Source organism: Myiozetetes cayanensis, unplaced genomic scaffold (assembly GCF_022539395.1).
Source record: "Myiozetetes cayanensis isolate MyiCay16 unplaced genomic scaffold, myiCay2020 scf28, whole genome shotgun sequence".
Classification (NCBI taxonomy): domain Eukaryota; kingdom Metazoa; phylum Chordata; class Aves; order Passeriformes; family Tyrannidae; genus Myiozetetes; species Myiozetetes cayanensis.
Genome location: NW_026087499.1, coordinates 6,058,361 through 6,621,460, shown reverse-complemented (window position 1 = coordinate 6,621,460; position 563,100 = coordinate 6,058,361). Strand labels below are relative to the sequence as shown.

Below are 563,100 nucleotides of genomic sequence, written 5' to 3'. Positions count from 1 at the left end.
TGCTGATTCCTCACAGCATTTCGAGTGGTAACGGCCCACGCAGGGTGCTGAGCCGTACTGGGCTGGTTGTGGCAGTGGGGTGTGCTGGCCAAGCGTCCCTGGCCATGACCTGAAGCTGCTCACAGCCCCTCTGAGCCCAAAATAGACCCCACTGCACTTGGTCCCTGCTGTCTGCCACAGCCCTTCACCAGAGGCTGCTCAGCACGAGCCAGAGCAGAGCCAAGGGCTGTTTGTTCAGTACCCCACGTGCTAATTAGGGACAAACTTCTCAGAGGCTTCTGTGGTCCAGCAACAGACCAGAGGGAGAAAAACCCCCTGAATGTGACCTTTTTACGTCAACTGCCCTACATTTAACAGCCCTAGCCCAGCTCTAGCTGGTTTCCCCCTCAGATGTTTAGAACTGGTGTTTACTGCTCTCACCTCAAGGCTGGTCAGGTCTCCAGCTCCATCAGCTTAATGAGCTTAATTGAGACTCCCAGGGCAGGACATAAACCCTCTGTGCTTAAGACTGATGACAATAGTTCAGGCTGGAGCCTGGTTTAGTGGGGATTAATCTCAGAAGAGCCTCATAAACCACAGCAGGTTGAGCAGCCTTGAACTCCAGGAGAGTCAGAGCCCTGGGACAGCCGCTCTGTGGGCCCTGGGTTGGTGCTCACGCAGGTCTGGACGTGTTCCACCTGCCCAGAGCCCAGCAAGGAGAGCACTGAGGCTTCCTGGGGTGTCCACCAGGAACCAAGGGAAGCAGAACACCAGGAATAGGAAGAGGAAATAAACATCTTTGTCGCTTCCTCGCTCAGGCCACAAACAACAGTTAAAGCACGATCTCTATTCCACCCAAAGGGAACTCGAATATTTGGTACTGAAGGTTTGTTTTTTTCAGTTTAAGAACCCCCCTGTGCCATCTGCACTCCACAAGGAGGAGGTCCAAAATCTCTTCCCTCTTCTCCACACCCAACAGCCAAAGGTGCTTCTCAGAGCACAAATTGCACGTGCCCTGCTTCTCTGCCAGGGGTGCAGAGGGGTGACACCTTGTTGGTCAACCCCACAACAGGAGGGACAGGCAAATACACCCCCCCAGACACTCTGTGGGGCTCCAGGTGGAGGGTGTTCCTTCTGAGGTGCATCCACCCACCCATCAGCCCTTGCCACCCCTCAGCTTCAATTAAAGTGGTCCCTAATTAGCTCAGGTTCCCAGTTTCTCGAGTTCAGCCAGCCCTGAACTTCACTCCTGCTGGCCTGGATGAAAACAATGGGGACTGCTCAGCAGAATCCCAGACTGGTTGGGTTGGAAGGGACCTTAAAGCTCATCCCATCCCACCCCCTGCCCTGGGCAGGGACACCTCCCTCTATCCCAGTTTGTTCCAAGCCCCGTCCAACCTGGCCTTGGACACTCCCAGGGCTGGGGCAGCCACAGCTGCTCTGGGCACCCTGTACCAGGGCCTGCCCACCCTCCCAGGGAAGGATTCCTTCCCAATATCCAATCTACATCCACCCTGGAACACCAGCACTGCTCCCTGCCTTTGAGTGACCCTGGATAACCAAACCATGAGAAATGAAGCCCCAGAGCAGCTCTGCAGGGCTCCTAAGCTGCTCTGGAGCCTCTCTGAGCCCGCAGACGGTGTGACCGCCGTGTCCTTCTGTCTCAGTGTTATTTTTCTCCCTCCTCCTTGTGTTTCCCATCTTAATATCCATTCACACCGCTCTCCAGGCCCTGACACTAACATGACAGAGCAGGTGAGACATCTGTCTTCCAAATTCACTGCTTCCCCTCCCTCCCTCCCTCCTGACACAATCTTGGCACGGCAGCCCTACCCAAAAATCCTCTGCTGGAGAAACAAATGACTCTGCCTGGGAGCAGGAGCTCAGAGGAGGAATGAAGGGCATTTCTCCCAGCAGCTGACAGACAGCCCAGGCCCTGCCAGACGCCCCAGCCCCCGTTTGCAGGGCTGGAGGTGTTGCAGGTGCCGGGCACAGGGCAGGGCTGAGTGTTGAAAGGTTGTGCTGGGCGGGGGGGACGGGGCTGCGCCTTCCGTGGGATTTCACCGCTCATTGTTCACTGCTGAGCTCCGAGCAGGGCTGTCAGCTGCCCTCAGACATCTTCCCCTGCTCCCAGGCAGACAGTGATGGATGTCCCGGGAGTGCTCCCCACCATCCCATTTCACGCCTTTAACCCAATCCACATGAACCTCCCGGTGACACCTCCCTGAGACCCCCAGGCTGGGCTCTGCTCCCTGCAATCCTGACAGCGAGGATGGGAGGTGATGAACACAATCCCCCACGTCCATCCTGCTCCCAGCACCGACCTCTGCTGAGACCTGGCACAATTCCCTTCCCTCCCATGCTCCGTTACACCCCATGAGACTTCTGACTTTGTCTTTTAAGCCACCAGCACTTCCAGAGATGCAGCTCAGAGGTTTGTTTTTATCTTGTTTAGGCCCCCACGTGCCATGAACAGCAACAAACTGCTCAGCTGAGCGAAGAACACCAACACCAACTCGTGTAATTAAAGCCCTCGTGCATCTCGTTAGCAGCAAACATCCCAAGACCGGCTATAAATATTCACAAGGAGCACAGAGCACTTTGCCAGCTTCCCCGGGGGATCTGAGCTCCAGATGGGAACCCCCTGCCCCACAGCAGAAGCAGAAGTGCCCCAGCAGCACCGTGGTTCCCAATTCTCCACCCTGCAGAGATGCTTCAAGCGGGATGGAAGGAGCAGCGGGAGCAGCAGGAGGAGGAGGGTTCCCAGCTCAGCAGATAAAGTCCCCGCAGATGTTTTTCCCAGAAATGCAAAGGGAGGCTCACAAAGCACCCACCCTGCATGAAATCCCAGCTCGGGAGGTGTCCAGCTCCCCGGGGCCTCCCTGGTGCTTTGATGGTCTGTGAATCAGAGCTTTGTGTGTCCCGGTGATTTGGGGCCACCTGGGAGGAAGACACAGGAGCCTCCAGGTCTCCTCCAAAGGCAACAACACAGAATCCCAGGATATGTTGAGCTGGAAGGGCCCCACAAGGATCCTCAGTCCAGCTCCTGGCCCTGCACAGGCCCACCCCCAAGAGTCACCCCCTGTGCCCCAGAGGATCATCCAAACCCTCCTGCAGCTCTGGCAGCCTTGGGGCTGTGCCCACTGCCCTGGGGAGCCTGTTCAGTGCCAACCACCCTCTGGAGGAAGAACCTTTCCCTGAGATCCACCCTGAGCCTGCCCTGACACAGCTCCAGCCATTCCCTGGGGGCTGTCCCTGGTCCCCCCAGAGCAGAGCTCAGTCCTGCCCCTCCTCTGCCCCTGCCCAGGCAGTTGGAACTGCAGTGAGGTCTCCCCTCAGCCTCCTCTTCTCCAGCTGAACACCCCAAGTGCCCTCAGTGTCCTCACACGCCTTCCCCTCAGGGCCCACACCTTGGGCAGGTTCCTCCATGGATCTGCCCAGGGACACAAGTCCTGCATTTCCAAAATCTGCCCCCCAGGCCTCTCCCTGTAGCTGCTCCATGGCCAGTGGTGGAGATGAGGTGCCAGTAAGGCATCTCCTGGCCCCCTGCAAAGTGAGCTCATCCCCCAGTTTCTCCCAGTCCCTGCCCTGACTCCCCCTCAGTCACTTCCATCTCAGATCCAAGTCCCTGCTGGCAGAGGAGCTGCACTTTCTCCATCCCAGCTTTTACACCACAGCCACCACCATCCAGCCCTCAAACAGACCTGCTGGAGCCAGTCCAGAGGAGGCACCAAGAGGATCAGAGGGGTGGAGCAGCTCTGCTGGGAGGAAAGGCTGGGGGAGCTGGGATTGTCCAGCCTGGAGAAGAGAAGGATTTGGGGTGGCCTGATTGTGGTACCTGAAGGAGCCGACAGGAAAGGAGGAGAAAGAGTGTTTAGAAGGGCCTGGGGAGCCAGGACAAGGGGGAGTGGCTTCCCTCTACCAGAGGGCAGGGTTAGGTGGGATATTGGGAAGGAATTCCTCCCTGAGAGGGTGGGGAGGCCCTGGCACAGGGTGCCCAGAGAAGCTGTGGCTGCCCCATCCCTGGAAGTGTCCAAGGCCAGGTTGGACAGGGCTTGGAGCAACCTGGGCTAGTGGGAGGTGTCCCTGCCCATGGCAAGGAGTGGAGTGGGATGGGCTTTAAGGTCCCTTCCAACCCTACCCATTCCATAGTTCTATGTTTTACTCCTCCATTGCCTCTACACCCACACAGGGGACTTGCTGCAAGCTCTGAGGGGCTTTTCCCCTCCAACACTGATGTAATTTCTTCACTGCACGTTGGGCCACCCATCTTAAAAGCCATCAGAAACACAGTGAAGGACACAGCTGCCAAACACACCAGGCCAAACATCTCAAACACATCAAACCGCTGAAATCTGGGATTTTAGGAAACAACAAGACAAGTTTCCTGTGCCAGAGCACTTATGGTTCTGGTGGTGCCGGTCTGCAACCCTGCACTCGTGTTTTAGGGACCCATGATTTGGTTTTTGTTCTAAGATCAAGGACTGAAGGGTTTAACTCAATTATCATCTCGTGCCCATCGAGGCAGTGTTTGAAGTCAGTCTTGGGAAGGGGTTATAGGGTGGAAGTGCAGCCTTTAAATCTCTCTGCAGTGCTGAGGACGTTCCTTGACAGGATTTGAAAAGGTGAGGTCACCACATGGATGAGGTCACCACATGGATGCCCAGCACCAACACCAATGAGCTCTGCACCGAGACCTGGCAGGAGAAGACGCGTCACCTGGAAGGAGCTCTGCCCTTGGAAACCATTCCTGTTTGTTACTGTTCCTCACATTCCACACCAAACTACCCCCAGTGAAATGTTCTCATGTGGATCAGCCTTCAGAAAGGAAAAATGCCCAAATTAGAGCTTTTACTCCACGACCTCAGTGCCAAAAGGACATTTATTCCATTTCCATTCTTAACACTTCCCCACAATCAGATGTTTCCTACTCTGCCACCAACACCAGGAGCTTCAGCCCTGATTTCACCCCTCTAATTAATTTTTTCCTGTACCATGATACAGGAAAAGGCCTACCCTGATGAGATGAATTCCCTTTTCCTGTGTACTGTAACCTCCCTCCAAAATAGCTGGGAATTGCCAGGGCCCCTTTTTCTGCCTTGTCATGTTCTGATTGCTCCTGAAGCCAGGTGACCATACCCACAACTTGTGATGAAGAGGTAGGTGACTCGTTTTCACAGCACCAGGAGGGACTCCCAACCCATTTTTAGTGTTTGGGAGTGTCTGCACAGGAAGGAAGGAAGAAGATCCCCATCACAGGGCAGCTTCCTTCCTGCTCCAGTCCCATCAACGGTGGTTAAAGGGGAGTTTCTGTCTCCATGAAATCTTCTGGGTGTGATATTTGCTGCACTCACTGTGGCATCAGGCAGTTCATGAACTCCAGGAGGGGCTGGAGAAGTGAACCTGTTCTCCTCTGACCAAACCAAACCTTCTGGAGAGATGAACCTTTAGGTCCCTTCCAACCCAGAGCGTTTCAGGATTCTATGATTTGCTTTCCTCAGTCTCACCTCCCACTCTTTGCTGATAGATCTTTGGATCTTCAGCACTCTACACCACAAAGCTGCTTTCTGGCTTTGGGCATCTTATTTTGCACTTGCTTTAACAAAAAACCAAATTCAAAGCACGGTGTTTTAGTGCTCTTAGCCCTCGGTTTTGGTGTCTCCTGCCTTTGATCCTTCACTGCAGCTCTGCTGGGCTCTGCTGTGCCAGGGAAGGAGGTTCTCCAGCACACTCCATGCTGGGAGCACGGGATACACCCCCAGCCAGTCCCACACACACAGAGTCCAGCCATAATCCAGCAACATTCCCCCCCTGACAGCTGCACTTGCCTGGACTCAGCAGTCGCTGGTGGAGGCCAACCACGAACCCACAAATCCAACCCTTCACCTTGACCCAGATCTGGCCCAGGAGAAGCCAAGGGTGGGCAGGACGTGCTCCCAGCAGCTCCACAGCTCTGGAGACATAGGAAACGTGAACTTGGAGCGTCAGGGGGGGTTGGCAACGTGCCCAGGGCAGGGCGAGCCGAGGAGCGAGAAACACGATGAGACAACCTCGCTGCACCTGAGCACTCCCCTTCAGCACCCCGGCAGGGCCTGCAGCTCCCAGCACTGCAGGGCTGTTCCCACTGCTCAGAAGTTTTCAGAGCAGAGGCATTAGATGGGTGAATTCAGATTTTTTTTGACTCCAATGCCTTTGAGAAAAATCTGTGCACGGCTCTCGCTGTTATTTCTGCTGCTCTTGCTGTGCAAACACAGCTTTGAACGTTTCAGCTGCCAAAGGAGGCACAAGCTCCCGAAAAAACTTGGCTGAGGGGGTTTAAGGAGGGGGATTGGGGTTAAAGAGAATAAAAGCTTGGTCACACACCACCTTTTGTGTCCTTCTGCATCCATAAAGGTCCTGAGCAAGAGCTGGGGCTGATTTTCCAAGTGACCCCCTGACGGAGCAGGTCACAACCAACCTGGCACACTTCAACCCTGCCCAGAGCTGTTTGTGCCGGGAGAGACAAAGCTGAGGGGAAAAAAGAGGTGTGATGACAACCAGTTCTTCACTTTGCAGAGGGTGACACCTCCAGCAAGTCCTTCCCAGCCTCAGTTCCCCACTGTGCTGGAGGGACCTTGGACACTGATGCTCCAGCTCTGCCTGGAGCTCCTGCCAGAGGCCACATTTACACCCACTGCAAAGCCCCACCCAGCCCTGATAGCCAGCTTTTGTTCCCCACATGGTGTCTGGGGAGAGTTGAGGTCTCTCAGCTCCTGTCCAGGTCCCCCAAATGAGGCTGCCAAAAGGACTGAGGACTTCAGTGGCATTTAGGCCATCAAACCCAGGAGCTCTGTGCTCTGGGAAAGGAGGATCTGAAGCTCTGCCATTGCCAATCCAGCATCCCCCAGGGCTGCAAGGCAGCTGGCACTGAAGGCAGGGCTGGCAGATGCCATTCACACATCAGATATTAAGCCCTTTGCCTGAGACACCCCTTGTCAGGACTTTCACCAAACTCAAGGTCACTGAGAGAGTTTCAAACAGGCTCAAGGACCTTCCCTCACCATCAGATCCTGCCAGCAGATGCTCCAGGAGAATCATGGAATGGTTTGGGTTGGAAGGGACCTTGAAGACCATGGAATGGTTTGGGTTGGAAGGGACCTTGAAGACCAACTCCCTCCACTCATCCACTCCCTGCAGGTGTTGTTGTGTCCAAACACTTTTCTAGGCTTGAGAGAGCCTGACAAGGAGCTCATGGACTTCATCCATGGTTGACATCTCAGGACCAGACTCAGCTCAGTCAGGAGCATCTTCAGTGCTCTGTGGTGGAGGAGCATCACCAGCACCCAGAACTCGTGTCCAGGCTTGGCTGCCCCCAGACTGCTGAGATCCACGGCCTCCAGGTGGACTGAGAGGGTTTGTCCTCTGGGTTTCTCCCATGGACGTGGCAGCTGCAGAGTTTACAGCCCTCCACCACTCTCCAACTCCACATCCTGGATGGTCCATCAGGAATGACCATGGAATCATCCCAGAATGGTTTGGGTTGGAAGGGACCTGAAAGATCACCTTGTTCCCCAACCCCTGCCATGGGCAGGGCCACCTTCCACTATCCCAGGGTGCTCCAAGCCCTGTCCAACCTGGCCTTGGACACTTCCAGGGCTGGGGCAGCCACAGCTTCTCTGGGCACCCTGTGCCAGGGACCCCTGTGAGAGTCATAACCATTCCTTCCTCAGCCAGAACGAACTCCACGAGCTCTTGGTTTGCCAACAGACTCCTGACTGCAAGGAAAGCACACCTTGTACTTCAAAAAAAATCCATCAGAGGGGGGGAAAAAAAAAGAAGTTTAAAGCCAGTGGGATCAAAACAGTAATCCCAGCAGGTGCTTCACCAACTGCAGGTCTGCAGGGAACTGGTGACCTTGACCCCAAGGCAAATCCCGTGTCACTTGTCCCAACCACTTCAGGGCTGCCAAGGGACGAGAAAGGGGTGAATGCTCTGCTCTTGTCTCCCCTGCACTGCCCTGACACCGAGCAGGACCAGGCCAAGCTCTGACCATCCCACACAGGAGCCTGTTGCTCAAGCCCAGGCTCCAAGTGCTTCCCTTCCCACTTTGCAGGGACACGTTTTAAAAGCCTTTTTCCAAAGAGCCCCCCCTTTCTCTTCCTTTCCTGAGGGGTATTGAAAAATCATTATCAACAGGGGGAAAAAAAACCAAAACTTCCTCTTTTCATTCTCTAAAATGAACACGAGCTCCTCTGAACGCTCATTGTGCTGCCTCGATTTTTCACACAGCCTGGAGTCTCTCGGTGACAAGGGGAGACGCAGCAGCGGTTGTGACCCAACTTTGCGGCTCATTGAGGAGCTCGTCAGAGAGCTGCTCCTCTCCCTGGAGGAGCCCAGGGCAGCAAATGAGGGGCTGCCCACGGCACGGAGCCCAGCAGCTCACCCCCCTCCCCGGGCTGAGGCAGAGGGAAGGGGGAGCACCCCCAGCCACAGCCCCGCAGAGCCCTCCGGGATGGTGTGGGAGGATTCTGGGAGAGGCATCCAGGCCGGGGAAGGGTCCTGGTTCTCCCATTCCCTGTCCTGTGCCACCGGATTTAAGCTGTTGCATCGAACTGGGAAGCAAAATCAAAAGCACTGAGGGTTTTCTTCTGTCAAATTCAAAATGTAACTTAGCAAAATACAAGAGCATCTGCTTTTAAAGGACACCGGGAGTCAGCATGAGGTCAAGTACCCCAAAAAATGCCATAGGACAGGAATGGACTCAAACCAAATCCCTGAAATCCTTGGGAGAGGAAGAGGAACCTGTTACCAGGTTATTCACACATCTTTATTACAGTGTCCCAGCTGAAAAGCAGCTGCATCCCAGTTCCATGGATAGCCAGCCTGAATTCCCTTTCCCCCAAACCCACCTGGGGGCAGCTGACCCCACTACCACCCCAAAGAGTCTGTTAAATACATGGGAAGATTCCCAAACCGCAAATGGAGGGGGCTGACAAGCCAGAGCCAGAAGGAAAAGCTCAAACAGTCTGGACAACAGGAAGTCTCCAAATCACACCAAACTTTTAGGGAAAAAAAAAGGATAAAATATCAGCTTAATTTTTTTTAACCCTCCCTTTTTTTTTCTCCCCAAGTTTTCCAGACTTTAGGAATTACCTGGAGCAAAAGAACAAGGTAAACCCTGAAGGAACTGCTTCACATGGGACCCTCAGCTCTAAACCCAACTCAGGCCTCTCAAACCTGCTCCAAAGATGCCAAGAACTCCGTGAAACCCAATTTCTCCCAAACATCTCCTCGTTCACCGCTGCAGAGCCCCCGCAGCTGGGAAGGCAGAGCCGCAGCCCGGACCTCCGGTGATGGGGCCGTGACGGCCCCAGGTCCTGCCCAGGAGGAGGAGGAGGAGGAGGATGGCGGGGAGGAAAAGGGCTGGAGGGATGGAGGAGGAAGGCAGGACACCGCTTCCCGAAACTTCCCGGCCGAAGCCACGGGGTGGCAGCAGGAATCTGCCGATGGAGAGACGGAGCGCGGGAGGAGCAGCCCCGCGATGCTTCTTCCCAAAAATCCCTGCATCACGAGGAGCCGAGGAGCACTTCGATTCCGGAAGGAGGTTCATAACCTTCAGAAAGAGTCAGGGGAAGGTCTCCACCCCCAGGGGAAACATCCCTGCACAGCCTTCCCTGCCCCAGCACGGCTAGGAGCTCTGGCGGGGTGAGGGGACACCAATGTCACAACCCCTTTCTCCCGCTGGTCTCCTTGCAGGAGGGCACGAGAGCAGCCAGGAGAGCAGCCAGGAGAGCAGCCAGGAGAGCAGCCAGGAGAGCAGCCAAGCCACCAGCCTGGCCTGCTCCCTGATGGCCCCGTGGGACAGGCTTTGCTCCAAGGTCCTGCTGTGTCCAGGTGCCATTGGGAGGACACTGGTGTGTCCCTAATTCCAAAGAGGGACATGAACTGGACATTGTCACGTGAGCAGCAAGAGGGTGGGAGCCTACAGCGGTGCCAGGGTCTGTAAAGGGGTGGCCTTGGGGGCAGGGGGACCCAGGAGGCTTCCAAACACTCCTCTGTCTCTCCAGGTCCACCCATCCCTCAGGTGCCTCCATGGCACAGGGCAAGGAGATCACAGAATCCCAGACTGGTTTGGGTTGGAAGGGACCTCAAAGCCCATCCAGTCCCACCTCTGCCATGGGCAGGGACACCTTCCACCAGCCCAGGTTGCTCCAAGCCCCGTCCAACCTGGCCTTGGACACTCCCAGGGCTGGGGCAGCCACAGCTTCTCTGGGCACCCTGTGCCAGGGCCTGCCCACCCTCACAGGGGAGAATTTCTCCTTAAGTTTCCCCTCTTTCAGTTTGAACCCATTCCCCTTGTCCTGTCACTCCAGCTCCTGAGGGACAGCCCCTCTCCAGCTCCCCTGTAGCCCCTCCAGACCCTGGAAGGTGCTTTGAGGTCTCCACACACCCTTTTCTTCTCCAGCTAAGCAGCCCCAATTGTCCCATCCTGTCCCCATGGGGGATGTGCTCCAGTCCCCTCAGCAACTCTGTGGCCTCCTCTGGACTTGCTCCAACAGTTCCATGTCCTTCTTCTGCTGGGGGGCACCAGAACTCTGCAAAGTATTCCAGGTGGGGTCTCAGGAGAGTGGAGCAGAGGGGCAGAATTCCCCCCACCCTGCCGTGTTTGCAGCCCAGGACACCCTGAGGGATGTGAGAAGGTGGTGATTGAACATCCAGGGGCTGCAAACCTGCACTGGGAGCTTTGATGGCTGACCTTGAAGGTGGTTGGGCTGGCACGAGAGACAGTGGGTTGAAGGCCCCAGTAAGTTCCACCCCAGGCCCCAGGATGGTTTATCCCACTGCCCCTGTTCCCAGGGATGTCAGGGGATGGGACCCTCAGCAGCCCAAAGTCCGGCTGAGAGAGGGGAGCTGCCAGTCCCCCAGCACGGGCCCTGCCTGCCCCCAGCCTGCTGCCCACCACAGATCCTGTTTGGGGCACAGGAGACACCTTTTAAAACACCAAGGCAACAGGACCTTTTTGGGGTGGAGAGATCTTTGTGAGCCACCTGAGCTCGATCATCCCCCCTGTCCGAAACACCCGGGATTTATCACCGAAACCAACTGTGGGGACAACGTGGGGCAAAGGCACTGAAGGCAATAAAAACTCCCATTCCCCTTCCCAAGGCATCCCCCTGAGGTTTTTATTGGCAATTTATCTTCCATCCCCCTCTCCCTGAACCCATTCTAACCATGTCTTTTGGCAAAACACCGCTGGAGGGGAAAGGGGCATCCCAGCAACTCCCAGGCTGGAACCAGCTCTATCCAGGGATATTTTTGGGATGACAATGTGATAAATGTTCATCCAGATTATTAACTTTATTTTGCTAGGTGTTGTTCTTTGACCCAGAAGGTCTTGTCCCATTCAGGAAAGCATCTTTCCAGGGGGGTGGGGTGAGTTGAGCCTGTGCCTCAGGGTGCTTTCCTGCACGGATTTCCAAGCCTGATCTCAGGAAGAAAAGTAGATGAAATGCTGGAACTAAGTCAGCTTCTGCCTGCAAAAGAGCCAAGACAACAGATAACAAAGCAATCCTGCTTTCTAGGTATAAAAACTTGGGGAAAAATGGATTTACAGGGAGCAGCTGACTATCCTGCTCTGCCTCCATGACCTTCTCCCAGCAGATCTCTTCTTCATGCCCTGCAGCCTCAAAATACCCAACTGCTCTCAGCAGGCTCCCTCCACTGTTGGTTAAAACTGCTTTAAGCTCAGCTTAAATCCTCTTGAGCTTCAGAGGACACCCTGGAGGCCCCCACAGCTGAGCAGGGATGGAAGCAAAGCACTGCTGGGCTGGCACAGGAGGGCTCTGGGCATGCCTGTCCATGAGAGGTCACCACATTTCAGGAGTCCACCAGAGAAATGGAAGGGTTTGGATTGGAAGGGACGTTAAAGGCTATCCAGTCTCACCCCCTGCCCTGGGCAGGGACACCTTCCACTAGCCCAGGTTGCTCCAAGCCCTATCCAACCTGGCCTTGGACACTTCCAGGGATGGGGTAGCCACAGCTTCTCTGGGCACCCTGTGCCAGGGTCTGCCCACCCTCCCAGCCAAGAATTCCTTCTCAATATCCAACCTAAATCCACACTTTCATCTTAAAGCCGTTCCCCCTTGTCCTATCACTGCATGCCCTCCTGAGGAGCTTTACATGGACAAGTTTTAGAAGGCTCAGCTCAAGGCTGTGCTGTGGTTTCAGCTCTGCCAGGCTTAACCAACAGCCAGGATAATGCAGGAGGGTGCTGGGTGCTTTCTGTGTTGGCACAGCCCAGCAAGGTCAGCCCCAAATCCCCCTGGGCTGTTATGCAGCTCTGGATCCCACCTCCTTCCTCCCTTTCATGGAGGGGTCATTACCAAGGCCTGACCCATCAGAGCCAATAAAGGTTCAAGTCTTTGCGGAGGGGAAAATAAAAAATCCTTGGCCAACCCGAGCCTTTTGGCTCCCCAGGAGCAGAGCAGGACCAAGCACAAGGCTGATTTTCATTCTGTCCAGATCCCAAGCCCTCCCCTCCTCCCGGGATTTCCACCCTTTGGAAGTTAATTCCCCAGCAACTTTATTTGAGAGCAATTTGCAGTTGCTGTCCTGTCGCTGCATGTGGGGCTCCTCTGCTATCTGGGGCTCTCCAGCCTGGGCTGATAGTTCTGCTGCTCCCCAGAAGAGCTGGAGTGATGTCAGGGAGCGGGACTATGGATTATGATAAGGGAGAGGGTGGTTTTATGTGCTGAGCAGGCTCTGTACCTCCCCTCCTCTCCCTGGCCCTGCACGGGTTATTTTCCGTGCTGCTCCATCTCCTATCAATGGGAAACAGTCACCACATTACAGCAAAATACCCCTCTTTTACAGATACTGCATCATCCAAGGTAATATAACCATGGACTTAAAAAATTGTCCAGGTAATGGCTTCAAAAAAATCCAAAAACCCCCCAAAAATGTGTCTTGACGACAGAGAGATTTTAGTTTTAATGGACAAAGAGGGGAAAAATCAGCAATTTTTTCCATTCCAGGAGAATAAATCCTTTTGGAGCCTTGTTAATTTGTTTTTCCTAACGCTGAGAAGCCAGTTGTGAAAGTTAAATCTGTGTTTTCAGGAGAGGGGTGGCCCCCATCCCTGCTTTCCATTACTCCGGGCATCCATCCAGCCCGAGGGACGGCGCTGGAGTCAATGGGTTACTTTGGATTGGGGCCAAAATAATTCAGATCAAAATCTTCTGCTGTGTTTGTGTGGAGGGGACCTGATCCTGCACCTCTGCTGTCCAGGGAGTCAGATATTGCCATCACCATCCCCTCTGTAACACGGGCACGACCCTTCTCCCAGGTAAAAGGTGTCCAATGGAGCCAGAACAGGCCACTCCTAAATTAAGAATATTAAAGCCCAACAATTAAATTACCTCCTTTCAACAGTTTAGCACCTATGCCAAATTTTAAAGCAAAACAACTGATTATGAAGGGGACTTCAGAGGGAAGAAGAAAACCTCTGCCCTCCTTACGAATGAAAATTCAGGAAATTGGAATTGACACTTGGGAACAAAACCACCTCCTGCTTTATTTACTGGCTTTGCAGGGGATTTTTGCCCCTGATTTGTGGTGCATTAATGACTGGATTGTCTTTCATCTCAGGTCCCTGAGCTGGTCTCAACTACAAGAAGTTACATTTAAAATTCAACACTAAATTAAAACAAGCCCCCCAAGCTGGGCACCAAGGGGGTCTTCTGAGCCAACACCGATACTTTGCTTCCTTAATGTCAAATATTGTATTGTGTTCCCTGTTTTGCTGTTTCCAAACACTTTTCCAAGCTTGAGAGAGCCTGAGAAGGAGCTCATGGACTTCATCCATCCATGGTTGACACCTCAGTACCAGACTCAGCTCAGTCAGGAGCATCTTCAGTGCTCTGTGGTGGAGGAGCATCACCAGCACCCAGAACTCGTGTCCAGGCTTGGCTGCCCCCAGACTGCTGAGATCCACGGCCTCCAGGTGGACTGAGAGGGTTTGTCCTCTGGGTTTCTCCCATGGACGTGGCAGCTGCAGAGTTTACAGCCCTCCACCACTCTCCAGCTCCACATCCTGGATGGTTCATCAGGAATGACCATGGAATCATCCCAGAATGGTTTGGGTTGGAAGGGACCTGAAAGATCACCTTGTTCCCCAACCCCTGCCATGGGCAGGGCCACCTTCCACTATCCCAGGGTGCTCCAAGCTCTGTCCAACCTGGCCTTGGACACTTCCAGGGCTGGAGCAGCCACAGGTGGAGAAAACTCATCTGGGAAAGCTCCTCTGGCCCAGCCCTCAGCTGAGATGTTGCTCACCTGAGGTTCCCCTTAGATTCCAGTGACAGCCCACTGCAATTTTAATATCTGGTTAATTATTGTCCTGCCAGCCCGAGCAGCAGCGATTATTGCCTGAGATTAAGCCCTACAAGGCTGAGCAGCGTGCAAATTTCTTTCTGTGTTTCTGGAGACTTATCTCCTTCAGACAAAAAAAAAAAAGTATGCATTTCTTAGACCAGGATTTTCACCCCCTCCTTTAATGTTTTGTCTCCCAGTGAATTGGTGTAATCACTATTATGGGATGAGGCAAAAATGACTCAAAACCCACGTTTTAAAAGGGAGACAAAACACCACTGAGCCTCACATTGGGAAACAAACAGCTTCATCACAAATTTAGGAAGGGCTTACAATAGCACTGGAGAAAGCATCTTAGAGAAGCACAGGAAGAAAATAATCCCTCATCCCAAGCACTCTGGGCAAGGCTGGAGACAGGGACACCGTTTTCAGGCTCCCCATGCACCATGAACACAACCAAGTGCAGCTCCAAAGTGGAGGGAGCTGCTCTTCTCCACCCAATGTCCCCCGAAATAATGGCACTGCATTGGCCTAAACTGACACAGAATGAGCATTAAAGCCACAAACCCAGCCTAGCACTAAACCTGTACAAACCCAACCAACACTGGGGCTTTTTCCCCCCACTCAAAGTCAATACCTGGCCGTCAAAGGTTGCATCTCCAGAAGGAGCTCGGCATTGCCTGCAGAGCGTAGTGGGGTGCAGGGGTCCCCTGGGAAGGGGGGAGCCCTTAACTTAGTGGCTCATAAAACATTTTCCTCCCTATTGTGGCAGCCTCCTCCCACCTACTGACCTTTTTCCTCTTGGAGTAATTAGCAGCTACCTGGTGGGAATGAAAGAGGGGAATTGGAGGCTTGTGCGGCGCGGTTTAACCTTTTCTTCCCCTCGGCGTTGTTGTTCCTCTCTTGCTCAGCACTGCAAGAATCCAAAATTTAACCCGGCTTTCAGGAGGAGAGGGAGAAGCTCATGCACATCATACCAGGGAGATTGCGGGGATGTAACTCCTTGGAAACTCAGAAAGAGTCCTGGGAGGGTCTGCAAACCACCCTTGTCCTGCAGAGACAGCAAGGACATCACAGGAATGTCACTCTGCTTCTACTGACGGGTCCCACCAAAGCAAAACGATAAGATCTGTAGCAAAACTAAGAATTAAATCACATATTGTGAGGACAAAGTCAAGTCCCTCAAAAAACCCACGACTTTCTCTCCTGCCACTGCAATGGGGTTTTGCAAACCAGCCTCCTCGGTGGTAAATTATCATTTGCATTGGTCTAAAACCAGCTTGTTTCAGCTCACACGTTTTTTTTTTTTTTTAGATTAATATAAAACTACATAGAGCTGAAATATGTGGAATATCCCCGGGGAATTCAGTCATTCCTGCATCCCTGTGTTTATCTGCATTGCTGATGCTCAGGAACAGCCTCTCCCACACACCCAGCACGAGGCTCGGAGCAGAAAGGAACCTTCCACCCTCCCGGGAGCCACTTGTAGAGACCTAATTCCACTTACTCCTCCCTTACTCACTCCTTACCACCCTGCATTGCTTCAGCTGAGCTGCCCTCCCACCGCCCACCCCAAAAACCCCTGCACTAAACATCAGCTCAGCCACGTGAAACACGGGAAATCCATTTCTTTTCAGACAAACACTCTTCTCTTTTTAACTATTTGATAGAGTTGTTACAGAAGTTCTCTCTTGAGTTCAGATATCGAGAGGAAAAAAAAAAAGGCAACAGTAAAATTACCCATTTATCAGCTTTTAAGGGAAAAATCAGCTGCAGGTGTGATCACATTTAATGCAGCCCAGGTGGGCTGTGCCCCCTCCTGGGGGATGGGATCCAGAGGGGGCTCCAGCTCCATAAAAATCCACAGTTCCCTAAATTCCCTCTCCCGTGCCTGGCACCGTCCTGGCCTGCAGCCCTTGGGATGTGCTTCCTGACACCCCCTGTTTGGGCAAAACACCTTTATTATGCTGGTTCAACTCTGAATAATCCTGAGGTTACCTGACTAGATTCAAGGCGTGTCGTGGGATTTTTAAGTCTCGATACTGTAATTATGAAGATGTTTCCAGGTATCTTATTTCTCCCCTTACCCCCCCCCCCCCTTATTCTTTATTTTGTAGCAATGTATTTGTGCAATTACACTTGGCTACAAGGCAATTCTGCTTAAACACGACTAGAACTAAATGAAATGGGAATAAAAAGCAGCTTCATACTGAGGTGCCAACCAATTTTAAACGAAGGAGAACAATTTGAAATCAGTGGCTTTAAAGAAAGAGGCTCTGAATTACAAGTCCGAATAGCACTGAGGTTCGAGCAGCAAGCCCGATACAATTTACATGTTTCTGCTCTTAAGGCTGATATGTGAGTTTTGTATTACTGATTTTTCTCGTTTTCTATCAATATTTTGGCCGATTGGGTTGTTCTTGCTGTGTTTTCATGCAGTGTGGGGTAAATATGTGCGGATTTGGGGGCACCATTCACCTTATGCGTGATAAATAACGTGAAGAAATGCAGTACTGAGCTTCCTTTTTTATTCCCTGGATTGTTATCTGTGTGTAAATTCTCCTTTTCCCGAGAAAAACCTTTTTCCATGGGAAAGGGAGGGATCTGATGCAGCCAGGGAGCCTCGTGTGGTTTTATTGCCACCGGAGTGAGCTGAGATGCTCTGCTGAAACAGAGCCTCGGGGAGCAGGGCTGCAGGTCCCAAAATCGGGCTGTTTGGGGAAGTTTTCCCTTAAATTGCTGCGCTTTTTTTAAAAATTATTATTTTTGCCTCCATCCCCTTCCTCGTGGAAGTCTGGATCCTGCTGCTGTCTCAGCTTCCCAGCTCATCTGGGGCCAGGTTTTACCCAGTCTAACTCACCTGGTGAAACAGGTAAACTGTGTGGCAGCTGCCCTCAATAATTAACCTTTTTAATTACGTTCAGGGGGAACGACCCGAGCTGTGAAGGCAGAGTGGGAAGGGTTTCCTCCTGTGCACCCTTTTCCCTCTGCAGGGAGGGTGAAGAGTGCCATGGCTTTGAATTCAAGGCTTTTCAGGACACAGGTGAGCTGGAAACCGTAAGGGAGAAGGGGAAGAAACCTTTACAAATGCCCTTTTTGATCTACCTTAACAAGTGCTATAGAGAATTAAATGGAATTCATTTCTGTGATGAAGGAATTAATGGCAATACGGAGAATCAGGCTCAGGTAGGAGACCTGAATCCAAAGGAGGGAATAAAGCCTTGAAATTCAAATGAAAAAAAATTATTATATAAGCATAAAGGGAAGCTATTTTACACCTGTAAGACTAAATGTATAAATATGAAGCAACTGCTCCCTCTGGGAAAGAGAGGATTGTGCTTCTAATTCACCCAGACAAATATGCAGCTTGGCTCCATCTGATTCCTCACACTTCAGGAAAGGCCAACCCAGTCCCTTTGTGTTTTCCCTTTTCCATGCTCTCCCCTTCTCCCAGGACTTCTCCCTCCTGCGCTGGTGTCTCTGTGTCGGCATCTTCCCAGCGCCAGATCCGAGCCCTGTGCTCGGAGGCTTTGCTGCCTCTCCAGGGGCTTTGGCAAGCTTGGTGTTCCATAGAGGGCTGTTCCTGCAGTGGATTCAGCTCCCAGAAAACCCAGGCAGCTGTGGGAGCAGGGAGAGGAGCTGTTGGACAGAGGCGAGGAGGGAAGAGTGATGTCTTTATGGGGCTGAGAAATGTTCCAGCCCTGAGTGCTGCAGTGGGACTAATCTGGGAACAGGTGAGTTATGAGCCACATAACGAGGGATTTGGGGGCATAGCCAGTGTGGAGGCAGCTTGAATTATTTCGGGGCAGGTGCTTTGCTTCTGTAAATCCATCTGCTGTGCCCGGAGCTGGATGTCTCAAAGAGAACCCTAAAATCGTGTTCCCCCTGCTCCCAGACTGTGCTCTTTGCTCTTCCTGGGGGTGCACGTCCTCAGTGTTTTCCCCCTGGGAGCAGTTCTGTCCCTTCACTGCCTTCTGCTACAGCCTGTTGCCCTGAAACACGTTATTTGCTGAGCTCCAGGAAGGTACAAGTTTGGAAAATTTCCCTTTTCTCCCCCTCCAAAAGCGTCCCTCAGCGTGGTGACTCTTCCCGCGTGGCCAGGTCCCGTTTCAGGGGGTTATTTCTAACACAGAACACCGAACAAACCAAAGGGGAACTTGTTCTCCCTGTCCTGAAAAGCCACATGAAATGGGAAGCAGGAGTACAGGAATCCCGTTGTATGCAGGGAAAACCCAATTAGTCTGTGCACCCTGACAAAAGTAGAACTGAGCCTTTTAGCAAGGAGTAGTTAATCTTCTTTAGAAAAACTTAGCGGGGACTACCAGTGGAATAGAAGTTGGTGCAGTACTGTTGAATATCTCTAAAGCCACTTAGAGGTTCAAAGAATGAACAAGGCCACTGCCAGCCTTATTATTTTGATTTGTTTAATGAAAATACTTTGCTCATTCCAGAGATGTTATGCTTTGATAAGGTAATTGTTCAAGGGCCCAGCTTACATCCTATTAATGCTGCACCCTGGGCAAATTAAGCCTGACCTAGTGGAGAGCAGAGCCCGGTGGTGCTGGTGACACTCTGCCTTTTGTTCCGTGTCCTGAGGGAAGTGGGGCTGGAGTTTTATCCTTTGGTTTGGGTTTTGCCTTTCCTGGGAAGGAAAAAAAAAAAAAAAAAAAAGGCATTGACTCCCTGTTAGATGCAGGAATTCCTAGTTTGGATAACCCAGCTCTTTGGGAAGCTGGAGGGTTGGGACTGGGAGTGCAGGAACATTTAAAAAAAAAAAAAAAAGGATCTTTTTTTTTTCCTTCATAAATAGTCCTGGAAGTGGAAACTGTTTTCTCTGTGATTTGGGGCTTCCAAAACTCCATGGTCCGATTGTACAGAACTTTTTTCCTTCTTCGGCACCAAAGTTAAGAACGTCCCTGGGGAAGAAGCAGAGCCTCGTTCCACTGAGGAAGGACGAGAATTAAGGACCAACATGAGCCTGAGGGTCGTGCCTTGGAGCTTAAAATTCCCTTCCCTACCCCGTCCTGGCTTCTCCCATCCCACCTGCGAGCAGGAGCGGATCTTAGGGATGAATCCAGATCTTAGGGATGAATCCAGATCTTAGGGATGAATCCAGGTCGTTTCTGGCCTGGAGCTGCCTTGGCCAAGGACCTTGAAGACCTGGGGACACTTGGGATCTTCTGGGACATGGGAAGGACATTTCTGCACCAGCAGGATGGGGATGATCCCAGAGGCTGGAGAGGCATCAGAAATCTGCACCCACATTTTACCTGCTTCCTTTGGCAGCTTCTGGACTTTACTGTAAATAAGCACAATGAAATTTTCGGGGTTATGTTGAGGATCTGTGGATTTGACTTCCCTGATCCTGGACCAGCAGCTGCTTTTCCAGCTCTCAGCCACCTTTTTAACTAAACATCCCCTTTTTCCCGTGGCTGCAAATATTCCTTCTCTCCTTTCTGGGTTTTCTGGAAAAACAAACACTTCAGACTGAAAGTGCTACTCCTCCTTTCCCGATTTCTTTTTTTTCTTCAATGGTCATTTTAAAAAATGCGGAAGTCCCGCAGAAATATTTTTTTTAAATCCCCGGTTTTCAAGGTGGATTTATCGCCCTTTAAAGAGAGATTTATTGGATAATCGCTTAAAAAAATAATGCTTATTACTCCGGGATCTCAAATGGAAAACCTTCCCACATTAGTAATCTTCTTGTAATTGCAAAGGTAGCAACTTTTCATTAAGTAATTCATCCCCGGGCAGTTTGGTGGTGGTTTTTTGGTTGTTGTTTTGTTTTGTTTTGTTTTTTCTTTTTTTTTTCCTCCCGCATCCTACTTGTGGTGAAAATCGCGATCAAATACTTGAGGTTTTAGCTGACCAGATGAGGCACATCTGATTTATCTCCTGAGGAGATTTCTCATCTCTAGACCCTCATCGCTCCAGAAAGGGGATGGCATCCCCTAAAAAACCCAAAACAAACAACAAAAGAAGGACTTTTTTTTTTACGGACAATCCTAATTAACAAAATTGCTGATCGGGGCCGCTCGCTGCGCTCGCGCCCCGGTGATTTTCTGGGCAGGTTTAGTTAACCTGGGAGCAGCTTTTTCAAGTCGAAAATGGGATCCACAACCCCTTCCCCCCAGTCTGGTGACGTTCGCCCCCTCCAAGGACCCATCCAACTTGAAAAGCCCCTTCCTCCCGCGAAGGATGCGGGGGATGGACGGTGGGGACCAGAGGTGCTCCTAAAAAAATAAAAATAACCCCCAGCCCCGTTCCCTCCTGCTCCTGAGTTGGCTCTCGGCGCTGATTTACAAGCCGTTTCTCCAAAGGGAATAGCGATATACGGTATTTATCAACCAGAAACATACCTTAGGAAACCATGGAGATGCGCAGGGAAAGGGGGAAGCGGGAGGAATTCTGCCCCGGCTCCTTTAAGCAGTTACTTGCTCCTTTCCTGATTGATGCTTGTTTTAATCTATTGCTCGCTGCTCCCAGGAGAGAAAAGAAGGGGTCTCTCTTTTGTGAACGTGGGTAATGAAGCAGAAAACTGGGCAAAAAAAAAAAAAAGGGGGGGGGGGAATATTGAAAAATTTCCCGAAATTCCAGAAGGGGTTCCCTGTTTCTCAGCCGGGCGCGCAGGTAACACCCCGGCCCCCGGCCCTGCATGTGAAATCGCCATTTCACCCCTGCACACTCCTTAATTGTTAGAAAAATGATTTGTGAAATTGCTTTCCAGCAGGAGTGTCCCCCCCCCCTCTCCCCCGGCTGTGATAGTCCCCTGTCACCCCCTTTTTCCTCCCCGGACAAATTTAGGGGGTGAGGCCGCACGGCACCGCATCCCTTAAATAAAAAGAAATTAAACAATAATCCTTAATGGAGCTCTTTGCTCAGCGGCTGCCCGGAGCAGGCAGCAAGTGCTGGAGGAGAACGTGATTTTTTTTTGCCCGAAGTGCCAAATCTTACCCCAATTCCGGGAGAAAGGGGGTGACGAGGGAAAACAAATGCCGTGTTTGATGTGAGAGCTTTTTCTGCCGGCGAGGTAACCCTAGAGCGGCGGGGAAGGCAGGACTCCGGGCTCGGCTCCTCGAGTTTAATCTTCTCCCGGTGCTGGGAGAGCAGAAACATTTAATTTTCAACTTTATTCCCAGGCTCTTTCCCCCCACCCCCCATCCAAGCAAATGAAAGGCAAATAATTGAATTACGGCAGCAGGAATGCGGTGGGGACTGGGCTGCGAGGGGCTGCGGGCTGGTGCCGCTCCGCTCTGCCCGTTATTTTTTTGCCTAAAACTTCGGGAATGGGTGTTTTTTGGGGCGAAGGGAAGGTGAGACACTTTATTTTTGTTTGTTGGAGCCCCAAAGTCGCGGCTGAGCCGGGCTGAGATTTTTGGGAGCAACCTGACACCTTGGAAAGAATTTTAATATCGCATTTTTCCTCCCTGTCCCATGGTTTTTTGGTGGTTTTTTGTTTGGTTTTTGTTTTGTTTTTTTTGAGGGGGAGGTGGGATTTGGGTAAATCTGAGGCGTGAAAACGTGAGCAGAGCAAGTCGTGGCCGCGCAGCGAAGGCGGGTGCGGGTTTAGGCTGAGCTTGGCGGCCGCGGGGGGGGGAGGAAGAAGAGGGTGAGCGATGAAGATGTGGCCGGGCCGGGGAGGGGTCGGGGCAGGGCTTTAATTTCAAAGCAAAAGGCAGGACAGAAGAAGGGGGGGCTGAGGGCGGCGATGCCCTCGGGGGGACGGGGAGGAGGTTTAGGGACCACGTTTGGGGTCCAGCCGAGCCAGAAGTGTCGCCGGCTGCTCCCCCTCCCGCGGATGCTTTTAAGGGAGGGGGAAGAGAAGTTTCCAGCGGTTTGCACGGCAAGTCCTTTTACAGCTGCGAACAAAAGGGTTCGTGAGCCCTGGCGTCACGTCCCGCTGCGAGGAGGATTCTTGCCCCGCTCCTATTTTGGGGGGAAAACATTAGTTATTTGTTCAGCCCGTCCCGGGTCAGCGAGCGAGCGGGCGGGGGAACCGCGGGGAGCTCCGCGCACACCCCCGGCCCCGCAGCCCCCAAAATGGGACCGGCTGAGCCCCTCCCAGCCCGCCTCGTAATTAAAGATGGGATGTTAATGAGGGAGGGGAGCGGAGAGTTACCTGGGGTGGGGAAAGGAGGTACTGGGGTCGTTCGGCTGCTCCCGAACCCGGCCCCAAATAACCCAGGGGGGCTTGGGGGGATGCTGAGAGCCGGGAAGGACGAGCCACTCCCCCAGAAAGGGATGGGAAGGGGAGGAAAAGTGGATCCAAGCCACTCCTGGGGGAGGGGGATGCAAGGCAGTGAGTGCCGGGCTCGGGTGGGCACCTGAGGGGGGTAAATTTTTTAATTTATCTATTTATCAATTTTTTATCTTATCTATGTATAGTATTTAATTTTATTTGGGGTTTGTTTTTTCTTTATTACAAATTTTTATTTTAAATTAAATTTTGTCTTTATTTTTCTTTATTTTGATTTTATTATTTATTATAATTGATTTTGGGTTTAATTTCTAAACTTAATTTTTTTTTTTTTAAATCCACCCTGCAATTCCCCAGCCCGGGGCATCCGCAGGGATGCTCAGCTTAGCAAAAAAAAAAGAAAAAAAAACCACAAAAACCTTTCCCAAACTTTTCCTCGTCTTTTCTCACCCCAATATCTTTTCCAACCGGCGGAGGGGGACCCCAGCTTTCCATCAGAAGGAAGCCAAGCCTAGTAATGAATAATAATATCCTAAAAAAAACCCCCAAGGAGCGAGCCCAGGGCTCTGCCCGCCGCAGCTCTTATTGGTCCCTCGGCCCCGGCGCGGAACCCCCTTCCCGGCCGCGGATAAAAGAAAGGAGCCGGAGCCTATCAGAGCCCGCTCGTCCTTCCCACCGCCCCAACTTCCCCGCGTTACCAACTTCCAGCCCCCCTCCCCATCCAACACCCCTTCTCCTCCTCCCACTCCCCCCCAGCTCCAGCATCCCTCGAACGGCACAGCCACTTCAAGAAAAAAAAAAAAAAAAAAAGGAAAAAAGCGCAATAACAAAATCCGGGGGGACTCGCCCCCCCAGCCCTAAGCCCAGCCCAGCACCGAGGCAACTTTGGATGTGTCTGCTCTTCCCGGCACTCCGGGTTACATTCCTCCGGAGCGCCCGCTCAGGCCGGTTGTGACATAGCCCTAAAACTTTAAGAGGAATTTCTGGTGGGTGAATCCCCCCTTTTTCCCACCCCTCTTTTATTATTATCATCATCATCATCGTCATCTATTGATTTTTTTTGTTATTATTTTTTATTGTTCTGATTTTTTATTTTTTTTTCCCCCCATCGGAGCAAAGATTTCTCCCTTGTTTTGCAGCCGCGGGCTGGAAGATTGAAGCGCTTCGGCTGCGAGGAGAGACAGCCCCGCAGCCCCTCCCAGGCTCTCTCGGCTCTCCCCGGGGCCAAGGGGTGCCCCCCACCCCGGTTCGGACCGGACCCTCTCGGCCGCCCCGACCCCCCCCACCATGGCAGCGCTGCCCGGGACGGTGCCGCGGATGATGCGCCCGGCTCCGGGGCAAAACTACCCTCGCACCGGCTTCCCTTTGGAAGGTAGGTCTGGGAATACTCCTCTCCTTGGAATAACCGGGGGGGGGGCCGGGCTCGGATGCTTCGGGAGGGGGGACGCAGCTGAACTTCGCACCGAGTGGGGGGTTCCCGACCTGAGCATCCAACTTCTCCCCGCTCCCGCTGGGGCTGCTGTGTCCCCGCGAATTACCGGGCTTCGCCTTGCGTTTCCCTGTATTTAAAGTGTTCCCGGGCATCCCGCAGAATTTCTGGGACAGCTTCGCGTGCTTTGGGCTTATTTAGCGGGTTGAGGTTTTTTTTAAGCCCGCGAATGTCCCGACAATTTAGGCTCCACGTAAAGATGGGGGGAAACGACCAAATCAATCCTTTTCAACTTTTCCGGGGGAAAATAAGAATAGAAACCTTTAGCCGGGAGGATCCTGCGGCAGCGGGAAGCCGAGATGTCCTTGGCCGGGGCTGGCGAGGGGAAAGGGGGGGGACTTTGTAGCTGTCACCTCGCTAAGTGTCATCCCCACCTCGCAGCGCATCTTTCCCCATCCTCTGCCTTCCCTTTGTGAGCCGGGAGTTATTATTTCCAGGCACACACATTCCAAAAAAAAAAGAAAAAAAAAAAAAAAGGCGAATTTCGAGCGAGACCCTTCTCCCCGCATTTATTAAACAGGAAAATTTCATCCTGACCGTGATCAAGTGGCGAAACTCAAACCTGTGGAAAACCACGCAGGCTGCAAAACATACAAGCTGGGGGGATTTGGTGAAGTGCTTTTCTGTAGCAAATGAAGTAAAACAGACGGCAAGGGAAAGGATCAAAGGATTACAACAATATTTGCACAACATGACTGGGAATAATGAAAAGAGAGAGCGGCCGGCGGTTTTAGTACCTCTTGAATGTAAAATTGGCCACTCGAGTGTTATCTGTCGATAATGATATATCCAGGGAGTGCTGGCCAAGTGACTTGGAATTAGTGGTGCATGATTCTTGTTAAATCGCGAGGCAATTTCTGGAATCGACTTTTCTTTGTATAAAGAGAAAAATCACCCCCCTCGCCTTCCCTGTCCCTCGCCCCCTCCAGCCTTGTGCAAATTACCCAGCTGAGTTCTTCTTCCCCTCCTTTTCTCCCCCCACCTTTTTTTTTTTTTTTTTTTTTTTTTTAATTTCCAGCCTGTGAAATCGTATTAATCTACAAGATCTACATTGCGAGATATTAAATAAATTGGGGAGGGGGATTAAGGAGCCGCCGGTCCCCCCGCTCCGGGCGGGGATGCGCCGGGCGAGGTGTCGGGGAAGCGGCGCGGCCGCGGGGAATCCGCGTTCCTTCCGCGCCTCCCCGAACCGCGGAATAAACCCCCACCGAAACCACAAAAAGAAAAACAGCAACAACAAAGAAGCCCAATAACAACAACAACAAAAAAGCCCCTCGAGGCTGTTTAAGAGATTATTTCCAAAAGTTTGTTTGAAAGCTGAGAGCTCCGTAAATTGAAGCAAGGAGCAGAGTGCGCTTTTTGGGGGGGCGAAATGGGAAGTTTTTTTTGGGGGGAGGGGTGGGTGTTGTTGTGCGCTCTTAAATCTTTTCTTGTTTAAAACGTGAGGTATTGTTTAAAACAAAGGTGTGAATCCCTAAATATATATAAATGTAGTGAATAGAAACACAGGGGCTGTCGCGGGTGATGGGTGTGTGGGTCGTGGGTTATTTTTATTTTCCCACTATCGCTGGGAAAAGCCTCCCGCGTGATGCCGGGATAAAACCGAGGCCAGGGCACGGACGAGAGGCTTCTCCCTCCTTTAAACGATTCAAATCCCGGGAGAGAAGCTGCAGGCGCGGGGAGGGACGCGCCCGCTTTCGCTGCATTTTCCCCTCTTTTAACTTTTTCCCCCTCTTTGTTGGGTGGGGTTTTTTTCCTCCTTCCTCTCCAGTTTCCACCCCGCTGGGCCAGGGAAGGGTGAACCAGCTCGGAGGGGTTTTTATCAACGGTCGCCCGCTCCCCAACCATATCCGGCACAAAATCGTGGAGATGGCTCACCACGGGATCCGGCCCTGCGTCATCTCCCGCCAGCTGCGGGTCTCCCACGGCTGCGTCTCCAAAATCCTCTGTAGGTACCAGGAGACGGGCTCCATCCGGCCTGGAGCCATCGGAGGCAGCAAGCCCAGGGTGAGTGTAATGTGGGCACCGAGCTAAACGTCTCCTCCTTGCGTTAAAGAAATTCACCTTTCGTGTTCGGGACTCCAAGTTTTCCGAGTGGGTTTGTTTTTTTTTCAGGGGAAGGGAGAAGGAGGGGAAAGGGCTTTAGTAAAGCTTCACTCTTCGGCCTCCGATGGGTAGAAACTGGTGCAAGTTGAAGGCTATGAATAAATTAAAGTGATTTTTTTTACCCCGTGTGCAACAAGTGGTGCACGTTCAAGCGTTTGCTGCGGCCCCGATGTGAGGGGAGGAGAAGGGTCGGGATGTTTTGGGGAATAATACATTACCGTGTCTACATAAACACCCCAAAAAGCATCCCCTGCACCTCCTCCCTGCCTCCTTCTCCTACTCAAGATAAACTCGCCCTGGCTGATTTCCTGGGCCCCCAGGGATTCTACTTTTAGGGTGGCCAATATTTGGGAGAGCGGCACCTTTTCTCAGCTTTATTTTCCTCCTTTCCCCCCTCCAAGCCCCCATTTTCAGCCCCAAAACCAGCAGCCCGGGCAAGGAGGATTGAACTGAGCTGCTCAGCTCTGCTTTTCAATTAAAAGCGCTTTTTCTCTCCCCTCCCCTCCCTCTGCACTCGCGGACACGCACCGGTGTCCCTTGATCACAAAAGCAGGTCGCGACTCCCGACGTGGAGAAGAAAATCGAGGAATACAAACGGGAAAACCCCGGGATGTTTAGCTGGGAGATCCGGGACAGGCTCCTGAAGGACGGGCACTGCGACCGCAGCACTGTGCCCTCAGGTGAGAAGGCAGCTTGGCAAGAAGGACACCCCAACACCCGCAGGAACGCGGAGGGAAATCATTATCACCACCAAAAATATTTTCCAGGGGCTCTGACACCCTCTCGGCCTCTGCTTTGATAAGGGAGGGGAAAAAATCACCCCAAGCAAAGCCACAGCAGCAAATAAACCCCAGGCCAGGGGGGGTGGTGCTCTTGTCTCTCTGTGGTCTGCTGCAAACCCAAACACAAACAAACCAGTTTTCCCAACTTATTCCAGCTCCCCTGGCAGCAGGGCCGTGCTGGTGCAGCACTTGGGGAGGCGGCCCCCAAACCCAGGGCTAATGGGGACCCCACTTATCCTGCTGGACTTGGCTCAGTGGGGGCTGCAGAGCAACATTTCCATCAGCCAGAGCCCCCAGTTGTCCGTGGAAAGAGACCCTGTACCCCAATCTTTGACCTGCAGGGGTGTGTTCGGGCTGTGTGAGTTCTTTGGGTCCCAGCTGTGAGTTGCCCCCTGGTTTGGGGGCTGAGCCTTCTCTGCAGGGCACGTTTACCCCAAAGCAGGCCAGGGCCAGCTCTGAATCCAGGCTCTGGGTTCCCATTTGGAGCTGGGTGAGAGCCGGGTACTGGGGGGGTCTTTTCCTCAGTTCCAGAGCAGGTGACAATCCCTGTGGTGCCACCCTGGGATGCAGCACTGGCTGTGCTGGGGGCCCTGGGGAGGGTGACGAGCAGGTCCTGCTTTGGGTGCCCACCTGAGCAGCTCAGTGACCTCAGGGGGTTTTGGGGGGCACGGAGTGTTCGCCCTCGGGGGTGAGCGGGGCCTCCTGCCCACATCCCACAGCCCCGGCTGGGCTTTCCCAGCCGGCTCCCACCTGGCCTGCCCAGGCAGCTTATACTTGCCCTCTTGTCTTTGACTGTCTGAGGTTTAGTGAGTTCGATTAGCCGGGTGCTACGCATCAAATTCGGGAAGAAAGAGGAAGAGGAGGACTGTGACAAGAAGGAGGAGGACGGGGAGAAGAAGGCCAAGCACAGCATCGACGGAATCCTGGGCGACAAAGGTAGAGGCGGCCGCGCTGCCCCGGGGGGGACGGAGGGGCCGTTCGGGAGAGGGGGAACGAGAGGAAGACGGGATGGCTCCAGAGCCTCTGGTGTTTGTTCTTTCCAAAAACGACCGCTGGGCAGGCAGAGGGAGCGCTGCAGGGCCCTGCCAGGGGAAGGTGGTACCCACCCCTCGGGCTGCGGGGGCTTTCCCGGGAGAGGAGTTGCTGGTGTTCTGCTCTGGATCAATCCTACAGGAAGAGGGAAAGGAGACGGCTGGTGGTGGTGGGGGAGGCATCTCTGATTCCTAAATGAATTTGTTAAACAGATTTCTCTCCTGCTCTCTAAGTGGTCCCCTGAAACTCTGGCTGACAGTTGACCGATTTGGCCAATCAATATCAATTAGAGCAGCCGCGATCGGCGCAGCCACAGAGCCACCGGGGCCGGGGGGGGAGGATGGACTCGGGTGGGAGCAAACAGGGGGTCTGCACCCCTAAAGGAGATCAGGCAAAATAAATCTGGCAGCTCTGATGGAAGGCTTAAGGCCAGGCTGGTGCTGGGGCCCTGTTATCACCTCCCATGATCGGTGTTTTCTTCTCTCGTGGGAGGAAAAAATTCAACTTTTTAAAGTTTCCGTACTCTAAATGTGGGGTTGGGGGTGAGGAACAGCCATAGCCGGCCACTGCGGGAGCTGGAATTTGATTTTTGGCAAACTCGGTGGGGGTGATGATTCCCCTTCCAAAAAAAAACGGGGGGAAAGTGACACTTTTCGGGACAATAAATGAGATTTATCAATGAAGGCGAGGAAGTTGAAGTATGGGGAGGGAGGAGCCGCTGTATCGGTGTGGGCAGAAAATGATTTCCTTGTGTCACGGAGCTCGGCGCTTTTTGGGGGGGAAAGCAGCAATTTTGGAAGTCTTGGGGATGTGCTTCGGGAAATTGGGAATTGTTATTTTTCTCCCAAACTGATGCAAAACGACGATGGGCTGAGCCTGCTGGGGTTCGGTCGGTTGGAGTTTTGGGGGATTCGGGACACTGTCGGGCCAAGAGGAAGCGGAGTGAGAGGGATTTTCCCCATGGAGCCTTTCCCCAATCCCGGTGTGGGAAGCGGGAGGGAATCACTCCCAAAGTTTCTCACTGGCTCCAAAGTTTTCCCCGTTTTGGGACAATGCGAGTGAGTGGGGCAATATTGACGTGGGGGGAATTTGGGGCAGAAAAAGCTTCTCCGTGTCACCATCAAACGTTCCTGGGAGTTTTAAATGAAGGTGCACAAAAGGGTTTTATTTTTTTCTTTTTAAGGATCTGATCCTTTTTTTTTTTTCCCAACCTTGAAGATGAACTTCACTTACAAAGACCTTCGAGTCTATTGAAGCTTTATAAGTAAAAGATTCCTGACCACAAAAGCAAACAGTAGAAGAAAAAAAAAAAAAAAAAAGAAAGAAAGAAAAAGGGAAAAAAAAAAAAGAAAGGGGGGAAAGGGGGGAAAACCCGAGGCTGCCTTAAAAATGGAGTAAAGGGATGGGGGAGGGAGGGCTTGTCTATTCTCATTCAAAATTCGGCAAGGAGGAGAAAAAGTTCGGACAAAGGGCCAAGGAAGGGAAGAAAGGGAGATAAATTATTCAAAACTCCCTGCTGTTAGATAGTTTTGTAATATTATAGGACCGTCTGTTGGAAAAAGGGAGAACCGTTGGACGTTGCAAAATGTTGCTTGTGATTTGGAAAGAGGCGATGCTCATTTGCAAATCGGGGCCATTGTGTCCGCGGAAAGCTCCCCCCTATCACTTTGGGGTGTTTTTAATTTTATTAAGGGAGGTAAAGAAGATTTTAGGGTTTAAAATTTATTTTAACCGCGCCTCGCCGCTTGAAAAAAAAAAAAACCTGTATTGTTTTTAAACGCGGGTTGATTTATTTTTCCCTTGTCAGCACGTTTTGCCCGTCACCACCCCCAAAATAATAATAATTAAAAAAAAAATTAAAAAGAATGAGTGAAAGAGCTGGAGGCTCTTTATTCGTGATTAACACGCAGAAGTGCGTGTCAAAAAGCAAAACAAAACGCTCTCTTCTTCCTTCATGGGTAATATCGCGGACAAATAAAACACGAGCCCCCATTTCTTTATGAAAGAAGGCTAATTTGGGCAAATTCCCTCTGCCGGAGCCCGCGGAGCGCCGCGGTACCTCCAAGCGCGCAGGCTCCGCTCGCATCCCTGGAGAGAAATTTCGAGTTATCAGGAATTTAAAATTTGGTTTCCTCCCCCGCAATCGCGCCCTGACTTTGTAGATTGCAGAGAAATCACCCAAAAGGGCTCTAATTTGGGGTTTTTTGGGGGTGGGGGGGAGAGTCAACCGCGGGCGCGGGTTGGACCCGGCGCATCCGAGCGTTGCGCGATCGTGTCCGGCTGGAAAACAACCCTTAAAAAATAAAAACTGTCCGCCGTCAATGTGTGTTTTAACGCCTGGGAAAGCTTTAATGGCCCCAATTAAGATAATTGATGATTCAACTTGCAAAACACTCCAAGGCGGTGGGTTGCACGCTGGATATTTTTTTCGCTCTAAAATGGTAATATTTTTTATATAATAAAATTAAAATCTCTTCAGAGTCGTTTCCCCCTTCACCTTAATTTTTTTTTTCCGCGAGGTTCGCAATAAAAATAAAAATATACCGCGCTTCTGCCACTTGTTCTCAGCTTCGCGTGGGGTGCGTGTAAAGGTTTTTATTATTATTATTATTAATTTCTGATTTTTAACGCGGTTTTCTGATTCTCGCGGATGGCGAGAGAGGGAGGTGGGGGGAAACTTTGTTTTGGCCTTTTTCCTCTTGACAAACGTTTCATTGCGGGTTCTCCTCGCAGGGAGCCGGAGGAAGACAGCCCTAAATGCTCTCTCTTTTTAAGTGTTAAAGAAAGCTTCCACCCTGCGCCTGTTTCTTTCTATCGTCTGCTTGGCATTTAATAATGTTAAGACTTATTAGAGCTGGTAATGAAAACTGTGGCTGTTGAATAGGGAGCTGTGTTGGAGAAGGGTGTAATAGCTCCAAGGCATGCTAAGAAATGTATTTATCCCCAATCAGTACTCACTCTCTGAGTTCCCAGCACAAACGTTAAGTTGAAGGGTTTTAAGGCAGATTAAATTGAGCCTTTATTTCTTTGCACTTTCATCTTTAAACGGCTCACTCCAGCTAGCCCTGGGCATATATTCATGAGGCTTCACTTTATTTTTTTTTTTATATATATATTTTTTTATATCCTTGTTAAGACCGAGTTGTTATTATTATTATTTGGGCTTGTTGTTATTTATTATGGCTGGTGGGGTTTATTAGGGAGGGTCACGCGTGGGGGGCTGCGCTGTTCTCTCCCGCGGTGGGGACGGGGGGGAGTCATTTGGACACCCCCAAATTTCAGGGGGTGCTGCCCGGGGGTTAATTGGGAGGAGCAGGGGAAGGGCCTCATCCTGGTGGGGTATTAATTGCAACCAGACGCGGGGGAGGAGGGTCGTGGGGTTATGGGGAAGGCGATGGGTCTGTGCTGGAGGAGAGGGAAGTTCGGCAGGTTCCCCCACCCTCCGAGCGTGTCACCCCACGGTCACGGGTGGGGACAGCCGGCCCTGCCCCCTGGACTGCTCCGGGACGCAGGGCAGGATGCAAAGGATGCTCAGGGCTTGGGTGCTGGGTCCCATCTGGGGTGAAAACCGGATTTTTAATTAATTCCCCCTCCGTTTTGTATCTCCCAACTCCGCATTATTGCACGAAGTTTCTTCCACCGATCCATTTTTTTGCTTCGATGCCCCCTGGAAATATCGCGTGGGATGGGGAAAGCCGAGCGGGAAAGCCGGGAGAGCAGCGGGATGGATGTTTATTGGCGGTGGGAGAGGCGGACAGGTGTGAACAGCACAGGAGGGGGGACATATGGGCACGTGGAGGTGATAACAATTCAATTTGGGAGCCCTCGGTGCCCCTTATGTCGAGTTTTGGGGGGCTGGACGGAGCAGGAAGAGGTTGGGATGGTCCTGCCCAGTTTAATTAGGATCGGGGAGGGAAAGGAGAAAGAAGAGGGGACCCCCCCAGCTGGAAAGGGGCTTTGTTTCCCAAGCTGGGAGCGGGGGGGAGAGGGGATGCGGAGTCAATTTATCAGCAAACAATCTGCATTGATTTAAAACCAACAAGCGCTTTCTCTGTAAATGTATGTTTAGAAGCGGGGCGGGGGGGAACAGACACTTCATCAAATCAAGGGATTACGAAAGGTTGGCAATCTAATCAAACAGAGACCAGGCGGGATTTGTGAGTGTTGCGAGTGGGATCAGCTCTAATAATGGGGGGCAGGAAAGAGATAGGGTAGTGTCAAGCAATTCATTGGCTTTAGGCTGAGTTATTCTGTGCATATTTCAGGGAGAGAGAAGAGGGAAAAGGAGAGGGAATAAAAAAAAAGCAGGGAGAGGGAGAAGGGAAGGGGGGGCTGGATGTGAGCACACACGGAGCTTACATGTCACAAAAAAAGCTGAGACAAATGAGGTACAACAATAAACACAGATAACAATTACAAAGGCAAACAGTGGCTTTTGGGAACAAGTAGCTGCAGAACCTGGTCTACATAAACAAAGTAGGCAAATGTTTGCAAGATAAACTCCTTCCTAAATCAAGTGTGACGGGAAGGAGAGAAGAGAGGAGGAGAGATAAGGTTGGAAAGGGGAATAAACGAGTATAATCTAATACAAGACATTTTAAAAAACAAACTTAAGACAAGGATGCGGGGAGAGAGGTTCAATTATACAGCAGGAAGTGAAATAATATAAGGGAGATGTTTGTGATCCAGGGGTTGTTTGGGTTTTTTCTTTTTCTACATCATCCCCCCTCCCTTCTTTGGGGGAGAAGAATAGGTTCAATTCTAGACCGGGGGAAAATAGTAAGGCAAATATTGGTATCAAAAGCGCTGGCTGGCAGGTGGGGTGCCCGGGGTTCAGCTTGAACGGCAAAGGAAATACATTCGAGACGTTTTAATCTCTAATTTGAAGGTGGATGGTAGATTACATTATCCAGGGAGGGATAGGAAGCAGATCTTTGGCGATGGGGGGAGATGGATGCCGTGATAGAGGAGGAGAGGAAGGAAGCGGGGAGGTCTATTTCTAATCCCAGGTTTCGCCTGTAATTGGGGTAGGAGAGAGGAGGCAGAGATTGAATTAAGCGGCAGGAAGGCTGTGAGGGAAATGTGTGATCCAGGTGTGGGCAGGGGCTGGTGGGAAGCAAACATACCCCACCCCCCCCCAAAAAAAAAAAAAAAAAAAACACACGCTCTTAACTCCCAAATAATTTAAAGAAGTAGTTTAGGGTTGTGTTAGGACTTACTCTCCTTTATGGAGACGTGTATATATGGATCTTTCCAAATGAGAATTGTATATAAGAGGGGAGAGACGTGTCTGCAGTGTGGTTAAAGGAATTAGATATTTACCAGTTTGAAATAAGCCTGGTTATAAAAAAAGGGAGAGAGAGAGAGACACTGAAAAGATGAGACGGGAGAACACTTCAAACGAATTCATCATCTGGAGTGGTGAAGGGGAGATTTAGAGACAGTATTGGGAAGTTATTTAGATATTAATAACATATTTTCCTGAGGCGTCAGGAGTGCCTCCATACGCACTTTTTTCTCGCAGCTATTTGGCTGGGTGAAATATGGGAGACCCAAATGTTGGGAAGAGATAACACAATCAGCCGAGCCCTGGTCCTATGACTGCATCATAGCATTAAACCCGGATTAACCTCCCCTTTCTCCCCCTCCCCCTCTCCCATTTCACCCCCAGCCCCCTCCCAAAGCCCCCCCCACCCCGAGAAGCTTTCCAAATTTTTCAGGGGAATTTACATGGCAGGATTTTAAAGCACATATAACACTGGCCTTAAAGCTGTAAGGTACTTACTCGAGCATTAGGGTAAGGCGGGGGGGGAAGGATCTTTCTGAAAATTACGTTTGCTACAAAAGAAATAAGCAAATAAGGGACCCTCTTAAGACCTGAGCTTTGGAGATATTATATATTTATAGAGACTCTTCTTAAAAAAAAAAAAAAAAAAAAAGCGCCCATTTCAATCAGCTGCCACATTTCTCTCCTCTCCCCACTGGGTTTTATACTCTTTTTTATTATTACCTTTTATTTTTTTATTTAATCTGAACTTCAGGCTGGTTTGGGCTCTGGGATTTCGGGGAGGAGAAGATGCTGGGGAGGGTTCCGAGCCGGGGAGGGGGAACCCCTGGGTGGGAGCTGCTCCCGCCCGGGCCGGGCAGCGCTTCCCTCTCCCGGGAGCGCTGAAGATGCAGGTGGAGGAACCAGAACCCAGGGGGGTTGGATTTTGGGGGGCTCCTTGTCCCCTGCTCCCCTCTCAGCCCAGGAAAAAAAAGAAATGAAGGAGTTGGGCAGCGCAGGTGCAGCTCAGGGAGGAGCGGACGTGGGGATGGGGATGCGGCTCTGACTGCGGGCCCGGTGCGGGGGGCAGGTTTGCTGCATCCCCCCCTCCCAAAAAACCCTCCTCCTTCCCGGCTCATCCCAAGCCGGAGACGGTCCCCGCTCGGGAGGGCTCGTCCTGCGCTCTCATTTCGCGGGATCGCGCCACAAAAGAAATTAGATGTCAGCTAATGCCTGTTTATAAAGACATTTGTCATCCGGAGTTGGGGAGAATTGGGAAGAGCCGAGGAGGAGCGGGGAGGGCGAGGGGCAGGATCGGAGCCTTTCTAAAAGGCAAAGTCTGGAGGTGCGAGTGGTGCTGATATTTCGGGGGCACGGTCTGGGACTGACCCCTGCACTTGAACGGACCTCGGGGCTGTCGGAAGGGAGAGGGGGGATCGCAATTCCTCGGAGGGAGATTGTAACGCCTCGGAGGGGGGGTTTCATCCCCTTGAAGGGGCTGGGAAGGGGAGAGGGAGGGGGTGTGGAAAAAAAGAAAAAGTAGGTGAGGAAAAGTAGAGGCAGCTTGAGGAAATTGAGAAGCTTATAGTCTTTGATCCTTGGATGCTTTCCCTTATCAGAAACATTTGTGGTGACACCGGTACAAAGGAAGTTCATCATATTACAGACTGCTCGGGCTGCTTGCAGGAATCACTGTCTATTAATTAGCAGGCGCTCTGTCTTGTGGGACACACGAGATCTGAGGCTACATATTACTTGCTTGGATGGCTCTGGGTCCTGTGATGAATCGCTGTAAAGGGCCGGGGCTGTTTTATAGGCTCTGCGGGGACAGCCGAGGCAGAGGGGAGGCGGGGAGGACTCTGGGCTCATTCATGAAATATATCTATATCTATCAATCTATAGATGGGGAGGGAAGAGGGGAAGGGGGTCGCTCATTCATGAAATTCTGCAGCTTGGGGAGACATTTTAGCTCATCCATTTTGTGCAGGGCCGGGCTGCGCAGCTCGGGGGGCTCCGGGAGGATTTGGGAGGGCGGAAGGCGCCGGTTTAAACCAAAATATATTAAAAAAAAAGACTATTCAAGTGTTCCCAAAGAGAGGGCAAAGGAGGCGAGAAGGTGGCCGTAGAAACGGAGGGTTTAACTCAGCTCAAAACACCCCACCCAGGGGTGCTCCCCTCGCACCTCCACCTGCGCACTGAAAATGCCTTAAAAGAAGGATTTTTTTTTTTTGGGGGGGGGGAGGGAAATCTGGGGTTCAGAGAGGGGGCTTTCCAGCCTTTCCTATGGATGGTCGGTCTCCCGCTGCTCTGCCCCACCGGGGGCGGCGGGGAGGGCACGGAGGGATGTCCCGCTGCCCCCCCAAGGGATGCTCCCCAGCCCCCCGGGGATGTTCCGGGTGGGGGCTCAGTGGAAGGGCAGACTATTTTTACACCCTTTCTCCCCTCCCGTCGGCCGTCCCTGCCCCCGGCCTTGCCCCCGTTCTCTGGAAGAGGGAGGAAAAGACCCTTCTTGGTTTTCACTCTTCTCCTGTCGTTTTTTTTTTTTTTTTTTTTTTTTTTTTTTTTTTGTTTGATGCTAAAATTGGAAGGCAGCACTCTGCCTGACCCTGGGGAGGGGGCTGAGGGCAGCGCTGCCGGCGGGGCTCCCCCAGGGCGGGGTGCGGGCTCAGGGGGGGACAAACACCCCCCCAACTTCAACCTTCAGTGCCGCCTTTGTCCCGAGACCCCAAAGCCCGAGGATCAAAGAGACCTGGTGGCATCTCCAAAAGAGGGGGCGGGTGGACAGTTATGAAACCGCGGCCCCCAAACCCGAGGGGAGTCCGAAAAACAATGTTATTTTCCTGTTTTCCAAGAGAAGGGGGGAAAACCTGCCCCTGCCCCGCTGCCATTTTCATCAGCGTCCAGATCGGGAGTGGAGGGGAAAGTCCGGAGCGACAGCAATTCTGTAATATATTTAATTTATTTTTTCCCATTATGGGGACGAATTGATTTGCATTTTTATTAGGAATTAAAGGAGAGGGAGGAAAGTTGACTCGACAGGATTGCTCAACGAGAAGCTGCTTTTGAGCAACTCCCTTCCAAGAGGAGTTAAAAATACCCGGGTGATTTTCGCCTTGCTCGAAGTTAGAAGAAGGATCTTTAAATCATCCGTGAAACGTCCCACTGTTAAACAACTTCGCAAAGATGATTATTATTTTTTTCCTTGAGAAAAATCAATCCACCCAGAGCCTCGTCTTGCGTTTTAATAAAGATTCACAGGCCGCATTATTTTGCATTTTTAAATACAGAAGAGTGTTTAAAAGGAGAGGGTGAAGGTACAAAGGACACCTCGATGTCGAGGGATATTCAGGGGACAGTCATGTTTAAATTCGCTACAATTGTCTCCGGCACATTTGATTGCTCGGAAAAAGAAAGAAACACTGACATGAATAGGAATGGGGGCTGGGGGGCCGCGATTAATAACCCCAACCTTTGTACGGTGTAAATTATCCGAGGGAGGGCGGATAGCCGGGGCTGCGGGGGTTTTAAAGGAATATATATTTCTATATCGGCGTATAGAAGCGCGTATTTAGCGACAGGCCGGCGTTTTCCAGAGGGATTCGTTATTTTTCTGTGCTGTAACTTAATTATTTATAAATTCTTTTCCCACTTCTCGACAAGATGCCTGTTTGATGCTAAATGGCAGCAAATTGAGCTATTTGAAGCTTTTTTTTTTTTTTCCTTCCCCGTTTCCCGAGAATGCGAATATTTGGTTTGTACCTTGTTGCTCCGCTTCTTTTTTTTTTCCTGGAGTTTTCCACTTAATCTCCTTCCAGCCACAAACCCTCCCTTGTGCGTGCGGGTGAATGTGCTCGCAGCGGGTAAACTGCAGTTGCCGTTCCTGAAACTTCAGCAAGAGGATGAGAAAAGTTTTGAGGGTTTAACAAAGGGAGATGCTTTTTAAATAAACAAACAAAATAACGCAGTTGTTGCCACCCCAAATTCTCTGGAGGGGCGGTGTAGAAAGAGGGAGAGACAGTACAGGCTCAGATTAAGACGCATCTAAAGGACGAGGGGATGCAGGATGGTTAAACCCAAGTGATGTTTTGGGGAAAATTGTATGTGGATAAAGTCAAAATCTCCGTTTTACTTAAGGGAAAATACTCAAAGGTTCATAGCGCACAGATGGACAATATTCCCAAATTCTGCTTGGCAAAAGCGTCTCGGCAAATCTCTGTCAAGGAATAAAACAGGGGTGGTGGATGGGATCAATTCCTGAAGAATAAAATAACTCCAGCGCCGAGCAGAAAGCTGGCTGGGTTTAGAGTTCAGTCGCGAAGAGTCAAGTGGCCCCGCGGAGAGAAAAATATCCCCGTTACCGCCCCCCCTCCCCCCCCAGGATCAGCAGGGAAACCTAAATATTGTAATTATTTTTTCCCTGCCAGGCAGGGAAGGGAAACAGCGGAGCCGAACCCCCCACGCCCTCACTCCTCTCCCGGCTCCTGGGACTCCGCGAGTTTTCGCTCCAATTTTAAACTTTACCCAGGCTGAATTTGATCTTTTTAACTCTTTTGCCATCCCCTCCTCTCTTTCCCCCTCCTTTTCTGACGGTGTTTTTTTTTCCTCACTCTGTTTTCTCCCCTTAACCTCCTCTTTTTTGTGTGTCCGCCTTTCATTTGAAGCGAGGCTTTACAGCTTGCTACACTTTCTAAGTGCATCAATAGCCACTTTAGAAATACAAACAACTTTTAAAGATAAAATAACCAAACCAGAATGGGACTTTCAATGGGGGAATAGTTGTTGTTCTTTACCATGGAGTGTGCAGCCGCCTCTGCCTAATCCAGCTTTCATTTTCACCGACAAATGCCAAGAATCTATATCTGTCTCCCAACCCCTCGGGAGCTTGATTACACGACAAAAGGCTGCCATTATCCACAGGAGAAAACAGGGAGGGGACACGGGGGCTCGGGCCTCTGAGGATGAGGGCATCTCCAAACTATTGACTTAGTGGATGAAGTCAAGAGCAAACACGCTGAGATCTAAAGGGGGGGAAGGCGCTGGAGGAGCGGGAGGGGAGGGGATGTTCAGGGATGGAGCGGAGGAAAAGCAGCAGCAGCAGAAAGTCCTTGAAAGTAGCGCGGAAGGGGAAGGAGAGAGTTTGGGGAGGAATTAATTCAACTGGAGAAAGGTTTTTCTGCTTCCCCACCCTGGAGAAGGTCGATCGGGGAAAACTCCCACCCGCTCTCCGACCCCCTGTTAATGTTTTTTTCCCCCGCGTGTTTTTGCTTATAGTGCGATTTAATTTTTTAAGGAGCTCTTCTCCACCTTCTTCATGCGGAATTTGGGTCTCTCCTCCTACTGAGAGTAGAAAATAGGTGGAGAAACCCAAATCACGCTTCCTGGGGGCACGGGGATGGTGCCGGAGTCCTCACCCCGCCGACCTGCGCATCCTCCCCGGGCTGGGATCAGGCACCTCTCCCCAAGCCGGGGGTAGTCCCAAGAGAGCCTCACCCCGAAGTTTTGGGGGCGTGGGGAAATGTCCTCCCCAGCGTCCTCGCTGCTGCAGCACGGACACCCCTGGCCGGACTCCGGTTTGCTCACCAAACTGGGAATAAACGGGGTCAAGGTCTCGGCTGCGCGTTTGGCCGCAGATCGCTCCCCGGGTCGGCCCCGCAGAAAGGCTGGGAATTAGGGGGCTGGGAGGGGTGGGAAGGGGGGTAAAATACACCCGCGGGTCCGGCAGGGAGGAGAAGTCACCCCACACCGCTGCTTTTCAGGTTTAACTGGCTGCGTTTTGCATGACTGCCTCATTAGCCACCGCTGAGCCGGGATTTGCGGGCCCGGCTCATCCCGGCCCGCCGCGGACAAAAGTTATTTCAGCTCTATCTGTAATTTATCTGGGTCACCTGGGGAGAAATCCTCCGGGTACGGAGAGTGCTAGAAGCGGTACCAAAGGAGTCCCACCGCCCTTAATTACTCTTTAATCAACCTGACGCAGTGGTCCCTTTAAAGAGCTGCTTTTGGTGCGTTTAAGCATCTGCTCCCCGGCCGAGGAGCCAAAAACCTGCTCCGGCTTAAGGGATTTAAAGGTGTGGAGCGCGTTTCGGGCTGGGCCCTGCGAGCATCCCTTCTGCTGGAAGCATAAAAGTATTAAACAAAGGAAGAGGGTGGCGGGGAGGTGGGAAGAACCTGGAGGATCCGATTTAAACTACAAAGGAGCCTAAATTCGGCTTTTAAGCGAAATTTATCTTGGCGGAGAGCGAAGGGGAGAGCAGGCTGCGTTTGCAGCTCTGAGGGGCTTTTCCTCCTTGCAATAAGCCCAGATGGACAGGTTCTTTTGTATTATTTTATATTATTTCCCTTTCGTGATATATGTAAAAAGGTGATGAACCTGCTGTTCGCAGCGGGATTGCGATCCGGGAGCAGGGTGGTGAAATTTTGCTTTGGGAAAGCTGCGCGGAATCCCCGGCTTTGCGGTCCTACGGACAGTTCAGTGCCTGGCAGGGAAAGAGCAGCTGCTGTGAGAGAGAATAAACGCTAAAAGAAAGAAAGAAAAAAAAAATCCTCGTAATCTTGGGACGTATATAATCTACGTCTCCCCGAATCCCAAAAGGCAGCGGGCCCGTCTCTCTGATTTATTTTTACGCTAGCCTAGTTTGCATCCCAAAGAAGTAAACTGCTATTTTTAACCACTGGTTTAAAGCTTAATTAAAAGCCCCTAAACTGATTGTTTTGAAAATTGATTTAGAGGAATTGCCCCAGGGCTGAGACGCTATCTAAGCCAAGGCGCAGTCCCAGAGCTCGTAGTGGTGTCTGCATCGTTAACCCCGAAGTCGCCGGGTGTGGGTGACACACGGGCCAGCGGGGTCCCTATACCCTCTGGAAAGAAAGGTCCTTTGTTACTCCCCGCTGCTGGCTTGCTCGGGTGGCTCTCCGCTGGTTTCCTGGAGTTTCGAGGTTTAATTGAATTAAGGGAAGCTCTGAGATGCTCCTGACACCGGGATGGGAGAGCCCTTCCTTTCATCTCGGGGAGCGGGGGGTGGATGAAGGAGAGAGTTATCTCCAAGGACCACGGTATCTCCAAAAGTCGGCTGTGCCAGGTGGGCACACGAGTTATTTTGGCGCCCAAACCCCTTCCCCCCCCCCCTTGCCAACCTCCCTTTTTGCAGCCACCAGAGCCGAGACGCTGCCGATCCACCGCTGCCGTAATTATCTTCAATTGCCTCCCCGGGAGAAGGGGCTTTACCTGCTTAAAAGGGGTGAAATGAAAGTTGGTTTGAAGGCTTCGGGAGAGGGAGGGTGGGAAGGGAAGTGGCATTTCAGCCCCGTAATTAGATGTAAACAAGAATAGAGACGGGGTTCCATGGTCAGACAACTTGATTGTTAAGGGATTAACACCTAAGTAAACCAATAAAGGCTCCGCGTTGCTGGCGAGAGCTGCGGGCCAGGCAGGGCTGGGCAAGACTATCAAGGACTAATGGGCTCCCCCCCACCCCAGGCACAGCCAGCCCAGCATGTTAATAACCCCCGAGAAAACGGCCTGGACACGCGTGGGGCCACCCCAGCAATTTCAGGAGTCCGTTTTTTGAGGCTTTGGCAAAGGTTTGAGTTGTTGGGGGGGCGTTTCTACTGGTTGGGAAGCAAAGGGCGATTCCCTTCTCTTCCTACCTGAGGGATGCCTCAAGGTAGACACCCATCTTCACCTGGCACCCATAAACATTTCCCGGCACCCATCGCCCTATTTATTAGAGAGTTCACGGTATTAGGAGAGGATTTCCTGTCCACCCGAATGGGGCAGAGCACTCCCACCTCTACACGTGTAAATAGGTTCGTTTCTTTTGCGCAAGGAAAACCGCAGGTTCCTTCAACCCTTTAGTGTCTCCATCCCTTCTTAATAATAGCTTAAAAATAATAGAATCCTTCAGAGCCAGCTCGAGCAAAACCCTCCTGGGCGTAGCTCTCCAGGTTTGCCTCCAACTGGGCTTTTGTCGCCGTTTCTTTTCCTCCCAGCTCGCCCCCGGTTGGTATTTCCCCCTTCCCTCCAGCCCTGACCGGACTTTGAGTGGATGGAGGAGTTTAACCTTTGGGAAGAAAACAACAAAAAAACCCCAGGTCTGGCCGTAAGTGATGTGGTGGTACCTGTAAGCCTGATTTCCGTGGCTTTCTGCCATGGATTTGGGATTGAGAGGTACCTGAAAGGCTCAGAGTCAAACTGAGTTCAATAACTCGGGTCTGTTTTGTTTTCCTCCATCTCCACAGCCTCCAGTGGTCTCTTTGCTCCGCTGGCAGGGCCAATATCGGAGCACTCTGGGGTGTGGGTATTTCTTCCTCCTGATTGCAAATAACCGAAAGATTAGCACCAGCAGCTGTTTGGAATTGGAACAATGGAGAGACCTAGGAAGTGGAGAAATTGAAAAAGGAGAACCCCCCTCCTAATCACCCAGCTCAAAGTTCACCAAGTCAGACTGCATGACTTAACGTGACCTCCACCTCGGCTTCACAGGGCTGTTTGCTTATAGGGAGGCTGGGGGGGAGACAGGAGGGGAGAGGGAAAGGGGGCGGGGGGGGATAGCGGGCAGTTTAATGAAATTTCCGATAGAAATGGGAGGTTATGGCGTGGCTGGACGCTCCCCTTTGGCCGCTGCGTGTTCTCGAGCTTGTCCCGTAGGGCAGGTTTGGGGGTTCTCTATCCCGTGGGGTGGGGGGGATGAACCCCCTCCATCCTCTTCAGGGGTTCGGCCTCTCCTCGGGGGGGGCGATCCTCCAAAGGGGGGTCTGTCCCTGGAAGGGGCGCCGAGGACGGGCTGCTCTTCCCGGGGCAGTGACATCCGCCGTGGGTTTGGGGGATCCCCACCGTGGGGCAGGGGGCTGGGGTTCGCCCCCCGGGCCGACCCTGCGCTGGCTGGTGCAGTGTGAGAGCGGCTGAGCTGTCAGGAGGGGTTTGAATGGGATCCCCTAATGGATTTGACTCGGAAATCTCGACTTGACCAGTTTTTTCCTCTTTAAAACAAACTCATTAAACTTGTCAACACTCATTAGGGCCTTAAAACGCTGAACTGGAGTCACTGGGGAGAGCGGTTGGTGGGGGGCTGCCTGGGGAAGGAGCGCTGGGGAGGGGGCGGCTCAGCATCGCTCCGTGCCGGGGCTGCGGCCGCGGCTCCGCGGGGAGGGAGAAGGGGCTGCCAGGAAAATAAACGCCTTAAAAGAGAAATCAAGGGAGGAGAGAGAGAGCCGGCACGGGGAGGGGGCTGTGCCTTAGAAAAAGGGGCATCTCCGCACCCCCCCGCCTTCCCCGGGGCTCGGCTACAAAGGAGGCGCCAGGGAAGGGGAGGGCTCCGGAGTCTTGTCCAGAGCCTTGGGTTTGGGGATATTCCCCGTGATTTGAGTGCGTGGGGGAAATGGATCTGTTGGGCTGTGATTTCTGCGATTGCCGGGGAAAGGGGGAATAGTGGGGAAAGGAGGGGGAAAGGTTAGAGCCAGCTTTCAGCCCTAAATCCCCTGGAAATGAGCCTGGTCTCCGAAATTCCTTACCAGTCCCCCTACCCAAAATATTTTGAGAGCTGTAAAATTAGTCAGAGATCGTCTTAATTCTGTCGGCAGGATGAAAATTGCTTTGGGGAGGGGGGGCAATTAAATGTTGCGCATTTCCCCGTCTCTTTTGAATAGAGGTTTTGTTTGGGGTTGATTCAGATTTTTTTTTTTTTAAGGGTTTATTCTGATGCTTTTCAAGCCTCGGGTCCCCTTTAAGGGGAAGAAAAACCCACCCCCACCCCTATTAAAAAAAAAAAAAAAAGCAAACCCAAAAAAACCTTCGAGACCTTCTGTTATTCCCCTCTCTGAGAATGAGAACATCAGCTATTCAAGCGTATTGATGAACTCCCCCAAAAAGTTTATTAAGAGAAGCGAAAACAAAAGGACTAAAGGCCGCAGGCAACTGGACAGACAGTTTATAAACTAAGGTCCCATTGTCCCCCTGAGGCAGATGCATGAATACCTCTGAATGGGTCCCTTTGGAGTGACAAGATCAAGCCAGACAACAGCATGTTAAAAGGAAGGAGCGCTGTTTCTCTTTCTCCAACCCAAAGATCTGTTCCCCCTACTCCTCCTGCATTAATGTACATCTGCAGGGGGAGGAATAAATAGCTCCTTAGGATCTGCGGCCTTCGGGGTTTTTTATTCTTCCACCCCCAGCCCCGGCTCTTTGCACCATATGCTGCAGATCAGCCCTCCTTTCCCCGCCGCCTCCAGTCAGGCAGTCGCCTGAAATGATCCCCAGCACTCGCAAACTTTCTTCTCTCCCTCTCTCCTTCCCCCCCTTGTCCCCTGTCCTTCCCCCAGCCGCTGTTCAAATCGCGATTTACGGCCCGCTTGTCTCCGAGATCCCTCGTGGTCAATTAGGTTTGCACAGAGCCATTTAACTAATAGGCTTTGATGGATTTATTTTATTTTTTTTTTTTAAATTTTTTTCTCTCTCTTTGCCCTGGGATGTCGGCCCTGTGGTGGTGAGGAGGAACGCCCTGAGCATCCCATGGAGAGGGGCAGGGAATGGTAAACCTGGCAGTGGGGGCCTGCAAAAGTCCCCAAATGAATGCCCAAACTGGCTGGTGTGGTTGCCCTCACTTTCACTGTCTGCTCTGGGTCGTGGCTGGAGGGGATGAGCTGAGCAGCACTTGGGCAACACTGAGCAGCTTTGGTTTCCCATAAAATCACACTGAGCTGTACGAGCCCCCCCAGCCAATTCAGGAAAAGTTTATAAAGCCTTGGAAGTGGAGAGGAGTTAAATATGTGTTTGCACTTGAGGGTATTTTAGCTTTATGGTCTCAGGGTGTTTTGTTGCCTGGACAGTGGGAAAAACGGGCAAAGAGTGAGTTTGTCATCACTTTGGCCCTTGCAATAACTTCTGGGAGCACAGAGCACTACAAACAGCCCAGGCAGGGTGTGAACCTGAACCAGAGATTTCCCAGGCACCTCAGCCCTCACCCTCACACCCCAATCCTGGGTGTCTGTGGGTCCCCTCCGTCCCTGCTGACGTGTCGGGGGACCCCTCCAAGGCTGGAGCGTCTCCCGGGGGCTGTGAGGGACTCTGGGGGCTGATAAGTGCCGTGATGGCTCAGTTGAGCTGCTCCTTGGGGCTTGTCTGCACAGCTTTTACCCAGAGGCAGCTCTGAGCGCTGGGGTGGGAGGTCAAGCGATGATAATAATAATAAAATTGCCCCCTTTCCCCAGTCTCACCTCTCCCTCCCCAGCGGAAGGGCTGCTATTTCATGGCTGGCTAAAGCCAAACTTCCCTCCAGGAGGTTTTGTGACTCCTGACCCTCCTAACCTGCACTCAGAGCTTTCCAAAGGGAACGAGCTCCTGGAGAGGTGACCTGAAAGGAGACAGAGCCACAAGGGCAAACCCAATCTATTTAATAATAAAAACAAGCCAAAACAGCAACAGGGAGGGGAAAAACACTGAGCAAAAGGAAAAAAAAAATACCAACCGATGCAAACGTTTCCCCATTAGGGAAAGACCTGGTTAGGCAGGTAGGGAGTGGTTTGTAGGGAATGCTGGAAGGTGATGAGCAGTTTTGGTGACAGTTCTGCCGTTTAACTCTTTGCAAACCCAAGCTGGGCTCCGGCACCAGGCAGGAATCCCCGTCCTCAGCTGGGGCTTGGAAGGGGTGATGCTTCCACAAAGGGACAATGCACCTGGGGACACTGTCCTTTTGCCTCCAACCAGCTCGAGAATAAACCTGTGCATGTGCCCAAACCTTCATTTTTGGAGAAATGTGACGATTTGGTCCTATGCTAGAATTAATTAAGCCACTGACCCTTCAAGCAAATGCTTTCATGTGTGATTTTATATATAATCCCACTGACTCCAGCAGACCTACTGATGGACCCGGTTTTTTGCAGGATGTGGGACCCTTTGCAGCCCCTACAGTGCAGGAATATTTGTATTATTTCCTTTAGTTTCCACAAGGTCCATTTGCCTGAAAGCATCGCAAATGGGGCCGGGGAGACGAAAAAAAGAAACAGATGAGGAGGTGATGTGATGAAAGACCAGCAGATTTTGGGTCATTCCTCTTCCCACAGTGGCTCCCTGAGGCAAAAAAAAAAAAAAAAAAAAAAAAGGAAAACACATACACATAATCAAACCAAGGAGCCAGTTAACCAGGCCAATCCCTGCCATCCCAAACTCCCATTTAGCTGCTCGTAGGATTATCACTTGTTGCTGATTCCAACCCAGCAGGTGTTGTCAGCTATTTATGATCACTGTTATTTATCCAGTGGCACTGGAGTGCCTGGAACTCGGCATCACAGCCAGACCAGAGCCAACCTCTCCCCTGAGAAGATCCCAAACTAAATTAGACTTAACACAGCAGCAGATGTGAATACACAGCATATGGGGACGGGGGGAAAAAATACAGGTTCAAATCCACAAAGATGATGAAACCCCCAGGCCTCAAATCCCACACCCTTGACCTTGTTAGTCCCCGTTTTAGAGGGAAGGCAAAAGGAATAGATCTGTGTTTATGCCCAGGGAGCCTGTGGTGGAGGGGAGGGATGAAGGCATTGCTTTGTGGATGGGATGGAGGAATGTTATTTGGACTTTGGGGCTGGATTTGCAGTGGGCAGGGTAGGGATGCACAGCCAGAGCCAGCTCCCAGCTAGAGAATATTAGGGATATTTTATTAGGGATAACCCAAGTGAAGGAGCTTGCCCAGGTTCACGTGGAGAATCAGCAACAAAGCCAAGACTGGAACCTTGTGTAAAAATGCCTAAGCAGAGCCCCATCCACAGCTTTTTATTTCTCCTCAAAGCCCAGTGGGTTTATGCAGGAAAATTCCCATGGCATCCCCAGGAGTTTTACCCAAAGATTGAATATGGACCTGCAGATTTGGCTTCTTTCTTTCCTTTCGAGGCAAATCAGCTCTCAGGGCAAACAACCCGACGCCCCTGGGAAATAAAACACATTTCTGGCTTAGGCCTGCAAAGGCTTTACCTTTGTGGGCGACTTGATCCAAATGAGTCATCCCATGGCATGTCCCTGAGAGGATTCCCCATGTAAGCAGAACTGACCGGCGCCACGTCCGTGGGGATTGGGGCAGGCACCCGTAAGAAGCATTTCAGGAAGGGAATCAGCTCTGCAGAACTCAGCCAGCCTCCTCCTGGCTGGTGCCTGGAAGGCAAGAGTCACAAACCCAGCAGAAAAAGCCAAGTGACCCCCGGGAGGTTTTTTGAAGGAGGTTGGACCTTGCTGTAAAACTCCCCAAACTGGGCCCGGGTCCTTCCCTCCCCAGTGTGTTTTAAGTGATTTTGGATTTTAATGCAGGGCCTGGAGCTCATTCCTTTGTATTCATGGCATCAGACAAGGGGCTGCTGCCCCCAGCTGGGTTCCCTGCACTTAGAGGCAAAGCTCGACTCAATATTGCCTTAATTAATTAACTAAGGGGACAATGGCTCTTGGGGTCTCACCTCTGGTTGCAGGGAGGGGGCCCTTTTGACAGAGCCCTGCCATAAACTAATTCCGAGTTCCAGAAAGGAGTCCTAGTGGGAAGAGTCAAGTGACACTATTTACTTGTTTACCAGGAATTTATGTCATATTTGTTTTTCCCCACCTGATGTCTGCAGCACTGAAAGCTCTGTTGGGGGTGCAGGGGGAAGGAGGAGGAGGAGAGAGTATTATTTGCATTAACCACTGAAATCAAAGCACATTCCCATCTGAAAAATATCACTTCACAGCTTTTGGTATCTTCTCTCTCTTTTTTTTTTTTTTTTTTTTTTTTTTTTTTTAAATTTTAATTTACAAAAAACTTTTTGAAGCTTTCCAGGTTCAATATAACAAATCTCAGCTTTGATGCTTTAAAAGTGCCATAAAGAGCTACAGGCAACATCACAGTTAACTAAAAAAATATATATTTAAAGGCTCCTGTGAGCACTTGTATCTCTTCTGAGTGTTGTGGGTGGGGTTTCTTTTGCATTTGCAAGCAAGCACTGGAGAGATGTTCTCTGCTATATTCCACTCAGTAACGGGCATTTTGGCTTTTGTGGCAGAGAGAAAAAATGTTTTAAAAGGTCCCAGTGAAATGTGACCAGCTGGAAAATCTGGGAACATGTGTCAAACACTCACCAGTGCATTGTGAGTGGATTTTGGGTCTACACCCAGAAGAAGGGCAATTATTGGTATTTTTATGGGTAAGGTAATTAAAGCACAGGCTGGATATGTCATTTCATGTCCCACTGGGAGCTCACAGAAGGAACTGAATCTGTGTCTCCTGGAATTCCTCCACCTTCACGGATCATCTTCCTGGGTCCAGCTCTCAAATAACCTGAAATGGCTTCACTTGGTGGAGTTTTGTAAATTGAGTGGCTCTCTGAATGTGGGTTCGAGGAGGAGCTTTAGGTGTTTGGGATCTCCTGTTTTTTAATACACTTCTGGATGTAGTATTTTGATAATCTGGTAGATGATTCCTCCCCACCCTCCACTGTCCAGTTGTGTTGGAAAAAATTGTCCGTACTGATACACCTAAGAAATCTCACGAGAAGGACTGAGAAACGCATTCATTGTGTGCAGAAAAACCAGGATAATTCATAGGAGATTCCTTTTTGGATCAGAGGAAAGATCAGTTACTTTCCCCCCACCATGTCCACACATTTTTGGTCTGGGTTTCATTGCTCAGAACTTCAGTTGGTGCATGAAAAATACATTTGTGAGTATTTCAGAGCTCTGGGGCACAGGAAAACGTGATCATTCATAACCACATCTCCCAATTTAAGCCAGGCAGTTCTGGGGGCCGGGACTGAGCCACTGGAAATTCAGTCCTTATTGTCTCAGGTCCCAAATCTGCAATTACTTATGTCCACATTTAATTCCATACACGTGAGTCGCCCCACGGTAGGAAACACAGACACGACTAAGAAGGTCCTTCCACTGCCACCTCCTGTAAAAGTGAACAGCTGAGAAGGGGGGTCATTAGCTCAGCTGGAAATCAGCATTCCCAGGGCGTGGGACCTCCTTGGACACTCATTGTAGCAGAGTTGTGCTCACACAGAAAGCTTAAAAGGAGGGATTCTGCCATGAACTGCGGAATCTGATGGACCTACTTCAGCTTGTGCCAAATTAACAACTTCATCTTTGAACTCCAGATACTGAGTTTTATAACTTTAGATGCTGTTTTTTATTTCCCCACCACCAGGTTGTTTAATCTGCAGTTCTGCATCTGCAGACAGGAATCTGGGCCCCCTTTGGGTATCTTCTCTGTTTTTTCTAAAGGATATGGAGTTCACTCATGGCTTTCAAGACTTCAAATGTGGCTCTGCTGCTGAATTATTCAGCACTTCCAGTGTCCAAGGCCAGGTCTGACAGGACTTGGAGTAACCTTGTCTTGTGGAAGGTGTCCCTGGCCATGGAAGAGCTTGAATGGTTTGGGTTGGAAGGGACCTTAAAGATCACCTCGTTCCAACCCCTCCTGCCATGGGCAGGGACATTTTCCACTGGAAACACCTGAGTGTTGGAAGAGCTGCTCTAAATAGCTGAGCTGGTGAATGTAAACCAGCTCTGGAGCAGCACTTCCTCACCACGTCTCAGGAGCAGTGATGATGTTGGACTTGTCGAGATTACAAGGAGATTGCTCATAATAATTACCACTCCCTTAATTCTACTTAGTAGTCTTTGGTTCTTGTAGTCTCATGTCCCAGTGACTTGTTCTGTGTTTGATTTTACATCTGTGAGTCGCCTCATGGTAGGAAACACTGTTGTTTTTTTGGGGTATTTTAGAGTCCACCTCTTGGAAAGCCACTTGGTTGCAGTCAGTCCTTTTCTTGCTTCTTGTGGTTGTTACAAGTGAGTCAGGATCTTCAAGTGGGCCCTTCCTCCAACCTGTGCCGCCTTTGCAGGGACCTGCTGGTGTTAATTGGGAAGCGACATCGTTACTGTGTTGTGAATGGGGTTATATGTCACAGACAGGGACATCCAGCGAGTTGTAGCTGATTTTACTGGCTTTGACTCCAGCCTTCCCTCCAGTTGCCTGCATGTCCTTGCCACTCACCCTCTGATCTTCACAGGGGGCATGGAAGGTTGGGCAGGATCGTCCAGTTGAGGCACATTAAAACAAAAACTGTCCCTCCTCTCTCTGGGAACCACAAATCTCCGTCGAAGTTGGGCAGTCCAACCCAAACCACGCTGTGGTTCTCTGAACTTGAGATTTTCCACTTTCTCACTTTCCAGTCATAAATATGACAACAGAGCAAGTGGTTGTAAATCTCTTTAGTAGAGGGAGAAAACACCCCTGTCTGGTTGTTGGCTGTGCTCAGTGTGCCCCTGAAAGTGCAGTGGCACAAGGGAGCTGAAGGAAGAACCCGAACTCCCTCCTGGCCTGACTCTTGATCCTGGGTAGGGCTGACCTTCCCCCAAAGCCAGGGAAGTTCTTCTCTGAATTCCCAGGACTACAGAATGCTCATTGCTCTGAGCTCTGGGTTTGGGACACAGTCCTGGTTTCCTGAGCCCGACCTGCCCGGTGCACGTGGGATTCCAGCCTGGACTGGGGGCAGGGAGCGGAGGGAGCAGTGGGGAGAGGGCAGAGGGGATGTGCTGGGTGGGGGTGCAGCCACCTGGCTCCCTTTACTGGGGCGGCTCTGCCTGTGATGTCCCTTCCAGAGGGCGAGAGGCTGAGGGGACTGGAAACCCTTCAGAGATGGAAATGCCGCCCATTTGTTTATAATTTTATCCCCCGACATGTAACCTGAACCTGATGGAGTCAAAGAATTAAACCTCTGCATGTTTCCTACCTCAAAAATACTGGAGCAAATCCAGGGCTCTTGAAAGCAAATTATTCCAAAGAGCTGAAAGGAAAAGAAAAAAAAAAGAAGCCTGACTTTTTGTATTTTTTGTGTGTGTTTGTTTTTGTTTTTTCCCCTTCCCAAAGTTTTGACAGAGTGCCCTTACTTGTTCTCCAACATCAATGGGCAACCAATGCATTTTTGGGAGCATGGCCAGTTAGTTGCAAAGCAAACCCCACAATTTACAAATAATTGCATTTGTTCACAGGAGTTTTGAAGACAGAAACTAATTCTGAGGGAATGAAATTTCGCAGGCTAAGAAGGAGCCTTGGAATTTTTATTTTCCATTCTTTTTTTTTTTTTTTTTTCCCAGAGAGAAGTATTTTCTGCTTACAAAAATATAAGTTAAACACCTCAGGACGAGCTTACTTGTTGCAATTATGCAGTTTTGGGTTATTAAATAAGCTGTGAATATATTTTGCCATTGGCATTCCTGCACAGGGAGGCTTGTGGTTGTTTTTTTATTTAAATGTAGGGTCTAATCATCTTACACAGAGTAGAAGTGACCTACCTGTAAATCTAGTAGATGGATTTGAAGGGTCACGTGGAGATAGAGGTGTTGATTTGGCTGATTAAATCAATTTAAAACCAGGGATCAGGTAGAACAGGGTGAGGCTGCTCCGTCCATCTCTCCAAGCTCAATACTCTCTAGTTTTTTTTTTATTGAGTCAATTATTGAGCCAATTTACACCATTGCAAGGGTGTAATTTCCTGGAGTGCACTGGTTTAAACTGGGAAAAACCACACTCACAAAACTATGGGCTCAGGTTATGAGATTTTAGCTCAGAGATCATGTTTTTGGTTAGGATTTGTAAATCTCCTTGTGCACTGGGCAAAAAAAACCCCAACTTTGTGTATATTTGGTTTGTAAAGTAACAGAATTCCAGCCTGTGGACTATAGGGCCATCGGATATCCATGGAACTGTGAACTGGAGTGACGTCTAAGGGTGATTTTTACATATGGACTACAAGTGATCAAAGTAGAGGTAGAATATAATGGATGGTGGATAAATAGATAGATCTTGGAGGAGGGAATGAGCAGCTGGATTGCTGGATAATAGATAGACCTGGGAGGAGGGAATGAGCAGCTGGATTGCTCAGGTCCCACATTACTCACAGTGTTACACTGGGGCAAAGTGATTAAAAGAGAAGTGAATCCCGGGGACTGCTCTCAGGGCACACTGGGAAACAGGACCCCAATAGGTGGATGCACTGAGGAAGGAGGGGATTGGCATCCTGGAAGGACTCTGGCATGAGCTGAGTCAGGCCTGTAATCACAAGAAATCAGAGGAGAAAGGGGTAATGCACTGCTTTGCCTCACTGCATCACCTATCCCACGTGTGCCTCTCTCTGGGGATGAATTATGCCCCCAGCTAGAGCTCTTTGGCTGCAAAAACGGTGCTTGGGCTCCATGTAGCCAGCAGGAAAATCCATCTCTTGCTCTTTCCGACTGGTTGGGCAGCAGGACTGTCCCTTTCCTCTGTCCCAGTGCCACCAGCCCTCTTGGCTCCTTGCAGTCCCCTATAGCCTGCCTGCTCTGCCAGCTGAATGCCTGCCAGCTTCCCAGGGTTTATCCATCCTGCCCTACCCGAGGGACCTAAATTAAGGAGAGCATAAACCCACTGAACCCCTTTTTGGGGGCCAGCCTTGTCTCTTCCCAGTGCCAACCATGTCCCCCCACGTAACAGGCTTTAAAAGCAGCCTCTCAGGATGGCAAAGCTGGTTGGGTTGGGGGTTTTCTTGGCCAACTTTATCAGTGCCCGAGCGCGCCTTGAAGTGTCAGCTTGACATAATATGTAACAGTAATTAAGAAATAAGCCTCTTGCCCGGTTTCACAGCAATCATTTAGCTAAGTAACTACCATGGTCCAGTGCCTCAAAAATCACCATTAGCCCACGCCACTTATGGCCATAAAATTTCTTGTTTTCTGCTTTTCATCGGACTCACCCTGGAATCTTCGTTTTGCTTTATTTATACATTTGCACTCAAACAATGGCAATAAACCCATTCCCAGAGTGTTGCAAATCAGAAATTTGTCCACATTTTTTCCACCACCTTCCTGGGTGAAGCTGCCTTTTGCTTGGGAACGGCGGTGGCTGGAGGCAGCTGGGAGAGGGGGGGGAGCTGGGTGTCGCTCGGAGATTGATCGGTGCTGTTGGAAGTCGCTGGGATGGGGCAGAGAGGGGGAGCTGGAGGAATCTGGCATGAAAAGGCAGTTTGTGGTGACAGGAGTTTCTTTTGAAAGACCTGATTGAATCAGACCTGAGGCGGGAAGAAACGGCTGTTGCCTTCATTGAGTTTTCGGTAACTTTTCCCCCCCTCCTTCTATCAAGGTTTTTTTGGCTTTGTTCTGTTTTAATGTGTCCTGTACTGGTTAAGCTGGAAGAAATAACCACAGGGTTATGCCTGCAGAGTGAAAAAAAAAAAAGACCGAGGACATCTCACTCAGTTCCTCACAGACCTATTTGTGACTATTCTAAACCAGCGGAGCACTCATTTTGACACATTTTTAACCCAGCTCACTATCAGGCGCTTGGCCACAATAAATTACAATTAGAGGTGTCTGCAGGCAGCTCAGTGGACCATGTCACGACGCTGTGACATGAACTGAGTTGTCTTAGTTGGTACAATTTATGGAGAAAGCTGCTTGCCCGGCCTTATTACCACAGTATCTGCAAACGGCCTGTCCCCGGGGACCGTGCTGCCATCCACGCTTGCAACACAGATGCTGAACAGTTCAGCTTTAATTAAATAAAAACCTCTGATGCTCTGAGCCCCATTTGCCTCAGTATCAGGCTTGTCCCTTCCCCATTACACGTCCTGTGGGCCCAGTTCAGGTTTTCCTGGGCGGCCAGCTCGGGGAGCAATGACTGCTCACTCAAGCAAGCGCCAGCTGGCATTATGGAGATTTACCCCCAGTGACATCTGAATTGAGCTCTGAGTAAATGCCCTCGTATTTTGGTCCACTCCACTTCAGAGGGAGTTTTGTCTGAATCAAAAGAAATAGGGACAGGAGAGGGGGGAGGGAAAAAAAAAAAAAAGGAAGAAAAAAAAGAAAGATTTTCGGGACTTAGCGTGGACTGCCTGGATTTCCCTCTCTTGTGGCATTTGGACACAGGAGAAAGCGCTGGGACTTAAACTGAACTATCGACTTTCGGAGGAGAAATTCCTCCTGGCAAGAGCAGCCTCGTGCTGACTGACGTGTGCACGAGATGACCTACTAAGTGTTTTATTTCTTTTCCTTGCTGTTGAATTTATTCCTCCCCGACTTCTTGGCTATTCTGCTAAAATCCGTCCTCTCCTCAAGCCCTGCTGTGAACATCTCTCTCCATGAGGCATTGAAGTCCTGCTCTTCCTGCAGAAGGGCCTGTGGAGTCGTCCCCAGTTATCACCACCTGGCCTTGCTCCTCAAACCCTCCAGCCCCTCCTTCTCTGCTTCTTTCACAGAACCATGGAATGGTTTAGGTTGGAAGGAACCTTAAAGCCCATCCCATCCCACCCCTGCCATGGGCAGGGACACCTTCCACCAGCCCAGGTCGCTCCAAACCCCGTCCAACCTGGCCTTGGACACTTCCAGGGATCCAGGGGCAGCCACAGCTTCTCTGGGCACCCTGTGCCAGGGTCTCACCACCCTCACAGCCAAGAATTTCTTCCCAAATCCAATCTAAATTTACCCTCTTTCAGCTTAAAGCCATTCCCCCTTGTCCCTTCATTCCCACTTCTCTTCTTTCACCCCTGGTGAACTATTCCCCAAATTTCAGAGATCAATCTCTTAAAATGCCTTTCCTCAGAAACTCTTCCTGCTGTTCCCTCTGACAGACAGACAGATCAACTCAGTGCCAGCCCTGCCAAGTACTCAGTGGGCTTTCTTTCCTTTCATGTGCTGCTGCACTCACACATATATATATATTTTTATATATACACACACATATACATGTATATATATTATATGCTTATTTGTATCTGCAGCCCTGGGCACTCCCCCAGCCCAAATCTGTGCTGTGCAATGGAAGCAGCGCTCAGTAAACCCTGCATTAGGTTCAGCCTCTGCCTCTCTCCCCAAAGCACATCCCAGGGGCTGTGTTTGCTTTTTATAAAGCTCTCCCAGGGCATCCCTCGCCGGCTGCCTTTCCTTTCATCCTTCTCCTGCATCCCTTTCATTCCCAGCCCCTCTCTCACCACGGTGCTGCAGTGCAGAGCAGTCACTGCCGTGCTTTTCAGCCCCAGCATTCAGGTGGTGTCACACTCCTGGCAGGACTCTCTGGTCCAGGAAAAACAGCAACCACACAAGCTGGCTCCTGGTCCCACCCGAAAATTTGGCAGGTGTACAACAAACTTACACGAGTCTGATTAGCAGCAGATCCACAGGGAGGGAGGGGCTGGGGGAGCCTCTCCAACAAAAATAATAATAGAGGAAGAGCAGCTGAGTTGTTGTTGGGTTTGTTTCAGGGGAAGCTGAGGGTTAGGAATAAAACCCTCCTGGCCTGCTCAGCTCTGTAACCTCATCCTCTCTGGCTGAGGGGAGGGAGGGAGCAGGGATGGGCAGGAGGAGCCACTTCCCAGCCGGTGAAGGCTCTGCTTACAACAAGTTTTCATCCGTATGGACATGGTGTCACTGACTTGTAATCGACTCTTGCAGACAATCCAGACCATCTCTTTATTTCACCACAGCTCTGCTGGCCTGTGGTGACAGATGAGCTCATCCCCGAGGACCTCCAGGCTGCTTTTGCCCTTTTTCCCTCCTGTTTTGTAGCAGCGCATTGATGAAAGTTCACTTCTCACCTTGAGTCATTCCCACTTTGTCTCTTCTCCATTTAGCAACAATTTTTAGGTCAAAGAGCAAACTCCCCCCCGGCTTTCCAACCCAACAGACACGTTGTCCCCTGTATTTCTCTTTCTGCCCACATCCACCACACACCTGAACGTGGCAGCTACCCTGGAGCAAAGCTCCCAGAAGGTTTATTTGGATAAATCCCACTCCCCCATCACAAGACATCAGCACAGAGCCACTGGCTCAACACCAGTGTCTCTGTCAGTGGCACTGAGAAGCCACAAAGAACCTCAGAGCACAATTTTATTCCCAGACCTGTCATTTATATTTATCCCATTTGTCCTGTTTCTGTTCTCCATCCTGCCCAGGTCTTTAGGTGTCAAAAGGTATCACAGGCACATAGGAACATCCATGTATTATTGGTGTAGAGGTTTTCAGCCTTTTCCAGGCTTCTCCCCATCTTTCTTTAGGTGTGGACCTTTGCTGGTAACTCAGCTGTGTTATTGCTTAATTAAACGGCCATTTGGACACAATAAACACCTGCTGAAAGAGCTGAGTATAATTCTGATCTCCAAAGCTTGTGGAACAAGGCTTAGAAAGTGCTAAATCAGGGCTTTTTAAAGACAAACAACTCAATGAGCACCTCTGCTTGGTAAGCTGAGGAGGGAGGAAGGTCAGCAAGGAGATTCAGGCCCTGCTTCAAAGGTATGAAAGCTTTTCTGATTTAAAAACTGATTCCTCATGACTGTTTTTAGGCAGTCTTTGCCTCCTGTCAGACTTTCAGATTTCACAGCAAAATTTTGCTGGCAAGTCATGAACTGTTTAGGTTTTTTCCCCTCTTTATGTCTGTAAACATCTTTCATATATTGATTTCTCTGTGCTTCCTTGGATCCTTTTTCCAGCCCAGATTTCCAAGCTGAAGTTGTCTTAGATAGAAGCTGAACTTTTGAGTACTGCACAGTTTGATCCCGGGTATCAAATAACTATTTTTAATGAAAAAAAGCGCAACATTTTAGCACCAGTCAGCCAGGAGTTAATTGGCACTGGGAATATTCCCCTTGGAGCAGGAGATAATCCCAGAGTAGCCCACTGTCATTGGGATATATCCAATGCTGGGAGATGTCAGGGGCAGCATTCTGAATTAAATTGACCATTTATCTCTTTTGTTATAAAAACTTCTCTTTGAATGCGTCAGCAGAGGGTGACATTGTGCAGGTTTGGGAAATATCTGGAGTGCCATCAACAAAAACTTTGAAGGCTGGAAGCGTTTGGAATGGGTTAAAATGCAAAAAAAAGTCCATTAGGTTTTGCTAAAATTTGTAAGAAATAATGAGTTATTTTCATGTAGCATTGCTGTTCACTAAGAAAATATTTTAAATCTAAATATTATTTCTCTGCTAAAAAAAAATCTTAGCTTTATAAATACCATTGAACTTTTTTTAATATATAAAATTTCTTGACCAATCTGAGTTTTTACATGTTTTTGATGGGATTTTGAGGTTTTGAAAGGGAAACTTTTTTGTTCTGGGAATAAAATTGGTCCAGGTGTTATCCTGCAAGAATATAAAATGATATAAATGTTAGACTCCACTTCTGTAAAGGAAATCTGGGCTGTTCCTACAGGTTTTTAAAGACCTATGGACAGTCTATGGATGGTTGTTGTGAACTGAACTAAAACTTAAGGATTTTGACCCAGATGTTGAAATGTGTTTGTGGTAGATTTTGCTTTATTTGCTTGTGGATCAGGTACTTCCAGGTGCTTTCACTGCACCTCCTATGACAAAACCCCCATGGAATCCTCAACAACAAAGTCCTTAATGATTAACACGAGAGGGAGATGGTTTGTGGGTGCACAGGCAATACGAGTCTCTGTTGGTTGGAGTGGGTGCTCCCACCTCGTGTTACAGAATCACGGAATGTTCTGAGCTGGGAGGGACCCCCAAGGGTCACTGAGTCCAGTTCTAAGGTGAATGGTCCTTGGGAGGATCGAACACATCCCCGGCGTTACCAGCACCAGGCTCGGGCCATTAAGCAGGTGTAGGGAATGCATCACACTTGTAAAGGTTTCTCCCAGAAATACCAGCAGCATCCCTGGGACACAAAGCCTTCCAATCACCCAGTCGAGGCTCGCATGACGCTCGAGGCTTGCAGGAACTCCCCGAGCCGTGTTTTCAGCTGTCCCCGAGCCCCGTCCCACCCGGGACAATGCCGACAGACAAGATAAAGGCTGAGGAGGGAGTGGAAAATCCCCCCTGTGTTCCGCGGCGACAGCGCCGGCAGCACCGAGCGCTGAGCGGATCCATCACAAAGGGCCGGGGGAGCCCCTCCGGCTCCCACCGCAACGCCAAAGCCGCTCCAAACACGCCGCGCTGGGGCCCCTCGCAGTGGGGAGCGGGGCCGTGGGGAGTGGGGCCGGGGCTACGTGACCCGGGGCAGCCCCGGCATTCCCAGAGCGGGGCTCGGCCCCTCCCGCCTGGAGCCCGAGGGTTGAATATCCCGAAGGGGGTGGTTCTCCCCACCGAGACCACGGCGTGCCTGGGGTTAAAGCTGATATCCAGGGGTCCTGGGCAATCAACAGGAGAGGAGGGTTATTTGTAGGGACACAGGGAGTGCTCTGGTTTGGGGTGGATGGGCCCACCCAGTGCTAAGGAGAAGTGGGAATTGCACCACACTTCCAATGTTTTTCCCAGAATATGCTGGATTGGAAGGGCCCCACAAGGATCATCAAGTCCAACTCGTGGTCCTCCACGGGACCATTCCCAGAGTCACCCCCTGTGCCCCAGAGGATCATCCAAACCCTCCTGGAGCTCTGGCAGCCTTGGGGCTGTGCCCACTGCCCTGGGGAGCCTGTTCAGTGCCAACCACCCTATGGGGGAAGAACCTTTCCCTGAGATCCACCCTGAGCCTGCCCTGACACAGCTCCAGCCATTCCCTGGGGGCTGTCCCTGGTTTCCAGCTCTTGGGCTTGTGTTTTGCTCAGGCTTCACATCCAGATCCGTTGCTTCTGGCTGTTCCAAGGCACAGTTTATTTGTCGTTGTGGAGAAAGTTGTTCTCATGTTGACCTGCCTGTTGTGCTGGTTAGAAAACATTCATTAAAACAAAGAGATTCTCTAGTTTTAGAATCAAAGGGCACCTGTGATTTCAAACCTTTGCTGCCCTCTTGGATTTGCCAGAGGTCACCTGAACACTTCTCTTGCTGGTCAACAGAGGGATCTCTGCCTTGTTACCACTTCTAACAGCTCTGGAGTTGTCCAGCAAACCCAAGAGCTTGTTCTCCCTGGGATTTCTGAAGCATGAAATGGGAATCTTTAGGCATGGAGGAAAGTGTTGAAGGAAGAAGGGCAGGCTAATCAATTGCCTGACTAATGTGTTAGAGCTGCAGGTGATGTTTAGCTCAGTGATGTCTCTCAAAAAGGTGTGTTCTCACCTAACCGGGAGTTTGGGATTTCATGTAGGAATTATGCAGCACATCTGACAAGGTGCAAAGAGTCTGACCGAGTCATTAATTTCTCTTGGCATAATAATCCATGAAGGAACAACCAGTGGACTCAGCAGCCCCCTGGGAGTCAGGACACCCAGATTTTATTTCCAGTATTGTCTCAGAGCAGTAAAAATGAACTTCCACCATCAAGTTCCCTCATCTTGTCCTGCTGCCATCCTTTGTTCCTGTTTTCTCTCCATACAACCCCAACCTAACCCCAGCTATAGGAAACTACAGAAAGACAAATAACACTTAATGCTGTTTCACACTGAAACACAGGGAATCTGGACAATTCAGACAACTGCATTTCTGAAGTGTTTCAAATTTCAGGGGGAGGTAATTTCTTAATTTAGCTAAGCCAACTTACCCTCTCCCAAGGGGAAAATCTCCGTGCTTGCACCCTGAATGTCCTCAGCGTGCAGAATGAAATTATTTACCAGCTGAAGAAGTATGAATATCAAAAGGTTCATTAGGCATTCCAGCTAATTTGCTCTGGTCTGTAAAATTTGGTTGGGGAGAAGGGGTGGATGAAAGGCGTTAGGCTTTTGCATGGTCAGTGCTCAGCTTTCAAAACCCTACACGGCGTGGAAATAACTCCCACAGTCCCGGGCCCCTTGAAGGGTGAAGGATTCTCATGTGGGCTCATCAGTAGCTGGAAAAATATTTTTCCTGTGACATTTGTGCTTTGTCTTTTCAAGTTGGGGGTGGGGGGGGGAGAATTTTCTTCCTGTAATGTTTCGCTGCTTGGTTTTCAAGTGGGTTTTCAAACCCACTGCTTGGGTTTCTGACCTTTTTTTTTTTTTTTAAATATGAGTTGTTAGTATCTATTTTGTTTGCTGATTCTTCTCAGAATCTGTTTGTGTTAACTGCTGGTGCCTGTCCTGCAGTGACTGAGACACTGAGTGCCAGAAATGAGCTCATGCCACAGAAGGTTCCATGTGTCCCAGAGATCCGGGCACACAATTCCTCTCCTTTTTCCACAGTTGTGGTCACAGGGGAACCAACATTTTGATATTTGAGACACCACATCTCTAAACAACACGGTCCCAGCTCTTGGCTTTCTCTTGATTCCTGTGGCATGGTCAAAACTGAATTAAAACACGACCAGAGGCTTCTAAAACATCCCGGGTCACTGGCCACATGTGGAAGGGAATCAGAAAATACAAAGGGTTTTCAGTGTCATCTTCATGTTGAAATGAAGCTACTGCTTAATAGGAAAAAAAAATCTAATTGAATAATTTGAAAAGAAAGCAAGATTTTTCATTTCAGTTCAGCTGGAGTGTTTCTACTACCTTAGATTAAAATATTTTAATTGTTTATCTAAAAAATCCCAAACAATCCACTCAAATAGAAATCATTTCAGGCTATCCCGAAACATTCTCCCTGCGTTTGGGAACTGGACTGTCAAACTGTAAAACTCCAGATCTGCACCAACTAAACTAGAAGTAGTGGCAAAAATACCTGCTCCCATCTGTGAGTGACAGGCTAAAACATTCTCCATGTGTTCAGTCCCTCCAGCTGGTGAGCACAGGGCTCCTCTGTGAACACCCTTCTGCTTCCATCCCGGTGGGAAATGCTTTTGACTTTGCTCCTCATTTTGAATTCCTAGGCAAGAAGTAGCTGTGAAAGGTTTCAGCTTCTGCCCCGTGTCTGTCAGGGCACAGTTGCCTCACAGGATCACAATCCAAGAGGGAAAGTGATCACTGCAAGCTCCTGAAAGATCCCTTGTTATATCTGAAAATACCTAAAAGATGAAGTCATGTATCCTGAGAAATGCTTGGCAGATAAACCCCATGGAATATCATGCACACAGAGCTCTCTGCCTCCTGAAAAAAATCCTCTGTGGGGCTGGAGACTTTGGAACTTGTGTATTGATCGAGGGACAGTTGTGTCCTGCCTTCCTTGGGGCTACAGCTCTACTTGGGGTGGGATTGGCCTCCCCTCCATCCTTTAGAGAAATTGGTATCTGAGACCTGAAGTGTTAAATTTGGACAATTTACCCCCAAAATTAAATTTCAGAGCTGTGATCTGATGGAAATGGAGGCTGTGGATGTTATGGAGTCTGCAGAGAGCTGAGCTCTGAGCTCAGCACAGTCCAGTTCTCATGGAATGAGCTGCCTCTTCAACTTCATCTGGGCACGTTCACTCTGGAACCTAAGGATGAAAAGAGTCAGGAGAGGCAAATGTTCTCTGCTAACAAGCAGGAAAGATCCCCTGTCGTGGTGCTGTGCCTGTTCCTCTGGGAAAGCATCTTGTTATCACGGCACAAGTGGCAAAAAGTGGCTCTGCCACTGATGGAGGCCTGTGAGCACCACCACAGAGCAGAGGGGGGTGTGAATGGGTCTATTTGCTCCCTGCAGCAAATGCCCACCGAGCCAGAGCAGGATGCGATGCCAGGTGAGCACAGCTTGTTGTAGGCGTGCCCAGTTTGCTCCTCAAGGAGAATCCCTTTCCCAGGACCCGGAGGAGAAGCTCCACAGAAGCCTTTACGCCTCTTGTCCTTGCTGGTGGTCCAGGACAGAGGCAGGAAGGCTGCTGGGACAGCAGGTAGCAGCTCTGCGATGCTGCCTCTTGTTCTGGTGCCGCGGCCTGGCCTGTGCTGGTGCAGCCCCTCAGTCGCCGACCTCGCCTTGCTCCGAGCCCCCTCCTCCCCCCTCCGCAGCCGGAGCTCCTTTCCCGGCCCTGGGGGTTTTAATATTCAGGCCATACCTTCCACATGAGCTGTGCTGAAGAGTTGACGTGTCGGAGTTTATTGATATCACATCGGGCCGCGCGGGGCTGTCAGCTGCACATTCAGCCTCCCGCGACCCCCTAAGGTGCTGGTTCTGGCAGCTCTAAAGGAATCTGCACAAAAAAACAGCCTTTTGGTTTTGTCCAAGGTGAGACAATGCGGGCAGGGCCCTGCACCAGATGACAGGGCTGATAAAGGACCAAGCGGCGCAGGGATATCTTTCTTTCTTTTCACTCCTTCATTCAATCCTTCTTTCTGTCACATGCATTCTCTCCTCCCTACACTTTTCTTTCTTCTCTTTCTTCTCGGAGCAGGGAGCAGCAGAGACAGGCACAGGGGTTCAATTGCAGGCGAATGTCACAGTCCAGCTTCTCAACACATTTGCAGCAGCAGCCGCAGTTGCTCTTGGCCAACTTGACAAGGGGCTCTCTCTGCTCTCGGTCCTTTCTCCCACAGCTCCTCACAGTCACGTCCTCTGGGGTTTTCCCCGGGGGCTGAACTGAGTGTAAAGCTGTGTCTGTGTGTGTGAGGAGAAAAGTAGGCAGGGGAAGGGCATAAATATGGAGACAAAGGGAGGAGTGCAGTAGAGAGAGCAAGAAAGCAACTGGAAGTAGCAGTGAAGCAAGAGGATGTGTTTATACACCCACACACGTGTGTGTGTATATATATATATATAGTGCCTGTCTAGATAAATAAAAAAGCACAGGAATGGGAAGGAAGCAGAAGAGGGTAAAAAGAATCAGATGCTCTCCAAGGACAGCTGCCTTAATGACTTTTGCTGCATCCCTCTGTTTTCCCAGACACGGCAGAGCACAAAGTAGAGGAAGGGAGGTGGTGGCTCGTGCCCACTCTTACACACCTCTTGGCTTCAGGCAGTTGGGCTGACACTCAGATAAATGAAGCAGGGCTTGCAAACAGCAGGAGGAATGTGTTTCTCATGTGCGGTTAAGTGGTCTCTGGTGCCTCATTCTCACAGGCTGGTTTTTCAGGATTGGGAAAGGTTTATGAGGTTAAATTTGTTTATCTTTCCTGAAAGAGTCTTATACTGAAAGGTCTTTAATTTGATGGATCCAGCCAGGGCTGAAACAGCAGAGGAACTACAGGATGAGATGAAGGGCTGTTGGCAGAGCTATGTAGGGGTTTGGGATGAAAATAAAAGAGGGTGTTGCAAACTGGGATGGAGGAGCAGTGATAGAGCTGTGAGGGGACCTCGGGGTAAGAACAGCAAGGCAGCGATGGCCAAGACTGAGATGTGCTGGCAGAGCCCCCGGGGCCCAGGACTGGAACAGGGGGTGGCAGGACTTCAAGTACATGAGCAGAGCCATGCTGGGACAAAGCCAGGGGGAGCAGAGGTTGTCACAGGCAAGGAACTGTGAAACCTGGATTTGTGGGTCTCACTAGGATGGGGTGGAATGTCTGTGCATATATGGTGGGCTGATGAACAGGTTACACCAAGCGCAGTCCAGCCCAGATGTGGAGAAAGGTCACTTTTGGTGAGGTATCCCCAGCACCTGAGACACGACTGTGGTGCTTCTGCTTGGCCAATTTTTGAGAAAATCATTGATTGAAAAGCACTGGAATAGATTAAGGCTATGGGATTGGCTCTGGGATGGAAATACACGCTTGTTTATCAATGTGAGAACGGAAGTAAAAGGGTAAAACTGCCCAGAGATGTCCATCATCTGGCTGGGGGCTGTTCCAAGCCTCTCTCCTGTGGATCTGGGTGTTCTTTTCACAAGGGTGTTTGAACAGTAGAGGGTGTTTTCCACAGTGCCATTGCAGCCCCTCTTGGAGGATGGGTGTGGTGCCCATGGAGAGCAGTGGGATGTTGTTTTGTGCTCAGAATGAGGAGGGAAATTGGTATAAGGGGCTCTTGGACCCCCGGCTCGAGGGCATGTGATGCAACATGTGCTTTGCTGCAGCGGGAAAACAGGCACGGCTGGAGCACAGGGTGGGATTGCAGCAAGCTGGGCATCCCTGGGGTTTCCTTGCATTGCCTTGGCCCTGGCTGGAGCTTCCACCCAGTGGAGGCATGGCATGAATTTAGTGGATGAAAGTCAGGGACAAGCTGAGCATAAGGGAGAGAAGCTTCTTGCTGAGCTGGGGCTGTGCCACAGTCTGCCCCAGGCCAACACACCCCTGCCAGGACCCACACTGAAAACTGTCACAGAGTACCAAGCTGAACATGAACATTATATTTTACATCTTCGTCCATCACTTACTGTTTTTTCAACCCCAGGTATCACATACACACTTGTCCTTCGTGCCTGGCTTTGTATTCCTCAGGCCAGGTATTCTGTTCTGGGTTTACCTTTAACTTGCTGCTTTAACTTGTAAATTGAGGTGATTATCAAAGCATCACATCTCCATCCTTAATGCCAGCAGGCTTCCAGCATCCTGGCCACCTGTGCCCCCTCCTCCTGTGCAGCTCAGGCCCTGTGGGATGTTTGTGCTGCTCCAACATCTTCCCAGTGTCTGTGAGAAATTGTCTCAAGGGAACAGGAGAGATGAAGCTGAAAGGGAAGAAGGCAAAAAGGAAAAGCTACAGAGAAAGTGAACAGAGCTGTTTTCCCCCTGCCTCTTTATTCCCCCTGTATCCCAGCTGGCCTCCCTTTGCTTCCCAATTTTGGGAGCACTATTGATGTCTCTCTAAGGACACTGTTTGGATGCAGGCAGAGGAGCCAACAAGCCCCTGCAGCCCCTCTCGTGCAGGGCTGCGCTGGATCCTGCGCCTGCCACAAGCACGAGGCCATGAATATTGAAGTGAAAAAGAGGCCTTTTATGGACTTCACAGATGTGCTGGGACTTGGGGCAGGCCTCATTACCTCGGGGTTCTTTAAAAGGCCAAACAAAAGCCAGAAGAAAGAGTGTTAGGGGTGGAGGGGGCAGGGAGGCGAGAACTAGAAAAAAGTTGAAAGAAAAGAAAAGAGGACTGGAGTTGATGGATATTCCATCTGTTTATGTTCAGGCCAGTGCTGGGAATTAACAAAGGCTGTTGGAGACGTAGGCTCTCTTTTGCCCTCCCTCCCTCCCTATCTTCCTCCAAATGTTCTGGATGATTTGGTTTTGTTCAGTGCTTGCAAGGAGCAGAATATGTAGTGTTTTTTGTGGCCATGTGTCTTTCCGTGGGGGCACCGCAGCTGGTACTTCCCTGCCAGGCCCGGGCTGGGCTTGGGCTTTGCTGGGGGCCCTCATGTCTCACTAATTTCACATTCAGAGAGGATGGAGCCTCCGGGGCCAGATCCCTCCACCCAGATAAACGAGTGCAAACTTCTTGACTCCTACCAGAGCTGCTCTGGTGCGTCAGCAAAGGGCCTTGCTGGGGCTCTATAGGTTGTGACAGAACATCTGGTTAGGGGTGCAATTCCTTCTTCTTTGTGGGTTTGGAAAAGCCTCCATCTAGTTCAGCTTCCAGCTTCAAGGCAAAGGTATGTTCCAAACCCAGAGTTACCTGGAATGGCTGCAGCTGACAGAGAGGAACGCAGAGAGAGCTGGTGGGGAGGCTTTCACTCAAAGCAAGTCCTCATGTTGGCAAGAGCTTTTCAGTGATGGATGGGTGTTCCAAGGAAAACAGGGTCTCTCCAGCTTTTTCCTTCCAAAATCTTGTAGTGCTCCACTTGCAGTTGTGCCTCTGAACCTGGCTAGACCTGCCTCCAAAAGGCTCAGGCCTTTGTTCAAGGAGATTTAGGGATTTTCTAGTGGAAAATGGGGGTGAATTTTGGACCTCTGTGCATCCCAAATTGACACTCCAACGAAAGAAAAATGTACATTCTTTTGTTTAGAATCACACATGTATTTCAAGGCCAAGTGCCAGGTGAGATAGAATGGTTTGGATTGGAAAGGACCTTAAAGATATTCTACTTCCAGCCCCAGATACTCCTGTACAAGAGTTTTCATCAAATCCCCAATCCATGAGTTAGGAGGTGAATTCTGGCAGAGCTGGGAGGAAAGTGAGTTCTGGGTGAGTGCTCAGGGAAGCAGGACAGCCAGATCCAGGGAAAACTGAACATGTTGCACCACCTTTGGGTCTTTGAGTTCAGCATGTGAATGTGGGGCTCCTCCTGGGGGAATCTTTGGATTCAGAGCTGGAGAGATGATTGGATCCCTGGTTCCCAGATAGACCAGGGGGTGTGGATCTCACTGTGGTCATGGGTCACCCACACGTGGGGAGCTGCTCACACCTGGATGTGTGTTGTGTGTGCTCCCTTTTCATCCACTGAACCTCCAGCTCTCCTTTCTCCCTCCAGCTTCTCCTTCCACATATGATCTCACTCGTTCCATAGAGACCTTGGTGTGATGAGGGAATTCTCCAGCTGTGAAACACCTCTCCCTCTGCCCCCCATCCCCTTTTCTGTATCCATCCCAGACAGACAGAGAGACACTGTCTCTGCCTCCCTGTCAAAGAGCACCAGCTCCACTGTGAGTATTTTTTCCAGGCTGGAAAGCCCATAATGGACATTACCTCAGTCTGTGGTTTGGTTACAGCTGGTCAGTTCAGGGCCTGAATAATAAAAATACAGAAAAATACCCAAACCTTTCTCTTGCAAGGCCCCCACACTAATGCTGTGCTGAGCACTGCAGTCCCCAGCTGAGCTGTAAATGATTTTTTCATTTTCCTAGACCTGCTCCCTGGTCTGTTTGGTATTCAAGGGCACCCCACCAACAGGCACTATCATTCTGCTTGGGCCGAATTACTTGATTAAAACGCGTATCAACTATTATGTGATTCGTTTTCTGCTGCTGCTCCACGCCACAGCCCCCTAAACTATGTTAAACTGTGATACAGCTGCACAGGCACGAGCAAATGCTGGGGAATGGGGAGTTTACAGGTTGGGAAGGGGAGGGAGGGGAAACCCAAGCCTTTATTGTATGTGCTGTGGCGATTATTGGGTTTTTGTGTCTGGGAATGTGCCTGGAGAGGGGAAAGGGGGGCAAGAGATGAATTTGAAACACCTGTCCCCCTTTGCAGTCCCACCTGCTGCTGAGTAGGTTGAGGGGTGAGCAGGGGTTATTTGGGGCACACAGAAGCACCTCTGGCTCGCTGGGAACTTGGGACTTCATTGTTCTCTGAGAAGAGAGAGATGAGGCTGTTCTTGTTTTTAGGCTGGAAACTAAAACCAAGGCAGTACATTTCTGTGATGCTGCCACCGTGTCACCCTTTCTCCCAGGCTTCTCGTGGTCTTGTCTGCATTTTGATGGGTTTTGTTTGCTCTCTACCAGAGGGAAAGGCAGATGCTGAGAAGTCAGGAAGAGTTCCAGCTCTGGGGAGTGCAGGACCAGCACAGGAGACATGCTCTGTGAATGAACCTCTGTGTCTTGGTGATCCTTCTGCATCCTACATCCTTTTGGGGGAGAGGAGGAAGCAGGAGGTGTGCAGTTCCACCCTCCTGCTCCATGGCAAGAATCTCACTGTAGTCATGGAATGGGTTGGGTTGGAAGGGACCCTAAAGCCCACCTCATTCCACCTCCTACCACGGGCAGGGACACCTTCTACTATCCCAGCTTGCTCCAAGCCCTGTCCAAAGTGGCCTTGGACACTTCCAGGCTGGGGCAGCCACAGCTTCTCTGGGCACCCTGTGCCAGGGGCTCACCACCCTCACAGGGAAGAATTTCTTCCCAGTATCCAACCTAACTCTACCCTCTTTCAGCTAAAGCCATTCCCCCTTGTCCTGTCACTCCAGGCCTTTGTAAATAGTCTCTCTCTGTATTTTTTGTTGGCTCCTTCAGGTACTGGCAGGCCACAATTGGGTCACCTCAAAGCTTCTCTTCAGGCTGAACAATCCCATTTCTCTCAACCTTTCCTCAGAGCAGAGGTGCTCCATCCCTCTAATAAACTTGGCCTCCTCTGGATATATTTATATATGGATCTCATTATTTTAGGCCCTCATGACAAGGTATCCCCAAGCAGGAGGTGTTCCCACCTGTGAGAAGGTGAATGGATGGTACCTCCTCACTGTCCCATGGCAATTTGGCACCATTCATTAGGGCAATGTCAGGGAGCACAAACATCACTTGAGGTGAAACCTCATCAAGAGACTCTTTAATTGTCCTCCAGCATAAACCAGCCTGAAGTTAGTTCATGCACCTGAAGTTCAGGTGCACATGGGACTGGAAATGAGTTCAAGGATACATTTATGCTGCTGGGGCCACCAGGCTTTGGTGGATGGAGAGCACTGTGAGGAAGGGAGGGTCTTGTGTAGGGCTGTAATGTGGGGGTGCTCAGGTCTTGCTGATACCTTCAAAGGGAGCTTTTTCGCCTTCTCTCATGCCTTCAAATCCAAGTTTCCCTGTGGCTGCATTGGCTTCCCAGCCAGTCCCCTCCAGCTGGGTTTTGTGGAGCGTCTCTGGTGCTCCATCTGCATCGGGATGTGTTTGCTAAAGCCAATTGCAGCACAAAAGGTGCAGTTGTAGCCAAGCCATTCTCAAACCTGGTCCCTTCCCCCCTCCCCATCTCTCCCCTCCAACACACATTTAATTTTTAGGAGATGGTGCAGCTGGAAGGAAGAGAGAAAGCGAGGAAATGAGATGAGGAATAGTGTGCAGCTCCCCTTTACCCTCTGACAAAACCCAAGCCCCACTTTAATGAATGCGTTTCCATGTCTGGTCCTCTCTGCCAATCCTTCCAGACGGCTCCAAGGTGCTTCAAGGCAAGGCAGCAGGTCCTTGTAGAGCATGGAGGGCTCAGGCTGAGCCTGGAGGGTCTTGTTGTGGCCGATTCCACCTAATCCTGTTGATTAATTTAACTCCAGGGCTAAGAGGAGCCCAGAAGCAGTGAATGGAGAGGAGAGAGGCAGAAGGGGTGGAAAGGAAGTAGAGGAGGGAAGGGAATGGGGAGAGGGAGGAAACATCCAATCTGTAATTACTGAGGGTTTTCTTGGTCCTTTCCTCCAGCTCCACTTTCCTTCTGCCCCTTTCAAACCCCCCCAAAGAGCTCTCTCTAATGGTACCCAACCTGAGCTGGCAGCATTACTGAGGAATGTGAGCTTGTGGGAGGTAAACTCCACATTTCCTCGGGCCAGAATGGCTCTCAGAATGCGCCCAGGCTTCTCTTTGTCACCTTTCCCGTGCCATCCTGCACTCAGCCCTGCACACGAGCTCTGCCCACACTCCTCTCCACGGGCAGAAAGAACCACTGGGGTTCATTCCACTTCCCCAGCTCACTGCAGAGCAGAACTTGACACTGGTCCACACAAACCCTCGACAAGTCCCTTCACGTGGCTATTCCTCCCCTCTGGCACGAGCCACGTTGTACCTCTGCTCCAAGAAGGTGCCTGTACATTGGCACAGTTCCTCGGGAGAGGAGGGAAGGGCTGATGAATTTTCCTACTGGCATCCCTGCTTTCACTCCCATGATGAAGTCTGCCTTTTTATTTCCAAAAGTATTGTAAAGCAGAGAGGTTTGAGCAGTTTGTTTTCTTTCTGAGCTACAGAGCAGCTACACTAAAAAATAAAGGTGGAATTGCTCTTAAATATATAAAATCTAGTGGGATGAGTGCATATGTAACACACATGCCTTTCCTTAAGTTTTTTCCTTTTCTCTGACTTGTTCTGCTGTGAGATTTTTTTTTCCCCTGCATTCACCTCCCCTTTCTGCTCTTTCCTGTCAGTCTTTCCCAGTGTGATTTCCTGGGGGAGCTCCGTGGTGGACAGATAGCTGGTTCCCATCCTTCATCACAACTGCTGATTGGAAAACCACCCAAGAAGCTGCTTCTAGATATTTCTTCACCTTCTTATTTATATTGTTGCTTGTGCTGAGTAAGTGTAAAATGCTACCAGCTCATGATTATTCCTACAGCAATAGTCCCGTTGTGCTGGGGGCTGGAATCTGGGATTTCCTCTGCTCACAGCCTGTTTTTCACACAGGGATGTGTTGCAGAAAACGAAGTGTTTAAATTTTGTGTGAATCCCCAGCAAGGGAGCCTCCTGCAGTTACTCTTGCAGCTTTTGAAAGCTTCGAATTGCGGGAAATCTCTGTGGAGATTGTGCCAGTGGTTTGTCCAGGGTATTTCAGCCATTCAGGAAGGGCAAAGACCTGCTGAGTGGCACGTTAGGCAGGTGAGGGACACTGTCCATGATAACAGGGATGTGTTGTGTAACAGGCTCGACCAGCCCATCCCAGCTGGAAGACTTTCTCTGTTCTCCCCTGGTTCCCTGTCTGACAGGAGCAGCTGTGCCCTGTCAGACCAGCTGGTTCCAGGCATATCCTGGGATTTTTCTTGCTCTCTTGGTTTTGTCTTTGTAGTCGGGTCGTTGGAGCCTTGGACTTGGCAAGAGGAGCTGTGGCCTCTTTTCCCAGCTCTGCTCCTGACTCACAGGGTGACCGTAGGTGGGCGACTTCCGCCGCCCCTGCCGCGCTTGGGAAATGGGGATAATGCCAGTTGGGAGCTGTTTGGAGGCTCAGGGATAGGGAAGTTTCTATTGCAAGGGTCAGCCTTAGCCCTGTAGACAGCACTGATGGTTGGGGGTGGCACAGGTTGCTCCTCACAGCAATCAGTCGCCCCCTCCCAAAGCTTCGTGGCCAAATCGGGGATCCTCAGTCAGGACCTTAAAACTGGTGAGGAAAGTTTGGCTGTTTTCCCTTCCAGACTTCTGCAGAGAGAAGTGAAGTGGGGGAGATGAAATAAGTTACAGATCCTTTTCTGGACTGTTTTTCCTTCGCCTGGGGAGGTACTGGGTGGCAGCAGTTGGATCAGATGAACAGATGGGCTGTAGGTAGATGGGATGACACTGCTGCCAGCTGGGCATGGGGAGGGGAGATCTCAGCCACGACCACACTCATGGCAGGACTTGCCCGTTTGGGGCTTTGGTGAAACACCTCAAACAACCATTCTCATGCTAAAGAGCTCACAGGCTGCAAGTTCCTACTAAGCGTGTGTAGTGTGGTACCAACTACACCTAGATGTGGAGTAACTACAGAGAAACAGGACATTTAAACCTGTGTATTTTCCTTCCCCTTCCTCACACTGGCTCTCTCACACCCTGCACACAAACACACTTCTGTCCTTGTTTTTTTCACATACCAAACGTTTCTGGGAAAGACACAAACTAATTAATAATCACTTCAGTGATGAACCTGAATTTACTGAATGCTATAGGTTTCCAGATGTGCTTTTGCACAGCATGGTACTCCAATGCCCAGATGTGCTTCTACCTGTTCTGAATCATCTGGGACCCAGATGTGGAGGGCTTTTATTTTCAAGTGCAGATGTTCCTTTTATTTAACACACCAGCCCTTCCCTGAAAGTGGACAAAACCAAAAAACTAGTTTAGTAACAAGTTTTTGCCACCTGCATTAACATTATCTTTAAAATGTGGGGCAGAGGCTGCTCCTCTGAGGTCAACAGCGAATTTCTCACTGATTTTGGTGAGAAACGAAGAAATAAAAGGTGATCTAAGAGATGAATGTGTGTAAAGACAGTTATGTATTTGTTGCTGAGCAGAGGTAGGAGGAAAAGCTCTCAGTGTGATGTTTTTCCGCCAAACCGAGCCACCCTCTCCCTGCAGCAGAGCTGCCCTGGCCCCGGCACAGCCGCGTTACCCGAGGCCCGACACCCTCCCCGTGACGCCCCGAGACATAAAAGCATTTTTGTTTTGAATGCAGAGGCATTTTGTGGTGATCTCAGTATAAACAAGAGAGCTCCGAGGGGATATTTGCCTCCCACTCCTCAAACTGCCGCCGCTCCCCGGCAGCTGTCGGGGCACTCACAGCTGCCGTTCCCAGCCCTGACAGGAGAGGAGGCAGATTTTTGGATGATGATAATATAGAGGCTGAAAAACACCGTGAGGGACTGTAGGGAACTTTCTCGTCAAGCTGAGCATATGGAAGTCCTGATTTAATCCCTGAATTAGCAAAGGGTCACCCAAAAGTAAAAATTACTTCCCTGTGAGCACGGTTTGACTCTGGCTCTGTGGTTCCTCTGAAAGGCAGAAGTCAAGCCTGGTAGGAAAAAAAAAATCAGTGACATTATAGAGAGTCCTGTTCTCATGAGAGAGAAGGAAGAGGTGACAGAGGCCAGATCTCTCCCCTGCCTCAAAGGTATCATCCATCAGACTGTTCCTCCCCTGCTGCCATGAACCAGTGGCACATTTCTCACTGTCCCAAAGGCAGACATGAAGCTTGGCCTCAAACAGCAACATCTGCACTGCAGGGAACTGAGAACCTGCACACTGTGCCTTGAAACACAAGATTTGCTCCATGAGAGCAAACACTGGAGTCACAACTCCGTGTTCTTGGTGTGCCCCCTCCAAAATCCACTGAAGATTTGGTGAATATCAATGCAGTGCCTTCTGCTTTATCTCCAGAGGGAAAAAATGGAGTAAAACTGGGTTTACTTATTGCAGCTGTACTTTTTTGGGCCTCAGGAGGCAACAGGTGTGGTGCCAGGCTCAAGGTAGGGAGAAGGGAAAAGCACAGGTCCAGGGAAAGTCAAGGAATAAGTGACATTGGGACAATTGGAACAAGGAATAAGTGACCAATTGGACATTGGGAAATGACTTCGATGGCATCTGAACTCTGCAGGAGTCTGGTCTTGTGCAAAACTCTTGCTGAAATGGGGGAATTTAAGAGCTGAGGTACTGTATCCTGTGGGCAGCCCAACCTCCAGGTAAAGCAGAGCTGGAAGGGTTTTTTCCATCTGTAAGAATTCCTGATTGTTCTTTTTTTTTTGCTTCCTAACATGGTTAAAAAGAGCTGAAATCTTAAACACCAACACTTGACAAAATACAGGAGAAAATGAGGCAGCACAAGCCAAAGCATTTTTATGTGATATTTTTATGTGCTTATTTCAGCTTTGACATTTTTCAGTGCAAAATGTGCACCTCTGAAACAGTAATTTCAAATTAAAAATGGACATTTCTTGAAATGAGTCAACAACTGGAAGTTCTTGCTGTGTAACAATTTGAATCCAGGACCACAAGCCACCGTTTTACTGCAAGAAGTTTTAATTTTCCCAAGTTTTCTTTGCAATGTGGGAAAAAAATAATAGTAGGGAATGACATAAGTAACATTAATCTGGCAGATGTGTCATACATGGGCACCCTGGGAGGGTGGGAGGCCCTGGCACAGGGTGCCCAGAGAAGCTGTGGCTGCCCCATCCCTGGAAGTGTCCAAGGCCAGGCTGGACAGGGCTTGGAGCAACCTGGGCTAGTGGAAGGTGTCCCTGCTCATGGCAGGTGAAACTGGACGAACTTTGAGATTCTTCCAACCCCAACTGGAGTGCCTGTGATTCAATGCTTTGTTTGGACTGACAGGAGAACCAGGATTCCCTCTCTGGGCTGTTCCACCCTTCCCTCTGTATGAACTTGAACCACCCAAACCTCACCTCCCATTCCTTTCCCACCCCAGGTAACAGATTGGACGAAGGCTCTGACGTGGAATCCGAACCAGATCTGCCCTTGAAGCGCAAGCAGCGGCGCAGCCGAACCACTTTCACTGCGGAGCAGCTGGAGGAGCTGGAGAAGGCCTTTGAGAGAACCCACTACCCCGACATCTACACCCGCGAGGAGCTGGCTCAGAGGACCAAGCTCACTGAGGCCCGTGTGCAGGTGAGGAGCAGAGTCAGCACCTGGGGAACCAGCCTGTGGAACAGCTCCTTGGTCACCCTGGGGAAGGAGAGGTGAAGGTACTGCTAGGGAAGAGGAATCTCTGCTCTAGGAGGGACCAGGGACAGCCCCCAGGGAATGGCTGGAGCTGTGTCAGGGCAGGCTCAGGGTGGATCTCAGGGAAAGGTTCTTCCCCCAGAGGGTGGTTGGCACTGAACAGGCTCCCCAGGGCAGTGGGCACAGCCCCAAGGCTGCCAGAGCTGCAGGAGGGTTTGGATGATCCTCTGGGGCACAGGGCGTGACTCTTGGGGCTGGGCCTGTGCAGGGCTGAGAATCCTTGTGGGGCCCTTCCAGCTCAGCACATCCTGTGATTCTTAGAGGGTGTTGAAAGGTGGTGACATGGACACACTTCTCCAGAGCCACATCCACAAGGATTTGAGCCTTAAATCCAGGTCTGCCTGAGCCCTGAGATGAGCTCAGATGGTCAGAGCACGATACCAATAACACCAGGGTTGTGGGTTTGGTTCCTGTGTGGGCCATTCACTTCAGAGTGTGACTCAGTGATCCTCGTGAGTCCCTTCCAGCTCAGAATATTCTGTGATTCAACACTGGACTTGATCATCCTGATGGATCCCTTCCCGAGCATATTCTATCATACATTCCCACGGATTTGCAGATAGGCCCTTTGGATTTGGCCCCTTGCAGAGGTACCAGCTTTAGGGTTTGCTCCAGGTTGGGACCAGGAGCCAAACTTTCCCATTCTTGGCAAGGCATTCAGTGCTCTGTTTTCTGCTGGAGAAAATTCCTCACTGTGCTTAGGAGGAAACAGTGTGTTTGTTTCTGGTTGGTGTTTGAGGACAAATCCCACCATTTACCAACTTCTCCCGGGGGAGCAGATCATATTTTGCAAAGTTTGCAAGTTCTGTGTGTGAATTTTCATAAAAGTTGTTGGTTTTTTTTTTCCCCTCCACCTCCAGAGAGCACGAAAAGGGCGGGGGGAGGGAAGGAGAGGGGAGGAGCAGGAAGGGAGGGTTGGGAGCCGGGGGACTCTGACATCTACACGATTAATAGCCCTTGTGGGAACTCCACACAGAGACCCTTATGTCTGCAGATAAAGGCTGGGTCAGCAGTGTGTGCAAACACGCCGAGGGATCAGGAGTGTGAACAGATCGGGGGGTATAATAGAGTCCCTTGGGGACAGGGAAGGGAAGGGGGAGGGAGTGGGGATTGTGCCGGGTTCCAGCAGTGAAATGGAGACCCCAGCAGTCCGTGTGGCCACCGCGCTGGGGCTTCACACGGAGCGCGGGGCCGGAGCCACTGCCCCGGGATGGATCCGGGCCCCGAGAGAGGAGGGAAGGAGTTCTCGAGGCTTGTGAGAGGGAAACACTCACTGAACCGGCTCCCCCCCAGCAACACTGAACCAAACAGCTCCCCCACAACAACACTGAACCAAACAGCTCCCCCACAACAACACTGAACCAAACAGCTCCCCCACAACAACACTGAACCAAACAGCTCCTTCACAACAACACTGAACCAAACAGCTCCTTCACAACAACACTGAACCAAACAGCTCCTTCACAACAACACTGAACCAAACAGCTCCTTCACAACAACACTGAACCAAACAGCTCCCCCACAACAACACTGAACCAAACAGCTCCCCCACAACAACACTGAACCAAACAGCTCCTTCACAACAACACTGAACCAAACAGCTCCCCCACAGCAACACTGAACCAAACAGCTCCCCCACAGCAACACTGAACCAAACAACTCCTTCACAACAACACTGAACCAAACAGCTCCCCCACAACAACACTGAACCAAACAGCTCCCCCACAACAACACTGAACCAAACAGCTCCCCACAGCAACACTGAACCAAACAGCTCCTTCACAACAACACTGAACCAAACAGATCCTTCACAACAACACTGAACCAAACAGCTCCTTCACAGCAACACTGAACCAAACAACTCCTTCACAACAACACTGAACCAAACAGCTCCTTCACAACAACACTGAACCAAACAGCTCCTTCACAACAACACTGAACCAAACAGCTCCCCCACAGCAACACTGAACCAAACAGCTCCCCCACAACAACACTGAACCAGCTCCCCCACAGCAACACTGAACCAAACAGATCCTTCACAACAACACTGAACCAAACAGCTCCTTCACAACACTGAACCAAACAGCTCCCCCACAACAACACTGAACCAAACAGCTCCTTCACAACAACACTGAACCAAACAGCTCCTTCACAACACTGAACCAAACAGCTCCTTCACAACAACACTGAACCAAACAGCTCCTTCACAACAACACTGAACCAGCTCCCCCACAACATGAAGGCTTTTCGTTGTCCGCGGTTGTCGGGACAGTGAGCCCGAGGTGCTCCCTCAGCAGCCAGAACCGCTGAAGGTTTTTGGTGTTTCCCCTCAGCAGTCTGGGAATGGACATTTCCCCCCACCCCTGGGACAGTTGCTGGTTAAGGACTTTTCCCATTATCCCTCTTTCCCAGTCGCAGCACTGCAGGGGACACCCTCTCACCTCCCTCCAGCTGCCTCTTGAGAGGTGCTGGATTTTCCTAAATCCATCAGCCCTCAAGATTAGGCTGTGGAGACTGGAAAGGGAAATCTAGCAAACCTTAAACTGACTGCAGTGTTGATTTTAGCCAAGAGACCATCCCAGGGTGTCCACCAGTAACTGTTAATTTGCTGACCATGTAGATCAGAGATAGATGGATCTTGGGAAAGTGGCTAATTAAGGGGACTGAGGTTGGAGCTGGAATGTCTGAATTCCTCCATTTTTGTTTTGCATATTTTGTTCTAATTGCTCTCACTTGTGTAGGTGGACAGAAGGTGTTAAGTGGGGAATAAAAATAGATGTTCCTGTGGTAAAAAGGTTTTAGAAAAGGAGTTTCAAGGGAGAACAGAGTTTAGGGAGCACCTTTTTCTGGGGAGAGGGAAACCTGTGTTGCACGAGCAGGGATGAGGGACGGTGGGGAGGAAGGGAAGAGTCCCAGAGTGCACAAACCAGAGCCAGGTTCTTTTCCGAGGTGCTCTGACCTTGTGATGGTGCTGGGAGAAAGGAAGGAGGCGAAAGCAGAGGCAGAGGAAAGCTAAACAACTAACTAACTAACTAATAACTAACGAACGAACGAACGAGAACCTTTCCCTGGTCTCAAGCTGTGATCTCCGAATCCCTCCCCTTGCTCCCAGGCAGCTTTCCTGGAGGTTCCTGCCAGGGCTCCAGTAGCAGCTGTTCTCCGAGGCACATTCCTGATGGCTTTCTCATTCCAACATCCTGGCACACTCAGCTTCTTCCCACCACTTTTAAGCCTGCCGCCCCTTGTAAAATTTTCTGGATATCAGAGCAGATCTTTTGCTGGCTCTTGGGATCTACAGACATTAGTCAATCAAGTTCTCGTGGAAAAAACATAGCCACACACACACACACACACACCCATCCAGCAGGGAAGCTTCTACCACCTTGGAGTCTGACTCCTGTCTCAACAGAGTTTTTAAGCCCAGGAGATGTGCTTTGGATTAAAAATGGCTGTAAGAACAGCAGGGCCAGCTGAGAACAGGGTTTCTGGGTGTTAACAGAGAGTTTATTTACAAGGGCCTGGAGTGAGAGGACAGGGAGAGTGATTTTAAATGCACAGAGAGGAGGTTTAGGTTGGATATTAGGAAGAAATGCTTCCCTGCGAGGGTGGGGTTGCCCAGAGAAGCTGTGGCTGCCCCAGCCCTGGAAGTGTCCAAGGCCAGGTTGGACGAGGCTTGGAGTAACCTGGGATAGTGGAAGGTGTCCCTGCCCGTGGCAGGAGGGGGCACTGGATGATATTTAAGGTCCCTTCCAACCCAAACCAGTCTGGGATTCATTCTATGATCCTCTGAAGGGCCACACCAACATCTACCCATCCATCTTGTCCACAAAACTTAAGGTGTAAAATGGGAGGCAGATGTATGAGAAGTATTTTGTGACTTATAATCACAAAAGATGCTTTAGGGCAGCTCCTCAGTGTCTGACGATTGTTTCACCCACCTTCTGGACCGCAGGGCCACTCGTGTGCTGGGCAGCCATGGCTGGACACGCCCTGGATCACAGCTCAGGTGCTTCTGTCTTACTGCACCAGATGGACACACAGCCCTGCGGTGAATCCCACTGGGATAATCACAAACAGAAATAAGTGGCATTGTCTCTCTTTGCTTCTTCCTTGTCCTCACCTCTCTTTGCTTCACCGAGTGAGGTGAAGTCACCTAAGTCTTGGTGGTTCTCCCTCCCACCTGGGTGTTCACAGACCACAGTCTCCCCATGTGAGGAGCTGATGGCTCTGTTAAACTGTCCTGGCAGATCTCAGGGCCTGGCTGGTCACAGCTGCCCAGCTAAGTGGAAGTTTGACACGTTGACAGCTAATAAACTTCACAACAAGGGGGGAGGGAAGGGGGGAAGCAGCTCCAAGCTCCGGTTTCTTGTCTGCTGGGAAGATCCGGGGGGGCTGAGCAGTGTTTTTGCGAGGCCACTGCAGTGTTTGTGTGGTTGAGGTGCAGGATTTCAGCTTTCAGACTTCCACACACCCCAAGGTATGAGCTGTTCCAAGGTTAATCCCAAGATTAGCATAGCCAGGGACAAGGCTGCCATGGATTTTGGGATGAACTGGGATCGCTCTGCCAAAGCCATGCCCAGCAAGGCCAACAGTGGAAATTCCCACTGATTTTTGTGCAGGGCAAAGCCTTGACTCATGTGGCCACACTAATTGTCCAGGACTGAAGGAATTCTTGCCCATTTGCAAGTTCCCATTTCCACCCTTTCAGAAAACAAGCTGGTGGATGCCAAGCATTCATGGAATTAAAAACTAAGTCTAACAGCTAAATAATTCACTCAGTAATTTAATGGGAGCTTTGATTTTGATCTTGGATGTATTTTGGTTTTTTACACCAGTTTTTGCAATTATCTAACTGATGATGTCAAAGTCTTTATGTGGGAAAAAAACCCTTAAATGGGATTCTGTGATAATTTTGGAGCTTTTCTGCCTGGATTTTCTATAGAAGGGACTTTTTTTAGAACAACTCTTTTCTCATAAACAACTTGCCTTTGTTAATAGAGTGTTTTTCAATAGGAAAATAGTTTCACCAGGAAATTTTTGACTTCTCAAATCAGTGCTGAAGTCAGAAGAGCCACCAGGTACATCAGTCATGGGTGTGGGGAGTTGAAACGAATCCTCCTCTTGGACAATCCCATTTGTGGATTTGTTTGCCCAAACCTGCTGCATTTTTAAGGCGAGTTTACCAACAAACCTCGGTGCCTATTTCTGGTGTTTTACCAATAGAAAGAAGTGGAAAGGAAACCCAAACAGTGCAGGTGGCCAGATTGTCCTCAGGTCAGCACCACAATCTCCAGTCACTTAGAAATTTCTCCACTGAAGTTGTTTTTCACAAATATTCCTCGGGGCAGAGGTTCCCATGCAAAAACACCCCAGCTCAGTTTCTCCTGGTGCTGCCATCAGCCAGATGTGGGGAGTTCCAAAGTATTGCCTCAAAAAGCTTTTTTCCCCAAAATCTACTGCGATTTTTGCCAAGAAATAGCTGCTGGTTTTTGCTTCTCAGCCTGGCCTGTGGATGATTTGGCTGGTGGGACCTGGGGCAGCTGGGTACGAGCACGTTTGTTATTCTGGTCCGGGCAGTGGGTGATTTCTGGGAATAAATCAGCACAAAGAGGTGGGTGCATTGTGATGCTGATTTTTGATATTAATCCCCAGGAAATTCCACGCACTGAGAAACCTTTATTTCAATAACAAAATTAAACCAGGCAGCAGGAGTCGCAAGCCAGTGCTTTATTGATCATTTTTATGATGGAGACCGTTGTGATTTCTGCCTGGGAGAAAATGGATGTTTCGTTTAATAAAAGGGCTCAGAGCAATTCTGCCTCTGAAATCTCGGTGCATTTCTAGGCTCCTCACATAATATGTATTTTATGACACAGTTTCAAACTGTGGTAAACAAACAGCCATATTCTGGATCGTGCTGCAGAGGCTCAGATTTGCCAAATGAAGCACCAGAAAAGAAATTCCATTCAATTTTACTTGAAATTTTTCACAGGGCAATTCTGTTCAATGTGAACAAGCTGAAAACCCCACTATTTACCAGCAGGACTCTGCAGTTCAGTATCCAGAAAATACATGGATTTCTCAGGAATGTCTCAAATCTGTCTGTTTGGTGCTGGTGGGGACCTTAGAAATATCTCTTAATTTGCAGAAATAGAATAGTATCCCTGTAATTTACCTCACATTACAGGGACACGGAGCAAGGAGACAGAAAAACCTTCTGGCTTTAACCACAGCCCACCAATTAATGTTGCCCAGGCAAACACAGTTACGAGGCAAATGAAGTTTTAACCAATTTTAAAAGTGTCGCTGTGCTCTTTTCCTAAATGGGAGAGAAGTGAACACCAAAATTTGAAACTAATCCAGTTTTCCATGAAAAGAAACCAAATATTTGGCCGTGAAAGTAGACCTGCTTTCAAAAAAAAAAAAAAAAGACCTGAGTGGAATTTTTGGGTGGCATTAAGGAACTTCAGCAGCTGGCACTGTGGTCAGAGCTCTGTCCTGCTCCTCGAGGAGGTGCTGTTTGGGGATGAAGGTGTTAAACACCGGGATGATGATGGTGAGCAGCTCTCGGAGCATTAACCAGAGCCACGCAAAGCTGCCACAGCCTGATGCTGTTTGCCCGGTGTTTTGCTTCCCAAACTCTTTGAGATGTGTCCAAACTGGCTCTTCTGAGGCAATTCCCCCTCCCTCAGAGGTCAGCTGAGAATGTTTCCTTTCTTCCTGAGGCTCCGAGTCGTTCCCGTTTCTCGTGAGGAGGCCGCGATGAGGTTGTGACACAACAGCTGCCCCGTGGTTTTGGCAGCAGCCGGGGCGCTGGGCAGGGCTGGGGCTCTCCTTGGCAGGGCTGGGGCTCTCCTTGGCAGGGCTGGCTTGGCACGCTGGTTTTGAGCACCCACGGCAGGAACAGCCGCTGGCACCGCGGCTGCCGCTCCGTGAGAACCGCGGGGCTGCCGCTCCGTGTGCCCAGGCACGTCCCGGGATGGTGCTAAGCACCATCCCGCTCCCGGGAGAGGTCGGGGAGAGGGTATGGGCTGCTCCAGCCAGCTTAGAGAAGCAGCTCAGCGCGTTAAATGATGGTTCCCCCCCGCACTCCTGTCTCGTGAAGGTCTTGCTGCAGAAGGATGTTTCTAATGAGAGAGGTGAAAGAGTAACCATTGCATACTTGCCTCAGTGGAAAAACTCCAAATTAGCCCTCAAACCACCTAATTATCACCTAAAAATAAACAGGACCACATTGTAAAGTAAATTACCAGGTAACCAAACTGTACAGTAAATTATCAGATAAGCAAACTATGAAGTAATTTATCAGGTAACCAAACTGTACAGTAATTTATCAGGCATCCAAACTGCAGTGGTAAGTCTTTCTCCACCTGAGCTTTGGACAAGCCAGAGATGATCTCTTAAAATTGTGGCACCAGTATCTAAACAGAGCTTACAGGAAGGATGGAGAGGGGCTTCTCACGAGGTCCTGGAGGGACAGGACAAGGAGGAATGGTTCTAAACTAAAAGAGATGGAATTCAGATGGGATATTTGGAAGGAATTCCTGGCTGTGAGGGTGGGGAGGCCCTGGCACAGGTTACCCAGAGAAGCTGTGGCTTCCCCATCCCTGGAAGTGTCTAAGGCTGGGTTGGACGGGGCTTGGAGCAACCTGGGCTGGTGGAAGGTGTCCCTGCCCATGGCAGGGGGTGGAATGGGATGAGCTTTAAGGTCCCTTCCAACCCAAACCTGTCTGGGATTCAATCTAAATGTTTCCTTAGAAAGGCATCAGCGCTTTTGGTCCTTGTAGAATTGTACCCTTGGAACCAGAAATGTCCCAGTGGCAGAGGACGTGGTCCCAGCCCTGGGAGCCTGAGGGCATCTTGCTGGAGAGAGCCAGCACTGTTTCATTAAGTGTATTATACTTTGCTGAAGATGAAAATGATAAGCCTAATCCTGGAGTCCTTCTGGCAAAGCATTTGTTGAGGTCAGTGAGGGAATTAATAGAAACTTGCAGCATAATTTGACAGGAGCAGCTTGTTTTTTAAAGGTGGGGCAGGGAATCTGTGAACTAAACGGAGAAATCTGTGGCAGAAAGTGTTCCTTTGAACCTGCTGTGGGTGGAGGAATCTGTTCAGATCAGTAAAACTCGATTTTTTAGGTAGAGTCATGGATTTTTGTGTTGAGATGCAAACCTGGAAGTGACTTCTTTGATTGTTTGTCCTATTCTGCTTTTCTTGGTCTGCTTCGGGCCAAGAACTGCCAAACCTCATGGTCGCAAGGTGAGATGCCCTAAACAGTGTGGGAATGATTTGATTTTCATACAAAGGACAGAGGGCCCAGAGGCCAAAGCAATGAAGGAGCCCCCAGTCCCTGGATGAAGTGTCTGTGTGTAACTCTGCACACTCAGCTGCCCTAAATGGAAGGCAGTGAAGTTGCACTGATTTATGGCAGCAGAGTGTCTGTGCCATTGTATTAAAAACAAACAGGGCCTCCCAGAGGTTTTATGAGAAGAACCTTTATCACAAAATTTCCAGCCATGGCATTGACCAAAATATTCCTGCGAGGCTTTGCCCAGACCCCCGTGCTGAGCCTCTGCTCCCACCCAGTCTGTGCCCAGTGAAGTGATCCAGTTGTCATGGCCAGCACGTGGCTCTCGTCCATCTTCAACCTCCCCAGACTCTTCCCTGGGACTCCAATTAAATATATTCCGTGTGGTCAACACCGGAAAGTATTTATAATAATCAGGAGGAGGGTTTTGCCGGGGTGTTTTAATCTTTGAGCCACTTCACGTGGAGCTTAAGCCATTTTGAAAAGCTTTTCTTTGGCAAAGCAAATCTTGATAGCGGGAATTGATGTGCTGCTGATTTGCTGCTAAAGCCCAGCCTATCTTGAGCCAAACAACAGCAGCAGGAAATCTACTCTCCAACATCTCGTTCACCTCCATGAGGTGTGAACATCAAAGCCTGTTCTGAAATGTTTAAATGCAATTCTTAACACCATTAAGACTTGGCTGTCTGAGAAAGAAGTGTGCAAGTGAAAAAGCAGTTTATAAATGCACTGCCTTGCAGCTGCTTTCTGACAGCAGTGAACCCATCCTAATGTCTTTCAGCTTCCTCAAGTCCCATTCATCCTCTGACCTTGGGTTTATAAAGAGAAGTAAACCAGGTTTTATTTCAAATTTTATTTTATTTTAGCAGAATTTCCTCTGGCAACTGAGATCATCACTGCTAAACAGGTTTGTGAAATGTGGGGCTGGAAAACGTTTGCAAACAATCAGTACACAAAAGCTGTTTTCTTTCATGATAATATTTTTGTATTTGTAAATATTATGAACTTCTATTGCAGTAAGTGGTAAAGCTGCATCACTGAGCAGGGTTGGGCTTGGAGCTCTGAATCCAGGAGCTCCAACCTGGGCTTAGGGTGTCTCAGTGGGAAAGTGGACAGATCTATCCCATTTCTCCTGCTTCCCTGCCTGGAGTATGAAATCCATCAGTAGCTACGAAATGTTCACACTGAGATGATGGTTTTCAAGATGATGTTTGAGGAAGTGTTTGAAAGACTATTGCAAGAGTAAAGTAATCAATGTCACAATGAAATATTTCACCCATAGGAATGATCTCTTCAAAAAAACAAGTGGTTTGCCAAAAGGAATATCACATACCACAACCTGTTCACTGCAGTCCAGTAGGCTGTTATAAATAGCTCACACCTTCAGGAACTGGGAGATGCCAGGAGAAATACAGGCTAAATTCGTTGGATAATCTCATTTGTGAGGAGTCATTTGTTCTGCTCCACTAACCTTGTTTAATATTTATTTTAACCATATCACCCACCCGTGGTAGAGGCTCAGCACTGAACCCAAGTGTCTCAGGGCACAGCCTGGAAAATCTGGGTCTTCTCATGAGCTTTTTTTGTTCTGTGAAGAATTATCTCAGTAGCCTCAATGATGTTTGTACCTTTCTGATGTCTGTTTTTCACACCCCTCAGCACCTGGTAGAGGAAGCATCATCATCACTAAACTGTTGTATGGACCTACAGGACCCCAACTCATCATCACATCCCAGCCCTTTCCACCTGACAAAAAGGAATTTGGAGCAGTAAATACCCCTGGTCTCTCATCACTCTTGCAGTGGAGTTCCTCCCTAAAATCCTTCTGCATCAGCCTCCTGGGAAACCCTTGACTTGCAGCATTTTCCACCGGGGTGGACAAGGGGATCTGCTCTGGTTCCAGGAGAACCTGGAGGGGACCTGATCTGCAACCTGGGAAGGGACCTCCTGTGGCTTTGGTGGAATTTTTTGGGGTGTGCTTAGGCCATAAATGGCCACATGTTTCCTGCAACCTCTTGGGCCCGTGAACACAAACACGTGTGGCATCTCTTCCATTCTGCTGAAGAGCAAAGGCCTGACTTGGCTTTTCCATCCCTGTTTCCATTTATGAGCTCACTCACCCCATCCATCTTTCTCCCACATCAAGTCCTGATTAGGCTGAGCAGGAACACAACAGGCTTTCTTTCCCACAGGAGGCTCTTTTTGACCTTCCTTTCCTCTCCTTGTCTGACAAATTGTGGGAGCTGACCCATATCTGGGCGGGATAATTCAGTCCAGCCCCATCCTGGCAGGCAGCTGCCTCTGCAGCTTCTCTGCTGGTGGGGAACAAGTGGCTGGGACATCTCTGGCTGGCTCTTGGCAGGGCTGGGTGCAGGCACTGGGGTTAAATAAGAACCAGTTCTAACCTTTGCCCCAAAGCCAGCCTGGCTGGGAGGACGGGCCCTCCTGAAATCAGCTGGTTCTGCAGAGCAGACAGTGATGAATTGGAGAGGTTTTTTAGTCTTGACGTTTCTCTCCCATCTGGGAAGGGAACAGGGAGGTGAGGGATTGAGGGATATTCAGGATCCTTGGAGCAGGATCTGAGCAAGGGGCGTGTGGCACAGTGAGAGACACTGGTCTTACCTGGGCCCTGGGCTTGACTAGAACATGAAGAACCTCCTTGGATCTCTTCTCTCCCAGTTGTTTTCCATGGGAGCATTCCTGTATCCATCTGCTTCCCCTCAGCAATGCCAAGCCATTTCTATAACTCATCTCCTGTGTACTTAATACTTTATTTGGAAGACAATTCACAGGGGAAAAAAGCCCCAAATGCCTTTAACAAGTACAAATTGTTGTTTCCAGTGGCCTGTATTGTATTTCTATACCCTTGGAAAGCAGCACATTTACACAGCACAGGGTCTCTGCTAGGAAATGACCATGAAAAACTTCCCTTTTTAAGAAAAAGCCAGTTTCTGCCATGGTGTTTTTTTCTGCTGGTGAATTCTTCACACAGCCCTTTTCCAAAGTGCTGCCTTGTCCCAGCATAAAACTCAAACCATGCAATCCAGCCCCAGCAGCCTCTAAAAAACATCCCCAGCAGCTTCAAAATTTCCTCCTCTTCCTCCTCTCCTCCCCACCAGCCTGGTTTTAGCAGCCGTAGCCTTCACCCCGGGCTTACCATGGTGTAACAGGATCCTCTGGCAGGGGGAATCTTTAGTGCCTGATAAAACCTTAACTGTTGGGAAATGAAAGCAGGTTCCCTTTGAAGTGCACCTCGCATTACAGGGAGATGCTCCAGCCTCTATATTTTAACTCCCAATAAAATGATTTATAAGCATAAAGGCCTGAGCCACCTTTGAGGCGGGGGAAGGGAAAGAGTTGCTAACGTCATTAGCTGGAAAGTATCTCAGGTTTTTTTTTTTTTTTTAGCTCTGGGTTATAAATAAGGGGCAGAATCAACCTGTTTGGGCCATGAAATGTCCCTTCCTCTGCACAGGAAGATAAATCCTATCAGTTGCTTTGTGGAAGGTTTCGGTGTGTTTGGGGCTAGATTCTCCAGCCAGGCTCTGGGAGGAAACACTGCATTTCAACATGTGGTTGGGAATTCACTCGGTGCAGGTGTATTTGCTGTTGTTATCATTTATTATCTGCTTTGCTGCCACGCTCCAGACAAAATGCTCCAAGATCTTGCCGTGCTGCGTCTGGTTCCTTTGGCACTGTCAAAATGCCTCTATCTCCAGTGGCTGATTGTGGAAATGAACTAAAACGCAAGAAAATGAAGGGCTTATCCTCAATTTAGGGATGCTAATCTGATACATGGGGTGTGTAAGGACTAAAATTTGTTGAATACACTGACTTCAAATCAGAAAAGCAATAACTTTCCTGAAGTCACAGGAGTAGCATAATTAAGAGCTGAATTTCTTTGGTGATAGTCCACTCCCTTGGAATTTATCTTTCCTTTCTTCACAAGCCCATGTGCGTTGTAGACCAAAATGGCTCATACACAGGACTTTTTTGTTGTCTCTACCTGGTTGTAAAAGGATCCAGAGTATCCTTTTATCTCCCTTAAACTGTAAAGGAACCACCCCCCCATACTGGATGTGGAGGATCAGGATGGGAGGAGCCACTACACGCACGGGTACATTTTAATTCTGAACAAAACATCCCCAGGAGCTTCAAAACTTCCTCCTCTTCCTCATCTTTTCCCCACCAGCCTGGTTTTAGCAGCCTTAGCCTTCACCCCAGGCTTACCCTGGTGTCACAGGATCCTCTGGCAGGGGGAGTCTTCAGTGGCTGATGAGTGCACAAGTGTGTGTTGGTGCCCAGACAAAAACAACCTCACAGGGGGTAACAGAAGACAATACAAACCTTTTCCATGTTGTGTTTTGGTCATACCTTGCCCAAATCAACCGACAGGCAGGGCAGGGAGTCCTCGTGGGGATGATGGTGGAGAAACGTGTCCCGTCCTACACTTCTTCGGAAGATCTAATCCCAGGTGGATCTGCCAACATCTGGCTCTTGCTTAGGAAAAAAAAGAACTTTCCCACCCTTTGTGATGTCAGGAAAGTGTCAGAAATCACTTGAACGGCTTTTGCACTCTTGGAATTCCGTTTCTCTTTCCCTATCAGTTCCTGGGTTCACATCTTGGTTGTGTTCTCCCTTCGGGTATGTGAATTTTATGTGCTGTTCTCAGCACTGATATCTTTATCCTATTTGGAGTGGAAGCTCTTCCAGCCCAGGTCTAGGCCTTTTTCTCTGAAAAGAGTAAGTTTATTTATCTCCCTCTGTTCACCTACCAGAAATATTCAATTTTCGTGTCCTTATCTGTGAAAGTGGAAACAAGTTATAAGAGAGGAGGAGACAATCCATCTCCCTAATTCACAATTGGATTTGCACACACGTGCCTGTTGAGAAAAGGATGGGACCGTCCTCTTGGCATGACCAGGGCAAACAAAAGGTTATTTTTTCATTTCTGTTGCTCACTACTCCCAGAAGCTGTGCCACAGATTGGGCTGGACAAAGGACTTGTAAAGTGTTACAGACCTCAGAGTTCACTCATTTCTCTCTCCTTAACTCTGTCCTAGATTTTTTTTTTTTAGTGACTTTGGGTGCCAGAAATGGCCCCAGGGATTGTGACCTGCCTGGACTCTACTGGTCAATGCAGATCGGATGTGAGCTGACCCATTTCTGTCACGCTTTTGGAAGGTGCTGGGAGGTTGTGCTGCTTCAGCCAGCAGAGCAGTGCAGTAGGAACAGGTCTGTAAAAAGAAGGTTTCGGAGCCAAGGACCTGACATCAGCACTGTAAACACTTCAGGGGCTTAATTTAGACCAACTCTTCAAAGAAAACTGGGCTTTTGTTGTTTTCATTGTATATGGATGTAAATAACAGCGTGAAATTAAGGGCTGCCCAGGCCGAGGTCCTTCCTAAGCCATGGTGATCACAGCTATCATTAGCGAGTTTTAATTAACCTGTTTCCACAGCATGATAGTGGCCAAATAACACGTAGAAAGAGCAATAATAGGCTGTGATCCAGAGAACCTCACAGAAATTAGTGTGTGACACTCAGTGTACACTTATTTTTGCAGCAGGCTCCACTGCAGTGCATGTGGGCTGGAGGCCAGAACTCCATTAAATAAATTTGCCTTTTCCTGTAAGAAAAACGTGCAGGAACAAGTAAATATTTACTAGGACTTGATATAAAGACCAGGGAAAGATGCCCATTTTGAGCTCTGGGTCGTGTTTGATGTCCACAGTACACAGGACTAAAATTCTGCAATATCTGGGGAAGAGTTTTGGTTTGGCTCCCAAGAGGTGGGCACAGTTTGGGCTGCAGTGCCTCAAACCCTTGTAACACCACCTCCTGATCTGATGTTGAGCAGCTTGGAAGCCTGATGGAGGATTTTTTTTTTTCCCCCCGAATGCTTTACACTCTTGATTTTTGCTCCATTTTTTCTCGTTGCTGTGAAATTTAATCGTGTTTTCTAGCCCTTTAGGCCTCCCAAAGTCCAGCAGCTGCATTCTCATCTGGCTTGAAAGCTTATCCACATACTTCTGAACCCCAAACAGGGATGGGGCCCGAGAGCCTCTCTGTTTAAATGAAGCAAACCAAGCCCAAGAGACAGACTGAGAAGCCCTTTCCATGCAGAAGGGAGATTGCCCACGATAAAACACATCAGGGCAGACAAATGCATTTAGAAAAAATCTCCTCGGGAGTCTTACAGGTAAACTAGCGCTGTAGGAAACAGGAGCCCAGCTTTGCACAGGCATTAAAACTGGGTTTATTTTAATGCACAGAGATTTAAATTGGCTGCAGAACAATTCTGGTGCTGCCACAAGCAGGGCATGTCTTAGCATACAGACAACAGTGATTTGCTGCAGCACAGAGGAGCTGAGCAAGCCCTGTATTCCCTCCGGTCTGGTTCTATCTCTTTAGCTTGTCTAACATTGAAACCATGATGCTAATCTGTCTATTTATCCCTCCTAACAGAGCAGCCGTGTTGCTATTATGGTCCTTAATCCCTCAGCATAATTCACATAGTTGTCAGATAACAAGGCAGAATGGCCAGGTGGTAGCAGTGCATCTATTTGGTGTGGACTCTCCCGGAATACACAAGTTAAATTATTCCTCTTCATCTCACCCTACAGCTCAGAGCACCCTCCTGATGCTCTCAGCAGCATCTTGAACCATTTTAAATGTATATGTTTACCCAGGAGACAGGGCAGGGGTTGTATTGTCATTTGGGAGAAAGGAAACTGAGGAATGGTGGTGAATATAAAAAAGATGTGAAGCCATTAGAGAGTGTCCAGGGAAGGTGGGGAAGGGCCCTGAGGGGAAGGTGTGTGAGGACACTGAGGGCACTTGGTGTGTTCAGCTGGAGAAGAGGGGACTGAGGGGAGACCTCAGTGCAGCTCCAACTGCCTGGGCAGGGGCAGAGGAGGGGCAGGACTGAGCTCTGCTCTGGGGGGACCAGGGACAGCCCCCAGGGAATGGCTGGAGCTGTGTCAGGGCAGGCTCAGGGTGGATCTCAGGGAAAGGTTCTTTCCCCAGAGGGTGGTTGGCACTGAACAGGCTCCCCAGGGCAGTGGGCACAGCCCCAAGGCTGCCAGAGCTCCAGGAGGGTTTGGCTGATCCTCTGGGGCACAGGGGGTGACTCTTGGGGCTGGGCCTGTGCAGGGCTGAGGGTTGGACTGAGGATCCTTGTGAGGCCCTTCCAGCTCAGCATATTCTGTGATTCTGTGATGTTCACAGAGCCTGTGTCAGGCAACAACTTGAACCTGTTTTTGGACAGAATGTGTTTCCATCAGACCCCGGCTGAGGTGGGACAGCAGCTCAGTGAGTGACGGGGGGGTCTTTCCTCTCCCTCCCAGGTTCAGCAGCTGGAAGGACACTGAGGAATGGAGGCAAACACTCACAAATCTGAGTCAGGCAGCACCTTGAACATGGTTTTGGCCAGTGCTGTGCGACATGTTTCCACCAGAACCCGGGTGAGGTGGGGCAGCAGCTCGGAGGGAATCACAGGTGGCCTTTGCTCTCCCCTCCAGGTGTGGTTCAGCAACCGCAGGGCGAGATGGCGCAAGCAGGCGGGGGCGAACCAGCTGGCGGCCTTCAACCACCTGCTGCCCGGGGGATTCCCGCCCACAGGAATGCCCACGCTGCCCCCCTACCAGCTGCCAGACTCCACCTACCCGACAACCACCATCTCCCAAGGTGAGCACCCTCCGCCTGAGCTGCTTCTCTTCTCCTGCCAAAGTCCTGCCTTTCCAAGGCCAGGTTGGACAGGACTTGGAGCAATCTGGGATAGGGGAAGGTGTCCCTGCCCATGGCAGGGGATGGAACTGCACGAGCTTTAAGGGCCCTTCCTACCCAAACCATTCCACGATTCCACAGGGTCTGTCCCCATCTCCTGAGCCAGACTCAGCACAGGGCTGGGCCCTTGTCCTGCCAGGGACCTCTGAGCCACCTACCCCTCTCTAGGCCCACTCCTAAGCCAGGCTTTGTCACCTCCAGTCCCCTCCAGCTTTACAAAGCTGAGGATGGAGAAGCACAGGAGCAGCGATCCGGGCCATGTCTGCCTTCCCACAGCTCCTCACCTGCATTAGGTGGCCCTGGCTCCTGTCCAAGCCAGGTTGCCCTCAGCATCACCATCTGTGGGGCCACCTCCCTGTGCCTTTCTCATCCCCTTTGTCCTTGAGGGAACTGTGTGTCTGGGGACATTCCCATTCCAAGGCGTGTATCCTGCTCCTCCATGTGCCAACACACCCCAAGTCCTGCATCCTCCGGTGAGGATTCGTTCTGGGATTCTGGGACCTATCATCCCATTGTTCCTTGCCTTTGTCATTCATGACATCCCACTGAGTCTCTTGTAATACACAGGTGGTTTTCCTTTAGATGGGAAAACCAGGTTTTTCCTCAAGTCAGTGGAAACTCCTCAGTTTTCTCCTCTTCTCACAGTCCTTTCTGCTCTGTTGATGTGTCTCATGGCTGCAGCTCTGCTCACCTTTGAAATGATGAGCACAGCACTATGAACTGAGTGTCCTACAGGTGATCCCTCATTCTGGATAAAGCTCCACACTGGGATTCAGTGGAAGGAGTATTGCCCATTTCAGCTAGCTTTGGCCTTTACCAAAGAATTTACAGCTTCTGTTCTAGGGAAAGTTAAATGAAAATTCAGATATTCCCCCCCAGCTTTGCAGGTTTTGTCCTGTCACACGGTTTGTGGAACACGCTGTGTCCCACAAGCTGAGACAGGGATGGCCAAACCCACGGGCCCATTTCCCAGTGCCAGCTGGAACCCCCAGCCCTGCTGAGCCCTGCTGTCTCTCCACAGATGGGGGAAGCACCGTGCACAGACCCCAGCCCCTGCCTCCCTCCACCATGCACCAGGGGGGTCTTGCAGCTGCCGCCGCCGCCGCTGACACCGGCTCAGCCTACGGAGCCCGGCACAGCTTCTCCAGCTACTCCGACAGCTTCATGAACGCTGCAGCCCCTGCCAACCACATGAACCCTGTCAGCAACGGCCTCTCTCCACAGGTATGTGACCTGCTTCCATCCTGCCTTTGGCTGACAGGACTTGGCTGCTTCAGATCCTCCGAGAGCAGGGCGAGCTTCAGGCTGTCACAGCGCGTTCCGGTTAACGAGGGGGTTATTGCTGCTGTCAGGGAGTCTTGGAGGCAACCTAGTTAAAGCATTTGGCTAATTTCTTTATCAGCAATATTGCCAAGCACTGTTATGCAGAGCATTTGTGTCCTCTTAGTTCCCACCTCCACGTTAACACACTGCAACCACAAACACCAGGACTCAGAGCATCAGTGTTTGTCTGCTCAACCCTCCAGAATATTCCACAGCCAAAAGTTCCAGGGCCCTCCAATTGTGGATTTTAATCTGATGACAGCACACTTGATGTTTTTAGTTACTGTAGAAGTAACCCACGATTTGTGGGTGGCTGATTTAGAGATTAGCCAAAGCCAGCTTGTCCAAGTCTGATTGGATCATGGGAGTGCCATGGATTTGAGCTTCCTCAAAACACGGGGGTGTAGGTCTGGGATTTAGTTTTGAGAAGCTAATTGTCATGGAAGCAATTCTGCTAAGGCTTTCCACAAGGTCAGAATGAGAGGTGTAGGTAAGTTTTAAAGGAGGAAAGGCATTTCACACCCTCTGCTTGTGTAAAAAAGTGGAGTGTGTGTGTTTTAAATTGACCGGGCAACAGTCACAGCCTCCCCTTGGAATATACCCTTGATTTTCACATCCCTGCCTGAGCCCATGACCTGCTGTGGGCTCTGTGCTCCAAACCTCAGCTCAGCCCCTCTCTGAAGTGCCTCTCCCAGGTTTGGCCTGACTGCTGCCCATCGGGTATGTAGCTTTAAGTGCTGCATGTGCCAGAAACGAGCCTCAGAGCAGACAGAGGTTAAATCTCCACCACCAGTGAGCCCAGAGAGAGCAGAGCTCGTGCTCACATGTTGTGGCAGCAGAGTGCTCAGCTGAGTGGAGAAGGCAGGATGTTCACCACCTGAGAATCCATCCCCCTCTAACTCCACCCTGGGATAAGAATTCTAATTTCCTTTCACCTTATCAGACAGAGCCTTTAACCTTCTTGTTGTTTTGCTTACTGTAACCTGCTTTCCAAGTGCACATTTGCTTTTAAGGGGAACAAGGCACACATTGTACACTTGTATTCATGCTGGAGGGATACAAAAATCCCTTTTACTTTCACTCCCAGTCACTTGTGGAATATGGAGACCCATGAAGTGCACTACAACAGTTGTTTCAGAGTGCCAGTAAGACTGTTTAGGACAGGAAATGCAAAATAATTTGAAACTACAAGGAGAAATTAGGTGGGCATCTGAAATGAAAAGACTACAACTGTTTAGAGGAGAGTCCAATAAACAGGGACATCAGAAAGGTTTATGGATCTTGAGATCCAATAGCTTGTGATCTCCCAAGTGTGAAAACAAACACAGAGTGTCAATGGAAAGAGGGAAATTTTGCAGCTTTTCAGAAATGGTATAACACCCCCCTTCTAGCTTTGAGTGGGAAAATGTAAAGGTGTGACTGGCATGAGGCAGAATATTGCCTCAAACAGTGTAATGTGGGGGGGGAATAAGCAGGCATCTTTCTGACAAGGGATTTCTAATAGCACCAGGCCTGGGGGATGAGGATAGAGCCTGGAATTCAAAGGCAGGCTCCAGGTTAGACAGTCCAGGGCACATGATTAATTCAGATGATCACAAGTGCAATTTAGCACCTTAGAATAAGTTAGGGATGAGATCCACGTGATAGCACCAGACACAAGTCCAGCCTGCAATTTCCATTTCTGTAGCTTCATCATCTCCTTCCCAGTCCTGCTCAGAAATCAGAGGCTCATTGAAATGACCAAACCAAGGCTTTTTCTCTGCTTATCCCTATCCCAAATTACCCTGCCCCCAGGCTCAGGCTGGGGAAAGATAGAGTCCTGAGCCAATAAGCCCTTTGTATGGGAAAGAGAGGATCCATTATCTGGCAGTCCTGAAGAAAAGAGGGCTTTGCACCCCCAAGAAGGAGAGATTCCCATTTTCCTAACGCTTTTAATCATGTGAGGGCCAAGATATCAGCATATAAATTCTTCTATTCCTTTTGTGCATGGAAAGGCTAACCCAGGTTATTTCATGACTGCTTTATATTTACTTATCAAACCTTCCTGCCTTTCTAAGCCCTCTGCTGTTCCTAGTGGAAGGATACAGGAAATACTCCCAATGGGATGAATGAGAACTCCTAAAAGTGTCCTGTTTTCTGTAGCAGGATGGGTAAAAGGGTAGTGAAGTCTCTATATGGGGTGCTCTGTGTAATTGTGCTGAGCATAATTCAGCTCTTCCGTGGCATTACAGGTAAAACCCATCACATCTCAACCCCCTCCTCCTCCTCTCTCTATCTGAAGGTGCTCTTTACAGGGGTAAATACCAGCTAGAGAGAAAGAGGGAGTTCAGGAGATAGAAAAAAAGAAGTTGGGAACTGAAAATGATGGCAATTTGTCTGTGCTGCAGACAGACAGTTCTCTGGTTTCAGCCCCCAGCAGCAGCAGGAGGGAGATCTGTTTGCAGTTTAGACAAGAGGTGGGGGCCAGCCTGGCCCAGAGCTCCCAGCATTTGCTGCCTCTCAGAAAACGATCCAGTTACCCCAGGATTGGGTGTCCCGGCCAGAATCCCCCAGACTCAGTGCTGGCAGCTGGAATTCGAGAGGAGAGGCGTGGCATTCCCATCCCCACAGCAGAGAACAGAGGATTCCGTGTGGCCACAGCGGGCTGGGACCCCCCTGAGACCCCCCTCTCACCCTCCTCAGTCCTGCCCCTCAGACAGGCAGAGAGACCCAAACTTCACGTGGGAAATGTGCTTGTTCTCCAGCCTGTAGCACACAAAGCCTTGGGCCTGCCCAGCTCAGCTGCTGCAGCCCCAGAGCTTTTCCCAGGCAGCTTCCCTGGTGTTCTACCTCTATTCCAGACCTGAGAGGTCAGCTGAGAATTTTTATCTTCAACTCCTTCATCCCATGATGATGTTTTTTGTGACACTTCAGACAAAACCACTGACTCGGTTGTGCAGAGGACAGTCCCACGTGATTGAAGCACTACCTGCAGTGAAGTCTCATATCCTGCTCCTTCCTAGACCTTTGTGAGAGCCCAGGGAAACCCGAGCAGTGATTTGTGCTGGTCCCGTGCTGGGAGAGCCTTTGTAAGAGAGAGATTTTGCCTGTTTGGGAAAGGGAACCTCCCAGGCTGACCAGCTGCAGCCACATGAGTCACTCCCAGCTGTCAGGATGCACTTGGTGCTCACATATTATCAGAAAGGAGCTCAGGGGAGCCAGTCCCCCCTGCTCCACGAAGGTTGGTGGGGTGGCAGCAGCTGTCCCAGGTTCAGCTGGGCTGACTCTGGCTCAGAGCTGCCTTGGGCTGGCATTAAAGCCTGGGCCAAAATTTAGTGCAGATACAGAGACACAAAGCAACGTTAAATATGATGAGTAACGTAGTCATGCAGAGTGTGATTTCTGGCCCTGAAGCTTCTGTCTCATCATTTCTCACAGGAGTGGGTTGTAAACCAAGGCTGGGCATGGGTGGGATTTCACAGACACAGTGTAATTATTTCCAACTCGTTTTCCATCCCACAGAGGACTCATTTCCCATTTATTTGAGAATATCCATCCACCTCAACAAGAACAAGACCAAGCACCAAGACATCCTTAGTCAGGTCATTCCTCACACACACAGTGTGTGCAAACTCTGCATCCATCTGTTTGGAATTTCAGCCCTGTGCTAGCCTAGAATTACCCCTCACTGAGCTGGGATAAGGCTTGTGACAAACACCTCAATATCCTGATAAATCATAGAATCATCTCATGGAATGGGTTGGGTTGGGAGGGACCTTACGCACCATCCCATTCCACCCCTTGCCATGGGCAGGGACACCTTCCACTAGCCCAGTTTGCTCCAAAACCTGTCCAAGCTGGCCTTAAATTCAGTCCAGTTACGTCCTGAGCAGCACCAAGAACTGTGAGTGCTGCAGTGAGGGTTGAGGTGGGAGAAAATTCAGTGAATTAAACTTTATATTACAAGACAAAAGTGGAGCCACATTGGCTGTTCCTCTGCTGTTTGGGATGGTGGGAGATCCCCTGGGTGCTTTTCAAACAGCTAAGAAACAGGGTCAGGCTGTATTTTGGGCTGCTTTCATCTTTAGCCTCTTCTGCCACATCTCTTCTGCCTTTTCAAATGTCTTCCTGGTTTTTTTTGGAGGGTTTTGTCCGTTGCTTCACTTCCTGAAAATTTCCACTGCCCTTTCAGATCCAGGCCTGTATCTTACCTATGTCTGACTGTTCCCTGTAGCAGGCTGGGGTCCTGCAAGGGGTTATCCAGAAGCCAAAGGTCATCAGTTGGTTGCAGGTGGCCCCTGTGGAGCTGGGGAACACATCGAGATGCAGTTCAGAGTCAGGCATTTTGTGGACTTCCATAACATGTTATTTCTGAGACCTTTGAATCTTTTAGCAAAACCATGGGATCACCCAGAGATTAAGATGATTCCAGGAATACAAAGAGCCAAGAGAAACTTGTTCACCATCTCATAGTTGTTGCTTTAATTTTCTCAGGGCTTTCAGTGGTGGGTTTTTTTTTTTTTTTTGCTCCATGAGCAAATTCATTCCCAGTGGAACGGCAGATCTGGGGGTTGGAGTCATATTTACAGTTTCTGGTTTATCCCTGAGTTTTGAGGGTGTTCCTGGAGGGACACTCAAGGCACAGCTCAGGCTCTGCCCACAGGTTTCTGCACTAAACTCAGGGAACCTTCTTAGTGTGCACAGTTTGTTTTTCCTGACATCATCCCACGGCTCCATTCCCTTCCACCATCCAGGGCGATGTTTCCTCAGCCTCATCGGGGTGGGATTAGAGATCATCTGAATCCCTGTCAGGAGCTCACTGGTCCTGGCAGAAGAACGAGCAGAGCCAGCTGAGCCCTTTTTTGGGGTGGAAAACCTGGCAGTTGGGAAGGACATGATGTTGCTGGCAAGAGGGGAGCAGGAATTGTGGTGTCTGGCTCTGGAGAGACAGCTCTCCTTCCCTCCTTCCCTCAGTGACACGGATCCCTTCTCTCTGGTGCCTTGTGGTTTTTTTTTCCCTTTTTTTTTGTCGGAGACACTGTGCTTATAATAAGCATTCAAAATGAGTCTTGCTGGGCCAGGAGAAGGGGAGGGGAAGAAAGAAAGGGAGGAGAGGATGAGATTTGGGGGGGAGGGGGAAAGGGAGGAGGGGGTTTAAATAGCAAAGAATTAGAAAAAAAAATCTGATGCAAATCACTAGTAGAGAGAAAATTATGTGCAATTACCCAAGCGATACTGGGCAGCCGTGCCCACCCCAACCAACAAGATCTCATTAACAAGCAGAAAATAAGATTGAAATGGTGTGTAAAAGAGCTGAAAAATGAATTTGAATGCTGCATTTGTCCACAATTACCCCCTCGTTCACACATATTTTATTGCAATTTTTTTATTATTCTTAATCTTTCCATCCCTCAAAGCAGATTGGGAACATCCTGGCATTACAGTTGCTGAGGGAGGAAGCATTAAGGATTCCCCGTTTCCCTGAAAGGAGACCCTTCTCTCGCTCGAATTTTCAAGGGTTGGGTTTGGGCGGATAAGGATTCATTTCTCTGGCTTATCTTAGTGTAGGAACATGTTCTTCTAATATTCTTTAACCTCTGAGGCTCTTGGGTGCCACCCCACACGAGGGTTTTTCTCTAACCTTGCCTCCTGGGTTCTTCTGCCTCCCTTTTCCATCGCTCCTTCCCTCCAGTTTTTTTTCCACATGGTCCCTGCTCTTTTCCCCCACGCTGTCTCCTCCACATTCCTCCACATTGCCCTGCATCCCCATCTCCCCAGAGGGCCATGATTCCCTCGAACAATGTGTGTGCCCTTCAGAAAGTGGCTGCTGGCCCTTTTCTGATTGTCCTTTGCTCCGTGTTCCTTTCTGTCTTCAGCCTCCTCACGACCTTGGGGCAGGATTTTTTGGAAGGAGGTGAACATATCCTAAAATCCACGTCTTTTTTTTTGGCCAGGGGGGTGGAAAGGTGACACGGGAGCTCCAGGTTCCCCTCTGGGAGAAGTTGGCTCTGCTGAGACTGGATTGGCATTTTTCCCTCGCTTGGTGTCAAATGCAGCTCTGTCTCCCTAAACTTTTAACCTGTGTGTCCCAGCAAAGCTGCTCATTTTTCCACAACAGTTTCTTGCCTTTTTTTTTTTCTTTTTACATTTAACCAAACAAAGCCCATCTGCTCTTGTCAATTAGGTGCCGCTGCTCCCGGCAATGGCAAAAGGGGAGAACGGAACATTTTTCTCGTGTGAAAATGAATACGTATTCATTTGCCTGATTCCTGGTGACTCTGTTTCTGAGTAGGGCGGGAAGGGGGAAATTTGTATCTGAGGGGCCACTTTCTGTAAGTCTTGAGGTTTCGTGACTTTCCTTGTGACTGGTTTGGGTGCTCTGATCACATTGAAAACCGATTGGAAACAAATCAGTCAGCATCTTATTGCCTTAGCTCGGACTCTGATGCCCTGACTGTGTTTATTCCTGTGTGATTTCCTCCCCACGTGTTGGTTATGAAAATATGAAAATATTAGGAACACTGAAGGTTTTCAGAGCAAACAGTTGATTCCTGAGCCTTAGGAGCTTTGGCAGTCCCTTCAGTGGGTCCGGGATCAGCCCCTGTGGCACTGCACCTTTTGTAAACTCAAGTATCAGCAATAGAAAAATTGGGGAGAAAGGGAGGAATAAGGAGAAAATAGGAGAAAAAATACAGGAAAAATCCTGAGGAGAATGACATGATGACAGCAGGAAGAAGAAATGCAAAGAGGTGTGAAAGTGCCTGATAAGCCCCAGATGTTGGAGCAGGGAGCAGGTTCTTAAGGCGCCCAAGGCTAAGACGTGGAAATCTGTCCCCACAAATCTTTAAATATCCCTTCCCACCCAGACCCCACTCACGGGGTGGTGGCAGCAAAGCCCACGGGGTGGAACAGGCATCACAGGGGCTGGAATTCCTGCTGAAATCCGGACAGGACTGGTGGGGCTTTCAGCTCTGCTCAAACACCTCTCCTCTGGGTCCTGTCTCCTTCCCACCCCGGGGAGGGTAAGAGGGACTTGGCCGGGAGACACAGACTCGGAAAATTCAAATGCAGGATTTGCCCTGCTTTCTGATTAATGAGGGAACTCGAGACAAGGCAGGCAGGGCAGATAGAGAAAATGAGAGATTAGCAATTAATGCAGCATCCAGCCTGGTGCCGGGCACTGCCGAGCGACCTCTGGCACGCAGAGCCGAGCGTTCCGCCGCGTGGCTGCGGGAGCTGCAATATCCCAGGGACCGGGGAGCTGCTGCGGAGCCGCCAGAGGAATCGAGGGAGCGCAGCGGGGAGAGGCAGCCCTGGAATGAGGGAAGCGAGATAGAGGGGAAGCTTAAAAGGCAGGAATGCAATAAAAGGAATAATTAGGATTCAGAGGCAGGAGCACGTGTGAGCAAGGGCACCGCTGTCCCTGCGTGCACACCGGTGTGTGCCCGTGCCTCGGGTGTGCCTATTAAAATCTGGGATCGGGGTGACAGCTGTGCTCCAGCTGTGCCCTGCCTGGGAAAAACCATCTAGGGTAGGAAAAAGCCACAGCAATATTTTGCAGTGGAGCAGGCACTAACCCCAACGTGCCCCCTTCATGTTTTCTCCACAAAGAGGGGTTGTGGAAGTGCCTCAGCTCCAGTGGGTGCGACAGAACAGCTGGAACGTCAAGCTGGGAGAGGAGGTGGGACAGTGTGTTGCAGGTGTATGAGGGTGCATTGCTCTCCTGGAGAGCTTCCAGCCTTCCCCAGCTCAGGAATCAGCACAGAGGGAAGATGGACACGGGACTGTGTGTTGTTCATGTTAGGGGGACATGCCAGGACCACCAGCTTTCCCAGAGCTGCTGGATGCATTTTGAAAGGGGTCATTATTCAGCAGGGTTTATTTGCTGTTTGCTTCACCATCTCTGTGTGCTAATAATGAAGGAAACCCACATTCCCTCCCATGCCAGAGCCAGCCAGCTGCTGGGATCACTGATGGATGGGTTGCAGCATCTTGAGGGAAAGGTTACAAGCAGGATGTTGGGGCTGACAGGGAAGACTTTGGGGGCTGAATCCATCTCTGGAGCATCCTGGAGATGTGCTCGGAAGAGCTGTGCAGTCCTGAGGCACGAGGAGAGGTTTATGGGGGAGATGTATCCCAAAAGGATGCTGTGCTGGGCTTTTGTGTGCGGTGGAGGAGAGTTTGGTGTTGTGTCAGCTTGCAGAGTGTTTGTCCTGCCGACTCTCTTGGTGCACTGGATGTTCAGGGGGAGCAATGTATGGCTGTGCAATATGAGCTTTAGGAATTTGGGGTTACAGGGCTAAGCAGAGGCTTTTGTAGAGTGCAGGGAGAGTGGGAAGCGTAAAGGAGAGGACACAGAGCTGGGTGGGCAATGGATAAATAAGGGGGAGTTCTCAGGTTGTTGGGCCTGTGCCACACGGGGGGTTCCAGGTGCTGGATGTGAGGGAAGATGTTTGGGTGCTGGAGGCCTGCAGGATGCTGCTCTTGCCTCTGTCAGACAGGCGTGCACAGGATCAATTTACAGCGGGGGCTGGAGATCACAAATCCCAGCAGGGTCTGCAAGGGGGGAGCAGTAAATTGATCAAAGGTGCGGAGGGTCTTAGCTCGCCGCAGTAAGCTGGAGTCAGCCCTTAAGCCTATCCAGTTTGGAGATGAGGGGGATCTTATTTCAGGGAATAAGTACCTGAAAGGCAGTCACAAGCCATGTAGGGGAAAGGGTGGGGTGTGCTGGCCAAGCAGATAGAGGGAAATCACAGGGGCTGTCTGCAGGATGGAAGGGAAAGAGGCAGAACTGACACGAAGGGGTCGTTTTGGGCTTGTCCTGAGGAATCACAAGGAGTGGTTTGTGAGATTGTAGAGAAAGAGGCAAAACTGACACCGAGTGGGCTAATTTGGTGTTGTTTTGAGGTAGGAATTCACCCACCAAGCCAGTGCAGAGATAAATCAGGGATGTCCATCCGGCCCACGTGAGTGGCAGCTCTCACCACGGCTGGCTCAGTGCAAAGCTTGGTCTGGGACCCACCAACATGTGGGGCCAAGGCTGAGCTGAGGCAGCCCTGTGGTTAGTCTGGAGAAAATATCTGTGCTGCTTCATGTCCCACACCTCCTTCCCACTGCCCTTTGTGGAGGGACACTACCGTGGGGACGCTCCCATCAGGGAAGGTGGGAGAGGGAAAGCAGAGGCTGCTGCTGCTTCTTTCCCCCGAGATCCAGAGTGGCAGAGAGAGCCCCTCGCAGCCTCCTCTCCCTCTCTGCGTCCCTCCCAGCTTTTCTTCTCCCTCTCCCTTCCCTTCTTCCTCCCTCTCCTCTCTCCTTCCATTTGATGTGGAGGAGAGCTGTCTGCCACTCGTGCGTCTGTACCGAGAAGGGATCAGAAGTTTCAGCGAGCGCTCGGCGCCTCTCCTTTGATCCATGTCCTGAGGCCTGCTTGACAGCGAAAAAAAGCATGGAGACAAAACGACTCAGTCAAAGTGATTCCTGACAACTGTCTCCATGAGATAAGGAAGCTCTCTGTGTCTTGGTTTTTTTTTTTTTTTTTTTAATACCGCCTCTCCGTTTCCATAAGAAGTGGAGTCACTTTAAACCAGAGGAGCCAGCCAACAGCTTGGCTGCACAGAGAACTGCTCTGCCTGAGCTTTATCATGTTTCCTGTCTCCCTTTCCATTCCTTCCCCCCTCCTTTTATTTTTTTTTTCTATAAAAGCCTCTTTTTCCCGTTTTTCTTCCCCTCCTTTCCACATGCTGTGTTACCCTGCCGCCTCACCCCGATGCTGCCTCTAATTATGCAGCTCCAGAGAAAGCCCAGTGCATTTGCAGGTGGCCAGAACATTATTCCACTCAATCCCAACCACAGGGAAATGCCTGCCTTTCCTGCAAGGGGCTGGGGGGGAGAGAGAAAGCCCTGTACATTATCTGACAATAAGCAATCCTTTTAGGAATCGGAGGCAGCCTCATTAACAGACAGGCATAATGCACTGCTGGCCACTTAAGTGGTCCTTGGAGCTGTTCCCCTGCTGCTGAGCCCCAGATTTTTTTAATTATTGTTTTACTTCTCTTCTCTGGTTCATGTCACATAGGGAAGTGTCTCCCCCTTTTCCTTCTGACCTCTGGGTTGTTTGCAGGAGTGAGTTTGCAAGGGCTCAGTGACATTAATCCTCACTGGAGGATGCAGGACTTGGGGTGTGTTGGCACATGGAGGAGCAGGATACACGCCTTGGAGTGGGAATGTCCCCAGACACACAGTTCCCTCAAGGACAAAGGGGATGAGAAAGGCACAGGGAGGTGGCCCCACAGATGGTGATGCTGAGGGCAACCTGGCTTGGACAGGAGCCAGGGCCACCTAATGCAGGTGAGGAGCTGTGGGAAGGCAGACATGGCCCGGATCGCTGCTCCTGTGCTTCTCCATCCTCAGCTTTGTAAAGCTGGAGGGGACTGGAGGTGACAAAGCCTGGCTTAGGAGTGGGCCTAGAGAGGGGTAGGTGGCTCAGAGGTCCCTGGCAGGACAAGGGCCCAGCCCTGTGCTGAGTCTGGCTCAGGAGATGGGGACAGACCCTGTGGAATCATGGAATGGTTTGGGTAGGAAGGGCCCTTAAAACTCATGTAGTTCCATCCCCTGCCATGGGCAGGGACACCTTCCCCTATCCCAGATTGCTCCAAGTCCTGTCCAACCTGGCCTTGGACACTTCAGGGACCAGAGTTCATCCCAGCAACACAGACCCTCTTTGCCAGGGAGTTCCCGTTCCTCACTCGCCATAATTAGGGTATTGTTGTAGGTTTGCTCCCAAGTCAAACTCCATTAGCATTCAGGATGGGGGGTGGAGGGGAGTGAGGGGGGACACGTGGAGGGGGAGATTCCCTTCCCCCCAGAACTGCGCTGTGCCGCGCTGATAAACAGTAAATATCGGGGAACAGGATTTCCACATTATCTGAGCACGGCAGAAAATCAAAATTTCAGTCTAAATCCGAGGAGACGAGGCTCATAAGCTCCTCCAGCTGATACAGAGCCGAGCCCAGCCGGCAAGGCTCAGGAGGCACAAAATAACATTTTTTGTTCAAAAAAAAAAAAAAAGAGAAAGAGAAGAAAGCAAAAAGAATGAACGAGAGGGGAAAGGCAAGAAATCTTTGGGGGCTGACTGCAGGAAGGGAGGAAGAAGAAGTGGTGCAAAGCAGAGCATTGTCTGCTGTTGCAGCCCTTTTCTGATGAGGAAATAAATACCCGGGTGTGCTGGGGAGGGGGTTTGGCCACCGCCCATCCAATGAACTTCCCAATCGGCGTCTCCAGCTCTGCGAGTGGTGCTTGGGGATCGACCTGTAGGACACCAACAGCTGCTGGAGGCTGATGGCAAACCTTTAATTAGCGATTAGAGTGCACAGCTGAGCACAAATCCAGCCCCGAATTAGGAGCCACATGGGGTCCTGCCGACCCTAAAAGCCAACCCTGGATTCAGCAGCTCTGTCAGGAGCAGGGCTCCCCCAGCTCTAATGAAGCTCAGGCCACTCGTGCTGCTGAAAGCATCTCCATGCCCTGCCCTGGCCTGGCACACAGGGCAGGAGCCACCCCAGGTGTGCCCCAGCTCCTGCTGTGGGACTCGTGTGCTGCAGCGAGGAGAGGATGCCAAGGATACCTGAAAGAGCTTCTCCAGGGGATACAGGGCTCCCTACAAACAAGCAACAGTGGTGAGAGCAGGTCAGCACTGCAGGAGAGCAGGGCTGGAGGTGCTCACTGGGACTGCAGGAAAAGGCAGGTGGTTCTGCCTCTTCTGAAGGAATTTGCTCCATCCCAGCTCGTGGTGTGGTTTCAAAGTGCTTTCTGCTCTCCCAGGGACCAAGGTGGTTCCAGTGCCAGATGGAACAGGTATTCCTAGAGCATCCAGCTTAGCTGCTTGCTGTGTCCCAGACATCTTTGCATCCTTGGCTGCATCCATGCTCTGTTGCCTGATCTTCCCTGTACATGAGACTCCATAAAAGCATCGCTTGCTGCGCAATCTGTAGCTCCAAGTTTTTAGCCCAAAGGAATGTGGCTCAGAGGCTTTGAGTTATCCCTGAGGCTTTCAGTCATCTCTGCTTGGAGAAATGAAGAAAAATAAGCAGGGACTAAGTCCTGAAATATTTTCTTGGTTCCTGCAGCAGCCACTTCCTCCTCCTGCCCCATCACTGGGCTCAATATAACTCAGAAAGCAAAGAAATTCCTCACTCTGAGCTGTCTCCTCAGATCTCAGCCCAGGTCTCAGGAATGTCCAGTCCCCTTTCCCTACCTCATTTCTACACCCAGCTAGGAAGTGGCATTTTAGGGTCTGTGTTCTAATTAGAGCAGGTTTCTGGTGTAAGCTCTGTCCAGCCATACAGACCCAGGGGCTATTGGTGGAACTGAGCACCCAGGATTTTGGTTTCTCCCAGGCAAGACTTAAAGTAACTTTAGTGCTTGAGTGAGTTCTGCTGCCAGAGAAAGGAGGGGGTTTATTTAGGATGAGGAGGAGACAGAGGTACCTTTGGAAACCTTTGGAAACAACAGACTGGCAACCTGACTTCCACTCGTTGCACTGTCCACCCAGATCTTGTCCTGCACTGTTTTCTCTTCTCATCAGTATTGGGGCAGTTGGAGAGGGCTGGTTTTCCTGAAGGATTTGTGCTTTCCCTTCTCTTACACAGAAACCCTAAAAGTGAAAATCTGAAAGTCCAAACAGGGGGGAATCTTTCTGGTCACATCAGCTGGGTCTGAGGTCAATGGTACCACAGTGCCTGAGCTGTTTTACATCAGCTCAGAACCTGTCCATGCATTTTAAAGAGAAAGTGCCCCACATCTCTTTAAAAATGAAGGTCTTTATCCCATTCTTTAAGACTGGAATTTGAAATCCCTTGGCATTCATGCAGGGCCCTGTTCTGCTGTTGAGCAGAGTTAGCACTGCCTTGGGTTCCACTGTTTGAGCACCATCAGCACAGAGTTTTGGCCTCCCTTAAAGAAAAAAAGTCTGGTTAAACACTGAATCACGTGCTGGACTCTGATCAGCACACCCAGATGTATCAAACACAGCCACCCAACACAAACCCCACCAGGGGATTTACAAAGAGTCATGGGGTTGTTTTGACTCTGAATGTCTCTGGTGGCTTTTTCTATCCAGCCTTTTACTGAGCCTCAGGCAGCTCTTGCCCTTGGCCTGTTGGCCAACCCTCTGAGTATCCTGTTTTTTCCCATCACACCCACGTGGCTACACCAGCTCTCCAGCCACGTCCTCCCAGCCATGCCACAGGATTTCCAGTCTCTCCATCCATCCCACCATCCACAGCCTCTTCCTTCTTCCCACCCCTCCCATCCCAGCTCCCGTGTCTCTCCCTGCCTGCTCCCCTGCCTTTATTCCTCCCTGGCTCCCGGAGCTGCCAGAGGGTTTCTCAAACCACCAAGAGCCGCAGGTTTGTCTGGAGGGCAAGAGGTCAAGCACCAGCAAGTGTTTCTGTTTAGTTCCAGATACCAGCCTGACAGGTGGGTGCCTCTTGATTAATTCCCAGCTCCCCTAAATGCTCCTGTCTCCATGTGCTGTGGTCCTGTTCAAGGGTAGGCAAAGTTAGGTGGGAAAACAGGAGAATATTGGAATGTGTCTCCACCCAGGCTCTTACAGTGGGATTATGGCCTGGAGCAGTTACAGGTCTTTACCTCCAGCACTTGGTGTGCTGACAGTACTTCTGAGTAAAGATGTTTGACCAGAAAGTACAGCCAGAAACCTTCAAAGCTCCCAGTTCTCCCAGCTTGGCTGCTGTGGTGCTGTTCTGGACTAACAGTGTCTTCTTGCTAATCTACAGCGATGCAAATGTCCAGCTGAGGTTGGTATGGTCCAGGAAAATAAGGATTTGGGATCAAGGGAGCCTCCTCATCCTCTGAGGTGTGCTCTGAAGAGGTTTGTGAGCTGTGTGGTGCAAGGTCTGCTTGCTGTGAAGGGCATCAGTCACCTTGTGTTGGTTCCTCACCACTGAGAGCTGCGGTGGCAGATTTTGGTAACCCTGGAGGCAGCACAGTCACACTGTGGGGATTCTCCCTTTCAGCCTGTTGTCATTTAGAGTTACAAGGAGAGAATATCACCCAAATCCATTCCTCTTGCCTAACACACTTCCATGGGGGATCAGTCACATCTGCTGTGTGTGGTGAGCACAGACAGATCTGCAGAGCCTGACTCAGACCTCAGAAAACTGAGTCACTCTCTGTTGATGCCATGGACTATGGAGATTTGTTTGGCCATTATTGGAACAAGTCTTTAGTTAGAGGCCAAGCCTGAGGAATTCTCTGGCTCCCTTTCTCATTCCCTTTTTCCACGTGCTGCTTCCTAAGTGTCCAGAAATCCCAGGAATCTCACCAGAACACCTCTGCACATTTCTGGGAGAAATCCCCAAGGTTTGTGTAGCTGAGTGAATTTCAGAGAGGAGGTAAATCCCATTTACCCAGTTAATGCTCTGCATGGTCCTGTGGAAGGTTTCAGTGGAAGAGTCAAGAGAGGGAAGGAGTGTGGTTTAGTGACTCAGGTGATTCGTGTCCCCTGCTCCCAACTTGGCTGCCCAATCCTTGAAAACTGGGGTTTTTTTCCCACCTGTGTATCAGGAGTGGATCCACCAGGCAGGAATGTGGAGAGACCAAAATCACAGAGGGCTCCAAAACACACTGAGGAGCAGGGAAGGCCAAATCCAGAATCCTAGAGGTGCTACAACCCTGATGAGCAGCAAAACATCCAGCAGTGTTGAGGCCCTGCAGAAGCAGCCAATGCCTGAACACTATTTTTTTTTTTTAGTGTAAAAAAAAAAAACCAAACCAACCCAACTTATTAAAATTTTGCCTGGCTGCATCTCCTGCTTATTCAAATACTGCCAATTTCCGTGGATCTCATATCAGCTCCCAGCATCTCTCAGCCTCTATGCTTGGGTTATATGGGAAGAGAGAGAGAGAGGGGGAAAAACTGCAAGCAAAATAAAAGCCACTATCTGACAGAATCTCTCCTGGGGATCTCAGTTATTAAAAAAAAAAAAAAAAAAAAAGAATCATTTTTCTCTTCACTGGTGTTTGTTAAATGTGCAGGAGCCATAGGCAAATTTTTGCTAATTTTGTGCATGCTTTTATCATACTGGTGATTCACTGGCAGCTTTATCCTCCGATAAGTGGATTAGTTGTTGAGCTAAACAAAAAGGTGTTTGACAACCAGGAAGCTCTAAAGAACATATTTGTTTTCCAAAGAATGGAGCTGTGTTTGTTGCTCAGTGCAGTGTGGGGTGTTGTTCTGAATTTCATTAGCCCAAAGGAAAAGCCTCAAAGCTTTTCTCCCTTGCACAAGGCTGTGGTGCAGTAAGAGCCACCTCCCTCCTCTCAGTGGCAGGTTGGTTTGATTTTGTTTGCTTCGGTTCAGTGGTTTGGCCCTGCAGTGATGCTGAGGAGGGAGTGGTTAAGGAGTGGTTGTGTTGCACAGCATTTTTTTGGCGGTGGGGCTGGGCACACACCGGATTTATTTGGGAATAAACATCACAGCTCTGCTGGATGGTCAGCAGAGCCCCATGGCTCACAGTCAGACCTGGACTTTTAGGACTGGAAGCTGAACTGAGGGCATAGAGAGATAAATTGACCAAGAGGAAGGACATTGGGCTAAAATAATAAGCTTAACTTTATCTAAGACTTTCATCATCATATTTGAGCATCTCATTATCCCAGGATGTGTCTCTCCTCATGGGAAGGTTGTTATCTCCAAGGCCAAGAATTGTTATTTTATCCTGCTGAAATGTAAGGTAGGAACCTGCAACTTTGTCAAGACCCTTTGCTGGCCCAAACCCTCTCCTCTGAAAGTACTTCCTATTTGGCAATTCTATATTTCTATGCAGCTGTATCTTTGTTTTCAGCTCTCTCTGCCTCTCTCCCCACTCAGCCACCCACAGCCCTTTGGCCATATTAGCCAAATGCCCAGGAATGATGGGGATTTTCCCCTTGGAGCTGCTGAGAGCTGGGTGACAGTCACAGCTCTGCCTGGCCCAGGGGGTCCTCTCCAGAGTGACCGTGAGCAGATTCCTCAGGAGGATCCAGAACGGGGCACTGTCCTGGCCTCTCACATTTTCAGCTCAGGGGATTTCCTTGCACAAAGGTGGTTTGTCTGGTGACTCTCCATGGGCCTTACTTCCACCCACTCACCCAGTCTCCCCTTCAGTTTAGCCTCCACTGCTTTTTGTGGCAAGGACTCCCACAGGATGACTCCACCGAGTGAACATCACTTTGTTTTCCTCCTCTTCCACCCCTCCTACCTTCTGGAAGTGACAGTGGGTGGTTAATCAATATTCCCCCTCCCCATGTCATTTGTGACTTTTTAGGCTGCCATCAAATCCCCACAGCCTGGGAAACCAGGAATAGTGCTGGTTGATTCCACCCCACTTCCACCAGCAAAGCTGATGGGGAAATGGTTTCCCCTCCCTTTGCTCGACAGTTCTGCAGTGATGCCCTTGGCAGGAGTGATGTGGGTTTGTGGAAGGGCATTTTGTGCGTGGACAAGGGTTGGAGGCACCAGCTCGGGCATATAAATCCCTGGGGATGCTACTGATAGCAGTGGGAGATGGAAATGAGGCATCTTTTTGCATCCTGGTACCAAACCAAATGTTCTCTGGTGTCCCTTTGAAATATAGACAACCTTGGTGATAAGAAGAGCATAATCCCAGTGCTTGGAACAGACAGCTCCATCCCTCCTGACATTTTTAGGAGCCCACAAAGATGGAAGGATAGTCAGTCATGCCATTCCCATCCCCTCAGCTTTACTCACACACGAATCCAGCAAAGCTTCTTTTCCCCTGGCAAGGGGCTAAAACTCCTTTTCCCTGAGTGCCCAGAGCAGCCCCTGGCTGGGAGGGGGATGTGGAGAGGGAGCCAGCCTTGAGAAAGGGGGGGAGGGCCGGGAACAGATCTGCAGTCGGCAGCAATTGCTCTCTCAGTTCTGGCACAGATGAAACGTGGAGAGGGAGGGAGGAAAGGGGGGAAAGCGGCAGTGGAAGAGCGAAAGGTCCCCAGCTGGCTGTTAGTGGCATCTGCACTCGGAGTCCAGACTCCAGCTGAGAGCTATTTCACTATTTATTTACATGTAATTATTGCTATGAGGTGCAGATATTAACACTGTCAAGAGCAATTTGCCCTGACATTTTTCACTTGCTCTGTTCCCTGACGTTTTGAGTTTGGTGGGATTTTTTTTCTCCCTCTCTCTCTCTCCACTGCACTGCCCCGGTTTTGGGAGCAGGCGTTTTAATCCCGCGCCCTTCGCAACTCATTAAACTTTGAAATTTAATTTTGCCCGGAGAGGAGCCGGGGCTCGGGGAGTGGCTCCCGCCCCCCTCTCCCCACGCTCCCACCACCCATCCCCAGCAGTTCAAGCATTTCCACTCCAAACAAACCAAATTTACCGGTGGCCGCGTTTTCAATTGCAATGCAATTCCAGCATTAACCTTTGCTTGCGACGCCGCATTTAAAACACACCCGAAGGTGCCCAACCGTTTACTGGGGGGGGGCTTGGACAGAGCACGTACAGAAAGCAAATGCAGAACAAAGATTTTTCGAACCAGTGGCCAGAGCAGCATAAAAATCATCTCCCTTTCCAAAAGGTGCGTTTGGATAAGTGACTGCTTCCAACTTCTTTTGACCCCCTTTTCCCCTTCCCTTCCCTTCCCTTCCCTTCCCTTCCCTTCCCTTCCCTTCCTTCCCTTCCCTTCCCTTCCCTTCCCTTCCCTTCCCTTCCCTTCCCTTCCCTTCCCTTCCCATCTGATTTCAATAGCTGATGACACTTTAAATTAAGATTTCCGGACGCCGCTTGAGCCCTGATTTAACGAGACAGTTGTTGTGTGTCATTTAATAAACACCAATTGTATTAGAAGTTCTTTGCTGAGCAAGAGCAGGGATGTGACAGGCCCAGCTCACCACAACCTGCTTTTCTTCTCAGCCAGTGTGGGACCTGTAATCATTTAGCAGTTGTTTCATACACAATGGACCGTCTTCGTCCTGCAGCAGAGCTCCCCTGCTCCAGGATCCCACTGCTGTTTCCTAAACCATTCCCACTCACGTTTTCTAAACCATTCCCACTCATGATTTATAAACCAGAAGGCAAAATACAGGTGTGTATGAGAGTGTGAAGGGCTGTGCCAGGGCGTGTCTGGGCTGGCTATGGAAGGCGTAAATCATGGTTTGAGTTGGAAGGGACCTTAAAGCCCATCCAGTGCCACCCCCTGCCCTGGGCAGGGACACCTCCCATCAGCACAGGTTGCTCCAAGCCCCGTCCAACCTGGCCTTGGACACTCCCAGGGCTGGGGCAGCCACAGCTTCTCTGGGCACCCTGTGCCAGGGCCTGCCCACCCTCACAGGGAAGGGTTTTTCCCTAATATCCCATCTAACCCTCCTCTTTTTCAGTTTGAAGACATTCCCAAGTGCTGAGTACTTCTTCAGTGCCTGTGCCTGAAGGACTTTTGGAAGGGTTTAATTAATAATTCCCACTCCTCCCTTTTATCTACAGCACCTTTGGCCCTTTTTTCATTCTCAGAGTTGGACCAGACTTGGCTTCAACTTGGCTTTACAGGGAAAGAGATCCAGGCATCTGGTACTTTTCCCCTCTTCCTTTTTCTTCTGGATTTGACTTTTTTGGGGTGAGCACAGAAGGAGACCAAGGTCCAAAGGGAGAAAGTCACTCCCAAGGTTTGGAATATGCAGTGTTTTGGGGGGTTGGGTTTTGTTCCTTTTTGTGTGCAGGGTCTCTCATGCAGTGACAGAAATGAACAGCAGTGGAAATGGCTTTGTTACCAATGGCCAAGCCCTGGTTTGTACCTGCAGCACTCTCACCCTGCAGCAGAAATGAAAACTGGGATCTCTATGTGTTGCTAGGACATTTTGAAAGAGCAAAATGTTTAATTCCATTCAATTCTCCCTGAAGCATTTATTTTTCTCTCTTTGTAAACAAAGGGGGGGAAATATTGTAACTGGATATTTCATTATTTTTTGTTACAAATTGCAGTGGTTTACTTTCTTTTGATTTCCCCCTCAAAAGTTTGTATTTGCACTTGCATCCCTCACCCACTTCCTTTCCATTTCCATTTATGCAAATTGAAAGGCTTTCTTTCATCTGAAAGAAAATGCTGGTTGTCTTTTTCGTAACATTTATTCATCACCTGCTACCCCTTTGTAAACCTTTTATAGAAGAATATGTAATATAATGCAGAGGCTGAGTTGTATTTTCATTACTGCTGGTTGTGTGTTTAAAGGTGGAAACTCAACATTTTCAATTCTCAGCCCTTCCTCTCTGTCACATTTTTGTGTGTGGCAGTGAAACCAAGCTGATAAAACTGTCCCCACCTTAATAAAACTTCCAGGGAAAGGCCTGTAGATACACCAAACCATCCCAATGGTTTGTAGTTCTCATTATTGTGCTTAAACTGTTACAAGGCTGGCTGGCTGGGGAACCTGAGCTTTGGGATGCTCAAATTCCTGGTCCCTATAAAATAAACTTCTGCGCCAGCTCGAGTTTTAACCTTTATTGGGCTCATTTTTCCAGGGGTAAGGTGAGAGGTAGCAGCCCTGCTGTGCCTAATGCATGAAAGAAGGTCACAGAAATCTTGGAAAAAGGAAGAATATTGCAAAAATCAGTCAGATATCTGCTTTTTATGTAGGTGTGACTTTGTCCCGCTGCTTTCCTGGGGTGTCAGAAGGCTCAGGGTGCTCAGCTCTCACTGGGTTGAGGGAGTTGCTCTCTGATGTAGGAGCTCCAGACTCCCTTTTTCTGTGTGTGTGGACAGGAGGTTTTCCTCTCCACAGAATGACCAGGGGAGAATGAATCAGGTGGGGGCTTTATTAGCTCTGACCCCAACGCTCAGGCTCCAGCTGGGACGTGCATTAACTCCACTTGTCCTTCATCCTGCAGAGTTCCAGACTGTCTCCTGGTGGGGCAGGGACAGCAGGAGACAGGACACAGAGATTTCCTGAGGATCTCTTAGTGCCAGCACTGACACCCCGGTGTGAACCCAGGGCAGGGCTTAGGGCAGGTAAAACCCAGGCAGGGCTCCTCTTTTGGGGGTCCAGCCTTTCTGCTCTGCCCACGCCTCAGCTCTGCACCCTTTCCCCGGGGTCCCAAACTCCCACCAAGGTCCCGATTCCTGCCTGAGCCGGGGGGTGGAGAGCAGAGCTGTGCCCGGGGCAGCTGATCCGAGCACTGAGCACGGGGATCCCGGGATGCAGCAGAGCAGCAGCCGGGAGATAACCAGTGGTGTGTCACCGCTGCCGGGACTTAACGCGTTGTGAGATATGGCAGCTTGTTTGCAGGGCTTTAACCGGCCTCTCCCGTCCCCTTCTTGTCACTGCCCAGTCCCTGCCACCGCCAATCTGTGTCCTAATCTCCATCAATTAACGAGAAACACTTTCGCTCCCCCCTCCCCAGTGCAGACACCCACCCTGAAGCCTGGGATAAAGAGGGAAGAGTCCCCCCAGCCTCGACCCTCTCCCCCTTCACTTTCCACTAACTCAGCGCAACCAATTAGGCATCTGACACCCGTACGGGCTGACAAATTGTTTCTGTCATCTGCTTTCTGTCTTTCATTAAACGGGAGGCAGAGGGGGGGAATTGAGGATGGAGGGGGGGCTGGGAGATGTGATCTCCCATGCTTAGCGAGGCCAGATACATTAATTACAAAACGGCCATTTGCAGCATGAAAATGCATTAATTAAATTTATGCAATCATTATCTTTAAATAGTCATATCTTTAAAATAATCAGCCCTTCCTGAGTCTTCCCTCTCCTCCGCTAAGTAGCTCTAATCCCTTTTCCACCATTTATCTCTGGATCAGCACTGGTTTGTGTGCTTTTAAACTTCTGTGTGCAGGAGATGCCTTAAAAACTCTGCTCCAGTAATAGAAGGGGGTGGTACCTTTGCTCTCGCCCTTGGCATTGCAGCGAGGGGCACGACTCGGCAAGTTGGAGGATTTGCCATTTTTTGGAGGCTTTTTGATCAAGGTATTTTGGTAAAGTAGAGCTCGTAGCTCAGTCGGGAGTTGGGGGGTTAATGAATAAAGTTCTTCGCTCGCATTTGTACAGGAGAGCGAAGGATGTGCTCTATCACATACCCACTTAGGAAATGCATTGCTGTTTTCCTTTGGAAAAGGTTTAATTCTAATGAGGCAAGACCCTTCCTTTGGCATAGACACAGCTTTGCCAGCAGACAGTTACCTTTCATCGGAGTATCTTTTTCTTTGTAAAAATCAGTTAGTTCAAGGCAGTCAGTGATGTTCAGGAGAAAAGCAAGGTTTTAAAAATAGCCATTTTGCTACTCTGATGCTCAAAATCACTTCATACTGTAATTCTAAAAGATCTTTTATTTTGGAGTAGCTACACACATGGCCAAAATCAAACAGTGCCAGACAAACAAAAAGAAGTGCAGTTAATGACGTATTAGCCCAGAAGCTTCTGCTTTTATACTTTACTGTTCAAAGGCTTCCCCTGTTTGTGATGACTACACAAATAATCATTGCAAACCCAGCAGACCCCAGGTACAGGAGAGCCAAAACACACAGGGAAGAATTAATCTCATCCCCTGCTTAAGTAAGCACCTATAACACCACAGGAAAACTCCAGTCCAAATAGCTTTTAAAGAGCTGGAGGACTTGAAGAGGGATAGTGATCTAAACTCCAATCCTTTAGGGCTTTCTTATCACTTCTGGTTAAAGATTTTGTTCTGCTCTTTGTGTGCCTGCATCGTTTTTAATAAATCCTGTATGGTTTTTTCCCCCTATCTATAACTCCTGGTGGGGCAATGCCCAATTAGACAGGGGCCAACACAGTGGTGTTTGGATCCAAACCTGGTGTTGTGTTCAGGGTTATGGGTGTGGGATTAGGACCAGGTAGAATTTGTGGGTGGATTTGATGGGGAGGGAATCCTGCTGGATTTTTCCCATCTGAGGGGCAGAAAGGAGCTCTGGGATTTCAGAAATGGAAGCAAACAGCAGCACGTCCTGCACAGAAAGTCCCCTCCACAGTCTAAGTGTCCCCAACCTCCTCTTGGAGAAGCACATTATGGAATTAGAAACTGTTTGGATCCAGCACAGCAGGAACAGTGTAAAGGTGATTACAAATAATGAACACAAAGAGCTCGTTTTTCCCTGGACCATCTCTGAGAATGGACATTCCTGGATAGAAGGGAAACACCTTGGAGCAACACAGGGAAAGAGGTGGTTGGGTTGGAATAGCTGAATTGTAAGAATAATTGATGAATAACTCTGGGAAAGCCAGTGTTTCCAGCAAGGATCCCCACTTTCTTCTGTTCTGTTTCTATTATTTGTTTGCACTGATGCCTCCACACCGGTGGATTCTGCTGCCTGGTGGATGCAGCTCCACTGCCCCTGATTTCTGATCCTGTGAGGGTTTGGACGTTCATGCTTGGCTAAAGCAAACAGCTGCCTGTCTACGAAAACACGACAGTGCTCCCTAGCAGCAGAGAGGAGGCAGAGGGGAGAACACATGGCACTGTGCAGGGCTGGAAAAAGCATTTCCCTGGATCCAGGAGCTGTGATTTTCCTGTGGGCGAGGGAAAAAGAGGTCCTGACTTTAAAAATTCATCTTCAGAAGATCCAAACTGACTCAAGGCGCTGCCAGACAGGATGAGGATCTGGCTTGTTCTTTCTTTGGGGTGAGCTGGAAAGAGAAACCCTCCCGTTACAAAATGCAGGGAGCTGGGAGAGCAGGGAAACGAGGATCTGGCAATGGGAAGCACTTGTGATTTTCCCTTTCTTCCATTCTTTTGCCAGCCCGAGTTATTAACTGTGAGGTGTGAGCTCGGCCAGCCCTGCGCTTGCTGAACTTATCAGGGTTATTTCATCTCCCCATGACCTCTCCGTATTTACGCTGGGAACCCTGCGGGCATTGGCTTTGCTTAACTGGTGTATCTTACACTGCAGTTAAGCTGGACCTTAACTGATTACAGCCCTTGATTGATCAGAGGAGGAGGGAGGGGAAGAGAAAGAGGAGTCCGAGAGCAGGTCCGGGACTATCAGCGCACGGAGCAGCTTCGCCCGGGGCTGGGATATGCCACTCGGGGGATTCTTTGTAGTGCAGCTCCTTTCACATTTATAGAGGCTCCCCTCCACTCTCCAAAAAGAGAGAGAAAAGCAGGGGAGGGGGGCACGGAGAGGACTCAAAGGATCGCAGGAAATCTTGTTTAGGAGCAGTAAGGCAGCACCAGCACTCTATTACCAGTGTCCGCGGGGGGCTCTGATAGCGAGCACAGAGCAGCTTAGCTGAGAAACGGGGGGAATCGGAACAAAATGAGGGACAGAAGTGGAAAGGGAGGAGGGGAAGAGGAGACCTTTCTGTGAATTTTGGCTTGGCTTTGTTAGTCTCTGCTGCTGTGGGGCTGCTGAAGAGAGGAATGAAAGGAGTTTCTAAAGCAGTTTTAATTTGCTGGGACCTGGTTGTGCTGCGTGGTCTCCTTTCCCTGCCTTTCCTCACATCCCAGCCATAGATTTAGGGCTGATTTAGCACGAAACCTTGGGATGTGTTTATTAATTTACTTCTATTTTGTATCTCTCTCTAAGCCCCAGAAGCTTCTCGTTCCCTGTCTGCCATCAGCAGGTCTCAGCTTACCCAAAAAGGCAGAAGAAAAGAGACAAGCCCAGCCCGTTTCCAGACCCAAATCTAACCTGAGTCCTTCTGTTGATTTTGGAAATGCTTAGGGATTGGAAATGTTAGGCATTCCAGTTTTCTGTGGTTGTGCCTTCCTGCTTTCTCACCCCAGGTGACTTTGTGGGCTCCAAAACTGCACAAACAAGATCCATGTCCCTGCAGTTAATACTGTGTGTAAATTATCCCAGAGATGTTCCATATTTCAGCAGAGGGACTTTCCCATAGAGACTTTCCTTTCCAATATATTCACTCGGCCTTCCCAGAGAAATGTAGGATTAAAGATGTTAAGGAAGGGAGCAGCATCAGGGTGGAGTTTGCCCGTGGTGACTTTGCTGCACAGAAATCAGGGGAATGGAGTGGCTCAATTTTCTGACCAGAACATTTGGGAAACATTGGCCTTCTTTTGGTTATTTCATATAAAATATCTTAGCAATTCCAATTTAATCAGGTAAAACACTTCGTGCCTAGGTAATACCAGACAATTAATGGTGCTGATGGTTAGTAAAGCACAAAGGGGCCATTTTCAGGAGGGAGTTGTTCAGCAGGGCATGAAAATCAAAACCCTTTGATAGTTTTGAGATGTCAAGGTGCTCATTTGCCTTTTTGCTTGAGTTTCTGCTGTTTCTGGGAGGGAGGAGCCCACATCTTCTGATTTTCCTTGTTGGTGAAATCGATGCCTGTAGAACTGGGACCCCCCCCTTACCTCGACCACCCCACACTGTCCCAGCATGTCTTTTGATTTCCTCTCTGGTTATCCAGCCTACTAAAGCCTTTTCCACCTGCTTTTATCTCAGGGACACCAGAGTTTGGTGCCCTAATGCCAGGGATAGTGACTCCTGTTTCTAGATCAAGCAGCTTTTAATGTAATTCCCATTCACAGCGACTCCTCCACCCTTCCCCTCCAAATTCCACTTCTCCCACAGGATTTCTCAGAGCCCTTATTGGATGTATGGCCCCGTGGAGCTTCTGGTTCCCCTGTGGCATTTCCACTATGAGAAGAGCCCACTCCTCTTTCCCACACCATCCACACTTAAGCCATTTCTCTCACCCCTGTAGTTAAGACCTTTCCATTCTTTTGTATAGCTTAGAAACTTTTCTGTAGACCTTCTCTATAATTTGTACATCTCTACAGAAGCAGGGTGCCCAAAACAAGATGCAGTGCTCCAGGTGGAACCTCACCATAGCCCTGAACAATCAGGTAATAACTTCCCATCGCCTTTTTCCCCCAATCCCCCCCTCGTGCAGCCCATGTTGCTCCGCTTTGCTGCAGCTCTCCATCACATCCCCGGCTCCATCCCACTCCCAGCATCTCCCCAAGCCCTCTCCATCATCAGTGTGTGGCAGCTTTTCATCCATCAAGTGAAACAGGGTCATTTTAGAACACAAGTGCTCATCTCCATTTCACCTGCTGTGTCCCAGTCCCCTCCCCTGCGGCACTGGAACCTCCTGCAGATGTTTGAAGTCACTGGAAGGCGTTGATGATATTTCTGGGTTTATTGTTCGCTGCCAAACCACAACAGTTTGTGACCACTTTGAAGGCTCCTGGTTTGATCTGTCCCAGGGGAGTGCAGGGATTGAGAGGATTCGGGAACATTGCGCTCTGTTCCCAGGTTTCCACACTTTGTGTGGCCACCACACACTTTCCAAGGGAATGTGGGAGGTTAACGTAGGACACGGAGACATTTCCTCTGCAGAGCAGCAGCCACACCAGCCCTGGAGTCCTTCTGTGGCAGGAAGGACTTGTGAGATTGTGTGAGCTCCACTGCTCTCTTTAGCACATGCTGATGGATGGATTAGAAAGACCTGGGCAGATGAGACAGTGGAGCATCAAGTTCCTTAAACTTTAATCCCCACGAAAACAAAGTAGAGAGTGAAGTCCCATCCTCGTTTATGGCAGTGTGAACCAGGGCTGTGCTTGGAGACAGTGATGGTGTCCTGAAAGGACGTTGAGGTGAGTCATAGAATCATCAAGGCTGGAAAAGATCTCCAAGGTCATCAAGTCCAACCTTTGACCAAACACCACTAAACCACGCCATGAAGTGCCAGTTTGCTCCAAAATTTGGTTGGAAGTGATATTAGATGGAAGGGACTGCAATTGCCCACATCAGGCATTCTCTAGGTGCAGGAAGTGTGCAGCACTGTCTGGATCCTTGGCCTGATTGCAACTGCAAATCTGATGGGTGCACTTATTGATTTGGTTTGGAATACTGGGATACAACTCAGCTGGGTCTAGTGGTTTAGAAAATATTCAAAATTAATTGCTTGGCTTTGTGAGTGCAGTGTTAGTGATTGCTACATAAGTCATTTTAGTCCTACCTAGGGGCATATTTGCATATATTTATCCTCCTTTCAAGTGAAGATCTTTGGGGAAACTGTACTTATCTCCTCCTAACTCTTTCTTTGGCTTTCAGTAGTCCTACAGTCACCTCTTCATTTTGTTTCCATTTAATGTATGTATAGAATAATCGACTCTTCCCACCAAGTGAAAATGAATCCACAGAGATCAAAAAGCATTAATAGGGGGAAGAGTTGCCTTCTACAAGGGAGGGGGAGAAGATCAGGTGAACAGGCTGCAAAAGAAAGATGGGAAAGATGAAGCTGGGTCCCCACCAAGTAGCTAAAACCAGTCTTGAAGGACAGGGCACGACTGACCCACAGCAAAAGCTGAATCAGCCACAGATGGCAGAGACCAAGCCCTCATGGAGGAACTCAGAGGGGATCATTAGCTCGGTCCATGTTGTGGGTGAATCCCTGAGATCCAGCGTGTTTCCCGTCACAGCCATCAGGCTCCTGGCAGACGTTGCATCTCCTAGGAAGTGGTGTAAGTTGTAACACCACAGAAGGTGAAACAAAGAGAGATTTCAGCCTCCAGACACCCCTCACAACACAGAATTTCCCAATGCTTTTGGCCTGTTGTAACATCAGCTCATCCAACTGACCGCACTTCCAGCCTCTCCCAAAGAGGGAGGATTTCTACCCGTTCCTAGGAAAGCAGTACCACAGCCTCAGGAATACTACCCACTGCCAGGAGACCCTTCCTTTGGTTTTCCCTTGTGGTTTCCTGCCTGGTGTCCAGCCTGAAATCCTTTGGGACCACCCAGCAGCTCCTGTGGAGTTAACGCCCTTCAGCGAGTCATGGATCTTTCCGTCCTCCCTTTATTCAGGCTCAGCAGTTTCTAAACACAGCATTTTTCTGAGGCAGCCTCTGATTTTGAATGCTCTGCACTGTGTCAAATCGAGTGTCCAGAAATGGAGACTCCACAGAATCAGGGGTCACTCTGGGAACTGCTGTTTGCAGGCACATCCTCCCTCCCCACGTTTTTGTTTGCTGGAGTTGGATCTTCTCATGACATCTCCTGGTCATGGGGCAGTGTGGGATCATAGGGTGTGCATGTAAACCGTGTCAGGTCCAGGACCTGATGTCTCCATCAGCTGGGTGTCTTAGCAAGCTGATAAGGCAGGGAAGAAGATTTAGGGACTCTGAGGATGTCCCAGAGAGGTCTGCTGGGGCAAGGTTTGACCATGAAAACTTCTGCGCTCCCTCCCTGTGCTCTCAAACCCTTCTCTATCTCTGTGTTATCTCTCCCCATCACTTGTCTGCCCCTCGAGCCCCTCCTGCCTCCCCCTCCCCCCACCATCCCCCCCAACCTAAAATCTGAAGCCTGATTGCACAGATTGAAGGTCCTAATTGCACTTCCCTTTCCAAAGCCGCCTTCGTTTATCATAAAGGGTGCACATTTCCCCCGCTACAGTTTCCACGGCCGGAGGCCCTGAGGGCCAGCTCAGAAATGGAGGGAATTAATTACATTTTTTTAACTCCCCTTCTTTTAAAGTATGGGAGAGAGTGATGAAACGTCCTGGGGGGAACAGGGGGGAGCTGCAGAGACGAGGGTGGGGAGGGAGGCAGCAGCAGGAGGTGAGAGGGGAGCTGGTTCTTTCATCCAGGAGGGTCTTTGTGCATTAACCTTGGTCTCCCCAACACGTCGGGACCCCAACCCGCTCTTCCCATGACAAATGACCTGTGGAAAGGGTAGAAATGAGGCTGAGGGCTCCTGGCTCTGTGGCTGTTACTGACTCAGCCCAAAGTGTGAGCCCACGTCATGCCTGGGGCTGATTTGGGACAACAGCAAAGGGAAAGGCAGTGGGGAAAGGGAGAGACAATGATGAGAGGGAGGGGAAAGGGAAGGCTGTCAATCACAGTGATGGACAGGTAGCAGATTTCCCTCCAGATAAAACCTTACAGATGTGAAGAGGGTATTGATTTTTAGTTAGTGATGATAATGCACCAAGAAGTAATAAATTATAAGAAAGCAAGGTCAAAAAGAAAAAGTAAAAGGACTTTGCATTCTTGAGGAGGGGATTTCTCCAGATGCCTCAGACTTTCTTAAGTTCAGAAGTTGCCTGGAAAATGAGTTTATTCAGCTGAAACAAGAAGGCAGATAATGTGGGCCTGCCAGGGCTGGAGGGCTCGTGCAGGGTTATCTGTGCTGGGTGGCCAATGGTGGAGAGGGAATAGAAATCTCTGGTTCACTCTTGTTATTCCTGACACCTTCATGTCCTGGGGTGGCCAAGATCAGATGCCACTCTCTGACAAACCTGAGCAAACAGAGTCTCGGGGGAGCTCAGCCCCAGATCACTCTCAGAGTGCCTGGAAAAGGCAAATCCTTCCTATGGTCAGTGCTGAAGAGGAATCCAAAATTCTGGAGGCTCTTCGCTCAGCTGAGCCCCAGAGCCTCTATTGGGTTCACCTGCAGCTCTCAGTCACCCACATCCATGGGAGCATCCGCAGGGATGTGCATCCCCAGCCTTGTATCCACCCTGGAATCATCGAGAGGAAATACTCGTGCCCTTATGTTTCACCCCAGATTTCCAGAGGGAAATTCAGCCTGTCTTTTGCAGCAGGAGGACTTGGGACGGGATGAATTGTCCTTCAGAAGTGTCAGTCTCTCTGTAGAGGGATTCTGGAGGATTAGCAGAGACTAGAACTTCACATGACTAAGGTTAGTTGAGTTGAGTCCGAGCTGGAGTGACTTGCACAAGCCCTTGTGAGTCAGTAGCAGAGCTGGGATTAGAAATCAGTCCTGATTCCCACTGATTAAAGCCAATTCCGTTTTTAGCAGGATTTGTGCAAGTGTCTTCTCCGGTCCCTGAATCTGGAGAGTGTGAATCTGGGTTTCATTTACCAGCATTGCTTTACATCCCCTTTTCCTTTTAGAAGGAAGTGTTAATGTGACTTCTGCTTGCTCCAAGAGCCTTTTATTTTCTCAGAGTAATATGAAGCAGCTGACTGACTCTTTTGGGGAGATGGCCAGCAGGGAGAGGACTAGAAAACCCTCTGCTCTCTGAGTGATTCCAGTTGCCCTTCATTTTACAGTGTAGGAAATCTTTTCTGCACCTGCAGGGCTTGGCAGGGCAGGCAGCACATCCACAGCCAAGCAGCACTTCCAGACCTGGACAGCTCAGGAATGGAAAGGAAAACCAACCTAGCTTTGTGCTGCCTGAGCTGGAGCTTTCAAAAAAAATAACTCATAATTCATACATCTGTGTTTTTGTGCATGTTTATTGTTTTTAACATCGGATTCTGCTTGTGAATGAAACCCAATCGTGTCTGGTGGCTGCTGTGTGTGTGAGTGTCATGGATTCCCATGGGGGCAGAGGTGTGACACCCCCAGCCCAGGTGAAGCCAAAGCTCTGGGCTCTGCCTGCAGCCGCTGGGATCGGGGGATCTGGAGCTGAGCCGGATCAAAGTTCATGACCCGGCTTTAGTGGAAGGCTACAAATAACTTTGCAGCTGGAAAACCCGCCTCCAGGCTGCACTTCCAGGATTTCCCCACTAAATAAGCCCTGAGGCAGAGGGGTTTATGTTACATCCACCCAGGAAAGCATGACAGCCCTATTCGTGTATTAATCCACTGTCTTGCATATTTAAAGGCAATTTCCTTTCTTCATCCCCCGGGCTCTGGGCTGTCGTGGAGCAGGGAGTTCCATGGGCACAGTTTGGCAGAGCTGAACATCTTCATCCAGATACCTCGAGGCTTAATCACTGTGATTAGCTGAGCCTGGAGGGGCTGGGGAGCTGGAGGTAGCCTTAGGACGCGAGGTAAGGTTTTATAGCCACCAGAGCTCACTGCCTGGATAACTGACCGAATCGAACCTGGTCTCCGCAAAGTGATAGCGCATGCCTTATCTCTGTGAGATTCACCTCAGGAACAGGCCTGCCTGAACCCCAGCGTGCAGACATAGCTAAGCCAGTTTTAACTTTTGGAGACCAGCAGCAAACTCTAAGCTCAGTGCAGGCTGAGAGCCCAGGAGGAGGAAGGGTAAATGGACCCTGTCTGGGCTCTGTGCTGCTGCCACTGTGCTGCTTTTACTCACCTTGTTCTTGTGCAAAGCTCATTCCTGTGTCTCTGTTCCAACTGCAGACAAACCCCGTGGTCGAGGTTAGATTGATTTTCCAGGCTTTTTAATTAACCCCCTTCCACTGCCTCCTCCTCCGTGGGGTTCCAGCCACCCCTGCTCCCGAATTCCCCTCCCAGACAAATGCCTGGAAAGGATGTCAGGCCGGTGGAGCCTGGAGGTGGTTTTACATCAAGGGAAAGCATATTTGCAGGACTCCTGAGTCCTTCCGGGGGGAGGAGAAGCTTTAGAAAGCCCGTGTGGAGCCGATCATTCAGCATAAGCCCTCGCTCCGGCAGGAAGGTGAGGGAGGAGGGACGGGGAAGGTGTCGGGGTGAGCAGGAAGGGGAGACTCTGCTCTCTCTATACAACCCCTCTTGTGTCCTCCCAGAGAATGTAGCCCCTGCACAATAGCTCACCAGGCCGCTGCTGGGGGATAAAGGGCTCATTTTACCACTTGCCAGGCTCCAAATATTTCCAATTTGCCACTTTAATTGATGTCAATAAGGTTATGCTAAATTCGGAGATTTGGAGCCGCTCGGCATCTGAGGGCCGGCCGGGCCCCCCGAGGTGACCGTCCCCTCTCCCCCCGCCCTCCCCAGCCTGCGGCGGCCGCGGGATCAACCGAGAGGCATCGGCAGCTCCCGTCCTTCTGCAAACTCTTTACACTCCTAACTTGGCAGCCGCGGGGCGATTCTGCTGATTGCAGCAGGCAATTGCATTAAAGGCCTGGCGGGATCAGGGCCCCGTGCGAAGGGCAGAGGCAGAGCCTTACTCCGAGCTCGCCCGCAGGAACAAATCTGGCATTTTTGCTGCAAACGAGGAAAAAAAAAAAAAGTTCATCTGTTTTGGGTCTCAAAGCAGGAAGATTGGTTGTGTGCAAATTTAATTACCTTTTCAAACCAAGCACTGCACTGAAACGAGCGAGACAGGACCTGTTCTCCTTTAACGTTTGGGGGTAAAGAGAACTTTGACATTTCAGTCCCTAAAGCTGAATCTGCATCAAATCCAGAAAGGGTTTGCATCTGGTTTGTTTAGGGATCTTGGCAAAGCAATCCCTCCTCCAGCTTCCCAAGAAAGGGGCTATCTGCACTGTCCCTTTCGGAAAATAGGGACTTTTGCTCCCTGTTTTGTGTCTCCTCTCCTGTGCATAGGGAGGGAGGGATGCCAGTTCCTGGCAGTTTGTTGAGCAGCTTTGTCCCAAGTTTATTCCATTCTCCAGTGCTCCTTGCACAGCAAATGCTGTGGCAGGGCAGCAAAAAAACCCGCCAGAGATTGACTGTGCTGTGAAGGAACTTCTCCATTTTCCCTGTCAAGGGCTTTCAAATAAAATGCTAGGGGTCTGTCTGGTGGTGTTTGGTGGGAGCAGACCTTCATTCTCCAGCCTGGCCAAACCTATTTTGATACAGTATTTTATAGAGCACCGTTACATGTAGGTTTTTTCTCCCTGGTTTGCATGAAGGCAGCTGCACCCTCCCTTTCTCCTCCAGCCATGATGTGTGGTCTCCTGTGTTTCTGCAGGTGATGAGCATCCTGAGCAATCCCAGTGGGGTCCCTCCCCAGCCCCAGGCTGACTTCTCCATCTCTCCCCTTCACGGTGGCCTGGACACCACCAACTCCATCTCTGCCAGCTGCAGCCAGCGGAGTGACTCCATCAAGTCCGTGGACAGCCTCCCGACTTCCCAGTCCTACTGCCCTCCCACCTACAGCACCACCAGTTACAGTGTGGACCCAGTGGCTGGATACCAGTACGGACAGTACGGACAAAGTAAGTGCTCTGGACGAAGTTCCCCCTGCACAGGGAACAGGAGAGGAGAGGGAGGGAATACGAGAGGGTATGGATATACCATTCCATCTTCTATCTTCAAATACCATATATTGGAAGGGATTCCCATGGAAATCTGTCTATCTAGAGAGAAAAAGGGAGTTTATTCACCAGATGTGGGTGGAGATTGCTCCACACAGCCTCCCCAACACCTTTGCAGTCCAATTTAAAAGTTTCAACTGAAATATTTTAGGTAAAACATTTCTATTACCAAAGGATGACTTCCAGCCCCTTCTCCTTCTCCATCTCCAATTCTCACTTCTCCAAAAGCCCTACAACATCTCCAGCCTGCTCAGCCAAAGGAAATCCGGGATTTTGATGCCCTCCCTTGGTGATGCCGAGCACTGTGTGTCTCTTCCTCCCCTGCCCTCCCCAAGGCGAGGGCTGGGACCACGCTCAGAGGTTTTGCTACAAAACACGTTAATCCAGTGCCTGTCAGCTGGGCTGGGATTCTGGGAGAGCTGGAGTGAGACTGGAATTGTAATCCTGAACCTAAATCTCAGAGCTGAGAGGCAGAGGGACCCTGGGAGGGTCTGTTTCTGCTGCAGAACGGCCGGGTCACAAAAACCCCGGCCAGCCTGGCAAAGGGCTCACCTGCCGGTGTTAAACTAATAATGAGGGTGGTGGTGTGAGGCAGTGATCCAGGGGGGGTTAAAGGTGCATCCTCTTCCTCCGGGAGTGCTCCTGCTTGCCCAGAGCTTGTCCTCAGTGACCTTTCCTTCCATTTGGCTGTGGCTTTTTATTCCCCTCTCCGTCACAGCCCTTTAATGTCTTTAACTTCTCCAGCTAAATGAGAACCGGCTGTGGCGGCAGACGGGATCAATAGCAGCTTCCCCACACCCCTCCTTTTTTTGTTTTTCAGGAGTTTGATCTGTGACCCCTTGACCTTCCCCTCGCTTCTGGATGTGAGGCTGGACACACGTGCTATTGATAAAAATCTTAAACAAATTCCAATACCATGTATTTCCAATAAAGATTCCCTTGGGCAAGACTTTAGTCACACCCATGTGTGTAAAAAATAAAATAAGGAGGACGAGCTATGTTTTCTGGGAGAGAGAGACTAGCAGAGGAGGAGGAAAGAGAAAGAAGGATTTGTCTTGGTTTGCTGCAGGAATTTTCACTTGGGCCTCTCCTTATGCTGATGAAAATCTCCTCATACAGCTCTATTTGTGTTTAATTTGCCCCTTTTTCCTGATTTCTGTCATTCTGTTTATAATAATCCCTGCAAGGAAACAGTTTTCATTGGTAATTAGTCCTGTTAGAGCAATCACTTACATGAAGTTGACCTTGATACAACAACATTTTTCCTGTCTTTCTCAGTGCATGTTGTATTTAGCAGCATGCTAATATATGAGACTTCTAATTCCTCCTCTTTTTTAATTCCTCATTTCTTTTCAAACGCTGTTTAAATGCCCACCAATGTGAAGTGACCTTCACAAGATCATTTATTTGTGTTCAGTTCAGATCATGTGTTTTTTTCCATTCTCTGATGCAGCAAAAAAAGTATCAAATCTCTTTCAAGTGAACAGTGATATAATAAAAATGGGGGGTTGTTATGGTGGGGGCAGGCCCTGCATAACAAGGGACAAAACCAGGGCTTGGAATTAAGAGCTCTGTGGCTTTGATAGGCTTCAGACCTGACCTGCAGAGAATCTCTCTCTCCCCACTTCTCTCCTCCTTGTTCTCTGTTTTATAAACACAAGCCCAGACACACTTTCTCTTTCATAAAGGCAAATAAACACCCAAAGGACTTTCAGTAAATTTCTGGGTTTATTTTGGCTTCCGCCCCACTGAATCAACAAACTGGATCCTTGACTTCTGGCGTGGGATCTCCTGGTGCCTTCGAACTCTTCCCACGGGCACTACCCACAGAAAGCAATATTTGGAGTTTAGTATTTTTTTTAGGATAGGATTGGCATCAAATTTCCAGTTTCTCCCTAACAGGAGAGTGGAGCCAGGTGGGAGTCAGTCTCTTCTCCCAGGTAACAAGGGATAGCACAGAAACCCCCCAGCCTAAAATAGCACCCAGGGAGGTTTAGGTTGGATACTAGGGAAAATTTCTTCATGGAAGGGGTTGTCAGGCACTGGCACAGGCTGCCCAGGGCAGTGGTGGAGTCGCTGTTCCTGAAGGGATTTAAAAGGTGTGTAGGTGTAGCATTTGGGGACACAGTTTAGTGGTGCTGGGTTAATGGTTGGACTCAATGACCTCAGAGGGCTTTTCCAGCCTTAGTGGTTCCATGATCCTCAGATTTGGCTCAGTCCTGCTCAGGGCAGGATGACCAGCTCTGAGCCCTCACCTCCCTCCTTTCCCAAGCTCTCCATGAGTTCACCCAGAGCACAGGTGACAACAGGAACAGTCACAACACACCCAGTGTGTGAGGAGTGAAATTCCTCTTCACCTGCAGCCTCTCAAGGACATCATTTGATGGGCTTACCTGAAACACCCATGGACCAGGTTAATCAGGTCTGGATGAGAGCCAGAACGTGGGGTCTAATCCTTTGGACACCCCCCCTGTAGCAGAGGCCCCACAACTCAACATTCCAGGGCCTGGTGTCCCAGGAGCACCAGTCCAGCTGCACTGGCCCAACTGCTGCTTTTGGACTCTGTGCTCCCTCCTGTGAGCCCTGGATAGCTCATCCCATGCCAAGCCCACTCCCTTCCCTCTGGCACTCCCCCAGGCTGCGAGGAGCAGGGATGCCAGATTAATGTGGTCCTGGCCATTCCCAAAGGCCGGAGCTGTGTTAATGATGCTGGTGATGGAACGCAGAAGCGTGAAAGGAATCCTAATAGATATGACAAGTCTAATAAGAATTTGTGTGTGGAAGGGTCCTCCTCTGGGGCAGGAGGATGACAAGACGTTGATGGCTGAAATTTGTTTACTCATTGGCACCGATTGTACATCTCCTGCCAGCTCCTTATTAATCTAATTTGAGACATTAAAGCCAGGGAGAAGGAGAGACTTTAACTGAAGCTCAGCTAATGAGCAATATCACCATCCTGCCCCGGTCCCCTTCCCCCTCAGACCATGGGGCAGCCGGGCGAGCCGGGATGTGCCATTGCCACAGGAATTGGGGCTGTTCCTCACCCAGATGGTGACAGGGAGAGCAGTTTCCCTGAGGAGCAATGCAGGCAGCAGAGCTCCCAGAGCTGAGTCAGCACCCAGAGGATGAGTCAGGTCCAAGCCCTGTCCGGGCTTGGTGAGCTTCCACTGAAACCTCTGGAATCATTTCCACACTTAGAGTAGGAGCTGGCTTTGTCAACAGGGAGCTGAGCCTGGAAGGTTTATTCCAAGCCTTCTGCTCAGGCTCATCTTCAGGCAGCTCCCTTGGAAACAGCATTTTCCATGGCAGAGGTAGAATTTTAGCTCTTTTCAGTGGCTGCATGGAGAGATTTGAGGGCCCACAGCAGCACAGTGCCTGTTCAGTGTGCTGAGCCCCCTCAGGCTCTGTCCTGCACATGTTTGTGGCAGGACCATCCTCTGTCTGAGCTCTTCCAGGAGAGCAGCAGCTCCCTCGTGTCTGCGACAGCCACTGTGCTGGGCCCCTCTTTGTAAGAGCCTGTTGGTTACACACCCTTCAGTGCTGGAAATCATGGCCACTAAATGCTAATTTTGGGCTGTTTTCTCACCCTTCCTCTTTTCCCCTCCCCTGCAGCTGCTGTTGATTACTTGGCCAAGAACGTGAGTCTGTCGACACAGCGCAGGATGAAGCTGGGAGAACATTCCGCCGTCCTGGGTCTCCTACCAGTAGAGACAGGCCAAGCTTACTGAAGAGTCCAACTGTGCCAACAACCTGCTCCAGCAACTTGGAACCACTGGAGAAAACACCACCAGCCTTCCAGGGATCTGCCCGTACCCGGACCCTCCTCCTTCCCAATTCCCTTCCACCTCCACCAACTTGAGCTGCAAAGGAGACGGGAAAGAGCGGGAGGGCTCTCCAAGTATCCAGCCCCTCCAGAGCACTCCAGAGGCACCTGTGGCCTCTGTGACCTGACTCCTCCTGTGGCCAGAGACAGCGGGTTGGGTGCATTTATTAATCCCGAGTTCATGCCCTCCCTCTACTAAACTACCTGGCCATGGCTTTTCGCCCACACTTAAGGACTTTCCATTGATCTAGGTAGTTGGCATAGTCAAAGCCAAATCAATCTTTTTTTTTTTTTCTGTTAAAAACAGAGGAATGTTCCATTTTGTTTTTTTTTTTTTTCTTTCCATTGCTGTAAATTTGGTGAATGTATAGGAAGGAATAACCAAGCTGATCATTAAGGGTGATATAAATCAGGACCACAAAAGATCTATGGACCAAATATAAGAACTTGTTCAAAAACAAAAAGAACAAACCACAGAGATGAACAAACCCAGAAAAACATATATTAAAGTAACAGCAAATTTCCCCACCCCACTCTACCCTCTGTTCTCACTGGTGGCCTCCCAAAGCAGGGCCAGATTGCTGCTAAGCAGGGGCAGGATGGAAATCCATCCAGCCTGGGACCTTTGGAAAATGTAAATTGCTGTATGAGGGCTGGAGATGATGGGCACAGGCACGAGCAACATTTACTTTTCCTTTTATGGACCAATTTAGACCTGATTTCACTGAAAGGACAAAAGCGCTGGGGAGCAGCAGGAGATGTGATAGCACAGAGGATACACCTGATAGCACAGGAGCTCATCCAGCTGAGAAGGGTGAGGGCTGTTGGTGGCCCTTCCTTCTCTCAACAGGACAGAAGTTGGCCCTGAGAGCAAAGACAAGCGAGGGCAGAGCCAGAGGTGTTCCTGAGCTCAGTGTGCAAAGCCAGGCTCTTCTGCAAGGGTCACCTGAAAGGAAACGGTGCTTGGTCTGAAGGTGCTTTGCTGCATCTCTCACTGAGGGTGGGGTAAAAGGGACCTGAAGAGTCTTTCTAACAGCAGCTTGGAAGGAAAGGTGCTCTCACATGCAAGATTGCACCTGTCTGTAGTGCAGGAAAAGATTTACCTTCCCAAGACATTCCTCATCCTTTTGCTGCCAGGAGAAATGTTTGTCCCATCCATCCTCCTGGCTCTTCCCACACCCTTCTCATTCCGTGTGCTCTTCTGTACAGCTCAGTCTCTTGGTCCCTTCCCTCTGCTTTCCATTTTGGTGGTAGATCCTTTTTTTTCTCTCTCTCTCTCTCTCTAAGCCAGACCTTGTTTTGGATTTATCAGCCCAGTTTTCTCCAGCAGTGAAAAAAAAGTGCTCTCACTTCTGTGTCACCTCATTGCACTGCTCAGATAAGCACAGTTTAAATAGTTTCCCTTTTGCATGTGAGGATGATCCTTGATGATTCTTAAGCAGATATGTAATATTACAGATTTTTTCCCCCTCATCTTCCTGTGTTGAGAGGATTCACTTCAAGACATTTGATGTGGAGAGGGCAAGGGAAGCTGCCCCAGGGATAAACACTTGGATGCACAGAATCTGTGCCACCAGGAGCTGGTGTGTGAAGGCCAGTGACAGCAGGCAGTGTTTAATGTCATCCATGGGCTGTTAGAGTTTATAATACACTTACTATTTGATATCTCTAGGATAATGAATGTCTGCTTTTGTCCACTGGTGATACAGAGGGACCATGAGGTGGGATGACTCTGGGCTAGGTTGTTAAAGGAGACACTTTCCACTTGCTCTCTTTTCTGTTGATACTTCTTCCATGCTTCCCAAATAACCTGTTCTTGTTTTTGCAGCTGAAACAACATTTTTCTGGGGAATTATCCCCTGCCTTGCTCCAGCATCATTTATCATGAACCACCAAACCACTTCTCTTGAGCCATATGGAGAAGTACCTGTCCTGGCCAAAGCAGGGCTTGGTTTCTGATGTTGCCCAGCATCCTCTTGGAGCCACATGTGGCTTCCATCAGCTTTGCTTTATGGCTCTGACAGAGCCAGCTCTACATTCCCAAAAGCATTTTCATACACCAGCCTGGCCTCTCACATGGGATGTGTCTGTGCAGGAGCCCTGTGAAAGGTGACATCTGCATCCTGAGGCTGATTCCTGTCCTTTATGCTCCAGAAAGCCCAATTCAGCTTCTGCTTGTCCAGCTGTATCACACACAAAGCTTCTCTCTAGAACATTCCTTGGATCACAAAGCTCTTGAAGCGCTTGCATTCCTCATATCCTTTCTCAGGGCAATGTGTGGCACCTACAGCTTCTTGAACAGGTGAGGCCAAAGGGACTGATTTCCTCCTGGACTGGTTGTGTTACCTGAAGGAATCCCCCTGCTTCTCTCCAGTTTGAGATCTTGGGAAGCAACAAAAACCCCACTGGTTTATAGTGTTTACATGTTAGAGCTGATCCCTGTTGAATTCCAGCCCTGGCCTAAAGGTCATTCCCAGCAGTAAATTCCAGCCACACATGAAGTGGGGAATCAAGGGTGTCTCCATGATGGGCACCAGTGAAGGGATCAATGACTGAAGCACCTGCTTGAACTTGCTCGTGTGTCATCCTCATCCTGAGCCAACTGCTAAAACAACAGAGCCCACCATTTTCTTATATTTGACAGCATTTAAGAGGCCAAATGCTGATGATTCCCTTCCTGGGAGCACTTTCAAATCTACATCCTCTTTGCCACTGGAACATGGGGTTTGTAGCTGGTGATCACTTGCCCCATTACTGCCCCAGCCAGCTGTGATTCCTTGTTCCCTGTACTGAAATTCCTGACCAAATGCATTCCTTGCTGCCTTCTGAACCAGAAGGAGAGTTCCAGTTTGTCATGAGAATTGCTTGTCCTGCTCTTATTTCCTCTGTTACCTCACCCATCCCCCCGTGTGTGCACACACATCTCCCAAGGATCCCTCACCAGTGGACAGTCGGTCCTCGCCGCGAGGAGGGCTCGACCTGAGCTCAGCAGCCAGCGCAGGACCCAGAAATAAAACCAATAAAAAGAGGGAACACTGCAGAAACCTCTTTGCCAATTACCTTCACCAGAAAGTCCGTGGCCACCTGGGCACTGCTGTAAATAGGATTCTTAGAGGAATATGAGGACGCCCCATGCTTAGCACAAATAGCTCTTCTCTGACCTTTCCCTTGTGGTCGCACTTTGTACATTAGTTGGAAATTTGGTCATGTGCTGTATGTTTATAGAAAGTTGACATTTTTTTTTATACTAAAAAACACAGTGAGTGCCGTGTTAGTTTAAAAAAAAAAAAAAAAAAAAAAAAAAAAAAAGGAAAAACACGGAAAAAAAAAAAAAGAAAAAAAGGGGAGGGGGATGAACTGTAGAAATTTGCCTATTGTGTGTTTTCAAAGTACATTCCAGAATCTTTGGGGTGGGATGGGTTTGATTTCCGGATTCTTTTTTTTTGTTTGTTTCTTTGTTTTAAGGTACGTTCCTGTATGAAAGTCAAAGTATTTTTTTGTTTTGTTTCGTTTTGTTTTTTGGATTGCCAACCTCAGTTCTGCTGAAAAGAGACAAACTCAGGGGTGGGGTGGGACGGGAGGGGGGGCAGAACAGAGGGAGGTACCTTGAAGGTGAAACAAAACTGAGCGTGGAAGAGTAGCAGTGGCAGTGCTGGACAGCAGGCATTCCCTGGAGAGCTGCACTCCTGACCCCTGGGGGTCCCTTCCAAACCAGAATATTCTGTGACTCTACGTCAAATCAGACTCCGGATCAGACCCTGAGGAACACGTGGTCGTGGCCGGTTGACACCGACCAAGTAGGGACTGAGCAGATACTCAACTCCTGGTGACTCTGAGGGTGCCTGGGAACCCAAAAATCGTTCAGCACCTCCTCCAACCAACTCACCAAGCACAGGCACGCGCTCCAGAGACGTGTCAGCTCCACGGCTCGACCCTGCCTGCAGATGAGACCTGAAGGGACACACTCGGGGACATTCTCTGCCTCCACAGCTCTCCCCTGCCTGCAGATGAGACCTGAAGGGACACACTCGGGGACATTCTCTCCCTCCACAGCTCTCCCCTGCCTGCACACGAGCCCTGCCATCTCCGGGGGGAAGGAACAGTGCCAAGTGGGTTTCTTTGACATCCCCACAGCCCTGCCTTCACCTCTCCCCACAGCATGGACATCGCCTCAGTGTGTCCAGCAACTCAGCAGATCGGCTCCTGTCGCTCCGAGAGACTTTTTGTGTATTTAATGCTTCTAACCCGTCATCCCCTAACACCTCCATGTACCCACCTGGGGAATATCTACATAGCACTATAGGGCATTCCTTATTCCTAGTAACTGCGGAGATGTCGCTTCTGTGTTTGCCTCATAGCCATTTGCTCCGTGTGTGAGTGTGGGTGTGTGGGTGCCTGCGGGCGTGCGTGTGTAAATATATAATCGCACCATAATTTATTCAGCTATATGGAGTAGAATAGTAGAAAGAGAAAAAACTGGTTTTGCTTTAACTACCTGCTGCCTGTAGGTGTCTTTCTGTAACTCAGGCATAACTGTTATACATTAAAAAAAAAAAAAAAAAAAAAAAAAAAAAAAAAAAAAAAAAAAAAAAAAAGGATTAAAAGTGCCTTTGGGTGGCTTGTTTGCTTAAAGCGCTCCGTGGCGTGCCAAGAGCGAGGGGGGAAAGCGGGGAAGTGAAAATATTCAGCACACACGGGCAAACTGCAGATGGTTTTGCTCCAAGAAGCAAAATCACGGGGCTTCGTTCGTTAATGAGGAGGTGGAAAAGCTATGTAAATAAATAAAACATTTAATTTCACTGTGACTTTGCACAAGGGAAGGACAATTACCTGGCCTGTTCTCAACACAACCAGTTCTTTATGCATTCATTTGGAGCCAGCCCCAGCCCGGGCAGGGGAAGGCCAGGGAGAGACCAGGCTGCTCCACAGGCACCTGGCTCTCGTTAAATGCCAAAGCCCGGCATCAACAAGCGGAAAAATATTTAGAAACTATGGAGGAATATGTGGCTGGGGGCTTTGCACTGAGTAATAAAGTGTTTTGCCTCTAAACAAAGCCCCGAATTCAAAAGCTGGTCCCATCTGAAGACATTTTGGCTCTCTGTAAGAGAAGTTGATCTTCATCCAAGCCGTGGTGGAGGAATATCCACACACAGAAAGGAGCCTAATTAGCCCCTGGGTTTGAGTTCAGCTGGTCTCCAGCAGAGGGGTCAGTCCACGGGAGCTGACTGGCTTCCCAAAGCCAGGTGAAATCACCCTTAGATAGGATGTACCAACTGCTTCTGTTTGTCTTTTGGGACAATCTGCCAGCCTGGAGTTTCCCACAGACAGGAGAAGGCTCAGTGAAGGAACAAGGGCTTTAGGATTGCAAACTCTGCTTGAACATTCTTGTCCACCTCTTGGTCATGGCTTCCTTACCAACCAGCACCTTATCAATCACCCACTGGGAACCTTTCTTAGCCCCCCCCACCCCGCTCCCACGTCCTGGATAATCCCCATTTCTGAGGGAAAAGGGCACCCAAAGCCAAGGGTTGGCCACAGGTGGATCTGCAACACAAGCAGTGGACTGGGGGGTGCCTGGCCTGGAGCTCTGGGCATGAAGGGGCTGAGGTTTTGGTAGGCTCTGAGGGGCTTGATGAGGATTCCTGGAAAATATGGCAGGTATCCAAATGTCACAAGCTGGAAATCACTACTCTTACATGAAACCAAGGGCACCCTGCTGCCCAAAAGGCCATAATTGGGATAATTGTGGCCCAGAGAGGCTCATCTTTGTGTAGGAAACAACCAGCTTCAACCATCAGAGTGGGAGAGTCAGCCCCAGCTTCCTACCTACATCCTAGAGGAATTATATTTGGCATCTGCAAATTTTACCCACCCTGAGGTCCCCCTTCCCACCTTAGACCTGCACTCATTAGCAGCACCTGATTTCCACCCCAAATCCAGCGTGGCCAATCCTCGCACACCACATCTTTTGCACACGGAGGGGTTCGCAGAGGAAGGAATCATTTTCCAGGAGCCCTAAACCAGGGCAGAGAGTATTTCTGGCCACATCCGCGGTGTCAGACCCGTGCTCGGACGGGTGCCAGCTTTGTGCTCCCTCGCCGGCCCTGCCCGCGGTGACTTCGCTGGTCCCGTCCGGGCTCCGCCGCTGCGGCGGCTGCGAGCGCTTCAACACTGCCCTCAGCTGTTCCCAGAGCTCCTCGGCCTCTCTCCCAGCCACAACGGGCATTTCCCAGGCCTCGCCAGAGCCGATCCGTGTCCCTCTGAGAGGCACGAGGGGCTTATCAGCCAGACCGATAAGCCGGAGATAAATGACAAGTGACACCCGACCTGGCACACGTGCCGGCCCTGGCACAGGCGCTGCCCCCTCACCAGGGACAGGCACTGACACCACTCCGTCCCGAGCCGTCAGACTTGACCCAAGGGCCACAATAGGGATTGTCCCTCTGCCTGCTGGGGGCTAATTCTGCTCCTTTCCTGCTCTGCTCCTTATTTATTCATCTGCGTGTTTGTTTGCTTATTAATTATTTGGGGTTCTCATCTGCTCCCTGTGGCTTCCAGCCCCTTGCATCCCACGTTTACAGAATCACAGAGTATTTGGAGCTGGAAGGGATCCACGAGGATCACTGAATGGCCTGTTCTGGCATCCAACCCACAACTTTGGCATTTCCAGCCCCGTGCTCCGACCCCCTGAGCTGATCTCAGGTTTGCTGCAGCCTCCTCTCTCCTCCCACTGCAGATTCCCCTGGAGCTGCACATTTATTGCTGGAGAAAGGCCAGGACAGCGTGACTGTGAGCAGGCAGAGACACAGGGCACGTGGATAGATGTATCTAAACATCTACGTGTTTATATCCACACTCTGTAGTTCTGTAGGACAGAAGCACTTGGCAGGATAACCAAAACTTTCCTTTTAAACTTCCTAACCAAACATTTGAATGTATTTCCATTATTTTCCTGGACATTTCCACCATTACTGTTGGACTTGGTGTTCCTGATGAGTCTCTTCCAACTCAACATGTCCTAGGATTCTATTCTCAGAGGAAATATGAGGAATAGATAAAGCTCTTTTCATTATTGGGGTGTTTCCACTTTATCATTTTAAAGGTGTGCAAGAAAAGAGAAGAACAACCTGAAAGGGAAGCAAAACATTTTTGCCTTTCTAAGCTGAGATTTTTTTTTAGCTAAAACTAAAGAAACTGAAAATTTTCTCCCTTTTTATTAAAAACTGAATAATTAAATGATTTTGAAAAGGCTCTTATTCTAAAAAGAAAATGTTTTAGTAAAAATTGTTTAAACCAGATTTCATATTTCCTCTTTTCCACCACCTTTTCCAGCATCATTTCAAAAGCTGTTTCGCAGATGAAAGTTGAGTGACTTCAGCAGCATCATGCTGGTTTAAGTGTCTGAACCTCGTCCAGGTCTCAGCTCATCCATCCCCAAATCTCAGCCAGGATGTGAAAAAGACTCAGGGAAAAGGGCAGCAGAAATCCTTGCCCTGCCAGGTGTGGGTGCTCTGAGAGGGTTTAGGATGCTCATTGCTATTGATGTTGAAAACATATTCCAAAGTATGAACCAGGACCACAAAAGTGATGCTTAATTTAGGAAATTCCCATGGGAAGCCGTGCCCAAGCATCCATGTCTCTGTCCAAACATCAGCTCCTGCTTTTTAAAGCAACAAACCAAGAGCTTGAAAACCTGCTCCTGATTTTTCCTCAGCCCAGATTGGCATCAGTGGCTTGATTTTTTGGGAAGTGCAGGCACCCACCCTGTGTACTTCAGCTCCTAATTACAGCAGGGATTTGGATCACTAGAAAACATCTTTTCCCTCTGACTGAAACACCCTGTGAGTTCTCAGTGGGATTAATTCCAGTGGGGTTGTGCTGGACAGAACGTGGGGGTGGTGAGTGCATTGACACCTCCTTTTGGGAGGACAATTCCTCAGTTCCTCCATCCCTCTGTTATTCCTGCTTCTTCCCAGCTGCATCCCTTTTCCCAAGCAGTGCCTCCTGCCCTCCAGCATCCCCTTGGATGTAGAGCCCACCTTGTGTTTCATCTCCACAAGATTTAGGAGGTGCAAATACTTGTTTTATGTATTTGCCTAGAATTTATTTAGGTATTTACTTACCTAAGATAGGTGTATACACATATATTTACCTAGAACAGGTATTTATTTGCCTAAAATTGATTTAGCTATTTACTGACCTAAAATAGGTATTTATTTACCCAAAGTAAGTATTTACACCTCCCAGATCTCTCTGATGGACTGGGAAGATAAGAATGAAGCTGCAAAAGGCCTGCTGGCAGCAATCCCACCACCCACACGAGCACGGAGAACGTGCCTAGCCCAAAACATCCCTGCACAAACCGGCATTTTTGCACAGCATTTTTGCACCCCCTTTCCGAGCCCTTAATCCTCAGGCATGGGTTTGTCCCAGCTCAGGGGTCAGTCCCATCTCCTGACCTGTGTTTAGATCCCTTGTTGCTCATCTCAGTGGTTCCAGCTCCCCTCAGCCAGCGACGGTGGCAGCAAATTTGGCTGAGCAGCCTCGAGCTTTGCAGCATTTCATGAGCAATTTCTTTTCAGAACCGATGGAGAGAAGTTTATTATAATGGGCTGTGGCCCTGCATAAAATCAGGGTGTTCTGAGCAGGGAGAGGTGTATGAAAGGGAATTAAATGACTGAGAAAGGATTTCCTTGGGAAGCCCATTTCTTTCTTTTTTAAGGATTAATATAATTAATATCCTGTCCCGGGCAGGCCACGTTCTCACCTGGTGCAAACCAGCCCAGAATTTTAACTGGGTTTGCTGATTTACAGTAGCCAGGAGCTCATCCCGCATTCCTGCAACATTCCTGTCAGTCCTGCCTTAATGCTGGGCATCCTTCTGTCGGTGCTTCCAGCATTCCTACTCCATGCTGTCTTTTTGGGGGTAGTTTTCCCAGAAAAGGGGGTGCTGGGAGATGGGATGTCCTCTTTGGCTGAAGGAGGAGTGGATGGAAGGTGAGGAGGATGAGGTGCAGGCAAATCCATATCCACCTTCCCAGGACAAAACAGACTTGGGGACAAAGATTTGTCCTCAGGGAGGGCTCTGTGGGTGCTGCAGAGCCAGTTTAGGGTGTCTGTGATTCCCTTCATCCAGTCACCTCTTGAGAACAGCAAAGGAGCTGGAATGTGCAGTGAGCAGGGCAGAAATCAGGATATTGGGAGATCTGTCCTTTTCCTGGTGCTGGAGGGGTCTTGGACACTACAATTGACTTCTCATCCTCTGTTTCCCTCCCAGCAGATCCTGGGCATCCCTAAATCAGATACCAGGAGAGACAGAGGTGTGGGATGAGACATCTCAAGATATAAAATATTATGGTTTCTTAAATCCAGGGGCTGGAAGCAAAGTGACCTTCTACCTCCTTCCTCCCTCTTTCCCACACTCCCAAATCTCCAAAACACCAAAAAGTGACTTAAACCTCTCTTTTAATGTCAGTGAGTCTTTCTCTGCCCTTGCCATCCTTTGGGAAAGTGATTTTATTTCCAGGAGCTGCCACACAAACCCTCTCCCCTCATTCTACACTTTCCCTTCTCCTTTCCCTCCTCTCATCCCTTTTCCCCAGCAATCCACAACCTGGGGGTGGCTCACTCTGAAAGAAATAAAGAACCAGGAATCCTGGGTGCTTCCTGCACGTCCCTCTCCCTATTCCACACAGAACTGTCTTTTGTGTATACCCAGGCTAATTATTATTAATGGGAGATATGGGTTTATTTCAACCAGAAAAAAAAAAAAAAAAAAAAAAAAACCAGGGGGAAGGGGAGGGAGGATGAAAACGGGAGGGAAGAGAGGGGAAAAAAAGAAAAAAAGAGGGAGAAGAAACCCACAAGAAACTGTTCACATTTCCCGAGACATCGCCAAAGCTTTTATGAATATAACTGGATTTGTAACAAGCATTGCAGCTGCATATAAGGCATTCAGACATGGAGACAATTTTACTAGATAATAGACTATCACGCAGGATACAATTTAAATTAAAAAATGCAATTTTCACCTTGAAATGAACAAATGATTACAATTTCTATACAAATTAAGGCATTCAGGCTCTCTTTCAGTAGTGGCATCAGTCCATGAAATATGACATAATTACCATGAAATACATTTTCAAATATTTTGATTTTTGTCCGCTGCTTTTAAAAAACATAGCCCGGGCTTCTGTGTGTGTGTGTGTGTGTGTGTGAGCATGGGGGGAGAGCAGCTCCTATTATCCCACCTTCTGGGGAAAAACACATTAAAAAGAAAAGAAAAACTACCCAAAGATTAAGCTTTTCCCCCCCTCCCTTCTTTCTTGCTCCCCCTCCTCTTGACTTGCGAGATAAAATTGAAAAAAAAATCAGACAGAAAGAAAAGGAACGCAAGCGAAAGGCTCTAAAGCCTCCAGATTTATCTAAATTACTACGCTTATCTGCAAAAATCACATCTGCTGGTTATCTCCCAGCTCTGCAGATCTCCCGGGCCCCCTCCCCTTTCTCCCTTAAAATGCTGGTTTTTATTCCTCCCTTTTATTTTTAAATTATTTTTCCATTATGTTCTCTTTTTATAGCTGGAGATACAAGGGGAATCAGAGGAATTGTGACCCACACACTTGTGGAGGGGGAGGGAGAATAATGGGAATAACAACGGGAAAGTTTGCAGGAGTAGGTGGAATCTGGTGGGGAGAGGAGGGTGGGTCCCTTTCCCCCCCTTCCACTATTCCAGAAAACCCGCTGTGGGTGCCAGAAAAGGAGATGGACTCGTGACTTGGAAACTGTAGGAGGAATATTTAGGGTAAAATATTGTATTTGCTGATATCTCTGCTGAGTTTTCACCAATCCATCCTGATTTGTTGAGACCCTGTGGGATTGCAGCCTCCCCAGGACGGGATGTGGGTGGGTGAAAAGGAGGAACTGAACCATCCCTTTGTCCTCCTGCCTAACCCACCCTCTTATTTAGGGTGTCTTTAAACTAAAGGTGTGCTGGGAGAACGAACTGTGCCTGAAAATCAGTGATGTTGTGCTTTGGAAGGTCTGTCTCAGACTTGCCTTGTTTTAATTCTTCCCCAAAACTGGTCAGGGGAGTATTTTCCCTGTGGTTAAACTGTTTCCCGGAATGCAACTCAGTATCTTTAGGTGGTAGATGGATCAAATATTTCTGTGCTGTAGCTGGGAGGGGAAGCAGAAATTAGGAAATGCCTTTGGAGTCTCCTGATGGGAATACCTGTGCTGTACACGTGGAAGGTGTCAGGTCAAGTCCAAAGGTTTGGCACTGGTGATCCTCAGCTGAAGAGGAACAAAATGTCCATCCTATGCTGAAGGAACCACCACCAGGTTTGTAGAACTTATCAGAAATGCCTTGAAATCAAGGGATACAGCTTTTGCTGCTGCACACAAATTAATGGAGTGGGTTTAGAGGGGATATGGGGAAGAAATCCTTCCCTGGGAGAGTGGGAAGAGAAGCTGTGGCTGCCCCATCCCTGGAAGTGTCCAAGGCCAGGTTGGACGGGGCTTGGAGCAACCTGGGCTGGTGGAAGGTGCTCCTGCCCATGGCAGGGGGTGGGACTGGAAGACCTTTCAGGTCCTTTCCAACCCAAACCATTCCATGATGTTCTGCATTTTTTCCTGACGCATTGTGGCTCTCAGGGAACAGTCTGGGGGGCTGGGGCTGGGAAGGGTCCTCTTGCTTTGTTGTGTGGCCTGAGTTTAAACTTGGTTCAGTTTAAAACCATTTACACAGACACTTGGTGTGGAAAAATGTTGACTATTGACCGCGTGGTGGGCATGACCAGCTGTTTAAGTTGAAATATTTGCAGCTTTTTGCGTGTTTGTGCTGTGAAAAGTCTTCTTGAGAAACCTCGTGCAGAGTTTGTTTTGCTTCCTCCCCGGTAAGTCCCATCCACATCCAAAAATCCAAGCTCTGGGACAGGCAGTTTTCTCCCTGAACTCTCTGCAACACATCATCCTCATTCCAGGTGCAATGGAATCACTTTTCCTTGAGATTTCCATCTCTCTCTCTCCAAAACTGTGTGTCTGCCTGCAGTGCCCCAATGGGGAATGGGAACCTTGCTGGGATCATTCCAGCCTTTGTTCCTTCCAGGTTTGCTGACACTCACATTTTTGAGATTTTAGTCCCCAGATCCCAAGCTCCACAGTTCCTTGCTCAAAATTCCCACTCTGGGATCTGTGCTCGTCACAGGAGCATATCGGGAAGGGGTGGGGAGGAATTAATTCCATCTTAATTGGGAAAATCAGATGAGTTTGTGGCAAAAAATCATTGCAGATGGCAGAGATGAGTGTCCCCGGTGTTGGGATGCTCATGAATAAGGTACTGAGAATTATTTAATGTGAGTTCTTGCAGCCCAGTTAATTGAGCAACCGAGCAAAAGGTACTGGAATCAGCCCCCACTATAAATAATTTCATTTTTTATCAGCATAGTCTTTTAACTGTTCCCATCTTCATCTAGAAAATCGAGCAATTTTTGGTATTTAATAACAAACATATTGATTTTAGCTTAGAAAACTCCATCAGCAGAAAAGTGCTGAGCATTGTTTTTAATGTAATCAATAATTTCAGCTGAGAAATTATTAATAATTTGGTAAGAAAAAGCATTTTAACAGGAGTTGAACCTGCTTGTTCTACACTCAATAAAGGAAAAAAACCCAACCAAATTGCTTTTTCTTCATTCCTCCTCATCTCCTAAAGGAGGAGAGGACAGGAGGAGTCTGGTAGGGGGAGTAGAAGAGAACAGGATGGTGGGATTGGGATAGGCTGGGTCCACCCTTCCTGTTTTTATTGGTGTGGAAAATTAGGGAATGAGTTCTAGGGAAGCTCTAGCACATAAAATATCATCTCCTCAATAGCTCTGACTCCAAGGGCAGCCCTCACATGGGGGGTGGGCTGGCTTAGGGCTCAGGGTTGGGGTTTTATTTGGGGGGGGGGGGTTATATGGGGAGTTTTATTTCCCCAGAATTTTGTTCTTTTAACCAAAACTGCAGCCAATGGGTCTCTCCAGTCCTGGGCTCAAGCCTCAAATCTGTACTAACAATACTACTTCACATATCTGTTTTCACTCCCCTTTTAACCCAGATGAAGCCAAGCGTGTCTCCCTCCAGGAGGGGCAGCTGGTCCCGCAGGGCAGAGCCACACTGGGATTGGAATGTGGGAACAGGTCCACATCCAGCTCCAGGGGCTGGAAGGGAGCATTGCCAGCTCCCAGAACTGCCACCACCCAGCCAGATCCCCACACACCCCACGTGCAGCTCAGCCCTTCCTTGTCAGAGAGGGGGCAGAGCTCAGTCTGGGTTCCAAAGGCACTGCCCGAGCAGCCTCAGAGCTCCTCATCGGGGCAGCTCTCGGCTCCAGCGCTGCCTGTGACCGACTGAAAGCTTCCCAGGAGGATTCTCACTCCTGTAAGAGATCCAGGCTCTCCCTGCTGAGCCCCTGAGGTTTGATAACACCAGGAAATGATGGGTTTCAGGTCGTTTTTTCAGGTGAATGATGAACTCCCTCCCTCAGGACTTTGTTCTGCAGGATCATGTCTAGTCTGACGCTGTGCAGAGCCATGTCCTTCTCACACCTTCAGTTTAAACCTGTGACTTCAGCTCTCTGGTGGCACCATCACACTCTGCTGCACATCTGAATGTGCAGTATCTTCCCAGCATCCTGACCAGAGTCGACCCAGGCTGCCCTTGTCAGAGAAACTGCTCTGAAGGGATGAACCTGAGCTCCAGTTGTCATCTGGGCATGGCTGAAGAGCGGTCATCGAGGATTTCTTCAGCTGACACTGGTCTTGGGTGGGTTTTACTGGGTGCTTGAGGAGGTTTGGGTTTAATTTTTACTCCAGCCACACTCAGCAGGTGCTTTAGCTTGTCTGGGGAATCCTTCCTCATTCACAGCTACTTCTCCTTGTCACCACTCGGCAGCTCCTGCAGGTTTTGCAGTGTGACCCTGCAGGGTGATTGCAGAGAGCCAAAAGCATGAGAGTAGTATTATTATAATTATAATTATTACTATTATTATTATTACTACTATTATTATTGACATTTCAGAGTAATTAACTGTAATTAAGAAAGATAAAGCTTCAGAAGGGGAGCACAGCAATTCCACCAGCGGGGTGCTGGCAGCAGTCCCTGCCCTGCAGAACGAGAGTGTTCCTGCAGCTGTAATTCCTGCCTGCAAGGCTTTAACTTCAGGAAAGATCCAACTACCTGGGTACCAGTTCTATCCTCCTAGGGCAGGGAAGGAGGGTTTTCTCACTTAAAAGAGGCACACGCCCTGCTCCCATTGCATGTTACACAAGGAGCACCCACTGCTCTCCCAAACTTTGGGCCAAACTCAAGCACATCCATGTCAAAGCAAAGGATGTTCCGTCTCTAGGAAGACCACGAGGGAACAGGGAAAGCTCCAAGGCATCTACAGGCAAATCCTCACCTTGGGGCTGAGATCTGAGTCAGTTTTTCACCAAACCTCCCTGTGCCTTTAAGGCTGGCCCCAGCTGGGTTTGCCACCCGACTGAAGAGGATGCGAAATTAAGTTATGTGAGGCTCCTGCAGCTGAACCAGATGCGACTAAAACCAGGCTCTTTATGTATTCATGAGCTGTGTGGAAGAGAAATAAAAGGATTCATTACCACGCAAACTGTTACTAATGACATGTACCTGGTGCCGAGCACCTCTGGAAATCTAATGCGACACAGTGGAGGAGAAAATGTATTCGCTTCTCGGAGGCCAGCACTGAATGGAAAATTTCCCCTCCTTGGCCCTTCCTTATTCTGCATTCACTAAAAGCAACATTTACAATTCTTCTGCCATTATGTCCTACCAGGGCCTCTGCGCTCTGTCACGACCTTGATATTAGCTGAAAATTGGAAATTCGCTGCCACAGCCCAAGTGGGGAGGGGTGGGAAGCGACTTACTCTGCCTCCTGCTTTGCCATGCACTAGAGAAAGAAAGAAAGGAGGAAAAGAAGGAAGAAACCAACATTCAGCTCTTTCTGACTACCCAGCAGGAAGAGGAGGAGGGTGTGGGAGCGAGAAGGGAAGGGAGACAGGGATAAATGTGAGTGGATGCAGTTCCACACCATTTCACAGCCCTCGGTGGACTTCGCCTCTTCATCGGCTCTTCTGCTGCTACACAAAGTGTTTGGAAAGAAACTCCTTTATCTTATCTTACCCCAAATCCCTTTCCCAGCCTCTGGGCAAAGAAACCAGCTTATGGGATGCCTGTTTAGTGCTGGCTGTGCTGTATTAGTTCAGCATCCTTTCTATAGCCACATTACCTACAGAAAACCCCTCAGCCCTTCCAAGGGCCTCTTCCATACACCCAGCATGGGGATAGACCCAGCCCAAGCTAATTCCAGACCACTTCACTTCTTCTTTCCCCAGCTTGGCTGCTCCTTCTCTCACTCCTAGCTGTACTCAGGTAGCTGGGGGTTCTCTGCAAGGTTTCCTCATATCTGGGTGGTACTTGTTGGTGTAAGGCTTGGTCTGGACTCTGGAGAGTGGTGAAGAAGGACAGGGCTTTCAGAAATGTTTACATTGTTCTTCATATCTGGATGTGAAGGGTAAATTCTTCAAAAATGCAAGAAGTAGATTGTTGGGTTCTGCTCTTGCATCCCTGCACACTCCAGTGCCTTCAGTCAGGTCATTCCTGGTTTATCCCAGAGCTGGTCCCACAATTTTCATCCAGATGAACTAAATGAGACAGAGGGTTTAACGAGGGGGTGGGGAGGGTCTGCACACATGGGACAGGGATGTGCAGAGGGAGCAAAACCCCCTGCCTGTTACAAAACTGCTGTTACTCCATTTGATTCAATATCTCAGGCAGGTGCAGTCTGTCCCTGACAGTTTTGACACCCCTACAGCTCAGTCAATCTGGAGCTGCTGGAGATGGTTTGGATCTGATGTATCACAGCCTCGAGGTTTCCTGAACCTTTACCAAGCAGGAAAACCTGCCATAACCCAGTGCCTTTGCTGCTGACTTCAGGCTCTTCAGAGTTTCCATCTCTTTTAACAGAAAACAGACACTTTCTTTGTGTGATGCCTTTTTAGGAAAATATTTGGAAGGAGATTGCCTTTCCCTTTCCCCCCTTCATCCCTCTCTTCTCCCCATTTCTGGCTATCTGTGCTTTACTCCTTCCTTTTTGCCTGTCTCAATCTGTGCCCCTGCCTTCCTCCCTCCCTTCCTCTCCCTCACCAGCCCCGTCACTTGTCAAGTTGCTTCTTATCCACTTCATTAGCCCCCGTTCCCTTGTTTACCGAGGGGCTCTGTATTAGTTGGAGAGCTTTCTAATTTAATCAAGGTTAGAGACGCAATTCCAGGTCTTGTTTGCCCAGCATGCTGGCCCTGCTCTCTGATTAATTCACAGGGCGTCAGATGTGCTGTTCTGCTTTGTTTGTCATTCTCCCCATCGTGTCCTGCTCCATTCCCTGCACTCCAGGTGCACCAGGCTGGGAAAACACACTGCTGGGGATGGGGAGACCAAGCGGCACCCAAATCCTCAGGGATGGGGCTGTGTGGGCTGATTCCTACCTTCCTTGAGGTTAATGTGCAACAGCTGCTGGAGTCACCCTGGAGAGGGTAATTGGTGTTACAAAAAAAAAAAAAAAAAAAAAAAAAAAGAGGAATATGGGATCCTGAGCTCATATTCCCATATTTCAAGGAGCAAACTTGCTGGAAGCTCATGGTGTCTCCATGGGAGCTAAGCCCTCTCTTCATGGCCCTCCCTGCCAGGGAGGGCAACCCAGAACGGGGAACTGGGTCTTCTGAAATGTGAAACTCAGCTGGGGAGAGCCATGGCCACAGCCCTGCCTGGTGGGAGGTTGGACCAGGAACACCCACCAGCCAAAAAACCTGAGAAACAGAGACATCTGCTCTCATCCTCTGCAAGTCACAAGTGCAACCCTTTGGTTCTATTTCCCCAAACTGGTAATTTCCCTTTTCTAACCAAACTTCTCTCCCTTATCCTCAGTGAGAAGATTGAGAGTCATCTACGTCACTGAGGATTCCTGTGGGAAAACCCTCCTGTGTCCAGTGTAAAGACTTTTCTAACAAACAAGGATGGGCTTTGGTCATGAGCAGCTGCTTCTACCTCTGCTGCAGTGCAAAAACAATTAAATGCAATTAGATGCAGAGTAGAGGAACATAAATCTTTTCCAAAACACCTCTCCCAGCCCTGCTCAGCTCACAGGCCTTCACAGCATCCTGCTTCCTTCTCCTGCCTCCCTGGAAGGTAAGTTGTGGAAGGGAAAGTTGGGAAACACGGGGTCAGCTGGGTTTTTGTGTGTTGAACGAGCCAAAATTGTGAACAGACTCCTCCTTCCTGGGGTGGTTGTTGGCATCCAGCCCCCTCAGTCTTGTCCCCTTCCTACCTTCCCCAGCATCGGACAGAAGGAAGGTGAGGGGGGAAGGTAATGTGGAAGAAGGGAACTGGGAGAGCATTCCCACAAAAATCCTGCAGTGTTCCAGAGCTGTTCAAAGCTCCTATTGCAGTGACCAGGCAGAATGGCAACTTCCCAAATGGGGCACCACCCTGCCAGGAGGAGAAGGAAGCATCCAGCCCATGCTGGGCCTTTTGGAAGCACTGGCATCTTCCCTTTGAAGGAAGAGGTACAAGATCTCCCCAGATCCTTGAAGCTCACCCGGCTGAGAGGGGAGGGAACAGAAAACAGCTTTGCTGCAGCATCTGGGGGCTTCTCCTGCATTTTTTGGGGGGGGCCAAACATCAAGTGAATTTGGTTTGAGTGATGGGTGGCAAATGGAGATGGAGTTCACTGGTGGCCTCCCCAAGGAGTTTAGTTTAGATTTGGTTTGACATTTGGAATTCCTGCTCTGAAAATCTTCCTGTCCATTTCTGTCCCCACCACCAAATTTATTAATTGGGTTGGATCACAACTCTGGCATAACAGTTCTCAGCTGTGTCTGGACCTGAGTCCAACCCCCAGCTCCACATGGTTGCCAATCCAACCTCAAATCAAAGCCAGTCAAAGTGAGGTTTTACATCTGTGTGTCTTTCCCATCCTTGAAACCCGACGAGCTGAGGGGGTTGTGACAAATCACTAATCCAAATCATCCACCACACGGGATTGAAATGCACATCCAAAGCTTCTACCAGCAGTCCCTGCTGGACTGACCTTCATCCCAGCCTGGGGAGACCCCCAGGCTCTCGAGCAGCCAACACCCTCCTGCAGAGCAGAGAAGGAGAACACAGGAGGAAGAAGTGGTGTGTTATCTTAGTAAAATACGTGTTATTAATATTCACTTTTCCTTCCCCAGAGGGACTTTTCACAAGGACATGGAGTGATAGGACAAAGGAAAATGGTCTTAAGTTGAAGGAGGGTGGGTTTGGATCAGATATTGGGAAGGAATTCTCCCCTGGGAGGGTGGGCAGGCCCTGGCACAGGGTACCCAGAGAAGCTGTGGCTGACCCAGCCCTGGAAGTGTCCAAGGCCAGGTTGGATGGGGCTTGGAGCAACCTGGGCTGGTGGAAGGTGTCCCTGCCCATGGCAGGGGGTGGAACAAGGTAAGGTCCCTTTTAACCCAAACCATTCCATGATTCTGTGATCCTGTGATTCCCAAATGGCTCAATCCATCTCCTCTGTCCAACTCTCCTCCCTGGTAGGATGCAGCCACCCTCCTTTCCTGCTGCTGGGAGCACCCTGGGCAGGAATTAATGTCCACATGAAGAGGCTTTATTTCAATACCCTGGGTTTTGACTGCACCTTGTGCTACAGTTTTCTGTGGTACAAAATGGGTGTAAACTGTTACTACTCTGAGTTGGTGGCATTTTGCAGGAGCATCAATAGTCTTGGGATAAAACTGGGTCCTTTGCTTACCAAGAAGCATTAAAGTGTGATTTTGCACAAGGAAGGACATGGCACAAAGTGCTGACAGATATTTTAAGGACTGTGCACACAGTCCATTTGCATAACCTATTTTGTACACGAGCATTCCTTATCTGGCTGTGATGTCAAATATTTGCAAAACTGTGGAATCCACTTCAAAACCAGCAGCTCTGCCTGTCCCTCAGCTGGGAAACAGGTAGCTTTGCACCATGGTTTGGTGCCCGAACTACAAGAATCACTGTTTGGAAGTTCCTCAGTGGTAAAACAGGGATAAAATTCCTGATATTGTGGTCCTAGGCAGCTGTGGGAATTAGGTTCATGCCTATTGACCCTACTCTGTTGGATTGGGAGTCTGTGAAACCCCTTTGCACCTCAATTCCTCATCTATAAAATTAGGATAAACTACTTTTCCACCTGTCATGGGGGAGACAGCAGGATACTGCTTAAGGATGAGATGAATTGATAGACTTAATCATTAATTGGGAGGCTCATCCTGTGGGCTCTGGGTCTGGGAGCTGCAGCCCTGGAGAGGTGGAGGAACATATTCCCAGCAGCAATGTCCTCAACCTCATCTTACAGCTGGAAAAGGGGGATATAATTTTAAGGAATATCTTGGAATGATTGGAATGACTGTGCCCAAATTAATGGGGTGGGGAAGGAATGGGTTTAATTTCCTAGGGAAAAGAGGGGTGGGATGTACAGGGCACTGAGGCTCCTGGGGAGGGGTGGGATGGGTGGCCTGTTCTCCCTAATGAGGGAGGAAAGTGCTTCATCTGCACCGAGGGCTGTGAAGCTGGGCTGAGAAAAGGGGAGGGACAGGGCTGGGGTGAGAAAAGGGGAGGGACAAGGCTGGGGTGAGAAAAGGGGAAGGATAGGGCAGGGGAGAAGGATGGAGGGCGGGGGTGGAGGGGAGTGAGAGCACTGGCCACTTGAATTTCAGGCCTCTCAGGGAAATGTGGAGCCCTAAACTATTTTCCCAGGCTGTGAGAAGGCACCACAGCTGCCTCCCCCCAGCGCCGGGACAGGAGGGAGGGTCTGAAGCGGTGCCAAAATCTCAGTGTTGCCAATGAAAACGGGAGGTGGAGGAGGTTCCGGGCGGGCTCTCCCTGGCTGGAGCAGAAAGATGAGATTCTCCCCACAAGCAGCTGCTCAACATATTGCCCAGCTCCGGGAAAAACACCGTCGGGAGCCTCTGGCAAGTTATCACGTGTGGTTACAAGGAGCTGACAAGTGGGGGAGGCAGCCTGGGCTGTAAATGAAGGTGTCACCAAGGAATTATCACTTCCCTGCAGACTGGGCAGAAGGAAATCAGCCCATATCCGTGGGGACAGGGATGCTCAGAGCCAGCACGGAGGTTTGGGCCAGGAATGGGCTTAGGGAGAACATCCCAAGTGGTGTTGCTTGACATGGTTCACATCCTAGTTGGAATTCAGGGGTTCAGTGGGCACCCATGTCCTCAGAGGGGCTCAAAACACACCAGCTGTGAAAAAAGCCGGGTAGTTTCCATTTTAGTGACCAAAGCAGAAGGAAAAGGCATTGATTTCACCTCTTTCTTCCCTCTTTTCTCCTTCCATACTCAGTCAGTGTCTGCCCCTCATTAGGGAATCTGAGTCCATTTTTCTAATTGAAGTTAATTCCTCTTCTTCAACCTTGTGCAAAGTGGATGGAACCCAAAAGGTGTGGGACAGGGTAGAGAGCAGCAGCTTGGCCATGGACAACTATTTTATTGTTGGTATAGACTAAAACCCCCTGGTTTTGGCTCCTCTGAGTCAGAAATAGGTCAGCATCAGGGTTTTAGCTGATTCCCCCCCATCACTTCACTCCTTGGCTTCCCAAACTACAAACTTGTGACTTTGCAAGTCCCTGTTGTATTTGGGCACAAGACTTGACAGTTCTGGAGTCAGGCTCTGGAAATCAGCCTGATTTAACCAGCCAGTTCCTATTTTTGATAGTGTGGAAGCGCTCGGGATTAAGAACAACAAATTTATTCATTTACAGGAAAAAAATTTACCCAAGGGAACGGCTGGAGCTGTGTCACGGAAGGGTCAGGTGGGATCTCAGGAAAGGTTCTTCCCCCAGAGGGTGGTTGGCACTGAACAGGCTCCCCAGGGCAGTGTCACAGCCCCAAGGCTGCCAGAGCTCCAGGAGGGTTTGGACAATGCTCTGAGGGACAGGGTGGGATTGTTGGGGTGTCCTTTTGGGTCCCTTCCAGCTTAGGATGTTCCATGATTCTGCATTTTATAGTCTGCCATTTGAATCTCTGGACCCTGTGCAATGCAGAGGAGCACCCAGCATCCCTCCATATGTCTGTCCCAAATCCTTCCCAGGAACTCCTCTCCAGCTCAGCCACCTCCTCCCCTCGCACACGCCCATTCCCTGGGAGAGCTCTCATTTTCTCCGACACTTACGACTGCTTCCAGCTTTGGAAGCCTAATTTCCAACCAGCCAGCAATCCGTCAGCCTGGCATGGCTGGGGTGTAAAAACCTCCTTGAATTTCCGTGGCCTCAATAGGCAGGCTCCTGTGTCCCTGCCTGGGGGACGGTGGACGTCGGGAAAGCCGCTTTGTTCCCGGGCGAGCGGAGCCAGCGGAGCAATTCCCGGAGTACAGCACTGCACAGTGGGAGGATGGCCAGGAACAAGCTCCCCGAGGAGAGGGGGAACAAAGGGACCGGGACACGGGGAGAACCTTTCTGAAGGCAGAGCTGGGCTGTGTGAGCGCTGCTCCCACCGCCAGCTCTGCTGTCAGGGATTTCACATTCCCAGGGCAGAGATTTCCCTGGGTTTGTGCTCAGAGAAGGAACCACTTGTGCAATGCCTGTTTTAGCTGCGAGGCTGCAAACGCCTCGGGAGTATCCTGGGCCCTGCAGCCAGGGCTGGGTGCTGTGGGAATTGGGGAGAACATGCAGGTCTGACGGTTTATGCCATTTTTAGCAGATTTGGGGTGATGTGCAGCTGTGGACTGGAAACAGTGGGGGAAAGGAGCTTCTCTGTGTGCCACCTGCTTGTGCAGAGCTTCTCATCAGCCTCATCAACACCCTGTGCTGCATCTGCAGCACTGGATGCGGAGGACAGAGGAGGGACAAAGTCACACAAGCAGAAGAGCTGAGGCTGCTGCAGAACTGCAGCTCCAAGGACCCATCACAATGGGTTAAACTCCTCCAGGCTTCTCCTTCCCCTGCCGAGAGAGCCGAGCAGGGGCTGCCACGCTGAGCTTGAGTTTCACAAGCAGCTCTGGCTATAAAATGTGATCGTGTCTCTGCCCTGATTGATGGTTCCAGTGCAAACATCAGGCAGAGTGGCCCAGAGGGGATCACATTTTCAAGGGCCCAGCCGGCTGACACCCAATCCCCTCTCCATCCCAGCAGGCTGGGACCAGTTGTGGTTGTCCCACTGGTTACACAGCCAGGGATGGAGGGTGAGAGGGAGGCAGCACCTCTCTGGGGGCAGCACCTCTGTGGGGGCAGCACCTCCCAGGGCCCTCCTGGGGGGTCTTTTAGGGAAACCTTGAGCCATCAGCAGGTTAGGGGAAGGTTTTGGGATGTCCAGCCCTGGGTTGTAGGAAATACTGAAGGAAATAGGTTACCCAGAGAAGCTGTGGCTGCCCCAGCCCTGGGAGTGTCCAAGGTCAGGTTGGACAGGGCTTGGAGCAACCTGGGCTGGTGGAAGGTGTCCCTGCCCATGACAGGGGGTGGGATGAGATGGGCTTTAAGGTCCCTTCCAACCAAAACCATTCCATGATTCTGTGAAATCCTTTTCTCCAATAATACATTGCAGCAAATTTGGGGTGCCCATCAGCTCCCTTCCCATTTAAGCCCAGGACTATCCCAGTAACATTCCAGCATCCAGATGGGCAGCTGCACCCTGGTGTACAAACAAAGCCCCTCTCAGCAAACCAGCTGCAGAGGTGCAAATGTACAAACCCTGAGGAGTTACTGGGAGCAAGGGAATTCGCTGCTGGATGAAGCAGAGGATCTGGCACAGCTCCCTCCACACCAGCATCCTTTTTAGGCACAGCCAGACTACCCTGGGACTGCTTTTTGCACATGTACAACCCCTGAGCAGCAGCAACCACAGAGGGAAGAGCTGCAAGGCAGCAGAAGTGAAGGGAGCAGGGACAGCTCTGCACCTCTCTCCATCTGTGTCCAGCCGGGGCTGCCTCACATCCTTCCCTCCTTCCACCCATTTTCATTCCCTCTTTTGAGGCACCTGCAGCAGAGACTTGGGGCTGAGGAAACAAAGCTCACAGCCAGATTTGGCAGCTGTGGGGGGGAAACACTGGGGTTACTGCATGATCCATCTTGACTGGGGTTCTTCTTTGTCCGTGTGGACAGGGTGCAGAGCTCCCCCGGCTGTCACACACGGTGTCCCACACGGTGTCCCAGCAGTGGGGTTTGTGTACAGGGCCCTCCCTGCTTTTCTCCTGGTGGGGCAGCACTCCCTGGATCTGTTGGAAGCAGAGGGATGAGGCTCCTCCTCTCCTTGCAGAGGGTTCAGGGGAGCGCGGGCGCCTCTTTCCCCCCTCCCCTGCAAACCCGAGGAGAAGGAGCCCTTGGCCAAGGCAGCGCTTTCCCAGCCGGTGGGTGATGTCAGGGCAGGCACAGCTGTCTCCACACATCCCACCCCGGATTAGGTCCAGGAGAGGGAGGGGGACACACATTCCTGGGGGACGGGCGTCACTCGGGCGCTCCCCTCCCCTCCTGGCCCTTTCCCCACGGACTGACGTGTGTGGGGTTTGCCCAAAGCCATGTGCCCTCCACAGACGTCCCTTCAGCCCCCCACAACTTGCTCCCCCATGAACTTTGTCCGGGTGCAGAGCCTGGGGGACACACAAGGAAGAAATTGGGTGCCATCAGTGCATGGAGATCTCACTCCCAACCTTTCAGCCCTTGCCCCTTTCCCAGAGCCCCTCACACACCCACAGGGCCACTGGTGGGAGCAGAGGGCTGGGAAGCTCCACTGCCACTGCCACTCCCAGCACTGTGCCTCGACTTCCCCATCCTCTAAATGTGATGGCAACACCCCTTTGCCTGCACATCCCCGCCTGAGGAGGGGTTTAGGATCCCCCTGGAAACACCCACAGACGAATCCACTGCACCCAGCCCGGTGTCAGAGACCCATCTGAGCTTCCCAGCTCTGGCACCTGAGCGTGAGGCTGCACCCTCTGGGGCTCAGGGAAATTTTGACTCAGAGAATCTCTCAGGGAGCCCAAAGTCCTGCTCCCAACAAGCCCCCAGATTCCATCATGTACTTTTTTTCCCAGGCATCTGGCTGGAATCCCTTCACCTGCATTATTTGCCCTCACTGGGCTGCAGATGCAATGACAGAGGAGGGGCAAACCAGTCCCACATCCATCCCACTACACACCAGTTTGTCTGTGGAGGGGGCATAGGTTTCCCTGCTCAGACCTTATCACTCATTCTGCTCTGAGCTGATCCCTTCCCATTCCCACCCTCCTGGCACAAGGATACTCCCTCCCAGCTCCAATGGCATCCCCCATTTTTGGGGTGTCCCATATTTTCCCAAACTGGGGGGAAAGGGAGCAGGGAGCTGCCAGAAGGGCTGATCTCCCGCTGATTAAATGTTTTGGATGGCACCGGCAGGCGATGCGGGGAGAATCGATTGTCCCCGGCAGCTGTGCCCGCCTGGCACCGCCCACAGGCACCGAAATGTCAGGTTTGTGATCTCAAATCGGCGAGCACGACACAGGGCGGGGTGGGGGAGAAAAACCTGCACCGAAAAAACAAGGCCAGAGCGGGGCTGCTGCTGGGATCGTGTTAATAATTGGCACCGGGGGGGATATCCGCGGGAAGGAGCTGCTGTTTGTGAGCAATTCTCTGGGTGCTGTGTACACACAGATGCCTTATCGCTGAGGGATGAAAAACAGCAGCTGAGATGGTACTGCAGATACATTTTAAGCACCCAAACGCAGGGCTGGGGAGGGGAGATGCGATGTGAAGGGTTGTGATGTGGTAAGGGTGGATCTCTGGGCTGGTGCTGATCCTGAGGAGGATCAGATTTAGGGACAGGAGCAGGATTTGGGGGACAATTCCACACTCCCCTGCCCCCTCCCCCCGGAGAGGACTGTGGGTGCAGTCACATCCCCCTGCTGTGATGAAATGGTGGCTCAAGGGAAAATCACCTGTCCCTGGGACTGGGGGGGTGAGGGCTGTGCTTTGCTTTAGGCCTGCAGGCAGGTGAGGATGACGATGCTGTGGATATTGGTGGATATTGCTGCTTGCAGGATGGTTGCCTGCACGTGAGGGAAAAGGGCTGGAGCTCTCCCTGCCCACCCTGGCAGGGTCCAGCCTTTGGACAGGCTGATTCACAGGGGAGCACTCACACCTTCCCTCCCATGGGATGGGGGCTAAGCCGGGGTGGTTCTCTGCCTCACTCCCCTCCAGTCTCCCCCAGCCCTCGGGGGCTGATTTGGCCGGGGCAGGGGGGCCGGAGGCAGCAGAGCCGCAGCTGGAAGGGGAAAGGCTGCGCTGGAGCCGCTCGGCAGATGCAAAAGTTCCCTCTTAATCCCGAGGCCATCCCGGGCCAACTCTGCCGCGGCTCCTGCTGCTGCCAGGAACCTCCTTCCTCGCCTCCCGAGCCAAGGCCGGGGCCGTCAGACAGCAGAGAGTGATTTATCTGCGGGGGGGGGGTCCCTGGAGAACCGGGGGCGGCGGGAGCCGCAGAGCCAGACTCTGCCTTCACCTGTTCCTCTTCTCAAGCAGCCTGGCTCCAAAAGAATTCGGGCTTCCAGACAAACCCTCCCTGGGGGAAAGTGGGAAACGCTGGGATAGGAATGATCCTCACCCCCTGCCAAGGCTGCAGAGCTCCCACTGGTGCTCCCTGAGCTCGACCTCTCCTCCGAGGGTCTGGGAAGAGGAGCCCAAACCTGGAGGAAGGGATCCAGGTGTCCTCAGATGCCTTGGGAAGGAGGGAGCTCTCTCCACAGGGATGCATCCCACAATTTTAATTGCTTAGTGAGGAGCAGTGTAGTCATGCAAAGGAAGGGGTGGGGGAGGGGGTGTTTTGGGGCCTTTCTGCCTCCCTATCCCTTTATTTTCCAGGATTTTTTCCCGGTCCTGAGGTAAGGTCACGTGTCCTTCCAGCTTTGCTGTGTCAGCCTGAGGGCTGTGAATCCCCTCTTTATTTAATTTAGCTGGAAGCTGACATCCCGCTGCATTCTCATGACTCCAGGACCTGGGGCTTTAACAAAAATGCTAAATATTAGAAGCCTCTCCGTAATTTTGCAGCATTTTTGGAGGGGATGGGGACTGCAGGCACTTGCTCCAGCCCTTAAACCCCAGTTTGTTTGTGGAGCAGGGCCGGCACACTCAAACCCTCTCCCCTTTCCTGCCTCTGGTGTTTCTTTCCTCTCTCTCTCCCATCCGCACTGTGGGAAAATCTGGTTCCAGAGCTGAACCCTGAGGCTCTTCCCTTCCTCCCCTCTGGCTTAACCCCACTCCTTGTTCCCCAGCTCAGCCCCACCGTTCCCCCCAGCCCTGGGGTCCCTCGGGTCGCAGTCCGAGCCCCCCTGGGTGAGCCAGCCCGGTGGGGCCGCTGCTCTTCAGAGAACGGGGCCAAGACCACCATCTGCTGCTAAATCCCTGTACTGCAAACACCTCCTCCCGGAGCCCCCGGGCATCTCCCTGCTCTCCCGAAGCCACAGAGCACGGAGACACCCGGGAGGAGAAGCCTCGGGCAAAAACGGCAAAAGGGGGAAATAATATAAGGCACAAAGAGGAAAAAAATCAAACCAACCAACAAACAAACAGGCCAAAGGGTCTCTGTTTCCCTGGAAAACCCTCTTCTCAGGCTGCTTAGGGTTTCTGGCTCTCTCCTGCATTATGTTTTCTTCTCTCTTTCTACCATCCTCATCCCTGTGGCTCTTTTGTCCTCATCATCCTTTTTTTCAGGGAATGGAACAGTAGGAAGACATGAGCTGTTCCCAAAAATCCCTGGAGGGGGAGGGTGATGCCAAGCTCTTGCTGCCTCAGGACCACAAAACAGCACAGGGAGGGAAAGGGGATGTTTTTGGGGGGTCTGACTCAATGTACCCCTGTCTGTGAGCTTCTCCCTACCCCCACCTCACGACAGACTGAAAATGTACCCTGCAAGATATTCTCTTTATTCCACAACTGCCCCAGGCCCTTCCCTGCATCCTACACAGCCCTTCACCCCTGGAGTGCCCATGTCAGGAGTTTCTTCCAGCCTCTGCTTGGGAAACACGGTGAAGCTCCCACACAGTCAGAAACACCCACCAGCAAAAGGCAAAAACAGCCCTGGGGGTTGTGTTTAGTCCTTGGAACACTGGAAACCCACCCCTAGGACACTGGATATAGCATTTTTGGGAGGAAATCAGGCAGGCTGAGAAAGAGGGAGCCCGAAATGTCTCCCCCAAACCAGTTTGCTGAAAAGAGGGGTTTTAACAGGTGCAGCTGTGACTTGTAAATGGGCTCCAGCTTGGGAGGGATCCCTCAGCCTCTTCCCCGGTGTGACCATGTTCCCCACCCTCGGGGCTTTGCAGGGACCCCAACGTGTCCCAGAACACAGAGAGCCTCTGCAAAACTACATTAGGTGACACGTTCCCACTGGCTGCATCCTGCAGGGATTCAGAGCTCATTTATTGACCTCTCAGGGCAGGGTAAGGGCTCTCCCCTGACCCCCCGAAGCCAAACACAACCAAGACTCCCCCTCTGAGGTTCAGTTTTTGTGTTCTGTGCTGTGCTTGAGGTGATCTCTTTATCCTTGGGTTTTCCAGCCCCATGGCCTGGCCTGAACTGCAGCCATTCCCAGTGTGGGGAATTGCAGGTGTTCCCCTTAGTGGGTTAAACCTTTCCTCTTTAAAACAAAGCCAGATTGGTGAGTGCTGCCTGAGTAGCATTAAGGCAGAATTGCATTATGGTGGTTGTTTTCTTTCATGGAAAATCTGGGCAATTAAAAACACTTTTACATTTAAATTTAATTTTAATTTTTACATTTTAATATTTCTTTTAATATTTAAATTGCCCAGGAAGCAGAAGCACCCCTGCTCAGTGCTAAAACAGCAAGGGGGGGCTGATGCTCCAAATCCCTGCAGGATGCAGCCAGTGGAAATAGGGCACCAAACCTATTTTTCCAGAGCCTCCCTGTGTTCTGGGACACGTTGGGGCCCCCGCAAAGCTCCAAGGGTGGGGGACATGGTCACACTTAGGTGCTGCTGGTTTCCCTGGGCAGAGCACCTGCCCACCCTCTGCCTCTCCCCTTCATTCCCCGGGCATTTACAGCTCCTTGCTGACCCGCGCTCCCACTTTTCCTCTTGCCAAGGGCTCCCAGCCTCTCGCTGCCTGTTCCTCCCCGGGGCTGCTCCGGGTGGTTCCCATTAGCACCCCTGCACAGCCCAGGGTGGCGGGGAAGGTGTTTGGGCTCCATCCAAGAGGCGTCGGAGCCGCTCCGGCTGCTCCTAACACGGGACGTCGGAGGGTTTGATCTGCCAATTAGCCCCAGCCGGGGCCGCTAACGGGAAGCAGATGGAGCCGCGTGTTATCAGAGGGGAAAATCTGCCACTTCCTAGTGAGAACCTGGCTCAGCCTCCCAGCCGGCTCCCGGCTCCGAGGAGGGATAGCCCAGAGCTCCTGGATGCACTAGGGGACTGCTGAGAGCCAGGCTGCACACGGGAACGGGACTGAAGCCCTACCAGAGTGCCCCAAACCTGTTGCCTGCCTTTATTGGGATCAGGCAGAGCCCCTGTGTCCTCCCCAGGCCCCTTTCCCCATCCTGGCAGAGGACAGAGAGCTCCAGGACCATCCAAACAGGGATGCTGGAAGGCCCCATCTATCCCAAGCACCCACCGAAGCGTTTATCAGCTTCAAAAAGCCCACGTTTAAATAGCATTAGGGGACTGATTTAGAGTCACAAAAGCCATGAAATTCAGAGTTAAGGCTCAAAAATCCACTTGACACTCCGGCCTTGAGGCATAAAAGGCGTGAGCCGAAGGCAGTGGCTGGGATGGACTCTTGGCTCCAGGGCTGTGGCTCCCTGGATCTCCTGGCTGCCTGCAAAGGGGCTGAGGAGAGCCCTTAATGGGATTTAAATGATACTGGGACAGGCTGGGAAGGTTTGGGAATGTCATTTGGAGGAGCTTTGAAGGGGGAGCTTATCCTAAGCTGGGGGCCAGCAGGTGACTTGGCTGGACAGGACATGCTGTGGTCCCACCTGGACGATCTCCGGGGGTTTGGAGCCCATCCCTGCAGTCAGAGGGTGTCCAGTCCTTTCCCCACTGCTGTGACATTGGGGTGTTTTCCTCCCTGCTGTGGAACTGGGGATTTTTAGAGGTGAGTGGGCTCCTGTGTGCCCTCCCAGTGAGCAGCACCAGAATGCTCTGGAGTATCCTGGATGAGGACAAGGGGGAATAGCTTTAAACTGAAAGAGGGCAGGGTTAGATGGCATATTAGGAAGAAATTCTTCCTTGTGAGGGTGGGCAGGCCCTGGCACAGGGTGCCCAGAGCAGCTGTGGCTGCCCCAGCCCTGGAAGTGTCCAAGCCCAGGTTGGACAGGGCTTGAAGCAACCTGGGCCAGTGGAAGGTGTCCCTGCCATGGCAGAGGTGGGATGGGCATTAAGGTCCCTTCCAACCCAAGCCATTCTGGGATTCTGAATGAAGCACTTACTCATTGTTTCTGCCTCTCTCTCCCCACACAAGTCTTAGAATGTCTCAGTTTTAACAGAAATTACAATAGTGGATTGGTTTATTTAAAGGTCCCAAGTGCCCATTTGGTTTCACTCTTTATTTGGCAACAACCTGAAGAAATAATTCATAAAACAACAACACAAAGAGGCTTGTACTTTCTTTTATTGCACATTTTTCTAGCTGAACCAGGATCCACAGGAATTACTGCCACTCCTCCCTGACCTCCACCCTGAGCCCCAGCCCAGGCACGGCCCGATATCAATCCTGAGATCAATACCTAATGCTTATTACAACAGCCTGAACAGGGTTACCCACTCTATCTGCAAATCCTGATAAGTGAGCAGTTATTAATTGTAGGTGTTAGAAACAAATACATTTGTAAATTAGAACTGATCCTGGGAGGACTCAAGGCCTCGTGTCTCACATCCCTTTTCCTGTTTACGTTGCAGGTCCCATCGCTGAGTCCTGGCTGATGGAGTGACCGGAGACCACAAAGGTCAGAACTAATTAAACTTCTGATTTAACTCCTGAACTCAGCAGCTGGCAGAGCCTCAGAGATGGGGCCATGTCAGAGAGCAGCTCCCCGGGATGGGAGTGGGGTCCTGGACCTGTTGTTGCTGTCCCAGCACCTCCTGCTCCTACTTAAATTCCTTCTGGGGGTGGTCGGGGACGATGCATCCACCTGAGCAACTGGAGCAGGAACATTCCCATTCCTGAAACATCTCTGAGATCTTTCCTTCCTGTGCACACTCATGGATCAGAGCAGTGGAAGCAACCAACAACTTATGGGAACACTGGAGACAGTGTTCCCAGGCCTTGACAGCCAGTAATAAAATAAGGGGACCAAGGGGGGTGTTGCTGCTCATCTGCCCCAAGTCTGAGCCCACCCTGAGCTCACCTGAAAGGTCTCCTGCAGGTAGTACCGACTGAGGGCTTTGGAGGGATGGAATAAGGCACTTAAACTCATTTCCAAGCAGCACCACAGCTGCCCTCTCCTGGCTCAACCTGCCTGCTGCCAAGCTTCCTTCCTGCATCCCAAATATTTTGAGGAATGGGGGGAAAACACAACTCGGGGCTCCCACCACACTGATCTGGAGTTTAAAACAAGCCTGGCTTCCCACACCACCTGGGAAGGCTGATACAGGCAGACCTTAATATCCAGGAATTCCTGTTGGAGGGGGTAAAGGAGGCCTTGGGGACAAAGTGGGGGACGTTGCTTTGTACAAGTGAGAGGGCCAGGGCCAACCTCTCATCTCCTGCTCTAATTCCCTCTCAGCCCAGTTGAGAGGGAATTGTGCTGGACTGCTGGGGGTGGAAAAAATGGTAGGAAAAGGGAACTGAAAAAGGGAACGGGGGTCCAGGTCTGCCTCTGCAACCACCCCTTAATTAATTAACTAAGCATGCTCACATACAACCACTTAGGTTGGAAAAAACCTTTAAGATCATCAACCCAACACTGCCACGTTCCCCACGAAACCACATCCCACACGACTGAGAAAACCATGAGGCCTTTGGAGTCCACAGTTTAATAACAGCTAATTCCTTTCCTTTAAAAAGAAACCCTAAGCTGGTCAGGTTAGAGCTCAGCAGGTTGAAGTGCTCTGTGAGGTTGCAGCTGCGAAGCTGCCGTGTTTGAGGCTCAGCAGCAGCGGGGCAGGGCTGGGGGCACGGGGGCATCACTGCATGTAGGAGTAGCGCCAGTCCCGCAGGGGCACGTGCGTCTCCTTGATGGCCTGGGGGGACGTCCAGCGCAGGAGGTAGTGGGGACCCCCAGGTTTGTCATTGGTGCCTGTTTGGGAAGGCAAGTTTAGATTCCTAAGATGCTGTTTAACGTTCTTTGTTAGGAATTTTAACGAACGAGGGATTTTAATGAGGTGAAGAGTTTTCTATCTGTAAAAATGTACTGAGGGAGAGACATAACACCCGATACAAGTATTTAAAGGCTTTGAAACTGTTCCAGAAGGCAAGGTACTGTGTCAAAGACCAAGGAGGAAGATGAGGAAGGTGAAGATAAGGTATCTTTGGGACCTGTGACTCAAATTCAAGAGGAGTGTCGAGGGTGGTACTCAGGGAAGAACGGTTTTGGAAGTGGGTGTAACAGCATTAGGTAATGCCTTGAATAATCAGGGAACTTAATAAAAGCAAGAGGCTTTTGTAACTCTGCATGCACGCTTTGGAAGAAATTGGATACCCGTGCACTGGGCATCACAATAATCACATCTGCTCCCTAAAACTCGCAGACTGAGTGCTGGGGGTTTCTTTCCAGAGCCGGTTTTAGGCCTCAGCACATGCGGCTCAGCAGGGCCGTGCTGGGAATCCGCATCTCCAGGCAGGAGTTGGGGTCTCACCTGAGATTCGGGAGCCCCCAAAGGGCTGCTGAGCCACCACGGCCCCTGTGGACTTGTCGTTGATGTAGAAGTTGCCGGCGGCGTTGCGCAGGACGCTCCGGGACTCCTCGATGATCCTCCTGGGAGGGACAGACACGGCTGTCACAGCAACAGCAGACACCTGTGTGGGGGACTCTGCTCTCCTGGAGCCATTCAGATTGGGTCAAAAGCATCTTTGTGTTCCTTTTTGCACATTTCCAGGGCTGCTTGTTGTTTAACACACACTGAAACAGCTCCTGGGTACTTGGAGCTCACTGAAATTATCCCTATTCTTTAGTGTGTTTCTCTTTTTAAGTTTCAGAGTGATAAAATGGAGGTAATTAATTATCTCTCACTACCCAGAGAAGCTGTGGCTGCCCCATGATCCCTGGAAGTGTCCAAGGCCAGGTTGGAAGGGGCTTGGAGCAACCTGGGCTAGTGGAAGGTGTCCCTGCAAACCATTCCATGATTTTATGATAACTTATGGATGGTCTCTCTTTGAGGTTACACTGCTCTTAGCCCTCCTCCAGCTTGAGGGGAGCTGTGGGTGCACCCTCCCATACACTCCAAATGTTCCTTTACATAGTTTCTTACTGAAAAAAGGCATTTTGGGATGAAAAACCACTTTAAAGCTGTCCCCTTCCCTCCTCAGCGGCAGGAGGGCTAACAGCAGCACAAGCCTCGTGGGAAATGCTTGCTTTCCTCCTCTGGAGAGAGGGAAGATCCGTGGCTCACCCCAGAAGGGAGAAGGCAGCGGGATTTGGGAATTTGGGGAATTTGGGGACTCACTTCTCCTGGGCGAAGAGCGCCCCCGTGAGGCCGTACGGCGTCGTGGTGTCGATGAGCTCCAGCACCTCCTTGTAGCGCTTCTCGGGGTACACGAACACCGTGAGGATCGGCCCGAAAATCTCCTGTGCAGCCCCACAAACAACACCCTCAGTGGGGGCAACAAGCACCGGGTGCTTCACCACCCCACGAGCTCGAATGGGAGGAAGAGGAACGTCCCTGAAGCAACTTACCCAGAGCCCTGGGTAGCTCGTCACACACCTCACAGGGATTTTGGGATGGACACCAAGGGCCCCTTTCCTGTCCCTTCCCCAAAGGTGCTCTCACCTCTTTCATGATGGGATCCTGGGGGTCTTTGCTCTCCACGATGCACGGCTCCACAAAGTACCCCACGCTGTCGTCGCAGCCACCCCCGGCCAGGATGGTGAGGTTGGAGGACTTCTTGGCGTGCTCCAGCCACTTCTTGATCCGTGCAAAGGACTTGGGAAAAGGGAATAATAAAAAAGAGGCTGGGTTTGGGGGTCTGAAAGGAGGGTTGGGTAAATCCTTTCAGCGATATGCTGCTCTTAGTGCTCTTCCAGCTCAGGAGGAGTGGGAGATGGAAATACAGTTCTGAGTGCTCTGAACTTCACATCCAGCATAATTTCTGAGAGAAAAAAAACACTTTTCAAGAGGAGCAGTGACTAAGATATGCAACACTCAGCTGATAATCAGCTCTAACTTATTACCGATGTTCTTATTTTGCTGTAAATAGAAACCTTTTAACCTCACACTTCTGAGAGCTGGGTGGTGATACTTTCTTGCACCAGGAGAAGAGAACTCACCTTGTCATCAATCACAGCAGAGAAGAACGTCCCAAAGTCCTGGGCAGGCTGTGGGAAGGCAGAAAGGAGGTGATGCAAACACCCGCTGTGCCAAATAGTTAACTCCTAAATGAGAAGGAGCTGAAATTCCCCAAATAACTCTTCCCTCCGCTCCAAACACACCTCTGCTCAAGCTCCCCTTTTCAATTAGTCTGCAGGACTCACCACTTACACAATCCTTCCTGCAGACTCTGGCTACAAGTTAATTTCTAATCACTAAAAAAAAAAAAAGATGAAGGGGGGCACGGAGGGGCTGTGGTGGGGAGAACCAGTGGATAAAAAGCTCGGTTCAATAGGAATTAGTAGCCAGTTACCGCAGTCTCTAATCCCATCAACCACCCGCTGAGCCGCAAAGCCCTTCAGCTTCCCGGCAGCTCCGCTCACATCTCCCACTTTGATCTTCCCGTGCTCCTCCAGCAGCTTCTCTTTGATCTGGGGCCACAGCGAGTCCGGGGCGTAGAGGCGGGAGCAGGCCGAGCACTTCTGGCCACCGTACTCGAAGGCCGAGCGCAGGGTGCCGTTCACCACGCTGCCCACGTCGGCAGAGCTGTGCACCACGTGGAAGTTCTTCCCGCCGCACTCTGGGCATGGGGAAGGGAGGGAAAGGGGCCAGGGGGGAGTTGTCAGGGGTGTGCCAGCTCCAAAAGGCACCAGGACTCTTGTGGTCACCCTGGCTGGTCCACAGCTCCTCAGGGAGCAGGGAGTGCCGCGATCCGCAGAGCACAACCCAGAGCTCGTGGAGCTGGAACAGGCTTGGAAAACTCTTGGAAAAAGCCCCAACCCGAGTTCCCAAACTTTGCATGGAGGCTGTGCAGCCCCAGAGCAGCACCGCCTCCCACCCAAGCGCCAGCTCCACATCACTAAAGCCCATCCTTTGCAGGTGCCATAACTCCTCTAAATATCCAGAAATTTACTGTGTCCTCTGCTCCCAAGGAGAGCAATCCTGACCCTCACTTTAGTTTCTCCCCAAGTAGAGGAGGAACTGGACCCTCCCCAGCCCTGCATGGCCTCCTCTAGAAAGGTGGAAGAACTGGCAGTTACCTCCAGCCAGGCGTGGGAAATTGCGGTAGCGATCCAGGTTTTCGGACACCTGCTTCCAGAGCCGCTTGAAAGTCCTGGAAGAGGAAGGAGGAGCTGCTTAGTGCACTCTTGCCTTTGCACACAGCGGTGGCACTTGGAAAAGGCCCTGCTGAAGGGCCACCCACAAAAGAAGGGATGCCCTGCAAGAAGAAGAGGAGATGTTGGGAATGAGACTGTAAATACCAAAGCAAAGGCTCTACACAACAACCCCATAGTTTTAAAAATAAACTGCTGCAGTGTCACAGGAAAAAGCATCTGGTAGAAGCTGCTTTTCCTCCCCTTTCCCCCCTTCTTTTTGGTCCTTACTGTGACAAACCCCTTGGCTGGAAAACAATAAAAATGCAAATGACCTCCCATCAGGAGGCACAGCCACTAATACTAATTTATGAGCTTCCCACCTTTCCAGCCCCATGCTCATCTGAGCATGTCCTTGCTGGAGGAGCGGGATCCCTGGATTTAACAGCCCGTGGAGACTGCCAGGGCCCTCAGCATCACTAAGTCAGCAGCACTGACACCCCATGACACTCAGCCAGACCCCCAGGGTGCAAATCCCCCCCAAGCAGCACCAAGTAACAGCACCAAGTCTGGCTATTCCTGTGCCTTGGGTGACAAGAAAACCTGGTTTAGACACTTTTTTCAGCCGTTTGAAACCCTATTTTAATCCAGGGTGTAATAATGGAGAGTTATGTCTGCTGCCCTACTCAAACTTGGACTATGTGTTCAAAGGACCGGCAAAGGAGCACCCAGCCACTCTGCCCCTGCCACCCCCCTTCCCAACCTACGGCACACTCCCGGTGAAGTTGAGCCCACAGAAGTGCTCGGAGCTGGTGACAGTGTCCCCAAACACGGGCCCGTCCGCCGGCACAAACTGCACCACGTTGGGGGGCAGCCCGGCCTCCAGCAGGATCTTGTACACAGCGTAGCTGGACAGCAGGGCAGTGTCACTGGGCTTCCACAGCACCACGTTTCCCTGGGGAGGGGATAACAACAGCCCTGAGAAATGCTTGAATTCCACGGAACGTGCCTGTCCCGCAGCAGGTGAGACCAGAGCGGTGGCACCTTTGGGTCATTCACAACCACCTCTACCATATCCCTGGTTTTGGAAAGGACTGTGACCACCCTCGTCAGCTGAAGGCACAAACTCCCCCTTGTGCCCCTGGGTCACTGTGCCAGCCTTCCACGCCCTCCCTGCCCAGGGATGAGTTTTGCCTTCCCTAAGAGGAGCTGGAAAGGCAGACCTGGTTTATGTCTCATGAAAAGGGACAGTGCTGCCAAGAAATGTGCTATGATGTCACCAGCGCTGCCACCAGCTTTGGGTACGACCCAGCAGGTGTTTGTGCCAGGCAGAGCAGTGAAACCAGACCTTGGGCTAGAACTAAATGTGCACAACAGAACAGCACAACAGGCTGGAAAACACAGGTGGGGACACCCCACCCCTTTGGCTCGGCCCCAGCATCCTCCCTCCGGCTCCACGCACAGGCACGGGGGCCAGAGACCGCCCTGTGTCCCTGTCACGCTGCTGGGCACCCCTGCATGGGGTCACAGCGCCGGGGGGGGCAGCAGGAGGATTTTTAGACTTTGTCTTGGCCAGGCTCCTGCCAGGGACTGGTCATGCAGGCACAGCTCCCTCCTGGGCACTTGCTCATTCCTGGGCACTGTTCCTTCCTGGGCACAGTTCCTTCCTGGGCACTGCTCCTTCCTGGGCACTGCTCCTTCCTGGGCACTGCTCCTTCCTGGGCCTCTCTAATCCTTCCACTCCAAACAGTGAGCAAACTAAACCACACCCAGTAAAACTCTCCAGGCAACTGGGAAATCTACCCCACGCCATGACAGAGACAGTCCCAGCAGCCCGGATTCCAGGGCGGTGCAGTGGCTGTTCCGATCCCGAGGAAATCCCGTTCCCGACGCTGCAACGGCATTAACTGCATTGATCTCTCCAGCTATTTAAGCAAGAGCAATGTTTAATCCCCTGGGAAGAGCACTGTGGTGGCTGAAACACTGGAGCTCTAATTAATATCCCCCTATTAAATACCATTTTCTCCTAAATTTAATTCCAGGTACCACCTGCCGCTGAGCTTTTCAAGTCACCTGCTGATGCTCTGCTCCCTTCTGCTCCTGGCCCAGGGAGAGCAGAGGGATTTCATCACCTGCTGCATCCCCGTGGGAATTCATTGTCACACTCGAGGAGGGAGTGCTGGATGCACTGCAGGATGCAGACCTTCAATCAGACCTGCCAGCACAGGCTCACCCCATCCCAGCACAGCTCATCTGCTCTGGGATGAGCTTAACACCACATTTCCCAATGTCAAAGACCTCCATGGAATCCTGGGATGGGAGAAATGACCTCCCTCCTCCAAAAAACATCCCAGCTGTGCTAGCTTCACCCTCTTCCTTGTTCTCCCTATCCCTCCCCTACAAAAGCAACAGGTTCAAATGCTTCACCTCAAATATGGGTTTAAATGTGACATTTGCAAATTAAAAGCTTGGTGTTCTCCGGTCTCTCCCACCTCCAACTGTTGCTGGAGGGCCTGTCTTTGGGGCCAGGAGGAAACCCAAACCTAATTAATAAAGAGCTTAGGATAATTTGTGGTTTGGGGTTTTTTTCAGTGCAATATTACATTAATGAGTCCTGTCCCAAGTTCACCAGGTTATTACAGTCTCTCCCCAAAATCCACCCTGCAAATGCAGGTATTCCTGAGCTCCACACGGTGGGACACCTATAGAAATGATTTTTACCAATACTTTGACTTTTTGGACTATCTTTCATGCCCATGGAGATCTCCTGTCTCCCAGTTCAGTGCTAAATGCCAGGGCCACGACCTGCCCTCTCCTACCTCCACCCCATCACACCTGAAAAGCATCATCCAAGAGGAATCTGGGCAGTTACAAACTGGTTACACTTTCCTGTCCTGACAGCACCCCAAAGGCCCTTTCACAAGACAAGCATCATGCAAGAAAACAAACCCTCTGTTCATATTTCTTCCCTTCTCTGGATCTAAAATGCAGGTTGGGAGTGAAAACACACTTTGCTTAAAAATAAAACCCCTGGGAGAGCATGTTTGGGCAGTTCTTGCCTTTCCAACACTTACTCCATCACACCTGTCCAGTGAAAATGGGGCCACTGGTATGACTATCATAATTAAAGACGTCTGAGTCTAATTGCTGATTGAATTCAAGGGGAATTCAGAGCAGGACCCCATGTGTGTCCTACTGACACGGGGAGGCTTAAATTTACTCCTTGCAGATCCCCGACCAGGCAAACCACAGCCTGAGAGACCAGATCCCTCTCCCAGCCTTTCTCCAGACCATCCTCTCCCTCCCTGGCTGTCCCCAGACCCCCCCACCATGCTCACCATCAGTGCTGGAGCTCCTGCCAGGTTGCCCCCGATGGCTGTGAAGTTGAAGGGAGACACGGCAGCCACGAAACCCTGCGGGAGGACAGGACAGGAACCAATGGGAGCCACCACACCACAGTTTGGGACAAAAAGGGGAACTGCAGCAGGTGGGAGCCTTCCCTCACCTCCAGCCCCCGGTACACCATGCTGTTGGTGCTCACGTCCACGCTCAGGGGCTGGCTCTGCTCCAGCTCCAGCGCGTACTTGGCGTTGAAGCGGAAGAAGTCGATGAGCTCCGCAGCAGCATCGATTTCCGCCTGGATCACGGTCTTGCCCTGCCAGGAGAGGTCCCAGACAATGAAGGCACTGAGGGGGAGGGGATGCAGCAGCAGTGCGGCACAGCACGGCCAGGTGAGCTCTGGGGGATGCCTCTCACACAGGAGTCGTGCTCAGCTCCCAGACATGTGGCCTCCTGCAAGCCCTCCCAAGCTCCATGTTCCCAGGATGCCTGGCTCCCAGCTTCCCCTCCTCCTTTCTCAGCAGAGCAAGGATCACTCTGCACCCCCTCACAGCTGTTCCCACAGCCAAAAAATACCTTTTCAGCTCTGCCTGCCCTACTTGCCTAGTTCCCAGCTCCCCAGATTCCCTCCTGTTCACCCCAGCTATCCACCAGGTCCCTCCTGTATCCCCCATACCTGCCCAATCATGGTTTTGGCCAGCACTTCTGCTCGTCTGGGACCGCTCAGCATGTCAGCTGCCTTCAGGAAGATCTGGGCTCGATCCTGGACAGGTTTCAGGTCCCATTCCTTCCTCACTGCCAAGGCAGCATTAATGGCTTTGTTAATGAGCTCCTGCAGAAGAAAACGGGAAAGGTAAACAAGGAGGAACACACCATCAGGGCAGAGGAGAAAGCGAGCGGTCACTCACCCCCAGGCACAAACCCCAGCAGCCACTGTCCCATCACAACCCCAAATCTGCAGCTCCTGGTATGGCCTTGTTCCAGATCCCTGGGACTTGGAAAACCAACAGCTGCCCCTGGAGCCTCCGAGCTCACAAAATGAGCAGTGATTTGTATCCCACACAGACAAAATGCTGCTGCTTCCCCCCAGGAAAGGGAGGACAGTGAGATGTGCTCACCTTGCTGGCGTAGCAGAACTTGGCCACCTTGTGCGCATGGTTAAAGGGCTGAAAAGAGAAGAAAAGCCTCCATAGGAACCAGTCCCACAGCTCCTCCTTCCAGGTGCTCCCCCTGCCCTGCTCTCCCCCGGTAAATCAGAATCCCCCCGGACTCACCGAGAGCTGGTACCGCACGGTCGGCGTCCAAACCTCCTCCCCCCCGATCACACACGGGATGTCCTCGGTCTTGCCCTTCAGGTCAGCGAGGGCCTGAGCAAAAGGAGGAGAGCAAAGTGGTGGGAGCAGCATCCAGCTGTCTTCCCTCTCCACCCGTCCTCCCCATCAGCCCACAAGCAAAGGGAACCTGGGAACAGGCTTCCTTTGGTCCCCTGGGTGTGGGGTGTCCACGGGCTGGAGACAGGAGTCACAACCGTCTCCAAAGGGAATGAGCAGGAGCCAGGCAGGACGGGGCTTCCCCACCCCAGGAAGACCCTGGAGCAGCACAACACAGGCACTTCCAGCCCCCCAAAATCCTGGCAGTGGTACCTTTTGGAGTGCTGCTCGCTCGGGGCTGCCAGGTTTAAACTCGAGGATCGGCTCGTTGGTCACCTGGATGGCCGAGTGGTGCTGACATCTCCGCCTGGGGGAGATGCAGGAATCCCTCCAGATCCCTGCTGGATTTGCTTCCCAACAGCCCAGTAACACCTTAATCCCGATCTCCCCGGCCACACCAGTCCCGTGGCATCCCGCCTGTGCTCCATTCCACCCGTGGGATGATGATGCCAGAGCCGGGAACTGAGCCCGGACATCGACCCCAGCCACACGTCCTTTCTCCTCGCTATGGAAAAACGGCTGGAAAAGGCATTTCTAAGGCACGAGGTGCAGGGTGAGCTCCGAATCGATCTGGCTTGCTCCAACATTCCGATGCTCCCCCAGCTCCCGGCAAAGTCCAGGGGCCAAAAGCCGGCCTGGCACCTCTGAACCCACCCCGAGCAGAGCTGGACCTTGGCAGCTTCCCAACCCCACCGGGCGTTAAGTTGCCCAGCTCAGCGATAATGCTCAAAAAAAGAGGGAGAAGGGGAAAAAGGCAGAGAGCGTGAAGGGAAATGAGGGGGGAAAACAAGAGGAGAAAGGGAGGCAAACTAGGGAAAAGAAGGGAAATCAGGAGAAAAAGAGAAAACAAGAGGGAAAAAAAAAAACTAGGGGGGAAACCAGGAGGGCAAGGGAGGAAAATGGGAGGGAAAGAGGGAAAACAAGAGGAAAGCGGATGAAAACGGGGAAAAAGGAAAAACAAGAGGTAAACTGAGGAAAACGGGTGAAAAGGGGGAGAACATGGCGGGGAGAATAGGAAAATAGAGGAAAACAGGTGGAAAACAAGGGGAACCGGTGGGTGGGAGCGCCTGCGGTTGGCAGGGGATGATTCCCGGCCGGAGCGGGGCCGGTAGAACAGCCCGAGGGGACCCTGAGCCCGCACCCCGCGGGGCTCCCACCGCGCCGCGCGTGGGGACAGCGCCAGAAGGGGACTCGAGAGGGCTGTGGGGGCCGGGGCTTTTCCCGGGAGGGGGATCGGAAGGTGGGAACGGGAGGTGGAAGGCTCCGGGACCCCGCACTCACCCGCAGCCCCGCAGCGCCCGCAGCCCCCGCCACATCCCGGCCCCGCCGCGCTGCCCGCTGGCCGCCACCAACCTGCGCGGGGGGGCGGCGGGGTGGGGACAAAACCATTCATTGCATAATGAATTCGGAAAGGGGCGGGTAAAGGGGTTCTGGCAGAGCGGTCCCACATCCGCCCCCGGCTGTGAGTGAGGCTGCCGGCGGTGCCCCCCGCGTGGGGCGGGAATGGGGTGTTCCCCCGCCTGTAACCCCCCCGCGCGGCGGTGGTTGCGCCCGGCCCGGGGGGCGGTGGCGCGGCAGCACGTGGGAGGGGGCGGGGCGTGGGAAGGGGCCAAAAATGATTAAAAAAAGAGAAATTAATGAAAGAAAAACAACAACGAAAAGCACCTCGAGGCGAAGGAGAGCCTGTGCCCGGGCGCGGGGCTCGGCGGGTCCCGGTTTCGAGAGTGGGGAGAAGAGAGAAGCAACTTAAAGCCCCTTTGGGAATGAAAATTTTCTAAAAGGGGAGGATTTTAACCCCAAAAAGGAGATTTTAATTCAAGGGGAATTTTAACCCAGGGGGCCTGCGTTGTGCATGGGACCTGAAGGAGGCTGAGGTGTGCAGAGGGTATTTTTATTTCCAAGGAGAGGCATGTTTTAAGCTGAAAGAACCCAATTTTGAGGGGAGTTTGGGCTGTTTTAAGACCCCAGATCATCTGGGCTGGGGGGTTTCAAGGAGAGAGGACGATCCCTTTCTCCTCAGACACAAATACTTTCACTTTCAGGGCGTTCTCCACCCCAAGAATTAACACACAGAGCCATTAACCAGGAGTTTGGTGTTTATTTTATAGGTTTTTGTGTTTTCCTCGTCACCAGAGAACAACTGGGACCCGTTTCATCGACAAGTTCCCACCCCGCCTTCGCACAGAGGAGCCCGTGGGGGGTCTGGCACTGAGAGATGAACCAGGACGGAGGGATGGAGCTGGGATGGAGATCTGGAGCAGCGTGTGGAGAGCCGGCCAGCAGAGCCGGGAGGGCTCGTGGGGTTGGTTTTGGCACTAAAAGAGGAAAAATGGAGCAAATCCGCCGAACTCAGAGGAGGGCGAACGGTCCTGGCTCTCCCTGTGGGTGTTTTCGGGGCTCCTGATGACGTGGATTTGATTTTTGAAGCGTTTAAAGGTCCCAAATCCATTGGCAGCAGGTTTGTCTTGTACCATTTGGTCTTCCCAGCGCAGCCTTCCAGCCACATCCCGACTCCAGAGTGTGGGAGCTGGTTCCTCCTTTGGCCTTCCCCCACCAGGGCTCAAATAGCATCACCAGTCCAGTCTTTTTTTCTTTAAAATTAGCTAATATACAGAATATAAAGCACAATATTTACAAGTGGACGGTATCCAGGGGCATTTCCACACGGATCAGTAGTCTGTTGTCATGGGTATAAAAGAAATCCTTACGAGACCTAAGAGGAACGGACGAGAAGTGACACAGCACGAGGGAAGAGTCATCAATACCCTCCACTCCAGCACGATAAATAATAAATAATCATTTTTGGCAGAACGTAGCTACGTACACTTTACTCACAGTAAGGTGTTTTAAGGACTGAATTGTGTGTCTTTTGGTGAAACCACAAGAAGTGTGTTTAGTGACCAGGATGATGACACAGAAATTTAGGATTTTGGGGGTCAGCAGCCTGGGCAGCCCCACTGGGTTTGTGGCAATGTGGTCCTGGGTGTTCTGCCACAGGAATGACTCAGGTTTGAAGCCACTCCAGGGGGGGTTTTAAGCATTAACATCATTATTTACCCCAAAAATGGAGGTAGCCAGACCCACAAGCACCACTTTCAGAAGTGCTTCACTGTTGGAGTGCCTCAAATTAGGAGGGAATTGTGATTTCTACAATCAAATATCCACTTTTTAAACACAATTTGTTGCTTCTTCAAAAGAGAAGCTCTGAAAAGCTCCTGCAAATGCAGAAGGGTCTGAAGACACTGAACTACACACAAAAACAGACAAAAAGAAAGAATCAAGCGTTTCTTCACTACTCTGCCAAAGGCTTGTTCAAGCCCTCAGTGTTTCCTCTCCAGGGGAGAGGGGCTGGGACTTCATTCCCACGAGGAATGTGGCAGGTAGTGCTTCCAGCTCACCTCTAATCCCAGCTCTGTTAATACCAGGATACCACATGTTGCCTCACTTGGCAATTTTGTTTCTCATTTAAACTCCAACTGACACAAGTTACATTCCATTAAAGGCTTAAAATCAAGCATTTGGGTGACAACACTGAAGGCAAGGAGTTTTAAAACCTGTGTGTTCCCCTGCAACCAATCCTGGACCAGTGCAAAAGAATAAAAATCCAGAAATCCTAAAGCAAAACAGTGGAAAATCCTCTCCAGGGTGTTCCTACACCATGGAAGCACTAAGATGTCTTAATTTGGGGTAAATCACTCCTCAAACATTCAGCTCTAAAATGAAGCACTCTCAAACATGGAACAGAGACTTCCCAGTGCTGCAGTTCTTCCAACACAAACATCCTTCCCCGTTTTCCCAGAGCCAAGGGAAACACCAGGGAGTGGCTCTGGGAGCACCCACCGACTGCCGTGGCTCTTCCTCAGCCAAGCCTGGATCCACCAGCCAACTTGTGTTTCTGCTGGCAGGAAGGATTATGGAAATAAAAATTAATATAATCTCATTTTAGAAGCAGCTTTAGATCCATATTCAGGCACGATTCAGATCTACTATTTTGTTTCATTGAGTTAATCCCAATTTACACAGGAACAGTTAAATATAATTTGTTTTCCAGCCTGGCAGAACACAAACCCAGGTTGCAGCTGACTTTTGTCCTGGGATTTAGGGGCCAAATGGAGGCCCTGACTCTTTCCAGCAGGATCTTCACAACCAGGGGAAGGGAATAAAATCACAGGGAAACAGCAATAATTCTACAGTGGCAGAAAGGCTGTTAAACTGCTGTTTTCCCCCCCCAAAGAAGCGACAGGTGAGTGCTCCACAGTTCCCATTGTTTCCATGCTTGGGGAATTTGGGAGTCCCATCAGAGCAGAAGAGACTTCACAAGGGAATAATGGCATTTGCTAACAGAATTCTGTTTGCACTTTAAAAACCTCTAATAAAAATAGAATATATACTGTGTTTTTATAAATAGATTACACATTTAGCTTAGGTGAGTTTCATTACATTCCCTCCCAATACATATTTTTTTTTTAAATAATTTTGTTATTTTCATTGTGTGAACTACTATGAGCATCACTAAGTCTTTGAAAAAAAATGTTTGTGCCACATTATTCTTTAAAACATTTGTATCACATTATTCTTTGGACATTTTTGAACAACATGCATCCACAAACTGCCATGTGTTTACCGAAAACATTTTTGTACAAACCCATTTTAGGAATTTGATCTATTATTACACTGCTAATGAGCAAAAAAATTTGCTTCCTTGAAATCCCCTTTTAAAAAATGAGAAACAATGAGGAGGATTTTCTGATTGTAAGTCTAAAAAAGTGTCAATATGACACCATATTAAGAATAGAAAACAAAAATAAAGTATTTACAGCTTTACAAAGGAAAAAGAAAGAGGTCATCAAAATCATTTCCAGCATTTTCACAATTAATTGGTTTTTTTTCTGGCAAGCTTTTGATCTGGTTTTTAGAGTGGTGATACACACACAGAGCAGGACCAGCTGGACACCAAACCAGTGACCTCCCAGTTAAACTATCAAGGATCAACCCCTGTAACTCCCAAGTGGCTGATCCAGCCTAAATGAAAATAAACCCCCAATCCCGAGTACGAAAACACCTTTTCTTCTTTAAAAATGGATTACATAATGGATATAAGAAACAGACACCACCAACCATGGGAATCTACTGTCCTACACATCACCATCATACACATGATTCCTAAACCCTCTGCTACAGCCCCACCCCCCTCACCCCGACCCTGCTGCAGGTGCTCCTCAGCACTGGGGCTGTGGGCAACTGCAGGTTACACCTGAATTCCTGCTTCCCCACTGTCCAACTGAGGATATTCCCATTTTCCTGACCCTCAACACACCAGCTCCTCCTTTTGGGAGCACCCAGCCTTCTCCCTGTGAGGACACTGAGTTTTAAATAACAGCCCCACCCCAGAGCAGCAGGGAAGCCCGACGGCCCCGTTACAAGTGCTGGATTCCTCCAGTGCCAAGGAGCATTCCCTAATTTCCCTAACTGAGGGGAGCCAAAGGCAGCCTCCAGGGAGGATGATTCCCTGTGCAAGGCCAGCTGAGCAAAGCCTCCCCCACAGTCACTAAAACATCACAGACATCCAGCTTTGGCAGACCGCTCCTCAGCCTCAGGAGAAACTCCTCAGTAGCAGCTGAAGTTCAAACAGGCTTGAAAACCTTAAAATTACTGATTTACAACATGCAGTCCCAGCCCCCTCAAAAAACACTCCCTCTCTAGCCCCCACCCACCCCCCAGCTCTCAGCCCTACGAACGTGACATTTACCACTTTGGCCACCTAAGAAATAACAGGAATGAGCACTTTGGAATAAAGGTTTCTCTTCCAGAGAAAAGTTATCTACATTTACAGGATGAAACAGGCTTTGGAAAGCCCCTCACCCCCACCACAGGATCCAAGGAGTTGCTAACTGCTTTATAAGTGACTGCACTGAGTATTTCCACCAGTAAGGACACCACAAGAGTATCCTTGGATCTATTTTCATGGACAGAAGCCATCAACTGTGGATGGTGCCCTCCACATTATGGATCCAGATGGATCATCCCAGTCCTCCTCCCCACTCTGAAAAACACAGGGAGCCCATTTAGATCCACGTGGCCTAAAAGCACCACCAGGTCCAAGCAGGAGATGGATGTGAGGGCGATGAACTCCAGGCAGCAACAGAAACTCAAAGGAGAACACATTCCTGTATCCACAGCTCCAGTGCAACAGAAACCCTCTGAGATGCTGCCCCCCTCCATGGCCACACAAGACAGAGCAATTTCTGCCCAGGAATGAGCCATTTTCCAAGACACTTGTGCTCTTAATGGAATTAAACAACATTGATCTATACTAGCTGTTTGCTTACAATGCAACTCCACCGATCCCAGATCAATACACCAGAGAGGCTTGGAAACAATACTCAGGAAGCTACAAAGATTGGCCAGTTTACCTTTCCACAACACTGAGAGGGTGCTTAAATCAAGATTTTCCCTGCCCAGTCCTAGCACTGCTCCTACACAGCAGTTTCTCAGCTTCCTGGTAGGAAGAACAAATACATTTGGTATTTACTCCAAGTCTTACAACTGCTAGTTAAGTCCAGAGTTAGCTTTAGGCAGTATTAACTACTCTTTCAATCTTGGTCTAAAAACAAACAAAAAATTATTGGCTGAGGTTTATACCCTGTTTTTACCTGGCTGAGGTGCTACAATTCCCATTATAACCACGAACAGATTAATGATGCCAGAGTTTCCTCCACTACCACCAAGGGATCCGACTTTCGATGCTGCTTCTCCTGGGTAAAAATACAGAGACAAAGCCAAGGTCTTCCCACTTTCTCACAGAGAAAGCACATGGCTGTTCCTCCCCAATTCTAGGGCAGCAGCAGTTTGGGATTCAGTTGACTACGCCCTAAAAAGGATTACAGTGTTTCCCAATGTTCAGCTTTCCCGAAGAACAGTGCTCTGGAACTCTCCCAGTCTCGTGTTTCCAGCCTCCATCTATGTCAGTTTATCCTGGTGCTCCAACTATCCCACCCTAAACATCATGAAAGCAGCATAAAATGGAGTTATCTCCCTGTCAGCAATGGAAGATCTGCAAACACCAAACAAAAAAACCCTGAAAAAAGACACAAACCAACATGGAACCGAAGGGCTGATTCCCCTCCTAATCCAATCATTGGAAACAAAGGCATTGTAATATGACATTCCACCTCAAAAGAAGCTCTACAGACAACTAAGTGTGCAAATGTGTGTTTAGCTTTCCTGTTCCCAAGAGATAACTGTAGCCCAGCAGGGACCAAACATTCCATATAAATAAGGCGAGCTTTTTTTTTTTGTTTTTGCATAGTAGTTTATCAGTGATAGTCCCCCCCCACTGACCCCCCTGCTTTGTCCACCTGCTTTGCCACCGAGCTGAGATCTGTTTCTCCAGGCCCTGGAGTCCAGCAGAAAGCCTGGACACATCTCAAAGGCTCCTTCACCCCCAAAGATGGAATGAAGAGACTCCTTTTAATCTTGCAGAACTGCTAAGAGCTGTCTCTGAACCCGCTGTTATGTTTAAATGCTAGTTCAATTTGGAGGCAATTCCTTTTTTTGTGCCAGACATTGGTGACTGCACCAGAATTGTCTTGGGTTTGCTGCTCTTTTTGCCAGTGCTCCTTTTGCCGATCAGTGCAGCAGCTCAATAAAACCAGCAGCTTCTTGAAGTACCCAGAGCCTTTCCAGCACCATTCTCTGCTGCTTCCAGCTTTGTATTTTTTAAATAATGTATTTTATAAAAACACCTGCTAATAATATTCCACTGGAGCTCCAAGTGGCTCAGCTTGGGGCAAAGGCACAATTAAAACACCGTGTTCTCTTACAGGACTCTGCATTTATGGTTTGTAGAACAATAGAAATGTACAGCACCAATCCTTGGGTGGGGTGGGGATGCGTGTAGGAATGAGTCCTTAGGGACTTGCAAGGGCTTGCAAGTCTTTCATCTTTCCTCCATCAGTGTGTTGGTTTTGAATCTTTTCTTCCATCTTCGCCTCGACCAAAATGCTCCAACTTTGTATCAGCTGACCATGGGCTCCACATCCGTCTCTCTGTCCAAATCATCCTGAATTTCATCTGTGTTTCCTGAGTCACTGCTGGCTACAGAGCTGGGAGATGGAGAATTCCTGCAGAAAAGTGCACACAAAGGTTCAGACAAAAAAATTAAATACGAATGACAGAAGGGGAAAAAAGAACGTTTATAGAAAATAGTCACTTTCACTTCCCAAAACTATTTAAAAAAGCACTTTTTAACATTAAATATTTGGTTTACAGTAAGCACCAACAGTAAAATCAAGTTGCCACTCCACCCATCTCCTATACAAATAAACACAAAGGCTGCTACAGGGTTACTGATGGAGAAACCGAAAGTAAGTCTCTTAACAGAGACTCTCATCATCTCTAATATGTGCAGTCTTAAAAACTGAAAGTTTATCATCTTATTCTACTGGGGGTGAGGAAGAGATAAGAAAAATCCCGCATAGTCTAAGGTTCTTAACACATGAGAAGATTAAAACCTGAGTTCTTCATGTAAGTCCACAGTCAAGATTTAATTTGGGCTTTTATGAGTTCTAAATCTAAGATGTTAAGACTAAAAGTTAGAGATCCCTGTTTTTACCAAGAGGTGCCAAATCCTTAAAGGTGGTACAATGTGTAGGATCCTACATACTGTTACAGGCTCCCTTTTAAAGCTGATGCTGGACCCTGAGTAAAACAAGATTATCCAAAGGACAGGGACAAAATGATACTGTTGCCTTTAAACTTGGCAGGAAACAAGAGGGAAATAAATTCCTGGAGCCCCCCCAGGCAGAGGGGTGATGTCATGTTACCTGTCAGCTGAGCCTTTGATGAGCCTCCGACAGGTTTCCATTTGCACATCCAGGCCCCTTTTCATGCTGCACATTTCCATATATTCGTGAAGGTGGCGGTTCATGTCACTCTTGGCCGTGGCCAATTCCAGCTGTAAAAGGAAGAGAAAATAACCAGCCTAAAGCTGAGTCGCAGCTCTTCCCACTTTCACTCCTTTTTCCATACTGGTGGGGATGCTACAGCTCTCAAAGCCAGGCCAAAACACCCCATAATATACATTTAATCTCACTGTTCCTTATTGCCAATGTATTCTCAGCTCAGGAAGTGCAATCAGGGCTCCACACTGTTTTTTAAACAGCCCTGCAGGTTTTTTTTTCTGCTGCTTGGCATCTCGTTTGTCAACATGAGGTAATTAATGAAAGCATATTTTAGGCAGCACAAGGATTTTGAGAAGCTACAGCTGGCAACCTGTGAAGCATTTTCCAGGTTGAGGGTGACTATACAAGACAAAGAGGGGAAAAAGAATAATAGTGTGTTTTATTCCCTTTGTTCTGAAGGTTCTGTCTCTACCAGCCTCAGATTTATGCTCAGGGCTAAAGTATGGAGCAATAATGGTATAAAGAAAATCCCCAGGGGATGTCAGAGGGAAATGCCTTTGCATTCTTAGATATACAGACATTCCTCCTTCCCTCTGGGATACACCAGACCAGAACACTGGGCATGTTTGCATCCATTAGGAACAATTCCTATTGTCATGATCCCCTTCCTTACCTCTATCTGCCCTATTGTTTCTTGGTATTCCTTGTCTCTTGTTTTAAAGAAAGACTCTGTTTCATGGATCAAGTTTCCCAGGTTTTCTTCCTGCAGGGGGGGAAAGGAGGACACAAAGAATCAGAAAGGAACAACAAAGAATTCAGGACTGAAGATTTTATTTAACCTTACCTAGAAATGCAGGTCATGCTCTTTCATGCAAAGATTTTTTTAAGACATTTTCACACAGGAAAGGAATATTCTGCTTCTTCAAACTGGAATACTGGGAAACACATTTTTGTGCCATGACTATGGCTTTGGACACACAAAGATAAACTCTGATCAAGGCTCCAGTAATTAAACCCATGTACCTAATGCATTCCAAAGCACCAAACCCAAGGATTTTCCCGAGCTTTTCACAGTCTGATCACACTTGAACAGACTGTAGCTGCTCTCCAGTCATGAAACTAAATTTTTCCTTGCATTGACCACATTGCTACTTACAGCTTTGCACTGGAATTCTCATTTTCCAGTGATATATTATGACTCTCCAGCACCTCACAGGTATGCTCAGCTTCCCACTGAAATTCCTCCCTGCACTGCTGGATAAAGCCAGCTCACTCCTGGGGAAAATACCACGCCCAGGAACAAATGCTGTCCCAAAGGAAACCTGCTCTTGGATCATCACTGCTTTGCAATGACTCTGTCATTGTCAGTCTGCACTACAGAACACACAGAGCTGTTTTGTGCTGTCACAAAAAGAACAATTTACGTCATTTTTCTCTCTTTCAGGTTATTACCTGCCTCTGTATTCCACAAAAAAATTATCACCCATTTAATGCAACTGCACTGGTGAGCGTTAATTATGTTTCCATCCTCTGGCCACATTTGTGACAGATTTATTGGGATCATTCCTGGTACCAACACCAGGCTATCCAGCCTGGAGTTACAAGAATCATTGCACTGATCCTTTTATATTCAGAGGAGCTTTAAGGAGGAAGGTCATGAAAGAAGGTGGTGAGGGCAGCCTGTAAGAACTTGAAAGGAATAAAGCCCACGGAAGGAAGATTCAGGCATGTAAAGCACATGTTAAAGACCAGGCACAGCCGGAGCAGTCTTTATTCTGAATTTCCATCTACAAGCCAAATCTACCCTTTCCTTGTATAATTTTCATTTAGAAGGATTTAAGCCTCTTAAAATCTTTAGAGTTTCCGCACGCAAGGCCCGGGCTCGGCACTATCCCTGTGATAGCTGCGCTTAGACACGCACGGGGGTCTATGCAAATCAGCCTGTCACTAATTCCAGCACAGGGCTCCACATTATCGCTCTGCCACTCTCCCTGCTTTCTGCAGCCCCAGCACTTCCCATAATCTCTGCAGTCTCCGAGTGTACCCGACGCTCCAGGAACGGGAGATGCAACATTAACACACCCCGGCAGGCACCACGAGACAATATTCCCGAGACTGCTGTCTCAGCACCTCCACACTCCAGTGCTGATGGAAGGCAGCAGGATTATTTCTCACCTCCCACTGCTGTGCTACTCAATAATGAAATACCAGCTTCCCATTCCAGCCTTCCCTGGCCATTTCCACCCCTCTTCAGGCTTGTTTAAAAAGGCTCAGGAGTCACTGAATGAAGTAGCACACACAGCCATTAGCTGGCTTTCTGTGGGATCTCAAGGATTAAAAGCAAGCTGTTCATTATCCATCCGATTCCTATTGACTGGGAAGAGGGAAGCACAAGACTCATGGGTTCAGAAGACCCGTGGGGCTTTATGCAGTCCTGCAACCACATCTCCTTTGTGTGGGGTGGGAAACACATCCTTTAACATCTTCCTCAGACCACACCCAGGTTGTTTTGCTCCCCACAAGGCCAACTGTGCCATCCCATCCCCTGCATTCCACATTATTTTGACAATTAAAGTGTGAATGATAATGTACAGAGAAGGGGAGATGCTGTGTGGAAGATCAGTGAGTCCCAGACTGATTTGGGTTGGAAAGGACCTTAAAGCCCATCCAGTGCCACCCCTGCCATGGGCAGGGACACTTCCACTAGCTCAGGTTGCTACAAGCCTCATCCAACCTGGCCTTGGACACTCCCAGGGATGGGGCAGCCACAGCTTCTCTGGGAAACCTGTGCCAGGGCCTGCCCACCCTCCCAGAGGAGAATTCCTTCCTAATATCCCACCTAAACCTACTCTCTGTCATTACTGAGCTTTAGAGGATGGACTGCTCAGGGTGACAGACTCCCTCATCTCCTGGAACAGCCACACACTCAGATCTTTTGGCACTCGCTTCGACAGTACCTTCAAATACTCAGTTTGAAGGAGCCAAAGAAATGAAATTTGGCAAATAAACTGATTACACAGACTGAAAAATCAACCACGGAGAGAAAGCACTGAGAGGATTTTAAAACAAAGCAAGTTTGTGTGGCAAACAGGTCACCAGTGAAATACCCACAGGCTCAAATGGCTAAAGCAGCAGCTGAGGGGTAGATCCTGCAGAGAATATCTGGAGAAAATAACAGGAACTCACCTCTCCTTGGAGGTCGATGGAAGGATTGCAGTTGGTGAAGTCTTCCCAGAGCAGCAGAGTTTCCTCGTTCTCCTCCCATGTTAAACTATCACAGTCGTCATCAAAATCAAAGGTCTCCCGTCTGTCAGAGAACAAAACAGCATTAATGAAAGCACTCCAGCCCCACTCCCTCAGTCCTTTAATTAATTGTCTAGAAAAATGGGCTATGAGAGCTGAATGAAGGGGACAATGCAGCAGCTGAAAATCCTCACAGCTTTTACAAACAGGCTTTGCCACCGTCCAAGTCCCTCTTTCCTGGGCTCTTTGCCACCCCAAAGCGGAATAAAAGATCCTTTTTGGTGCTGCTGCTCCGAGCACACAGCCCTGGCTCTCACCTCCAGATGGAGCTACACAGTAGTTTCCCCTGTTTGCAAAACCACAAAAATGCTTGAAACTATTCTTTTTATCCATGGGAAAACGAGCCCAAACACAGCACGAGGAATTTTACGAGGAACAGGCCTCAGAACACACTGTGATTTGATTTCATGAGGGAGTTCAGCCAACATTTTCCCTGCAGCACTTAAAGAGGTGATTTTCCAAAGTAAAACATCACTTTCACAGGCAAAACATAAAAAGCAAAACACCATTTTCAAAAGTAACAACTATGAAAAAAAAAGAACCTTAAAGTGACGTGCAGGTGAGCATTAACACTCCTTGTTCACTTGAACAATGAAGACACAACTACAGCCACTTAAGACTGAGAGCAAACAGTGGTAAGAGTGACCTTTCACACTGTTATTTGCTCAAAACCCTTTGTTGTGCAACAAGGAAAGTTTCAGAGGGGCTGGAACAGCAGCAGAGCACAACACCAGTAGCTGCTTCTTGTCCTGGCTAAGGAGCCCTGACAAAAAGCTGAAACTGCTCCCTGACCCAGCCTGCTGATCCCAGACTGATGCATTTTTATTACTTTAGCTCACTTCCTTTCACACAGATAACATCTCAGGCAGGCAGCAGAGCCCATACTGTCCTTAGGAGGCTGCAGAGCTTGGCAAGAGATAGGCAAATGCTGTCTATAGTCAGCATGACTGTAAAAAAAATCATTTTCCCAGCGAACTTGGACGTTCATGATTGTGCCTTTTGCACTCAGCTTCCTCAAATCAGTTTCTTTTTGCCAGATCTGTCCTGCTCAGAGAGCACAGAGGCTCCCAGGCTGACTTCACACACACACACACTGCTCAAAACCCACTGCATTTTGACTTTTTTACTACTAGACACTTGAAGATTAAGTTCCTTACACATAAAATGCAAGTGGCATTGTTTCTGTTAATGATACAAACTCTTCATTTATTTCTAAACTATTATTTTCTACTCCAAAAGGACCCCAAGCCCAGACTCCTCAGCAATGTACATCCCCAATAACCAGCCCAAGTTAAATATATCCACAAGATTCCTGTAGCACTTTGTGCCATAAAGGACCAGGAGACAAGAGTTTCATGAGCAGCACTGATATCACAGGGCAGGGTTAGCAACAAAATGCATGACCAACCCAGGTACATTTTAGCTTCTTGCTTTTCTAAAAAGTCCACTCACTACCTGCTGTCACACTGAATTTAGCAGTGGAGAAGTTAAAAATCTGTGTTTAATACATTGACTATTACTGAGGGACTAAAGACATGTAAAATGAGTCCTAACAAGGGAAATTATCTACAACTTCTGCAAAAAAATGTGCCCTCCTACACAGGGAATTGGGGCAGAAAAGAGGAGACACTCCCTCTGAAAACAGAACTCTTGGTAATGTCTGACAACATAAGAGGAGCTGATGCTTCTTGGACCATTCCTTGTGCACTCCTACACATTAAACACTGTCCTACATTGTGCGGGAAAGCACTGGGAGTTCTCTGCAGCCACTGCAGAAGTTGACAGAAGAGACCCACATTCAAATGCCAGGGAAATCAGACCTATGGTGCCTCCTGGGGCTTTTCTCTGCCAAAAGAAAACAGCAGAGACCCCCAGAAGTCTCACCAGGTTGTGGCCACCTCCATCCTACTTGGAATGGGAGAGGAGAACACAGGGCACATCAACAGCCACCTTCCTGAACTGCTCAGGGTAGCACCAATATGCAGAGAATCCCTTCTTGGCTGCTAAAAGCTTCCAAACGCTCCAGTTTGGGGCCAAGCTTTAAACAAAATAAACTCCAGTTCTTCCAGTTTAGAACAGCAGACTTTGCAGCACAGCTGACACCATCCACATTCCTGAAATCTATGAACTGTTGTCCACTGCTAGAACTGATGTCCCAGACAGATCCACCACTCCTACTTGCCCGCAGCACAACTGAAAAACCATCCAAAGTACTGGAGAAGTTTGTATCCATTTCAAACTGAGCTTGCAGTTCAAACTGAACTGCCAAAGAGCAGCAAGTTTCTTTCCAAACCTTCAGAAACCAAATATTCAGCCAAACATGCAGAATAAACTTCTGGGGTTTACCCTTTTTTGTTTCATGTTTTTCCTTTTGCTGCCGTTATAGCAACATGTAGTAGCAAAACTAGTTGCCTGTATTTTTTATATTCTCTGCATTCCCCCTATTTAAGGGAGGAACAAAGATCAGTTAATTTTATTTGAACTCCCAGAAAAGCTCCAGGCCCGCACCATGGTGGCAGCTCAGGTGTTCTGGGGCCAAGCCTGCATTTGAGAAGGAGTTTTCCCCAGGATACTCACAGCTGGTTAAACATCCTCTTCATTTCATCTGTGATGTTGAGGGAACAGCTGACCTCGTCATCAGAGAACCTGCCATTGTCCCCATCCTGCTCCGACAGGTCATCGTCCGACGTCAGCTTGCGCTCCTTCTTCTTGGAAGCCACCTGAGTTGGAGAGAGGAGCAGTGACTACAAGGTTCATTTGAGGAGGGTGTGGCAAATACAGGCGTGGAAGTAAAGGAGAGGCATCAGGACTGAGTGGATATAACTGTTCATCAGTTCCCCAGCAATTCGGGGATCGATCGCCTGGATTTGCGACAGGAATTGCGTCTGCCATGAGAGGTGAACACAGAGCACGGGGAAGCAGTTCAGAACAGAGCAAAGCAAGCTGCAGGCTGCCAGGGCTCTACAGATGTTCATCTGCTCATCTGGGATCTACCAGAGGACATGCAGAGGTTGGAACGACACAGGAACAAGCAAAAGCTGGCAGCAGTGCCCAGGCAGAGAGCAGTGACAGAACTCTCCCTCTCCTGCCACCACCACAGGCTGTTGCCTCCAGCGTTGAACCACCAGGAAGGAACAGACAGGAAACCTTTCCAGAGAGCCTTTAGTTCAGGGTCATCCCCACCCCATCAGCAGAAGCAGGCTGAGAATCTTCAGGCTGACAGAAGGAGGGTTGATTCAGTCAGGAAAATGCCTGGACAGCCCCAAAGAAATGAGGTTCAGAGAACTCAAGGGATACCCCTGCAAGGGGCACAGAGGATCTGAGGGCTGTGAACACACAGGACATTCCCAGCTCGTGCCACAGAGTCACAAACACACACTACACTCCCAACCTACTGCAGTTTTTCCTTTAATTGGCATATAAACCATCCCTTATTGGCTTTGCTCTTCAGGGTATTGTTCTCCTGATCACTTTAACCCCTGCATGCCTGACCAAAAGTGTGTCCTGCAGGAACCCTGGAGCAGAAAGACTCGGCAATTCCAGAGACAAGAAGGAACCACAATGCAGTGGCTCAACATGCCGTAAAAATACTTGTCTTCCATAAGATTTGAGTCTTTTGGGGTACATAAGGGAAAAAAAATCATCAAACATTTAGGCAGCTTCATTAGTAGAGACCACAAGGATCTTTTACAGTGGGTTTGGATGGCATTTAGCACATTGTGGCATTGCTATACAGAGGAAAGCATCAGATTGATTGAAAGACTGAATGAGACACTTTCAGATGGAAGCAGAAGGAAGGTGGATTAACCACAACTGAAACTGCAGTTGGGACAGAAAACCAACTGCATTGGGAGTTTGCTCCAGGTAGAGCTGCCACAGCTTTTGGAGCAAATTAAATTACTTTCCTTCCAGCACCAAGGAGCCCCAGTAGCTCAAGGAAAGCAACTGGAGCTTCTGTCTTACAGAGCAGCCAGAGAAATGTTATTTCTGGCCACGGAGCTCGAGCCAGAAATAAGAACATTCAGATGACAGTTCTACAAGCTTCAAACCTCTCACTTGCGAAGGGAACAAATGTGAGGGAGTAATTTATACAAGCCTAAACCCTGTAAGGCTGCTTTTTTTTTCTTGCCCTGCATTCATTGCAGACTAACATCAGACTGACAGCATGTCTTAAAGGTCATCCTGAGACTTCTTTATACTCTCTCCATTTTGTGCTCTCAGTGCTACAGCAGGAGAGCTACACTGCCAGACCCAGAGAGGAAAATACGTCCACAGAGAAAAATTTCAGGAAAGGCAAATGACCTGGACCACACTCCTCAACACTGGCTCCCTCTTGTCCTGCCCTGTGGAAAATTCATGGCCTAATCACCTGGAATATCTTGGAAACGTCTTCTGAGTTGCGCTGCTGTGCGACATCGCACAGCTTGGCCGTGATATCGATTCGGCGGCAGATGTCCATGTCCACCTTCATGGCCTTTTCTTGGATCTTTGTGTCCAGGTCTGTCATGGGCTGCAGGAAGGACAGCAGTGATTATCCTCTATTATTATACAGTTCAGGAAAGAAGAGATACCCCTCAGTATCTCTCTAACCCCAGGCCATACCGCTCTTAACACGGACAACCTCATGGGCTTGACAGCTGACAATCAACATTCATGCCTGATTCTAATTCCTCAGAGGGATCTACCACCAAAAAAACCTATACCCACCCCAAAAAAACTGCTAATGAGGCAACAGGGAACTATAATGGGTCAGTAACAGGTTGGAAAAATGGAACAGGTTGCCCACAGAAGCTGTGGCTGCCCCAGCCCTGGAAGTGTCCAAGGCCAGGTCGGAGCAACCTGGGCTGGTGGAAGGTGTCCCTGCCCGTGGCAGATGGGTGGACATGATGGTCTTGAAGGTCCTTTCCAACCCACACCATTCTGTGATTCTATAAATAACATTTTAAAAGCAGAGAAAACCCCTGTGTAGCACGTGCAGAAGAGAATGAAATCTAAAGCCTGGTGAGGATGCAAAGCTTCCTCTCTTTCAAACAGAAAAATTGTGCTGCACAGAGAAGCTGCTCTTAAATCATATTCAGCGTGAAGAAACTTCACACATACCATGGAATCATCAAATCAAGGCTGGATCTGAAGAGATCCATGAGAGCCTGTGACACGGAAAACACTCCTTCCTCTCTGGCATTAACCTGCCCTCCAGCCTGGCAAAAGTTAAATATTGCCCTGCTTCACTCTGGGTAGTTACAAACACAATTTGTAAGAGATACTCCCACTCAGACAGTAATCTGGCTCCTTAGAAAGAAACATTCAAAAACCCCAAAACCCAAATTTTCCAGCCTAGTTGAGACTTACTCTGTTAGAAAGTCCCACTTCAATGGCCAGGCAAAGCTTCCACTTGGACCAGAAAAGCAGGGAAAACTCTTTAAATACCAAATCCCCTTTCCAAGAGGAAAGCTTTGGGGGTTTTGTTGGTTTGGTTTGATTTTCTCCTCCTTCTTTTATTGAATTATTAGTCAGTCTTCTCCAGCCCATCAACCACCTTTAGAATTAGAGATTTTTATTTTCCAGAACACACTGAGGAAAAGAAATCTCTAAACATTGACACACTCAAAACAATCTTATCCACTGAACAGGTACCAGTGATTTATCCACAGGAAAGCAAGAGCCACGTGCCAACCTTCTGCATTTCTCTGCTCCAAATATTTACCCAGTGAGATTCAAAGCAAGCATCTGCACTGCTTTCCCTGGGATTTTTATCTTCCTTAAGAGTTTGCAAAGCCCAAAGGACAGTTTCCCTCCAGCTGAAGAGGATGTTTGCCTTCACCACCACCTTTTTTGTACACACAGAGCACCATTTGTTCCTCAGTGCAAAAAGTCCTCCCAGGGATGGAGCCCCAACCAGTTTCTCCCTTTCACACCCTCCAGCCAAGCACAGCCATCCTCGATTAAACACCAAAAGAAGAGCCAGCTAATTGCTGGATTTCACATAAACACATCTAGTGGCCCAGGGAGAATGTATTTGACACTGGGAGCAGGTTCTGCAGCTTTATATAAAGGCAGTTGGACGCAAAATTACAGAATAAATAAGCACAATAGGATTTATTCGTTAGACAGCTGGCACCAGCACTACTTTAGACTTCCAGGGAAAGGCACCTTAATGTTCAGCTGTTTATCTCTCTAGATACCTGCATGAGTACATGCTTTCACTAGGCCTAAACGTCAGAAAATTATTCAGTCACAGCCTAAAAGATCCTCTGACTTTGAAGTGGGGTCAGTGAGACATGAGGCAATTCCTCTGAAAATCAGTCTTTTTCTCTTTTTCTTAAACCATTAGGTTGAAGTAGCACTGGAAACAAAGCCCATACCTGATCCAGGGATATTGGATTCTTCTCCTCAGAGCTTTCATTAAAGCAGGTGGGAAACACAAATTCCTGGCTGGGAGGGTGGGCAGGCCCTGGCACAGGGTGCCCAGAGAAGCTGTGGCTGCGCCAGCCCTGGGAGTGTCCAAGGCCAGGCTGGATGGGGCTTGGAGCACCCTGGGCTGGTGGAATGTGCCCCTGCCCATGGCAGGGGTGGAATGGGATGGGCTTTAAGGTCCCTTCCAACCCAACCCATGATTCTATAGAGTGTATTCCTGTAGGAACAGGATTTTCTTGGATAACTCAAACCCAAGTCCCCGTGTCAGCAGCACATGGAGCTGCACAGTGCTGACCCCTTTGTCCTGACCTGGGAGTTCTCCAACCCTTTTTTCCAGGGCTGCAGCTCTGAATGCTGGCACTGTGGGGAACGGGAAGGGAGGGAAGAGTCTGGGTTATGGGCTAAGCAGCAAGTTAATGCATCTCTACACAGACCAGACAGGAAGCAGGGGAGGGAGATCTGTCTGATGCATTAGATCAGAGGCAGCATCACACTAATTACACAGCAGCACTCACTAATCACCTTTCCATGAATGAAGCCATTGGCATGACATACACACTCACAAAGGCAGTGGGAGGGGCCACTCAGTACTTACATCACTCATCAGACCCTTAAAGACCACAAGTTCTGCTTTCAGCCTCTCAATCTTTTCATTCAGCTCCTCCTGGAGAGCTTCTGCTTCCTGGGCCTCCTGCAAGAGAAAGCACAGAGCGGTGAGAGCCCAGCTCAGCTTACTGTGTCCAAAATACACCACCAATTAAAACTCAGCTCCCCTGAAAACTCTTCATAGAAAATTAGACTTGATGGACCAACTGGAACAACCCAAACTCAATACACCTGGATTAGAGGTCCAACACTATAATCAGGAGTAAAAAAAGAGGGGGATGAGCCATGAAAGAAACAGCCTATACTAATGACATAATTATAACTAAGCATGTTTTAAAAGAAGCAGGTATCAATTTAGAAAAGTAAGAAGCAGGTGGCAACTGAGAAAAGCGAATAAGGAAGGCCTGGCTGCAACATAGACCGAAGGTGAAAGCTCCTCACTAAACCCAAGCAGGCTGATAAGGCACATCACCACCCCCTCCATCCACTTTGTCACCAACTTCAGCACCTCCCTGCTCCAGTTTCCCATCTTTACCACTGTCACCTAGAGCAGCACACCTAGCCACTCTGGCTAGAAGTCAGATTTTTAATGAAAACACAAATGTAAATGATGACCAGCATGATAAAATGTGTGGAAAAGCTTTTCAGTACAAACTGCTCAAACCTCACCTCTCGCAAGGTTTCTACCATAGATTCCAGACTCATCCTTCTTGTCAGTTCCTCTTCCCACCTGAAAGACAAGATTTGCAGGCAAAGTGTTAATTATACAGAAAAGTATTTTCCCCCTCAAAATCTCAAGTCTGAGAGCCGGAGGACGATGACAGTTCTTTGAAATGTGGAGCAGATGGTCTCCCCCACTTGTTCCCCCTCAAACAAGGAACACTGAGTCTGTGAGAGAATAAGAGCTAATTCCACTTCCACTGGGATCAGCATTCCTCCTGATCTCCTACACAATATGGTGAATCCCAGACTGGTTTGGGTTGGAAGGGACCTTAAAGCCCATCCCATTCCACCCCTTGCCACGGGCAGGGACACCTTCCACCAGCCCAGGGTGCTCCAAGCCCCGTCCAACCTGGCCTGGGACACTTCCAGGGCTGGGGCAGCCACAGCTTCTCTGGGCACCCTGTGCCAGGGCCTGCCCACCCTCAGGGAAAGATTTCTTCCTCATCTGTAACCTGAATTTCCCCATTTTAAGTTTTGGGTTTAGTGGCAAATGAGGTGGGAAATTTTCAGTGCACAAAGAATCAGTTCAAGGTTAAGTTATGTGAATTAATATTTACCAGTTTGTCCCATCCATTCACACATTCATTTGCCTTCTGTATCAAAATCCTCAATAATATCCAAGCTCCAGCCACTTCCCAGCACTACATTGCCAGGAGAGCACTCAGACAAGTTCCCTGAGGGCAGGGTCCACACACTGCTGCTGGGGCAGGGCTGGAGTGCAAGAAAAGCAATCAGAGCTACAAACTGTTTAATTAAACCTCACACTACAAACATCATCATGTCTGAGTTCCTTACTGGGGCTCTGAGCAGGCTGGTCTGTGGAAGGTGTCCCTGCCCACAGCAGTGGGGTGAAATGAGATGATTTTAAGGTCTCTTACCTTTCCCTCAAACCATTCTAAGATTCTACAATAATTGGATTAAGTGCCAAAAATAAAAAAAAGTTCCCCTTTTTAAGCACTGAAACCCTCTAAAGAGCAAAAACCAGTACCTAACAACACAAATGCAAAAGCTGGGAGTCTTGAAGACATGGCAATACATATTCATACTCAGGGATGTGGTTGAGTTGGGGAGGGAGAGAGAAAGCAAAATGTTTGCTCTCTTTTGGAATGGGCAGTAGTGCCACACCAGACTCGCCTGGTCTATTATAACAACAGGAATTACACACCTGGAAAAGAAACTTTGCTTACCACATGATTAAAAACGACCCTGTGAACACTCCCCAAGTGCCACCACAATACTTTCTGCTGCCACTTCAACACTTGTCAGAGTTTAACTGAAAATGGCAAACTGTGAGGCCAGAAATCCATTAAATCGAAGCATTCTGGAAAATACGGGGTTAAATGTGCCAAAATGCACGGATTCATCCTGTTTTCCACAGCAACCTGGCATGGCTGGATTGCAGGATGTCCCTGAGGAGGCTGATTGATGCACACACCATCCCTGTGCTACTGGATACAGCTCTGCCTCCAAAGGGCAGCTTTAATCCCACCTGGAATGGAAGCCAGGGTGGACATTTTGGGCAGGAAAGGTTTTAGGCAGGCAGGTGCTATTGCAGTTTGTCTCCAGGAGCCAGAGGCACCTGAACAGGTCACACTTGCCTGAAGCTCCAAGCTGACACTTCATCCACTCTTCCCTGCCATTGTGGGGCAGGAATATCCCACACAACAGCATGTGTAAATTGGACTTATGCAGGAAGATTTGTTGTGCATCTTTTTACCAGCACTGGTTCGCTGCCAAGCACAGTAAAATATTTATGCTGAAATTTGCATTTGTCATCAAATGTTTGGGCTCGGATTTCCGTACCCTGTTTGGTTTTTTTTACATGTTTTAATTACATGTATATTCCTATAAAAATAATAACTTTGCTTTTCAGATTTTAATATCGAAGGCAAGAAGGTGAAGTTAATTAAAGCAGGCAATTATACTGTCAATCTATAGGATTCTGAGATCTCCTTCTGTTACAGGAGAATCATTCCCCCTGCTCCTGCTGCCAGCTATGGATGGGAGTCAAGCAGATACTGCAAAAATGGATACGCTGCTTCTCAAGGTTTGAGCTGTTGGACTGAGGGAGCCTGGCTGCATCCAGGTTATCCTGCTGTATTACTGCACCCTCACCCCGTGCATTCTGCAGAGTGAGGTATTTTGGGAAAACGTCATCTGCATATTTTTCCTGACAATGCCAAAAGTCAGGAGAAAGGATTAGCATTCCTCCCCAGTTCAGCCACTCCAGGCAGCTGCCAAGATTACACAGCTCCAAGTCTGCTCAGACCAACCTTCCCCATCCTGCAGAAATTCCAGGAGTTCCACGGCTTTGCTTTGTGCCAGTTAAAGTGCATTTTGCAGAGCAGGGATTTACAGCCCTAATCCCCCTCTGTCAAACTCAAAACAGCTTCTTCAAGAGAAGAGGGAAAGGATGGCACCTTCTAGACACCCTCCCACAATTCCTGTGTTTCTCTTATTGTAGGGACAATAAAACAATCAGATCATTTTTAACCAGAAAGTTCCTGCCTAAGAGAAGGAAGTTTTCACTGGATTGATAAAAAGGGTCCTGCTAACCATTAATATCACATTCTTAACCCCAGAGCATATTTCTTCCACCCACCACCAAGCTGATTAACCTCATTTAACAGCTAAAAACGCCAATCTTACTTTCTCCTCACACTTAAACCTCGTGAGACTATTTGTAGGGAGGAGAGGAAGGAGACTGGGCAGGAAGGCAGAGGATGACAATGGAGCAGAGGATTAATTCTCCATTTAAACTTCCAAGGAAGTGAGACAATAGGAAGATTGCTCATTCCTGTGATCATCCTGTATTTGCTGGAACACACCAGACTTTAAAGGGACCTTGGCAGCTGTGCTGCTGCACATTCCAAAAATCCAGCAGCATCCACTGAGAGGATGCTAATTATGGCTCTGATGTCTTTATTATTCAACACACTAAATTATTCTCCCAGTCATTCATATCAGTCAATACTTTTCTCTTCAGTTATTATTCCACAAGTCTTAATCCCAGCAGGCTGTGGATGCTCTCTGCCCTCTGCTCCTTGGCAAACACCTGGTGCAGCCTGAAATGTCCATGAAGGGGACCAGCAGCTCCTGGTGCTCCCTTCATCCCAAGGAATAGGGAAGCACCACCTGAATAATTAGCTCTGCAGCAGCCAGGTAACTGCAGAGCTGGATAACAACAGCAAAAAGGGCATGATCAGGGACTGATCTCTGCTCTCTGTGGCAGCCCCCAGGGAATGGCTGGAGCTGTGTCAGGGCAGGCTCAGGCTGGATCTCAGGGAAAGGCTCTTCCCCCAGAGGGTGGTTGGCACTGAACAGGCTCCCCAGGGCAGTGGGCACAGCCCCAAGGCTGCCAGAGCTCCAGGAGGGTTTGGACAACGCTCTGAGGGACATGGAGGGATTGTTGGGGTGTCTGTGCAGGGTCAGAGGTTGGGCTGGATGATCCTTGGGGGTCCCTTCCAGCTCAGGATATTCCATGACTCTGTGGTTGTCTGATGAGGACTGTAATACCCAAGAGGGAAATGGCTGGAAAACCAGCAGTCTTCCCATGCTTGCAGCAGGATATTAACTCCCAGCTGCTCCAGCTGCTCCCAAATACACTTATTTCTTGGCTCAGATGCAGCAATTGCAATGATTTCCAGCTGCATCCAAAAATACTTTTTCTAACTCAGAAATGCTGCCATCCAAACCTACCAGACTTTGGGGACTTCTTATTATCTTTGCAGTTATTTCTTCTGAAAAAAAAAAGATCAGCAACATGAATTTCAAACTTAGCCAGGCTTTTACTCCTTTAGCACCTCCTAAGGATGTTTTATCTCCAGCCACCCCTGAAAAAAAGGGCTAGTTTGGATTTTTGGAGCCTTTTTAGCAGATGTGACACATCACATTCCGGTGGCATTCTGTCATCCCTTCAGAATCCCAACTCCTGCTGCAGTCCTGTCCTGCAGAACAAAGGATGCCGGCTGCCTTTAACGGGAAGGATGTTGGGCAAACAAAACACTCGAGTAGTCAGCCAGGATTAACGCTGCTCAGAGCAGTGCTCTTGTAAAGCTGAGTCACACCACAAACTTGTGCTTCCTTTGGGATGGGAAGAGTAGCAACCCCGATACCCCCCAGCTCCCCAATACCCCCGTCCTCTGCAGCATCCAGCAAAGAGATGCAGACATCTCAGGTAAGTCCCTTAAAAGCTTCTCTAAGTGTTCAAGCCTCAATGCCCACGAAATTAAATTGAGTGTTTTGTGTTGACACAACAAGCTTCAAAACACTTTCCACTCCCTGAACACCAAACGGGACCATTTTCCTTTCTCCTCTCCCAGTATCAGTTCCAGTTCAGGAATACTGACCAGTGAAGGGCATCACCCACTGCAGCAGATTGGCAAAACCCCTTTGGAACAGAAAGTTTTAGAGAAGTTTTCCTTGCCAAAAAAAAGTTCAGTAATTGTCTTTTAAATGATTTTCAGATGTCTGGTTTGATTTAAACAACAAACAACACGCTCACAGAACACACCAGGTTTAAGAATAATTTTGCTCAAGGCAGAAAGGCACGAGCGGAGCAGTTACCTGATGGTATCAACTGCGTTATTCTTTCTTTTAAAGCATCCCTCAAGGAATGAAATATTCATCAAGTAATACTTAATGACAAAATATTTATTCCATAAGCAAAACTCTTTAGGAAGACAAGTCCCTTCTTCCTGGTGGTTTTATGGAGAGTCATGGAGAGGAGAGAACTTCCAAGGAGAGCAAGAGGAAATTTTTACAGTGGTCTAAGCATCTCCCCTGCCACTTTCTCACCTGCTGACTGAAGCTTTTCACTCATTTATTGGAGGGTCTGCCCGCCAGTTTATGGAGAGAAGAGCAGCAGCAGAGAGGAAAGCACTCAAGAGCTGTTAGGTGTAGTCCACAACAGGAAACTGAAGTGTTAATTCGAGCAATAACTACGAAAGGCTCACAGAAACATGAACAAGTAATGAAACCCAAACCCACAAACACACAGAACCCCCAGCGCTGCTCCAGGAACAGCATCAGTGGTTTTTCTTGCACACTAAGACAACACCAACCCATCTGTGGCACAGGCTGCTCCCAGCCCCGCTCCCGTTGGACACAAAGCACCTCAGATGTGTTCTCAGAGGGACCACACCTCGAGGAGATGGAGGCAAACGGCAGGGCTAAGTAACGACACGTCGCAGGAGGGTTTGTCACGGGTTACAGACCCGGCTTGGTGCTCCTGCCTGCTCTTTACCACTCTGGGCTCTTTCTGACGCCCATCTGTTGTTTACAGGAGCCCCAAGGCAGCGCTGGCACGAGATTTAACACCCAGCAGCACAAGCCCAAGGATTTAATCGCCGCGTTACTCACGGTCGTTACACACACTTTCCTCACACCTCTCCTGGGCCTGCAGGAACGTGCCCACTAATCCCCTTTCCAACACCCAGATAATACCCATCAACATTACAGTTTATAACTCTGGTTACTGCCCACTGATTTCACTGGAACTGACTTAACGGCCCGTCAGATGTACAGGCTTAGGTTCCCACACAAAAAGGATCCACAGCTTAATCCCAGAATCAGCCAGGACAGGGCATGGCACAGGAAGAGACACTGTGGTAGTTTGGGATGGGAAAGAATCCTGTTCAAGACTTTCTGGGTGGATTTAGAGAACCCTTCATGACACCAAACTTGTGCTGCAGCACAGCCTCTATTAACCATCTGCAATGGTGTTTGTTAATTGAGGGGAGAGCCCACATCTGCCACCTCCTAAACCCTTCCTGAGACTGGAAGGCAGTTTGGGATTGTAAATACCAATAGCGAGCTGCCTGCCTGTTTCCATTAGCTGAAAGAGCTGGACCATGCAAGATGGATTTCATCAAAAAAGAAACTCAGTGAAGCCCTTCTTTACTTTCATAGAATCCCAGAATGGTTTGGATTGGGTGGGACCTTCAAGACCATCGTGTCCATCCCTCTGCCATGGGCAGGGACACCTTCCAGTAGCCCAGGTTGCTCCAAGTCCCATCCAATCAGGCCTTGGACACTTCCAGGGATGGAGAGTCCACAACCAAAAAACAAAAAAAAAAAAACCAAAAAAACCCCCCAAAACAAATGAACAATTCACTATTCTCTCTGATTTTAGAATCCTTGCTGAAGAGATAATTTTCCTTACAGTTGCAGTTTTGCACTACATTAGACACAAAGTTGCATTAACCAATTGGCTCCTTCACAAACGCCACCTCTTGTTTAAATGAGCATTTTTAAGACACTGTAAAACACAGGGATTCTTCCAGATTATCCCAAGCACTGATCGTTTTGATCCTGCCTTTTTATTGAAGCAAATGAAATGTTAGTTGATGGGCTCCATGTAAAAGGTATTAATTAATGGGAAGGCCTGATTCCATCAGAGCCTGGCTGGGACACAGCGGAGGCAGCACTCGAGTCAAGTGTTGTTTCTGCCTGGTGCAACATCCTCTCCACAGGACCTCTTTGCTGGAAGTCATTCCGGCATCAAACTTCCCAAACAACAGAGCAAGGGGGGGTTATCCCTGAGCTTCCAGCAATGGTCTAGATGAGACACAAAATCACTGCAGAGCAGAACCGGTACCTTTGGCACTCTTGGGTGTTCCATTACAAAGGAGAAGGTTAATATTCAAGCCTTATTCTAGACTGGTGCTCTACTTAAAGCAGTCAAAGAGACCTTTGAACAGCAATTCCTTGTGAAGAAAATTGCTAAAAGGACTTACTCTACAGAAAAACATTGCCTAATTATGCCTCCTGATTACACCCAACAAGAAAGATGCTCCAGCCTGTTACTGGAACCACAATAAAAATCATCTCCAGGTTCCTTTGTGTCTCCCTGCTGACCACATGAGGTGTTTAAACAGAAGCCTAATGACACCAGAAGTCAACAACATCAAGTAAAAGCAGCAGCCGAGCCTGCATTCCTTCAGAGAGAAAATTATGGGGCTTTTAATACAGTAGGAGAATCCACAGGGAATTGTGCAACACTCACAGCAGCATTAAACCCACTGGAAGCTATAGAGCTAGAGTCACCACTCCTGGGTGACTTGTTCCTGCAAACACACTGCTCTGAAAGGGCAGCTGGAAAGCTGAGGTGTCCTTTGATACTTGGATAAGCTTTGGATCTCTCTTTTTGTGCTGGTGCCCAGCCTCCAACACAGATATCCATTCACAAAGACACAAGATACTCATTCAAAGCAGGTCTAACACAGCAGGTGGGGCTGCTCTGGGGTGTTCTCAGTGTATTTTATATAACAAAGAATGTGCCTAAAACACCTCCTGTCCTTGCAAAGGAAAAGTGCTGAGCATGAGCCTGAGTTATTTTCAATCTCACAGCCAAGTGAAGGAAAATCTAATCACCAGCCTGGTTTCTAAGCTGGCCTGCAGGAGAATCCAGATCTTCTGCCAGTAGGAAAGTTACTTTCACTGGACAGAAAAGTTTTGTACAGCTTCCTTTCTGATGCTCACACTTTGCTCTCCTAACCCCAGTTTATATTCTCCTGGAGAGAAAGATCAGGCCAAAGACAACAGAACCCAAACCTGCCTATTACTGATGTGCCCAATCTGCAGCTACAAAAGACTTCAAGTATTGTTTAACAGGTTAAACTCAGCAGAAGTGTTCAAAGCCACAACTCCTACCCATGGAATCCAGGAGGGCCTTCCTGAAGAGAACCTGGGCAGGTACAGGAAGTGCTTTTAGTGTTTCATGGAAACTCATGGCATCTGTACATTTGTGTCTGGCTCTGCTGCTACTCCTGGTCATCTGAGGCACAGAGAAAGGAGAACTGCTGGGGAGGAACAGTTCCATTACATTTCAAGGAACAAAACCACAAAAGGCCTCTGTGCAATCTTTATAAATAGAGTATCTACACTCTAGAAGGGGAGTATAATTAAAATTAACATTTTATCACTAGTGTCCTCCACACCTCCCACCATTTTGCCATCACAGGAACACAACGTTTTCCTGCAGAGAAATAATTTGGGGTTAGTCATAAACTGTTCTGGCTGATAAGATACCACCAATTGTGAGGTGGTGGAGAAAGACTTAGGATGTAATTCAGGATATGATAATGGATGCAGAAGGTAAACTAAACTTTGCTTTCTATATCTTTCTCCTCAAGTGTCCCAGCACCAAAGCCATAAGAAATAAGAAATCAAGCATGATTTCACAGAATTAGATTTCATCGAATCACAGACTGGTTTGGATTGGAAGGGACCTCAAAGATGATCCAGCTCTACCCCCTGCCATGGGCAGGGACACCTTCCACCAGCCCAGGGTGCTCCAAGCCCTGTCCAACCTGGCCTTGGACACTCCCAGGGCTGGGGGCAGCCACAGCTGCTCTGGGCACCCTGTGCCAGGGCCTCCCACCCTCACAGGGAAGGATTCCTTCATGTGCTTTCCCCCTCCCCAGCAGGCAGAGCTAAAGATGGGTTGGGTTTATTTCTCTCTGCACCAGCAACTTCAATTCATTTTCCACTCCTGTCAAGCTCCTCCTGACAGTGTTTACAACCCTTGAAAAAATACACGGCTCTTGAGCATGAACAAATAAGTGCAGTGGGGATCTACTGCAGCTTTGGACAGCTGAAATGCAGTTCTGGGGGAGGCAGAGCAGCCCCCAGGGAAGGGGAGAAGGATTTGTTTGATAACACGAGCAGAGGCACTGCCTGCCTTCCATTGCCAGAGAGCTTCCCAGGAACTGCAGCATTCCCAGAACTGTTCCTCACAAAAGAGCCTTGGGAAAAACAGCAGCTTGGGCAGAGGAAGGTTTGCAAGGTTGGCGTGTCTGTTTATTTTGGGGAGAAAGCATGGATAAACCAGTGTAGAATTGGAAACATATCAATAATTCAGGACAAGGCAAAACCATCAGTAGGGAGGGGGAAAACACACAACGCAGAGAAGAAGAATCTGTCCAAAGCCAAGAACCTCTGCAAGGTTCTCCACTGAAAAAGGGAAATGTTATAATGAACTTTAAACCTCCAATTTCTGAGACAGCCCTTGTGGTTTTTTTTTTTAAGACAGCCTTGGAGCCATCAGGAACACATCAGAGAGATGAGCTGCAAAAGAACTAAATTAGCCAAAATATCAACTTCTAGCAAGCTGTTCTTTGTCACTAAGACAGGCACTACTACTCCCTCTGCCCCCAGGATACTCAATTCCTACAATTAGTCTGAATTCAGGCAACTGCAGGGAAGTGGGACCTTCCAGTGTCTCCAGGGTATCTGCAATGACATTTTATTCTGAAAGGAGATGACAGACAGACACTTTGCTTGAAAAGTCAGCTCTGACTGCAGAAATATGCCCACACCTGGCACAATAAACACGATTTAGTCTGACTAATATTTATCACAGATCACGACACTTTTGGCATGATCAGAATCACAGCGCTGCATGTTGGGCTTCTTTTGAGCTCAACGGTGCAGAACTAAGTTACCTTTGTAAATATTACTGTAGCCTTGGAGGCTACTACTTCAGCTTTCCTGGGAAAATGCTCAAATTCCCAGTTCTCCTCCTCTTGTATCAATTAAATTCAAGGCATTTCCCCCATTTTGCAGATATATCCACTTATTTTTCCTTTCTCTCTCTACATATACTTCCATTAATAATGAAAAGGAAATTTAAGGTGGACACATCCTGATTTCACAATACTGGAGGATGGCCTCATATTTCCAAGGGCTTTTCCTGTGCTGCTTGTTCTCATTTACCTCTGAGAGGTCTTAGGGTGAATGTTGGGCCAGCGACCCATGGACTGACAAAATTAGAAAACAAAGAGGGAACGGAGAATCACAGAACAATTTGGGTTGGAAGGGACCTTAAAGACCTTCTCGTTCCAACCCCCACCACGGAAGCAGGGGGAAGTTCCACCAGAACTCCAGTAACTTGTAAAATTGGGAAGGAATCCCATTTTTCTAAAGCTCAGCCCAGCCGCCTCTGTGCCACACTCTCATTTTTAGCTCACAGACAAGTCCTTGCTGTCTGATCAAACCATTTCCTACAAAACAGCAGCTCCACACTCATTTCTGCACATCAACACAGCAAACCTTTATCTCTTTTACCACTAAGGGATGCACAGAGCTCTCCTCCAGGCCTGCAGAAGAAAGCTGGGGGCACAGCTTAGGGAACAGCCCCAAAGAACATCCCACTCCTGTAAAACTGTTGTCACAACTGCAGATAAAGTAATTACTCTGCCTCGTTTGGAAACAGGTAATCCGAAAAGCACAGGATTACATTGCTGGGAGTGCTGCTGGCTATGAGTTAATTATCAAATCCTGAATTCCCATGTAAGGGAATCTCCAGCAAACATAAGGACTACAAACCTCCTGCATCAGTGACAGCCCAGCGTGTATAGACATTTATTTACACTTCTTTTGCAGCTCTGTCTATTGAAAAGCTGCAGTTTTATAGTATTTAGTACACTGTGCGTTCAGGTGTTTTGTCCTAACACTGTGGCACAGGCAAATACATGAAATTGCTGGGAAATGCAGCTGAATAAACTCACTAATGACCTCTTTCTTTGAAGAAAATATTACCAAAATACAGCAACAGATGCTACAGAATCAGTAAGGCTGGAAAAGACCTCTAAGATCATCGACCTATAAAACTTGAGGTGAAGGACTGTGAGCCTGAAGAAAAGTAGTGATTTAAGTCAATATTTTTTTTAAGCTCCTTGTAAAATCCAAAAACCAGCCTGAGAAACAGCTTTATGTTTATCTTCCCACCTGTGGAATGGAGGGGGGTTAAATTTCACTATCGACATGTTCAGCATCTCTGAACAAATGAGAAGCAGAAGTTGGATATCTTGAAGGTTTTTTGGTTTTTGTTTTTTTTTTGCAATAGCAGGGCAGGAAGCAGAAGCCCATCCAGTGCTTTTAAATCCCATTTCACTTCTTGCACAGGCTATTCATCATCTCCAATTTTTTTGGTCCAAGTGCTAACGTGAGAAACTTGTAGGATTGTTGTTTTCCTGCACTGGAAAGGTCAAAACAAGCTTCAGAGCCCCTGAGCAGACAAAGAGGAGGCTGGGCTGGGGAACACAGAGTGTCATTATCCCAGTGTCCCACTAAAGCCATGTGATTCCTTTGGACAGCTCATCTCCAGCAGCCACATCATTACTGGAATAAACACAGGCTGCGGCGGAACAGAACGGAGCGAGGAAAAGCATCTCCTGCAAATTGGAAGTCGGTTTGTTTGTAAGGGAGTTCCCAACAAAACTCCAGCACAGCCATGAAACTGCACAATGGAAAGGGATTATTATAACTGAGTCACAGAGCAATCACAGTAAAATCCATCCATTGTTTAGGGAAACTTCAGAATTGCCTCATGCCCTTCGTCTAATCAAATGTATTTCAACGGCAGGAGATAGGAGCCAGCATGCCTGGCCCAGAAGCTGAAGCTTGAAAGAAAAAAAAAAAAAGAATAAAAAAATTTAAATAATTTTTAAAAAATGAAATACAACAACAAACTCTATCTTGTTCCAGTCTTCAATACAGTTTTAATAGTTGGCTAAGATGCAATACTAATAACATGAGGACTTTAGGAAAAATCCACATTAGGTAGTGTTAAGCAAATATTTGCAATAAATGAAAGCTCTTTGCAGCTCTCCACCAAATATGCCTTTCAGCTCCCATTTTCCAAGCTAAAATTTATCTGGCCTCGATACACTGTGATTTCCAAAGGAGGGGGCCCATCCTGCTTATCCTCTCCCAGCACAGTCCTTCAAACTCTTAGTCCTTCATCTCCATTTCAGCACGTTAATTTTAGAGCAATATAAAATAGCCATTAATAAACCAAACAGGTCAGTAAAGGTATTACCAGCACTCAGGACCACACCAGAATCTGGTAGAATTTGTTACTGAGGCCAAGAACCCCACGATCTCTATCACTTCGAGATAAAATCCCGGCCGTGAGACTTGAGCTGATTTTCAAGGTTCTCCCTTAAGTTTTTAAGCAATACAGGAAGAATCCATATTTTTCCATAAATAACCAAATTTCTCCCCTTCCCTCACCTTCCTTTTTTTTTTTTCACCTTGAATTCTCAGTTCTTTGTTTCATTTTTTGGGGGGAGTTTTGTTGTTTTTTTTTTAATCATCCCCAGAACACAGGAGACACTTCCAGAGCTGATAAAAACACCAGTATGGAAGAAGGTTCTTGTGCAAGAAGAAGAAGAATAAGAAAAAGAAAGCACACAGTAAACCAGACTGGAAATCTACTTATAATCAAGAACACTCGCAGTACAAAAGAGAATAATTGTACATAGTTGTGGCCTAGCAGCCACTTAAAAAAACATGATAGAAAAGTGTGCTCTAATGTTCACCATCACCATTTTAAAACTCCATTTGTATTTTTATGGTGAACTACATTTCACTTGTAATTTCTCACCTCCTGCTGCCGAGGCCTCTCAGCACCAGGCAGACACTTGGCCAAAATTCTGGCAGCTGAGGAGACAAGGAGTTCCAGGAGAGATTTAAAGCCATAATAAGATCTAAGGCTAAGCTGTCGGAAAGTCCAGGCAAACTTCTGTGGCATGTTTTTCCTTTCTCTTTCCTATAAACACCTAATGAAAGCCCTCATGAATGTCCTGGTAGAGGCTGCCAAGTCAAAATAGTGCATTATCTCAGCTCGTGACTCCATGGAATATTCTTACATCACAGCTCTAAGGAATCATCCACCAGGCTTGTAACTACAGGAAAGTTTTCCCATGTAGGGTGAGGATTATTTCTTTTTACAACTGCCTTGTGACTTCAGGGCAATCTGTTATGCAAAGGGAAACCTGGATGTTGGGAGTGCTGCACTAGGGGTCTCCTGCTCTCCAGGAGGAGCAGGGATCCTCTGGAACTGAAATTTGAGCTCATATTGAGTCTGTGGGTTCAAAGCAAGTGTCACCAAAGGATCCCCAGGTGGGACCCTTGTGAGGAGAGGTTTGCACAGTGAGCTCAAAGTCACTGAGCAAACCAAGGCTCTCTGCCTGACTCCCACAGCTGAAAAAAAATCCAGTTCCACTGATGGCCTTCCTGAAGGATTGCTTTCAGGGATACACCTGAAATAGCACATGCTGCATCTGAGCTCCCTGGTGACCTTAAAAGAAAAGGAAATACATCATTGGCACAGCACAAAATAACCCCAGACAGCACCATTTCCAACACCTACTGTCACCCACCAACACATGGACCCCACCTCCTGTCCAACAGATATTCCCATCTTCTCTCATTTCAGTAATGAGGTAAACCACCCATTTCAGGGAAAAACTGATCCATTCCAGGAAAAAAAATGATCCATTCTGTAAATAAACTATGTAATTAAATGTACACTTGCTAAGCTTAGCTGTTAGAATGGAACCTGCACATAGTTCAAAACACTGGTGTTTAACATGCTCTCGCATAAAAGGTCTTTATTTACTTACTGATTTCATGAGTAAATGCTTTCTATATAGAGCCCTTCCTCCCCAGCTGCTCTGTAACCACTGCTGTTATCACCTCAGTAATTCTCAAAGGCTTGATAAGACCAAGTGATAAGAGATCAGGATTACTCTGTGGAAAGGAACCCAAGATCCAGCTGGAATTTATTACAGCACCGTTTTCATTCACTTCTGCAGTTCTTCAGCCTGAAACGGCAAAAATAATTGCAAATTGCAGCTGAAGTGCTCCCTGCTCTCCTTGGCTTTAGCTGCATCTCCTCTGCCCTCCCTCTTCCTTCAAATCCTTTAAGAACCAGCCTCAAAACTGACAGCTAAGGTCACTCAAACTCAAAACAAAGAGTTAAAGTAACCTTAATCTCTGCCCCAATACTAAATACTTTTACTGAAGCTACTAAAGATCAAATAAGCAGTTTATTACAAAAAGATAATGCTTATCTGCTCTCAGGAGTCAGGAGGACAGGTGGAAGAGACACCCAGTAGGTATCAAAGTCTCCCAATAGTGCTCCTATATATCCATTATCTCATCAAAGTTTCAAGAGCTTTATTACCTTTGTAAAAGTAAATATATTTAAGGGCACCTTTTATGTGCAGTGTCAAGATTCTGACAACAAAATAAATAAACTGTTGTTCAAGGGCTCTGAGGACACTGGAGGGAATGCACGGCACTTCTAATAGAGCTGTTGTAGATCTAAAATCTACATTTCAGGAGCTTTATTACCTTGGCAAATGTACATATATTTAAGAGTACTTCTCATGTGCAGTGTCAGGATTGTAAGAACACAAGTATTAAAAAGAAATAAGTTGCTCTTCAAGGGCTCCGACAACACCGGAGGAACACACAGGACTCCTAACAGTGCTCCTCTAGATCCCTTCTTGTATCTACATTTTAAGAGTTTTATTACCTTTACAAAGGCAAATGTATTTAAGTGCAGTGTCAGGAATGTAAGAACACAAGTACTAACAAAGAGTAAGAAATAAACTACTCTTCAAGGGCTCCGACAACACTTGAGGAACACACAACACTCCTCACATGGACCTTCAACAAACAGAAGAACATACACTCTGTTTAAACTGTTTTAATCACTCTTGTACAATGGGCAGATTAATAAAGTTTAGTATTCCCATTTAATTATGGTGACTAGCCTTAGAGAACTATCATTAAACCACAGCACTCTGCCATTTAGATGGAAGAGAATTAATAAAGATGACAGCAGGGATATAAAATCCAACATTAGGCATTTTTAAATGCTTGTACAAAGGCAAATCAGTTTAAAATTCACACAAATGTAATAGTTGTTTTTTGCTCTGTTTCCAAGAACATAATTGTTAGTACTTGATTTTTAACAGTTGGGGGGTATAAACAGTGAGGGCAGTGGTATGTATGGAGGGGAAGGGACGGACAGCAGAGAGTTCCAGGGAAACGCAGTCATCACAGAATCCCAGAATGGTTTGGGTTGGAAGGGATCTTAAAGACCATCCCCATTGCACACCTTCCACCAGCCCAGGGTGCTCCAAGCCCTGTCCAACCTGGCCTTGGACACTCCCAGGGATGGGGCAGCCACAGCTTCTCTGGGCACCCTGTGCCAGGGCCTGCCCACCCTCACAGGGAACAGTTTCTTCCCAATATCCCATCCAACCCTGCTGTGTGTCAGTCTGAAGCCATTCTTCCTTGCCCTGTCACTCCAGGCCCCTGTAAATTCTACCTCTCACTCTTTCCTGTCGGCTCCTTCAGGTACTGGGAGGCCACAATTAGGTCACTCCAAATCCTTCTCTTCTCCAGGCTGAACAATCCCAATTCTTTCAGCCTTCCCTCACAGCAAAAGGCCAGGGAAAAGGAGCAGAGTGACTGAGACAGTGACCTCATTCAGCTGCTGGGCAATTACAGGAGAATTAAGCTGAGTCATGGACCTAAACCCCCCCCTCAATCAGAGCTCACCACGGGGCTAAATCCCTGCCCACGGGCCTAGAGCTGTATCTCACTGGGAATTTTATAGGAGAAAAATCAAACAGCAATTAATGCTTCACTGAGCACTGGAAAAGGAAAAGAAAAAGGAAATAGGGTGACACTTCTTTCAGGGCTGAAACAAAGCAACAGCAGCTCACTCTCAGCACCCACAGCTAAGGAAGGGTCTGCCCTGACCCAGGCTCCCACCTACCTTGAAAAAATAGTAAGAGAGAAAATTCCTTCCAGCCACAAAACCGAACGGAGAAGAGCCTGCCTGCATTGCATATTAATGGAGAGAAGGATCTGATGCCCAGAAGGGAAGAGAAAAAAGGAAGGAAAATGGGTTTATTTGCAGATCAGGCCCAGCAGAGCTCGCTGTCCTTCGGGGCAGTTTCACCACGGGAATCACGGCCATCCCACGGCCATTCCCAAGGGGATACAACACTCCCCAGCCTCTCTGCACGTGGGATGTCATTCCCAGGGTCACTTTGTCCCTTTAACAAGAAAAGCTGGTCTCCCACTGACAACCAGCAGCTAAGAATACAGATTAGCAGCAAAACATTTTCCAGGGCACTAAGGAGTTCTGAAGTGCTTTTTTTTCTCCTCCTCTTTTTCTTTAAACACAAAAAAAAAAAAAAAAAAAAGAATGGTTTCAAAATCGTGTGGATGACAAAGAGCCAAAGGGAAGGTGATCCTGGAATACTCATTTGGGGAAAAAATTTAATAGAAGAGTTGAAAAAAGAATCCAGACTGCCCAATGCTTCACCATATGGTCAGTGCCTGATGGAAAAGTTTAGAGGGGAAAAAAAGATTTAGTTTCTGCCTGCAAGAGGGGGATTTTCTTGTAGCAGTTTCAATGACAACAGCTGTTTGAAATATTAAACATTAATATTAAAATATTCCCATTATGGTTCAGTATTAATGTGCCCCTGACAATGTACAGAGTTATGTAAATTTACACCAATACCTACTCTTCTTTTTAACTACATTTGACTTGTCAGGGCTTGGCTTCTAATGATTGAACTGACATGGGCCCAATGAATTTAAATTCTGTTCTCTGTGTAAGAGAGAGTTGCATTTTAAAAAAATGTATAGTTCTATTTTCTCCCCTCAGAGATAAATTTTATCTGTAAGAATCCACAGGCAGAAATAGATTTTCCATTGGAACCACTGATTTGGAATAAATACGGAGCTAGGATCCCTTTGATCTCAAATTCCAGCCTGAGTCACTGCATGGACTAAACACTGTATTTAAGGGCAAGGGGGATCCAGTCCTGCTGTACCTCACTGCTTCCTTCATCATCCCTTCCTCTGGCTTAATGAGCCTCTGCAAATTAACAATTTTTCTTGCCCACATGAAGAAGAGTAAGTTAATTCCTCTTCTTTTTAGTCCAGGATCTCTGAGCTGTCATGTTTTGCACCCAGTTCGGGGACACACACAACCCCCCAAACCTTTCACAGCAAGCAAAACTGGGTTTGTGAGGCTGTGGCAGCCCTGTGTCCCCACAGCCAGATAATACAGACCTTTAGCTCAAGTTTACCTGCTCCCAGAAGCTTAAGACTGGGAAATCTTAAATGGTTTGTCCACAGGACCAAGAGGTTTGAGAAGTCACATGGAACTCAGGCACAGGCTGTAACACCAAGTGTTGGTTTTCGGTTGAATTTCAGTGCAAATTCACAATAAACACACTGAAATGAGCATCAGATTGAAGGTTAAGCTCTGAGCTCCAATACCACAGCGGTGACCAAGCTTTTGATCCCACCCAGCTCAACTCCTTCTCTAAAACAATGAATGCTGATGCTTTCTGGGCAGAAAAAGCCCAAAAAAAGGGACAAGTGAACATGTCTGCAGAGAGAAGGAGCAGCACTGGGCCTATTTTTGAAGGCGTGACACAGAAGGCTGACGTGACTCCATTCAGTCCCAAAATCTACTTGGATGAGGATTCAAATTAAGAACATTTTGGGACACATCAAGTCCAGCAAGCTGCTTCCAAAGGAGCCCAGTCCCCAGCGAGTCACATGGAGATGAGTTCGTGTGGAGATGCTGGAACAAAAGGGCTGCAGGAATCACATCATCTGTGATTCACTTTCACACAGTGACACTGTCACTGGTCCATGTCCTGTGTCACTAACAAGCAGGACTTGTCCTAAATGGGCACAGAGCACCATTCACTCCCAACCCACTTGATTTTCTGTTATTGAAGGAGATCCAGAGTCATTTCTGTAAATGGACTGACACCACTCACAGCAAACAACACACAAAAGATTCCCACACACTTTAAGTCTTGGAAATAACAGCTAATAATTTAATTTTTATAAAGGTTTTTGAAACTAAGCACCTTGGTAATCCCTTTGGGATAAAATTCGTGTCTCCTGGTTGGCACCTTCTGCCACAGCACTAGAACAAGTCATTGAATCTTTCCAGAATTTCCACAAAGCACCCAGCAAGGCCTCTGCTAACACCCCAGCTGGCACTGTAAGATCACCTGAGCTTTTTTTAAGTTTATTTGAAGCAGAATGATCTGATAAGAACTGTTTCTAGACCAGGTGACATCAGGGATTAGGAAACACTTCTTTCTTTGGCATCAAAACCAAATCCCACCCTCCTCAATGACTCCTCCATCATCAGCAGGCACAGGCACCTCAATTCTGTTCCCCCCACCTCGCTTCCAGAGATGGGGACTCCACCACTGCCCTGGGCAGCCTGTTCAAGTGTCTGACCACCCTTTCCACGGAGGAATTTTCCAAATATCCAATCTAAACCTCTTCTAATGCAACTTGAGGGCGTTTCCTCTTGTCCTGTTGCTGTGAGAAAAGACAGACCCAAATCAAAGCATTTTAACAATACATCTGAAATTCAACAAGCTCTCTGTGCCCAGGATATCACCATATTAAAGTAATCTTATTTTTGCCCCTTATTCCAAATATATCATAAAGTGGAGGCAATCTTGCATCCCTTCAGATGCAAGAACAGGACAATGCTTAGAAATTTAAGAAAAACACGATCAGGATAACAGCAGCACAGGAAAGCAGCAGGAGAGCACTGAAATGCTGATGTAGAATGGAACTGGAGACGGGAAAATGAAGCAAATCCCCTACAGAAGCCACGTGTGTGGTGGGGCAGAGCAGGACAGACTCTGAAAACTAGTTTATAAACAGAGCTGTGCATTACTATGTGGGATATTGGGAAGAAATCCTTCCCTGGGAGGGTGGGCAGGCCCTGGCACAGGGTGCCCAGAGAAGCTGTGGCTGCCCCAGCCCTGGGAGTGTCCAAGGCCAGGCTGGACAGGGCTTGGAGCACCCTGGGCTGGTGGAAGGTGTCCCTGCCCATGGCAGGGGGTAGAGCTGGATCATCTTTGAGGTCCTTTCGAACCCAGATCAGTCTGGGATTCCATGATTTCCCTGTGCCTTGCTTCCCAAGCAATCTTGACCCATTTTTCCTGTCATTTCCTATCATTTATTACCTTTTGTTATTGCTCCTTACTTACCACTTCAGGGTTCTTGGAACAAGGTAATTTTTCACAGGAAGAGGTCACGAGGCTACAGAAGAGTTTCAGTTACACTGAACAATGTACAGATACGCTCTGTTCAGCTTTTATACTTAAAAAAAAAAGGAAGAAATCTCTTCCTCTCCCGTACAAACAAAAGAAGCTGGGTTTAAACATTAAAATGGAGATTTGAATCAGAATATCCCAGGTGGGAAGGGACCCACGAGGTCCCTTAAAGCGTAAAAAACAACATCCTGTGAGTATTTCTAGCAAAATTTAAAAAAAAAAAAAAAAAAAAAAAAAGAAGTAAATTTAGTCAGAGAAAAGCAGACGCAGGAAGCCAAACTGAGACCTGGCAGAGCATCACCACAAACCCTGAACCACAAAAAAGCAGCTGCTGAGCCGTAGGTGGGTTCAGGGCTCTCTTTAGCTCCAATCCTGCTCCAAAAGCCCGTGATTATCCGTGACGAAGAGCTGGAAATAACTTGTTTCTGTGTTTGTTTTCACCTCAGCCCTAAATTGCAAGGGTCTGGGGAGATTATTTGAGCTTAAGATCAGAGCTATTTGAGGAGTTTTGCTCCCAGACCTATTCAACGTTATGCTGTGCTCTGAAAATCTGGTTTTTTAGCCTTCAGAAAGCCCAAAGTTTCCCAGGGTGAGTCATGGGAGGAACCAAAGGGTAAGTACAAAATACACAGAGAAAGCCCTGTGGTTCTCCTGCAGCAGAGGAAGCTTTTTCTTGAAGAACTCAGCACAAATCCTGGTCCAAGTTTCTCTGAAACTCAACCACAACATGAGGGGGTGATTTTTCTTCCAGTTCATCTACAAATTCATTATTTTAATTAGAATTCAGAGCAAAGATAAAGCTCAGAATAACTTGCAGAGCTAAGACAGTTACTTCAAATCACTCCTAACAACCTCAGCCCTCCCTGGTCGCTCCCATTACAAACCAGTTTAAGGCACACACAGAGATTTATCTACTTAAAGTACAGCCCCAACAGAAAGCAGGATCAAAGGGAAAAACATCTTCCTCTCCTTCCAAAACTTCTCCTCCGTTACTACAACCCAGAAGTTCCAGTTTCCAGCTGTGGGGAAAAAAAATTAATAAATCTGAGATTTGTTAGAGTGCTCCAGATATCCAAATGTGTCTGTGCAGCAGCAACTTAGAAAGAAAGAGGGTATTATTTAAGGCAACATTATTCTTACAGCGCTTAATTTGCACAGCTCCAAGCGGTATCACTTTCCAACCAACAATTATAATTGGATATTTGTGTTATACAGCGAAGTTTTTTCACATTTAGACAATTTTATCCCTTCTCCACAACGAAAACTGACGTCCTCTGAAAAAAGGGCTTTTCGAGCCTGAGTCTCAGGTTTCACCAGAGTGAGCACTTGATATCAAACTCCACATCTTGTAAAGGGGAGCCAAAAATCCCCCAGACCAGGCTGAGTGGCTGCTCTGGAAGCTGTAAAAAATACTAGATTTCATCAAAAAGGCACACTGAAACATAATTATCCCTCTAAAACATAAAAAGAAAAGCAGAAATAGCAGAATTAAACAGCCATCTAAGTGTGGCTTTACACAGAGATAGCTCTGTGACCAATTGGGGCAGGGGCAGTCTGCCACACTGGGCACATTCCTCCAGAGGGATAAAGAAATTATTTGTTTTTTATTGGGTCTATGTGTAACATTTGCATCTTGTTACCACTGATATTTTAGCCTTAAAAATTTTCAGACATTCCTCCAGGGCTTATCTTAAGCACATTTTTATTAAGTTCCCTTCTCTAAAAAAACGAGCTCCAGTGAGTTTTGACGCTTTGTGCCTTTGACAATGATATTCTTTGTCCTTTCCAGCTGCAGCAGATTTAAGATAATCTCTTCTTCAAGTGGACTTTATTAATCTTCCCAATGAAATACCATCCTGAGGTAAAACAATTATTTCCAGTTCAGCTCTTAGTAACAGTTAAGCCCGTGCTGGAAAAGACAACCAACATCTGGCAGACACAATATCTGCAGCAATTAAGAATAATTGTGAAACCATAATATACAAATCTACCGAAGTGCTGTGAGTGGAGCTCTGCACAGGCAGCTCTGCCTTCCTGCAGCTCAGAGGGGAAAAAAAAAAAAAGCAGGGAATGACTGCAGAAGGATTTCACCAAGTCAGCAGCTGGGCCGGCCACACACAGCAGCATTTCCACTGTCACAACACACAGGGATGAGCTGGGATCTTCCAGGGATGTGCCTGGATACTTCCAGGGAGGTCTCCAGGTGGAAGGGGGGACACCTCACCTGAGGGAGCCGGGTCTGGGGTGTCCTGAATCACCCCCTGACACATTCCATGTGCCTTCAGCAGCGCTTCAGCCTTGAGGAGCAACAGGATTTCACTGAACAGGGGGAAAATCCCACTTGTTCTCCCCTTCCCATTTCAGCTCCCAGGTGGACTCTCCCCAGCACCTGCCAGTTGAGGTGTTAAGGCCTCTCAGCTGCATAAAACCTGAACAAAGTTCCCAAAAAACATGTCCCAGGGACAGGCAGTAACACAACGAGGAGCTGGGCTGGTTTCACACCCCAAATGCCCCTCAGATCCCAAAATATTCCCTCTAAATAACCTGAACAGTAACCCCAAATCCCTCATAGGGTCACACACTTAAACCTGCTTATCCTCCTGTGGTTCCCCATGGACAGAGGGATACAGAGATCCAAGATTCCATCACTGCCCATATAAAACCCCACAGTTGTTCCATCTCACCTCAGAGGAGGAGAACCGGAACAGTTGATTATTATTTTTATTCTGTCTGGAAAAAACCCCCCCACATTTCACCTGCATGTTTCAAATTAAAAAATCTGACATTTTCCTCCATTTTCAGTCAACTGTCCCATAAGTTTATTTTTTTATTGAGCTGGTTTGACTGCAAAAGTGCAAATTTACAGAAAGACAATTTTACCTTTTCTTGCTAAAAGAGTAGTAATAGATAAAATGTTACAAAAGATCTGATAGATAAACTATAAAATTATCTGATTTGGAATCAGATCTATGATCAAAAGCTCTTCTAAATACCAGCAGTTTGAATAAAAGCTAAAGAAAATAAACATCATTTTCCCTACAAAACTCCTCCAGTTGCTCATTCCCCCAGCTGAAATCATAACCCCCAGTGTAAAATCAGGATCATTACTAAAAAATAAGAAATTATACAAGACATCAAGTAGAAAAAGATTCAAATTTATACACCATTTCAGTAAAATAACATCATCTGGGGGGAAAAAGAAAAGGCAGTTTTGGTCTGGGGGCTCCTTAGAGGGAACATTTTACTTGAGGGACAAGCAAAAGCCTGGGTAAAATATGACCTATGTGCTTGACTGACTGTGCACTCTACTGCTGTCTGGACCTCAGAACTCCAGTTTCTTGTGTTAGGGTGTCCAGCAACAATTATTTTGGGGAATGGAACAAAGGAGTTGAATGTATTTTCCCCAACCAAAGCCCAAAAATTGGACAGGTAGAATTACACTAGAAAGAGCATCCTGAATGATCTTCCACTATTTTTTTATAGTAGTAAAGCTGCTTTTCCTCCAAAAGAAAGGAAATAAAAGGGGTTATTTCTCCTCCAAATTCCATCACTGAATTTTTCAGTTCACAAGTTTGACATCAGTGAGTTTGTCTTCAACAACAACAGACACATCACAGATGAATCTCTGAAACTCAGCATTTCCTGCAGTAGCTTTCCCTGCCATCACCTGCCTGGTGGTTTCCTGGTGGCCAAATATTTCAAACCAGAAACATTGGCTAGCCCTGACCTCCTTAATCAAGTGGTCACCCTGGAAAGGGGGAGGAGCCTCCCTTGCTTTAGGAAATCAATGCAATTATCACTATCTGCTTCAGCATCCCTGGATATGGGCTTGGTGGGTCCTTGGCCTGGTTGCTCCAAAAAGGCTGCGGGTTCTGCTGGTTCCCAAAGTAACCAATAAATAGATATTTTCTTGGTCACCCACCTGTGCTGGGAACTTGTGCACGCACCCAACTCTCTGCAAGCCCCAACAGCCCCATCAGATGGGCACAAAGCTCCTTTTCCACCTGGAGCTCAGTTCCCTAAATAAAACTTGAGCATCAAAGAGATCACAGCAAGATAAGGAAACCCCAAAGTGCGTATTTATACACAGGTAGAGACACCCAAATGTGCCAGGGCAGAGAATCCCTGCCCTGCACAAACACACACAATCCCAGTGTCTGCAGGGCTGCTGACAAACACTGCAACACCCCATGAGCTCATGGAAATTAAATGGAATTGGTTAATCTACTCCGAGTGCCAGAAGGGAATTTAAACAGCACAATATTGCTCCCTAAGCATGCTCAAGGCCCCAGATGAAAGAGCCAATCCCCCAAAAAAGAGCGTGATGTCCATGTGGGACTGAAGGTCACGGAACAAGGGAATAATCATTCCAGTTACACAGTAATGAACGTCCATAAAATACACACTGCAGATAGAACATCACTGACGTGATACGTGTTGATATGTGTTCACCACCTTTTACTGTCAAGAGAAAAACCTGTTTCAGGGGTAGGAGGGTAGCAAGAATAAGACTTGAGGTTCCTCTCCACTCCACTGGGTTTATTCAGTTTGTGCAATCCCTGAGTGTGCAGGAACACAGACTGGGGTGAAAATCTGCTTTACACAGGCGGGTAAAATCAACTATATATCAGTAGAAAGACTGAACCTGAAGGCCCATAAGTCTCCTTTTCAGCCAGAAGCAGAAATAAATCATGGAGCCATTAAAAAGAAGCATCCCCAACTTCTGGTGACACAACCCACACGTATCTCCCTTAACCAAGCCGCCAACCAGCACAACTTCCTCTGGCATCACAACCCCCATCTCCCTGGTACCAACCAGAAAAACAAAAACAACCCCGTGCCACGGAGGCACCCACAACCCCTGGGTGGAAAACAGAGGCCAGCTGCTTATTTCCATCCCCATCAGCAGCTCCAGCCATGGAGCAGTCAGGGCACACGAGCTCTAAGAAGATGCACTGAAAGGAGACAGCACTTTACAGGCCACAAACCACGACTAAACCTGCCTCGAAAATGTCTGTGAGCCGAGTTATTTCAGCAGGGAGGTGTGTTACAAAAGCTGCTCGTGGCCTGAGGAGCTCACTGCAGTCTGTCACCCTGGACAGGAGAAACCCAGGCACGCTCCACAGGCCACGGAGCCGGGAAATGCCGGCTGCCTCCAGGAAAAGAACAACGGATTCAGTGCGTTCTGCAGGAAAAAAACACGGCTAAGAGAGGAGGAAATGCATTTTAAGGCTAAATATGCCCAAACTCGGCCCCAAAGGGCCTGCTCGTCAGACAATGCAGGAATCTCCCTGCAGAATCCCAACTAGCTTTTTTTTCCCTCTGGCCTCCATCTCTGCCACAGCTAAAACCCAGCAATCCAAGGGAACCTTACCCATCACCGTGGTGGGGGGAGAACACCATCACAACCCCAGGGCTGCCCACAGGCCAAGAGGGACCTCCAGGGCTTACAAAGGTTTTTGTTTTGGCTAATTCCGAGGCACATCTTGGGAGTGCAAACCCTCCCCTGCAGTATTTGCAACCCAAATATTGCAGCACTGAGCTAATTTCGGGGAGCTGGCACAAAAAAAAAAATCGACTACTGGAGTAATCGGACCAGAAAATGACAGTGAGCTAAATTTAGGAGTAACTATGCAATGCAATATTAATAAGAGATTATTTCCCTTCTACAATTTTTTTTTTTTTTAAGTTAAGCGGGCAATGCTCCTTTTAAAACCAAGGTTCTCCATCCCCCTCAGAGATGGATCCTACAGTTTCCAGGGTGCCAACATGAGGCTCAACCCCAACCAGGCTCTCCATCCTCCCAGGGATAGATCCTACGGTTTTTTGGGTGCCAACGTGAGGCTCAGCCCCCACTGAGGACGAGCCTCTTTCTGGAGGGAGGGAGCCCCGGGGAGGGGGAAGCGCTGTCCCCATGTCCCCGGAGCTCCCCCCAGGCGCTCCCAAGGAAGGATGCCCCGTTTCCCCGCAGTGCAGGCGCGGACAGCCCGCACCGCCCCCCCCTCCTCTCCCCATCACTCACTTTCTCTTGTACTCGTCGCGCTCCCGCTTGACTTTGGCCAGCACGTTGTAGAGGGCGCGGATCTCGGGGGTGATGGTGTCGATCTGCACGCCGACCCCGTCCGGGTGGATCCAGGACACGCCGGGGCCCTGCACGGTCTCCAAGCCGCCTCCCCCGGTGCGGCGGACCTGGGTGTAGCTCCAGATGGTGCCGGGCAGGCGCCCGTAGTGCGGCGGCGAGGGCAGCGCGCCGTGCCCGGGCCCCGGCGGCGGCAGCAGCGGGGGGGTCCCGCCGTCCGTCTGCACCGCCTGGTCCCGGGAGAAGGTCTTGTAGCGCAGCCGCCGGTCGCGCTCGCTCTGCTGGGCCGCCAGCTGCTTCTCCAGCAGCCGGTTGCGCCGCTCCAGCTCGTGCACCTTGGCCAGGAAGCAGCGGAACCGCACGTTCAGCCCCTTCAGCAGGTGGATGTTGGAGCCCAGGTCGTTCCGCAGCGCGGCCGTGACCGGGGGGCCCCCGCCGGCCGCAGCGGGGCCGCCGCCGCCGGGGCCCAGCGGGCAGGAGGACGAGGAGGCGGCGGCGGCGGCGGCGGGAGAAGGCGCGGGCCATCTCCCCGAACAGCAGCGAGTTCATGGCGGGCGGAGCGGAGGGCGCGGTGGCGGAGGCGGTGGAGGGGACGGTGGAGGGGCCGATGGAGGAGGCGATGGAGGGGCCGATGGACGAGCCGAGGCGCTGCCGCCGCCGCCGCTGCCCGGGTCTGAGCGCACACCGGCCGGCCCCGCCCCCCCGCCAGCCGGGCCTCTGATTTGCATAACCACGCCCACCCTTCCCATAGCCGGGCTCCTATTTCCATGACCACGCCCACGGCTCCATATTGGTCAGTGTGATTTGCATAGCCCCGCCTCCCGCGGCCAAGCCCCGCCCCCGCGGTGCCGCAGCCCCTCCACGTGTCCCGGTGCGGGGCGGGGGGCGCAGATTTTTGGGGTAACCGGGCCCAGCCCGCTCGACACAGCCCTCAGTGTGCGCCCGGGTTAATTGGAAAATGTGCAATAAATGGGGTAAAGGCCCCTGGCCTTGCGTCCCTGCTTTTGGGAAACCGCCTGATTATTAATCCCCTGCTAATCCACTATGGAGACAGACCGGGAAAGTTGGGGCTGTTCAGGCTGGGGAAGGGAGGGTTATGTGGAGACCTCACAGCACCTTCCAGTATCTGAAGAGGCTACAGGAAAGCCAGAGGAGGACCCTTTGTTAGGAACTGGAGTGACAGGACAAGGGGTAATGGGTACAAATAGAAACTTAGGTTGGATATTGGGAAGAATTTGTTCCCTGTGAGGGTGGGCAGGCCCTGGCACAGGTTGCCCAGAGAAGCTGTGGCTGCCCCAGCCCTGGAAGTGTCCAAGGCCGGGTTGGATGGGGCTTGGAGCACCCTGGGCTGGTGGAAGGTGTGGTGGGGGGGTGGCAATAAATGATCTTTAAGGTCCTTTCCAACCCTGTAATATTCTATGGTTCTACAATTAGTTCAGATTAAATTATGAGGGTGAATTTTGTTATCCCAAAGCAGAGCCCTGCCTAAGTGCTAAATAACAATGCTGATACTGTAATAATTGAGTTATTAAATGAGTGTTTCCCAACTGCTGCTCCTGGGCCTCTGGGCCACTGGGCAATCAAGGGATATTGTTTAATTGAATGATGTGATTGCTCCGTTGTGCTGCCACACATGGAATGATGCGAGTGAGGCCCACGGAAAGCTCTCAGTAACACTGCTGTGAAGCTGTAGTAATAATAATCCCATCAATTTTTGAAATAAAAACATGGGGTTTGCCAGGCAGTATTTATGTTTGACTCCACAGGCAGCAGCACCCAGTTGCTGAAACACCATCAGCACCCCCAGCCACGCTGGGCACCGAAACCAAAGGCTCTTCAAAGGCTCTGTTAATGTGTTACAAACTTGTGTTTTCCCAGCAGCACCTCCTGGAAAAAAAAATAAAAATGTGCTGGGTGGAGGTGCTTTATTAAAAGGGTGACTCAAAGAAACACCTGAAAGATTATCTCTCCCTGAGCACAAACCACTTCAGCCTCAGTTTGTGGTGGTGACTGGAACGTGCTCACTGCTGAGGAAAAGTTCCTGATGCCTTGGTTAGGGCAGGGCTGTGGGTGCTGCTTGTGGGTGTCATCAGTGCATCAAACAGAACCAGTTTGAAATAAAAAAAACTTGCAGCTCAATAGGAAACGTTTCCATGGCTTGTCCCACCCTGCAGATCCACAGAAATCCTTGGAAAATGCGAGAATTGACTAAAGCTGCCAAAGTGAGGGGTCTTATCAGGGGCAGCCGCCAACCCTGAGCAGGTTTCTCCCAGGTCTGGGTGATTTCCAGGCCAGGTTGGATGGGGCTTGGAGTAACTTGGGTTAGTGGAAGGTTCCACCCGTGGCAGGGAGTCGAACAAGATGGGGTTTGAGGTCCCTTCCAACACAAACCATCCTGGGAATTTATGGATTTCCCTGTTTTTAGACACCTGGCATCTTCACTGGCAGGTGGTGCTGGAAGGAGCCAGGTGATTTCAGTCAACAGGTGGGAAAATCCTGTTGAACAATGAGAGATTTTTTTTTTCCCCTTAAGGAAGCAGGAAAACATCAGAGGGAATGATAAATCAGCTGATGAAGGCTTTTGCACTTTTCTGGTGAGATGATGCTTCCCATGATCCCTCCTTGCCCATGGCCAAGTGGTGAGGATGGATCCACAACACCCCATCCAAAAACCAAGGAGTCTTTTCCTCCTGGGATCTGGCTCATCTCCAGGATGCCCACGGTCACCACCAGCATCTTCTGCTCCATCCCAGCCCCTCAAACTGAGTCATCCTGAATTAATCACAGCAATTGATTGAACTCAGGCTGGGAGGAATGGAATTCCCTGTTCCATGAGGGCTGAGGCAGCCCTGGATCTGGGCAGCTCCCACCAGCCCATGCCAAGCAGCCACTGTCCATGGGATACTCCTTGGCAGTTGGGGACATTCCTGTAGGGATTCCTCCAATTCCTGCCATGGAAAGCACTTCACTGCCTGCCAGTTGCAGATATAAATAATTAAGCACTGATTAGCCCTTTCCTACTTGGACAGGGAGGAGAAGGGGTGGGAAATGGGGCTATTTCTGAATGTAGGAACTATCCAGCAATTAAATTAATGACCACCCCAGTGACGCTGATAATAATAACATACTGGGTGTATTTTTGCTTGCAGTTGCTTCACCCAAACATGGGATGGAGCAGGGATTGAGGAATCTGGATCCTTGGATTTGATTTTACATCAATTTTACCTTTGCTTTGGCAGCATCCCTCACTCCCAAACCTCAGCAACCATTTCAGGGCTGCTCTCTGCATCTGCTTAAGGTTCTTTAATACTAATTTTCCTGGGTTTGGTTATATCCATTGAGGTTTTTTAAGCCCAACAGTCATGGAAAATTCTTGTTTCCTTAGTAAAGTAACCATTTTTCAGCCAAACCAAATCCAACCCAGCAGCATCCCCAGCACCCCCACACTGTGCTGAGTGACAGGGAGGAGATGATGCTCCGTGGGCTCCACGTACATCACCACAGAGTCATGTGTTTGAATAAACCTCCTTTTAAAACAAACAGGCAAAAATCCTTTGGCTTAAACCCCATAAAACTGCTCAGTCCTGAAGAATGCCCCCCTCAGTAACCTCATGGAGTCCTGCTCCGTTCTGATTTTCTCACATCGCAGGAAGCAGCATCTCCACATCTCTCCCTCATCCCTTGGGCTGCAGCAACTGCCCAAGCCGGCTCCCCACCGACCTCAGAGATGGAAGAGGGAGATTTATCCACCCTGGGCTCAGCAGGAACAAGAGGCAGCTTCTTCCCGAGGCTGCCATTTAACAACCAGCAACCTCCAGTGGTGAAACTGGGATTCGTCTCGCACCCCTGGGCTCTCCCTCGCACCACATCCTGCCTGCCTGAAGAAGAGTGTTTGAACAAACCAGGCTGCTGAAACAAGCAGAATTTTCAATAGTTCCACCCCCAAAATGGTTGTTTTTTAACCCAGCCCCATGTGATGGTGCACAAGCATCAGTGGGATGATGGCACTGACAGCTGAGTAGTTGCTCCACCGAGCCTTGGCTGCATTTTTGGCCACCAAACATTTCCAACTCCACCAGCTCCTTTTCCCCACACACTCCCATGGCTGCACCAGCATCAGGGCTTTTCCTTGAGAAATGGGAGCAGAAACCATCTCTGACAGCCTGTGCCCTGCACGGGCACGTGGGAAGAGGGGCAAGAATTCAGCGACTACCCCGACTGACTCCTCTGTGACTCAGACCCCACCTCAGCACCAAGGCACAAAGGCTGTGCCCATCTCCAGGTGTCACTTGGTGGGGAAAGGTGGGTTAGTCACCGTGGTGGTTGTTCCCAGCCCTGTAAGGGAAGCCTTTGGATCATGCCGAGCATTGAGTCGGTCACCGTGTCACGTTGTGAAAGCAGAAAGTGTTTGGCAGGTTGGCTGCTGTCAGCACTGGGGGAGGGATGAGTTACAGCACAGCTACAAACCCAGCAGGTTTCCTCCCTGCAGGTTCCTTATTTCCTTTAAAGGAGGTTTTTCCTCCTAAAATGGTGGTTTGGCCCCCAGTATATTTTCTACCAGTTCTACCAGCCCATGGTGAAAGAGGAGCTGCAGCTTAAATCCAGCATCTTCTCCCACTGCAGATTTACTCATTTGCTCCAGTCACAAAAACATCTTTTGGCCACATTTAGGGGTTTTACCATCATTTGGGGTTTTATGGGCATCAGCACCTCCAACCAGAGAGAAACGCTGCCCAAGAGCTCCACGTGCCCTCAGCCCACGGGCAGAGTTTGGAACGGTCCCAGCCTGGCTGACTATAGCACATCCCTCTCACCTGGATGGGGCTGATCCTCTCCATGGAGAGGTGTAAATATTTTGGAAAGAAAAGCTTCTGCACCAGGTGCAGCCCCAAGAGGTGGGTGCACTGAGGAGGCAGAGATGCAGCAAGAGATAAAAAGGCGGAGCGGAGCAGCCCCGGCCGGAGCGGCTGAGACGCCGCATTTCCTTGGCGACTGTGGCGACTCATTCCTTCCTTAGCAACCAAACATTTGCATCGGTACTGAGTAGAGCAGCAAATATGCCTCGCTAAGCCTGTACAGGTCGCTGCAGGTGTGTTTTAGGAGGCAGGGATTGCTCTGGCTGCTCATCCAGGATAATTGCAGGATGCTGCATCGCTGATCTGGGCATGCCCGAGTGCACAGTTTCAATCCCCCAATTGTTCAGCTGGCAGGTGGACCCTGACCCGATTAATTTAAATGCAGAACAACTTTTAAATTAATAGAACAGATGATTTCTTTCTTGTTCTTCCCCCAGATTTGCAGCCTGTGCTGGGTTGAGCAGCATCCAAAGCTCAGAGCACTGAAGAGGGGTAAGCTGAACTGGGATTTATTGTCAGCTCCCTATCTAAATCTCTCTTCCAGAAGCCATTAGCTAATTATTTTCCTTGCTTGCACTGTGGGGTTTTCAGCCTGACAGGTTTTGCATGGCACAATGAAGAAAAGCTTCCTGGTGGGAGCTGGTGATGGGAGCACTGGATGTGACTGGAATGGGCACCCACTGGGTTTCCTCCTGGCATCCCACTCCTTGGACCAGCATTCCCTGCCTCCCCTCCTTCTCCACCAGCACGGGACAGCAGGATCTGCCCTGTGGGGTGGATATCACTCCATGGAGCTCTCAGGCTTCCCCTCCTGAACTGGAGGGCTGCTCGTGGTGGCTGCAAGAAAACCTGGTGTCAGCAAAGTGAGTCGAGGAGCTGAAGCTGTGGGAGTTGGATTTCCCAACGTCCTGGGGTGATTCCCAGGGGGAGGGGCTCAGGGCCCAGTTCTCAGTGGTTCCCAGCCTGTGATGGAGCCTTGGGCTGGTGAACACCTTTCTGAGCTCGTTCCATCCGAACTGCTGAGAGCAGCAAAACAGGGACCAAGGGAAAAGAAATGGGAATGACCCGGCACTTGGGAGATGTGCCTTCAGTGTTTGATGTCATCATTTGGGAATTAGCTTGTTGCCATCAAATATTAGGAATAATTAAAGGATGCTGCTGGGTTTACAACGCACTCATTAAATAAGATTTAAAAAAAAAGCGGCCTGGGAGAAGTTGCAGGGATTAAACACCCAGAGAAGGGCCTGTGGGGTGTCCCAAACGTGGATATTTGGGTGGTGTGGCCAACACCAACACAAGAGATAATCAGAGACAACATCCCAAACACCCATCAGGGCTGAAAATGAGATTTAATCAGTCCCTGGGTGCTGCTTTGGGCTGTCATTTCTGCCCAGGGCTGTAATTTGTGTCCAAGCCCCAGAGGATTTCAGCCTGCACAGGAGCATCCCGAGCCCTTTCCCAGCCCAATCTCCCCATCTCGGGCTGAGGACACCACCCACTCACCCCAGGGCAGGTGCTGAGGGCACTGAGGTGCTGTTGGCACAACACTGTGGAAAGAACAAGCGGGATTATTGTTATGAATAACAGTAATTATTGGGTTATTACCATTATGGGGAAGATCTCCCATCTCAGTGACTGGAGCCCAAGAGCCCTTTACCGAGTGGGTGTCCTTGGCTGCCCTGCCCTGCCCTGCATTAAAACATCTCCCTTACTCCTTTTCCAGCCCCTGCCATGTCCCCATGGCAGGGGAAGATGGGAAAGATGTTAGACCCAAGATTGCTCTCAGGTCAAGGGCAGCCAAGATTGAACACCGTGTTCTTGATATTCCTTTTTTTAAAAAGTAAGAAAAGTTCAGCCTCTCTTCATATATCAAAGCTGAACTTAAACTACAAACACCTTAATTTTCCAATTTCTGCTTAATATTTGCCCTTTTCTATATCTCACCCCTTCCCCACTGGAGAAGGGCTGGAGGAAGAGTGTTATCCTGCTTCCTCAGTGGCAAAAAAATATCAGTATATTCCCCCCATGGAGCAGGTCGGGGTTATTTGCTGCAGCTCAAAAAGCAGATCTGGGCTCTCTGCATCAAACCCATCTCTCCTGCAGCCCCAGGGACATTTGTGGATCACTGGGGATTCACTGGAGGGTTGCACTGGGCTTGGCTGGGGTTGTCCCACAGCTCAGGCAGTGATTCACCCACAGATGTTCGTATTTCACAAGGGAAAGGGCCGGGCTGAGTCAGGCCCAGGAGTGTTGGGGTGGTGACACCTTCCCAGAAGGAAAGCCCTGTTTTTTGGAGCGGGAAAGCCACCATGGGGGCCTGGTGCTCCCAGTGGGGGTAGGAAGAGGCAGGAGGGCTCTGCAGCACCTGGCTGTGGGAATCAGGGAGCAGGGAATGTGGCTGATTCCTCCTGGACCTGTGACGATGGTGGGATGGGATGAAGGAGAAAATCCCTGCAGGGCAGGAGAGAGGTTGTAATTCCCACTCCAAACCTGGGACCTGCAGCCACAGAGCCGGGATGGAGGGAGCAGCTCTGAGCATGGGATGGTCCTGCTCTAAAAAAGGCTTAATAAGCTCTGTGAAAATAAACCAAATCTTTCCAGAGGCAGCAGACAGAGCTCCTCACACACCCTAAAAGCTTCCCATTTGGGATGGGGATGCTGCCTTTTGGAAGGACAATGCCTGGGGAACCCCAACCTGCCTGGGGTTAGAACATGGCACAAAGGCTTCCCCTCAACTTGTCATTTGCACTAATTTTTAAATAATTTAAAAAAAACAAACAACCATCTCTTCCTACTGACCATGGGGAGGGGGAGAGGGATCCCTGCTGAAACCCGGGGTCTGGATAACAGGAATGGAGCTGGTTCCTCCATGAGCTGAACAGGTGGGATCAATCCTGGCAAAACCAGTCTACAAGCAGGGGTTTAACCATTATTTTTTTTCTCCCTCTTGGAAATAAGGGAGTAACTATTCCTGCAGGATCAGGTGGCTGCAGCTGCTTCCTCACAGCAACTTCATGTACTGGGGGGAATGGTCCCTAAAGTGATTCCGTACTTAATTGACTCAAACCCCTTTACCAGCAGTCCTTATGAGCTGTATCCCTGTATCCTTGATTCCTTAGGAGCTGCATAGGGAGTTTTTCCTTGGATTCTTTACATGTGAGGTGTGAATCATCCCTGCTCAGGTGAGAACGTGGCCCAGCAACGTGCAGCAAATAAGTCAAGGCCAATCTTGATTTTCTTATCTCAGGTGGCTCCTAAACAAGCCCCACGGACCATGGGAGGTCTCTTGGGTCCTGGGATGTGCTGGATGTGCTGGGAAAGCTGCTCCTTGGGCTGGCAGGGTGACTGCTCTCTGGAATTTAGTAACTAAATAATTCTTGTGAATTGAATTTGGGAGCCTGAACTTGGTGCTTTCTGTACTCATTTCTGATGCTCATCTGCTTGGAGAACATCCCATCCAGTCCTTGAGCTCCATGGAGCACAAACTGATAAGGAATAGCCCCCTGAAACGGAAACAGGGCTGGCCCAAAGGGGGAAGCTGAGGCAGGGAGGGAATTCTCCAGGATATTTGCTTCACTGCCAGAGCAGACATGGGTTGGGGGCTGGAGGCTCATGCCCAGGGGGTTATTCCTGCTGGGCAGTTGGAATGGGCCAGGCTGGCAGAGCCTGTTGGGACATTCCTGAAGGAAAAGGAGCTCAAAATCAGCACGTGGGACTCGATCCAGGTCTGTGGGACTGCAATTCCAACATGAACTCAGGTACATCCCCCTGGCTTGGTCTTGCTGAATGATCCAGGTGTCCTCCCCCTGCCTGAAAAACAAGTGGTGCAGATGCACGTCCAGGGAGACAAATCACCTTTCCCCCGTTGGAAGAAGTCCAGGGAATCTTTCATGGCACTGAAACACTGCAGCTCACCCTGTGTTTATATCAGCAGCTCTAACCCACAGCCTGTTTGAAAACACTTCCAGCAATTGCAGTGAAAGACAAAACACAGGAGAAACTTGGCTGGAGAGCAGGTCGGAAGCATCGGGAGCAGGGAGAGAGGAGCGGGAGGAAAGCTCCCATCCTGGGGGGACAGCTGTGGGAGAGGGCCCTGCAACACTTCCAGAAGGGCTTGGAGAAGGGAAGTACAAAGGGAAAAAGCAGCAGGACAAGGAAACCACCACGGAATACAAGGGGGAAGGTCAAGCTTCCTGTGTTTATGGAATAGCCAAGCGGTTTGTCCAGGTCCCAGGTGCCCGAGGGGTTGGAGCCACAGCAGGAATGAACCACGGAAGTGACAATGAAGGAACTGAGGCCTTGTCACCCGCAGGTGGGAGAGCCTGGTGTGTCCCCACTGCAGACTGGGCACCCTGTTGTCCTTGGAGTCATTCCCAGACTAATTCAGGAAGGATCAGCAGAGTCCAGTCCAGCCTGACCGGCACTGGGATGTCACACCACCTCAGGAAGCTCCTGCCCACACTCAGGTCCAAGCAATCCCACAGCTTACGGTGCCTCTCCTGCAGCACAAAGGATTTTCCCCAAATAATGTCACTGGAAGTTACAATTACTTTTTTGTGAGGGGGTTGACTCTTGTTGTCCAGCTCCTGGACAACAGTTCATCAGTTTGAGTAATTTTACCCACTTTGGGGCATTTCCCCTCAGTCTTCTCTCTTACTTCTAAGCAACACTCCCCCCAAGTCTTTGCTGACTTCCCCTGGAGCTCTTTGTGCAGCACTAAGAACACTGGAGCCTCTTGTGTGTGGCCTGGTCAGCTGAAACTTTCCAAAACATTTTTCTTTTATTCTTGTTCCTCTCTAGATCTGCTGGGGTTGTTATTGGCAGCCTTTAGTCCCTCCCAGGCTATTCTGCTCCACTGTCAGGCTGTTCCCACCTTCTTTTGAGCCCTGTCTTGTCCATAAATCTCTCTTGTGCTCTGGGCAGGGAGGAACTTGATGAGCCACCTTTTTTTTCCAAAACACATCCATGGGCCTTTGCAAAACCACCCAGAATAGCTCTGAGGAGTTTATTGCAACTGTAATGGTAAGAACACAGTTTGTAACCTCCCTTTAAGATTCCATCTCCTCATCTTATAAACATCATTGAACAGTGATCACGTTCTGCTCCTGGTAAGTTTGAGGATCTGCTGAACCAACTGAATGGGCAGAAAGAGAATTATTTGACTGCTAGAAACTCTACCAGTTCCTGCAGCAGCAGAGCCTGTGCCAACATGAACAGAGCAAACCAGGGTTCCCATCAGCAAAAACTGAAGCTGTGCTGAAGTTCCCTCGGTGGAAAAAGCTGCACACAGGCACTGCCAAGGTGTAACATCCTTCCCTTGCCGGGGGGGCAAAGCTGTGGAGCGAAAGCTGGGGGACTGCCTGGCACATCCAGGCTGTAGCTGAAGGGGAAAGATTTGTTTTTTGTCAGAAAAGACACTGAGAAGGTCAGCCTGGAGCTCCTCCCAGCTCCCCAAAACTCTTTTAACAGTTCTTGTGTGGAGCTTAACCAATGTTACACAAATGACAAAGTCAAAACACGGTGGGGTTTCAGCCTTGCACTGAACTGAGAGAACCTTTAGAACGACAGGCATAAAAAGCTGGTTTCTTGTTACCCGTTCCCTGCTGCCTTCAGGAATCAGACAGACCTGGAGGGTCACTGATCCAAAGGGGTTTCAGCATTTCCCAGGCTGTGGCACAGCAGTGCTGGTGAGTAAGACTGGAGCACCCACCCATGGGAACATCCCAGCTGCTCAGCTGCAGAGAGGACTGCTACGTTTGACTTCACAGTGCACTTAAAACAAAGTTTGCTCTTTGATGTGGCTCAAAGGCAGGTGAGGTGCAGGACAGAGAACAAACCCCACATCAGACCCTCCTGTACTTCACAAGGCAAGACAGAGTTACCCAACCTACCATCAGACCTTGAGTCCCTTATAGAACACTACAACAAACCTCTCCGGGGTGTTTGCTCCTCAGTTCTCCTCCTCGGCAGCAAATTCAACTGCAAGGAGTGACATCAGCACCCATGGAGGTGAAAACAAAAACACTGCACCTTCACCCCTTTGCTAATTGCCAAATCACAGCACGGGGCCAACACCAACAAATAGGCTGGGGAGTTATTCAGCCTCTAAAATTATTGTTGTTCTTCTTCTTTCTGGGATGGGACTGCACCAGGATTGCGGAAATTCAAGTTCAAACAGAGACAAGGAAGACAGGGAAAGCTTTATTAGAGTCCAGCCTCACCATGTGGCAGCTGGTTACAGGAGAGCAACTGGTGGGCAGGGGAGGTTTCCAGCATGCACAGGTGGGTGAGAAGGGCAAGGCTGTATTCCAAGCACGTGCTTGGCTCCAGGGCAGGGCATGCACACGGGATGCAGGCGCTCAGCAGGCTCCAGAAGTGTGTCCAGAAGGGTCTCTTGAACATGCATTTTTTGCTGAAGCTGAAAGTTTTATCAGAGAGAGAAAATAAATGTGCTGCGAGTAGGACCCCTCTGTGGGGGCTGTTGCCATGGGAGGCACAAGGTGCTTTGGATACAGCCTTGGTGAGAGTGGGGTCAGGACAGGCCCTGTGATCCAACATGCCTTGGAGAGGGGAACACAGAGCACCTGCCCACAGCCAGTGAAGGAAAGGTGGAAGGACACTCTGTCCCTGCAGAGCAAGGCTCGTGTCCCACAGGGAACCTGCACGTACATCAGTCAGTGCCTGCTGCTCCCTCACTCATTGGGAGCCTTTTGCTTCCTGTGGCTCCTTGTCCAGACCTAGGGCTGGACAAACCAGCAGCTCTGAGCCCTGGGAGAAGGAGCTCTGAAAGAAAATGTGAGAAAGAACTTGGCATTTAAGCTACTTCAAGTACTAGTCAAACCCAGCTTACCCATTTGTTCGATTTATTGAACTTCAAAGAGGTGCACGCTAAAGCATTAAGATTTACTGGTTTGGATTCCTCTCTGTACAAGTTCTTTCAACCAGTTTGAATGCACAAGGCTTTACAGACAGAAGTGCTGAAATACAGGATAAAACAAATCTAAAGTCCAAATCACTCCAGGAAGAAAAATTGTAGAAAACAAAACAAAACAAAACAAACCCCACCAAAACAAAACAAAAAAACAAACCCAAACCAACCAACCAAAAAAAAAAAAAGGGGAAGAAAAAATCCAACAAAAAACTGCAGCACTCCTCAGGGAAGGGACAGACTGCACGAGGAGAAACACAAAGGGGTGGGAGGCAAGCTAGTGTAGTCTCTGCCCAAAGCTTCTCTGTGCTGCTGCTCAGGGGATGGAGTTCAAAAGATCCTTGAGGAAGCTGTCGGGGTCATTGATTTCTGACAGGAGCCCTTTAAACAAAAGAAGACAAGACAGAAGAATTAGATCCAAAACACTGCTTCTCCTGCCCACACTGGGGATTTGTGCTGGGCATGTGTAACTCACTAAGGACAGCTGCAATCTTATTTTAAGTCTGGACACAAGAAGGATAAAAAAACCCTTGTTGGATTCATGAGCAGAAGGGAGGGACTGAAATGTGTGCATTAAATCCATATGGCACTTGCTCTTGTGCAGCTACAGGGATCCTGCTATGCTCCAAACACTGAACACGAAGGGACCAGCCTGAGGCACAACTCTTGACAGAAGTAAGAGCAGCTTCTCTGCATGTTTTCAGCATCTCCTGACTCCTGGGGGTACCAAAATCCCTTCAGCAGGAACTCTGGATGCACCCAACTGCTGCCTCCAGTGCACGGTCACATCTGTTTATCAAACCACACACCCCTCAAAGCACCTTCAGGCTCTAAGTCTGTTTAACAGAGCAGGGGGAGGAGCTGCAGGATCAGCTGGGAGAGAATTTCCTGTCTGGGGATGCTCAAATGTGTGTCCCAACTGTTTCTGAGACAGTTTAGGACTGCTGATGTCTCTGCTCTCCCTGTCTCATCCAAACAAGCTGCAGCAGTGTCAGGAACGCTGCTGTCTCCAGTCACGAGCACGAGGCAGCCTATAAAAGGGAAAGCACACACTCACCAGCCACGTCCAAAAACTCAGAAAACGTTTCCACTGGCATGAACTCCTCCTGGAAGGTTTTCAGGGCCTTGTCTGCAGCCTCGTGGATTGGCATGTCGTTGTGTCGGATGAACTCAGCGAGAGAGTAGGACCAGCCTCCCTCTGTGTTACTGGTAGGCACCTTCTGAGAGGGGAAAAGGAGACCAGATCAGTCTGAAAAACAACTATTTAAAACAGTAACTGTAAACCTTGGTGCTTTCTCCTGTTGCTCCTGGACTTGCATGCCCTGCCTCTGGTAAACATACCCCAGAGAACAAGTTATCCCACATGTGACTTCATCATCTTTTTGTGCAGAATGAAACAAGGTCACAGGCATCTTCTCACATCAACTACTTCACCTTCTTTAGAAGCTGCAGTTCTTGTGGATGCCCCTTCCTCCCACCTTACCCAACAGTTTCCCTTGGAATGTCCTTATTTCTAGGAACAATGAATAGGAAAAACAAGCAAACACACAATCCAGGAGTGCAGCCAACTGGCAAAGTCTCTCAGTTCTTCAGATACTGAACTGGGACAATAAGCACAGGCAGCTTCCTGTGGTCTTTCTGCTCTTACAAGGAGAAGAAGAAAAAAGAAGGAAGAAATTCTTCCCTGTGAGGGTGGGCAGGCCCTGGCACAGGGTGCCCAGAGAAGCTGTGGCTGCCCCATCCCTGGAAGTGTCCAAGGCCAGGTTGGACGGGGCTTGGAGCACCCTGGGCTGGTGGAAGGTGTCCCTGCCCATGGCAGGGGGTGGCACTGGATGAGCTTTAAGTCCCTTACAACCCAAACCATTCTTGTGACTCTATGAAGTTTTATGTTTACAAGGATCTTGGAAAAAGGAGCTTCAAACTTTGCCTTCTATTTCCAATTCATGGAGTTGCACAGGTTAGAAAGCTGAGATGGAAGAATTCCAGCTAGTAGAGATGAATTTCCAGGTTTTCCTTACCTTGAACATGTTGTAAATGAGATCTACAAGCGCCCAGAAGAGCAGGCCAGAGCGGTACGTTGCATATTCCTTCACTGCCTTATCTGCCAGTCTGGAAGACAATAAAATCAATCTGGGAGTTGATCACTTTATTATGCTCTGCAACCCATCTGATGAAAAGCACAAAAGCTGAAACAGCCAAAGAACGCACCAATAACACCCTGGGAACAGCTCTGAGGGAGCTTTGCTGTGTCCTCCTGCACATGAACCAAACACTGGGCACCTGAGAGTTCTCTGTGCAACCTTCCTAAGGCTGGGAAGTCACTTCACTCCAGCTGTGCCTGCTGTAACTACAGCAGGTTTGCCAACAAAACCTTATTTTACAGGAAGGAAACAAGCACAGAGGGAAGTGGAACTGTGACTGCTAAGACTCTATAGAAAGTCAACAGCAAAGTAAGAAAAACAATTTACAGCCTTTGTTTGTGTGTTAACTACCTGGAGAACAGCAGATTCCTGAAGGAATATCTAGGATTCAGACACATTCAGTGTCCATGTCAGAGAACATAATTTTGCTTCTAAATCACAGAAGTGTTTCCAAAAGACTCTGAGGGAAATATCTCTTAAGAAATGGAGGAATTTCCATTTAATATCTTCTTGGTTATTTTCTCACCAGCAAAGGACTTCTCTTGGAAATCCAGCATCTGGCTGCAGGAACGCTCCAAAAGGTGCAGAGCAGAGCTGGGATAACAGCTCCAAAGTTTACAGGATTAATCACAAACAGGTTCTGGCAAGGTGGAACCTCCTGCCAGCAGCTCTAATGGCTTTGGAATTTTCTTGCATGTGTTTCTCAGGTACATCTGCCCCATCACATGCTGCTTCCTGCTCAACACTTAAAAGCCTTGGAGAAAATAAAAAGCCCTTTTTTATGCATTCAGAACCAGCTCAGCTGCTGCTGCTGCAGGTCAGCAGCACAGCAGAGCATCCTGACCACAGCCCAACTCCAGCCGGCCACAGGCTGGGCTTGGTTTGGGGGAAATGAACGTTTTCAGCTCTTATTAAAGGCTCCATTTGCGTGTCTGTCCTTAAAACAGACATCTTAGTAGGTGGCAGCCTGCTCAGGCGGCTAAGCTTAATTATTTAAAGGAAAATCAATTAGTAAAGGTGACTAAATTTCCACGGGAAGAACAGCAACTCGGAGCGAGGCTAATTCCGGCCTCCCAAATACTGCAAGACAGGCTCTGCTTTCATGTGAATGGTTTTGATCTAATTGGAGTCTGCTCCTTTAATTGAAAACTAAAAGGCCCTTGTGGGTTAAGGCTGGTAGTTACCTTCTGGAACAGCTATTTCATGTAAGAGCTGCAGCATTTCATTCCTGTGAGCTGGTTCAGCTCATCAGAACTGCCAGCAGAAAGCCAGACATGGACACTTGGGAATATTTTAAAGGTCATGGTCAAGAGTAAAGGTTAAAAAAATCAAAAGGGTATTTTCCTTCCAAATGAAAGCTACACTGAAAGTGTCCACAGGAGTTTTCAAGTCAGAATTCTCAGTTCAGTAATAATGAACAGGTCACTTGATTCAGTTCTTCGGAATTGGTAAATTACATTTACAAGAAAAGAACAAATCCGGAACTCGGATCCATTCTGGTAATTAGCTTTGTGTTTAAATAGAAAGTGTTTCTAAAACACAGGAGGTGCTGAGCCTCTCTCCCTTTGGTCCTGCAGACACCTGTGACGCTGTCACTGCTGGCAGAGCCATTTTTGGCCGGATCTGCCCCAGTTGTGTCACCCTGGCTGAGCAGCTGGATGGACACGCCCCATGGACAGGGACATGCAGGGTCTGCTGCCTTCCCCTGAGTACAAGGGAACACAGATTATTGCTGCATTTGCATATGATTTACGAGATTTTGGGGATCATGAGTTGATCTTCTGAAATGCCCTGTTAGTTCCTGCAGTGACTTCTCTCCATTCTCCCTGCACAGGCAACAGTGAGTCCTCGAGTCTCTCTAACCTTCACCCCAGTGTTCCCAGAATGGAGCTGCTCCCAGACATCCCCATCAAATGTGGAATGCTAATTTTAATCTTTTGCATGCAGACATGTTACTGTGGTGTCACAGACACTGCCTCCTCTCTGCCTCAGCCTACAAATTCAAGGTATTGGCACTTATCTGCACAGCATTTCACCATCCATCGCCCTCTTCCTGATTTTCCACAAGAATAAATAAGCATAGACCTTGGAAATCAGAATTGCCATACTGCTATTTCTGAGAGCCTTTACCAGAGGAAGGCTTTGTGCTCTCTTAGTCTGCAGAGATTAAAGAAAGCCCTTGAAAAAACCTTGACATAATTCCCGAGCACTGTTTCTGAGTGTTCCCCTGAAATTCCAGAGGTTGGTTTAGCTGGAAGTTTTTGCTGTGTCTGTTTAAATCAGCTTTTATTGCATAATGCCTGGGGAAGGAACAGAATCATTTACTGAGGGTTTAAAAAACACCCAACACCCACAGCAAACACACCGAGGGGCTTTGTTTTCCCAGCCCACAGCCCTGTGCCCAGTAAAACAGCCCTCCAGGACAGCACCTCCTGGATCTGGTAAACCCCCTTTCCCAGAATTCAGGCAGGGACGGGGAAACAGGGGACAGGTTGAGCTTGAAACCAGCACAGGGCTCTCTCCCTTTTCCAGGAGCACTGGCACATTCTGGGTTGTGTGTAACTACTCTGTAATGACTTTATCAGACACATAATTAATGTCATCAGCATGAGAATGCCCTTTAAGGCGACTTAGAATAATAATGAATTGATCCCTAATTATGACAGCTATTTAAAATCATCTTTTCAGAAACTGGAATTCCCCTTCTCTCTTTGGAAATATGTGCCTTTGTCATGCAGGCACAGCCACTTATTCTTGTGCTTCGAGTGCCTGACAGCTGCTATTGATTTTTTTCTTTTTTAAAAGCAATGGCATTTGATTTCTATTTCTATTTTCCTATTTCAGGGAGGCTGGTGCACTGATCAAAAGAGCACAGAGAGAGCTTCTTTACTGAGGCAAGCAGGGAGTGTTCCAGCTCTGAGACAGCACACAGCAGGAGTTACTCCAGCGCTTCACTCAGATGGGGGGGAATAAGAATCTTCCCTACTTTCAGCTATACTCCTGGAAAAAGCATAATTTCCATTGATCAGCTGATTGATCCACTCCAAAACCCATCCAAATTAAATGCTCCTGCTCACACCAGCACTGGGATGTGGCTGCAGCCACTCCAGGCCAGGCTGGACAGGGCTTGGAGCAACCTGGGATAGCAGAAGGTGTCCCTGCCCATGGCAGGGGGGAACTGGATGGGATTTGAGGTCCCTTCCAACCCAAACCATTCTGGGATTCTACAGCTGTGCAGCTCTGTACAAGCTACTCAGAAGGGTAAATGTCTAGTGTTGTAGCTACACACACTCCTTCCTCTTGCTGCCCATAAGCTGCGAGGGGCTCAGTGACACGAGGGGTCCAGTGACAGCGACACGAGGGGCTCAGTGACACGAGGGGTCCAGTGACAGCGACACGAGGGGCTCAGTGACACGAGGGGTCCAGTGACAGCGACACGAGGGGCTCAGTGACAGCGACACGAGGGGTCCAGTGACAGCGACACGAGGGGCTCAGTGACACGAGGGGTCCAGTGACACGAGGGGTCCAGTGACACGAGGGGTCCAGTGACAGCGACACGAGGGGCTCAGTGACACGAGGGGCTCAGTGACACGAGGGGCTCAGTGACACGAGGGGTCCAGTGACACGAGGGGTCCAGTGACACGAGGGGTCCAGTGACACGAGGGGCTCAGTGACACGAGGGGCTCAGTGACAGTGACACCAGTGGCTCTGGGGTGCTGACTGACCTGCTGGCCCCTCCTGGTGACACCACCCGTGCGTGGGAGGTGACCAGGAGCCGTTTGAGGATCTCTACCCTCATGGATCTCCACTTCTCCGGGGGTGAGATGTGCAGTGCCAGCACCGTGTAGTAGTGGGGCCCGTCCACCTCGTAGGCACTCTCCACCCACTTCTCCTTGGGGTGCTCCAGGAAGCTCTGCAGGTTCTTCTCCTCCCTTGAAGTTGCTCGAGTTCTGGAACACAGGAAAAGCTTCAGCAGCTGCTCTGGCTCTGACAGGGTCACCTGCTGCTTCCCAGGAGCTTTAGGACACTGTATCCGTGCAGTCCTGCACAGGGAACAGCAGGGCCATCTGGGCAGCTTTGGCCCAAATTCACCCACAGGGTGAGGATTTGCTCTCAGTGGAGACACAAACCTAGCAACTCATTTTCCTTGCAGAAGTTTGCAAGGCAGCTGGCATTGCCCCAATAGAGAGCAATACATTACAGAGCTATTTCCCCTTTTTTTAAGCAAAAAATAAATGGAGTCAGGCCAGCAAGTTCATGCATTCGAGTTGTACCATCTCCATCAGACACTACACACGTGACTGCAGCTCCTACAGCCACACCTGAGAATCCATTTGTATTATTTATCTACTGCAAAAGCAATCCCTGAGAGATACAGGCCAGTTTCAAACAAGAAATATCCTGTACCTACTGCAAGCTTAGATACATGTTTTTTATCCTCTCCCCTAGAGCTCCAGTCTCTTCAGGAGTCCCAGCACCCCAGGACTGACTGTGCAAACTCTGTGTTCCAGCACACTTTGTGAAGATGGATCACACTTTCCCACACCTATTGCTCTACTGCAGCCAGGTAGGATCTTTGATTCTACCTCCCTATCAGGTATAAAGCAGCATCCCAGCAGATAAAGCTGTGGCTGGTGTCAGGATTGTGTGACCTTTGCATGTGCTAGGTGATGCAGCTGGTAGCTCTTTATTTTCTCCAATTAATATCAAAACCAGAATGCATTTTTTCCAGGGCTGCCCAGAGGGCTGTGGGCTCTCTGGTGCCAACAAGTAGCCAATGAGATGAAAAGAACAGTTTCATTTATCTGTCTCCCAAGGGACTGGGAAAACAACAGCACAGGGATCTGGAGATAGATATTAAAAACAATAGACAAATTGTATTAGAGCCAAAATGTTGATTAGTTCCAGGCAGGAAAGGGAGAGAGATTCCACTGCATTGCATTTGGAGTGACCTTGAAGATGTGTGGATTTTAATATTTATACTCTCATTTAATTACTATTACTTACTAGTATCTAACTACTCAAATAAAAGATATATATGGGCAATCCATCTTTGCATGATCAGAACCAGCTCATGCATTCCAAAGCATTTGGGTGCCTATGGATTCATGTCATGCCAAAGTACTGTTTTATTGGTAAAAAAGACTAATGATAATTAAAAACAATAATTAAAAATAGCAGAAAAATCAGATGGACCTGAACATCCAGGAGAATTCCAGTATGTCAAAACTGGAAACAAAACTGTGTTATTTTAATACTGAATAAAATAAAACCAGGGTTAAGTTTTCAGCTAACAATTACTTCACCACAGTGTCTCTTCTGTCTGCTCAGGAGAAAATTAAGCTGGCAGCGTTTCTTTAATCTAATAACCCTGTTGCTCACCCCAGAGGTAATAATTACATCTAGAATGGAAAGAGAAGCTAATTCCCAATTGCTTTTACTCAATAGATTCCCTGTTATCCTGCATGTCCAGGCGGCAACGCTTCACTCCAAACAATGTAAATCCCTAACAACCTACTTAAGATGTGCAATTGGGTTCCTCCTAAAACTTTTGTGTGATTTTCCATCTTTCTTGCCACATACTCATAACAAAGCCCAGACTGCAGCACTCAAAGACCTTTCTGAGACTAAGAGTGAAGGCAGAGGTTGTTGCTAAGTGAAGGTACTGACGTGTTGAGGACGTAGAGCACCGTGTGGATGATGTAGGGGATGAGGTGGATGTTGCTCTCCCTTCCTCCCCCTCCAGTGTCTATGCTGAAGGATTGCTCCATGGCAAAGCGCAGGAAGAGCAGTTTGATGTCATGGACATTGAGCTGGTAGGTGGGTTCCCGCTGCCCCGTGCACTCCTGCAGGTACGTGTTGTGCCTGGAAAACAGCAGGAAGGGCTCCTTGAATACAAAGGTTAATGGAATTCCTTCTGCCACAGCACAGCTCTGAATCTGAGCACGTATTTCACAGAAATAGAGCTTTAAAGAATGAACAGACTATAAAAATACAGTCCCTGCTACCTTGGATTAACCTCCCCTAAGGGAGGCTCTCAGCTTACTCTGGCAAATCCAATTCCATGTGCAGACAGAGATACACTCACCAATATTCCTTCCTCATGTCCAGGGCCTGGGATACAGTTCCCTGGCTGAAATGCATTCAGGATGTTACCACTCCTGATTTCACAGAATCATAGAATGCTCTGGGTTGAAAGAGCCCTTAAAGTTCATCCAGTGCCACCCCTGCCCTGGGCAGGGACACCTCCCACCAGCCCAGGTTGCTCCAAGCCCCGTCCAACCTGGCCTTGGACACTTTCAGGGATGGGGCAGCCACAGCTTCTCTGGGCACCCTGTGCCAGGGCCTGCCCACCCTCACAGGGAAGGATTTCTTCCTACTATCTGATCTAAAACTACTCCCTTTCAGTTTAGGAATTTCTAATGCCACTGTACAAACCCAGCACAAGGTGGACCAGAATCCTGACATCAGGATCTCCATGTGCTCCACGTAAGAGGTCAGGTACCTCACTACCATGCAACAGGGGTTTGAAAACCTACATGAGGCAATCTCTTGGTGTCAGACAGGTTTCTTTTGAAAAGCAGGGGGTCTCTGGGCCACAAATGAATCAACACTGTTCCTGCATCTTCATGAGTAACTGGGGGCTAAGGACGTAACGAAATTATTTATTTATATGAAGCCAAGAAGCAAACAAACATCTGCACTTTTTTAGGAGATCCACTCTAGGTGGCAGAATCTGAAATGGCTCAGTTTAACTAAGACTCAGCTGCCACCACCCTTGATTCCTTGGTTTTAACCCAGCCTGTGTGGCGATGTCCTGACTCACCTTCCCAAAAGCACCCCAGCTCTCTGTACTCACCGTGCTAGGCACGTAGCAAAAGCAGACTCTGGCACGTGAGGTCCCCAGACCGGCAGGAGCCCATTGCACTTGGTGTTGGCATTTTGCAGGGCTGCACTTTCCCATTCCTCACGGCCCCGAGCGAGTCTGCATGGAGAGAGCGAGCCACACCCAGGCAAGTTAGCAAGTTAGAAGGATGCAAAGAACCCATCCAAAAAATGACAGTTCCACAGCTTCTTGAAATTATGGACTTCACTCTGCAGTGCCCAGGCCTGCCCAGTATCAAAGCAGCCCACAAGAGAGAAGCCTGTGGCTGTAAAGTGATCAACAACTAGGCAAATCCATTTGGCGTTCCGAGGTCCAGTGCCACGATCCCAAACTACCCTGGAAAAGAACTTGAGCCCCCAAAGACCAGAACGTACCTCACAGCTGCAAGGTGACAGTCGTAGTGGACGATGTTGAAGTGAGAGACTGTGCTGTACCCTTGCTGTTTTCGTGGTTTGTTCTCAAACTCCTCGAGTGCCACGCGCTTGGTGAAGGTGTAAATTCCCAGGACTTTGGTGGGCTGCAATGACACCACAGTTGTCTCCAAAATTATTCACTTCTGCAACAGTTCACATTTTGTGCTATTTTGACACTTCACTAAATTTAACCTTTCTGGGTCCCAACCTCAACATACGTTTTTCCAGCTTTCACTGAAAACACACTTCAACTTCCCAACCACCTCTGGAATTACCAATCTTAAGAGCCAAACCTGAGATTTCCTCATCTCTCAGTGCCAGTGTCCCAGCCTTTGTGCAGCCAGATACTGACTGGGAAGTCCCCTCAGCTGGTGAGAGGGTTTTGAAAATGCACCTCCCATTGCCTGGAACTTGTGTCTCCCATCACCTGGAACTTCCATCTCCCTTTACCAGGGACTTTTATCTCCCTTTACCTGGAACTTGTATCCCTCCCGGCAGATGCAGCAGGTCAGACCTGGCTCTTCTATCAGCTCCTCCATCTGTTTTAGCAGCGCAGTCTTGGTCACTACCTGACCTTTCTCATTTGTCTGGAAGAGAGAAAAGCTCAAGTAGGTTAAAAAGAACAATGAGCACCACCATCCCCACCACTGGAACTGGAATGCCCGTCCTGTGTTTACTCTCCCAGGTGAACTGGGATATCTGTCAATAAATCATCTCACACAGTTCCTTGTGTGGTAGTTTTAGCAAGACAGAAAGAAAAGGCCATGAGATCATCAGCCTGCTGTCAGTGCCACCAGACATTACCGTCATCCCCAGAGTGCCCAGGGCCTTCTGCCTCATGGCCATGGCCATTCGCTTCTTCTCTGCTCGAGTCTCCTTCCGGGCAGCGTCGATCTTCTTGTTCACCTCCGGGTGCTCCCTCAGTGCCTCCAGCAGATTCTCTGCCAACGTCCCGATCCCCTCGTCACTAGAAACCTGCTCCAGTTTGTGCAGGTTGGTAATTGAGTCTGTTCCTATTAGCACCTGATGGGGATGGAAGCACAGCACTCTGTTCAGGAAAGGGGTGCCCAGGACAGTGGTTGTCCCCTCACCCACCGTGACAGCAGCGCTGAGCTGCGACAACCTTTGCCAAGTGCCTTCCTTCCTTTCCTGATGCTCCTACATCGTGAACCTGGGCCCTAAAACTGTGTATGACTCTGGGGCAATTTGCCTCTCCCCTGGCTGTTAGTAAGAGCTCAGATGGGAATGTTGGATAAAATATTTGTTCTATTTTGTGCTATGACACTGTGTTGATGTCTTAAAACAACAATCAGGCCCCTAGAAACTTATCATCACCTAAATTACCTTCATATTGGTGTGTAAATCTCAGACATAAGGAAATATTTAAGCCTAAGAAAATATTTAAGTCAAAATCTCCTGACTCTTCCAGACTAGCAGATGACACTTGAAGTTGGTGTGTCTCTCCAAGCCCAACAACAATCAGTGTAGAATCAACTACTGTAGCCACAAAAGCAGAGTAACAAGCCAGCCCCTTGCCCTCCAAAGAGCCCCCTCACCTGTGTTGCAGGGTGCTGTGTTGCCAGTCCTCGCAGCAGGCGCAGGATAAAAGGAAGTGCAGGTCGGGATAAGAACTTCTTCCATATGTCTGCATCCAAACTGCACAGAAAACAAGAGGCAGCAGCTGAAGGGCAGTCACCATTCCCAAAAGGGGCTTGGCAGGCACCCAGCAGCACAGCTCATGGAGCAGAGGCTGCAGGAAAGACAAGCTCCTTTCCCCTTGTGTCCCTCCTCTGCTAATCAATGAAGTGACATTCCCATTCCCACCTCCATGCTGAGCACACACAGTGTCAGCTCGGAGCCTTGGCACTTATGTTCATGAGTTGGCCCTTCCAGCAAAAGCTCTGTTATGGTGCAATAGGAGGGAACAGGCAGGAAACACAAGTACTGTGATATCCAAGGAATCAGATGGGTATAAAACAGGAGGATTTCAGGCTTTTTAGCCCATCCTTATGTGCACTGTCTCACCAGCCCCGCTGCATCACAGCTGTCCCAACTCTAAATGGGGACTTATTAACAGCTTTCTTGGAAGACTGTGGTGATGGAATGAGAGAAGCATGTTCAGGACAGTCTCACAGAGTAATCACATACATTAAGTAGTGTCTCTTACTTCTTTGCACTGGGAATGTGCTTTTTCATGTAATCCAGGGCATTCTGTGTAATTCCCTTCTGCAGGATGAGATCTTTCAGCTGATGGCCATTGCTGTTGTTCTTTATTCCAGCTGCTATTTTACAGAAGCAGTCTAGGAAAACTTTATCATCTCCACTGTGCTCCTCATCATACCTGAATGAAGAGAAGAAACAGTAATTTGGAGGCTCTCCAAAAACCCCTGCCTGTAATTCTCAGCACATTATTCTGAATTTTGTATCTACTCCAGTTGAGAGACTCAGAAAAGCTACTCAGACCCCTGTCACCTCAGAATATACCCTAAAGACCTATTTCTCAAGCTAAAGTGTACATATTTCTTATAAAAATGGCTTGGAAGTGAAAAAGGAAATTAAGCTCAATGCACCAAGAGTCTCTGAAGCTTTGCATTACACTGAAGTAAGAATCAATGAGACAAGAAGGGACAGCCATGTCAGGCATGCCTGATTTCACTGTCAGCTTTTAGCTGAATGATGAACAACATACTTATCAAAGTTACAGTAGGGCTTGAAGCGATCCACCAGGATCTGCATTTTCTCCATCTCCCCGAAGGACAGGTAGGGGATGATCCGTAACAGGCCCTGCAGGACACTGAGGTTGGAACGGACAAAGGTGCTGTTAATCTGGTCCAGCAGCATCACCAGCTGGTCCTTGTCACCTGTGAGGAGGAGGTTGCCCTGCAAAGGAAGAAGAGAAGGATTTATGTTCAGGAATAAATCTACAACCTTCAATAAAATCCTCACTAGCTCTGAGACTACTCCAGTTTTGAAGGATTACAGGTCTAGTGCCTAATAAAGGCAGCCTGATGAAGAACAAAACCCAGCCTCATTCCCAAAGATCCTGTGGAATGGCTGTATCAACCCCTCAGGATGACACTTGACTTATTCCACCTATTGGTAAAGATTTTCCAGTCAAAGTCTAATAATTCCAACCCAAAGGACATCAGATTCCTCTCCTCCCATAATTTCAAAAGATGAATGAGAAACCCTTCTCATTCGCAGTCTAGTTGAGATATAGTTTTATCCTCAATTAGCTGGAAAATCAATCATGTTTTCAACACATACAAAAATACTTCAAAAAACAAGGCCAAGCTGTGTCTTTTCTTGTCTGACCCTGGCCTGTGGCCCAAAGCAGGAAGGAAGGGATCCAAGCAGAGCCCAACAACCCCCACCCCAACTGTGCAAGCCTCAGCCTAAAGAAGCCTCACAGTGCTTTTGTTTTAGAGTGCCCCTCCTCCAAGGCCTGCTAAGACATGCCAGTGCAACAAGGGTTAGACTCCCTGTTAACACTCCTCTCCAGCTCCTGCAGCTCAGCATCCCTGTAATCAGATTATTTGCAAGCCTTGAATCCCAAACAACATTTCCATTTGTGCACAGAGCCCCAGGCACTCACCTTGTCCTCGCTCAGAGGTTCTGCATTGGATTCATCCAGAATGATCTCCATTATACTGAGCACTTGCTCTGCCACAGCTGCTCCTCCACTGTCCTTACTCTCCTGCTCAGCCACCAGAGCCTGGAAGAGATGGAAGCAGTTAGAGAACACCAGCATTAATTGGTTTAAGTGACCCACATGCTCCCAGCCACTAACACATCAGGAATGTCAAACAGAATTTGCAGTGCCAGCACAGCAGTATTTTGGATATCTTGTAGTTGTCTTAAGGGAGCATGGTAGAAGTAGCTTAAGTTCATTGGAGTTCATGGAAAACAGTTTATGGAAGCTCAGGTTGTCCTTACCAAGTTCAGAGTTCCCAGCATGACATTCAAAGTGTTCATCTCTGGCTTGACCAACTGCTGACGATTTATTTTCACCTTCACACAGTAACTAAAGAGCTTTAACAACACCTACAAAATACAGAGAAGGGATTCTCTATGGTACCTTCAAAATGAGCAGGATTTTGCTGAACCTAAAAGCACCCATAATATACCTGATTTCCAGACTTGTGGGGTAAAGTACAAGCCAGATTTTTACAGCAATATAATTCTTAGCACAACTTGGTTTTCAGGTAAGGCCAAGGCAGAAAACAATCACTAGCAAGACACGCTTTAGTCTTACCAACTCCTCAGCTTCTATACACCAAGTCTTTGTAAGGAATTGTTAACCAAGAGGAACAGGAGAGGGAAAGAAGGGATTTCTCAGGTTTTCATTCAATAATGAATTGAAACCTCTGCTCCAACACAAGACAGACTGTTTACACTTCACTGTGGCATTTTGCATTGTGTAACTCCTGACCCCCCAGAGCCAAAGCTGGGACTCACAGTTAAGAGGTGCCGGCCTTGTTTGAAGTCCTTGATCCCAGTCAGTCTGTTGAGCATGCACTCCAAGCCTCCACACGGGGCCATGACTCCTGCCATCTTATAAACTTCTTCCTCGTCCTCCTCTTCATCTACAGGACAGACACAGCTTGTGAGGAGAGGAAGCAGCCACAATGTGAAAAACCCATGCAGCACACGGTCAGAGTGAAGGAAAAATGGAGAGTACAACAGGACACATTTATCAGCAGTTCAAGTCACTTCAGTTGTACTGGATTTGAAAAGAATTAAGAGCAGGAATATGAAGAAGGGCTGGGCAGAATGGTCCCTATGCATGCAAGTGTTCCCATTTGAAGCACAGCTTTAAAGCCTCGTTAAAACCCTCCTTCACTTTAGGTGAAGCAGGTAAATGCAGCAAAAGCAGTGTCAATCAACGTTAAGCTCACTGCTGTGAGGATAATAATGTCATTGCTCTGCAGAGAACTCAGATTTCAAATCTAATCCCAGCTTTCAGCAGACAAATGCTTTACCAGTGGTGGAGTCAAGAGACTCGATGAATTCCTCAGTTGCATCCCCCAGTAACCCCCGCATGCGGTAAATGATCCTCATTGGCTCCCCCTGCAAGAGCAGAGCTTTATATTAATTATATCTCTCTGGACACTTCTAGACAAGTTTGATTCTCATTACAGTGTGTAACAGACACCCCAGCCTCAGTTCTCCTTCGTGCTGTTCCACCTGACACAGGGAGATCTTTCACTCCCTCATTCTCCCTCACTGAGATGAATTAAAAACAACAGTAAAGCCACCTGCAAAAACATCATTAACTCATCCATTGGTCTGTCCAGCTTTTCTTGGCACTGCCAACTAATTGACAGGCTGGTAATAAACAGCCTCTTCCTCCTTACAACTCCTCCAAGTTTCTTTGGACACCAGTGAAAGATGTAGCCAAGGAAAATGGGTTCATCTACAGACAAATGTCTGCTTTCCATGGCAACCTTTCCTCTGAGGGTATGGCACAGCATACCTGGGAATACAGGGAATAGGCACAGCCCAAGAAATGAAGCAGGACAGATTAATTGGGTGAATGCTTTCATACAGATAAAATCTGCAGTGATGCAAAATGGAAGAGGAGCAATTTAATGAGCTTTCAGTAAGACAGTACATCACTGAAATGATACAGCCAAACAAGCTGTGCTTTTACCCTGGGAGAGGACCAGTTTTCCAGATGCATTTCCAGCTGGAAACACTGACAGCATATCACCAAACTTTCCATTTTAATCCATAGGTCTGAATAAAAAGCAGAAAAGAAAAATCCCAGATTTGGGAGCAGGAGACCTTTGGAGAGAAAACCTGTCAGTGAGTGCGCTAAGCCTAATGTGGAATAAGCAGAGCTTAATGTCACAGCAAACACAGAGCACAGGGAGAGCCCCGGGGGGAAGAGCTGCTCAAAGGCCACGCTGGCGACCAGCAATTAACTCCACAGGGGCCCTGGTAAAATGGCAGATGAACAAAAAAAGCCAGTGAGAGACAAGGGAAACAAAAAGGGGCCCGAGGTTGCGTTCCTTGTGCGCCTGTCGATTCCCAAGGAACCGGAGCCGCGGCTCCGGGAGATGCTCACAAAGGAAGACAGATGAAAGCTGTTCATCCACAGGAATGCTGAGCAAAGTCTGCCTTTCACCATCAGTGCTGCATCCTGGGAGAGCTGCACACCGGCTCCAGCTCAGCATCCCATGGAAACAGCACCTCACTGCTCTGAGCGGGCTGGGGCAGCACAGGGGATGATTTCCATCAGTGACTTGATCAGAGTTCCCATCAGAACTCACAGATTGAGACCAACACCTCACTTCCCTATCCCCATTACCAAAAAATTATCACTGGCACAAGTTTTGGGTTTGATTTTGCAGTACTGAAGGGGTTTTTACTGAAATAAAGCTGAATTTTTACTGAACTTTTACTGAAATAAACCTGTTCCCCATAGCATCATGCACTGAACACAGGCGTTTGTTTGAATTCTTCCCCACAAATGGCTTCAGGAAACTGAGGTTTCAAAGGGGATTAAAATGCAGAAGGGAATGAAGGATGAACAAGACATGTTGGGTAAATTAGGGGGTTCTACGATCTGAAGTGCCTCCAAAACATATTTGTAATGGGCAAGATTTAGTTTGATGGTCTCAGTGGGAGTTTATTTCAGTGGCTACAAGAAAAGGAAGGGAAGAGTTTGTTTTGGACCACATCCACCTCTGGAACAAGCCTACTGTGACAGGGTGGACAAGACCCTTGGGACTGTTGGGCCCATTCCTTCATGTGAAAAACACACAACACACACTACAAAGAGCAAACTGGAAGGATGAATCTGTCAAATGCTTGAGATCCATAAGAAAATATGCAAATATGGAGAAACATTGGCTGTTCTCTGCATAAATAACTTGGGTTCACCTCTGAAGCACAGACTGATGGAGCAGCCTGGTGTCGCTGTCTGTGCACACACATTAAACTGTCGTGTGCAGATGGAGTGTGAAATGTGCTTTGAAAGGCAGTGACAAAGTTCAGCTCTTTCCCCAAAGGAATGTAAGGAGGTTTCTATCAGGAACACAGTCATGTATCTGATGCACTGCCAGCTCACCTGGGGAGCGGTGTGTGCTTTTAGATCATTCATGTTGCAGGGCTGTGCACAGTCTATCCTAAATAGAGCACCAAACAGTGCTGACCAATCATACCAAAAAATAAATCCTGACTTGTGTGACTATGATTTTTTCCCCATTTTTTTGTTCCTATGAAGGACAGGTACTTTCTGTTGTCAATGTTTATAAAGAAAACACAAACCTCATTTGTGGGACACCACACCTTCTTGTAGACCTCAGCCACAGGCAGATCCAAACTGATGATCTTATTGTTCACCAAAAGCTGAAAAGGATAAAATAACAAGTCAAGCACAGGCTCAAGTTGCACCACCATCCCAGCAATCACCAGCTGCCCAAAAATGGTGTCTCCACATATCAGTGCAAGAAATCCACATGTGCATCCTCACCTCCATCCCACTGTCATCCTCCAGTAGAGCCACCAGGTCACAGTCCTGACAGATTTTGTTCTTGATGTCCCTCATGAGTGGCCCAATGCCAGGCTCGTTACTGCTGTAGGGATTCCCTGGCATTCTGCCCTGTAAGAAGTCTTCCTGCTGAGGATCTTTCTCCAGGGTTACAAAGAACTCAGTGACTTCATTCTCTTCCTAAGAACAGCAGCAGAGACAGAGTGAGTTTTTTCCCAGCTCCAGTTTTGGCATTTTGATGGCAGCAAGTGACAGGATGTCCCTAAACCTTCAGTACTTCCACCACCTGCTGTACATTCCACACATGTGACACTCAGAGGATATCCAGGATCATTGAGGAACCAGATTCCTCAGGAAGAAACAATACTACTGGTGCTTCTTTTTTGCACAGAGCACATTACAGCCGGGAACCTGAACAGTGATCCCCCAAATGGGATACACTGGGATACAGGTCTACACTGGCTAAGAGTAAATCAGGATTGTAGACACTGTTGTTCTTTGCCAAAATGCAAGGAACTGAGTCTGGGGTTGCTACAGGTGGATGGTGGTGATTTTTTCAATCATGAAATCCCACATGGAATACTGTGCACAGTTTTGGTGCCTCCAACATAAGCTGGAAGAGGTATTGAAGTACATGAGGGGACTGGAGCAACTCCCCTGTGGAGACAGGCTGAGAGAGGCTGGGGCTGTGTGGAGACCTCACAGCACCTTCCAGGATCTGCAGGGGCTTACAAGGAAGGTGGAGAAGGACTCTCACTCCAGGAACTGGAGTGACACGGCAAGAGGGAGTGGGTTCAGACTAAAAGAGGGGAAATTTAGGTTACATATTGGGAAGAAATTCTTCCCTGTGAGGGTGGGCAGGTCCTGGCACAGGGTCCTGGCACAGGGTGCCCAGAGAAGCCCCATCCCTGGAAGTGTCCAAGGCCAGGCTGGACGGGGCTTGGAGCAACCTGGGCTGGTGGAAGGTGTCCCTGCCCGTGGCAAGGAATGGGATGGGTTTTAAGGTCCCTCCTAACCCAAACCATTCTAAGATTCTACTTCAGAAGTGTGACTTAGTAAGTGACCTCCAGCCCTCTCCACACTTACAGGGTAGATAATACTGCACAGTCTCTCAAAGATGAAGACTGGAGTCCTGTAGTCATCGAGGCTGTAACGCTTTGCAGTCTCTATGCACACTGCCATAAATGCTTTGGTTTCAGATTCTGTGCCTGCCAAGAAAAGGAAGCATTAAAATGGACACAGGAGTCAATTTTATAGGTTCTATTTAGAGTCAGCACACACAATAAATCCTCTGCAATCAGCCCCACGCTTTGGTGCTCTCTTTTTTTGCATATCCACTCCATAAAAGATGAAAGGCTATTTATTGGGATGGTTATTACTAGGAAAAGCTTTTGCATGGCTGGGCTGCAGTAAAACAGTCCCATAAAAAGGAGGCGGCTTAAATTCCTGAAAAAAAAGAGATGACTAGGAGTGTAATCTACCTTTTCTGTGCCAAAAGGAAATACTGGAAGCCATAAAAAACCCTCCCTACAGCAGTCATTTAGCAAAGTTCTTTGTGTGGCTGTAACAATCTGCTTTTTCATCTTGGTTGACCCAAATGTTGGATTTATGGAACAGAGGTGGTTTTACCTGTTGTCATATCCTCCAGCATCTCCAGGAGCATGTCCTGGGTTTCATCAATCAGCTTTGTCCTCTGCACCACCAGCTTCCTCAGGCACAGGTACCCGTTCAGGACCGTGCCCACCAGGCGGCTCTTGAAGTGCCGTTTGATGGACTCCACCTCCACAAAGGAGGAGAGGAGACCTAGAAAGCAATGAAACCTCAGTAAGGGGGAGAGAATTTGATCTGATTTCTAAATTTCATGGCAGTAAACAGGGCACAGTATCATAAAAATTACTTGTTCCAATTCCCATTAAAAAGTTCACCCCTGTCAACCAAACAGTTGGAGGTAAAAACCTTGGCCTGGGAGAAGTGTCTTGTAAATTATAAAACAAGGAATTATAGTTTCTGGAATGAATAAAGGGTCTAAGGAGCTTTCTAAGTGCTTAAAACAAGATTCTGCACTCTCTGGCATTTTTCTGTTGCAAGATATTTCAAAAGCAGATGACTGTTCCTCTTCTAATACTTAAGTGAGCTCTGATGATGTGACATGACTGATCAGTGACATCACCAAACTGACCACTCCTATCATAAAGCCAAGAATCAGCAAACACTCAGATTCTTTCCCATGACACACTGATCAACATGCTGCTTCTTGCAAGAAGCCAGGCTTTATGAATTAGTCCACTAATGTCTAAAGAATGTGGCACAGGATGCAAAAAAGAATGACCTTGTGAAAGAGGTATTTCCATCTCCAACAAATTTTTGAAAAAAGTATACACCCTGGAAGATTAAAAAAAAAGCTCCCATAGAATAGGTAGGTAGGAAACAGCAGTGTTTACAATGGTCCCAGGGATTGTGCTCTATAATAAAGTGAAATAATGAAGTTTGCTTACCACAGTTCAACTAAAAACTCAAACTGACTATAAAAAATTTGAAAAAATCCATTTAGAGATTAAGTGCTAAACTGATGGCAAAAATCCAGCGCTGACAACTGTGACACAATGAATCACATTTCTCTGAAATTCTGCTACATGTTGTTACAGAACAAGGATCACCCCAACCCTAATCCTGCTGCAGGACTCCTGTTGGTGCCACCAAATACCTGTGAGACTCTTCAAGGCATATCCCTGCTGCAAATCAGTGCTGAGTGTTGCTTCCTCCAAGGCAAGTAAACGAGCTATTTCCTGAAAACAATTAACATTATAGTTAACAGAAAGGAGGACAAGAAACTGCAATGCCAGTCATGATTGGTGAGTGTCTAACAGGGGGTGCAGAGGAACCCAGCACAGAAACAGAGCCAGCCACAGGGAAAGCAGAATTGCAACACAGCAGTTTGGGGGGGAAAGGGGACAGGAGGGAAAACCACCCCAAATAACCTCCTTATTTTCTCCCTGCACCTACCCACTACCACTGCTTGGCTCTGGTGGCCTCCATGATGGACTCAAGGCCACCACTGATATGGAAAGTGATACCTGCCTCTCTGGAGTGCACCAGGGGTCCCCACAGGAACCTCCCACCACTCTGAACACTGTAAATTAAATGTGCTGCTTCTCCAATAGGCTGTGATTCCCACTCCAGGAATGGCAGTACACCTAATCCTCCCCTGTCTTTAAAGGCTTTTGGAGTCAACAGCTCCCAGCTCAGCCCCGGTGCCAAGGCAGTGCAGCAATATCTGTACCCCTCAGCAGAGCTGCCCCAAAGGAGTTAATTAAAGTGCTGAGGAATCCTAAAGCTGGGGCTAAAACCACTGTGGCTCCTTCTGTTCAGAGATAACAGCACTGAGGTGTGAACTTCACAACCCTGGCAGGGTCAGCAACAGGGCACTGAACAAAGAGATGAAGATTTCAAAGCAAAAAAAGCCAAACTAGCAGGTCAGTTCCTCCACACAAGTCCACACCTTGGTGATGAGGCTGCCAATATAGGGCAGAACCCCCCTGGCTGCCAGGTAGACCTTCCAGTGGGCGGGTTTGATGAGTTTCTGGTAAAGGGCCAAGTACTCAGCAGCACATTCACCAGCAATGCTCAGCTCATCCAGGTAGCTGGGAAAGAGAAACACAAGCTGACAACCATTTCACAGTAACAAGGGGCATTCCAGCTTAAAGACACTGAAGAAAGAAAGAAAAAGCCTCCAGAAATCCATCCTCCCTGTTGTCCTTGCTAACACCATCACTGATATTCATTACTTGCAGGATAAATTGGTATTTTTTCCCAAAAAGGAGTTCCCCAACTGTGCCATAGCATCAGCTGGTTTAAGTTATGTCACAGGAGCTGGAAGAGAGTTCACCCTATTATTTTGCTGTCCAAGAGGCAGAGAAAATGTTGTCCAAACAGCTGAACACCAGCTGCTTAATTCTGGAGAAAGTTCAGAACTGCAATAGCTTATTGCCAGGCAGCAAAGAGAAAAAAGGTCTCCCTAAATTAAATCAACACTCTCCCAGCTAATTAAGCTTTAAAATCCAGCTCAAAAAGACCCGTGAACCCAAGGTATACAAGGTGTATACAGTTATACAAGGGAGAGATGTGAGAAAGGCTGGAAGAAGGGAGAGATTCTCATGGGAACTGGAGAAGGCCAATGCTGGAGCCAAGTGTGGCAGCACAGAAATACCTGGTGAGGAGATCAAGGACCTGCTGCTTTCGGCTGGGGATGGTGGCCAGAGCCTCCACGATGGTGCAGGCAGCCTGCCTGGCAGCCTGTGTGGCAGGAGTGAACAGCACCTGGGGAAGGGCAGGAAAAAACCACAGCAGTTTGATGTGCACAGATAAAGCAGTGACAGCTTATCAAAAAGGCACTGCACACATTAGAGCTGTTTGGTGACCTGGTGGTAGCATTTTCTTGTTCTTCAAACACTTGATTCTACCACCAAAATGTTTCAATAATGCATTGTGTGGCTGATGTGCTAATCCACACACACAAAACCAAACATTTTTGCCCCAGACCCTCCAAAATGGGAGGAGCACTGTGGCAATTAAAGTTTCAGACTTCGAGGACATGCAGACCTCCAGATAAATATTTGATGTAGTATTTTTAAGGGAAGAAAGCTGCAAATCTGACTTGGAATTAGAGGTAGTGAGTTACAGTCTCCCCAAACATCCCTGCACATGAGCTGCAGCAAACTCCCAATACTCTGACAGTCAGCTCTGCCCACTGGAGTTCTCAGCAACATTTACCTGTCGCAGCCAATTGTTGTGTCCCAGCTTGAGATCCAGAGGGCAGGTTCTCTTCCCACGGCGACTCATGAACTGTTTCCATTTCCAGATGTATTTTTCTGACAAGTAGAGCTGGTGAAGCTCAGCTTTGCTGGGAGATTTCCCGCTGGCATCTACACCTGCAACATTGAGCACAGCCCAAGAGAACTGTCAGCAGCTATAAACTGCAAACTGTTGTAACTGTCACAATTCCTATCAGACTTCCAGTATATTTTTATCTTACTGGAACTCTCCAAACTGCAGCTGGAAAGCTGAGTGGCTTCCCATCTCTTTCTGCTGCCATTTTCACTGCTGTGTGGAGCCATGCTCAACTCCAAGCCAGATGCAAATCCCAGGATCTCTCAGGGAATTCAATCAGCGCTCGATTTGGCTGGTGTCAATTTAAATAAGCAACAAGTTTCAGTTTTTACATTTCCCTGATTATCTTCAGAGCACTTTCTACTTAGGGTCTGAGCAACACAGCCTGGAAAAGTCAGTGCTACAATCCCTGAGGACTACCCAGCTACATGTGAAGATGGCATCAGAACCAAACATAACTGCAGAAGCACATTCCTAATTCAACCTGGAGGGACACACATATTCCTTCCCAAAACTGCAAGTTAAAAGCACAGAACTACCTCTGGCAGGGAGGCACTTTTTCCAAGCTTCATATGATGCTTTGGGGTCCCTCTTGAGCCATAGCTGAGCTTGTGCATGGATTTCATTGCTGTAAGGCTTCACAGTGGTGAGAGCATCCACAGGCACATCCTAATAAACAAAAAAACTCTGTGATTACTCAGAAAACTCCAGACTGTTCTCAAAGAGTAACTCCTGCAGGTGAATCACTGGAGCTGTGCCATGAAGAGGTAAATGCAGCTCTGGACAACAGCAGGGTCTGTTCATGATGAACTAAGAGATGCCCCATTCCAGTTCCTACTGAAATACCAGTAAACCCACCTCTGACATCCGTGATTGTCAGACAGCCAGATCTGACAGCAGAAACATACCTTCTCTCCTGCAAATCTTACCTAAATTACAATCAAGAAACTGCCAATCGATATATTTTTATCAGAACTGTAGCTCTGTATTAAAAAAATCTGAGTCAAAAGTACTTCTATCATGTTTAGGACTTGATTGTACAAAGCTGCTGAAAGCACTAAAAACTTGCCCAAAGTAACCAAGCTGTAGTTTTGAAGTAGCTCTTTCCCCATGCCTCAGATCTGAGAGGAAAAAAAGCAAAGCCTGGTTTTGAACAGTGGTGGTCAAAGACAGGAAAACCCAGTAAAAACCAGAAAACTGTGGCCTGTAATTTGCAGTCTACAAAGACAGAAGTCACAGGGCTTGCACTTCCCTTCTTACCATGACCAGGAAAAACAAGCCCTGGCCTCCTCACAAAGTAATTAATCACTGAGATCAGTGCCAGACTTTAATCAGCAAATTCTCAGATGCTTTGCTCAGCATCTAAGGCAGTACCTTGTTTTTCTTGCTGGTTGGAGCAGGTGGTTTGATGAGCTTTTGAAGAATGCGCAGGCACATGAGGGTGATGTTTTCAACAACCACTGGAGTCTTGATGTTCACTGCCATCAGGAAGAGGCTGAGAGCTGAAAGACAGACAGAAAGGTTCATTCCACGCTGAGATCTGTAAATAGTTCACACCTCTACAGCTCTATATAGCACATTAAATGTGTCCAGAGTTAGAAATCTCACTATAGTGCCTGGACCTAGGCACAGCACTGCAAAATACACCTTTCACAGTGGTCGCTTGAACTCACCACAGCGCAGCCGAAGCTCCCAGCAACTGTCCTCCTTGGAGATGGAATCTGTAAGCAGCAGCATTTCATACTGGAGGCTGCTAGCCTGGAACACACACACATGTTCAAAGTGATGCTGATGCCCCAGCCCTTTTTGCCTTCTGATATGTACAAACCACAGGCTCAAAACACATGGATCTAAAAAAATTTAATCCCATGCACATCTGAGGTGACTGTTTGAGAGCTGCAAGCCAAGCCAGGCAGAACTCCATGAGGAAACTTGGGAATGTATGTAATCATAAAATTTTGTGCTCTACTCTGATATTTATCTTATTTCTTATCAAGGTTCCAACTTTTTTCTTACAAACAGACCAAAAGAGAGAACATGCATAATGAGAATACACCAGCAGTGCAGAGGGGTAGAAAAAGAAACATGGAAACACTGGAGTCGCTCACCAGGTCTGGATTTGCCCAGTGTCCCTTCAGAGCCGCAGAAACCTTCCCAATGATTAAGTCATTCATTTGCTGTGTGGCCTCTGGATTGTCCCTAATTCCAGAAGGAGAAAGAGAACACTGTTATGCTGCGCTTGTACTAAATACCAAAAGCTCCTGGGACTCCAGCTTAGCTGATAACAAATGTACAAAGAGCTGGAGTGTAGTTTGTTGATGTAAAATATGCCCATGGCAGGCGGTTGGGACTAGGTGGTCTTTAAGGTCCCTTCCAACCCAAATCAGTCCAAGATTCCATGGTTCTAATATAACTCCCTTATAAAGCTACTCCTTCCTGATCATGCATTGACAAGGATGAGGTTTTCCAGAGGCTGAAGCAGCTCTAACCTGGTCAGAAGGCACATGAGTTGCCGGACCTCCTCCCGCATCGTGGCTGCGCCGCGGCGCAAGTTGTAGTCGAAGAGCTCGCGGATGAGGCCCTGGGACACCAGGATGTGCCTGATGGCAGAGTTGGTGGCCAGGGCCCGGAGCAGGGTGATGCAGTGCTCCGTGACAGCCGAGGCACAGCCGTAGCATTTGGTGGATGAGGTGTGGCCGCAGCCCAGCACAGACAAGGCACGGTACTGGCTGGCGGTGAACGTGGGCTGCACGGCGCTTCGCGACGACTTGGTGGCCGCCTCTCTCTGCTGGAGATCGTATTCCAGGAGCTCTTTCCGAGAGGCAAACACTTTCTGGAAACACAGAGAAGGACTTGTGGAGGCAGCACATAATTGTGAATTTTTTAATTCCATTCACAGCTTATTTTCACTGTATATTTTGTGAAGAAACACTTTTCACCGAGTACCTCCAAACTTGAAACCCTTCACAGCAATGGCAGACTTGGTAAATGCTGAAAATATCAGCCTAACTCCCAGTTATCTGCCATGACATGCAACATAACACTGGAAATGTGATAAATCCACTAATGGTAACCACAACGTTTAGAAATGATTATTTAATTATTTCCCTAAAATTACACACCTGATCACTTACTGTTAATGATATTATTAAATGCAGAGTGGCAACATCCTGCTTTCTATTTCTGATTAACCCATGACCAAATTCAAATCAAAGAACATCATACCTGGATGATTTTGGAAAGTTCATCAAAAGAGTTCTTGCAGTCACCACAATACTCCTGGGCTAACTGGAGTATGTACCTATTCACACTTGCTGAAGTAGAACTTATCCCTCCACTGCTTCCAGACTCATCCTTGAACAGAAGGCAAACCAAAAAGGAATCATACACACAGAAATAACTGTTTCAGAGCAGCATCCAAGGTAAGGACTTTTGGCAGTGTAAAGGCCAGTGTGGCCCCAGCCTGGAGATCTGTGCAAGCTCCACCTGTCCCCTGTTACCTGGGGTTTTTCAGGAGCTGCCTCGTTCACTTTACACAGAAGGTTTTCCAGCTGTGGTCGGTGTCCCATGAGCTGGTGATACACCCTGTCAGCCTTGTCCAGGAGGGTGTTGATATTTGTTACTGCCTAAGAACAAAAAAGGAAAGGTTATTTTATATTCAGAACTACAAGCACCAAGCTCCAAGTCTTCTGTCTCTTTTGCCTTTCTATGGGAAAAACATAAATAAATGGTGACCCTGCACCCTGCCATGAGAACCACTCTGCTGACACCACACTGAGCACACTAATCCTGGGACAGGACACACACTGCAGTGGGCTCTTCATTCCTTAGCAGAGCTGCTCAGGTGGGTTGGTGAAGCAAACAGTAAAACCCAAATTCATCCCCTTTTACAACAAGGAAAAGAGATGCAGTGCTAGAGGGGCTATAAGTGAAGCACTGAATAATGTCTTTTGAAGAATTACTTATCAGGTGGAGCAAGAAAACAAACAAGGAATGCATTAGTCAGTGAGAAGCCTTGAAGGAGCACTGCTTCTCAAGGTGCTCCAAGAGGAATGGACCTCTGATGTCCCCACACTGCTGCCCTGAGCACGACCTACAGCATTTCATTGATGAACCTGCTCTTAGTCTCACCTTCTTTCGATCCTCCTCATTTTCAATGGGATCCACTGCACAGCAGGGTTTGGCATAGAGCATGAAGTCAAAGCGAGCGTATTTACAGAACCCACAGGCATTGCACAGGAAGGGATCCTTCTCATCATAATTAATGGATCTGAAAGGCAAGTCAGGAAGGTCAAAACATGCAGCTCAACTTAACTGAGGCAATAAACTCAACTCTAAACAGACTCAGGTAAAACAAATGGGTGACTCTTAAAACATCTAAGTGACCAAACTGCCCTGGGGAAGTGAAATACATGAGGTCAGTGAGAATGTAAACCTACAAATCAGACAACAAAAAAATCCTTACAGCAGTGTCACATTCTGGCTGGAAAAAGCAGAAACAGATGGGAATTTGCTGCTAACAATTCTACCTGAATGACAGTAACTCCCAGCAAAACATCAGCTTGGGACACTGTGTCCTTTAGGAGAGCACAGAAAAAAGGAACTGTTTTGGTTTGTAAGGTCTGGGGTTTCAATGCTTTCACTCCTTACCCAGTTGCAGTGGGACTGGCTGCAGCACAATTACCCCTCTGCAGACCAGAGAAGCATTTATAAGACCAGAGAAGAATTTATAACTCCCATAATCCAGGAAGGGATATGGAAACCTTTCCATATACAGGTAATCACCTGATCTATGGAAAGAACTTGCTAAACACCTTGAATCTCATGAAATTTAGAGAGGAATATGGGACAGCAATAAGGGGAGGAGAGATATCGGATAAGGAGACAAAACTGACAAAAGTGAAGGATTTCTAACCCTGTAGTGGAAGTGTGAATAGAACACAGTAGATTACCCCTGAGACTGCTCTGAATGAGGACAGCACAACAAAAGCCTTGAATAGCACTGTCTGTCCAGCACTGAGCAAGGGATCCTGGAGGGAACCTCCTGCAATCCTATAGCTGAACTCCAGCCTCATATCAAGCTAGGTCAAAAATAACCTCCTCCTGGGAATCCTTTGGTTTGAAGTTCTGAGGGCTTGACCTGAAACTTCTATGCTCCCTCAGTACTGTGGCATCAGGTTCCCTTTGTTAGTCTGTATTAACATTAAATCCCTGTAAGCCTGTTTTATACTTCCCCACTAATTTGATTGTGTGCTTTTATTAACCAGAATCATGGATTTAAATAGCAGGGAGGGTTTTGTCGAACATCCAACACGGGCACGAGGGCTCTGGCAAGGGTTGTGTGGGGAGGGAGGGAGGAGGGGGACACACCTGCACTTGTGGCACTGGTACACGTTCTCCCCACAGTTGCCGCACACGCCCGGGTTGGCCGGGACGGACGCGCTGCACCGGGGGCACTGCAGGGTCTCGGTGGACGCCTGGTAGTTCTCGTAGAAATCAGCAAATTCAATCATCAGGTTGGAAGCCACGATGGGCAGCGGCAAATCGATCTTCACCTCTGTCTGGCCCGGGGTCAGCTGCACTTTCTTAGCTTTGTGCCAACGAGCCGGCCTGGAGAAGGGAAAGGGAGCGATGTGGTTTGCCAGGGAGAAGTTCCCTCCCTGCCCACATGTGAGGAGAAGCCAAATGCAACCGTCTCGGCTCCAAATCTACTTTAAAAGGGATGAATGGAGAGCAGTTCTAGGATTCGTTTCCTTAGCTTCTGTATTGACATGATATGTAGCCAGAAATACATTTTAAGCCTTTATCCTCTTCATAGAGAGAGACTGTTTGGGATTAAAGAGCTGTTGATGCCTCATGGAAAAACTTTAATTCTACAGACATTTTCTAGGGATTTTCACCTCCATTTTTTTATTAGTAAGGACATTTGCATGAAAACAGGATATTTATTTCTTAAAGATCTCATCTGCTCCCACTGCTTATTCTCAACCTGAAGTCAGAATCCTCTCTTTGTGACATCATAATCCTCTCCACAGTAGCCACTTGTGATGTCACAGAGGATTAAGACTTCAAATAAGCAATAAGTGGCAGGCACAGATTAATTCCTAAACCAGAGAGATCTGATTCTGGTGAGAACATCTCGAGAAGTAAGAAGGGAAAGCACATAAGCAGGACTGGCTCCAGACTGAGCAGTGTATTGAAAAGGAGCCATTTTTGGTGGGTAAAGCAGAACTGAGAGTGAGACCATCCAACTTCTAATTTTAATTCTGCTCTATGCCTTCAAACAACAACGTTAATGCTTTCGGCATTCCTGGACATGCTGCACTGTCCAAATCCCTTTTGGATTCAAACCACACAACAATTTTACAGGCATTTAAGTGTTTAAAACTGAGCCTGTAGAAAGTTCAAATCCACAAATTTTGTAGGCATTTTTCAAGCTTCAGAGGATTTTTTTTTCAACAATTGTAGGAGATTCAGAACAATCCCACCCAATGTGGGCTGAGAGTGATGAGGAACACTCTAAGGAACCTCAGGAAAAACAAGAAGCCAAAGGCACCTCAATGGGAATTGTAATGTCAAATTCAGAGGTTGCACACAAAACCATGGGTGAACATACTTGTTTTTCAGCTCCACTATGGCCTGGACTGTCCTGTTGTTGTAGTAGAGATTGATGGTTCGGACCATTTTGGTTCGTTTGAGGTCCCCAATCTTCACTGTCACCTTGCTGATGGTGTGGCTGCCAATGAGCTTCACCACCTGCTGGGTGGTCGTGTACCGTGTGTCCACTTTGATGGAGGAGAGCTTGATGTACTGAGGGGACAAGGACACGGTGGCAATATGAGAACACCCCCAAAACCTCAGGAACACAGCGAATGATGCCTGTAAATGGTTGGGATCCCTACCACTGGAAAGGCTTTAAGAAAGCAGTTACTGCCAGTGTCATGCAGGATGAGCGGAGTTGTGGCAGGGGAGGGTTAGGTTGGATCTCAGGAAAAGGTTCTTCAACCCAAGGGTGGTTGGCACTGAACAGGCTCCCCAGGGCAGTGTCACAGCCCCAGGGCTGCCAGAACTCAGGGAGTGTTTGCACAGCACTCAGGGGCAGGGTGGAATTTTGGGGGTGTCCTGTGTGCTCCCCCCAGGAGCTCAACTGGAGGGTCCCTGTGGGTCCTTTCCAACTCAGGATATTCCATGACTATGATTCCATGGTTACTCACACAGAAGGGCACCTCCGGATTGTTGCAGACAAGGCAAGGATCACTCTCCAGGTAATAGCCATCGAACTCCACGAGCCCAGACAGCGTGCTGGAACGAGGGGAACAACACTGATATATGGAATTTGGTGCTTGCTGTGTTTGAAACACAAGCCATTAACTCAGAAGTGCTTTAATTTCTCTACAGATCCCAGTCTGTGTAACAGAAGTGTTACAATATAAATCACATCAAAAATCATTTTTCACTGGCAGCATTTTTGATGTAATTATAACTGCCAAGGTAGGACTAAGAGCACAACACTTAATTCTGCAAATCTCTATTCTCCAGTTGGTCCTAATGTTTTATAACATTTACTGACAAGAAAAGCAAAAAAGCTAAAGCCAAGCTCTGCTGATGGGGCACAGAATGTCAGGTTTTTCAGCTGCCAGGAAGGATTCTGTTGTTCTCCCAAGCCCAGTTGCAGCAGACATGGAATCTCAGCAGGGATCCATCCACCACTGCAGTAGCAGAACTCTGTAACCCCATGGATCACAGCCCCTTAGTGACAGGGATCAAAGGCAGAAGGAGCTCACTTGTAAATGTTGGAGTTCGGGTGGTTGGTGAGAATGTGGTTTTGAGTCCGGAGAATCTCCACGGCCTTCTGGGAATATTCCTTCAACTGAAATACAATAAGGAATAGACTGTCTTTTCAACATTGTTTTATTGCTGCAAAGACAAAAATATTCCTCATCTTGTGGCTTTCCTGGTCCCCCAGAAGATGCACAAAGATACCCACAGGAATTTATGTGGTTAAATCATTACCCAGGAATGTGATAGATCCTAAAATTAGACTTGTACCACAATAACAGTGCTGTTTGTCAGCCAATCGCTGCAAACGTCTGCCAAGATTTGAACAGCATTTGAATTTAAACACCCACATTCAATGAGTCTAAATTATTTGTTCTCAAACCCACCGATCTCTTAAGAAATGCCACTCCCTCCTTTGCTCAAAAATCATGGTTTCAAAAGATCTCTAGCAGTTGCAATACCAAAAATCTATAAATCGGAGCTGGCAGGTAAATGTATTTTCCCACAAAGGCTTCCTGTGGGAAAGAAGTTTTCTTCTCAAAAAATGAAAAACCCACCAATACCATTTTAATCCCCAAAACACCAAAACCACCAAAGTAATAAAATAAAAAAAAATCACACTCTTCATTTTTTTAAGGATCCTGCACTTTCTGACATTCAAATTTTAGGAACAAAAAAATTACCACCAGAAGCTCTTTTGACAGAAAATCTGTCCCAGCTCTATCATAAATAAGCACCAAAATAATTCACCTGGGATGCTGCACTTCCTTTCTTGAACGACACAGTACCTTTTTCTCAGTCTGCTGTGTTTTCAGAGAGAAGTATCCCAGGAGATCTACAAACTGGGCAGCCTTTCTTCCATAGGCTGGAAGTTCTGGCCAGATTGACCACATGAGATCCAACAGCAATTCCTGCTGAGACTTGTTGGAGTTCCTGTTGAATGGATTACAGATAATCAGGCTCCTGAAGACAGATGTATAACGTGGCACAAGATCTTGTGCAAAAGGAAAACACAAGCTACAGTTCACCAGACTTGGGAATTATTATTAGTTAACAGAGTTAAATCCCATCACTCTTTGAAAGCAGCTGTTTTCTAGCACTCCAAAATGAAAGAGCTGTCTTGCAACAACTGAATTGAGTTCTGAAGGAGTTCAGCACCTTGAAGTGCCTTTCCCTACATAACTCCCAACTTTTTAACTGGATGAGTCCGCACCTGCCTCAGAAGTCCACTTGCCCACAAACATCTACTCCAGCACATGTGAGGAGTCAGATTTTGCAGACAGAATAAAATGCTTCTGGTAGAACACAACTCAAATTGATTGTGAATAACTCACAACTTCTACCTCCAGCACCAATGACTGCAAAACAGTGGGAGCAATCCCAGGGGAGGCAATAACCTGCAGGCTCCAGCAGCCTTCAAGAGAGAGAAGGACACGGACAGAGCTGAGCCTGCCAAGGCCACACTGCCCCCAGCTCACCTGTAGATGTGCAGGGCCAGGCAGTGGGCCTGCCACCTCACTGAGGAGGAGTTGGATTCCAGCAGGAAGCAGCGCAGGAACTGGATGAGGGTCTCCTTGTCAGCAAACTTGTTCAGCTGGTTCACCAGAGCTGTGCACAGTTGATCTTCCTGACTGCCTGAACCCTCCCCTGCAGGCACAAGGAACACTTCAGATAAATGCAGCATCTCACAGTCAGGCCACTTTCCTGTTTTATACATCACAGAGAGAGGACAATGGGGACAAACTGCTGTGTTTCAGGTATCAAGCAAGTTTAACATTCCTATCTTTTTCAAAAATATAACCTAGTTCTCCTGACTAACAGAAAAAAATGCTGCAAAACTTGCAACTAAGGACATGAGAAATGTGCTACACATCCTGATAAAAGAGAAGGATCGACCATGAGGCACTAAAACAACTCACACAGAACTGTCTGATAGTGAAAGCCAAAATGGTTCCTTGAAGGAAAGCCAAGGGAGAATTTATGCCCATGACTTTTATAGAAAAGCTTAATTACTTTCCCAGGACTGTGGATATTCATTAAGTAGCAGCCCTGGCTCCAACAGAGCTTCCAAGGTAGCCAGAGGAAACAAGTCTGAACACAATCACTGAAGAGCAGAGCTAACTGGGTGTGCATCTCCAGGACCTGTTTTAATCCTCATGAGTGTTTCAGCCTCAACCCAAGACAGGCAGGTTAAGTGGGAGCTACTTAGATGAAGTAACTTCCATTAGACAACTTCAAGCCCACTCAAGTTAATAAACACAGTGGGTTTGGAAGTCCTCAGCCCTCAATCTCAGCCCAGCTCTTAGGCCACACAGTTTCATCTTTGCCCCTTTCCTGTCTACACATGGTGAAACTGCTCCTCTCTCCTAATTGTTGCTGTGGCCTTTGAGTGCCACAATCCATGACCCTTCCCCAACAGTGGGATTTATCACCACAAGACAAAGTAGTTCTCTCTAAACAAAATAAGAGAGGCCGGGAGGAGCAGACTTCCTCCCTAAACCCACCACAGGACAGGTCCAGCTACAGCTCACCCTCTCGCTCCTTCTCCTTTTCCTCTTTCTTGCTCTTTTTAGTGGAGGATTTGCTCTGTGTTGCTGCCTGCCCAGAGCCTGATGCTGCAGGAGCAGAGGTGGAAGAGGTGCTTGATGATCCAGAGGATGAAGCCACAGACAGCACTTTACTGCCACACAGAGCACAAGACAACAGCTGCAGGAGAACTGGTGACACTCCTTCATCCACCAGGAAGCTGACTTGGAGCAGGAAATAGAGAACCGCTGCGGAGGAAAGAAGAAAATATCTGAGTCCTACAATCATGGAATATCCTGAGCTGGAAGGGACCCCTAAGGATCAACTCCAACTCCTGGCCCTGCACAGGACACCCCCAAAATTCCACCATGTCCCTGAGAGCGTTGTCCAAACACTCCTGGAGCTCTGGCAGCCTTGGGGCTGTGCCCACTGCCCTGGGGAGCCTGTTCAGTGCCAGCCACCCTCTGGGGGAAGAACCTTGTCCTGAGATCCAACCTAAACTTCCCCTGACACAGCTCAAAGACATTAAAGTCTGAATTTAAAAAGAAGCAAAAAACCCCCAACCTAAACCAAAAAACCTTTTGATCAAAAGGACCAAACTCACAGAACCTTCCTGTCCCTACAATACAGAAGCCTAACATTTGGGTACACCAAGGTAAAGGGGTTCCTCCAAATTAACCTCTGGAATAATGGCAGCACAAGGAAGAGAACACAGATCTCCTATTGTAAATTATCAATACACCATATTGTGCTCTTTAGGCAAGGACCAAATGCAATTAGGGCATTGGGATAATTAGTACTGGAAGCAGTTTAGTTCTACTCAAAACTCTCAGCTGTGTCTCCCCTTCTCTGCTGAGCTGCCCCATCTGAGATGTCTTGATTCAAACCACAACACCAAGGCCTCCTTCAAACACCCCCCAGACAGAACTCACAGTCACCTTTAACTCAAACACCCCCAGGACAGAACTCACAGTCACCTTTAACTCAAACACTCTCCAGACAGAACTCACAGTCATCCTTAATGCAGAACTTCTGCCAGTTCACCGTTCGCTGTGTGGCAATCTCTGCACAAGCCTTTAAATGCTCCATCTGAAAGGACAACGGGACAGGATCACACATCTCATCAGCATTCCCGACACACCAACACAAGCCCCCTTTTTCCCTGGCACAGCAGCCCTTTCCTCACCAAGGAGATCAAGGTGTCGTACTGCAGGGCAGAGCCAGAGCTCGCCGTGACCACGCTGGCTCGAAGGAAAATCCCTTGCTCTTCCAGGAGCTTCTTGATCCCACGCACGTGGGAGTCCAAGGTGTGGAGGTCTCGGAGCTGCCGGTATTTATCCTTGGAGCCACAGATGAAGAGCAGGAGCTTCCGCACTTGGCGGCGCACGAAGGGGGTCTGCTGGATCATCAGGTACTGCACAGAGAACAGCCACATCAGCACTGCACTCACCAGGGGCACACCTGGCCAGCAAAAGTGTGTGCTTTCTCCCAGAAAGAAAAGATATGGCAGATGGATTCACCAATCTGACAGATTTAAGGCACTTTACAGTCACCTCTAAGTCACAGGCAGTAGAAACACTACACAGCAATACTGCAGCATCCTGAAACCACTGCTGAAAACCATTCCTGGTCATCTACAATCTGCAATAAATATCTAAACAAGCCTAGTTAAGAAATCCTAACTCATATGTGTGTAAATATAACTTTTTATCTCAAGGAGGAAGTAACGGAAAGGAAAGGAGAAGATCAAATATCTTCCTGATACTTTTAAGGACTCAGTCAGTACCAACAGCCAACCATGATGTCACATTTTACCATTTCAGAGAAGGTTTTCTCTTTGAGCTTTGGGGCAGCAAACACTGAGTTCCAGGAAATAATAGCAACCTAATTTTTCGTGTGTGTTTTCCCATAGATTCCTGTTCAATAGGAATAAAATAAAGTCAGGAGTACACCTTGTTTCCAGGGCATTGAAAATCTTAGATGGATCTGAGACAAGTTCTGCAAAAGCTCATCTCTCCCATGGAAGAAATGCTTTCTGGAACTGTTAAAAATCTGTCCATTCTTGCCTACCTCGGACAAAAAGTAGAACCAGGAGTGATCAAAGATGGGAGGTGGGATGCGGGAGTTTGTGTCTGCAATCTTCTTGATCTGGTAGGGCAGCCGCAGCACCATCTCTGTCAGGAGCTGAGTGTAGGCCTCAAAAACATCTGCAGCGTGACCCTGGAAGCAGGAGCAGCCCATCAATCCCCCAGGCTCTGGCACTGAACACTCTCAGTGTGGTGGCATGACAAGTGACAGGGTGCACTCGTTGATTTTTCTAAAAGCAAAGTTTTTCTGCACCTTTCCCTTTGATGGTCAATTGATAGTATAGGAATTGACAGTCTGGGCACTGTGGCATTAGGAATATTAATGAAAATTCCAACATAGTCCTTATGAGAAATCTGCGTTTAGACTCTATACTTATTAAAGCAGGGATTTACTTCTTTTACACTCATACAATATTTATAATGATTGTTATCCTGGTTCATGGATTCAGAATTCCTCACGGCCAAAAGAAATGCTCCCAGCTGATCAATAAAAACAGGTCAATATACCTACATGAGGCCTTGAACTGGGTGGCAACTATGAGGATGCACTAAGCTAGTCTGGAGTAACTAAGCATTTTAACATATAAGCTTTCAGCTTAGGGGATGTTCTTACATTTAATTAGCCTTTTTTCACTGCCCCTGTGTACACATCAAACCCCCAGAGCATCTGGGCACAAAGACACCACGGTTGTGGAACAAGTCTAGGATTTAGTGTGCACATCCCACCCACTGCTCAGCTTCCTTGACACAGTAAGTTCAGGAGTTCTGCCTGCCAAGCACAAGGAATCACAGGATGGAGAAGTTTCCCTCCAGGACTAACACTTCACCCAGGAACAGTGACAGCAGCTCCACAGAACTGCTGGTGTAGGAGTGCACCACGGGATAGTGGGCTGGGCTGCTCTGGGAGAGCTCGGAGCAATCCCAGTTGTAACTACTACGGGAATGGATTCTGGTCGCAGTACTCAGGGAGCTGTGCAGGGATGCTTTTCCCTGCTGTGCAGCACCCTCTAACACAGCTCATGTAAAGCCCAGAGCACAGGGCAGGACTCACCTTCACATACTGGCGGAGGAAGAAAGGGCTCATGTCGGGGGGAGAAGAAGTCGTGTGAGGTTTCAGGAGCTGGCTGGTGGCTACAGGCTCCTCATCATTCTGCTGGCTCTTCCAGTACTCCAACAGCGACTTCAGCACGTGCAGACAGTAATCAACAGCACCAGAGCTCAACAAGGCAGCAGCAGTGGCACTGGAGATGAGGGAGGAAGACTGGAACAGAGAGGAGGTGGATCAGTAACACCGCAGAGAACCCTGAGTGGGAAGAGCTCTGAGCACCAGACAGCACTTGCTGACAGTGAGGATAAGAGAGCAGGTTTTGGTGAAACTTTGCAGGCAGCTTTTAAGTTTGGGGTTTGTTTGAGGTTGGGGTTTTGGGGGTTTTTTTGTGTGTTTATGAAAAGCAACTCAAATATTTACAGATACTCTTTTGAACAAGTGCTTAGTAAAGGAAAACAAATAAAATCTCCTCTTAAGTCTAATCTCCCCTCGACACATGTGCCAGAGGCCACTCTGCTATGGATTAGAGGACTAGGGCTTTTTTCCCTTCTCTTTTTTTTCCCCTTCTCTTTTTTTTTTTAAAGTCGGGATTTCTATTTGTTTATCTGGGTTTTGGCCAGCTGGGTGTGAATTCTGGTAGAGAAAGAGTCCCTGTTGCAGCTGCTGCTCAGAGGCTCTGCTCCACCCAGGTATTGCTCCACCTGCATTCGGAGAGACGAGGAGCTTTGATTTCTGTGGGAAGCTCAAGTGAATAACAAAGGCTAGAGAAAAAGCTACTGTAAATAAAACTATTAAAGCAGCCCTGTAAATCCAAACAAACCCCACAGCTCATAAGCTCATTAAAATTTGATGCAGTTCAGACTAAATTTTTTAACCTCTATGCTTTTTTATTAATCTCCTTCCCACCACACATACTGCTTTTTTATGCCTTATTACTGTACCTTTTAGCAACAAATATCTAAGGAATCCTCTTAGCGACTTTTACGTTGACACAGCAGCATATTGCTTTCCAATAATCACATTACAAATCCTCTTTAACCCCTTCAGCACTGGTAAGATGCAAGGGAAAAAATCTGCCAGACCGTTTTAAATAACATGGTTAATGTGCTGCCCTGAGCTCAGTCTGAAACCCTGCACAAAACAAGTGGATCCAGTTGTCTTTACATGTCTGTTTCCTCCATTCTGAGTTTCAAAGATTTTTTTCCACAACAGTCAAGTAACATTACAGATTCCTTACAATTTTTTCCAAAGCACTTTGAAGTGTTTTCAGTCTTAGACCTGTTATTTCAGCTAGTAGATTTTTGATCTTTTATGATGAACAAAAGACCCCGAGCACATCACAGAATCCCAGAGTGGTTTGGGTTGGAAAGGACCTTAAAGTTCATTTCATCCTACCCCATGCCATGGGCAGGGACACCTTCCACCAGCTCAGGTCACTCCAAGCCCTGTCCAACCTGGCCTTGGACACCTCCATGGCTGTGGCAGCCACATCTGCTCTGGGCACCCTGTGCCAGGGCCCCCTCACCCTCACAGGGAAGAATTTCCTCCATATATCTAACCCAAATTTCCCCTCTTCCAATCTGATCCCATTCCTTGTCCTGGTACTCCAGTTCCTGATGCAGAGTCCCTCTCCAGGTTCCCTGTAGCACCGAGAGGTGCTGTGATCTCTCCACACAACCTTTTCTTCTCCAGGCTGGACAGCCCCAACTTTCTCAGCCTGTGTCCATAGGGGAAGTGCTCCAGCTCCTTCTCTGGACTTGCTCCAACAGTTCCATGTCCTTGTTATGTTGGGGGCCCCAGAACCATGCAAAGTATTCCAGGTGGGGTCTCAGGAGAGCAGAGTAGAGGGGGAGAAAATCAACTCCTGACAAAGCAGTTTGGAGAACATACCTCACAAATGGAAGTCTTGGATCCTGACTTGGTTCTGGACATGAACACACTGAGCAGCCTCATCACCACCAAGTGCACTTCGTTCACAGGAGAGCGCTCATTTTTCTTAGACACATCCTGCAACAACAGACACATCCTGCTTGGTCAATCACAGAGCTGAGCAGTGACCCAAGCCTCTCCAGTTCAGTGCTCTGATCCCCAGGAAGCATTTCTAGTTTGAGCTCAAGCAGTAATACTAAAAAAGAAGCACAAATGCCTCAATAGAAGGGTAAACAGCAGTCTGGCTGCCAGAGAACAGTCCCACACATATGAAAAGCTACCTGTGTCAACCATCCATCACTGATCATGGCTGTTTTCAGAGTTTAATTCAACCAGAACAAATTTTCATGCTCATTCATGGATGCCAGAACCAGAAAACAGTGAGAGTTCCACTCATGTAATTTTCTACTTTATGTGAAGTAAAGCAAGAGAAATAAAATACTTGAACACATCCATACAGCAGCGTTTGTATGTCCCCCAAGCATCCAATTCCTCCATGGACAGAAACCCTGTCTACAAAGAGCAGGTTCAGAGCATGTGCACAAACCTTTTTGTCCATGCCCAGCTCTGCAATCAGCTGGGACAGAAGGTTATCCAAAGCTCCCTTATCTTTCTCATCATCTCCATCTAGGTCTGTTGTAAGCATCAGAATCACCTGGGAATAAAAGTCAGAGAATTACTAGAAGGCAGGCTCCATGTTTTCAAAATAAATAAATTATCTTTCAAAAGCAGCATGAATTTTATCTTGACTAATCTATATTCTTTCCTACACTCTGTCTAACACATCACACTCTAATTTGAACATTTAGGAGAAACCCAAAAGATCTTTCCAAATACATCAAAGATTTGAGTCCTCAGGGTCATGAGCCAGCTGTAAAGTCATGCTGAGAAAGCATACAGCAAAAAATCCATGGGTGAGGAACGCTCTGCAACACTTTAAAGACACACACTGTGACTGGGCAGGAAAGAGGAAGGGAAAAGCATGTGCAAATAGAAACCTTGAGTATTAGGAGTGATTGATTGAGGTTGAACTCCTGACCCTCCTCACTCACCTGCATGTAAGGGATGGCTCGGACCCCTCCAACGTTCCTCAGCTGAGGTAAATTCTGCAGCAGCCTCTCCAGCAACATCAGTCGGACCATGTGCAGCCTGGGAAGTCAGAGCCAGCAATCACACACATCCCAAAACATATCAGACCCAGCAGCATCTCCAACAGAGCACTGCAATTTGCCATGGAAATCTCAAGGGCATCAAATCCTCCTAAAGAGGAGTGGACTCCCTCAGGCTTCACAGGAAAGAGATATCAAGATGCAGAGCATGTGACAATGGATGTAATTATTCACTTCAGAGCTACACTGCCCAGCCTGGCCACCTGCAGAATCCAACTGCCTGGAAGCAGATCCTGCAAATCAGCCCCACACTACTCTGTACAGGTGACTGAGCATCTGCTCCCACAGAATGAAAAACTGCAGATGTTTTAAAGTGCTCAGGACATTTGCACACGCTTTTTTCCTAACAGTGAATTTCACAAGCTCACAAGATTTTAGTGATTCCTCTGTTAACTAGACTCATGCAGGACCCTTTCATCACTTCACAGAGGCAGCAGTTCTGTGGGACACATGCTGGGCATGTGCACCACGTTACATGGTGATTGCACAGAGGGTGGTTGGCACTGAACAGGCTCTCCAGGGCAGTGGGTACAGCCCCAAGGCTGCCAGAGCTCAAAGAGTGTTTGGACACAAACACCCCTCTCAGGGACAGGGTGGGATTGCTGGGATGTCCTGTGTGGGGCTAGGAGCTGGACTGGATAGTCCTTGTCAGTCCCTTCCAGCTCAGAATCTTCTAGCTCAGATACTCCACTTTATGGACTCTATGATTTTGGGATGACAGTTTGCTCTAGTCTGTGTTTCTGACTTTTGATTTTCATTGTCCAGCACAACTGGAGCCCACCATGAATTCCAGCACCTGTAGCCCACTCCTCTCCAGTGTAAGCACAGAGCAGATGTGTTATTCCAGAGGAGGAAAGCAAAGTCCCTTGCCTGTTGCTGGTGTGGACGTCCCCCTCAGCCTCCCCTTCCCCTTCAGAGCCCTCTCCCTCCTGCTGGCCCGTGGTGGTGCTGATGGCGCCTGTGCTCGAGCTGACACTGCCTGGCCCCGCCGGGTGGCCCTCAGCAGTCGTGTCCCCATAGGCACTGCTCCGGCCAGACACTGGGAAAGACAGAGAGAAGCAGGGAAACAATGTCAGAGTGACTGAACATGCACCTGGCCTGTTCACAGCAACCAGCACAGCTGAACTGCAAACAGGAGTCAAGGTTCTAAGGAGGTGAGGGGTCTTCAGTTCTCTCCATAAAGCTACAGGAGAGTCAAATCTCCAGATGTAACTTCACACTCCTGCCATCCTTTCATTTGCCATCCTCATCTTTGTGGCCCAAACTGAACTGGTCTCACAGTAGTAATTTAAACCAAGTCAGACAAGGTGTGGATGGGTAGTGCAGATAATTATTTTAATAAAAGTCTGTGATTATTTTATCCAGGTGTCAGTCCCTTGATAAAAAGAGAGAAATTAATACTATCCCATCCAGAGTTAACCAGCAGCATAGTGAATTCTCTCAGTCTTGCTGTAGGCTACTGCATTATGAGCAGAGAAGGCTTCAGGGAGACTCACAGCAGCCTCCGGTATCTTAAGGGGCTTACAAAAAGGAGGAAGAGGGACTTTTTCTACCAGGAGATAGTGACAGGACAAGGGGCAATGATTTTAAGCTCAGAGAGGGCAGGGTTAGATTAGAAATTAGGAAGAAATTCTTTACTCAGAGGATGGTGGGTGAAGAATAAGTACAGGATGACCAGAGAAGCTGTGGCTGCCCCATCCCTGGAAGTGTCCAAGGTTGGACTGGCCTTTGGAGCAACCTGGGATAGTGGAAGGTGTCCCTGCCCATGGCAGGGGGTGGGACAAGATGAGCTTTAAGGTCCTTTCCAACCCAAACCATTCCATAATTCCATGATTCTACAGGCTAGCAAAACCTACTGCTGATTCCACACTTCTACAGAGCCACAAACAGTGAGGAAATACTTGGCCCGTACGGCACTTGGGCAGGAACCATCAAATGATGGATGGCAGCAGCTACTCGGAACAGAGATCTCTTCTCTGCCAGGGATTACCCACAGCCCCTCCCTGTGGCAGCCCTGTGAGAGCAGAGCAGAGCAGAGCAGAGCTGGTGCAGCAGGAGCCACTCACCGCTGTGCTCCCCAGCCACCGAGTCCACGGCGCTGCCGCCGCTCTCCGAGCCCACGCTGCCCCCGTGCTCCGCTGGCGACGTCCGCAGCGTCGAGCCATCCGTGGCAGCCGTGCTGCCCTCGTCATCGGATGCTGGAGCTAAGAGAATAAAGAGAGCTGTTACAAGTAAAAACACTGCCTGGAGAGAACTTCAAAAGACACACAAGCTATGAAAGGAAAGACATGAATGTTTGGTTTTGTTTTTTGTGTTGATTTTCAGCTATAAATGAAAAGGGAACTTAGGAGTGTCCATCGGTACATTTAAGCCTGCTAAGAGCAGTGGAGGGGAGGTATCCTGAGAGGAAACCTTCTCATCAAATGCACAGGCACGCAAGTTATTCGATGAACCATGTCTGGTTGTTTATAAACGCAAAGGAAATAGAGCACATGGTTTGTTTTGGCTGCTTTATTTTAAGGTGAGGAAATCACTTCCTCAAAAGTCTACACTGAGAGTCCATCAAAGCAGGAAAAGGTCATAAATACAGTCAAAAATACAAGAAGCCAACAGTAGTAAGTGGTTCTTCAAAACCATATTTACAAACCAATTCAAAGGCATTTTTTAGGTCAAAATCTGAAAGAGGTCGATTCCTGGCAGTGAACAGTTACCTGATGCTGTTGTATCCGAGAGCGTCCCAGCATCGAGAGAAGAGGAACTGGGGGCTTGGCCAGACAGTCCCAAGCTCTGCAGTCCAAGGGCACTGCTGCTGCTCCCTGCAAGCACAGAACAAGTTATGAGCATCTTTCTTTTATGGAATTCTGTTAACTCTGGCATTTTCTGTACATTTCACAGTTCTACAGTCTTTGGTTCGTTGTTGGAAACACCAACAGCTTTGCTTTCTTTCCTTCCCTTCCCAGTTTCCCCATATTCCATTTCTCTTTTCACCTGCCAAAGGCACTCATATCTTACCTTGCTGATCTTGCTGCAGGCTCAGGGCAATAGCCAATTCCACCATCGTCTCATCATCTGCATCTGGAGGTATATCCAGCATAGGAGGGAATCCCTCTGCTCCAGCCAGGAGAGCCTCCAGTGGAGAGGGGTTCCCATTATTCACATTCTCAGAAGTCTCCAGAACCATGGATTCAGACTATGGAGAGGAAACACAGCAAGAGCTTTCCCAACCCAGTAATGGAGCATTACAAACTGATCCATCAGAACTGAATTAAATTCAAGTCCTAGCACACCTAAAAGGCTCCAAAGAGAAGCTGTGGACTCACCACCATCTCGAAGTCCCCGTGGTCAACTTCGCTCTGCTCCTGGCTCTCCTGTCGGATGTGCTCACCATTTGCTATCCCAGAACTCTGCAGTTTGTCTTCTGCGTCGTCATCATCATCATCATCCTTATCTCCTGAGTTACAGAGGATTCATTAACAAATGCACAATTCCTCTCATCAGCCCAAACGATTAATGATGGGGAAAAAAATAAGCTACCCCCAATTACCAACAGATTCCATGACACCCACAATTTCCTTCAATGTTAATAAACATCTCTTGGATGGAGCTCTGATACCCTAATTTTGGTCTGCACACATCTCTGATTTATAAGAACTTGAAAACATGCACAGAATTTCTAAGTCTGGATTATTACCCCCTAAATAAAATAATCAGTTTTCCCTATCACTGGAAGGGGAATATCTCAGAGAAATCTCCTCTTTGCATCTCAGAATATCAAAGAAGAGGTGACAGTTTATTAAATAAAATGTTATAAAAGGTATTTAGGGGACAAGACAAAGCAAAAGAAAGGAGAAAGACTGATTTTAATCCCAATTTATAATAAGACTAGCTTATTTTCTTGTCTCTTCTGACGCATGAAGCAGGCAGGGGGATGCATCTGCCGTACCCATGGGAGTGTTGCTGCGGGGGGAGGATGGCAAGGTGACGTGTCTGCGCTTGTTCCGTGGTCTCAGCACTCTGATCAGAGCTTGTTTGCAAGAGAAGCTCACTGCTGGATCCTAGAGGGTTAACAGTTAATCATTAAACTTCTTAAGCTGAAAGTGCTTATTCACATTATTTGAGAAGATGGTTAAAACACTTGTGCCCCTCTGTTGGTCTGATTCATGTAGGACACAAGCCACTGCCTTAACTCCCTGTTTCCCTCAAGAGCCATAAAGCAACACTTAAAATTCCACATGCAGCACATGACAAACATTACTGGAACACAAGGAGAGAGAATTTTCTCCTTCATTCACTTCTGGCTACGTATTTAGGGCTGAATAGCTCTATTTTGTACCTGTACTATGTATTCTCATTCTACCCATATTTAATTTTATGTAATTACAGAATCACAGAAATACTGAGGTTGAAAAAGCCCCCTAAGATCAAGTCCAACCATGAACTTAACACTGCAATCCCCCTAAACCACATCCCCATGTGCCACATGTACACATTTTTTAAATCCCTCCAGGAATGGTGACTCCCTCACTCCCTTAGGCAGTCTGTACAAGGGCTGGACAGTCCTTTCCATGAAGAAATAGTTTTTAATATCCAACCTAACCCTCCCCTGGTGCAGTTACAGGCTGAGGCACAGGAGAGCAAGAGACACACCGGGCAAAGTAACATCTGCATGTAGATCTTGGATGCCGTATGGATACAATCCAGCTCACACGTGCAGTATCCATGGATAATATCCACCAAAGCATTGACTGTGGCTTCAACATGAGTGAGACCTGAGGAGGAATAAAAGTAGGACTGAAATCAGCTCGCTCTCTATTTCAGCACAGAGTGAGACACTGCAGAAGGATCTTTTGTTTGTAGACTTCATGGCACAACGTTCACACCACAAATATATTGATTTTCAATCCAGCCTCAGCCAGTCTTGTCTGTCTAATGTAATATTGTGAACTCTATGAACCACCACCAGTGAATATCCTCTAACACCACCCATGAAGTCAAATGTGGATAAATCAATCAGTCCCTTTTTACTGGCACAACACAAGTACTCCAGAACAAAAGCTTTGGAGCAGAATTTGCAGCTGTACATCAGAAAGCACTCAGTGTATCATTAGCATGTTAAGCCTCCTTTGGAACAAGGCATTTTCTCTGTTTACCAACTCATAACAGGATCCTTCAAAAGTTTGACAATAGCAAAGGAAGAGTGGCACACCTGGCAGGCAGGCAGGGGCCAGGAAAGCGTTTTTGGGTTTTGATGCATGGAGCTTCCAGAAGTGGTTCACCAGCTGGGTAATAAATGTGCAGCCCTCTCCTTCCACGTGCTTCTGGACCTCCTGCCCTTCTTCACTCTCTGTACAGATTAAAAAACACCTGTCAGATATGCACAGGGGAAAGCTTTAACGAGAATATCACCAAGTTTATTTGAAATGGTTTTTGTTAGATGCTCTGATGTCCTCGTTACGAGGACTATCACACACTGAAGAAATGTGACAAATACAGTCCCTGTCACACCAAACCCAAAGCCCTCCAACAGCTTCAATTATCACAGCAGTAAGTTAAAGAAAATTATAGACTTATCTACCTGTTTCCAGCTTTGATTCAGTGTAGTGGACCAGATTGTTGGGTCTCATAATAGCAATGGATCGAGCAGTGATCACCAGCCTTTGGAATACTTCAGGATCAAGGTCCTTTCCTTCTTTAGTTGAGGAAGTCAAATACTGAATGGCTTTGCTTAGCAGTGCTTGATCCTATAAAGTGAAAGATAACACAGGCAAAGAAAAACAACTGACACAACAAAGCAGCTGAAGCACAAACACTGGACAGACTCGGGGGAAATTCGGCACTCGCTACTTTAACTCTGGTCATCCAAGGACAATTAATACTAGGAAGTCACAGAGTTTTGGTGAAACACAAAAGCCAGACAGGTAGGCAGCAGGAGCTAAAGGGAAATTAGCCAGCAGGTTTATACTGCATGGTGAAAGGGCTTTCCGGGGCTGTGCTGCACCTCAAGCACAAACTGGCAAGTGAGAGGAGCCCCGAAATCCCTGCACCCCCTTACCTTGTGGTTATGGTAGGCTGAGCGACTGGTGTGCAGGCTGGCCAAGAGGCTCTTGGTTTGCTGCTGCACGCTGGAAGGAGCTGGCATGGACAGCAGCATCGTAGCCAGTTCCTGAGCTGCAATCTTATTCTTCTCCTAAGAACACACAAAACCCATTATTCAGTATATTTATCATGAAGGTGATGTATGAGTCTGATTCCCCAGTGTACCTGCAGCTCCCTCCCCTCCTTGCCAGTTTCTGCCTTCCTTCAACACCCTTTCAATAGCTTCCCTTAATTTACTGTTTGACATTTCACAGACATCTCACATGTCACATAAGAAAAGTCCTTTCGAGATTTATGGGCTTTCTACCCCGCTGTTTTTGTAAAGGAGGTCACTCTACAGCACAAAAAGCCCAGCAGCAATAAATGCAAATACCAATTGTCATTCTAAACTAGTTTCAAATGCTTTTGGCTAAGTCAACTTTCAGATCAGTGCTCTGAGCAAAACGGATGCAGCTCTGCTCCGTATCAGGCCCCCGGGGCTGCAGGAGGTAAGTGCTGAGCTCGCCCCTCCTCCCCCAGCTCACAAAGCTCAAGAATGTATTCAGAAAGTTACTTGCCTTCTCGTTGACTGGTCCTACAGCAAAGCAGCTTTCCAGCGCTTCTAAAGAACTCACTACTAGCCTGAAGGGAGAAAGGAAAGCAGGCTTGAGTACAGCAACCCTTCTCTCTCCTTAGCACTTTGCTTTATGCGGGCTACAGTCATGAGTAGCTCAGAGACAGCTAACGAATGCCAAGTACAAAATCAAAGCATGATAAAACCTGCCACAGGCACCATGCATATCATTTCATTGTGTTACAGACCAGAGTTAAACCTGGCTCACGCTCACAGACAAACTTAGGACTGCTTTAATAATCCACAGCTGAAAGACAGGGGCTTTTCTCTCCCAAAGAGGATAAAACATTTCCTTACGCAGCCTGCAGCAGGGATAACTTGGATTGTCTTGACAGTCCCAATTCACCATGGCCCACAGACGTACAGATGACTGCAGATCAAGGCTGGCTATGACACATGGGAAAAAGCGGAACCGACTTTGCTAAGGGAGCAAGATTCTACTCGCTTGCTGTTTTCACACAGGTTGCTCTTTCCAATTTGGAGTTTCAGCACAAAATATTCCACAGGAAAATAAACCTGGAGCACTGGGTTTGACCCAAGTGAGAGATGCTGAGGTTCAAAGTTTGGACAGAAGGAGTGCAGGCTGGTAAAACACTTGCCCCGAGGGAAAAGCTGATTTACTGGCAGCAAAGTGCTGAATGTCCCTGCAGCAGCACTCCGTGCCCCCAGGTACAACTACCTGAAATGCCATCTGACACACCAGAAGGAGCAGGAAGATACAGGAAAAAGGGAGGGAAGAGAGAGCATTAAGGGGAGAAATAACACTGTAGGATTGGGTATGAGGTAGAGGGAACAACTGTCTGGTCTGGTGGTGATAAATAACACCCCCCTACCCACAGCCACCCTCTGGAAAGCTCTCAGGGAATGTAAGTGGGATAAGAAGGTGCAAGGAAGGAACAAAGCAGAGAGAGGAGCCTGTCAAACAAGCAACAGTTATGCCGTGTACAGCAAAAATCTGCAAACCACCTGATCTTTACATTGGCTAAACCATCTGCCATGCAATGACCAGAATGTAAAGAAGCAAATGTCACTTAGAAATCAAAAAGAAAGCCCCAGTCACCGAAAGCCACACCATGTGTTCTGTGTGTCTGACACACACGCACTCGTGCAGAGAAAAGGATGGATACTAACCGGTCCAGGGTGGTTAGGGACTCAGTGTCAGAACTTTGGGGGAGCAAAGAAAAAGGAAAAAAAAAAATGTGTAAAGCTCACAGAAAAACTCCCTAGAACACATTCTAAGCAAAAGGCAAATTAAATGGGGGGATCAGGAAGCCAGGAGAGCGCTCTGCACACTCAGTCTAAGCACGTCTCTCTACCTGGGCAGCACACACTGGGCTAAAGCCAAACAAACAAAGGAGATTCGGGGCACCTGCACATAGAAGCCAAGCACAACTTAAAGCACCACCCAAGCTTGAATTTAAATACAGACACCAAACTTCTGACAGAACAGCTGCCTCCTGCCTGCCATTAGCTGTGCCCACTCAAGAGGCCCTTTAGAAGGTAACCATGCTGCATTCTCTAACACCAAATGTTAAGAGTATTTTTTTTGGATCTGAATTTTTAGACTATAATCCCCACTGCTCTGGTAAACACATGTCTGTGTTGAGAGGGACATCTTGTGGGGATGTCACAGCAGAAGAGGAAAGGAAAGGGAAAATCACCACAGGAAAAGACTCCATGAACTATTAGCCAAAATATTAAAGGATGGCTGAACAAGTCCTTCAGCTGGAGCTAACTGTCACTTCAAGCCCTGACCCTTTACCTGAGAATTTCAGTCAGACAAAATTAACCACCATTTCCTCACAGTTGAGCAGCATACCCCTTAAAATGCTCAGTTTTCAGCAGTGTTAGTCCCTCCTGGATCCATTTCCCTCCTGTCCTTGCTGCTTGCCAGGTTTTCTACAACTCTTATGCATGGACTGTACAAGCCCAGAGACAGAACACAGGGTGGATATAAAACAGAACACAGGTTTTATTTCTTGTACTAAATATATATCCTGGTTGCCCTTGGGGTTTGGTTCTCAGTAGGGATATTGAGGAGAAAAAACTCAACACCTTCTCCAGCACAACAGCTCAGCCTGAGACACGTGGGCCACAAGATAAGCTGGTGGGAACCACAAGCCTAAAGCAGGGTCACACACAAAGCCCTCCTCAAAACCGAGCTCAACTTCAGAGGCCTCACTTTTGTGAGCTCTAGAGAATGAAAAGGGCCAACTTGAAGTGAAGGAGTGTACCAAGGCAGCAGAAATCTCTTTTAGGTCCCCAAGGCTGCTGAAACAAATGAACTTGGCAACACAAAGCAGGCACACAGATCTATGCATCTACTCCACCAGAGAAATCAAGAGTGAGCACAAACCCCCCTTACAAGATAATCATTGACTTTTCACTTGTTGCTTTGTAAGAGAGTGAGAACAATTTTACTAATTCCCTTCAGTTCTCCCAGTTAAGAAAAGCACACAAGTGCACCTAAGTCCCCTCCACAGCAACCACCCATTTTCAAGGAGAAATAAAGGAAAGACTGAAAATACCTCTCCAGGACAGTCCCACTGGAAGCAGCAGGGGCAGCTGACTCTGTGTCTCCAGTGCTATTCCCTTGATTCAGGTTTGGGGGACAAACATTGCTCACTGAAGCAGATGGGAAGTCCTCAGGGGGCTCATCAGGCCATCCAAACTGTTCTTTGGTTTTGCCATAAATTTTTATGGAATCCATCATGGTGACTCCAGCAGGGTCCACAGAAGCCCCAACTGCAATGATGAGAGAAATTTCTTAAAAACAAATAGAACCGTTGCTTCTGAATGCAAACAAGCCTCACTCATAATGTCAGGACAGCGACTACACTGTGTCATTAATGCACAGCCACTCACAGTGTCAGCTCCTTTCCAAGGCCATTTTCCTTCTCTATTGCCTCAAAACAAAACTATCGAGCTGAGCTACTGAACGTTCATTCATTGCAGCAAGAAACTGGGCCATAAATAAAGTTTTTAAATGTTCAGGGTTCAGCCCTCAAACTGTTTTTATAGTCAAGTCAAACAGATTGTGGAAACTCCCTGCTGTGAGGTGCAGCAGGACAGCTTCAACCCACCCAAACAAAGCCCTCAGTGAAGTCAAACCAAACAATTAACAAACACTTACTGAAGATGGTGAGTTTTTTGTCAGCCTGCAAGGCTTCCTCCCGGGTGAAGGGGAAGTCAAACCAGCGGGCCCTGGTCATGTTGAGTTGCATGGTGCGGCCAAAGATCTCCAGGTAGGAGGGAGCTCGTTCTATGGCCTGGGTGCCGATCTGGATCCGCATGCCCGTCATCACCATCGTGCTGTTATTGTTTGTCACTTCGATGGTAAAACCCCCAGGCTGCAAAAGACAAATCCCAGCTCAAAAATTCACTCTTAAGCCAAGAATCTAATTTTGTACAGAAGTGTCTCCACTGTTTCCTAATTACAGGATCTGCACAGGTTCATTTGAACAAAGCAGACTCCTAAGACACAGCATGCTGTCAATATGAGCAATAACGTCACCCAAGAAGCCCCAAAGCATCCCCAAATCACCCCATTTACCTTTGTGTTGGCCACGTACATGCCCGTGGAATTGAGGCGGTGCTTTATCTGCTGAGCATTGTACACCTGCAGCAGGTCATTGCCTCCAAACTCCACATCTGTGAGCTGCTGGTTGTGTTCAAAGAAGTCAATGGGGAAGTTCACTTGGCTGGATGTGCGAGTTGCTGGAAAGGAAAAGAGATGGTCTTGATGAAACACATTCTAAACTGGCAGAGATGTGGTAACAGAGCTGCAGAGGGAACCTACAGGTGTCTGTACATATTTTTATGTATATTTACGGAAACGCTTCACCCAGACTTAGCCAGTCCTTAGCCCTTGGGTTAACTGGTAATTGTCAGAAGTGAATGTTTTAAATATCTGGATGATGCTGATCAACCTTTGCACCTCCATTTGTTACACAAGACTTGTGTGAGGAGCCCCTTACTGATGGCAGCCGCCTTGCGCTTGCGGATGGGCTTCATGATGCTGATGACGCTGCTGGGCTGCAGCGAGGGCTGGAGCCAGTACGAGGTGTTCTCCACGTTGGCCATGTAGATCCTCAGGCTGCCATCCTCACACAGCAGGATCATGGTGGTCCTCTGCTGCTCGTTGCAGGCTGTGTGACGGATGGCCACCATGTCCTGGATCTGCAAGGCAAGGCAAGGACTTGGCAACTGCTGCTTGAAGAAAAACTCTTTGCATCAGAGATCTGGTTGACGGAACAACAAGAAAATGTATTTTAAGGGCCAAAACCACAGGGAATTCTGACTAACCTTTGCTTTGGCTGGCAAGGTTTTAATCTCCTGGATGAGGAAGGTGTCTGGCTTTACCATCACCACCAGTGGGACACCTGTGGTTTGCTGAACACAACACACCAGGCCAGGATGGTTCATCACCTCCGACCACTGACACAGGGCTGGTGAGGTCTTACTCCCACCATTAGAACTGCAAGAGATGAAGGGCACAGTGACATTAATTTAACAAGCAGCACAAGCGAAAACACACAAAAAACAGCATTCAAAACAGTTAAAGCTCTATCCTCAGCAGGAATTGAAGCATTCCAACTCACAGCCCCGATCCCTACCCTGCAAACTTGAGGAAAAACACTTGGCAACATTTTATGCCCCAAACTGAGGAGGTAATTTAAAAATGGTTTTCAGCAATGTTTTTATCTGAACAGATGAACAGTTATGCATTACAACACACCCAGCAGCACTAAGCAAAGGCCAAACCAGGAGAATCTGTGTGACTGCTCACTGGAAAAAATAAAAATAGAGCTGCAAAAAGACTAAGCCAAACTTGACTGGGGCTCAGGAGCTCTTGGAATGACCCTTCTACAGAGCCTGCTCAAGACAGTGGCTTTCTGTCAGGCTAGTAGAGTCTGTGGCCTAAGTGCCCAGCTCTGCTTGTCAGAAAACATGATAGAACAGCTTTTTTCTTGCCACATTCATAGCAAAAGAGATTGGTTTCCCTCAAGGGAGTCTGAAAATAAGCCTTAATATGCACAGTGCATAAGGTCCACAGCAGTACTGGTGGTAAAAGGAAACAAAGGTTTCCTGCTCTGCAGCCTCAGTGAGGGGGGTAATCCCATCGGTTCCAGTGGCTGCACCAGGAGCAGCTCCACACTGTGCAGCACAACGGCTCTGCAGACACCTTCCTGCTGGGAAATCTCAGTGGGGAGACAAAATGCAGACATGCCCCACTGTTGAAACAACGAGTTCTGGTTTCAAACCATCCCGCAACTAGAATATTCCAAGTTGGAAGGGACCCAAAAGGATCATCCAAGTCCATTAGGGCAGAAGCACCATGAAAAGTGGCAGGAAATCATCAGTCAAAGAGGATCTTCAGCACAAGCTTTGGCCATTCAGAGCTGGGATGCTGATGAATGATATTTACTAATAATAAACAGAAATAAACACTTCAGAAGAGTCTTCTGCATGAGCCTCACCTCTTGATGTTGATTGGGAATAGCCTCTGCACTTCCAGGCTGGCCCTGCTGATGGTGGCTGCGAAGGATTTGCCTTGACAGTAACTGAAGAACAACATCTGCAACACGTGGGAGTAATACACTGACACCCCCCCTCCTGCCACCTGGCCATTGCTGTCCTGTGGGATCAGGAGAAATGACAACATTTAACATAAACTCACATAAAACACTCTGTCAGGCTTTTAAATTTATGATGGAATTATTCCCAAAGTCTCCCCTCCTCCCCACCAGTAAGAGAACACAGCCCTAAACGATGGTTTTCTAAACTGAACTGCTGGGTGAACTCATCCATCAGACACTTCAAAGGCTTTGGAAAGGGATGCTGAGCCTGCACACCCGTAGGCTGTAGGTAACACCCTCAGCTGGGAGTCTGAATGCCATGTGACAGTCTCACATGGAGCACTCCCCTTGTTCCCAGCTCATAAAAGACCTTCCTGAGGGCTGTCTTCCCATCTTTTCCACTGTTTTGAAACAGGCTGGGGTAAAAACACTGGACAGATTTTACAAGCCACCCCCCAGACCAGAAACAAAGGCTCACTGCAGCTCTGCAGCCCCAGCAGTGGTGATTTATCCATTCTGCTCCTGCACCTTTGGAGTGCCTTGCTCCGAGAACAGCACTGCTCTGCAGCCATCTCCCTGCTGAGAAATCCTGCTGGGCATGACTGCAGAGCCAGCCATGGCAAACACGCTCCATTTTCTAGATGAAAGGATCAAGGGGTTTAATTTTCACCCCCACCCCCTTTCACTGCAAGGATATTTCTCTCTTTAGAGCAATGAGCAAGCTCCTTGATCTAGATAAGGGGGCTTAAAAGAAGGAAACAAAAGAAGGAAACTTCTGCCTTCAAATACAAGATGCAAAAAAACAGAGAGGGAGGGAAGTCTCCAGCACCTTCAGGTCCTCGTGGTTGACTTCCAGCACATTGGTGACATAGAATGGCCCGTGCTGGGCACTGCTGGCCTCCTCCATCAGCTGTGTGTAGATGTACCCAGCTGAGGACATGATCACTATGATGTTCTTCCCCTCCTCGTTGAAAAGGAAAGTGACATCCCTGATTTTGGAACTTGGCAGGAGGAAGTAGAAAGTTGGACTTAAGGCGTCTACAGAGAGATCATAAATCTGGGGGAAGAACCAAGAAAATAATTACTCTGACACAGAAGAATTAAGGCAATAATCAACTACCACAATACAAAACAGGACAAGAGCCGAGACAAGGGAATCCTTTTAGATGTTATAGTTAATTGTTCTACTCTTTGGGTTCTTTAGTTTTGGTTTTTCTTGCAACATCAATAGCCAAATTTGTATTTCCAGTTTCTTTCTAACTAAGAATATTATCACTTTCTTCCACATACAACTCCACAAGGATCCAGGCTCTGATGTATGACAGTAGATACATCATCAACAGCTTATGAGCAGACATACCTTCACAAAGTCTGCAGTCACAATGGCAAGCTCTGTTTGAGATCCTGGCAGCCACACAGCTTTGATGATGAAATTCCCAGTGGCTAGTTGGGGATGAAGTACCAAATGATCAGAGACTGATCCAGAGCTGCTGAATGTTAATACATGGCAGTCCTGGAGTAATGAAGAAAATTGGTCAAATATTAGAACTGAGCATTTTATAAACATTTGAAGCCAAGAATGGAGTTAGAAGTCAGCATTTCTCTTAGTGCCAGTAATGATTCAGAGAGTGAGAATCTAAATTACTGCATTAAAGATAAACGACATGAACGTTTATAAAGAAAACACAAACCCAAAACCACTGAGTGCAGCTGTTTCTCAGTTAAATAGGAAACCTGTGGATTCTGCAATGGGAAAGCTGAATCTAAATTTGGGAGAATATAAAAAAGAGGAGTCCTTGCCAAAGAACACTAGTTGTTACAGACTAGTTTTAGCACCCTAAGTCTGACATGACTAAACCTTGGCTCTTGTCTTAAGTAAAACTGGCCTAAATACAATCATTTATTATATTATTTATACAGCTCCTGCTTCTTCTACTTCATCTGTTGAGCAGGAAAGTGATTCGGGAGTTAAATTAGTGACAGAACTTTGGAGTCAGCCCTGTGCCAGCTCCTCAGAGGAAAGAAACACAGCTGGCTTTGAGCTGACGTTTCCAGCTGCCTGGGAAAGGGTTTGGGAGGCACTTACTTTCAGGCCACACACGGCCAGATAGTCCTCCTTGCAGGGATTCCCAGTGAGGCTCAGGACAGTGAAGGGGACGGGGGCGGATGCCAGGCGGGTGAGGGTCAGTTTTCTTTTGCTGGAGTCAGCTTGTTTCAGCAACGCTGAGAGCTGAAGGACTGTGATCTGCACCACAAAGTGAACTGTTATCCAGTTATAACTGAGGGGAATAAGCACTTCAATTCCAGCTCTATGAATGTGTCCCCACACTTACAGAATCAGAATCACAGAATCATCAAGGCTGCAAGAGATCTTCAAAATCATCAAGTCCAGCTGCCACCCAGCACCACCCTGACCACCCCTAAACCACATCGCCAAGTGCCATATTCAGACACCTCCTGAACACTTCCAGAGACAGTGACTCCACCACCTCCCTGGGAACTTATTCCAATGCCTGACCACTCTTGCAGTGATGTTTTTTTTCTATTATCTCATTTGAACTTCTCCTTGGCACAGCTTAAGGCCTTTTTCCTCTCATCTTTTCACTTAAGACAGGAAATATGCACCTCCACCTCACTCCAACCTCCTTCCAGGTAGCTGTAGTGAGTTTTCTCACTGTTTCTGCTGCAAGAACTCTTTTCCCTGAAGAGTTTTTCCTAAGAGAGGCTTCCCTCAGCTATGCAATACTACACAGAAGATCCAGTTCTCCAGACAAGCAGACCAAATCCCACCCTGCCTGCTGTTCAGCGCTGTTCCCTTTTCCCTCAGAACGCAGTTTTCCCTGCAGAGCTCACCTTGCCCTTCTCGTGGCTCACGGCCAGGTGCTGGCGCCGGCCGTGCGGGGAGGACAGCACGCACATGGCCACGCGGCGCAGCACGTGCGCGCTGATCAGCTGCCGGATCGTCTGGCCCTGGTCCCCGCTGTAGTTCATGCGCACGTTCTCAAAAGCACCTTCTTGAGAGCCCAGAGTTGGCACCTGAGTCAGCGGAAGCATCCAGAGGAAATCACTCGGAATCGCCCTATAAAGTGACTCCCTATCCCCCCATAATCTAATCACTCCTTTAGTCTCACCATCAGCTGGTCTGTCGTTTCTACTGACTTGTCCAAAGTATGGAGCTCGTTGAGAGCTTGCTGGGCACGGCTGCTGCTCCCCATGGCTGAAGCTTGCTGGAAGTTGATCTGGATGGCATCCATCAGGAAATTCAGCATCTCTAGCACCAAAGGTGCAAAGGAGAAGTTGGCCTACAAGAAAAAGATACATGAGGAACAAGATGCTCCTATGGGAGCCTTCATAACACATCAATGGCTTTTTAAAGCCTGACATCCTTTTTATGACCCCTCTTATCATAAAAATCAAACAACTTGGCTGATAACCAACACATTCTGCCCAAGATCCTCACCACAAATGATCTTTGTTTAACAGATAATCATACCTGGGACTGCAGCTCCTCTCGACAGCCCTCGACGTTCCTGCACAGGCTGCTCTTCTTGGGTTTTTCTTCGTCAGGGCCCTTCCCCTCACTGATGGTGACCTTGGCTTTCTCAGCAGGGGAGGTGCTGGCGTGGCGAATGACACTCTCAGGTACCCTGGGCTCACTCTGGAAGGCAGATTCTTTCATGGTAGAGCTCATCCCACTGCTAGGAGTTCTCTTCACCAAAGCCTGGGAATGACATAGGAATGCTAAGAGCCCAAACCAGACTTAGTTCAACTATTAATGAAATGAACACAGATTAAAATTACATTAATCTTGCTGCTATTACAAAGAAATAGAGTGCAAATCTCTTAGACTGCAATTCTAAAGAAATAACAAAACAGCATCCTACATGTCACTCTCAAGTATTAAAAAACCTCCATAATTAAGATATAGTTATTTTGTTTGCTGCTAGTGGAAAACACGGGAAAAGGTGTTGATTGCTGTGTAGCAAATTCTGTAAAGGTAGATGGAACCCCAGGAGTCATTGGGACAGAGATTTGCCAGTGCTCTTATTCAGTGCAAAAACATTAATGTCCAGGCAAGCCATAAATTCTGAAGGTTCATTATAAAACAAAGACCTTCAAGTATTATTACTTACTCTTACACACTCATACCCTGACATAATTTATTGCAGAACAGAGAACTGTGAAAGACTTTAAAAGCTGAGGACACAAAAACACTTTACCAGGCAGCTGCCATCTTCCTTGGCTCCACAGTCACAGAAGAACGATCCATATTTGGCGTAAGAAATCTCATGATCCTTGTGACAAACTTTAGCACAGACTGTGCAAACACCGACCCCATCAACCATCTTGCAAGTGTGACAGTGGTACCTGCCCAAAATAAGCCAGGTGAGTTATGAAAGACAGTGCCTTGAGGCTCACAAACCACACTGATTTCCCTCTCAACGCCCAGGAATATCAGGTGGAAATTCTGAACACAAATTTCAGATCCTTACCAATGTTGATTCATGAATTCTTTCTGTGTGATGGTGAAGGTACAGAGTTTATTACAGAGAGAATCCTCATCCTATAGGGAAGAAAATTGTTTCAAAAAGGTGCTGCAACTGCAGCTACAGTAAAGTACATGGTACAGAATAAATTCCTCAGACACCAAATGTGCATTTTAAAGAATAGCAACACTGAGCTAAGAGAAGACAGCTGGTATCAAGCCACATGAAAGAGAGGGTGACACATTATAACATGAAAGGGTTAACAAGAAAAAGAAACAGTAACAAAAATGTTGGTACAATAAAATTTAAACAATGCATTATAACAGCTTTTCTTCCCTAGCCAACAGCACTTCAAAGTCTTATCTAAGCCGCTTGTTGACATATATATATAATTGACAAACAAACCAGTGGGAAGAAACCCATCTCACTTAATTTCTTCCTTTTTCTATTAAAAAATAAACATTTAACTTTAATTGAAATCACAAAGTCAATAGATCTAGGCCCAAATTACAGATATTCTCTTCCAGACCCGACAAGTGGGTCACATGAGAAATAAACAACAAAATCTTAATTTATAACCTGAGTAATTCTGATTTGGAAGCAAAATAAACCCTCATCTCCTTCGCAGCACTAACTGTGAGTGTTGCCTACCGAATCCTCAGCCTGGGAATCCTCCTCCTCCACTGCCAGCTCCTCCACCCAGTCGGAGTCCACCTCGATGGCTCGTTCCTCCCCATCCACAGACAGGTGACTGGGCCCTTGGCCACTGCTCTGGCTCAGGGCATTGGTGACATCAGCCAGGTAGGAGACAATGTGGCAGGTGCACTCCAGGATAGTCACGTGCTGGAAAGCACAAAATGACAGGCACAACTCACATCCCATAATAGCTGCTATAGGGCAAGAACACTGAACACTGCCTCTGACCAGATTGCTTTAACTCCCACTATGAACCCAAAACAGGACAGGTGAACAGCTCCTGCCTGGGATTTATTCCTGCAAGTTAAACAATGATCATGTCTTACCTTCCCCTGCATGACATTGGCATTCATTTTTTCTACCACGTTCTTTTGAGACAGATATTTCTTGCTGTAACACAAAACAGGGGAATTATTATAGAATCACAGAATCCCAGAGTGGTTTGGGGTAGAAGGAACCTTAAAGCTCATCTCATTCCACCCCCTGCCATGGGCAGGGACACCTTCCACTATCCTAGGTTGTTCCAAGCCCCACCAATCTGGTCTTGGACACCTCCAGGAATGGAGAGTCCACAACCTCTCATTACAGGTAACAGCTGTTGGGAAGTATAAACTCAGTCCTGACCAACAGCTCCAAGCATTCAATTTGCTTTAGGTTAACAACAGGGAATGTATAAATGCAGGAATTAAACCCTCCAGAGTGGAAAGAAAGACACATGGTTGTTCTTCATGGGAGGGGATACAGATGAGACACTTTATATTCCAAACAATAACCTAAAAAATAACAGTATCAGCAAACATGAACTTCTGCCCCCATATCATCAGTTAAAAAAAATAACAAAATCAGTCTAAGTGATGCAAATGAACAAAGAACAGTATCCAGTCTGCTCTTACCATCTGCTCAGCCAATCCACAGCAGCACCATGAAGCTGGAGGTGTCCTGCACCTTGTCCTGCACTGGCCAAAGTTGCCATCACGACCATCAGCTCAGGAAAGCCTGTGCCATCACCATTGGCCAACATCTCTGTTGCCATTGGTATCAGAGTACTCAGCAGAACAGTGCACACACCTTCTCCCACTTGGCTGAGCAAAAAGAAGAGACTTTCAGACAGGTACAATAACGACACCACCAGCACTCCCACCTCTAGAGGAGGAAGGAGATGACCAGCACACAAAGGCTGTGCTTTACCTGTTTTCCCGGACGATGTAGGTTGTGAGGAGCTGCAGGAGCTGCCTGTTCTCCTGCACAATGTCCAGCTGGTCTGAGTCCTTGGGTGGGGACATGGTCATCCTGGTCAGCCAGGCCTGGAGCCGGACAGGTTCCACACAGGCCAGCTGAGCCAAAGAGCCGCAGAGTCGCAGCAGGCTGGGGTTGGGGCTCTTCTCAGCTGGGGGGGGAAGTTACTGTGAGTGACAGATCTACAGTGAATGGGTGTGAAAATGGCTTTCATTACAAGTGAAGCTGGGATCCCATTCCCTCCCACAGCTTGTCTTTCAAGCATCTTCATGTCTCAGCCTAATATAAGAACAATACAAAGTGGACAAATGCAGGACAGGAGAGATCCAACCATCACTTACTCAGCTGGAAGAGCTTGGTGAAGAATTTCAGCACTCTGTTACAGAATTTGGCTGAGAGGTTCTCATTGGCCGTCGCCATCATGATCTGCACCAGTTCTCCACTATAGAAAGGGGGGAAATAAATCAGCTTTGTAAAAGATGACCCTTTTATCACTTGCTTCACTTCCCTCCACCCTCACGTTTCAGACTGGCAACAGTTTGTATTAATATTGCTGAAATTGCTTTCAGCCAAACAGCAAACTCAGACTAAAACTCATGAATCTCATGGGCTCCTCAGCAGTATTTCAGTATTCTCACATATCAGGTCACAAAAGGGCTTAAACTCGTTTCCAAAACAAACGGCAAGATTTTCTTGCCTCTTTTTCCCTTCCATCCTAACAAAGCAGAATCACTATACTGCTTCCATTTTGAACTGCTGAACAAGTAGAGAGAAAAAACACACAATGGTTTGCTTTCTAATAGAGAAAACCTTTCCTCTACTTCACCCTGATATTCAGAACACTATTGTTGTGCTTTACCGCTAGACCGCCGAGACCCGGGTTCGATTCCCGGTCAGGGCCACTCCCGGGCAGATGGAGCTCGTTAGCCCTGCAAAGGTAATCCATCTACGTCCTAAGGACCTCACTGCCACCGTCCAAGCTCGCTTGGCCCCGGCAGATGAACCTTAGGATTAAAGGGTGGGCTCAGTTCCGCGCACACTGTGTCTCACCTAAAAAATCCAATGCGCAGGCTGGAAGGTGTAAAGACCTTCCCCAGATCTTCGCTCGTGAAGACTGGCCATTATTATTATTTATTGTTGTGCTGTGCTATTTCCAGCACAATTTGTCTTCATAATCCTAAGTCAGGCCAACATCCCACCTATACTCTTAAAATTAACAACGTGCTACCCCAAGGAAGCACTGGGAGAACTTGGGGTTTTGCAGCTTGGTCTGTAAATTCCTTATGGACCAGCATCTCTCAAAAAACTCCTTTGACAGAACAATCACCTTGCACTAATGCCCACTATAGGGACTCACTGACTATTTCATTTGGAGTGACAAAGACACAGGTCCTCTGCCCGCCCCCTCCTGCCCCTCGAGTTTGTCCCCACTCTCCTGCACTGCCCTAAGGAGATCCTGTCTTCACACAGCCCATATTTTCCTTCACAATGGCATTAACACCACTTCAGTGTCTACAGTGACAAACACATAGAAAAAGGATGAGAAATAGAGTTCTTGGGCTACGACTCTGACTGTGACTTCACCTTTCTGAAAAGAATTCCTCCATGGCTTTTCGGGCCTGGCTGCTCTCCAGCTGCTTCTCCAGATGCTGCAAACATTCCTCCAAGATGGACTCATCCAGACCACTAAGGATTTAAAAGAGGAATACATAAGGATCAAACACAGGAGGGTCAAATAAGAATATATAGGAGCCATTTCAACAATTCCAACAGCTCTTGAGAGTCAAGAAGGGATCTATTTTGCTAATACAATCCCCAAAACTTTCCACCAATTGAAAACAGCTCCTCTTCATGAGACAGGAGAAAAACCCACCCAGAAACACCAACAAACCCAACAAATGTTCAGCAAAAAAAGTGTCTCATGATGCTGTAAGGCAAGCTACAGCCAGAAAATCAGAATAATCCAGACCTTTTAGACACCTCATATTCCTGTAAACAACTGCTGTTTTCACACTTTAAGTCTATTTTAGTGTTACTTCTCCCCATTCTCCCCTGTGCATATCCTCACTCCCAAATACTCTGCAAGTAAAATCCCATTATGTTTATACTCTGTACCAGGTCTCTCCTCTGACCTCCCATCCAGAGAGGATCAGTGTTAAAGAAGATGCAACATCACCATGCATAAAGGTTTTATGTTTCAGATGGCTACAATCAACATCGGCACAGGAAGCTCATTCCCTCTGTACACACAGGAAGGGTGGGAAGCCCAAATCTGGGTATAACGGCCCGTCTTCGCGAGTGAAGATCCGGGAAAGGTCTTTTACACCTTCCAGCCTGCGCATTGGATTTTTTAGGTGAGACACAGTGTGCGCAGAACTGAGCCCACCCTTTAATCCTAAGGTTCATCTGCCGGGGCCAAGCGAGCTTGGACGGTGGCAGTGAGGTCCTTAGGACGTAGGTGGGTTGCCTTTAAGGGCTAACGAGCCCCACCTGTAGTTAGCTGTGATAAAGCAGGGATCAGCCATCCTTAGACACAGCAAGAACAAGGGAATATAAAGTGAGTTAGGTTGGCATCTTCACTTTTGATTTTGCTTGTAGATAGAGAATTTTCTATCTGTTTAAATAAAAACCATCCAGACATACACATGCTTCATTCAGAGTTACAGGAGATGACGAAAATCCACCCTGCCTCAATGGTTCCTGGTAACATGAATATAATATCTTGTATTTTTAGTCTACAAGTATAAAAGTCTTCAACAGATAAAAATAAACTGATTTTCTGCCTTTCTGCTGTGCTCAGCACCAGCACTGCTGTATAAATCTGCTGTAGCAGATTTTGTACACAGCTCTGGGGGAGGAGAAGGACAAGCCCAGCCTGTTACCTGTTTGGATCAGAGTGATTGGCCAGGATGTTGTAGCATCCTGTGATCAACTTCTCATAAACACGTGCCAGGAATTCATCTGATTCTGCAGGGCCCAGGATCCTCTCCAGGGAGTTGCTGCTGATTTCTGCCACACTCTCTGTGCTGCTCTCCAGAAGGAGGGGCAGTAGGGAATGAATTACCTGGGGTGGGTTCAGATCATCTGACCAGCTTGAAAAGAAAAGCAAACAAATTAATTCTCTGCTTGATCTATTGGAGAACATCCTTACTGGAAATCAGAATTCTCACAAGAGAAATCTGGATGGAAATCAGTGATTAAACTTTTTTTAGAAAGTTGGGATAAATATACTGACACAGCCTCAGAAAAACAGTCCTCAATTAGAAAACTCTACATGTTACTTTTGCATAGACACAGTTACAACATTTTCCTAGACAGACTGCACTCTCACACAGTGTGGCTTTGGGATTTGTCTATAGTGTCAACAACTACTTCTTCATTTCAGAGTATTTTAGACTAAGTCCCTAGAAAAAGAAATGCATTTCATTCTTTCTTTATGCTTTGAAAATATCACAAAAATGAATTACAACAAAGAACAAATCAGTTAATTAGATCCACATTGTCTCAGTTTATATTCCAGTTTCTTCAAGTCCATATTTGACAAAAAAAGAAATAAGGGTTTCTCTGAGGGAGTCGGACTTTTGAAGAGATCAGATGAAGACAGAAAGACTGCCTTTATCCATGAAGAATCTAGAACTGCAAACCGAAAGGTTTAGTTCAAACTACAGCCCCAGGTCAGTGAGTTGCACCCTCAGAGCCTGATGAAGTCACCCACTGAGGACAGCAGACAGACCCACAATGTATGTAACCTATAATGGAAAAACCATCACTTACACAATGAGATCCCCGGTGAGCCTGACCAGGGACAGCAGGGTGTGCTTCAGGGAAGCTGCCAGAGGCAGGGTTTGGCTGCAGAGGGTGCCCAGGTGGGCAGCCTGGACAGCACCGATGTAGCTTTCCGCAGGGATCGTGTCATTGGCAAAGGCATTGCGCTGGGGAGGGACACACACACATCAGAACACCCACCTCTGACAGGGACACCCTGCCCACCATGCCCAGAAATTCCTGGAGCTAAGGGTACACCAGATCAATCATCCAGGCTGCACTCACCCAGGAGCCAATGTTTGGAAACTCGTTGGTGTGAATGTTGTTCCACGACTCACACAGAGTCTGCACAGCTGAAGGCAAGTTCTGAACAAGTGCTGGCCCTGCAGGTAACACAGAATCATCAGGCACTGAGTTTCACGGGTCCTGTTGAAACTCAGAATGCTTTTACAATACTTTTTAAATCAGATCATTATTGAAGACACAATTGTAGCCAAACTGAGCTGGAATTCTGCTGAGGGCTAGTTTCAAGCTTTTCTACAAGTCAAAATTATCCCTAAATTTGCAAGAGCTTCTCTGCTTCTTTCACTTTATAAAAACAACAGAAAACAGGGCAAAAGTACCAATTCACAGCAGTCTTCAACACAGCAACATTTCATAATTCCCCTTATTATTCCATGCCACCAGCTCCAATACAGTTATAAAAGCATTTCAACAATCCAGACAAGCCCACGAGACAGTTACTCTTCCAGGTTTTGTCCAGCTTTTTCAGTTTTTAGGATACCAAAAGAAGATTTCCCAGTGTGCTGCTGGCAGGGTAACAGAGTGATGGAGAACCCATGAGCCAGCACAGAGCTTTAAACTGGAACGTTGGCAGTGTTGCAGAAAGCTTCCCCCTTCCAGAGCAGGCACAGCGAGCTCCAGCACCCTCACCTAGAGTGTTGGACTTGCAGCGGCTGGACCCGATGGCCAGGACAGCAGCATAACCCTGGAGCTTCTCCTCAGAGGGTTTGCTGTCCGGGGAGCCCTCCTCAGCCAGGTTCCGGAGCAGGTAAGATCTGCGTTCAGGATGGAAAGGATTTACTTCAGGATTTCTGCATTTCTGAACTAAGTCTGTCAATACAGTGACAGATAAACAGCAAACTTTTGAAGCTCTGCCCTGTACTTCATCTTGTACCACTAAGGGAGCTGTGGGCTTTTATCTCCTCTAAGCTACTTATGAGAAGTGCCCATTCCAAAGAAAAGGTTGATTTACTTTTGCTTTCTTCTACAAGGGTTTCTAACAAGACTTTAGAAGACTTCAGACTCTTAATGGAAGAATTAACCCCCCTCTCTTTCTTGATGGCCTGACAGCCTCAATACTATTCCAGAGAAATAACCTGAAGTAGCACTATCCTACAGAGTGGTTTTATCTTTTGAGCAAAAGCTGGTTTTGCAAATTTGCAAGGAAGCCTTGGAAGATCAGACAAGGTGGTTACTTAGAAACAACAATTTCCATACATGGCTTGAAAAGCTACTTTTTATTCTTCTTTTAAAACAATGGACATTCTAGAGGACATAAAGTAATTACACTGGACTATAAAAAACTCAGGCACCTCTAAGAAAACAACACACAAAATGCAAAGAAAGCAAAATGCACCGCAGGGAATTGTGTTTCTCCTGGAGATCCCAAGGACTGTACCTGGTAAACGTAGCATAGGTGTCAATGAGCTGCAGAGTAGCAGGAAGGAGGTTCTTGGTTATCTCTGAGGATTTGTGGGGATCAGTTTCTGCAGCTAACTTGGAAAAGTGCTCATCTAGAGAAACCTGAATCTTGGAAATTGCAGCATCAAGGGTGTAAATGGATTGTAAACTGGGAACTTCGTGCAGCTGGAGAATAGTTGTGCAGTCGACAGCACAGAAAGAAGATATCTGAAAATACAACGGGAAGCAACAGTAAGTGCAAATCACTCCACAGAAACAGGAGCTCCACATGCATGGGTGCATTCCCACCATCTCACCTGTCGAGCAAAGTACTCCTCTGCTATTTCCACGTCGTACTTCACTGAGATGCACTTGCTGGAGGTCAGTTCGATGAGAGGAGCAGCATGTTCAGCTTTCATGCCCTGCCTGACGAGGTGATCCTAGAGATGCCAAAAAACAGACCCATCCCACTTTAACAGTGCTCTGTAGTTAACCACCCTGCCAATCACTGGGCTGGAACACTTTGGAAAATACAGGCACAACTTTCCATTTCTCCTCACCGTGCCCACAGAACAAACCCTATGGAAGAGACAGACATTCTTACTCTCAGCATCTCAAAATACCCCAATCGAGGCCGTACCTTGATCCACGTGACGTAAGAAGGGATTTGCAGGCGGGAAGACCAGCGCAGTGTGTGCAGGAGGTCACAGTCACTCATCTCAGGCGTGTTCATGGCCAAGTGGTGCATGTAGCTTTTGGAGGGAGGCAAAATCCCCAGTATCCGCCACAGGATCAAGAAGTAGTACTGAAGGGCACAGGCTTCCTAGAGAGAGGAACAGTTGGATTAGTAAAGAAAGATTGCAGTTTTGATCATTATAGCTACTGAAATATCTCATCAGGGACTCCAGACTCCTGCAGATGTGCCAAAGCAGACTGAAGCCAAGTTTCTGTCATATTACACAACAAAATATGTGACAGAGGAGTGAGAAAAGAAAAAGGAAAAATGATACCATTTTCTCCTCTTAATCATGTTCTAGCCAGACCTACTGGAATCACCAGGGACTTAGAGCAAGTGTAAAACACACTATGAATTACAAACTCGAGAGATGTGCAGCCACCATAAACACTACAGTTAGCTGTGGGATTTGTAAGTTCCCCATTACTCCAACCACTGCCCAAACCACTTTGGTTAAATACTTTGCTTAAAAATTCTGATTTTGAAAACCTGTTATTCCTCAACACAGGCAGTAAGACAGTCTTACCAGTGCTGTGACAGTTTTGTTCTCCCTCCTCCTGAGTGTATCAAACTGTGACCCAGCTGCAAGCAATGAGGTCAGGGCTGCGTAAAGCTCATCGTACTTCGTAGCCCTGGAGAAAAGGACCTCACAAACCTGCAGGAGATGACAAGTCAGGATCCATGCTTTGCCAAGAATATATACAGCCAAGCTCTTACTCTTTTAGGTATCCAGAATGCCCACAGCCCAAATTTAAGCAAAATAAACCTTCAGGAAGTAAGTTCTAATCCTAATGCCACATCTTCATCTCAGGGTTTCAGCAACACTGAAAAGCAAGTGTGGACAGGGTAGGCCCCTCTGACCCAGCACTCAATCCCAAGCATCCTAAATACCCAAAGCAGTCCAGCACATCTTCACAGACTTTGCATGCTGAATTCCGTGACATGCAACTAGGTGTAAAAGGGAATTCCATATTATTTTATCCAGCCCCTCTTCTTTTCTCCACTTAGTGAAAAATTTCTGGTCTCTCTGTTTAATCAAGACTTTTCTTCTTGTCTGGCACTTGTCAAATCCACATGGCCTTGTGGAGGGAGACCTACAGGAAGGTCTCTAAACCACACTGCCCATACCGTGCTGTCCAGACGGTTCAGATCATCCTCAGAAGCTTCCAGAGACAGGATGCAGTAGAACCTGGGCTGTGGAACTGAGTCTGGAATGTGAGAACAGAAAATAACCTTCCAAGTGACAGTTTAATTAGGCAGCATTGTGTTATACTCTCTCCCCCATCCCTAACCTTTCACAGTTAATACTACTACCAAATGCTAAGCCAGCTTCCTGACACATTGTAAGTGCTCTAACCTGTGGTACACACAGCCAAAGTCTTCCTGCTCCTACAATCCTGGCACAATAAATACAAATATATTTTTAATTACTTGTAGTATACTCCTAGATGACAGTAATTTTGTTAAAGAAAACTTTTCCTGTGCTATTACATGCATTTTTATCTATTGTAACTACGCCCATTAAAAGCAGGAAAAGTTGCACAGGGCGCAGGAAGAGCTCACACTTAATTTTAAAAGTGAATCCCAGAATAAAATGTTCCTTTCATTTTCTTTCTTACCTGAAGAACAGTGTTTGGTCCAGTTTTCTTCCACTTCTTTAAAGCCATGATAAAGTGGGACAGACGTTCGTCTGCCACTGTCCTGGGATCCACTCCCCCAGCCAATGGGTGGAGTCAGCAAATTGTACTGTACCTAAGTTACAAAATGAACAAACAAAAAATCACCCATGGCATCCCTGCCATTGAGGGGTAGGAGGACAATACCACCCCCCCGAGAAAGAACCACAGAACAGAAACAACCCTGTTTAAAGCAGAACATTACAAACTTCTGAGGAAAGCCCTGGACCTTCTCTGATGCTTTTTAATATGAAGGGAGCAGTTGAAATCAAAGGCCAAACTCCCCACAACTGGAAAAGCCAGGCACAAAGCACCAGCATCCCACTATTGAGAAAACCAAAAATCCCCAAAACCTCAATGGTGAAACACTAAAGCAAAGAAAAGGTAGCTGTGAAATGGTGCCTAAATACCCAAACACTCAGGATTTTAAAGATAAGGTAGAACAATCATCCTGTCCTGATCAGGAATTAGGATACTAATTAGACCAGGAATTTTCACTCCAGATGAAGCCAGTGCTGGGAATCAGCAGGGATAGTTAAACATGCCTTGTAACTCCAAAGGCTGGTAACAACATCAAAATTGATTTTACTCAAAAAGGTCATGAGGAGACCAGAACACACCAAATGACTGCCCGTTACGCATTTCTGCTGGGTGACCAATTAAATATCCAGAACATGATGTCAAAGCCTAACCTGTTCAAACAGGTACATGGGAGCTTTGGAATACTGATGGAGCAGGTAGTCAAACACTAAGAGCAGCCGTGCCACGATGAGCGGCACAGAACACTGCTGGGTCTCCATGTTTGCTGTCAGCTCCACAATTGTCTGGATACAGAGCATCATGATGGACCTGCGGCCCCTCTCCGAGAAATTGTGGAAAATAAGCAGCAGCAGCTGGAGATGTTCCACATTCAGATCTTCTGTGTCACTGGGGAGGGTCCCCTGCAAGGCATTCTGCTTCAGGGTGCCCACAAACCTGGCAACAAGAGAGGAAGTTTATAAAGTTTACTTTTCCCCTTGCTTAAATCTCTCTTTAAAATCTCCTTAACTAGAGGTTAGAGAAACATTTTCATAACTGTATTTTTCTGCTTAAATACTGGTAATTTCACTAACTGTTCACTACATTGTGCATTGGAATGAGATTACACAAACACTAAAACCTACAAATTAAATTAGCAGCAAAATCACTTAATGGAAAATCGGAACAATCATTCAAAGGGAGAAAGAAGAATTCAAACCTGCTCCCAGGGGAAAGGTTGGCTACTAGAGCTTTAAGAAAGTTAAACCCTATCAGAGACTTTCACATCCAGGTAATGGCAGAGAGGAACAATCCTGGCACCATCCTAACAGAACATACTATAAACCTGATGAAGTAAGACATTTCCCTTCCCTTTTTAAAACCAGCATTGCTGTATTTCTGCCTCCTCCCACTTAATTCCTGATTTTAGGTCTCATTTCCTGTGTTCTGGATGAAGGACTCCAGCAACAGGGCAGAATGAGCCTCTGCTCCTCTGAGCATCACACATCACAGCTCAGAGAACACACACACTTGTTACGCTGGGCCCAGAGAGTTTTCACTTGATGGGAAATGAGAGAGGTTAGAGATGACTGATTTTCAGCTTCACATAAAATTGCCTCACCTTTCCCAGACTTTAAGGCATTCTGGAACATCAGGATCTCCCTGGGCAGTGGCTTTATGCTGCCAAATCAGGAGAAGCCGCGAGAGCACCGACAAACTTTGAGGGTGGATGTAGAGAGGCCACGGACCTTCAGAAAAAGGGGCAACTCCCAGCTGCTGAAGAAGTGTGTTCTGGAATAAAACAGGGGCTTATTGGACAGGACCAAGTACTGTCTGATGGTTTAATTAATTAAAAGTTCGATCTGAACATAAAGATCTCAATAAACAGCAGGGCTCTCAGCTCGTAAGGGCTCCCACAGTAATAACTCTCCTATCTCAAATAGCTACTGAGGGACACTTCATGTTGTCCCTCTGCCACCTAAAACACAACAAACTCAACAGCAATATGGAAAAAAAAGGCATCAATGAGCTCTACTCGTTTACCACAATATCACAGCCAGAGAGATTATGTTCAGTATCTCTGAATCTGGAAGAAGACCCCTTTGACCGATCACAGCAGCAGTTGTTTCTTTTTAAATATAGTAAAAAGGCAGATTGCTGAAAAGTCCAACTGCTTTAAAAAAAACCAAACAACAGAATGGTTTAAATAGAGTAGAAAACAGTCAGCAAAGTATAGGGATTGAATTCAGTGATGGGTAAGCAGGTTTGTAACCTCTCCTTACAGGGTTAAGTCAGGTCACCCCGTGACCCAGCAAAGAAACCCAGAGGCTACAAAGTTAGTACATGGAAGCAAAAGGATTAATTTGATTCTCTCCTGAGAAAATTCCAAGGCTTTTTGGCATCAGTCCTGACAGCAAAGCAAATTTGCAGGAATGTCTCTTGATAAACTTACGGATAGAGGTAACTTTCCAAAACACAGACTCATTTCCTTCTCAGCTTTCATCACCTTCAAAGTTCAGTAGATTATTTTGAACTCCAGATGTTAAGTTTACACAGTGCAGGATGTTTTGTATTGGATGACTGCAAAGGTCATTCAAATTATTGGATTCAAAATATTCCAGCCTCTGTTTGCAAAATAACCTCAGGACCAAATGTAACCACCAAGACACTACTCTAGGTGTGGAGAATACACGTAGGGACATGAACAGACACCATCACTTCTTCATTTCATTTACACATTCAATCCCAGCTTACCTGCAGGGCAGGGGACTGAAGATCTGAGGTCACCAAAGAATGGTTGAAGTGATAGAGCGCAGCAGCAAACTCCTCATCTGATGTGCCTGTAAGACAGGAATCAAGTGCCCTTTATTACCTTTTCTCTCCTACATTTAAAATTTTGACGTGAAACTAAGAAAACACACACTTCTAAATCCTCCAGCTCTAACAGAGTTCTATTCACTTACCCTTAAGCCCATCCTTGTCCACCTCCTTGATGATGCTGGCCAGTGTTGCCATGTGCTGCTCCGACAGAGACACGCTCAGGTAGTTGCGAATGAAGTTATTCCTGGAGTTCAGCATAGAAGAAGTGATGAAGTTCAAAATGTTTGAAGCTAGGCTCAAAAACTGCAAAGAAAAGAGAAACACACTATAGAAGCAACAAAAGCAGAGGGACAACATTAAATAAAAATTAAACCACCGGCAAAATCAATCAAGTCCCTTAATTACCCCCCAGCAGAGGAGGACAGGCAAACTCATGGCAATCCAGCTCACTGCACTGTGGTCTGTACCAGGGCTGATTCTAGAACTCTCTCAGAAGGTAGAAGGCCTCCAGCTTCTCCCCTGCAGTATTTATTTTTGTCTTTACCCGACAGAGTTAGAGCTAAAAGCATTCTATCAGCAAGTCATTTCGCTCATCGTTCTGCCCCCGTTTTCCCTCTCCCTCTGTAACCCAAATAGATACTATCTGCAGTCTCTGCTTCCCTGGCAGCAACAAACCTGTGACATTCCACTTGACAGGAGACTAGAGAAAACATCTCTCCTCAAAGCCAAGACACTCCCTGATTCTCCATCAGCAATGCACTTATAATATCTGACATTTATCCTGTTGTCAGTGTAGCCACTCATTGCCAGGTGAACAATGCTCCAGCCCAGCAGGGATTTCACTGAGCCCCAACCCCTGCCCGTACCAGTTCTGGGTCCTTGCGACTGGCCAGGATGTTCCCATTCTCTCCACCACTCTGTTTGTTGGGGCTCTTCACCCTCGGTGAGCTCTCCAAAGGAGGGGGTGGAGGGGGTGGTGGTGGGGCCACCTTCTCTTTGCTTGGAGAGATTGTCTCTTCAAACCATTGCCCCAGGATGGGTTCACTGTCATCATCTAACACATGAGGTAGGAAAAACAAAACCATATCATTATAAGCAAATACCTTATAAAACTACTTAGCCTGAAAAAGGTCTAAAATGAAATTTCAGTGAGCAGAGTTAAGACATCTGCTATCTTCATTTCTGCCTTCCAAATCACACAGCAAAACACTTGTACAGATGTCCAGCAGGAATTTACAACTAGAAATCGTTGAGAACTTCCACTCCTCTTGAGCAAATACTGCCAAATCCCAGCCACTCTGGGTTCAGTTTATACAACAGACTCCAGTCAGCACTACTCCTGCCACACAGACCTTACAGACTGTTGGGCTTTTTCACCATTACACATCATTCCAGTCTGAGAAGGCAACAGCCCAGTAGCCAGGTTCTCCCTAAACCTGAAAGGCAGTGTAAAATCCTGATTGCTGCTAACTCTGCTACCTTGGCTGCTGTCCTCCTCAGTGCTGCTGAAATCATCCTCATAGTAGGTGTTGGAGTCAGTGGAGGCACTGGCGTCGCTGCTCATGGAGCCCTTCCTCTGGCGCTGCAGGACACAGGCCTGAGAGAACAGCACAACAAGGCACTTTTCAGGATTAGGAAAGGGAAGAATTTGAAAATAAAGAGTAACTTCCTCGTGCCTTTTAATTTTCTTCTAGCTAATTTTTCTCAACTAATTTATGAACAGGTTTTCAAGGCTTCTTCCACTTAAGTTGTATTTAAAACTACACAGGATGGTTGGAAACAAACAATCATGTCAAGTTTGTAAGCAACACTTGAAGTAACAGCTCTAACCTAAAGGCATCAGTTTTGAACACAGGCTTTTCATCTTCCCATTAAACTCACAAATACACTGAACTTACAGAAAAAGTCCATTTTCATTAGAGTAAGTTTTCAAATTTACATCTCTGAAAAGAGGGAAGACAAAGGCCCCAGCTGATGCCTTCTGAAAGAATTCTACATTCCTCTCAGCACAGTCAGTTTTTGAAAAGTGAGAACTTTCCATGCTGAGGGGTGGTTCAGATCCAGAAGTTGTCTGTGTGCCAGTTCCTACCTTTCTGTAGGAAGTGGAGAGCAAAGTCAGCAGCAGATTAGTGAGTGGCACAGAGTCTATGAGCCGCTGAATCCTCTGGATGGACGTGCTTTGAGCCATGATATCCAGCACTGCTGGTGGACCGTCGCTCTCCCAGCCCTGGAGCAGAGAATTTAAAATTGAATTAAAAACAAGAGAATTGAGAAGTGTGTTGGAGTGGAGAAGGCAAAATGCTTCATGAGAACACACAGTGGTCCCTGCATACCTTGTGCAATGCCTCCACTTGCAGATCTTGGAAGAGTGATGACAGCAATTTGATGGCATGATTTGCCAGCACCACTGACAGCACACCAAACCCTTGGTGCCTACAGAAACACAAAGGACATAGTGCGATTTCAGGGGGAGATTAAAATAAATTAATAAATAAATATTAAATTGAGTGAACTGACTGCCTTGATAAACTGAAGAAGACAACTCTTCTTTCCAAGACTCAAGATTTGAACTATAAATTGAGAGACCAGCAAGACCCCTCAGTGGTCGCTTGCTGGGCATGGTTATATCCATGGACAGTGATTCCTGCAGGAGGGTGTTACATACCCTTTCCCAGGTCCTAGTTTGGGAGACCCAACGCCCTCCTTAGTACGAGCAATTATGTCTCTGACACGAAGAGCAGCCAGTGGATCCTTCTCCTTCCCCTTATCAGCCAAGGCCGTGGGGCTGAGGTTCAAGATGAGGAAGAGGCTGTTCAGCAAACACCAAGCCCCGAGCAGCTGGAAGTTCTGATAATGCTATCATACCAAAAGTCAGGGGGAAGAGGGGAGAAAAAAGCACCGAGACAAAATAGTGTCAATCCAAATGCCAAAACAGACCAGCACAAAAACAGGGGAAAAGCTTCCTGAGATGGAAATCTTACCTCACCCCCTGCACGGCGTGAATTGCTGATGGCTTGTCCAATCATTTCATAGATTTCAAGCTGCAAATAAAGACAAGACATTGGCAAGGTGCTCCACTAGGCAATAATACAAATAAAACCTCAAAATACAAGTGTATTTTGCCCCCTAGAATTAGCCACTCTTTAATTCCTTTACCAGCAAGGCTAATGCCTAGAAATAACTGACGCTGCAATCCCAATAAATACAAATTCTACACACTTTATGCACTGAAACGGAAAACAGTGAGCACTCTCTCGTTACTTACACATTTCTGTACAATGGTAGCAGCATCGTTTTCATAATCTTCCTCTTTGGAACTTGTGGAGCCGGTTCGTACCTGTTGAGTGCTGCCCACGTGCAGGATGGCCATGCAGGTGGCCACGCTCACACCTCAGAGCAAAGAAGTGCAGGGACAATTCTTAGTACGAGCCAATCTTGGGACAAAATGTTCCTATTTAGTACATTCAAATGTGTCCATAAACTTGATGGAATGGGAAATGCTCAGTATTACAGCTGAGAAATTAAAAAATCCTTAGTACCCTCAAAAGACGAAAGTTTTATCCTACAAAAATGCATGGGAACAGTTAAAAGAGGAAATGGTCTACTATGTAATTCAATGCCATTTTTAAGACAATCTTCATACTTGAGTGCCAATCTCTTTAAAGTCTCCTCCATGACAATTAAACATTCGGGATGTTGGTGTACTTAAACCACTCCTGGAGAACAAGGCTGATCTGGGGCTACAATCAATTAAGCTAAAGCCATAAAAGCATTGTAAAAATATATTATGCTCTGAATATTACAAAAAGAGCAGAAATCATAGGCTGTTAAGAAGATGTTGAGTCACTCAGCCTTTTTCTTAGATACTGACAAGAACAGTGGCAGAATGTACCAGCATTGCAGGGCCACTGTAACAACTTCAATATTAACCCAGTCACACACTGTGCTGCAGAGCTTTCAAATTCAGGAGAAATAAAGGTTACTTGTGGGTTGAGCCTCACAAAGCAGAGCAAAAAGCTCCAAAAAAACCAAAGGAGATCCACTCACCTGCATAGAGACAGCTGAGAGCAAGAACAGTCACGTCTTGGAGACGTGTGGGAGTCAGGGGCTCCAACACAGGCAAAGACAGAGTATCCAGTGCCATGGTCACATCTATCACCAGGGAGTGGAACCTGCAGGAAGGACACACGTTGAGGTTCAGCAGAGGGACAAATTTGAGAGCTCAGAGGAGCAGCCAGGGAGCAACACTGCCCTGCCAGCAGAGTCCTTTCCCCTCAGACCCATGGGGATGTGCCAGCAGGTACCAGAGAGCAGTGACAGCACTGACCCGTTGCGCACGGCGGTGGCATCGGCCACCGTGGCCGGCATGATGAAGAAGGAGTTGGCTGACACAGCATCCTGAAACCTGTTGATGTATCTCAGGAAGTAAGGCAGGTTCAGGCAAACTCGCAGCAGCTTTTCAGAGCCACCTGCCAAAAATAACGGCAGTGTTATTTTACTGTTTCATCAGAGAGCTTCTAAGCAGGACAGACCTAATGGTCTGCAGTGATTGACCTAATTAGTCTTTGTGGTGAGAAAACGTCATCAGAAATGAGGCAACAGGATAAAGACTAATTTACAACACATAAACCAGTTGGTCAAGTTTCCAGTCCCTACTTGTAACGGGTGCCACAAAGCTCTGTGTCCACGTTAGGTGGCTGTGATAGTTTTGATCTAGGCCTTCCTGGTAACCAGTTTGTAACCAAGGAAGTGGCCAAGTACCCAGTATTCCATACGATTTTTACGTAAACCAGAGTATAAATAAGTTGGAGATTAGAGACCTCGCTCTCTTCTCTTCCAACGAGGGTTGGGAACTGTAAGTCCTTGCGTTGGTCTCGCTTATCTAAAGCTGAGGCCTGCAGCGACCGCTGGCCTGCCACGTGGGGGGTTCAGAGAGTGTTGGCTGTGTCTGCCAATCCTGCTTTTTCTAAGGGAAGTGGTGAGATCTGTTTTGTTAATTACTAGTATAGTTCTTGAATTTGATCAAGTATACCTGTTCGGTGTCCCTTTTTTTTCCCCTTTCCCTATCCCTTTGGGAAGTAGATCCCCTTTTACTGTGTATATAGCATCTTAACTGTATATAACTTTAATTTACGTAAATATATATATATTTTATATAAACAGCTTGACTTTGGGTTCTTTAATTTTTTATAGTTTTTTTTTCTTCTTTGCCCTAAGAGGAGAAGGGAGGGAGAAAAGGGGCTGCTGTCGTAACTTTCGGGCATTTGGCAGGGAGCCAAGTCCAAACCATCACAGTGGCACACCAGGTCTAGTTGGTTAGACGTGATGATCTTCAAATTCTTTTCCAACCTTAAAGATCCTGAGATTCTATTCCACACCTGCTCAATGATCCATCCCATAAACTGTTTTATATTGTCCACCTTATTTACCCCTCAAAACACAAATATACTGAGTTAATCTCTGCAATGAAAACTCCATTCCAGTCACAACCTCCCCTGGCAATCACTATGAATCCTTTAGGCCAGAGAACTTCCTCCCCCTCAGAGCTGTGAGGTGAAACACTGAGAGACATTTTTCTAGTACTTTTTTTGACCCTGAAGTTCAGAAAGCTGATTCTCACCAAGTTCTTGCAGGCTGGCCACATTCTGAGCAATGAATATGCTTTTGGTCTTTGCTGCAGAGGTTTGATCTGTGGCAGCTTGATCCTCATTCTCTCCTTCCACCTAAAGCAAGTACATACTAAATATATTACAGAGGCATTAAAATATACAGTATTGCAGTAAGTCTTTACACAGGACTCAAAACAGCCATGGATATCACTGGACATTGCCTTCCATGAGGAAACAAACCTACTACTGCCAATACAATGCCAATTGCCATTTTCCACTCAACAATGTGCAAGCAGGATTTAAATACTTAAGGTTTTCCTCACACTTGTTTTAAAAAACTATCACTTGCAGTCCTCTGCCCTTCCCTGCACCGTGCTACTAATGTTAAAATTCAGACTGGGTTTTTTTTTTTTAGTTTTTTCTCACCTGTGTCTCTTGCATGATGGATGGTGATGAGGAGACTCTGGGGTTAAAGACTGATGTCAGCTGGTTGAGGAAGTTCATCTGCACCTCCTTCTGTCTCAGCTCTGGGCTCACGGGGGAGGCCAGTTCCTTCTGGTCCTCAACTGCAGGGAAAACAACAAACCATTTCATACAGTAAACCCCAGGGCTTTCTGTGCCTGACTCCAGTGCTGCAGGGAAATACACACAAATGGAACCCTCCCTACCATCAGAGAGGGTTTTGACAGTCTGAGGCAGCTTGGCTGATTTCATCATTGCTGTGAAGGTGATGATTTCTGTCCGGTCCAGGCGGCTGCAGCCCGTGCACAGTCCCTTTATCAGCAGGATGAGGTGCTTCTACAAAAAGAAAAGAAAAAGGATATCAAGTACAATTTAAACTCTCTCAATTCCAATTATTCCTCCATATCATTTAGTGTTAGAAGTTGGATTAAGAGTAATGCAACTTCAGCTGGTAAGGCCACTGCAACAGCTCTAATCCACTGGGATCTCACACCCAAGATCGTGACAGATTTTTGACTGCAGGTAATTCAGGTCACCAACACTGGCCCTGTGCTTATGGAAAACACCTGGAAAAGCTCTCTGTGATGCACTAGATTATGTGAACCCTTCTCACACGCTTTTCTTCTTTCCCAGATGATTAAAATACAAGCAGGAAAGAAATCACATTTAAAACACAGCAAATAGATTTGATCCAGGTTGTTACACAAAACCAAATCAGAATGTAGTAAACTGCAACAGAATTAACCAAGACTTCAGGTCACCTTTATTTCAGGTTGTAAGCAAGCTGAGATTCTGAGTAAAGAATGCAGAGAGAAGACTCAGCAGGAATCAACGGTACACCTTAAATATTTTAAGAGCTTCATTAATAATTTTGCTTTATGCATGCAACATTAGAGCAAATATTTCAGAATTAGAGCCCAAAGTCCATTTTCTCACCTGTGACACAGCACATGCCTCGTCTGGGTTCTCGAGCCGCAGCAGGGAGAATTCAATGAGGACTTTGCAAGCAGCTGCCACCGACTGCAGTTGGTTCCTTGGTACTGAAACAAGCAGATCCTGGTACTCAGAATAAGTTTTTAAATAATTCAGTGCAGTAAGCTGCCAGTGCTGTCAATAGAGCAGGATGCTCTGCAGCGTGGGTACACACACAATCCATCACGCTGAACACACAGGTGCAATATAAATTCAGTCTCATGACAATGTAACCCAAGAAATGTCAGTAAATCAGGATAATGCCTTCTACCTGACACAGAAATTTAGATAGATAAAACAGTTTCCCCAGCAACATTTAATGCTGACAGAAGCACTGAAGAACATGAAACAAGTCCACAAAGCCCACTTATTTTGGTTGAAATTGCTAAATTGTCAGCCAGAATAACAGAAAATACTTTGAGTCACAATGTTTTGATCATGAACTCCAACACAGTAACATAACTACAGAATCCCAGAGTGGTTTGGGTTGGAAGGACCTTAAATCTCTTCTCATTCCAAACCACTGCTGTGGGCAGGGACACCTTCCCCTAAATCAGGTTGCTCCAAGCTCCATCCAACCTGGCCTTGGACACTTTCAAGAATGGCAGTGTTTTAACTCCTTAAAAATAATCTAAAAATCCTGAAAATTGAATCAAACACTTCATTTGACCAAAAATTAAGTCAGGCCAATGAATAAGCAACCAAAAAGGCCACGCTGTCCAGTACTTGGTGGCCAAACACTCCCATCAAGAAACTTCCCTTTTCATCAGAACTGACATTTTGTCAGGATAAAGTCTGATATATATATATATATAAAATGTCAAGTCTGATTCAGCAAGAAGGTAAAAAACAAATAAAAAAATGCCAATATTTATGATTAACTTTTACTATATCTCAGTCACAACACCAGAAGCAAAGGAAAGGGAACACTTACTTAGACCACACACAGTAGTAATGTAATGTGTGGAAAGTGCAACGAAGGAGGAGTAAAAAGGCTCATACTGTTTGTCATGGTGCAGGATTTCAGATTCACTGCAAGGGGAGAACAGGAGAGATGTGTTAATTGGATCCAGCACAGCAGCAGCACCACCCAACACCCAAATATATCCATTAAGAAAGGTAAGGCAGCTCTGAGAACACAACCCTCTCCCTCACGTGCTCGGGACTGAGTCCACAAGCAGCAGCCAGATCATGGCACCAGCACCACTATCCACATAGGAAATAATTCCAATATTGTAAATGTTTCTCCTTTATAGCATCAACAGGTCAGGCTCTGTCCCAGCTGAGGCCCATTAACCTTTAAGTCATTCTAAACTGAGCTGCCCAGAGTGTTTGGACTGCGTGTTCTGCTCACACTGGCAGGATTTGCCAGGCCTGGAGCACAGGCATTCCCTTTCTGTCACGGCACAGAGGCACACTGAGTTTGTGCAATTCTGCAAATCAGAGGGATCAAACCAGGCAATGGCATAATCACAACAGCACAGCATCTGCCACGAGCTAGGTAGAGAAGGGTTTGGGCAGGTAAGTCAGGTCTGAGGTTTCTGTGAGACCCAGCAGCCATGGAGATCAGCTAGTTGTGACAGTGACACTGTGCAGGTTAAAGGCTGCTGCAGGGGTGCCCAACACACCCCATCTGCACAGAAACAACACAAACAGCTCTTCCTCCACACCTCCTTCTGCCCTAACTCCTCCTGTGACAAAACTAGGGGATGTGGATATCTGCCTATGAATTACTCTCTTTCCCATTTCCAATCAGTGATGTGAACCAGACAGTTGGAAGAACTCAGGCTTCCTTCGCCTCCCAGAACACAAACAGCCTTCTCCTGCTCTAGGACAGAGGTTATTCCTGCAGGGCTGTGGGGAGCAGAGGGCAGCAGCACATCCCACAGGCTGCATCCCACTCCAGCCACGATTCAAGCTTTGGCAATGAGCAGTGCTGCTTCAGAGCACCAAATGAACCCACACATTCCCTCACTCAGGGACACACAACAGTGCAGCTTTGGCAGGGTGGGAGAAGGGAACACCATTCCCTGCTGACCTGAACAAAGCCCAGTTTATGCCCAGTCACCTTTTTTCTACCCCAAGTGATGGTTTCCAGCCATAACAGCAGATGCAGCTGAAACAGAACAAACTCTGGAATGGAATCACTTCTCCAGAAAAAGGAACAGAAACACTCATGAGCTTTGCAGTTTGATTTCCTATTTAGTCTAAGAAGCTGAAATAGAAAAGCACAGAGGCTTCACTTGAAGATATTTAGCAGGACAACATGACTGAGCTCCACCTGAGCATCTCCTGCCAGAACTGCTCTGCTGGGCAATGAACATGCAAAGAAAGAAGTCTGTGCTCTCTCAGACAGGAGTTTTGCTCACCTCCCTCTCAGGCCGAACCCCAACTCAGCATCAGAGAGGTGTGTGATGTATTTTAAGAGAACTAATTAGAGCAATGTGGCAATACCAGCCTCCAGGAGAGGCTGGCAGCTCCTCACTGACTGCACAGGCCAAGCTGTGCCACACACAGTGCCCACGGGGTGCAGGAAAGGAGCAGAGCCCAGCACAGGACAGGGAATGTCACTGCACTGGGCAAGGACAGGGGAGAGCTTTAGTGACACAAGCTGGGGATGTTATGGCAGCGCAAAGTGGAAGGCAGCTGCCAAGTAACCATCAATCCTTGCAAATAAATCCATGTGGGATGTGCCAGTGTGTTATTCTGCACATACAGGGAGACTTGTTAAGAGCTTTCAGCTATTCCATTGTGGTTTGTGGTTTAAAGCACTTGTGCCTCCCAGGGCAGCTCATTTCTCAGGCTGGGCAAGCAGCCTCCCTGTAGAGATCAATATAATGCCTGCACCAAATCCCAGCTCCTCCCTCAGCTCCACTCCCAAATCCCAAACAGCCCCTTTCAGTGAGGCAGAGGGCACAAAGCAGCCTCTCTTTGAGAAGGCACCACACCAGGTACAACAATTCTGCCCTACAGAAACCCCTTCCCAAAACCAGCCTCGTGTGACTGTCCCAAACTCCGCGTTCCACTTCAGCTGCACCTTTCCAAGTCATCATCTCCAGCATTTATGCCAATTAAGAGGCCAAATTCCATCAGTTCTTGAATGTATCTAACAGGGCATCACAGGAAAGGGGGGGATCATCCCACACAGGGCAATACCAGTAACCTGACGATGCTTACATTTATAAATGAAATAGAAGAGTTCTTAAACTCATTTATTTTGAAAAGAGTAATGGCAGTGATTCCACTGTCACCACACCAAGTTTATTTTAGGGGAAATCCAGTCACTTTGGGGTCAGCTGACACCATCAAGAACTTAACAACCACCTTCCAAAAATGACCTGAACAGGTAAAATATTTTAGATGAGAAATCCAAAGATAGATTCTTATTCAGTAGAGAAAAGCACAGCTCTAAACACCGACGAGCTGCATTTGTATCTTTGAGATTTGCCAATTATATCAAGGCATGAAATAAAAAGTATCACCCTGCAAGAGCCCAAACCCTGCTGGATCATCAGACACAACTCCAGCCTCAGGCAGTGCTGCCTAAAGGCAACAAACTGTTGGCTCAAGTGGAAAATGGAACCATCGCTCCCAGCAAAGGAGGAAACAGCCCACTCCCAAAACTCAAGCAGGTCCACTCCAGCGTCTCCGGGCTATTCTGATGGAACACTTCACTTTGGGCACACAGGCAGTGGAAATCTGCACAGAAAAGTGACCCTGGAACGGTCCTTAGGACAAAGATTGGCCAAAACACTGCCCAGGTCCCATCAGCACGGTCTGGGTGAGCCACTGCCCTGTGCGACAGGCACTGAACTCTCTGCACTGAACTCTCTGAATTCGCAGCATCCACTGCACACTCAGCCATTCTTTACTCAGCAAAACACCAGGAGGCTTTAATTTATCATCTTCCTTCGTGCAGCGTTTATTTTATGTTTCCCAGCCCCTCACTGTGGCCAGGGTTATCCCTCTGTACCTGACGGGAACGTTGTGGCATTCACACTTCCTATTTTAGCTTGTAAAATAAGCTCTCTAAGTTGTATTAAACAGCAGAAGTGTGGACTCGTGCTCTGAGCCCAACGCTCCCGGTTAAGGAAAGGCAGACGTGGTTTGGTTCTGCTTTATTCCTCCTTAAAACACGAGCAGTATCGCAGTGGCAGAGAGTCAGAGGGCAGTCGGTGCCGGCACCCCGTTCCCCTCAGGCCCCAGGTGATCCAAGAGCTCCCCCGGCACGGCCGGACGGGCCGTGACGCGCCCGGACAGGGACCGAGCCCCGGGGCCGGTCCCGAGGGCTCCGGGCGGGCACCCCCGGCCCGTTACGGGGCCCGCGGGCACGGTCGGGAGCTGCGGGCGGCGGGAGGAGCCGAGAGCGGCGCTCGGGGCCCCTCAGGAGCAGCCACAGATGCAGCCCCGCCGCTCTCCCGCCGGCCCCGGCACCGCTCGGCGGGCACGGGCACCGGGAGCAGCACCCGCCTCGCCGCACCCCCCGCGCCGCCCCCCAGGGGAAGGCGTCCCGCGCGCGGCCCTCACCTCTCGATGACGGAGGCGAGCAGCTGCGGCAGCTCCCTCATGTCGAAGGCGGAGTAGGACGCCGACAGCAGCGGCCGCACCGCCACGTCCCAGCCGGGCCCGCCCGCCGCCATCTTGGGCTGCGCCGGCCCGGGCGGCGCCCCCTGCCGGCGGGGCGCGACCCACCAACGTCGCGCCGCCCCATTGGCCCGCGCCGCGGGCGCGTGCGCACTGCGTGAGTCAGCAAGTTTGGCGCGCGGCGCGTGCGCCCTGAGCGCGAGGGGCGGGCGGAGCGGGGGGCGCATGCGCGGAGAGCGCGTCACGGCCCCTCCCCCCCGTCCCTCAGAGCCCCGAGAAACCCCGGGAGCCCCGCTTAAATGGCCATAAAAAACAACAGCCCAAACCCGCTCACATAGCCCCCAAAACACACTTAAAGAGAAAAAAAGCCCCTCAGTTAAATTGCAAAAGAACCCTTTAACTAGCCCCAAACCCACTAAAACGGACAAAACACCCACTTAAAACAGCCCCCCAAAACACATAAGTAACCCCCAAGAAACCACTTACACAGCAAAAAGACCCCACTTAAACAGCCATAAAACCCAGTTAAATAGACCCAAACTCCACTAAAACAGCCTCTCCCAAACCACATAAGTAGTTCCCCAACCCATTTAAGTAGCCCAAAAACCCCCACTTAAATAGCCCCAAACCCAGTTCAGTATCCCCAAACAGCATCCCCAGCCCAAGGACAGCCCCTGGATCTCCACAGCCCCTGGATCTCCACAGCCCCCGAGTTCCTGAGGCTCTGCAGCTGCCCAGGGGCGGATGGGAATGGCCTCTCCCAGGGGAACAGCTCTGCCAAACTCCATCACAGAATTTAAACCCCTGGAGCTCAGCCATGAGCAGAGGCAAACACTGTGAGGTTCCTCACCCTGGACCACAACACCTTCATCTGATGTTGCACAGAAATACAGGAATATTTAAAACAAATGGGAAGGAGCTGCTGTTACCACCATAATAAATAAAGAACATGGAGAGACTTCACATTCCAGTTCCTCCCACAGCCCTGCAGTGGCACCAGCGAGGCCATTTCCCACCAACACCCACCTGATTTTAAACACTTTATTTAAATAACCCAAGGTGTCCTCCTTGCACCAGGAGCTCACACATGTCCAGGTCAGCTCTCCAAGCACAGCTGCCAACACCCCCACCCCTCCCCTCTGCCAGATGTGGGCACAGTTGGTGCTGAGGCAGAGCCAGGGATGGAGAGGACACAAGTCCTTGGTGTTCTCTTCCCCAGCATCAGGCAGGCAATGGGATTTTAGGGCTTCATGGGAGGTTGGGGGCGTTCCTTTTCAGTCACAACAGATGATGTCTCTTCCACTTCTCCTCGGGACACAGGTGGGCTGTGTTTGTTCCACCAGCAGCTTTTCCTCACAGGTATCTTCCAGCAAGATGGACTATTGATGTTTGCACCCACGTCTGAGCCCAGCAGGGCTCCCCAGGCAGCCCCAGCCCCGCTGCCTCCTCCAGGCCCACCTTCCCTCAGCGCCAGGCCCGGTTGAGCAGCTTCACCTGGGCCAGCCTCTTGGTGATCATGGTGGCAAAGACCAGCCCAAAGAGGACACTGCTGATCAGCACGTAGTCATAGTCGTCCTTCAGGACATCAAACTGCTTCGAGGGGTACACTCGAGTCTGGAAGATGTCCAGGCCATAGACAACCACCTGCAGGGGGGACAGGCAGGAGTTGGTGATGCAGCTTTGAGCATAAAAAGTCAAAAATTATTCAAAAGGGGTTATAGTTCTAAATAGTTCCCCAAAACCCACTTAAATAGCAAAAAAGCCCTGCTAAAATAGCCCCCAAAAATACTTGAACAGTAAAAAACCCCACTTAAGTACCCCCCCAAAACACTTCAATAGCCCCAAACCCCCACTTCAGTAGCCCCCAGAAAACCACTTAAGTAGCAAAAATCCCCAGTTACAGTCCCCCCCAAAAGCACCTACACAGCAAAAAGACCCACTTAAGTCGCCCCAAAAAATCGTGTTCCTGAACTAAAAGAAGGAACGTTTAAGCTGTGAGCAGCCACAGTACTGGAATTACTGAGCTCCCAGTCACAGGCTGTGGTATCCTGCCTGTGGATCAGGATTGCCTCCCAGATTCCACAGATCCCACTGGGTCTGCCCCCTGCACTCACCAGGCAGGTGGACTCGAGGCCAGAGGGGGCTGTGTAAATCCCCCTCATCCGGGAGATGGTCTGGTTGTAGTTGATGAACCTCTCGGCGTGGATCTGCACGTCAGGGGAGTATGGGATCAGGTTCTCCTCCCTGAAAGGCAGGTAAAGCCCAATGACATTCCAATCAAACAGCACCCTGTCATCAGTGTTTCCTACTCTGAATATCTCAAGCTGATCTGAAACAGCAAATCTGGAAGCTTTTCCCTGTGCAGATTCATTTCTGCAGCAGGATGAAAATCAAACCTATCAGCTGGGTCGGGCTAAACTGCAGCTGCCTCCTTCCAGGCTCCTAAAGTTTTAAAAATAAGTGCAATTCTAAAAATCCAGTTACTCTGGATTTCTTATTACTCTGCTCTTTCCTAAGAGTGTAGCCAACAGGCTGATTTACCAATGACTGACCGGCTGCATTACAGACAAACACATCCTATCATCACGGACTGGGAAGAGAACCACAGAATCATTTTGTTTGGAAAAGACATCTAAAATCATTGACTTGAAAAAAACCTCCATTCATTCCATGCAAAAACTGCCCTGACTCCATCCAGGACAGGTTCTTCCACTTCCCACTCCTGTTTTTCAAAATCCATTCCTCGTCACAGCTGCCCAGCAAGAGGGCTCATCCCACCTTCCTTACCTGCTCTGCTCCGTTGGGATCTCTGGGCGCCGGGGATCCAGGAGAGCCTTTGGAAGGGACAGGATGGCCCCAGAGGGAAGCCCAACTGTGCATTAAAAGAAAAGCATCTTAAAAATCACAGAATCACAGAACTGTTGGTGTTGGAAAGGACCTCTGGAGATCCCCCAGTCCAACCCCAGTGCTTAGGCAGGGTCACCTGGAGCAGGTGACACAAGAATTCCAGGTGGGTTTGGAATGTCTCCAGGGGGGACAGTCCACATCCTCCCTGGGCAGCTGTTCCAGTGCTCTGCCACCCTCAGCATAAAGTTCTTCCTCGTGTTGAGATGAAATTTCAATGTTTTAGTGAAAACCACGTTTTAGACCATCCCTCCTCATGCTGTCACTGGGCACCACTGGAAAGAGTCTGGCACCGTCCTCTGACACCCCGTGGCCATCTCTGCCATTTCCCTTGGGTGCTTATCCTTGCATTGCAGGAGTCCAGGACAGCCCACAGGTCTGATCCTTTGGCAGCAAACTGCATTCTGCTTGGATGTCAGTGCTACCTGAAACCCCCAGGCACAGAGCAGGCACTTACTGAGCAAGTGGCGGCTGGTGATGCCCCGCTCGGTGATCGTGGCCTCCATGGCGCTGATGGCAGAGGGGAAGATGTAGGATTGCTGGAGAACCTGGGGAAGGATGGGGCGGTCCAAGGAGCTGAAGGCTGTGGCGTTGTACTGCTCTGTGCCCTCGTAGAGCTCCAGCACAGTGAACTCATTCCTGCGGGCCTTGGTGTTCCAGTACTGGTACTGCAATGGGGAGATGTTTAGGAACGTGAGGCGAGTGATTGATAATACAGAAGGAGCAGATCACAAAGAATGCAGAAGGTTTTTTGACCATATGGGTTCAGGAACTGCCCCAACCTCCCAAATGTAAGGAACTGGACAAGACTAAACTCTTACCACCACCCAGTTCTCGGAGTGAACCATGTGGACGGGTCCCTTGGCTTTCTTCTGCACTGAGGAATGGATGATCCTGCCCGTGACCCCGTCAATCAGGTAGATCCCGATGAACGTGCGCTCGTGGTGCGTGTCCGTGCTCTCTGTCACCACAGCGAGCAGGTTTGGGTTCAGGGACTACAGAAAAACAAAAATCAGCAGAGATCCAGCCCCACTTTAGTGCCACAGACACCTTGTTCCTGCATTTCATCTGCCACTGGGCAGGTTTGGGTTCAGGGACTAGAAGAAAAGAAAAGAGACCCCCTCTTAGTGCCACAAGCTCCTCATTTCTGCATTTCATCTGGCACTGAGCTTATCATAAGCAAATTACCTTATTAGCTAAAGTCACCTGAACAAATCAAGCAGTTATTTCTCCAATATCAGACATCTGACTGACTTAATTGCTGCGTGAAAATGTGTTAGAGCAGAAATCTCCAACAAAATTTGCATCTTCTGCAGAGGGTTATGGGAAAAACTGGCAGCACAGGGCAGTTAATCTTAAAGCAGTGCCCAGGAATGGTACTGAGATGTTCCCACGGGATAATGCATCCACAAAAAGTCAAGCCAAAGCTGGAACAGCACCTTGTAGAGGACGCTGCGGTCGCCCATCACGCGGCCCTGGGAGTGCACGTGCTCGTTGGACCTCTTCCCTTTGACAGCCACAATCCTCTGCACCTCCGGGGGGATCACCACCTCCCAGCTCTCCTCTGTGCTCAGGTCCTGCAAGGAAAAGGCAGGTAGGAGGTTTGATCTTGTTCTCAAAAAAAGACCATCTCCACCAACAAGATGCAGCTTTCTCTGATTTTTGCACTTCGAAAGTTCCTTCGGCACGTTATGAGGCTCAACGTTCCTGATCTAAGCAAAACTCCACAAATCAAAGAAATCTGTGGGTATCCAGGAAAGTGGCATCACTTGGACTGTGATGAGTCTTCCCTACCTTTTTCAGCCTGAATCCAGAGAGTTTTCCCTGCTCAGCATCGACGAGATAAAAATAGATAGAATGGGCTATTTCCTCTAACTGGCGAAGGACGTTTTTAGTGGCCGGGAACGCTGTAACCTGGAAAAGAAGGATGGAAACACAGGTTAAAAACCAGCTGACACAGGAAGAAACAAACAAACAAAAAACCCCAACAACAACAACAAAAAAATGAACCAGAGAGATTATTTCAAACATGTTTATCAGGATAAGGTCTGTCTTAACAGTTTTGTGTGAAATGTGACCCAACGGCATTTTTTCTCTTCTTGCTCTAAAAGGGAGGGGAATAATTAACCAGAACATGAGGAAAACTGCCTCCAGACAAAGCCATTTACCTTGTACTCGTCATCAATTAGAAGCAGGACTTTGGCATAGTCTTGATCCATAATTGGCAGAAGCAGGGTCTGGAGAATTGGACGTTTCAGAACAGGGGGAGCTACTTGGCTTCTCTTCCCAAAGATGGGGTTAAAGACATACAGGAAGCTCATTTTGGTTTCCTAAAAGACAAACAAAAGGCAAACCTTTTTCTAAGAGGGGAAAAAAGAGGTGTTTTTCTAACTGTGGCTTGCTGGTGTTGGACTATTCATACCCAGGGTTCAGCTATTCCACCCTGAAAATATTCTGTTTGGACACGAATATTCTCTATCCCACATCTGTCTTACAAAAACTATGATTGTTTTTAAGTTTTTTAGGCTTGTGTGTCTTCTTCCCTACAGGTCTCTCTCTCCTCCCATACCCAAGTATAACCAGATTATATAACCAAATTATACCCAAATAACCAGATTATACCCAAAAATATGTTTTTTTCCTGCCCTTTCCAAAGACACATTTCCACACTAAGCCAGCAGTGGAATGCCAGGGAAAGGGCCTCACCTTGTCCTTTACAAGCAGAGTGCACTGGGGAGGGTGTGGGAAATGCGCTGTTGTCCTTTGCACCATCAGCTTGAAGGAGGAGCCTGGTCTCACATTCCTGAGGTATTGCTTCCACAGGATGGTGCCAGAACTGCTTTCAATGCCAAAGAGCTGATCAAAGAGACACAGGAAAGCCAAAGTTTAGGAAAACACACCTCTCACATTCAAACACTGCATCCTTCTTTGTCATATCCCAAAGAAAGAAGAGTCTTAGTCCTTCTTTAAAGGTATCACAAAACATCCTGTGCATCTTCTCATGACATTCTGCCCAAACCTGGCTAAAAACAGGGCTGGGAATTCAGAGTTGAAACTCTTTCCTACAGTCTAGAAAGAGATTCCTCCCCTGACTTCCTCACCTTTCCTGAGGCAGTGACCATCACCATCATTTTCTGGAGGTTGAATTCATCCCTGGCCAAATTGTCAATGTTAATCTCATTTTTAATCTGGCTCCGGGGTTTCCTGGCATCATAGAACATCTTCCACAGATGAGCAGTCCAGGCTTGCAGCAGGATGAGCTGGGAGGACAGTCTCTTCAGAAACATGCCCAGCAAACCATCTGCAAATGACACCAACAGTGACAACAAGAGGGAAAACACATGTCCCGCCCCATGACTGAAATTATGATGTTGGCCAGTACAAGAAATGCTGCCATGCACAAACTCTTTGCCTCCCACTCTGGAATAACAGTTATAGTTACCATTTAATGCCGGACTCTGGCATTCACAAACCTTTGCCCACTTCACACTCATTCCAGAATAGGTCCTTCTCAACTGAAAGCAAACCTTCATGCAGAGTATTTTGTATTCCTTCTCACTGTGCCCACCCCCTCCAAGGTCTGTATCCCCCCTGCATTTAATAAGTAAAACACTTAATTCTGCCCAATCAGGGCTTATATTTAGTGCCTTGAAATAAACACCAGACAACTCTGTTTCAGCCCTGAGGAGAGCAAGCAGAGCAGAGCAGTGGCAGTAGGAAGCACTAGGCAGGAGCAGAGCACACTGCATGCAGGCTGGGTTACCTTGAATGGCTGCATCCAGGACAGCAAGGAAAGATAAAACAAAAAAAAAAAAAAAAAAAGGCTATTGGAAACAAATCTTCCAGAAAGAGTCAAAGGAAACATTTAGGAGAGACGGCCAAAATCCCTCCTGCTGCTGCTGACTGGTTTTCAATGTAACAATGTAACATACCCATGTCATCTGCATTTGGCGTTAGACTTCAAAAGTTTAGACAGAAAAGGGTTTATTTCTGCTCATTTTAATTGCCATCTGTAGAGATCTGAATTCATCTCTCAGCTCAGAGGACACAGAAATAAATACATTTATTCAGGAAGAAAAACAAACTCACAAAGGCCTTTCTGTTAAACTGACCTGCTTTTTTTCCAAATTCCCCCTCCAGCTCAGCCTGTGCCCCTGTCAGAGGTAGATCCACCATCTCCAGGCTTACCACCTCTGCTAATGACTCCTCTCTACTCCACACAATTTTTCCTGGAAAGAAATGAGCAGAATATTGGAAAAATCAACTTAATATCTGGGAATAGGACTGCATTCCAGTGGACCCTTGAAATGCAAATCCCTTCTTATGAAATGCAAAACAGTGTCTATCTATCTAATATCACTACATTAACTATTTCATAAAAGACAAACACTTGATGCAACTGGAGCCACTTCCAAGAAAACCACAGGATCAGTAAAAGCAATGTGGTGTTTTAAAAGGGAGTCACTAAGTCTATTTAAAGTAAGAGATTCAACTCCTGGATTCCTTTAAAACTTCAGAAAATTTGTGTCACTGGTATGGACTTTTAACCCTTTCTGCACATTAATATTTTTGCCATGAGGATCTTTTTTTGCAAAACTTTGAGGAATATCTACACCTGGACTTAGATTCTCATCCTACAAAAAGTTCTGCAATCTGCAGAAACCCCCTGAAACTCAAAGGCTCTGCCTACTCAAAGAACATGGCAGAGCTCTTCGCTCAGGTGAGATGTGAAACAGTCTGCTGTGTCTTCTATGGTACTCAGAAAAGTTAAATTAATTTTGTCAGTGTCCAAGGAAAGTAATGATAAAATAGAATCCTTTACGACTTGGAATTTTCTTCTGGCCACTGTTACAGGTGGAGGAAGCTGTTTGTGGAATTACCTGGCTGCTGGAGGAACATGAGCATGTGGTCCTCTGTTTGCACCAAGGCTCGATAGCCCACAGAGTCATCCTTCTTCAGGAAAACTTGGATGTATAGCTGGGAAAAGAATAACAAGGAAAACAGGTTTATGATCACATCACCTAAGAGAAAAGAGAACTCGGGTGAAGCAACAGCGGGATGGTGTAATCCTCAAAATGCTCCTTCCCCATTGCCTGAAGGGTTCTCCCCATCCTGCCAAATCAGGGAAGGGAGGGCACTGCAGGTCTGAGCAACCACAGGACTGAAATAACCCCTCCCTGCTCACCTGCTGTGGTTTGGCACCTCCTTGCTCCAGGCTAAAGGTAATCGTGGTATCCAACAGCCTTTGTCCAGTTTCAACCAGGTAGAGATTTATATTGTAGGTTTGGTTGGAGCACGTTAAGGAATCCTGGAACAGCAGGCAGAAATCAGCAGCTGCACACATACACACCAAAATCTGCACCACGATTCCACAGCCAGCAACAACTGCGACCTCAAAAGATTTTTAGGTTCTACACAGGAACTGCTACAAAACAGCAGCTTCCAAAAAGCTGGTGTAACACCTTTGCCATCTGCTCCTGAACACAAAGGACAAAAAAGGACTGGCAAGAACTCCCACTGCTCCTGGGAACAAGAGCACCTCATACCTGCCTCCGGGCTTCCTCCAGAGTGCTTCCAGCATGAAGGCCATCAACACTTCCAGGTTTCTGAAACGAGGATGAGAAGAGATGTAACATGGCTGCAGACACCAGTAACACAATAAAAAAAAAGGGTTTTGAGTGCCTGACAAGTCCCAGCTTGACTGTGAGAACAGCCAGGGAACAGTTCTACTCTATTATATGCTATCTTTTATTAAAATAAAACCTTCCCTAGGTTTGGTATCCCCAAAAACTGAAATCCTCTATGGATCAGTAAATCCAATTCCAAGGTCACATGCCCCCCTTACATAATTCTGAAGCAGGACCCCACATTCCACTGAGCCAGACCCAGCCTGAGCTGGACATGATCAAGCCTTAACTGCATTACCACTGGAGCTCATCAAACCCTCCTCTTCTGCAAGGCACCCCCCATCCCTGAGCCTGTGAAACACTCATGGAACCCACCCCCAGAGCACACCCCTAGAGCTGTGCTGGTTCCAGAGAACAGGAGTTGTGTTTACCAGCTCACTCCTGCATGTCAGGACAGCAGCCACCGTCTTCTCCCCAGTCGTTGCAAAACTCACCAGAGCTGCCTGGCAAGAAAAAAATAGCAGAAAATCACTAAAAACAAAACCCCAAGAAAATCCCAAAGCCCATCAAAAACTGCTTGTGAAGTAAATAAAGCCACAGTGGAATTAACACCAAATAATCTTTCACAGCCAAATTTTGAATTTTATATTCTTTTCCCCAATTTAGAAAAAAATCGTAAGACTGAAAATATTTCTCATGACGATGGGAACAGTTGATCTGCCACAGGTTTTCGAAACATTATGACCAGTTACTGAGATTTTCAAAACCTGCAAGCTAGCCCAAGAGTTCTGAAGAATTTCAAGCTGCAGTTGGCCCTCTGGCTGGGGACATTTGTGTGGGGTACCTGCTGGAAGTCCCGGAGGAGGCTGAGCAGCCCGTGGTTGTACTGCAGCAGGGAGAAGTGGCTGGGAGAGAGCTGCAGGAAGAACTGGGTCCGAGAAGCACTGATGACACTGGGCTGAGTGGCCAAGATCCTGGCCTGGAAGTCATCTGCAAACTCCAGCTCCAGGGACTGCAAGGGAGACAAGCACACGAGCTTGCTCTTTGCTGAACCAACACCTTCCTCCTCCCAGCAGCAGCGCAGCCCCATGGAGAGCTCATCACAGGCTGGCTGAGGCACCAAACCAGCTGGGCAACGACTTACATACAGTGCTCCTTCAGCAATTCTCACCTGCAGGGGAATCTGCTTCATCTCCTGCTCTGACCCCAGGGAGCAGACGTGGAGTGAGTGCGTGTCCGTGTCCACACACACCAGCACGGCCTCGCCCACCACTCCGCAGGCGCCCTCCAGGCTCTGCAGCCACGGGGCTGCCACTCTCACCTGCACAGCCACAGACACCCACATGTCAGCACAGCCAGATCTTCCAGGCACCAACACGGACACAGTCAAGAATTCAAGTCACAGTTATTTTTCCCCAGGACGGGAAGAAACTGTCAGCCTGAGGTTTATGAGACACCCTTGACTAACGGCTGTCACTCCAGTTCAGCTTGGCTTTCAGGGCATTTGGCCAAGAAATCCACCTTCTGGCCTGCAGGCAGTGCCTCAGTGGAAGGAAAGTTTCTCTGCACCACAAGCAATGATTCCTCTGCCCAGCCCATGGGTGGGAAGCACATTTGTTAACACAAACCCAGTATTTGGTTCCACCGTTGAGCACTACCTGTTTCGTGATTTCTCCATCCTCTGCACTGAATGTCAAGATGTTCAGGTGGCTCTGGGGAACAGTTCCAAGCACGTGGATCACTCCAGTCCCATGGGAATACAGCAGCTGGTACTGAGCACTCTCACTGTGACAGAGGCAGCAGCCATGAAGCATCACCTTCTCACAGGGCTGTTTGCAGAGCTTTTCAGAAGCATAAGGCAAGAGCAGCACCCTTCCCTCTGCCAGGAGCTCCTACCACTCCTTAAAACGTGTTCCCACCTTTCTGGCAAGTGTTCCACCCACTTCTGGTGCCCGTTGGACAGGTAGTGCAGAGACAGGGCCGCCTTCTTCAGCACTGCCACGTACTTCACCGTGTCCTGGAGCCCCACCAGAGCAGCTGCCTGGAAACTGAGCACAGCCCACCAACAGGAAATCAGGGAATTCCTATTTTACCCTGTAGGGGCGTCTGGAGCACAGAAATGGCTGAGGGAGCTGGGGGGGCTCAGCCTGGAGAAAAGGAGGCTCAGGGGGGACCTTCTGGCTCTGCAATCCCTGACAGGAGGGGGGAGCTGGGGGGGGTCGGGCTCTGCTCCCAGGGAACAGGGACAGGAGGAGAGGGAACGGCCTCAGCTGTGCCAGGGGAGGGGCAGGTGGGACATCAGCAGGAATTTCTCATGGAAAGGGTGGTCAGGCCTTGGCAGGGGCTGCCCAGGGAGGTTTGGAGTCCCCAGCCCTGGAGGTGTCCAAGGAAGGCCTGGCCGTGGCACTCAGTGCTCTGGGCTGGGGACAGGGTGGGGATGGGACACAGGGGGGATCCATGGGCTGGGAGGGATTTTCAAACCTCAGTGATCCTGTGCAAGGTCAGGCATTCATAAAGAATACACCCAAAACTTATTCTGGAAACTTTACCTCTAACTAATCTTCCTCTACAATGCAATCCAGAGAAGGCCCATGACCTCCTTCCTTCCTTCCAAGCCCAGCACTACAAGGAGGAGAAGCCAGTGCAGCCAGAAAATCCCACCTGCCAGTGTCCAGGGATGTCTCCCAGTTCAGCCCCCCGATGTTGGTCTCCCAGGAGCGCAGGATCCGCCCTCCGTTGGACACAGTGACGGCATCTGCACGGGGGAGGAACGCGGGGCTGTGTCCACACAGAGCAACAGAGCCCCGAGCTGAGCAGCTCCAGCCTGTGCTCCCGCAGCCCCGGTGCAATCCCAGGCCCGGCAGGGGCCCCTTACCCTGCCCATGGATCAGCATCGCATCGATCGTTCCTTCCGCCGTGCCCTTGTCCACGTGGCGCCACACTGGGGAGACAGAGCCCAGCCAGAACAAGATTTGCCCCCCAAAAACATCCCTTCCTATTATTTTTAAGCTCATACAGAGCACAGTCCACCTGCTCTAGGCCACAGCTCTGCCCCGCCGGCTGTCCCCTCGCAGCCTGACAAGGCACACGTTCACCCTTCAGAATAAAACCCGCACGGTTTGACCGGCCCGTCAGCCCCGAACCGGCCGCACTCACGGATTTCGCCGCTCCGGGAGTTCAGGGCGGCCACCACGTTCTCCTCGGTGGCCACGACGAGCTTCTTCGAGCCCTGCGAGGCCTCCAGGGAGGCGAACTTGAGCTTCCCCACGTACTGCTGCCTCCTGGGGAGGGGAGGGAGCGGCGCTGAGGCGGGACCCGCCACGGGAGGGCCGCGGGGCCTGCCCGCGGGAGGGGATACGCGGCGCGGCGGGACCGCCGGCGCTCACCAGTCGAACTTGCCCACTTGGTCCTCGTAGACGGCGGCGGCCAAGGGCAGGAGGAGCGGCAGGAGGAGCTGCCCCGGCAGGAGCTGCCCCGGCCCGGCCGCCATCGCAGCAGCCCCGGCGCCCGGGGGGCCTCGCAGCGCCCCGGGGCTGCCCGCGCGCTGCCTGCGCGCTCCCCACGGAGCCGCCCCCCTTTCTCTGCACAGGCAGCGCGCGGGGCAGCCCTGTCCGCTCCCGGCAGCTCGCGCGCCGCCCGGGGGCCTCGGAGCACGGCGGAGCCATGCCCAAGTCCCGGCGGGACCGAAAGGGTGAGAGCGGGGACGGGCCCTTCTCCCTGCCATTCCTCCTGCCCTGCCCTGCCCTGCCCGGCCCTCAGCGCTTCCCCCGGCCCTTCTCCCTGCCATTCCTCCTGCCCTGCCCGGCCCTCAGCGCTTCCCCCGGCCCTTCTCCCTGCCATTCCTCCTGCCCTGCCCGGCCCTCAGCGCTTCCCCGGCCCTTCTCCCTGCCATTCCTCCTGCCCTGCCCGGCCCTCAGCGCTTCCCCCGGCCCTTCTCCCTGCCATTCCTCCTGCCCTGCCCGGCCCTCAGCGCTTCCCCCGGCCCTTCTCCTGCCCTGCCCGGCCCTTCTCCTGCCCTGCCCGGCCCTTCTCCTGCCCTGCCCGGCCCTTCTCCCTGCCCTGCCCGGCCCTTCTCCCTGCCCTGCCCGGCCCTTCTCCCTGCCCTGCCCGGCCCTTCTCCCTGCCCTGCCCGGCCCTTCTCCCTGCCCTGCCCGGCCCTTCGCCCTGCCCTGCCCGGCCCTTCTCCTGCCCTGCCCGGCCCTTCTCCTGCCCTGCCCGGCCCTTCTCCCTGCCCTGCCCGACCCTTCTCCTGCCCTGCCCAGCCCTCAGCGCTTCCCCCGGCCCTTCTCCTTGCCATTCCTCCTGCCCTGCCCTGCCCTGCCCGGCCCTCAGCGCTTCCCCTTGCCCTGCCCTGCCCGGCCCTCAGCCCTTCCCCTTGCCCTGCCCTGCCCGGCCCTCAGCGCTTCCCCTGCCTGGTCCTCAGCCCTTCTCCCTTCCCTCATCCCCTTCCCGTGCTCGTGGCCCTGCCCATCCCACCCTAACGCATCCTCTGCTCTCCGCAGTCTCCCTGACCCGGACGCCCCGGAAGGGGCTGGAGGCCAAGCAGGCGCTGATCACCGAGGTGAGTGGGGCTCCGTCCCTGTCCCCATCCCCGTCCCCTCCTTCCCAGTCCCCGTCCCGGTAACGCCTCCCCCGCAGCTCCGCCGCTGTGTGGACACCTACAAGTACATCTTCGTGTTCTCCGTGGCCAACATGAGGAACAACAAGCTCAAGGATGTCCGGAACGCCTGGAAGCACAGCAGGTTGGGGGGGGTTGGAAAGGGGGAATTCCCAAGAGGGGTGAGCTCCGGGGCTGACATCCCCCTTCCTCCTGCTCCAGGATCTTCTTCGGCAAGAACAAGGTGATGATGGTGGCGCTGGGGCGGGGGCCAAGCAGCGAGTACAAGGAGAACCTGCACAAGGTGGGCACTGGGGTTTCCTGGGGATCCTGAAACATGCATCTGCCTTACCCCACGCCACGGAATAACATCCCAGGACACCAGAGCTCCTCGGGTCACCCTTCTGGGGGTGTTTTAATTGAATCCATCTGTGTCCTGACACAAAGGGTCTGTTACCAGAGCTTTCTGTACAGGACTGCGGGTGGGTCCCTGGTGCTGCCTGATCCCTATGGATGTTCCTTCTCTTACAGGTCAGCAAACACCTGAGAGGGGAGGTTGGGCTGCTCTTCACCAACCGCACCAGGGAGGAGGTGGATGAGTAAGTAGTGCCTGGCACAGCCTTGTTGTCGTGTGACCACTGTAACCACTGCCCTCCCTGATGCTCCCTCAAAGGGGTGGTCTCAGGGGTTTTCCACCCATTTTCTCAGCTATCCCTGTGACAGCAGGGAATCATGGAAAGGTTTGGGTTGGAAGGGACCTTAGATGTCATGCAGTCCCAACCCCATCCATGGGCAGGGACACTTTCCACTGTCCCAGGCTGCTCCGAGCCCTGCCCAACCTGGCCTTGGACTCTTCCAGGAAAGGGGCAGCCACAGCCTCCCTGGGCACCCCAGGGACCTGTGTTGGGCTGTAGGCAGAGCAGCTGCAGCTCTTGTCCCCTGCCCCAGGTGGTTCTCCAAGTTCCGAGAGCTGGACTTTGCCCGCGCTGGGAACAAGGCACCGTACGGGGTGAGCCTGGACACGGGGCCCCTGGAGCAGTTCCCACACTCCATGGAGCCACAGCTCCGGCAGCTGGGATTGCCCACGGCGCTGAAGAAAGGTACTGGGGCAGCTGGGGAGGGCAGCCCGTCTGTCTGAGCAGGGGAGACCTCAGGAGGAGAATGCTGAATAGGAGAATTTAGATCTGGAAAAATCCCATGGACATTCTCCTTGTTGGGATGAGGCTAGAACTCCTTATGTCCTTCTTGTGCTGTTCTTCCCAAACTCATGTCAAAGGATGAGTCAAACAACAGGGTTTTTCCAAAGCACTGTCCCTTTCCAGTGGGAACAGCTGGGACTGACCCGTTCAGAAACCAGATGTGGAGCTTACTGAACTGATCTCACCCAGCTCCTTGAGGTGCACTAACATTGCATGGAAAGCTCCAAAGGGGGGTGTGGGAGGGAGTCCTGGCTCTGCACCCCACGTTTCAGGGGGTCACCCAGTACCTGGGAGCCTGTTGAAGGGGTTTTGTTCCTGCAGGGGTGGTGACGCTGCTCTCGGATTACGATGTCTGCAAGGAGGGGGATGTTCTCACCCCGGAACAGGCCCGTGTCCTGGTGAGTAACACAACAGCCCTGCTTCCTGATACAAAACAATTAATTAATGCAACCCCTGAAACTCAGCAGCAATTATTTTGGCTCCTGCTCTGCAGCACTTCCCACCTGGAAGTGGTCTGGACTGTTTTGCTAAACTGGACAGAGACAGTAAAGCAGGAACACATTTGTGTCCTTTCCTAGAAACTCTTCGGTTATGAGATGGCAGAGTTTAAAGTCACCATCAAATTCGTGTGGAATTCTGAGACAGGAGACTTCCAGAAGCTTGTGGGAGACACAGCAGAGGAAGAGGAGGATAATGATGATGACAGCAGTGAGGACTAGCAGTGTGGACACGAGGCAATTTTACTCTATTTTAGAGACAAAAAGAGGAGGATGTTTCTCGGACCTGTTTGCAGCTGGACAAGGGTGATCAGCTCAAATGTGCTCTTTGTAAAAAATTATCTAACTGTGCTTTTTTTATATATATATAAATCTGTATACAAAACTTCAGACAGTTCTTGCTGGTGCCTGTTACTGCTTGTGTATCCCAGGATCTGAGGAAATTCCAATTCAAATGTGAAAATTGGGCAGAAGGGGTGTAAATTTAATGCAACTTCAATGTGGCAGAGTGGGAAAAATGCTGAGGGTTTGTTATTCTTACACAGAAGAAGATAATTTCCCTGATCCCTGGAATTTTGCCCTATCCCTGGAAGAGTACAGGACCAGGCTGGATGGAGCTCTGAGCAACCTGGGCTAGTGGGAGTTGTCCCTGCTCATGACAGGGTCTGTAATGAGATGAGCTTTAAGGTCCCTTCCAACCCAAACCAGTCTGGGATTCTGTGATTCCAAGTCCCCACGTGCTGCCAGCCAGGTTACAGGTACGGGTCAGAGATGGGAGCCGCGTTAGAAAGTTTTATTCTTGTACATAATTATTTAAGATTTCACATTAAAGCAGAATGGGGGCTTTCACCCCATTGCTTTGTTCACTTTCCTGATTAACTGCAGCTTTAATTATGGTGCTGTGGGGACCTGGAGGGCTGCGAGGGAAGAAGGACTAAGGCAAGGCCCAGCACAACAGCAGTTGTGGATCCTGCAAAGCTTCATTAATTCAGGAGAAATCTCAACCCATTGGCTTGTGGATCAAAGGCAGGGTGGGCAGTACCTTGCCAGTGCTTCCAGAGCCCTGTGCTGTTCTCTGCCCCCACGTGGCCAGCGTTCTGTCCCTGCTCCGACCCCTAACGGAAGTAGTTGGGGCAGTCGTGGGCACTCATGTTCCAGGCTGCATCAAAAGCCTCCACCACGGCGGGGAGCAGGGGACCCTCCTCACTGGAGTTGAGGTTCTGCTCTAGCTGGTCCATGTTGGACATCCCGATGATCACTGCATCTCCAAGAGAACCCTGGGAAGACATAAAAGGTGCTGCTGATCCCAAAAGAAACCTGGTTCACCTCTCAAGGATTTAGACAACTGACACCACCAAGTTCTGGTCAGAAGGCCAGGACATCTCCAAGTCATGCCAACTCCTCAAAAACTGCCAAGTCCTACTTAATGATGGGCTACACGAACACTGGGGAGAGATGGGGAATATAACCATTAGTTTTCTAGTCCAAGAAAGAGCAAGTGCTCTCCTTGCAGGGAAGCTGAGTGGATAGGAAGCCAAGGCTCCACTAATTAGCACTTAAAATCTTCCACTTCTTCCAGTCCTAAGCACAGAGGATACCACAGGGGACACAGAGCTGACTCGCTCGAGCAGTCTGGCAGAGTCCACACAGCAGTACTCACTTTGGAATGCCACAACCCCGTGGGATGTGCAGATTAAAGGGGTAAATCACACTGAAATGTCCCTGTTTGTGTGCACAGCCCTGGCAGCACTGCCCAGGCTGTCAGTTCTGGCCAGGTTGAGCTCTCACCTGCAGTTTGGAGTGGTGGTAGAGCCAGCGCAGTGCAGCCGAGGCCAGGCTGGGGGGGTTGGAGCCATAAGCCTCCTTCAGAGCCTTTTCTACTAGGGCAATTCCCTCAAAATTGTGTTTTTTCCAGTACCTGCATGAAAAGAAATCACCCTTATTGCCCTGCAGATCTCTAGTGCGTGGTACATCTATATTCCAACCACAAGAAAGCTTCATACAACTCTTTAGAGCCTCTGAGGACTCCTGCAATCACCCCTGCAAGTTGTGGGGCAGCTGAGCGTAAAAACCACCCTGCAAAGGTCAATCACATGCCATGGCCCCAACCACGTGTGCTGATGCAATCCCTGCACAAGCTCTGGTCAATTCTGCTTCCTCTCAGCTGATGATTAGTGTTTTTTTAATGCAGCCATTCCTTGTCTGTCAGCTCAAAAAATACCTGTCTCTGTAGGCCTGAGCCCAGTCATTCCCAAAAAATCTCCCAGGAGGCTGGCACGTGTCTTTGTCCTCGTACTTGTACTTGCCGGTCAGGAGCCCTCCTGCAAAGGGCAACAGCAGTTCAGGGCTGGGCTGCTCTGCACAGCCCCCATTTCCCAGGGTTTTGTCTCAAAGTCTGGCCTTGTCCCCCTCTGTACCTGCCAGGGGGTTGTAGGCGTAGAACCGCAGCCCGAAATGCCTCAGGCAGGGGAAGAGCTCGGCCTCCACCTGGCGCGTGGTCGCGTTGTACATACCCTGCACCAAGGGGGACACAGCTTCAAACACTGGCTCAGGGCACAGCAGCAGCCTCCTCCCACACCTCCCTGACAGGACTTATCCAGGAGAGAGGCTTCAGGTTACACAGGGTGATGACTTGCTTAGGAAGAGACTCGCTGAAGGATTGCAAATAATGCAAAAATTGAAGTTTCCCAGAGGTGGAGTCACTGACTCCAGCAACGAACACACACTCAGGAGTTCCTGAGCAGTGACCTTGCTCAGCTTCCTGATCATGTGTGTCCTGAAAGGACATGGGAAGGGTGGTCAGGCACTGGAAGGGGCTGCTCAGGGAGGTGGTGGCATCCAAGGAAGGACTGGACGTGGCACTCAGTGCTCTGGGCTGGGGGACAGCTGGGGATCAGGCACACGGTGAACTCAATGACCGTGAGGGTCCTGTCCAACCTCAGTGGAACTCCCAGGCTAACTGCAGCAGATTCCTCCTCTGTTTATATCTGGCACACTAGGGGTTGGTCCAAGATTTGGGAACCCCAAATCCCAGGTATTTCCCCACAGCAATACCACCTCTCACCTGGTACACAGTTGGCATCACCCAGTTGTTGTACTTGCAGATGGTGCAGATTTCTGCCACCTCCCACGCTGCATAGTTTGACAGACCAAGTTCTTTAAACTTTCCCTGCAGAGGAATAAAAGAGAATTCAGTTCCAGTGTTTAAAAGTTCATTTGGACCCAGACAGTGCAAGATGCATACAGTGAAAAGGAGTCACCAAATTTTAGTCCAGAGTGCTCATTGCTGTCCACCTTTTCCAAGAGACTATAAAGACCTGACAAAAATACTTCTCATTTCCTGTTCCTTTGGAATTCACACCCTCTAATTTAAATGCCATAGTTAGATTAATGCAATTCAGAAATTCTTTACCCATTACCAGCACTAATTCTAACCCAGCCAGTTAACACGGCTGAAAGCAAAGTTCAGATGTTCTAAGGCTTCCAAGAGCTTTTGGGAACAAAGTGCACCACATTAGCACCCAGTGGAGCAGCAGCTGCTCTGCTCTGGGCTCTGTCTCTTCTTCTGAGTGTTGCACAAACCCAGAGCTGCAGTGGGCACAACAAGCAGCCCTGCTCTAAAAAAAAGGGGTGGGAAGGAGGGAATCAAGGATCGTCCAGGCTTAGACTCCCCACTTTACTTCTCTGTGCAGCTCGTTGCAGGCACGCAGCGTCTCCTCCACGGGAGTCCCGTGGTCAGGAGCGTGGAGGTAGAAGAGCTCCACACTTGTCCTCTTCAGCCTCTCCAGGGACGTGTCCAGCTGGGAACGCACACTCTCCGGCTTCAGCGTCTTCCCATCCCAAGGGTTGGCCTTGGTGGCCACTTCCACTGGCAGAGAAAGAAGGAATGAGCAAGGAATTTCAACCTTCAGAAGGAAAACAGGGATAATGGGCATAACCAAGCTTTTGAGGTGTTTCAGGGAAGGTCTTTCTCCTCGGGAACCACGTCGGCCTGGCAGGGGAGGCTCTTCCCCAGAGCACTGGGGGACTGCCCTGGAGAGGGAAGGGCTTCTCAAGGTCTGGGGGTCAGCACTAAGAGGGGAATCTCTTCCCCTCAGAGCTGGCATCAGCCTGGCAGGGGGAATCCTTCTCCTCAGGGAGTAAGTCCCGAGGCAAGTTCCTTTTGCTTAGGGAGTCATTCGCCAAGGAAGATGCTCCTCCTTAGGGAAGAGGCGCAGGGCAGTCCTTCCCCCTCGGGGGCAGCCTCAGCCTGACATGGAAGACCCCCCTCCTCAAGCACGAGTCCCAAGTCCCTTCTCCTCAAAGAAGGTGTCAGTTTAGCAGGGAGGACCCTTCTCCTCAGGGAAGACCCCTCTCGTCAGGAAAGACCACTGTCCTCAGGTACCGAGCCCCGAGGAAGCCCGTTCCCCTCAGGGCAGCCCCCACGCCCCGCGCCCTACCGGGCTCGGTGCCTGCCGCCAGCAGCGCGCCCAGGATGCGCTCGGACTCCCCGCCCGCGTACATGAAGGCGGTGTCGAGGAGGCGGTAGCGGCGGCGCAGGAAGGCGCGGAGCAGCTCGGCGCTCGCCTCGGGCCCTGCCCGCCGGCCCATCTCCATCGTGCCCAGGATCACCCCGGGCCGCGCTCCCCCCGCCGCCATGGCCGCCATGGCCGCCATCCCCCTCACCGCCATTGCGCGTGCGCGGGCACGGGCGCGGCCCCGCCCCCAGGGCGGCCGGACCCGCCGGTTTGGCGAAAAAAACAGCGAGTTTGGGCAAAAAACAGCGGGACTGTCCGAAACCAGGCTGGGGACAACGGGGCTGGGGGAAAAACACGGCGCGGGTTTCACGGAAAAGCTGCGGATCTCGGGGAAAAAGAGTCCGGCGAGTTGCCGGCAGGGCCGGCGGTGCCGGGCGGGAGCGGCCGAGGGAGCCGGGGATCCGTGAGGGGAGCGGGGGCACGGACAGCCCTCCCGGCTCGAGAGAGGCGCTTCCGAGGGAAAACAAACTCAAGTGGCGAACGGCGTCGGTGGGAGGTGAGTGCTGGTGCTGCGGGGACACGTCGGGCTGGACTCCGGCTGCCTCTCTTGTATTGCTTTTTTTGACTTCTTCTTTTTTCCCCCCGTTCTTCTTTCTCCTTCCCCCTCCTTCTTCTTTCTCCTTCCCCCTCCTTCTTCTGTCTCCTCCCCCCCCTTTTTTCTTCATCTTTTTTTCTTTTCTTTTTTCTTATTTTTCTTTTTTCTTGTTTTCTTTTTTTTCTTCCTTATTTTAATTTTTTTCCTCCCCTTTTCCTTTTTCTTCCTTATTTCTTCCTATTTTCTCCTTTTTTCACTTTTATTTTTCTTCTTTTTCTTCCTTTTTTTCTTTTTCCCTCTTTTTTTTTTTTTTTTTTCATTTTATTTCTTCTTCTTTTATTTCTTCTGTTTCTCCTTTGATGCCAAACCCTGCCAGGCCGAAAACCTTCCCACTCCTCTCATCTCCGATGCAAAATGAAGGCCAATAAAGGTGTATTATCCACTGATGAGGAGCCCCTGGTGGTCTAGGGGGTAAAGGCGCCGCGCTATCACCGCGGAGACCCGGGTTCGATTCCCGGTCAGGGCCACTCCCGGGCAGGTGGGACTCGTTAGCCCTTAAAGGCAACCCACCTACGTCCTAAGGACCTCGCTGCCACCGTCCAAGCTCGCTTGGCCCCGGCAGATGAACCTTAGGATTAAAGGGTGGGCTCAGTTCCGCGCACACTGTGTCTCACCTAAAAAATCCAATGCGCAGGCTGGAAGGTGGAAAGACCTTCCCCGGATCTTCGCTCGCGAAGACTGGCCATTATCCACTGATGATACTTTTTCCCAACACGAGCCAGTTTCCAGCTGCATCCAGAGGAGCCCCAATCCTGTTCATCATCCAGATCTATTTTTCCCCAGCATTATTAAATTTCCCCCCAGCTCCCTGCTGGACTGGCATTCCTGGGCCATGGCTGTGCGGCGCTGGAGGGGGGTCCCCTTTGGGAATCTCTCGGAATGTCCCAACGGCTCCCGCTGGATCCTCGAGGTGTTCCACGAGTGTGCCCAGGACGGCCGGGACGTCTTCAGCGTTATCCTGGGGCTGGTCTCCATCCTCTGCTTCGCAGCCGCCTCCTTCCCGTGAGTATCGTCCCAAATCCCAGCCCAGCCCTCCCCATGGGACAGCAAAGCTCAACCTTCCAGCACCAGGTGCCTGAATTATTAAATCTGCCCATCAGAAGCAATCAGGGCTTGGGCAGTTTAGGGTTAGAGGAGGAGAGGAGCAGGCAGCACAGCCCCAAAGCCTGGGTAGTTGTTATATTGTTGTTGCTGAGCTTGGCAGCTGGAATATCCCACGTAAGCCAACTGCAATGTGCTCAGGGCAGGTCATACGTGTGCCTGGAGTGTTTCCAGGCTTCTTGGAAGTGCTGAGACAAGCGTGGCAGAGGGGGATGTGGGGAGTCACGCTCCAGCTCCATTATTTGGTAACCAGAGTGGGGAGGATCCTGACTCAGGCTTCTCCTCACTCCTTCCTGCCCAGTTTGCAGGGGAGCACATGGCTGGGCAGGGGCAATCCCTGCTTTCCCCCCCAACAGGGCTTTGGGATCCACAGGGAGCCCTGGGGATGGTTCCCGGATAGTGCTGAACCAGTCTGGGGCAATGTTTGTGTCTCTGCCCAATTCTCTGCAGGCAGTTTTACCAAGCCTGCAAAACAGGCATCATGGACCGGGCTCTCTCCATATATTTCCTGCTGGGATGGCTGGGAGGAGACCTCCTGAACCTCATCGGCTCCTTCCTGGCTGATCAGCTGCCCCTGCAGGTACCAAACCCCTGGGGCTGGGCCGGCTCCCACACCCCCTGAGCTCCAGGGAGGAGGGATGGGCTGGGAGCTGCTTAATTCAGCCCTGGGAACAGAGACCCAAACAACCCGGGATGCTCCCTTCTCCCATCAGGATGTTCTCTCTTTCCTCCCTGGGCTTGCTCCCTTCTTCCCCCTGGGATTGCTCCCTTCTCTCTCCTCAGGGTTGCTCCCTCTTTTCCCTTCAAGGATGCTCCATGCTTCCCTCCAGGATTGCTCCCTTCTCCCTGCCTGGGGTTGTTTCCTTCTTCTCCCCCATGGGGTTGCTCCCTCCTTCCCCTCTGGGGTTACTCCCTTCTCTCCCCGGGATGTTCCCTTCTTTGCCCCCTGGGATTGTTTCCTTCTCCTCCTCAGAGTTGTTCCCTCTTTTCCCTGAGGGATGCTCCTCTCTCTCCCCAGGCTGTTGTCCCATCCCAGTGTCCCCTCCCCACAGGTTTACACGGCTGTTTATTACGTGCTGGCCGACCTGGTGATGCTTTCGCTCTACTGCTACTACAGAGTGAAGAACAGGGGGGCAAGATGTGAGTTGGGGCGTGGGGGGGGCTTGTCCTTGTCTGTGGAACTGGGAAGGGAGGGAATCCCCAGGGAGATTCCAGGGGCAGAGATGCTTTGCAGATATAGCTATTGGATGTTTGCTGGGCTTTTTTTCCTTGGATAATTTGAGCCTCCAGGAAAACCAAAGCCAACAAATATCTACAGGCTGTGCCTGGGGCTTCTGCAGACCCTGCAAACCTCCCCATGGTGTCCAGGCTGAAAAAAACTCCCCTGTGAGTTGCACTGGGCACAGAAATAAGTTCTTTACCCACAGGTAGGTGATGACTCCACCTCGGAACTGGAAACCACAGAACTCCTGACTCAGGCCAGGGCTGCAAGGGAAAGGGGGAAGTTTTCTGATTGTTTCGGGGTCAGAACTCCAACCTTGACATGATGGGGAAGTTCCTCCCTGTTCAACTGGAGTGAAAAGGGAACCTTATCAGCTCTCGAAAGGTTCAAACAGCCAGAGAAAACAGAACAAGTCCATTTTTCAGCATTGCAGCTTTGTGAACACCAAACAGGCACTTTGGGACCAGGATAACTTTAACTTATAAAAGACATGTAAACTTATTAAACCAATTGATATTTGGCCTATCAACTACATCGTGTTGTTAAACTGGGGAGCCTGTTTACTGAATATAATTACTGAATAATAGTACTGAATAATAAATAAGCCGAAGCAGGGCTTGCTCTGGCAGGGATTTGAGTGTGGCTGTTGTGAGTTAAGACAATGAAATCTCCTAGAGGGGATGATTTTTAAGAGCCTAAACCCAAAGAAACTGAGATAGGAGCAGTTTCCTGCCTGATAATGTAGAAATTGGCCACATCACTGGGAGATAAATCACCCACAGCAACCATGTCCTGTCCCTCAGTGCTCAGAGATAAGGGACAGCTTGGAGTTGCTTTACCCTGAGGCTGTTGGGGGTTGATGGGATTTTCCCTAAGCAGGCTCTCCTTGATTCCCTGCAGTCACTGCCCCAATCAATGCAGCCTTTGTGTTCCTCTCCATGGGTACAGTGTCAGCCCTCTCCCTCCTGGGCAGCGGCACCTCCACAGAGGGCACAGGGACCTTTCCAGGGAGGTCTCTGCTGTCGGTTCACACGGATGATCCTGGATCAAAGGTGAGCCAATCCCTAAATCTGGGTGATGGGATACAGAACATCTGTGTGGGCACATCCTGGATGGTGTGATCCTACCCAGGAGTGCCAAAAAACACCTTGTACCCCCACCACATATTTTGGGGTTGGGGGCTTCTCTTCCTCTTAGGAGCAAATTGTCTTCCAGGGTGTTACAGTCTCAGAAGGTGACACTGGAAAGAGACCTTAAAAGATTGCTCCAAAACTCAGGGACACTCTGCTGTGGGATTTCAGACATTTCAGGGCCTGCTCAAGATTTAGCAAATGTAACATTTGCTACATCTCTGTGAATAGAAATTATTTCAGGGAGCTCCATAGGATGGACATTCTCTAAACAATGTGGTATTTAAACCACGTTCATTCACATTAAACCACAGCCTGTTTTCAGGAAATTCGAGAGATTTTTCCCCTTTTATTCTTGAATGTATATTTAATTGAAGAAAGCAAGCAAGAAAGTGCAGCAAGGTAACTCAATTTGCTAGAGTAAAAGGAGGTTTGCAGAAGAGTTTTACACTGGCAGTAGTGAAGGACCTTTCCAAGCAATGAAAATAAACCCAATTCCCATTATAAGAGCTTGAAACAATAACAGACTACATATTTTCGTATTATCAGTTGTAATTATCACAGGACCTATCAGGTGAGGGAGAGCTGGGGAGATCAGAGACTGGGTTTGGGGGCCATGGTGTGAATGCTGAGCTGCTCCTGGCTCCCCCTTTCCTTGCAGCCTTTCACCAGGAGTGAGATCATTGGATTCACCGTGGGTTCTGTGTCCTCCGTGCTGTACCTGTGCTCCCGAGTGCCCCAGATCTACACCAACGTGAGTACCTGGCCCTGGGCACCCCCTGGGCCCTCACATGTCACCTCCAAGGGGCCTGCTGGGATCTTCTTCCTTCCCTTTGCTCAGAGGTCCCAGGACCCTGTCTCTGATGATTTCATAAGGGGCTATTTTTCTGTATTTCTGGTCCAAAACCCAATTTATTTTTCTCCCCTTTAACCCACCAATACTTTGAGGGTGTGGCTTTGTCTTATTTACAAGTAAAAGGGGAAGTAAAGGGCTCTTGGCATTGAGTCACCACCTTTTCTCTTCTCTTTTTCGGGAGAGGATGATTAATACCACTTTATTTAGGAGAGCTGCACCCAAGCTGCTCTTCTTGTGCCTGCTATTCCCAGTACAAGAGGAAATCCACCACTGGGATCTCCTACTCCCTCTTTGCCCTGGTGATGTTGGGGAACTCCCTCTACGGCCTCAGTGTCCTCCTGAAGAACCCTGAGCCAGGCCAGGGTGAAGGTGACTATGTCCTGCACCACCTGCCCTGGCTGGTGGGCAGCCTGGGGGTCCTTTCTCTTGACGTGGTTGTATCCTTTCCCTGCCAAAACGTCTCTCTGGGATCACATCCCACTGGCACGGCTTTGCAGGGAGTGATCCTGCCCTGGGACAGGCAGGGTTAGGCAGGAGAAGGGTGGGTTGATGCTACTCAGGGGTTGCTCACCCAAGTGCAGCTGAGTAATTTGTGGTGTTGCAACTGCTGAAATGCTGCAGCCCTTTGTTTGCATTGTCCTGTTTGCTGCACAAACAGCCTTTGTGCAGGTGGTGAGACCCAGCTCATGGCACAGATCCACCCCTGTGTGTGTGAAGAGCCTTAACCCCTCCTCAGATCTCCTTCCAGTTCCTCACCTATCGGAAAGGAAGAGCCAGTGCCCACGAGGAGAGGGATGCTCTTCTTGGGGAGCAGAGTGACAGCCTGGAGAGCTGACCAGGGGACCTGCCTGGAGCGAGAGGAGGAGACGCAGATGTGGAAAGTCCTTGAACACCGGGCAAACCAGCCCCTCCATCCTGGTGGCTCTTGGGAGAAGAGGACCTGAGTCAGTGGGTGACACATTGTGGTGCTACAACAGTGGCAGAGGATGCTGCTCTTTGAACTTGTGCCTCTTTGATATCAATGATGCTGTTGGGATAAAAGGGAATTCTTTGATACCTCAGTTACTCTTTGCTGCTCTGATGCCCCCCAGCTCAGCCTGGTCGTTGCTGTCTCAAGGGAGATCTGGAGCTTCCTTGGTGCTGGCAGACATGGGAAGGGACAGGGATGAGCGACCTGCCACAGACACAGCAGCACCGTGGGCCTCATAACTGCACTCTGAGCTCCTTCTGCAAGACCACAGTGCCTGGATCCAGTGGGGAAGGAGCAGCACAACAAAGTGTTCATTCCTTGCACACCCATTTTAATTAGCACGTCCTTCCCCACGTGCCTCCTTTGCTTTCATTTTGCCAGTTTACCTGGCAGCTCCTGCCTCTTTCTTCATGACTTTCACAGTCCCAGTTCTGACTTCTCATTTTTTTGCCTCACCCATGTTTTAATCACATGGATTCCTTGGGGAAGTTGCTCTCTCTGTTACCCAGCAGAGCTGCCTCTGCTTTCTCTGCTTTTCAGTCCTGCCCTCTCATTGATGAATTTATCCCCATCTTGATGAGTTTATTCCCAACAATGATGAATTCATCCCCCTCTTGGGGCCCTGCACACCAGTGCAGTGGCTCCCTGACCCCAGAGGGACTGGAAGCAGGGGTGGTTTGGGAAGAGTGCCGAGGTGGAGCCACCCGATGGATCAGCTCAGCACTCCAGGCTCCCTCCCGTGTGCTGAGCTGGGGGTGAGCAGCTCAGTCTCACCAGGAAAGTAAGAGGAAAACCAAATAAAGCTTGAAAGCTCTTAAGGAAAAACTAACACAGCTTGTCCTTGAGAGAAGAGCTTTCCTTTTCCTGAAATCACTATCAGCTCTTCTTTTTGCTTCCCTTTTCCCTCTGACACCCAGTGTTGTACTCTATTATTAACTCCTGATTCCTCTGCCGGTCCATGACATTTGTCCTTCCCCAGGAAGTTTGCCCTCCTCTCTGCTTTGTCCTCACACTGAGGACTCAAAGCCACAGCTCAGCCTGGAAACAGGAGTCAAACTGCTCAGTGCCCATCAAGCTGCACCAGCAGGTCAATTAAAACACAAGCTGGGCCAGTGTTTGGGGCTGACCCATTCATTTTCAGGAAGAAAAAGTATTTTTCAGTCTCTTTGAGCCCTTTGAAACAAAGGAGTGGGTTTTCACTGCATGATTCTGCCCCTCCAGGTTCTCAGGTGAAGGGGCTGCTCAGCTCGTCCCCAGGAGCTGTAGACAAGCAATTCCTATCAAGTGCTAATCCAAACCATGAGCAAATCCTTAATCTCTGCCATTAATAACTGCCACATCCTGGCTAACCAAGGGCTTTTCTTAAAGCTGGACAAAGAACCTCCATCATAGGGAGGAAAAATTATAAAATATAGTTTGTCCCCACAGGTGGATCCAAAGCACAAGTGGATTTACTTGGGCTGCAGAGGTTGGGCAGCGTGAGCAGCTGTTTGGCAGAGGGAGGTTCCACACCTGCTGCCATCCCAGAGGTGGGGGGTACAAATTCCTGCCACTGAGATGCTCCCTGAGGTTTCCATCCCTCCAGGTCACTGCTGCAGCCCTGCTCCTGCAGCTTAGGATTTTGCACATGTTAAACCAGAAAAGGCAGAGCAGAAACAAATATCCCAGAGTGAGAAGGTAAATGAAAACCCAACACACATCTTCCCCCTCCTGGGCTCAAGACTTCACACAAACTTATCTCCAGTTTCAACAAAGGTTTTTCCTTGGACAGAACCAAGAGAAAAAGACCAAATCTCACTGTGTTTCCCTGGGGGATCCCAGCTGTGAGGCAGACACGTGTCCCAGCCTGTGTCCCACAGGAGCTCCAGTCTGGACCACAAGCCCTAGGCAAACACTGATCACCTGCAGGGGCTGGGGGTGGAACAGGTCATGGCAGCCAAAATGAGAGCACAGTAATCAGTGTCAATGCCAACAGTGTCCATTTGCAGGGGTTCACCCAAAGGGTCATTTCAAAGGCCATGGACAGGAGGAGCCCATCAGGTATTTATTTCCTTTCCCAGTTTGCCCAGGATTAGGTTTGGAGCAGTGAAACCAGAGCTGGGCAAGGTCCCTCTGCCCACCACGAGGTTCAAGAGGAGACTCAGGGTGAGGTTCACAGACACAAGGACCGAGCACAGGAGTTTTTGGGTCAGCACGGATGGGTGGAACCATCTACCCCAGTGTGTCCAACGCTGCTCCTCTGCCACCCCCCTGCTGGGCACAGCGACCCCCCAGGCTGTGTTTAACACACCCAGTAAAGCTGGACCAATCCCCCTTCCCTAAATGCACCTGTTCCACATTGCTGCATGCCTGCAGCATCAATCCCAGCATCCTGGAGGGGCAGCAGGCCCTCGAAAAGCAGTGGGACATCACCCCCTCTTCAAAACAAACGTGTTCTAGCTCATCTGGATATGAGACAAAAAACAAATAACCCTGCAAGGAAAGCAACAGAAACAAAGACACCAACCACACACACACATCTTCCTGGGATTTTTTTTATTTTTATTGTTTTAGTCTTTTTTTTTCTTTTTTTTTTTTTCATTTTTTAGTATGGAGGCTCAAGTATCAGATGTAGATTCAATTTAAGCTTTACAAAAAAAACCAAAAAATCAAAACAAAAACCCCTTTTGCATTCCATAAAAATTGACAGAAAAGCGCCTTGGAACCAGAAAAGAAAGAAGAAATTTTCAGCAGGTCTCCAAATCACCATCTCCTGCACATCTGGGTGAGTCAGCATCGTACAATCCCAAGGAACACCCTCTCTTCCCTCCCTCCCACCAGCCAGCCCTTGTGCCCAGCCCCCAAACATACATGGAATAGATTATTTTTCTCCTTTTTTTTTTTTTTTTTCCAGTTCTTCCTCTTTCACACACCACAGTATTTAATAAATTTTTGTTTTACATTTTTTACACCAATGTAACAAAAGGCAGGAGGGGGGTGAGGGAGGAAAAGACAAACAATGATCCGTGGTGATGCATATAAATGGGGGAGGGCGGGAGACGGGCGGGGGAGAAAAAATAATACATGGACTTCTACAGAAACATAGCCTAAGGTCTTGATAGTAAAATGTGGTGCAAAGTAGGCCTCAGAGACTGAAAAAGTTTGTACAGCTTTATTCATGGGGAGAAGATGGCGCTGCATGGAGAGTATTGGATGCAGATCGTGACGTGACGGAACAGAAAAGGGCAGGGGATGAGTTCTCTACCAAAGGAATCTAACGAGTGCATGGCATGTCTGGTTAGCACGGACAGGATTTTAACTTTGCTGCTTTCTCTTCAAAGCCTCCACCAGGTCGTTTTTAAGAGCTTCTTGTTTTGATTTGTCTGCAAAAGTCTGCACAGACCTGCGAGGAAGAAGGAAAGGCGGGTCAGAGGTGCCAGAGGGAGGGAGGGGTTGGGGCCAGTCCTGGCATGGGAGGCAAGAGGGAGGAGAAGCCCCTCAGCCCAGACCCAGAGGAACACCCAGCTCTGCCTGCTGGACCACAGGAAGCAGAAGGCAATGGACACCTGGGTGAGGACATGAAAGCAAAACTCACTCCAGCAAGGATGGCACCAAAGGCTTCCCCGGCAGCTCCAGCTGCTGGAGGGAGATTTCCAACATTTTATGTTACGGAAGAACCCCAGCATCCCACCAGCAAAGGGGGTTAGTGCTCCTGCTCTCCAAAAGTCCAGAGAAAATTCAGCCTCCACCCAAGAAGGGCAAGGCAGGGGAGCCCCCGCCCCTCCTGCAGACTGTTCACCCAGGGTCCAGCAGCGGCCTCACAACTCCCCTCGGTGTTTGCACTGGTGGGAAAAGCAGCCAGAGGTTCTTGGCTCAAATTTGCCTTCTTTTGTACCTTCCCTAAGTAATGAGTGATCAAAGCAGCTGAAGAAGAACAGAGATACTGTCACAGGATTATTGCAGAGGTTCCCTTTGGATACAAGTACAGAGGAAAAGCTCCATCTTCCAGGAGTCCTTGGATCAGTGCCCTGGGAGATGGCTGTAAGGAACCTGTGACTCCAATGGCACAGTAAGAAATTTCCACTTTTAAAAAAGACCCTCTTAAATGTGATCATGGATAGAATGAGAAGACCAGACTTTTCCAGAGTTGCTACCATGGAGAAGTGGTAGGACCCAGTTTGGTAAGATATTTCCTCACCCAAACCATATTTCACAGCCCTTTCAGTACTCGGTACCTGGGACAGTGGAAGGTGTCCCTGCCCATGGCAAGGGGATGGAACTGGATGAGCTTTAAGGGCCCTTCCAACCCAAACCAGTCTGTGATTGTATGATTCAAAGCCTTATTTTCCCTGGATGCTGTCTCCTGTAAACAAGACTCTTCTTTATGGTGGATATTTTCCTACCATTTTTATAACAGTATTTCCATTCTCTTGTCTCTGGACACTTCTGCTGCTTTAATAAAAACATATGCATTTGATATTTGTATTTGTCACTCTCAAGAAGTGGTTCTTGGCCATTATCAACAAACAGTGGGTTTTCCCCTTCGTCAGCTTAATGTGTTTAAAACAACATCTGTCACTTGTTAGAGGTGGAGTGGGAGGTTAAGGTGGCCCAGGGTTAGTCACTGCTGTGCATCCTCAACATTCAGAGCTCCAGAGCAAAGGAGAGCACAGGAACAAACCCCTTTGGAGGCCGTGCAGAGCACAAGCAGGTGGAGGCTGGGAATGTTTGAGTGAGCTTGAGCAGGACTGGGTTTCAAGCTCCAAGGAAATTCAAGATCCACCAGGCAAACAGGGGATGTGGGATGTGCACGTGAGCTCTGAACTCATGGGAAGTACCAGCCTGGGGTTTTTTTCCAAACTGTGAGACTCCCAAGATTTCATTCTGCAAGGAGGACATTAGGATTACAAGGAGTTCCCTCCTGGAAGTGGTGGACAGAGCTGTAAAAAACCTCCTGGTGCCCAGGGGACAGTCCCAGGGCCTCTGGATCAAATCAGCCCAATCCAACACCGCTCCCGGTACCACGTGCTACTTTCCTGCTCCCAAGCCAGAGTGCAAAGTGGTAAATCCTGCCACAATTCTGAGCCCGAGGCTTCAAAGGGGGGGACCTGACATTTGAAACGGAAATGCCAGCGTTTAGTTGGCCATATTAGGAAAGAACCCGTGGGTGAAACCCGGCTCCGACGTCGCTGCTCAGTCTGCGGGATTAGGGGTTAGTTCTGTCCCGTTACCATGCAGGGCTGGGCTGGGTGAGTCCTGGTTTAGTGCTGCTCTCACACCTCACAGGCAGCGAGGGGTACCTGGATTGGTTTAGTTATCAGGCTGGATGTAGATCTGGCGCTGGGTCAACACTTGAGAAAGTTCCCTCTGCAACTGCTTATACTTTTGGTTGTCGGGAATAGCATCGATAGATCTACAGAGAGCAGTCGGAAACCAGGGAGCAAACAGGGAAAAGAACAGTCAGAAGAACTCAGGAACACGGATTCTGGAAACCAGCAGGGAAGGAGTGTGAACACACAGGTCAGGAGGAGCAGGGAAAGGCTGGGGGAGCGGATGCTCCGTGTTACCAGTCCTGGGCAGATCCCAGCGCTGCCCACAGAGCCAGGACTCACTGAGGGATGGGAGACACAGCAGAGTCAATACAGCAGCTGAAGGCAATGTTCACAGGACAAGGACTGCATTACATATTTCCTCCTGTTAATAAAAGTTTCCTGGCTAAACCCTGCACAGCCCAAAGGGAAACAGGTCTATGACGAAGGCTGGGTTTGGGACAGGACCCAGAGCAGCTGCTCTTGGCAGATACGGCCACTCCCCCTTCCCATGGTGCAGCACAAACATTTAATTAGCACCATTTCCCTATTTTCTTCCACATGCCAGGCTGTGAGAGAACATCAGAACACTTATTTGTGCCATTTGCTTATTCTGTATTATCACACTGTGCTGGAAAACCTCTCTGCACTTCAAATGGAATGATTTGGCATCTCCGTTTTGTGCTTCCCTCCAGGAGCAGAACTGCCAGCCTGGGATTTGTATGTCCAATTCCTGTCCAGGGATGGGCAGGGCTTGAAAAGTACAGCACAGTTTCCCTACAGAAAAGCACAGGGGATTTATTCCCTTAACCTCTTCCAGTACACTGCATTTTGACCAGTGGTGTTGGGAGAAAAGACAGAATTTAAACCAAAGTCTAAATACCACAAATCACTCACATCATAACTTAATTCTGGGACTGTTTTAAAGAATAGCAGAAAGAGAAGTCAGAATTCAACTTTTAGGACTGTGAAGAATAAACCCTCCAATTAAAAATAATCCTGAAATACAAATGTTGTTAGCTGGGTTTTTTTCCTCCTGCTGGGGAACAAGAGATTAAAACATTGCTTCAGATTTCTATAGTACAAGTATTCCCTGAACTTCACACAACAAATAATGTTCCAAAGCCCAGGGAGGGGAAACAAAAGCAGATCAAGGCTGGGGGTGGCACCACAGGGTTGGGAAGGGGGTCCCACTTCCAGCTGGAGTGTCCTTACCTCAGCCCATTAACGATGTCCTTTGTTTTTCCAAAATAAATCTCATTCAGTGTACTTCTGATTTTGTTTTCCATGTCCTGGAAAAGGGGATGAGATCCAATCAGTTTTCAGGAATGGTGCAGCACTTACACTACACCCATCACACAGGCCCAACCTGGTGTATTGCTATTATTTAAATCCTCACCAAACACACTCTGACCCCATCTCTCTGCCATAATCAAAGAAATAAAGGCTTTTTTTCCCCTTCTCTCCTCGCAGTTTTAACCACTCCAGGCCTTGGGATATTTCTCTGGACCACAAGAGGGCAGTTTCTCTCCAGCTATCCATGTTCTGCACAAAAGGAAAATGCATCTCCCCCCAACCTTCCTCTGCAATTTCCTGGGGCACTGAAAGGGCTCTGAGTGCCTTGTCAGTCATTGGGGACAACCAACACTCAATGGTTTTGTGCTTGTGGATCCCTTTGAATTTTTTACTTGTTTTTTAAAGCTCCATGACAGAGTTTTGAGAAAGAGAAAGCAGCATTTTTTCATTAGGTTGCTTTCACTCAAGCAAAAAACTTAGAAAAGAGATCAAAAAAGAAGCAGCTGCCTTTCTTTAATTTCCCAGCTCACATAAAAATGCATTATAGTCTATTTTAGTTGAGAATATCCCCCTCTCTGGCCATAGTGGCTGTGAAAATCAAGGAAATTGGGAGCAGGCCCATACAGGACAGTACAGTGAAGCAGCAAAGCAGTGCTGCACCTTCACTCCTGGTGTTGAGCTTACAGGACTGGCAGCTGCCAGAAAATCCAGCACTAAACCCAGTTCCAGGGGATTTAATAAGCACTTGATACACACTGAACTTTCAGTTCAAGCAGAGTTGTGTGTAACAACCTAATCTGAAATAATTCTTCCCAGAAGTGACTGCAAAAGTTAAGTGTGGGGGTAGAAATTCATTAATCAGCTGTCAGGTAAGGACCTTATTTTCCAGGAAATTACTGCAGAGTGGTGCCTTTGTATCAACAAATGGCTGGAAGTGATGCTGGGAGGAGCACTGAGCCATCACACACCAAGCCACAGTCACAACAGGAATAAATCATTTGTTTATAAAGAAAAAACCAACAAAATTCTCACATATGTGGCCCAATTTTGCCAAAGAAGCTGCAGCAGGTGGAGCTGCTGCCCCAGCACTCACCTCTACCAAACGGCCGATGTTGGCTATGTGGGGAGAGGAGTCACTCACAGTCTCATCCTTCTCCATCTGGAAACAAACACACAGAGCCATCAAAACCATGGAAACCTGAGGGGAGTACCTGGCAGCACTCAGGAGGGCCGGGAGAAGGGGGGTCTCAAAACCTCCTTTATTGTGCAAACAGTCCAGGATCCCAGAGACACTCCCAGCACTCAGCACAGGCACATGCTGGGAACAGAAAGGCAGTGTAATAAAAACCATGGGTCAAAATAAACCCTGGTGTAGACAGGCCCTACAAAACTGTCCCTCCATCCTACTGAGGGGCTGCAGGAGATCTACAGAGGGAACAGAGAGCACGGCAAGCTCTGCAGCACAGAGGGCTATTAAAGGTTGGTGCTGAGGGGCTGCACACGAGGATGGTGCTGGCAGTGGAGATGCTATAAACTCTTCCTCAAGAACAGCCTTTTCTTCTCATCCTCACCTCAAACACTGCCTCCAACCACCCCTGGGGCACATCCTCCACTCTTAGGATCTCCTGGCAAAAGACACCTCAGGCATTATTTCCCTTCCAGTAGAGAGGGAAAGTGCAGGGAATACAAAACTCACAAAAACCTGCAAAGGTGGCGATGATTTAAACTACTGAAATAATGCGGAAAGAGAAATCTGTTTGTATCTCTTGGGTTTTTTTAGACCAAAAGCTAAATGAACATGTACCTGATTATTAAGAGGAAGGTAGTACAAAGTAAGTATGGGGGGAGGAAAAGAAGCAGTTTCTTTACTGCCCTTTGCAGTAGAAATTCAGAGCTGGATAAACTCAAGTGTATAATGACACCAATGCTCTTAGTGCAGTACCCAACAGGAGACGGGTCCATGAACAAGTTTTCATCCCTAAGATCAAAAAATGGGAGCTGGAACTGCCCCACTGGCTTGATTTCATCTGACTTTGCCCCACAGGATGCTCAGCCAGAAGCCATCCCTGACCTGTGCTAAGGACAAGGCCATCTTCTGCAGTCCTTGAGGTGAGAGCTGTGACTGAGACATGGACAAGCTGCTGAACAGTGAACACCAGTCCCAGAAACCTCAACTGACACAAGATGTGCTGAGATGGCACGGAAACAAAACCGGGAGGAAAATGCAGTGGGAAGAACAGTCTTCAAAGGGTTTTACTAATCCCAATGAATTCTCTTATCCATCTGTTCCTATCCCTCCCCTCAGGGTAGAGTTTAAAAATCAGGTTTCATCTAATCAGCCCAGCCTGTAACAGCTTGGGGAAATGAGTAATTGAGCTGGAAACCCCCAAGGCAAGAGAGAACCTGGGAGAGGGGGAGAAAGAGCATGAGGATGTTTAATTTTGCCTGCAGACTGCAGTCAGATTGTTTACATGGAATGGAGACACTGCCTGGAGAATGGATCCAGTTGCAGCGGAGGAGGAATATAAACCTGAACTACACAAACACACATGGACACACATGGCGAGTTTGGGAACTATCACAGCAAACTGCCCAAAGCTGGGGCAGTCAGGAGCTGGCAGCGGGTCAGGTCCTTCCATGGGCTCCCTGATGTGCCTCCCCCACACCTGGGAAGGCCAAGCTGCATGGCAAGAAGCAGAATCTGAAAACAGAATTATTAATTTTTTTGCAAAACGTATATTATTACATCTCCATAAAAACTGCTGCCAGAAGCAAAACATTGTTATGTGCTCTGGAAGGCCAGATGTTACAAGAGGCTGTTTAATGGAGTGCAGAGGCAGGATCAGCCTTGTCTACACAGGCAGGTTTTGCTGAGTTGTTGGGATTTTTAAAGATTCCTTCCAGTGGCTCCTTAAATAAAGGGGTTAATCTGCTTCAAGGGGAAATTCCCTTCTGTAAGTTGATGTTAACAAGCAGCTCATCTTCCCACTGTCACTCCCATCTGCCCGCTGAGCTCAGCCAAAAACCAGGAGGAGTCAAGTCCCATGGACATGGCTCAGTTGCTGCTCTCCTGCTGGAGATCCACTGTTGGCTTCCCTGCCTCCCTTCCCAGTCATCTGCTCCTGGTGTGACTCCCAGGGAGCCTCTCTGTGCTGGGAACACTGAGCTCTCGAGGGCTGGTTGGTCATTTTGGATGTTTCCTGCATCGAATAAAATGGTTTTCTGCGCTGTCTGTAAACGGTACTTGGAGAAGTTACACAAAGAGAGGAATTTAAGTTAGAGAAATGCCTTGTTCTGTCATGAAAGTGCCCCAAAATACTAGAAAGATAGAAGGGAGTTCATTCTCCATTTTGCTCCAAAGAACCAACAACATCCACAGCTGCTCTGGCCACAGAGCAACGTGAAAATCCCTTTAATGAAACACAAACAGCCATCTGAGCCAAAGGCTCCCAAAGCCACAGGCAATGGGCAGACTGAAGGCTCCAGGTGGAAAATATGTGGAATTATTTGGATATCCATAAGGCAAAGTTTGGCCTCTCTCTGCAGCATTTATTTCAAACTGCGAGCAGATAAATGAGGGTTGTGAGCCCTGCAGGGATGCAGTGCTGTAGGAACCAGCTGAGAACTGACCTCATCCCTTCATGCAGATTTTTTCTCACCAGTGTAACCAAAGGTATCCCATATCCTGTACCAAACTGAACAGGAGCAAACCTGGGGATGCTGCACAACCTCCACAGGCCACTAGCCCAGACACGCTCAACTCTTCTACTCCCTCTTTTTCTAGACTATTATACAACTGAACCAATCTGAAACCCATGAGGGACCTTAAAGCCCATCCAGTGCCACCCCCTGCCACGGGCACCTTCCACCAGCCCAGGGTGCTCCAATCCTCATCCAACCTGGCCTTGGACACTCCCAGGGATGGGGCAGCCACAGCCTCTCTGGGCACCCTGTGCCAGGGCCTGCCCATCCTCACCACAGAGAAGGGAAGCAGAAACAGCTCCCCAGGCAATCCCTGGTCAGCACATGCCTGCTGCCCTCTGCATCCCAAAATCCTGCTCATGCACTGGACAACTGCTGAGGGGGAGCTCAAGGATCACAAGTAGATCCTACTGGTGGAAAAACATTTCCTGTTCCAACATCTGGAAGTGGGTGGGATGGGCCTTTACATGAAAGCTGGACCTGATGGAAATTGATGACTCTTCCAATTGCTGAGCACAGGGATTTCCCTGGGATGAGAAATGGCAGCAAGGCTCTGCTGGTGTTTCACTGAGCAGCAACAGATCCCAGGAACATCCCTCTGCAGGGATTGCTGTGTTTGCACAGCCCAGCCTTCATCCAGCTCTGCAGAACGTTCTTCCCCCACTGGAGCGTGTTTAAAGTTCAAAAATCAACACACATCTGAGTTGCTTTAATACAAAATCTCAGGCCTCATGTCCCTGTGACTTTATATCCTCGCCTTCCCACACCTCTAAATGTAAATAAACTTGGTTTGGAGCCAACTTCTTCCTCAGCAAACTTGCACTTCCTCAGTGTTCATCCTGCCCACGGACACACACACAGGTTCTTTGTGCACAAGGACATCTCAGAAAGGCACCTGTTGGTCTTGCTTTCAAGGGGGGCCTCCAGAAATCCATCCAGCAAAGTGCAGTTTTGACTGCTTGCCAGAAAAGGGGCAGCCTGCATCTCCTTTGCATAAAATGAAACAGGATCACACAGTTGCTCCTGCCCTAAAGGAAAATGGAACCTCGGAGTTCAGCCAAAGCCATTCGGTGCCCTGGTGAACGACACAAGTAAGTCCAAGGTACACAAAGAGGACAGGACCCCCAGGGCTGTCAGGGAAAATCCCCTGCCAGGCATCTGGCTTGAATCAGGAGACAGTGGGAGTTACCTGCAGCCCCTGGAGAGCATGCAGGCGAATGGCAAAGCTGCTGACACAGTTCATTTCCCTGCAAGCCTTGCTCCCTGCGCTGTAAATTGAGGCAGCGTGTCCTGTCCTTCCCTCACTTCTATTTGTGGCCCCTTGGTGTGCACAGGGAGTGTAACACCCCAGTCCATCTTCCCCTAACCCAATTCCACCTCAGTCCTTGTTCTGAGTGAATCCTGCCAGTGTGGGATGTGAGGGGGGAGTTCTGTCCTCCATCCTGGCCTGTGGTGCTTCAGCTCTGAGCTCTCCTGAGCTGCATCCAGAAAAGAGTTTGGAAGAGCCCCCTTGTTCAGGCAACTGTACAAGGAGAAGTTCTCTACCTGACATTGCAGGACATGAGCAAGGGGAAAAAAAAAAAAGATTAAAATCAGCTTTGTCCTTCCAGTTCCTCCAAAAAGTTCTTCTATAGTGCCCTTTGGAGTCAAAACAAGGATGGCTGCACTTGATTAGATCGTGGCTGAAGAAGTCCCCTTGTGTGGCAGAATATTTGTCCCTTTGCCCAGTGAGGGTTTGTTCTAATTTTTAGGAATATATGTTGTTCTACCCAAATACACAGAGCCATCCTTGTGAAGATGTCACTTCAGCTTTAATTTTCCGTAAGTTTTCAGGTCAAAATTACAACCTGTGGATCCTACATGCATGGAGCTGGCTAAGAATTGATCTCATCCTATCAGGATAAAAGTTAATACATGTGCATATATAAATCAATTATGCACATGGATAAATTATGTAAAGGAATATATATCAACAAACATGGGTTTGGGTTGCATACTTGTATATAGAGACACATTTCTCTACTGGATCAGGACAGAATATGAAATTCTATATTTTTAACAAAACCAAAATCCCAAACTCTATCAGAACACATATCACATCATGTTTTACTTCAATTAGTCCATAACACAGTACACGACATTTTATATTAAGTAGTCTGTAATTCCAGCTCTTTCAAAGAAACTCCATAATTGAACTGATAAAGCAAAAGCCTGAAATTCTTTGGGTAAAGTCAATTAAAGTTACACAAGGGGAGTTTTCAACCCAGAGGGTTTTGGATTGGAAGGGACCTTAAAGCCCATCCAGTGCCAACCCCTGCTCTGGGCAGGGACACCTCCCACCAGCCCAGGGTGCTCCAAACCCCGTCCAACCTGGCCTGGGACACTCCCAGGGCTGGGGCAGCCACAGCTTCTCTGGGCAACAAACACAGCATCTTGGTGAGAGAAAAAAGTCATTTTCAGAAATTCAGGGCAACATTGAGGAACAGTCCAAGGGGGAGCCTTGCAGTAAGAAGTCTGGGGACATTCAAGAAAGGCAAAGATGAGTTTTTCCAGAAAGTCCTGGCAAAGGCAACAAAAAACCCATCTGTGAGGGATGCAGGGCAACAACATCTCACTGGTAGGAAGTGGCAGCAGAGAACAGCTATTTCTGGACTCTCAGCCCAGCTCCAAGCTCAGCTCTACCATGACACATTTCAAGAGCTGCTCCTTTGGCCTGGTCCTGCCCATCACGTTAATCACCCCATCGGCACTCCAAAAGTGCCCCATTTGCAGCTAAGAGGCCAAACTGGATTCAAAGTACTGGCTCTCCCCAGACTTCCCTTTCCAAGCCCTGAGAGGTTCCCTCTGCCATCAGTTTGTAGGCCAGGATATGACCAAGCTTGTGAACACTTCAAAAGCTTCCTCTGAAACGCCACGGACATCTGCAATTCACATTTTGGCATCGAAGGTGGTCAAGTAGCTTAACTGCTGAGTTGACCAAAACCACATACAATTTACCATATACAAAATAATTTCAAAATATTACTGATTACTGATACTGCCAAGGTGACACTGTACCACACCATCCAAGAGGTAACTAAAACCTAATTTTGGTGGCTACGTTTACTGCAGACTGTATAAAAAGCTGATTAAAAAGTAAAAATAAGACTTGCTGTCCTTACGTGATGTGGCAAACTGGATTTACAGCAAAGTACAAGCCTTGCACTCAGGAATTTAGTCCAGCTGAATACAGGGCTGGGGAGAAACAGCTTCTGCTCACACTGCATACCTCAAGGCAGCGTGGAGACTGCAGTTGTCTGCCATGGATTCTGTCCCATCAAGCCTTCTGTGGCATCCACAACCTGCAAATCCCCATCCCCAAGCTTCAATCTGCCCTCCAGTTTCCATTATTTGTGCAGGAGCTGAGCATCACCACCCCAGTGGCTGGTTCATGGTTACTTACATTGGAAATGGGCCCTGGCTTTAACACCTCACATCTGAATTCAATGTTCTGCTGGTCAGATGATGACAGAAGCAGGAATCTCACCACTCCAGCTTCGAGAGGGGAATTCAAACTAAACAAGGCCCAGCAGCTCAGGCCAAGGTGTACTGAGGACACCCATTCTCCACAGGCTATTGTTTTCCTTGGCTCAGCTCGTGCTCCAGGAGGCTGCGGCCAGAGTCGAGCCCTTGGCCTGCACTTCACAGCTCTCATTTACAGTATTAGCCAGGCCTGGGATTAAATATTTGTCCGGGTCACCACAACTCGGGTGTAATTACTGCAAACATTTTAAGAGAGTCAAAAAAAATGGCTCAAAACTGTCTCCAGATGCCTTTTTCCTTCCCCTGCTTTTCCATCAGCTTCTTCTGTGAGTCAACAACGTGGAAAGAAAAATCACCCAGGTCTAGGGCAAGCTCTGCAGGAGCAACCCAATTTCAGTCCCTCTCTGCAATCACAGACCCTTCTTGCCTTTGCTTGGCTCAAACCTGCACAAAACCACAAGGTTTTTAACAGTGTCTGCATTGTCCTTTGTATGGAAAAGCCTCACTCTGCCCTGGGAAGGCTCATAAAGAAGTTTTAGCTGCTTCCAATCTCTCCAGTCACTCCTGACCTTACAATGTGCCTCCTGTCCTCCAGAGTTTATTACTCTGCTCGAGTCACTGACTTCCAGGGCCCAGACCTTAAGCAGCCCAGCAGTTCCTCAGCAGCACAAAGCCTCTGGCAGGTGGGCAGGGGCAGAAGCACTTTCATCCAGGGAAGTCCAACCCAGCAGATCCAGAGACTCAGGCAGCAGTACTGCCTGAATTCCCACCAGTCTGGCACCTTCCTGGTGAAAAACAGTTCTCAACAAAGTAATTAACACTGCCACAAACCCTAAATGTTTAGAAGAGATTTATCTTTTTTTTAAGGAGATTTTTAAAGATCACTATCTTGGTACTGCAGTAGGAAAATACTAAAGACAGATATTAAAAGACAATGTTTAGAAGAGGTTTTAGGGTGGTTTTTTTAGGAGATTTTTTTTTAATCAGTCCTGATACTGCACGAAGAAAATACTAAAGAACAACACTGAAAGGTAGCTGATGTGTTTAAGGAGGAAAATCCTACAGTCAGTGCAAAATACAGGTTTGCTCAGGTGGTTTAGCTGGCTTTTAAAAGAGAGACATAACAAAATTTTTATAATCCTACTGGAATCCTCCAGTAAGAAAGTGGGCAAATCTTACAGATAAAAATATCTGCAACACAGATGGGAGTATAAAAATTTAGGGATACCGGAAGACAAACTAAGACTTAAAAGCAAGTCTGAACTCCTGCTGAATGTCTCATATTTTTAATTGCAAGCTCCACTGCGGTCAAGCACAGTTCAAGGGGCTTTCTGGTAATTACACACTGCATTTACCATTTCACTGGGCTGCACAACAGTAGAAGAGATGTTTATACAACACCTCACAAACTCAACTTTTTGGGCCTGACTGGGGCTACTGGGTGTGGAAATGGGGAAAGGCATTCCCAGGGGTGCCCAGCACACAGACATACCTGTCTGGTAAGGCTCCCTCCCAGGTTCATGGTACCAGACCCAGTTTTATTGGTCTGCAGCCACAGCATCACCGTGGAGGTCAGCTTGTAATGAGCAGTACGGCCACTGGATTTCTCCTGCAAGTGAGAGAACAGAGAGGGACAGAGACAAAAGGTTAAAATCCCTCCAAAAGTTAAATGGGTGCTGGCCTGGCAGACCCCACAAGCAACAGGACAGGTAAGTCTAACCCCACTCACAGAGCACAGTCCGTTTCTTAAAAACAATTCTAAGTGTGCACATTCCTCTAATTTTCTCTAATTTTCCAAAGCACATCTAGTTAGAGCAATTTACCCTCCTATTACGTTGTTTCTATTACCTAATTAGTGATATTTATCTGTAGACCTTTATGTTAAAAGAAATAATAATCTCAGGATCACATGCACAGAAAGTAACATACTTTCAATTCTTCTGAGATTCTTTTTGATTACAGCCCTGACTTATCTCCATCCAAATTGCTTCAGGGCATTTTCAAAAATTAACAGGGGAAAGAAGTTTACAGCCCTGACACAATATTGCATTGTTCAGTGAACACCTGTGCTCCTTAATTGTCTGGAATTAACTGAGTTTTGTTTTCACTTGGGTGTATCAGATGCCCCAGAGGCTGTACCTGAACCTCCACCACGTGGATGGAATCCCAGCATCCCTTAATCTTCTTTGATCCGTCTCCAGCTTTCTTAATGAGGATCACCCCGGCAAACCCATGATCCAGATCCCAGAGGTAGACAGAGGAGACTCCACCTTCAAAATACCTGCAGGATGAAATCCAAGCACAATGTTAAAAGCAGGCAGGGCCCAAGCCAGAGTCAGGCAGCAATAATAATCTTAAATAAGCAGAATTTCTATGTCCTAATAAAGATAATTTTTTCTTGTAAGACAGCACAGTCTCACACACACCCAGAGACACAGCAGTTCCAATCATTTTATAATGCAGAGACTTTAATTACAAACAAACCTGTACATTTCTCTAAAGGAGAATATAAGCCTGGTAAGAAGCAGACCTGGTTACAGATTGCTATAGGACCCAAGCAAACAATTCCTCTGATTCCAATTAACTACAACAGCTGGTAAAAGTACAAGCTACAAAGTGGGCTGAGTAAGGCTTTATTTTACAGTTTGGTCTTTTTTCCCCCTCTTTTATCTTGCTATTGGCAAAGTTTGGAAGTTCTTTACAACAAAGTTCACTAATTAAGACAAAAGGGAGCAAGTGAATAGCTTTATGTTGCTGCCTCCAAAGTTTGTGTGAAGCTCATTGACCAAAGCAAGCTGAACTGAAACCAAGGATCTCGGAAATGAAGGGATGTGTTGAGGTTTTATTATTCCAGCTTTACCTACAGGATACAATAAACCAGACTATCTAAATCTCAGGTTTCTGGGACTAAAAGTACACCCAGAAAACTAACAGAGCAATGCCACCTGCCGAGCCCCACTCCCTCTGGATGACATCAGTGCTGGGCTCCTCCTGTGCCAGGGGGAAAATGCACCTAAAAACAATGGTAATCAACCCAACACTGTTGGAAGAAAGATGCAAAAGGAGCAATTTTGGCTTCTAGAAAAGTGGAATTGTAACCCATAGCATCTTACTGTTTCCATTCTCAAGTCACCACCCAGCCCTAAGGGGGATCAAGGAAAAGGGAATGTTCTTCTGAGCTCCACAACTCTGGGATCAGGGATGAACTCCTAGAGTGACCATGTGAAAGGAGGAGATTCAGCTGATCACCAATGACACAATTTGGGTAGTCAGACTTTTTCATTGCCTGGAGGAGAGCAAAAGCTCAGCGTGCAAAGGCATGAGGAGCTGCCAGGATTGACAATTCCCAGCAACTGAGAGAGAGGTAGGCACATTAAATTGGTCTGTGCTCCTGCCTCTGATTGTCACACTGACCTGCAAGCAACCACGCTCCTCTTCCTCTGCAAGAAAGGAAAGTATCCTTCGTGGCCAACATGAAAACCTCAGTGAATCAATCTTCCCACCTTTGTGCTCCCTTCCTTTCTAAATATGAGCCTACCACTTGTAAATGACATTTAAAATTCAATTTACTGTGCATTTTGGACTTTTCATATGACTTTGAAGTATTGTGGATGCAAGGACACTAATCCATCCTTCCCACAAGTCAGGAGAGAAGATCTTGGGAAGCAAATGCAAATAACACAGGCAACTTTTCAGCTCATTCTCTGCACTCACAGACCACTCCCCTATGTTATTTCAAGAAGGCAGAGTCACCAAAGAGGCTCAATTCCCTTTAATTCCATGCATCCAAGTTTATAGCAAAACCAATGTTGACCTCAGGAACTTCCTATCAACTCACCACAGCATTTTATTTTTAATGGAAGACTCTGCTGGGCAGTTCAGTGACCAACATGCATTCACCATCCTGTGACATTTGTCAAGCCACTGATAACACACCAGTGGGAAAGGAAAGCCCTTTGCTCCACAGCCATGCCAAAGCCAGACTTCCAAAGGCAACTTAAACCTACCACACCAACAGACATCCTTTTTATATCCCCTGGGGAATCACAAGTGGATTTTGGTTAATGCAGTTAATAGGAATTCCAGCCTTGCAGCAAACCTCAGTTCCAGTCTCAGTGACCCTTCCTTTGGCAGCAGGAACCACAGGCCAAAGAGCAGCAGTTACTGTCCATTTTCAGACCAAGGTTGCTTGAAAATACATATACATATTCTTTTTTATATATAAAGTGAATTCACTCAGAATGAACTGGCACCCCTTAGAACATCACAGTGTGCACAGACAGTTCCCCCACTGCCCACTTTACGACCTTCCTATGAGCATGAAACATTAATTAAGAGAGAGACCAAAACAAGGTTTTGGGAAATTTATTCTTACCTACTGTACTTTGATCCTAATGACATGAAACAGGAAAAAAATCATTTTTATGTGGTTTACCTTTATGAGATTTTACAAAAAGGCTTTTGTGGGTATTTTAAGAATGTGCTAAAATGTTGTCTGAAACCACATAAAACCATGTGAGGAACCTCCCGCCAGAACTAACAGCTCACACATGGAAACGCTTGAACTCGCCTTTGTATGTTTAATGAATCAAATATAGTATTAATATTGTTTTAAATACCAACATGCTATTTCAATAAAGCTGCTTTGCCATAGCCAGATCCAGTATCTGGAGACTGGAACAACAATGCCAGTGATTGAAGCCGTATGGATCCGAGGCATGCTGGGATTTACATTATCCAAAGCCTCCTCTGGGCTTGAGCACTACGGAATCACTCCCAAAATTCACTCCTCCCTCATAGCAAGAAAATAAATATCCTTGATCACTACATCAGATTTCACCTTTCCTCACACAGCACTAAAGTGGGACTTCTAAACCCAGGACAGTCATGACTGGAGAGACATTCCCTGAAACCTGTTTTCTTAAAAAAAAACATAGAGGTGCCACAGGTTAATTGGTTGTCCCATAACAGAAAACAGGATGACAGGCAGATTGGGAGGAATTTAAATCCACATTCATGAACTTGGATTTGCTGCAGGAAGGCTGGACTAACTCCAAGAGACCCCTTCAGCACGGACTCATATGCAGCGTTTATCCAAGCAGGAGAGGTGCCAGCTTGGAAAAGGAAGGCATAAACTGGGATCTTTTCTGTAAAGAAGCAGATGGGCAAAGAAGAGCACAGGCCCAAAGTCACAGGCAGGAGTTCCAGCAAAACACCTGGAAAGCACTACGAAGGTCCTGGACTGAACATCCCTTTCCTTGATGGCCTGTTCTTTCCTTGATGGCCTGTTCTGGATGTCCCTGCTCATGGAGCATTATCCCACTGCACAACAGCAGCTGGGAAAGGCAACCTGTCTTTTTGGGAAGCTTGAACAACAGAATTGTTAAGGTTGGAAAAGACCTTTAAGATCAACCATCAACCCAGCCCCACCACAATGTTTACCACTAACCCATGTCCCCCAGTGCCACATCCATGTTTTTTGAACACTTCCAGGCACTTCCCTGGGCAGCCCACTCCAATGCTTTACAACCCTTTCCATGAAATTTTCTTTCCTAATGTCCAATCTAAACCTCCTCTGGCACAACTTGAGGCCATTTCCTCTCAACCTGTCCCTTCTTAGCTGGGAGCAGAGCCTGACCTCCCACCTCACTACAACCAGCCCCTCCCAAAGCATCCAAGGAATCAGCAGATGCTTTGGGGATGCACAAGAGGCCTGAAGTAGCAGGAATTCACATGGAGGTACCTCAGAAACATCCCCAAGGGATAAACCACTCTCAAAGGACAGCAATTCAAGGCAAAGCAATTGCTCCCCTTCTGCCCAAGAACACCAATCAATCCAGGGTATTTCAATCAGATTCAATCTGGGTTTACCTACTGATAGAAGTTTGTTATAAAACAATGAAAAACACTGTTTTATGGTTGCCATATCCCTTAATTAACAATCAAAACACTGATAAATTATACTGCAGTTGGGTTGGGTGGACCTTAAAAGATCATCTAGACCAAATGGCCTCCCTCTCCTCTCCAGGGGCAGCCAGTGTTCTTCCACCTCTGGGAAAATATCTTTCTATGAGGTTGCCCAGGAAGGTGACTAAAAGGTGTAAGGCCCCACATAATCATTCAATCTCTTTGCAGAATTCAGAACAGCCATTCTCTCACAATCAATTACAGTTTTAATGTCATGATCAAACACTGGCGTTTTATATCCGTTACTCATCAACCACAGAACTCCTGGAAAAAGCTGGTTTATACAAAAAATGTCACACTCAAGACTGACCTACTTAACAAACGCAAGAAGAAAAGAAAATCTTTAAGCTAAGAGTGATCCAAAGCTTTATGAAGTGTTTGAAGTTGAAGTGGGTGGAGACACAGGATGGAAACTTGCCTGAGGAACCCAAGTTTTATCCATGAAATAGAGGCTGTGGCCAGAACAAAGCTGTCACTTCAACTGGGAAGTGATAGGGGAGGAAATCCCCCAGCCTCCAGCACAGACCTCAGGAAAGGAGGACAGATTAATCACTTTGTTTTACTGCTGAGGGACAGATCAGAAAAAGCCCCGTGACTTTGCTGATCCCTCTCTGCTCCTCCCAGTCCTCGCAAACGGATCCTGGACCCTGGATGGAGAAAATGAGTTTCCACCACCCAGCAATAAAACCAAGCTCTGACTTCCAGTTACACTTCAGAACCAAATCATTCATCTAGAAAAACATTTGTGCATTTTCCAGTAAGTAGCTGAGAGCCAGAGACAAAAAGTCTGTGGCTTCTGGCTCTCCCAAAGCCCTGGTGCCAAAGTGCCAACACCTGGAACCTCAGCCTGGCCCGGTAAACCTTCCAAAGGGTTCCGCAGGCTTTCAAACTGCCTTGTTCAAAGCAGAAAAATATATTTTCTTTAGTCCCTAAAGGTCACATAGTTATTTCTTCCAGCTAGAAGCATAGAAAGGGAAATGTCTCCAGCTATTCAGATCAACAGACTTCCAAGAAACCCAGCATTTAAAAATCCTACCCCAAAGGAAAACACTGAGCATTCAGCTACACTTTTTTTTACAGGAGCGACAATAACTGAAGTCACATTCATGAGAAGCTGGTGTCTAACAGCAACCCAAAACATTCCCTAAACCATGAGGTGAGGCAGCAAACATTCCAACTATTATGGAAAACAGGATTGGAATGGCAAGTGACTTGGCACAACTCTCATGGAGTCCTTCCCCCTGTATCTGCACCCCTGTCATTCCAAACCAGCACAGGAATCACAACAGAAATATGAAGGAAGTGGCAAATTTCAGCAACCCACCTTCCACCAAACCCAAAGCACAAACTGTTCAACAAATTCCCTGTATCTCACGCCTCAAGTGAGAGGGAAACAAATTCTTCAGGACATCAAGAGTTGTCCCTAAATAATTTTGTTGCCTGTACCCCCCATCCAGCCCTCGAGGAGCCTTTTCACCAGCCTGTTCTTTAATAAAAGGTTGGTACTAGGAACAAACCAGGATGTAACACTTCTCCCACTGCTGTGAGTGCAGAAGATTTACAATACCTCTCTCCTCCTCCTCTGGTCCCAGGAGCACAATTGGGTAACACCCGCAGACTTAAGTGCAGAAGGTAAAATGTCTGTGTACACAGACCAGGGGGTTTGCACCCCACTTGCTGAACACAGCCCAAATTTTGCTTGGGGGCTCTGCACAGGTATTTTACAGGAATTCTTTCCAGCATACACAGGTGCAAAACTCCCTGGAGCAAACATACCAATCCAGTTAGGTATGTGTAACTTCAATGCCAGTTGTACTTAAAAGCAACATCTGGCCCACGGTGGGATGACTAAAACTGTGCAGAGAACTGTGAAGTGCAGGAACTTTGCAAGGAAGGAAAACAGTATCAAAACAAAGGGATCCTGACGGCTAAAAATCTCCCAGAACCTCCCATTTTGTGCTTTCTAGCACCTTTTATTATTTAATGAAAACTGGGTACTGCTCACATTTTGCTTCCCATCCAGTTGCTCTTGGCAGACGGAAAGTAAGGACCTGGAAAGAGCTCCATTAGCCACCAAACAGGAGAGACAGTGGGTCACTCCATAACATGTCCAAGGAAGTAACTGGTTCATTAACCACTATGAGACTCCAAACTGCTTCCAAATCCTTCCCTCTGCCCATCCTTGGGCCAGTACAGACAGCCCAGAGCTTTACCCACCCACAGTCTGCCACATTCCAGACTTGCCAGCTGGAACTCAAACATGGATAGGAGGGGAGAAGACAGCCAGAATCTTCTATGTCCAGGTTTAAGTTTGGTAAAGCCTGTGCAGGCTGCAGATTTCACATGCCATCGTTTCTTCTAACAGGCTCACATCTGATATGCCAAACCAAGGTTGTTACTTAAGTTACTCTGTCCTCAATTTTCATCATTAAAACATCATTAAAATTTGTGAGAGCACGAGGTGAATTCCTGTACATACAGTATAATACATTACTAGAGACAACCAGTTCAAAAATTCCAGATCACAATAAACCGACATTCTAAAGTTTAGCCTCATTTTTGAAGTAAGTAATTTCTTACTAAGGATTTAGAGCCTTCAGAGTGGTATTTGAGGATAGTGCTGCATCATCAGTGCTGACCTCCTAATCCAAGCTTTCCCTCTCCACTGTTCAGATTTTATGTAATCACAGAGAACCGTGGGAACCCAAGGGACAAACTCCTCCTCCACCCAGTACCTCGGATTCAGAAGATAAGAATGCAGTGTGTACAGAGCTGCTCCAAAGTGAAGCACCCAAAGGAAAAAAATCAGATGAAAAGCAACTAATTCAGTTTTCCAGCATGACAGAATCAGATGAAAAGCAACTAATTCACTTTTCCAGAATGACAGTACACTTAATGTTTTCCTTCTCTTTTAACTTTGCTCTAATCTATGTAATATACATCAACTTCACTATTAATTCTGGTTTGAGTGCTGAGCTGCCCATGGGTGTTGAGGAGGGGATCCCAACACTGGTCTGTTTACTCCTACATCTAAATAATTTCCTTGGGAAAACATCCTGGCTGTAATTTTAGATGTACACAGACATGAAAGCAGTGAAGGTCTTGCTGGTTTAGATCTGTTTGAGGAGACTTCATCTTGTCCTTATCAGCCTGACCCGGAGGCAAGAATCTCCCAGCTGACATAATCCTGATGTCACACCCTATTGTGCAAAGCCCCAGCCAGCAGGGGGATGGAAAGGCAGGTTTCCTTAGTGCTGGGATGCACAACAAATGCATCTGGAGTCAATCTGCAGGGCCCTTGCTGTGAAAGCCCCAGGAACTCCCACGGCCAGGAGAAAGCGGCACAAAGGGCTGGCCCAGTAATGAGGAACAGGGAGTTAATGGCAATAAAGGCATTTCAAAGCTTTCCAAGGGCTTCTAGTTCAGGCAAACTAGATTTGTTTTCCATCTAAACACAGGCAAGAGGCTTATATAAAGAGCTCCCAACTGCCTAAACACTTGGGGAGCTCCAAGCCCCATCCACTAACAGGGATGGGGCCACCACACCTTCTCTGGGCAACCTGTGCCGGTGCAGGCCCTGCTGAAACCAACCCCACATCTCTTACACCTGGTGCTCTGCTGTACCTTGTGGCGTCAGTGCTGTTCCATGCCAAGAAAAAAATCAAACCTGGTCAAACAGATAAATACAGCAATTTCTACGACCCTTGTGAGAAGTGCAGAGTATTTCCTGAATTGCCATGAACTCCACTCAGAGGATCTCATGGTCTGTGAGACCAGGAAAAGGGATGTACAAAAGCAGGGAAAGAGAAATTAGATGACACTGGAACAGCACTCTGAAACAGTTAAAGCCCAAGGCCATCACTAATTGAGATTTCCATCTTTTATGGAAATTAAGACAAGTTGATAAAGGCAAGTGTCAGAGGTGGTTCAAGCACACAATCCAAAAAAAAAGTAAAAAAAAATGTAAGAACAGCTAAAAAGGGAAAGCCATCCAGCAGTTTACAGGGCATCTGAACATACTTGCTACAGATGGTGACACAGGGTTCAGTGGCAGCGAATCAGAGTCAAAATGAGACATCCCTGAAGCTCAGCAAAGCAAGGCTGTGCCATGAGATTAAACACAATTATCAAAAATAAAAGTCAGCCCTGAGCACTCTAAAAATGAAAGGGCAACTCATCTGTCACTGGGATTTCATGGCAGTAACTAAACAAACTCTTCAGCAAAAGGCTCCTTAATCCACATATTCCTGAGGCACCAGACAGGGAGTTCCTGCAGCCTTTCCCTCTTCCAGCTGAACAGAGGATGGTGATGGGTGCTCAGTTTAGTTTCTACTCACTCTGCAAGGAACAATGCAGATGCTTGGCTGACAGTGGTGCACCATCCAAAATCAGAGTGATTAACTGTTCTGGCCCAGATTCCAATCAAAATTCAATAATAAAAGGATTACACACAACAAAAACACTTTAGAGGTCAATCCTCTCCCAGACCTCCTTTCACTCCTACCAAATTCCTAGTCCACAGCTCTAATACAACAAACTGAAAATGGATCAACATGAAAACACGGACAGAAGCAGAAGTTCAAAAGGTTTCATTGCTCACTCTGTTGAGGGAACTCAAAACTTAATGAATACAAACATTTTCAGGAGCAGAACGATTAAGATGAGCATTTTATCTTTTTTTTATAGTTGTTAAAAATCAAATGCAGCAATAAATCCCATTTAAGCCATGGGAAAAAAAAAGGAGGAATAGCTTTCTAAATACATGTCAGCTCACTAAACCAGTCCAAAGTTGCCAAAACTCATCCTGTTTGTAGACAGAGCAGCAGCATCCTTCCCCAGGGAGGTCTATTTAATCACTACAGAAATTATTTCTTCCAGACAACAAAGAGCCATTAGATTACTTAATTAAAGCCCTGATTATCTGCAACCCAAAGCAAGGGAAGGCAGAATCTAAAATAGAAAAGATTTAACCAGATGCTCTGGTCCTCATTACGCTTTGATTTCAATCAAGCGCACACACGTCAAGAAAAGGGCAATAAATTACAACCATGTGTTGGAAGAAATTATGTTCACAATATTGGAAGTGGAAAGGCAAGGCTCTAACTGAGTGGTGTAAGATATTAGACTTCCATCTGGGAATAATAACCTACTGAACAAAAACATACCAGGGCATTAGTGGCAGGCAGTGTCTGAGTTCAACCTGGCAGCAGGAGATCCAAATGGAACAGTTGCTTTTTGGAAAAGTGATGTGGATTTTGGTAAAACAGGTAACCCAGAAATATGCTTGTTGTTTAACAAAGAGAACAGAGAGGGAATTAAAACCTGGGATAATCCCTCTTTAACCCAAAGAGACGTGGATGTGACTCCAGGAAGAAAAGGCGGGAAACTCCAGAGATACTAAAGGTAGTTTGCATTAAAACAGACACTTAAGAACAGCTCAGCACTGGTTAAGAGGCACTGAAGGTTCAGCAAAATTATTCCTCTCAAGTTTTCATGATTTTAAAGAATTCCATGCAATATTACAAGACTTCTTCAAGCTTGTTTTCGCACTACAGTCACTCAGTGCACTGGCCACTAAGCTCTTGGGGACAAAACTCAATTTTAGGGTCCCCAGCAAGCAAATCCAAATGGATAATTTCACACAAATAGTTAGCAAATCCATAACAGGCTGTTTCCCTCAAGACACCCATGGCAGCAGGTGCCAACTGCTTGGGAAATGGCAAATACAATGCCCTGATTCGCTGAGCAGAGGTGGAGACTGTCCACACCTGATTAAAGCATAAATCTAGAAAGGAATGCTGTGGGGGCCAAACGGGACTGACTCAAGGGAAAACTCAAGTGATCTGAAGTGCTGGGAGAGGCCCAAGATGAATTCTGGGAGATATCAGCACTTTTCTGTGTTTATCTGTGCTTTTCTGTGCTTAAAATGGGAGGAGGAGGAGGAGGCTTGGACCACATGCAGAGAGCAGAGTGGGAAGAGCAGATATTCTCAGAAGAACTTATTTATCCATAGAAAGACAACATCTTCCTCTTCCATTCCCTGCTGGAATGACCAGTGTAAGATGTATTTTAAAGCTGAGGAGTGAAGTGCAGAGCATCCTCTGAGAGAACCTCTGCTGGGAGGAAAGGCTGAGAGAAATGGGGGTGTTCAGCCTGGAGAAGCTTTGGGGTGACCTAATTGTAGCACCTGAAGGAGCTACGAGAAAGATGGAGACAGACATTTACAGGGGCCTGGAGTGACAGGACAAGGGGGAACAGCTCAGCAAAGTGTGACACAAAGCCACCACCTGCTTTGAAAAACCCAGCAGAAACTTTCACTACAGGAATAAAATGGCTTAACAGCCTGGGATATGAGGACACACTGGGGCCTCTGTGAATGCTGTGATTGTTTTTGTATTCACTGTTACCCCTCTCCCATAAAACACAACTGTGCTTAGAGGGGCAGCTCAGAAACATTCTCTGCCCCACAGAGGCCAGAACAGTCTCTTAAGGGACTGCTGGTGAGGAGCTGATGTGTCACAGTGGAGGTTTCTCCCTCAGCATAATGTTCATCCTCTTAATCTGCAGTCACTGCACTTAAAACTCATATTTTTTAAGAAAGAGTTTGTAATGTGGAGTATCAATTACCTTGGTGGCACTTACGGTGTGTTTGGACAGACAAGCCCATCAGAGTGAACAGAAACACCCAGTTTCTGGCAGGTCAACTCAACATTTGGTTTTTCTGCATCCTGCCTACAGTATGATCACCGTGTTCCTGGAAGGTGAACCTGGAAGAAACCTCCCCATCTACCAGGATTTCCAAAGAAGATACAGCCCCATGGGCTGCCAGCAGACTACTCAGTTCTTTGATTAACACAACACCACTTCCCAATGAGCCTGAAGTGTTTCAGGCTGGAATGCTGGAAAAGCTCTGTTGTCACTGGCTCTGGAATCTCTGTCATGGAGCTGATGCTTTGTGCCCTCCCTTCCCAGCACCACAAGCTGCCAGAGCAGCAGGGCAGTGACACCTTTAATCGACATCACTTGGCTCAAATCCACTCCTGGCTTTGCAGTGCCTTCCCAGGATTAGTTTCCAGACTATGAGAATTACATCACTGCCACTGCCATCTTGTTCTCACTACAGCCCTCCCCACACTCCAGACTCCCATGTGGCTCCAGCAGCTGCTGTGTGAGGAATTGTTGCAGTCATTCCCAACCTGATGCGTTGGCAAGAGCAGCACTGAGAGAAGCTGGCACTTGTTACCCCTTCTGAACTTCCCCCCTTCTGATCTCCAAGTAAAAATTAAGCTTCTGCTGTCAAAACACAAAAATCCAATTGTGTTATTAAGGGACCTGCAGAGCCCAACTGCAAGAACAAAAGCTGTTTCTCTCCACATCTCTATGGAAGGTAAAGTACAAATCATCACTTAACCTCCAGACACTGAGGTTAAGTTTCCTTAACTTTGCAAATCCTTTCCACAGATGCTACAATTTTTACGGTGCTCTGCAAAACATAAGTCACCCTTGTCCCCTTTTTCTCACTCATTTTTGAGATCATAAGTGGCATCAAAATGTTCTGTGCTGACAGGTGCGCTTATCTTGTCTGGTGCTGCCTCTGTCCTTCCTGGCTGCTGACACCAAATGAACCCTTCCCAGACCCCTCCCATGTCCTGCCTATGAAAGCTGCACTGACAAACTGAAAGATGAAATTTGGTACAATCTCACCATTTCCCACACACACACACAATATATTAAGATTACTGCTTTACCCCAAGCTGAGCAGGGCTCAGCAGATTCCCCTCACTCAAAGTAACCTCCCCCCAGCTTTCCTTCCAGCAAATTAGAGCTGTTTAAAGAAGTTATTGTATCCAGACATGATTTCACAGCCATCTGAGCAGAGAGGGATTTAAACAGACAACCTTGGTTCCACACACCAACTTATTTTCTCCTTAGGGTATTAAAAAGCTTATTGGTCCTGGTCTGTTCTGCATCTGGGGAGTGACTGCAAACTTGGCTTTGCTGAATAGGCACAATTCCTTTCTTCCAGTCAGTTCAGACATCAATAACAACTGTTACTTACAGGAGAAGTTGAAGGGCCATGAAAATAATGCATGGAAAGAAGTAAAAATTTGATACCTGTAACACAAGTACGACGATTCCACATTTGGACACGCTACACTTACATCAGGCCACAAAATCTAGCAAGAAAAGTTCCTTTAAATGTGCTTTTGTCAGCACTATTACATGATAAAATACATCTAAGGGTGTGTTTTATCTCCAGTTTCGGGCAACATGAAGCAGCAGTGAAGGCTGTTCACCTTGTTCATGGCTGTTAGACATCTCCAGTAAGAAAGTATCTCAGAACTGGATAAACTTACTAGTTCATTTTGCTTTTCAACACTCCTTTGCTGTTTAGACTTAGCATTGTTATGTCCATCTCAGCATTGCTTAAAAGACCACAGCCTACAAACACAACAGCTAAACCTGATCACATCTCAAGACCTTGGATTAACTGCAGTGCAAGACCAGCACAACCCCAATTTTTAGAAAAACTGTTCACCTGAGAAGTCCCCCAGACAGTTTCCTATTGCTGCTTTGAAAAAGCCACTGCCTAATCTACATTTATCTTACACATGCTCTATTAATTGCTTTGCTTTACACTTCTTTAACAAGACAGGGCCTAAACTAAGCATCCTGTAGCAGAAGTACATTAATCCCTGTCCAACTGCTGCATTTCAGTGTTCATTTCACTGGAAGATATGAGAGTTGCTGCTGAAAATATGGATTTTTTGAGAATACAGCCTTGAGGGAATGGAAAATACAGATGGTTCAAAACTGAACTTAAAAATCAAAGAAAACACAGGTCACTCCAGGACAAAGACACCATCAGTTTGTCAGAGAGGGGAGGAGGCAGGGAAGCACCTCAGCATCTGCCTTTAGCATCAGCTGACAGTTTGATCATGTTTGGCATCATTAAATCAGCAGATCAGCACTGCCTCCCCTCCTTCTACACCCTGGGGTAGGGACCATATGTCAGACCGTGTCTGCTGAGGGAAACACAGAGAGAAAGGGCTCTGGAGGGTAGAAGTGACATACAAGTCTCTGTACTGGTCAAAGGCATTGTTGGCTTCCACCTCCAGCTTGCGCAGGCGAGCCGATGGCATGGCACCGTCCTCCAGGGGAGGGTCGTACTTGTTGCTCCACGGAGACCTGCAAGGACACAAGGAAAACACGGTCAGACAACGAGACACACTCTGGTCACGGCTCCAAGCCTGCCACAGCTCAAGGAATGCTTGGACAACGCTCTCGGGGACATGGTGGGATTGTGGGGGTGTCCTGTGGGCCAGGAGTTGGACTTGATGGTTCTTGTGGGTCCCTTCCAGTTCAGGATATTTTGTGGCTCTGAGAGGTTTATTATTGGTGGGTCTGACCTGATCCACAGATGCTGAACTTCCAAAAAAACCCAGAAGGTGCCCAGAGCAATCTACCTGTAAGAACTGCACCCTCAAGAGCCAGTTGGACTCGATGATCCTTGTGGGTCCCTTCCAACTCCACATATTCTGTGATTTCAAACACTGGCAAAAAGAGGACATTGACCCCCAAAACTCACCTGAGGAATGCTCCCTGGCCTCAGGTTTCTCCACATACATAATCACTCGTGGGTCTGAATCTGTTACTTCTTAAATATTAAAAAATGAGGCCTCAGCTGTTCCACATCAAATATATGAAACTATTTTATGCAAATTTAGTGTTTAATAATAAAATCATTATTTAATAATATTGATATTTTAATAATAAATTTGGGATCTGACACTACTTGAGTCAAGCACTGCTCTCTACCAATCGAGGCCCAAATTCTCCTCCACTATTTTGCTTTGAAATAAACTCTACCTTCAGCATAACATTAGGAAACCCTTTGAACAGTCTGAAGGATTTAACAGGGTTTGTAAAGCTGCAGGTTTTACTGTGATTTCTGCAGGTGTGGAAGAGATTTTTCATGCTCTTAATGAAAGACTTGGTATTAAAAGATTAATGGAACTCTTTGCCCATCTGTTTGAGGCTTTTATAATTCCCATTTCCCCTTGGAATAACCACCTCCATATATCACTGCTGGTTTAAAGGAATGCACCTCTACCCTGCACCTCCTCACTTTTCCAAACGCCCCAGCCAGGTCTTAATGTTGACCCTATGGAAGGGTTTTCCCTCAGGAACCATTTGCTGCTCATTTCTCAGGAAGGCAGCAAGTTCTGACATGTGTTTGATGTAAAGCACAAAGACCAGGCTGGGCTTTGCTCCCTTCACTCCGCCCGACCACATCTGGCTCCAAAGGGGAGAGCCCAGGAAAAGCTAAATCAGGGTGTCACACCCATCCAGAGTGAGGTTTCCAGGTTGTGGTTCTCACCTCAAGTGCTGTGTCCAGTTCTGGACCCCTCAGCTCAGGGAGGGCACGGAGGGCCTGGAGCGTGTGCAGGGAAGGGAACGGAGCTGGGAAGGGGCTGGAGCACAGAAATGGCTGAGGGAGCTGGGGGGGCTCAGCCTGGAGAAAAGGAGGCTCAGGGGGGACCTTCTGGCTCTGCAATCCCTGACAGGAGGGGGGAGCTGGGGGGGGGTCGGGCTCTGCTCCCAGGGAACAGGGACAGGAGGAGAGGGAACGGCCTCCAGCTGTGCCAGGGGAGGGGCAGGTGGGACATCAGCAGGAATTTCTCCCTGGCAAGGGTGGTCAGGCCTTGGCAGGGGCTGCCCAGGGAGGTTTGGAGTGCCCAGCCCTGGAGGTGCCCAGGGAAGGCCTGGCCGTGGCACTCAGTGCTCTGGGCTGGGGACAAGGTGGGGATGGGACACAGGGGGGATCCATGGACAGATTTTCAAACCTCAACAATCCTGTTTTAAACAGTTGCTTAAAATGTGGTTGCATTGGAGAATAATCAACAGCTACAGCACAGAATCAGAATGGATGAAGCTGGAAGGGACCACAGTGGCTCGTCTGGTCCCACCTCCCTGCTCCAGGGGGGCATCCCAAAGCACACCCATCTGGGTTGTGTTCAGATGGGTCTGGAATATCTCCAGGGCTGAAGAATCCACACCATCCCTAAACAAACTGTTCCAGTGTGTGTAAAGAGGTTCCTCCTCATGTTCAGGTGGAATTCCCTGGGCATCAGTTTGTGACCATTTCCTCTTGTCCCATTGCTGGGCCCCCCAAGCAGAGCCTGCTCCATTCCCTGTGCCCTCCCTGCAGACCCTGACAGACACAGATCACATCCCCTCTCAGCCATCTTTTCATTCCTTTTCCTAAAATATGTGAAATCTGGATGAGATTCATATGAAAATCCCCTCTGGTGCTACCTGAGCATTCCCAAATGGCTTTCTTGCAGGACCTTGGTGCAGACACTTTCCTTGCAAACATCAGACCTCCTCCTCAGGCTGCAGAATTGGGGTTTAAGGGCAGCCTGGAACAGACTCTTCTAGCCAGCACTTTGAGACATTTTCAACCCATTCCACTTGGAACCAGCGGTGACTCTACCAGCAAAAATCCTCCTGACACAACCCTGTATTTTTTATTCTTGTGGAAGAGCACTCAGAACACATTCAAACACTTAACTGGAGGCTATTTGAAGAAGGACAGATGGGTAAGCACTTAAATTTCCAAAGTCAGACCTCTAATTTCCCTAGAAGAGAATGGTTTTTGTTTCAGCTAACAGGTTTCAGTGTTGTTGGCACCAAAGTCCCCATAAGGATTCTATTTAACAGAGTGATCAAACACACTCCAAGTGGAAATGTATGGACAAAGTCAGGACCTGAAGTCTAATATTAAAAAAAAAAAATTAATAAAAGCTCTGCCTTCACAATGTGGATTCTGTGGTTGTTTGAGATCCTCCACAAATCTTTGTTATTCCAGTAGCATTCCAGAAGTACCTGTGAAACTTCAAGCACCAAAAGCTGCTCCCACAAGCAGCAGTTCATAATATGAAGAAAATCAAAATTATGTATTTATGAAGATCCAAGAGAGACTCCAAAAATCCATCTTCTAATCTGATCCATGTTCAACACAGACAAAATCAAGTCTGCCTAAATATGAGGAAAGACTAAACTGCGATGGGCCAAGCATTAAGATAGTCACTTCCCACAACAGCTTTTTTCCAATCAAATTCCCAGTCGAATTGTAAAACCACTCAAGAAAAAACACCCTGTAAAACTGGAATCCCAGTGAGAAAGTCTGACTGCTCTGCCCAACATTTCCTGCTTAGGTGTCCACAGAATGCTCTGAAATCCTTGGATTAACATTAAAAGAAATGCAATTAGCAACCTGTCCAATAAGAAGAAAAGGTTTGGTTTGGAGTGTGTGGGAATTGGGGATGGAATCTGTTGCAGGCAGGGAATAGGACTCCTTGGGACTTCTAATCGAGCGTGTGGTTCTGAAAAATGTTTGTGGAAATATCAAAAGCTTTTAAAAGCACAGAGAATTTGGGGCTAATTGGTTAAATTAGGGTAAGAGCCACTTCCCAGTAACAACTGCAGATTTTAAGAGGTACGAAGAAGTGTCTGGACACAGGCAGAGAACGGGATTAACATGCACAGGGAAGTGGGGCTGCTTTTCAAAGGCTTCTGCTGTGGGGAAGGAAAGAATTTGCTTCATGAAACAGAGCTGGGACCAATCAATTCCAGAAGGAAGAATCACTTCAATGCAGAAAGTCTGAATCAAACAGAACAGGAATCTTTAATGCCAGCAATTAACACACAATGCCTGTTCTATAGGAACAAATGAAACAGCTTTTCTGAAACCTCATTACTTTATAAGTCCTGAACATTTCAAAGTAATTTTAAAACCCAAATTCCTCCTCCTCCCCTGTAACTATTTAAATGCCTTCTCAGACAGAGATGGAGCAAATTTCAGAAGCAAACATGATACTACCCTTGGAGAACGGGCTGCCACGTGTGCTAATTAAATATGGAGGGGTTATTAGTGACTGCAAAATGTCCTATTCCTGTTTAATCAGTGCCTCTGCTGGTTTCCTGGGACTCTGGTGATGGATGCTCACAACAAAAGCCTGAATAGGATGAAAAGGGACTGCAAGAAACACCACAGCTTCAGGGAGAAAGCATCTCTGGAAAGATCCACAAAAAATTCAGGACCTAATCCCTCCTCTGGCATCTTCCAGAGGGTCTGCAGCTGTGTTAGTACATCTTGGCTGGGGGGCAGAAGCTGGAAAACCTGATTTTATCTACTAATTTAGAACTGATTAAGTGCATGTAGCTGCTAAGGTAGATCTGACCAACTGAGATACACAAGCCTAATGCTTTTAGAAGGCACCGGGCTCTTTTGTAGAAGGTTCCAGTGATTTTAAATGTTAAAGAAGTGCCCTAAAGAACGTGACACTTCACCTTCAAGATCTGCTAATTCTTGGCCCTCTGCAATATGTTATTTTAAAACAACTCATCAGGATTTACACTCAGCCACAATCCAAAAGCACTGTCAAACTCTGCATCCATCATCATTCTCCTCCTCCTGTTTCTAGAACAACATGAATATTACAAAGCAGGTTCTCTGTGTGATCCCCATCAGGTGCAACACTCACAATCACCCCAGAAGCAGCAGTTGGGCTGAGCTGGTAACTCAGGACAGAAGATGAATGGCAGTCATTACCTCACAGCCCTTCTTTAAGGGAAAGAATAAAAGGGAATATTCACAAAGGTTTCTGGACTATAAGCTTGTGATTCTTAATTAAATATTTGGGATTACGCCACTGTCACTACGGCCATTAAGGAAAGTCAGGCAATGCAAAGAAGGGAAGGGGATAATTAAAAAAAAATAATTAAAAATGATCATCCTAATGGCAAGGCAGAGGATAAAAACATTCACAGAGAAACTGTGTTCGAAGTGGCAGCCAAAACACTGAAACCTCATTGTACCATTCCATGGTACTAAACCCCCCCTTCTACTTCCAAACTAACGATATTGTAATTACAGACAGCTTATACTGTTCAAATACTTTCACTGGTTTTGTCTACAGTCCTCAGGATAAATCAGCTATTTTGGTAGACAGGAATTCGTTTTCTTTGCTAAAAACATGGGCCAGCATTTTCAAACAGAACTAATGACATCAAGTCCAAAGTCAGAGTCAATCCCTTGCAAAACATGAGTGAAAGAGCCTTTCCCAGCTGGCAAATCCACCCTGTTTTGTACAAGCACAAGATGATTTTGTTTAAACCAACTGCTTGCATCACCTCTTTTCTGTCGTTATCCATTCCAAAGATTTTATAACCTTGCAATGTTTTATTTCATATCAAGGCCATCCCAATCACTTCTGCTGGAGAACCAACTGGTTTTAATTCAGAATACAGAAAGCAAAGAGAAATACATCAGTCAGCCCTTTAACAAGATAATAACAGCACATTTTAGGCTTTAAATCTTTAGATGACTGATTTTTTGGGGCTGGAAATAAAAGGGAGAAGGGCCTGTAGTACCTGTACAAAGCTCTCACAAAGCACCAGTTAGTGCCCTGCTGGGGTGTGAGCTCACCTGTACGAATCTCCATCTCTGTTGTAGTCACACAGTAAATAGTCTTTTCCTACCACCTTGTCTCGTGCAATCTTCAAGGGCTGATCCACAGAGGAGAGGAGATCTTCACAAAGGCTCGGGACCTGGGGGTTTGGAGAAAAACCACAGGCAGGGAAACATGTTGAGGTTAAAAGAGACTGGCACTCCTAAGAACAGATTGTGTTATTAACAGCCCATATCTGCCCCAAAGCCAAAACTCTTTAGGTTAAGCTGCACTTAAGTTACACAATCCTATGCTCCCACCTCCAGTAATTTCAGATTTAATTACCCAACCACTGGTGTGGTCCAGCTCACTTCAATAGATAACGTTCCACATTCACCACGTGCCAAAGCAGCCGGGACAGTGATTGTCCTGGACTGAGGGATAAAGGCAAATATTTACAGTGGAGTGGAAAGGAGGGAGCTGCTGAAGGAACACGCCACCCACACGCTGCAGTGTGTTCTTCCCGAGTTCCCACTCTGGGTCCAATTTACCAGTTTCCAGGCAGGTGGCCAAGCACGACCATGCCGGGTAATAAAAACACACGTCTGTGTGTGTGCACATGTAAAATTCAGCACATCTCCTGCACAGGTAGATTTTAACAGGTCCAGAACCCACTGGTGCCTCCCTGCACTCCATGTGGAGAAAGACAAGCTCTGCTTTTACCAGGGCAGAGAAGCTGGGACATCCTGCAAAGGGATGAGAGTCCATCTGCCCCAAGGCACGGCAGGGACCATCAACAAATCATTCCTGGAGCTGTTATTATTAAACAAATAATGTATTGTGCATTTCCCGTTGGAAAAACATTCCAGATTTCACTGCAAGAGAAAGGGACTAAAGCAAAACAGGATCCTTTCCCAACAGGATCCCAGGACAACTGCTAAGTTCTTGAATAGATTGGTGACAATGTGCTAATAAAATAATAATAGAAATAACAAGTGTGGAATCTTTCTACATTTCACTCCAAGTTGTAGAGATGAAAACCTGACTGTGAACATGAGGACAAAAGGCAATCAAGGATAAGATTAATCATGAAGTGATAAATTCACAACTCATAAGAAATGAAAAGGGAAGAAGAAATAAAGAAAACATGGGAAAAGCCTAGAGGAGAAAAAAAAAACAAATCTGAGATGCAGCAGCCCTGAAACTATTTTAATGCACTAGATGGGACATAAGAGATCAAAATGCCTGAAACAAAAACATTCCTGATCCCAAGTACAAAGCAATAACTCCAGCTGATGATAATCAAAGGAAGCAGGGACACATAAAGCAGCGTGACTGTGAAAGACCAAAAAACCCACAAATAGCAAATGACAGAATAAGCTGTGGCTGCCCCACCCTGGAAGTGTCCAAGGCCAGGTTGGACAGGGCTTGGAGAAACGTGGGCTAGTGGAAAGTGTCCCTGCCCATGGCAGGGGTTGGAACCACATGAGCTTTAAGGTTCCTTCCAACCCAAACCATTGCATGAGTCTAAGATAAGGCCAGCAAGGAATGCAACACCTGACCCACACAAGCACTCTGTAAACATATAAAAAATAAGAGGCAAACCAAGACATGGTTGGTAAGTTACTGACAGTAATGAAAAATCTGAAATATTAGTTAGAGCTCTGTTACTTTGGTCTCTCTACACTTTACATGGTAAGAGGGGGCCCTGGAGAGCCCAGACTCAGAGCAGGGAGATCAGTGTTCAGATACAGCTCGATGCTGAGAACTTCATCACCTGACACCTGGAGCCCTGGCTGAAGCAGCCTCAGAACACATTCACTGAGTAAATACAAGTGGACAGGAAGTAGCAGCTTTTCAGGAAATCCATCCCCTTGCAGCAAACAGACAACACTGATACCCCCCAGAGCTGATCCAAACCAGCAGTGTCATGGCCCACGTTCAGTGAAATGATGGCTCTGGGAGCCCATCTCGACCCACTTTGTCCCCTCCTTCTCTTCCCCATCCACTGTTAATTTGGGGCTGACTCTTCAGGCCCACAACAACACTGCTCCCATTTCAAGTGCCACACAAGCAGCCCCAAAGCTCTCCAAACAGCTGTGCCCCAGCCTGTTCCCAGGGGTGACCAGTGTGAGATATCCCTTCCTCCTGCGTGCTCCTTGCCCAGGAGCCCCTCAGCACAGGGAGAAGTGTCCAGGAACACTGACCTGTGTTTAGGATGAGTGATTGTGATGAAAACAGAACTGGGGGAAAAAGGGGCGTTTTCCCCAGGCTCTGTTTCCATGTCATTTCCTTGGGAACATCCCTTCATTACATGTGTGGGGAGGGAGCACCAGAGGTCCCGCTGTGCGATTCCTCAATCCCAAATATACACACAAAGCATTTTCACAAGAAACCCCAAACTCGAGGCAGAGTCAACTCCCCTGTAGAAAAGCTGAATTCACAAGCCTTACAAAAACCCCACACAAATAACTTTCAGATTTAATTTTCTTTTAAGAACAGCACATGCCCAGTGTGGGGTTTCCATATGGCTCAGCAGGAGAGCACCATTCCATATGGACTAGAAGGAATCAAACACGTTGTTTTTAAGGTGCAATCTATTGAATTTCTATTCTAAACTTATCTCTGGATGGTTTGGCAACAAATACTCATGAGTAGGGTCACCTTCCAATTTCTAAGGGCTGTGCTTATGCTTACAGCCCTAACAGTGAGTGCATTATATCATACACTTCCTAGAATATAATACTGCAGTGTATTATAATCCTCCATTGTAACAGGCAGCTCTACACCCACTGTCTCCTTGGTACAGACACTCCACAGGACTCCAGGAAATCTATTATTTTCTCCTTCTTTCACAAAAAAACCCACTCATCTACTTTGGAAATATTAGAAAATTTCAACAGTATTTATTAAAAAAACAGATATTCCAGCTGATGGAACTACTTGTGTAATTCTAATTATTGGAAAAGCATCCAAGTGTGGCATGGTTACCCCAAGAATACAATTTTTATATAATTTCTTACATCAGCTTTCAACAGCTGCTGCACTTCCTAAGAAGGAATTTACAAGATTTCTTGTACTGTGGGAAACTGCTTACAAGGCAAAGGCAGTAATTTGAACAAGGTAATTTGCAGCTTTAAACACTTCAGTTCCACGTTCACAAGGCAGATTCTTCTCCATGTCAAGTACTGAATCTTCTTAAAGCATTTAAATGACTGTTATGCACAGTCAGACTCTTGCAGAATTCAGTTTATCTCCTGATCCCAGCAGAGACAACTGTTTAGAAGGCAACTGATCCTCAGCCTGAAACAGTGGATTTGCATTGTTAACTGTTCTTACTAAGCTTGTTCTGTGTTAACTGAAGAGCCAAAATGCACTTAAGTGCCTGAGTACTTGTCTCCAACAGGGAATTACAACTCAAATTTAGAAACATTAAGAATTAACCCACTCCTCAGGCCAAGCTGAAATGCCAAAGCAGTGATTTTGTCCAATTCATCACCACACTATAAATAAATGTCACTGCGATGCAAACACTGGAAGGATCAGGGTTGTTTTACAAGCAAAGAGTGGGCTCCCATCTTTGTTTTGACCCAAGTTTTTCCCACTCTCCTCAGTGGAAGATCAAATGCAGAACACAATCTGCACCTGGTATCTTTAGCCAGAGATGACATCAACGTCATCTGGTCCTCTGGGCCCCAATGCAGCTGCGTTTCCCCAAATCAGCTCCCAGCCATCTCCTCTGGTGGTCGTGGGCGTGGCCATGAAGTGAGACCACCCTCAAGGTAAATCAGGAGAGGAAAAAGAAGGATCTCTGTGGGTCCAGCTGAAGGAACAGCAGCATCGTTCAGAAGCACGAGGGCACTGTGCTTGTGGGCTCTGATTTTCCAAGCAGACATACAATGGCTGTGTAGTACAGAGGAAAGAAAACCTGAGTGAGAGGGGAGTGCAGCGCACCCTGCTACGTGTTCAACAAGGATCTCTTGTCCTGGGTAACATTATTCTCCAGCAGAGATCCTAGGTATGTGGACAGTGTTTTAATTAAGTCAACTGCTCTGCTATCAAGACAAATAATCCCTTGTGCCAAAGTGGAAACCCTACACTTTTTTGAGTAGCTGATCACTCATCTTGTGGTTTAAGGAATTTATTAGCAACTGAACAATTGGGCTTGGATTATTTTTTAAAATATGACTCAACAAGCATCTAAAAAAAAAATCTATAGAGGAAAGAGGAAAACTCTTCAGCTCTCCATGTCTTACACACTCCCTAATCCTTGCTTTGATCAGGTTGAGTTATATCAGATTCTGCACCTTACACACTCAGGAGAGTTAATAGCTTAGTTTAGTAGCCACTCACAAATACACTCAGGTTGTTGCTTTCTTCTAGAGCTTTGACTGAAATGAGTCATATCTACCAGCGAAACAGCACCACTGCCAGTATAACAGCCCTTGGAAACAGCCTTTTCCTTTAAGAACCAGGAGGACTAAGGGGAAACAGCTTCAAACTGAAAGGAAGTAGGTTTAGATTGGAAATTAGGAAGAAATCCTTCCCTGGGAGGGTGGGCAGGCCCTGTCACAGGGTGCCCAGAGAAGCTGCGGCTGCCCCAGCCCTGGAAGTGTCCCAGGCCAGGTTGGACAGGGCTCGAAGCAACCTGAGCTGGTGAAAGGTGTCCCTGCCCATGGCAGGGGGTTGGATGGGATGATCTTTAAGGTCCCTTCCAACCCAAACAGTTCTATAATTCTGGGAAAACGAAGCAAACTGCAAAAGATAAGCAAGAAATCACTCAGATCCATCTGTGTTTTGAACCTGCATCTGCAACATGCAGGTATGTGATCAAGCATGGGTTTAGAGCAGTTTTTAATTAAAAGCCACATCCCATGAGGAAAGCCAGTATTTTAACTGCATGTGAACTTTTAACATTAAAGAAGGACAGAACCACTGCTCCCAGCACTTGGGGAAACTGCTCCAACACAAGGAAGAGCCCATGGAAGTGCCCTGGTGCTTTTGCAAAATAACCCTTCTGGCACACAACCCACCTTCAGCTCAGATTCTTCCCCTCTGGGCCAGCATCTAGTAAAATATTAATACAATTTTTCCAAGTCATTCCACAGCCTCAGAATTTCCTGTTCCTGCTGAACACAGAGCTGACCTAACGGATGTTGTGGAAACTCGAGAAGGAAGCCTGGCTCCACTCAGCTTGGGCCTAAAACCACCAGGCAAGTCACTCCCACAAATCCACACATTGCTAAATCCTAATTTGATTCATCATATGTCCAAAGGCCACACGATCATCAAGCATTGTTTATTAACTGACACTTAAATGGACTTTTGTCTTCGAGGCCAGATGTAATTGATACTAGGCACAGCTCAGCTTTATTCTTGGATTGGCAGGGAATTCCAGCACTGCAAGAATTAGCAAACCCAAAATTAAACCAATCAGCTTTTCAGGAAAAAGACAAGTGTTAACAAGGTTGCAGACCCAAGTCTGTATAGTTAGAGATGTCATAGCAGAGATGTCATATTAATTACAGAATGTTTTAATTCAGCTCGAGGAACCACATTTAAAAAGGGGACAACCGTTCCTTGGCTTTCTTCCTGATTTCCTGGATAAAACAGGGCTTTTGCTGGATTCCCCATCCAGAGGAACAAAAGGCAGCCATCTGGCAGTGCCCTGGACGGGGACTGGTGACCTGCAGGTGAAGGCTCCTGGATCTCATTACCAGGCCCCAGTCCCAGGAGCCATCCTAGCGTATCAATAATACCTTGGGAAGTCCTGATTATTTCTGTCAAGAGCCCAGCTGGTGTTGGAGATATCCTTTAATTGTTTCTGGATATGCTCTCTTCAGCACTGTTTCTCTGTCTCAGCTTTCCCCCTCCCCTCATCCTTAACAGTAGTTCTGTAGGTTTGCAACCAGGATCCACTCTCACCGAGTGATCCTCACACACACTCCCTCAAAAGAGATTTAAAAATACATTTTAAGGGTCTCTAACACCAGCAGTGCAGTGGCAGGAGCCGGGAAGACAAAAAGGTTTAAAAATAGAAAGAGTAAGTGATACGAAGCCAGAACTGAAATTGCTTTTTCCAATCTCATGCCAGTAAGTGGGGCTGCTAGCTCTAAGCCAAGCACTACATTAACAATTTACATATATTAATTGCTATCTCCAATTACCATCAAGATATCCAGAGGTAATCTTTGCTAGCTGGAAAAGCTCCTGCTTACAGCCACTCACCAAATGGAAAAACTGGCTCCCAACCACCATAAATTTATTCAGGGAGCCAGAGCCCCTTTCTTTAGCCAATAATCCTTGTGTTAGAAACCTGACTGCCAGCGGCTGGGAGCCCATCCCACAGGTCAGCAAGTCCAGGGAGAACAGCAGGTCAAAGCCTCAGCTTTGAGCCCACAGGGTTGTCAATGCACTTCTACTTCCACCACCTTCTTTTTCAGCTGGGGTCTGATTTTTTTGTGTTAAACATCTCCCACGCTCACTTAGATGTTGAGCTGTGCATCTGCATTCAATTATTTTATCTCTCTTCTCGATGCCTCACACTGCCCAGGCTCTTGGACTCAAAACACAAAAAGCTACAGTCACATTCTTATGTTCTTTATGGTCTGTGCAGCCCAAGCAATGCAGTTTGCCTGGGAATAAATTCTCTAACTTCATCTATCTTCACTCACTAAAGGCACACATGCAGATTTGGGACTTGTCTGCAGGCTCACATGAAACAAGGTCCTGATTCATGTTCAAATATTTTAAAATCAAAAGTTTATACATTTTAAGATTCATCACACTGGGATTTTCTGAAAAGCAACATATTCTCCTAAAAATATTTCAGCATTCTCCTGTGATGAGAAGGCAGAGCTGATCACCTCCCAGATCTTTAATTGCAAACAGAGCCTTGAAAAATAACCAGTTCCTGATGCTGTGTCCCTAAAGGACTCTCGCTTTCATTCTTCTGTGACTGCATTACTTGGTTGAGTTCTTCAAGAAAGCTTTCACTTTTGGGAATGAGTGTTACTTCAATACCAGTCTTACTGGGAAAAGAGAGGAACAAAGTTGTGGCTGTGAGCAAATCCCACTCTCCTGGTGTATCTGCTTGTCCTTTTTGGAAGGATGATTTCCTGTTTCCACTCCATGCCAGCCATCTGACTGTCCCAAGTCAGCTGGATATTCCATCTAATTTATATTATACACACCCAGGCAAACATCCAAATTAAACACTCTGCAGGAAATCTGTAGTTGCAAAAGGAGCCTGCTTAACTTTTACCAAGACTGAGGGCACATCAACTTCCACATTCAAGTCAAAGCCATCCAGGCCACCTGTCACCGTTTGCTGTGACAGCGGCCCACGAGCACAACAAATCCACTTTGCACCTCTTCTAAGATGCAGCCCTCCATGACATGTCAGGGAAGGTGTCTTGCAGAACATACCCCAGAAGGACTCTGGAGGTTGCAACCCCACCTATCACTCACCCATCCCCTGTGTGCTCCCAAGGAGTCCTAGGAAGGGATCCTCCATAGCAGCATTGTCCAAAAGCTGATCCCTTCTTTGGAGGTTCTCTTGGAGAGAACACAGCTGAAAGTGCTGGGGGCTGAGTACAACTGATCTTAAGAGAAAGGAAGCGGGAGGACAATTCCCTTGGACTGTTCTGATCTTCCAGGATAAACTGCTGGGCCACTCAGAAGTGAACTCTACCAGACTCCTTCCTTCAGCTTCACGTCACTGCAGTCTGACCTCCATGAGCCAAACAAAACCTCTTACTGATACCAAGAAACACTTCTATCCAGAGAACATCCTCACATTCTCCTTTCAGCAAGGGATGAGGACAGATGTGATTCCCACCTGACTTCCAAGAGAACTGCAGTGCAATGACAGCAGCAACCCCTGGACAATGCTGGGCAATAAGGAGGTGACACAGAATTTATGTGACACAATAAAGATCTGTATCAGTGTTCCAAGCGCTGGCACTGCACAGAATCATTCAGGTTGGAAAAGACCTCCAGGATCATCAGCTTTTGATCTGAAGCATCCTCACAAACACATTTAAGAGCAGTGTGATCACCTTCCTCTCTCCTATGGGGACTGCCTTCCAGCTCAGACCTGGCCCATAGGTAGATGCTCCAAGGCTCCCAGTTTCCAGAGGAGCTCCAGGAAAAATTATTCTAATTTAAATTAGTTGTCCTTAAAAGGGTACATGCCTACCCCAAATCTTTTCTGCAGAGATTCTGAACTCCTTCCAAGTTGTGCACCCCGACAGCCTCGGAGCAGTGTATTTACAAATAATGACTAATTGAATCCCAAGCAGAGCATTCCAGGCCAAGGCCCATTTCCAGCACAGCTTCTTTCAGGCAGGACTTCAGGAGGTCTGTGACTGACAAGGTTCCTAATGAACTCTAATTGAAGACCCAGCAGCCTGAAAAACGCAACAACAGATGTGGTGAAAGGGCAAACCACAAACTGTTCTGCTGATGAATGAAAAGTGTCTGGACTGATGAGGGCCAGTGACCCAAAAATTCTCTCCCCACCTCCCCCTTTCACTCCATGTTCAAGTTTGGGCCGTTTCCCTTGTCGGCACAACAGCTGGGGGCAGTCCTGGACAGTCCTGCACACACTCCATGTATTCAGATGCACACCAAGATGCTCTTTTATGAAAAAAAAAAAAAACAACACAAGCAAAAAACAGCAGAACATGGTTTTGATGGAGTAGGAGGAACTTCAGGAAGGGAACTCAGTGTGGTTATCCCTCCCAGCAGAAATACCAGACTAGGAGTGGTTTTAAACTGACAAAAGGGTTTTAAACTGTTAGATGGGATACTGGGAGAAAACCCTTCCCTGTGAGGGTGGGCAGGCCCTGGCACAGGGTGCCCAGAGCAGCTGTGGCTGCCCCAGCCCTGAAAGTGTCCAAGGCCAGGTTGGACAGGGCTTGGAGCAACCTGGGCTAGTGGAAGGTGTCCCTGCCCATGGCAGGGGATGGAATGAGATGGGCTTCAAGATGCCTCTCAACCAAAGCCATTCTGGGATTCTATGGAGATGCTCACTGTATCAGTTTTGGAAAGACTTTTACATACAAAGACATTTCTAAGTCATCTTCTCTCCTTTCAATAGATCTTAAGCAAGTAACAAATCCTCAGTCTGGAGATCAAGTCCTATAAAAAGACTATGGCGAACTGAGCTGTAAGCAGACTTCAAGTGATAACCTGAACTGCTCAGCAAAAAATTGACACAAGCTTCTGTTTCGCTGCCCTACTGCAGCAGGGCAGTGTAATGAAGCAAAGAAACCCAGCACAAGGAAACCCAGCAGTCAAGGTTTATCTTTTAAAATTCTATCCCAAGTTTAATAAACCTGCTCCTGCTCATCGTGCATTCCGAGTCAGACCTTTTACTTCAAGTTGTTTTTTGTCTGGTAATGGCACAGGAAACAGAATCAAAACATCAGCTGCAAAGGTTTGGATGAAATTTACCAAAAAAGGTCAAAAAACTATTTGCTTGAGTCTGGTTTATGATGTTTTTGGAACTATTACAGGTGGCAGAGCATACACTGCTCTTGCCTAAGCAGTGTAGACTTCAGGAGGCCGGGCTGAGAGTGGCTGCAGAACAGGTCTACAGATGTCTCAACAATAAAGATATCAGACTGGATTTAACAAATCATTTCATCTCTACCCTAGAGAAGGGACAGCAGAGACGGGAATCACACAGACCCTCTAACAAGCATCAAACCCGTCTGGTTCACGTTACACTTGCAATATGAAAAGAAGCCCAGCGAGCATGTTGCTGATGGAAAGCATGTAGGGCACTAATGAGCACCATCCAAAAGTAATTCCAACATTTAGAGGGACCCAGCAATTTTCTGAGTCATTAAAAAAACCTCATAGCAATTACATAGTCAAGCTGCCCATGGCTCCCCAAACAACTCCTTCTTTTGAATGCTCCTGGGGAGCTGCTCAAACCCTGATATCGTCCAGTCCTCCCAATTTCAGCAGCAAACCAACCATGTCACACCAGATCACATCTGTGATTTAGTTGCTCGTGTCCCACCTCCAGCAATAGCCACAAAAATGACGCTTTAGGTTGCCAGGGTTCTCGTGGCACAGATGTGGCCAATTACTGAAGGGTTTCAAGAAAGAGGAATAATCCCTTCCTGCAGGGAATAATTTCTTTCCTGACCTCCAGAGCTTTCTTACCTATACCTTAGCTTATGTAAGTAAAAGAAGTACTTAGACTTTGATAAACTGAAATTAGTCACAACTTTTTGACCATAGTTTACCAACACTAGCTTCAGAACCATTTAGGAACAGACCTCTCCAACCAAACTTTCACCTGGTGAGCAGCTGCTTTTCTGCACACTGAGATGACAAACAGCTCAGACACAATTTAAACTATTTAATTAAGAGGCACTAATTCAAATAGCTGCTATATGTGCAGCACCATCAGATTTTTAGAGTCTTTCAGGCAAGGTTTGTCAGCATCACACAAAATTCTGACCTGCCACAGAAAAGGGATGTAGTTCTCACTGGAGATAAGACAAAAAGCTTAATTCAAAGATCTAACAGCCTCATTCCAGCCTCGGTGTCCTGTCTGCACAAATTTAGAAGCTTAGATCAGAAATAAGCCATGTATTTAGACTGCACAATAGAAGCAAGTTTTCCCAATAGCAGGTTCTGCATAGATTTAATCCATATTTCAGTACTACCTTCCATTACTCCAGAGGCAACTGTGCCACACACAGTTTTAAGGGACAATTGGCAATAACTAGGCAATTACAGCCCAAATGTACATCACAGGATGTGCAACTTGTAATGAGCCTAGAAATCCTTTTTGTTTTCTTCACTAGCATTTTACAAGAGGAAAAAAGTTCCAGGACAAGCAGTAAAACAGGTCTCAGGCACAAGGTGGTTGGGTTTCTTTGACACTAGACTGAAGAATACTTGATAGAGCATTAATTATAACTAGATTTGGGTGTTCTCCAGATGCCCAGTGTTCTGACACATTCTCAGAAGTGTCTTTGAAGGGTGTGGGGTGGCACAACCACTGCTCCTCCTACAGGTCCACACAGGCAGGTTGTTTATCAGGAGATAATACCCAGGTACCAGTGCCTGCATCAACCCTATTCCATTTCCAAATTTAAACAGCAGCCTCCAACCTGGTCATGAGTTCATCAAGAGAGCTGCTAATGACCCTTCATTTCAAAGTGTCTCTGCACACACAACCTGTTGGCTTCCCAAAATAAACACACAGATTCCTGACATTGCTTAGACAATTGTTTGTTCAAACGTGGCAAAAGACAAGGGGACAAACCAACCACCACACTTCGGAGATGTTCCTGCACACCAGACCTTTGGCACAGCCACTTCTTGGGCACAGCATCCAATACTCACCAAGTCAATGAGGTCACTGAGATTCTTCTCTATCTGCTGGGGAGGCAGACGCCTCATCAAATCCAAGGCACAGTCCAGCTGCTGGTCACTCTGCAGGGACAAGAACACATTCCTGTCAGCACACGGACAGGTAACACAAATCCCCCACAGGCCAGAACTTGCTGACTGCTCTGATACAGGATACAGCTCCTGGTCCTAAGCAGCAGCATGGTTTGCATTAATACAAATCAGACTCAGTACATTTGATTGTGGATTACTGACTTACAATTTAACACCACGCAGATGATGCAAAGGAGTCTGGTCCTTACCAAGAACTGCTTCCAACATTTGTGTGTTTAATGTGCTGTTTTTACATGCTATCCCAACAATAACCTGGGCAGGGAACTGAAAGTTCCTTTTCCAAACTAGGTTTAACACTTCCTCATTTGCAGTGATCAGCTTGAGATACCCAGTATCCAAGACAAACTCTATTCCAACACAGAGCTTTATCTCTCTCTCCCTCCTTCAGCTTTATCAGGAAACCAGAACAAAACACACACACAGAGCATGATCCACTACTTCCTTCTTCCTAGAAAACACACACCAAAAACTCCCCGTATCTGAGACCAGAGACTTCAGTTATTTAGAGAAATCACAGCAACATTCTCCAATGGGCTCATTGCAGCAGGTCTCACGCCAATTCTGACACACAAAAACCACCCTTAAAACTTCAGTCAGAAAATTTGCTCCAGACATTACCATGGACACTTGATGAGTTGAGACACAGTCCTGGCATAACCTTTATCTTCCAGTTCACCAACACATACAAACAGACACTTTCCTGCAGGCCTAACAGCACCCAAAATCTGCACAAGTTCCTTTGATCACAGGTCAGGTGAAGCACAGCCAGCTTGTTTTCACTGCTCCTCCCCTCCCTCTTCTCTTTGCCATTTCTAGCCACCCATACACAACAAGCTCAGCTTTAATTTCACCCTCCTGTGCTCTGCCAAGCCCCAAAAGTTTTATTTAAAAACAGCTTCAGTACCAAAGCAGTTCCATTATAACATTATTCAAAGTAGCAGCCCCCAGGACAGGGAGAAACAGGAAGCAAAGCTTCCTGCAATTAAGCTATGCCTTAGGAATGAGGAAAGGAGGGAGTGCTCAGCTTAGTGGACACCCATTATGAAACTGTTCTTAAAGGTACTGCCCATTCACCAGCAAAAGATAAATATTTACAGCCTGGGTTGGGGAGATCATATGTTTGTTTCTCATCCAGTTCACCTTATGGGACATCAGCTTTGCAAAACATTCCAGCTCTGCAGTGAGGCATCCACTCCCACAGATCTGCAGCATCTCCTGAAGATCTGAGCACGTGCTGTCATCGAGGGAGGACACAGTCAAGTGATAGACATAAGCCCACCCAAACCCTTCAAACACCTGGATAATGGGACAAGCAAATCTTTGGCTGAAAGTAGTCAGCAGTGAAGCAATTCATCTTGGAAAGTGACCCCAAATCAGTGGCTGAACTCTCACCATATTAATGAACAAACTGACAGCCAGGGTTCCTAACTTTTTATCTACCTTCATTAGATGCCCAGAAGGGAAACTGCTCACTTTGTGCTCCCAACCTCTCAATTCCCAAAGAAAGGAACTCTTTAGATGGCCTGGGCGTGCCCAGCTCCTGCAGCCAAGCCCAGGCAGGGGATTTCTTTAAGGCAGAGATTCTCAAAGGGGGTCAGACTCAGCTGGCAATGGAAAAACAGAAATACCCAAGCAAATACTACCAGTGTATTTTCCTGGTATCTAGGAGGTAAACCCAGGGCTGAGCAGCAGGCCTCTTCAGTCTCTTGCAGAGCATTTAGGTAATTAAACAGCTTGCCAACAGATCTCCTAAAGCACCAAAATAAAGGCAGGGTCTGCTGTAGTTCTGTCCCTAAATCCATGGGTATATGGTCACTTTAATCCAGCATAAATCCGGCTGAATGGTCAAAAAGACAGCACAAAGACACATTAGAGAGCAAAGTGGTACTTTAGGGTATTGCATACATCTGGTACATCCAATTTCAGAATTCAAATGGTAGTTCTACCAGGATGTTTTGCTTCTGGTTCTTTTACTATAGGGGAAATGAAGGTTTAAAAACCAGGTGTGTGGTCAAAAACATCCTTTGGTTCCACACCTGTGCCCAGATGGAGGACATGGAATGGATGGAGGCACTTACAGAGGGACAGGAACCATATCCAAGGTGCCAGAACCAGCAGCACACAGTTCCCTGATTTTATGGAAGGTGACCACTCTCAGGGATGTGCTGTCATTGCAGTTTTGAGAGTTGCACATTATTAGTGGGACTTAAACCCCACCAAAGCCTTCATACAACCTGTGTGAGAAGCAGGTGCTCTTTGGGAACTCAGGACATGTCACCCACCTCACCAGAGCCGACCCCACTTACTTCTCTTAACCTCACCTGTTCTGGATTTCCACTTGCTTAATTCTTTTGTAAAATCACATAGCAAAGACAAGGTTTATAAGAGACCTCCAGACAAAACACTTCCATGGGATTTTTGCCTTTGGCCATGGAGAGGCTCAGTGAGCAGGTGATCAGCCAGGCTGTCTCCAGGCTGGGCTGCTGTCAAAGCCAAGCTCTTTGAGGCTACTGGACTTAATGAGCTTCATGTTTACTCGATATGAGGTCGTTTTCCACTGTGCCTGTTTCATCCAGAACTCCTGTGGAGGAGCAGGGAGTTCACACAGAAAGTTTAAATGAAGTTTTATTACAGCTGAAGTCACTGAAGGATTTAGAGATCACAGGAGTCTCAAAGACTGAAAACATTAGCTTAGTAGAAAGCTCTTTAATAACCTCCCTCTAAAGATGTTTGACTACCTAGAATCTCCACTTAAGCACCTGCTATAGCATTCCCATGGTACTACCACAGGGAAAAAGGTTATGAGTATGTCTACAGCAGTTATGTTTCCTTTGCCTGCATTTCCTCTTCAATTTCTTTTGCTGTGTTTAGCTTATTTCCAAAAGAGAAACCCTCTGACAACAGCCACAGGTCCCTGGTCATTTAGGCACTCTGTGCTAAAGCTCAAATCAGAAAAAATAGTGCTTAAAAGTAAAAAATTACCTGCATAAATGTGCATTTGCACAGGGGCATAGCTGTATACTTTAATTTAAAGGCTGAGTATGGGGAGATGTCATTCAGTGCAGAAAGCACAAATTAAAAACAAACAAGCAGGAAGTCACTATACATACAGAAATCACAAAAACTGAAACAGGCAAAAAGCTGAACTTCCTTTTGAAGGTGTCCTAAACCACAGAGCTCCTTGGGCTGAGGGGGACAGGGCACAGGAACATCCCTGGCAGGAATGGAGTGTGCTGACATCAGGAACCAGGAGCTGACCCAACACTGCACAAACCTGAGAGCCAACAGCCTCTCCTGCAGCTGCCACAGCCCATGGCACCAAACCCACCCCATGCCTGCAGAGCCTCGTGCACAGAACTGTCACCTCAAAGTTCTCACCCCCAAGATACACATCTAGAGCCTTTCCTGCATCAGCACCCTGGCACAGCCAGTAACACCTCACACAGTGACACTTGTTTACTCTCTTCGACAGACACCAACACTCTGATGAGTTATTACAAGTATTTTGCACTTTTAAATGATATCTTTACAGAGGCATTTCACTGTACACACATGGAGAAATCCACAGGCTTTATTCCCAGGTTCTGACAGCTCTTTGTTGCTGGTTCCCTGACTTAGTTTATATTCCATATTTTCAGAGGGTTTACACAAACCTGCAGCCCTCCCAATTTCGAAGCCTTTCCAGTTCAAGGTACGGTAAACACTTCAGTTAAAGCTCCCAGCCTTCCAGTCAGCAGGAATCTGCTCCCATTTATCACAAAGCCCTGTGGATTTAATTCCCTGGCCTTCACACCTTTGTTGGGATGGGTCCTGCTCATTTGACTGTGTTATTGCTGAGAATAAACAGAGCTGGGCAGTGTCTTCAAAACGAAACCCAGGCCAGTTTCACTTCTGGGGTGTGTTTCGGGATTAATTCTACTCAGAGGTAACTCCTGAGCTGAGGTAGCTCAGTGCTACAGCAGTGGCAGCTTCTCCCAGTTTAGCCCCTTCTGGGAGATAAGCCACTTGGGCCACCAAATCTTTTCCACCAGCAAACCCAATACAACACTATTCCAGGCATGAATGTGCTACCAACCCCCTTTTCCATCAGTGATGCCAGCCGAGAACAACTGAGTGACCTAAAAATTACTGCAGTAATTAAGATCAGGGTGAAAAGGCCACACACCTGATGTAACGGATAAAACAAAGGTTTTTGAGATGCTTCACACACAAGTTTTGCACAAGGCTGGCAACTGAAGGGTTAGTTATCCAAGTTTAAAGTACAAGGTGGCATCTCAGTGTTCAGAGAACAGACGTAAAATAAAAACCTGAAGAGACATCATAATTAGAACATATGCTCATTTGATGCAACTTGGAGCAATCACACATCAGATCCTTTTGGTCAGTGGTCAGTTCACAGGCAAAGTATCTTCCTACATGAACTCCAGGCCAGAAGTACACAACCAGTAAATGACTCTTTCCTTCCTTTCATGCTGCAGAATTACCTCAGATTGTAAATCATATTGTTTCCTGTCAGTTCTCCTAACAGCAATGTCTGACTAATGTTTCAGCTTTGTGGTACTACAACACTAAGTTTTTTTTCATTGAAACACATACCCAGCTTCCCCTCCTGCTTGTCATTTTAATCCCTGCCAACTTCCAGATCTCCAAAGGCAGAAGACTCCCTTTTCCAGTTTCACAATAGGATAATATTACTTCTTAAAGCTGTAGCAAAGGGTTGAATTATTGTAACCCTTGGGTAATAAAAAGTACAGTAGTATGTTAAGTTGCAGGGTTCCCTTCTCAGCTGTCAGCATTCACTTTTTAGGATGTGAGATGGGAAGGGGAATAACTGTCTGACCTAGGAAACCCCAGGGAAGTTCAGCACTCATGACGTTTCCATCAGCTGCACGTTTTCCTTGCAATCTGTTTTTCTACATTTGTTTTCCCTTGACTATTAACCCTCCTCTGGCAGATCCTCTCTAAACCCATTTGTAATGGACTCATAAATCACGGCTCTGTGACAGCAAGGTGTGCTGCGGGGAGAAAAAGCAATTGCACACTTAAGAACCAATCAAAGGCAATAAAACCTGAAGACAGACAGTCATAAAAGGTCAAAGATTTTTAAAAGAACAAGACACTGATGCAGACTTCATCCTCCTTCTGCTGAGCTACTTTTACCCTTGTCTTTTTTGGTTGGGATGGGATCCAGCAGCTTTTATTACCTCAGACCCTTCTGACCACGCTGTGTGTTCAGTGACACGTCCAGCCCAATCTGCTGAGGTCCAGACCAAACAGCCACTTGGTGACACTGCTCGTTCCATGAGTACCAAGTGAGGAGGATTAAAGACTAAAATAAAAGCAAGGAGGGATGCAGCGGAAGGCTTTAGCAGAAGCTGCTGGACTGTCTCCCCCAGTTGCCCCGTAATCTGTGCTTATTTACAGAGCAATTGTACAAGTCACGTCACAGCTCTTGAGTCAGCGACTCCTCCTCGGAGACGTCCTCCTGCACAGCATCATTTGCTTCATTCTGCTCTGAAATAACTTTTAAATACAACTGAGCACAGCAGCCCCAGTTAATGACTGAGAACACTTTTACAGTTTGTTTTCTAAATTCTAGCCAGTTGTACACACTGCAAATGCACCTGCACGCCTGCCAAAAAATGAGGGGTCTACTCTGAACAGCTTTTGTTCCACATTGCTCCAGAAAGTACCAAACTTCAGACAGACAAGAGCTCATGAGGGATCTCATCTTTAAAGAGGTTCTCCAGGAATGAGGAACTCCCACATCTCCTCCAAAGCCTCATGCAGGGGAACTAAAATAATCTAAGGGAAGGAGAGCAATGAGGCAGCTTAACTTTCCTTGGCACCAGCTGCTGACACTGGATACTTCTCATCATGTCAGGCTGACAGCACAACTATGGCAAGGCCTGAGCAGATTAAAGCAGTAGCAATGGGCTTCTACCAAAGAGATCTTCTCCAGATAAGCTCAATGATCAGTGTTTGCAAGATCCTTGTTTGTGCTTTACCTTGAGGCAGTTCTTCCAAGCACCCTCTCAATCCGATGTTGGATCTGACTTCCCTCCCTCGTTCCTAGCTCCAAACCAGGAGGTTCTGAGGTTGTTGTTCTCTGTCCACAGCACATCACCCAACATCCCAACTCAGCTCTAACACAATTATCAAGGGAGTTATAACACACTAGAGGCATTTCCATCCATGAGCTTCTAAATAACCCAGAGCTGCCTGCAGCTTAATCTCATGGAGCAACTTGTCAAAACATTTTACATCTACAGAGAAGAAAACTACAACCTCTGATAGTCTGGAGCAGGGCACTTGCCTGTGATTGCCTAATTGCTTGGGAAGTAAGAATCTGGCAGCTCCAGGAGTACGTTCTGCAGGTGGTTTACACTCCTTGTAGCTGCTTTTTACCTCGATGAAGTTCCTGTTAGCACATCTACAAAGGTGCACAGCACACAGCCAAAAGTTTAACATTTCCTTGGCACCTCCTCCTAGCAAGGACGCATTTCCAGTTGGCATCTATTTGCATATTTGATACTTTCAAAACTAATTTACCGTTTATCGCCTTAATTTATATAAATCCAATGCGAGTCTCCGTCACCTCTCCAAGGGAAAGAGCCACCACTCACAAACAGAAGAGTGGGACGGACCAGCACCAAGGATTTCTGGGAATGGCTATTCATATGACCTTTTGCCAGGATCACTAATGACTTCTGCACCAGCATTTGTCTTCTGGGTAACAGAAACAATGATTTATTAAACTTGTCATTGAACATGACAATGCAATTTACTGGCTTTTATCTGGTGCCAAGCATAAAGTTTGCAAAAAGTCATTTCCCAGTAAATTGTAGCAGGGAGTGACTATGCAATGTTAGCCCCACATGAAAGAGGAAAGTAGGGGCTGCAGAGGAAAAAGTTTCACAGATTGCAAAAAACATCTCTAACTTTGACAAATGGGCTTGAAACACTCAAGTTGACTGTAGAATTGACCAACTCTGCTATTACGATTTAATTAGACAGATGTTACTGCACAACATGACTTTTTTCCCCATTTTAAGTCTGATTTTAATGCAAAATAACATATTGTTAGATCTAACTACAGGTAGAAGATCTCAGCTAAACAAAATGGAAATAACCTGTTAGGGCACAGCACTGAAACAAGACCTTGCCCTAGTTTTGCAAACACTTCATGAGGAAGCTGCAACATCTGCAAAGGGTTTCGCTCCCAGGAGAGGTGTTGAGTGTGTACATATCCCCAAGACAGACACCCACAGAGCTCTACTGGCAGTGAAACCACTCAGTAATCCCTAATGCATCAGGTAACTGCAGGTGCCTCTCAGTATTTCCTGGTGACTGGGTTCAGCCCTGTACTGCAACCACTTTCTGCAGCTTCAGAACCCTGTGGCACATCTGCAGGGGTTGTGCAGTCCAGTCTTGCTTTCTCAGAGCTGCCCACACCGGTCCCTACTCACCCTGACTCACAGCAGGTCTGTGCCCATGCACAGCAAACCCTCCCAGGATCCTCTTCCTGACCCTGCAAGAGCTCCAGTGCCACCCCCCACCCTGCAGGATCCCTCTGGCCAGCTCTGAGCTCCAAGCCTGCAGGCAGATCCCAAATTACTGATTAATGATTTCTCACCCCCGTCCTCCCCCTCCATTGCTTCGTTCTCCCTCTGCAAACCTCCGACCTGGGTTAGTTCAGGCTCTGAAATCAGCCCACGTAGTGCCTGTGTTGGTTCACCAGTCTGATGATCTGGTTTCCACATTGTCCTCCTGCCTTCCATTCAGATATTCCTGAGGAGCCACCCAAATCCATCCCTAAGGAAGGTCTGATTAATTTTTTACAGAGGGCAATTATTGTATTTTTTTAAATTGAAACCACAATTACTACAAACACATCAGCTCTTGAGATTCAACTCTGCCATTTGCCATCCTGGTCACCTGCAAACACGTTGTTTGTGATGCTTTCTTTTAATCCCGTTAATGCTCAATGACCTTTTCAAAATGCTCTTTTATTCTTGGTTCATGTTCCAATCCTGGTCACAAAAGTTTTGGAACTGCTCAATTGAAATGGAGAGGTTTTTTTCTTGCAGAAACAGCCAAGTTCAGCAAGTTGGTCCCAACCTGACAGATCCAGGTTCTCCTTGCAGTCAACTGCAACTTAAATTTTGTTCTATGAGGAATTACATCAAAAAAAAATTGAGAAAAGGCACATAGTTAGAGCAGAAGGGGGAGTGTATTTCCAAGGTGACAGCAAACATCACATGCTCATGACAACACAACTAACACACACACTGAACAGCCCTAACTCAGGATGGTGCTGTGTCCCAGCCTCTCAGAGCTGCAGCTGCCTGGCTCTACGTGCAAACTCAGCATCTTTCTGTCCTGGAGGCTGTAGCCAGGGTTGTAAATTCATGAGATTACTCTGGCAAGTAACCGGATGCCTGGCGAGGCAGAGAAGGGGCACAGGGGATCTCTCATCAGCCTCATCCTCAGCACTCTCCCATTACCTAAAAGGTCAAAAAAGTAGGTTAATATGCCTTTTGCCTGGATCTTGCACCAACTACTTTGCTGACTGTCCTGCAGTCCTGAAAGTCCAGTTTTGCCCCAGGAATCCAAGTTCTGAACTAGGAAGCTCATAGTTTTACATACACACAGGCAGTAGGAAAACCACACCTCCAGTTAACAACATATTCATGCTTCCCAGAATTCCTTCCCTCAATTCCCAGACTTGCCTATTCTTGAAGTCTTTCCATGCTTTCCTTGCCACTGCTGACCTGCCCTCGATTGCACCTGCAGACAGGCAGTGTGTGCCAACACCACAGATAATTCTGCAGAACTTTTAATCAATTCAAGCAGCAGAGACAGTTTCTGCACAAGCAGAGCTTCACCTGGGACGTGCCACCTTCAACCCACAGTAGATTTCTCCCTCACTCTACTATGAAGTTAATAGTTATTCCATTTGGCCAGTTTTTCACCTCCCCAAGCTCTGGAACAGCCCTGCCTGGACTCACAGCTGCTGAGGCTGTATTTGACCATCCAGTGGGGCACTGTCAATGCTAAGCCAAGATTACACCCAAACCTCTCTGTGATGACCCCTAAACGTGCAGGGTGACAGCACTCAGTGGAGAAATACAGCTTTAACTGCTGTGGTCAGCACAGTGAAGTGATATTTTACCTCATTCTTCCATTTCGTGGTTCTCTCCTCCTTTGAATTAACTCCCCAAAAGCCCCATCTCTTGTTTCTGGAGCCTGTCTCAGGTTGCAGCCCAGGCTCACAGCCAGACCCCACCACCTGGGCAGGCAGAAGCTTTTTAAACCCTGATCTCTACCAAAGCAAAAACGATCAGGGAAGGCAGGACATCACCTTCAAACTCAGCAGTTTGTCTAATGGAAAAGACAGAAAGTAACACCTGAAGAAATGCAAACAAAATTCCCTGAAAGAATAAGGAGTATTTTATTTATGGTGGCTTTAGGCAACTAAGCTTCTGTCTTCAGTGCAGTCTCAACCCTTTTTCCTTCCACACACAAAATCCTCTTAAGTGCTGTTTTCAGTCTTGTTTCAGCTGATGCTGCTAAAATTGTGAGATCCTGAGTTCTGCTTTCACCAGGCTGGTAACCCTCCCACTCTGCAACAAGGACGTGATTGCAATTTCAAGTCAATGCACCAGGAAAGAGCTCAGCTCCACTTTCTGTAACCAAAAGTCCTGGAGGACATTCTCCTCACTCAGGGACACATCCCTGGCAAGGACAGGCTCTGCAGCACGGCTGCAAACACCTGGAGTCCTGTCCCAAGAGTTTAAACCCAGTCGGGACTCCTAAACCAACCCTGCACTGAAAATAATACAGGCACACTGCTGAAATATAAGGTTTAATTTGCATGGAGCAAGAAGAAAGGACGTCATTTATGAGCAGAGCAGCCAGGTAAGTCAAGTGCCTGCAAATCCATTCCCCAGTTCTTCAACTCACCTTGAAAGGTGCAGCACAAGGAGCACGAGCTCAAAGCAGGCCGAGTATTTCCTTCCAAACCCTGGGAAAGGAAGGGAGGGCAAAACACCAGCACCAGATAACACAAGAAGGTTAAGCTTCTGGTTGATGCCAAGTCTCAGGCCACCACTGCAGGAAATACAGCACAAGGTATCACCTAATGCAACTAAAGTAATTCCAAACAGAAGTCTATTTAGGGCACAAATAAGGAATAGTTTTTAATTCCTCACTCAAAGCTTGGTTGTACCTAAAAATTCAGGAGAAGGAGAGGATTCCACTACATCTGGCATTACTCAGACAGCACCTGTTCTGGGAAATTATATTGTAATTAGAGAACAAGCAAAGCCCCTTCCTCAAGTACCCCATGTTTTCTCTCCATGATAAATTCCCTCAGTTCAACAGGGAAACATCTTGAAAACTTACTCAACCCACATTCCCCCTTGTGTTCCACGAAGGAAGTCTCAAAAGCTCACCTGTGTCTCATCTACCACTTCCCAAGACAACGTGTTTGGAGGCAATCAGGATTAATAAGTGAATTCTGGCCACGGGACAAGGTCCAGGTGACAGGAACCCTGAATTACTGAAGCTCCAGTAAGTCCCAACAGCTTAACACTCTGCAGTGGTTGAGTTACAGCTCTCAGCCAGGTATCTACACAGAGTATTTGGTCAATTCTCACAGAAAAGTCAACATGAACCCCTCAGTCAAGGACTATTAAATAATTAAGAAGGCATCACACAAAAGATGAAGAAAAAAATCAGTTTATACTCTGGTTTAAAGTGGCCACACCTCCACTGCCCTGCCCGGAGTTCTTGATCTCTATCTTCTAATTAACACAACCATTCAGAAAACAAAATGTGGGGTAAAGCCCAGCTAGAGAGAGCAGGAAGCTTGGGAAAAGCTTATACTGGTCAGACATATTAATTGCTCCTTCAAGGATGAAACCTCAGTGGTTAAAGAAATTAAAATTTGAAATCCCACGTTTTTAAGTGAGATTTTTTTTTTCACCCTTATTCCAGGAAGTGGCAAAGGATTAGGAAAAACTGAATGGTAAACATGCTTTGGACCTTGTGCATTAAGAAGAGAGACAAAGATTTATTTGGTTGAGGGTTTTTAAATTTCAGGACTCCTTGCATGACTCAGTGGGAAAGTAGGAAAGTTCATGCCCTTTATAAATCCCTCTATAAAGTGACTGAATAAAAAAATACCAATAAAAACAGAAGATGAACATCATTTTCAGTATCTTCTACTTCTGTAATCATCTCTTTTGCCTGAAAAAAAATATCCTTAAATATCCTTAAACCACATTGAATGAAAGCGAGGTAGAAAAACAGGGCTGAGCACGGATGGAGCTCTGAGCAACCTGGCCTGGTGGGGGGTCCCAGCCCACGGGAGGGCTTGGACTACAGGGCCTGTTAAGGGCCTTCCAACCCAAACTACCCTGTGATTCCACAGCCCCAAACTGCAGTCACCCTGGCTGGACAGGCACCTTTCACTGCTCCAGCACAACTGCTCTCCTGAGCAGGCACTGAAAGCACTGCTGGATTTCACTCTGATGAAGCTCCACCATGGTCTGCACCAGCTCAGGGGGGAAACCCCAACAAAACACTTCTCTACAAGTTTATTTAGTGGGGTAAGGAGCTATTTGGACTTGACCAAATATCCCCCCAAAGGGCAGACAGGAAAATAAACACAAGTACTGGAACTGCACAGCAAGTTTGCAGTCTTTATTTATATATTTAGATATTTATTTTCTAAATTATTATAGACTATTTGGGTATAAACTTGAGTTTTAGGGCTTTGGGGTGACCTAACTGTGTGGGGGTGACCTAACCTTCAGTACCTGAAGGAGCCAACAGGAAAAGATGGAGGTAGATTGTTTACAAGGGCCTGCAGTGACAGGAAAAAGGGGAACAGCTTCCCACTGACAGAGAGCAGGGTTAGATGGGTTATTGGGAAGGAATCCTTCCCTAGGAGGGGGTGAGGCCCTGGCACAGGGTGCCCAGAGAAGCTGTGGCTGCCCCATCCCTGGGAGTGTCCAAGGCCAGGTTGGACAGGGCTTGGAGCAGCCTGGGCCAGTGGAAGGTGTCCCTGCCCATGGCAGGGGGTGGAACTGGATAGGCTTTAAGGGCCCTTCCAACCCAAACCATTCTGGGATTCAGTGGTCCATCAAAGCCAAACTGGCCCAGCACAGAGCACTGGGGAGCACTGCATGGTGATGTGCAACACGAAGCTCCCCAGCAATCCTTCACACAGGGAAGTCAAGGGATGGAAGGAAATCAAAACTGACAGCTGTGGAAGCACAAACTGAATAGGGCAGCAATGTCTCCTTCCCAAAGAAAGTCATTTCTCAACTCAACTACAGTAATAAAGACTAAAAATAGGCATTCAAAAGAGCTGAGCTGCACTTTCATTTTGCTTCACTCCCAGATGTCAACTAGTCCCATATCAGCACATATATTTACCATTTGAGGAAATCCTGTTTGAACAACTTCAGCTTGTGCATGCTTTTCCTTCCCTACTCAACCACAAGATTAAGCATCAGAGCAATGGCAGCATTCCCTATCCCAGTGATACCCTCTGACTTGATTATTTTGGGAATGTGCCGTTTAGGATAACATTTGGCTAAGGTCACCCTCTTGGCTTGGCCGATAAAACAGACTCCACCAAACAGCTGAAGCTGGTGTTTCTTACAAGGCACGAGATGCAAAGGCCTTGCTGTGGACATTGCAAACATCCCCTGAGCTCTCACACAGGGTGGGTGTCAAAAGGGACACAGCCAGGTTAGAGACGGGCTCAGGCTCCAGACAAACAACCCCTTCCCTGAAAAACTCAGTGACTGAGCAGCTCCTGAGGTTGGTGTGCTGGGTGTCACTGTCACATCACACCCCCTGGGCCACATCTTTGCCCTTCTCAGCTGCCTCTCAAATCCTACAAGGATGATGCCAGCCAGCACTACACAAGACAAACTGACTTTATGGTTGACTGAATCATAAATTTTCCTAAAATTGTCCTCCTTTTCCTCAACAGTTGCATAGCAGAAGAAATCCCTGCTAACATGATCAGACCAGTTTATGTAACCCTGGAAAAAGGGATTTATTTTTTACAAGGAGTAACTGGATTCCATCCATTCATAGCCCACAATTCCAGAAATCTCAGCCAATCCACTCTCCCAGGTCCTGCTTTCCCTGAACAGTGCATTTTGTTTATTTTTAGCTCAGGAGACACATCCATCCAGGCAGTTGTCAAGCTTCATGTGCTGCCCTGCCCTGTTTCACTGAGCACCTGACTGAAATGTGGACCCAGTTCCAAGTTCTCCCTTCAGCTCCCCAGGAGCAGGGACTTGAAACAAAGTCCCACCTCTGCTCTGCACAGATATTGGTAACCCTGTGGTGCCAAGAAGGTGTTTGACCCAAAGTGCTGCACCACACCAGCTGCCCCGAGCTCTTCTCTGCAATAAAAGGGCCATTACATCATTTTAATGATCCATTTCTGTATCCTAGTCTCAGATCACTAAAATTAGAGATCCTGGAAGCACCCTAAAGTCTGGGTCTGCACTTGAGTTGAAACTGGAAGCTACAGGTTCTTCCCTGAAGTCCACTCAGTATTGGAAACCACCACATCCTGCTGGAAGTTCTGATCAAATTTCTCCTCTGTGATCTCCATAACTAAACATGAAAATATCAGATGGCAGTATACGCTCTTAAAACTCAGGAAATTTTATAAAGCATTTGTGCTCTACTTCTTTCAGAAGACTGGCAGTTATACTGAAACCCTGACTGCAGGTTTTTATATCCCTTAAGGGAGTCGGTACCATCCTTGTTATTGTAGTGGAAGCCTCCTTGTTTTCCTTGCCCTCTTCTCCGGGGAGGAATTTTGCCATGGCACAAGTCAGGATAGTCTGCTGGAAACCCAATTTCAAATTCCACAGTCAGGCCTCACTCAGAGATTTCAGGATGTTAAAAGAAGCTACACAACTGCAATAAGATGCTCCCTCCTGTCAGAAGGCAGGCACAGCACCTGAACCCATGAGAGGAGCAGAACTCTGGTCTCTTCTCCACCTTTCACCTGACACTAAAGATCTTTATCCAGCATGAGACAGGTGGCAAAAAACATACAGCACTGCCTCTGAAATTCTGATGGTTGAAGGTAAGAAGGCAAGGATTACACTCGTTTGGTTATCACCATTTGTATTGCCGGTCTCAGGGTTGTTCTTCTATAAATCAAATACATTTGCACATTCTGAAATTGTTATGCTGGAAAACCTGAATTATAAATTTCTAAACAGCATAAGGTGATGTGATTTCCTACAAGCGATTCCATCCCTGAGGGGGCTGTGGAAAAGCCCCTGTCCACAAACGCAGGGAAGGGCCTGTGCAGCTCCCATTTTATCCCTCCCCCGGCTCGGGGAAGGAAAGTTGTGAGCCCCGTGGAGGAGCAGCCCAGGCTGCAGCACCCCCTGCTCCGGCTGCGCTTGGCTTCCCTGCATTTCGCAGCCTCCAGGAGCTCCCAGGACAGGAACACCAATCCCGCCTCCCGACGGGGGAGAGAACTCGGATTTAAGCACAGCAGCAACAGCGGATGAGCCCAGCGATAGCCGGGCGGTACCACCCGCCGCCAAAGCGGAACCGCTCCCGCCGGGATCCCACAGCCTTCCCTCCGGGAATATCGCCCGGACCGGGCGCAGGGACCGGGCAGTGACCGGGCAGCGACGCCCCGGGCGGGCCCTCCCGAGATGAGGCCCTCCCGCCCCTCAGGCCCGGCAGCACCGCCCGCCCCTCCGCTCCCCGCCGCCCCGGGGGCAGGCCGGGCGAGGCGCCTGGAGCGCGGAGGCGGCGGCGGGCGGCGCGGCGGGGCCGCTCTCACCATGTCGGCGGGGCGGGTGCGCGGGGCGGGTGAACGGCGGCGCCTCCCGGTCCGTCGCTGTCGCTGCGAGGCCGCGGCCCGTGCGCTGCTTCCGCCGCCGCCCGCCCGGGAACATCCGGGTCAGCCCCGCCCCGCGCCCGCCCGCCAATCAGCGCCCCGCGCGCCCGCCATCGCCAAGTATGGAGCGCGCGGGCCGGGAGGAGCCACTGCGGGGGGAGGGAGGAGCCATTGCCCCCGGGGGGGGAGGGAGGGCGGCACCAAGTGCCGCGCGAGGTGCGACAGACGGCCAATGAGGGGCGGGGCGGGGGCGGGGCCTGTCGGGGCGCGCCCCCAGGGCGGGCCCGCCCTCGGTCGATGTCGGTGTCGGTGTCAGTGTCGGTGCTGGTGTCGGTGTCAGTGTCGGTATCGGTGCCGGAGCGTTGGCGCAGCGGGACCTGCTGCCCGTTACACGCACTCAGATGACCCTCAGGGCTGAACGAAGGCACCCGCCAGCCCCGTAGCAACGTTGTGGCAACCGCCCCAGCGCTGAGAACTGGGCTTTCCGGAGGTGAATTGCACTTCACAAGCCACTGCTTTTGCTGCTCGTAACGCACCCGCCAGCTCTGCAGTGACACGGAAAAACAATCAGCCTCCGGCTGCTTAGGGCCAGGGATAATTAGTGTGAAAAGGAAGTGTTCGGCGTTCTCTGGAAGCTCAGCAAGCCAGTGCCTGCTGCAAGTGGGCAGATGTTGACAGAGGTTGATGCCCTCAGGGCTCAGGCAGCTGCGATAGGAATCACAGAATCACAGAATATTTAGGGTCGGAAGGGACATCTGGAGGTCATCTGGTCCAACCCACCTACCGAGGCAGGGTGACCTGGAGGTGACCTGGAGTAGGATCCCAAATACAAGACAGAAATCAGAGTGTATAAGCAGATAAAACATTTCTACTTTGCTCAAGCTGTCACAAAATAAACATTTTTTTCCACTCCAGGACTAATTCACATTTCAGTGATCTCAGGTAAGACATCCTGACTCCAGACTCCTGACTTGTGCTCATTGTGGACCTGGGAATGTCAGAACTACAATACAGCCAGTTACCCCAGGAAAGCACCACATTCATTGTGCAACACCTTCCTCTGCAGCTTTGTTAGAACAATTCCACTGGTGCTTCACCAGTTTTGGCACCAGGATCCCAGGAACCCTCCACTGGTGCTCTCTGCACTGCAGACTTGGCCGTGGTGAGGCAAAAGCCCTTCCATTATTCTGCTGACTGCCTTGGTTTGCTGTAGAAGCTGGAAATGCTGACATCAGGAGCCACACTTGGCCTGTCCCTTGGAGATGACACTGTGGCACATCCTCCCCACAGGAGGTGACCAGGAGGGACTCAGACAGGTGTTTGTGCCTCAATTCCATCAGATACCAATCATGACCTTGTAGGAGATAACAGCTCCGGCAGCTCCTTAACCTAACGGGCCAAACCAGCCCCAGCTTTCCATTTGAAAAGGACAACCCCAGTTTCCAGGGAAGGGACCTGCTTGGACATGGATCCAGTTCCAACAGCCTGAGACAGAACTGTAAAACAGGACTTTGCACGAGCACATGAAGACCTAGCAGCTCTCACTGGTGTCCTCAGTTAGGAACAAAAAGAACCCAGAAAGGAAAGGAGAGAAAACAGGAGAATGGTCTCAGGATGAACAGGAGCTGTATTGCTTCACAGAAACACAGAAACACATTGAACTTCATCATAACCACTGCCCAATAAACCCAGGGGTGGGAGATGACCTTGCTCTGCTATGCAGCCGTATGATCTCAGAAGCCTCAAGGGCCTCCAAATTCCATTCTTTGCCCCTACTCCTCAGCCTAACCTCTTAACCCCAGTTTGTAAGATGCAGCAATCCCAAGTGGCTCCTGTTTCACAATCCCCAGATCCCTCTCCAGTCCTTATGTTCCCTCAGAGCTGCCTCCCAGCAGTAATTAAGAAAAGCGAACCTGTTCATTACACAGGGCAGATAATTCATTCATTTTCCAGGGCTCCATACATCTAACACGTGTCTTCCTTGGGACTGGGAAGCCAGAATTGCTAAATTTGACAATGCCCTTCTAAACTTCCTTATTTTTATCACAAAATTCAAGCAGAGTATTCAGTGACAACTCTACTTGTAGAAGCTTTCAGTTTTGAACAGAAACAGCTCCTATTTGCTTGCTGAAGAGGCAGAGTGGGAGCAGAATTAGGCAGCCCAGTATATTTTAAACAATTTGAGATCCAAATGAATGTCAAGGCCAAGAGGATGTTTTTCTTAGCCAAAGACATACATGCATCCTGGATTTTGTTTTCCTGTTAATAGGTATAAAGAAGAACAAACAGCTGCTTTTTGTTTTCCGAAAAAATATCTGCATTAAGGAGATCTGCAGATTCCTTCTGAAATTGATGTCACATCTTTTCTCAAATGAAGACCAGCTGCTTGCTTTGCTTGTTTACAGCAGGACAGGCTTCAGGGAATTTTGGTTGTTTGTTTATTAAGATGTAGGATGGGACTCTCCCCAGCAGGCTCCAGTTTGGAGTGTGGAGTGGATCCCAGCAGGCAGAAAATCCATGGATGTCCCTTCTGTCGGGATCTGTGGAGGGGCTGGCACCAAATACAGCAAATTCAGGGATATTCCATAAATGCCAGTGCTGTGGGGTGGCATTACCTGTGCCTTGGGCATTTCCCAAACCTCCTGGCATGGAATCACCCACCTACACAGGACAAAGTGCTCCAAAGGCTCCGTGTCAGGCATCACCCTCTGTAAAACGAGGGTCTGTAAACAAAGGAAGCAAACAATGATGTCACTTGATGGCTTAACGGCCCAGCAACATCGGGTTCATGTGCAATTAATAACGAGGCTTTTGATCCTACAATCAGCAGCTCTAAAACCCATGTGCTTTCCCTGTACATTTGATTACACTCGAGGAAGCAAAAGGATAAACACTTATTAGCATTACAAAGTACTTTTCACATTCAGCCAGAACTTCCTGAAGCGTTTGTGGTCTAGCACACTGTGGTTTTTATTTTATCCCCCTGCATGCGTGGTGAAATGCTGTTTATTTTGTTTATTCCAGCATTTCTCCAGGACCAGGGGGGTCTGTGAGAATGTGCTTAGGAACAAGATCCTGGAGAAAACTTTCATGCTTCACTAACTAGTCTTTTTTTTAAATAAAAAAACATCTTAAGCCTTTTTTTTAGGTCACATTGCCCATTTTCTTTCATGGCACTTGAAAGATATGTAAACTTTTATGAGGAGTTCTCATAAATTGAATTTACTGCTGCAAGAGTCTTCCAGCAATGGTAAAGTTTAGCTTGCTGGGTTTTATTAGTCAGAGTCAGTAAACCAGCAGCATCACTTGATTTGAGGCTGAAAACCGAGCATTTCTTGGAAACTAATATAGGAAAAAGATACCTACAACACCACCCAACGTCTTGGAATTCTGTCTCCAAGCCACAGATAGTTCTCACTATGGAGATCTTTGTACACAGTGTCAAAATAGCACACAAACAATAAAAAAGTCTCCCATTCCAATCCCAAAGCAGCTTTGCTGAGTGTACTCTTGGAACATGAAGGTTCTAAGAGTTCCCCCATTTCCTGCAGGAACTGATGAGTAAATCCAAATACCACGGTTAATGAAAAACAACATATTGCCCGTTTAGTGTGAGGTTTGAGGCATTCCCATCCCTGCACTAAGAATGTTAAACCCAACTTTTTCCACTCCATCAGCACCCAAGATGTCCATGCCCTGAAGGACTCCCCAGTTTTTCCAGCACGCCTGCTGCATTTCCTAGGATGCTGTTTATTGCTCTGCTTGCAGCTTCTCCTTTAACTTTATGTTTTCAACACAGAAATCTGAACAGACAAGAGCTTTCACAAATGTCTTCAGCCCGATCAAAGAGTATTGAGAACATTCTGTCCAACTTGGTCATTAACTGTAGCAATAATATCTGTCATTAAAACAGAATCAAGGAGAAGCTGATTAAATACACCAGAAGGAAACAAAACTTTCTATTTCCTTACTCCTTCCTTGACACGTTGCGCTTGAAGCCTGCTAATAAACCAGCCAAGAGAATTGTGAGGGCCTGGGTTTGTTCTTACTACAACAGTCATAGGTCACCAGTGAGAGTCTGTATGGAATTAGCCAGGGACACGGACAAATGGCAAAACATGCTTAAAGGCTGGAAAAGAGCACTTTTTCATGGCTTATTCATCAGAAAACCTCATCAATACAGCACTCAAGGAGTTCTTCTGGTCTGCTAATCGAAATAATGATCACAGAATAGTACACTGCAAATAAAGACATGAAATGTCCCAACAGTGCTTTTGCCTGGAATTTAAGAGTTAGCAAAAACTCAGGTCAGTATTTCCATGCAAGTGCTTTACTCCTGAAATTCTGGGGGCAAACTTCATCTTTACAGCTAGCTCCAGCAGCAGAAAGCAGAATTAGTACAATGAGCTATGACACATCTTGTTCCATTTTTCCAATTTCTGCCTCAACCAGCCATACCTGACAGCTGGAACCAGCACCACCCACTGAATCCAACAAAAGCAGCATCAGCACAGACACAAAATGTGCTAATTAAGGGGAATGTGATCACCATGAAAAGCCTGAGTGGTGTTTCACTGCATCACAAGATGTCCCTCCTGCAAGTCAACTCAGCCTTCAGACTATTGTTCATCCCCACAGGATCCAACTGCCATCCACATAAAATCAATAAGGATGGAACAGGAGACTTAATGGAGTCTCTGGCACCTTTCCCATTTCAGGACAAAGTCCTGCTGAGGAGGGGTTTCTTTTTCCTCAGACTTCAGGCTTAAACTTGTTGTTGCTTGGGTTGCTGAAAGGTTTTCAAAGAGAAAATGAGGCATCAGTGCCTGCTGGTGAATGTGTCTTATGTCTAGGAGTTAAAATCCAACACACCAGTGTAGGGTCCGAGAGCTGGAGGTTCTTGCTCACATCTGAGCTCTCTGAACATGAAAAAAGAGTTCATGTTGTTTAAAACTGCAGGAGAAGTTAGGTGTGTATTCTTTGTAAAAGAGGAGAGCAAGAACATATTAGTATCCCATGGGAAATGAGAGGAGGGATGCTATAGGATTCTTTGAAAAAACAGAATAAGAGGTTATACACTGAGCCTAGGGAAGGTTCAAGACTTAAAAGAAACATGCTAGGAAGTTTTAAAACAAAATCTGTTGGAGTGAGGGTGAGCCATCCTGTCCTGCATTACAGACAACCAGCACTAACAGTTAAAAGAAAGTCTGTTCTGTTGAAAAGGGTCTGAACTCTGGCTGGTGCAGCCCCAGAGGAGCTCCTCTTCTCCACATGCAAGTATGGAATCACCGAGTCATTAAGGTTGGAAAAAACTCCACGATTATCAAGTGACTCCCCCTGTGCCCCATCCCCACCTTGTCCCCAGCCCAGAGCACTGAGTGCCACGGCCAGGCCTTCCCTGGACATCTCCAGGGCTGGGGACTCCAAACCTCCCTGGGCAGCCCCTGCCAAGGCCTGACCACCCTTGCCAGGGAGAAATTCCTGCTGATGTCCCACCTGCCCCTCCCCTGGCACAGCTGGAGGCCGTTCCCTCTCCTCCTGTCCCTGTTCCCTGGGAGCAGAGCCCGACTCCCCCTGGCTCCCCCCTCCTGTCAGGGATTGCAGAGCCAGAAGGTCCCCCCTGAGCCTCCTTTTCTCCAGGCTGAGCCCCCCCAGCTCCCTCAGCCCCTCCTGCTGCTCCAGCCCCTTCCCAGCTCCGTTCCCTTCCCTGCACACGCTCCAGCCCCTCCGTGTCCTTCTGAAGTGAGAGCCCAGAACTGGGTGTAGCACTGGCCGTGCCCTCTGCATGGCTTCTTCCACTACACACCAGGGAAAGGCAATTTGGAAGAAAAATAGTTGTACTTATTTGTCAATTCGAGATTCCCAGTCCTGCCCCTGGGTTGTCTGATGGCCATCTGCTGAAAACCTAACCCATATCTAACTCCAAGTCTGTGAGGAATCTTCCTAATTCCATACACAACTCAAGCCAGATACACAGTTAAGAAAACTGATGGTACGAGCTCTGAATGTACTAAAAGTTTAATTCTATCAGAGAAATACAGCAATTATTTTGAAGCTTTCTGGCTTCATTTCAGCATCCTCCATTCTTTCATACGTTTATTTACTGGAAAGAAAGGAGAAGAGAGCATGAGGGGAGCAAGGAGGGAAGGAACCCTGGGACGGCACATGCTGGGCTGTAAAATGCAAGGAGGTTTTTCAAAAGTGCACGTTCTAAACATCACCTTGGAGTCACACAACAATAAATACTCAATATTGCACTGCAAGGGTCTAATTGCCAAGTAACTATAGCAATGGAGAGAAAAGCCTGTCTTTGGACACATTCCCTCCTGCCTTAATTTTTCCCTGGGGTGGGAAGGGGTGCAGGAAATGCGCTCTAGATCCTTAATGGATAACGTTTTCCAGAGCCCCCTCAGTGGCTGTGGGATTGAAAAGCAGTAGAGTGATTTCTCCAAAGAAAACTGAATGTTGAAAACAATTACCCTGAACTGTTCCCTCCCCCGGGAAAGGGTTTCATGCCCCAGGTTCTGAGGTGAGGATGTCAAGACACACCGAGCCCCAGCAACGTGAGCCTTTCTGAGCACCTCGCTCACCACTGCTCCCCTCAGCCCAAACACGGGGCCTTCCAGGGAGCCCCGAACAGCCCTGAACATGAGTAAGTGTGAGGTGAGACTGCACTGGCCTGCACTGAACATTTGTTTTTGCCAAGGGAAGACCGCATTTCTGGGTTGGTTTTAAACACTGCCCTCAGGAATTTAATTTCGGGGATAAAAATTCAAGAATTATTTGGAGGCTTCAAGTTATCTTTCCCCTCTTGATATTTCCCAGAGCTGCTTGGGAATGGGAGGGTGGAGCTGGCACCACTGGGGCAGTGGTTTCAGAAAACACTTCTGCCTCCATTCAGGGAAAAAACTGCTGGATCATGTTGATATTTTTATAAGTAACTCGATGCGTGGTTCTATTTTGGATCCCAACTATGCAGCAATGCAGACTGATTTGAGCAAATTGCAGGGGGAGGAAGAGAAAAGGAAGATCCCCTCAGAGAACAGGAATTGCCTTCTCCAGGGAAACCCCTTGAACCTCCAAGGGCTCAGTTTAACCATGTGCCTTTCAAAAAAAAGTTTTAAAAACAGCCATTTATATTTTGTAACTAAGTAAAAATAAAAGGTAATTGTGGTTGTTCAGTGACATGTGAAGAAGTCAAACCAAACCAATTAAAGGTAAAAATCTTCCATTTTTACTCCAGATCAAGACCAGTTATACTTTTATGACAAATGAAAGACCTCAAAAACAACTTAATAAAACTCTGCCAACTTCAGGGACTTTTCACTTCTCTTTGTTGCCGTAGTCTGTCATTGACCTGTTAAAGAACTTCCAGTTTGATGAAGCAGCAGAGCCTCCTCCACCTTGATAAAGAAAACTGCCAGAACTTCAATCAAAATAAGCAACCACAGCTAAAAATTGTCTTACTGTGAATGGGAACATTAGTACTCGAAAAACACCCTGTGTTTTTTCCCAAGGCTTCTAGAGAACGCCTTCCAGCCAGCCTGCACAACATTTGCAACATAACATTCATCAGAGTAGCTTTGAAGACATTCACACTTATGCTCCTGGCTCCACAAAGCTGCAGCACTGTTCAGGGTGGGCCAACAGCCCAGAAATAACTGGGAACCCTTCCTACAACATCTACAATTAGCAAAAAAATTTTTACATATATATATATATATATATGTTAGGAAGAAATCCTTCCCTGTCAGGGTGGGCAGGCCCTGGCACAGGGTGCCCAGAAAATCCCTGGAAGTGTCCAAGGCCAGGTTGGACAGGGCTTGGAGCAACCTGGGCTGGTGGAAGGTGTCCCTGCCCAAGGCAGGGGGGGCACTGGATGAGCTTTAAGGTCCCTTCCAACCCAAACCATCCCATGATTCTGTGATTCTAATTATCAACCTCTTGTATGGAATAACTTCTGGAATATGACAGAATGATCTTGCTAACGTTATTCAGCTCCTTTTTGCTAATAAACAGATTGATAGGGGGCCTGGGTTTCTCTTAAAATGAGGTGATTTCTGGGACATCAACAGGGATTGACAACACTGTTTTTTCACAAGCCTGGACCTCGTTTCAAGGCCTGATGAGCAGCTGAGGCCAGACAGCAAAGATCACAGAACTGTTGGTGTTGGAAGGGACATCTGGAGATTCCCCCAGTCCAACCCCACTGCCAAGGCAGGGTCACCTGGAGCAGGTGACACAGGAACATCTCCAGGTGGGTTTGGAATGTCACCAGAAAGGGAGAATCCAGGCCCTCCCTGGGCAGCTGTTCCATTCCTCTGCCACCCTCACCATAACGTTCTTCCTTATGTTGAGGTGATGCAGGACCTCTGCCAGGAAACACTTACACGAGAATGTGTCCAGTGGATGTACCCAACCCTGCAGTGAGAGACTGTCCCTCAGCACAGGTGGGTTCTTACCATGGCTGAGACGAGAGCGCTGAGGGCAGCGGAGCGGCCGCTGCGGGCCCAGCGCGGGGACCCGCGAGGAGATGGCAATGCTGCCATAGCCTGAGGGGACACAGCGGGAGCTCTAGACGGAAGGATGGTGCCCAGGACGGGCTGAGGCTGTGTCGGGCCGGGCCCTACGAGGCAAACGGCGCTCTGGACCGAATCCTACGAGAAAAAGCGGATCTTGGCCAGGCCCCAGGCTGGGCCCGGCAGCCATGACGCCACCCGCCCGTAACCATGGCAACGGAACGGGGAACTCTCGCGAGATCTGCCTGCCGCGGGCAAACGGCGGAGCCTCGGGTCTCGCGAGAGTTGCGCGGGGGAGGAGGCGAAGGGACGGGCAAGATGGCGTCGGAGGGCGAGCTGGGCAGGAAGTGGGACCGGTGCGTGGCGGACTCCGCCGTGAAGCTGGGTAAGGCGGCGCGGCCTCGGCGGGGCGGGACGGCGCGGGGAGGGGCGGCAGAGGCCGTCTGAGCGCTCCCAAGCCGTGCGAGCGGCCCCCCGCGCGTCCCCGCAGCGCGGGGCGCGGTGCCCCCCGCCGGCCTGGGCTCGCCTCGGGGCGGCTGCGGCCCCGGGCGGGGCGCGGGGGGTGAGGAGGATCCGCCCTCAGCGCTGCCCCCGCGGCCGGGCCGAGCCGGCGGCTCCGGGCCCAGCAAGGTGACCTTGGCCGCGCGGTTGGACCCCCGGCGGGCCCGCCCCCGCCTCAGCGCGGCCCGGCCGGGCTCGGCCCGGGGTACTCACGGGGATGGAGAGGAGAGGCTTCCGTGGGCAGTGTGGGGCGGCTCCTGCCCGGAATGAATGAGCCCCGGGCAGCCACAGCTGCTCCTGCCGTGCTCGACCTTGCCCGCCGGCGGCTCCGCCGTGGGTTTGGGCTGGGTCCGTGCAGAGCTGTCCACATCACTCAGTGTTTATTAAAAGCAATGGGCAGCGTGACACGCGGACAGCTCTGGCACGTGTCCCTGGGTACGGTGTGTGGGCTGTGACATTGAGAGGCTCCGTCCGTGTCCCAGCCCTGGGACTGCAGTTCTGCCTTTTCTTTAAGTAGGGCATCAGTTCTGTTATTCTTTTCCGGTTTTATTTGTCCTTTAAGTTCAGGCTGTGTGCATGCTTGTAGCGCTTCAGGTCTGCAGCAAACATTTGTAAGATTTCACCGAGTCCTGCGAGTTTTCCCAGTGGTGGTGACTGTGAGCTCGGTGCTTACCGTGTGACCGACTGCCCGGTGACAGGCACAGCTTCTGCCTTCACTAAACGTGTTTGCAAACCCAAATCTTCAATTCAACGTATAGAGCAAGAAGTGCAGTGTCTGACACGCGAGGTATTCATTCCATGTTAGTGCAGATGTCTCTTTTACAACCGTAAGTAATATCTGGGAAACGGGAATGTTTATTTCTTCTTTCTCCAGTGGTCTTGTGCTTGGAAGCTGATGAGGAACTCAGGGGTTTTAGTTGCCTAATACTTTTCCATTAGAAAAGATGTTTAGTAATTTTAAGTAAACTGAAACTCCCATTGTTTATAACAGACCTTTGGAAAGTGTCAAGTGCTCCAGAGCAGTGTTTTTCCTTATGAAATTCTATTCAGGTTTGTCTGACAAACATATCCAGATATGTTTATATTTCCATAGCATTGGTTGCTTTATCGTAAAATATTAAGGATGCCAGATTATAAACAAGAGCTTGTTCCATGCTGCAGCTGTACATGCAGGAATTCTGTACATCCTCTCTCCTGGAGGCAGTGAAAGAAGTGAATGTTCCTGAAAGAAGTGAATACAGGGTTGATTTCACAGAATTTCAGGCTGCTTTGGGTTGGAAGGGACCTTAAAGCTCCTCCAGTGCCACCCCCTGCCTTGGGCAGGGACACCTTCCACCAGCCCAGGTTGCTCCAAGCCCTGTCCAACCTGGCCTTGGACACTTCCAGGGCTGGGGCAGCCACAGCTTCTCTGGGCACCCTGTGCCAGGGCCTGCCCACCCTCACAGGGGAGAATTTGTCCCTGTACTCAATCTAAGCCTGCTCTCCATCAGTCTGAAGCCATTCCCCCTTGTCCTGTCACTCCAGGTCCTTGTAAAAAGTCTCTCTCCACCTTTCCTGTTGGCTCCTTCAGATACTGGGAGGCCACAATTAGGTCTCCCTGGAGCTTCTCTTCTCCATGTGAACAATCCCAGCTCTCCCAGCCTTTCCCCCTCTCAGAGCTGCTCCATCCTCTGATCTCTTGGTGCCTCCTCTGGACTCTCTCCAGCAGCTCCAGGTCCTCCCTGTGCTGTTCCCAGGGCTGGAGGCAGCTCTGCAGGGGGGTCCCACCCCAGGGGGCAGAGGGGCAGAACCCCCCCTGCCCTGCTGCCCATGCTGGGGGAGCAGCCCAGGGCACATCCGTGGCATGTCCAGCCTCTCCCCCTCCAGCACCCCCAAGTCCTTCTCCCAGGGCTGTTCTCCATCTGATTGTTCCCCAGCCTGGTGCAGGACCAGCACTTACTCTTGTTGAACCTCATGAGATTCCTGTGAACCGCTGCTTGATTGTCCAGGTCCCTCAGGATGGCCCTGTCCTTCAGGTGTGTCTGCACTGCCCAGCTTGGTGTCACCTGCACTTGATGCAGCCAGTGCCTTCAGCAGGCTTTGCTATTTAATTTGGCATTTTCTTCCATCCTAAAGTGGCAGCAGAAGAAAGGGAACATGCTTTGCCTTGTGCTTGAGTGCTCCAGACCAAGGATTGATTCCCAGTGTTGGCTTCACAGTGGCGCTGAGTAAAGGTCTCAGTCAAAGTCATGTTTTTCATTAGACTGCATAAAGAGGTCATATGCACTGTGACATGCATTGTGATTAGCAGCTCTTTAATTTTATTACCAAACCCAGTGTGATGGGCTGGGACACTCTTTGTGAGCGAGAGCATATTCCTGGTTTGCCTGCTTTTCCCATTATCAGTAACTGAGACATCTGTGCTGACAGCTCCTCCTTGGTATTACCACAAATGACTCAGGATGAACTTGGGAAGTCAGAGCAACACCAAAATTGCTTCATAGTCCAATAGTTTGTGACTGAAGATGATGATGGCCTTTAAATGTGAAGTGAGTTGGTGCCCAAGCTGTGTGCTGACAACATAGATTTTCCCAGGCTATCCCAGTAGGAATGATTGTTTGCTCTGCAGGGACATTAAAGCCTTGCATGGTTGTGATGACTGGTTTTGTAATATTACTGCAAAGTTTGCTGGAGTTTCCAATAAACTATCAAGGGCGGTTGTTATACTGGAAAGAAAAAAAATAAACTTTTTTACTTGAGAATTTAGTTGGTTGTTACCTGGGATATGGGATTTGGTAAACTTTGTCCTTTTTTGTCAGACTTTTCGTTTTTGTGGCCATGGTTTCCTTCCCAAATGCTCCTTTACATCCTGAGTGCTACAGCCAGGGAGATCTTTCCAGCTGGTGGCTGGGGAAAAACAAACATTGTGATTAGCTGTGTGTTTTCCTATTCCAGACTCTCTAAATAAACGGAAGCACTGAATTTCTGAAGCCTTGCATGTGGGACACTTCCCAGAGTCCGTGAGAACTGTGGACAGATAACTCCTGTGAATTAGTTTGAGGGCTGGAGGGACATGGGAAACAGAAGAGAGGGAGAAGGGGATGTAGAGCTCTCGGGCTGGCTTGATTAGCAATAATCTGTTTTTAAATATCAGTCCTTTAGGATTCCCACTACACCGATGTTTGTAGTTAGCTGTGTTTGTAGTTGTGCTGCACTGTTTTAGTTGGAGATGGAGCTCCTGGAAAAAACTTGATCTCCTGCCACTAAAACGTCCAAAATAAATATTTGTCTTGTGTTCCATCCTTTGAAATGCTGCGTTATGTTTTTGAGCTCTTGGTCACTACCTGTGTGCATCTTGTAATTTGGTGTGAACTTTTTCCTGTTAGTTCCAAACAGAGGATGCTGTCAGGCATTGCTCAGGCAGTATTTCATCTCAAAGAGTAAGTAAACCTCTTTGTACCTGCACAAAACATTGAGCTATTGTCAAATGGAGTTTAGGTGCTCACCTCCTTTTTGTTAGGACTGATATTTGTTTGTTTTGGTCACGGTGGGATGGGTCTCTGTGGTTTTGTTCCCCTTCCATTCCAGATGGAGCTGTGAGCAGTGTGTGTACAGGGGCTCGGCTGTGCTTTCTTGGCTGACCAGGAGGTTTCTGATGGGTGATCCAGGTCGTGCTGGCTCTGGCTTTGCACTGTTCCTAAGGCTTTTCACCCACGCAGTCATTTCAGTAATTTAACTTCCTGTTCCCTCTTTCATCCTGATACTGATTTTTTCATGCAGAAAAGCTACGTGTTACTTCTTTGCAGAAAAGTTACTTGTTCATATATGGGGAAAGAGAATAAAACTACAGTGACTTCTTTCTCTTCCCAGCCTGCAGACCTTTGTAAAGTCCTGGATCTGCCCCAGCCTTCCCAGCCATTTCTTCCCGCTCAGCAGAGCTGTGCAGAGGAGGGTGGGTGAAGGAGATAGTGTTGTGCTCTTCCTCCATTCTGCAGGCTCAAAACCCCGGTCAGAGGGTTGCTTTGTTTAACTGATAGCTCACGTGTGTTTATTTGAAGACAGTTACTCACAAAAGCTGGTTTTTGCTGGAGGCTGTAATTTCGGACAAATTATTGTTATAAGCTGTTTGGGGGGACAGAGAGGCAATAAAGGGGATGTGCAGTAGGGAGGGAGGTTTGTGTGCTTGCGTGTCTTGGTTTGTGTTGAAGCTGTTGTAGTTTTACATGAGTTGAACACTGTAATTTCACTGTTACTGAAAGGCAATCCTAGGAAAGCTGTTTCTTTCTTGACCTTGTGTGTGTGAAGTTGCTGTGTTGAAGTTCATTTTTTTCAGGAGAGAAGTGTTTTGATGCATGTCTGCGACTGACCAAAATTCAGCCTGGAAGCTTGTAAATAACTCAGTTGTAGAGATGTTCATTTTCTTCTAATCCTCTGTTTTGACATCTGAAAATAAAACGCTTCTAATTTCCATTTAATAGGGACTTTTTTTAAGAGAAAAGGACACTTTGAATTCTCCTGCAACTGTTAACATGATTTCTTCTGGCTTGCATCATCTGGCCCGCTTGAAGAGCTGTTCTGTTAGTGGTAAGGGCGAAATTGTATTGTTTGAGTCATTCCACAGATTGGATGTTTCAGAAAGAATCATTGTATGGATTGCAATGTCAGTATTTTTAAATAATCCTTCACATGGTTATGAATAGGATAAAGTCAGTCTATATAATGATAAAACTTGATTATACTTTCTGAAAACTGGATTAGACTTTATCTAAATATACAAAAATCCTGACATTCCTGTTTTGAAGTGTTTTTTGCTTGACAATTGTAACGTGACCATCCAGTCTTAGCTACTGGGTCAAAAGGCTTGTTCTTCCTTTGGATTTTGTTTTTAATAGTGGAGAACATGGATATTATGTGAGCACACAACTGCATTGTTGTGTGAGCTTTGTTTGTTCTTTTCCTTTGTCCTACAGAAGATCCAACTCTCCTAGTTGTGTCCTGCAGACCAAGTAGTGTAAATATTAACTGCTCATGGCTCAGGCTATGCAGGGAAGCAGCACAGTCAACAAAAAATGTTTTCTTTGGAAGAGGTGGACAAATGCTGTTCCCAGAATAGGCTTTTAGTCAAGAATCTAACAGCACTATTTAGTTCTGATGTTAGCAGAGTTCTGAATACAATGACCACCTATAAATTAAGGGGCTCTTACCTTCTGTTGGAAGAAAAAGCTGGAACAACTTTAGGAGTCCAGGTCTCCTCCTAACTGCATTGTGCCCTGCCATTCCTCTGGGCTGCCCACCCCAGAGAGTCAGGGAGCTGTGCCCTGCCTAGGAGTGCCTGACCAGCTCCCTGGCTGTTCCTGCCTGCTCTTGGTGTCCTTTGGTGCAAGAAAACCCGAGGGCAGAGCTGTGACATCCATCTGCTCGTGCAGCGTTTGCAAACCCCAGACCTCCTGAGCTGTGCTCCGCTGGAAATGGATCCAGAGTGCTCTGACTTCCTGCTCCTCTGCATTAGTGCCTTGGTGAGGTGACAGCTGTGCCTTCTTTGGGAGTTGGCATACAGTGACACCCAGAGGAAAGGGGCTGGAGCCAAGTGACATCCTAAACCTCTTATTTGGTCCTTGAGATGTTACAGCAGTAGGGGGGACAGTGGGAACAACTCTTTGTTCCTCGTTATAGCAGAAACAGTTCTATGAGAAAATCCTTCCAGGGATTTTATAATCATCAAGGATGCTGGTGCATCCTTGATAATAAATGAGTAGTGAGAGGTTTGAGAAGGATCAGGCTCCTTTCCTCATCATTCCTGCCAGTGAGATGCCCCCAAACTCTTGTTGCTCTGAACTGCCTCTAATTCTGAGCTGGGCCAGCAGACATCAGTACTGGCCAGCCTGTGTTGGATGGGTGTGAAGCACCATCATTGCCAACCCTCATAGGCTGCAAAAGCCCTAAATGTGGATGTGTTTACTGCTGCTAAACTTCTCTTTTTATCAATGCTATTGTTGTCATTAGCAGAATATTTTATCGTAGTAAGAGAAGGTAAAGTTTCCTGTCAGAGGGGTATTTTGTGTATAGTGAGTGTCTTGCTGATTTCTTACATATGTGCTACTAAACAGAGCACAGCTCTGATTTGTCTAAAAACTTGATGGAATATTGATCATAGAACATGGAATGTTTTGGGTTGGAAGGGACCTTAAAGCTCATCTTGTTCAATTAGATGAACATGCCACGGGCAGGGACACCTTCCACTAGCCCAGATTGCTCCAAGCCCTGTCCAACCTGGCCTTGGACACTTCAGGGCTGGGGGCAGCCACAGCTTCTCTGGGCACCCTGTGCCAGGGCCTCCCACCCTCACAGCAATGTTGCATTGTCTCTTCAGAGAGCAGCTTCCGCTCCTCTCCCCTTCCCCTTTTAAAAGAGGGAGGAAATGTTTGTGCCCTCGGGTCTCACAGCTCATCCATCACTGTGAGGATGAAAAGTTTCTGGACCACTCCAAGGTTATTGCTGTGATTCCTTGGGAGATCACGGGCACTTCCTGCCTGTCCCTCTGCAGAAGTGCTGATGTTTATCCAAGATTTGCCTTCGGGCAGTGTTTGACCTGCACAAGTGCTTAAAGGTGAAATCAGCCCCCTGAAAGAATGTGAGGATTTTTTATTATAATGATATTTGGATACTAACATTCTGTTATTCTAAATATTCTGTGTTACTGCAGTCACATGCTAGAATAAAACAAAACATGCTTTTTTCTGCTTTTTCGTCAAGTACTTGGGATATAATTTCACCATATTTTCTTCCAGTGTCCTTGCTCATTTTTCTATCTGCTGCATAAACAATCCACACCACAGGGGAGGTGGGAATGAAAGCTTCAGAGTTGATGTTTGAAGAAAATCTGATTCCTGCCACTAAGACCTTGCTAAGAGTCTGCTTAAAATTAATGCTCTCCATACATAAGTGATTTCATGGTCTCATGTGTTTCATTGGTGCTAAGTGAAGGCCCTGGTGTATGTTCCTCCCTAGTTTTGCAAAGCACTTTTCTACGGATCTTGTCGAAGTGGGATTGAAGGCTGAAGCTCTCAGTTTTTGTCTTTATGTGTGAGGAATGGCAAAGGCAAATAATAAGGTTTTTTTTGTCAGATTAAGTAATTGAAAACCTTCCAGCTGCTACAGTAACAGCAACACATCTGCCAGATGTCAAGGAGCATATTTTAATCCTTCTATTTTAAGTTTCAAGCAAAGTCCATGTAGATGTGGCTGTCTTAAAGCTGCCTCAGCCCAGAGCTACTTGGGTAGCCTAGGAGAGAACTGTGTCGAACTGCTCTTGGAGGCACTGCTGATTAGATTTATAGAAACAGCTTTTCCCAGATGTTCTTGTAGGGCAGGAGCCCCTCCTGAAGATTTGTATTTCTCCCAGACACTTTTATGATGTCCTGTTGGGTTATGGCACGTGCTCTCCTGTGTGTGAGAGGTTGGTTTGAGGTACTGGGACGTTTTTCCTGGAAGGTGTACGAGCCAAAAGAAAGGCAGAATGAGAAAGGTTTGGAGCCTGGGCTTGGAGCCTAACCCTGGTTCCGTGTGGCTGTGCCGGTCCGGGCGTGTCCCAGGAGTGGGGATGGGACATCCCCAGAACTGTCCCGTCCCCTGTTGACACTGTAAATGAGTTTAGGCTGAAGTGACCGATGTGGGGTGGAAGAGACTGTTTTTCTAGTTAAACATTTTAAACTATCAGAGAAGGTGAAAAATGCATTGTACTGTTTCCTGTGGCCTTTTCCTCCTAAGAGTCTGTCATGCAAGAAAGGGAGGGGGGAAAAAAATCAAGCCCTTTGCTTTTCCATGTTCGTTTGTTTTTATTGTAATATAAACCTTTCATGTTTTATTGTTATGAAGTTAAAGCCTGGCCTAGAGGTGCTGGTCTTTAGGAGGAACAGCTGGAGTGTCCCCTGGTCAGGTGGGAGGCTCTTTGAAGCAACATGTTGCCTCTTTAAAGGGAAATTGAGCATGTGAGAACTTAAACCTGTAAAACTCATCCACGGCTCAGCCATTGTTTATCTCGGGTGTAACTTTATATAGAATTAAAGTGAAATGCATTACTTGGCTCCCGAGGCAAGATGTTTTTGCTCCCCCATGGTCCTGGAGACACAGGAAATGACCACATAACCACAAATACTTTCTAGTGGAATGAAGATGAGTGACAAACTATCTGCAGAAAGAGGTTCTTAACCAGATGGGCTAAGGAATTCAGTGTAGCTGAAGGGTCTGTGTTTAAGTTAAAAGTAATTTTTAAATGTTAAAACCAAGTAGAAGAGGACAAATGCTGTGTGTGCACTGGTTGATATGAGTGGGCAGATTTGGTGTTTGTGGTTGGCAGGGCATGGTGATCACAACAGTTTCCTACTGTGCCTCAATAGGAGAGGAGTGAACCCAACTACCTTTGAGATGAGGAAAGCTAAGGTACGTTTTTGGCTTTGTTTCTCCAGTTGCCTTCTTGTACAGAAAACCAAAATCCATTAGCTGTCAGATTTCCTTCACTTCTCTGTAACATTTTCATTTTTTAAAGCAAAGCCTTAGCTATCTTACCATCATCTTTTTGTCCTCCTGTCAGTGTGCTCCCCTTCCTGCTGCAACAGGGTGCAGTCACGGCCTCTAAAATTGCACAAAAATTGCATTTTCGTGAAAAAGAACATTCCCTTCAAATTAGCTGCTTCAGAAAAAAGCTTTCTTAGGAAAACCAGAGCATTCTAAAGTCAGTTGTGCTGGACCACATCTGCTTAACAGTGGTGTTGGTGTGGGGCAAGGCCTAGTTTTTGTTTTGGGCTTAGGCTGAATTGCAGTTGACAGAAATAACTTTTTCACCTTTTAAGGGTATCCTGTAGCTTCCCCCATGCCCAACAGGAAGCAGCACTGATGGCATCTGTGTGGAGCCCTTACTGAGGGGTTGTAATGTGAAAGCATCTGAAGGAGGTGAAGAGAAAATGAGATAACGAATGATTTCTGGAAGTAGATGGAAAGAAACTGTGTTAATTATTGTTGCTTCCTTAGCACAGGGTTGTCTTCAGACAAAAAAGTGAACAGTTCACAACCAGGCTAGTGAGAAGAATTTGGGTTTGACTGGTGGAAAATGTGGTGACATTAGAAACTGCCTAGGCTGTGCACGGAGATGATGCAGGATTTGTCATCCTGTACATAAATTCTCATTGATTGGCTCAACTGTTTGGGTTGGCAGAGGGGATCTTCCCAGGGCCAGGAAGCCTAGGGCTGATATCTCTCCCTCAGGGCAGCCCTGCTGAACTGGGGCAACTCAAACAACACCTGGTGCTGTCTGAGCAGAAAGAATTCCCTCCACAAAGTCCTTGTCAGCCCCAAAGTACCACAGCCTGAACCAAACTGCAGCATGAGCTGCATTGTAGGAACAGGCTGTCAGAGGAGCTGACTCAGGGAGCCAAACACGCGTCCCTTGGATGGATTCTGGGAGATAGTAATTATTGTTGATGGCATAAACACTGGGGGAGAGCCAGCACCAGCTGGACTGGAGCAGAGGTACCGCAGGAAGGCTGTGCTGGGGAGGGGAGAGCGGCACTCAGCGTGGGGAGCCGTGGTGCCAGAACGCCTGATGGCTCTGCCAGGGGCAGGGACGAGGTGCCGGAACGCCTGATGGCTCTGCCAGGGGCAGGGAGACGTCTGTGGGAGGCGCTCCAAGGAGGGGATCTCTTACTGTCTGAAATGCAGAAAAACCCTGGGGCTCTGAGCAGACATCCGAGGCTCCGAGACTTTCCCTTAGCTATGCAAATGATTAGAGTGAAAACCTGACCTTCTGCAAAGTGCTGGGGCTCGACAGTGTCTGGGGGAGTTGTGTCAGGAGCACTTGGCGGGAGGTCAAAGCTCTTCCTGCACTGCATGTTTTGTGAGGCTACCCCGAAGCTGGAATGACCTGGTAAAGTAGTTACCTCTGGCACAACTGAAATCTGGAGTAAAATGAAGAGATTTCAAATCAGCTCTTGTTTCCAGCTCTCAGTAAATACAGGTAGTAAAGTCCTACCGAGAGTGCACATAAAGAGGTTTGCTCAGATCGTGTTTGGTCACCTCTGTTCTAATATTCAAGGTTTCATCATCAGTAAAAAACGTGGAATGCTTAGTTCATGTACTGTGTGGTACATCCTAATATACTAGGATGTATTAAGTATAGTATTGTTTGAGTAAACTGTTCCCCCGTAGAAACTACCATTAATACACTTTTTGCAAGGAGAAAGGTTTGAAGAGCAAAAGAAAACTTAAAGAGAAGAAGCCTCGTCCTATATGCCAAGAGGGTACAGGCATTGTTCTGGACTGAAGTAGTGTGTCCAACAGGATCTTAAGTAAGGGTCACATGCTTTTAGGAATGTAAAAAAAAGGATGTATTTTAATTAATAAACTCGTTACACTTAAATTACGTTTCTTGTATTGCAAGGAGAGAATTGAAGCCCGTAACAGGATGTGTTTGCTGCAAAATAAATCTCAAACTGTTGGTTGTTTTTTTAATGAGCATATGCATGACTGATTTTTTTTTTCTTTTCTAAACTTTTGTATTTCAATACTTTATCTAAAATTCTTGTCTGTAGTGCATAAAATTAAAGGTAGAATTTGCTCACTCAGCTGCAAGTTTCCACTGTTACATTTTTTGGGTCCTGAGAGGAGTTTTGCAGACTTGCCTGACTTCTTGCAAGAAATCCTAAGCTCACCTTCCAAGGAAAGCAAAAATTATTTTTAAATATGCCAAGTGTTTTAATGGCGCTGGATAAATTTTTTTTTCAACTCCTGCACTTATTTCTATATATAGTATTAAGGATGTGAAAAGTCATTCATTCCTAATGTGTTTAAATATGCTCCATAATGAGTGTTGTGGATGTGAAAGATAAGCAGCCTGGAGCTTTCTTTGTAAGGGATAGAATAACACAAAGCTTTAAAGTTCTGCTGCCCTCAGGACACACATTGAAACAGTTAAAGTAGTGAGATAAACGAAATACACTGAGATATTCATCTGCAAAATCTAAAGCTCAAGGACACAATAAGTTTTCATTTAAGTGTTTCTCATTTGCTGACAATGAACCAAATAAATCTTAATTCCACGTTATAGATGGTGACAGAAATTCAGGAACTTTCCCCGGGATGAGAGTCTGGTTTGTTTCCCAAATCTTTCTGATAATGCACTTATTCTGTATGTTGGGATTCTAATCTGAATCAGCTGCTTACAGTTACTTAAAAAACAAGAATTGGTTTTTTTTCAGAATTGCTATTTAAGAACAGTTTGGTGTACTGAAATTACATGTAGTCAGATATTCATAGTCTGATACTCCTGAGTTGGAAGAAAGAATTGCTGTAGAGAATGAAGTAATTTTCCATTACTCTCTGTTATATTAATCCTCACTCATTGACTGCATTTTTTGTTGCAGGTGCTGGATTTGGATTAGGAATTGTTTTCTCAGTCATTTTCTTCAAAAGTAAGTACTGCAGTGATCCTGACTGCCTGGTTTCCCAGTTTCCATCTGTTGTAGGGATATTTTAAAGCCAAGAAGTCTTTGAGGTGTGTAAAACTTAATCAGCATGCTAAAGCAATTCCTCTATTATTTGCCCTGTCTTTTCTGTTGAAATGGAGTTCCCCAAACTTCCAGCTGTTGTATAATGAGGTTGTTACCCATGGCACCTCTCAGAGCTCCTCCTGTGCTGAGCTCAAATCCTGGAACTGCAGGAGACCCTGAGCCAAATCACTGGAGCCATGTGTCTAGACATCAGTTTATGCCAGTCTTCCCAGGGTTTTAAAACTGATCTTAGTTCTTTAGTTATCCTTTGGTAACAGTGACTTTCAGTAATACACTGGATTCAGAGCTTGCTCTCTGTAAATTCCAAATGTGATGTCTTACGGATACTCCTGTTCTTCTCTAGTGCCCTGGTTTGGAGCTGATTTTTGACTTGTAAAATGAAAGTGCATAACATGCATCTTCTAGTAATTTATTCTTTCACGGTGCTTATGTAACAATATGTAACAAAGAGCTTTCCTTGGCTTTGATTTGCCCTCTCTGATTGCCCTCTTTGTTCTCCCCCACAGGAAAGACATGGCCTATTGCTTTTGGGTCAGGGATGGGGTTAGGAATGGCTTATTCCAATTGCCAACACGACTTCCAGTCTCCATATCTTCTCCATGGTAAATTTGTAAAAGTAAGTACCAGTGCTGGTTAGTGTTGGTTGGTAATTGTAAGTTAGACCCCGTTTACAAGGATATTCCTCTGCCTTTCCCAAGGGAGTACTAGTAAGAAGAAACTTGTGTTGCCAGAGCAGGAGTGGTTCCCCTGCTCTTCAGAAATTTTTAATAACTGGTGGGTTTAACCGTAAACTTAATTAGACTGAATACATGGAATTAGTTTAACAGATCCTGCAGGTGGGTTTTGCCACAACCTGAAAATATTTATAATAAAAATACGTGTCAGAAAAGCAGAAAAACTAAACTAATAGTAAGATTCTTCAGACTTTGAAAGAGATGAACTGTGAAGAAACTTTAAGTCATGTCAGGCATGTCAGGTAGATTTGTATGTGGAAGCAGATCTTTGATCTCCAGTGGGGTTTTTGGGTTTTTTTTCGACATGTAAACACTGATCACTTGTAAGTTTTGTGGCTTGTTTGGCTTTGTAATTTTGGATTGTAATGTAGTAATTAGTCTGAAAAAAAAGTACACTTTAAACAGTTTTGAAGAAGATCATTTTAATGAGCTCAGTCTTATCACTGACAATGCTGAGATAAAATATTTTAAAATAGATTAATTGTCAGGAACCATTTTTGAACTCACAAACTGGCTGCAGTGCACCAAGTCCACAAACTGACTCCATTGATATTTTTTTAATTTCTTCACATGTAAAAGTTGGGGCTGTTCTCATGGTAATTTATCATTGTAATATCTGGCACACAAAAAAGGTGTGTGCACGTTTTGGATCCACAAAGCCACGGACTGCTTAAAGCATTTCAGTGATGCCAGTGGAGAGGCGTCCACCAGGATATGTTTGCAGTTCCTTAGCACTTCAGAAAGTACTGAGAAAGTTCTGCCAGAAGCTTTTCATGGAGTACACAGAGTGCAAAAATTGCCCCCATATTATTCTTCTGCCTGATGACGAGAGCTGAAGGTGTTTTTAGGCATTTCCTGATGCACCCAGAGCTGTCAGTTGAGCCCGGTCCTCCTTGAGCTTACTGACAGATGAGCTTTTGTCAGCCTACCAGACAAAGCTGCTTACAAATGTTTCCTCCAACTGCCTGTTAAAGGGAAACAATAACAAGATTCTCCAACAACTTCCTGAAAATAAAATACTTTGGAGAGCAATATAGAGAAACTGTGACTTGGATGCAGCTGATGAGCATTGCCAGCTACTGCCCAGAATGAAAAATCTGTGCATGATTCTTCAGGCCAGATTTGTTAACAGTAGGCTGTGTTAGCTTTCCACACCGTCCTGAGGGTATTCCTCCAATTTACGGCTCCAGAAAAAGCTGGAATGACATGTCTGTGGCTTCACATGAGTGGTAACCCTGTTCACGTGTTCTGAGAGAGCAGTTTTCGTTCAAGGATGCTTCTTACTAGGGATGTTGGGCAGCAGAAAACTGAGTGTCAGGTCAGCCTAGTAAGAGATTTTTGGGGGATTAAGGACAAATCTGTGTTCTGGAGCAAGGGTGGTCCTTGGAAGAATGAAGGAACAGAGAGGACACTTCCCAGAAGACACCAGCTACCTGCACGGCACAATACTGGTCAGGTAGTTTCCAGTGCACTGTCTTTGGCACAAAGAGGTTGAGGCTGCTTAGATAGGGAAAAGGTGGATGAAGCCGTGTAATGGTTAATGTCATTAATTCCCTACGAAATGCTGTGTCATGGATAATGGCTCCAGGGTTAGTACAACCAAGTTATTTCATTGCTCTTGGTTAGGAACACAGAAAACATTGTTGCATTATCACTCATCAGGGTTTTTTCTAGAAAATTTGTTATAACTGAACTCTGTAGGACTTCCTTACACAACTGAGTTCTGTTCAAATGTTAACCTGTCAAATCGAGAGATTCTGCAAGAAAATCAGATTTATTAGAGAGAAATGCAACATGGATTAACTTGGACAAAATTATTTCTAGTTTTCTGAGCCTGTCAAGTTCACAGAATCACAGGATAACTTGAGTTGGAAAGGACTTCAAGGAGGTCATGGGGGTCAGCTATGAGGTTATTCGGGGTTTTGTCCAGTTGGGATTCTTGATTCTTTAGGATCAAGTTCTTAAAAGAACAGAGAACCTTCACAATACCAAATAATCAGGAGATGACAAGGTGACTTTGCAGCTGTTCTAGCTGTAACTTGGACTATCACAGTGCCCATCCTTTGGGTTAGAAATGTGGTCATGAAACACTAACACCAATGAGGGGGCCATTCATCTAGACAAGAGACTGTTTAAAATGCAGAAAAGTTCTGATTTGTGGTCATAAGATTCTGAGAGCTTTTTAAGTAATTTGATCAAATGGATTTCACCATGACTTCAGCTGAATGTAAAGCCAAAATCTAGCAACTATTTCAAGGCTATGGCTGTGAATTACACAGCCTAGTTCCTTGCAAAGTGGAAAAGATCATATTTTTCAGGTTATTTAGCCTGTATTATCACCCAAACTCCCCAACCCTGTACTGTGATAGCAGTGTGGAGTATATTGATGTGCAGGAATACAAGAAGGCAACTTCAGCCTTCCCTCCTGCCTTTTGTGGCTTTGATTTCTGTCTGATTTCTCTTTATCCTGTGAATAGTTAACTTAAAAAATAATGTTGGGGTTTTTTGAAGTACCCAGTTTATCATAATGGAGGGTTATGCAAGAAAATAGCTGCTTAATTTCTCTATACACAACTTCTTGCTCTAGCAAAGGATAACAATGTTCCTGTACCCTCTGGAAATGTCACAAAGCTCCGTGACTTGCTTTACATCCCGCAGCACCTTCCATGGAAGGAACCCAAATGGCTTTTTAATAATATAAGCTTTCTTGCTTTGCAGGAACAGTGACTAATGGCTAAGACTACCCCAGTGGGAAGGAAGGAGAAGTCAATGATTATTCCTCAGGAATATTGAAGTGCCCCTGGATAAGCCACCATTCTTCAGTAACGATCACCAGTAACTCTTTATACTCCAACAAACTGTTTCTGTATATGAAACAAAGTTCTGTTGCTTGTTTTGTATGGTGTCTGAAAAGCGCAAGGGAGAGCTCTTCTGGGAAATAAATAAAGGAGAAATGGCCTTCTCTAGTGTGTTGACTTTGTCTGTGAGTGAGAGAGAGAATGGAAGGAGAGAGCTTCATGTGGAGTGCTCAGCATCTGGGAGCACCTGGGCCAAAGCCACGGGGAGAGCTCTTCAGCGGAGAGCCCTGGCGTCTGTTCCTCCCCCTCCCCAGAGCCTCCCCCACCCAGCAGCCAGTTCAGAGAAGCATTCCCACCTCATAAATCACCCACTCGACCCCTGCTGCTTGTGCCAGTGTGTGGAGAGGAATATAAATACTCCTATGTCCTGTTTGTACAGTTACCCTTTAAAACTGGAGTTTTGTCCTCTCAGAAGAGGGAGAATACAAAGTGGTAAATCCAGACTGTCTGATGCAGGAAGCCAGTGCTGTGTCTTGTAGCTTTGGGTCATGGAGCAACCCAAGTTTGAAACTTCCTGGGATAGTGGGTGAATTAAGCAGCTGCTAATGCCATCTATTTTACATTTACCTCCGTCCTTGTGATGACTTACTGGCGTGTTGTCTGGTGTTCTCCTGACTCAGGAGGTTGTCTTCACTGCTTCTTTACTCAGCACAATTTCCTAGCTATGAAAATGGCTCTCCAGGACCTCATTTCTTTGTCCCACGCTTACTTCATGTTCATGTAGCACAAGGAATGTCTCCCAAGATAGAAAGGGAGTGGGATAGACTGATACGGAAATTGGCTTTTTTGAAAGCCTCTTCTGCTTCACAGTGAGTGCTGATAGATGGACAAGTGACAAAATAAGGACTACACAAAGGAAAGCATGTGCAATATTTGTTTTTTAAACCATGGCAGAAAAGGACAGGGATTAACTGAGGGGCAGTTCAGAGGGCTTGAGGAACTCCTTATCTTCCTGAGTTTTGCTCTGGGTGCTGCAGCAAGTCCTGCATTCCCAGCTCTCCTGAGCACTGCTGTGGATCCTGCACATGGGGAAACATGTTGAGCTGTGCCCAGAGTCAACACACACCAAGGAGCTCGCCCGGAGCAAAGGACTTGTGAAATAAAGCACTGCAGTGCCAGAGCAGCACCAGGGCTGGCAGAGCAAGATCCCATCCAGGGCCATTGCTCCAGCATGTCCTTGTTTTTCCACCTCCTCCCTTGCTGGACTGCATTCACCAGTCAGGGCAAAACAGCCCATTGAAAACTGGATATCTTTTCTTTCTTGCAGATTTGGAATCATTTTATCTGGCCCCAATTTTTAATTTGAACTATGTACTTTGGAGCCATCGCTCCTCTGTGGTTTGGAAAGGGCTGTTATGGAGCTCTCTGTGTGTGTGCTGCAGGCTGGGAAGCCAGTGGGATCCACTGGAGAGAAGAGCAGCAGCCTGGGCAAGAACCAGGAGAACCAAAAGCAGTGGCAGCACTGAATGTAACGACTGTCAACGTGCAGGAAAAGTTTCATCTCCTGCTGTGTCATTTGGGCCGTGATGATGAGTTCAGTTTTTATTTAGTGTCCGTGGTAACAAGTTGTCCTGCCCTCACATGCTCTGCTTCAGCTCAAATAGGACTTCCCAGAGTTAATTCTTACTTTGATCTCCTACCTGTGACAAAGAGGTTCTTCTGGCCCTGGAACTCAGAGAAATCGATTGTAGATACTGATTCCTTTACATGTCATTTACTGTCAGAGTGAGAATAATCAGAATAAATGTTCTTACTCATCAGTGTGAAGTCAACAAGGGTGAGCATGGAAAAATAGCACAATTTTAAAAGTGGAATTTAATTTGTCATTGCTTCTTCAACGGGATAAAACTTAATTTTGGTTTTTTTTCACAGTTGCCTTGCTTGTCATTTTCTGTTGATATATGTATATATATATGTATATGCACATATAACTACCACATAAAGGGTCTGTATTTGTTTTGCTTTATTTAATTAGAGATATATTATTCCAAGCTTATTTCTGAACATGTCCATGTAAGCTGTGCAAAATATCTTGTGAGGACAAGTCTCCTGTTTCCCTCTGTGGGAATGAGACCATACCATTCCCAACTGAGGTTGGAATAGGAACAGTTTCCTGCTGCTTGATTTCTAATTACATAAATGGAAGGGGGGCAAAGTGGAAATTCTAAGTACCAAAAGGCATGTTAAATTTAGTATAATACACTCATCTGGAAACTATCACATTTTTCCTTCTTTCTTAAGCCTGCTGAAATCATTGCGTCGTCTGTGGCGTGATTTGGATTGGTCCCAAAAAGTGCAAACAAGATAGGCCTAAAAAAGGCAGGTGTCTCTACCCAGACTTAACAAGACCTTTTAGTAGAGAAGTTGTATCGTGATTGTAATAGGAAAATGGTGAGTATTCAGTGAGTAAGGAAAAAAAAAAGCTGTTTGCTGACTAGAACTGGTTTTGAACATTTAACAACTCCCCAAGTGCTCGACTGACCACAAATCTCTGCCTCTTTAACAGCTTGATTAGATGTCTGCTGAGGCTTTGAGATGAATAAACAAGGCACGGAAAGCAGAGACAGCGGGGAAAAAAATATCAAGCTGCTTTTCTCTTGTTTATGCGAGTTGCTCGTGTTTGATCAAGATACCGTCATTGCTTTGTGTTCCAGTCCTGCCTGGAGCCCAGGCCAAGAGCAGGACCCGGCTGTATGTGGTGCTGTACACACAAATAAAAACCAGCCTCTGCCCTGGAGGACTTACAAACTAAACAGATGGGCTAAAGGGAGCTGGGAGGGTTTGTAATTCCCATTTTAAGGATGGGAGAAGCTGTAGGCAAGGTCAGGGATAACTCATGGAGGGAATGTGGTGTGGAGCTGGGACTCAGGTTTGAGGTCTGGAGCCACTGACTCCATCAGCCCTTCGTTTCTGGTTTTTCCCTTGGCAGGTGAGGGAGTCTCAAGTGAAGGCTGCCTACTTCCCCAGAAGGGTGTGTTCTGCCACCCTTTACTGTCCTCAAATTGCCCAAAATTCTCAGGGGCTAATCTCTGTTAATTTAGGAATTCCATTTTATTGTCCAGGAGGTGATTGCTTCTGGAATCACTAATAGGTGTAAACCACTGGGATTTTCAGTATTGACCTTCTTGTAAATCTGAATCTGATAAGGAGAGAAAACATTGAAATGTATTCCCAGTTGTTAGATCTCCTTAGTAAATCTACCTTAAATATGAATTTAGGTAACAGATCAAGGAAGAGGGAAGGTATCAAGGGGTGTCCCAGGTTGGACTTGGCTCCCAGCCAAGTGCCTGGACCACAGAGGAAAAAAACCTTCCCCTCTCCTTCTCCCTCTCTTGGGACAGACCGAAAAGACCATACAAAATCGAACCCAAACCAAACCGAATTCCAAGTAACACACATTTATATATATATTTAGAATTATATACAAGATATCACCCACAGGGAACCCCCCCAAAAGGGAAAAAAGAAAGGGAAAGGAAAAAAAGGGAAAAAGGGACAAAAATCCAAATACTTTCCTCGAGATAGTAGAGAACCTCACCAACAGCCACCGCACTTTCTGCTTCTCAAGGCCAACCGGGCACACGAGGCCTCACTCCTTCCCCCGGGCAGGATGAGAGCAGAGAACCTTCACCTTCAGTCCGCCTGAAGAAAGAGAGCGAGAGCTTCCTCTCCCTTCTTGTTTATACCCTTGCTTACATAAAAATCGTATGGAATACTGGGAATATGGCCTTGGTTCCTTAGTTATAGCCTGGTTACCAAGGAAGGCCTGGACTCAAAACCACTACAAGGGGGCAGCAGCATTGCGGTACTGTGAAATCCCAAACTGGTTTGGGTTGGAAAGGACCTTAAAGCTCATCCAGTGCCACCCCCTGCCGTGGGCAGGGACATCTTCCACCAGCCCAGGTTGCTCCAAGCCCTGTCCAACCTGGCCTTGGACACTTCCAGGGCTGGGGCAGCCACAGCTGCTCTGGACACCCTGTGCCAGGGCTTCCCCCCCCTCACAGGGAAGGATTTATCCCTAATATCCAATCTATCCAATCTCTGTCAGTTTGAAGCCATTCCCCCTTGTCCTGTCACTACATGCTCTTGTAAATAGTCTCTCTCCAGTAGTGGAAGCACAGCAGTGATGGTGTTCACATGGATGGTTCTCCAAAGCAGAAGAAATTGGTTTCCCAGATATTTGTACTGGGTTTCCTCTGAATTTTTGCAGCAAAGCAAAACAAAGCACAAAGGTTCCGGTTTGCAAATGCAAATATTGTGTGCCCAAGTAGACTAAAGGTGACTGGTTGTCATGATCTACCATGAGGTACAGCTGATGCTGTAGCTGGTAGGGGAAAGCTCACAGTGGAACTGGGGAACCCCTCATGTGCGACCTGCTGGGAAAACCCCATTTTTCAGCAGTCTGAACTGCTGAATGGTTGAGTTTTGTTACTTCCCCCCCATGCACACACACATCCCACAGCAAGAAATAAACTTGTCTCCCACCCCGTTCCTGCCTTTGGAAATGGGACTGGTGCAGATTTTGGCACGCCAGCTCCTGTAGGCAGCTGTGTCTGTACTGCTCCAGGAGTCCAGCCTATAGCCCACCCACAGAGAAATGCTTAACTGAGATTGAATCTAAAAGGGAACATAGTTTATGGAAATTCAGCTGTAGATCACTGTTCTCTTGTGACTTCTGGCTGTCAGCACTTTGCTGCACAGCACCGCAGGCTGCTGGGGTGGATGTTCCTCATGGTGCTGGATACCCACCTCCTGCAGCTTGTAAAGATGGTGAGAAAGTTGTCAGTGACTAATAAATCACTCTTCATCTCTAGTCTTTATTGGTAGCGCTTGTAAAGCCTCCAGCTCTGGGTTAGGAGTGGATGCCCCTTCCTGGAAAAGGTTATGCCCTGGTCAGTTCAGATTCAGTTCATAAATCATAGGAAAGAGCGTGTTTCTTTTTAGAGGTTTTAGAGGATATTCTTCCTCCTCCAAGCTGCACTTGAAGTTGTTAGGAGTGATAAACAGCTTAACCCAAAGCCATTACTGCTCCCTGAGGAGTTGGGTTGAAGGAGGCCACCAAACTCATTAGAGGGTTGGGCCACTTCTGCTGTGAGGAAAGGCTGAGAGAATTGGGATTGTTCAGCCTAGGGAAGAGAAGGCTTTGGGGTGACCTAATTGCCCCTTCTGAAGGGGGCTATGAGAAAGAGGGAGAGGGACTATTTACAAGGGCCTGGAGTGCCAGGGAAAGGGGGAATGACTTCATAACTGACAGAGAGTAGGTTTAGCTTCAATATTAGAAAGAAGTTCTTCCCTGGGAGGGTGAGGAGGCCCTGGCACAGGTTGCCCAGAGAAGCTGTGGCTGCCCTGAAAGTATCCAAGGCCAGGTTGGATGGGTAGTGGAAGGTGTCCCTACCCATGGCAGGGGTTGGGAATTGGATGATTTTGAAGGTTCCTTCCTTCCAACCCAGGCCATTCTAAGATTCTATGATTTAGGGGTCCAGTTGTGATGGTTGCCAAAGTCCTACACTTCTCTCCAGGCAGCCCCTGGCGGTCTAGTGGTAAAGGCGCCGCGCTATCACCGCGGAGACCCGGGTTCGATTCCCGGTCAGGGCCACTCCCGGGCAGGTGGGGCTCGTTAGCCCTTAAAGGCAACCCACCTACGTCCTAAGGACCTCGCTGCCACCGTCCAAGCTCGCTTGGCCCCGGCAGATGAACCTTAGGATTAAAGGGTGGGCTCAGTTCCGCGCACACTGTGTCTCACCTAAAAAATCCAATGCGCAGGCTGGAAGGTGGAAAGACCTTCCCCGGATCTTCGCTCGCGAAGACTGGCCATTATTATTATTATTACACTTCTCTCCAGGATGGTGTGCTAGAGCACAGAAATACAGGGAAAGGCCTGTAATTCCCAATGGAGTGAGGGGAAAAGAGGCTCAGCCTGAAGATGAGTGCTGTGGGTTGTGTCATGTCTCTCTTGAGCAGCCTCTTCCTGTGTTCAAAGTCTGAGACCACAGGAGAAGAAAATAATTTCATGTCCTGATGGCCCTATGTCTGATTTGTAAACAGAGGTGCTTGGGTCTATGAATGCTGTGTCTCCTTCAGGACTCAGTGCAATGCTTATATTTTAATTTTAATTAGTTGTCTGGAAGTAAATATAAAAATGGTGGCAAACAAATAACTGCTATTTGGTGAGATTCTATGTAAAGGAAAAGGAAAGTAGAGCAACATAGATTTTGGTAGTCAAATGCAAAGTTTAGCATCCAGATGCAACAAACACTTGTCACACCTGGAGAAGGCATGGACTTAGAGATGTGAAAGCCCCTGGGGATTGCTGAACTGAAGGGATTGCTGCTAACAGGGAGGGGCACAGTGAGAAGCAAGAGCTGGAGGCTGGACCTTGACCTGTGCAGATGAGCAGTGAGACAGTAACAGAGACTGGGATGAGCTAAGAGAGGAATGAGAGGATTTTCCAGCTCTTGATGGAAATGGAAGTTACTGAGCTCCACCTGGGAGAGACAGGGTGAAACCAAATGACCTGTACCACACATGGTTTCAGATCAAATGATCCAACTGTGTTTGTTGGCCATAAATTCTCTGAAATTTGTAAGGCCACAAAGGTTTCCTGCAGAGTTCCTGGTCTCTGTCCCATGGCTTAATCTGGTATGAACTGAAGGCAGAATGTTTTTAGCTCAAGGACCCACCTCACTGGACACTCCCTGAAGATGTCCCTGGCGTGGATCTGAGATGGAAGACAACCTATTTCTGTTGCTGCTTTGTTCTTCAGCTTCTCCCTCTTAGCTTGTTTTCTTTCGGTTTTGTTTGAGGGAATGGCTGATGGTGAGCATTTCCCCCCCTCCTTTTTCCAGGCATAGGGCCCATTTTTTGTTTAATTCTCCCTGAAGATGATGGCTTTGTAGAGAATCTGTTGAGAGATGGGGTATTTCATATGTCAATAACTGCATCTTTGGATGGTGAATGGAAACCTGGGTCTGGAGCTGTGGGAATGGGATAGGACTTGAGGTGCACTGGAATAGCCACATAGTCCTGCTCTTTGTACCACATAAGACCGAGGGAAAGTGAGTTCAGTGGGTTCTTTTAAGGCATGAGAAATAATTCCTTTAAATCTCTAGGAGCATCCTCACAGGCGACTATGTTTGTGGGAAGCTCTAGTTTACTATCTGCAAAGTCATGGATTTTATATCCTTATTAGGTATAAATAGAGGTGGACTGGCAGATGGAGGGAAGATCACTGTGACTCCTCCGAGCACTGAGCAGCACTGGAGGAGCACACAAGTATTTCACATTTTACTCTTGTCATACACTGGAGCAGCCACTGCAGCCCCTGCCACCAAAATTAAAACCTCAGCGATGAAAAGCTGGTCTAACACAGATGTCTCAGCATGTTCAGGAAAGCACTGAGAAGCTGAGAACTCCTGGCCAGGTTCATTCCATTCCTCATCAGCTGCAACACTAACCTCAAAAATCACAGTCCTGCTCCAAGGCAGGAAGAAGAAAGGCAACGAAAGCGGATTTCTCAGGGTCCCACATTTCTGATTTTATGAACCACACTCTCTAAACTATAAAAATCATGTTATCACTTTCAGAATTTGTCTTCTGGAAGGTGCAGGTACTGGGCGCAGAGAAGTTTAATCTGATAAAAAATACATCTATATATACATATATTCTTTATTATCCTAATTTTAAAATAGGCTGACTCGTGCTATAGCAGGACCTTCCAAAACTGGCCCTTTCAGACTTTTGATATTGTGTGCTTTTCTTGAAGGCCAGAGGGTTTGTGCTCGAGGCTCTTTCCATGCAAGAGCAGTGCTACATTGCTCCGTGAGTCACCCCAGTGCAGGCGGGTGCTGCTTTCCTTTCAGTGATGTGCAAAATGTTCCCTGCACATATGTGGATGTTCTAAGTTTGTCCTGCTGGTTGTCAGTTTGTCGGAGCTTCAGTGCCAGAACTGTCTTTAAACACACACAAGCACCTATTGTGACCAGGCCTGAGCTTGGCTGGGGCCTTCAGACAGTGCTGCAAGAAAAATAATTAATAGGAGTGATTGCAGCAGGGGGAAGTTGTGCAGCAGAAAATAAGATGGTTATCAGAAGGGATTTAGCTGCTTGTAATGGAGTCAGAGGAAACTGGTTATTTTTGGAAAGGAAAAAAAGCTGTTTGAACTCATAGGGAAGAGGGCACCTGCAAAAGGAGCCCAACAGCTTCTTCCCAGCCCTCCCTGCTCTAAACTGCCCCTGCAGACATGAACTGAATAGCAGAAGGATTGTGCATGACCTGAGTTGCTGGGAAAGCGAGGGAGGGAGGGACGGAGGGGCCTGGGAGTGCCTGGGAGCAGGGAATGACTGGGCAAGGTGGAAAATCAAATGATTAAACACATTTGGACTTACTTGGGGATGGGAGGGGTGTGTTTTTACTGCTGCCCCAGGGCCCTAAAATGCATTGGCATGGAACTACAGAGAAACCACTAATCCCAGTCACCAAGGGGAGGGAACGGGACTTTCTCCTTCGACCCCCTGTGGAAAGGAAGGCTGATGGGATTAGAGGAAACAGCTGGCTCCAGTCGTACCCTGCGGGAGCTGCATTCCCGGCACTCGGGAAAAGAGGAGCGCCCCGCTGCCGAGTCGCATTCCAGGTCATTTGCTGAGCCCAGATGTTTTCTAATGAGCTCTATGATAAATCCTTTTCCTTTACTACCGAGCACAGTCCCTGCCAGCCAGGTCTGTCCCTAGACCAGGCAAGCTGGACTTTGCAGTCTAAGCCAACTAGCCAAATTCCCACTGGGACTCATGCCTTTATCCCTTTGCCTGTGCAAAGGGATTCAGCACAGAGCTCAAATCAGGTATCCAAAAGCCTAATGGAGGTTGCTGGTCCAAAGTCCTCCTGTGGCTGAACCTTCTTCTCTCACCTCTCCTTACCTCCCTGGGTGTTATTAAGCCAGAGGAGTGCTCAGGGTGGATTGACCCAGTGGTCTGAAGGGCTGTTGTACCCCTGTGCTGGATCAATCTTCAAAAAGTAAGAATGGTGTCTGTGAGGACCCCCTTGTCCAGGGGTTCTGGAGCTGCACAGATGTGAGAGTTGCATGCAGGATGTGCTCCTCACACCCTACATGTCCCCTCCCTTCATCTGCCTGGGATGGAGATGGGAAATCACTCCCCAGCTTTTTTAGTAGTAAAATCTTTGCCTCTGTCTCCTGGCATTAGCATTGCTCCCTTCACCTGGGGCATGTGTGCCCTTACACACAGCAGTTTTAGGTCCTGATATCTTGGAGATGTCTCAGGACTTATTTAGGAACCAAAAAGTAGGAGTTCAACTCCAGCAGGTGAGAGAATCATAGACTGGAATCACAGACTGGTTTGGAAGGGACCTTAAAGTCATCTCGTTCCAGCCCCTGCCATGGGCAGGGATGCCACTCACTGGATCAGGTTGTTCAGGGTCCCACCCAATGTGGCTGTGGTCAGTCTTGAGCCAAATTCCTTCAGAAGGAAGCTGATACAGAGCCATCTTTGTTTCAGGGAGCTGCAATGCAATGTTGAATCTGTTGGCAGATGAGATGTGAAGAGGTGAAGGGAATTGATCTGAGATGGGCAGGGTGGGCCATGGCATACCCAGACATCAGGGTTTATTCCCTGAGAGCACTTCCTTGGACCCTACGTGGTTGGTCTCAGGGTTAATGAACCCAGCACAAGGTGGGGAGGAGATGGATCTCAGGCCCAGCTGTGGGATATGTGAGGGGCCATTCCCTCCTCTTTGTTCCTGCAGCCCTTTGTGCACATGCACACTGTCCCTCACTCTTTTCCCACCCACCCTTCCCCCTGTGTGTTTTTTAGAATCCAGCTATGGGCAGGGAGCCTTGGAATCTGCATTGACACAAATAAAAGAAATAGTTTTATTTTTAACTTACAAGTACACCCTTTTACTTCTCACACCCACAGTTCTAGGTCCTGTCCTGACAAGTGGGGAGCCCCTGGCACTGTGGGCGTTTGTCAGCAGGCCCAAAACAGCAACAGTGGGTGAGGGAGGGATGTCCTGGAGACAGGAGAGTGAGTTTTTGCTCTGTCTCAGTGCACGAAGCCTTGGTGATCCAGCAGCAAGGGAAAGGGCTGAGAGGGAAGACATGGGTGGGTGTGTGGAGATTTAGGGCAAGGCTGTGTGTACCCAGTGGTGGAAAACAACAGCTGATGAAATGGGCTGTCACTGAGGGTTAGAGTGAGGAGTTGTGCTGTACCATGTGGTGTGAAAACATCGGTGTGATTTGGCACAGGTGTTTCAGGGGCGGGCAGGCAGGCAGGCAGGAAGCTCCCCTGAGCCTGTGGGGAGTGGAAGGTGGAAAACAAGGCGGTCATGTGTGGAGCAAGAGCCTAAAAACGCTGCTGAAGCCACTGCCCCTGGCAGTGACTGCTGAGGTCAGCTCCCTTCCTGCTGGTGTTGCCTCCCTGCTCTTCCTTCCATCCTCTCCCAGCTGCAGAGTGGCTGCCTTTAGCCTGTGTCTGTCCAAATGACATCTGCAGGCATCAGGTCATCTATGGTATCACGTTGCCAGGGAGGAAGGGGAGAAGTGTTGGCCCAGGGCTTTGAAGGCCTCTCAGCAGGTCCTTTCATCCTCCAACCAACCCGCTCTGTCCTGCAGCACCTCTGCCTGTGCCTTCTGACACCAGAAAACCTGAACCCTGCTCCTCCTGCCTCCCCACCCCCAAGTTCACAGATTGCTGATTCCATTTTATGCTGTTTACAGAACTGGAACAGGAATGAATAGTAGGAAGCAGTGAATGAACTCAGCTGGCTCCTTGCAGAGTGATCACACCCCAGTGCTGAGGATCCCACAAAAACCATGCAAATACTGAATCAAGGGCCCGATACACTTGGCTGAGTTTCACATGCCCATGGTCTGTTGCTTTGCAGGTGGCTGCATCTACATCTTATTTTTCCTCCTGAGAACTTGCTTCAAAGTCTCTGATGTCTCTTATTTCACTCACATCCCTCAGAACAAAGCAACGTCCTGAGCAGGAGCTCACTGCTGGTCATGCTGGCCATGAGAGGTTAGTCAAAGGCCTGGGTTCAGCACTGGGTGAAAATGCTGGGAAAACAGATTTTGGGCTCCTGATGGGATGTGCGGTCATGGCTAGAGGCTGCTCCTCTGCTGTTGGCTCTTTTGGAGCTGAGCAGTACATACATTTTGGAGGCTGGATATGTTGCACCTCACAGGGTAAGAAACTGATGCTGGAAGCAGCTTTTTGCCATTTCAGTTACAAATCCTATTATCCTGGAGTTAGAAGGAACCAAGCAGCAGGAAATCATTGCTTCACTGGCAGCCTCCAGCCTCCTTCAGTGAACACCCAGCCTCAAAACCTCTCCCCAGGGACCCTGCCAGGGCATTGCCAACGCTTCTCTCAACACAGCTGGTTCTTCTTACCCACCTCCCCTTCCTGCTTCTGATCTTTATGCAAATCCTCACACCAACAGGAGCCAGCAAAGCCCAACCAAGCCTGGCAGGTATCTTTTGATTTGGGTAGTGTTTAATGTGGGGGCCTCTGTTAGATTAATTGTGCCTGTACAGAAAGAGAGCCCTTTGGTCCCCAGCAATTATCCCACCAGAAGGGTGGCCATGGATGGGGGTTCACTGGGATGGGGTCTCGCTGTTAGTTTTTTAATGGGAAGGGGAAAGAAGGAAAGAAGAAGAAAGAGGAAGGAAGGAGAGAAAAAGAGGAGAAAGAGGAAGGGAAAAGAAAGGAAAAGCAAAAGAGAAAACCTATGTCTCTGGTGCTGGAGAACTTTCCCAAACTCTTCAGGACTCTGCCCCAAGCACTCTCTATCAAGAATTATGCTTAAATAAGAATTGTTGGCGTTCGGCGAGCCCAATCCAAACTGTTTATGTCACTTCAGGAGTAAGGGCTGGGACATTCCCTTCGGACACATCTCTCCGAAGACCCCTCGTTTTTGTGGCCGGGCGTTGCCACCGTGCCCTCCCCGTTAGTTTTCAGCCCTTGCCGGGGGTTTCACGGCCCAGGGGGGTGGGCGAGCTCCGCCTTAGGGCTCCGGCTCTCAGCTCTCAGCCGGGTGGCCGCGGGGGCTGCCCGGGGTCTCCGTGCCCGGTCACCGGCGGGTCCCCGGCAGGGCGGGCGCTGCCACTGCCGCTCCCTCTGTCCCTCCTTCCGCCGTCCCTCCCTCCTTTCCCCTCCTCTCCCTTCCCACCCCGATTGTGCAATCGCGAGCGGCGGGGCCGGCGGCACCGCCCGGAGCCCGGCACCGGGGGAAGGGAGGGAAGGGAGGGCAGGGAGGGAGGGAGGAGGCGGCAGCTCCCGCCCGCCCCGCGCGTCTCTCCGTGGCCGCCCCGCCGCGCCGGGGATGCGGCAGCCGCTGGGCACGGCCGGGCCCCGGACCCCATGGGATGTCCCCGCCGTCGCCTGGGTGGTGAGTAGCCCTTGGCTTTGTGTCCCCTCCACCCCCGTCCCGAACCTGCTGCTTTTCCGCCCCCCGCACCAGATTATTCGCCTCTTTTCCTCTCCCTTCTCTTCTTCCCCCACCCTGCCGGTGATTGATGGCCGGGAGGATGAGGATGTAGTCGCGGGCAGAAATCGGTTGCAGATGAGGCGGACTCGGGGGGATCTGCTCTACAATCGTTAAACTATTTTCACCGCCGCTTTAGCTCCAATTAAATATAAGGCTGGGAGCTGGGGAGCCGGGAGCTGTGTCGGGCGCACGTCTGTGGTACAGAGTCCTTCCCTCCTTCCCGTCGCTTTGGGATTTCGAACAAAAGTGCACAGGGAAGAACAGGAACGCTCAGGATCGATTAACCCACACCCCCAGCGGACGTGGGGTACTTCAGCGATCGTAAAGGAAAGAACGTTTCCCGATGGCAAGGCAGTAAACTTTTGTTCCTTGAAAAGTTCATCCCGGGGATGAATTTACATCCTTGTATCCTAGAAATAGTTTGGGCATTTACTGGAATATACAAAGGCATATACAATATGTCCTTACTTATTTCTTGAACCCTAATGTACTTCAGTTTGTCTAAGTATTTGCAGCAATTCTATTTTGTTCTGTACAGTAATATCTGTGTTTTGTGCTCAGTGAGGACCTCTCTTTTTCTCGTGGGAGAAACGTTCTTTTTTTGTGAACAGAACATGCTTTATCTCACTTGCAGGCTGCATTAAAGTTGATCTGGACAATCCTTTATTCCCTACTAATATCGCTCTTACGAGGACACCAGAAATTTCTGCTCTGCTCCACAATCTAGGTTTTACATACAGGATGAACTCCATCAAGTTCAAAATTCAGCCTGTGTGAAGTGTTTGTGGAGTCAGGACACCACAGCTTTGCCATGCAGGGTTTTTTTTTTGAAAAATATGCACCCTACTGAAACAAGTGGGAAAGATCCTGGAGATATGGAGAGACCCAGATTTTCCCTTGTATTTTTAGCCGAAGAACTCCATGTCCTCTTTGCAATGTCCAACCAGCCAAAAACCAGCTGTACAGAACGGGCACTTTTGCTTTTTTGAAGGCAGTCTCCTATCTCGTAAAAGGCAGCTCGCCTCAAATTTGCAAACCGCAGGATGGGAAATGGAATTTGCCTTCAGTATAAAAATCCCAAGTGTTTGCAAACAGCCCTGAGAAGAATCCGGGCTCTTGGCGTGACCTCTCCACACCGAATTCCAGCTTGGGGAGTTTGTGGTCTCGCAAAAAGGGCAAATGAGCATGCTCTTCCTGAGTGCCTGGTTGTCTTTCTGGAGTGAGGAAAACAGTCGAGCTGGAGGGAATTTTTGGGTGCTCTGAAGGTGCAGGATTGGGCCCTGAGCCAAAATACTTTTCAAGCAGCCTTGAAGACCTGCCCGTGGTGGAGTAACTTTGCCCATGGTGTGTGTTGGCATTGCCAAGGGCAGATCAGGCTGGTAAATCAAGGGAAACCTACCTGAGGAGCAGAAGAAACTCCTGGGGAGTTATTCCTGCCCAAACTCCACACTGTTCCCTTTAGAGCACTGACATTGCCCCTGCCAGCTCCTGTACCGTGGCTGCAGGGTGGGCTGAGCCGGGTTCTTGCTCTGTCCTTGGGCCTTGCTCCTGCTCTTTCTGTTTTGCAGTCTGCTGGAGAAAACAACCCTCACCTGGCATCACCCAAGCTGGGAGATCCCCTGTGAAAATGCAAGGAGCAGCGTGCCGGGGGGTCCAACAGGGCTGAGAGCAAAGAAACTTCACACCCGCTCACATCAGACTCTTAAAAACCCAAACAGCTGATAAAACTGTCCTTCTTGGGGGAGTTTCAGGGTGGGAGTGAGGGGTGGTCTGTCCTCCACACCTCCCATTAGCCCTGGAAGCTTGCTGTTCCCCAGACCTTTGTCTCTTGTGCAGCAATGTTTAGGAAGGGAGGGATGTGGGGCACTGAGTGCTTTCCTGGGTGTAAATTAGCACTGATGATGGGAATGGAGCAACCCAGCACCCATTCCCATCAGTTATGGAGCTGGGCTGGTCCAATAGCCCCATCCCAGCCAAGATCCCAGTCCTTTGGAGCTGAGCTCTGGAATTGGTGTCAGGATCGAGCCCTTGCTTGGGTCACTCTCAGATGTTGTTTAAATCTTCTTCTCCAACACAGAGCTCAGGCAACTTGTCCAGAGGGGCGGAAAGAGCAGTGTTCAGGCCATGGTGTGATTTCCTTGTGGTTACTGGGCCCAATCCTGCAGTTTCAGGAGAAACTGTCTAAATGTCAAGTGTTGGGTCAGCCCTGGTGGCAACTGAAAATGCCACCTGAGCTGTGAGCTGTTATGTCACCTCTGAATGTCTCTGGCCCTGCACTTCCACGTGTTTGTATGCCTTAGATATTTTGGTCAGTGCTGTGGGTAAATAACAGACTTTGGGATTATATCATCAAAACTGAGGAGGCTGGTGCACTGTAAAGCAGAGAGCAAAAGAGGGCAAAACAGCACTCAGGTCACTGTATTTCTGCTGTTGTGACCAAGATATGGCCTAAAAAAGGCTGTTAAAGGGTGAAGGAAACAACAGGGAGGATCCTGAAAGATCCACAGCTCCATCCACAAGCAAGCCCCTTTCTCCTTCCCTCTTTCCCCTTCGTGCTCCAGCAGCTGGGAGCCTGATCCTTCAGAGGCAGCCCTGCTGTGCTGGGTTTTTATGCAAGTTTGGTAATGAATGACCGAGCAAGGCGCAAGCCAGTGTGGTTGGCATCCGAGACAGCTCCCCTCTGCCTGCAGGAATTAAAAAATAATCATCCTGGTGGCCACTATGTACTGGAACTGGTTTTATCTGGTTCCAGTTAGGCTTGTTTTGAGTAAGACGAGTGGTGCCAGATTCTGATCTCATTTGCACCAGTGGAGTCATTCAGAGGAGCCGGTCCCAGTTTACCTCACTCTAAGTGAAAGCAGAACTGGGCCTGCTGGGAGAAGCTCTCCCCAGGGAAACCGCTGGTGCCTGCAAATCAAACATGGATTAAAGTGAGCAACTCCCGGGATCCTGCGGGTTTTATTGCTGGCTCCATGAAAGCTGTGTCCAAACAAGGAGGGGAGAGGCTGTGACTCTGGAAAACAGTGTGACCATACTCTGGGGCAAGCCAGGTGCTTTAGGGAGGTAAGGGATAGTGGCCAGGCTGCTGATAGTGGTGCTGTGGTGGTAGAGGAAAAGATATTCCCTTTCCATGCTGAGGTAGGAAGTTGCTGCTCACAGGACTCGGGAACAGCATTGGAGAGAGCAGCAGTCACTGTTATCCAGGGGATTTTCAAAGGGGGTGGATCCACAGTCTGAATTTGGACACCAGTTGTCCTCCTGCAGTGGGTGCCCTGAGCTCCAGGCTGACTGTCCCTGCTCTGTGCCAGCGGGGGTGTGGGATGGCTGTGTGGGAAACACCAGCTCCAGGGAAAGCTCAGGAGGGAGCCTCGCCTCGCTCAGGTCCAGACATGCGAGCGTGGCCTGCGGCTGCAGCGCTGCTCCAGCTGGCTTTGGAAGGGCCTGGTTCTCATGTCAGCAGAGATGCACCCGGATCCGACCCCCCTAGGAATGTTCCAGACACAGTGTGTGCCAGGCAGGCTCTTCCCTGCACAGGGGCTCAGGCAGGGCCTGGACCCTCTCCCTCTCCCCAGTTTGCTGATACTCCCCAATCCTGCTGCTCCCCAAAACTGGGCTGGCCCCCAGCCTTTTTCCCAAGTCACAGCTGATCCCTGCTCCCATCCCACTTGTCCCGCTGCTTTTAGGGGCTGCAGAGCCTCACGTGCTTGGAGATGGAGTGGAGGGCAGTGTGGGGCCAGGAGATGTTCTTGTGCTTCAGGTTGATGCATTTTCCTAGCTGTGATTGTTCTTAATGCTGAAGAAATTGAGCAATTGAAATAAATTACCACAAACTGTTTATATGACTTGCCTCTTCCACAGGCCATTAGTGTGTCCCTTTTCCAGCAGAGCTCCTACAGGACCCCATTCTAAGCCTATGTAAGTCCAGAGGTAGATTTCCAGTGACTTTTGTAGGTAAAGTAGCTTGGATTTTTTTTTTTTCCCAACTGCAAAAAATGTATTTCCAAAGTGCTCAGTGCATGGTCAAGAAGCTAGATTGTAACTCCCAGTGTACCAAAATCTTTTGACTTTCTGGCCAAAGTGGGGAGGGCAGAGTGCTTTAAAAATGCTGCACTACTTTTCTCTATTTCTGTTTTATTTCTGTGACTCGCCCAACTGTGCTTGAGTGGAAATTAATATGTTACAGAAAGGGAAGCTCTGACAGCTGCTCCTGAAAGGAGCAGAGGCAACCAGGTCCACGGTGAGAAACGGCAGCTTTTGCTTCACTATCAAAAAGTTCTTAGGATGGATTCTTGTGGTTGTTAAATATCAAATGTCTTCCTGTGCTAGTTCCTTGTTTATTTTTTTGTAATTTCTTCACAGATTTTGCAGCTCAGCGAAGCAAGACTGAAGCTCTGAGCTTCGTTTTCTGCACTTCTGTGTTCAGCTGAGCTCTCTTGTGTCTTGCTGTCCTGAAGAATTACCTCCAGATATTCTCAGTGAAGAGTTCTCTTCCCTCTCCCTTACCCATGTTGTCATGGCATAGATTAGATTTTTTTTGACTGTTGCACTACAGTAGAGTCCCCAGAAATATCAAGTTTTAGCTACATGCAAATTTCAAAAAAGGAGGAAGTATTAAATAAGGACAAGTATTGAATAACATCTGTTGTTTTGATAGATTGTTTCAGTACACAGTGACTTTATTTGCAGTTGAGATTTAAGCTTTTCCTGCTAATAATGCTGGCTTATAATAATTTTTTGTTCCATGTAAGCAATTTATTTGAGTTGAGTTTCCTAAGAGGCAATCCCTGGTGGTATTCAGAAGTTATAGACCTACTCCTGTCTGAGGAGAGCCATGCCCTGGATCTTTCTGGGATATTTTGTTCCAGTTCCAGTTGCCACCAAAGCAGACACTGTGGCTTTGCTTCCTTTTAGGTGCCTAAATAATCATTTGCCTTTTAGTGTTTTAGTGGCTATCAAGATCTCTCCTAGCTGCCTCCACACACAGGAGGGATCCCACCCATGTTCTTGGAGAGCCTTCTCTTCTCCGGGTAGTGCCCCCCTTTCCCGGCAGCACATTGTCCTTGCGTGACTCCCCCACACGATGTTCCAACCTGATTCCCACCTGCCCTGAGCCTTTGCCTGAGCGCCTTCCCAGCCAGGAATGTTCCTGGCATCGTGTGGGGCAAGGGCTGCTGGCAGCCCTCCCCCCCTGCTTCCCTCGAAGGAAATCTGGCACTCCAAAGACCTCCCTGTGCTTTTCCACTCTCCCTGCACCCGTCACTTCACTCGGTGCTCCCTGTCTCTGCTCTTGCAATGAGGGAAACTGAGGCACAGAGTGTCTCTGGGGCCTCCTCTTCTCCAGCAAGGCTGTGCAGCAGCTTTTCTCAGCAAAATGGCACAAATATCTAGTTGAACACAAAGGCAGTATCCAGGACTACTGTGATTCCTGTCTAACACCAACCTGGGTTGCTCTTGGTGTGGTGCAGAGATAGCCCAGCTGGGTGGGAAGCTGGCTCTGTCAGGAAGGGCAGCTGTGTGTCCAGGGAGGCAGGAGAGGACAGGAGAGGTCCTAGCTCTAATCCAGACCAGGAGCTGAAACCTTCACCTCGTCCATCTCTGCTGAGATCTCGTGTGTCTCACACAAGGTCTTGGATCACTGAGTCAGGCCCTGAGGTGAGGTCATTTCTTGTCCTCGTGTCCCATTTTCCTGAGCTCCAGCTTGGAGCTGACACTGTTTCTGTGCTGTATCCACAGGCTGTGAGCCTTGGCTGAGCAATGTTTGTAAAGCTTAGGGGGGTTCTTGTTTCTCAGAACCAGGATGCTGTGTGTGTGGCCATGAGCACAATCTACCTGTGTATGTGGTTTTATGTATTTGGCAGAATTGCAAGATCCTGGATAAGAAAAATACCTATAAACACATTAAACTACTCATGAAACATTCCCCATGTCCACCTGCAAGCTTGTCTTGTGCTATGGTGTAAACTTCACACTGGAAAAAGAGGGTAAAACTGATTAGATCTGTTTTATTTTCCTCCAGAAGTGTTTGGTTTCCAAATGGCTGGGAACAGCTGTGGGCTGGATGGTGGGAATGTGGCCTCCGAGGTAATTCCAGTGATTGTCCTCTGGCCAGTGTAACGATGTAGATTTTCCCAGCTGCTTCCAGGCGCTGCTTGAGGGACTCCTGAGAGTCCTGGGACTGTTGGAATGGGAGGAAGGAGCTCTTCTGGCTGGCACAGAACATCTGAGGCAGTACCAACAGGTCTCCAAACTGGGATCAGGGGACGCTGAGCTGTTGGCAGAACTCCTGGGCCTTGTAGTGGTTTTGAGGTGGTTCCCCGAGACCCACCAGCCATGGACACTTTGTCCCTCAGCCCCTCGGACCTTTGTCCCTCAGCCCCTGGAAAAGGGCTCTGGAGCCACTCACCACAGGACTGCAGCTGTGCCTGCGCTGAGAAGTTGTTTGTCTGGGAGCCTGGGATGTGCCAGGCTCAGGGCTGAGTCACTTCATTTCCCAAACGCGGCCAAAGGGATGGGGAGGAAGCTCCTGCAGAGGGAGCGGGGGGAGCCCCTCACGGGCCGGTGGCTCTGCCGGAACTGAGCTGAACTTTCTGCTTGAAGAGCTTTGACTAACAGGGAAAAAAGTGTGCCCTGGTGTGGGAAAGAAAAAGAAGGCCCTGTGTGGGGGGAAGTGGCTGCTCTGCCGGGTCAGCCGGGGAACACACTTGTTCCTTTCGGGGCTGCAACATGTAATTTAGCTTGTCGTGGAGGAATGTGCTCAGTGCCTCTATTTAATCGGGAGTCTGCAAACCTGCTTGGGTGCCCCGTCTTCCTTTCTCCCTTCCCGGTGGGGGGAGAAGGAACACGGCGCTTTTGTCTCAGGCTGTGGCTGTGTCAGATGAATGGTTCTCATGGCCGCGCTGTTCGCATGACTGCTCTGAGCTATTCCAGCGGACGCGCCGGGGCTGCTTCCAGCCCCAGCTCCCTCCCAAACTCAGCTGCATCAGATGTTTTCCTGGGCACTGGCAGAAACCTCGTTACGTACTAGAAATGTGGCCCTGTGGGTTCCAGAGCGTTCTTGTGAGCAGGAGAGCACCGTGCGTTGTGGATTGGGCATGGTCAAGGCTTCAGGTCACTGGAGGGTAGCACTGCCTGGCACCAGAGTGCCCTGAGGAACGAGGGAGAGTTGGAATTGCTCCAGCTCCATAGGGATACCCAGTTCCCCTGCTATGGGGGTTCTCAGTTACCCTACTCTCCCACTACCCCCTGCAAACCGGACCAGTGGTCGTTGCCACTGGAGCCCTGGTTACAAACACATCCCAGGAAAAGGGAAAGGAGAAGGCTTAAGCATATGTTTAAGTGCTTTCCTGAATCCAGGCCAGGTCCTGTGCTTTAGCAGAGCACAGCCTCACTCATCTTCCTCACAGGAGCCCAGATGCTCCAAGAGGATCCTTTGTGCCTCTGGCAATTGGACACCTCCCCCCAGGAATAATAAAAGCTCTCAGGGAAGCAGGACCCAGCACAGACAGGAATGTTTGTCTCTTTGCAGCTGCGTAGAGATGCACCAGAAACCTGGACAAAAACCAGCCACCACCTTTCTTTGGAAATAAGGAAATTGCTCTCTCATGGGGCATGTGGAAGTGAACTTGTGCACTGACTCCAGAGGAATTTTGGCTGTTCCTCGGGATGGAGGTGTTTGCTGTTTGGGTCACATCCCAGCTCTGATCTCGGACTTGCCTTTGGGAGTGGGATTCCTTAGCACAGAGCTGCTGGCATTTGAGGAATGAGCCATGCTGTTTCAGAAAACCAAGCTGACCATGTGTTTTGTGTGTGTGCAGCTGAGCCTGGTTCTTCTTACAGAAATCACAGAATTCCCCCAGTGAAATGGAAAAGAATTCAGGATGCAGAAGTCCTAAGAGTTGTCTTCAGGACAAATGTATTTAACCCCATGGCTCTCATTAATGGCAGGGCAAGCTCAGGGGTTAAAACCCTCTGCTTATGTCCAGCCAATACCTGCAAACTCCACTTGGAGCAGGTATTCCCATTGGGGACTGTGGGATTCCCATCCCACAAGTGCTGGGGGATTAGGAAGCCAGGGCTGTACAAGTGTTGCTGCATTACACAAGTGTGGGTTTTGTATCACCAGGAAAAAAGGAAAATTAGCAGAGATGCCACCTGATTCCTCCAGAGATCCAGTGAGTGAGGATGTTCTTTCTGGGTACCATGGGATGGAGGACAGGGAAGAATCTTGCCTCTCTCTGTTTCAGGTCCAGGAAGTTGGGCTCAGTGGAGGGATAATAGGGCAAAACCCCATAATGACATTAAAATCCCTGAACTGGAGCTGTGGGCAGTGCCAAGGAAGGTGTCTCAGTCATGTGGATTATCCTGGTGGTCCTTCAGCCCAAGGGATGTGGGAGAGGACTGTGGAGACAGACTGAGTGACCTGAAAACACCCAGTCGGGAGTCCCCAGCTGCCTCTGACACCAGAGTCTGAGGAAGAAGGCATTTTTCCTCTCCTCTGCAGCAAACATTAGAGGGCTGGACCCAGGAGCCATGGGAATCAACAGGAGTCTTTCCAGTGTGGGCTTTGGATCGTTGTCTGGATAAATAAATAGAAGGAAATAACAAATAATATGGTTCTAACAAATATTTTAGGAAGTATAAATGTCTGCCTTTCACTATGACTGGTGAAACCCCACACAGGAAAAAATTTCCCTGTTTCTATGATGCTTTTCCATCTGCCTTTCCCCAGTGATTGGGAGTGTTGATTCAGGCACCTTGACCAGAGAGTAGAGCAAGGAAACCCTGGGTGGGAATTCTCTGGGAGTGGGAAGTGACCTCCAAGCCAACCGCCTTTGCGAGTGAGGTTTGTGCTTGTTATTCAAAGGCCCCCCTTGTCCACAGCCCAAATTCCCATCTTTGGAATAACCCTTTGAGTGGCTCTATAAAAATAAATGTTGTGTTGGTCTTTCCTGCGAGTTTCCAGCCCCTGGATTGAGGTTTCCACGTGTCCTTATGTGCTGCTGCCTTGCAGCGACACCTGCTGCACAATCCAGGATGAGAGAGGTTTCCCTTCCTTTTTCCCTGGGAAGGCTTACAGCAAGGCCAGCTTTGGCTTCTAAGGTGGGAGAAGAGGAAGTGGGGAAGCTTGTTCCTTCCTCAGATAATGGCATTTCCGTGGTCCAGGGTTTCTCCAGCCTGCCTCAGCTGGTGGCAGTGATGTTTTCGTTTGCAAACTTCTCCCAGCCCAGCTGTGGGTGGGAAATGAGGAAAAGCTGCTGTTACTCCTGGCACAGAGACTGGGAGAGGTAATGCTCGTATCTGCCTGCCCCAGAGCTGTTTTGAGAGGGGAGAGGCAGAGCAGCACGTCCCACTCCCCAGGCAGTGTTTTGGGGAGCCATCCTGGCCACAGCAGGATAGGAGGGTGTACCTGTGCTTGTCTCAACCCAGAACTTCCATGGGGTTGGAGAACTCAGCTGGTTCGCCTGTTTTGTTTCCTGCTAATGTTTTGCTCTCCACGTGCAGGTGTAGGATTTTGGCAGAGCTGGCCATGATGTTATGGTTCGTGGTGGGTGCCCTCTTCCCAGTGCTCCTGGCTGCTCCCCCACCCATCAACAAGCTCGCCCTCTTCCCGGACAAGAGCGCCTGGTGTGAGGCCAAGAATATCACCCAGATCGTGGGGCACAGCGGCTGTGAGTCCAAATCCATCCAGAACAGGTACAGATCCACCTCAGCACAGGGCTGGAGGTGGCTGATGGCACGGGAGTGGCTTTGGGGACTGTTACTCGCACACTTCTGCCTCCAGCTGCCCCAGTGGAAGGTCAAATCTCCTTCTACCTTTTCTGGGAAGAGCAGGCACCTCCCTTGAGCCCCCATCCCTCCTGTTGTCTTTGCAGGGCCTGTCTGGGACAGTGTTTCAGCTACAGTGTCCCCAACACCTTCCCCCAGTCCACAGAGTCCCTGGTTCACTGTGACTCCTGCATGCCAGCCCAGTCCATGTGGGAAATCGTGAGTATCCCTGCCTGCTCCAGGGGGCCTCGCTCGGGAGCTCAGCTCTGCTCTGCCACCACTTTACAGCAAGTTGTTCTCCTTCCCTGAGGTTTTCCCACTCACAGTTTCCTTCCAGAGTGTCTGCCAGGTGACTGTGCCCCAGATGCCTGAGTGGAAGGAGCTGCTGGAAACAGTGTGACTGCTGTGCTGAGTGGTGCCTTCATCCCTCTGTTTGCAGAGCCATCCTCTGTCATTCCCTGCATTATTCATCCCTGTGCTCATCCCACATGTCTGCTCTCTCCACCGCTCCCTCTGCCTGTTCCACTTGGAAGTTTTTGCCCTTTTTGATGTCCAGGTGTGTCTTCCACAGCAGTCACCCTCAAACCTCACAGTTCCCTGTTACCGCTGATCCTGGCAGAGCCATAAACCCTCTCCCAAGGGAAGCTCAGCCCCCAGGGAGCTGGGCTCAGCTCTCTGCTTTGCTTTCAGCTCACATTTGATCAGAGGCTTTAGTGTGAACTACTGAGCTGATCAGCATCGTGTCATGTGGGTGGCCTTTGCCATCACACCGATGTTCCTGTGCCAGTGGCGTCGGGGAGTATTGTCTAGCTGGAGCTGGGGATGAAAGGAGGTTGGAGTGAGGTGGGGGTTGGTCTTCTCTGCCACGTCTCAAGTGAAAAGATGAGAGGAAATGGCCCTAAGTTGCAACAGGGGAGGTTCAGATTAGATATTAGAAAAAAATTAGAGAGAGTGGTCAGACATTGGAATACGTTCCTTGGGAAGGCTGTGGAGTCATTGTCTCTGGAGGTGTTCAAGAAATGACTGGATGTGTGTGCTCCTTTAAAAGTAAACCGGCGGAAGAAATGAAACCGACTTGAGAAGACTACAAGTCAGTTACAATTTACTAAAAAAAATTTACAACAAATGCAGTGATACAGAGAAAACTGGTTTTAACAACCCACAAAGACAGATGTATAATCCTGCAACAGTTTGGTGTTCATCCACCCCTGTGCTGAGCACCACGTGGTCCCCTGGGGGCAAAGGAAAAGAAAACCTGTTGGTCCGGGTGATGATTGCAGTCCTGTTGAAGGGATGATCACAGTGTTGTCGAGAGTGACAGTTGCGGTCCTGTTGAAGTTCTGGTCCTCCTCTGGATCCAATGAGTGGTACCAGAAGTCCCAAACCCCCAAGATTATATGTGCTCAGGTTCAGGTGGGAATGCCCAGTACCTCCCCCAAGGCAGGGAGTTTCACAGTGGGTGATTTATCTCCGAGTCATGAGATATTTTTGGAATCTTTGATGGTCTAGGTGTTGCAGCTGCCTGTTATGCCAGTCCAGGGTGGTTCATTAGCAGAGATGACCCCTCAGGCTGGGTGTGAAGGTGCTGATGCCTTTCAAGAGGGGAGTTATCACAGCTGAGTCATTGGTGTGCAAAGAGAAGAACACTCCCCTGCCTTGCAGGGTTTCTTTAACACCCAGCTTGTAGCCTGAGGTGTCATGTGGGCCCTGGGCAGCTGCTGCAAACAATCTATTTATTAGCAGTTCGTCAGAAATGACAGAGAGGGGGTAAAATACACAGTTTTTGTTGTACATACATAATGATAAACTGGTCCCAACCCCTGTAACTAGGACAGTGTGACACTGAGTGCTCTGGTCTAGTTGACAAGGTGGAGATCAGTCACAGACTTGAGATCATCATCAGACTTGATGATCTTGGAGCTCTCTTCCAACCTAAATAACTGTGATTCTGTGATTTAGGGTGATTATGGCAGTGCTGGGTTAATGGTGGGACTCAGTGATCTTGAAGGTCTCTTCCAACCTTTATGGTTCTGTGATTTTCCTTGGGTCTCTGGAGCCTGTGACCTTGTGAGATGTTCCCAGAGAACTCTCACCTTGCAGACTGACAGGGAGGTTTGTTTCTATGGATAGAAACCCATCACTTCTGGCTTAAAACACCCCAAATCTGCAGGGCACGGTGCAGGTCAGTCCTCCCTTTGCAGGATGGGAGCCTCCACACTCACTGTGTCCTTGTCCCACTGCCCAGGTGACACTGGACTGTCCAGGAAATGAGGAGATCCCCAGGGTGGACAAGCTGGTGGAGAAGATCCTGCACTGCAGCTGCCAGGCCTGTGGGAAGGAGCCGAGCCACGAGGGAGCCCTGTTCAACGTCTACCTGAACGCCGAGGAGAACATCCCTGCCGAGGGTCCCGGCCCCCACCACTACACCCACCACCAGCAGGAGGTGGAGGAATCTCCTGCCTCCAGCCACCACCACCACGAGGAGGAGGGCGAGGAGTGACCTGTGCAGACTGTCCTGGCAGGGGGGTGTGAGAGGGAGAGGGTTTGGGGAGGGGGGTGGGTGGAGTCTTTCCTGTCTAATTGCTGCCCTCACGCTTTGCTCCCCGACACCCCGGCGCTGGAGGAATGTTCTGAGGCACGGGCAGGGCTGGAGCTGCTGAGTGGGACACAAGGGCTCGGTGTTTTCTGATGCAAAACTACTTGCACATCATAGTAATAATATATTGAGAGGAGCGGGAGCGTGGATGGGGGTTTGGGCTGAGAGCAGGAGCTGAGCAGGGCTCCCAGGGCTGTCTGCAGGTTCCAAAACTGTGTGGAGCCCTTCTGGGGTTTTCTCTTCTAATGGCTCCTGCCTAGGGTGGAGGAAGAAGGGATGCAGCCTCTCCACAGTCCCATGGGAGAGGCACATCTCTCCTGGGAGGGGTGGGACCAGCAGCATCCCTTCTTCCTCCGCTCTCCCTCTCTGCCACGTGTGCTCAGCATGGACACGCTGTTCCTCCTGGCACCTGCTGGGTCTGGACTAATCTAACCCTAACACTTTGTATCAGGCAGCTCTTGGGGAGTGTTTTGCCCCAGGATGTGCCTCTGGGGCTGCATGTGGGAGGTGACTGGGTACTGTGGTGGTGACAGCCCTTACCTTGCTGTCCCCAGGGCCACCACGTGGCTCCTTGGGGACGAGGGACCTGGATCATGCCGTGAGTGCTGGGGCTTCACATTTCATGGCTGCAGGGGAAAGCCAAGAGCTGAGGGGGGGGTTGGGTAGGAGCCAGCCCTGTACCCCCTCTCCCTGCTGCACTTTAATGGTGATGGAGGGAGAAGGGGGCCTGAGGGCCAGGATGTCCCTGTGCAGGGAGTGCTGGCAGGGCTGGGGAGGCTCGAGGTGGGCTCTGTGCCCTCCTGCTGCCCCTCTCTGTTGTATAATGCTGATTCTTTGGCGCTGTCCTGACAAGAGCTTCCAGAGCTTGTAATTGATGCCTCCCCCTCCTTTTGATGAGTTTTGTTTTGGTTTTGTTTTGGTTTTTTTTTCTTAAATAAATTAGTTCTGACTTCCATTGCTCAGTGCTCTGATGCCTGTCTGGTTTTTGGCAGTGCTGACACCAGGACACCATCCAGGACAGACAGGAGGGGCCAGGGCAGGGCAGGGCTGTGGCTCCTGCAGCTTTCTGCTGCATTCCATTTGGGAGGAGGAGGCAGAGCTGCTGAAAGGAGAACTGACCCCAGATCTTCAGCATGTGTCGTGCATGTGGGCACGGAGAGCAGCTGTGGCCCAGGCGCAGTGTCGCTGCAGCTGGAGCTTTACAGGGTCCCACTCGTGTGGGAAGTGCGTGGGAGCTGTGGAATCACACGACCTTCACCAGCTCTGTGGCCACTAGGTGACAGTCTTGATCCAGCGTGTTCCATCCAGATGCTCAGGGCCTGTGGGAGCCCTTGGGGAACAAGGAAGGAGAACTGGGCCATGGGCTGGACATCCCTCTGTGGGTGAGGAGGGGCTGGGTGCCTTGGCTGAACCCAGCAGGCTCTTTCCCAAGGGGATTTGGATCAAGCATCCCCTGGGCACCCTTGCAAACCTCTGGTCCCACTGATGCCAGGCCAGTGTGGATGTGCTCTCAGAAACAATCAGTGATGCTCCCTGCTCTGAGTCTGACCTTGGGGAAGGTCTCATCAGCTCCCGGAGGGAGCAGCCAGCTCTTATTGCCTCTCTTTGAGTGCAGCTCTTATTTTCTCCCTCCTTGAGTCCAGCTCTTATTGCCCCCCTTGTTGAGGCTCTGGGGGCTCTGCACAGGTTTGGAAAGCAGCTCTCTGAACTTTGGAAAGTGGGTTTGCATTAAGGCAACAATTGGTACAGTGATGGGCTGAACAGGAAGGGCCTGGCAGGGCTGGAGGTGTCCTGTGTGTTAACATAAAGTTTTCATGCTGTGAAGTCTCTTCCCAAGGAAGGGAGCTTTCCCTGAGAGTCAGGAAGAGGTGGCAACACCAGTGGTGGTCACTGAGCACCATCATGTGGCCTTTTACTGGTGTACAGTGGAAACAGGCTGGATTTAGCAGGAGGCTGTTCCTGTAAACTCCAGGAGCTTCAGTCCAAGGTGTTTGAAGCAGGATGTCTCCGTCTCCTTTCAACACAAGCTGAGCGTCAGCACAGGTAGGCAGTGAAGGACTGCTATGCAGATGAAAACACAAATCTTTTCAAGGTAGTTAGCCAGGCTCTGCCCAAAATCAAATCTAGGGACCATCCCAGTTAAAGGATGGAATGAGGCTGCTGCATTAAGCCCTGCACTGCCTGAAGTCTCTCAGCATCCCTATTTGACTCTCTCTGTCTCACCAGCCCTTTGTTTTGTGCCATGTTGACACTTGGGTGTCTCGTTTTGCTTTCCATGCCAGTGGTGCTGGATAGCAGAGCTGGTGGAAGCAACAATTCCTGCAGATGTGTCCAGAAATGTAGCACAGGGAGAGGACACAGACAGGCCAGGAGAGCTGCTGGTGTGGAGAAGCTTTTGTAGGGATAATGGCAAGATTTGGACCTCATTTCAAGGCAGGTTTTTTAAAACACATTTTGCTTCAATGAGTTCAGATTCACTTCCCCAGCAAACACATCCAAACCAGGAGTAGATAATCTCCCACCTGAGGAGGACACATTCCTGAAAGGTTGGGCACAGAGTGCCCAGAGAAGCTGTGGTTGCCCCATCCCTGGGAGTGTCCAAGGCCAGGTTGGAGGGGACTTGGAACAACCTGGTATAGGAAAAGGTGTCCCTGCCCATGGAATGGGATGGGCTTTGAAGTCCCTTCCAACCCAAACCATTCTTTGATTCCACGATTCCGATCCAATCCCCTTCTCAGAAGCAAAAGGTCTGCAGGCAAACTGAGGTGCTCCTAAAGTTGGGGTGCAGCCGGACTGAGAGGGAAGCCTGGCCTTGCCGTCTGGCATCACTTCCTCGCTGAGCACCAGCATGGATCCAGCTGCGATAAATCTGTCCTGCTGCCTTCACTTATCCTGTCTGGGGATGCTGCTGCAGGGTGGGCTCAGGGTGGGGTTTCTCTCTTCTCCCAGCAGCAGATGGGCTGAGGAAGTGAGGGTTTCCTGGTGCAAATGCTTTTCCAAAGAAACCTCCTGCTGCGATCAGAGTGTTGCGTGTGCTGCTCTGCCCTGGGATCCCTGCCAGGACACAGGGATGCAGAGGTGGCTGGGGAGGTTTGGCTGGGAGCATTCAAGGAGAGGGGCTTGGGCAAAGCAGAAGGAGGGCAGAGCTTGGTACCAGTGACAACAGCTGTTTCTCAGAGAGCACCTTGGCACAGGGAGTAACAGGGTGTGTATGAGCTCTGTCCCCCATTCTTTGCTCAGAGGTGGTTTCCAGGCCTGAAATGCTTGTTCAGCCACTGGGAAAAACATGACAAAGTTGCTGAAAAGGTGATTAGAAAAGTAGGACTTGCTAAAGAGATCGATTTCTGTCCTTGAGTGGGTGACAGGGCAGCACAGGCAGCAGTAGGGCGCGGTGGGATGGGGTGATGGGGTGTGTGTGATGCACAGCTGGCACTCCCCACACATCTACAGCACAGCTTCCCAAGGGAAGCACGTTAAGGAAAGCTCTGGTGGTGGCTTGGGGATGGAAGGGGCAGCAACTGGCAGTGCCTGGCTCTGTGAGCCACAGAGGTGGGTACCAGGGGCCCAGCAGAGACACATACATGGCTTTGGTTTGTGCTGGAGCCAGTGCCCTCAGCTCTGGTCAACCCCCAACAGAAATCACATTCAACCCATCTTTGGGCAACTGCATAATTAAAAACCCCAATCAATCCCTGCCCAGCACCCCAAGGTGTTGGCTCTGATGTGTGGAGGTGGCAGCACAGGACACTAATGGCACTTGGGAGACTTGGGTGTTTCCTGACCTGGAACCACCAGCAGGACCCGCTGGGTCCTCTCACATGTTGGCTCCTACTTGCCAAGGGCAAGTTGCCATGGTTGCATGCAGGATTGTCCCTCAGACAAGGATCTGGGCTACCCAAGGCCAGCCCAGAAAGCCCTGAAGCAGAGTGGCCAGCCCTCTGGCTGCCCCACCATCAGTGCAGCCTTTCCCCTCGGTTCTGCCTCTCCATCCCTGGCTGCAGACTGTGGGAATGTCAGCCAGTGTTGTGATGCCTCTGCTTGCTCCCTGAGGGCTCATGTGCAGGTTTTGTTGATTTTTTTTTTATTTGGTTTTGCAAACTTTTGCTTTTTATCACGTGGTGTGGAGGATGGAGCCTGGCACTGGGAGCTGCTGACCAGGCAGAGAATGGAGCCTGGCACTTGGGCTTGGCCACTGCCCTGCTGGCCTAGCTGCCAGGTGAGCACGGGGGCTCCAGTGCTGGCACAGATGACAGGGATAGCAGGAATGGCAGGGATGGCAGGGAAGGCAGAGCACGGGGCTGTTTCTTTAAGGCAAAAAAGAGAACTCTCAGGCTGGCACTTTGTGGAGTTTAGCCCAGATCCCTGTTTTAATTAGCGTTTCGTTTCATCTCCCTCTCTCCCCCCTCAGCCCCACCTCCTTGGAGTCAGCATTTCTGCATCCTTTCCCGTGCATTGCAGAGCAGCAGGTGAAGGTCTGGCTGGCACCTGCACACACTCACACACACTCACACACACACCCTGCAGGCTGGACGCACCTCTGCCGCGAGTGAACCCTTCCCACACTCCGGATCTTCCTCCTCCCGAGCGAGCTGGGCTGGGAGCATCCCGGTCCTCACCTCAGGCTGCTCTGCCTCCCCTCGCCGGCTCCGGCTGCAGCAGCAGCAGCAGCACCGGGCACGGAGGAGCTCGGAGGGGGCCCCGAGCTCTGCAGGGAGCCAAGACCAGCTGGGGGGGTAAAAGCTGAGCCTTGGGGGGTTGGAGCATCCCCAGCATCTGGGACATCCTGGAGTCCAGAGCATCCCCAGCATCCGGGGTATCCTGGGTACAAAGCATCCCTGGCATCTGGAGTATCCTGGGATACAGAGCATTCCCGGCATCTGAAGTCTCCTGAGTGCAGAGCATCTGGAGTATCCAGAGCATCCTGGGGGCTTATTTATTCCCTGGTCCAGCGCATCCAGAGCATCAGAGAATCCATAACATCCTGTCATCCCTGGCATCTCGAGTATCCTGCCATCCAGTACATCCCCAGGATCCAGCAGCAGCAGCCAGGGACATCCCAGAGCAGGGACATTCGCAGGGATGAGGCACTGCCTGGCTGTGAGTAACGGGGAGGGAACCTTGCTCCTGCTGATCAGTTCCTGGGAACGTCACTCTGCCCTGAGTGCCAGTGAAGAGAGACAGTAGGGGAAGAGAGGGAGAGGAGGAGGAGGAGGAGGAGAGAAGAAGAGAGAGGAGGAGGACAAACACAGAGCAGAGAGGTGGTCATTCTTCCCCTGGCTCCGGCTCTGGCGATGGTCACGTAGCACAGGTCACGCCAGAGAAGGTTCCCCCAACCCCAAAGCTCCCATGGAGGGTAACCTGGGGGCCCCCAATTCCAGTGTGCTGGGGGAGCACTCCCTCCTCGTGGGGAGCAGCTGGGTGGCCGCTTTCCTGTGCTTCATCATTCTGCTGACCACGGCGGGGAACTTCCTCCTCATCCTCCTCATCATCACTCAGCGCTCCCTCCGCAACACCTCCAACTACTTCCTGGTGTCCCTGTTCATGTCGGATCTGATGGTGGGGTTGGTGGTGATGCCCCCAGCCATGCTCAACCAGCTCTACGGGCGCTGGGTGCTGCGGGGGGACTTCTGCTCCCTCTGGGCCTCCTTTGACGTCATGTGCTGCAGCGCCTCTATCCTCAACCTCTGCATCATCAGCCTGGATCGGTACCTGCTCATCATCTCCCCGCTCAAGTACAAGCTGCGCATGACCTCCTGCAGGGCCCTCTGGCTCATCCTGGCCACCTGGACTGTGGCTGCACTGGCCTCCTTCCTGCCCATCAAGATGGGGTGGCACAAACTGGAGTTCGAGGAGCTCTCCCTGAACGTCACCTCGCTGGGGGACGAAGATCAGTGCCGGCTGGTGGTCAGTTTGCCGTATGCCCTGGTGGCCTCCTGCCTCACCTTCTTCCTCCCCTCTGCTGCCATCTCCTTCACCTACTGCCGCATTCTCCTGGCTGCCCGCAAGCAGGCGGTGCAGGTGGCTTCCCTTGCCTCCAACGTGGCCTCCACCAGCACTACAGATGACACCATTGCACAGGTAAGGTGTCCACAGGGACCTTGTTTCTTGCAGACCCCACAATTTGGGTGCCTGGGGTGTTTCTGCCTTCTGAGCAGCCTTAGAGCCAGAGCTGCCTTTGACAATCAGACCACACTGAGGGAGATTTTGGGCAACATCCACCTTGCTGACGCCCTCTGAGGTGCCCTGTGTCTGTCCCACCAATGGAGAGCTTAGAAGCTGCTCTGGAGCACACAAACAGCACGAGCAAAAACAGAGAAATTATAAGATTTAGGTAAAAATGCTCAGCAATACAAAATAAAGGCAGTTTCGCCCCTCTCTTGGCTGGCGTCATCCCTGAGGGCTTTAATCTTATATCTGATTTTCCACTCATAAATGTTGGCCATGGTGGGTGTGAGACATATGGGGGAGAAGGATTTCAACTAATAGCAAATGCCAAATTCTGGAGAGCATCTTATTTTGAACAGAAGCTTCTATTTTTGTTACCTGGTTAAGAGGAACTGCCAAACCCCTCCTCATGCGATTGCTGGTTTCGTGTGTGGGTTTTATAACCAAAACGTGGCTGCACTTGTTTGTATTTCTTCAGGAGAAGGTAATTGCCACTAAATCTAACAGCTCTAATTCCCTGTAATAGGCTTTATTGACCACATATCCTACAGGGAAAAGGCAAACTTAATTGCCTTTAAATACCTTGGTTTAGTTTGTTCACTCTAAGAGCAGAGCCAGGACTCTGGCCAGCTCTCCCACATGTGATAAGATGCACTAGACAGTCAAAAGGAAAAGGACAATCAAAGAATAAACAGATAATATAATAAAGTGTTTATTTTCTCCACGGATGCCAGGGTTTTGGACTCCACAAACACACTCACAGGATCAGGGGATGCTCAGGGTCTTTGTCATGTTGCGATGGTGGAAAAAACAGCATCCACCACCTGTCTTTCAGCCAAGGCAAGTGGCCCAAAAAGTTCCTTGGAGCCCCAAACTGGCTGAAAGCAAGGTGTCAGCCAGGGAACCCTCAATTTTCATCTTTTAACCAGATTTTTGTTCTCTTTTTGGGCATGAAGCTGAGTGGCAAAGGAGCATTGTTTAATTCCAGTGGAGGGCTGAGATAATCAGTTCATTTTAGATGGGGGGGAGATGGAGGGCTGAGTTATGGCATTTGTAGGCTGCAATGTTTCACATCCTGCTTTTATAAACATAGTTTGTTGTTGTAATAAGCAGCTGGAGCTGCCTCTTTAGGGCTTTGTCCTCACCTAAACATGGACTGAGCTTGGTTTTTCTATAAAGAACAGCCTAGTGAGAACCCCCTATTTTACAGTAAAAAAGAGAAGGTAATCCTCTCAATATTGAGGGTTTCTATTGTTCCCTCTTCCTAATTTGCAGTGCAGGCCCCGCTCCTGTCCCTTGGAGAAAGGAATTAATGGCAGGGTTTTTTCAGGATTTGGAGCACCGAATCTCACTTTTCTTGGGCAGAGGCTGGCACTGGTGCTGGCAGCTCGAGTCTGGGGAGGCTCATCACCATTCTCCTGCTACAGATTCCCTGTGTCCCGAGCCAGCCCATGGCTGGCAGCGAGAGCAGGAGGTTCACCAACAAACACAGCAAGAAGGCACTGAAGGCCAGTCTGACCCTGGGCATCCTCCTGGGCATGTTCTTCGTGGCCTGGCTCCCCTTCTTCATTACCAATGTGACACAGGTAAGAAGCTGTGGGGGTTTTGTGTTGGGTTTTCAAAAGCTTTTCACTCGGGATCCAGCTGGGTTCAATCTGAAGGTCTTGCTGGAACACCTCTGGGAGCAAAGATGCAACTTCCCCAAGGAGCTACAGCAAGGAAAAACCCTTCAAAAGGGATTTGAAGGTTTCCTTTGAAAGGGGAATGTTGGTTTGCCTGGGAAACTGCTCTGGATTGGGGCTGAGGTGGGAGATGCTGCTAATTCCTGCTGTGCCCCCCCAGGCTATCTGTGGCTGTGTCCCGGCCGGATTCTTCGACGTGCTCACCTGGCTGGGATACTGCAACAGCACCATGAACCCCATCATCTACCCACTCTTCATGAGGGACTTCAAGAGAGCCATGGGCAAATTCCTGCCCTGCTGCCGGCGCTCGGGGGAGTCCCGGCCCAGCGCCATCTCCCTCTCCATGAGGAACTCCAACAGTGGAGCCCGAGCTGCCACATCCCTCAAGAACGTCCTCACCTTGCAGGCTGAGACAGACTCCGTTGACTCTGGGGCGCTGGGGAATGATCCCCACCTGCTGCCAGCCCTGCTGGCCCCCCGAGCCCACTCAGTCAGCCTGTGGGACACAGAGCCCCTGGAGCCGGAGCCGCAGCGTGGGCAGCTCAGCACCCCCGTGGCCTGAGCGGGGTCACAGAGCTCGATGTGCTGGGAAGGGTCCCTCATCCCTACACAAACAACCCACGTGCTGCTGCTCCAATGCCCTCGTCCAGCCCATTGTGCAGCTTGCAGAGGGCAGTGCCATGGGTAGGTTAGCCATGTGTCACTACTGAATTGATCTGCCTTGTTTCTCTCTCTTCCATCCCTCCTTTGCTCACTGGCACCAGTCCCTCACCCTCCTTGTGGCCTTTGAACAACACTTTCAGGCACATGGTGGGATTCTTGGGGTATTCTAAGGGGACCAGGACTCAATGATCCTTGTGGGTCCCTTCCAACTCAGCATATTCCGTGATTCTGTGACTCTAAGATTCTTTCCATCTCCGGTTAGTCTGAACCTTGGATTCCAGATCCTCTGTCCCCCTAAACTTAAACCAAGGCTTGGTTTTCAGCTTTCACACATGGATCACCTCCATCTCGTGTACTGCACTGAGAGGAGTGATGGAAACACATCCCATGACTCATGGATAAGAGGTTTGGAGCTGCTTCAGCCTGAGGAACATCATGTCTTCTTGGAACTGCGTTTCCTGACTCGGAGCGTGTCTGTCTCAGTTCCCTGTGAAGCAGTGAGTTACAGCCCACTGAAACCATCGTGGTAAATCATGGAGGGCTATACTATGGGGGTTCAGCTGGGTGCAGAAGGTCCAACACTGATTTTTGGATGTTCTGTGGGGGTGTGGGGGAGTGTGACTCGTCATGGCTCTGTGGGTTGTGTGACAGTAGTAATGGGATCAGTGCCTCTTACAGCTCCATCCTACAGCTTCCCATCCTTGGCACAGGACCACCACACTTCTGACAATCCGTTAATTTTTAGATGACATAATTAGAAAATACAGTCTCCCCCCTTTCAAATAGGAATCTAAAGAAATATTGTCATTTAAATGACAATTCCAGGACGCCTCCACCCAGCCCACCCCCACCATAGCCACAAGCAGAGGGAACAGTGAGTAATGTGGCAAGTGGGCTCTTAAAAAAATCAATAAACCAAATTATTTTAGTAAATTCTTCCTCAAGTGCCTTTGGGCTGCAGAGCTGGGCTGGCAGTTGGCTGCTGTGCCCTCCCTGGACCCCTTCTTCCAGGCCTTCTGCCTAATTCCAAGCTCCCATTAATGGGTTTGACTGTGCTTCTGGAACTCACCAGTATCCAGACAGACACAGACCATCCCCTGGATATGGGATGCTGGAAGAAACAGTCACACTCCAAGCAAATCTCACTAGTTTTCTTTCCACGTTGCCCATGGATGTTCCAGAACTCAACAAGAGTTTTTATGACCAACTTGACATTTACTTGGTACTCTGTACCCCCTGGGAACTGGGCCAGCAGTCAGGGATGAGGACACACTGAGGGCTCAGCAGGTTCAAACCTCAAACTGTTCATACATTTTCCCCTGGATGTGTGGACAGAGAGCCTGGGGCTGGGTGTCAAGCATAGAGATCAATATGTGCATCTTACCACAGAATGGCTTTATATAAAGCCATACTTTGACTACAACTCCAGTTAAAAAAAAGCAGGAAAATGCACGATGGAGTCTGGAAATCCGTTAGGTACTAAATCAGCCGTGGGAGATGGACAGAGAGAGACAGAGAGACCTCATCAAGCCAAATGTTCAAAAGCAATAATTCATTACGGTCTCATCAAGACAGTCTTTTGTAATTAGGTGTTTGCTTGTGGACAAAGCCTCGAATGAGTGGAGAAATCCCATCCTTTCCCTGCAGCCAACAGTGTCAACACTGGCTGGCCAAACAGCCTCAGCACTGTGGGATCCTGTGGTCTGTCTCAAGAGATGTCTCCCATCACTGCTCCAGAATGGAGCTGAGAAGGTCTGAGCCCCTTTAGATGTTGGATTTGGGGAGAGGAAACACCAGGCACTGAACCAAAACCACTGTGCTTTGCTGTGTTACAGCATCATCCCCAAAACCAGCTACATCTTCGACTCTGTGAGAAATAATCTGCAGGTAAGGTGTGCAGGGAGCCTGGGGAAGGAAAGAGGGGGGTGCTGGATCAGGGAGGCAGGAGGAGGAGGAGGAGGAGGAGGAGGAGGAGGAGGAGGAGGGGGAGGAGGAGGACCCTCTGTGAACCGAAATTGGAAGGTTCAATCGCACTATTTCCCTTCCTGAGTCAATGAGACCTCCCAGATCAGGAGTGGGAGGTGTTTGTGGCAAAGCAGAAAACCCCAGGCGTGTTCTCAGAGCAGGGGTATCCATTTGTCACGCTCCTGCCAGATGCATTTCTCTGGGTTTAGCAGAAAAACGGGACAGAAAAGGAGCTTTTATGGAAGATGTGGATCAGTCCCACACAGTTTGGGAGCTCTGCTAGCAGGGGATGTAAAGCCCTGAGACTGGGGAGAAGAGAGTGGAACCAATTCACTTTTATGGAAGGAGGTAGAAATGAAACAGATTCATGTTTATCCTGTGCCAAGTATGTGTTTTATTCTAAGCCAATCAAAAATATGTCTAAAGGAGGCTTTTAAGGCTGGAGATGTGTGTGGGACTCGAAAGTGTCAGTGCATTGCTGGGCTTGGAGAGCCTGGAAGTTTCATAAGCCATCTGAAGTGCACTCGCTTCTCCTGCTGCTGTCACCCAGGGTCCCAAGCATGTTTCTAACAGGAACAGGCCCTCCAACACTCACTGACATCAACCTGGAGACAGGAAAACAGTCTTGGAGATTGGAAAGTGCCCTGGCAGCCTGAGCCTTTCTCCTCCCCAGCCAGCACAGCTGAAGTGTGGACACTGATGCGCCTGAAGCGGGGCCGGCAGAGCCCTCAACACACCTGAAATCCACAAACCAAACCAATCTCCAGTGCAAAAATGCTTTTAATTTCCTAATGATGAGCCCTCTCTCTGTGATATGATTCAAATCCCCTCAGAGCCACTTGTTTTTCAGTTATAGCAGGGACACAGTGCTGAGGGGGAACAGCTGCTTCCTGCAAGGATTTGGATGGGATCTGTCCTGGATTCCTGAGGAGCAGTGCAGATTCAGGCAGGAACCAGCCCTCTTTCGTCTGTGGGAGGTGCTGTTGGCAGATGCTCCGAATGCTTTGATCCAGTGCCAAACCAGTGCCACCCTCCAGGCTCACTTGAGGGGCTGGAAGCTGCAGCTCCAGCTGCACCGGCTCTAGCCCCGGGAAATCCTGGGGCCGTGGTTGCTGCTGTGGCAGCGCTTTTAGTGCTGGCTGAGCCGCTCTGCTCTATTTTGCTCCTTCTCCTGCTGCCTGGTCCTTGCTGTCCCTGCTGTGGGAGCAGTCTGGGCAGGGTAGGCAGGGCTTTCCCAGGAGAGAGTTGGAGGAATCCCGTTGGTGAGTGCAGCCGGCTGGGAGAGCCTCACCCTCATCCTCCTCTTTCCCGGTGTTTTACTCTCCCTGAGCCTCACTGCCTGCTTCCCGCAGAGATTTCTTGGCTAGAGAGGGGAAAAGACTGCTACTGCCTTTCTCTGCCGGCTGGCGTTCCTTGGTTTTAATGCCGACAGCTTTCAGGATCGTGTCCATCTGCTTCATGTAGTCCAGGTGGCCATTTACCTGCAGGGAAAAAGAGTCCTGTGAGTGGGGAACCTGTGGGGACCCAGCTCAGACAAGTCCTTCATCCCAACAAGCCACCACTGCCATGAGACTTGGGTTTGGCTCTGAGGAGGAAAGAATGAGGCTGGAAAATCATAGAATTATGGAATCGCTAAGGTTGGAAAAGATATTTATGATCATCAAGTCCAGCACTGCCAAGGCCACCACTAAACCACATCCCCAAGTGCCACATCCACACAGTTTTTTAACACTTCCAGGGGTGGTGATTCCACCACTGGATGAATGCAGTTGTGCATGAACAGCCTGAACTGGCAGCAGCCTTTGGGGCACACGCTGCTGCTGGATTATTTTTCTTCTGAGACGTTTAAAAGCCTGGACCTGGCTGAGTTACAACCCCCAAATCGTGGGTGCCATGAGGGTAAGAGGAGCAGCTCTACCACAGAGAGAGACACCCAGGTAGGAGATGATTTCTCTTAGTTCAGCTCCCTGTTCTGTGCTAAATGAATTCCTCCAGGTGCCTCAGCTCCCTTGTAAAGGCCAAGATTATCTTATTTAAATTAGGATAGAGTCATTAAACCTCACACAGCTACCAAGTGTGTTAAGGTTCTTGGCTGGAGGCTGCACTGATCCATCCCACATAATATAAAACCAGGAGCCCAAGAGTTATGGGTCCATAAACCAAATAAAAGTCAACAGTACGTGCAAAAACCCAGATGTTTTAATTGGAAGATGAACTCCACGATAAGATAAAGCCTTCTGAGATGAATGTTGGAATGTATCCTTCCAGTCAGGGCACAGGAGGACAGAAAACCTCCTCTGAAGGTGATTGTTGTTTATACTAAAGGCCACATGGTTGGAGAGGCAGAAATTCCTTCCCCATTCCAGGTGTCCTGCACAAACCGAGCACTTGATGCACCGACAGCATCCTGAGATACTTCAGTATCTTTGGTAAATTCAATTTCCAGCAGTTTAAATCCTTCCTGACCCAGCCAGAGAGCTCGCTCAGCTCTTATTTTCCCAAACCTTGCTAGTAATTAGGGAATTTCCACATCAGGGAATACCAACACCCCAGTCCCAGGTTTCCTGGTTCCCAGTCAGGTAGATGAGTGCCCCAGAAAGGGATGATGATGGTAGCAGCTCTTCACAGAGCTCTGCAAAGACACCAGCCATGGACCCTCTGCTCAACTCCTGCCTGGTTCCAGAGCAATCTTTCATCTGCCCCATCCCTGGAAGTGTCCAAGGCCAGGTTGGGTGGGGCTTGGAGTAACCTGGGCTAGTGGAAGGCGTTCCTGCCCATGGCAAGTGGTTTGAACTGGTGCCTTCCAACACAAACTGTTCTGGGATTCTGGGATTCATCACTGTGCCAGCACCAGGATTCCCAGCACAGCTCTCCCAAAACTAAAGCCAACCTTTCCTCCCAAAAATCCGAACCTCCAAGAAGTTTGCATGAAGTGGCTTTGGAAGGGGAAACATTTGACTGCACTTAGGGCTTGGAGCAAACTGAAGGATTTAATCAGCGCATCAGGAATACAATATGTGACTTCAATCCTTCCAGATGGCTCAACATGCTCTGGGTGTTTGGAACTGATTAGTTAACTAAAATAATCACAGAAGGACTGAGGGACTGGTTGTGAGTTGTGGACACTGCAAAAGTACAAATCTTTTGCTGCTCAGTCAGGGTGGTTGGTGCTGAAGGAGCAAGGTGGGGATAGACAGGAAAGGAGCTGGACTTGCTGGGAGTGGGGGCTGAAGGTTCTTGGTTTGTTGCATTCAGAACCTCTCCAGTCACCACCATCTGCCTGCCCTTGTCAGTGCTTGGGGATTTCTCATCCTAGCGTTACCAAGTCATTAGTCAGAGGGAACAAATTTCCTCTGCCACCTTAAGGACTAGCTTTTCATATCTCCTCAGTAGCCAGCAGCTTCCACTAAAACAACAGGAAATTCCTCTCCCATGATCACCAAGGGATGCAGGCTATGAGCCATCCTGCAGCTAAAGGAAAGCTGAGACCTCCTGGAAGTCTGACCCTTTAGCTCTACTAAACCTCTAATTTCTAAATCTCTTCCAAGGAAACTCACTCCTATCTCCAGGACAGCCCAGGAGAGGATTCCCTAAAGCTGGACCAGCACAAGCCCTGAGAAGTGTAAGAGGAGTGTAAGTGTGCTCTGCTGCATTGTGACATGGAGCACTGAACCATCGGCAAAGGGACAGCAAACAAACTGCCTTGCCACTTGGTGCCATCCTGGCTGGAAAATCCAGCAATTCCAGATCTCCAAAGCCTGTTTCCATCTGCTACCAAAGCTGAATTCCTCCACTGGTTAGGCTGTGCAGGAGATGGGAGGGGAACATCTAGAACATAGTCAATAAAAACTTTAAAGGGAAATAAAGAGGTTGTTTGAATATTTATCAGAACAAAGTGCAGGAGGAATTTCAGGATGAATGGAAGAGTGTGTTCAGCACCAGAGCATATAGATCTCTGCTTGTTATAAGGAAATGAAAGCATTTTGGGGAGGGTTTATTGGTGTGTTTAGGTGACTTCTCACTACTCTACCTGACTTCATGGTTGCTTTGACTCACTGGAAAACATGAGCCAGCTGCCTCTGGCACTGCTGCTACTGGGAGATCTCCAGAAGACAACAACCGATGGCTTTGCTCAGGGAGATCCACCAGCCAGCAGAAAGGAGCCATCAGCTCAGTATGTTTGGAAAGGTTTTCAAGTTCAAATCCACCCACAATCAGCTGTGACTGTTAAATTCACAGAGAAGTGGGTTTGTTGTGGACAAAGGAGGAATCCCAGTTTCTCTCTGGTCTGAGCTATAGGAACACAATGTGTGCTGGAGCCTGGCAAGGGGAGGGCAGAGAAAGGGCCAGGAGAAAGGAGCCATTTTGTATGATCCTGGCTCTGCCATGGGCTCACGTGGGCACAGGCATGGCTCTTGCTCTCTCACAACACTGACTATCACAGTGACATCACTCCATATGGCAAAGACTCCATTGCTCCCTCCACAGCCAAGTATCCTCAGGTCCTGCCCAGAGTCCTTCAGTAAAAGCTCTACCATCCATCCTGAGCAGCAACACAAGGAGTGCATTTGGCCCCAAATCCCTGTTTGCTCTGCAGGGCTGTGTGAACTGCCCAAGCTGAGCTCAGTGTCCCTTATCCTCTCTGCTCCCTGTGGGCAGGCACAGGACAGGGCAGCTGTGTCCTCCTCCTGCTGCCCTTCACCAACACCCTATGGATTCCCAGGGAATCACTGAGGAGGCAGGCAGTGTGGTGGAGGAGGTACAGGTCACTCATACCTTTGAGAATTCCATCCCCTGGATTTGTTTCGAGCCCATCATGTACAAAGAGTAACTTTATCATGTGGGAAAAGATTCTCTCATGTTCAAACATCTCTGCAGAGTTTTGTTATTTCAGCAGGAGCAGTAATGAGGGCATGGTTCAGGGATTCCCTGTTAGCAAACACTGCCTGTTTTCACAGCAAATGGTATTTTGGGGGCAGTAAAAGAGTTCCTGGAGTGAGCTGCAGGTTCTGGAGCTCAACTGATAATCACAGCTCACCTTTCAGCAGCCCTTTCCTCCTCTGGGTGTCAGACACTGTGTGTACACACAGAATGGAATTAAACTGCAGAGCCAGCTCAGCAACTTGGGTCATTGTTTACTCTCCCTTTCCCAAAACTACAGTGAATTTGTTGTCCAAAGAAGAAGAGCACTGGAGTTCAACCCTGCCTCTGAACTGAACTGGGGAGTTATGGGTACAGAAGGGAAGAAGCTCAAATGCCACTGGTGCTTTCCAAAAACTCCTCAGTTCCGGATGCTGCCTCCAAACCCATGCAGAGCCTGGTTCAGATGGTGGCACAAGCTGATGGATTGCAGGGCTCCCAAGCTGTGTCACATTATCACTCAAAATCCAGCCACCTCTGCCAAGCTGGCAGGCTCCTCCTGCCACAGATAATCCCACATGTCAGCCTAAGCCTTAGTTCAGAAGCTGGGCACATCCTGCATGACGTCAGGCATTTATAGAATCCCAAAATCCTACAATAGTTTGGCTTGGGAGGGACAAGATTGTTCAACCCCTGCCATGGGCAGAGACCTTCCACTATTCCAAATTGCTTCAAGCCCTGTCCAACCTGGCTTTGGACACTTCCAGGGATGGGGCAGCCACAGCTTCTCTGCCAATCTGTGCCAGGGCCTGACCACCCTCACAGGGAAGAATTTCTCCACAATCTCCCATCCAACCCTGCCCTCTGGCAGTGGGAAGCCATTCCCCCTTGTCCTGTCACTCCAGGCCCTTGTCGAAAGTCCCTCTCCAGCTCTCTTGGAGCTCCTTTAGGCACTGGAAGGGGCTCTAAGGTCACCTTGGAGCCTTCTCTTCTCCAGGCTGAACAATCCCAATTCTCAGCCTGGCAGAAAATGTCCTGGCTGTTTTCCACAGTTTTCCCACAGCTTATGGCAAAACTCTAATGTTGCCTGTGCAGGTGAATGTGTCTGGATCTGGCAAAAGCCAAAGGCAGAGCAGATTCCCTCAGCAGGAACCAGAGAACATTCAGTGAACCTTGACACAGGCTGTGGCTGAGTGGAAGCCTTTGGGGTTTGTCAGGCACAAAGCAAAACCAAATTGCAAGTTATTAATGGCTTTGATTGCACTTTTTTTGGAAAGGCTTTTTCAGTTTCTTCCTCTTTTCTAACACAGTGACAATGCCAGAGCCCTCTACTTGGTTCCCAAAGGGACAAATGTATTAAATATGTATTTAATCTGGGATTCTCGGAGCTCCCAAATCAAGAAGAACAGAAAATGAAGCCACTGATGACTCCAGGGTTGTAGAAACCATCCCTGTGACCCCACAGACCAACAGACAAATAGACTAATTTCCATAAAGCCCTGGATGTCCCCCCAGTGTGAGACAGGCTCTCCCAGCTCCCCCAAGTTGCTGCCTGAAGCAGAGTTCTGCTCCAAGCTCCTGCTCCTCTGAAGCTGTCTTTGCCTGTCACCATGGGAGGTGGCACTGCTCATTTGGAACAGGTGAGAAAAAGAGAAGGAATGAGACCGTGGCAACCCTTTGCCTTTTGAACTCCCCAGGGTTCTCAATTAATCTGTATTTTGCAACCACAACTAATTCTTTGCTGCAAGTCTTGGGAATACAGGGGGAAAACACACAGTTTAACATGTTTGGGGGAAAAGTCTGACTCACAGAAGTGCCAAAGCAGTTGCATGCCACAAAATTCAGCCTTGCCATCTGCTCATGGTATTGATGTACCTGCCTGGCTGACAACCAGAGTGCCTTGAGTCTGTTTGCTCTCCCTCAGAATGGGAACACTGCTCCCTCTCCAGGGAACTGACCGGAGGGTGGAGCCAGGTGAGGGTAACAAGTGACAGGACAAGAGGAAATAGCCTCAAGGTGTGCCAGGGGAGGCTTAGGGTGGATATCAGGAAACATTTCTGCATGGAAAGGGTGGTCAGGCAATAGAATGGGTTGCCCAGGGTGGTGAAGTCCCCATCCCTGCAGGGAGTTAAAAGCTGTGTGGATGTGGCACTCGGGGATGTGGCTTAGTGGTGGCTTTGGCAGTGCTGGCAGACTCTGTGATCCATCCCTGCTCTCCACTGCACTTCCAAATATGCATTCCCACTGTCCCTGTGTTTGCAACTTAATCCCTGTTTTCTGATGCTGTGAAACTGCCCAGAGAAACTACAACACCAGCTCCTGACCCATAAACCTGCCTGAAAATGCTCCCTGTGCTCTGCCTCAGAGCAGCTCTGCAATATTCAAACGTTAATTCAGCCTGTGCTGTACAAACTCCCCTGGGAACAAACAGCAATCAGGATAATCTGCTGCAGCTCCACCACTTCCTTGGTCTCTAACAGGTGCTGTCAAATAAACCCACTGAATAAATCAGCCCCATTGTAACAGTGAGGAAGGATTTTATAACTCCATTTGCTGAGTGGGAGGATGTTTTTCTCTCTGTTTTTTAACTGACAGCCAGATAAAAAACACATTAATCAAGAGACAGGAGATAGAGGCCTCAGAGCTGAATTCCTGGTTATACTGAGGGCTCTTAGTCCTCTACTCATTTGAGGATTCTCGTGCTACCACAGCAAAGAGAACCAAGTCCAGTTTTCATCATGGATGGACTGGGAGATACCAAAATACTGAGGCTGCCTGTTAATACTTCCATGCTGAACATCTTTGCATCAGTTACACTTTTTTCCTCTATCACACCTAGTTCTTCTGGCAGAAGACTCACAGGGACCTCCAGTGAGGGCATCTGCAGGGATGGAGCTGGTTCCCAGAAAGAAAACTTCTCTCTGTATCTCTAAATATCAGTATGTATTTTTCTGTTATGCTACTGCACTGTATTTGCAGAAAAATCCATCTTCGCTTTTTTAACATTCAAAAAAATTATTGCCTCTGCGTATTTCCTTCCCATTCTTGCTCCTTTTACTTCTAAATTGCTTCCTAGAATGCATTATATTTCTTCCCATAAAGCTCCATGGTCTGGAAAACAGATCAAGAGAATGACACCTATTTAATATACATTTTCCCCCCAAAGCTTTGCAGTGAGATGAACGAAGTGGAAGTGTCAGCTCCTTCTGAAGGAGAGCAGCACTGGGATTGTCTGCTGGCACCAGGCAGATTAACAGCACTAGGAGATGAGCAGACAGCAGCTCTGTAAATATTATTCATTCAGTTGAAATGTAAATCCTGCTCCTCAGAGGGAAATGGAGAGGCTGCTACAGGATAAAGTGTGCAGGACCCCGGGGGCTTCACAGTTCAGGAAGCAGAAGGTCAACAGAAGGAGGGTCTTTGAAGAGAACTCAGAAAGAGGAGAGTAACATAGACTGACTGACAGGAAATGTCACCCCAGTGCTACCACTTGGCATCTCTGGCCATTTTCAAGCCAGCAACAGATGTCAGATAGAAAGTGACTAATGGCAGCTCTGGGGATGGTGAGAAACTGGATGTGGGAGTGTGTGGAAATGCTGACAACCCAGTGAAATGCAAAGATACAAATGCTGGACCACGTTTAAAAGCCTGTACTATACTCCTTCCTCCTGGGAAGCCCATATTTTGTTCTGCAAAGTGTCTGTTTTCTCTGTTCAGCACCAAGCCCTCTGTTTGCTGGCAAGGGCTGTGCAGAGCTCAGTTAGAATGAATGAAATGAGCTGGGAGCAGTTGGATATTTATAGGCTCAGGAGGATGGTACTCCAAAAAATCTGATAGCTCTTCAAAGAGCCTTTGGCTCCAGAGCAACACTGACAATCCCTGTCAGCTTGTGGGGACATTTGGGAAAAGTCATGGCAGGAACAACCACCATGGAAGTATCCTGACCTTTGTGCCGAGCATCTCCCAGTTTCCAGAGAGTGGAAAATGAATTAAAACAATGAAGATAAGGAAAGACATGATGACATGCCCAAGATTTCTGTCGATACGGATGTACAAGCTGAGTTCCGCATGGTTCTCCATGGAAGAGCTCACTCATGAGACAACAATGTGATGATGAATTTGCTTAAGGTAAATGAGTTGAATATTGCTGGATATATTGCCAGATGTTACAACAGTGGCTTATCACTAATGACACCAGATAGCTCTGAGGAAGCTGAATGCTTGCCAGATATACCCATGAGTCTCTTCCTGCTTCCTGGAGATCCACACTCCAAACAGGCTGCAGGACCTGGCAAACCAACCATTGCCATTATGGAGCTTCTGTAATTCCAGACCGGATCCAATTGTGGTTGGTGTGGCCCTGGGACCAAGGTACAAGGCCCATGGACCTGGCCCTGAATGAACCTGAACGGTGCTGGAGGCTCCACCAAGATAAGATTGTGGGCTGCACCTGCTCCACAGTCATGTGTTTGAGTTCCACGTTTTCCAGCTGCTGATCCCATTTCCTCCTGATCCAGCCTCACAGGGATTGGAATAAGATGATCTTTAAGGTCCCTTCCAACCCAAACCATTTTATGGTCCTAGGACAGAAAGGTCCTTCTTGGAGAATAATGGCATTTTCTGTATGCAGTATGAGATATGTCAGAACCAAAAAACCCCAAATATATCCAAATGGAGAGGCAAATTTTCATTTTTTTGCTCAATGCTAAACACTGGTTGGGCAAAAAAATCCAGAGTGAAGTCTGAGATGAGTTTCCCCAAAGACAGGGAAGAGGGACAATTTACCTGGAGGGGCTCTTTTAAGTGCCCAGCTTCCTCTCAGCATCAGTGTGGGGTTGCAGCGCTGCAAGTAAAGGATGACGGAGAAAAAATCAGAATATAGGAACTACTTACTACAGAGGAAAGGTCCATGTTTACCATCCTCCTGTCATCCAGGTCAACTGGCTGGAGTCCTGCAACGTTGAGCTGGACAGAGGAGGTTCTGTACACAAAGCTCAGCAGCCAATCCCCCCTAGGAGCAGAGAAGAGAGGGAATAAATCCTGTTGTCCAATCAATGCAATGCAGAGTCACAGAACCCTAGAACAGTTTGTATTGGAAGGGACCTTAAAGCTCATCTCGCTCCACCCCCTGCCATGGGCAGGGACCCCTTCCACTAGACCAGGTTGCTCCAAACCTTGTCCAGCTTAGCCTAGAACACTTTCAATGTGTTACTACTCAGACCACAAGGAGAGAAGGGTTGGAAGCACAGTGATGTCTGAACCAAGACCTACTGCAGCTCCATGTGATGCAGGAATCTCATCAGCAATCACCTGCCAGATTCAGGGCAGGTTCCTGGGACACAGGAGCGTAAATAAGTCTGAATTTGACCCTGACTCCTGGGTGAAGTCTCATTTCCTGCAACAGGTTTAATAATCTGACCTTTCTATCTATTTCTGTATTGGCTTAGAGATTGCAGTATACTGAAATATTTCATCCTTTTAATGTACTAATAGGCAGAAGTTCTCCAGCCTGTAGACAGCTGTAAAGGTGATGAGATCTACAATACTGATGTTGTGACATAAATACTGACTGTGAGGCTTCTGGGAGTGCTCCTGATTTACAGGTACTGTGGAAACACATGGTTTCAGTGACAGGACCAGGCAGGGTTTGTTCCCACTCTAAAGCAGTGCCATAAGTCACTGTGACAGTGTCAGGGTAGACTGTGGCACAAGGAGACAAGGCAAAGCATCCTTTGGAATCACATCACTATGCTGAGCAAGATCATAAAATCTGGGCACCTCAATGCCACTATAGGGTAGATTCAAGTGAGATATGAGTGGGATTTGTCCTCTTTGATGGCAGCAGGTGAAATGCTCCTGCACACATGCCCATGTCTGCTTGTTCACTCCCAAACTCTACACCAGGAGTTGTAAGTCTATGCAGAGCTATGCAAAACTTTTACAACACCTCCATGCTGCTCAGCCCTGGGTTCTTCCAAAAACTGAGTGAGTCCAACTACTTTGGGTGAGGTTTCCCACTAGGAATTTGTAGCCCCACTGTGAAATAAGAGGGGACAGCTCTGACAGCTGGTTTTCACTTGCCCCGTCCCTTCAGACTTCAAAGCCCAAGGAGACAAGTTATACTGGACTGAAACTCGACCAACTGGGCTCAAATCTGATCTTGCAGGAGTTGTATTCAGTGTAATTCATCTAAACAGAGTTACTCCTGAAGTGACAGAATGAGGCCACCCTTTGTATAAGGGAGAGACCAGAGAAATCAGAATCAGCGGAGGTATTACCAAGAACTATTTGTATAATACTTATTTCATATCTCAATCCTCACAGAAATACCCCATATCTCTCAGTTCCCTCCTCTAGCTCTCCCTCATGCTTCCTGGATAACCCCCAAATTCAGTATCTGAGGGAAAGGTAGAGAACCTGCATAGTGGAATATTTCCTGACAGTCTCCTTACCTGCTTCTTCCCAGGTGTGAGCAACCAGCTACAATTTCTACGTCACTTTTCACTCAACACCCAAGATCTGGACGTGCCAAATTACCACACACAGGGCTAGACACACACATACTATTTTATTCCTTTTTTTGTGTGTTATAGGAAATGAATACACTGAGCTTTTTGCAGTGAAATTGATTTTTGTAGGATGCAGGGAAGAACAATATTTGCTGGGTAAGCTTATATGCAAGTTATATGCAACAATTTCTATCATTTATGGCTTCTTGGAGGAACTCAGAACACTCCCAGGGAGGCAGCAATTGCTTTTTTGTGATGCATGTGAAGAAATACCGTAAGTGCTGTGCACATCCAGCATCCCTAAAACCTGCTAAGATGCAAAAAGGACAAAAGCAATAATTTTCACCCTGACACACAGGATAGATAATTTGTTGTTTTGATCTTGAATACTTTTAATTAATTTATTTAATTCTTCTCTGTGAGTTAATGTACTCTGTTAGAGGCACAGTAACATAATAGTTCCTCACCTCACAGGTATGTGTGTAGGTATCCATATGGATGTGTGCATGGAAATACCAACAGCATTTTCACCTCTCCTTGACCCGAGGGCTCATGGCTTTATAAATGGTCCTGACTTGCAGGTATTATGTTCTTTGCTAATCTTCTTGCCTGGTTCTTTCTCAGTTTATTTCCCCATGCTCTTAAGTCTTCCCTGCTTTAATTTCCTCTGTTTTAATTTCCCCTTATCTGGTTGTGCTGGGAAGCAGCGCCCCTGTCACAATTTTCTTCCAATACACAATCATTAGGTTACTAGTCATTAGTCATCAAGCTGTCACTTCAATTTTTAATAGCTTTTCTGAGATTGCTTTAGCTGTCTGGGGCCTCTGAACCTCCCTCTTCCTACCCAGCAGCTCCCACAACTCTGCACAGTAGTTAGCTAGCTGCCTGTGTGGTTTTAAAAGGCTGATATTTGTTTTCATTGATCACCACCATCAGTCTACCCTGGCCCCCAATCAGGAGGCCTGGACACACACCATCTATAGCATTGTTTCCTTTGAGAACACTCGCAGGGTCACTCTCGAGGAGAAAACACAACGCAGAAAGAATCGCGTCTTGTCAATCTCACCAAGGGGTCTTTCTGCTGTGCCTTCTGCAACCGGACTTGTCTGTCCCGCATTGGCCTTTTCAGCCATCAGCACGCTTGTAGCAAGCGTGGGTAGAGCTCTTCTCAAATCTTTGTTCACAAAGCCCAGCCATGATGACGAGTTGTTTTCAAGGTAATTTTTGTATTGACATCCTAACTAAATTTTGTACAACTACTCCCGCTATTCTTCTTTTGTAGGTAAAACACCTTATTCATGTGGACTACCTTCACCAGAAACCTCCTGTAGACATAAAAACCTTCAATCGACTTGAGCTCCTTCCCTTCCATTGTGATTTTCACATCTTGTTCCCCAGAAACAGCCCTAAGTGAATTGTATCTTAAAGCTTTTATAGATTTTAATTCCCATTCTTTAAGCCAGTGAATTTAATGTCCTCATTTATAGTCCTTTACCTAAAGCTGAGATTTAAAGGGGTTTTAGAATACATCAGATGATGCACACAAACACACTGACCCAGCTTTAGGCTGTCAGTGACAAAACACTGTCCCTGTAGGAACAGGACCTACATATGGAGCACCTCGGGCTTCCAGTGTCACAATCAGTCCTCAAGTGCCTCCTGAAGCCTCTTACCTGCAATTGATCTGAGGGAGAGACCTCCAGAGGGACAAAGGTCTGCAGCTCCTGAATCAACACCTTCACCAGCTCAACAATTATTCAAAGTGTTTAAAAGGGATAAATACATTAAAACCATTTCAAGGATAATGAAGGGGGGACTGAGCACAGACAGACCTGCAGTAACCATTTATGATCCTGCCTGACACCACTTTGGTGAGAGCTTTCCAGTGCTTGGCTTCTCCTTCCACTGGAGCTCCCAGTAAAATGACATCTTCAATGATCCCCTGGGATTCTGTTAAGGGAAAGCAGAACAGCTCAGATTTAGAAAGTGGAATAGAAATATTTTTATATGAAGGAAGGGTGTCTTCAGATGTGAAGTCCATAAAAATAATCCTTTCTGTAGTTTCAATTTGAAGGACAGAAACAAGGGAAAGGAGGATCATAAATATAACTTCACATAAGTGTCTGAAGTTCAGCAGGAGACAGTAAATGTGAGAAATAGAGATCCTGAGGCAGTGAAAAGGACCGGACTGATGGCAGGAGGGAGAAGAGGACTGGCCTCTGTCCAGAAAGATGCTGTTCAAGCAGCAAACATCTGGAAAGTTTGGAAACCTCGGGAAAGTTTTTTTTGCAGACCCACTGATCTGGGTTTGTACAGAGCTTTGAAACAGGTGAAAGGGGCTGACATCCCATAGAGTGATCGTGTTGTCATGCATGAAGGATGATAAACCCTTCCCACAACCAGTCCTTAGAGCTGAGTCCATGGAAAACATGACATGCACATGTAAGAGAAAATCCCAAATTCTTAATATTGATTAGGAAGTAGCAACAATGGAGGCATTTGCCAATACAAGTGATGATTTACTAAACTGTTTCAATTTCCTTGTGCTGTAACCTGAATGCCCAAGGCAGGATTTACTGAACAGCAGTGTTGAGTTTTAAGCATAATAAATCTTCCTCACTTATCTGAGAGCAGCAGCAAGGCAATTCTAGGAGAAATAATGATGGAATGAGAAACATTGGGCAGCTCTGCTACTTTCCTGAACTCCTGGACAATATATTTGTCCTGGACAATATATTACGAAAGACAATGTCTTTCCTAAATCTTTGTGAAGAGAGATGAAGCTCCTGATGCCACAGCAGTTAAATGGGAGACTCATGGGCATAACATTCCAAAGCCATACTCTGCACCTCAGGGAGGCCGGGCCCTAGAAGACCTGAGGTAAACCAAATGTTTGAGGGAGAGGCAGTGCCTGGCTGGACTTTTAAAATGAAAATCACTTGGTTTCCTTCCCCTGAGAGAGTAAAAAACCGGAGCTCCCTGCAGCGTCTGCTCTTTCTGTGCAGTGTAAATACCGGTGCCTGACAGCAAAATCCAAATGAGCTCTCCTGGAATTAGTCCTTATTGCAAAGGAAATCTTGCACCAATGGAGAAGAGCAAAGAGCAATTCAATTTTGTTAGTGTAATCTGTGTGAGCAGTAAAGTCCTGTTCCCGTAATCACGGGCAATTAAAAGGAAACCCATAGTCTTCCTAACGGGAAACTCGTTCCAAGAAGGTATGAAATTCCACGGCCACAGAGTGAGCCAACTGAATCAACAAACATCAGGATCCTGAATATTTGGGCAAGGTATTGGAAGCTTTTGTTTCTCCTGTCCTTTGCACAGCTTAATTCTTGCTCAGAACAAAAAATGTTTAGGTTTTGCTGAAAAATACTAATTTTATTTGAATGTTGACAGAAGGGGATAGAAACCTGGGAACAGATCACTGGCCTGCAAAGCTGCTGAGGCTCGAGATAAATTAAATGTATTTCACAACTTGCAAATCTTTTAGATTATGAAGAACAATAAAGTCTGCACAAGCAGAGGAAAACCCCTAATTCATTAACCATTTAGCATTACAGAGAGTCGCTATTAAATATGAAGCTTTATATAGAAAAATGTGCAATAAAGTCCAAAAAGGTGAGAGCAGAGTGAGAAAAAAACCTGATTAAGGTGATTTTTCCAGAAAAAGTGTGGAAGAAAGAAGCTAAACCAGAGCCCTGGGACACCTGACTACGGCAGGGATCACAGCCCAGTGGGATAGTGGTCACAGGAGCTGTGATCAGTACCAGATAAGTCCCCAGTGTGTGACACCTCACTCCTGTCACACACAGTTGGGTTTCAAGTTTCAGGGTCTGGTGGTAACAGCCATTATCAGTTTGCATTAGTTTGCTAATTGCTAATTATTGAAATACATGGGAATCATGACAAAGAAATCAGAGCAATGATCTTCCCACGCAGTAAGATGTCTCTGATGGCTCATTTACTCCATCTTCTGCTACAATGTTATTTTCTGGAAACCTGCTGAGCTCTGGCTCCCAAAGTCATCCGTGATGAAGTATCCCAAAGGTTATTCCACTACTTTGCAGAGAAGCATTTGAACAGAATTTGAGTTCCTGCCATGGTGTTTCACTGGCTAATCCATCATTAGTTATTTGTCCTCAGAAATGCCACTGCCATCTGGATGCAAAGCCCGGCGTGATGAGCCCGTGTTTGTGTGAGACATCCAAGGCCAAACTCAAATCAGTCTCAGCTGCCCCAGGTCCCAGGTCCATTCTTTCTGTGGCTTCTCTGGAATGTGCCTGTGAGGAAGGCCTTGGCAATCTGTGCCTAACATGCTGCTTTTCATCTCACAAACAGCTCAGCTTCCAGAATTCCATTACAAAACTGAAAAATCAGAGTAGGGTGGGAGCTGCTCTGATACATCCCTGTGATGCTCTGATTTCTTTGGAGTGGCAACCAACCTTCCAACCCCTAAGGGTTCCTCCCATAGATTACTTAGCAACAGGCTATTATATTCTAGACTTAAATAACAAACTGAAAATATCCCAGCCCATGGCATTCTCAGGACACAAAAAGTGTAGATCTAGGACCAGATTAGGATCTGGTGTAACTCCATTAGGATCATTCTGGATTTGATTAGATTTATTTTGAGAATAGAATTCCTGTATTTGAGGATTTGCATTCTAAACCAGAAGTCAAGTTCTGGTACAAAGCTGTCAGTGCTGACCTTTCTGTCCTCACCTGACTCTGTTCCCACTTTTTAGACTACCCTGGACATTTTCCTTTATTAAGCTCCTTATTTACTAGTAATTATCTGTGAGGATAAATGGTTAATGAGTTAAATCGCTATGTGGGGGGAAGGCAGGCACACGCTCACTGCTGACTCAATTCCAAGATACAATTTCCATCAACTGATCATAATGATTTTATTCTCTTTTTCTCTAAATTAAAAATAGAATCTATTAATAAACAGAACCACAATGGGTAATAAATTGACAGATGGTTTTATACTTGACTTTGTGGAAAAATTACCATGAAAATAGCAGATGACAGAGGCATTTCAGTGACTTAAATGGAAGGGAGGACTAAGGGAATCAGATAAAGAGCTGCAGAGAGCTCCCAAGAAAGGCAAAGCATCCTCTGCCGGGATTACAGCAGCATGTGGGCAGCTCCAGGCTGATCCAAATGTCCAGTTGTTGTTTACAGACCAGACTGACCCATTGGAGTACCTCAGGTGAAGGCAGAGGATTTAATCTGCTGAACTGGGGGAAATGACAACAGAGTTTGGCTCCAAAGGCATTTCAAAACCATTTTTTAAAGATTTTTGTCCTATCCTAAAAGAGTCAAGTTCTCTTCCAGAAAAACTCTTCCTCTTGGAAGAAAAACTTCTGTATCAGCAGTAATAAGGGAGGAAAAGGTTATAAGGTGAATTTTACCTTTCTCTTGAGCCATTTCCTGCAGACAGAAGTAAATGACTCTTGCACCCAGACTGAAGCCAATCAGTGTGACAGGTCTCTTCCCCTGAGAAAGAAGGAGAGAAATCCATCAAATTCTGCTCTAGACCTGGAAAGCGAGACTGTTCTGGGGGTCCCTGAGAGCCTGAGACACAGAGCACCTATTTGTGCATCATCTTTGAAATGCCTGAGCAATTTGGTTGGTTTCAAAGGGACTATGCCCAGTTCAACATGGAGGATTCTGCATATCTGAGTATTTTGTATGTTTTGATCTTCAATTGAAAGAATCTAATGATTAGAACTTACAACAAAGCAGCTCTTTCAAGCAGAACCAAACCAGATGTTGTCATTGGTTTGAAATTTCCAAATGAAAACCTAATTCAGGGAGCAAAATTTTCCTAAAAATGTTTCAATAAACAGAAGAAGCAGCTGTAATACAAAAAATATTGACCACTTCCAGATTTCAGACTGAGTAACAGCAGCACCATGTGATGCTTATAAAAAATGATGTGGGTTTTAAGCTTTAAGCTTTTATTTTGAATAGCCTAATAAGATTTTCTGTAAGATCAAAGGGAGTCTAATCTCAACATCAGTGAGAAATGGTCTTCATACTATCCAGGGAGCAGGTATGCGATGGACACCCTAAACTAGTTTTAGACACTCCAGCTCGTTGGAGTGTGTGTTTTCAAACAGCAGATGCTTAATAGGCAGCAACAAATGCCCTGCAGCAAGGCAAAGGGCAAAATAAAATTTATTGGCTTTCCTGGGATGGGATTTCTATGAGGAATCAAGTTTGTTTCTACTCTGCTGTTCCACATTGTCGTGACACAGCTCTGGGGCCACGGCTCCCTTCTGGCTCCTCGACATCAGCATGAACCAGTGTGAGATGGACACATGGCCAGCAAAAACCAGTGCTAGCCCAGAAAATGATGGCAGGTTTTCTGGGAGCAGAAATGTCTTTTTTCCAAGCCTTTTCAGGGGGATTTAATAGCTTTTGTCACTTCTTTCAGGTACCACCCCATTCCATGTCTCTGAAGCAAAGCTTACAGGGCATTGGCTGCCACACACTTTTGTCTCAGGTTGTTCTGCTGCTGCTTCTTAATGATCAATGAATATTTTTAACACCCTATGTTCTCTTTTCACCTGTCCCTACTTCCTACTCTCTAGTTTCCACTGGGGGAGTGGGCATGGTGGTGTTGTGACACGCTCAAGCCACTGGTCATTTACAGCTTGGATCTCTTCTTCCTCATTTGGAAAAGCTTTAGGTTAAATGGAACAAATCTCAGCAGGATTTCTCTGATCCACTTGGGACTTCCTCTTTTTCCCCGATACCAGATACCTGTTGGTCAGCTTTCTGCAGCACTCTTTAAGTTTTTATTTTATTAATTTTTGTCTCCCTGGAACAATACCACTTGACAGTTACCTAGTGTGACTATGAAACTTCACCTCCATGGGCCAAACCCCTTCCAACCTTTATTCCTGGATAAGTTCTGGCCAATTACCTGCTGTCGACTGAGCAGGATATGTGCAAGGTGTTTGCCTACTTCAGCAGACCGGTGCAGACACACTCCCCAGGGGTTGTCAATGACGCTGGCAACAGTCAGGAGTGAAGTTGGCCACGTCAAGGCCGTCACAATCCCTGCAACACACAGAGGTTTCTTAGAAAACATCAAAAGCAAGACAGTTCACTGTGAACAGATCACTGGCCTGCAAAGTTAAAAGCTGAGCCTAGGAGCTTTTGTCATTTCCAGTTCTTCTTTCTCAAGAGCTGAGAAATGCTTTGCTGGACTGAAGATAAGGAAGAATCTGATGTTCTGATACAGATGTTGTGGGTGAGTGTAACTTGTGTGTTGGAGAGGTTTATGTACAGCAGTAAAGTGATGTAATAACGTAGAGAAGTGAACAGTCACATGTGAAGGAAGGTGTTTCCAGACGTAATTTCAACAAAATGAGTCACTGATGCGGTGGCTCAGCAATCCAGGAAAGCACAGCTAAATTACAGGTGTGGTAGAGGAGGTTCTCAGGTCACTCCTGCAGGGTGGTGCCAACACTGCCTCCTCCAAAATATTCCTTCTTTAGGAAAGCTCCTCTAACAGGGAAACTGCACAAGAGCCACTCAAGCAGATCTGGTATGATTTAGGTTCTTACCTGACAAGACAGTGAATTTTAGGGCTTCTTGAGCCATCATGTTCACAAAACCATTCAGCAGGGAATCCAAGGCATTGCCAAGCTCCATCAAGTACTTGGATTCCCAGGCCAGGCAGTACTGCTCACTTGACTGCAACATGCTGCTCCATGGTGCTGTGAAGCTCCCTGGGAAAGGTTGCAAAGATGGAATTCATGTTCAGATAGAACACAACAACAGCTGACTCCTGGCAGGAGGAGTCCAGCAGAGAATCAGAACAAAACCTGCAGGACATTGGAATATTCTGGCAATGTTATTAACAGCAGATCAACACTGAAGGGCAGAGCAGAACTGTAATCTTACTTAACTAAAACCCTTCTTACACTGTTGCTTCCCCAAATGATGCAGGGCAGGTTGAGGCAGCTGCTGATCAAAGTGGAACAAGAGCCCCACAATGGACTGTGAGATTTGGGAACACACAGGTGGGCAGCTACTTGCAGTTCCAAAATCACAAGGTGGAAAATTCCATAAAATTCCTGTCCTCGATACCTCTGTTTAAAGGAGTGTGTTCATAGACAGACACTGTTGTAAAGAGGGAAAAGGATGACAGTTTAGTTTTGCTCTTTAAAACATTCTAGCAGATTGCTAGTTATGGAAGAAGAATGTGTGTCATCTGTAACTCCCTTTTAAGGGCAAACAGACATGAAAAGGTTCCTAGAGGGACACAGTTGCCTCTCTAACAGTGCCTGGGAGCTCTCCAGCCCTGAGGATTTGGACCCCTGGCAAGCAGACAATGAGAGAAGCCAAAACACAGCACTGCTAGTGAAAATAACCTCCCTGTGACAGCAAAGCTGCACCCTGACAAGTTACAGGGCAGAGACATCCTGCTGCATTAATGACATCCAGTTTAATTATGATGCTCCTCAATAAATTGGCAGCTGTTCTGTCAGGTTGCTGAACACATTGGCAGACAGGTGACATATTTTTTATGACAAGCTACACCGGAAAATAAAACACTACAGACCTTTCAAGGTCACTGCCTGGAAGTCACCTTTGAGGGCTGAGCTTAACAGGATTTACTTGGCAGAACTTTCTTGCCAATAAACCTCATTAATTGCCTGATACAGAGAGAGAAACCCCACTATTTTCTGTTAATTGCTGAAGGATAAACATAGGGTCTCAGAGACGCTTGGTCCTAGTGCTGGAAATCATCTCCCAAACAGACCTTTCCTAGCAAACCATGCAACAGTTACTAACAGAAACAATCCTATCGCTACCAGTTCCATGCCCTCTCTCTTTCCTCTGTTTCCCTGGGATTGCAGATTGGGTTACAAAGTCTTACGGTGAGAACTGATGGGGTTTAGTTACCAGGTCACAGAAATGTGGGGTAGGTCATGGGGCTCTGCGGGCACAAACACAGCCTGGACTGGAACACAGTCCCATCTTTCCAGGTTCCTCTCAGTTTCCTCACCATGTTCTTACCATATTTGCCAGCACACAGCCATCCAGTAATTGCTATGGTGATATGAAGCTGCTTCCCTTCAGTAAGTGGGAGGAATTCAAACTCTTCAATGGCTCCCACACGTTTCTTCATCTTGTATCCTACACACAGCCAGGTAGAAACATGTGGCTCAGAAATGGCACAGCTAGGACACACTCTGCTAACAGCGCCGGTTCCTAAGAAATTAACTGGGCAATTTCAATAGGCCTTTTTCTTTCCCAAAACTCCCAACCACTCAGTGCAGTACTTCGAGCTTGGTAAGGAGCCAACATGATCCTTCTGAGCTTGTGTGATCTGAGGGAATCCAGTAGGAGGGTTTTTCTGCTGTAACAACTGCTGGTGTCCATGGCAGCATCTTTCTAACCCAAAGCAATAACTCTAATTTCTTTCATTAACCACACACCAAATATTCTTTCCCTATTTGGTCACCAGGGGCCACACAGTACCTTAATCAGCACTGAAATAAAAATTTCCCAGTTGACACCTCAAATCACCTCCCTTGCTCTGTAGAGCTCAGTGAAGTCATTAACTGTGCATTATCAGATATGATCCTGTGCCTTAGTGGCTGAGAACTATGTGGTCACTCTTTTACCAGTAAGACCAGCTCCTGCTGCTCCAAAAAGGGATGCCATGACAGCAATCCCAGCAGTTGATCCCAAAGCAGCTGCTCCAGCACTCCCGATGATCGTGGCAGCTCCTGCAGCAACCAGAGGGGCAGCCAGACCCCCTGTCAAACCTGAGGATGAAACAAGGGATGTCACCAAACTATTATCCCTTACAAAACCCAGGCAGGCAATTCCCTGTGCTGGATGGATGCTGCTAATGCTACTGGGAGAGCACAAATAGAGGGCTTTTTACATCCCCAATAAAAGGGCTTTCTGAGACTCTCCCCAGGCCCTGAATCTGCCCAAATTCTTTGACTTAAGTAAAAATGAAGAACAATTTCAAAGTCAAAAGAAGACTGTGTAGTACACTGGGGTGAGCTGTGTTTTTTCTCAGGAAACACTGATCTAATCCCTTTTGATTTAAGAGTTGAAGATCTGATCCTCTTATAACAGGAGAGCAAAAGAGGAGAAAACATTTTTAAGGGTGACCACTCCAGTTTAATATTTCCCCCAGCCAGTGAAGCTACACTGGAATAATTTTCCCAACTAATTCTTTCAGTTCTATTTTCAAGCAGCTGAAAATACTTTTCTTGGATCCAGACCTGCCCTGTCCCTTGTGCTGTGTTCCCAAAACACCAAGGCCAGCCTCACCTATCACTGTTCCACCACCAACGGTTGCCAGACCGATCAGCAGGTACCTCTTCAGCTTTTCCCTTCTTTCCTTCTTTTTTCTTGAGACTTCTGCGGTTCTGTGGAGAGATTAGAAGCACAAAAACTGAGGGAAAAGCCTGATGGATAGTTCTGCACCAGAATCTGCCCTTATTCTCCTCGGTGTAATCTCCCCCCCCCCCCGGGAACAGTAAAAAGGAACATGCAGGTATGGACTGTGACAACACACTGAGATTTACAAGCACAGATTTAGAGATTTAAATTGAATGGATTAAATGGACCACAGGTTTAAATTGAAACGATTTAATTGCTGACAAAAGCCAACAGATGTTACTTACTTGGAAAACCCTTCCTAATAGGGCTGAAGCTTGTAAAAAGAAAAGAAACAAAAAGTCAAAAGCATTTCATTAACTAAACGCTGCCTATGTGTCCTAAAAAACTGCAGAAAAGCTGAGGAGAAACAGGGAAGTGTTTGAAACAAAAGAGAATAGAGGTAATTTGTGCTAACAAACAGAGATGCAGTGAAACTATTTTCCAACAACAGTGTTTATATTGAGCCGCTTTCTGATTGCACATGGCAATATAATTATATAATAGGAATTAAACACATTAGTTCATTTGTCTGTGTGCATTTAAGCTATATTTTAACAAGCTTATTAAGAAGGAGGTAAATAAACCCAAAAGGAACAAATATCACTAGTTTCGACTTCTCTCCACTGTCTTTGCTTTCCCTCTTACAAGAAATGCTTCAACTTCAGAGGAAAGCAGGAGAAACAGAGGATACTGGAATAAGTTGTTTGCAGAGGAAGGTTCCTTCTGGTGGTTAATCCAGGCCTTGAAACGTGAGAATTTATCTTGCTTCCAAAATTGGATATTTTCCCTGTTAATTCCAGCCTAATTGTGGATTTTCATTATCCATATAATTGCCTAATCCTTCCTGGAACCCTCTATGCACACTATTATTTTGATAAAGGCAATTTTACATGAGTCCCAAACAATATGTGGCTTTGTGAAACACAGCAGGAGGGGAATGGAGCTCAGTGGGTGAAATCCCTGAGTCACTGGAGTCACTGGCAGAGCTCCTACAGACTTGCATAGCACAGAGACTTTGTCTCCACGGAGATCCTCCAAAAAAACACTGTGTGTTACCTTCCACAGCTGCAAATGTGCTGTCTGCAGAGCACAATCTCTCCAGCAATTTCTGTATGACCATGGTGGACAAAACGTTGTTTGGCCTTCAGAGAATCATGGAATCATTCAGTTTGGAAAAGTCCTCCCTGTCCATGGAGTCCACCCTGTGCTCCATCCCCACCTTGTCCCCAGCCCAGAGCACTGAGAGCCACGTCCAGTCCTTCCCTGGACACCTCCAGGGCTGGGGACTCCAAACCTCCCTGGGCAGCCCCTGCCAAGGCCTGACCACGCTTTCCAGGAAGTAATTCCTCCTGATGTCCAACCTGAACCTCCCCTGGCACAGCCTGAGGCCACTTCCTATCAAATGCCCTACTTTGAGCCTCAGTCACCAATCTGAATGCCTGGCTTTGGATAAAACTGCTCCTGGAGTTGTTTACATGAGTGCTGCAGTTGGACTGTCCATACCTAAGCTGGCAATACCCAGCAATTTCTATTCTACATGTGGTTCATCAGCTTTTACAGTCACTCTGCTGTGTCTCAGGCTGAAAATAATGATCACCAGAGAGCTGGAATATGTCTAAACTGAATTCAGTTATAATAATGAGCAGTTTGAGTTATGTGGGAAGAGACACAGCGGAAGCTAAATCCTGCCTGGTGATGCAGTAAATAAAACTACTGTCAGGAGAAGTTCTACCTGTCACTGCTTCTCTTCTGGAGCTGCCAGAAATGTGTCTCACAACTGCTTCCTACTGGCTTCTCCATCAGCATTATCACAGGATTACAGACTGCTTTTATCCACTGCGGTAATTAACTGCTGCTTCTGGTACTTCTCTACCCTCAATGAGCTCAGATGTGCAGCTTCTTGCCTGAACCACAAATTATGTTCTGAGAGATTGTTTAATGGTCATTTTGCAGTAAGGAAAGGTGGCAGGAGCACATGTTAACAAGCAACTGGCGTGACGTTTTCCAGTTTCGTACAGAACTGGGTACAAAAGAAAGGTTCACACCTGCAGGTCAGAACACGTTTGGTGCAAGTAACACGGATTTAAGTGGTTGGAGCATTGTTCTGTAGAGGGTTGTATATTTAATCTTGCAGGTTCCAGGTCTCAATCCAACACATCCACAGCAGCAAAGGCAGGAGCAAACCCTCCTATTAAGAAATACCAGTAAAAACACCTATGTAGGCGCTGCCATACTATCGTGGTCGAGGTGGGATGGTGACACGTTTCAGGATACCAGCTTGCTTTATTGCAACAGTGTATCTACCTTTATACAGTTCTGGGTGACACATGCATACACAGCATTGGTTTACCACTAACATAACAACTCATGATTGGACACAGCTACACATGTCCTAACACAACAGGTTAACATTCCTAATAGGAAACCCACTCTGTGTTACTGTCCTGCTGTCCGTGGTTAACCCTCTGCCGGGTGTAAGAAGTTCCATCTTTGGTATCTCAGTTTACAGAGAGCCCAGAAACAGCTGGGCTCTCCCATACCATACCTCTATTTGGTTGTTTCTGTTCCAGTGGATGGTCAAAACTGGAAGCATCCCAAGCACAGATTGGTATTCCCAGCCCCAAAAATCTGTGAGGTCAAGGTGGTGACAGGTTTATATTCTGCTTCCTTTCCCCATTGACTCCTGACTTTAAAAGAAACAAAGGGTCATCTATTCCCCACAAATCTCAGCCCTGGTTTAGCACTGCAGTAATGAATGTGTTCACACCACAGTCTTGGACTCCTCTTACTGTAAAGATTTTTCTTTTTCCTCTCATCTAATAGATATTTACTTCCATGGCTGTGATTTGGGCAAAGAATAAGATTGAAATCCATGGCTTTCTCCACAGCAGACACACAGGAACCCCACTGGGCTGGTGGCAGGGTTGGAAAGCCACACTGTTCATATGCAACATAATTCTCTCCCCATTATCAGACACAGTCTAAAGGCCCAGGACTGAGTCTGTTTTCACAAGCCACAGCAAAACAGCCCCCATTAATACACCAACCCTTGCTCCTGCATGTCAAGTGTTTAGCAGTCCGTGATCTTTGAGATTATTTTGACTTTCCCTTTTTACAGTGTGCTATAAAGTCAAGCTTTATTTAAATACAGCTATAAATAAAAGATACCCATCACAATCTGGACCCTATGGTAACATCTGAGGTGGACCATGTCACGGGTGTCAATTAAAGCCTTCATTAGCACTCAGGTTAACCTCATAACCCTTTTGCTGAGTTGACAGATAAAAATTATTTCCCTGGAAAGTCCACTACGGACATGTTTACTGCCTTAGATAGTGCTAAACTGCCACACAATTCCTGCCTGATAAGCAGAATATAAAGATGCTACATTTCTTACAGATATCAACTTTTTGGCTGTTTCACATCTAGGAAGTGGTGATTAAGAGAATTAATCTTATATTAATAACACAGAATTAGGATTTGGGTCTGTACGTATCTGAAGATACAGATTGTTTTCCTCAGAAATCTCCCTTCAATAGGAGTTATCCCCTTGTCTCCTAAACAGGCACAGATGGATAGATCCACAGAAAATGAGCAGCTGAGGATCTAATCCTGATATTTCTAGGAACTTCATTCTGCAAGGACAGTCCTCTCTGAAGGCAAGAGATAAGAGACATAAGATATTTATGATGGATTTAAGCAAAATCTACCATGTCTGAAAGGCAACTGGAACAAGGAAAGGAGTCAGTTCAGCATGGAGCAGCTTTCACCACCTTGCAAGGCTGGGTCTCAGCTCTGATTTTGAGAATGCTGAGCTTTCCTGCTTCTCAGTGCTGTGAGGGGGTTGTAACCCTAATCAAGCCATAAATGATTACAGTAAGAACCATGGGGGGAATAATCAGAGACTGGACTTAGGCACAAGTAATTACTGCTAAGCTTTCAAGCACTGGCAGCATTTTTTGATCCCACAGTCAACCCAAATGTTCTTACTCTGACTCTTTGTCTTTTTGGTCCTTCAGGCTCTCAAGCAGAGATTCCTCCAGGACTTCCAGCTCCTCCAAGGAGATTTTCAGCAGCAGGCTGATGTGGCAGATCAATACCCTGGCTCGAGCATCGTAGTACCCTTGAACAGAGGGAGGCCCAGGAAATCAGTCTGATCACACCAGATTAAAAAGGGAGTAGAGCACTCAGCTGGGCTGGGGGAACATGTCACAGACAAGCCTGGCTTCTTCTCCCAGTTCTTTTCTTTTTCCATGTATTGGTACATGAGAAGAGAGCGATAAACGGAAAATTCTTTTTCCTTGAGAATAAAGACATCACATCAGGTAATGCCTCTATGGTAGCAAAAGGATCTCAAATCCTTCCATCTCCATCCTCTGTGACGGAGGCCTTTCGGCTCTGGAAAAGGTGCATCTTCTCAACAGAGAAATGCTGCAGCACAACCAGTGCTAACTGGAAATATCAAACGTATCCCTGTGGGTAACTGGACACAGCACACCCCGACTGCACCAATGCAGGAGGCAGCATTTTGTAAAAATGCATCTCCATGGAAAAGCTTTATATTCAATTCATCTTGTTGGCAACTTAGTCTGGAATGTAAAACTACACACCAGCTCCCCCAGGAGCACTACTGACAATTGCTTGCTTTTTTACTCCTTCTTGCAGATGGAGGAGTGGACAGTGAACTCAGACAACATCAGAGAGCAGAACTGATTACTCCTGGGCTTGTAAGCAGGTGTTCTTCAAGAAAAGACATGTTACATGTAATAGATTTTAAATTATTTGTGCCAACTCTTGCTTTTTTAATGTGCTTTTCTCAGCAGCACCTGCTGCCTCCTGATGTTTGGCTTTTGTAAAGGGTTCTTGGTGCACTCTGGGATGAAAAACACAATTGTTTGTCTCAGGGTGGGTGAAGATCCCAGCAAGACCCAACTACAAAGGATGTTTGTGATCCCCGCTGCACGTAGATCAAATATGGCATTGGGCAATCTATTAGGTTTGTTTATTTATTACCACCATTACCAAGATACCACACTCAATCAGTGGCCTTTAATGACACCACTCATCAGATTTGTGCTTAGTTGAGAAACAAGGACTGGATTTATCTTCATTCCTTCACGATATTTGCCACGTTCTGCAAGTCCAAGCAGGTGTTTTAACAAGTTTTCTTGTTTCCTGGCTGCTAAAACACTGCTGAGCTCCTTCCAAGGCATTAAGTCACTGATGCTTGGAAATATATTCCTTTTAAATTCCAGCTTAGCAAAATAAGCAGTTTTGCAATAACCGATTTGTCAATTTTCCATTAAAAATAAAGCAAGAACAAAACCTGTTTTGTTTTATTTCACTGTTCTTCAGTGCAACAGGCTGATCAGTCTTCTCTTGTAAGAACATGTTAAAACACAGAGATTTAAAAAATGCAAGCAGTGATAGAAACCAGGCTTCTTTTAGAAATGAACATTTTGTTCAGTAGGCAGTCTTTATTTCATTAATTTTATCAGACTAATCCATGTTATGGATTGCAAACCAGAAAATTGTTTTATGTGTAATATAATATATGAGTAAAATCCCATTTATTTATAATGGGCTTCACAGGACACTCTGGAATTTATGTCCTAGTGGTTTTTTTTTTTCTTTCTTATTTTAGGTAACAAACAGAATATTTGTTAGGCTGAGATTTTTGTAACAGCTTTACTGCCTTCCTAAAGGAAGAGGTCACCTGCTTCCCTGGAACCACTGGAGAAAAACCACCCCACTCCACCATCACTTTACATCTGTCTGCATGTGAAGGTAAGGAGGTGAATAGCTGTTCACTTTTCAGAGGGCATTATTAACCCATCCTAATAGTTGTTTTTCCTGAGGGGGACGCAGGGAAGGAGTGTGCTGCTTTTGCCAGAGAGGAAGCTGAGATGAAATAACGTGGCACCATGAGCTTTTTGAGCTTTTAAAGTGTCAGATATAAACTCATCTATATTATCTTTACAAAGAACAAATGCTAAATTAAACTTACCATCTCGAAGAGAGAAGGATAGAAGGTCCTAAAAATAAAATAAAAAAAAAAGAACATTCAAGTTAAAACTGATGATGAAGGCCTGGAGGGATCAAAACAGAGGCATGAAAAGCCATCAGACTGATTTAACTACTGAAGCATCTCAGTTCATAAATCTGGGAAGCCAGAAAGCTACAATTCAGTGAGGCAGCACAGAGCAAAACCAGTATAAAATTCTCCAAAGGCCAGTATAAAGGGCTGGGCAAAAGTAGACAATGCTTTGTATATGCTGAAACATCCCAAACTTTTTATTATTAATTATCCTGATCTGACACCAGACTTCCAAGTTTGGAGAAACAGGGCCCTAATCCTCCCTCTCCAATGCCTTCTGCTCCCCATGCACTCACATATACTCACATTTTCAACATGAGTAACAGGTTTGAGTGTTCCTCTAATGGACCAGTGGCCCCTATTTTCTATGGCATTCTGGGAATTCATATCTCTAGGCAGTAAGGCTGAACCAGCATAAAGTTCTTTTGGATTAAGTGCTTACATAAAAAACTCAAAATTTATGGTCCTCTGTCAAGATGGAGAGATTTGACTTCTGTGTTGGCTCTTCAGCATAAAAATACAGAGAAACAAATCAATTCAATACATGGTTTCTATGGATAAATCCATGAAAAAGAGGGAAGTGTTTTTACTGCTGTGTTCTCTTCTTTTATTGCCACTGGACAAATTTTAAGCTCTTTATGTGACTACACTAAACACTGGCTCAGTGTAGCTGCTTCCCTCTCCTACACACAAATACAGCACAGCTGAATTGTACAGGGAATCCTTCAGCCCTCTGGGAATGCAAAAAAATTCAGCCAAAAATGCAGGAGGCTGCCAAAGAGTTTATGATTATTAGTCCCCTAAGCTCCTAAGTACAATTTACATCATAAAAACATCTCTAATCTGAAAGTTCTACACATGTGAGTTCTACACACCAGGCTGGTGGGATCTGTAGGCAATAAACTCTCCCTGCCCAGTATCATCTGTGGCACTTCATATCAATCCAACTCAGATAAATCTGGCCTAAGCATGCACACACGTGCATTTCAAAAGTTCAGGAGTGCACCCAGGTAATCAGGTGACAAACTGGAACTACTGTTTTCATGACATCTGTGCCAATTGGCTTTCTCAAATTCTCCACTTTAGGTTTTGCACGTACTGCACATGCAGGCAGCTGGAATCCAACCAAAATTGATTAGATTAGTTCACAAGTGGTTTGTTTTCCTCCTCTAAGCAGCAGTTATTATAATTCAGTCTTATTTTGAAGTTGGTGTTTTGAATCTCCCTGCAAATTCCATGCAAAAGGCAACCCCCCATACAACTGAGAAGCCTCTCAAAGTTAGGGAAGCACCCTTTATTCAGTCTTGTCAGCGTCTTCTGAGTTGCTGTGAATTCAAAACCCATTCCCTCAACAACAGAGAGCACTGGATCCACATCACAGTGGATGTGTGTGGAAAACCATAGAAAATGGGCATTCTAAGTATGTTCAGAGCAAAAAAACCCATTCATAATAAGAATGTTCAATGTTTTATCACCTATCAACACTTCTTCACCTCCTTTATTGCACTGTCTTCCCATACCACACCCACAGCCTGTTATATCTACTGTCCTTTAAAGATTGTTACCAACATCTGCCTTTGTTAGCCATCTGCAATGAACACAAAAATAACAGTCCATAATCCTCAGATGTTCACTGAATCAAGGGTGAGCTCATCTCTGACTTCAGGATCATCCCTTCAGCTCCTTAGAGATGAAGGGCCTTCAAAAATGCAGCATTAGTGCCAACAGGGTCAAGCCACCGATCATGCCAAGCAATTAAAGCAGATACTTAATAAATAAACAGTAAATATTGCGTCAGCAGCAGCTGAATACAAAGAAACACAAACACCATAAAGGAACAGATCAATAATTCATGAAGCTTTGTCCCATGGCTTGTTTATTTTCAGGTCAGAAGGAAAAAGCTGATCTCAGCCTTTTACCAATGTTTCTCACACACAAGTGTGTTTTTTCAAAGACACACCTCTGCTGCCTTGCTCTACTAAGTCTTTAAGTCAGTTTTTCCTCAGACAAAAGTCAATGCTCTTGCCCATGTAGATTACTGTGTAAGGTATTAATGCTGGGGCATTAGACTGGTAATTGTTCCTCATCTTTTCTTTCAGTTGATCAAAGAACTTATCTATGATTACTGTGTTTCACTTGAATCCAGGTGATGTCCCCAGTTTTTGCTGCTGCTGATCCAGAGCCACTTTTGTAAAAGCCCATGGAGCCCTTATGCAACATAAGCTGGAAGCCAGCAAAAGCTAAATTTCACCCTTAACAAACTCAGCATCCATGAAGGAAAACTTGTCTAAATCTAGGGAATCCATCCTGAAGCAGAGAGGATGAGGGAAACAGACAAAGGCAGCAAGAACAACTGCAGGTGCATTGGTTTTGAGCAAACAACATCAAAGCAGCTGCTGTCATTTCAGATCTGTCTTAAGTTATTAACTAAGCTTCGGATCTGTCGCTGTACTCATAGGACCTCGAGCACTGGAGCATTTGGATGTTTGGAGCAGATCCTCTTGTCACTGAAAGCATTGGGATAAATCAAACTCTTTTTTCTTTTGTATTAGAAAGTAGGCATTACTTTATTTCAGGGTGCATAGGGGATAGCTCCACCTACATGTACACAGCTTCAAAAACTTTTCACTTATTTATACATTTTTAGCAAAGAAATTAATGTTAATTGGTTCTCAAGTACATAATTTTCCTCATTAATTAATATTCAGTGTTCTACTGATCATTGATTTCTCACTTCTCATGCTAATTAGTCCACACTTTCAGTCTTTTTATTATCTTTTCCTAGATGGGGAGTTTCCAGCACGTGATAAATCATTTTTCTTAGTCTCTTCTTTATCTTCTGGTTACTTGGAGGGTCATAAATTTTGGATTCCAGGTGTCCAGTTTTCAGTTCCCCTGGGCTTTGTTCACTGAAGCTTAGTAGGTTTAGTTTAGCATAACTTTAAAAGTTTTGGTGATTTTTCCAATCTCACTCTAACAACACCAGCCTGTGAAAAAAAACCCTAAGCTATGTGCTGGCTGAAGTTGGAAATTACACTGCTTATGAGTAATTCAATCAGTTAATTAAGAAGTTAATTAAAACCATTAATTAGGAAAATTAATTAGAAAAGTTATACAATTTCCAACACTCTGAGGCATTTCATGGACTGACCCTAGTCAGGGTCAGATGCCGAGGTAGTGGTAGCTGGTTGTGGTGACCAAGAAAGTTCCCTGCAATCGTATCTTCCCTCACACAGCCCTCTCCTCATATCTGTGGTTCTGTGAGGCCGTTGCTCAGGGTGAGTGTGTGATAACCATTATCCAGTCAATACCAGAGCACAGCACACAGGGTGCGTGGCACAGGGTGACACAGCACAGGGTGCCAGGTGACAGTGCCCATGTCCTGTGTGGCAGCAGCAGCAGCCTTGTGCCTTTGTCACCCCACGCAGCACGATGAGAGGCTGGATCGGGAGAAACCTTCCTCAGCAAAAGTGAACACTGCCCAAATGCTTCACCTCTTTTATCTTTACATCAGCTTTTACAGCAGGACATTATGGAGCAGTCCCAGTCTCACTCTCTCAGTGAGAAAAAATAAAGTCACAATAATTCCTTCTGATTAAAGCTTACTCTGGAAATTGTGCTCCTTGGAGAATGGTTTTTGCATTACAGATATGGTGAAGGGGCTTTTAAACAAGTAAAAATCAGGTTTGTCACATTCAGTGTGCCACTAAAACCTGTATAAAGCACATATGAATCCAAACCACTGCAATAATAGTCAAAATAAAAATTCTCTGCTCTACAGAGCAGAGAACTGCTCTAGACACAAAACATTAACGAGCAGAGAGTGACCTTGCCTTATGTTCAATACTTCCATGAGCTCTTTATGGATAGAGAGACTGTCAGTCCCCCCCTGCAGCCACTCAGAAACAGACGCCTATCAGAAACACTGATTTTACACCCGACTGCACAAACAGCACTTCAGCTGCAAACAGACAGTTCTGACAAATCTCTTTTGCAAAGCAAACAAGAGCAAGGGGAACATGGAAACATACCTGGATAATGATGGCAGGATTTTCTTCCAGGACGGGATCCTTCAGCAAAATCTCTGTGAAAGTTTCTGTGCCCTCACCTCCTAAGCCACCAGCAAAGGCTGTCATGGCAGGCAGGACAGTGACGGGCAGGTCCAGCCATTTCACAAAGCCCTCAATAAATTCTGTCCTGAAGGAGCTGTAAAAGCAATAGGAGTAATTAAGCCTTCGCAACTGGATATTTCAAGGCTCTACAACTGGGTATTTTTGGAAGCCTTGAGCAGTCCTTGGTTTCAGACTATGGTCTGTTACTGTTCACACAAAAATCAAAGCATCAGAAGGAGTTGACAGAAGGTGAATTGCTAAACAAACAAGGAAACAATCTGAACAGGGCCAAACCTTCCTTCAGTATTCGCTTTGATGCTAAAGGATTTGTGTTGAGTTATAAAGGTCTTACAGGTGTAAGAGAAAAAAGATCTTCCACTCCCCAAACTTCAGAAGACCCCACACAGAGTTTGATACCAGCTCTGTTTGAGCTGCCACCCAAATTCCACCTCCCCTGCCCACCCCTTGCTCCCACATGCAGTACCTTTGCTCATTTTCAGGGAGCAGCAAGGCAAGAGACACACCACAAAGTGCTGCATAGGCAAATCTTCCCAGCTCTCCCAGTTGCTGACCCAGGACCACACATGGCTCCTTCTCCCCTGACTGCTCAGCCTCCTTATGCTGTTTTGAAATCCAACTTTTCCACTTCTCTTCTGCGGCCATTTTCACCTGCAAGTTCAAAGAGGAAAAAATCCAACAACAAACATTTGGAAACCAGAGGGCAAAGAGACAAATTGGCTTTGTTTTTTTCACTGTCACACTTTCTGTCAGTATTAAATCAAGTTTGTTCAGGCCCAATTTGTATATTCCCTCCCACCTCAACACACTGCTGTGACCAAACAAGATGACACTTTCTGTTCACCAGTTCTCAAAAGTTTTGCACAAAATGAGCTGACAATACTTCATTCAGCAAAAGGAGAAGTCCCCTTCAAGATGGGCTCCATTCAGGCATACAATTCACACATTTAGTGCAAGAAGAACATGAAAATAAAAGCTCTGCACCTGGTGCAGGGATCAGTACAGCTGCCTGGGAAATAATTTGCCTCCCTCATCTCAGCCCAAATTACTCCTTTGCTTGTTTTGCTGACAGCATTAGAAAAGTTGAGTTCAGCTGCAGCCCCTGAGAAGGACTTCAATGTGTCCCATGGACATTGCTGTGCTTTGCTTGTCACATTCTTTCCTCTATTCAACCTGCCATGGCCTTTTCCCTAAAAATGAGGTCCCTGCACTACATGGACCTTGAGCTGGGCCAAAATGTTATTGGTTTATAATGTAGATGTGCATATTTCCAACTGAAGGGCTTCCAGTGCTCCCCTAATAGTACCAGCAGCTGAGATGACTGACCTCAGGAAAAGGTGACAACAGCTCATTTCACAATTCAACATGGGTAACAACCTGCTCCAAAGATCACTTCCATCACCTGAAATGTTCTGATTTCAATTGGTTTCTAAGGGGACATATAATCTATTTTATTATATACTTCATATTTAAATGTTTCCTTTCTTCCACACCCTGACTAAATAGGAACAAGGAGCCCATGATACTACAGCCTACTCTCAGAGGATGCAGACACCATTTATGGATAGAGTTCTAAAAGTAAGAAATGCAACAAGAGCACCTCTTTTTAAAGAGATTTTATTATCTGAGTGCCATCTGTCATGGTCCTCCAGAAAGGTGTCTGTCTTGCCTTCCAGCTCAGAAATTTATTGGAGGTGATTTGTATTTCTCAAGGCTTGCACAGTTTAACTGCTGGTGTGTAAATGCAAGAAAAACTCATTACCAAAGGGCCAATGGTTATTGTGACTCACACACCTCTTTCCTTGGGAGAGCTCAGGCCAACACACGCTCCTGGTGCCACCTCTGGCTCCAGCACACCATGTTATGGCATCTCCACGTGTTCCCAGGAAAACATCACATTCTGGCACAAAACCCACAGGAATAAACTAACTGTTATTTCCAAATCAACCAGATAAAGGAAGGGCCAGGTTATACTTCCCTGAGGAAAGCAGGGGCCTGGGATCAATCCCAACCTGCCAGACCCACTCCAATACCAACCACACCACACACCAGTATGCACACTCACTGAACCCCAGCTGTGAACACACCTCCAGCTTTCCAAGACTTTCTTATCCCAAGATTGTTTTATTACCACAGGAGCTCCAAATGCTCCTCCATTGGACCCCCGAAATCCATCTCTCACTAGGCTCTGATCTTCCTAAAACATCCAAACTTTCAGACCAATTTTCCCAGGAATAATCCAGTGCTAAAATCCCAGTAATTTTACAACTACTTGGCATGTTTGCTCACCTCTAGACACATTATGGGAAACAGCATTGAAAATAAAATCCTCTTCCCTAAGATATTTATTGACTTCTTAACTCAAGCTCATCCAAGAAATGAAGCTGCTAAAAAGGATCCATGAGCAGCACAACTGCTTAACCTAATTTCCCAATAACATAAAACATGGAGCAATAACGGAGCAACACCACAGTGGCTGCTGGCATGCAACAAATAAATCAGTACTGAGCATCTAAAATACCCAGAGAAAGCTTCTGGAAGACATTGCTCTGAAGATGCTCAGATTAGTACCCTCAGTGTGTTTCTCTCAACACGGGTGTCTATTTCCTCATTAATACCTGGGAAAAAATGGGCTTGGATTTTCAGACATGCAGCGTAAAAAAAAGGGCAACATGCAATTTACCAATGAAAATGTGGGCCAAGAAGTTTTTCCACTAGTCCAAGATAAGGCAATTGAGAGGTAGTCACATATCCCAAAAGCTATTTACGGCTCATGGCACTGGAATTCACATCCCTGCCATGAACAATGGAATTTAGCAATCAACAGCGTTGCCATAATCTGAACTGTCACTTTAAAGAGAATTTTGTTATTGCTTCCAGCACTCGCTTTGCACACAAAGCCCTTTGTCTTGAGAAAAGAATGTGTTTTATACAGCAGCTCATACAATCCTGTTTGGAAAGCAGAAAGATAATTGTTTTGGGCATCTAAAGCTGTACAATACACACGTTTTCTACTGCTGGAAGAAGAAACAGAGATGGTGGCATTGTGTTCATCCTAAACTATGACAACAGTGACCAAAGCAATGGCATGTTCACCTCCAACACCCTCAAAAGTTAATGAGACATCTCATTAACTTCAGAGAGGTAGTTGTAGATAATTATTCAGACAGGGCTGTCCAAAAAGTCCCATATGAGGTACACAGGGGGACAGCACAGCCCAACTGGGGTTACACATGGCACACAGTGCTGTGACTGTCGAAACATCTTGGCAGATGAAGTTTTTTGGGGACTAGTGCAGGGCTCTAGAGCTGACACACTGCGAGCACCATGGCCTCTGCTTTTAATCCACAGATATGGGGTATGAACACGGAATACAGTGAATACAGTCCTGCCTCAATGCAATGACATGAATGCAATATGGACGGCCATAAAGATCAGGGGCAGAGGTGATGGGGGACTTGGAAAAGCCAAAAGCTTAAGTAGTTGCAGAACTAAGCGTGTTTAATTTGGTTAATCCAGAGGTTTGCACAGCAGCGACGGTGAAGCAATGTCCTCACACCGAAGTGGGCAAAGCTGGAGAGAGGAAACAGTAGAAAGTGTGAGGGAACCACTTCAGCAGGGAAGGCTGTAAGGGCAGACACATCCACAGCTGCCAGTCCTTGTGTCTGAAACCTCTGCTGAGAGAAGGGGGGCACATTTTTAGAAAGAAAGCAGCACTTCGGACCACGGCTGAGGGGAAAGCAGCGCACAGAGCAGGGCGGCCTGAAGGGAAGATCCCGCCCGCTCGCCCCCCCAGCCCGCGGCGCTGTCCCAGTTGTTCCCAGACCCTCTTCACCTGCCCAGCCCGGCCCCGATCTGCCGCAGGCCCCAAATCCGAGCACCGAGAACCCGCCTCCGCGTTCCGGCCGCTGCCGCCGCCCGCCCCTTCCTGCCCGGCCCGGCCCGGCCCGCCCTTCCCGCCGGCGCTGCCATCGGCGTACCGGGGTGTGGAGTGTGAGGGAACTGCGCTGGGACGAGGGGATGGAGCGGGATGAGGGGATGGAGCGGGATGAGGGGATGGTGAGGGACTGGGGGATGGCGGGGGCTGAGGGGATGCTGCCTGGCTCCATTTCTCATTATGATTCGATCAGGCTAGATTATGTTACCCACTTACTATCGGAAATCTGGAGCCACCTAGGTAAGGTAAGGAGAGCAAGGGAACTTGGAGCCGAACCTTCCCTGACCACTACGACTTAAACCTGAGTACAAGAAAATCCTTTACGTTTTGGAATAGGAGTATAATTCCATTGGCCTTTTCTCCATAAACATTGCGGTTGAACTGCTGAAGAAAGGCTTGGAAGGTGCTGATCCGTAACTGTGTGGATCCGTAGGAATTCTTTCAGAGGGCCAGTCTCTCCCTGGAAATCACAGGGCATCCATGCTGCCTTCCCACTGCTGTACACTGCCTTGAGGGAAGCCCTTTCCTGTTTGACTTTTTTTTTTGGCTCTGTAGAAATTAGTGTAATAAAACTGAACACACCCTTTTGGAAGGGTAGAGTGAAACATAACAAATTGATTTTACTGCTCATGTTCATTCACTGGTTTCATTTCTTTCTGCTGATAAAATATTCATTATGTTTTTTGACTGATGGTGGCAAACTGATCCTGGATGTGATGCTTAACCCTTCTGGAGCTGATGTTGTTTGATATCTTGCTTAGCCTCCTCCCCTTTTAGGCAAAATTCCCCCTTTTTAAAATTATGTTATTTTTAATTGATATTATTTAATAGTTCTAGAGCAGTTTGTCATCTTGAGGACAGTCTGGGCTGAAAGACTCGCCCACGGTTTCTGAAATTATTTTCAGTGCAGCTAAATATCTGATCCAGTCTTTATATTTGGAATAATACTGTATTTGGGTTTAAAACTACCTGCCTTTTCCCAATGGAAAAGTTTTTCTCTGGTTGGTTACTAGCAAATGTCATATGTACTCTGCACTAAGCCTGTTGCTGCCCAAATTGATGAGAAAACCCAAAAGACTTATTTCCCCCAAAGGTTCTTAGGCAGAAAACAGACTTGTGTTTTCCAAGACTTTAGGAGGACAAGAGCTCCTACCCTCTTAGTCTAATCTGTTTTATCTGCTGTGAGACACTGTGTATATTTATATACTGAGCAATTGCAGGACATCAGTTTCCATTCTTATCGAACACAAATATTTACCTGATCCAGGGTCTGCTGAGATCCATGGCACTTTAAAAAATGCAGCTTAACTAGAGAAATCTATTTTTTTCCCAGTTTAATTTTAGTTGGGTTTCAGGGTATTTTCTTAGCAACTAAACATTTTTTTTAAAATAAAGGAACAAACCGACACATTATTGCTTTGCTTTACTCGCTACTTCAGCTGTGCAAACTCCCTAATATGCTTTCTCAGCTGCAATTCCTGTCAATGAGGAAAATGGGAATTGTTTTGACATTAATTGTCAGTGAGGAATTGAAACAGAGAAGTCAATTAGCAATTAATATTATTTAAATTTAATGGAAACAATCCATATAAAAACATCACATGTGGTATGACACACCAATCACTGGATTTCTGTTTATCTCTGTGAGCATCTCGAGGGGCAATGTGGTATTTCATGTAAGAGGGGGCAAGAAAAGAGGTGGTGCAGGGATCCAGATAAAGGAATTCAGGTGAGAGGAACTATTTATGTGGGGAATTGGGAGGATCGCAAGGTTTTTTTGCCCTTCGGAAGCCACAGATCAATATTAGGAGTGTTGGTTTTGCCTCTTCCTCTCATGATTTTGGGTGTAACTTCAGGTGGCACCAACTGACATCCCCCTTTCCCAATCCCTGTCCCATCCCTGCCAGCAACCCTTGGGCAGGGATAGGGATTAAGGTAGTAATCTGGGTTAAAGCTACTCTCTTCCAAACACCCACTCCCTGATTTAGCAGCCTGATTTCCCGACTTTGTCCTGAGAAAAGGTGTACTTGTGTTCAGAGAGCAGGAAAACACAACCACGGGCTGTTCCAGGACATTACCTCCTGAGTGTTCCAGATAACATCCTGCAGGGCTGAACAGGAGAGGACATGGACAAGAACAAAGTGGCAAAAGCAAACCAACGGAATTTTTAGCCTGGGATAAAAATCCTATTGAAAACACATAAATATCAACATATAAATAGTTGACTTTTGTTTCCAGTAATGAGATTTAACAACACTGTGCCTTGGCATTGAGCCAGCCTAGCAAGCTGCTGAATTTATTCTGTGAATAATTGTTTTTAAGTCCATAATTCACTGGCATGCCCAACCTGCAGCTCTGCAGGCAGGGCCAGTCCATTACCTCTGGGACACACTCGTTAATTGATTGTTTCAAGCAACAGTAACGACGTGGCTCTCCTTGTCACAGGAGGCGGGCGAGTCCCTTTTGCACCTCCAGTGGAATTTAGGAGTGCAGCAAAGTACCATAGACATGACCAACCCCAGAGTAAGCAGGAGACAAATTACCCATTTGACCCTCCCCAAGTACATAAAGGGCAGGATGAGGATGGCGAGGATCACCCCGAGCAGCAGCAGCAGCACAAGTCTCTGCACAGCCAGGCTGGTGTCTGCTGGAACATTCTCCTCTGTGTTTAAAATGTCTGGGCTGCTCTGAGTCCAGCTCTTGCAGTCCAGCCCCATGGCAGGGATGTGCACCTCTGGATTTGACTCAAGGTTTTCCAACTGCTCCAGAATGTCTTCTTTATTCTGGAGTGTGCGGATGAGCCCTTCTGACACAAAGGTGGGTTTTCTGCACAGAGGGCAGGTGATGATCCAGGTGTTCTCCACTTTCCTGAGAATAAGCTTGAGGCAGACGGCGCAGAAGGCATGCTGGCAGTCCAGGAGCTTTGGGACTCTGTAGATGTTGTACTTGTTGAAGCAGATCAGGCAATCCCAGTCCACGGATGTGGTTGAACACTGGTGGTTCATTTCCAGTGTGCACGTTTTGGGACAGTCTGTGTTTGTTGGCACAACAAGAGGCTTTGAGTGTGGACAGTCTCCTTCCAAAATTGCTGGTTTGAAGGCAGCGTGACTGTCTTGCTCTGTGCCTAAAGGTCTCTCCATTTCTTTAATACGCTCTTCCGTGAATCCCACTCTCATCCCTTGGTTTGTGTTCTGTGTTAGGAGTCCTGCCCTGCTCATTTCTGCAGCACCTCCTGCCGCAGGTGCGGGACCGTCCTCCTCAGCCTGCAGCACTCGCAGAGCCGGCCGTCCCTCTTCCTTGTTTGGCTTGTCAGTGGATTTCTCCATGGAGATACACCTCCCTGAAGCCTGTCTTCCCTGGCTGAAGGATTTCGCTAGTCTGGCTCCTTTTATGTGTTGCTGTATCCCTGCTGTATGCAGGATTGATTAGTGACAGCCTTAAGTGAGTCGTGCTCTTACCATACGATGTTTTTATGAGATGGGGACCTGAGTTAACGATTAACTTGCCAGCCAAGACAGTTTACAATGACTGATAACATCACTGGGCAATTCCTGTCCGGAAGCAGACTCCATGGCATTAGCTGTGACAGCCAGACACTACTGTTGTTATTAAATTAGAAATTAGAACTTTCTTTGTTGAAAGCATTTTCATTGGTCTCTAAACAGTGCTTTGCTAGACAGTTACAGATTTATGGGAATTATCTACTAGTGACATTGGTGAATGCAGCACTGCTGAATGCAGTGCTTTGACTAGAGCGTAAGCATCACAAATTTTGAGTGCTCTGGATAGGAAATTTGCTCTTGGTTTAGCAATACTGACTACCCTACAGCACCAAGAGAAGAATGAGATTATTAATGTGAGTCATGAATGTCCAGTAATTATCAAGACTTTATAATGTCTTTTATCCTAGGTGATTTCAGTCATCAGAGGGCTTCCAGTGCAAACTGAAGCATGACCGAGGCCCACAGATGATCTCAGAGAGTCCATGAGAAAGCTCTGGAAATTAAAAGCAAGGTTAGTGTCTTGGGGGGACCATCTTCTTTCTTGTGGCGTTCACAGGACACCCTCATGCACTCAGGAGTGCCCTTCCTGAGTGGTTTTGTGAATATTCATCTTGTCTGATGAATTTTTTTCTTGTATGAAAAAAATGCCTGATCAAAATCCCTCTAATTTCTTTCTGCCTTTTTATTTCAGGGGTAATCAAGTGTTTTCTTATTTGAGGGGTATCCAAGTGTTTTCTCGGCAAGAATCCTGTGGAGGAATGGAGCAAAGGAATGAAAGAAGGAAAGGAAGGATCTCTAATCCCAAAAAGATGGACTAGGTCAGTGTTACCAGCAGAAGACACGGAGTACCACTTTAGTAGCCTCAAGTGCACTTGAATGCTCAAACTGTCTGTGCTGCCATGTCCCAGCCCCTCTCTCCCCCAGAGGAGCAACAGAAAGAAATTAAACAACTGCAGTTGAGGAGGGCAAGGAGTTCAGGAAGGCTCTAATCTCCTGAACTTGCTGGTGGGGGGATGAGGTGAGAAGAACTTGTTCTTATTTGCTGAGAAATAGAAGCTTTGTCGTAAGCAAACTTCGTAAAAGTGCCTGAGCACTCCTGCTTGTGTTTCTGCTGACATGGCTTGATGGACTTTTGGGTGACCCCAGATTTTAGGAGCCTGGAGATCTTTCAGCTGCAGAAGGGTGACTCAAAGTGCAGTAACATCTGGAAGTGGGCTGCTGAACTTCAAGGCTGATGTTTGAAAATAGGATAATTTTCTATTGCATTTCACATTCCGTGCTGTTAAAAAGATCTGGGAAAGTGGAAGACAGACCTGCCACTATTACAGTGCTTTAGAAGCTTCAGATTTACTCTGTCAGTTCCCACGTCCAAAGTGGAAAATATCTTAAAATTTCCTGGTTCCTAATTATTAAAACAATATGAAACCATCTTGCAGAGGTTGGAAGCTTGGACAGCCAGAGAAACACCTATGATCCTAACTTAAAAAGTTTAAAACTAGGTGGGATGAATCCATGCTCTGTGTCTGTTTGCTCTGTGCCCCATTAATGGGTGGGGGTGACTTGTCTGTGCCTTTTGTCTGATGTTTCTTGTTGTCCCCCACTGGCCAAGTTTTCAGCCAAGCCCTGATTCTGGCTCTGCTTTGTCACGAGTGATGCTCCCTGCTTGGCATGTGCCTTGTGCTTATCTGAATTGCCCACAACCCTCTAATGCTTCTCAGCTTATTACTGCCTCATTAATCATTTGCAGGCAGTTTATGCTTTCATCCTGTTTTCCCCGCTTTCAGTGTGTTTGCTAAAGAAAATGTGTTCCTCTGAAATGCTTTGGACAGAGTTGTTTATGGCAGGAAATAGATATAAAAGAGCAGTTGTGTCATTGCTGAGTAAAACCCCCGCAGCCGAACATCCTGGAAAGAACTGGTGATAACTGCTGTGAATGTCTCCCTGAGCTGAGCTGGGGGTCAGGTTGTTGTGACTCTGGAGAAAAGGGACTTCAAATAATACTCAACTTAAAAATCATTGTGATGTGAAGCCTCTTCTTGTATCCCCAGGACTGTTTTCTTAGTGTTTATCACAAAGCCCTTTGGATGTGCCTTCTGAGCTTGGAATTAGACAGAAATTCACAGAATCCCAGGATGGTTTGGATTTGAAGGGACCTTAAAGCTCATCCCATTCCACCCCCTGCCACGGGCAGGGACACCTTGCACTAGCCCAGGTTGCTCCAAGCCCTGCCCAACCTGGCCTTGAACACTTCCAGGGGTGGGGCAGACAGCTTCTCTGGGAATTCCATCCCACTCCCTCACCACCCACACCTAAACCTACTCTCTGTCAGTCTAAAGCCATTCCCCTTGTCCTGTCACTCCAGGCCCTTGTAAACAGTCTCTCTCCATCTTTCTTGGCTCCTTCAGGTCCTGGAAGGCCACAGTTAGGTCACCCTGGAGCCTCCTCTTCTCCAGGCTGAACAATCCCATTTCTCCCAGTTTTTCCTCATAAGAGAAGTACTCCCTCCCTCTGAGCACCTTGGTGGGCTCCTCTGGACTTGGGCAATATCAGGCCCCTTCTGCTGCGATACTGGCAGAGGAAGCAGGGCCATGAAGACCAGAGTCAGGGGCAGAGCCTTGAGGGGTGACTTCTTAAACCACCTGCTGTGAGACAAGTGGAAGAGATGTAGTACCAAGGATGGCAGGGAGAGCCCTAAGAGCCCTGCTCTGGACAAGTCATGTTCTTGCTGTGTCCCCTCTCCAGCCCCTCCGAGGAGTTTCCCTCAGCGCCTGAGGAAACAAGATGCGACCGTTCAGTTTATGACCCTCATCACATTTAATTAATGGTTGCAGTCTCAGCTCTCCCGCCCCGCCGCTGCTCTCAGCCGTGTTCTCCTGGTCCCATCTCGTGGGTAATCCATCCCCTCACTCCCCTCAGTTCCCGTCGGAGAGGTGATGTGGGGTTGAACAGACACAGCCCGGAGCGGCTCGTCCTGGCTGATAACTCGTGTGGTCAGGCGGGACGTGTCGGTGAGGGGTGGGAGCTGTGCTAGGCAGCAGGGAGAGGCATTAGCGCAATTAGCAGTAGAAGCTCATTAGCTGGAATCTGGAAGCTCTGGGCACACTGTTAGTGATCTGCAGTGCTGCTTCTCGCAACCCACCCCAGCCTTTCCCCGCGGACGCGCTGCTCCCGAGGCTTGGTTGCACCCTCCTGCCCTTCGTGATTGTCACCCCGTGATCACAGCCCCAGTTTCCCTGCAGGACCCCCCGCCCTGCCCTTCCTGCCCTTCCCGCCCTGCCCCTCCCTGCCCTGCCCTTCCTTCCCTGCCCTGCCCTACCCTGCCCTGCCCCGCCCTGCCCTTCCTGCCCTGCCCCGCCCTGCCCTTCCCCTGTCCTTCCCTGCCCTGTCTCCTGCCCTTCCTGCCCTGCCCTACTTGCCCTGTCCTGCCCTGCCCTTCCCTGCCTGCCCTACCCTGCCCTGCCCTGCCCTGCCCTGCCCTTCCCTGCCCTGCCCTGCCCTGCCCTTCCTTCCCTGCCCTGCCCTGCCCTGCCCTGCCCGGCCCTGCCCTACCCTGCCCTTCCCTGCCCTACTCCTGCCCTTCCCTGCCCTTCCCTTTCCTGCCCTGCCCTGCCCTGCCCGGCCCTGCCCGGCCCTGCCCTTCCCTGCCCTGCCCGGCCCTGCCCTGCCCTTCCCTGTCCTTCCCTGCCCTTCCCTGTCCTTCCCTGCCCCGCCCTGCCCTGCCCTTCCCTGCCCTACCCTGCCCTACCCTGCCCTTCCCTGCCCTGTCCTTCCCTTCCCTGTCCTTCCCTGCCCTGCCCGGCCCTGCCCTGCCCGGCCCTGCCTTTCCTCCTCCTGGGGGGAGCCCCGGCATGGCCGGGCACGTGACCCGCTCCCGGTGCCCCGGTCACGTGACTCCACCAGATGCAGCGATCACGTGACTCCACAGCGATGCCGCCGTCACGTGGCTCTCCCGGTGCCGCGATCACGTGGCTCCCGGTTCCGCCCCCGCCCCGCCGGGCATGTCCCGCACACGGGCGGGCAAGGCCCGGCCCGCCGGGGCCAGGAAGGGCCGGCGGCCCCGCAACCCCTCCGCGGGACCGGCCCCGGGCCCTTCACCAGGCGGCGGCGGCCTCGCCGAGCAGCTCCGGGCCCTCGGCCTTAAGCTGCGGGAGGTGCCGGGCGATGGGTGAGCGCCGCGACGGGTCCGCCCGGCACCCCCGGGGCCGGCGGTTCCCCGCGGCTCCAGCCACGGGGGCAGAGGGCTTCCTCCTCCCCGGTGGTGAGGAGGCTGTGTTCCCCCGGGGGCTGAGGGACAGAGTTGGGGGGGGTCAGTACTCTGCAGGGTTCAGAACTCCCCCACGGAAGTGTACAAGGATCAGAGCGCTCAGCTCTCCTGTGCTCCGTGTTTCTGTAGGGCTTGAGGGCTCTGCCAGTCCCAGCCCTGTTCCCCAGGAGAGCCAAGGGCTGTGCAGAGCACAGGATGGTCCAGAAGTCATTGGGTGAAAGGGGCATTGGATGTTTCTGCTGAGAAATGGCTCAGCAAGTCGTTAGTTTGTCCTTTGTTGCATTATGTCACTTGTCCCAGTGTCAGTTTAAGACAGTTTGGCCCACCAGCCCCCCAGCACTTTACCAGCACTGACTGACTGTGCTGGAGCTGATGACACAATCACTCATCTCATGTTCCTGCCACCCACTGCAGTCTCAGCAGCCATTCAAGCAGAGAGAATAGGTGCTATTTCATAGTCATATTCTTGATAAACAAACTGGGCATAGCTCTTTTCCTTTCCCTTTCAAACCACATTCTTCCTGCGCTGGGTGTTTGTTTAATGCTGTACCTGTTGGTTGTGCCTCAGACACCCCAACTTGTGGTTTCTCTTTTGATAGCAACTGCTTGTTTCGGGCCCTGGGTGACCAGCTCGAGGGGCACTCCAGGAACCACCTGAGGCATCGGCAGGAAACGGTGGAGTACATGGTGAAGCAGAGGGAGGACTTTGAGCCATTTGTGGAGGATGATGTGCCCTTTGAGAAACATGGTATGGGCTCCACAGGGCACTCATGGGAGGGCTTATTGGGTAGTGGGACTGCATTTCCTTGGAGCACCTTCTCTCACTCCCCAGTTCCACATCCCAGAACATGTCAGGACTCCTCTCTGGTTTTTACAAACTCTTTGCATTTCTGTCTCTGTCGATGCTGTAGAAAGATGAGCTGTTAAACTTGCAATAAATTTGTCTTGGAAATTGTTTAAATTTAGGAGAAACTTGGAGAAGGAATGAGAGGCAAAAAAAGGAAGGAGGAGTAAAAAAAATTTGGTGTTTGCAAAAGGAACTTAAGAAAAATTGTCTAGTTTTTCTAGAGTGCTTGTGGGTATTTGGCTATTTAGGTAAGGGACTGATTTCTTTGGGTTTCATTCTCCTTGGCCCCTCATGTTTCATACTGGGAATCCAGGGGAAGATCCAAAGCAGAGGTGAATGCAGCCTTTGTCCCACCAGCTCTGAGGATGTGCCAGGTACCACACAGGTGATACATGGAAGTGGTCTGGTCTCTTAGTATGTGGCACTCTTCCTTCTGAGCTAACAGAGACAGTGGCCTTGCTTAGTTTAAGAGTCTGCTGCTTTTTTAAAAGAGATATCTGTGGTCATTTAAATGCATTAACTTCTGTTGCTGCCAAAATCTTGCCTGAGCACTCACTGTTTCACAGGTGAGATTTCCCTTCCAGAGTTTCCTGTTGTGATGGTTTTGGTCTAGGCCTTCCTGGTGACCAGTTTGTAACCAAGGAAGTGGCCAAGTACCCAGTATTCCATACGATTTTTATGTAAACCAGAGTATAAATAAGTTGGAGATCAGAGACCTCGCTCTCTTCTCTTCCGGTGAGGTTCAGGAGCAGTGAGTCCTTGTGTTGGTCTCGCTTATCTAAGGCTGAGGCCTGCAGCGTCCACTGTCCTGCCACGTGGAGGTTTGGAGAGTGCTGACCGTGTGTGCCAATCCTGCTTTTCTAAGGGAAGTGGTGAGATTTGTTTTACTAGTTATTTTACCTGTTCTCAGGTTTGATTGCGCATATCTATTCGGTGTCCCTTTTTTTTGTTCCCTTTCGTCCCTTCTTTCCCCTTTCTCTATCCCTTCGGGGGGTGGATCCCCTTTTACTGTGTATATAGCATCTTAACTGTATATAACTGTGATTTACGTAAATATATATATATTTATATAAGCAGCTTGACTTTGGGTTCTTTAATTTTTATAGTTTTTTTCCTTTCTTTGCCCTAAAGGAAGAAGGAAGGGAGAACTGCTACTGGAGGTTTGGGCATTTGGCAGGGAGCCAAGGTCCAAACTATCACACCTGTGCTTGTGTTGAAATTTCACTGCTTGTTATCCCTCCAGTGCTTTTGGAAGTGTCAGAAAGTAGGTTTCTAACTCTTCTGAATGTTTTTCTCCTTTAGTTACCAATTTGGCCAAGCCTGGGACCTTTGCTGGCAATGATGCTATTGTGGCCTTTGCAAGGAACAATCAAATCAACGTGGTTATTCATCAGCTCTATGCTCCACTGTGGCAGGTGAGAAAAAACATTTCTACAGTTTGGCCTCATTTTTAGCTGATGACTACAAACAGTGTAAAAACTTCCTGATCTGTCAAAAATGAGCGGTAGCTGTAGTTAGCTGGGCATGATTTAGAGCTGCAGCTTTTACTCACAGTCCAGTGTATTCAAAGAACCACAGAACCACAGAATGCTTTGGGTGCGAAGGGACCTTAAAGCTCCTCCAGTGCCGCCCCCTGCCATGGGCAGGGATACCTCCCATTATCCCAGGTTGCTCCAAGCCCCATCCAGCCTGGCCTTGGACACTTCCAGGGCTGAGGCAGCCACAGCTTCTCTGGGCACCCTGTGCCAGGGCCTGCCCACCCTCACAGGGAGGAATTCTTGGCCAATATCCCAACTAACCCTGCCCTCTCGCAGTTTGAAGCCATTTCCCCTTGTCCTGACACTCCAGGCTTTGTCCAAAGTCTCTCCATCTGACTTGTTGGCTCCTTCAGGCACAGGGAGGCCACAGTTGGGTCACCCTGGAGCCTTTTCTTTTCCAGGCTGAACAATCCCAACTTTATCAGCCTTTCCTTAGGGGAGAGCTGCTCCGTCCTTCTGATTATCTTGGTGGCCTCCTCTGGGCTTGCTCCAGAGTGGAGAGAGGCTTCTCTAGATTGTCTAATTTTCAGAAAAATCTTTTAAGAGCTTTGGGATTTGTTAGATACTTATTCAAGCACTGACAGATGAAAATAAAGTTTACTGAGTTCCAACATGTTCAATAACCTAATAGGATAAAAAGCAGGGGTTAATAGAACGAAGTGTTAAGTTGGAATCTAAAGGTGAATAAGTGTGAAAGAGATGAATGGAGAATTATGTGTTGGAAACCTGAAGTTATTAGTGCAGCACGAAGCACAGACAGGGCTGAAAGGTGACCTGGTGCATGGTGTGGGGGTGGAGATAAGGCCACTCACAGACGTCAAAGGGTTGAGAAACTCCGTAGCCCTAAAGCAAAGCAGTTCTGGTCCTTTGCTGACTGACGTCTGCTCTGGGAGGGCTGTCAGGTCTGTGAACTCGGGCTGACAGGCCAAGCCAAGGAGGTTTGCAAGTGCAGTGGGATTTTCTGCATTCCTGGCAGGAGCTGGAATGCTGGGTAGCTCTTAGCTAACAGTTTGATGATCAGGGTAGGAATCATTCTTCCAGTCAGTAAAGATAATATCAGAGCAGGAGTTTTCTGTGGAAACTGCTGTACTTGGTGCTGACAAAGCAAAGGGACATTTGATTGTTAACAGTGTTCCTGAGTAGAGTTAGTACGTTTTCATGAATGGCTTTCTTTTAAAACCAAAACACAGCCACTTGGAATCCTGTTAAAAAAGCATCTTGTCCCAGCTGTCACCCAACTTGCTCTGGGTGACTGTTTCCACTGTCGCCATCACTTGAATGGACTCTCTCCTCATATTTGAGGGGAAAGTGATATTGTGCATTCCCCAGGAGCATTGCTGAAGTTGGATCTGGGAAGATGGTCGTAAAACTGATAGATGCTGTGGAAAGTTTAGGAAATAGTTCTGAGCTTTCCACAGAAACATTTTCATCCCACGTTTTGTTTGTTATGATGTAATTGACCAGTATTAAGTATCTGGCTTTCAAACCTTCTCCTGGAGGCAGAAGCTCTGTTGTTATTGGAGGCACAGCTGAATTTTTTGATCAGCTCTTCCTGTTTAAAAAGCTTCGGTAGCAATGTACTCTCTTCCTGGCCAAGAAAATTAATACTTGGACAAATCTGACGCTGAGGTTGATTCCAAATCCTCATTTGCAGTTTGTTTCTTTTGTGTAGATCCGGGGCACAGACAAGAGCAATGCGAGGGAGCTGCACATCGCCTATCGTCACGGGGAGCACTACGACAGCGTGAGGAGGATCGACGATGACTCGGAAGCTCCAGCGTATCTTCAGATGGAGGTTGGTAGTGACAGAATTACCTGAGCCAGCTGTAGGTGATAAATAAAGCTGATGAATGTTGGCAGTTGATTTCCAATCTCTTTTGCCTTGGGATTGAGGGAAGAGTGTGGTCCCCGTGTCCTGCTGGGTTAGCAAAGCTCTGAGGTCGTTGTGGCTCCTGCTGCCAGCTCTCCTGAGAAAGGCTGTGAAGGATTCCAACTTCTGGGCTGGAAATCAATCCCAAACCTGATGCTGTGGTGTGGGTTGTCTGGAAGCAACCACATCTAAATTACATAGTCGTGCACCTCAAGTGGGAAAACAAAAAGAAGGGAGAAAAGAGCTGGAAATGTAACAGCTGGATGTGGTTGTCCTCTTCATATGTCACTTCTTGATCTTAAAGAGTAATTGTGCTGTGCTTGAGGGTCTCTGCACACAGCTGTATGATGGTATTGTATTAAAATTAATCCATTTATAGGTTTGTTTATTGGCATTCATGGTGGTGTAGTGCATGAGAGCAGTGCGGGAGACAGGGGAAGCTGCCAGTGATGATGGAAGTTACAGTATTTCCAAAATGCTTTGACATGCGATGTTTCTGAGATAAGTGCTCAATAATAATTACAGTTATTAGATTTTTTTTTTATTACATGCTGTGTTATCTGCTGGGCTTTGCTTTTCTTCAGATGCTTTGCAAAAACAATGCAAATAAGACAGAGGAAGTGAAGCCACAGAAGGGTGACTCTGAGGATGAGACTGAAGTGGAAGATGCTGTACAAAAAGTGTGCGATGCAACAGGGTGTTCAGTAAGTACTGAGGAGCCTTTTTGTGCTTAGTGTTCAAATGTCCTTGATACATGAGAGTAGTCCTGGGAAAAATTCTAAGAAATATTCACCTTGGACAATCTCAGTACCACAGCCCTAAACCAGGATGGATTTTATCCTGGAGTCAACCCTTAAATGCAAATGAAATACCTACTCTGTGTGGATACCTAATAATTCTGGAAAGCTTGTCTTGCAATCTCTCAGAAAATTCACTTGAAAACAAATCTTGTGAGATTTGAAATTGTTTGAGGATGTTGAATATCCCACATAACTGGATAATCTGTGACTCTTGGCTGTTGTTACTGTGCAAATGCTTAGAACAGAAGGGGCCAAGAGTGGAACATGCTGAAAGACCATATTAGTTTCTCTTGATATCTTCAGGAATTTAAGGTTTTCCCCCTCACCTTTTTCAGAAATGAAGCACTAATTGAACAATCATAAAAGCAGCAGCCCCCTCTCTGTGGTGCAGGTGGTTGATAAGTGAATGTGTGTCAGAGATTTGAACTCTTTCAGTGTTCTCCTTCTCTTGTGGCCAGGACATGGATTTAGTAAGCCACGTCCTGGAAGTAGAGGATTACAACATAGAATCTGCAATATTTGCCATCTTACAAGTGAAGGAAGGAGAAGGAACAGGTGAGTGCACAGAGTTTGTCACCCGGGGCTTCAGGTGAACGTGACACCCATGGTCCCTGGGGACAGCAGCAGGACAGTTGGGGTTTGCTGTTGTGTGCTCCTACTTCAGCCTTCTGTGCTCAGGAAGGTGGTTAGTGAGGGAAGCCTCAATCCAGCTTCCAAAAAAACCCACTGCTCCAGAAATTTGGGAAGAAGGAATTGGCTGACAATGCAACAGCTCCTGGGTAGAGTATCTGAGGAAAACTTGTTGTTGGTAGGTACTGAGGAGCAGCAGGAACCCCAGAGCAGGGATCAGAAGTCCTGCAGCAAAACACTGTGGGAGGAGAATGGAAGTGGTTCAAGAATCTTTGGAAATCAGAGCTTGCATCGAAGTGAAACAGGAAACAACAAAGGACAGGCTGGATCCAGTGAAGAGAACCAAGCCACCAGGAACCAAAAGGTGTGTGAGGGGGGTTTGATGTGAGTACCCTTTAACAATTAGGGGATGGCTTACTCAGCAGCTCTCTTCTTCCAATCAAAAAGTTTCTGCTCCCTGCATTTTATCATTGCTGCAGCTGTGACTTCTGTGATAACAAACATTTCCTAATGACTTGTGGCACTCTTCCCAAAACAGCCCGAAATAAAGTCCTGATAAATAGTTAGGAATGTTCTCTGGCTGCTGCCTTGATATCTGGTCGTCTCCTTTCCAGTTTGTTATTTTTCCCCAGCTGAGCAGAAGATGTGTGATTTGAACTTTGTGTTTTCACCCTTCCCTTTCAGGCAGCTAAAAAACAGAAGAAGGAGCAGCAGAGGCTGGAGAAGAAGAAGCGGCAGGAGGAGAGGCACCGGCAGAAGGTCTTGGCCACGAAGAACAACTGTGCAGACGACAGGACAGAGACAGACCCCACCAACCACATCACCTTGGTGAAGACCATGGCAGCCCTAAACATCTGACTCAGTGTGTGCTGAGTACTCTGAGGAGAAAAGCAAATAAAACTGATGAAGACAAAACCCCCTGAGCAAATTTCGAGGCACCACCATTTGTTACCTTAAAATCGGTTTCTGCAGAGGTTTCCAAGGACAAGAGAAATTCCTGTTCCTTTGGTTGTGGGGAAGACAGTTTCTCAGTGATTCTGTGTCAACCTGTGTGTGAGAAGAGTTGTTTGAACTTAAAAAGTAGAGACTTGGGTTTATAATTTTGGAGTTAGATGAAGGTGAGAACCTTTTTTTCACATAGCAGTGTCACATTTGCTTTGACATCTCTTGATGTCCCTGGATTTTTTTTTTACTTGCTTATGCTTGGAGAAGCTTTATTTTACTTTTCTGTCAGGGAAAGCTTAGCAAATCTCAGCTCAGGAACAACTTTGGTGGGGGGTTTTCTATTAAATTTAAATGAAGTGAACAAAGTCTCAGAATCCTTTCCAAAGCAAAGTGTGTCAGCCAGGATTGTCTCAAACATGACATTCCTCTTTTCTTTGCCAGGAAGGAATGCAGTGACAAGTTTTAATCTCACTAGAACTGTTGGCCTTGTACTGGGCTGGTTCAGAAGTGATTAATACATGAAGGGAGAATGGGATTGCTGCATCCATGCTTGCTGAAGTTTGGGACCAGCTCCTTTGCTACCTGAGACCTGTAGAGAGAAATAAACCCACCCAAAATAATAATACCAGTGGACTCATGAGACTGCAGAGCCAACTCATCTGGTGATGGTTGATGAGGCTGTAGAATGTAACAGGAGCAGGCAGGAGATTTCTGGTGAGTGTTGTTACTTGGACATCTGGAATCTCATCCCCTTTGTCATATTTTGGAGCTTTTGGACTGCTCCAGAGCTTTAGTCCAAGTCAGGAACTTGATAGGTGTTAGTCCCCAAATTACATTATTGTAGCTAAAGGAGCAAGGGTCCTGGGAACAAGCTTCCAAGCAGCAGTATTCCCTGGGAAACCTGCCTATTTCACTTCATAAATCAAGCTTTTTCCAGGGTAGGATTTTTCCATCTTAAATTCCATTTTGGTGAGGTCACCAAGTAGGACGTACAGCTTGACTCCAGTGGTGGTTTCCACTGTAGGACTGAGGATTTGGACGAGGTGAAAGGACTCTGGGATTCAGCTCTGGATTTATGGCTCCCAGTGTTTCAGCTTTACTCAGGTTTTTGGATTTGTGACAAGCACTAAGCTTGAAGAAAGCACATGTGCACTTACACAACAGCAGGAGACACCTCGTCAGCCAGGGCAGAGGTGAAAGGGATTTTTTGGAAAAAATCTATGAGTGCTTTGAAGTTTATAAATCAGCATGAAAATAAAAATGCCTTTTTTTACTGAACTGCCAAGATCTGAGCTGGTACTTTGTGTGCTCTGCTGCTGTTAGTTGAAGAATAAAAAGAAGGCTCTCCTGTAAGAATTCCTTTTCTCCAAGACAATAATTTTTACAGTAGTGGAAAGAGAGGCAACTCACAGCTTAGTGGGGAGGATGTGCAAACCACTTCAGTGTGTGATCAGTTGTGACAGCGGGTGTAGCAAGGCAGTTCAGGTATGTGTATCACCTGAGTCCTACCCAGCTGTATTTTGGTTTGAAATGCAGGTGGATTCTGCACGTTTGAAAAAAATAAGAAAGAATTTGTAGTTGTACACTTGGAATAAGAGGTTTCATCTTAATGAATTGCTTTTTTTGTCCTCCTAAGCTAGAGCTGATAAAAGGAGCATTGTTTCTTGGAGCCTGAGAGCTGTGAAGGGAGTTGTCCTGGGGCTTCTGTAGGTGTGGAGGGAACTCAAACCTCACCCCATCGTGTCCAGGACGAAAGGGCAGTTCTGCAAAGGCAGCACAAAAAGCAGAGAGAGAGGCTGGTCAGCAACTCATGGCCACCAATACCTGGAACCAAATCTGGGGCTGAAAATGCTTTAATTTCCAAGTGTAATATGATTAAAATAAACTCTCAGTGTGCTGGGCTCTTAAATCATGATATAGCAGTCAAATTCCCTCTGTTTCTGCCAGGATAGCTTTGTGCCTGCCCAACCATTGTATGTCAAAACACGTTAAAACTTTTTTTTTCTCTTTTTAATTTTCCTGTTGAAGTTTTCACCTTCCCAATCTGTTATTTTTTTTTTCTAGGGAATCTTTAGGCCACATTCCTCATGGAACTCACCTTTATATAGAGAATTTGTTTGTAAACAGGTTGTGGCTTTTCCTTGCAGGAGGAAGGGGAGGCGAGAAATGAGAGCAGAGGCACATCATGATTCATAGCTCATGTTTACTCGTTGGTGGAGCTTCATAATCCATGGTCCAAGGATGGACAGTAAGCACTGGATATTCCCTTGGGATCTGAGGAGGATGACTCTTTTGTTATGAGCTGCTGGCTGACATCTCTGAGGGTGTTTTGTCTGCTGCCGGATCAGCAGTGGGGTCACCATCAACCTCTCAAGGGCGAGTACACAGCAGGATGATGTAGTACAGCCGCTTTCCCTGCATCCTATCTACCTACATCATCTTCTCTGGACTTATTTTTCCCAAATCCTGCCCCTGCAGGCAGGAGTTCAGTTGCACTGGAAGTTTTAACATTTAGCCAGGTTTTGGATGACCTCTGTAAGTGTTTCTACGTATGGAAGGGTTTTCTGCCTGTGCTGCTCTGTGTCTCCCATCCATTTTTCCTTCTTGGGAGCTTCCTTTTAGTTATCTCACAGCTTTGCCATGACATTTGTGGTATCCACATCTGCAGGGCTTCAGGAACGGCAGGACAGGAAGGAAATTGTGCATGAAAAACATTCCATACTCCAGTGTTGGATATAAGAGAGATGATTTGTGCTGGTATTGAGCTGTGGGGTCTTTCCTTGGTGCTGCCTGGTTGCAGGAACCAGATTTAGAGGGCAGCATTGGCTCTGTCCCAGCTCTTCTCTCAAAATCCTTTAGTGGCTATAGAAAATGAGTAGAAATTAGTATTTTGGAGTTATAAAGATACCACATATACTGTGGGAACGTGAGGGTGGGGTGGAGGTATTGCTTGTGGTGACACACTGGAGTCAGGCAGGAGCCCTCTGGTGCTGAGGTGAAACTCAAAGAAATTACCCTTAAAACTCCTTTATTTTAAGCAGAACACGTCTCCAGAGGCAGCCTTAAAGATAGAGGTGCCTCCATCAAGGCTTGGGGCTGTGGGACAGCCGGCCCTGGCTTGTTAGAGGTAATTAGGGCTTATTTGGGATCATGTGCAGTTCTGGTGAGGGATGAGGTAGCTGCAGGGAGTGGCAGCCTGAGGAGACCTGTCTGGACTTGCTGGAGATGGGGTGCAAGAAAAGATCACACTAAACCCCTGAGACCCCACTATTGGACTGCCCCATGCCTGCAGTGATGTTAATTGCTTAAATGCTCGTTAGGAACAGGCTGGGGCTGGATTGAGGCCAAGCTCTCAGAGGGAAGTTGGGGTTGAAGCCTAGTTTGGGGTGCAGCAGCCACTCTTTCTGTGGTCATTTTTTTTTTCTCTGTAGCTTTTAAGACTTACTGTGTGGCTGCTAAAATGTCACTTCTGCTCAATCTTTTAAGAAAAAGATGCTAAACTTTGTGCAGGTGTAAATATTGACTTCAGAAAAACAACTCTGAGGCTCTGTGCTGCTTCCTACCCTTCCACCACTGATTCCCCAAATACAACCCTGGAGATGCTTTACAAATTTCCTTTGAAGATGTATCTTTATTTGCAGGGTTTCCCTCATTTTTATGAGTTATTTAATCCTGGGGAGCAGGTTTTCCCTGTGCACTGGCTCCAGGGAAAGGTGCTGGACACCTTTTTGGTGCTGCAGGGCTCTGCCGTGTCCCACCTGACTGCAGGGAATGCAGAACTCCCACCATTTCCATGGATTCTGGCAGGTTTTGACCCTGGGGTGTTTAGCAGGAGGGTGCTCGGCCCTTGCACTTAAAGTTGGGGTAATTCTTGTAAGAATTGTGGTAGGTCCCAGCTGCCCTCTGGAAACACTCAGCTGCCTTCTTGTCGCGTGCACAGGTCGCTGTTTGGCAGTGGTTCCCGATTCCTGGAAGAAAATGTGGGGGACCATGCAGACAGGCCAAGGGTGGGAGAGTCACAGGGTGTTTTTTGGACCATCCCCACCGCATATGCAGACCCCTGGGTTGAACTTGGGGTGTCTCAGGTACTCTCACCTCTGGTGTGTTGAGCTATCTGGCCCTGGAGTGACCCTTTAATTCACTTTATCCCTGGGGAGTGTGTGGATACTTGCTTGGATCATAGGGATAGGATTTGTTTTGGTCTGTGAAATAATATGTTTGCCTTGGAGAAATCGGGATGGCTGGTCCCTGTCTAGGATGGGAGAGTCACCTCAGACCCTCAGTATTTGGCCTCTAGGGAAGGACAAGGCCCCTCCTTAGGGAGGTCTCCAGGCTCTATACTTCACCATAATCCAGCAAATATTTATTTGCCCTATTCCTGGCACTTTCCCTGTATTTCCACCCCCTTTGCTGCGAGTGTTGCCAGGCCAGGATGGTCTAAAGGATACCTTGGAATACAAGCATGGATGGTATGTGCCTTCTCACTTGGAGCTTTGCCCATGCACCGGCTCTTACCACAGGTTATTTGGCTTCCCCGGAGGAAGTATTTGTAGGTGACTGCTTTGGGACTGCAGTGGGAGGAAGCCAAATCCTTATAGCAGCAGTCGTGGGCGTGGCAGCACCTGAGAGCGTGGGAGGGGTCAAGACAGGATGGGGTACAGGTGGGACATTGATTGAACATCAACAACATGCATCCTTCCCATTGGCTACTGCTGCTAAAACGCTTTTAGGGAGGTTTTAAGGACAAGCAACAATTTTCTCATTGCTCTCCGCTCCCAGAAGCAGGGCAAAATTTCCCTTGTGGTACCCAAGGAGGTGGGGAGGGCTGGGGCACCTGCTCTGCCTTCACCAGATCACAACTTACCTGTCAGTGGCATCCAGGGGTTCTTTGGATCCCCTCCAGCTGCAGTAACAGCCATAACCATTGTAGGACAGTGGAGATTTCCCGGTCTTGTGCTTAATCATCGCTGCAAACTGGAGCACGTTGCAATAGGTGAGGGCCAGTCCTATGACTGGAGAAGTTGTTTAGGAGCACTGGGAAAAGCAACCTCCCATCCTACCCTCCCACAGCAAAAATGAGCATTTTCACCCTTCCCATCTCCATGGATAGAAGCTGTGAGCACCACCAGGCTTTCCTGGAGGGTGGGAGCTGGCAGGGGATTACTCATAGAAGAGGAGCAGTGAGAAGAGCTTTATGTCTGGTAGTGGCAGCCCCAGGGTGTGGTGAACCTGAGGTGCTGCCAGTCACACCTTATATAGTCCCTTATACGTACGCTTGGCAAGGCCCCTCCTTTGGAGGGCAAATATTGACAATCTTCACCATATCGCTCTTGCTACGTGTGCAAGTCCCTTGGCATTGCTGGAGACTCCAGGTGCCTTATGCTGGTGGAGCCCTTGGCAGGGGAGGATTTGGAGGACTGGGATGAGTATGGTAGGCTGGGGTCAGCTCCAAGCATGACTCTGGATATCTCAGCATCTCAGTGCCTCCCTGAGCAAAAGGGGAGAACCTGAGGGAGAACAGGAACCACTCAGTGGAAGATGTCCCTGCCCATGGCAGGAGGTGGAATGAAATGAGCTTTTCCAATTCAAACCATTCTGTGATCCCATGATTCGCTTTCCTCCTGGATGACTATATTAGTTTTTTGATGTCTTGGATAGAAAACACCACTCTATGTCTTAGTGTTTCCATCCTGACTTAACTGGGCAGGGAAAAAAGGCAGCCAGTGCAAAGCATCCTCCACTTCTGACTTACCAGAGTGGGTGAGATGCAACACTGGGAGCAAAGGAAGATCCTGTGGTCCTCCAGAATGACTGTGGCTGGAAACGGGGCTGAACAGAGGCCACGTATGGTGGGGTTTTTTGGTAGTGGGGACTTCTGACATCCCAAATGCCCCTTGCACATGGGGATGCTCTGTCCCTCCCTGTGTGTGCTGGGCACTGTGTGCTGCTCTCAAAAAGATGAGCCCATGGCATGAGATGTCTGGCTCACCTTTATTTAGAAGAAAAAGAAGGCAAGTGGCAGCATAAGGGAAAAAAATGCAAGTGGTGTATTAATGGAAGGGGAAAAGAGAGGCTGATTGTTGTTTGTTCTGAGAGAATCTCTAATTAAATAGATGATGCTGAACAATCATTTAGCAGATTTCCTCTGGCAGATATTGCAGGTGCCCAGTTTTGGAGAATCCCAGCATGGACAGGCACTGAGGCAGGAGAGGAAATCCCCCATGGCTGGTAGGGAAACTGAGGCAGGGAACAGGGATGCGACTTGTGTGGGAATCAGAGATGTGGTGAGAAAAGGGAACTCAACTCAGCAAAATCTCTTCCCCCTTCTGGTATGGGATGTTTGTCTCATCAACTCTCTAGGTTAATTTAAGCAGACCCCTCAGACAGCATTGAGTTGATGACCTGAACCAGGGCTTGCCATAATTCAGGATTTTCCAAGTCCACAACCAGTTTTATCACTGAGAAATAAGGTATATTCTTATCAAACTGGCTGAGCTCCACATGAACACCTCTCCATCCCAGCCCTTCGACCTGTGCCAGCTTTGCAGTATCCCTTCTCCAAATGGGAAATAAGCCCCAACAGGGCCAAATGCCTCCTGGAAGGATGTGGATTTTGTTTCACAGTACAAACCCCACAACTTTTCCAGGCCAATTTATTGCCATGTATCTGAGCCAACACACTAGCACTTGGAGCTCCGTATGAATGGATTTGTACAGCCAGATGTCCAAGCAGGAAAATATGTGGATAGTTAAAATTCATCCAGAGTTTACAAAGGGATAGTGTGATTCAGTCTATCTCAGTCTGAAATCTGTCCGGGATATCCTGCCAGTGAGGATTTGATCCTTGATTTGCACCTTGCAAACAACAGCTGCTGGGTGAAGGGCTGCCCACTCCTTCCTCATCTCCCCTAGGATCACATGGTGCTGGAGGAGAAAGATGAAGGTGGAAGGGCCTGATTCCTGGGTGACAGCTGGTGGGAAGCATCACTGATGTAAGGGATATTGCCTGGCCCCATTGACTTCAGCTTTGGGGCAAGCCAGGGAGGGAATTCCAGCTGGGCATCAGCCCCTGAGGAAAGAGTGTTTTGTTGCTGTTTCTGTGGCTTTATTTCATCGCTGAGCCACAAGGGGGTTTGGAGCACCGAGACTTCCCGGGGGTCAACCCTGCAGGGCACAAAAGCTGCGCAATGGGGAGGTTTTTTCCTAAGGGACATGCTCGGGATTGTTGCAGAATCAGGCCAAAACATTCTTTTCTGATGAGAAGTCTGTTTTGCTCAGCACTGGTGTGAGGCAAGCTCCCGGCCACCCCAGCACAGCAGAGGTTTAGGGAATCATAGAATATCCCGAGTTGAAAGGGACCCACAGGGATCATTGAACTCCAAGCCCGATCCTCCCATGGCATCACGCCTGCTCCAGCCCTTCCACCCACTTCTGCCTCTTCATCTCGGAAAAAAATTGGACATTTTCAGAGCCTGAAGGCTCAGGGCTAAGTGGAGCAGTTTAGGGGTACCGCTGCACCTTGGTGGGAATTGTGTCACCTCTCAGCTGTAATTTTTTCCAGGTATTTCAACAGGAAAGCTGTCTGAGACGCAAGGGGTGGTCGCTGGGCTCAGCTGAGTCACGGCACACTGAGGACCAGTGCTTTGGGCTCTCTGTTTTTATTTGGAGCAACAGAAGGTGAAGCAAGAAGCGGAGAGAGTGGACAGGCTTGCAGGGGAGCCAGACCCGAGGGACGATGCTCCTGCTGGTTCCCTGTGCCCCTCACAGGGCTGAGGGGCAGGTGTCCAACCCTCCCTTTTTTGCTGTGCTGAAACATCGCTGCAGTGCTGCTCCCCCTCCTCAGGTCCAGCGGACACTGACGCAGCTTCATCGGAGGGTCGTTGTCCTCGTGCCAAAGCCAAAACGTCCCGAGGAGACTCGCCAGGGCTGGGAAGTGCTGCCGGCACCGTCCCTTCATGGATCAGCCCAGAGGTGGTTTTGCAAAGGGAATTTTTTGCTTCAACACCTCCCGGCTCGTCCCCGGCACTTGATGCGGTGCCGGAGCGGCCTCTGGGCACGCATCCGGCACAGCCGGGCCGCCCGCTCGCACCTGCAGGCACTTCTCTGGCACCACGTCCCTGACCCTGCATAGGCCGCACAGCACACCCGAGAGCTTCATTTGGGCATAGCTCTCGGGGGCTGCCCAAAAAAGGGCACCACAAGGGAGGGAGAGGGTCTGGAAAGGGGCATCCCAAGGCAAGGGGGTGAGGACTCACTGCAGGTGGGGATTCCTGCCTGGGGTGCTGAGAGGGGCTGGACGGGTCCCACGCGGCACTGCCGAGCCGCCAGCTTGGCATAGCAGCAGGCGCGGAGCAGGCAGCACCTGCAGGGAGAAGGAGAGCCTGGACTCATTGGGAATGTGGCACCAGCTGCTTCTGACCTACCTGACACAGGCTCTGTGAGCTGGGTGGGAAGAGCCGCCAGCTTTGCATCCTCTGCTCTGAATTGCCAGCAACTGCTCTTTCCAGCCCGTTCCCATGCCTCTGCTTCCCTGTGCAAGCCCTGCCCAGCATCCTGGCTTCAGGACCATCCCTCTCCACTGCTGCCATCCCATGAACCAGGCAGCTGTCACTGGCACCACCTTAATGACTGCGGGGCTGGAATTAGGGGTGAGCACTGAGCTTTCCCTGCTTCCTGAAACCCATTCCCTTCCTGCTGCTGCTCAGCACCTGATCTGCACTTTGCAAAGCTTCAGGGTGGGCTGATGGGGTGCACAGCCCTGGTTACCCCAGGGCCAGTGTTAGCCCTCTGGGGCAGCATTGCCTGTACCGGTCCAACGAAGCCCTTGAGGTGCCCCATCCTGAGTAGCATCTGTGGGCAGTGAGATTTCCTACAGTGCTTCCCTCGAGTCCTGGTGTGAAGGTACGTGGGTGCTTCCCATGAGCTGTGAACACACCTGGAGTGACCAAAAAAAGTGATTTTTTTTGTAGGTTATATGCAGAAATGAGGCCTGGGGAACGGGGGGAGAGGAGAGAGTCTCCCTGAGGAGTGCACAGGGGTTTGGGAATGCACATTGGCACAGGCATGGAGCCTGGCTCCTGTCTGTGGGTCGGAGATGCACTTACTGCAGGCAAACAGCATTGTCAGCACCAGCAGGACCTTCATCTTCCTCTCACCTGGGCCTGGGAGGAGAAACAGAGGACAGGCTCAACCAGGCAGCTTGCCTGGTGCTGCTATGCAAACCTTCCTCTCTGAAATTGGGTCAAATCACCCCAAAATTTGGAATGAAGAAAGCAGCTGGGACTCCTTGCATCTGTGTTGCTGCCTCTTGGCTGACAGCAAGTGGTTTCTGAGACTGTTCCACCACCTGAGCATTCCCACCCCCTGTCCCACCATTCCAACACCCCCCCACCTCCTGTCCCACCACTTTTGGCACTTCTCCCCCTGTGGTCCAACATCCCAGCTGCGTTTTTATCTGGGAACAATGACACTTTCCCTACCCTTTTCTTCCCTCCCAGCAGAAGTCAGCGTTCCCGCTGCCTCCTGCCCACACCCCCGTGTATTTTTGTTTCCATGGCAGGGGGATGGGGAGGGGGGGAGTTGCTCACCGGGGGATCTTCCTCGCTGTCAGTCCGTCCTCCCGGGGAGAGCCCTCCGTGTCCAGCCCGCGGGCTCCGAACTGGAAACACCGAAATGACTCCTCTGTCCCAAAAACATTAGGTGCTACGCCCCGTTCCTCGCCGGCCACCCCCCCTCGCCCCGTGGGCTGCAACCCGGAGTGACGCAGGGACTGAGTTCTTGGAAAGTTTTGGGAAGATGTTGATTATTCACAGGGATTTCTGTCCCTACCCAACAGCAGCAGCTCTCAGAGGACGGAGTGGTTTAAGCACACTGTTTATTTTCACATTACTTAAATTTACAGCAGCACAGGCAGGAGTGCAGCGAGCTCCAGATTCCGGCTCCTATCACTTGCATAGGTAATTAGGGTAGAACTGGTAGCGTTTCCTGTAGCTCCCGACGTTTCTCTTCAGGCACAATGCCAGGCTGCGGTCGCACTCACAGGAGAGCTGAGCACACCAGGAGTCCTTTCCTGTGGGAAGAGGGGAGCCCAAGGTCAGCCCTGACTTTAGGATGGGCTGACCCACCCTTTTCCTGGGTCCTACTCACTGCAGGAGGGGCTGCCGTGGTGCCGCTTGTAGTGGTAGCTCTGCTTCTTGGCGTCACAGCGGTGGTTCAGGAGGCTGAGGTAGCAGGTATCGTGCAGCTGGCAGCACCTGCAGGGGAGATCAAAACTTTAGGGGTTGGGCTTTTCCTTCCCTCACCCCCCCAAATTTGAAAATATTCAAGGATGTGTTCAGGCAGGGGGGTTTCAGGCGGGTTCTCACCTGTCTGAGGCGTCCTTGGGCTGCCCCTTGCCCCCCACGCCGCAGTAGCAGCCGTAGAAGGCGTAGTGCAGCAAAGCGTTTTTCCCTGTCACCTCCGTGATCATGCTGTGCAGCTGCAAGAGGCTCCCATGGGCTGGGGACAAGCCTGGAGAGGGGAAATCAGGGGGATCATGCTGATTCCCAGCCCCTTTGCAGCACCTCCATTCCTCCAACCCCCAAACTGGCGCCAGGGTGGTGACATCTTAGAAATTATAAGACAATGGAGAGGAAACTTGCTCCTAGCTTGGTGCAGGAGAGTTGTTGCATATTTGGGAGAGGTGGTGATGGGAAAAGGTAAAGAAATCACCAGCCTGATCCTAATTTCCACAGATGTAACTGCACAGGGAGCCATGGGACTGGTGGGAGTGAGGACACTTACGCCAAGCAAACAGCACAGTGAGGGCCAGGAGAGAATTCATCCTTCTGACAGCCCTGGGAGAGGAAAGCAAACCATTCCCTGTTATACCAAAACCAAGCCATTCCCTCTTATACCAAAACCAAACCATTCCCTGTTATCCCTTCTTTCTTCCTCCTCATCTGGGAGCAGAGATACTCCCCCCTCTCTGAGGACTAGAGAAGATGAGGGGGTGAAGATGGCACCTGTCACTTCAGCACAAAGCATTGAGGGAAAGTGATGGGAATTGGATGGTGCAGTTGTGGAAAAAAAGCAAAATGAAGAGAAAGGAAGAAAAGTTGGAGGAATTATCAGCCCTCAGTGGCTGCACCCACTGCTCTTCCTCCAAGCTGGCATCGCAGGTAGCATCTCTTTTGCTCCTGCTATCATGGCATGGATTTTGCTCCCATACTGCTTCTGGTTAAAGGAGAAAAGGGAGAAAAAGCATTTCTCCATCCCCACTTACTTTGGTCCTGCAGTGGTCCACTTACAGTGTCCTGCAGCCAGCTGGGCTTTCTTTATAAAGGGTTTGCTCACATCTGTGTGGGGCTCCTTTGACTCAAATGTTGCTGACTGGGCTTTTCTGCGAAGGAGAAGGCTCCATCCTTCCCCTTTACAGGAGTGTCAGAAATCCCCCCAGCGCCCCAGCTCTGCACCTCACACGTGGGGGCTGCTGCTGGGTGGGATGAGGTGGCAAAGCAGCGTCACTTCCAGGCTGAGGAGGAAGCCAACACCCCCTGATCCTGGTCAGAAATGCCTGAACATCTTCTCTTTTGTCCTTCCCAGCACCACGAAGCCATATCAGGGGGAGAGAACAGCCCTGGTTCAGCCTGGGCAGGAATGAAGCAGGTTTGGGATTTTCAAGAGGATGTACAGTTTGGGAACTGACCCTCTGCAAAACTGGTTCAGGGTGAGTTATCAGTTGTTTGGGGGAAATCTGTGGGCAAACTGAAAGCATCTCTAAATATACAAGTTCCCAGAGACATGAGGTTGGGCAGACACTGGATGATTAAACCCTCCCTCACTGTGAGAAAAAAAATGAATCAAAACGAATGTTTTGTGGTGAGCAAATGCAACTTCCCTTATTTTATTCTGTATGATTTTTCCACACCCTCATTACAGCTCTTCTGCAGAAACCATTCAGTCACCAACTGCCCTCCTAAATTAGCATCCACCTAATTTAGCTGGTCATGGTTTTGAAATCTTCCCTCCTCTGTGGATGGCTATTCTTTACCCTTAATTTTCGTAGAATCTCATAATGGGTTGGGTTGGAAGGGACCGTAAAGCTCATCTCCTTCCACCCCCTGCCATGGGGACACCTTCCACTATCCCAGGCTGTTCCAAGCCCTATCCAGCCTGGTCTTGGACACTTCCAGGGATGGGGCAGCTGCAGCTTTTCTGGGCAACCTGTTCCCCAAAGTTGTTGCTCCACGTTGGGATAGACTTGTGAATTACAGCCCTCCTGGGACCATGGAAGTATTGGGATGTTGGGCAGAGGGTGTGGCTGAGGTGTGGGATGCAGAAGTGCTCCCCAAACTCGGCAGCCACCATTGCAGTGCCTTAATCTCAGTGGCCCTTACAGAAAAACATCCCAGAATCAGTTTATATTCCTTTTATTGTGGGTCTTTATTATCTTTTCTGAGAAATTAAATCAAGGGAGGAGGAAGGGACAAGAAAGAGGACATCGGTGTGTCTTTCTGGGAACTGCGAGGTTTCCATCCATGATGTGTGTGTGCCCTTCCTCATCCTGAGCACCTCGCAGGGAGCCTCGTGGGCTCTGGTTCTCCTCAGCCCCCACGCCAGGCTTTTCTTGCCACAGCAATGGGGGAAACCAGACACAGTCTGGAGCTCTGTGTGCAGATTCCCCTTCCTCAGCACTGGAGCTCGTTTCCTTGGCATTTCAGCTTGAAGTAGAAGCGGTAGGAATGACTGTACGAGGGCAGAGTGCTCGCGAAGCACGAGGCCACTGCCTTGTCACACAGGCAAGTCTCTCTCTCACACCAGCTCTGCTTGTTACCTGTGGGGTGGAAACACAGTGCCCTGTGGTGGCTTTTCTGGTGGGGTCCCGTCAGGACACCCCCAGTGCTTGGAGCTTCCTCGGGGAAGTGGATGAAACAGTGTCCCAGTGCTTGCTCTCTCCCACCTGTTGCATCCCTTGCAATGCCCATTTAATTATCACACCTGGACAGGAATCAGGCTGGTTTCACCCCAGGGGTTGCCCTCCTGAGTGCCCTGCTCCAGGGATGGGGTGTCATGGGGAGCAGTGCTGGTTCCCCACCTCCATGGAACCCCTTTTCTATACTCACTGCAGGTGATGTGTCCGTCATCAGTGGTGAACGTGTACGGGGTGATCAAGGGGCTGCACTTGCCCTCCCTCACTCTCCTGTAGCAGCAGTCGTGGGCTTGGCAGCACCTGTGGGGACACCACGTCAGCTGCGGCCCCCCAACCCTCCCTTACCACACCTGGAAAGTAAAGGAAGGTCCAGCCTCAAATTCAAGGCAACCTGGAGGAGGGCATGGTCAGGCAGCAGCAGGACGTGGCTGGGGAAGGGGGCAAACCCCCATCTCAGAGTACAGCATTTTAGGGACTGCCCTTCACTGGGGTGGGTGAGTGGTGATGCTGTTCCAGATACTCACCGGTCAGTGGAATCCACAGGGGTCCCGCTGCCCCCAATGCCACAGAAACACCCATACCAACTGTAGGAGAGCAGGGCACTTTTCCCTGTGGTCGCCCTGATCATCCGCTCCAGCTCCAGGACACTGGTGCCAGCTGGGAGCAGCCCTGTGGAGAGGCAGAGGGAGGGGGCTTGTGCCGGTGCAGAGTGGGGAGGCTGTTGGTGTTCCTAACACCTCACACCAGGCAGAGAATTAAATGTCTGGCACTGCTGGAAACACACTTTCAGGAGTCTGAACCATGAGGAGCCCTAACCCCACCCCAGGGATTATAGAATCATAGAATTCCAGAACGGTTTGGGAGTGAAGGGACCTTAAAGCCCGTCTCATTCCACCCCCTGCCATGGGCAGGGACACCTTCCACCAGCCCAGGTTGCTCCAAGCCTCATCCAGCCTGGCCATGAACACTTCCAGGGCTGGGGCAACCACAGCTTCTCTGGGCAACCTGTGCCAGGGCCTGCCCACCCTCACAGGGAAAATATCTGGCTTCTGCACCCCCTGGATTCAGTCTGGCAGAAGGTATTGCTCTTTGGACAGGCAACAAGCCTGCAAGCCATGCTGCAACCAGCAATCCCCCATCACCAGGATCAGCCATGGGCTTGGCACAGACAGGAAATGTTCCAACAATCTCCAGGGTCCTGTAAAATAAATATGGATCTGGGCATCCCAAAGCCTCCCCCTCACAAAGCCCTCCAGGACTTCAGCAGTGCTACACGAAGTGTTGGAGTGAAATTGCAAAATTTAAGCAAAAAATTGAATTGTTCCCAAATCTTGAGGTTGGCAGGTGGATCCTGGTGTGTCCTGGGGGCAGCGGGGCACTTACCACAAGCCAGAAGCACAGCAAGGAGGAGATTCCTCATCCTGGGGCTGCCCTGGAGAGGGGACAGCAAAGGTGGGCGATGAATCAGGGGCAGGACAGGCTGCTCCCCCAGTGCCCACACCAAGGGCAGGCCTCGTGGTGACATTCGTGTCACTGTGGATTCAAAGCCTTCTGAAGGCATCACTGTGTCCCAGTGACTCCTCAGGGGGCCCTTTAGCCTGGATTTGGGATGCAGCGCTTGTCACGGACACGGTGGCTGATCCTGCCTGGGGCTGGTGAAGCAGCTCCTGATTCACAACCTCCCCCCATCACCCCTTGAGCTGCCAGATGAGTAACAGGGCAATAAAATCCCACTCTCCTTACCCCTTCCTGGACCTGCAGTTCTGATGTCACTGGCTCAAAGGGTTTGGTTTTTATAGCTGGCCAGGCCCACCCCCTCCTCCATCTGCGCTGTCATCCCAAGCCGGGCTCACCTGGAGCAGGGAGAGTGTTCCCATCTTTCTCTTTCCCAAAAATCATGAGTTTCCCCAAACAGTGAGCACCAGCACTCCCTCCATCTGCTCATTGATGGGCATGAGGTCATCTCTGTCCCTACATGAAGCCAGTCAAGGCCTTGGCCATGGTTTTAAAATCTGTGGGATCTAGTGGCTGGAGCGATGGGATAAAAGTGATTTACATCCAGGCTGGCACCTCAGAGGTTGTTGAATCCTTGTTCCAGCTGCAGAGGTGGCACTTTGGGCTCAGTGTTTTCTCATGTGAGCCCTTGGTTTTGCCAGTTCACACGCTGAAGCTTCAGAGGTGGTATCTTTTGGCTCCTTCGTTGCAATTGTCCCCTCAGATCCATGGCTGCATCCAAATCCAGCCTCACTGAATCACAAGGGGAGGTGAAGGAAAGACAGCCAACATCACGAGTGCAATTCCTGGGTCTGCAGTTTTCCTGTCCTACCCTCTGTGGTTTTCCTGTCTGCCCAGAGTGTGTGGGCAAGGGGTCTGAGAAATTAAATCATGAGCAGCAAAGGCTGGAAAAGCCATGGAAACCTGAGTTGGAATGCTTGGGGCATACAGTTTATTTAATCACCATAATTCAAACATGATACAGAGATGTGGGGGAGGCAGAAAAGCAGAGGAGATAAGGAACAAAAGCTGCTGGTTTTCCCCTAAACCATGGGACCAAGAGCAAACACAGACACAAATGCAGGTATCTGGTGATATGCAGGGCTCCACCCTCAAGGATTAACCTGGGGAAGGGAATTTGGGGTTGAGAATTGTAAGGAAATGACTTAGGGGTCTGGAGTCAAGAAGAAAAAACTCTGTGGAATTTCTTAAGAAGCCACCAAAGCTGTCGCTGGAAGGGACGTCACCTCCTGACCGTCCTCCAAGGGGGCAGAGCTGTCTGTCCCAGGGCTTTGCTTCCCTCTAACCCTCAATTTTCTGCTGCAAGTGGAATAAAAGCCATCCAAGCCTATTAAGAATGGGGTGCAACACCTCACCTGCCTCCTTAGTCAGCATCTGCACAAGAAACCATCCCAAAATGCCACAGTGACAATCCAACAGCCAAACCCCTGCTTTCCTCACCTCCCTTTGAAAACCAAGGCAATCTCTAGTAATTAACTGATCCCTTTCCCACCCCCTCCACAAACACTTCCATTACAGAAGGATTCCAAAGGTGGTGTTCACTGGCTGTGCTATTTGTGTTTTAACACTGCAGGTTCTTGGTTTTGGGGGAAAGACCTGCAGAGTTTGCTGTAGAGTTTGGATAAACCTGCATGAAAAGCATAATCTGAGGGCGTAATTGAGAGCAGGGATCCTGTGGATTTGGGGTCCACACATGGTTTTAACCAAAACTCCTCATTTTAAGCCCTCCCTCTCTGCAGGGGGTCTCAGGAGAGTGACCACATCAAGTCAAACCTGCTCTTTAATTACCCCACAGACTCAAGGGCTTAAAAAAACCACCCGTAGAAGTTATCATCCCCTTAGATATATGGAACTTTTCAGCCTTCTTCGGGAACAAAGAGAGCTGGGTATCACCCACACATCTGTTTGTTCAGGGCCTTATTGAAGTGTAAATGTGCCAGGTGCTTTGATCTGCAATGCTCCAGTTTTCCCAGCAATATTGCCAAATATCCTGGGCCGAGATGAGCTGATCGGAAACTCTTTCCTTATTTATTTTATTTCTTTTTAGTGCTCGGGTTTGCCTTGATCTTCCCCCCTCACAGGGTGGAGAACCCAAGTTATTTCTTTTTAGTGCTCGGGTTTACCTTGATCTTCCCCCCTCACAGGGTGGAGAACCCAAGTTTATGATAGATATTTATTGCTTTCTTGGTGCCACTGATGGCCATCTGTTGGTGGGAGAACAAGCTGGTTAACTGAGTGGGTTTAAAAAGGGATTAATGGGGAGAGAAGGAAATATCAGTATGTGGGGTGTTCCCAGAAGGGAAACTGACTCATGGATCATTTGTAGCCAGGGGGATCAGGATGACTCCCCTTCCCTCTTAGGATAAAGAAAGCTTAAAACTCCCCCAAAAGCATAGTTTTAGGTCCCAGGAAGATTTTGTGTGTAAAGTCTAATTTTTTAATGGTGTTTTCATAATAAATTTTGGGGTTTATTTGTCTGGGTTTATTCTGCAGTCACTGAATAATGTCACAGGGGGTTAAACTCTGTATTGCGCTCCACCCCTCCTCTCTCCCCACTGCCTTTGCTCAGGACAGGCTGTAACACTTCATTTTTAAACTTTTAGGATTAAAACCTGAAGATATGGTTATTTAAGTGGGGTGACAACATTGTGGTTTTGCTTAGGGTGGGATGGAGGAATGAGAACTCCTGTGAGAGGGACAGGGACAACCTTGGTGCCACACTCACTGACAGGTGCGGAGCAGCTGTTTGGGAGGGGACTCATCTGTCACCCCCCCTGCTCACCCTGCTTTGTGTCCCACAGGGTGAGGTCTCCAGAACTTTCCCAAAGTGGTGGGGCTGTTTCTGTGCCACTGACGAGGCCTGAAGCCTCAACACATCCCTGCACAGTTTGCACAGGTATGTCTCTGCCATCTGAACCAGCCTGTCCTGGCTGTCCCTGAGCCTGGTGATGTTCCCTGGATCTGCCCCAGGGCATTCTGGCTGTCCCATCCCTGGATCCACCCCAGGATCTACCTCAGGAAATCCTGGCTGTCCCAAGCCATGGTTTCATCTCTGTCCCATCCCTGTCCCCATCCCTGTCCCATCCCTGGATCCACCCCAAGATCCACCTCAGGAAATCCTGGCTGTCCCAAGCCACGGTTTTGTCTCTGTCCCATCCCTGTCCCCATCCCTGTCCCATCCCTATCTCACCCCTGTTTCTATCCCTGTCTCACCTCTGTTTCCATCCCTATTTCATCCCTGTTCTCATCCCTATTCCATCCCTGTTTCCATCCCTATCCCATCCCTGTCCCCATTCCTATCCCATCCCTATTCCACCCCTCTCCCCATCCCTATCCCATCCCTGTTCTCATCTCTATCCCATCTGTATCCCATCCCTATCCTCTCTGTAAGGTGAAACATACACAGGTATTCTTCCAAAGAACACCGAGGCAGTGGAAGGATTAAAAGAAAAGGATCGCTTTTTTACAGTAAGGCACATTGGGCCCCCAGGGGCTAAAGGCACCTCCTGTTTTCCCCTTCGAGTTTTTATTATCTCCACTCCCCCCTCTCTCCCCGTTGGAATGCCAAGGCCTATGACATCTGCTCTCTCCTCACATGTCAGAGTGAGCTTCTGGAATGTGGCGAGGAGGTGAGAGAACAGCACTGTTTTGAGAAGGCGGCAAGGGAAGCCTTCCCTAAAGCAAAATAACTGACTCCTGGGTAACAAAGTCTGTGGCAAAAAAAGTTACTTACCCTACACCATTCCCATCTCATCCCTGCCCAATCCCTTCTCCCATCCCTGCCCAATCCCTTCTCCCATCCCATCCCATCCCATCCCATCCCATCCCATCCCATCCCATCCCATCCCATCCCATCCCATCCCATCCCATCCCATCCCAGTCCCATTCCCGGGGGCGGGGCTGGATCAGCGCGTTGCGGTGGGCGGGGCCGTGGCGGGGTCTCCATGGCAACGGCGTCTGCCGGCGGGGCAGGACGGTGAGGGACAGGGACGGGGTCGGGATCGGGATCGGGGTGAGGGACAGGGACAGGGATCGGATGAAGGACAGGGACAGGGATCGGGATCGGGGTGAGGGACAGGGACAAGGATCGGGTGAGGGACAGGGACCGGGACTGGGATTGGTGTGAGGGACAGGGACCGGGATCGGGTGAAGGACAGGGACAGGGATCGGGATCGGGGTGAGGTACAGGGACCGGGATCGGATGAAGGACAGGGACAGGGATCGGGATCGGGATGAGGGACAGGGACCGGGATCGGGGTGAGGGGCCGAGATTGGGGTCAGCATGAGGGGTCGGGGCTGGCTGGGAGGCGGTGCAGCTGCGTTTCAGTGCCCGGGTCTGTCTGAGCTCGGCCATAGGGATGGGCAGTGGGGCCGGGCTGAGGGCTTAGGCCCAGTCCTGTTGTTGGGCTCAGCCCCAAGCCCGGCTGTGCGGCCCAGGCCTGGCTGTGGCACCAAGGGCTCTGCTGTGGGGCTGCTCTGGGCCAGCCCTCACCAGGACAAGACAGAACAGGCAGGAACTGATGCCCAGGAAGTTCCAGCTGAACATGAGGAAGAACTTTTTTACATGCCGTGGCACAGGATGCCCTGAGAGGGTTTGGAGTCTCTCTCACTGGAGACTTCCAGAACTGTCTGGACACAATCCAGTGCCATGTGCTCTGGGATGACCCCACTGGAGCAGGGAGGTGGGACCAGATGAGCCACTGTGGTCCCTTCCAGCCTCACCCATTCTGTGGTTCTGTGATGTAGGGCTTGGATTTGGAGGGCTCACCCTCACAGGCCCTGGTGTCACCAGCCTGGGGGCACCCGGCTGCAGTTCCCCATCGCAACCCCTCCCCAGGCACCGTATTTTAAGCATCTCCCCTTGGTAAATCTCTGGCATACACTGTGCTGGAGTGGTACATGCCCTCACAGGAGGGTCCCTCAATGGTTTCTCACAGGTTGCTTGTTTGGGGTTTTAACTCTTGGAACCGGCAGTGTCACTGGTGATATCTGTAAGTGCTCCCCTAGGCTTGAGAGTCCTTCCTCAGTGCCTTGTTGCCTTGAGTGTTTATTTGTTAGAGGCGCTAAGGGGAAGGCACATACTCCCCTCCCTCCCACAAGCTCCTGGGAAACTGGGATGAGTCACCCGGGCGGGTGTCCCTGTCTGGCTCTGCTGGAGGCTCAGGAGGGACAGGTCTGTCAGCTGGGCTGGGCAGGGGGTGTGAGGACTCTGCCTTGCTGAGTGTTTCCATTTCACACAGCTGGAGCAGAAATCGAGTGGTAAATAACACATTGCTGGCAAAGGACCACCAGGGCTGTTCCCTCTGTTTGGTTTAGAATAGAATTCCAGGATGGTTTGGGTTGGAAGGGACCTTAAAGCTCCTCCAGTGCCACCCCCTGCATTGGGCAGGGACACCTTCCACCAGCCCAGGTTGCTCCAAGCCCCATCCAACCTGGCCTTGGACACTTCCAGGGCTGGGGCAGCCACAGCTTCTCTGGGCACCCTGTGCCAGGGTCTCACCACCCTCACAGGGAAGAATTTCTTCCCAATAACCCATCTAACCCTGCCCTCTGGCAGTAGGAAGCCATTTCCCCTTGTCCTGTCACTCCAGGACCTTATAAATACTCTCTCCATCTTTCTTGTCAGTTCCTTCAGGTAATGAAAGGTCACAGTCAGGTCACTCTGAAGCCTTTTCTTCTCCATGTGAACAATCCCAGCTCTCCCAGCCTTTCCCCCTCTCAGAGCTGCTCCATCCTCTGATCTCTTGGTGCCTCCTCTGGACTCTCTCCAGCAGCTCCAGGTCCTCCCTGTGCTGTTCCCAGGGCTGGAGGCAGCTCTGCAGGGGGGTCCCACCCCAGGGGGCAGAGGGGCAGAACCCCCCTGGGATCAGCCCAGGGCACAGGGGGTTTCTGGCCTGTGAGCACACAGGGACAGGGCATGTTCAGCTTTTCATCCTCCAGCACCCCCAGGTCCTTCCCTGCAGGGCTGCTCTCCATCCCTTCTCCACCCAGGTGTGCCTGGGATTGCCCTGACCCAGCTGTAAGATTTTGCACTTGGCTCTGTTGAACATTGTGAGGTTTGCACAGACCCTGCCCCGTGCTGAGGTGACAAACAGCAGCCAAGTCCCACTGTCTTATTTCTGGAGAATGCCAAGCAATCCAAGTTGATTTTCCTTTTCCTTCGATAAATGCTGCCATGCAAACCACAGGAAGGGAAGGGGGGTGTGTGACCCTGTGGCACTTCTCAAAGGGTTGTTGTGAAGTTGTGACCCAGATGGCTGGGCTGTCTCAAGGCCTGTCCTGGTAACAGCCAAGTGCTCTGAGTGCGTCTTAACTTGGGGAACGTGCAGCAGAACGTGGCTTTATCTTTAGTAGAGGTTGTATCACAGTCACAGACTATCCTGAGCTGGAAGTGACCCACAAGGACCATCCAGTCCAACCCCTGGCCCTGCACCGGACACCCCAACAATCCCTCCATGTCCCTGAGAGCGTTGTCCAAACACTGCTGGAGCTCTGGCAGCCTTGGGGCTGTGACACTGCCCTGGGGAGCCTGTTCAGTGCCAACCACCCTCTGGGGGAAGAACCTTTCCCTGAGATCCAACCTGAGCCTGCCCTGACACAGCTCCAGCCATTCCCTTGGGAAATCATTCTGTTAAGCAGCTTTCGGTCACAAAAGGGTCAGAACGAGTTTCTCTGCATTGAATCAGGGTTTTTCATTCTTGGGGATCTTCAGAGATGTTTAAAAAGTGAAGTGTAGTGAATCTTACCCCAAAATCCACAATGGGAACTCAATCTGCCACTGCAGGAGCAGTGAAAAGGCCAGTGCTGTGCTTTGAAGTTCACTCATCTCCCATTTGCACTGAGTTTCCAGCTTCAGAATAATAAAAAAAAAATTGTTCTTTCCATCAAAAAACTTACTTTCAGTGGGGAAGGGCACAACTTTCTGATGCTCTGGGTCAAGTTTACACAATTCCTGACAAATCTAGCCCCTATAAATAACATGTCTCCCACCACCTCTGACTCAGCCCTCACTGCACCGCAGGATTGCCCACACAGTGACACACCACATTTATTCCCTATTTAGCTGACAAACCATAGGGAGATTAGACCCTCTAGAAGCTTCCTGGCCAGTTCCTATAACTTTTCCCTCTGCTTGCAGCCTGCAGGTGCAACGCCCACAGCAGCTTTCCTGGACGCAGCACTTGCTCAGCTCTGCTTCCCTCCGAGCACAGCCGCTCTCCCGTGGGCCAACATTGTCACCATGCATGTCACCAGGCCCAAATCAGCCAAGGGACGCAGAAGGCAAAGCTTCAGCCACCCTCAGGGCGTGGAAGCCTGTCCATGCCAAGTGCCTTCTTCCCCACTGGCAGCATCTCCTCGGGCATTAGCGAGCAGTCGGAGAGCACCACACACAAAACTGGTGTTCCCACCCACCCCGGTGTCTCCTGAGGAGGTCCCGGAGCTCCTGCAGCAAGTGCCTTTGAAGTCCTCCTCTTCCCTGAACAAGTACCGGGTGCTCCCCTCCATTGGCTGGAAGGGCATAGCGAGTGATGCTGTGGAAGTGCTGGCTCAACAGACCAGCCGGCTGGAAGTGAGTGAGGGGCAGGAGGACACTCTGAAATTCAGCAAAACTCTGTCTGGAGAGCAGGGATCTGGCAGCACACTGTCAGGAAGAGATGTTCTTGCTGAGGAGAGCTCCCATGTGCACTGTGCCCCTGAGAAGTGGGGAAGGAAAATGAGGCAGGAAAGCCCTTCCACGTCCCCTCTAAGCTTAGAAGAGCCCCACGTGCTGCTCGCGGTCCGGTCTCCCTCTGGCCAGAGGTTTGAGCACCACTTCAAGCCCTCTGACAGTCTCCTGACAGTCCTTGCCATGGCAGGACAGAAATTGTTGGCCAACTATCAACACTGCAGTGTTGAAACGATGGAAGTGCCCCGGAGGAGCTTCTCTGACCTTACAAAGTCCCTCCACGAATGTGGGATCCTCCACAAGACTGTGCTGTGCATTCGACAGGACAAGCAGCACGATGCAGATCTTTAGGCACACGGAGGTGGGTTTTTCTGCTGAGTGGGATGCATTGTTTCTTCCAAAAAACCTGAGTCTGATGTTTCCTGGGCCTACTTCTTGCCATCTTTCACAAATTCCCATGAAGCAGAGGTATGGATGTTGAGAAATAGTATTTCAGATGTATAAACCTGCGTCATAAAGAGCAGCTTGTTTCACCCGTGCCATCACAAATTGCTTCGTAAGTGCCACCAACCTTCAGCCTTTTTGGTTTGTTGAAAGTTTCCAAGTTTCCAAACCCCAAGTTTCCAAGACATCTACTCTTCTCCTTTTCTCTATTTTGGGAAGGTGCCACTTCCCAGAGTGGACCTGGATGCACCTATTTGGGAAGGTAGAAGCAGAACTGTTTTACCTGCAGGACCACCTTCAGTAGCTGATCATCATCCTAAACATCTTCTCAAGAGGCTGAAAAGGAGTTTAAACCCCCAAACCATCTGGAAGCAAGAGTATTAACACATTAAAGGGTTATTAGGAAGTATTAAATTGCAAGACTGTGAGAACTCAGCTCTTTCTGGGTAACCTCAGTCCAGCTCTTTACTGTGACTAAATCACCTTTTTAAGAACAAATAGTTATTATTTTGTCTTGGTGAGCAGCAGGATTTTCTCCTTAGTTTTCCTTCCCTCATTCAGCTTGTGTGATCTGCAGGTAAGAACAGATGGATAGTTAAGAAGGGATGTTACAAATAATTCCACTTAACACCTTTACACTGAAGTTAGTCCAAGAAGCAAAGTGTTAATTTTGGGAGTTTTAAAATAAAAATGTATTAATGGGATTTGACTGAGGAACTGGCTTACAGCATCATTAAAAGGCTGTTTGGGTGACTTGGCAGGTTTAGGTAACTACAATGGAAATTCAAAGGCAATAATTCAATCTACTTAAAAAATGGATCACTTGCCACAGAGATGAGCAAGTTTAAATGGTTTGAGGCAAACCCAGTTTAAGTGTAACTGCCAGAGCAGCCCAGCTCAGGAGCAGAAACACAGCAGCAGCAGAAAGCTGATGCTGGTGCTGATCACAAGTGTAGTATCTGATCTTAAGTAAGTGTTCAGCGTCCAGTGGCTTTATAAAATCAGTACCTGATGGAACAGTTACCTGCTGCTGGGTGGTGGGTGATGGAATGGCACAGCAGCAATCTCAGATACTGAAACATATGGATGCTTTCAACCAAACCATAGTGGGGAGCAAAGTAGTTCAGGACAAGGAACGATTTTCTATATTCCCTTCAGCATTAGGTGGTTAAATCCCTTGTTCTGACTGTTGTGCACTGTGTTACTTCACCATTTCAGAGTGTTTCCACCCTGTGTTAGTACAGCCAATAAAACCTTTCAGGTTGAAACTTGAACTTCAAAGAATTTATGTGAGCTGGAGGTTTATCCATCACATCTCCTCTGAAGAAATGCCATTAATTTGATGGCAGATAGCTCAGGGATTGCCCAAATCAGCTATTGGATAGTCAGCTGCCCTCCACACCACCTTGCTCTGGTCTTCCTGGAGTTTGGCTCTCCATCCTGTGTTGGATACAACACAGCAGTGAGGGAGGAAGCACTCTGGATCAGTGACAAGTTGTTATTAGATACAGGGACCACCACAGAGATGTGAAAGTGCAGGGGCTGACGCTCTAAATAAGAACAGAAGAGTAAGATAACATAATAAACCTGGATCACAGTGGACTTCTCATGGTGGAGGATGTTCCTCCTGCATATCTAAGCTAAAGCTGGATGAGTTTGGTTCTAACCACCTCACCAAGGCTACAGCATCTCCAAAGATGAGCATTTTAATGATTTCTTTGTCCAAAACCCACAGAAGTCTTTATCTAGGCAAGCACACTGAAGGGAAAAGAACTCTTTTCTCCCTCATTCCTTTTTCTCTTCCCTTCAAAACTCTTCTGGGGAGGTTTTAGAAGCAACAAGTCCAGCACAAGAAGCACTGGGGGGAAGAACAATATTTATTTGACCTAGTTTATTGTGTGACATCACTTAACAAACTTCCCTGTGGGAATCTTTTAAGGATTTCAGCATTAAAATTCAGTCTGTCACAGGATGAGGTGGTCATAAATAGAAAACTTGCCATGACTCCTGGCTGGTAACGTCCTTACCTGAGGGTTTTAAACACCAACAGAGCATTCAAGCAAGAAATCAGCAACGGGATCATTCGGTATGTGTTCTTTATTCCAATTAAAAGTACATTAGAAACAGCACACAGGACCAGCAGCAGCTTCCATGACAATTCAGCCCAATACTCTGCTGTCACCAGGTCATTCAGCTGTACTGGGAAAGTAGGTGATAAAATCAAGTCTTCCACTCAACACGCAAGCACTCACTCACCTGCCACTTTAAATAGGATTCCAACAGAATAAAAATAGATACACCCCAGAATACAAAAAGTTTAATTTTAAGCGGTTTTTTTTTCTTCACTAAAGCTTTTATACAAATTGATAAAAGGGTGCACAATTTCCTAAAATTTTAGGTACATTTTAAATGAGCCTTTTTTTACTTGGTAAAAGGATCCATGTTCCTGTCTTTGAACAGAATATGGTGGCCAGAATTGCAAAGAAAACAAGTAATAGTTTAAATTTACAATTTATACATTTGTTTTGACATGATTCCCACACTGAGTAGCAGGGCCATGGCTGCTCACGCTTGTCCCATTTCCCCCCAACAGAGAGCTGTGCACCCTAAGTTCTAGTTCAGGAGCCTCCTTCTCCTGGAAACTGGGCTGGGAACAGCCCACAGGCTTCCATCTGTGCGCACAAGAATGGTCCCAACACAGAGGAGGTGTAAATGCTTTCTTCTCCAGGAATTGTGAATCCTACCTTCTCCATAGAACGCCCCAGGGCAGGGACCAGTGATCTATTTTGCACTATGGAGCACTTCCCACCTGCAATTTGGCTGAGCAATTTAACTCAAAACTCTGGTACTGTAACAGGTAAACTTGGTGTTCTAAAGGTAAGTTTCTTGGTCAATACAGACTATCATGATCTTTTGTTTCTTTTATTCCTAAATAACTGGTGGGTGAAGCCCAGCAGCTCTGTACATTATCCATGCTGAGCTTCACAGCATAGGGAATTGAATCACATAGGGGAATTTAATTCACAGAGGGGAATTTAAGCAGACAATTAATTAGTACAGTTCCCTTCATATTGAACCCTCCCATCCCACCCACCCACCCACACCTTAGCCAAGTTAAACACTTCAGATGAACTTCTGTACTGTCACCACCACCCCCTGTCACAAGGAGAGCCCATTCCAACAAATCTAGGACAAGGGAAAAGTAAATACTGCCCAGCAAAAGCAACACGGCACCTGTGTTTGCAAGTAGGAGCTACTGGAAACATCCTCAGGACAATATACATAAGGAAAAGCAGGGCAAATCCATCAGGAAGTCAGAAATGAGACTTAAAGAGCTCAGGGGAGTGCCAAGAGAATGACATCCTAGTTTGTACAAGTTGAGTATTTAGCCAAAAACCAGCTGCCTTGTTTGGATTTTTGTTGGTTTTTTTTTTCACTTATATCCATTATATATTCAGCTGTTGAATTTAAACTGATCAAGTTAATGCTGCACATTATTCCAATTAAAGGCAATAATGTTTTTTTTTTCCTTTTAAAATTTTAGATAATTCTATATTGCCCCTCTTTTGGCAAGTGTATTTCTCAGAATTCCAAAGATCATCCCATTTTAAGGCTAAACTAAGAAATGTTAAAAGCTTCTGTAAACATTTCCTCTTCCTCCCCATAGTTGCACAATTTGAAGTCCCACTGCAATTTTGAAAATGAGGTAATTTTTGTGTACTCATATCTTGAAGAGTTCTTTTCGGGATGAGCTGAGAGGCTGTGCCAATCCAAACGCTGATCCAATTGTAGTGGGAGAGCTTCCACAGCAGGGCACACACCAGTTCCAGCAGCTACTTCAGTTATTTATCTTCTCAATTTCATCCAAGTCATCAGTATCCAATTTGTTTATCTTTTTGTCTGGGAAAGATGAGAAACTGGTTAGATTTCGTAACACATCACACCCATTAGATCTGCTCAGCATCCAACTACTGAGAATTCTGCAGGAATTCCACGATTTTAGAGACAGGAGAAAGCCTGGGGGTACGTACTGAAATGTTCCTGGATTCTGTTGAGAATGTTCATGCTGTGCTTGCTGTCCACCATGTTAATGGCCAGTCCTCGCTTGCCGAAGCGACCGGTGCGGCCGATCCGGTGCAGGTAGGTCTCGTTATCTGGATTCCCATCTTTATCCACAGGGAGGTCAAAATTGATAACGACAGAGACCTGTTCTACATCAATCCCTGACAAAAAGAAATCATGTTATACAACTACATTTAAAGCCTTTCAGAGCAGGAACAGCCTCCTCAATCTCTGTAATGGAGCTTTTCTGCAATATTCTCACAGTGTACTTGGAAATAAAAACAATTTAGTTAGAGCAGAAAATCCCACTGAAACAGTCAAAGGAAGAACAACTGGAGATGCTTTAACCAGCATTTAAATATTTTGGAAACTCTCTGCTCCTCTGTGAAGCTCCATGGACTACTTGTTTTTTTTTTCCAAAGACTATCCTGTCTCAGCTGTTCTAGGATGCCAAATTGTAACAAAAATTCCTACTGGAATAGTGAACTGGATTTCAATATTTTTCAGCTTTCTATACTTCAGCACGTTTATTGCAAACCCTGAGGGTCAGCAGCACAAGTCAGGCTTGGTGCCAGAAGCAGAAAATTCTCATGGGATGGACTTTTCCATCTCAAGCTGCAGGAAGCCAACAAGGAATCCTGTGTTTGCCCATGGTTATCTTTACTGTAAGGACACTAATTTGTCCTGACTGGAATATCTGAGGGTGGAAATTCTCCCTGAAAGCTGGCCAAGGGTTGTCATCTTAGGAAGTGCTGCTTCCAGCTCCCCTCCCACCATATCCTACCTCTGGCACAGACGTTTGTGGTCACCAGCACCTTCTCCTTGCCCTCTCGGAAGCGCTCAATGACAGCAGCTCTTTGCTCCACCATCATCTCCCCACTGAGCAAGGCCACCTGATGGCCTTCCCTGGACAGCTCTGCTGCCAGCCACCCTGCTGTCTTCCGAGTCTGGAACACACAGCCCAAAGTTAGGAGAGAGTTTTAATGCTGGAAAGCAGGAATAAACCTCTCTGGGGGACACTGGAAGCTCAGTGGTTGGTTTTGTGTCTCAAAAGGAAACGGCTCCTAAGTGCTGTGCCCACTATCACAATGAGAAAAACAGGCCTCTGCCCCTACAGGAGCCCTTGATTAAGAAAAGGACACCTTTTATTTGTCCTCTGCTTGGATTTCAATCTGCTGGAGACTGGTATGACACATGTACACTGAAAACTCATGTAAATGGTCACAAAAACACAACTATTCAGCTTGGCAAATGGCGGGATTAGAGCTCAATGTAGTTGTGAAATCCCATGGAGACTCTATACAGCCTTGAATTAAAGAAATCCCAGTTATGATGCAGTTTTTTGAGTTCCAATTATGTCCTGAGATAGCCTAAAAGCAAACTGCTATAGCAGACTCCAGTTTTATCCTGTCTGAGCTCATTTTACCTGGCTGTTCTGTGCTGTCAGTACTGGTTCTTCCCTAAAAGTTATTATGGTGGTTTCCAAAAAAAAGAAAACGAAGTCTCAGTATGATCCACAGCGAGACTCCAGAGATGTATCCCCAATTACACGAGGGGACAGCTCTGCATCAGCCACAGGAGCAAAAAATTTCCCCATCCCTCATTCTGCCTGATTTTGACCCATTTTCCAACCTCACTTTTTTTTTCCCTGCAGTAATTCCAAGTATACTTTGTTTTGGAAAACTGCGTGTTACTCTAATCTTTGCTTCAGAGGACTTCAGGAAATAAAATGACTATTCAGGAATAAAAATGACCAATGTGGTCTCCCAGATGGACAATCCCAGAGAAACAAACCAGCCAGTGCTAACCTGGCTCTCAAGATTTCACTCTAAGAGGAAGCCAGAGATGCCAAAAAGGGCAATTTATGTTCTCTGTTTCTTTCTGAAAACCATGTCTGGCTAGTTTTTTGACACAAGCAACCACTACAGAATCACAGAAGGGTTTGGGCAGAGGTCACTGGGACTAACATTCCCTGGAAGCACTCACATGGCAGAAGATCATGGCCTGGGCAATGGTGATCGCGCCGTAGATATTGCAGAGAGCTCTGAACTTCTCATCTCTGTTGTTGCACAGGACATAATACTGCTTGATGGTATCCAGGGTCTCCTCCTCACGTTTCAGTTTGATAATGTTTGGGTCAGGAACAACTTTTTGAGCAAACTTCCACACAGAATCTTCAAAGGTGGCTGAAAACAGGAGCATCTGGCAGTCCCTAGGGAGCATTCTGCAAGAGAGAGGACAATGGCACACCACCATCATCTCCTGATATCCTGATGGGATTAATGCTGCAGGCAAAGCAGAACCATAACTTTGGAACCACGTATTTCAGTGGCTGGAGAGACTAATGCTAATGTTACCCACCCTTGATGACTCCCTCATGGAACAGAGGCACACAGATTTGCCTCCTTAAAAGGAATAAGCCCTGCTCCAAGGACAATGTTTTTATTCTATAAGGAAATGGAACTGCTTGTCATCCCCTGATATTATGCCTCTAATAACCACATAAATTAGTGCTAAATCTATAATTTTGGTTTTTGCTGTAATTTTGGTGAAGACACCTGTCAAGACTCCAGCCCTGCTGTCCCTATGGTCCAAGTCCTTACCTCTGAATGCGGATGCTCTGGTCCTGGTGGCCCTGGGTTGCGATCATCACATCAGCCTCATCCAAGACAAACACTTTGATCTTCTTGGGATCTATGAACTTCAGTTTGGAACACCAGTCCAGCACGGTGCCGGGGGTGCCGATTACAATCTGCTCTGAGATCTTCTGCCCTCTCTCCACTGCCAAGACAGAAAGGAAGGCTATTGTAGGATGGCTGTGCACACAGGGAAACGCTCTGCCCCTCTCTGATCCAGCCTATTTCATCTGCTGGTGTACCTGAGAAACATAATTTTCTCATTCTTGTTGGTGGCACTTTCCCCTACTCACGTTTGTTGCCTCGGACGGCATACGCAAGTTTCAGCTCCGGATAAAAGTTCCCCATCTGTTCAATCACTTTTCCTGTTTGAAGTGCCAGCTCATATGTTGGGGAAAGGCACAAACACTGCAGGAACAGGATAATAAGTTTGAGATCATCAACAGCCAGGGCAGCACTATCACAGTTGCTTTTTAAAATCTTCGCTGAAGTTCTCCTCAAGAAAACATGCAAGTAGCTGAACAGTCTTTCAACTATCCCATAAGGAAATTGGGTTAAAAAAGTCTTTTTCCAGGCATTATTTGCTGTGTTGTCAGGTATTTTCTTTCCATCCTAAATCCACTTTCCCAACTCCCTTTAGCCTGCAATACTTCTCTGATTTAATTCCTCCCAGAATGATTTAACTCCTCAGAGACCAATGGCATCCTGTGTCATGCACGGAAAGGACTGAAAGGAGTAAGTTTTGAGCAAAATCCATCCCTTTCGCACTAAAGGCATTTTAACAGATCCCCAAATCTCCATCCCCATTAAGCAGTTTACAGAAGAAACAGCATAATGGCTCCATCAAGCCATGAATTTACATTCCAGGCTCTTCACTAGATGGCACTGCACCACCATGGAACATCCCATCCACGGAATATCCATCACAGAACAGCCATATCCTAAAAACTTCACCTGGGGATACTTGTTTCCGGGTTCAACACGGCTAAGCATGGCCAGGACAAAGGCAGCTGTCTTGCCAGTACCGGACTGCGACTGTGCGATCAGGTTCTGAGGGCTGCAGGGCACAGCAGACACAGGCTCAGAGGGTGAACCCCACAAACAACACACTCCCAGGGTTGGGTGACACAGAAACACAGTGCATGGCATTTTGGTACCTGTCAGGTTTCCCCCTGCTCTGGACTAGCAGCTAATTTGACCAGCTATACTCCATGGGGTAGAAATTACTTCCTGCCCAACTGCCTCTATCAACATCTCTTGATTATGGAGATTTGCAAGGAGAACTGCGATTATCTGTCAGTATTTTCCATTTCACATCTCCCCCAGTGTCTCAGTACCTTACACATTCCAGCTCAGGGCTGCAGAACGGAAAACCAGCCACACAGGCACTGCAGCACCTCAGCTATTCCCACCCACCCAGGATTTCTGAGCTATTTCACATTGTTTCTCCCCAGACTGATGAGGAAAATGGGACTGACCACAGTCAAACACCACAGCACTGAGTGTTTGGTACTGGTTGTAGGAAAAGGGACAAATCCAGGGCTGGTGTCACACAGTTCATCACCACAGAAACACTGTGGCATGGCCTTACTCCATACCCTGACAGCTTCCCCATCACCACCTCCCATCCAAAGTCCAGGAAAAGCACACTAAGCTTTTCAAATCCTTCCGTACTGGAAGGTAGTGGGAAGAATGTGCACGTACGGTTCAGCAAGCATCATGGGCAGGGCATTCTCTTGGATCTTAGATGGTCTGTTGAAGCCCATGGCATAGACTCCTTGCAGGAGCTGTGGTTTCCTGAAAATAGGAATTTTTATATCGTGACCTTTAAAGTACATTTGGTTTTCATTTGTGTACAAAAAACTTGACAAGATGACCTAGGGCTGTCCCTGCTACAGTTCTACTAGTGAAGCAACTATGATCAGCATCTGGAAGTTACAGGTGACCACAGGAAGTTTGGAAAGGAAGCTTTGCAAGAACCCCTGGATTTACCAGTCAGCCTGCCTGTCCCAGCTCCAGGGCAAACCCTGTGTCTAAGGCCATCCATAACTGCTTGTTCCAAAGCAGTTTCTCAGACTATCCAGGAATCCCAGAGCAGAAAGCATTTAATCCTGTCCCTCAGGCCAATCCCATTTCTTCAGCCATGCCTAATCTTGGTGCCAAAATTATCACTCCTTGACAACTCAAATGCAGGACAAAGCAACCTCAGTACGTGAGGAACTGGATGAAGGGAAACACCATGAGATCATTGCAAGGACTTAAGGTCATGCGGATTCTGTAATACAACTGACACTGGAACAGCAGAGTGATGCTGGCTCAGGGAAATGAATGATAATTAGTTTGCTGTGATTACACCTTGTGATCCATGGGTACAACTCAGCCCTCAAACCCAAAACTGTGGTGACACTGCTGGTCAGCAAATTCTCACCTACTGCTTTTTCTGAAGGGACCTTTCTACTCTCATCAGACACTTGTGCAGACAACCTGAACAACCTCAATCCACGTTAGGGTGCTGGAAAGTCTCAGCTGATGATCCCCAAGTGCTTCCTGGATGCTGCCAGTACTCTCCTTTCAAAGCAGGTTACAGGTTTTCTGCCCACATTTCCCACTGCAATAACTTTCTACTCAGCACGTGCTTTTGCAGAAACGCTGTATTACTTTCCACCGATGCCTGGAACAAAAGCGCTTTGAAAATGTAACCTTGTGCTGCTCCAAGCAAGGACAGACAAAGCTCAGTTTGGCACCAGTTGCCAAGGATACACCGAGTCATAACAAAATGAAGACTCAATTAGTCTGGCTGCCCCCGTCATTAACTCCCTGGGATTGTTTGCCTTTTGAAATACAGGAATTAGTCTAACAGGCACTGCAGGATGTCAGCCTTTTTTTTTGGTCGACATTCAACCACTAACATTAACAAAGCAAAACAGCATCCTGACATTTCACTGGGAGAAGGCTCCTCAGCTCCCATTTCCCTGCGGAACTTGTAGAGCAACAAATCTGAGGTCAGAGTAACCACAACAATTTAATGGGACAGCACATTATTTTACCCATCTAAAAGTCTGTCATGCCTTAAATACAGATATCACTTGGAAGCTGCCCTGGTAAAGGTTTTCAATGGGAAGCGTCAGAAAATACCAATGTTAGTGGTCTCTCCAGGACATAAACCCAGTATTGCTGTGAGAGAAAAGCTTTTCTCTTTGTTCTTGTTTCAGCTGGAAATCTTCACAAGGCACACAGATAAAACAACTCTCCTCTTATTTAAATACAAATAATACGCTCATTTATTGCTGACAAATTGGCAGTAACCTTAAACAGAGATCCATGCACATTCAAGTGGTATCTCCTGTGCAACCAGGGAATTTTTCAGGACACAAGGAGAGGCTCCAACTACTTGATGGGCTCCAAACACACATCTGCTGTCAGTCTCACAAAACTGAGTCATAGTTGCTCTCCCTAAGTTCGAGGCTTCCTACAACTGACTGAAAGATACAGCCAGAAAGGAGCCTGTTTAATATTTCTGGCCCCAAGATTCAACAGCTCCATGCAGAGAAGGGTCTGGCTCATCCCAGCAGGCACTTACAGGCGCAGTTCCTCAAAAGACTTGACGGAGTAGAGGGGTGATGTGGGGTCCCTCTGCAGCACCTCCACCTGATTTGTGGTGTCAACCAGGTTACTGCGGATCAGCTTGTTCAGCAAGGACTGGGCAGCTCTGTCCTCTGGGAAAGGAGGTGGAAAACACAGATCCATCAATCCCAGCCTGTTCCAGGTGTTGCTCCCACTAAAATGCCAAGCCAGTTAAAAGGGACAAAATTCTTCATTAAAGCCCTAACTTCCTGGATGAGACATCATGAGATCCCAGAGATTTACATTTAATGTTCTGAATGAGACGTCAAGAGATCCCAGGGATTCATATTTAATATCCAAGAAGATGAATCAAGCAAGCACTGTTTTAAGGAGGACTTTAACAGATACAGAACTCTGCTTATTAAGACATTTCAGCTTAGTATCTATCTGGGACAGGGTAAAGGGCCTCTTCAAGCCTCACTCTGACACATGGAGAGACATCTTTTAGGGTTTCATTTTTATTTCTAAGGGAAGTTTGAGGATAAATGGTACTTTAAAAGATTCCAGGATTGAAACACTGCAAGGGCTGAGGATAAGCGAGACCAAAATGAGGTTAAACTGCTGCATTTTGGGGTTTTGCTACTAAATCTGTTTCCTAAAACCACCTTCTGAAAGATTCCAACCCATTACCCACCTCTGAACAGCCACTGCATAGATGCAACATGTTGGTTGCTACAGCAATCCCAGCTCCAGGTCATCCAAACGCTCCTGTATCCAGTCCTGCCTTGAGGATACTGCTATACCCTTATTTCTCTCCACTCTAATCCAGGAGTCTCCCAAGTTATTACAGGACACAATGGCTTTAAAAGTATTATGGAGGAAGGACATGTCTTACAATTAAGTCCTTGGGGGCAGGATACAAGATCAGCCATCCTGGGACATAAGGCAGACTTACTTTACGTATATATGAAATTAATATAACTATAATTAATAATTATATTAATTTCCTTGCCAAAGCATTTTTCAAGGAGGCACTTACCCTTCTCCTCATCCTCTGTCTTTTCCACATTGTCGTCAGGCTTGACAACGGCACCTAAATTAAAAGTTTTGGGGGGCACGTATGAGGTCAGGCCTCAGAGACAGCCCACACCCATGGAGCTTGGGAATACTGTGGGAAAAGTTACAAAATAGCTCATTATCCTGATGAGAACCGCCCTGCTCCACTGCTGTGCAGAGAAAACCCAAGTTCCGGCTCAAAGTGGAGTTTATCAACCACACCAACAGATTCTGCTCACAGAGCTCCCTGAAGACAGCAAAATATTTAGTCTTTGCTGCTGTTTCATCTCAGTTCCATCATTCCCTCTTCTGGAATTTCATGATTTATCAGGAATTTACTTTGGCAGCAGTGCTCTGAACCCCACGGGAAAATGTTCCACCCATTCCAAGCCTACCCGAGCAGCTAGAACTCACCATTGGCATCTGGTTTGGTTTTTTCATCCTTCAGGTGTAAAGTGCTCAGCTAAAAACGAGGAAAAACACAAAATCAGGGAAATTCAAAGGCTTCCTACATTCTAATGCCAGCAGGGAAAACCTGAGCTTTGGATTTATTAAGTATTGCACAAGCCCTGGCCAAAACCCTGCTCGATGGGAAAGGATGAAAGTATAACTTGATTTCAAGAGTTTTAAGACAAATAAAACTATTTCTAAGTAAGAGTTTTAACAGAAATACAAGTTTTTCTAATCTGTAATGACAATACAGAGAAGGAGCTGTTTTCTGTCCAGGAATCTTCACCCTCCAATAGTTCTGCTGATGGAAAATGGGAGAGAAAAAAATCAACATCCCAAGATGAAGACAGGATCCAAGCACCAGGATCCTGGGTGGCACAAGGCGTACCAGGATGGATTTGTTTCACCACCTGTGATGTGCCAGGTAGAGCAGCCCCGAGGGTGCTCCCCACATCCAAGGGCTCAGTGAACGCTCTCCTTGCCCAGTGCAGCAGTTGTGAGGCTCAGAAAAACACCATTTTTCTAGGAACAAAATTAGATCCTGTCATAAAAATAAAAAAATAAAAAAAAAAAAGGCAAAAGGAGATTTTTTTTTTGGAAACTGGAAGACAAGAGCTGAGGCTGGGTGGGCGCCTGAAACGGTGCTGTGTCTGGATGGAAGGTGAGGGGGAAAACAGAAAACACAATATTTTTGGAACAAATGTAGAGCCTAAAAAAATGAGAGAAAAAGAGATTTTTTGGGATGCTGGAAGACACAACTGAGGCTCGGTGGGTGCCTGGATAGGTGCTGTGTCTGGATCGAGAGTGAGGGGGAGGGCAGGGACGTCCCTGCCCTTTGGATACGCGATAAACCGCTGAAAGAAAAGAAATTTTGAAAAATAATAACCAAAAATAAAAAGGGGGGTTTCTTTTCGGTTCTTAAGGAAGAGCCCAAGCCCAGAGACATCCCCCTGACGGCACGGGACCCCCTCTGCCCCCGCGGCACAAAATGGGGCGAGGAAAGGTGTTTCTGCGATCGCTGTTTTCTTACGAGAAGGTGGCCCCGGGGGCCCCGCGCCGCTGACCCGGGCCTGGTATCCCGAGCCCCGCAGCTCCCGGCGGGCACTCACCGACTCCGCCGCCGCCTCCTGCTCGTCCACGGCCAGGGCCCACGAGTCGGTGGCCATGGCCGGCCGGGGGCCGCTCAGCCGCGATGGCGCCGGGCGGGGGCGGTGCCTGCGCGCCCGCGGCACGGCCCGCGCCGGGGCAACCGCGGCCGCGCACCCGCGTTCCGGGGGCGGCGCGTTCCGGGCAGGGGCTGGAGGGGTCTGGGGGCGCCTCAGGGGTCACCGCGCGGTGCGGGCACGGAACGGGATCCCGCTGGGAGCTGGGGCTGGGACCTGGACCCCTGTATGGCCCAGGGCTGCGAGGTCAGGCTGTGCCACAGAGTCAAAGAATCATAGAATCAACCGGGTTGGAAAGGATCTCTGAAATCATCAAGTCCAACCCTTGTTCCACTACTACTGTGGTTACCAGACTGTGGCACTCAGTGCCACATCCAGTCTCATCTTAAAAACCTCCAGGGACGGAGAATCCATCACTTCCCTGGGCAGCCCATTCCAATGCCTGATTACCCTCTCTGCAAAGAACTTCTTTCTGATATCCAACCTAACCCTCCCCTGGCAGAGCTTAAGACCATGCCCTCTTGTCTTACTGATAGCTGCCTGGGAGAGGAGACCGACCCCCACCTGGCTACAACCTCCTATCAGGTAGTTGCAGAGAGTGATGAAGTCTCCCCTGAGCCTCCTCTTCTCCACACTAAACAACCCCAGCTCCCTCAACCTCTCCTCACAGGGCTTGTGCTCAAGTCCCTTGCCCAGCCTTGTTGCTCTTCTCTGGACCTGCTCCAGCATCTCAATATCCTTCCTAAACTGAGGAGCCCAGAACTGAACACAATACTCAAGGTGTGGCCTCACCCCTGGCTGAGTGCAGGGGAAGGATCACTGCCCTCGTCCTGTTGGCCACACTGTTCTTGATGCAGGCCCAGATCCCTTGGCCCTCTTGGCCCCCTGGGCACACTCTGGCTCCTGTTCAGCTCCTGTCCCTCCACACTCCCAGCTCCCTTCCTGCCTGGCTGCTCTCCAGCCACTCTGTCCCCAGCCCTTGGGCTGCCAGGGCTTGTTGTGGCCAAAGGGCAGGGCCCGGCACTTGGCCTGGTTGAACCTCATCCCCTTGGAATCAGCCCATGGATCCAGCTTGTCCAGGTCCCTCTGCAGAGCCCTCCTGCCTTCCAGCACATCAACACACTTCCCAGCTTGGTGTCAGCTGCAAATTCACTAATGGTGGACTCAATCCCCTCATCTAAATCGTCCATAAAGAGATTAAACAGAACTGGGCCCAGCACTGGTCCATCCCTGGGGGACACCACTGGTGACCGGATCCCAACTGGATGTAGCCCTGTTCCCACCACTCTCTGGGCCCTCCAGCCAGTTCCTAACCCAGCACAGAGTGCCCTGTCCAAGCCCTGGGCTGCAGCTTTTCCAGGAGTGTGCTGGGGGAGACGGTGTCCAAGGCCTTGCTGGAGTCCACGGAGGCACATCCACACCTTGCCCTCATCCACCAGGGGAGTCCCCTGGTCATAAAAGGAGATTAGGTTGGTCAAACAGGACCTGCCCTCCTAACCCCTTGCTGGCTGACTCTGATCCCTTGTCCATCCTGTAGGTGCTGTGTGATTGCACTCAGGATGATCTGCTCTGTAACCTTGCCAGGCACAAAGGTCAGGCTGACAGGCCTGGAGTTCCTTTTGGCCCTTTTTGTGGATTGGTGTGACATTCCCCAACTTCCAATTGTGTGGGGCCTCTCCAGTGAGCCAGGATTGTTGGTAAATGATGGAGAGTGGCTTGGCAAGCTCTTCCGCCACCTCCCTCATCACCCCAGGGTGGATCCCATCGGGTCCCATGGACTTGTGAGGATCCAAGTGGCTCAGCAGGTCACAAACTGTTTTCTCCTGGATTACAGGGGGGCTGTTCAGCATCTTATCTCTGTCTACAAGTTCCAGAAGCCAGCTGTCCTCAGGACAACCTGTCTGACTGCTGAAAACTGTAAAGAAGGTGTTAAGTACCTCAGCCTTGTCCTCATCTTTGGTAACTATGTTCCTGCCCATGTCCAATAAAGAATGGAGGTTTTCCTTGTCCCTCTGTTTGCTATTGATGTATCTGTAGAAAGACTTTTTGTTATCCTTAACAGAAGTGGCAAGACTGAGCTCAAATTTTGCCTTTGTCTCTCTAATTTTCCTTAGACAAGACCTAATTACATTCCTAAACTCTTCTGAGTAGCCAGCCCTTTTTCCCATAATCGGTAGGCTCTCTTTTTTACCCTAATTTCTTTCAAAATCTCCCTGCTACCTTTGGGGGGCTGTGACCCCTGTATGGTTTGAGGCTGGGGTCAGACCCCCAGTGTGGTGTGGGGCTGGGACCTGGACCCCTGTGATGAGGGGGTTGGAGTCAGGCTGTGGTTCATATGATGTGGGGCTCAGGCCACTGTATGGTGTGGGGCCAGGGTTAGGGGCTGGACCCTGTGTGGCAGAGATTGGGGTTCAGGTGTGGCACACATGGGGTGGGGCTTAGCACCCTGTCTGGTGTGGGGCTGCAGGGTGAAGCTGTGCCATACTGCCCTGTGAGGGACTTGGACCCCCATAGAGTGTGGCGGGTTGGGATCAGGGCCCTGCACTGCTGTATAGTAGGGGGCTGGGGCTGTGACCCCTTGTAAGGTAAAACATATGCATGTTATAGGTAAAAGACCAGAATAGTATTTTTGTAAAAATATAAAAGAAATTTATTGAAGGCAAGTAAGCAAAACAACGCGCTGCGCGACTCTCGTTCCATCAACAGTCTGCAACGTGACGAACCAACGGTCCATCTTTTATACCCCACCCCTTTTCTCCACCTCTCAAGTCTCTTTCGATTTCTTTATTGGATTCCATTTCGCGGGCTTTCCCGATATTGGTTCTTATTTCATGGGCTTCCTGTATATTGGTCCTTATTTTCGCGGGCTGCATCTCGCCACCTGTGTTCAGCCAATGATCTGGTTAAACCGTAGTCCTCAGAGGCTGTCTTGTAGAAGTTTCCGGATGGGGGGGTAAGTCCTTTCCTTTTGGTTCTTGCTGCTTTTATTTTCTTGCCCTGTGAGTATGCTTAGAGCAAACATTTGTATGGTAATAAAACATACAAATTCATAACAATTGTGCAGTTAATCACTTAACTACTATAACATTGTAATTTCATTGTTTATAGTTGTCTAGTTCATATCATAAACAAAGCCCTTATCAGACTTATTGTAACAGGTGCAACTAAACTTAAATACTTAATTTGATGAGCAAATTGTAACTTTTATTCTGGGTCACCTATTACAGTTCCCTCTTTTTCTATTTCATCATAAATTTGTTCATCAAATTTCATTACTACTTCCCTTGCTGCATTTAAATCAGGAGTTTGTTTTTCTTCAGGTGTTATTTTATTCATATCTTCATATTGTTGTGACATTGTCATTAATTGTACTGTGTCAACCCCATTTTTGACAAAAGTTACGATTTTATTTAGAATGCATGGACCAAAGGTCAATGTGATTATTATCATTGTTAGAGGACCTATTAAGGTAGAGAGTAAGGTAGTTAACCAAGGAGATTGACTGTACCATGATTCAAACCAATTTTGTTGTGTTTCTTTTTTTTTCTTTCTTTGGGCAATTCCATCTCGTAATTTTGTCCTGGATTCTCATATGACTCCTGAATGGTTAGCATAAAAACAGCACTCTTCTCCTAGTGCTACACACAGTCCTCCTTGTTTTAAAAATACCAGATCTAGTCCCCTTCTTTTTCGTAACACTACCTCAGAGAGTGAGGTGAGAGACTGCTCCAGATATGAGATTGATTTTTCAATTCTCTCTAAGTCTTCATTTATTGTTGTTCTTAAGGCTATTAATCCTTGTCTGTGTTGGCCTAGGGAGGTGATTCCTGCCGCGGTTCCTGTGGCCCCCAATCCTAACAGCATAGCTATGGTTAGGGTAATTGGCTCTTGCTTCTGTATTCTATGATGACCCAATTCCCACTGTTCAAAAATTGATTCCCCAGAATGGTAAATCATTCGGGGTATTATTACAATTTGCATGCCAAATTCATCACATTCATTAAATTTTGGTAAAAACACACAGGGCGTTAAGCCCATTTTTGAACATATCCACCATCCTCCTTTATCTGGTATAGCCCATTGATATTTTCTTTTGTTTGGTTTTAATACTTTAAAACCACACAATTTATCTTTGTTTAGGGGAACATTTCCCATACATGCTCCATATCCTCTAACTTGCTGCATGGTAAGTCCAACTCTCTTTTGATCCCATTTACATTGTTTAGGATTATTTTCTTTATTCAGGCTAAAAGTAACATTCAGTCCTACTCCTTCATAGAATGGTGTCTCATCATTTTAATACAACCAGCAGGAATTAGTTATGTTAGGTGTGGACTGGTTGAGTGCACTATAGGATGCCTCTACCAGTCTTAAGAGCTCTCTTCCTCCAGGTGAGAGTCCTACTTTCTCGTAAGCCTTAGTAGTGGGCAGAAGAGGTTGTGAAAACTTTCTTTCCTTTTTGCTCTCCCAGTTTGCCTTTTCGTTATTTATTATCTTGTTAGGTTCTATTGCCTGAGATGGTGGGGATATTGGTTGCTTTATTATTTTTATTTCACCTCCTACATCTGTCCCAGGCAAATATAACCGCACTCCCCATATTCTTCCTATTATCCATCCTGGATCTTCAGGATTTTTGATTAACAATTGCAAGTGTAAACAGTTCAATGCCGGTGATTTGGATGGTGTGATGCCAATGCCAGAGAAAGGATGTGTACATCCTAGAGGAACCCATTGGACTTTATTATATATATAATGGCCAGTCTTCGCGAGCGAAGATGTGGGGAAGGTCTTTACACCTTCCAGCCTGCGCATTGGATTTTTTAGGTGAGACACAGTGTGCGCGGAACTGAGCCCACACTTTAATCCTAAGGTTCATCTGCCGGGGCCAAGCGAGCTTGGACGGTGGCAGCGAGGTCCTTAGGACGTAGGTGGGTTGCCTTTAAGGGCTAACGAGCCCCACCTGCCCGGGAGTGGCCCTGACCGGGAATCGAACCCGGGCCTCCGCGGTGATAGCGCAGCGCCTTTACCACTAGACCACCAGGGGCTCCACACTTTATTATATTTGTCATGTATTTCAGGTTCCCAGGCAGTAGCTATAGTTTCACAGCCCCAGTAACCACAATAGGTATATCCTGGATAATTGCAATATGACTTTCCTGGATTGTATTTGGGACACTAGTAAGAGGGTAAATGATTAATTGTTCTCGAGTCTAGAGGTCCGCCATAGACTATATTTGGTCTGCAGGCATATGATATGTGTTTTATTAAGTCACAATTTGTGACATTAAAAGCAGGAGTTCCTGCACTTATTGTCTCTTTAATAATTTGTCGGTTATCTAATCTGGTCATAGTCCATTTATAGGGCTGGTTTAGGGTTTCTGTTTCATGTGTCATAAGCATCGAGCTTATGAGCAGTAATAAAATTTTGTCCATTTCTGCAAATAACAACACAATTCTCTCCTCGTCTAAGAGGCAGAGGTTATTTGGCAAGTTTTTATCTCCACCATTATACCCCTCTGCCTTCCTTTGTCTACTCCTTTGCAGGGAGCAACGAGGTATCAATTCTTCTCGGCAGCAGTGGTATTCTTCAGGAGTCTTGCCTAAACAATTGTCAGAATCTTCTTATCTCGGTTTAAGGGAATGTAATGTTTTTGTCAGTGACCCTATTTCCAAGTGTTAAATTTATCAATTATTTCTCTTAATTCCAAGTACATCTCTCTACTTGGTTGGCCCAAGCTCCAGGAAGGTCTAGAACGGCACTCTTTCAGCACTGCCTCCCAATTTGTCTTATAAATTTCCCAATTCACTGGCATAAGTAATTCCCATCCACAAAATATTTTAAGGCCTCTGTCCGGTCTAATAATCTCTGTGGACACTCAAATGTACTGAATCTACATCTCATACAATGAGGTTGTCTATTGATTGAAGAACAATACCACTTTTGATTTCATATCTCACATTTACAAATTACCCAGCTAAAATGTTCAGAGTCTGGGTGTTTAACACATGGTATTCCAAAGGGGTTAGAGAATTCAGGTATTTCAGTTTCTAGTTCACAGCAAAAGGGAAATGTAATTGGTGTTCCCACTATTTTGTACAATCCAGACCCTCCAGTCTGGTCAGGTATTCTTTCTCGTCTGTATGATGTGTAATGTATCCTTTGTAACGTCTGGTCAGGGGGTATTTGGAAAAATTGATACAGGCTAGGTCTTACTTCTTCCTCAGGAGAATTCATTCACTGGCTTTAGTCTTCTTTAGCTTCATATGAAGGTCCCCAGGTGAGGAAGTTACAGTCCACTCAGGAGCACTTACAGGTCCTTTGACACGAGATGCATGAGTCCATCCTCTCTCAGCTGTCCGAACTGCTGTGTCTGTAGTGAGAAGAACAACAAAGGGCCCTTCCCAACGAGGGGTTAATGAGATTTCTTTCCACCTTTTAACCAGCACCCAATCTCTGGGTTGGAATTTATGTATTGTCGTGTCTAGTGGAGGCCTTTGAGCCATCAGCCCTTTCTTTTTCAGTTCTTGTCTCCTTTTCATTAATTCAACAATGTATTCCCTTAGAAGAATGTCTTCTACCCTGGGATTTTCTATAGGAATTTCAAAATCATATGGCATTCCATATATCACTTCAAAAGGAGAAATTCCCATATCAGTTCAGGGCTGAGTTCGGATATACAAAAGGACCAATGGTACACACTTGACCCAATTCATTTTAGTTTCTATCATTAATTTAGTTAAATGTTGTTTATTTCTCCATTCATTCTCTTGACTTTGCCAGAACTTTGTGGGTGCCAAGGAGTATGATACTCCTATTTGGTTCCAAAAAGTTGTTATTTCTTTAATTATCTTAGAAGTAAAGTGTGGTCCTCTATCTGAGTCCACCTCTACTATGGCTCCATATCTGGGGATAATTTCTTCTAATAGGATTTTAATTACAGTTTTGGCTGTACAACGAGCTACAGGAAAAGCCTCTACAAAATGAGTGAGATGATCTACTAAAACTAGTAGATAACAATATTTTCCTACCTTAGGTAATTCAGTGAAATCAGCCTGTATCTTTTCAAATGGCCTCTTAGCTATCTCTTGTCCTCCTTGAATTTTTTTCTCGTAATTGTCTTTTGTTTACTTTTTGGCATGTCATACATCCTTCTAAAATTTTCTTTACCACTCCATATGCTCCCACACAAACATATTTTCAAATTGATCCACTAAAGCCTGAGTTCCCCAATGTGTTTGTTCATGTAACCTAGTCATAATTCTAGAGGCTAGACCTTTTGGAAGTACTTCCCGACCATCTGATAAACTTCCATTTGTTATTCTCCTCTTTTGCTCCTAGTTGTTGCAGTTTTTCTTTTTCCTGATTACTAAAACTCTTTGAAAGATCTGGATTCCTAAGCTCCGGGTTGTCATTATTAACAATGCTGCTCGCTTTGCCTCTTCATCTGCCAAGTCATTACCCCTAGTTGTAAGTTTTAACCCTTTTTGATGTCCCTTCATATGTACTACAGCTACCCTCTTTGGCTTTCTCAATGCCTTTAGAGTTTCTTTTATTAAGGCCTCATGGACTAAACCTTTTCTGTGTGTATTCATTAATCCTCTTTCTTCCCAAATTTTTCCAAAAGTATGTACTACTCCGAAAGCGTATTTTGAATCTGTAAACATTGTCCCCACCTTTTCTTTTAATTTTTCTAAGGCCCTTACTAAAGCATACAACTCACAAGCCTGTGCTGACCACATCTTATCAAGGGGCCCGGATTCCCTTGTCTGAAATGTGATACCATCTACTACAGCATATCCTGATTTTTGACATCCATTAACCACCCTTGATGAACCATCTATGTATAACTTTTCTCCTTCGTCTAGTTCTTCTTCCTCTAAGTCCTCTCTAATTTTTGTTTGAAGATTTATCATGTGTAAACAATTATGTATTAGATTCCCTTCAGGTTCTCCATATAGGAATTGGGTTGGATTTTGTAAATTCGTTACTTCTAATTTCAATCTAGGTGATTGCAATAAAATTCCTTCATATTTCAATAGTTGACTATCTGTCAACCACTTATCTGCTTTCTGCTGTAAAACTCCTCTTATACTGCAAGGGGTGTAAACCTCTAACTCTCCTCCAAAGGTCACTTTTTCAGCCTCTTCTACAAGTAAAGCAGTAGCAACAATAGCTTGTAAGCAAGTCGGCTATCCTCTGCTTACAGGATCCAATAATTTAGAATAGTAGCCAACTGGTTTCTTTTGTCCTGCCCATTCCTGTGTTAGAACTCCATATGCTGTCCCATCTTCAGTGTTCACAAATAAATAGAATGGTTTCCGAATATCTGGTAAGCCTAGCACAGGGGCATTAACCAAATCTTCCTTTAAGTTCATCTTCATGACTCCACTTGACTAACCCTTCCTTTGTCAGTTTCTCATATAGGAATTTCACTTTACTGCTATAATTTTCAATCCACTGTCGACAGTATCCTAATAGTCCCAAAAGTTGTCTTATCTGTCTTTTATTCTTTGGTGCTTGTATGGACAGGATCCCATTTACCCTATCAGGATCCAGCCTTTTATATCCCTTGTTTAGCCAATGTCCTAAATATTTAACTTCTTCCTCTGTAAACTGTAGCTTGGACTTTGACACCTTTAGTCCCTTTAGACTCAAATAGTTCAATAGTCTGATGCTTTCATCCCTAACTGCTTCCAAATTGTCACCAGCAACTGACAGATCATCCACGTATTGAATTAAAACAGTACCTAAACGAGGTTCAAAAGATTCTAACAATTGTTCCAATGCCTGCCCGAATAAGTTGGGAGATTCTACGAACCCCTGTGGTAGGACTGTCCACCTCAATTGCTGTTTTCTATGGGTTTCCGGATCCTCCCATTCGAATGCAATATAATCTCTCCTCTCTTTTTTGAGAGGACAGGCCCAGAAAGCATCTTTTAAATCAATCACACTATACCACTTATGTTCAGGTGAGAGCTGATTTAATAGGGTATAGGGATTGGCAACTACGGGAAATCGAGCTACAGTCCTTTTATTTATTTCCCTTAAATCCTGTACTAGTCGATATGATCCATCAGGTTTCTTTACCGGTAAGATAGGAGTATTATGAGGTGACATACATGGTTCTAATAGTCCTTGGGCTAAGAGTCGTTCTATGGTGGGTTTGAGTCCAATCCTCCCCTCATGAGAAATAGGGTATTGTTTAACCCTTATTGGATCCCCTGGATTCTGAATAGAAATCTCAAGTGGTTTTATATCTAATCTCCCTATAGAATTAGGGGTATACCACACCTCAGGGTTTATCTTCTTTTCGTCCTCCGCTGTGAGAGCATATATTTTGACCTGTACTTTTTGTTCCTTTGTCTCCAAACCTATTCCCAATTCTATCATTAAATCTCTTCCCAACAAATTATAGTCTGCCTCAGGGACCAATAAAAATGTTCCTAATGCGTATTTATTGTGAGTTTCGATTTCTACATCTTTAACAAGAGGTACCTTAAATGGTTCCCCTTTTGCCCCTACCACTTGGACTGTGTCAGAAGAGGCCACATGACCCCAGGGAATTCTTTGAACAGTTGATCTTTCCGCTCCCGAGTCTACTAAAAACTCGAGTTCTTGTTGCTGGGGACCTAACTTGAGTTTTATCAAGGGCTCTGTGACTTTTCGAGTCCCCAGCAGGTAGAGCCCCTGACCCCTCTATTCTTCTTTAAACACTTGTCCCTCCTGTATTCGCTTCCTGCAATTTTTCTTTATGTGTCCTTTTTTCCCCCAGTGATGACACTCTATTCCACTTCTATCTACTTGTCGTTGATTCTTAGAGGTGTCTTGTTTATTAGACCTCGTGTGGATTCGTTGTCTCTGACTCCTATTTCCTTTCCATCCTTTTCTGATAGCGGTTACCAGAATCTCGGTCTGTTTTTTTCTGACTCTCCTCCTGCCTCTTTTGACTCTCCTCAAGTTTCTCTTCATCCCTACGCACATATACCTTTTGAGCCTCCCTTAACAGTTCATCCAAGCCTTTATCTTGCCAGTCTTCAATTTTTTCTAACTTTTTGCAGATATCTTCCCATGATCCTTGTACAAACCGCATCTTTAACATTGCCTGTCCCATAACATTATTTGGATCCAGGCCCAAATAAAGCTGGAAACACTTCCTTAACCTTTCCAGCCATTCAGTAGGGGGTTCATTCTTATTCTGGTATTCTTTAAAGGCTTTGTTAATAATCTGCCCCCTTGGGACCGATTCTCTTATGCCTTGAACTATAATATCCCTAAGATCAGTCATATGATCTCTATCTCATGGATCGTGAGTATTCCAATTACGTCTCTTGAGAGGCCATTTCACATCAGCAGTTGGACCCTGCTGGTGTCTCTGGTCCCAATTTTTCATTCCTGCACTTCTAATCATTCCTCGTTCTTCTACAGTAAACAATATTCCCAAAATTGCCTGCAGCTCATCCCATGTGTATATATTAGGACCCAGGAATTGATCAAACTTCTCGGACACACCTATGGGATCATCTAATAAATTTCCCATTTCCTTTTTAAAAGCTCTAACATCTCCTGAATTCAAAGGAACTGAAACAAATCCTATAGCACCCTGTCTTCCGGGCATTACGGCCTCCCTTAAAGGGTATAATTGGGCCTTCTGTATAGGTGTGGAGGCTGTTGGGGCCAGGAGTTCCCATCTACCAGACTGTGGGAAAACTAAAGTGTTAGTGTTCTGCTCTCCAGCTGTGGGTAGAGGCTCCCTTTCCTTAGAGGGTGTGGACAAGATGACGGACTCCCGAGCCTGGGTAGAGATGGGGAACAGAGTGACAGAGTCCCGTCCCTGGGCGGAGACGGGGGACAGAACAGAGGAGTCCCACCCCTGGGCGGAGACTAGGGACGGAGTGGCGGGCTTGCGTGCCTGGGCGGAGACAGGGGACAGAGGGACGGAGGCTCGGGCCTGGGCGGAGACAGGGAACAGAATGACAGAGTCTCTCGCCTCAGCAGGTGCAAATGACTTCCATTCCTCAAAAGCACCATACATCGGCCAGTACAAAGGATCCCGTCTTATCTGTCTTCCTCCCCACACCTCCATACAATAGTACACCATTTTTTCCCTCGACTTTCCTTCCCTAGAGGGGTAATCATCCCAACATTTAATCATTATCCCTAAAGGACTATCCTGTGGTATCTCTGGCAATTTTACTGCAAATTCATTCTTAACTCATCCCTCCTCTTGGGAAATATTTTGTGATTTCTCCTTATGGCTACTCATCTTAACCTCAACTCCAAGCTTCCCTTCACTCTGAGGGACATCTTACTGTATCTTACGACCACCCATGGGAGCAGAGAATTTAGTTTTCTTCTGCCCCATCTTCCGAAGTGCCTCCACGCACACACACACACACTTCACTCGCTTCCCTTCTTTCATGGTCCAGTCCCTCGCAGGATAAGGAAACCGCACTACTGGAAGGTCCACACTCGCTTCGTCCGACGGACATCTCAGTTATTCGCACTCCGGGACGCCCTTCCCAACCGAAAGAGGGTTGCGCAAAATACTTACCTCTCCCTGGGTAAGTCTTCGTCCAGCTCCTCGCCAAACGGTCCCTTCCCCAACCAGACGGAACTCACTAATGCACTTACTACTGCAAGTAAGTCTTCGCCCGGCGCCAAGCCGAGCGGCCCCACCCGACTCCAAGCTGGACGGGGTCCCCTAATTACTCACTCTTTCCCCGAGCAAGTCTTTGTCTGGATTTCGTGCATGAAAATTACAGGGAACCACGGTAATTTATTTGCTTATTTGCCTTCGAAATTTCGGTTGAATATTTGGAGTCTGTACCACTGGAGTCCCTCCTGAGCCGTCCAATAAGGACGAGGGCGCCCTCTCAGATGGATAATCCCGCTGCACAGGGATCCAAATCCAAGTCACGGCGCCAGATTGTTATGGGTAAAAAGACCAGAATAGTATTTTTGTAAAAATATAAAAGAAATTTATTGAAGGCAAGTAAGCAAAACAGTGCGCTGGGCGACCGGAGGACACTCTCGTTCCATCAACGGTCTGCAACGTGACGAACCAACGGTCCATCTTTTATACCCCACCCCTTTTCTCCACCTCTCAAGTCTCTTTCGATTTCTTTATTGGATTCCATTTCGCGGGCTTTCCCGATATTGGTTCTTATTTCGTGGGCTTCCTGGATATTGGTCCTTATTTTCGCGGGCTACATCTCGCCACCTGTGTTCAGCCAATGATCTGGTTAAACCGTAGTCCTCAGAGGCTGTCTTGTAGAAATTTCCGGATGGGGGGGCAAGTCCTTTCCTTTTGGTTCTTGCTGCTTTTATTTTCTTGCCCTATGAGTATGCTCAGAGCAAACACTTGTATGGTAATAAAACATACAAATTCATAACAATTGTGCAGTTAATCACTTAACTACTATAACATTGTAATTTCATTGTTTATAGTTGTCTAGTTCATATCATAAACAAAGCCCTTATCAGGCTTATTGTAACAGGTGCAACTAAACTTAAATACTTAATTTGATGAGCAAATCGTAACTTTTATTCTGGGTCACCTATTACATGCAGGTATTCTTTCTAGGAATGCTAAGGCAGTGGAAGGATTAAAAAAAAGGTTTATTTCAGATGCAAGGACCACTTCTTATCAATGCTGCACACCTGGCCCCCAGGAGAAAAAGGCAAGTTCCTGCCCTCTCAGGGCCTCTTCATCCTCTCTGCTTGTCCCCCACCTTCCCAAGGCCTCTGTACATGTCTGTTGGGGCTGTCTGTTCCCAGCATAGGAGAGAGACAGGAGCTGAAAACTTCTCCTGCTATGCGGGGCGGGGCAGAAAGCATTGAAACTGCCTTTGAGAGAGAGTTTTAGGTAGAAAGACTTTGTAGTAAAAAGAGAGTTCCTAGCTTTCCCATTACAAATTCTTCTAAAAAGCAAACTATCCCTACACCCCAGTATGCTGTGAAGCGGGGGTCAGGCCCTGTCTGTGGTGTGGAGGTTTGAGGGATCAGCCTGTGGCTCACAAGTTGTGGGGCTTAGTCCCACATCTGGGGGGTCAAGCTGTGCCACGCTGCCTTGTGAGAGCCTTGGAACCCCGTATGGTGTGGGGTTGGGACTTGGACCCCTTCATGGTGTGGGGCTGTGGCCCAGGCATCCCATTTAATGTGGGGCTGAGATCCAGACCCTTGTACGGTGAGGGGGGCTGGGGTCAGGCTGTGGCTTGCAGTTCACTGTATGATGTAGGGCTCAGTCCACTGTCTGATGTGGGGCTGAGGGGTCAGGCTGGGCTGTGCCGCCTTGTGAGGGACCTGGACCCTGTGTGAGGTGGGGGGCTGAGTCTGTGACCTCTGCATGATGTGAGGCTGGGGGTCAGACCGTCTGTATGATCTGGGGCTGGCATTCCAATATAGTGAGGGGTTGGGGGCTCCCCTGTGTGGTGTGGGGCTGGGGTCAGGCTCTGCTGTCTGGTGTGGGCTCTTTCCCCATGTGTCTTGGGAAGGTCCGGGGGTCAGACTGTGCCTTGCATGATGGTGGGCTCAGTCTCCTGTGTGGTGTGGGGTTTTTGGGGTCAGACTGTTACGTTGTCTGGTGAGGGCTCTGCCGCCCTGTTTGGTGTGGGGCTGGGGCTTCTGTTTCCCATGGAGTGAAGTCCCTTTGGGAGGTGAGGCTGGGGGAAATCACACGAACACTGTGACATTTTGGAAGGAACAGCAGCTCTGTCTCCCTGGAACAGGGATGTAGATGAAAATAAGGTTGTAAGATGAGTCACAGAGGTGTAGAAGTGGCAGGAGCTGGAAAAGTCACTTCTGCCTGTCTCTTACTATAGGGCAGGATCTGGCTTAGACACAGTATCAAACCTATTCTTTAAAACTCCTGGAATAAAGGGTAGTAAAAGGGAAGGTAGAAAGGAAAGAAGTGTGAGAAGAGCCTGTGGGATTTCCTCGCTGGGTTGCTCTTCCCTTCCTTGAACCTTATTTGAAGGAGTAGCCTTTGATGAGGGTCTGAATTTGTGTTTTTGTTACATGCAGCAGGGCCAGTAAAATGGCCAAGTCCGCAGGAACCAGCCAGAAGTTCCCAAGCTGAGGGTTATTTCCTTGTCTCAGTATTCCCCCTCCTTTTAATGGAGACATGGAGCCACTCCTTTTTTTCCCACAGCCTGAAACTTTCATCTGAACTGTTATTTCCTTCTGTGCTGAGAAATCTTGTCCCAAGCAGGGCCAGACACTTCACTATTGCTCTTCACACACCTGTTTGTGGTTTGTTTTTACCTTAATAAACTAAACCTCATAATTAACAAATATTGTCATCTGATGCTTTCCAATCTACTGAAGTATCCTGCTCAGAGGTGGAAGCCCCTCCCCCAGCCCCACAGGTGAACTTTGGGGTGTGGCAGCTTTATTTGTGGAGGTGATGTCATGGCTTACTCTTTCCATGGCAACACATTGCAGGACGATGGTGAACACAGGAGCTGAACACAAGGAGATTTTCAGTGGGAACAGGGCAAGCAGCCAAGACCAAATCTGAGACATTAATTAGGATAAAAATAAAGATGAATGTGGGAAGTCCCAGAGGCTGATGGGCTCATGCTTCCCAATTTAATGTTCCTTGCAGACACACCTCCCATAAACAGATTTACTTGGGAATAGCCCCATTTCAGAGATAGGAAAAGTGAGGCACTGAGAAAAGGACAACTGTTCAGCAGTATTGGCTGGGGGCAGATCCCTCCTCTTCCTTCTTTCTCATCTTTAACCTTGGCTGCAATAATTCCTTGGGGTTTTCAGGGCTCTCAAGACTGTCAGTGAGGTGTGATTGTGGCAGTTGTTTCTCTGTTCTGTACATGAGGAAGGACTTTTCTCCTTAGCCTCTGGAGCAGAGATGGATTTCTGGAAGTGTGGGTTTCCTGTGAGTTCCTGGTTCCTCAGCCACCGTGCAGGGTCCTTCATTTTGCTGGAGACTCTGCTGTCATATAATAATACATTCATTCATTTAAACATGAAATAAATATTCAGATTAATTTAAATAAATGCTTAATTCCCCTCACCAGCAGACTTTGGCTGTGCTGGAACTAGAGATCTCAGGTGGGAATCTCCTTGTCCACACACAAACCTGCTGTGAGGAGGAGGAGGAGGAGAAGGAGGAGGCAGTCCATCCCCAGCCTTTATTATCACCATCTACCAACAGGGTTGTATTTTATTTATTATTTAAATAAACTATTACTTATTTTTTACAGCATTCCAGGCTAAGGAAAATGGCATTTATACAGAGCAGCACATCAGCTCCTTGCTGTCCACCCAGCAGGTGATTTCATTTAATATGGAGGGTTCTTTCTGTACTTTTCAGTTTTAATCCTGTCTGAAGCTCACAGCACGACGGTGCAACACGTGCACAGTCGTCTGAGGTGGGAGTAAGACTGAGCTGGATAATGAGCCTGGAAAGCCTGTCCTGTCCTTGGCCAGTCCCATAATTCACCCAGACTGGGCCCAGAAATACTCCTCTGTGGTGCCTCGGTGGTCAGAGATGCTGCTGTTATCTGTTCCCAGGGGCTGCCACTCACTTTCAGGAGCCTAGGGCCAAAATTGCAAGTCCACCTCTCAAAATTTAATACGGTTGAAGATTCCTTCCAGACAAAAGGGGCCAGGACACAAAGGTCTTGCTGCCTGTGGAGTGCTCTGGCAGACCCATCATCTGCAGCCGAGAACCCAAGGCTACCGGCTTTCTTTCCTGGGGGAAAGGGCTGTTGTTCATTTGCTTGCAGAAGCCCAGCACTGAAACTGCGAGTCTACTTCTGCAAGGGAAGATTGTTGGTGGGTACCCCCAAAATAGCAGGCAGTGAAAAGATTTAGGAGAATTTGTTTCCAGTAGCTGAGAACACTTATGATTTTGGCACAGAACTGCACCGGGCCTAGAAAAGACACACCCCCTGTTCTTCTCAGGGCTTTTATCATCCCTAGGCCAGCTGGGGGCAGGGCCTTTGAGCAGGTCCACAAGAACTTATTTTTTCTCATATCAGGGAGAGCTTCTCTGGAATGTATGAGGAGAAAACATCTAAAACTGTCTTCAGAAAAGATACCTTTTTCCAGGCAGAAGAGCTTTGTTAAACAACAAAAACTCTGGAATAAATCTCCCGGAAAGTTTTTCTACACTTAAACCAAGGCTACAAGCTTTCTTTCCTGGGGGAAAGGACTGCCTTTGGCTTTTAGGAGCCCGGTGCTGAAAATGCGATTCCACCTACCAAAATTACATACAGCACTGGACACCCCACAGGCAGCAAGACCTTTCTGTCTGGGCACCTTTAGTCTGGGATGAATACTCATTCGTATTCAATTTTGGGAGGTGCAGTTTTGGTGCTGGGCTCCAGCAAACAAAGGACAGTCCTATCTGAGAGCCTCGGGCTGTCAGGTTCAGATGATGGGCCTCCCAGGGCACTACAGGGGTACTGTAGGCACTACAGGGGTACTGTAGACACTACAGGGTTCTGGCCCCTTTTGTCTGGGAGGACTCTTTGACCTTATTCACTTTTTGAAGACCGACTGGAATTTCAGAACTGGGATTCTGCAAGCAAAGAACGGCAGCCCTTTCCCCCAGGAAAGAAAGCCTGTAGCCTCAGGCTCTCAGATGCAGATGATGGGCCTCCCATGGTTCTCCATGGGGAGCAAGATCTCTCTATCCTGACCCCTTATATCTGGGAGGAAGCTTCATCCATATTCCATTTTGGGAGGCTGATTGGCAATTTTGGCCCTGGGCTCCTGCCAGGAATGACAGCCCTTTCCCCCAGGAAAGAAAGCCCATAGCCTCAGGCTCTCAGGTGCTGATGATGGGCCTCCCAGGGCACTCTGTGGGCAACAAGACCTTTCTGTCCTAGCACCATTTGTCTAGGAGGAATCTTTGTCTGTATTCAATTTTGGGAGGCTGACCATTAATTTTGGGGCTGGTCTCCTGCCAGTGAACAACAGCCCTTTCCACTGTGAAAGCAAGCTCATAGCCTCAGGTTCTCAGGTGCAGATGATGGGCCTGCCAAGCACTCTGTGGACAGCAAGACTTTTCTAACCTGCCCCCTTTTTTCTGGGAGGAATCATCATCCATATTCAATTTTGGGAAGCAGACTGGCAATTTTGGCGCTTGGCTCCTGCAAGTAAACGACAGTCCTTTCCCCCAGGAAAGAAAGCCTGTAGCTTCGAGCTCTAAGAAACAGATGATCAGCCTCCCAGGGCCCTACAGGGCCAGCAAGACCTTCCTGTCCTGTCTCCTGGGAGGACGGAAGGGAATCTTGGGAGGAATCTTTGTCTGGGAGGAATCTTTGTCTCTATTCAATTTGGGGAGGTAGACTGGCAGTTTCGGCCCTGGTCTCCTGCCAAAGAACGACAGCCCTTTTCCCCAGGAAAGAAAGCCTGTAGCCTCAGACTCTCAGGTGCACATGATGGGCACTCCATGGGCAGCAAAACCTTTCTGTGCTGGCACTTTTTTCTGGGAGCAATCCTTGGTCTTACTCAGTTTTTCGCTGAAATTTTGGTGGTGGTCTCCCAGAAGAGAATGCCAGTTCTTTCCCATAAGAAGGAAAGCATGTACCCCTGGAGAGCCAGATGATAGGCTGCACATGGCAGGTAATAACCAGCAAGACCTTTCTGTCCTGGCATCTCTTCTGTGGAAGCAATCCTTGAATGTATACAATTTTGGAGGTGAAATCAAAATTACAATGGTAGTCTCCTGAATGAGGAGGACAGTTCTTCCCATAGGAAGAAAAGTACATAGCTGAAGTGTTTCAGTGGCAGATGATAGACTGCCAATGGCAGGAGATAAGGAGCAAGACCTTTCTGTCCTGGCCTCTTTTGTCTGGGAGCAGTCCTTGGACGTATTCGATTTTGGAGGTGGAATCCACATTACAGGGGTAGTGTTCTGGAAGTGAATGACAGTTCTGTCTCATGGAAAGGAAAGCACACAGCCCCGGTGATTCAGGGTCAGATGACAGGCTGCCCAGGAAAGGTATTAACCAGCCAGGCCTTTCTGTTCTGGCATCTTTTGTCTGGGAATAATCCCTTGACATATCCAAGTTTAGAGATTGAATTCAAATATAGTTGCTGGTCTCCTGAAGGTGAATGATTGCTCTTTCCCAAAGAAGGAAAGCACATAGCCTCAGCGATTCAGGTTTGGATGATAAGCTGTTCATGGCAAGTATTAACTAACAGGACCTTTTTGTCCTGATAACGTTTTTCTCAGAACAGTCTCTCCACAGAATCAGTTTTGGAAGTGGAATCCAAATTACAGTGCTGGTCTGCTTCTTTCCCATAAGAAGGAATGCACTTAGCCCTGGAGTTTCAGGATCACATGATAGGATGCCTATGGCAGGTACTAATTAGCAAGACCTTTCTATCCATGGACTTTTTGTCCATGAGCAATCCTTAGACATATTCAAATGGAGGTGGAATCCTTGTTACAGTGATGGTCTCTCTTGAAAGTGAATGGTGGTTCTTTCCCATAGGAAGGCAAGCACATAGCTGCAGGTTTTCAGTGGCAGTTTATAGGCTGTCCATGGCAGGTATTAACCTGTAGACCATTCTGTCCTGCAACCTTTTGCCTAGAAGCAGTCTTAGAAGTATTTCATTTTGGAGCTGAAATCAAAATTTTGGTAGTGGTTTCTTGAAAGGTAATGACAGTTCTTTCCCATAGGAAAAAAAGGAAGTTTCTCATTTGCTTCATGGCTAGATAATAGGCTGCCCATGGCAGGTTAAAAACCAGCAATACCTTCCTGTTCTGGCACCTTTCTGCTGGGAGTAATGCCTGGATGCATTCAGTTTTGCAGGTGGAATCAAAGTGTCTGTGTTGGCTCCTGAAAGGGACAGTTCTTTCCCATCGGAAGGCGCTTTGTCCACTAACAGTGTTCTGGGAGCTTTGTATGGGATCAATCCCTGGATGTGTTCCTGTTTGTGGTGGTGGTCACATTTCATTTGTGATGAGGGGTCACAGTTCCTCTCTGTGGCACGGAAAACAATTCTGAGTCCCCACATTGGGTGGTCTTGATGTATTTAATTGCTTTTCCTAGTATATAGTGCTATTGGTTGGAGCTGTTGAATCACTACAGTGGGAATGTAAAAGCCAAGCTATTGAGCTTTTTCTCCAGGTCCGTTTAATGTCTTATCGTTTAGTGATGGGGTTTGGTTTTGGGTCCTGACTCTGTGAGACTGAAGGATTATGATGGAACGTAGAGTAGTAAAGGAAAGTGCAGATATCGGGGTGTGTGGTGCTCTTCAGTGGGTGCACTTGAAGATGCAGACACCAATAGTTTGCTCACCTGACCCTTTTTGAGCTATATTTTTGCCAGATACTTTCAATTTTGTAGCCGGACTATGCTAGAGGGAAAAAATTGATTAGTACACAGAATTGGGAAGGAGTTTGTGTTGCCATTTGAGTGTGGTGCAAATAAGAGTTTGCACATGAAAGAGGAAGGTCAGCAAAAACTTTCTGACCTGACACATGTCGTTTGAGGCTGGTGACTAAATGTTTGCACCTTTGGAACTGCACTTTGGGTTGCTGCTTTATGGGTACACACCGCCAAGTGGCACTGTGAAACTGTGACATTGAGGAATGTTCACTAGATAGTGGTGGGTACTTGAAAAAAACATCAGTGTATTACAGTTCTGCTCCACACCACCAACAATGAAGATTCAAAGTGGAAAATGTCCTCTGCTGCTATCGAAAGAAAATGTACCAGCACAAAAAGATTTCACCAATCTTCCCTTCCATTTGCAAACATGTATTTGCACAACAATCAAGTGGCAGTTCCTTTTCCTTGCAGCCTGAAAACTACACACACAATCATGGTGTACTGCACCTTCAATCTCTGCTAGATGTAGCATCATGTACTTTTCAGTCAAGCAGAGCCTGAAATGTCCATCTGCTTGTTGTACCAAAAAACATCAGGACAGAAGCAGTCAAAAAAATTGCTTCTATTGAAATATGCCACTGCCATGCACTTTCCTTCTCAGCTCTACAGACGATCTCGTTATGTCCCTCTAACAGTCTGAATCTAAACTGAAAACTTTTGGGCTGGAAAGTTTTGCCTGAACCTTGATCCTTAGGTTTGGAAGCTTGTATTCACTCCACAATTAGGTGGCAGTCCTTTCCCCTTGCAGCCTGACAACTGCAGTTACACCAAAAAGCTCAGCATGTTCTTACTCAATTATACATCCAATGTAACACTCTCAGTCTCACACAGTCTGATACCCTTCTTGATCAAAACCGACACAGTTGTTGAATCTCCCCTTGACCCACCAACTGAACGTGAGGGACCAAGGGGAAGGGCTTTCTTTCCTGGGTGGAACGGCAGTTGTTTGTTTGCGGAAGGCCTGCGCTGAGATGGGGCAGTCTGACAGCCACAATTCAATACGGAGACACCTCCCAGGCCAAAGGGGCCCGCACAGAAAGCTCTTGCTGTCCGTGTAGTACCAAGAGTGATGCACTGACTGCACTTGAGAGATGGAGGGTCAGGGCTTTCTTTCTTGACTATTTAACTTTTTGGTTATTTAATTTTTTTAAACTGAATAACTAATTAACCAATTAATTTTTACCTAATTGCCTAAATATCTAATTAATTTTTTCCTAATTAACTAATTAACTATTTCAATTTTTAACTAGGTAACTTATTAACCAAATAATATTTTAAACCAATTAACTAATAAACCAATTAATTTTAAGCTATTTACCTAAATATTTTTAAACTAATGACCTAATTAATTTTTACCTAATTAACTAATTAATTTTTTCCAAGTATTCAAGTAATTTATTTTTTTCACACAACTTAACAAAGAAATTTTTTCCACCTGTACCAGTAATTATTATGCATTTAACAGCCAATTAATTACTTCATTAGCCCCTCATTCTGCAACATACATGGTGAGATATGCAAATGAGTTCTAACACTTCAATCACCACCACACGGCACCACAGATGCACATAACACCCTAAACCACCTGAAAAATATAACACAATTACCAAAACTACTCATACACATATTCATAGAAGTACCACGAAAACCACCACTAGAAACACGACAAAACATCACTGCCACCTAGCGATCAAAAAAGGAATTGCATCTTCAAACAGCTACAGTGAGGGACAGTTTCCAGGCAAATCCTCAATCCAGGCTTGAAGATCGTTCCACAGATCCCTCTCCCGAAGCGCTTTGGTAACTTATTAAAAAAGCATCCTGCAGTCCTCTGAAGAATCCTTAGGGTTCTCCTTCAAGAAAAACAAGGACTGGTTTGATGAAAACAATCATGAGATCCAGGAATTGTTGAGTAAGAAGAGAACTGCTCACCAAGCCCACCTTGCTCAGCCATCTTGTCATATAAGAAAAGCAGCCTTTCGACTCGCATGCAGCAAGCTCCAACAGAAACTTCGTGACATCCAGAACAAGTGGTGGACCAATCTAGCAGAAAAAATATAATTAGGTGACTACAGGGGATTCTATGAGGCTCTGAAAACAGCCTACGGTCCTACACACCAGGTTCAAAGCCCTTTACTCAGTGCAAATGCTTCTCACAGATAAAGTTTCCATTTTGAATCGATGGTCTGAACACTTTCAGACTCTCTTCAGTACTAGCTGTGTAGTTCAAGACTCGCAATTCAATACATTTCACAACAATCGGTGAAAACTGAACTGGATACTGCCCCCACAATGGGAGAAACTCTTAAAGCCATACAGCAGGTGAAAATTGGCAAGGCAGCTGGGGTTGACAGAATCCCACCTGGAGTCTGGAAGCACGGTGGCCAAGCACTCCATGCTAAGTTTCATGAGTTTGTGGTGGGCTGTTGGGAACGAGGTGAACTGCCTTCAGACCTTCGTGACGCTGTCATCGTCACCTTATACAAGAGGAAAGGAGATAAATCAGACTGCTCAAATTACTGAGGTATTACTCTGCTCTCCATTGCTGGTAAAATCCTTGCAAGAATTCTTCTGAACAGATTAATACCTGCCATAGCAGAAGATCTTCTGCCTGAAAGCCAGTGTGGTTTCAGAGCCAACAGGGGTACCACAGACATGATATTTGTTCTCACACAACTGCAAGTGTCGGGAACAGAACAAAGGACTCTATGTAACCTTTGTGGATCTCACCAAGGCTTTCGATACTGTGAGCAGAAAAGGTCTGTGGCAGATTTTGGAATGTTTAGGATGTCCTCCCAAGTTCCTCAAAATGATCATCTCGCTTCATGAGGACCAGCACGGCCAAGTCAGATATGGCAATGCACTTTCTGAGCCCTTTCCCATAGCCAATGGTGTGAAGCAAGGCTGCGTTCTTGCACCAACTCTATTCACAGTCTTCTTCAGCATGATGCTCCAAAGGGCCAAGGCAGACCTCAATGAAGAAAACAGTGTCTACATCCCATATCGTACCGATGGGAGCCTTTTCAACCTAAGGCAACTGAAGGCCCACACTAAGACCTTAAGTCATCCGTGAGCTGCTTTACACTGATGATGCCGCCCTTGTCGCCCACACAGAAGTAGCTCTGCAGTGTCTAACATCCTGCTTTGCAGAGGCTGCTGAGCTTTTTGGTCTGGAAGTCAGCTTGAAGAAAACAGAAGTTTTATATCAGCCTGCACCTCAGGAAGTCTTACATCATCCCCATATCACCACTGGCGAAACAGAGCTCAAATCAGTCCAGTAATTTAATTCCCTGGGAAGCATCATCTCCTTGGACAGTAAGATTGATGCAGAAATAGACAACAGGTTAGCAAAGGCGTACAGAGCTTTCGGTAAACTCCATAAAAGAGTCTGGCTAAACAAACGCCTGAAGAAAAGTACAAAGATCAATGTTCACAGAGCCATTGTACTGTCTACTCTTTTAGATGGGTCTGAATCAGGGGTCATTTACCGCCACCACTTGCGTCTCTTAGAACGCTTCCATCAGCGCTGCCTCCATACAATCCTAAACATCCACTGGACAGATTATGTGACCAACACGTCTGTCCTTGAACAGGCAGCAGTCACGAGCATTGAGGCCATGCTGCTGAGAACACAGCTGCGCTGGGCAGGGCACGTCTCCAGGATGCAGGACTGCCGCCTCCCTAAGATCGTGCTCTGTGGCGAACTTGCCACTGGCTGCCGCAAGAGAGGAGCCCCGAAGAGGAGATACAAGGACTGCCTGAAACAATCCCTCAGCCTTAACCGTACTGACCATTGGTCTACCCTGGCCTCCAATCAGGAGGCCTGGACACACACTATCTGTAACACTGCTGCTTTTGAGAACACACGCAGGATCACTCTTGAGGAGAAAAGACAATGCAGAAAGAATTGCATCTTGTCATTATCACCTGGAGGGTCTTTCCACTGTGCCTTCTGCAACCGGACTTGTCGGTCTTGCATTGGCCTTTTCAGCCATCAGCACACTTGTAGCAAGCGTGGGTAGAGCCCTTCTTAAATCTTTGTTCGCGAAGCCCAGCCATGATGATGCTACATTGAACACTGCCACCTACCGACAAAATGGGAGAACTGCAACAGAAAACGTAATGCACAGCTTCACCACCTACAGAATGAGAACCGCAATTGCAACGGAAATAATTAATGGAAATGCTTCCTTTTTGTGGAGGATCAAAGAATTGCATCAAAAAATATTTTTTTAAAAAGAAAAGAAACCCTGTAAAGAAGCATTCAAATCACAACCCAAACAATACCCACCACAGCCAAATAACCTCTCCAAAAACCCCCACCCAACCCAATGACCTCCCAAACCCTAAATGAGAAAACCTGACCAAACCACACCCTAACTCTAACTCTGGCCATCACAAAACACCCTCCCCGGACCCTGAACCCTCCCACACCAATCACAAAGCACCTTAAAACCCTAATGATCAATTAACACGAGAAAAGCCAAGTACAATTACAAATCATAACAACCAATCACAAAGCACCTGAAAACCATAATGATCAATTACCATGAGGACAGCAGGTTAAAATTACAAATCAAAACAACCAATTAGGGTTAGGGGTTATGGTTAGGATCCTGGTGATGTCAGGGGTCTCCAGTGACATCACTGCTGTCCCCAGGGGTGGTTCCTCTGTCCCTAGTGATGTCACTGCTGTACCCTGTGATGTCCCCAGTTTTCTGTGATGTCCCCAAAATCCCCCGTGATGTTACTGCTGTCCCTGTGACATCACTGGTCTCCAGTGATGTCACCACTGTCCCCACTGGTGTCACCACATGTCACTGCTGTCCCCAGGGGTAGTCCCTATGTCTCCAGTGATGTCATCCCTGTGCCTGTGAAGTCCCCACTGTCCCCAATGATGTCACCAATGTTCCTGTGACATCACTGCTGTCCCTTTGATGTAAGCAGTCCCCTATGATGTCACTGGTCCCCAATGATGTCAACAATGTCCCTATGATGTCACTGCTGTCCCAGTGATGTCACTGATGTCCCCAGTTATGTCATTAGTGTCCCCAATGATGTCACCCATGTCCCTGTGATGTCATCAGGGTCCTTTGATGTCACCAATGTCTCCTGTGTTGTTGCCGATGTTCCCAATGATATCATCAATGTCCCCTGTGATGTCACTGCTGTCCCCAGGAGTGGCACCTGTGTCCCTAATGATGTCATTGCTGTTCCTGTGAAGTCACTGCTGTTCCCAGCGATGTCACCAGGCCCCTGTGATGTTACCAATGTCCTTGTGATGTAATTGGTTGCCATTGATATCACTGATGTCCCTGGCAATGTCACTGCTCTCCCTGTGATGTCACTGGTGTCCCCAGCGGTGTCACAGGTCCTGGTGATGTCAGGGGTCTCCAGTGATGTCACTGTGGACTCCAGGGGTGGTCCCTATGTCCCCCATGATGTCACTGCTGTCCCTGTGACAAACCACTAATTACTAAGCAACGAATTATAATTACCTACAGAACTACCCAACCAATAAAGTATTTAACCAATTAACCAATCAAGTATTTATCCAATTAACCAATTAAGTAATTAACAAAAAAGCCAATTAAACAATTTGGTATTTAACCAATTAAGGAAATAAGCAATTAACCCATGTACCAATTAAGTATTTAAGTGATTAATCAATTAACCAATTAAGAAATTAACCAATTAAGAAATTAACTGATTAACCAATTCACTGATTAACTAAATAATTAAGCAAATAACTAATGAACCAATTAAAGCAATGGAGCAACGAAGTGATTATCTAATTCATTACCTAATTACTCCCTCACATAAAAGCAACTAATCAACTGCAGATGACCCACACCACCCTCCACTCTGTAGTACCAATTGATAAGACATTAATTAGCCATTAACTAGTAATTAATTAACTAATTACTTTTTTAACCTACCTGCAACAAATCCCACCTGTACATAGATACACCGGAAAATGACAATTCTGCAACCAATTAAGTCATTAAATAATGACATTTTCCATTATTTGTTTGTTTTTCAGCAATCAACTAAATGACAAATGAATTCTTTCCACTAAGGAAGTAATTAACTTTCTTATCCAATTAAAAAAATGAGTTTTTTTCCCCCCAGGAATTATGTAATTACTTTTTGTAAACAGCACTGCCACCCAGTGACCAAACACAGGAACTGCATGAACTTTTAAAGCAAATGCTGCCACCTGCCGACAAAATGGGAGAACTGCAATACAGAAAAAGGGCACCAGCACCACCTAGCGAATAAAATACGCAACTGTAACAGAAAAATCAAGGAAAAGCCCACCACCCTGTGGACAAGCAGAGAATTACACCAAAAATGACAAATCACTAATTACTAAGCCGTTCATTAGAAATTAATTACCTAAATAACAACCCAACCAGGTAAGTAAATAACAAAATAATCAATGATTTAACCAATTAACAAATTAAGAAATTGCATCATTAACCAATTAACTAATTAACCAAATAAGTAAATACCTAATTAAGCATCTAATTAGCCAATTGAAGCAATGAAGTAATTGCCTAATTAATTACCTAATTACTGCTCCACATGGCAGCAACTGCGGATGACCCACATCCCCTTCCACTCTGCAGTACTACTTAATAACCAATTAATTAGTCAGCAATTACCTAATTAATTTTTTTTTTACCTGCCCACAACAAATCCCATCTGTACATAGATTATTTACCCAATTAGTTACTTGATTAATTAATGATTAGGGTTTGGCTTAGGCTCATGGTTAGGCTTAGGCTTTAGGCTTAGGGTTGTGTTACGCTTAGGCTTAGCCTTCAGCTTAGGTTTAGGGCTAGGCTTAGGCTTTGGGATAAGGCTTATGGGTTAGGTTTAGGCTTAGGGGTTAGGTTTAACCTTAGGCTTAGGCTTAACTGTAGGCTTAGGGCTTAGGCTTCAACTTTGGCTTAAATTTAGGCTTAGGCCTCTATTTAGGATTAGGCTTCAGTTTAGGCTTAGGTTTATGTTTTGGCTTAAGTTAGGCTTAGGTTTAGGCTTAGACTTAGTCATAGGTTTAGGGTTTAGTCTTAGTCTTAGCTTTAGGTTTAAGCTTAGGCTTAGCCTTAGGCTTAGGCTTTGACTTAAAATTTGGGTTAGGGTTTAGGGTTAGCCTTAGGTTTAGGCTCAGGTTTAGGTTTAGGGTTTAGGTTTAGGTTACGGTTAGGGTTAGGGCTAGGGCTATGGCTAGAGTTAGGGCTAGGGATAGGGTTTAGGATTATGGTTAAGGGTTAGGGTTAAGGTTAGGGTTAGGGTAATATTTTTGTTAGAGTAAGGGATACAGTTATGACTAGGGGTTATGGTTTGTTGTTAGCTTCAGATTGAGAATTTTTTTTAAGTTTAGGTCTAAGGTTCAGTACAGATGAAGATACCTCCCAGACAAAGGTGCCCGCACACAAAGCTCTTGCTCTTTGTGCAGTGCTGAGAGTGGTGCAGCAACTGCACTTGAGAGACGCAGACTCAGGGCTTTCTTTCCTGGGTGGAACAGTAGTCGTTCTCTTGTAGGAGCGCTGGGCTGAAATGGCCATCCCACAGTGTGACACATTTGCTTGTTCTAAGGAAAAAAGAAACTGAGGATTGAATGTTTTCCTTCCTCCCCTTCCCCACTTTGTGGGAGAGATGTTGAATGGGCAGGTTGGTCTTGCCTTGGGTAATTGAGCAACACAAAAGAACTGGTCAGGGACTCAGATTCCAGACTGATGGTCCTCGAAGTCTGTGGGGAGGGATGAGGAGGGTTTCTTTTGTTTTCTTATCTTTTCCCTCTCCTGGGAAACAGGACACTTCATTGTTGCCTGAACTGAAAAAAGGTGTGGGTTGGAAAAGCTCCAAAGTTTCTTTATTCTCAACTTGGCCGCTTGGCTCCAGTTTGCCTGCACCCTGTTTTCTGCCCCCAGCCTAGACCTGCTCAGACTTCATCAGAGAGGAACTACTTGGGAAGGAGGTCACCCTTTTTTCCCTCCTCTGCTCCTGTGTTTTTGGCAGTGGGTTTTTTTTATACACATCAAGGAAAAGGGGAAGTCACACAGCCAGTCACAGAAAGTGTGAGTTTTCTTGGGAAGAACTCCTTCTCTCCTCTTTCCCCTTCTTGGTGTGGGGGGGGAAATCTGCATTTTCAGCTTCTCCTGCACCTCCAGGGACCCCCCATGGCAACTGCCATATCCAACAGCGCCCCCTGCTGGACACCAGAGAACACTGCAGGCTCTGCTCCTCCAGTGATCCAACAGTGCCCCCTGCTGGCTGTGGTTCCAATTGCACCAAAAAAGTGCAAACTGAGCTGTTTACTTTTTTGTTTGAAGGGGACTTTTGGGTATAGGATTATTGTTTGGTTGTTTTCTTTGTGTTCTTTTGTTGTTCTGCCAATACACATATATCCTGTATTAAAGGGCTGTTATTTTTTTCCTTTTTCCACACTTTCTCAATTGGAGCCTCCGAATTTCAGATTTACAATTGCTTAGATGTAGGAGTTCTAGTTTTTCCTCACAATTCATCCTCCTCAGCAAAACACTTCTCATTAAACTGAGACAGATAGCCAAAATTCAGGACGGACAAAGACACCTCCCAGACCAAAGGTGCCCGCACAGAAAGCTCTTGCTCTTTGTGTAGTGCCAGGAGTGGTGCACCAACTGCACTAGATAGGTGGTGAGTCAGGGTTAGGGTTAGTGTTAGCATCTAGGATTTAGGGTAAGGTTTAGCATGAGGGTCAGATTAGGAGAGGATTTAGGTAAAGTTTGGGTTAGGGTAAGGGACAGGGTTATGGTTAGGGGTTAAGGTTTAGTGTTAGGTTTGGGTTTAGGGTGTTTTTTAAGTTTAGGTCTACTGTTCAATACAGACAAAGATACCTGCCAGACCAAAGGTGCCTGCACATAAAGCTCTTTTTCTTTGTGCAGTGCTGAGAGTGGCGCAGCCACTGCACTTGAGAGACAGAGCCTCAGGGCTTTCTTTCCTGGGTGGAACTGCAGTGCACACCCCCTCAGTGCAGCCCCAGAAGTGTTCCATGGTTACCTTTGTGATGTCATGGCCTACCCTCTCCATTCCAGAATGATGCCTGAAAACCAAAGAACCAATGCACCACACCCCCACATTGCAGCCTTTTGCTTTTTACCATTGGCCTAGTTGTGATTTTGCGGCCAATCATCTCTATTCCAGAATGGCCCTGGACACCAAAGAACTAATGCCTCACACCCCAAGAATGCAGCCCAACATGTCTGCTATGGGTCTCTGTGATGTCATGGCCTATCCTCTCCATTCTGAATTGGCCCCTGGAAACCACAGAACCAACGCATCCCACCCCAGAGTACAACTCAACCCATGTGCCATGGACCCCTTTCTGATTTCACAGCCTACCCTCTCCATTCCACAATGGCCCCTGGAAACCAAGGAACCAACGGCTCACATGCCACAGTGTAGCCCAAACCATGTGCCCATTTGTGATGTCAGGGCATATCCCCTCCATTCGACTATGGATGTTGGCAACCAAAGAACCAGTGCCCTTCATCTCCACAGTGGAGCCCCACCCGTGTGCCCTGGGCCTTTTTGTGATGCCATGGTCTAACTTCTCCATTCCTGAATGGCCCCTGGAACAAGACCAGGGGTGATATCACAGAAACACCAGTTACATCATCAGTGACATCGGTGACAGCTGTGATATATTAAAGAAAAACCAAAACCTAAACCTAAACCCTAACCCATAACTGAAACCGTATACCGTATCCCTCGCTCTAACCCAAACATTATCTAAACAATACCCTTAACCTAATCCTAACACTAAGCCTAAACCCTAACCCATAACCATAACCGTATCCCTTACTCTAACCCAAATGTTATCTAAACAATAACCCTAACCCTAACCCTAACCCTGACTCACCATCTACCCAGCGCAGTTGGGGTGCCTCTCTTGGTACGCGATAAAGAGGAAGAGCTTTCTGTGCGAGTACCTTTGGTCAGGGAGTTTTCTTCGTCCTCATGGAATTTTGGCTGTCAGACGGTCAATTTCAGCCCAGTGTTCCTGGAGGAGAAAGACTGGCATTCCACCCGGGAAAGAAAGCCCCAAGCCTCTGTCTCTCAAGTGCAGTTGTTGCGTCATGCTCAGCACTACATGAAGAGCAAGAGTTTTCTGTGTGTGCCCCTTTGGACTGGGAGGTATCTTAGACAGCACTAAAAACTTAAAAAAAAATCTAAACCTGAACCTAATCCCTAACTGTAACCCTATTCCTTACTCTAACCAAAATGTTACCGAAAATCTAACCTTAAACTAACCCTTACCCCTAACCCTAACCCCTAACCCTTACTCTAAAACCTAAGCCTAAACCTACACCTAACCCTAACCCTAAACTCTAACCCCCTAACCCTAACCCTTAACCCTAACTCAAACCCTAAATGCTAAACCCTAACCCTAACCCTAATGAAAGGGACATTGGTGACATCACTGGGGATGAGTGACATCACAGGGGATTGGTGAAAACAAAGAGACATCTGTGATGTCACAGGGACATCGGTGACATCACATGGGACATCAATGACATCACAAGTACATGGCTGACATCAAAGAGACATCAGTGACATCATTGGGCATATTGGTGACTCATAGGGGACAGTGGTGACATCACAGGGACATGGGTGACATCACTGGGGACCAGTGACACCACAGGGGACTGTTGACAACAAAGGGACAGGTGTGGTATTACAGGGAAATCAGTGACATCACAATGATTTCACAAGGACAGGGGTGACATCCAAGTGACACCAGTGATATCATCAAGGACAATGGTGACATCACAGGGACAGAGGTGACATCACAGGGACATGGGTGACATCACTGGAGACCAGTGACATCACAGGGAACTGGTGAAAAAAAAGGAAAGCCCTGGTGTCACAGGGAAATCAGTGACATCATGGAGACATGGAGTCACCACTGGGGATAGTGGCGGCATCGCAGAGGCAGAAGTGACATCATTGGAAACCAGTGACATAACAGGGGACTGGTGACAACAATGGGAAAGTTGTGATGTCACAGGGACATTGGTGACATCACAGGGGACATCAGTGACTGCACAAGGCCAGGGGTGACATCACAGAAACACCAGTGGCATCATCGGTGACATCAGTGACAGTTGTGATATAACAGGAACATCAGTGACATCACAGGGGTCTGGTGACATCATGGGGACAAGATGCCACCGCTGGGCACAGTGGTGACACCACAGAGACAGCAGTGACATCATTG

General features: G+C 48.1%; 21 protein-coding genes and 1 long non-coding RNA gene across 58 annotated transcripts; 9 read left to right on the top strand and 13 right to left on the bottom strand.

The window, feature by feature from the left end:
- The first annotated feature begins 23,812 nt into the window (after positions 1 to 23,812).
- On the top strand, positions 23,813 to 125,762 carry PAX7 (paired box 7). 6 transcript variants are annotated; one of them, XM_050322334.1, is made up of 10 exons: positions 23,813 to 23,897; positions 25,786 to 26,021; positions 26,674 to 26,800; positions 27,710 to 27,838; positions 72,332 to 72,531; positions 88,477 to 88,642; positions 89,763 to 89,965; positions 114,819 to 114,884; positions 121,604 to 121,850; positions 125,562 to 125,762. In XM_050322334.1, exons 1-10 carry the CDS (start codon positions 23,813 to 23,815, stop codon positions 125,675 to 125,677), a joined length of 1,575 nt encoding a protein of 524 aa, XP_050178291.1. In that variant the 3' UTR covers positions 125,678 to 125,762. The 6 variants fall into 6 exon arrangements, with proteins under 6 accessions (XP_050178291.1, XP_050178290.1, XP_050178289.1 ...); XM_050322333.1 differs by having other exon boundaries at positions 26,671 to 26,800; XM_050322332.1 differs by having other exon boundaries at positions 26,671 to 26,800; positions 27,704 to 27,838.
- Positions 125,763 to 155,429: 29,667 nt separating this feature from the next.
- ALDH4A1 (aldehyde dehydrogenase 4 family member A1) lies at positions 155,430 to 168,599 on the bottom strand. Its single transcript, XM_050322737.1, has 18 exons — positions 168,563 to 168,599; positions 167,873 to 167,877; positions 167,303 to 167,479; positions 166,446 to 166,684; positions 165,378 to 165,471; positions 165,009 to 165,101; positions 164,853 to 164,900; positions 164,411 to 164,566; positions 163,901 to 164,050; positions 163,734 to 163,808; positions 161,163 to 161,350; positions 160,342 to 160,415; positions 159,685 to 159,881; positions 159,262 to 159,309; positions 158,765 to 158,917; positions 158,441 to 158,562; positions 157,634 to 157,752; positions 155,430 to 157,074 (listed from the first exon to the last, which is right to left on the bottom strand). Exons 1-18 carry the CDS (start codon positions 168,597 to 168,599, stop codon positions 156,962 to 156,964), a joined length of 2,088 nt encoding a protein of 695 aa, XP_050178694.1. The 3' UTR covers positions 155,430 to 156,961.
- A 4,483-nt stretch (positions 168,600 to 173,082) lies between these two features.
- Positions 173,083 to 210,667, bottom strand: IFFO2 (intermediate filament family orphan 2). The gene is given in 10 exon segments (XM_050322338.1): positions 173,083 to 173,287; positions 173,990 to 174,120; positions 174,741 to 174,830; positions 177,254 to 177,374; positions 179,948 to 180,090; positions 181,740 to 181,880; positions 184,380 to 184,475; positions 185,060 to 185,120; positions 210,062 to 210,624; positions 210,626 to 210,667. Coding segments are annotated over 10 exon segments (1,494 nt in total). The 3' UTR covers positions 173,083 to 173,181.
- A 10,486-nt stretch (positions 210,668 to 221,153) lies between these two features.
- UBR4 (ubiquitin protein ligase E3 component n-recognin 4) lies at positions 221,154 to 301,383 on the bottom strand. Of its 6 annotated transcripts, none has more exons than XM_050322324.1 (107): positions 301,241 to 301,383; positions 297,648 to 297,745; positions 296,678 to 296,781; positions 295,948 to 296,077; positions 295,706 to 295,845; positions 295,291 to 295,393; positions 293,998 to 294,139; positions 293,718 to 293,842; positions 292,936 to 293,060; positions 292,652 to 292,711; positions 292,336 to 292,526; positions 292,004 to 292,103; positions 291,760 to 291,897; positions 291,150 to 291,267; positions 290,537 to 290,724; positions 289,814 to 289,973; positions 289,605 to 289,690; positions 288,472 to 288,641; positions 287,525 to 287,807; positions 286,776 to 286,908; positions 286,285 to 286,364; positions 285,683 to 285,811; positions 285,061 to 285,243; positions 284,738 to 284,860; positions 284,419 to 284,648; positions 283,671 to 283,795; positions 283,023 to 283,120; positions 282,747 to 282,904; positions 281,855 to 282,064; positions 280,557 to 280,658; positions 279,314 to 279,414; positions 278,925 to 279,123; positions 278,630 to 278,818; positions 278,063 to 278,126; positions 277,692 to 277,883; positions 277,047 to 277,117; positions 276,774 to 276,921; positions 276,047 to 276,274; positions 275,685 to 275,855; positions 275,407 to 275,589; positions 274,640 to 274,798; positions 273,914 to 274,066; positions 273,383 to 273,610; positions 272,455 to 272,612; positions 271,280 to 271,451; positions 270,952 to 271,153; positions 270,528 to 270,691; positions 270,108 to 270,324; positions 269,503 to 269,719; positions 268,106 to 268,138; positions 266,919 to 266,982; positions 266,318 to 266,452; positions 265,841 to 266,006; positions 265,472 to 265,609; positions 264,913 to 265,034; positions 264,209 to 264,320; positions 263,586 to 263,716; positions 263,278 to 263,455; positions 262,977 to 263,081; positions 262,332 to 262,487; positions 261,136 to 261,304; positions 260,149 to 260,245; positions 259,644 to 259,751; positions 259,058 to 259,174; positions 257,171 to 257,380; positions 256,103 to 256,252; positions 255,219 to 255,446; positions 255,043 to 255,121; positions 254,038 to 254,280; positions 252,985 to 253,153; positions 252,295 to 252,439; positions 251,512 to 251,597; positions 250,942 to 251,029; positions 250,344 to 250,537; positions 249,098 to 249,337; positions 247,859 to 247,997; positions 247,228 to 247,353; positions 246,953 to 247,081; positions 246,217 to 246,560; positions 245,836 to 245,926; positions 245,401 to 245,485; positions 245,102 to 245,229; positions 244,267 to 244,396; positions 243,611 to 243,768; positions 243,048 to 243,157; positions 242,340 to 242,481; positions 241,545 to 241,626; positions 240,470 to 240,643; positions 239,927 to 240,048; positions 238,823 to 239,020; positions 238,618 to 238,698; positions 236,325 to 236,412; positions 235,801 to 235,928; positions 235,279 to 235,386; positions 234,938 to 235,057; positions 234,032 to 234,222; positions 233,510 to 233,683; positions 232,899 to 232,998; positions 232,147 to 232,365; positions 231,816 to 231,929; positions 231,304 to 231,446; positions 230,903 to 231,028; positions 229,714 to 229,908; positions 227,769 to 227,993; positions 223,921 to 224,011; positions 222,960 to 223,122; positions 221,154 to 222,283 (listed from the first exon to the last, which is right to left on the bottom strand). In XM_050322324.1, exons 1-107 carry the CDS (start codon positions 301,351 to 301,353, stop codon positions 222,219 to 222,221), a joined length of 15,513 nt encoding a protein of 5,170 aa, XP_050178281.1. In that variant the 5' UTR covers positions 301,354 to 301,383; the 3' UTR covers positions 221,154 to 222,218. The 6 variants fall into 6 exon arrangements, with proteins under 6 accessions (XP_050178281.1, XP_050178282.1, XP_050178283.1 ...); XM_050322325.1 differs by having other exon boundaries at positions 222,960 to 223,119; XM_050322326.1 differs by having other exon boundaries at positions 262,332 to 262,469.
- A 941-nt stretch (positions 301,384 to 302,324) lies between these two features.
- On the bottom strand, positions 302,325 to 313,343 carry EMC1 (ER membrane protein complex subunit 1). The gene is made up of 23 exons (XM_050322331.1): positions 313,215 to 313,343; positions 312,985 to 313,109; positions 312,704 to 312,769; positions 312,490 to 312,583; positions 311,748 to 311,876; positions 311,487 to 311,613; positions 311,000 to 311,149; positions 310,673 to 310,840; positions 310,260 to 310,331; positions 309,748 to 309,807; positions 309,387 to 309,509; positions 309,082 to 309,178; positions 308,314 to 308,430; positions 307,303 to 307,502; positions 306,908 to 307,057; positions 306,370 to 306,531; positions 305,996 to 306,115; positions 305,641 to 305,778; positions 305,023 to 305,196; positions 304,659 to 304,869; positions 304,085 to 304,169; positions 303,412 to 303,541; positions 302,325 to 302,941 (listed from the first exon to the last, which is right to left on the bottom strand). The coding sequence occupies exons 1-23, from the start codon at positions 313,316 to 313,318 to the stop codon at positions 302,762 to 302,764; spliced, it is 2,982 nt and encodes a 993-aa protein (XP_050178288.1). The 5' UTR covers positions 313,319 to 313,343; the 3' UTR covers positions 302,325 to 302,761.
- A 121-nt stretch (positions 313,344 to 313,464) lies between these two features.
- On the top strand, positions 313,465 to 316,511 carry MRTO4 (MRT4 homolog, ribosome maturation factor). Its single transcript, XM_050322350.1, has 8 exons — positions 313,465 to 313,519; positions 314,331 to 314,389; positions 314,467 to 314,570; positions 314,648 to 314,729; positions 314,957 to 315,024; positions 315,374 to 315,525; positions 315,946 to 316,022; positions 316,203 to 316,511. The coding sequence occupies exons 1-8, from the start codon at positions 313,492 to 313,494 to the stop codon at positions 316,341 to 316,343; spliced, it is 711 nt and encodes a 236-aa protein (XP_050178307.1). The 5' UTR covers positions 313,465 to 313,491; the 3' UTR covers positions 316,344 to 316,511.
- Positions 316,512 to 316,899: 388 nt separating this feature from the next.
- Positions 316,900 to 320,807, bottom strand: AKR7A2 (aldo-keto reductase family 7 member A2). The gene is made up of 7 exons (XM_050322341.1): positions 320,561 to 320,807; positions 319,802 to 319,989; positions 319,186 to 319,290; positions 318,539 to 318,635; positions 318,343 to 318,442; positions 317,910 to 318,039; positions 316,900 to 317,398 (listed from the first exon to the last, which is right to left on the bottom strand). Exons 1-7 carry the CDS (start codon positions 320,790 to 320,792, stop codon positions 317,237 to 317,239), a joined length of 1,014 nt encoding a protein of 337 aa, XP_050178298.1. The 5' UTR covers positions 320,793 to 320,807; the 3' UTR covers positions 316,900 to 317,236.
- A 16-nt stretch (positions 320,808 to 320,823) lies between these two features.
- On the top strand, positions 320,824 to 330,974 carry SLC66A1 (solute carrier family 66 member 1). Of its 2 annotated transcripts, none has more exons than XM_050322349.1 (8): positions 320,824 to 321,134; positions 322,038 to 322,235; positions 322,785 to 322,914; positions 323,387 to 323,474; positions 324,505 to 324,608; positions 325,348 to 325,440; positions 325,794 to 325,979; positions 326,279 to 330,974. In XM_050322349.1, exons 2-8 carry the CDS (start codon positions 322,066 to 322,068, stop codon positions 326,375 to 326,377), a joined length of 870 nt encoding a protein of 289 aa, XP_050178306.1. In that variant the 5' UTR covers positions 320,824 to 321,134; positions 322,038 to 322,065; the 3' UTR covers positions 326,378 to 330,974. The 2 variants fall into 2 exon arrangements, with proteins under 2 accessions (XP_050178306.1, XP_050178304.1); XM_050322347.1 differs by having other exon boundaries at positions 324,457 to 324,608.
- Positions 329,033 to 395,765, bottom strand: CAPZB (capping actin protein of muscle Z-line subunit beta). 5 transcript variants are annotated; one of them, XM_050322342.1, is made up of 10 exons: positions 395,604 to 395,765; positions 372,117 to 372,206; positions 360,782 to 360,903; positions 355,363 to 355,476; positions 342,460 to 342,601; positions 341,813 to 341,929; positions 334,190 to 334,255; positions 333,016 to 333,092; positions 331,792 to 331,904; positions 329,033 to 329,894 (listed from the first exon to the last, which is right to left on the bottom strand). In XM_050322342.1, the coding sequence occupies exons 1-9, from the start codon at positions 395,688 to 395,690 to the stop codon at positions 331,802 to 331,804; spliced, it is 918 nt and encodes a 305-aa protein (XP_050178299.1). In that variant the 5' UTR covers positions 395,691 to 395,765; the 3' UTR covers positions 329,033 to 329,894; positions 331,792 to 331,801. The 5 variants fall into 5 exon arrangements, with proteins under 5 accessions (XP_050178299.1, XP_050178301.1, XP_050178303.1 ...); XM_050322344.1 differs by lacking the exon at positions 395,604 to 395,765 and adding an exon at positions 387,085 to 387,200; XM_050322346.1 differs by lacking the exon at positions 395,604 to 395,765 and adding an exon at positions 382,203 to 382,262.
- A 136-nt stretch (positions 395,766 to 395,901) lies between these two features.
- On the top strand, positions 395,902 to 411,397 carry MICOS10 (mitochondrial contact site and cristae organizing system subunit 10). The gene is made up of 4 exons (XM_050322351.1): positions 395,902 to 396,045; positions 407,555 to 407,602; positions 408,208 to 408,317; positions 411,154 to 411,397. The coding sequence occupies exons 1-4, from the start codon at positions 395,979 to 395,981 to the stop codon at positions 411,160 to 411,162; spliced, it is 234 nt and encodes a 77-aa protein (XP_050178308.1). The 5' UTR covers positions 395,902 to 395,978; the 3' UTR covers positions 411,163 to 411,397.
- A 12,177-nt stretch (positions 411,398 to 423,574) lies between these two features.
- NBL1 (NBL1, DAN family BMP antagonist) lies at positions 423,575 to 437,113 on the top strand. Its single transcript, XM_050322272.1, has 4 exons — positions 423,575 to 423,698; positions 433,299 to 433,490; positions 433,670 to 433,781; positions 435,808 to 437,113. The coding sequence occupies exons 1-4, from the start codon at positions 423,676 to 423,678 to the stop codon at positions 436,060 to 436,062; spliced, it is 582 nt and encodes a 193-aa protein (XP_050178229.1). The 5' UTR covers positions 423,575 to 423,675; the 3' UTR covers positions 436,063 to 437,113.
- Positions 437,114 to 440,917: 3,804 nt separating this feature from the next.
- HTR6 (5-hydroxytryptamine receptor 6) lies at positions 440,918 to 472,545 on the top strand. 16 transcript variants are annotated; one of them, XR_007629793.1, is made up of 6 exons: positions 440,918 to 442,236; positions 443,751 to 443,909; positions 444,992 to 445,194; positions 446,316 to 446,555; positions 452,804 to 453,133; positions 472,450 to 472,490. XR_007629793.1 is itself a non-coding variant. In XM_050322267.1 (4 exons), exons 1-4 carry the CDS (start codon positions 441,505 to 441,507, stop codon positions 468,245 to 468,247), a joined length of 1,101 nt encoding a protein of 366 aa, XP_050178224.1. In that variant the 5' UTR covers positions 440,918 to 441,504; the 3' UTR covers positions 468,248 to 468,311. The 16 variants fall into 16 exon arrangements, 8 of the variants coding, with proteins under 8 accessions (XP_050178224.1, XP_050178221.1, XP_050178223.1 ...); XR_007629798.1 differs by lacking the exon at positions 452,804 to 453,133 and having other exon boundaries at positions 444,992 to 445,165; positions 472,450 to 472,545; XR_007629794.1 differs by lacking the exon at positions 452,804 to 453,133 and having other exon boundaries at positions 472,450 to 472,545.
- TMCO4 (transmembrane and coiled-coil domains 4) lies at positions 447,004 to 482,519 on the bottom strand. Of its 4 annotated transcripts, none has more exons than XM_050322257.1 (15): positions 482,493 to 482,519; positions 480,452 to 480,557; positions 479,124 to 479,308; positions 478,559 to 478,733; positions 474,438 to 474,465; positions 472,421 to 472,553; positions 468,320 to 468,417; positions 467,656 to 467,799; positions 467,045 to 467,164; positions 465,586 to 465,750; positions 464,940 to 465,076; positions 463,420 to 463,504; positions 459,835 to 459,952; positions 456,387 to 456,504; positions 447,004 to 448,114 (listed from the first exon to the last, which is right to left on the bottom strand). In XM_050322257.1, the coding sequence occupies exons 3-15, from the start codon at positions 479,300 to 479,302 to the stop codon at positions 447,950 to 447,952; spliced, it is 1,665 nt and encodes a 554-aa protein (XP_050178214.1). In that variant the 5' UTR covers positions 479,303 to 479,308; positions 480,452 to 480,557; positions 482,493 to 482,519; the 3' UTR covers positions 447,004 to 447,949. The 4 variants fall into 4 exon arrangements, with proteins under 4 accessions (XP_050178214.1, XP_050178216.1, XP_050178217.1 ...); XM_050322259.1 differs by having other exon boundaries at positions 447,976 to 448,114; positions 459,831 to 459,952; XM_050322260.1 differs by lacking the exon at positions 447,004 to 448,114 and having other exon boundaries at positions 456,393 to 458,312.
- Positions 482,513 to 488,113, top strand: LOC126643706 (uncharacterized). The gene is made up of 3 exons (XR_007629799.1): positions 482,513 to 482,641; positions 486,505 to 486,608; positions 486,789 to 488,113. It is a non-coding gene; the product is annotated as an uncharacterized LOC126643706 (long non-coding RNA).
- RNF186 (ring finger protein 186) lies at positions 484,218 to 486,034 on the bottom strand. The gene has a single exon (XM_050322271.1). It carries the CDS (start codon positions 485,918 to 485,920, stop codon positions 485,003 to 485,005), a length of 918 nt encoding a protein of 305 aa, XP_050178228.1. The 5' UTR covers positions 485,921 to 486,034; the 3' UTR covers positions 484,218 to 485,002.
- Positions 488,114 to 490,090: 1,977 nt separating the features above from the next.
- Positions 490,091 to 500,589, top strand: OTUD3 (OTU deubiquitinase 3). 4 transcript variants are annotated; one of them, XR_007629821.1, is made up of 9 exons: positions 490,091 to 490,262; positions 490,961 to 491,109; positions 492,511 to 492,623; positions 494,419 to 494,541; positions 495,201 to 495,320; positions 495,875 to 495,971; positions 496,229 to 496,410; positions 496,731 to 497,164; positions 499,139 to 500,589. XR_007629821.1 is itself a non-coding variant. In XM_050322581.1 (8 exons), exons 1-8 carry the CDS (start codon positions 490,096 to 490,098, stop codon positions 496,902 to 496,904), a joined length of 1,125 nt encoding a protein of 374 aa, XP_050178538.1. In that variant the 5' UTR covers positions 490,091 to 490,095; the 3' UTR covers positions 496,905 to 498,900. The 4 variants fall into 4 exon arrangements, 1 of the variants encoding a protein (XP_050178538.1); XR_007629819.1 differs by having other exon boundaries at positions 496,731 to 497,705; XR_007629820.1 differs by lacking the exon at positions 499,139 to 500,589 and adding an exon at positions 497,433 to 498,900.
- Positions 500,590 to 500,816: 227 nt separating this feature from the next.
- On the bottom strand, positions 500,817 to 502,598 carry LOC126643941 (basic phospholipase A2 RVV-VD-like). The gene is made up of 5 exons (XM_050322736.1): positions 502,583 to 502,598; positions 502,160 to 502,228; positions 501,856 to 502,003; positions 501,507 to 501,613; positions 500,817 to 500,959 (listed from the first exon to the last, which is right to left on the bottom strand). Exons 1-5 carry the CDS (start codon positions 502,596 to 502,598, stop codon positions 500,817 to 500,819), a joined length of 483 nt encoding a protein of 160 aa, XP_050178693.1.
- Positions 502,599 to 504,726: 2,128 nt separating this feature from the next.
- LOC126643771 (basic phospholipase A2 A-like) lies at positions 504,727 to 506,671 on the bottom strand. The gene is made up of 5 exons (XM_050322392.1): positions 506,579 to 506,671; positions 506,096 to 506,152; positions 505,800 to 505,926; positions 505,247 to 505,353; positions 504,727 to 505,114 (listed from the first exon to the last, which is right to left on the bottom strand). The coding sequence occupies exons 2-5, from the start codon at positions 506,133 to 506,135 to the stop codon at positions 504,990 to 504,992; spliced, it is 399 nt and encodes a 132-aa protein (XP_050178349.1). The 5' UTR covers positions 506,136 to 506,152; positions 506,579 to 506,671; the 3' UTR covers positions 504,727 to 504,989.
- Positions 506,672 to 506,935: 264 nt separating this feature from the next.
- Positions 506,936 to 508,332, bottom strand: LOC126643773 (phospholipase A2 group V-like). The gene is made up of 5 exons (XM_050322394.1): positions 508,255 to 508,332; positions 507,774 to 507,826; positions 507,356 to 507,500; positions 507,138 to 507,244; positions 506,936 to 507,060 (listed from the first exon to the last, which is right to left on the bottom strand). Exons 2-5 carry the CDS (start codon positions 507,811 to 507,813, stop codon positions 506,936 to 506,938), a joined length of 417 nt encoding a protein of 138 aa, XP_050178351.1. The 5' UTR covers positions 507,814 to 507,826; positions 508,255 to 508,332.
- A 1,327-nt stretch (positions 508,333 to 509,659) lies between these two features.
- Positions 509,660 to 511,321, bottom strand: LOC126643772 (phospholipase A2, membrane associated-like). The gene is made up of 4 exons (XM_050322393.1): positions 511,285 to 511,321; positions 510,426 to 510,570; positions 510,095 to 510,201; positions 509,660 to 509,805 (listed from the first exon to the last, which is right to left on the bottom strand). Exons 1-4 carry the CDS (start codon positions 511,319 to 511,321, stop codon positions 509,660 to 509,662), a joined length of 435 nt encoding a protein of 144 aa, XP_050178350.1.
- A 3,668-nt stretch (positions 511,322 to 514,989) lies between these two features.
- UBXN10 (UBX domain protein 10) lies at positions 514,990 to 520,769 on the top strand. Its single transcript, XM_050322735.1, has 3 exons — positions 514,990 to 515,045; positions 515,326 to 515,392; positions 518,555 to 520,769. Exons 1-3 carry the CDS (start codon positions 514,990 to 514,992, stop codon positions 519,431 to 519,433), a joined length of 1,002 nt encoding a protein of 333 aa, XP_050178692.1. The 3' UTR covers positions 519,434 to 520,769.
- A 2,295-nt stretch (positions 520,770 to 523,064) lies between these two features.
- Positions 523,065 to 532,510, bottom strand: LOC126643782 (ATP-dependent RNA helicase DDX19B). The gene is made up of 12 exons (XM_050322409.1): positions 532,404 to 532,510; positions 531,259 to 531,307; positions 530,828 to 530,881; positions 529,805 to 529,940; positions 527,929 to 528,021; positions 527,179 to 527,281; positions 526,518 to 526,632; positions 526,192 to 526,369; positions 525,575 to 525,812; positions 524,373 to 524,535; positions 523,558 to 523,749; positions 523,065 to 523,426 (listed from the first exon to the last, which is right to left on the bottom strand). The coding sequence occupies exons 1-12, from the start codon at positions 532,458 to 532,460 to the stop codon at positions 523,365 to 523,367; spliced, it is 1,440 nt and encodes a 479-aa protein (XP_050178366.1). The 5' UTR covers positions 532,461 to 532,510; the 3' UTR covers positions 523,065 to 523,364.
- Between the last annotated feature and the right edge of the window lie 30,590 nt (positions 532,511 to 563,100).

Bases quoted from the DNA above. Each gene is read 5' to 3' on its own strand.
- LOC126643941 (XM_050322736.1), bottom strand. The intron at 502,004-502,159 runs ATGAGTAATCCC...CAACTTCTCCAG, and splicing joins CTTCTCACTGCTCCTCTTCT to TCATAGGACTGGCCCTCACC. The intron at 500,960-501,506 runs GTAAGAGCCGGT...ATTTTCTTCCAG, and splicing joins GGGAAGCCAAATAACCTGTG to GAATCGGGAACCACTGCCAA.
- LOC126643782 (XM_050322409.1), bottom strand. From the start codon at position 532,460: ATGGCCACCGACTCGTGGGCCCTGGCCGTGGACGAGCAGGAGGCGGCG. The intron at 528,022-529,804 runs GTAAGTGCCTGC...TCCTATTTTCAG, and splicing joins TCTTTTGAGGAACTGCGCCT to GAAACCACAGCTCCTGCAAG. The intron at 523,427-523,557 runs GTACGTACCCCC...CATCTTTCCCAG, and splicing joins CAGAATCCAGGAACATTTCA to ACAAAAAGATAAACAAATTG.
- LOC126643772 (XM_050322393.1), bottom strand. From the start codon at position 511,321: ATGAGGAATCTCCTCCTTGCTGTGCTTCTGGCTTGTG. The intron at 510,571-511,284 runs GTAAGTGCCCCG...GCCTCTCCACAG, and splicing joins TGCTGTGCTTCTGGCTTGTG to GGCTGCTCCCAGCTGGCACC. The intron at 509,806-510,094 runs GTGAGTATAGAA...TCCACCCCACAG, and splicing joins TGACGGACACATCACCTGCA to GTAACAAGCAGAGCTGGTGT.
- HTR6 (XM_050322262.1), top strand. From the start codon at position 441,505: ATGGAGGGTAACCTGGGGGCCCCCAATTCCAGTGTGCTGGGGGAGCAC. The intron at 442,237-443,750 runs GTAAGGTGTCCA...CTCCTGCTACAG, and splicing joins CAGATGACACCATTGCACAG to ATTCCCTGTGTCCCGAGCCA. The intron at 443,910-444,165 runs GTAAGAAGCTGT...GTGCCCCCCCAG, and splicing joins TCATTACCAATGTGACACAG to GCTATCTGTGGCTGTGTCCC.
- UBR4 (XM_050322324.1), bottom strand. From the start codon at position 301,353: ATGGCGGCGGGCGGGCCCGGCTGGGACGTGGCGGTGCGGCCGCTGCTG. The intron at 253,154-254,037 runs GTGAGCTGTAGC...TTGTGCCTGCAG, and splicing joins AAAGGAGAAGGAGCGAGAGG to GGGAGGGTTCAGGCAGTCAG. The intron at 251,030-251,511 runs GTGAGCTCCTTC...CCCTCGTTCCAG, and splicing joins CCGAACTCCAACATTTACAA to CACGCTGTCTGGGCTCGTGG.
- MICOS10 (XM_050322351.1), top strand. From the start codon at position 395,979: ATGGCGTCGGAGGGCGAGCTGGGCAGGAAGTGGGACCGGTGCGTGGCG. The intron at 396,046-407,554 runs GTAAGGCGGCGC...TTTTTGTTGCAG, and splicing joins GGACTCCGCCGTGAAGCTGG to GTGCTGGATTTGGATTAGGA. The intron at 407,603-408,207 runs GTAAGTACTGCA...TCTCCCCCACAG, and splicing joins CTCAGTCATTTTCTTCAAAA to GAAAGACATGGCCTATTGCT.
- RNF186 (XM_050322271.1), bottom strand. From the start codon at position 485,920: ATGGAGAAATCCACTGACAAGCCAAACAAGGAAGAGGGACGGCCGGCT.
- AKR7A2 (XM_050322341.1), bottom strand. From the start codon at position 320,792: ATGGCGGTGAGGGGGATGGCGGCCATGGCGGCCATGGCGGCGGGGGGA. The intron at 318,443-318,538 runs GTACAGAGGGGG...TGCCCTTTGCAG, and splicing joins CGCCTACAACCCCCTGGCAG to GAGGGCTCCTGACCGGCAAG. The intron at 317,399-317,909 runs GTGAGAGCTCAA...ATGTCTTCCCAG, and splicing joins ACCACCACTCCAAACTGCAG to GGTTCTCTTGGAGATGCAGT.
- UBXN10 (XM_050322735.1), top strand. From the start codon at position 514,990: ATGACATCTGCTCTCTCCTCACATGTCAGAGTGAGCTTCTGGAATGTG. The intron at 515,046-515,325 runs GTGAGAGAACAG...GGGCTGGATCAG, and splicing joins TTCTGGAATGTGGCGAGGAG to CGCGTTGCGGTGGGCGGGGC. The intron at 515,393-518,554 runs GTGAGGGACAGG...CTCTGCTTGCAG, and splicing joins TCTGCCGGCGGGGCAGGACG to CCTGCAGGTGCAACGCCCAC.
- SLC66A1 (XM_050322347.1), top strand. From the start codon at position 322,066: ATGGCTGTGCGGCGCTGGAGGGGGGTCCCCTTTGGGAATCTCTCGGAA. The intron at 322,915-323,386 runs GTACCAAACCCC...CCCTCCCCACAG, and splicing joins CTGATCAGCTGCCCCTGCAG to GTTTACACGGCTGTTTATTA. The intron at 324,609-325,347 runs GTGAGCCAATCC...CTTTCCTTGCAG, and splicing joins CGGATGATCCTGGATCAAAG to CCTTTCACCAGGAGTGAGAT.
- LOC126643771 (XM_050322392.1), bottom strand. From the start codon at position 506,135: ATGAAGGTCCTGCTGGTGCTGACAATGCTGTTTGCCTGCA. The intron at 505,927-506,095 runs GTAAGTGCATCT...TGGTCACTCCAG, and splicing joins GACAATGCTGTTTGCCTGCA to GTGTGTTCACAGCTCATGGG. The intron at 505,354-505,799 runs GTACAGGCAATG...TTCTCCCTGCAG, and splicing joins TCAAGGGCTTCGTTGGACCG to GTGCTGCCTGCTCCGCGCCT.
- MRTO4 (XM_050322350.1), top strand. From the start codon at position 313,492: ATGCCCAAGTCCCGGCGGGACCGAAAGG. The intron at 313,520-314,330 runs GTGAGAGCGGGG...TGCTCTCCGCAG, and splicing joins GTCCCGGCGGGACCGAAAGG to TCTCCCTGACCCGGACGCCC. The intron at 314,730-314,956 runs GTGGGCACTGGG...CTTCTCTTACAG, and splicing joins ACAAGGAGAACCTGCACAAG to GTCAGCAAACACCTGAGAGG.
- CAPZB (XM_050322342.1), bottom strand. From the start codon at position 395,690: ATGGCAGCATTGCCATCTCCTCGCGGGTCCCCGCGCTGGGCCCGCAGC. The intron at 360,904-372,116 runs GTGAGTATTGGA...CCAAACCCCCAG, and splicing joins TCAGTGACCTCATTGACTTG to GTCCCGAGCCTTTGTGAAGA. The intron at 333,093-334,189 runs GTGAGTGCTGGG...CCCCTTTTCCAG, and splicing joins ACATCGGCCGTTTGGTAGAG to GACATGGAAAACAAAATCAG.
- NBL1 (XM_050322272.1), top strand. From the start codon at position 423,676: ATGTCCCCGCCGTCGCCTGGGTG. The intron at 423,699-433,298 runs GTGAGTAGCCCT...CTCCACGTGCAG, and splicing joins TCCCCGCCGTCGCCTGGGTG to GTGTAGGATTTTGGCAGAGC. The intron at 433,782-435,807 runs GTGAGTATCCCT...CCCACTGCCCAG, and splicing joins CCCAGTCCATGTGGGAAATC to GTGACACTGGACTGTCCAGG.
- EMC1 (XM_050322331.1), bottom strand. From the start codon at position 313,318: ATGGCGGCCGGGCCGGGGCAGCTCCTGCCGGGGCAGCTCCTCCTGCCG. The intron at 309,179-309,386 runs GTGAGCAGGGAG...TTCTTTTCCCAG, and splicing joins GAGGTGCCAAACCACAGCAG to CTATACATCCAAGTTTTCCT. The intron at 304,170-304,658 runs GTAAGTGCCTGC...TTTAATGCACAG, and splicing joins CACCAGCCGCCACTTGCTCA to TTGGGCTTCCCTCTGGGGCC.
- LOC126643773 (XM_050322394.1), bottom strand. From the start codon at position 507,813: ATGAATTCTCTCCTGGCCCTCACTGTGCTGTTTGCTTGGC. The intron at 507,245-507,355 runs GTGAGAACCCGC...TCTCCCCTGCAG, and splicing joins CCCAAGGACGCCTCAGACAG to GTGCTGCCAGCTGCACGATA. The intron at 507,061-507,137 runs GTGAGTAGGACC...CTCTTCCCACAG, and splicing joins CCACGGCAGCCCCTCCTGCA to GAAAGGACTCCTGGTGTGCT.
- ALDH4A1 (XM_050322737.1), bottom strand. From the start codon at position 168,599: ATGTGGTATCCTGGTATTAACAGAGCTGGGATTAGAG. The intron at 165,102-165,377 runs GTACCACTGCCA...CCTTTTGCTCAG, and splicing joins AGCGAGCAGCACTCCAAAAG to GCCCTCGCTGACCTGAAGGG. The intron at 157,753-158,440 runs GTGAGTCCCCAA...TGTCCCTCCCAG, and splicing joins GCGCTCTTCGCCCAGGAGAA to GAGGATCATCGAGGAGTCCC.
- PAX7 (XM_050322332.1), top strand. From the start codon at position 23,813: ATGGCAGCGCTGCCCGGGACGGTGCCGCGGATGATGCGCCCGGCTCCG. The intron at 23,898-25,785 runs GTAGGTCTGGGA...CTTCCTCTCCAG, and splicing joins CACCGGCTTCCCTTTGGAAG to TTTCCACCCCGCTGGGCCAG. The intron at 26,801-27,703 runs GTGAGAAGGCAG...TGACTGTCTGAG, and splicing joins CCGCAGCACTGTGCCCTCAG to GTTTAGTGAGTTCGATTAGC.
- OTUD3 (XM_050322581.1), top strand. From the start codon at position 490,096: ATGTCCCGCACACGGGCGGGCAAGGCCCGGCCCGCCGGGGCCAGGAAG. The intron at 494,542-495,200 runs GTTGGTAGTGAC...GCTTTTCTTCAG, and splicing joins CAGCGTATCTTCAGATGGAG to ATGCTTTGCAAAAACAATGC. The intron at 495,972-496,228 runs GTGAGTGCACAG...TGTTGTTGGTAG, and splicing joins GAAGGAAGGAGAAGGAACAG to GTACTGAGGAGCAGCAGGAA.
- TMCO4 (XM_050322257.1), bottom strand. From the start codon at position 479,302: ATGGCCGCAGAAGAGAAGTGGAAAAGTTGGATTTCAAAACAGCATAAG. The intron at 478,734-479,123 runs GTACTGCATGTG...TTGCTTTTACAG, and splicing joins CTCCCTGAAAATGAGCAAAG to CTCCTTCAGGACAGAATTTA. The intron at 448,115-456,386 runs GTAAGTAGTTCC...TTTTCCCTGCAG, and splicing joins ACATGGACCTTTCCTCTGTA to GTAAATGGCCACCTGGACTA.